Source organism: Leopardus geoffroyi, chromosome D3, assembly GCF_018350155.1.
Source record: "Leopardus geoffroyi isolate Oge1 chromosome D3, O.geoffroyi_Oge1_pat1.0, whole genome shotgun sequence".
NCBI classification, from domain to species: Eukaryota; Metazoa; Chordata; class Mammalia; order Carnivora; family Felidae; genus Leopardus; species Leopardus geoffroyi.
In genome coordinates this window covers 26,447,374-26,976,198 of record NC_059339.1, presented here as the reverse complement: position 1 = coordinate 26,976,198, position 528,825 = coordinate 26,447,374, and the positions used below count along the sequence as shown (strand labels likewise).

At 49.0% G+C, this 528,825-nt stretch overlaps 2 protein-coding genes and 2 long non-coding RNA genes across 8 annotated transcripts; 2 read left to right on the top strand and 2 right to left on the bottom strand.

Annotated features, from left to right (window-relative positions):
- Positions 1-57,609: 57,609 nt before the first annotated feature.
- GRK3 (G protein-coupled receptor kinase 3) lies at positions 57,610-183,898 on the top strand. Of its 3 annotated transcripts, XM_045459273.1 has the most exons (21): positions 57,610-57,825; positions 83,021-83,097; positions 118,214-118,287; positions 128,752-128,853; positions 131,043-131,117; positions 132,224-132,285; positions 136,238-136,289; positions 138,295-138,386; positions 142,690-142,789; positions 150,927-151,005; positions 152,587-152,717; positions 154,896-154,990; positions 159,474-159,581; positions 167,245-167,311; positions 168,132-168,232; positions 172,790-172,856; positions 173,886-173,981; positions 175,650-175,812; positions 178,520-178,656; positions 181,063-181,176; positions 182,408-183,898. In XM_045459273.1, exons 1-21 carry the CDS (start codon positions 57,713-57,715, stop codon positions 182,567-182,569), a joined length of 2,067 nt encoding a protein of 688 aa, XP_045315229.1. In that variant the 5' UTR covers positions 57,610-57,712; the 3' UTR covers positions 182,570-183,898. The 3 variants fall into 3 exon arrangements, with proteins under 3 accessions (XP_045315229.1, XP_045315230.1, XP_045315231.1); XM_045459274.1 differs by lacking the exons at positions 178,520-178,656; positions 181,063-181,176; positions 182,408-183,898 and adding an exon at positions 178,138-178,425 and having other exon boundaries at positions 57,614-57,825; XM_045459275.1 differs by lacking the exons at positions 57,610-57,825; positions 118,214-118,287 and having other exon boundaries at positions 83,018-83,097.
- LOC123588397 lies at positions 176,491-197,056 on the bottom strand. The gene is made up of 3 exons (XR_006707828.1): positions 196,819-197,056; positions 177,769-177,871; positions 176,491-177,101 (listed from the first exon to the last, which is right to left on the bottom strand). It is a non-coding gene; the product is annotated as an uncharacterized LOC123588397 (long non-coding RNA).
- A 218-nt stretch (positions 197,057-197,274) lies between these two features.
- MYO18B (myosin XVIIIB) lies at positions 197,275-457,197 on the top strand. Of its 3 annotated transcripts, XM_045459580.1 has the most exons (45): positions 197,276-197,442; positions 204,069-204,191; positions 212,290-212,435; positions 213,865-214,023; positions 219,504-220,754; positions 221,261-221,327; positions 221,610-221,722; positions 222,995-223,171; positions 227,464-227,662; positions 229,905-230,047; positions 230,844-230,944; positions 231,276-231,339; positions 241,516-241,660; positions 264,786-264,959; positions 267,908-267,998; positions 269,140-269,332; positions 272,720-272,800; positions 274,814-274,961; positions 282,034-282,193; positions 285,147-285,330; positions 286,165-286,387; positions 290,727-290,836; positions 301,390-301,455; positions 306,569-306,697; positions 308,677-308,820; positions 309,782-309,871; positions 324,638-324,757; positions 325,068-325,176; positions 329,178-329,302; positions 334,245-334,399; positions 338,576-338,699; positions 339,507-339,707; positions 344,157-344,267; positions 348,916-349,020; positions 356,033-356,185; positions 375,677-375,790; positions 377,337-377,453; positions 380,228-380,311; positions 381,386-381,523; positions 384,283-384,468; positions 418,231-418,361; positions 427,731-427,775; positions 429,148-429,285; positions 453,021-454,269; positions 456,960-457,197. In XM_045459580.1, the coding sequence occupies exons 3-44, from the start codon at positions 212,397-212,399 to the stop codon at positions 454,255-454,257; spliced, it is 7,644 nt and encodes a 2,547-aa protein (XP_045315536.1). In that variant the 5' UTR covers positions 197,276-197,442; positions 204,069-204,191; positions 212,290-212,396; the 3' UTR covers positions 454,258-454,269; positions 456,960-457,197. The 3 variants fall into 3 exon arrangements, with proteins under 3 accessions (XP_045315535.1, XP_045315536.1, XP_045315534.1); XM_045459579.1 differs by lacking the exon at positions 204,069-204,191 and having other exon boundaries at positions 197,275-197,442; positions 456,865-457,197; XM_045459578.1 differs by lacking the exon at positions 204,069-204,191.
- Positions 333,307-334,394, bottom strand: LOC123588502. Its single transcript, XR_006707887.1, has 4 exons — positions 334,293-334,394; positions 333,874-333,887; positions 333,761-333,797; positions 333,307-333,684 (listed from the first exon to the last, which is right to left on the bottom strand). It is a non-coding gene; the product is annotated as an uncharacterized LOC123588502 (long non-coding RNA).
- Positions 457,198-528,825: the final 71,628 nt, after the last annotated feature.

Sequence of the window (528,825 nt, the reverse complement as noted above, 5' to 3'; positions counted from 1 at the left end):
AGAGGCTTAGGCTCAGGTCACTCTGACTCTATTCCGTCGGCCAGAACCCACGGCCATGCCGATGGCGGGAATAGGGAACCGGTGTCTCCCACACGAGCCCGTCCCAGCCCATCCGTGCCAGGCTCTGGACTCATGCCTTGCACTTGGCATCTCGTTAAAGGCTCACAGTCCTTCTGTAGGAGGGGGACTATTCGACACTCGCTCACACACTACACAGCCCCCCAAATTGAGCCAGATGGATAAGACAGGTACGGTTTCTGCTGTCTTCTACCTTACCTTCCAGTGGGGGAACTCAGTTAATAAGGAGATGAATACAGTGATATGGGAGAGTGATACATTCTCTGAACCGTGTATGGGAAGGCGGGTTCGGCAGGAGAGGCGCTCTTTTGGACAGGGGTGGGCAGGGGAGCTGCCAAGACCTTGCTGGAGAGGCTATTAGTTGCCTGTTATCCACCTTCCCCTTCTACCTGGGTAACAGCCATGCTCTGCTCAACAATATTCTTGGCACAGAAGCATGTGTCTTAGCTTTTCTTGCAGATAGGAGCACATGATGGGATTTAAGTCAAAGTTATTAGATGGAGCCTCAAGAAAAATTCCTTAGAAGAAGCAGATTTAACCGGGACGTGAGAGTAGTTTTGCCATTTCTGCCCCCCACCCCCCGCCTATGATGCAGTTGTGATGTCTGGTGCTACAGCAGTCATTTTGCACTATGAGGTAAAATGTTGAAAATGTTAGAGCAGAAAGACATAAGAAGCCTGGTCTTCTGGGAGGATTGTTGGCTCTGAAAAGGAGCATGCTGAGGGACCGAGGGGTTGCTGCAAAGAGCTCATCCCTTTTGGCTTTAGAATCTAGATCTAGGCTCTGTGATCCCATTGGCTCTCAGCCCCATCTTTTTTCCCCCTGCTGAGTTAGCTGATTTATCTCCTGTTGCTGTCTTAACACCCTCCTATAAAACCCTCTCTGGAGCAGCACTTGGTGAACTGCTTTCCCTGAACCCTCTCCGGGGCCATCTAAACCAGTGTGGGCTCAGCCCCCTTGCTGCCTGCAACCGGCACCAGGCAGATCCAGGCAAAGCCAAGTGAAAAGCAAATGCAAAGTGATTATGGTTAATCATACCGCACCATATACTTGAACGTTGCTAAGAGAGGAGGTCCTAAATGTTCTCACCGCAAAAGAAAAGAAATGGTAATTATGTGACCTGATGGAGGTGTTACCTAACACGGTGGTAATCTTTTTGTAATACATAAGTGTATCAGATCAATACGTGTGCACCTTCAGCTTACACAACGCCGTGCTGATTGTCCGTCAGTAAAGCTGGGGGTGGCGGGGAACAAACACGAGGTCTCTTAAGGGAAAATGATGTCACTGGTGGCTAAGGTGATACAGAAATCGGGAGGATATTTGCCGCAAGGCTGCGTTTTGTGGGGCTGCTGGGGGGAGGGGCAGTTGTATGCGTTCCTGCCGGTGACAGGATCTGTCGTTTGAATCCCTCTGCCTCCACGTTTGACCCCCCTCTTGCCCACGACCCCCATACTTCCCCCAAATTGTGGGGCTGCGGGAAATCACCCCAGTTTGTCGAAATCCAAGATATTCCCCTCTGAGCTGACAATGAACACTTACACAGAGTAAATGCAGATGACACAGCTCGGGAAGAGACCAGACAGAGTCAGCAGAGTCAGATCTCTGCAGGTCGCGTGAAGATTCCTTTTACCGGCGCCTGGGTGGCTCAGTCAGTTGAGCGTTTGAATGTTGATTTCGGCTCAAGTCATGATCCCTGGGTCGTGGGATCGAGCCCCACGTGGGGCTCCGCAATGAGTGTTAAGATTCTCTTTTCCTCTCCCTCTGCCCCTCTTCCCTGCTCTCTCTCTCTCTCTCTCTCTCTCTCTAAAAAAAGAAAGAAATAAAAAGGGGCGCCTGGGTGGCTCCGTCGGTTGGGCGTCCAACTTCAGCTTAGGTCATTATCTCGAGGTTCGTGAGTTCGAGCTTCGCCTCAGGCTCTGTGCTGACAGCTCGGAGCCTGGAGCCTGCTTCAGATTCTGTGTCTCTCCATCTCTCGGCCCCTCCCCTGCTCATGCTCTGTCTCTCTGCTTCTCAAAAATAAATAAACATTTTAAAAGTTTTGAAAGAAAAGATGCTTTTTAAATTCCTATAAAGTCTGCGGCACATGTCTGACCTTTGTCTATATAATCTTCCCCCAGCTTTTTACATGACTGGTGCTTCCTTACCCTTGGGATGGCAGGTTAAATGTCACCTCTTCTTTGGGGCGCCTGGGTGGCGCAGTCGGTTAAGCGCCCGACTTCAGCCAGGTCACGATCTCGCGGTCCGTGAGTTCGAGCCCCGCGTCGGGCTCTGGGCTGATGGCTCAGAGCCTGGAGCCTGTTTCCGATTCTGTGTCTCCCTCTCTCTCTGCCCCTCCCCCGTTCATGCTCTGTCTCTCTCTGTCCCAAAAAAAAATAAATAAACGTTGAAAAAAAAAAAAAATAAATGTCACCTCTTCAAGGTTAAAATGTTTCCACGTGAAAAGTTGAACGGGAAGGTTCTTAACAGCATTCATAATAGCCCCAAAGTGGAAGCAACCTAAGTGTCCATTAAATGTGCTATATCCTGGGCGCCTGGGTGGCTCAGTTGGTTAAGCGTCCGATTCTCAGTTTCAGCTCAGGTCATGGCCTCGTGGTTCTTGGGATTGAGCCCCGTGTTGGGCTCTGTGCTGACAGTGTGGAACCTGCTTGGGATTCTGTCTCTCTCTCTCTCCCTCTCTCTTTGCCCTTCCCCTGCTCATGCTGTCTCTGTCTCTCTCACAATAAATAAATAAACTTAAAAAAATGTTCTTAAAATGGGCTAAATCCATTGCACGGAATATTATTTGGCAATAAAAAGGAGTAACGTACTGACAACATGCTACAATGTGGATAAACCTTGAAAACATTATGCTAAGTGACAGGAACCATTCACAGCTGAGTGAAGTAAGTCAGGGAGAGAAAGACAGCATATGTTTTCACTCATATGTGGAACTTGGGAAACTTAACAGAGGATTACCGGGGAAGGGAAAGGGAAAAATAGTTTCAAACAGAGAGGGAGGCAAACCCATAAGAGACTGTTAAATACAGAGAACAAACTGAGGGTTGATGGGGGGGTGGGGAGAGGGGAAAATGGGTGATGGGCACTGAGGAGGGCACCTGTGGGGACGAGCACTGGGTGTTGCGTGGAAGCGATGAATCATGGGAATCTACCCCCAAAACCAAGAGCACGCTGTGTATACATCGTATGTTAGCCAATTTGACAATGACTTATACATGCACATAAAAAGAAATATTCACAGACGGCCATACATCGTGTGGTTTCATTCATAATAAATGTCCAGAAGAGCAAATTCATAGGGACAGAAAGCAGATTCGTGGTTGCTGGTGGGTCGGGGCAAGGGGAGAACGGGGTGTGACTGCTCACAGGTACAAGACTTCCTTTCGGGGTGATGAAATGTTCCAAAATTTGATTGTCATGATGATTGCACAACCTTACAAATACGTTAAAAACCGCCGAATTGAACACGTTAACAGGGTGAATGTTACGGTATGTGGTTTACATCCCAATGAATCTGATGAACAAAAAGGCACCTCCTCCAAGAGGTCTTCTGTGATTCTTCTCTTTGAGGATGGTGCCCCTGATGTCGTTTAACTTGACGTCTGCTTGATACAGTCCCTCATGCCATTGGCCACCACTTGTGATTATTTAGTTGGTTTACGTGTATATTGTGCACGCGTCTGTGTGTGTGTGTGTGAGAGAGAGAGAGAGAGCATGAACATACCTGGTTCTGCTCCTTTTCCTTTTAAGATTTTAAAAAATGTTTATTTACTTTTGCTAGAAAAAGAGAGACAGAGCATGAGCGGGAAGGGGGGAGGGTGGCGCAGAGAAAGAGGGAGACAGAATCCCAAGCAGGCTCCGGGCTCCGAGCTGTCAGCACAGAGCCCGATGCGGGGCTTGAACTCACAGACCACGAGATCACGACCCCAGCCGAGTCGGATGCTTAACCGACCGAGCCACCCAGGCGCCCCTAGCTGGGCCTCTTTCAGGAGCAAGCTCCGTGAGAAAGGCTACGTCTGCCTGTCACAGCTGTGTCTTCAGCAGTTGGCATGGGGCTGGTTGTGGACCATTTGCTGGTTGGTTGAATGAGTCCTGGCAAGCTTGAGCTGCAAGGGAACTAGGTGCTCGTCTGATCCTTCTTGTTCATAGATGTGGGGGCTAAATATTGTGGGGGCGAGGGGGGCGCTCATGCAATATCCTGGCTTTCCACACTCAGTTGCCTTCCAAAGATTTGGAAGCCCAACAAACCAGTGACTCAGTGGTTACTTTGTGATAAATGATGTTGGGGGTCAAGGTTGAGTTAATAGACACTCTCTTCGATGGGAGTAGACAGTATGTGGCCTTATTGTACACAAATGCCACCCGTGTCCCCGTAAGAGCTTTGCCACTGCCAGGCTGCTGTCAGAAGCTGCCACAAGGAATGGGGGCTTCAGTCACTCAGGTCTTGCCGTGGGAGCTGGGTGACAGGATGCTGCAGCCGGGCCATGCCGCATCATGGCAAATAGCTCCTCAGCGAGCCAGCTGGCTCCCAGCCTGCTGAGCAGTGGGGTCCTTTGTGCCTTGAAGTAATTAATTATGCCATATGGCAAGGAAACACAACAAGATTTATAGCAGAGTCAGCGACAGATGGCCCTGACAGAAAAACACAGATCCGTACAGAGATGTTGAAATGCTGGCGTTCCAGGCCGTGGGAGATGGTGGTGTGTGTGTGTGTGTGTGTGTGTGTGTGCGCGTGTGTGCACTCTCACACGCGCGTGCAAGGCAGGAGCAAGGAGCGAAAGGGCACTTGGCTGGAATCTGAGGCTGTGACATGTTTTAGAAACTGCCCAGCGGAAAGCACGGCCCCCTGTGGAATTTTTTTCTGCACCTCCCTCCACACCCGTGTGCAGGAAGATCTGGGTTCTGGCTTCCAGAGCGTGTGTGTGTGTGTGTGTGTGTGAGGAGAGAGAAATGCCAGTTGAGAGATCCAGAAGAAAAGTGTGAAAATTCTAGAGAGGCTGTGACTGCTTTCCCGTGGGGCCCCTGCCTGCCTCAGGACTCCCAGGCTCCTGCATTTGGCTCTGAGGAGTGATTCCCATTCCCCACCCCCCAACGCCCACCCTGGACTTCACGCCCCACCAGCATCTTGGATTCAACACACCCAAAGAGAGCTCCCCCTCTCTCTCTGCCCCCCTCCCAGTCTGACTGCTCCCAGTCTCCTTGAGGATGGGGCCCCTGACATCATTTAACTTGACCTCTGCTTGATTCAGTCCCTCATCCCATTGGCCACCACTTGTGATTATTTAGTTGGTTTACGTGCATATTGCACACGTGCGTGTGTGTGTGTGTGTGTGTGTGAGAGAGAGAGAGAGCATGCACATACCTGGTTCTGCTTCTTTTTTTTTTTTTAAAGGTTTTTTAAAATGTTTATTTACTTTTGCTAGAAAAGAGAGACACAGAGCATGGGGGCGGGGGGGGGGGGGGGTTGCGCAATGCCAAATCCTTCTAGGATGCAAATCTGACCAAGTCGCCCTGCTGCCTAACCCCCTCCTGGGGCCTCTTCCCAGGGCCCGGAGGATAAAGTTGAACTTCTCTGCAAGGCACCCAACGCCCTCTTGTATCTTTTAGGTTGACCTCCCATTATTTCTCTCTGCCTCCCACCTACACCATGCCTGCTGTTTTGTGAACTCAGCATCCTATCCCAAGCCTCCGTGTTTTTGTCCATGCTGTTCCCTCTCCCTGGAACGCCTTCCCCGCCTGGCTCGCCCAGGAAGGTCCTCATTCATCCCAGCTCACATAGCTCTTCCTCTGTGGTCCCTTCTCTGTTGGATTTAACAGAGTTAATCCTATTGTTTGCACTGCCACTAAATTTTGAGCATTGCTCATGCATGGTGCTTATCACTTGATTTTGTAAAAAAAAAATTTTTAATGTTTATTTATTTTTGAGAGAGACAGAGAGAGAGAGAGAGGGAGAGAGAGTGGGGGATGGGCAGAGAGAGAGGGAGACACAGAATCTGAAGCAGGCTCCAGGCTCCGAGCTGTCAGCACAGAGCCCGAAGCGGGGTTCGAACTCACGAGCTGTGAGATCATGACCTGAGCCGATGTCAGACGCTCAACCGACTGGGCCACCCAGGCGCCCCTGATTTTTATACATGTGACTCAAATTCCTTGCTTGTTATCTCTTTATCCCTGAGCATAATAAAATGCCTGGTGCATGTATGTGCCCTTAGGCTTCTCCGCGATTGGGGGTCCAGCATAATACATATTGCACGCTAGAAAGATAAAAGAGTAGAGAGGAATCTAACTCTCTGGCCAGGGATGGCAGTCAAAGGTAGAACTTAATGGACTTTCTTCCTCGATGTTGGCTATGGGATCGACTACAATGATATTCCAACTCAAGTCTTCCCTGGACCCGCACCCCTTGTAATGAGACTTTGGAGGGCCCTCCAACCAAGAGGCAGAATCTATTTTCCCACGACTTGGATCTGGGCACCCTTGTGGTCTACTCTGACCAGGAGATTGAGACAGAAGTGATGGTACCCAAGTTCTGACTCAGGCCTCAAGACAACTTACAGGATTTTCTTCTCAGTCTCTTGGAAACCTGGACCAGCTGCCATGTAATTAAAGCCCAGGCAAACCTGGTGGGGTTTGAAAGACGTATATAAGTAGAGATGCGCTGTCCCAACCAAAGCCATTCTGGGCCAACCAAATCTAGCCAATCTGCTACCCAGTTTAGCCAGTCACTGCCCAGCTAAACATAACCATCTGGTAGACCCACAGACTTGTGAGCTGAATAAACCCTTGTTGTTCCAAGACATTGATTTTGCAGGATGGTTTGTTACACAGCAATAGCTAACTAACACATACTCCAACATGAACAGAGATTCATCATGCTGTTACTGATTTGCAAACTGTGAATCTTGCTTGGAAAGAAGTTTGCAACCGGGCAGTAGAGTTAGGACTTGTAAATTTCTTATTGGTAAAGTGGGAAGGAGAGAGAGAGAGAGAGAGAGAGAGAGAGAGAGACCAAGAGAGTGCACAGAGCCTCTATTGATTTTGCCCATCTCATCAAGTTATGGATCTCTGGGTTGACTAGAACTTTAAACACCAACTTGCCCAGTGTTTCTCAAACTGCATTTGACAGGACATTAGTTCTTTGGGGTGTTAGTTGATGTTCCTAAGGAGGAAAAAGGAAGATATTTTGGTCTAAAACTTTGGAAAGTACTGGCTTAATGAAAGCCAACACAGTCAAGGCTCCTCGACTCAATGCCTTGTTGGTACCTCTGATATGTTCACTGCGAGTTTGAGAAGAACTTAGTGACCAGCATCTCTCCAGCGGATTTGACCAGAGTCTTTTTCATGGGACACATTTTGGGAAAAGCTGAACTGGTGTCCACAGCCAAGCTAGGACATTCTTGAAAAGTGATCTGTCAGTTTTCACCTGGGAAATGTTTACAAACGATTGGTAGGAGCTTCTTCCTTGTGTTAACAGCTGGACCTCTAAGCTTACATTCTTTGGTCATGCAGAACACACCTAATCTTCTCTTACAAGTGTTTCCTCAATCACATTTCACAAAACTAGCTTTTTTTTAAAAAATTTTTTTTGATGTTTTTATTTATTTCTGAAACAGAGAGAGACAGAGCATGGGCAGGGGAGGGGCAGAGAGAGAGGGAGACACAGAATCTGAAGCGGGCTCCAGGCTCTGAGCTGTTGGCACCGAGCCCAATGCGGGGCTCGAACTCACGAGCTGTGAGATCATGACCTGAGCTGAAGTCGGACGCCCAACCGACCGAGCCATCCAGGTGCCCCCACAAAACTAGCTTTGAGTTCCTTCTATCTACCTGGATCCTCTTTTGCTGTCCTTTATAATTTGAGGAGAATCAGAACAAAAGTCAGTATTCCAAGCATGGCATCATCCCCTCCCTCATTTAGACCCCATACCTCTGTTAACTCGGCCTTGAGAAGTTTTCGCTTTTACCTCCATAGCAGTGCGGTCCTGACTTGCATTGAGTTTGGTCTGACCAAAGTCCCACCTATTTTACTCATACATAGGAGCTTCTGCAAAATCCACTCGTACACATGCAATTTTTAAGACCTAAGCATAAAGCTTTATGTTTATCCCTTATAAATGTCATCTTCTAAGATTTGCCTCCTCACTCCTGTTTGGATCCTGACTCTGAAATCCTTCATATTCCCAGTCCCTTCTAGAACTCTGTCTACATCACAAGGTTTCACGTGAGGCCTTTGGAATGGATGTGCGAGATTTTTGCCACCCAGCAATACTTCTAGTAACAGCAGCATGACCTTGGTGTTGGAAATCCCCTCCTCAATTCTCCTATAATAACCTCAGGTGGTGGGGACTACACCACCATTCCGGGATGAGCATGTGACCAAGGTCTGGCCAATGAGAGTGTAGGACTCCTCCCCCATCACTGATTGGTTACTGGATGGACGTACGATGAACGATGAACGTCACTGAAAGCTTAATTCCTCAGCCTAGGCCGGAGGGGCCCTGAAGGGGGAGGGAAGTGCCTCCTTTTCCACCAGGCTCGGGGTAACAGAATGCAAATCTGGAGCTGCTGACAAGTGTCTGACCATCCCAGAGGGGACCTGTCTGAAGGTGAAGCCACATAGTGGCTTGCAGGAGAGGTGAAAGTAGGGAGGGAGTTAGGACCTTGTGCCATTCCTCGACCAGTCAATGCCCAGTGAAGGCAGCGCGGCTACTAGGGCAAGTTCGGAAACTTGTCCAGTGTTGCTGGCTGTCTCAAGGACGTGGACCCACTGGAACTCTTTGGAAAGCACTCTGGCACTTTCTATGAAAGCTGAACATATACACCTCCCCCCTGACCCAGCGATTTCACTCTTAAAGTACATACCCAACAGAAATGCCTATGGACGTTCACCAAAGACCTCCGCAAGTATCTTTACGGCAGCTTTGTTCTCCAGTAGCTTAAAAAAGGAACAAATCATATGCCCCCGAGGAGCAGAATGGGTCATAACACCGTGGTGTTTTCATACCACGGAATACCGTGCAAACATAAATAGGAACCAATGACTGCTTGACCCGCAATGAACGTGAATCACACAAACATTTTCTCTGGCTGCTTTCGAATTTTTTTCTTTGCCTTTGACTTTCAGAAATTTAATTGTGATGTGTCTTTGGTTCACTCAAAACTTTTTTTTAACGTTTATTCTTTTTTTTTTTTTTTTGAGAGACAGAGCATGCGTGGGGGAGGGGCAGAGAGAGAGAGGGAGACACAGAATCCCAAGCAGGATCCAGGCTCCAAGCTGGTAGCACAGAGCCCAACGCGGGGCTCGAACTCACCAACCACGAGATCACCACCAGAGCAGAAGTTGGATTCTTAACGGACTGAGCCACCTAAGCGCACCCCCCCCCACTTTTTGTGAAGAGAAAGAGAGAACACCCCTGAGCATGTGAGTGGGGGAGAAGCAGAGGGAGAGGGAGAGAGAATCTTAAGCAGGCAGCATGCTCAGCGGGGAGCCTGACATGGGACGGGGTTCAATCCCATGACCCTGGGATCATGATCTGAGCTGAAACCAAGAGTCTGAGACTTAACCAACTGAGCCCCGCAAGTATGAGATATTTTGTCAGCGTCCCATAGGTCCTAAGTCTCTGTTTATTTTTTCCCAGTCTGTTTTCTCCCTGTGGTTCAGACTGGGTCACGTCTATTATGCTGCATTTCAGTTCACTGATATTTTTTTCTCCTGTCCCCTTCATTCTGCTATTAGCTGGCCCACTGAGTTCTTTAATTCGGTTATTCTATTTTTCAGTTCTAAAATTTCCATGTGTTTCTTTTTTTACATCTTCCATTTCTTTGCCGAGATGCCCTAGTTCTTTGTTGAGGATTTCTATTTTTTTCGCTTGTTTCCAGCATATCCGTAATCGCGCATGGAATCATTTGCATCGCTGCCTCTTTAAAATCATCGTGGGGTCATTCCAGCAGGTCTCTCGTCATCTTGGTGTTGACACCCTAGCGGTTGTCTTTTTTCCATTCAGTTTGAGGTCTTTCTGGTTCTTTCTATGACAAGTGATTTTTTTAATTAAAAAAATTTTTTTTAGTGTTTATTTTTGAAAGAGAGAGAGACACACACACAGAGCATGAGTGGGGGAGGGGGAGAGAGAGAGGGAGGCACAGAATCTGAAGCAGGCTCCAGGCTCTGAGCTGTTAGCACAGAGCCCCATGCAGGGCTCGAACCCACAAACCGTGACATCATGACCTGAGCCAAAGTTGGATGCTTAACTGACTGAGCCTTTCAGGAGCCCCGACAAATGATTTTTGATTGAAGCCTAGACGTTTTGTACCATGTTATGAGGCTCTGAATTTTATTCGAACCTTTGGTTTCAGCTGGCTTTTTCTGACACATCCCTGGCAGGGCGTGTGGTAGAGATGTCACCCGGTTCGAGCCCCGAATCGGGTTCTGTGCTAACAAACAGCTTGGAACCTGGAGCCTGCTTCGGATTCTGCATGTCCCTCTCTCTCTGCCCCTCCCCTGCTTATGCTCTGCCTCTCTCTGTCTCTCAAAAATAAATAAATGTTAAAAAAAATTTTTTTTTAAGTCTCTTGTCCTGCGAGGCAGGTTTTGGTTGGAATGTTGGGTTTTTTTGTTTGTTTTTGTTGTTTTTTTTTTTTTTTTTTTTTTTTTGTCTGCACCTGTTGGTTGGTTCCTGAGTCGCCTTCTTCTTCAGCTCCAACTCTCAGATATTTGAAGCCGGGAGAAGTCTCCAACTGCTCACTGATGCATCCCTCCCCAAGTCCTAAGGTCCTTTGCTTGTCTGTCTTCTTCCCTCTGCCTTTCAAAGCCTTCTTATGTTTGTTTTATATATAACATCCAGGGTTTCTAGTTGTACTTGATGGGAGGACTAGGAAAAAGGACATATATCGCATCTTCCCAGAAGCAGAAGTCTTCATTTCCATTATTTTAAAATAAGAAAGTTATGGGGTGCCTGGGTGGCTCCGTCGGTTGAAGGCCTGACTCTCGATTTTGAATCAGGTCATCATCTGACAGTCAGGAGACAGAGCCGCACGTCAGTCTCCACGTGGAGCCTGCTTAAGATTCTCTCTCTCCCTCTCTCTCTCTATGCCCTGCCCCCCTCAAAGAAAAGCGCTCTATCCAGCATTTTGTTTAAAATGTCACGTTGAACTTTGGAGACAGAAATACAATTTTTTTTTTCTGTATAAACACATCAACGTACATCGAGAGATGCTTACATTTCATGGCATTTGGGTATGAAAAGCCAAGACTGGGAAGTGATACTTAGGAACTTTCTGTGGGACATGCTTGTAGGTAGGACCATACCTATGTAGCCATGACTCTAATATGTTAAATATATAGTAACTCTGTTGACAATATCATCTCACATCTGTTGACTCTGCAAGCTTTTATTTACTTCATTATATCTTCGAGTGGCGTTGGATGTGAACGTTTAAGTAGTGACATGTGTATTTTTTTATTATTATATGTGTTTTGTTACTGAAGTGAGGCTGACACCCAGTGTTAGTTTCAGGTGCATGACATATTGACGGGACAACTCTGTACATTGCTCAGTGCTCACTCCATGGTTACAATATTGTTGACTATATCCTCTCTGTGGTCCTTCTCATGTCTGTGATTTATTTTACCTCCAGAAGTTTGCACCTCTTAATCCCCTGCGCCTATTCCGCCCATCCCCCCCCACCCCTTCCCTCTGGCAACCGCCAGTGTGTTCTCTGTATTTATGAGTCTGCTTCTTTGTTTGTTCATTTATTTTGTTTTTTAGATTCCCCATATAAGTGAGATTATACGGTATCTGTTTTTCTCTGACGTTTCACTTAATGTAATGCCTGCTAGGCCCATCTATGTTGTTGTAAACGCCCAGATTTCTTTCTTACTTTATGGCTGTGTAATATTCCACTGCATGTATAGACCACATCTTTATCCGCCCATCTATGAACGGACACTTGGGCTGCTTCCATGCATTGGCTGTCATAAATAACGCTGCAGTAAACATAGGGGTGCATATATCTTTTTGAATTAGTGTTTCCATGTTCTTTGAGTAGGTACCCAGTAATGGAATTACTGGGTCAAAACAGTGGGGTACTGGCACGAAAATAGACACAGAGATCAACAGAATAGGACGGAGAGCCCACAAATAAACCCATGCTTATATGATCAATGAATCTGTGACAAGGGAGGCAATAATATCCAATGGGAAAAAAGGCAGTCTTTTCAACGAATGGTGTTGGAAAAACTGGACAGCTATGTGCAAAAGAATGAAACTGGGCCGCTTTCTCACATTGTACACAAAATGAAATTCAAAATGGATTAAAGGCCCAAATGTAAGACTTGAAACCATAGAACACCCGCACAGGCAGTGATCTCTTCGATATAAGCCTCAGCAACAAATTTATGACCCCTCGGGCAAGGGCAACAAAAGCAAAAATACTGTTGAGACTACCCCAAGGTAAAAAGCTTTTGCACAGTGAGAGAAACCATCAACAAAATGAAAAGGCAAACTACGGAATGGGAGGATACTTTTGCAAATGGTATATCTGATAAAGGGTTAATATCCAACATATATAAAGAACTTATACAACTCAATGCCCCCAACACCAAATAATCCAATTAAAAGAGGGCAGAGGACCTGAAGAACCTTTTCCCCAAAGACATCCAGATGGCCGACAGACATGTGTGAAGATGTTCAACATCACTCATCATCAGGGAAATGCAAATCAAAACCACAATGGGATATTACCTCACACCTGTCAGAATGGTTAGTATCAAAAACACAAGAGATATCGAGTGTTGGCAAGGATGTGGAAAAAAGAAACCCTCATGTGCGCTGTTGGTGGGAATGCAAACTGGTGCAGCCACTGTGGAAAACAGTATGGAGTTTCCTCAAAAAGTTAAAAACAGAACCACCCTACAGTCCAATAATTCCACTGCTGGGTATTTGCCCAAAGAAATGGACCTTTGTGTTTTTATTATAAGACTATTCTGTTTTCTTTCCTTGGTAATGCAGACAGGACACTCTATTGATTTTCCATTAAACTCTGTGATGGGTGGATTATATTATCTGTGAATTTCATTTCAGAATTGTAAAGGCAGCATGACAGATCATTTGTTATAAAAAGATGTTGGACCTAATAGTGTTGATACACCTTGATCAAACTAGACCTGAGTGTGTACCATCCCAACCTCTTAGCCACTATACTGACAGTTTGAAATTAAATGGACTCTTCCATTTCATTAACCGATAAATGTATTTTTAAAAGCTAATTAGAGCTGGTATTTTTTTTTCCTACATCCCGACTCATACAATGATAGATGGCTTCTTCTCATCGCTTTCCATTTCCATGGTCTTTCTGCTCTCATGGTCAAGACCGTGAGCTTTTTGAAAGCAAAAATGGCATCTTTTCCCGCTTATGACTTTCCCCTTATTGTAGCCAGAAGGTGTGGTGAGGATTAAAGTTTGTTGACCACCTCTTTTGTGTTCAAGGTCTGAGCATAGTCACATCCATGACATCTGTTGGGTGGCCACCTGTGCCAGGGACTGTTCTGAGTGCTTCGTAGGTATGACCTCCCCTGAGTATCATGACAGTCCTTTACAGAAGTGTTATCACTCTGGTCTTGCAGACGTGGGAAAGGAGGTCTGAGAAAATGCTTGTCCCAAGTTGTTTCAGGCAAGAAACGACGTCAAGTTTCAACCCTGGGTCTGTGGGACTCAGCGGATAGTGATCATACAATTCTACACATCAGCAGTCACCATCTATCACGATATGACGTTATTGCAATATTATTGACTGTATTCCCTAGGCTGGACTTTTCATCCCTGTGACTTTTTCATTTTATAAGTGGAAGTCTGTACCTCTTAACGCCCCTTCATCTATTTCGTCTGTTCCCCTACCCACCTCCCCTCCGGCCACCCTCAGTTTGTTCTAGTGAGAGGGAGGCAGTACAGGTAGGGATTAGGAGAATGGGCAAATCATTTCACCTTTCTGAGCCTCAGTTTTCCCACCTGTGAAATGGGCTCATAATGGTAGCTTCATCTTGAAGTGGTTGTGGAGATTTAATGGGACAGTGCATGTCAATCGTTTACTGATATTTACAGGACACAAATACATGTTCATTTCCGGTGGGAAATTTTACTCCATTGTGGTTCAGTGAATGCCCCTGGAGATGTCACTTAGACTCAGATATATCTAATTCTAAAACCAAAATTATATAATATTTTTTTAAAAACCTAGAACTGTATCCTTCCCCCACAAACATGTGTGATGAAAATCCTCCCCCACACCCTACCCCCACCCCACCCCACCCCCGCTCCCGGGACACTTCAATGTGCACTAACCGTTTCATCTTTAAGTGGGTAGTGTTTTCCTGGTTTTGTTTTTTTTGTTTTTGTTTTTTTTTCCTCACTGTTCCTTAGGTTGTTACAATCAGATACTAAGATGCAGTTTTGAATAGTCCCTGGGAGACCAGGGGAGAGAAAAGATTCTGGTCCCTGAAGAGAACAGACTGGAGATGCCTCCCATCCACCAGTCACATGGCTCCATCCTGGCTCGGGGCTGATGGTCCCAGCCATAGGGGCTGTTGTACTTGCTCCTAAACTGCTTTCTGTTTGTTTGTTTCTTACTTATTTTTGAGAGCGAGAGAGAGCACAAGCAGAGGAGGGGCAGAGAGGGAAAGGAACAATAGGGAGTCCAATATGGGGCTCGAACTTGCAAACTGTAAGATCATGACTTGAGCCAAAGTCAGACACTTAAACTGAGCCACCCAGGCACCCCTGAACTGGGTTTGAATCCCGACTCCTCCACTTACTAACTTGGCCGTGTGACTGCCTCTGTGAGCCTCAGTGTCCCCATCTGTAAAATGAGTCTTGATGGTGTGGCTCATAGGGTTCCTGTGAAGGTTACACCACCTAATGGGATGGATGTGCCAGGCAGTGGGAGACGTGAGCCCGCAAGAGGTAGGGAATGGGAAGGGTTTGCTTTCCAAGACCACTCCTGGCTCTGTGCCCAGGTGCCACTCTCATCTGACATGGCCCCTCCCCAACTCCCTGAGCCCTGCCGGTCCCTGCAGTTCCCTCTGCTTTTCATGCCCACAAGCTTCTCAAACGATGACATTAGACGACAGGTGCTACCCTACAGTCTATGGAGGGTCAGTGGATCTCTCCAGGGTGGTTGTTAAGTTTCTGGAGGCATCAACGGGTGCAGGTCTCCCAGGTCTGGATCACACACGGCCCTTCATGCCATGGGTGGCTCAATAAATATCATTTCCCAGGTGACTTATAAGACAATGAGGTAAGTTACAAGAACGTTAACAATGGTCATCACAGCAATGACCCAAGAATAACTAATTATCAATTCGCAGGTGCCGTAGCAGGCTCTGTCAACAGCAGCTGAACTCTGGGGTAGGAACCATTGTAATCGATTCCATACGGCAAAAGAAGAAACTGAAGTCCGCAGAAGTCACACGGCCCATGAAATGGGAATGTGATCCGAGTTCTTAACTGACCTGAGCCTCTTGGACTGGCAATTAAACATGAAAGGGGGGGGGGGGGGGCGGGGGCACCTGCGTGGCTCAGTCAGTTGAATATCCCAATCTTTTTTAAATCTTTATTTATTTTTGAGAGAGTGACAGAGCGCAAGTGGGGGGAGGGGCAGAGACAGAGGGAGACACAGAATCTGAAGCAGGCTCCAGGCTCTGAGCTGTCAGCACAGAGCCCGATGCGGGGTTTGAACCCACGAACCATGAGATCATGACCTGAGCCAAAGTCGGACCAGCCCAACCAGCTGAGCCACCCAGGCGCCCCTGAACATCCCAGTCTTGAGTTTGGCTTAGGTCATGGTCCCAGGGTCGTGGGATCAAGCCCCATGTGGGGCTCTGCACTGAGTGTGGAGCCTGCTTAAGATTCTTTCCCTCTGGCCCTGTCCTTTGCACGCGCATGCATACGCTCTCTCTCTCAAAACAAACAAACAAACAAACAAACAAACAAACGAACAAACGAGAAGAACAACAACATTTCTGAATCTCTTTACCTGGAGGTAGTTACTATTCACACGTTGGAGTATATCTTTCCAATATATACACTATACAAATAGAACAAGTATGTGTAGCATTTATATATTCATATAATGCACATATATGTATATGCATGTTGTAAAACCAAGAATTTGGTTGGCCTTTGTCCCTGGTTCCTAGGACAGAGTTCTAAACTCTTGGAATTTCCCAGGTGATAAGATTGTCTTTGTTAATCATGGTAGGACCTCAGGACCACACTCAGTTTACCTGGTCAGTCCCTAGATGGTTTCAGCAGGGGGCTGGTCAGGCTGGAAAGACCAACCCCATGATTAGAAGGTTGGGCCTTTGAGGGGCATCTGGGTGGCTCAATGGGTTGAGGGTCCAGCTTCGGCTCAGGTCATGATCTCATGGTTCGTGAGTTGGAACCCCATGTCGTGCTCCCTGCTGTCAGTGCAGAGCCCCCTTCGGATCCTCTGTCCCCTCTCTCTCTCTGCCCCTCCTCTGCTCACACTCTCTCAAAAATAAATAAACATTAAAAAAAAAGAAAAGAAAAGAAGGTTGAGGCTTTGAGCCAGGTGCTATTAGCCCAACGGTACAATCATGCCTACATAACAGAGCCCCAGTGCAAAATTCTGGCTCTGAGGCTTGGGTGAACATCCTAGTTGGTGAATACATCAGGGTGCCCTCGGACCTCATCTTACCGTGATTACCTCTTTGAGGTCCTGCCTCCAAAGAATGTGTGGATCCAAACTCAGCCTGTCAGACTGTCTTGACAAACAAAAGATGCTTCAACACCCAAAAGGACAGAGGGTATGGCCATCAATGGAGGACAGCGGAGAAGAAGAGTGCTTCTAATTCCTCCCACAACACCCAAGAACCCCTGATCCCAAAGTCCCCAGTTAGCCCTGGGTTACGGGAGGCAGTGCACCTGTCCTTCCTCCCTCTCTTCCCTGGCACCCCCTGAGTCACCATCTGAATCCTGCTTTCCTTGAAGGTGGCAGGTCACCTTGGCGATCAGAAATCCTGCTAGCTGGATTCGGTTCAAGTTCACTTGCGTCCCCTGACCGGCCAGAACCCATCCATCCGTGCTGAAGTACTCGGCCGATAACAGCCAAGGGGATGAGGCCAGCACAGGAAAATGGATTGCTAACAGGCTGGTTTGCTTGGCCTCCAACTCTGGATAAGATACGAGCAGGGACGTAAAATAAATGGAGATGTGGCTGGGTCATTTCATCCTCCCCAGGGGCCTTGTTGCTTCTAGTGGAGGGTCCTTGGAGCTGTGACTTCACAAACTGCAGGCCAAAAAAAAAAAAAAAAAAAAGTAAACTGTGCACTCATAAACTCCTAAAACTATTGTCCAGTGATCTTGAAAAAATTAATGTCCTGTGACATGTTAATCATGATTTTCATGATTGAGGTGTTGGATATAGGTTCTGTATATACTTATTTATATAGAAGCCAACCCAGACTGGGAAATAATATTTTTAATTTTTCACATCTCTGGCAACACATTGACCGAGCTGTTTCTATGTACTTCACAGAGATAGAGAGTAATTTCTTTCCACTGGAGAGATAAATGGGTAAGTAATAAGAGACTAAAGGAGGAAAATCTTGTAAAACGACTCCCTGTTGTTTAATAATTCCTCTTGGTTTGTTTTTTGTATTTTGGGGTATTTTAAGAGTCCAAGGATTCAAGAATGCATCCTAAGACCATCACCCAGGCCCCCTTCTCAAAACATATTCGGTCCGGACGCCTTAAAGATTAAGGCTTAGATAACCATCTTCAATTCTAATTGGTAAGGAGGGACAGTGAAAACTCATTCAGATCAAGCCTGGAAACTCCTGAGGTTCTACTGAGGATGGGGAAGATCTTTAAGCGGATCTGTGGCTCTTAATACTTGCTGGGGTCCCTGGTCTCTTGAGAATTTGTTGAAAGGTATGTGTACCCTCTCTCCAGAAAAGTGAGTACACAGCATAAAATGGTCACACAATATAGGATATATAGCGTAGGTGTATCGGTCAGCTATGGCTGCATAACAAATCATACCTAAACCCGATGGCTGACAACAAGCAGGTCTTTCTTGCTCATGTGATTGGCATGTATATGGGTTGGCTGGGGCATTTTAGTTTATGGGTTGGCTGTGCTTGGATCCAGGCTTTGGGACCATTCAGCTCAACTTCATGTGTCCAATTCTGGAGCCCAGGCTGGAAAGGCAACCTGCCTTGTGGAGCATGGTTTTTTATTTTTATTTTTATTTTTATCTTTTGTGGTGATGGTGGACGCTTAGGAGGTAAGCCATGCCACACAAACTTGTTTTGAGGTTCTATTACCTCCCATCTGTGCACATCTCCTTGGCCGGAGTAAACCAAAAGGTCTAAAAAATTCACTGGGGCCAACACTGCCCCAAAGAGGAGAAGAAAGGGGGTGGGCATGTGTTGAACAATACTCCAGTTTATTATCAGTAGGTCGTGGACTCTTGGAAAGCTGTCCAGGGATCACTGGATTGGAACCTGACTCTTGTGTGGTTAATTCCCAAACCTCAGCAAACATAGAAATCATCTGGCTCAAAATGCAGAAATGTGGGGCACCTGGGTGGCTCAGTCGCTTAAGCGTCTGACTTTGGCTCAAGTCATGATCTCACAGCTCGTGAGTTCGAGCCCCGTGTCGGGCTCTGTGCTGACAGCTCAGAGCCTGGAGCCTGCTTCCGATTCTCTGTCTCTCTCTGCCCCTCCCCTGCTTGCACTCTGTCTGTCTCTCTCAAAGGTAAATAAATGTTAAAAAATGAATTTAAAAAAATGCAGAAACACCAAAGTGGTTCAAAATGCAGACCGGATGCTATCCTCCCCTAGAGATCCTGATTCAGTGGATCTGGGTGGGGCCTGGGAATCTGCAGTTTAAACAGTCACTCCCTGGGGCGATTGTGATGCTGACGCTGATCTAGGGGCCTTACTTCCAGAATCAGTCCCACTTAGTGAGCTCAGGACTCAGAGAGATGAGTTCTGAGTCCAGTTCTGCCCTAGCTGTGAGCTTTGGGTGAGTAGTTTTGCTTTCCAGAGCCTTGGTTTTCTCCTTGGAGAAATGGAGTAATACTTCTCAGAGGGCTATTGCGGGACTTCAGAGATGAAGTTAGTAAAACAACTAGCATAGTGCCAAAGGCTAGTTTACTGCTACATCACCATCCTCTGGTGTCATCCTCCCCCCCCTCCCCTCCCCTCCCTCTCCTCCTCCCTCTCCTCCTCCCCCTCCCCTCCCCTCCTCCTCCCCCTCCCCTCCCCTCCTCCTCCTCCTCCCTCTCCTCTCCCTCTCCTCACCCCCTTCCCCCTCCCCTCCCCCTCCCCCCCGTCTCCTCCCCCTCCCTCTCCTCCTTCCCCTCCCCTCCCCCTCCCCCCCCGTCTCCTCCCCCTCCCTCTCCTCCTCCCCCTCCCCTCCCCCTCCCCCCGTCTCCTCCCCCTCCCTCTCCTCCTCCCCCTCCCCTCCCTCTCCTCCTCCCCCTCCCCTCCCTCTCCTCCTCCCCCTCCCCCTCCCCACTCCTTTAATTCTTTGCCTGAAAACCCACGGTGGGAAACTCTCGCTGGTGGCCTCATTCATGTCCACGTTTAATGTTATCTACCCCATCAGGCAATGTCCCGGACTCCTGGCGCCAAGTCGGTGATGGAGATCCCCCTTCAGAACCAGGCAGACCAAAGCCTCTGAAGGCCTCCGAGTTGAGAGTGATCGATTTAAGATCTGTGAACAGTGGCCGAACGGGGTTCCGTGCACGTCGCAGAAGGAAACAATGCAGGTAATGATTTACTGCAGTTCCCAGCTCAAACTTTTTCTTCCGTTTCCTCTCTTATCGTCGTTGGCTCCGTATTTCTATTTCTTGCTGCTCGGTTTCCCTTCCCTCCCACTTATGTTTCTCTCTCTCTTTCTCTCTCTCTTTCTCACTCTTTTCTCTATTCCTTTCTCCTGTTTTCAGAAGCCCCGCCCTCCTTAACATTCTCTGCCCTGTCCCTCCTCCACGAGTGCTGTGGCTGATGCCTGGTCCCTGGTGGGTGTTTGATGAACGTCTGAGAGAAGGAGTAAGTGAATGAAAGGAAAGGCTCCCCATCCCTACCCACCCATCCGACATCCAGTTTCCCTCCCTTGAGCTTCCAGCGCCTCCCCGGTCCATGGCTGGGGGGGGGGGTCCTTCTCCTGGTGAGTAGAGCATATTGATTAGTTGAGTGAACCACAACCGCATCCCCTTCTAAAGCAGAGGCAGGATCTCCATCTCTTGCCTTGAAAACAATTTTTTTAAATGTGTTATTATTTATTTTTGAGAGAGAGAGGCAGAGCATGAGCGGGGGAGGGACGGAGAGAGAGGGAGGCACAGAATCCAAAGCAGGCTCCAGGCTCTGAGCTGCCGCACACAGCCCAACGCGGGGCTCGAACCCACGGACCGTGAGATCGTGAGCCGAGCTGAAGTCGGATGCTTAAGCGACTGAGCCCCCCAGGCGCCCCTCAATCTCTTGCCTTTTCTGCAGCCCGGAACAAACGCTCACAGCTTGCTCTCCCCCCCCCCCCCCCCCCCGGAAGTTTTCTTGCCGGAGTTGAGTCTTTGTCCAAATTTTGAACTCCTTTTCTTTTTATCTCCCCACCTGTTGAAAATGTCATTGCTAATCTCCCTGTCCCCTTTCCCACCCCGACCTTGATAAGAGCCGGCACGTCCCTTTCCGTCTCCACTGCCTTCCAGTCTGGGGCTGACAAACTTCTGTAAAGGGTGGGGTTCGGTGGGCCATTTGGCCTGTGGCAGGAGAACAGCCGCAGACAAGCTGTAAATGAACACGCATGGCTCTGTTCCCATAAAACCTTGTGTATAAAAACAGCAGGTGGGAGGAGCCTGGGTGGCTCCTTCAGTTAAGCGTCTGACTTCGACTCAGGTCATGATCTGGCACTTGTGCGTTCAAGCCCCACGTCAGGCTCTGTGCGCGCAGCTCAGAGCCTCCAGGCTGTTTGGATTCTGTGTCTTCCTCTCTCCCTGCCCCTCCCCTGCTTGCGCTCTGTCTCTCAAAAAAAAAAAAAAAAAAAAAAAGAAAGAAAGGAAAGAAAACAAACCAACAAAACCTTGATTTGGGCTTAGGTCATGATCTCACGGTTCCTGAGTTCAAGCCCCACATCGGGTTCTGCCGTGACAGTGAGAAGCCGGCTTGGGATTCTCTCCCTCTGCCCCTCCCCCGCTCTCTCTATGTCTCTCAAAATAAATAATATATAAATACATAAATAAATAAAGTTAGAAAAAAAAACAAACGGCAGCTGGGGACCCCCCCCCCCCCCACTGCTGGAGTCTATAGCGTATTTAGGTTTGTAGTGAAGCTTCTGCCCTGCCTCTTCCTAGCTCTGTGACCGTGGCCCCATGCATTGCATATTGAATTTCACTTATTCTCCTATAAAATGGGGTTGGGCGGATTCATGGATGCATATCTGGGGGTGCTTAACAGGAGGTTTGGCAAATAATTACTCCATAAATGCTACTTGTCGCTTAGAATTTTGACTCCTGGATAATGATTTAGCCAGCCTTTACTGGGCAACCACCATGTTCAGATTTTGCTTTTTACAGCGATTCAGAGTGTTAGGGCTGGAAGGCCTTTAGAGATGTAATCGAGAGGTTGAAAACTGGCAAAAGTGTTCCCAGATCCTACCCACGGAGGATTCTTTTCCTGTATCAGCTGTGTGACTCTGGGCAAGTTACTGAACATCTCTGTGCCTCAGTTTCCTCATTTGTAAACGGAGATGGGACCTACCTTGCCGGACTGCCATGAGAAACACGAAGCTAATATATGGAAAGTGTTTAGGATAAGCGCCTGGGATGCTAAGTGTCCCACGGTATTATTATTACTATTATTTACACGATCATTGATATTGTTACCAGTTTTCTTTCCTGTGGGGCATACACACTCTGGTTTCCCTAAATTCTTTTACCTGCCATGCTTCTGAAGTCATTTGATTTGTCCGCCCCTGCTGAGGCCCAACACCTATATTTCATAGACGGGAAGTCTGAGGCCCGGATCCGAACGGGAGTGAGTCGGCCAAATCCCCGCAACAAATCAAGGACAAAACTCATTTAGATTCGTAGTATTTACTCCCTAACTGTAGGGTGCACTCAGCTCTTCTCAGCCACAAGCCGCACACCGTTCCAGCTGAAATCCCCCTTTCTTGAATATTTCCACTGGTTACCGAGGAGCCCAAGACTACTTCTCTCAAAACCACTCCGACCCAAAGGCTGAAAGGTATAAAAGAGGCCTCCAGCCACTTTGGCTGGGAGAGAATCCAGCTGAGGTCCATCTTGACCCACATGCACTTAACTGGGGCTCACAGAGTTTAACAGAACATAATTTAAGGGGCAGGGAGTCTGCTAAAAGGAAAATTCATGTTGCTTAATTGCATTCCCAGGAAGGGTCCGGAGAGAGCCTTCCAGAGAGAGTCTGACTTATTACCGAACTATTTCTGCCAGAGAGTCATTGAATGTCTGCCATAGATTAAAAGTCAATCATGGGGGAGTGAGAAGGGCATCCCTGTGGTCACAGGAAAACCAATAAACCGATTTGATCTCAACTAAGGGGCAGAGACAGGAGTCGTCTTAACATTACAAGGACTATTAAAAAACAAAACAAAACAAAACACTGTTCCAAACAGTCAATTTATCTTAATAAGGCCATGTTGCTTTTAATCGAAACATCTTTGATAATGGACCTCATCATTTGTTTCTGCTGAGTCGCTTTCACAGACCCAGTGGAGAGATATTTACTCTTGGCAAAGGAGAAAACGGGAAGGTCTTTGGAGAGGTCAACCATGAAGGCACCAAGGAGGCAGCGTGTTTGCAGGAGATTGTACGTGTGCGCTCGGGATTGGGTTACGTGGAACCTTCTATCAATAGCAATGTCCATGATGGGAACACAGGGGTCACCTCTGATCCAACAGCATGGAAATGTCCTCCAGCTAGCACAGCGGACGTTTATGCAGTTGACCTTCGGCACCAAACTTAAATCGACATTTGGCAGCTCCAATAATGGGGCTGTAAGTTCACGTAATGTGAAGCCACCAGGAGGGTAGAATGGACATTCCAGGCCAGGTCTGTGTTGACAGTGTGAGCTGGAAAATCTTAAGGGGAATTGACAATATCACAGGAGTGTGGATGGGCAGGCAAGCAAGAACTAGCTTCCCATCAGACGGGAAGGTCATGCCCGGGTTACCTTCCAGGGCTGTGACGCGAACTATATTTGTGCCTCCTTACCACGCCTGGCTTTTCCGAATTCAGAGAGCACGTGTGGCGGTGGGAAAAGGTCACGGAACTTGGATCCGCTCGGTCCCGGGTTTGAGTATCACCCTCATCTCCTAATTGCTAGGTGACACTGGGCAACTTACTGAGTCTCTTGGAGCCTCGCAAAGTTTGTCCCATGGTTGTGGAGGCCAGGCAGGGTAAGAGACAGGCTACATAAAGTGCCTGAGAAACTAGGTGCTCAATAAACGTTGGCCCCCTTCTAGTGGTGTGCTGATAAATGTTTACCAACTGGCTCTCAAAAAACAGAGAGAGAGAGAGAGAAAAGAAAAGAAGAGAGAGCACGAGTGAGCTGTGATTTAGCGGGGTTGCCAGTTGCCATGGTGTGAATGCTCCCATCATGGCCGATTTCAAGCTATCGATATGATGTCATAGAATATGCAAGTAGGAAGAGATGAACACAGGAATGATTCTCCTAAGCTGGCGGTGCAGGTGGTTTTAGAACACCACTGCTCCTTCTTTCTGCTCAGCCCTCTCTCCTTCCCCACTCCAAAATCCTATACAGAATCCTAGATTCAAAGTCAGCCGGGAGCGGGGCGCCTGAGTGGCTCAGTCAGTGAAGCGTCCAGCGTTGGCTCAGGCCATGATCTCATGGTTTGTGGGTTCAAGTCTCAACGTTAGTCTCCTCACTGATCGTGTGGAGCCTGCTTGGGATTCTCTCTCTCCCTCTCTCTCTGCCCCTCCTCCACTAATGCTTTCTCTCTCTCAAAAATAAAGAAAGAAATCTTAAAAAAAAAAAAACAAAACCCCACAAAGTCAGCAAGGCGCTCATTGGTGTTAAAACTCTCTTGTGAAATAGCTGGAAACTGAGTCCCTGGGTTCAAGGTCATACAGCCAATTCACAGCAGCACTGGGACCAAGATGTGGGCCTCCTGACTCCCAAGTCCAGAGCACCTCCCACCCCATGCTGCTTGTGGGATTTGCCATGGGGTTGTCCTTTCAGGCACGATGGTCTCGTGACAAACTTTTTGGGCTCTTGTTCAGATCAAGTCTTGTTTTCAAAAACTTTTTAAAATGTTTACTTCTTTTTGAGAGACAGAGAGAGACCGAGCACGAGAGGCAGAGGGACAGAGAGAGAGGGAAGCACAGAATCCCAAGCAGGCTCTGTCAGCGCAGAGCCCGACGCGGGGCTCAAACCCACAAACCTGAGATCGTGACCTGAGCTGAAGTCAGACGCTTATCCAACTGAGCCACCCAGGCGCCCCTCGAATCAAGTCCTTTTAACCAAGATTGAATGAGTCAGCCTTGTTTTGGGCTATATGTTGAATAGGGTCATGCTGAAGGACTCCTATGTGCTTGGACAGCATTGATAACGGGATCATTCCCTTTTTCTAGCCTGTGCACACCCCCTTCTCTCCACCATAGCAGGAAATGAAGCTTCTCAATTCTGATGTCCTCCAGGCTGTAGTTCCTGAACGTGGAGAAGCTTCCTTTGGACTGTAATGGGTAAGCCACATCCAGTGACATCAGCAAGGGAACCCCAGGGACCCTACCTCAATGTTGATCCTGCATGGCCTTTCTGGCCCATTCAGATGACGTTATCAGAGCTGCTTCCAAGAATCTTTTTGCTTTCACATCTAACACCTCTGGTTACTCAAATTCAGTGTGTATAGAGTGCTTACTATGCCCTCGGGTCTGTGATCGATTTCTGAGCCTTGGAAGGAGTGTAGGGTATGGTTCCTGCCTTAGCATAACTTTCCCCAGGAATATCCATCTATATCGAAACTTATCTATCTGCCAACTGTCTGTCTGTCTGTCTATCTATCTATCTATTCATCTCATTTTCTAGCTAGTATTATCCTTCCGTATTTCTTCATTTAATCAGTAAAACGTTCATTTGTGTGCTGTCCCGGGAGGGATTATGTCACAGATTGAGCATTCAGAGACAGATGGTACCCGTCTTTAGGAAACACGTTTGAATGGAAAACACAAGCGTACGTAACAGTCGGAGAGACCCACGTTCAAATCTCGGCTCCGTTACCTACCTGCTGCGTGACCCTGGGCAGGCTGTTGGATGTCTCCAGGCCTCTGTCACCTTATGCGGGACAAAACTTTGTCTCTAGCGTGTGAGACTGCTGTGAAGGTTCAGCGGCACCCTGAGTAGAAAGAACGTGCCTGAGGCACAGCCTCACGCACGGTGTGTGGGCAAGAAGTCTCAGCTTTGATTGATGCTGTTGACTGTGTACGAGGTGTGGCTTGGGGGCTGAAGATGTGAGTATGAATGATGCACACAGTACCCCAGAGCACGCCGTCTCCTGGGAATAGCAGGCATGTTAGATAATCTGAAGCGTTCCAGGGAGGTATTGATTGATGAGCACTGCAGGGGACTAGTGAGCTGGGCTGAGTCAACCTGACAAAGAAGAGGCCTCCTCTGTGCATTTCCAAGTCCTTTGTCTCATTTGATCCCCTGGAAGACACTGAGAGATCAGAAGTATTGCCCCATTTTACAGATGCAGCAACAACAGATGCAAAGAAGTCGAGGCACAATGGCCGCCCCCCCCCCCCCCCCCAAAAGGGATAAGACACTACCGAGGCATCCTTGCGGGTCTAGGTCTCATGGCGGGGGCCTGAGTCATGCCCACCGTAGAAGTCCAGACACCTCCAGGCGGGTCTGATAACCAGTGAGGTGGCCTCTGGGCTCAGCAGGAGTCTCCGGGCACAGGGAACAGGGTCTCTGGGTGTAGAGGATCGGGAAACCAGCAGGACAAGCTGGGCTCTGATTCCACATCTCAGAACCAGAGGGCAGAAGTGACTTCCCGTGAAGTGTAATGACCAGCCCTGGTCTCTTTCCTCAGCCCAGTCCACGGACCCGTGTCTGGGCCCATTAGAGAGAAAGGTAAGTAGAAGCAGACAGGGGCTCCACGCTGGGACACACTGGGGCCTGGGCAGCACTGCCCCAGGACCCACCACCTACCAGGAGGAAGGAGGGAGGCACGTGTCCCCGACTCTGCCACTTTTGAGAGATCTGGGATCTCCGTGGAGACCCAAAGATGGAGACCGCAGACCCCACGAGGCATGAGACTGGGTAAGGACGGAGATAGGCACCCCCTCCTCAGGGAATACACTGGCCATATTTGTCAGCCTGTCCGAAGACAGCCCCCGAGACAGACAGAAATACTTGGCTGTGGAGGATATTATTAAAGCTGAGGTCCTATGGAACCAACGGGGGAGAAAGAGGTAGGAAAATGTGGGATGTATTTATTCTGCTAATGGGGCTCCATTGACCCCCACAAACTGCTGAGGCCTGTGCAGGGGTTTGTTGAGGAAAGAGAACAACCAACCCCGTGCTTTAGAAACCCAATCCGCATCTACTGAGCACCAACTATCGTACTATCGTACAGAGTGGAATATTGTAATCACCATCTACTGGAAACCAGTGAGAAAATCAGGATTGTAGTTCAGCACAATAAGAGTTGGGATAGTAATAGCCGTGATGATCCCTGAATAGGTGGGCATGGCCAGCGATGGGCGTGGGATCTCAGCTTGTCCAGTCAAAGTGAATCTCAGAGCTCGTTGCTGGAACAAGAGTCTGTTCTCTCTTGTTCTGGGTGATGGGGGGGGGGGGGTGTGGATATAAGGTGTGGAGCTCTGCGGCCATGTTGCTGCCAGATAGACAGACAAAACTGACAGAGGAAGGCAGGACGGAAGGGGGAGAGAAGTGGGGCTGAGCTCTGGTGAGACAGTGAACCCCTGGATCAAACTATGCCTGAAGCCCACACTCCTGCTTGACCCTCCAGTTATATAAACCAACACTCTTTCCCTATTGTTTCAGCAGTTTGAGTTGGGTTTGTTAGCACTTGCAACTGAGAGCGTATTTTAACAACAGATAAGACATAGTAGGAAGTTCAGGGCCTTGAAGGCTTTGTAATTAATGCCTTTGGTACTAAGTGAAGGAATGATAACCCTTTCCTTAAAGTCATGGGGGAGTTCTCAAAGTGGGGGTGGATGATCAGATTCTTCTATCTTAAATATCTTGCTGGCCCCAGAGTGGAGGCTGAATTGAAGTCAGGCAATAGTAAAGGCAAGGGACAATAAGATGACAAGATTAGAAGTTGTTACACCCGTCCAGGTAATGGGGGTGGGGGATAGAGAGGCGGAGACACCTGTGTAAGCTATCAAAAAGGAACGAGCTGTCAGTTTCTCCGCTCCTGGTTCTGGTCCCTGAGCCACCATTCCTTCCAATCACAGCTTGGTACAGGCTGTGACATACCGTAAGAATTTGAGCTTACTGATTCTGGTCCCCTAAATGATCCAAGCCACTTGTTTGACGTACGCGGAAGCTGAGGCACAGAGAGGCATCAGGACTTCTGGGGAGCTGGGAGCTGGTGCCACGAGAGTCCCAGAAGACTCATGGATCGTGTAGGAGGCCTCTGTGGTCACTTCATCAGTGTGGGAGGTCCCGCTTTCCAGGCCAGCTTCAGGGTCACCCAAGAAGCCAGGCGTCCGAGAAGTCCTGAGAATGCAGGCTCTCGGGCCCCACACATTCCAAGTTAGGGGAATCTGGGATTGGGCTTGGGAATCTGCATGTTTAGCCAGGTCTTCTCTCCTCCACTTGCCTGCCGGGAGGATTCTAGTAGCTCCCAAATGCTGAGAAATGCAGCTGTAAGCCTCTGTATCCTCCAGAGATGTTTGGAACCTGATTTATGTCCTAAAAGCTGACATTCCCATAATGACCATAAAAACTAAAGCCGTGTGATATAGTGAAGGCTGAACAGGGTGTGGGATGAGCCTTCTTTTTTGTGTTTTTTTTTCCCCCCAGCTTGACCGAGGTATAATTGACAAATAAAATTGTGAGATATTTAAAGTGCACATCATGACCTGATATATATATATATATATATATATATATATATATATATATGTATATAGTCAAAAATCCCTCCCAGCTAGTAAGTGAACACATCCATCACCTTGTGTATTTATTCTTTTGGTGTTTATTTATTTAGAGAGAGAGCGTGAGCAGGGGAAGGGCAGAGAGAGAGAGAGGGAGGGAGAGAATCCCAAGCAGGCTCCACACTGTCAGCACAGAGCCTGACACGGGGCTCAATCTCACCAACCATGAGATCACGACCTGAGCTGAAGCCAAGAGTCAGATGCTCGACAGACTGAGCCACCCAGGCACCCCAAACCTCCTATATTTATTTTATATTCATTTTGTGTGTGAGAGAATGTCTAACTTCCCCTTGCTTAGCAAACTTCAACCATCAAAACAGTGTGATCAACTGTAGTCCCCACGTTTTATGTTACATCCTCAGACCTAACTCATCTTGTAGCTGAAAATTTATACCCTTTTACTAACCTCCCCATTTCCCCCACCGACCCTCTGAGCTCCTGGCAACTGCCTTTCTACTCTCTGTTCCTAGGAATTTGACTTAAAAACAAAAAGATTCCACGTATAAGTGATATCATACAGTATTTACCTCTGTCTGACTTACTGCACTTAGCCCGATGCCCCAAAGATCCACCCACACTGTTGCAAACGACAAGATTTCCCTCTTGCTCATGGGTGAATAATATTCTTTGTATATTCATCCATTGATGGATGCTTAGACTGTTTCCATACCTTGGCTGTTGCGAATGATGCTGCCATGAACACGGAGGTATGGATAGATATCTCTGATATCCTGTCATCACTTCTGGAATGTGCCTTTTTTAAAAATCTTATTTTCGAGAGAGAGCGTGTGAGCAGGGGAGAGGGGCAGAGGGAGAGAGACAGAGACGGAGAATCTTAAGCAGGCTCTATGCTCAGTGTGGTGCCCAATGTGGGGCTCGATCTCACAACCCTGGGCTCCTGACCTGAGCCGAAATCAAGAGTCAGACGCTCAACGGACTGAGCCCCCCAGGCCCCAGAACGGGTCTTCTGACAGAGCGGCGGTATTTGGAGGGTGGATTAATGAGCTACCACCTCAGTGAGAGGGATTGCTTCGCTGAAAAGCAGAGGCTCTTCTGATTCCGATGTCTTCATGTCTGGCGGCCACTCAGTGTTCTCTTGTTTGTGAAATAAGATCAACAGAACTCTTCTGGAAGAAACTCTTTGATATTTGAACGTCAAAATTATTAATTATTGTCATTAATAATTCATTATTTTAAAACCTCAAGTACTACACTCACTTGTTCAACTATTTGGCCCCGAGTTCCCTTTTGTTTAAAAATTTTCTTAAATGTGTATTTATTTTTGAGAGAGAGAGAGACAGGGTGTGAGCAGGGGAGGGGCAGAGAGAGGGAGGGAGACGCACAATCCGAAGCAGGCTCCAGGCTCCGAGCTGTCAGCACAGAGCCCGACGCGGGGCTCGAACTCACAAACCATGAGATCATGACCTGAGCCAAGTCGGAGGCTTAACCGACTGAGCCACCCAGGTGCCCCTTCTTATTTAAATGTTTATTCATTTTTGAGAGGGAGAGAGAGAGAGAACAAGCATGAGCGGGGGAGGGGGAGAGAGAAAGGGAGACAGAGGGTCTAAAGCGGGCTCTGAGCTGACAGCCAGGCTCAAACTTACGAACTGTGAGGTCATGACCTGAGCCGAAGTCAGACATTTAACCTACAGAGCCACCCAGGTGCCCCACCCAATTTCCCTTTTTAAAATGTATTTTTGGGGCGCCTGGGTGGCTCAGTCGGTTGAGCATCCGACTTGGGCTCAGGTCATGACCTCACAGTTCGCGAGTGCGAGCCCCGCATTGTTCTGTGCTGACAGCTCAGAGCCAGGAGCCTGCTTCGGATTCTTTGTCTCCCTCTGTCTCTGCCCCTCCCCCCGCTCACACTCTATCTCTCTAAAAAATAAATAAACATGAAAAAAAATTTTTTAATGTATTTGTATAATAGTGAAATGTAAATGCCCACTCCAGATTTTCGTGTCCCTGGGACTTAAATGGTTGTGGGTCTGGGGCACCTGACGGGCTTAGTCAATACAGCATGCGACTCTTGATCTCAGGGTCGTGAGTTTGAGCCCCATATTGGGCATAGAGGTTACTTAAATGAATAAATTAAATGTTTGTGGGTCTATAAGTTCTTGCCACAGAGAAGATGGGCTGGATGTGCAATACTTAGATTTTGTTACTTGAACTATGGAAAATGTCACATTATGTGGTGTCAGAGTCCGTTTTGCTGGCAAGGACAAATCAAGAGCCAAGACCAATTAGTTACTGTCATCACCATGACGACCCCCACATTTATGGAGCACTTACTGTGTACCCGGCACTGAACCAAGCATTGCACCTCACCATAGCATTTGGTCCTCACCACCACTAGAAGCCGTGTGTGTTCACATTGTCCCCCCTCTTGCAGGTAAGGAAACCAAGGCCCAGAAAGTTAATAAATGACCCAAGGTCCACAGCTAGTATGTGGCAGAACCAGCATGCAAAATCAGGCAGACCAACTTCGGAGTCTGCAATCCTAACCGTTGTGCTATCCTGCTTGACCAAAGGTAGAGACAGTGCAAGGTGGGGCCCCCGTACCTTCTTAAGTGTGGGCCGAGCACCAAGACTGTCTGGGTCTAAGTCACATTCAAATCCGGAGGAAGAGGTGGGTATATGTAAGCTTCCCCGCTATGAAAGACAGACACTAAAAGTCTGACAACAGTGTAATAGAAGCACGGAGGGGAGAAGGACTAGTTTGGGGTGGGAGGTGGGGAGATGATAAAGGTTCACAGGAGAGGTGACCCTTCCACTGACTGGGCACTGTAGGATGAGTAGGAGTTGGTTAGGTGGCCATGTGGGGGAAGGAGATTCTGGGTAGGGAAACAATATGAGCAAAGGCAGAGAGGAATAAAAACACACGGCATGCTGAGAACATGAGGTTGGAAAAGTGCAGAGGGGGGTTCCATGGACGGTCAGCCAAAAGAAAAAAAAAGAAAGAAAGAAAAAGAAATGAGTTTGCCACAAGATTATGAAAGGTGCTTTAATGCTTAAAGCATGCCAAGGATTTTGGATTATGTTCCTTGATTGATGAGAAGTTATCAATAATTTTTATTTATTTTTTATTTATTTATTTGTATTTATTTATTTATTTTTTTTTTTCAACGTTTATTTATTTTTGGGACAGAGAGAGACAGAGCACGAACGGGGGAGGGGCAGAGAGAGAGGGAGACACAGAATCAGAAACAGGCTCCAGGCTCTGAGCCATCAGCCCAGAGCCTGACGCGGGGCTCGAACTCACGGACCGCGAGATCGTGACCTGGCTGAAGTCGGACGCTTAACCGACTGCGCCACCCAGGCGCCCCAATAATTTTTATTTTTACTTTTATTATTATTTTTTTAAATTTATTGATTTCTTTTGAGAGAGAGAGAGAGCAAGTGAAAGAGTAGGGGAGGGGCACAGAGAGAGAGAGAGAATCCCAAGCAGGCTTGGAGCTGTCAGCACAGAGCCTGATGTGGGGCTGGAAGCCACAAACAGCGAGATCGTGACCTGAGCCGAAGTCAGACGATCAACCGACTGAGCCACCCAGGCATCCCAGCCCCCCGCCCCCATCAATAATTTTTAAACAAGGGTTTAAGTCTATGGGATTGGCAATTTTCCAGAAAGATTGTTTCGGTGGTCGGATTGAGAGTGGTTGGAGGGGAGGGCCTGGTGGCAGGGGGGCTAGGCTGCTGGTGTCATCAGTCAGGAATGATGCTGGCAGAGGAAGGAGACAATGTAGAAAGGGGAGAGAGGTTGGGTGCCTGAGACCCTGAGCAGCTCAATAGGACAGAGACAACCAGCAATGAGGAGAGAGAGGGGAAGAGCCCTCAACGATTAGGTGAAGGCTTCCAGCCAGGATTGTGAGGGTCCTGCAGGACAAGGAACAAGTTCTCTGTCAATGCTTAGAACATTCTATTTGTGTATCTGTGGAAGGAAGTTACAGACATGGCTGTAACGTTGTCACGTTAATTACAAAGGCTTTAAGGGGGAAAAAAAACTCCAAAGGGAATAAAGATTCTCTGAAAAGCATTCTTGTCTAAAGGAAGCTGCATGCAAATGGAAAAACCTTGACATTTAATTGATTTCAGTAATCGTGATGACACTGTGTTTTCATTCAGGCTGTGCAGTGGGGCTTTGACACTGTGGAAAATTGACAGACAGGCCCTTGTTAAGGGAAACAAAAACAGCGCCAAGTTGCAGGGTTGAATATTTTTCTTTTTTTTTTAATAAGGAAAAAAAATAGCCCATCATTTCTAACAGTCTGAATGACATTAGCATTATTTCTCTCCTTTAGTAGATAGAATCTAAGGTGTTCCACATAATAAAAAGCAGTCTGAAGTGTGGGTGACACATTTAAAAATACTAAATAAATACCGAAAATATCTCGTTTTGTAGATTTGACGTGGGAACGACGTAGATTTCTTTCATCATCACAAAGTCAAAAGGAAAGTGCCGAGTACCTCTTTAAGAGCAAAAACAAAATGGCAACAAATAGCCCCAGCTGGGTGTTGACTTGGTGACTTAATCACCCACGAGTAAGTTTAAAACTCATCTGTTTGTACATTCTTAGAAAGACCCCAAAGGCAAAGGAACTAAAAAAACCAACAGCCCAGACACTTAAACCGTTCTCGTTAATCATATTAGTAGTATACAATCGGTATTGTTGTTTCAAAGCTATGAGGTATAGAGGTGCCTGGGCGGCTCAGTCGGTTGAGTGCCTGACTTCAGCTCAAGTCATGATCTCACCATTCATGAGTTCGAGCCCTGTATCAGGCTTGCTGCTGTCAGCGCAGAGCCTGCTTTGGATCTTCTTTCTCTTTTTTTCTCTCTGCCACTCTCCCACTCATTTTCTCTCTCTCTCTCTCAAAAACAAATAGACATTAAAACCTGTTAGGTATGTGCATGGTGAATAAACTATACAGTAAATGCATTCTTACATCAAGGTTGTTAGAAGCCAAAATTTTCAGCCTAAGGGAAAAGACATAAAAATACAAAGTCAACCAAATGAGTGAATTGGAAATCCTATCAGCTCCTGAGTATCTTCTCTTGGAACATTTCTTGTGCTTTCCAGCTTCCGTCACTGTAAATACCTGATAATAATGACCAACCCAATAGTAATGACCTAGACTGTAGTCTTGGGGAACAATTTCCTGGTAAAGGGAACCAGAGCTCCTCGGAGTAATGGCTGATTCCAGAGCTGGGCAGGAAATGTTCCAAGATGGTGATGGGACATTGTGTTTCATCTGAAAGCGAGGAAGCCATCAAAGACTACTGTGATTGCATCAAAAGGACTCAGGAAACACCTCACTGGCTCCCATTCCCCTCTGGACTCCCTGATCCTCTAAAAAAATAACAATTGCAATGCATTAAAATACATCAAATATATCAAAGTCCATGAATTCTTGATGATACTGAAAACAATGCGAAATAAGCAAGCAAACAAACAAAAAGCCTAAAACTCCCTGGCTCCCTTTGGACGATGTTAAAGAACCAAATCATTATTCTGAAAATTGGTAAATAAAAGACTCAAGCAGTTATTTTACCTTTCCTATAGGAATTGCATTAGTGTAATGAAATAGTTGATGAAGAAAAGCTTTCTCCATAAGAGCAGTCCAACTCCTCCATGGGGAATAATGAAAGAGTATTATAGTTAGAATAGCACCATTTTGCAAATAAGGAAATAATGGATCTAGGCAATGGTCATCACTGACTGCTAACATTCCCCCCAAAAGAGACCACCAGACATTACACGTCTTCTGATGGAATAACTCAAGTCCCTAGAAAACATTCTTGCCCCCAACTCAAACCTGAATTAGGTCAAAACTCTAATGACAAATTTATCGGAAATACAAAGGATAGAGGAACACATAAAAAGACACCATGTGGATACAATCAACAAAATCCAGATGTGAGAAACTCTATGGAGCTAATGAGCCAGTTTTTTCATAAATAAGTTGCTAGGAAAATTTAAAGAGAGAGAGAGAGAAGCTATAGATAAAGGGAACTAAAGAGACATATCATCCAAGCACAAATGTGTGGACCTTGTTTAAATCCTAACTCAATCAAGTCTGCCGTAAAAAAAAAATCTGGAGGGCAGAGAAACAACCAGGGAAATTTGAACCCTGACTGGGTTTTTGTTAACATTCATGAATTATTGTTAAGGTTTTTGTTAATGATGACTTAGGGCTATGTTTTTTTAAGGTAGACTCCACACCAATCATGGGTCTTGAACTCACGCCCCTGAGATCATGAGTTGTGTGCTCTACCTGCTGAGCCAGCCAGGGGCCCCAAGGCTGTGTTTCAAAATTTTTTTTAACATTTATTTATTTTTGAGAGACAGAGACAGAGCATGAGTAGGGGAGGGGCAGAGAGAGAGGGAGCCGGCTCCAGGCTCTGAGCTGTCAGCATAGAGCCCAACGCGGGGCTTGAACTCACGGACTGTGAGATCATGACCTGAGCTAAAGTCGGACGCTTAACCGACTGAGCCACCCAGGCGCTCCCCCAAGGCCATGTTTTTAAAAAGAGAGAGAATCACTATCTTTTAAAGAGATGCATACTGAAATATACATGGATGGAATGATATAATGTCTGGAATTTGCTTCAAATAGTCCAGTTTGGGGGAGGGGAGCGGGTAGGTAAGGGATGAAACAAGAATGCCCATAAATAATGACTACTGAATCTTCATGATGGATTATAGGAGTATTATTATTATTGTTATTGTTTTGCTTTTGTACATATTTGAAATTTTCCGTAATAAAACACTTAGGAAAAAGAAACACCAACATGGCAGTTCTCATTTAGGGATGTATCCTAGGACAGATGTATCAGGATTCTTTGAATTTCAGAAACCAAAATGGCACAGCTATTTCAATCTCATCAATGGTGAACTTTCCCTAAGAAATCAGGACCTGGACGTTTACCTAATTAGAATAGGGCTGATCTTATTAGAACAGAGGTAGACAGAGATTTGTACTTTAAACCTATACTCCCAATTGCCTTTAGTCGTCTCTCCTTGAATTTCTCAACCTATCTGAATCTGAGTTCACCTGCCTCCCTCTCAAATGAACAGGAGAGGTCAATTCCTCCCCCAGTGCCCATGTCTATGAAAATGGTACCACCAGTTACCCTGTTGCCAAAACCAGAAATCTGGGAGTCACCTGTACCATTTCCTCTTTCCTGGTTCTCTCCAATCCCCCATGGCCCAGCCATATTGATTGTGGGCCTTCCTAGAGGCCCTTTGAGTCACCTTCGCCCCATCCAGGTCACCATCATATATTTTCCTGGACTCTTACAATTGCCTTCTTACTGATCTCTCACTGCTTAAAAATGTTCTGTGGATCCCAATAATCCTCAGAACAAAACACAAACTCCTTACCACGTGTTGCTGGAGATCCAGCATCTGACAAGCCTGGCAAGGAACAGGTGCTCAACAGCCACTGTTAACTTAGGTGGTGACTTAATCTCTGAGAAATCTTCTTAGCTAAAGTTATCTCCCTCACCAAGCTGTCAGCGTCTCTAAACTCGACCTTAGCCTCTCATTTCTGACCCCAGCCTTTAATTCCAGGCATCTGCTTTTAAAATGCACGTTCACTTTTATAATAGTTGTAATAAAAGGGGCGCCTGGGTGGCTCAGTCGGTTAAGCATCTGACTCTCGGTTTCAGCTCAGGTCATGATCCCTCGGTTGGTGCGTTCAAGCCCCGCGTCGGGCTCCCTGCTGACAGTGTGGAGTCTTCTTGGAATTTTTCTTCCTCTCTCTCTGCCTCTTCCTTATTCGCTCTCCGTCTCTCTCTCTCAAAATAAATTTTAAAAAAATTAAAAAAAAAAAAAAGAAAAAAAAGGATCATGGAAACCCAAGAAATGCTTGCGCCTGAGAAATGCTACTTATGAGCGGCATGCCTCAATGAAGCCCTCTGGAACTTTATATCTTGTTCTGTAAATCGTGGACAATGAAGCTAACTTTACAGGGGCACCATATAATCTAGGGATTATTTTCATGAAGCGTCTTCTCTGTTTCACACATGATGGCTACTCTGTAAATAACTACAGTTTAGAGGATTAATAACTACAAAGAAAAAATCGTAAATGAGAAATGGAGGTATTCAAAATAAAGACGGTATCAGAAAATTCTTGAACAGCCCAAGACATAAATTTTGTAGGTGAGAGCAACACTTTGGCGAGTGTGTTTGGAGGGGCAACGCTTGCTTTAGCTACAAGGGTAACTTCATCTCGACCGAGTCAATGTAAAACAAAAACCAGGAACATGGATGGCACCCAAGTATTTCTGTAATAATTCATTTGTCATCACCTATTTCGATACGCATGCTGCATAGCCGCTCCCAAATCTCCGTGGTCTGTAACAAACCACACTTACTTCTCTCCCCGCCGCCCCCCTCCCCGGGTCTGGGTATTGGATTCAGGGCATTTCCATGTGTCCAGCACGTTGGGACCAGGATGAAGAAGCAGTGGCTGTCTGGAGTAAAGCCAAGTCGACAGAACACAGGTGTATATAAGACCTCTGCTTATACGCGTCGGCCAAAACAAATCACAGGGGCTCGTCTCGAGTCCGTGGGGTGGGGGAGTCCACTCTGTCTACACTGAAGCTATGGCCAAACTGGGGGAGAAGGAAGAGCCTTGAACCCAGCGGTGCTGTCACAGTAGCTCAAAGAGCCATACATGTTTATCTCAACCATCATTCAAACTGTTTTGTGTTCTCAGCGTGGCACAACCTACTGGGGGCAATTATTCCATTATTTATCCTTGGCAAGGAAAGTAGGATTTTTCTGATTTTTTTTTCCTCCTGATAAAGAAATAACAGTGATGACCATAGCCATAATTGGCTGTTTGCCCTATGCCCTGCGGCTTCAGTATGGAGGTCTCTTTTACATCCTTTCACATTTTACATCCTGGGAGAAAGGAACCGTGGTGCTCACATTTTAGAGAAGGAAGTCGAAACGTTGGAGAGTTAAGTGACTTCCCCAGGGTCACACATACAATGTGAGGCATGTGACTAAAATCTATTTTTAAACTTCCTCCTTTATCCTCAAGGGATGTCTCTGATTATATAGCATTTTCTTTTCCTAAACTCGTTATTTGAGAATAGATTTAGGGAGGTCCCCTGAGGTCTAGACTCAGAATTAGCATTCAGTCACCTTGGCCTCATTCTGTTGGCCAAAGAAAGTCATGTGGTCTAACTCGGCTCCACCCTCTCAGTGGAGAGGGAAGAGGGAGTGAATATTTCTTGAACAATAACCTACCCCATTTCTGAGTGCCTGGGTGGCTCAGACAGTTGAGGGTCCAACTCTCAATTTTGGTTCAGGTCACGACCTCACGGTTCATGGAGTTGACCCCCCTCAGGCTCTGTCCTGACAGTTTGGAGCCTGCTTAGGATTCATTCTCTCCCACTGCCTCTGCCCCTCTTCCCTCCATCTCTCTCAAAGTAAATAAATAAACATTAAAAAAAAATCTATCCCATTTCACTATGTACCCCTTGTTGGGGATCAGTTTTAAAAATCTCAAACCAAGGTGTTTCTGGGGTCTTTGAACTTTCCCCAATGAGCACAAGAACGAACTGCAGAGGTTCTAGAAGCTGTAATCAATGCCAGACTGTTGGAAACGTGCTTTTCCTCACCAATATCCGTGTGCCTCTACCCGGAACACCTGCAAGACTACATTTCCCAGCTCCCCTGTATGCAGATAGGGCCATGTGACTTCTTCCAGCCAATGGAATGAGACCGAACGTGTAACGTGCTGGCTCTGGGCCAAGGCAGTTAAACATGGATGCGCCCTTCTCTCTGTGCTCTTTCCTCCTCTGTTCATTGACTATAGAAAATACAGTGAGGGTCTTCAAGGCCCTTGGGTGTGGAGGAGCTCTCAGATGCAAGAAGGCTGGGTCCCCGAATGAGCAGAGTGTCTTCCAACCCACAGTACTCTGGACCACTTTGACGAGTGCCATTGTGTTAAGTCACTGAGATTTGGGAATATTTGTTATAGCTGTTAGTACATAGCAACTAATATAATTCTCCTTCCTGATGGCCCCTAATAGTACCAGTTGAAGACATTTCCTTTGAGTTAATTTCAGTAAACTATAGCTTCTATAAAATTTATGCATGTGAGTGTTCATTCCTTTTTTTAATGTTTATTGTTTTTTGAGGGAGCATAAGTGGGGGAGAAGCAGAGAGAGAGGATCTGAAAGCAGCAAGCCTGATGTGGGGCTTGAACTCACCAACTGCGAGATCCTGACCTGAGCTGAAGTCGGTTGCTCAACCGTCTGAGACACCCAGACGCCCTGTATGTGGGTGTTCATTCTTGACAAATGGTCTGAAGGTCTAATTCAGCCATCCCCCAACCATTCACACTTTTGACTATATGACTCTGAGTTTTGCCGGGGGGCGGGGGGGGGATCATCCTTTCTCTAATCTTAGCTGATGTGCTTCTGCAAAAGGTAACTCCCCCCACCCCCCCGCTGGGTTCAAGGGGTAAGGCACATGACTTGGGCCAAGCCAATGAGGTTATTGAATTCCCCTAGCTCAGTGATTATTCCAGGGATGGATACATCCCCTAAGCAGGTCCAAATTTAATCTCAGGACTTTAGCTGGGCAAGTTGAAATAGACTGTGGCTGTCTTTCACTAGGCATTAGCAAGTAAGATGATAGCCGGGGGAGATACCGGCAGCCGTCCTGTAATTCTGAAGGAAGCCAGCCTTAGGAGGAAGCGGGCACTATGGATTGTAGAACAGAACAATGAAGGCAGAGGCTCCCTGGTATCATTGTCAAGCCACCAGATCAAGCCTCGTCTGAAGATGATGTACTATTGGACTTTTCAGTCGAAAGAGGTCAATAAATAGCTCTTATGGTTTCAAGCCAACTGGTTGAGTTCTCATTACTCCTACCCAAAGTGGTCTCAATGGATTCAGCATTATCACCTTTATCATCAAATAAAAAATTTCTTATCAGAAAAGGTAAAAGAGTAAATGATATTAAAAGAGGTGATCTTCAGAAACGACTTCTAGTTGTAAAATTTAGAGTTTATGAGGCCCAGTCCGAATTCCTACCACTTAGTAATCTATACATAGAAGTATCTAATTATCTGGACAACCAAAGAGTCTAATTATGAGGAAGCTTTGGGCAGAAAGATGATGACTATTCCATAAAAGAAGCATAGACCTTCCCACACATGGCCAAAATCCCTCGATGACCCTCTATCATTCTTAATGGATTCCAGAAGACTCTATATGACCTGGCTCCTGCCCACCTCTCAGACCTTATTGACTGTACTCCCACCCATCCCTCTCAGCTGACTGAACTTTTAATTCTCAGAGCTCATTCCTGCCCCAGGACCTTTGTACTTGCCCTTCTCCTGGCTTCTCCTCCTTCTGGCATCTACCCAGATCTCCATTCCTCCTCAGAGAGACCTTTGCCGACCACCCATCTACAGGGCTCTCCCTCTGTGGTATTCTACAAATCACTGTTTAATTCCTCCCCTGTACTTCCTACAACCTAGTGGTGTAAAACTCTTAAAATGAGAGTTCTTCGAGGGCAGAGCCCTTGTCCGTTCTGGTGTCCCCGTGTCTCCAGCACCTGGCACCGTGCCTGACACTGGCTGCCACTGTGTAAAAAATAAAGCCTTTGATGCCCAATGGAGGCAACAGTGTCCTTTGGAGAGGGGTGGGGAATGGAAGGAACTCGTGGTGTTGTCATAGGGTTGGGGGTTTGGTTGGGAGTTTCTGGGCCAAAGGCAGAGTGACATGGTCCAGGGGCAGGTTGTTGCTTGGGGTTGCTTTTCCAGTGTATTCAGAGAGCATTTTCATAAAGGAACGATGTGGTAGGAAAGAGAAAGGAGAGGGGAGAGGAGAGATTGACAGAGACAAAAGAAGAGAAGTCTCTTCATCCGGAACATAGTGGAAGAAACAATTAGAGCTTTGCCACACGGGTCACTTCATTTCTGCCTGGTATTTGGGGGTCTGGGCTCTCTCTGCACCTTATGACCCCCAGGAGTTTCTCCTCCCAGGTACAATCTGGGAGGATCCATCTGGGGGATGAAAAGGACACTCCTGGCCATTGCATTTCGGCATTATCATTTCTTTCCACTCCCTTGTCATGAAGTGGGAATAAAGGTCGCTCTCCTAATTTCAGAAGAATTGAAAATGAGTTTTCTTTAGGCAGGAGGGTAACTTCCCCCTCCTCCTCTCGCTGCTGCTAGCTCAGATCCACCCACCCCTCTGGGTTTCGGGGGGACCCCTCTCAATCAAAATACCGTTCCTAAATGTAAATCTCAAAGCAGAAATGCAAAAGGACACCGAAGGCAGCTGTAGCCTTTTTTTTTTTTTTTTTTTTTTTAGCTGAGAAACAGAACATACGATCTGAACCTACTTCTCTTTTTCTCCTCTTTCCTTTTTCTTTCTTTTCCTAGCAGATAAGGAAGATGAAGCTGCTTCCTTTAGGGCTTAATTTTCAGAAAGATAATGTCGTACTGGGCTGTAAGCTCAGAAAAGTGCTCTGGAAATTGATATGAAACAGATCTGACATGGCGGTTGTTGGATGGCAAAGGAGACCGTTAGTTTCCTTGTCTTTCATGTTCCCTCGTTTTGAACACTTTCCTGTCGTTGCGGATGCACCAGCCTCTGCACACGCGACTGCTGGCACTGCCGTGTGGCTATTGTCGCCTGTGGTCTCCGTGTTACTTACCCGCCTTTTCTGGTCCATCTTGTTGACCCGATCCGTGTTGTCACTATTTCAGGGACAGTTCTGGATCCAGACATCCAGTTCTGGATCCTGGATGGAAAAAGAGGTGACCATCCACATTTCACCGAGGACCCGTGGCCCAGAAATAGTAAATGTTTGTTCAACAAGGGATTTATTACCTTTCATGCCATGACTAAAGTTTAACTTTCATTGACCGACTGCTCCATCCAAATCGGTAAAAATAAATACTCAGGGACGAGTGTCATGGCCCTTTCACTGGCTTCCCCAGAGTCCGACTCCCCACTAAGCCAAACTCTCTATAGCACTTCATCTGAAAAGCAAAAATATAGCCATGGCAGGCGCTGGTATCACACACTCCATGGCTCCCTAGTGCCCTCTGAATTCAGTCCACGCTCCTTACCCAAACTTCAAGGCGCTGCAGGGTCTGGCTCTTTATTGACATCTCCAGCCCCTGCTGTCTCAGAGGCTAGGGGCCAGAATAGGTGCATCACTGAGGGGTCGGTCGCGGAAGCAGCACCACGCCGTGTTATGGGATACGTAGGACCTTACAGGAATCAGAACACACACGTGTGTGTGGAAGAAGCTGGGGAAGCAAAGGTCCATGAAGGGGAGCTGTGGCTGCAGAGAGCTCACCAAGCACGAGTTACTGAGCATCATTACAAGAACTGGTGACGTAAAACAGCCAGAGCTCGCAGGGACATCTGGCCCTTGTCGTGTCCCGCTGAAGCAGAACTCCGTGAAGGGGGCTGATGTAGGAGTGTCCGCCCCTCACTGCTTGTGAAAGTCTGGGACACAGGAGAATCCGGCAGAGTGGGACAGGGTGGGGAAGAAGGCAGACACTGTCCATCCACGCCCCGTGGCCTCACGTTCAAGTTGGCATTACTTCCTTCCTTCCCGTCCTCCCTCCCTCCCTTCCTCCCGACAGACATCTTGAGTCTGGTCCGAAGCTGGCCTGGGGAAGAGCGAAGCCTGCGTAGGTGGCCCAAGCACATGCAATTTCCATTTTATTAAAAAGGACATGTGTTTGGGGGTGTCTGGGTGGCTCAGTTGGCTAAGCGTCCGACCCTTGGTTTCTGCTCAGGTCAGGATGTCACAGTTCATGAGTCCAGGCTCCATGCTGACAGGGAGGAGCCTGCTTGGGATTCTCTCTCTCCCCCCCTCTCTCTCTCTGCCCCTCCCCCACTTGCGCTCTCTGCCTCTCTCAAAATGAATAAAGACAACTTTAAAAATAAATAAATAAAAGGGACATATGTTTCCAACGTTGCGAAACCACAATCCAGCTCAACTATCCCCTTTTTTTTAAAGTTTATTTATTTAATTTTGAGAGAGAGAAGGGGGGAGGGGCAGAGAGAGAGAGAGAGAGAGAAGGAGAGAGAGAATCCCAAGGAGGCTCCGCACTGTAAGCACAGAGCCCGGTGTGGGGCTCGAAACCCACAACTGGGAGATCATGACCTGAGCCAAGATCAAGAGTCGCTTGCTTGCTGGGGGCGCCTGGGTGGCTCAGTCGGTTGAGGGTCCAACTTTAGCTCAGCTCACGATCTCACAGTTCATGAGTTAAACCCCATGTTGGGCTCTGTGCTGACAGCTCAGAGCCTGGAACCTGCTTCAGATTCTGTGTCTCCCTCTCTCTGCCCCTCCCCTGCTCGTGCCGTGCTCTCTCTCTCTCGCTCTCAAAAATAAAAACATTAAAAAAATTTTTATTAAAAAGTTTAAAAAACAGCACCTCCTTATTGGGAATCAAGTGACACAGAAGTCTGAAAAGGAAAAAACTAAACGTTATGTCTCCCTGCCAGCCCCACTCACTCTTTGTTTTATCATCAAACCAGCAGAAGCCCAAAGAGGTTAAGTGTCTCGCCCCTCATCACACAGCCTTATCATTTTGGCTTTATGAAGGGGGCTCTTATGAGTGATCTATCTCTTAAAAGGCTACGCTCTCAAAGCCCGTTCTCCAAAGTGCATCGTCATCCACCCGAGAGGTCCGAGAGTGTCTTCACTTAACACAATTTTCATTGATCACTGTGGTTGCAATTTCCACTTTGACATGAAATTGGGCAGACTGAGAGTGATTGTCAGGCTGCTGTACGGTGGTTCTTATGGGGTGGTTGTACCGACCGGAGCAACCACGGATGAGGGGCTGGCCTCGGTCTTGGGGACTCAATTTTATAGTTTACTTGAGCCAAGTCAATGAATTACGAATTTATATTTGCAGTGACCGGAATGCTTGTGGACACATGATCTGGCTCAGGGGCTTTCAAAGTCGTTGATCCTGGCCCACTGTAAGAAATACATTAAAAAATATTTTTTAATGTTTATTTTTTTTTTTTTAATTTTTTTTTTCACTTTTATTTATTTTTTTGGGGACAGAGAGAGACAGAGCATGAACGGGGGAGGGGCAGAGAGAGAGGGAGACACAGAATCGGAAACAGGCTCCAGGCTCTGAGCCATCAGCCCAGAGCCCGACGCGGGGCTCGAACTCACGGACCGCGAGATCGTGACCTGGCTGAAGTCGGACGCTTAACCGACTGCGCCACCCAGGCGCCCCAATGTTTATTTATTTTTGAGAGAGAGACAGAGTGTGAGTGGGGGAGGGGCAGAGAGAGAGGGAGACGCAGAATCCGAGGCAGGCTCCAGGCTCCGAGCTGTCAGCACAGAGCCCAACGCGGGGCTCGAACTCACGAACTGCAAGATCATGACCTGAGATGAAGTCAGACGCTTACCGACTGAGCCACCCAGGCGCCCCAAGAAGTACATTTTATGAAGCAGCACACACACACACACACCAGCACACATCTGTACCTCTGAAACAAACGTCTCACAAAACAATGCTTGAAACTAACTCTGTGACTCACTCTAATGATTTTTACTCCATTCTATTTTACTTCATTTTAAAATGCTGCTTGCATCTGTCTAGATGTATTTCGTGACCTACCACCCATCAGTCTTGAGTCACGGCTTCAAAATCGCTGATCTAGGGCGCCTCTTCTTTCAATCAAGGAATCTCAGAAGTGGAATTAATCACCAAAGTGCTCATTCTGCCTTGAATCAGAGTCAAGGGTGTCTGAGGGTTTGGAGGGCAAGTTCAGAGAGGCTGCCGTCGGTCCGCCTGGGTTACTTCTGCTCCACGATGGGGCTCACTTCTCAGTGACCACACTGGTTCACGTTGCCAAGCAGTGATCATTGCTCCCGTTTATTGAGGGTTTACAGTGCGCTACGTGATGGAGAGTCAAAGAGGAAGAAAGAGGTCTGATAATAAGGTAGAAAGAAGTGGATAGACGCAAGCAAGAGAAAGCAGCCCTCTGTCAAAGTTCCCACCCAGACACAAGTGTCCTGGAAATCGAGTTGTTTTAGCACCTGCCGGCGTCCTTGAGATGTGGCAGGGGAAACACCTGCCACTGACTTGTCAGGGTCACCGAACATGATACAGTTCGCAAAGCATTAGGAGAAAACCCCCAGTAAGGGTTTCGCGCGGGAAGGGCTGCTCAGGTTCTAGGGTGGGGGCTCAGGACCGTAAATCTCCCCAGCATTCCTGTCATGAGATGAGGGAAAGCAGGTGCACAGTCCTCCCGGCGTCCCAGGTGGGAATTCTGTGCACAAGATGCTCCTTGATGGAAAAAGAGACGTTAGGGAAAAAGAGCCTTCTTGTTTGTTTGTTTTGCATTTGGGAACTCCAGGCAGGCTGCAGGCTGTACGTCTTCGTCTGCTTCTGATCAAGTTCATGTAGATAGCGAATCTCATGGCTGCATATTCTGTTATTTAACCGGTCAATATCAGTGTGTGGGAGAACGCTGGGCTCACAAAGGACAGATGCCCTCTCTTCTGATGCCCTGCGCGAAGCAATCAAGGCAAGAAGGGTTGGGAATGGGAGCCGAGGGTTGACACCAAATTTTCATCTACTTACATCGTAAATAACTAGACCAAGTTGTAAATAACAACTAGATCGAGATCTAAAACACTGGCAGCCCCCCAGGAGGCTCCCTCCTGCCCTCCCAGTCAGTCCCCACCTAAGGTAACCCATTCTTCGGACCGACAGCAGCAATTAGTTTTTGCTTGTTTTTCAGTTGTGTGTAAATGGCTCCATAACATATGCATTCTTTTGTGTCTGACTCCTTTGACTCACAATTACGTTCGATTTATGCATGTGGCTGCATGTGCCAGTGGTTCGTGCTTTTTCATTGCTGCGTCGTATTTCCATTGTATGGCCATGCTATGATTTGTCCATTCCACAGTTGATGGATGTCTGGACTCTTTCTGTTTTGGCTGTGAATAAAGCTGCTGTGAACATCTGAGTACAGATTTTTTGGGGGGTGGGGAGGGGGGCATACCTAAGTACACATTTCTGTAGGAAATATGCATATCTTCGAGTAAAATTCCTTGGTCATATGGTAAATGCATATTTAGCTTTAGCAGATTCTGCCAATTTTCCAAAACGGTCAAACCAATTTACACTCACAAGAGCAGTGTATAAGAGCTCCATCTGTTCTGTGTCCTTGTCAACATTCGGGTTTTGTTTGTACTTTTTAATTTTAGCCATTCTAACATAAAACACTGTTATAGGCATCATTCTACGTTGTACGGGTTATCTTGAATCTTCCCGACAAGCCTGTTACTGGTCCCACTTTCTTTTCCTTTTTTTTTTTTATGCATTTATTTATTTTTGAGACACAGAGAGAGCACAAGTGGGGAGGGGCAGAGAGAGAAGGAGACAGAATCCAAAGCAGGCTCCAGGCTCCGAGCTGTCAGCACAGAGCCCGATGCGGGGCTCAAACCCACAAACCGTGAGATCATGACCCAAGCCGAAGTCGGACGCTTGACCGACTGAGCCATCCGGGCACCCCCTGGTCCCACTTCCTGAATAAAGAACCAGAAGCCTTGGGAAGTCAGGGCATTTGCCTAAGGTTCTCCCAACCAGAGTGAATTAAAGTTGAGAATCCAACGGTGCAGGTAACACCCTGGTTCCCAGTCCATATGCTGAGCCACGACCAATTCTCACTCTGTCACCTACCAAACCAGTGTTTAGGGGCGCGATCCCATGGACCTCATCCCCATGGGTAATCGTATTATTCCATTAAGCAACACCTCTGCGTCTGGGCTTGTACCCTCACTCCATTCTTGACCCCCCAGGGTCCCATATTGCTGGAACTAGTTCTTTTCCATTACTCAGAGCATAAATTTCAGCGAAACCATACCCTTTTGTCCCCTAACAAATAGCAGTTTACTTGAACCGGTGACCAAGGATTTCATTCTCTTGAGGGGAGGAGAGATTTCCAAGGCTGTGGGGACAGTTTCTAGGGTGCCCCCCCGTGATCCCGTCTCTTGGTGTTCACACCCTTTGTGCAGTTACCTCTCATGGGGTGTGGGCAGGATCAGTGGCTGGCTTTGAGCTAGAACACCACGCAAGGGGAACGAGTGTATAAGATTATAATGCCCCTCTTGTGATGCATCGTTGAGGCACATGGCCATGCTCAGGGGGTCTACGTCACAAGAAGCTGGCTGTCACTTCTAGGAGCTGAGGGCAACCGCCGGCCCACAGTCAGCAAGAACCTGAGGCCCTAAATCCGACAGGCCCCAAGGAACTACATGTCAGCGGGACCCACGTAAACTTGGAAGCAGATCCTTCTCCAGCCAAGGCTCAGATGCGACGGTGGCCCCAGCATGTTCTTGATCGCAGCCTCGTGAGCCCCTGAACGGAGGGGGCTCATCCCTACCCAGACCCCTGCTCATCCCTACCCAACCCCCGATGCACAGGGGCTTTGAGGCGCTAAGTGTCACCTTCAGCTGCAAAGTTGGTGGGCACGTGACTACCCAGCGATCACTAACGCAAAAGCCTCGGAGATGGCGAATGCAATCAAAACACCCGATCTGATCAGCCAACAGATCTCACCCAGGTTAAGTGCTGGTAGGAAACAGCCACAGTGTTTCTAGATGGGGGGAAACTCCCTGTGGAGATGCTAAAGTCCTGCACCTCGTGACCAGCCGATGAAGGTTTTTGAGCCCAACATCCCCGTGATGTCTGGACCGTGATCCCACAGTCTTGGGAAATCACTTTCTCTCTCGCACATCTGTTGGGTTCCAAGTGTGATCGGAGCAGTCCTAAAGACTCCCGAGGGGGCTGTTGGCTGGAGTAACATTTCTTGAGCAAGGGTTCAGAGTTTCCCAATATGTGCTGGGTGTCCATACGGATGGAAGCTGGATTGATGGGGCAGCAAAGGTGGGTGAGCACAGGGGAGAGGTCGGGTGCTGTCAGATAAGCCCTGGCACCCGGATCCTGCCCGTGACTCTGCATCTCACTCCCTCCCGCCACTCCCTCCCCCGCAGCAGACTGACCCCACCGAGTCACCATTTGCATGTGGCATCTATTTGCATAGCACACACTGGTCCCTGGCACTTGCTAGGAGGAGGCAAAACAGACGTTTCTTTTCAAGGCCTCTGGGGTGGGAGCGTTTTGCCCCCATGCTGTTCGTCACTCTTGTTTGTTTAGAAAAATGAAGGCCTCCATGGACAGAACTACCATTTGTTTGCTCCCTCGCAGTCCTATATAAAGCAGTTTGTAAGGAAAGTCCTCCAGAAAAATTCGGCCTCACCCTCTCCCTCTCCCCAGCCCCCCTGCCCCGCTCATGTCTTTTTCTGGGCTTATGTCAAAGGCAGGGGAAGGTCATCATCCAGAGAGCTGCCAGAGGTCCCGTGCGCAAGGCCAACCGGACCATGTCACATCTCTGCTTGATGCCGTCCATGGCTCCCCATTGCTCTCAAGGCACAGGCCCCGCTCTTTGGAGTGGACTTCATGGCCCTGCAAGGGTGTGACTTCTGCCCCGTCTCGGTCGCAGGCTTCACCTCACCCCTCATCCCCGGGCTTTCCACGAACGCTTCTCCTACTCAGGGCTTTTGCCCAAGCTTCCACTGCTGCCCGGAAGTCCTCTCCCCTCCTCTTTCTGCCCCCCTTCAGTTCTCGGCTTCAGTGTCACCTCCTCAGAGAGGGCCTCCTGGATCCACACCTGCTTGTGAGGTCCCCCGTCACAGGCACGATCACGCAGCACATAGCGCGATCTTAATTCAAGAGTCAGTTACGTGCTAATGAAGTATACTTGCTAGAATGTTATCCTGTGGAGGTAGGGGTGTCCACCTGGCCCCTACTGTCGTCCAGGGCCTTGCACACAGTAGGCCCCAACAAATACTTGCTAAATAAAGCACTGATACACTAAAGGAATCTGGGAATACATGAATGAATGGGGAGCAGTGTCATTATTTATTTATTTGTCTTAAAATATTTGTTAACATTTATTTATTATTTATTTAAAATTTTTTTTATGTTTATTTATTTCTGAGACAGAGAGAGACAGAGCATGAGAGGGGGAGGGGCAGAGAGAGAGGGAGACCCAGAATCGGAAGCAGGCTCCAGGCTCCGAGCTGTCAGCACAGAGCCCAACGTGGGGCTCGAACTCACAAACTGTGAGATCATGACCTGAGCCGAAGTCGGTCACTCAACCGACTGAGCCACCCAGGCTCCCCACATTTATTTAATTTTAAGCGAGAGACAGAGTGCAAGCGGGGAGGAGCAGAGAGAGAGAGGGAGACCCAGAATCTGAAACAGGCTCCAGGCTCTGAGCTGTCAGCACAGAGCCGGACGCAGGGCTCAAACCCACAAACTGCAAGATCATGACCTGAGCCGAAGTCAGACGCCCAACCGACTGAGCCACCCAGGCGCGTCACAGTGTCATTTTTTAGATCTGAGACCTTCCTTGGCTCCTTGGAGAGACTTATCTTTCAAAAACGATCACTTTAGCTTCGGGGTTCATGGTGGCTGGACTCTGATTCCCTCCAGGGGACGGATGTTTGCCTTTGGAGGGGCCGGGTTTGGTGACACGGACGGACTCCGTGAAGGTCTGCAGGCTGGGACGGCAAGGGGTGACACTGGGCTGGTCACGGTGACAGGAAGGGGAGCTTCAGGGCTGGAGTGGTTCCAATCCCCACATAAGCCTGAGATACTTCAGAACTGGCCTGGAGAAGGCGATTCTCGGAGGGAGAGCATTCTAGATTTGAGACTGGCCAGAATTCCAGGACTTTTTGTGGTCTGCCAAATTCCACGCTTGGCTCTTCCCGGAAACAATTAAGTGCCGTGGGGGCCCTGGGAGAGTGTGTGGGTGTTGGCAAGTCTAGGCACAGAGGCGATCAGGCCTGACTCCACCATGGGGACTTCACTCATTCAAGTCCTGTTGGGCCCAGCCGTGTGCCTTACCATCTCATTTAATCCCTACAACAATCTTTGCCAGATATATATTTTAAAGTTAATTTATTTATTTGGGGGGGGGGAGGAGAGAATGAACTGGGGAGGGGCAGAGAGAGAAGGGGACAGAGGATCCAAAGTGGGCCTCTGCAGACAGCAGAGAGCCTGATGCAGGGCTCGAACTCACAAACCACGAGATCATGACCTGAGCTCAAGTCGGACACTTAACCGACTGAGCCAATCAGGCACCCCTAATCTTTGCAATATTAATTATCCTCAATTACAGAGGAGACAAGGGAGATTCAGAGAAGGGAAGCTGCTTTGGCTAAGATCATACAGGTAACGACAGAAATGAGACTCAGACTGAGGCTTACATCAACGATCCATTCTCTTTATTTTCAAGCATGCCACACCCCGAAATGGCTCTAGGTCAATAGGGTCAGCTGAGTGGTTCTTGGGGCTGCCCGAAACACATTATACATACACTCATGATCGCACATATACGCACAGATAATCCAGGCAAATGAAAGGCAAAGCCTTCTAATTTATGGTCAGGAATATGGTTTAAAACTCAGACATTTCTTGCGGTACCTGTGTGGCTCAGTCAGTTAAGCGTCAGACTCTTGATTTTGGCTCAGGTCATGATCTCACAGTTCGTGGGTTTGGGCCTCGCATCGGGCTCTACGCTGACAGAATGGAACCTGCTTGGGATCTTCTCTGTCTGCCCCTCCCCTACTCTCACTCTCTCTCTCTTTCTCTCTCTCAAAATAAATAAAATAAACATTAAAAAAAACCCACTCAGACATTTCTACGAAAGTTGACCAACAAATTCACACTACAGTGTAAATGGCTGATAGGAGATATTTTTCATGAGAGCAGTTCTCGATGAAGGAAGAGGGAATTTGGAAGAGACAATAGTGCCCGAAGGGCTAAAGGGATAAGAAGAGAGAAAGGGGAAGGAAAAGGAGAAATGGACTTAGGAAATGAGAGGAGCCTCAGAAGAGAATTCTCGACAGCTTTGCATTACTGCATAGGGGTGGCTTTTGAGCAGAAACTCGAATGGTGAGAGGCCAAGAAAAGATCTGGAAGGAGAGCATTCCAGGTAAAGAAACCAGGAGGAAAAAGCCCCTGAAGTTAGACTCGGGTTGGCCAGTGTGACCCAGGCTTGGCGAATGGATTTGCAGTAGCAGAAACCGAGTTAGAGCATTTTCTTGGGATTTAGCGCACAACTGAATGTGTACTATGTTATCTTGTCTGACCCAGAAGCCCCCATGACTTAGAGTGCAGGGGGGCTATTTAGAAGACAGGAATTAGGGGAGAAAAAGCTCTTTCAACCCGCCGGGTTCAACTGCTATTAATTTAGTTATGGTACTTGCTTCGCAAGGGACTTGGCATCTTTCTCATGTTGAAAATGAAGCCAACCGTCTCCATCCCTGCGTTTGGGGAAGAGTTAATGAGATAGTCACGCAAACTATTCCATGTGATAGTTGGTATACCATAAGCACTTAATAAGTGCTACCCACTATTATTATTTCTATTTCATACAGCCAGAGTGCCCTATTTGGAAGAGGATGTCAGCGTGGCCATCTACCTCCTAAGACTGGTTCTGTGTCTTGGCGGATGAGTGATTTCTTTTTAGTGCCTGCCACACTGATGGTGCTCAGCGAAATGTTTGTTGAATGAATGCAAGCGTGAACAAAGGTGGCACAGATCAGGCGGAAATAGGAGGCAGAGCATAAAAACGCGTGGGCAGAGGAGTTTGAAGATAACTTGGTAAGCAATGGGGAGTTATTGAAGGCTCTGGAGCAGGGGCAGGGAGGTGTCAGGATTGGAGGAGGGCTGGGTTGGAGGCAAGGTGAACAACTGGCAAGCTGGGGGCATCTTCTGGATGAGGAACATGACAGATTTGTTCTGAAGGTTCCAGGGAGGAGGGAAGGAGGGCTTTCCTTTCGTGTTTCCTGCTGGCATGGAGAACTGCAAATCACCCTGCATGACTCCCCTCTGTCCTGGCACACGCCAAGGTGTGTGCGGGGTCCTTGGATGCTACCCTATACCGGGCCGGGGTCCCTCTCGTTCACCTGTGTCGTATCTCCAGCCAGAAGAGTCCAAAGCATATCTGATAAGTTTTGAAACCTTCCACTGGCTTCCCTAAAATAGCTTCAGTTCCCCTCTGCGGCTCCCAGGCCCTACCTAATCCCATCCTGCTGACCTCCCTGACACGTCTCTCCTGTTCCTCCTCCTCTCTCTAGGGGCTGCCCATCTGGACTCAGCTGATCTGATCTTTCCCTAATCTGGATTTCTCCCACGTGGCGTGTGCCTGAACTAAAGGTTCGAGGGCGACCTTCTCACCCTTTAACCACGGGAATCCCTTGGCAGTCTGGTTACAGTGCAGATTCCCCCTTGGGTAGGCATGGGGTGGGGCCTCCTCCTTGAGGCCCAGGGGGTCCAGGCTTGTGAGAAGTGCAGTCTCTCAGGGCCCCCCTCTGGCTTTCTGAGTCTGGATCTGCACATGAGCAATTTCAGCCCCTGGGTGTCTTGCCGGGGGTGGGGGGGGCTCTAGGCCAGCACATGTGATCACCTTTCTGGTGGCTCTTGGGGGCGTCCTCTTAGATCTGGGTTACGCCAGGGCTGGCCCAGTGACCATGATTTTGTTTCTGAGTCTACACCCGTGAGCTCTGACACAATGAGACCAGTTGGGATGCTCTCACCTCTGGCTAGGAGGGAAGAAACAGAACCGGCTGCATGAGAACGAGATGCTAGCTGAGAGGTGGGGAATAGATTCACTGGTCCCCTGCAGCCACTGGCCCATGTGGTATGCCCCACATGACTTGTGTTTGAAAGGTGTGACAGGGCAGGCCAATAGGATTTTTCTTAGCAGACTGGGGTCTATGGTGGCCTTTCTCGGACGGGTCTCGATATAATTTCCCAGCTGAGTGGCCCATGTCCTTTTAGGCAGAACCGCGGAGGGAAGGTCACCGGGTTAAGGGCCAGAGGTAACTTGCCAATGCAGCCAAGTTCAGGCCTTGTGACTTACATACCCAGAGGTCATCTTCTCACTGCCAGAGAGGGAGACAAGATGGGCTTTCTGGTCCCACAGAAAAGCCAAGACCTGCCCTGGGTGTCTGAGGGTTCCGAGGGGCTCGCTTTCCAAATGTCATTGCTGGCCCTGCATTCCTGCCTCTGCTCAGCTCTCAATCTCTCCGTCTTTTGGCTGTTCCTTTATCATGGGTGTTGGGCCCGGGTGGCCCCTGGCTCCCCATATCCCCTGCAAGCCACCAGCGAAGTGCCCACAAATACAAGCCATGAGGTTGTAAGGGTCACCCGAAAGGCACAGCCTTGCTCTGCCGAACAGCAAACTCAAAACATCACAGATGACAGAGGAACAGACTTCCTATTCCTGAATGTTCCCTGGACCACCTCCCCTACCCAACTGTCCCCCTCCCCCACAGGGGATTTTCACTGGAGAGCCTGGTCTCAGGCCATTTCATTGCTTTCTCTGCCTTACTCTCTCCTTCTGCAAATCTTTCTGTTAGGCAAAGGGATTTATCTCTGGCAACCATAAGGATTAACTGCGTACTGTCTGCGTATCCTCTGATAACGGTAAAACCGAACCCCACAAGATGTTATGTTATTGAGGGGCGTCCGTATTCTTCACCGTGCAAAGGGATTCGCTGTAGGATTACATAGATCCAGAGAACTTTAGAATTTGTTGGGACCTTGGGCACCAGCTCATTCAATCCCTTTACTAGGCAGGGGTGGGCGGTGAGATTTAAACCGTGTAAGAGGCTTGCTTCCAGCTACTCAGCAATGCCAGAGTCAGGGGCAGTGGGGGCGGGGGAGTCATCACATTCAGCACGACTTCTTGTGTCCCAGGACTGGGCTCTTCCCATCAGGCCTTGCATGATATAGAGAAACTCCCAACAGTGAGGAGGATAAAATCAGTGATAATATTTTTTCGAGTGCTTTCTATGTGTCAGATGGTGTCCGAAGTGCTTTTCATGGGCTATAACATTGGTCTCCCAGCAATGCCACGAATACCACTGAGAGAGTGCTGAGGCACAGAGAGATTAAGCGATTCGTCTAAGGTCACACAGCTCAGAAGTACTGGCACGGGGGTTCCAATCCAGGCTACCTGGCTCCTGAGCCCACGTGCTGAACCACAACACTCTAAGGCTTCTCTTTAGACTCCCTGACCCGGAGCCCTGGCAGAGAGATGAGTTTCCACCTATTTATTTATTTATTTATTTATTTATTTATTTATTTTAATGCTTATTTTTGAGAGAGAGCAGGGGAGGCACAGAGAGAAAGGGAGACACAGAATCCAAAGCAGGCTCCGGGCTCTGAGCTGTCAGCACAGAGCCTGATGCGGGGACCAAACTCGCAAACCGTGAGTTCGTGACCTGAACTGAAGTTGGAGGTTTAACTGACTGAGCCACCCAGGCGCCCCTCCATCGACATATTTAGAGGAAGGTACTTCTGTAGTGAACATAATTTCAGTGCCATGCAAACCAAAGCTTGATATCAGGTCTCCCGACAGATCTTTTAAAGTACTGGGTGGTTAGGCATAGGGCCGCCATTCAAGTTTGTAAAGCTTTGCTGATAGAATAAATGCAGGTCGTGACGCACACATGGTAAGAAGTGGGATTGTGATGAAGGTTACAGGTGAAATGGGGTCACCATCCTGTGTGGGGTCACCATCCTAACACGATTGAAAGAAATCGTGTTAATTAAGTCATGAAAGTGTGTTACACCATCCTGCTAGAGATGCCTGCAGACTTCACAGAGTGAGAAGTTTGGAAATGAACCCACTCAAATGCCAATCGTGTGTATTGCTTTTGGGGTAGCAAAATTATCTTGCTGTTGCAAAAAAAACGATCATGTCACTTACAAAACACGTGCTTGCAAAACAATCATGTCACTCTTAGCAGTGATTGAATGAAAGATGGTGATATTAATAAATTAAGGCCAGACATGTTCTGCTGGTCTCCGACATCAGCTCATCTGAATCTTAGACTTGACTTTTCCTGTGGGCTTGATTAATTTCCTGGAATATCCCTCACTTCACTGCCCCGCCCTCCCCGCCTGGTCCTCTACAGTCTGGAGATTTTCACTGTGGGTAGGCAGTCCCAGCTAAGCCCAGAATCTAAAACAAAAAAGACGAGTTAGCTCTCTAGTTAACTTCTTCCTTTCAAGTGGCTATCATAATTAACCCTGGAGAGTATGAACTTTAATGTACCCATCTCAGCTACGTTTTCCCAGAATCCTGGAAACTCATAGAAAAGAGAACATTACGAACCTTGTAGGAACTCAGCAGTTTCATCTATTATCACAGGCAGTGGGAGCCCAAAGCTATTTAAATCATCTGGGGGAAGGGCAGGGTGGGACCGTAATTATTCGCAAGGGGCATGATTGGCCTAGTGCAAACGGACTGTCATTTTTCTCTGTGCATAGTAATGATTACAGGCTGGCCATGGTGTTTAGCAACAGGATCTAGCGGGTCACTTAGGACAACTTCATCACTGTCATTAGCGCCTCTTGCTTGCAGTGAACACAAAAAGCTGTTCAACGTGAAGAGAGTCAAGGGAAAGAAAGAGAGGAGGGGGTGGAAAAAGCCAAGGAGAGAGCCAGGGAAGCAAGGTTCGCACACTATTAATACCAAGGAAAAATACCCCTGGGTGCTCCAGTCAGCTGACTTCAATGGTGAAGCGGCCTCAGTTAGGGGACCCAATTTTGGACTCCCTGCTCTTTCTCCTAGAAGAGTAATTGCTTATGTTTATGGAGGCTAATCATTTATGCCAATGTTCGTTCCTAGAAAAGCCCCAGGGGGATGTTATTTTTGGTAAAGGGTCTTCCTGCTTCAAGTGTAGTGACTGAATAACTAATTTCAGTATCTCCTCTCGCATGCCAGGGTAAAATGAAACAAAATAAATAGAGGAAGTGCAGTGACCTTTGTTGGGGACCTACTGGATGCCAGGCAAGGTGGCATTTTACGTGTATCATCTCCTGTGTCTTCTCAATAACCCTGGGGGCTGTGGCTTGATGAGATCCATAAAGGACAGAGAGGTAAAAGGTTGCCCCTGAAATCACCCGGCCAGTGAGAGCCAAGCAGGGATTTGAATTCAGGTGTCTCTTGTTCCAAGTTTATTACATTACGTCAAATACACACACACACACACACACACACACGCATACACATAAACCAACCCCCTCCCCCGCCAGACAAAACAAGCACAACCACCAAAATTCTAAACTGACGTCAGAGGCGAGGTTAAAAATCTCCCCCCTTGCAAGATCATGAAAAAGTAGGCAAGAAGTATGTGTTTCAGGATCTGATCCTGTGAAAGCTTGAATGATCAAAAGTCATATTGAAAGAAATTGTGTTAATTAAGTCATGAAAGTGTGTTACGCTTTTTGGGGGGAACTTACCCCCTCCTCCTGGAGTGACCTTTGACAAGACATTCTGTGTTCCCGTTTTTAGGGAAAAGAAAAAAAGTGGGTAGAAGATGAAAGTTTGATATTTGGATCACGCAAATCTTTGTCTCATTCGTGTATTTTGCTTGTGCTGGCTTTCTGCTGCCCGACCAAGTTCCTTTGACTCATGTTCCGACTCCTTACGTCCTTCTTATCCTTTTCTGGACAACTTTACCAATATCGTGCCTTAGATCTTGAGAAATATCTGGTAAAACTGGCCAATTGGGATGGCAGGCATAACTGGGAAACAGATGGGGGGGGGTGTGGTAAGAAAGGGAGGGAGAGAACAAAAGAGGGCAGCCGTTCTCAAGACACCCAGAGGCTGCCTCTGCTGTGACATTACATTTAATGCCTAAAACTTGACCCGAGCCATTTCTGGTGAACTCTGTTAAACCCTGTAAGCTATTGGCAGGACGCTTACTCACTTTGTACTGAGTCCGGGCTCCTGGTGCAGTGTGACCAGTGGGCATGAATTCAGGGGGATTGAAAAAAATTAATTCCCAGGGACGCCTGGGTGGCTCAGTCTGTTGAGCACCAACTCTTGATTTCGGCTCAGGTCACGGTCTCCCGGTTCTTGGGTCGGAGCCGTTCATTGGGCTCCGCACTGACAGCACGGAGCCTGCTTGGGATTCTCTTTCTCCCTTCCTCTCTGTCCCTCGTTCTCTCTCTCTCTCAAAATAAACAAACTTAAAAAAAAAAATTCCCAGCTCAGGTCATCTTGGGACTTCCTGGGTGTCCCTTACCACCACTCCAGCCAGAGTACCACGTGGGTTCTAAAGGGGACTTGTGTGTACCGCGGGGGGGGGGGGGGGGGGAGGGGGGGGAGTAAGAAGCAAATGAAAACCTCAGGCAGGGGTTGGGTGGTGGTGACCAGACGCTGAGACCAAGACTGAGGATCAGGAAGCTGGAAAGTCCCTCCTGCCTTGGTGTCTGGGTTCTCGCTTTTCCACTTCCCTAAATCACCCGGCGGTGGGCCCCTGCGCACAGTGGGTGCCCCCTGATTCTCTTTAACTGATGGCAAAACCACAAGAGCCGGACTTCTTAGTTCTCGTTCTCAGTGATCAGGTTAACATCCAAGCTCCAACCTCTTACCTGAGTGCAAGGGAGCTGTGACCACCTTGACCAGAGAGAGTGCTCCTCCATCAGGGGGCTCCCCTCCCTAAGGGCAGCTCCCGTGGGAGCGCTCACCCCACTTCGCCCCGGCTTAGCATGAGACAAGCAACTTTCTCCAGCTTTTAGGGTTTTCCTGGCTGAGTTCACAAGCGAGGCTGTTTGGAGTCAGGGGCGAGGCTTGCGGGGGGGCGGGGGGTGCCGGCCGGCTGGGTGCTGTTCGAGGGTAGCCCGGAACCAAGGCTTCGGCAGCCCCTGCGGGGACAGGTGGGGGCACGCGCTTTTCTGGGGCCACCCCAGGCCTCCCGCAGGAATGCTGACTGGCACTGTCCGGTTTGAGAAGTAGCGTGTCTACGGCCCGGGAGAGCTCCCCACCGCTTCTTGGGTGGTGGGCGTCGGGTCCAGGGCATCCCCGGCTGGCAGGGGTCCGGAGGAGAGGGGGCGTGAGCGCGCCTGGAGCGGGAGGCGGGAAATGGGGAGGAGGAGGAGGGAAAAAAGGAGGGGGAGGAGGAGGAGAGGAAGTCCCCCGTGGCCACCCCGAAGGGAGGGCGGGACGGTGCCCGCGGGCACTCGGTCAGGAGACGAGGGCTGGGCCGGCAGGGCAGCTACGCCGGCCAACCGAGGGACTACGACCGCCGGTCGCGCGCTCCCCGCCGACCCCCGGCTAGAGGGGCGGGGGCGGCGGCGCGTGCGCGGGGCGGCGGGCGGGGGCGCGCGCGGGGGGCGGGGAGGCGCGCGGCGACCCCAGCGGGCGCGAGGCTGCGGCGCGCCCAGAGCGGGGCGCGGGGGCGCGCGGGCGGGAGCGCGCGCGGGGGGGGGGCTGCCCCGGGGCGGCCCCCCCACGTCGGGGCGCGGCGGGCGGCGGCGGCGGGAGCGCGTCCCGTCCGGGTCCCGAGGAGTCGCCGCCGCCGCCACCGCCGCCGCCGCTCGCCAACATGGCGGACCTGGAGGCCGTGCTGGCCGATGTCAGCTACCTGATGGCGATGGAGAAGAGCAAGGCGACCCCGGCCGCCCGCGCCAGCAAGAAGATCGTGCTGCCCGAGCCCAGGTACCGGCCGCCCGGGTCCGCGCCGCCCCCCGCGCCGCCGCCCTCGGCGGCCGCCAGCGACCCCCTGCGTCCGGGAGGGTCGGGCGCTCGGCCGCTGCTGTTCTCCTTCCCCCACCCTCAGCCTCACCGTTCCCGTCTCTGAAATGGGCATCAGAGGGCTGCTGGGAGGGGGGTCCCCGGGAGAGAGCGCCCCAAAGTGCCCAGCGTGGCGCCCCGCGCGCAGAAGCGCCCGGGCAACGGGCTGCCGGGAGGTGGTTGTGACTTGGCTGGACCAGCTCCAGCCCTGTCGCCCCCTCGTGTCCCATCTCTGTGGTCCTCAGCGCTCCTCTGCCATGGCTCCCTCCTGCCCCAAGCCTGCCCTTCCAGCCCCATCCCTCTCCCTTCTGTCCCATCTCTGTCACCCGTCCAGCCCCATCTGCATCCTGGTCGTTCCTTCTCTGGTTCCTGCTGCCCCTGTTGCCAACTGCGTCCTCTCCTCTGCTCCCTGTGTGCTCCTTAGCTGGGGAGTGCAGGCTTCTTGCCTTTGTCCCAGGTACTTAAGTGCAGTTTTCAGTGCTTTCTCCCCTTGGGGTCCAGTCTATTCCGCTTCCTATCCTCCTATCTTTTCCTCTTTCGTGCCCCCCGGGCAGGGATGAGTGGCTTGTGACCCACACAGTTTTCTTTTTGGTGCCAAGCCTATCGCCCAAGCAGCTTTCCTCAACTTGCAGATCCACTGGTGGTACTTTATTAAAAGGTTGAAATGGGATTCACTTTACACGCACATGGAAAGGTTAATTCCAGACAGGAATTTGTTGTTTAAATTACCAAAGAAGGGCCCGATTGAATTGGCCAGGGGTTTTAGTGAGGGCCGTACCAAGTTCTAATTTTATCTCGAAAATGGTTTCTTATCAATGGAACCAGTTAAAGACTTTACTGGTTCATGTCATTAGCACTACCCCAGAAAAGATCGTTCATCAGATTAATAGAGTTTCAAATAGTGTATCAAAAGATTAGGGTTTGATTCCCCCCCCCCCCTTAGCTTCTTTTCTGATTAACACCATCATGAGTTGTATAGTGAATGTGCTAAGTAACTCTTGGTAGAATTGATGATAAAGAGAGGCATCTTCTTTGCGGTGAATTTGAAACCAGGCAGTTTGGTAAAATACTAGAAACTCAACCAAAACTATTCTCCACTGGCCAGCATCAGTGTTTCAAGCATTACACTTACCCAAGCTTGCTTAAATTGTTACCTTGACGTAAGAAAACAATCCTTCTTTTAATGCGAAGTGATCACCAGATAATTTTTCCAAGTCCGTTCATGAGCCTGAGCCCTATGAACAGAGAAGATTATCAGTCCGTTTGAGCTACTTGTTGTGAAAAGACCAACTGTGTAAATGAATACGTGGTAGATATTTTTGGCTCGCTTGCCCTTTTCATTAGCCTATGCACCCCCTTGGTTTTGCAGGGTGTGCTCTTTGCCAAGTAGGGAAAAGCAGGGGGGAGCATAGACCTTTTGGAGTAGTGTGAAATTAACACTCCTCTTCCGGAGTCTAACATACCCGTTGCTCATTGAAAATCAGTGCTGTTTAAATTTTTTTGGCAAATGGGAAGCTAAGTAAAACAAGAACCCCCATACCTGGGGGTTTCATGAAATTCGTGAAATCCATGAAAAAGCCTGGATTTCATTTTTTAAAAAACTGCATTTTTATAAATATGGTATACAGTGCTTAATTCCTTTTTCTTTTGCCTTTTCTACTTTTCCTGAAGGGCAGGGAATCCTAAATATATAGAGTCTCTAAACATAAAATTGACGAATCTTAGTTCATGGGTAGTTGTGGGGGGGGGGGGCAAAATATAATATTAAAATTAGGAACTTCTGCTCTTGTGTGTGTGTGTGTGTGTGTGTTGTTTTGAACTTAATGTGACTTCTGCTTTTTTAGTGTCCTTCTCGAGAACATACTTACATGTTTCGGGTATTCACTTCCTTGTATGAATGCCTTTGTTTTCGGTGGTGTTCTTTGGTTAACACTTTCTTTTAAGGCAGAACTGGGAGGTGGTGAGCGTATTTCTCATGACATTTCAAGTAAAACATCGTGCAGATTTTTATCTACCACTGGATGGCAGGTAGTGGTAGCTGCCTGCTGGACTTTGGGGTAGGGGTGGGAGGCTGCGGGGTTTCTCCATCTGGTAAGGAAGTTAATTTTCATTTTAAAATGCCTCAGCACAATGGTTCAAAAGACTAGTGTGATTTCACTCTGTCGGTAAAGGACGGTGGTCAAATGTTTTCTGATAAGAGTTTCTATGTCAGCTTCATTGTGGCATGAACTGTGTGATCACCAGTCTTTGGTGTTCTTGAAAAAGATGTTTAGATTCGTCTTTTTAGTATCTCAGTGACGAGTATAACACTTGCCATGGGTCTGTCACCAGTGACCTTTTATTTCCAGCCGATTATTTGAAATCACTGTAGTATTTTCTGCATGCTTCCTCGTTTTAGCTGCTTCGCTTCTTCCGCAGCTTTAACCAGAAAAGCTACGGGACTGCATAATATCTAGCTAGTTTAAATGAAAGGTTGGGTCTGCGGTCCCCTGCCTGTTACAGGAGAGTCTCAGAAGATGGACCGTCCTGCCCCCTGGGGAGATCTTGCTTCTCTGAGATAGCGAGAGGCAACTGTTTTGTTATGTTGACACATTATTTAATTAACGAACCCATGAGTGTAAATCCCGGAATAGCTGACTGTTCCTTCAGATTACAGAGCTGCTTCAGTTTACTGAAACATTTGTTGAGTTAATGTAGCTGATGATGGGATCTGTTGGGAAGACTGAACTGTGACCCATGAGCCCACTGTGCAGGCCCAGACAGAAACTCGAGCATTACACCGTGTTAGAGAAGAAGTCCCTTTATTTGATAGGGTCTAATTCATAAGCTAAGACTTACAGAAGGGTCAGCGTCTTAAAGCCCTGGATCATCAAGACAACTTTACTTTAGGCTCATTACTCTTTTTAACCTTTTCCAAACGGAGTGAAGTCCCATTGGCTTGGTTGGGTAACATGAACTTGACCCCTTCCCTGCATCCCATGTCCATTTAGGAGACATTGACAGTATTGGATCATTAATTGCAAAGCCTGTCCTTTTATTTTATTTTTATTATTATTTATTTATTATTTATTTTTTATTAAAGCTTTTTTTTTTAAATGTTTGTTTCTGAGAGAGAGAGACAGAGACAGCGAGCACGAGCAGGGGGAGGGGCAGAGAGACAGGGAGACACAGGATCCAAAGCAGGCTCCAGGCTCTGAGCTGTCAGCACAGAGCCTGATGTGGGGCTTGAACCCACAGACCGCGAGATGATGCCCTGAGCTGAAGTTGGATGCTTAACCAACTGAGGCACCCAGGCGCCTCAATTCACTGATTATTAAAAAAAAAATTTTATGTTATATTTATTTTTTTAGAGAGAGTGCAAGCAGAGGAAGGGCAGAGAAGAGAGTGGGGGACAGAGGATCTGAAGTGGGCTCCACGCTGACATCAGTGAGCCCGATGTGGGGCTTGAACTCACAAACTGTGATACCGTGACTTAAGCCAAAGTCGGACGCTTAACTGACTAGCCACCCAGGCACCCCAGCAAAGCTTGTCCTTTTAAGGTATTCCTACAATATGATAGGAAGTTCTGAAAAATAACATTTGCAAGATTCTTTGTAACTTTCCTAGATCATTTAGAATATCCTTCAGGACATCTGTGACACCCTTTATTACATGACTTCAGTAGGGGGTTGTAGAAGCTGCCCCATCTTTCAAGGGGCTTTTTTTTTTTTAGTCTAGTGGGAAATACACAGTTGATCCAAGAAAGATGTTTATAAAGTGCAGTTTCTTGAAGATTCTATTTAACCACAGACAAGTAGCAATTTGGATGGCTTTTTTATTCTGCAATCATCGAACGCATTATGTTTGCTGAGCGTTTTACAATAATTGGTTAGTTACTCCCTCCGAAGACCTATCCGGCCAGAGTATACATAGTAATGTGGTAATGCTGCGTCTTCCTGTTTATAACTGGATCAGATGGGATCCATGTTGAGAAGTAGCTCAGTTTTCTTCTTCTGTGGGAATGGAGTTTCTTCAGTGATTTCCCCGACTCCAGTCTGTGAGCCGTTGGGGGTAGACTTGAACTATTCCTCTGTTTTGGTTGTAGGGGATTCTGTGCCCGTGCACACCCCTCCCCAACTCGGAACTGAAGAGTCAATGTTGAAAGAATGAACGGCCTTCAGGGAAAGAGTGCTCTGTATCGCCGGTAGGAGTCTTTCTATGTATAGAACGGTGGCGGTGTTCTTGCCTCTTTTCCACTAAGGTGCACATTCAAAATGTAATTTGTTCTGACCTTTCGGTTATTATTCCATTCTTGGGCAGAGGCAATTTGTGCCAGTGACTTGGTGATTCAAGAGCTGTGCGTGGTTGTCAATTCTTAGAAATAGATGTTCCAGTGCAATCAATTTGGGACCTAGAAGCTGCCCCAAATCCGGCATTGTGAAATGTTTTGAACGGAGAGCCCAGTAGATCTCTTTGGGTTCAGACAATCCCGGTTTTTACACGCGATGTGTTCTTAGAGACAGCGTCTCAAAAGTGCTTTTCAGTATGCTGAACTTGGCTTTGCCAAACATGTGTTTGGACAAGACAGGAACTGTTGGCTAAGGCTCAAAGCAGGGACGTGTAGGTCTTTATCTGACAGTGGGCGGCAAAGCACAGTAGGAAATGCAGAGTGGGGGAGAACAGGATGCTTGGGGTCTCCGTAGCCCTGAGGAGGGAAAGAGAAGGTTTATAACTTCCATGAGCTAGCAACGTAACAACTACCATTTATTGAGATTTCCCTTCTCCCGGGCACTTTGCATCATGAGTGCATTTGTTCCCCGTGACAGTGCAGCCTGGTGAGTGACGTAGCCTCATCCGGACAGTTAGGGACCTCTGCCCCGGGTGACAGCCGAAGCGTAGTCCAGAATGGGGTCCTTTCCTCCTTGCTGTGCCATTGTGCCAACACGAATAAGGAACACCCTCACCCCTTCTGCAATTTTTCCTTTGGGGAAAAATCACTTTGCGGGCCATGTCTATCGGCTGCTGGTGCAGCGTTTGAAAAGTCAGGACCGTCCTCAGAGACTGATAGAGAACAGCTCTTCCTCTGGGATGTGGCAAAGCGGTAATTATCACTAAGTGGATAAGCAGTTTTTTCCTTATTTCCCATGAGGAGCTCGAGGGTTAAATGCCCGTTCTGTTCAACGCAAGAAGCGCAACCTTGCAACCTTGCCGCCAAGAAATCGGTGTAATAGACCGCCTCTCCCCTCCTCTCCCCAACCCAGTCCCCAAACAGGATTTCTGTGGGGGTTATTATTCGGAAAAGAGAGCGGCCCCCGTGCCCCACCCCCGCCGAATTGTTCCATTCTGGGGAAAGGGGAAAAGGGACACAACAATATCTTTGGCTTTCTTCGCGATAAAAATCACTTTCTCCCGCAAACAGTTTTCCTTTGCTGGTGAACCATGTGTCCGAGGAAGGCTGATATTTTGATGAAGATGTGTATGCGTGGTGGTCTTCTCTGTCCTTGTCCTCCTCTGGACTTTGGCAGTGGGGCAATGGAGACCTTGGAGGGGCGACTTCCACTTGAGTGTTGTGAACTCATTTGCATGTTTAGAAACTTGCACACTAATGAGGCCCTGACCTGCTTCTGCTTCTCCTGGTTCCGGAGTCTTTGTTCTTTATTTTTGTCATCGATCAGCACTCCCACCCCCTGGGCCATTCGTGATTGCCCTGCAGGTCTACAATAAACTGTGGGGGGGCGGGGGGGGGGAGAAGTAATACCTTGGCTCCCCATACCCTGTAAATGTTTCTTCTAATTTTGGAAGTCTTCTCCTGGGTCATCTATGCTTCAGCCTCAGCGCGGAGCATCTGCAGGCCGTAGAACTTTCTATGTGGGGCATGACAGAGAGGACAATTCGTTGACTCTGTCATTGGTGTTTTGTGACAGTCAGCCTCCACATAGACCTGTACTCTTGCTGGCTGCCATTTCCTTCTTCCAGGGTCTCAGGAGTCTAGGAAAAGGTGATGATATGAAAGTACCTAGGCCCAATTTTCATCCCTAGTGAACTTGTAGGTCAGCTGTTTCATTTCTGGGCTCGTTTTCCTGTGCCCTCCTTATCACCTGCCACACTATGATACAGTTCTAGATCAGGAACCAGGAAATATGGACCAGATTCCATTGGCAACTTGCCATAGGCCCTTGATAAGTCACTTAAATTCACTCTATTTAGTTTTTCCTAGCTGTATAATATGATATCTATTCATTTGTGATCATAAAATGTCCCCTTCCCCCCCCCCCCCAATCTCTGGGCATACTCTCTGGGTGTGTGTGTATATATATATGTATATATATATATATATATATTTTTTTTTTTTTTTTTTAATGTTTTATTATTTTTGAGAGAAAGAGAGAGAGCATGAGCGGGGGAAGGTCAGAGAGAGAGGGAGACTCAGAACCCAAAGCAGGCTCCAGGCTCTGAGCCATCAGCACAGAGCCCGACGCGGGGCTTGAACTCATGAACCGCGAGATCATGACCTGAGCCCAAGTCGGACGCTTAACCGACTGAGCCACCCAGGTGCCCCAATATATATATATATTTTTTTAAAATTTAGTCATTTATTTTGAGAGAGAGAGAGAGAGAGAGAGAGGTCGAGGGAGGGGCAGAGAGAGGGAGAGAGAGGGAGAGAGAGAATCCCAGGCAGGCTTCGCACTGTGCTGTCAGCATGGAGACCAACGCGGGGCTCCATCCCACAAACCATGAGATTGTGACCTGAGCCGAAACCAAGAGTTGGACGCTCAACTGACTGAGCCACCAGCCACCCCATACAATGTGTTTGTAAACAAGAGAGGACATTAATTTCACACAGTCACCACTCAGAAAAAGATTGGACGAAATATTAAAAGGTGATTTTTCTTTAATTTATACCATGGGTGGTCGTTGTAGGGATTAGATGCAGCAGAAAATGTAACACCTTAAGAAAGTACCAAGTAGTAGCTGATAAAAGGCAGCATTGCGTGGAGCCCCTGTGCCACGTGCCCTGCAGAAGCAGGTTGGGAGACAGGATTTCTGAAAAGTTGATCTGTTGACCCAGGCAGCAAAGAGCAGATGTTGACCTTTAGACATATAAGTAAGTGAATTTCCCAGATTTCTTCTGTTTTCTTCTAGCATTGGTGGCACTATGTGTCTAGAACCTTGCATACATGCTACCTTACTCAGTTCTTTTTAATTTTTTTTAATGTTTATTTATTTTTGAGAGAGACAAAGAGCACGAGCAGGGAGGGCCAGAGAGAGAAGGAGACACAGAATCGGAAGCAGGCTCCAGGCTCCGAGCTGTCAGCACAGAGCCCGATGTGGGGCTCGAACTCAGGAACCGCGAGATCATGACCTGAGCCGAAGTCAGACGCTTAACTGAGTGAGCCACCCAGGCGCCCTTCTCTTAGTTCTTTTTCTTTCTTTTCTTCCTCCCCACCTTTACTCTACCCTCCCTCTTTTTCTTCTTTCCATCCATCCTCCCACCCACCCATCCATCCTTGCATCTGTTCTTTCCTCCCACCCATCCATCCATCTTTCCATGTTTCCTTCCTTGCTTCCTTCCTTCCTTCCTTCCATCCATCCATCCATCCATCCATTCTTTCTTCTTTTCATCCTCCTTCTTTTCATCCATCCACCCACCCATCCATCCATCCATCCGTCAGGCTCTGGGCTATGTTGGCTTCAATACATAAGAGTTCATAAGCATTGCTATTCTTAAATACAGATAACTAAACAATTAGGAGAATTAGCTCATCCGTTAGAGGCCTTTGCTTCAGTAAAATGAACCAAAATCACAGCCTAAAAGCAGCTGGCTTCAGTGTATTGAGCATAAGGTGATTCATTTCAGTATTCCTTAGACATTAACAGATTGCATGTTAATAACATAGCATTGTAGTATCTCATGTTTGAAAAGATCTTGGAGGGCATCCAATTTAGTCATGCATTGGATGGGTGACTTCCCTATCTGACGTCCAGGCAGGGTCATCTCCGAGGAACATCTTTGGAAGCTCTGTGATGTTGGAAAGCTCTCTTGCAATTAATTCTGTGCACTGATGTTTTGCTGTCCTTTCATGGTTGTACAAACAAGTTTAGTCCCTGAAAAAGTGACAGATTTTCCGATATCTGAAGGCAGCTACCCTATCCCACAGTGGCTTTTACAGGAAGCTGTCCCCAGTCCTTTTAGTCATTCCCCAAATCAAGCTGAAGTCTGCACGCTGCTCTCTGTAATCTGTGCCCATCAGTCTGACTATGACCTGGCTGAGTCAGAATATTAAGGTTTAAGAAGACTGAAAAGATACCTGTAGAATTCCTCTACTTAATTCAGTGGTGGCAAAACCAGTGAAAAATCTTATTCCAAGTGTGTGGTTGAATCTCTCTCAAGTTCCGTTATGGGGAGAAAATTTTTGGTTCCTCTGATGATTTGAGATTCATCACACCAGCTTGATTAGGGGATTAACATTTCCATTAGTCAGAATTTAGAAGCTACGATGGGTACCAGGTGTCTTTTGACATTGTCTGCCACTTGCTGAGTGCTAACTTCGAGGTCCTGTGTACATTCTTAGAAAATTGTGGGCTAAAATATTTTTAGGAAGAAAACGAGCTTTAATTATGCCAAAAAAAAGCCTTTTTCTGAGGATTTTAGGGCTAATGTTTCATATATTCAAAAACTTACACCTACAGTTCCATTAGGAGTCTTCTGGGGAAGGCAGCAAGCATATCTTCATTTTCGGCAATAGAACTTGACTGGGGAACCAGCTCTTGGTATTTGTGCTTTTGTAATTAAGTCAGTCCATTGTTCTTTATTCTCGATCTAGAAAGATCACTGTGGTTATATTTTCAGGGTACTGTCAATTTTCTATGTCTGCATTGCTTTTGATGAGGGTTTAAGTTAAAAATGAACTAGAAGTTACATGGGAAGGCATTCACACAGCTGTTAAATACCGCAGACTTTCATTTTGCAACGTGAATGTCTAAAGCTGAGATGACATTTTCAGATGTGTCTTCTTTTCAACATATGAGGCTTTTGCTACTTGGTTAGGGTGGGGGTGGTAAGGGAGGTGTCTGTATTCCATTTAGAAACAACTAACCCTAACCGGTAAGGTCAAGGGATTTTAATATTCATCTTTAATGGGCCATTCTTTTTTCAACTATGTTTACTATTTCTTTTCTTATAGTATAATGACACGCTAATTAAGCAGTGGCTCTTGGAATCACAGTAAGTATAGAGTGTAAAAGTTTGTGCTATCCTCTCTGTTCCATTTAGGACCTGCTTCCTTCCGTTTGGTCTCCACTGGCAGTAGAGGAAGGCTTATTATTTATGCAAAATGTCGCAACTAGAATTGGCCTAGAAGGGGAAGGTGTTTTCTTCACCTTAGCAGTTCTGTGCAGATTCTGTGCTGTCAGAGCAGAGCCCGATGCGGGGCTTGAACTCACAAACTGTGAGATCCTGACCTGAGCTGTGATCAAGGGTCAGCCACTTCACCGACTGAGCCACCCAGGCGCCCCTGCACATTAGCAGTTTCTAAACCTTGAGCGAGAGGGGATACTTAGGTTCATGACCTACCCCCCTGCCCCCAAAGAAGTGTGACGGTTTTTGTGGTCCGGGGTTTCTTAGGGTTTAATCATTTGATTGGTTTTTTATTCCACAAGGAAAACCAGCCAGTTTTTCCTGTGTTTCTGTTGTTCAAATAACGTGCCCTGTTTAGTGGGGAACTGGTGTTCAAATTATTCTAAAAAAAAAGTCAAGTTATGCTATAAGAAAAGCTTATTTTTTCTGACTGTTTCATACCGGGAAAGCTTAATGAGGTAGATGGTGGAAACTCACAGTCCTTCATGTGAGATTAGAGTTTTAGTTCAAGTGTTGTGGCTTATGATTAATCATCTCCTGACCATCCAGGAATCTAGGGTAGGGTCGATGATGGCGGATTATAGTCAACACGAATCTCCCGGAAGCCCAGATGCTGGAAGGCTGTGTGACCAGAGCATTCTCTCCTGTGTGTCGCCCTTGTAGAGGTGAAGTGGCCCTCCGAAGGTAGCAGAGCCATCACAGGCTATAGCCCGATGGGTCGGAAGGGTCTAGCCTCAGGTTCGTCAGTTTTAGGAGCTGGGACCTAGTCATTTCTCCATGGGATGGCTTTACGCTGGATGTGACGTGCATGAATTCCCCAGCAGTGATGGCATCTGGGTGTCCTTCTGTGTTGCCGTGTTTCCTGTTCTCACTGGGGGGCAGACCTCCTCTGGGTTGGAGAACACAGTTACAGCTAGTGCCTGCCAGCCAGCCCAGGAAACTTTGGCATTTCTCTGCCCTTTGTGTGATGTATTGATTTAAAGTTTTTACTCTCAGAGGGCAAGCTTGCTTCTTTATTTTCAGATTCTTGGAAACGGCTCTCCAGTATTTCATCATCTCCATTTTAGAAGGAGGCAATTCAGGTCCAGAGAGAAACTAATTGCTCAAGATCACATTGATAGCCAAGGGCTCAAAGCTCTGTGCATTTTAATAGACACCTACAGACTATCTTTTGCCATATGAATCACCTAAGCAAAGAAAATTCCTAGATGTGGGTAGAGGAGGGGTGTCAATTTCAGATATTACCAACACAGTTTGAAAATGAGTTGTCCTCACCATAAGGGTTATCAACTACAGGGATCTGATAAGGGGCTTACATATCATTTCACTGGTGATGTTGATTGAATAATAAATATGTGAATAATTCCTTAAAAGATAAGATGTCATAAATGTCATGTTCGGTAATAGGATTAGTTATCATTAATGATGACCGTGTTACAAATTGAGAAAAGCTACACGTCAGTATTTTTGATCTTAATGTTTTCTTACCCCAAGCAAGCATCTTTTTGTAATCTCACATGTGCCCTTATCTTTAAAAAGCAAAAACTGAAATTCTGTGTCTCCATCAGCAGGTACATGCATACCCTTGGCTCGAGCACACTTGTCCGTTTACTCTAGATACATAAAGGATTTTTCGCATTAAACTTGTTAGCAGTACATTCTACATTGTGATAGAAAACTAATGAAACAGGTTGCACATTTAACCTTCACACAGAAAGGTTGTGGGCATCATCCTGGGACAGAGTTGTGTTTGTCAGGAACGCATTAGTGAGTCCCTTTACAACTTGCCCTCTGCTCCTGCTGAGACATGTTCGGCTTGTCCTTGGTAGTAGTGAAGAGATGCTTCTCAGTGTTCTGAATTGCTGCATGATACATTGTAAAACCGCTGTTTACCTAACCCTGTGTTCGTAATCACAAGCGCCGGCGCAGTGGGTATGCTGACCTGTGCCTCTTTGGGGTCGTAGGATAGACCCCTGGAAGTAAGAGAGGGGCATTCTCAGTTTCGCGAGACGATGCCAAATTGTCCTGTATGTTTTAAGGATAAATAGGGCTGCGTTCAGAAGTGTTAATGTTATTGTTCATTTAAAATCATTTCATATAGACTATCTAAATACAGCTGGGTAATAAGAACTGAGATTTTATTAAAAAAATTTTTTTTGACGTTTTTATTTATTATTGAGAGACAGAGAGACACAGAGCGTGAGCAGGGGAGGGGTAGAGAGAGAGGGAGATACAGAATCTGAAGCAGGCTCCAGGCTCCGAGCTGTCAGCACAGAGCCTGATGCGGGGCTCAAACTCACCAACCGTGAGATCATGACTTGAGCCGAAGTTGGAGGCTTAACCAACTGAGCCACCCCGGTGCCTCTAGAAGTGAGATTTTAAATGTAAATGAAGAGATACAGGAGTGTGAGACAAGAGCTAAGTAAAAACCCTATAAGGTTAAATTCGAATTGGAAAGTCATTTTATTTTTCTGTTCTTTGAAACAGTTTCTTTTAAGTTTATTTATTCTGAGAGAGAGAAGGCATGAGGGGGAAGGACAGAGAGAGAGGGAGAGACAGAGAATCCGTGCTGTCAGTGTGGAGCCCGACTGAGGACTTGATCTCACCAACTGTGGGATCATGACCTGAGCTGAAACCAAGAGTTGGATGTTTAACCAGCCAAGCCACCCAGGTGCCCCAGAAAGTCATTTTAAATTCATGGTTTTTTCTTTTCTTTTCTTTTCTTTTCTTTTCTTTTCTTTTCTTTTCTTTTCTATTTCCTTTTCTTTCCTTTTCTTTTCTTTTCTTTTTTGGTCTTACCACATATGTGTATGTCTTAGCCCCAGTCATAGAAAAGCCCAAGAAACAACTGCTGTCTCATCCTTGTAGGTACCCAGCACAAACACACCTGCCCTGAGGGGTGGGCAGGGTCTCGGCAAGAAGAACCCGGAACTACTGGTATCTGTTGTATCAGAAAAAGGAGCCATCCCAGGGGTGGGGTGGGCACGATATCTAACAAATGCAGAGGCCGGAAGAAGGGGTCCCCACTGGCTGCGGTTGATTAAAATATTCTGAATATATTCCAGCCCTTGCGCTGGGCAGAACACTAGCCCCTTCCCCCACCAAATGTCCATTACCTAATCCTCAGAACCTGCGACTATGTGAACATTACTTGGCAAGAAGATTGCAGATGTAATTCAGGCAGCTGATGTTGCAGACTTTAAGATAAAGAGATTATTATCCTGAGTTATCTGGCTGGGCCCAGAACAATAGCGAGGAAGGGAGGCGGGTCAGAGTCAGAGTGAGGTAGCTTGAGAAGGAATATCTGACATTTGCTGGCTTTGATGGTAGAATGGGGTCATGGGCCAAGGAACGTGGCGGCTTCTAGAAGCCTGCAAAGATAAGGAGACGGGTGCTCCCATAGAGCCTCCACTAGGAACAAAACTCTGCTGGCATTTTGATCTTAGCTTAGTGGGACCCATTCCAGACTTCTGACCTACAGATCTGTAAGATAATACTTTTCTGTGGTTTGGAGCTACCAAGTTCGAGGTAATTTGTTATACTAGCGGTAGGAAGCTAATATATCCATGATATCCAAAAGGGAGATCCCCAAACAAAACAGATAAAAACAAGACACCTATTGGTCACCACTGGCAGTCAAAATACGGTACCAACTCTGTCCCTGAAAAGAGGCAGTCAAAAAGGTGAAGCATTTAGCGCTTTTCTTGCCTTTCCTGTAAGCTACAGAGGGTGATCACGATTTTTACTTGATGGGACGTAATTCTTCCTTAAGAAGATTTACAGAATGGGAATGCAAGCTGGTGCAGCCACTCTGGAAAACAGTATGGAGGTTCCTCAAAAAGTTAAAAACAGAACTACCCTACAACCCAGCAATTGCACTACTAGGCATTTATCCAAGGGATACAGGTGTGCTGTTTCAAAGGGACACATGCACTCCCATGTTTATAGCAGCACTATCGACAATAGCCAAAGTATGGAAAGAGCCCAACTGTCCACCGATGGATGAATGGATAAAGAAAATGTGGTGTGTGTGTGTATATATATATATATATATACACACACACATACAACGCCGTATTACTCGGCTATCAAAAAGAATGAAATCTTGCCATTTGCAACTACGTGGATGGAACTAGAAGGTATTATGCTAAGTGAAATTAGTCAGTCAGAGAAAGACAAATATCGTATGACTTCACTCACATGAGGACTTTAAGAGACAAAACAGATGAACATAAGGGAAGGGAAACAAAAATAATATAAAACCAAGGAGGGGGACAAAACATAAGAGACTCTTAAATACAGAGAACAAACTGAGGGTTGCTGGAGGGGTTGGGGGAGGGGGGATGGGCTAAATGGGTCAGGGGCACTAAGGAATCTACTCCTGAAATCATTGTTGCCCTAGATGCTAACTAATTTGGATGTAAACATAAAAAGATAAAATTAAAATAATAAAAAATAAAAACTCATTGATTGGTTAAAAAAAAGAAAAAAGAAGATTTACAGCAAGTGAACGTGGCAAGGATGATGGAATTGGGAGAGTCACCATCTTGCAACTCTTAATGGAAGTGTTGAGGTAGGCAAAGGTCATCAGAGCATGAACCCGCTAAATGCGGTGTTGTGGGGAATTTGAAAAGGAGAAATCCGATGATCACCAGCTCAGTTGTTAAGTAATTTTCACATCACTAAGAAGAAATAACTGTACCTCCTTGGGGGGGGGGGGGCAGTTTGACATACGAAGACCATCTCGTGAGTATTCCTGCCCCCGGAGGTTGGACTCGAATATCATCCAGTCTTCAGAGGGAAACTTTCAGCGTCTAGGAAATACAGAGCTAGAGGAGCAGGTCGAATGACCTTAGAGGAAGCAAACAGATAAATCCGGAATAGGAGCTAGCCTCTATACAGCTGGTCTTGGTGCCCTCAGTAAGTCACTGGTTGCGGATATAAAAAGCAGGTGTCGGGGAGAAGGAGGAGCTCTTGGTTAAAGCAGATTGGAGAGAGACAGTGGTCTAATGAGTGCGCGATCCTGATTATATTAGATCCTGGCTCAAAAGAGGACCCTAAGAGAATGATGGACATTTATGGACATCATGGACAGGGGAACTAGGTAGTAGATGTGCAGGAGTTATCATTATTTCTGGGGGGGGCATTCAGGGGAGGGTCAGTATTGTTTCTATAGGGAAGGGGGTGGGAGTAATAATAGATTGTGTTTACGTAAGGAAAATGTCCCTAATTTTTAGATTGCAAACTGAGGGAGTAAGGGTAGAATGACACGCAGTCAGAGATTCCAAGCCTTAAGATGCTTTAAAGCTTGGAGGAGAAGTTGGGGCGAGGATAAAAGTAGCAGACGAAAACCTTGGTAGCTACTCAGGAGGCGTGGGAGGACGGTTACCGGGGCTCACTCTACTATGCTCTTCTGCATGTTTGAACATTTTCATTATAATCTTTCAAAACAACAGAGTAGATGGCTAGGCCTGAGGATCGCAGTTAGAGGCTTTCAGGGCTGATGAAAACTTCGGTTGGCCCGATGTCATGGGTAGGAGCACTGGTGACTTAGGACCTAAACTCCCGTGATGGCATATGCAAGATGTGCTGCATCTCCAGTAAGTTAGTCTGCGGGAGGGTGGCGTGCTTTTTGGAAACCACGGTAGGGCGGCTCAAAAAGAAACCCCGTGACACTGATCGCAGAGATGTGGGCAGAGGTTTAGTCAACTCACTCGTAGCCAGAGTCCTGACCAATCCCAAGTGGTATGGACAGATTTACAACCTGTTGACCTGCAGACTTCTCGGGGAACGATGAAGGGGGAGCAGAAGCCATAAAGAAGGATTTCCAAGAGGCAAAGCAGGGTAAGAAATGAAACTTTAGAAAACTATGTCCATTTACCTCCTGAACACAAAAGACTTCCCTGAACTTTGTGAATATCATTCAAATCATAGCTCTGATGTTTAAATTTAGCAGGAAAAAAATATAACCCTTGCTATTTAAGATGATCTACCCTGTAAGCATCTTTCCAAAGCCTAATGAAACTCTACGATCCAGTCTCTGTTACTGAAATGACTTGAACAGCTTTCTGTTTTGTTTTTTTTTTTTAATGTTTATTTGTGTCTGAGACAGACAGAGCATGAGTGGGGGAGGGGCAGAGAGAGAGAGAGAGGGAGACACAGAATCGGAAGCAGGCTCCAGGCTCCGAGACGTCAGCCCAGAGCCCGACACGGGGCTCGAACTCACGGACCGCGAGATCGTGACTTGAGCCGAAGTCGGTCGCCCAACCGACTGAGCCACCCAGGCGCTCCTACAGCTTTCTGTTTTTAAGTCATTTGAATATTAATTTGTCAAAACATTTCAAAATAAGTACTTTAAAATTGGTCTTTTCTAATGTGTTGCTCTAAACCTGACCTCACTAACTACCGTAATTACCGACAAGACCTGTATGTGAGAAACACAAAACTTTATTTAAAGGCCAAGAAAGCCTGGATAAATGGAGTGCCACAGGATCTTTGCAGATAGGAAGACTCAGTTTGGGAAGATGGCAGTTCTCTTCAAAAGAATCTGAATCCAAGGCAATCCCAGTCGAAACCCAAACGAGAATTTCAAAGGACTTGAAAGGTGATTCACGTTCATCTAGAAGAGAAGAATGGACAAAAATAACCAATGACATTTTGAAAAAAATGAAACAGTGGGGATCTGCTCTGTCTAAAAGAAAACATTGCTATAGCAGTTACAAGTGTGGTTGTGGTGCAGACATAGACACACATCCGGGGCACAACAAGCCTTGTGTGTATGTGTATGTGTGTATATACATAATGTATACAAACACACATATTTAAAAATTTTTTTTTAAGTTTATTCATTTTTCAGAGAGACGGAGAGACAGAATGCGAGCAGGGGAGGAGCAGAGAGAGAGGGAGACACAGAATCCGAAGCAGGCTCCAGACTCTGAGCTGTCAGCTGAGAGCCTGACACGGGGCTCGAACTCAGGAATCATGAGATCATGATCTGAGCCGACTGAGCCACCCAGGCGCCCCTACAAGCACACGTATTATATGTGAGTTTGGTTTATGAATAAAGGTGACATTTTGAGTCTGGTGGGGAAAGGCTGGTGTGTGATCTGGCAAAGTTACAATCCCTCCACATTGTACGAAAAAAGAAATTCCAGAGTGTTCGATGAGATCATCACAAAACTATTAAAAACAGAAAAATATGAGAGAATGTATTTTCATTGCTCTGGAGTATGATAAAGGGTTCTTGTAAACAAACTGCCCCGCCCCCCAGCCTGTAAGGGAGATCAGCGGCTATGATCATGCGGACTTCTTGTGGGACAGTGGGTATATCTTATACCAAATTGAGAGTCAAGTCAAAGAAAATTTACCTTGGCTGATTTTCTGTGGAGCCTATTTTAGTGTGTGAATCTGTTTGCCCGGACAGTGACCGGTTTACGCTGCCTCAGGGAGGAGTGGGGGACAGTAGGTCACGGTGGCGTTTGGGGGACAAGGAAGTACAGTGACTTATGACCAATGAGTCATCATTCTTACCGGTGGTAGACACAAAATGTCATCTGTCAGTCCATGGAAAGGAAGTGTTTGCTTTAAAAAAGCCACGAAAGGGTGCCTGGGTGGCTCAGTCGGTTTGGCTCAGGTCATGATCTCATGGTTCGTGGGTTCAAGCCCCACATTGGGCTCTGTGCTGACAGCGCAGAGCCTTCTTGGATTCTCTGTCTCATTCTGTCTGTGCCCCTCCCCTGCTCGCATGCTCTCTCTCTCTCAAAAATAAATAAACATTAAAGACAAAAAAAGCCATGAAAGGCTGACATTAATCTCATGGGGGGTAATTTAGATACACTTTTCACATAGTTAGAAAAATAAATGAATCTAAAAGTAGGAGCTGTTTGTGGTCTGGCGTGTGTGGTGTGTGTGTCTCTGTGTGTGTGTGTGTTTTAATTGCTGTTGTCCTTTGTCCATTTGGTTCAATTATTTGGTACAGGCTGAGGTGACATGACTATGAGATCCTTCTCGAGTGGTCGCCTTGCTTTCTCTCATTTCCCCTTTGCCAGTGGCCCCTCAGATTCTATAGTTTAGTCCTGTTGAGCTGGCCGTGCAGTCTCTGCTGACTGCCACGTTGGATTGGGGCTTCCTGTTCACTCCTCTGTCACCCCTATGGACAAGGGCTCTTTTAGGGCAGAGACCGGGTCGGAGGCACTGTGCGTTTCTGGCATCACACGCAGTGGCTGGCTGTCTCCTAGAAAGGATGCAGTACCTATTTCGAACGAATGAACGATTGTGTGAACCGATGACTACACTGTCTTTTCCTCCTGAGGAGGACAGGGGTCCACTGGGGACATGATACAGCAGTGCCATGTGACGTGCAGTGGAAACCGAAGTGACTTACCTCTGCCAGAGCTGGGGACAGCATCATAGTGTCAGTGATCCCGACGTGGATCCTGGAAGACAAGGAGGTTTTCATGTAAAAAGAGGCATTCGAAGGAGTGGCATTTAGAGTCACGGAGCAGTGGGGAAATCAAGCGTGGCCGCTCTGGGAGAAAAACCATGACACGATGTGGTTGACGAGGTGGGTTGGGGCCCCATTGGAAATGCTCCCGGTAACGTGCTAAGGAGTTAGGACGTTGGGCAAAATGGGAGGCCCTTGGAGTCTTGTAAATGAGATAACTGCATGGAAAATTACTCTTGGAAACAAGGAGTATGCTCTAAGCCCTGCTATAGACTCTCCTGGTCTCTGTCCCTCCCTCCTCTGATGCTTCGCTGTAAAATGAATCTGCTCGTATGTTGTTGCTGATTCAAAAGTATTCTGAAAAATAAAGGTGAATGGGTTCTAGAATGATCATTGTAACTAATTTGAAGGGATGATTTGGGTCATGAGGTTTTAGTGGCTTTTATTAGAAGAACTGATGACCCCATAAATGTGTTCATCTCGCCAATTCTCTCTGTCCAGGAATGACTTTCGTGAAGATGATGGATTTTTACTGACCAGTGGAATTCGGGTTATGTTAGTGTCACTTTAATATCAGGTAATCTGTTGCAAAGAAAAAGGCATGAAGAGAGCTGATCTGGATTGTCAAAATATTGTAGAAAAAAACACAAAGGAGCTTAAATTCACATCTAGCGTAATTGGGTTGTGATTGTCTAAATGTAGACTGTCTCCTGCTGAAATGTTTAATGGTATGCAAATTATATGCGAGCCTCTCCTGCCAAAGATCTGGTGAACCGAGGAACCTTGACAAGAGTTGACATTAAACCGTCCCAGCAACTTATGCTGACCTCTTCAGAGTCTATCTGGCAGAATTCGGTGGTTTTAAATCTAGTGGCGGAGTTTTTATTGTGACTTTGGATAATGTAGCTCTATTTTGGGTGTTTAATGAGCAGTTAGTGGAAAATATTTAGTAACTACATATAAAAGAAAGCAATTTCCTTTTGGGGGAATTGAATCTTTGTATGACTGCTTAGTCATCTCATCTTAAAAAAAACTCTGCCTTCTGGGGTTCTTGGTGGTCAGTAATGGTAACCACTCATTTATGTGGTGCTTCTAACAAAACAGTCTCTTCCCATAATTTTGCTTTATCTTCACAACTACCTTTTGCATCCTCATTTTTTGGGGGTGATATGTCACAGAGATAATTGTTTAAACTCATTTTGTTTTGGACACTAGAATAAAACAGAATTAAACCTCAAGAGAATATAGAGGCCTTTTTTAAAGTTTATTTATTTATTTTGAGAGAGAGAGAGAGCTTGTGCACATGCGCGTGCAGACCTCCCCCTTCCCTCCTCCCCCCCCTCCCCCCACATACACACACACACACACACACACACACACACACACAGGGGAGGGACAGAGAGAAGGTGAGGCAGAATCCCAAGCAGGCTCGGAGCCATCAGCACAGAGCCTAATGCGGGACTCAAACTCAGAAACTGTGAGATCATGACCTGAGCCGAGGTCAAGAGTTGGGACACTTAACTGACTAAGCCCCCCAGGCCCCCCTATAGAGGCTTTTAAAATGGGAGTTGGCTCGCTGTGTCATAAATATCGTAGTTTTCTGCTAGTGAGGTGTTCAAGTACAACTTAAGCCTACCTAGTCCTTGGCCGGTAGAGAGCAGATCTTTCAACCACTTTAGTAGTAGAAGAAAATGTTAAATTACAATACAATATTTATTATACTTACCTTGTATTTATATGGCAGGACCCCAATAGGCAGGGTTGCTGTGTCTCCAGCTAGTTGGTGTTATATTAAAAAAAAATCCATTAGGCCTCCCATCAATATATATGGTATTATATATAGTATATTATGCCTTATCTTGATGAGGTGGTATGTAAAGAAATGGTTCAGGAGTCTGGAGGGTTTGATTTTTAAAAAAAACTTTCTTTGATGAAAATTTTAACCATGTACAGAGAGAATAGTATAATGAAATTGATGTAGCCATCACTCGGCTTTATGTGTTATCAACACACAGCCAATCGTGTTTCATCCGTACTTCCTAATTCCCTTTAGATTATTTCGAAGCAGAGCTAGACATAATCTGTCACTGCATCTGTAAAATATCTGTATCAATCCCTAAAAGATAAGAACCCTTTTAAATTTTTTTTTTTTCAACGTTTATTTATTTTTGGGACAGAGAGAGACAGAGCATGAACGGGGGAGGGGCAGAGAGAGAGGGAGACACAGAATCGGAAACAGGCTCCAGGCTCCGAGCCATCAGCCCAGAGCCCGACGCGGGGCTCGAACTCACGGACCGCGAGATCGTGACCTGGCTGAAGTCGGACGCTCAACCGACTGCGCCACCCAGGCGCCCCTAAATTGTAATACTTCTAAGGAAGTGTTTGGCAGATATTTGGTCTGTATTCATTTTCCCAGTTTTTTATTTTAAAATTTTTAAGCATATTTATTTATTTTTAACGTTTATTTTTGAGAGACAGAGCATGAGTGGGGGAGGGTCAGAGAGAGGAGACACAGAATCCGAAGCAGGCTCCAGGCTCCGAGCTGTCAGCACAGAGCCCGACGCGGGGCTCGAATTCACGAGCTGCAAGTTCGTGACCTGAGCCGAAGTCGGATGCTCAACTGACTGAGCCACCCAGGTGCCCCCAGTTGATTTATTTATTTTGAGAGAGAGAGAGTAAGAGAGAGAGAGAGAGAGAGAGCATGTGCACACAAGCAGGGAGGGGAGCAGAGAGAGGGGGAGAGAATCCCCAACAAATTCCATGCTGTCAGTGCAGAACCTGATGCAGGGCCTGATCCCTGCACTGTGAGATCATGACCTGAGCTGAAATCAAGAGCTGGACAGAAGCCACCCAGGCACCCCTCTTCAATTTTTTATAAGATTGGGTTTTTTTGTTGTTGTTGTTGTTTGTTTTTTTAGGTGCCCTGCCATCATTTTCCCCTCTTGTAATTGATTTTGCTAAAGAAATAGGGTCAGGGGTGGTAGAGAATTTCTAACACTCATGATTTTGCTGATCATATCCCAGTGATACAATTTAAAGAAAAACAACAACAACAAAAACCAACCCAGCTTTTTTGAGGTATAATTAACATGAAACACATTGCACACATTTTGAGGGTCCAATGTGGCAAGTTTTATCTACACCTGTGAAGCCATTACCAAAATTAAGATAACGCACATATACATTTTGTCATCTTCCAACAATTGTCAATTCTCTGACACCAACTCAGTGTCCTACAGTTCAACTCAATCCTGATGCTAACTACCCAGAGTTGGCACAGCCTCCAAGTTAAGGGCTCAGCCCCACAAGACTGCCCTGCTTCAGATGCCAGCTGCAAATGGGGTCCTGTAGTCTCTTTGCATTACTGCCTGGCTGACTACAAGTTTGGAGGTTCCCATGATCCTCCCCTTATGTTTGAGATTTCACTCGAACAACTCACAAAACTCAAGAAGGTGCTATACTTACGGTTCATTTTATTGTAAAGGATACAACTCAGGGGCTTCAAAGGGGCTGTTACATAGGGCTGGGTCTTGTGGAAAGGGGTGGGGGCACAGAGCGTCCCTGCCCTGTCCGGAAGCACCAGTGTCCCAGCCTATCCATGGGGTCACCAGCCCGGGAGCTCTTCAGACCTCATCTTTCTAGAGTTTTTATCAAAGTTTCATTATGTAGGCGTGATTAAATCATTGGTCGTTGGTAATTGAACTCAGTCTCCACTCTCCCAGATGTCAAGTGATGGGCCAGTAGTTCTACCGCTCTAATCACATGGTGGGTTTCTCTGGCAACTAGCTCCGCCCTGAAGCTGTCTATGGGCCTCCAAGAGTCACCTCATTAGCATAAACTCATGTAGGGTTGAAAAGGGATTATTATGAATTAGATGCTTCTACCATAAGAAAATTCCAAGGGTTTTAGGAGTTCTGTGCCAAGTACTGGGACAAAAACCAAATATATATGTGTGTGTATATATTATTTTGCTCTGTGCTCCATCACGCAAAAGTTTGCTTCTGCCTCTTTGTAATCAGACACTGTGTTTTCTCTGTCTCTGTCTGTATGTTTGTCTCTCTTTTTTAATCTGGCTTCTCTTACTCAGAATCATTATTTTGAGTTCCATTAGACAGGTTAAATGAAATAGAAAAATTCCTTCAAAGACACAAGTTACCAAAGCTAATACAAGAAGAAACAGAAAATATAAATAGCCCTGTATCTAGGAAAGAAATGGAGTGTGTAATTTCAAAACCTTCCCACAAAGAAAATTCTAGGCTCACGTGGCTTCACTGATGAGTTCTACCAAACATTTAAGGAATAATTAACATTGTTGGGCACCAACTCATCCAGAGAATAGAGGAGAAAGGAATTATTCCCATCTCCTCTTATGAATCATTGTATCTGGATATCAAAACCAGAGAAAGCTATTGCAAAAAAAAAAGACCAGACTTCTATACTGAAAGCTATAAAATAGTGATGTGAGAAATTAAAGACCTAGATTAGTGAAGAAACATATCATACTTACGGATTCTACACTTATTATTACTAAGAGGTCAATACCCACAAACTGATCTATAGATTCAGCACAATCCCAATCCAAGCCCCATCAGGCTTTTTCTGGGCAGAAATTTCTGGGGAAAAACTTACATGGAAATGTAACAAACCTAGGAGAGCCAAAAGACGAACAAACGAACCAACCAAAAACTCCACAAAGGCAGTAAAACCAAATTGAGGTACCTGATTTCAAGACATACTCTAAACCTCTAAAGTCAAGAAAATATAGTATCGATGTAAGAGTAGACATACAAATCAATGATACAGGATAGCCTAATGAAAGACCTTCCCAAATTTAGTGTTGTATCAAAAAAAGGTGCCAGGATAATTCAATGGAGTAAGGATACTTTTTTTTTTTTTTTTTTTTTACCCCAGCAAATGATATCGGAATAGTGAGGTATTAGGAAGAAAAAAAGAACCTTGAGGTTTTACTTTGTATCATACACAAAAATTAACCTGAAATGGATCTTAGACGTATACATTGAAGCTAGAACTTTAAAATGTCTAAAGGGAAATACCAGGTTAAAAATCTTTATTACCTTCAGATGCATAAGATTTCTTAGCGTGGTCCATCAAAGAAATAATAAATCGGAACTCATAGACTAGACACTTGTGCTCTTAGAAGGACTTCACGAAGAAAGTGAAGACAGGGTATGGACTGGGTGAAAATATTAGGATCATGTAAATCGGACACTAGACTCGATTCCAGGACATAGTCAGAAATTTTACAATTGAGTCATAAGACAAGTAACTCAATTAAAGGTAGGCAAAAGACTTCACCCCATGCCTCACAGGAGATAGAAGTACTCCAATAATCGTGTCCAAACGTACTCAACATCCTTACTCATTAGCGAGATCCTAATTAAAATAAGCTACCACTACACTGCCTAACAGTGGCTAAAACTGAAAAGACTGACAACCAAAGTGTTGGCAAGAAATACGGAGCAAGTGGGACTTCATGTGTTGCTGGTGGGGATGTAACGTCATACAGTCAGTTTGGAATATCATTCAGCAGGTTTTTCATAATGTTAAATATAATTAACCATGTGACCAACAGTTTTACTCCTGGATATTTACCCATGAGAAATGAAAACACGTGCCCGTAAAAAGACTTACACACAGATATTTAAGGCGGCTTTATTTGCAGTAGCCCCAGACTGGAGACGACCCAATTGTCTATCAACAGATGAATGGATAAATGGTGGAGTGTTCATGCAATGACATACTACTTGGCGACGAGAAGGGACTAAATACTTAGTGCACAACACTATGGATGAAGATTGCTTATGTCAAGTGAAAGAAGTGAGACACACGACAACATATTGTGTAGTTTTATTTATGTAAAATTCTCAAACTGGAGGAGGTAAACCATACTAAAAGAAAGGAGATCAGTATTTGCTTGGATCTTAGAGTATGGGGAGACTGATTGCAAAGGGGCATCTTTTGGGGTGATAGAAATATTCTACGTCTTGATTAGGGTAGTAGTTGTATGTGAAAAACTCATCTGTTGGTACACTTAAGTATGCATTTAACCGTATATAAATTATACCTCAGTTTGTTTAAAATTTTTTTTAACATGTATTCATTTTTGAGAGACAGAGACAGAGCGTGCATGGGGGAGGGGCAGAGAGGGAGGGAGACACAGAATCCGAGGCAGACTGCAGGCTCTGAACTATCAGCACAGAGCCCGACGTGGGGCTCAAACTCATGAGATCATGACCTGAGCCAAAGTCGGACACTCAACCGACTGAGCCACCCAGGCACCCCTTAATCAGTTTGTTTTCAAGAGGGGGCTGCTAACGCCAGTTTTTCCCCCCCACCAGTGGATGATAGAGACTCAGTCTCTACTTTGTCCATTTGGATATTCACTTTTCGTTCACTTACAGAATAATCCTTAGCTTCTCCATTTCTCTGCCTTGCTGCTTATATATTAAAATTCCATATTTATGTGCTCTCTATTCCATTTCATTGATCAATTTGTTTATCCTGTCTTAATTATTTTAATTTAATAAGCCCTGTTCTTAATTATTCTCTTTCTTCATAAACGCTTTTGCTCTCCTTGATCCCGTGTTGTTCTGGATACAGTTTATAAAGACTAATCGTTTCTATGTTCTGTGAAAAACTCTGTGGAACATTGATGGGGTTTGAATTGATTTCACAGATAAACTTGGATAGATGTTGAATTTTTAATACTAAATCTTTCTGTTCATAACTATGGTGTTCTTTTCCGTTTATTAAGATTTTCGGTGATGTCTCTCAGTACATTTTGTAATTTTCCCCATAAAGTCCTTGCCCATGTTTTGAAGGGTTTATTTCAAGGCATTTGGTGTTTCTTATTTTATCGTTAAGTGAAGTCTTCTTCTAATTATGTTTTCTCACTGTTTATTGTTGATGTATAGAAATGTGGTTTTCAAAAATCGCAGTCATGCATCCAGGGAACATTTGCTTTTGTTTCAGAAAGAGCTCATTAATCCATTAGCGGAATGTGTCACATGTGCGCGCACACTTGTATGTATTTTGAGAACGGTGGTGTTGAGGGTGAGCGTTCCCACAGCCCTGGGGTTATTTTTGGTCCAGTGTCTACACGTCAGGTTGGCCCTGAGTCACAGGACAGGATACCAGCTGGAGCCATGATGCTCCCAGCTTTAAGTGTAGTCAGCCGACCGTGCGATCACGGCTGTCAGTAAGAGGGCTCTCTCCAGCCAGCATCCTTGAGTTAAGACATTCACGTATTGTCCACACTAGGGATGGTTTCTCATGATGCAGGCTGTCACCGTTAAAACCGTGTCCCTCTTCTCTTTTAGTATCCGGAGTGTGATGCAGAAGTACCTCCAGGAGAGAAATGAAATAACCTTTGACAAGATTTTTAACCAGAAAATTGGTAAGTCCCACTTACTCGTTTGGCATACAGTCTAATAGTGGTTTCAGGTGGCATCACAGTTATGTGTAAATGCAGCCTTTCGTGCTTTATATGCTTTTATAGCTCTGGCTGGGAATGAAGGACATTTCATGTAGCAATAAGATACGTAATGGTTACTTCCATCCCTACTAACAGACCTTGTGAATAAGCTCTTGGGAGACAGACTAGCTCGATTCGAGGGTTTAAGGCAGTTTGGGGGTTGCCAAATCAAAGGACTGGGTAGTTGGTAACCAGAAAGAAGTGCTCTGGGTTTCGGACCCGCTTCCGAGGTCCCCACCTTTCCTCACTGCTGTTGTACTCTCCGTGATCACAAGGAGGTGTCCCGTGTCTTCATAAACATGTTGCACTCCTGTGTTTGGCCGGCTCCTTGCAAAGTGTGGGGCTGGCGCACTCGATCTCATCGGTTTTCGCTGGCTGACAGGCTTTACACACTGCTCCTTATTGTCAGTTCCCCATCAATTACTCTTATCCCTGAGGCTCCATTCAGTAAGTAAGGCTTATCCCTGAGCCTTACTTAGCAGATCACCAGGACTCTCCTGTTGTGTGCATAGAGGTCAAGGATCCATTTCTCTCTAGCTGGTACCCAGTTCTGGGCAGTGCTGGGCTTGGCCGGAGCAAGTGTGTGGATGTATAGGCGTGTTCTCCGATTACCAGCAGCTAGTGCTTGGAGAAGTTAGGACTGGACAGGAATAGCTCTAGTGTGAGGTTCCAAGGCTTGGGGAGCATTGGAGTATTATGCTTCCGAAGGGCTGGCAGTTTGTTTAGAGGTTAGATAAGAGCTGGAGTCCACATACTTTCTTTTTTTCATCCCCCCAAATCCGTTCCTGCTGTCCAGAAGTTTCCTACACTATATTTTTATTCTCAACTCAGATAGGATTCATCGTTTGGCCTGCCAGTTGGGTATTTTGTTAATCTGCCCATAGTAATGTGATAAACAGATAATTCCAGGATTTCACATGAAATCACCTTAGCTGAATATGAGAGAATTGGAACCTTCTTTCCTTCCCTTTACTTGCCTCCCACAATTACTCAGATAAGATTTGCCAAGGAACTGTGGCATCATTTTTAAATGACTTTAATACTCGAGGAAATGACTTTATTAAAATTGCAAGAAACTGGTTATACAAAAGTTTCCTGGAACTCCGTTTCTGCATTTAGTCCTGTCTCCATGATTCACAGACCCACAATGACCGATCCCCTTGAGACTGAATATCCTTGGAAGTAATTGTGGGCAGCCCTCCTCCTTATAAGTAAGGAGTCATAGACTCAGGTCGGTGAAGTGACTTGTTCTGATTTGTAGTTCTCCTTGTCCAGCCATTCTGTAAAGGCTCTTGGAAAGGAAACAATGAATATAAAATGTACTGCTGAGGGTCACCCTGTGACAACTGGATAGTTTTTTGTGTTTTGTTTTTTTTAAGAAAGCGGCATGATGCTCTCTTGTGTTCAACTAAAGTAGAAACCGGTGCAGAAAAGCCTTCGGGTTTTGGCAGACTTTTTAGCTAGCCTCCAAAACTTAGCCATCTATGCAGGTGATAGAGCTTCTTTCACAGCCCCTGATATTCAGTGGTGAAAAGCTGGATGCCGTTCCCCGGAGAAGCAGGTGGAGTACTGCCCCGTCTGTGCTCAGAGCACAATGTGTGGAAAGCTAGCGGCCCGTAGCTACCTAGAAATCTTACATCCTGAGCGTCGAGCGTCGGGATTTGGCTACGGAACGGAGCGGTCGAAAGAGTTTGACTTTCATCTCATGCTTCATTGCTGCTTCTCCTTGCGTTCACGGTGTTGGGTTAACTGTCATTTACGTAAATAAACGCCCCCCCCCCCCCCACCGGCTTTGCTTCTGCTTTTGTACAAAAGAACAGAAAACAAAACTCTCACGGTAACGAGAGAGAAATTCGTGTCTTTGGGAAACAAGGGAAGAAAGAAACTCCTTATTTATTAGTTGAAATTTAAAAATAGGTCTATAGCTCTGTTGAGAGCTACTTGCCACGGCGTCTCTCTCGTTTCACGTGTGCAGTTCAGCAGTTTTTAGCGTGTTCACAGAGTCGTGCAGCCCTGAACCCAGCCTCATCTTAGAACGTTTCCAACACCTCCAGAAGAGGCTCCATACCCATCAGCACCCCCACCCCCACCCCAAGATACCACTAATCTGATTCCTGCCCCTGTGGATTCGCCCAGCATGGACATTCCTCCCGGATGGAATCAGACAATGCGTGGCCTTTGCATGGGGCTTCTCTCATATTTTAAAGGTTCCTCCATGTGGTGGCATGTGCGGGTACTTCATTCCTTTTTGTGCTCAGTGATATTCCATAAAATGTGGCTGTGCGCGTTTTGTTTATCCATTCATCCGTTGGCGGATGTTTGGGTTATTTCCACTTTTTGCCTATTATACATAATGCTGCTACGAGAGGAAGGTGTTTCTCAACCTGTGATGCGAGCGGGTGGTTCCCTGTTACTAAGGCACACTGGAAGATTGTGACGAACCCGCTGTCGCCTGCGCTCTCGTGCCAGTCTGTGAAATGCACTGAAGGTTATTTCTCCCGTTGTGTTTTCTGATCCTCACCCCGCTCCTGTCCGCCGTCCCCGCAACACACATGCAGGCCCCCAGACATGTCTTCCCTTCCCATTGTTTTGATCCAACCCTTACCCGAAGATGACCCCAGGAGCCCTTGATCGGAGGCCCTTACTGGCATTAAGGTGGCCTTGCGTCCTGGCCTCAGTCACACAGGTTCTGCCCCGCGAGCAGCTTCCTTGGGCACTGATGGCCTGTGAATTCTCTCGGTGAAGCTGTTTTGAAGAATTTAAAAGTTGCTTAAATGAATAAATGATTCCTTCCTTTTCCCTTCCTTCCTCTTCGTGAGCTTGGAGCTGGGCAGAGGAAGCTAGGTCTGAACTTGGGAGGTCACAGGAAAGAGCAGCAATCATGGGACGGGGGCCGGGGGGGGGGCGGGATGGGGAGACAAGAGTGCGTGGTAACGTCGCCAAACACACGTCTGTAGTTACGTCCAGACATCGCTGTACATTCAGTGTCCGTCTGGTCCTTCCTCCTGCCCTGTAGGGTTCTCCTTTTCAGCTGGTGTGAGGGATGGGGGCAGGACGGAAGGTGGCCTGTGGTTGGAGTGAACCTGTCCTGCTCTCTAGGTCTTCTTTTCTTCCCATTTCGCTCCCCCTCACCGCCCCCACCCCGCCCACTGCCTTTTGCCTTTGTTTCTCCCATCTGTTCCATCCGCCCCTTTCCATGACTGTCTCCATGTGTCACCAACTTGTTGATTTTCTGTCGTTCTGTTGTTTCCCTTTCACCGTGTATCCCCTGCCTATCAATCAGCCCCTTTTCTCTCGTCCGGCACCTCCCGCCCTCCCCTGTGCTGAGGTTAGCGCCTGGTTTGGGGGAGCTGCCTGCCAACCTGTGCTGCAGCCCGCGTGCAGAAACGCTTTGTGAAGTGGAAAAGTTTACTCAGTCTCAGTCGTATACTCAGTCTCCGAAGGTTTGTTGAGATGACGGGTGATGCGCCGGCCTGTTGGCTATACCCCAAACTGGTTGATGTTTCGTTAAGTTTTCTGAGCTATGAAAGGGGGGGTGAAAATATTATCTGCTGCATAAGGCAGTTGTGAGGATGCAGCAAGAAATGTCCGCAAAGCCCTTAACACAGGGATTGGTTCTCAGCAGATGCTCTGTGAATGAAAGCCCTGAAATGAAATTGTTTATTATAAAAATTTATAATTTTTTATAATTATAAATTATAATTACAGGAAATACAGAAAACGGAAGTGTAATTTAAATAATCCCATGAAGAAGCAAAGAGAAAAATTCAGAATGTGGAACATTCTACAATACAACGGACCCAGTTTCTTCAAGAAGTCCATTACCTGTGTGTGGCAAGGGGAGGGGAGGAGGGGGAAACACCTGTTCTAGATTAAAAGAGACATTATTACCAACTACAATATAAGAACATTCTTTGGATCCTGAATCAAACAAACCAAGAGTAGAAGGGCATTTTTAAGTTACTCAGAAAAAATGTGGGGGTGCCCGGGTTTAAGCGTCCAACTTTCGATTTTGGCTCAGGTCATAATCTCAGGGTCCTGAGATCGAGCCCCACGTTGGGCTCTGTGCTGGGTATGGATCCTGCATGGGATTCTCTATCCCTCTCTCTCTGCTCCTCCCCCACTTGCATGCATGCTGTCTCTCTAAATAAATAAATAAATAAAAATTAAAATAAAAATATCTAGTCATGCCCAAAACTAGACTAATAACCCCCCATATATGTTTGTCAGCCAGATTTTTTATTTTACAACATTTTCCTTGTTCATCCTCTCTTTGCATGGCTACCAAAATATATATTTTTTAAGTTTATTTATTTATTTTGAGAGAGAGAGAGAGATTGTGCAAACAGGGGAGAGACGGAGAAAGAGAGAGAGGGAGAGAGAGAGAGAATCCCAAGCAGGCTCTGCAGTGTCAGCACAGAGCCCGATGTGGGGCTTGAACTCATGAACCGTGAGATCATGACCTGAGCTGAAGTCTAGAGTCTGATGCTTAACCAACTGAGCCACCCAGGCACCCCTGCCAAAATATTTTAAGCAATTAGCAAACTCTTTTTAGAGTTTCAGCCCTGTATCCATCTGTAAAGACTATAAATGTTTTCTTATACAACTTTAGTCTCTACCCCAACCAATGAAAACGATGATTCTTGGGGCACCTGGGTGGCTCAGTTGATTGGGCATCTGACTTCAGCTCAGGTCATGATCTCGCGGTTCATGAGTTTGCGCCCCCCCATTGGGCTCACTGCTCTCAGCACAGAGCCCACTTCAGATTCTCTGTCCCCTTCTCTCTGCCCTTCCCCCTCTTGTGCTCTCCCCAGAATAAATATTTAAAAAAAAAAAAAAGAAAAGAAAATGATGATTCTTAGTTTAATATCTGATTATGGTTCTTACTGTAATTCCAAGTCTATATTTATATTTTTTCTTTAGTTTTTTTTTTTTTTCTTTTAGAGAGAGAGAATTTGAGTAGCGGGGGCAGGGGGGCACAGAGAGAGACAGAGAGAGAGAGAGAGAGAGAGAGAGAGAATCCCAAGCAGGCCCCATGCTTAACTTGGAGCCCAATGCAGGGCTTGATCCTATGATCCCCGGGACCATGACCTGAGCCAAATTCAAGTCAGACGCTCGACCCACTGAGCCACTCGGGCACCCCCACATTTTTTCTGAGTAACTTAAAAATGCCCTTCTACTCTTGGTTTGTTTGATTCAGGATCCAAAGAATGTTCTTATATTGTAGTTGGTAATAATGTCTCTTTTAATCTAGAACAGGTGTTTCCCCCTCCTCCCCTCCCCTTCCCACACACAGGTAACGGATTTCTTGTAGAAACTGGGTCCATCGTATTGTAGAATGTTCCACATTCTGAATTTTTCTCTTTGCTTCTTCATGGGATTATTTAAATTACACTTCCGTTTTCTGTATTTCCTGTAAATTGGAAGTTAGCTCTAACAGCTTATTAGATTGGTTCGACTTTTGTGGCAAGAGTGCTTTGCAGGTGGCGCTGTGCACTTTGTGGCAGGAAGCACATGACACGGAGCTGTCGCTCTGTAGTGCTGTCTCTAAAGTGAGTTCAGATGTGGTCAGTTGTCAGCTCCTCATTACGCTGTCGTCTGCCATGCGTTTCATTTTCATTGACACTAGTTGCCTAAATCAGTTATTTTTTTTAGGAAGTTGCCAGATTGGCAGGGGGAGGGGGGGTTCTGATTGTGCCATTCTTGCCATATTTATTATCGCTGCTCATCCACGAAGGCTATTTGGTTGCCTTTAAATATAGTTCAGGAAAAGGCAGGTGCAGTTGGCCGAACTTGAAGGCGAGGCCCGTGACTTTGGCCTCATGACATCACTCCCGCAAGTAACCCAGCGAAAGAGATTTCACAGAGGAAACCAGGACTGTGTTCCGGGTGGGCTTAATCTACTCACACCAGCCCTTTAAAAAGCAGAGAATTTCCTCAGGCTGGCAGAAGAGGAAGTCAGAGAGAGCGAAGCACAAGAATGATTGGACATGGCTTTCCCACCTCTGCAGGTGGAGGGGACCACGTGAGAAGACAGTGGGTGTTGTCTAGGAGCCGACCAGGAAGCCAGGACCTGAGTCCTACGACCATAGGAACTGAATTCTGCCAGCAACCTGCATGAGGTTGAATGCGCCTGACCCCGGGAGCCTCTAGATAAGTCCCCAGCCTGCCAAAACTTTGATTTGGGCCTTGTGAGCCCCTAAACGGGAAACCCAGGAGCCTGCCAGGACTTGTGTCCTCAAAAATTGTGAGTCAGGAAGGAGTGGTGCTTTCAAGTCACCGAGTTTGTGGTGGTTTGTTACACAGCACTAGAAAACAGGGTAGATGCTTAAGCCTTTGTTTTCATTTTATTATTTTTTAAGTTTATTTATTTTGAGAGAGAGAGAGCATGAGTGGGGAGGGGCAGAGAGAGAGAGGGAGAGAGAATTCCAAGCAGGCTCCCCGTTGTCAGCGCAGAGCCCGACGTGGGGCTCAAACTCACAAACCGTGAGATCGTGACTTGAGCTGAGATCATGACTTGGCTTAACCGACCGAGCCACCCAGGCGCCCTGTCTTTGTTTTTGTTTTGTTTTTATTTTTTTTTTTAATGTTTATTTAGTTTTGAGAGAGAGAGAGAATGAGAGAGAGAACGAGTGGGGGAAGGGCAGAGAGACGGAGACACAGAATCCGAAGCAGGCTCCAGACTCTGAGCTGTCAGCACAGAGCTTGAAGTGGGGCTTGAACTCAGAAGCCGTGAGATCATGACCTGAGCTGAAGTCCGAAGCCTAACCAACTGAGCCCCCCAGGCGTCCCCGCCAATTCTTTGTTTTTAATTGCCAGTTTTCAGAATAAAAAAGATCAAGTGACAGGCTGCTTTTATCCTCCTTTTCTCCTTCTTAAACAGAAATTGTATGTCTTAACAGACATCAGTTATGCTGATTCCTAATTTGCTGTCAGTAAAACCTACACTCATTTCAGTACGGACACAGTGTTCTTGGTTTGGCTTATCTGAAGAATGGTTTTAAAGAGATACCGATTATTGAAAGACAGACCACTTTACCAATTGGGGTTAAGATTTTGTTACCATTTTCTTCAGTAAGATACACTGAAATAATCTCATCATATGCAAGTGAGGCGCATGGCTTTTGATAAATTCCATCTGTCTGCCGACAATCTACTTAACTCCTGTCTGCCTAGCCAGTCTCATTAGAGGGCAGTGTGTCTGATTATAAGGAGACTCCAAAATAGGTACTTAATTCATGAAGTATGCAAATGTTACCCTCGTGTAGGAAGAACAACCTGGCTTATGTAACATTACGTCACCTATTGCCACCGGATCATCTCTGTTTATCACACTGACTCCCATTTGTGCCAGCGGAAGCCTGCCATATGTAGACTGTAGTCTTTTGGTTCTGGCTTCTTTCATTTAGCGTAAGATTTTGGAGGCTCAACCACATTGCGCGTACCCATCCTTCACCAACCCTTCTGTGGCTGAATTAATATTCCATCCTATGGATAGACCACAGAATTTGTTATCTACTCGCCAGTTGGTTGATGGACACTCAGATTACTCCCACTGTTTGTTACAAACGATGCTGCTGTGAGTGGTCATGTGCCAGTGTGGACACCTGTTTCCATCTCTCTTAGGTGTATAACTACGAGCTTCGGAACTGCTGGGATATCTGATAAATTCAGGGTTACCCTTTTCAGAAATCGCTGTTGTATTCTCACCGTCAGGTTCTGGAGGACCAGGCTTGCCATAACCTCATCCACGCTTGCTGTTGTCTTTCTGGTCAAAGCCATTCTTGTGGGTGTGAAGTGATGTTTCATTGTGGTCTTGATTTGTATTTCCCTAACCGTTAGTGGCCCTGAACGTGATTGGGCTAATTAGCCTTCTTATATCTTTGGTGAAGTGCCTATTGAAATCTTTCGGTCCATTTAAGAAATTGATTTTCTCATTTCTTAATGGTGACTTCTGAAGCACCGAACGTTTTAATTCTGATGAAACCCAATTCATACATTTTTAAAAATTGTACTTTTGTGTCATATCTAGGAACTTTCTGCCTACCTGAATGCCATGAAGATTTCCTTCTATTCTTCTTCTAGATGTTTTATCATTTCAGCTTGCACATTTAGGTCTTTGGTTGATTTTTGAGTTAGTTTTTGCGTATTTGTGAGATAAGGGTATCTTAAGGGTATGTTATTTAAAAATTGTACTTTTGGGTCATATCTAGGAACTTTTCTGCCTACCTGAATGCCATAAAGATTTTCTTCTAGTTTTCTTGTAGATGTTCTATCATTTTAGCTCTCACATTTAGGTCTTTGGTTGATTTTTGAGTTAGTTTTTGCGTATGATGTGAGATAAGGGTTTAAGTTCATCTTTTTTTTTTTTTTTTTTTTTTTTTTGCATGTAGATATCCAATTGTCTGGATGCATTTGTTGAAAAAACATTTCTTTTCCACATTGAATTGTCCTGGCACCTTTGTTGAAAATTAATTGACCATAAAATGGATTTATTCTGGACTCTCAATTTTGTTCCATTGATCTCTGCCTTAGGCCAGTGCCACACTGTCCTCATTACTGTAGCTTTGGGGTAAGTTTTGAAATCAGGAAATAAAAATCCTCCCACTTTATTCTTTTTTCTTTCTTTCTACATTTTTTTTTTCAGAATTGTTTTTGGCTATCCTGAATCCTTTACATTTTGATACGAATCTTAACATCAGATTTTCAATTTCTGCAAAAAAAAAAAAAAAAAATTCTGCTGGGATTTCCATAGGGATTATGTTATATCTACAGATCAACGTGGAGAGAATGGCCATTTTAACAGCATGAAGTATGCCGATCCATGAAAATGAAATGTCTCTGCATTTATTTAGGTCATCTCTAATTTCTCTTAGGCGTGCTTTGTGGCTTTCAGTCTCTTGCGTCACATTACATTTATTCCCAAGTATTTTCATGTTTTTTGGTGCTATTTTGAACGGACTTGTTTCCTTAATTTCATTTTTGGCTCTTCATCGCTAGCACATGGAAATAGAATGGGTTTTTGTACAGTGACCTTGGATCCTGCCATCTTGATGAACTAGTTTATTAATTCTAGAGATTTGTGCATAGGTGTGTGTGCGTGCACGTGTGCACATGCGTGCGTGTGAATTCCTTAGGATTTTCCCCATAGAGAATCTTGTCTCTGAATAAAAACAATTTTACTTCTTTCTTTCTTTCCATTCTGGTGCCTTTCCTTTTCAGTTTTTACTTTTCACTTTGATTTCTTAAATATTTCTTATGTTGGTCTCAAATACATTTAGCATGATTTCAAAGAACGTTTATGTAGCAAGAATGCATATATTGTATTTGGCACCTTGGGGTTAAGGCATAAGAAATATACTTGTTATGGGCTTTGGAGACAAAAGTATATGTTTCATTATAGAAAGGGTACATTAGAAAAATAAAAACTACTGCCTTTCAAATAGATTTTTGAGCAGTTTCTATAAAAACAAAGATGGACACAGATATGTCATTAAAAAATCGATATTATATAAGACCACCGAAATAGTTAAAAAAAAAACCCACAAACAACACAGAATAAAACATTTTAGTATTATTCCTTTGTTAATTGCAAAGACCAGGGGTTCCAATCAATTTTTTTTTTTTTTTTGTAATTTATAAAAGTATTGCTTGAAGTGTTCTGTGCTTCAAAACAAAATAGATGGTTAAAATCTGCCAAAAACCTTGTAGCCCTGCAACTCCTTCCTCAAAGGCCAGGGTTAAATGATAGCAAATTGAATCTTTTTGCATTTGGTTATAATGAGGGGAATCTGAACCTGGGAACCAGCTTCAATCTGTCTCCCCGTTTTTGTGCCCAGCTTTGTTTGGAAGTGGGTGTTTCTGCCCCTGCGAAGGCCCTTCCCCCTACAAACAGCCCTGATTGAGGGTCACAGAGTCGGGCTCCCACCCCATCATATCTTTCTCTAGAGGAGAGCAACCAACCACCACGGAGAAGAAAAACCTAGGGCCCCATTCAGTGCTGCATCAATTATAAATGCCTTTGTGGAGACTTTTAGCCAGTGAAAGAGTTAAAGATCCACTTAAACTTTCAAAAAGCAGAGATAAACACTTGACTAAGCACAGCTAATTGGATTTTCAATTGAAAAGGCGAGGCAGCAACAGGCAACTCCTCCTGGTGAGGGAACTCGGGAAAGTTAGGGGCACCGATTCTGCACATTTTCATCTTGCCTGTTACTGGCAGGCTGTCTTTCCAGCTGACTTCTTACCTGTGCTGGCCTCATGCAGGCTGGGTATCTACCCGGCTCCTCCCATAGGACCCTGCCTGAGCTGGGGGCTACCACCTGCCCTGCAGGCACACTCTGCCACTCTAAGTACTTGGGACGTCCGCGATATTTGAGGCAGCTTTCAAAGAGCCTGAAAATACCTTTTTTTTTTTTTTTTTTAAGTTTATTAAGGCTGGTTTTCCTTTTTTTTTTTTTTTAATATTCATTTTTGAGAGAGAATACAACTAGAGGAGGAGCAGAGAGAGAGGGAGACACAGAATCTGAAGCAGGCTCTAGGCTCCGAGCTGTCAATCCTGAGCCCGACTCGGGGCTCGAACTCACGAACCACGAGATCATGACCTGAATTGAAGTTGGACGCTTAACCAACTGAGCCACTCAAACACCCCTGGTTTTCCTTTTTAAAGCTCTTAAAGCTTTCCTTTTTAAAGCTTTAAAGATCTTCAGGTTTGAAGATCAGCCAGAATGATCACTTCCAAGAAAAATTGAGAACAGCTACGTTTTACTGGAATAACACAGTACTTTGGCATCTGCTAATCACTAGAACGATAGGAACGCCGCAGTAGGATGGCTAGACCCCTGATCTGCCGCCTGGCAATCTGTGATCTTTAAAAGTTTTTTTTTTAATGTTTATTTATTTTTGAGAGAGAGAGAGAGAGAGGGAGAGAGACAGAACATCAGAGGGGGAGGGGCAGAGAGAGAGGGAAACGCAGAATCCAAAGCAGGCTCCAGGCTCTGAGCTGTCAGCGCAGAGCCCAGCACGGGGTTGGAACCGCGAGATCATGACCTGAACCCAAGTCAGTCACTTAACGGACTGAGCCACCCAGGTGCCCCAATCTGTGATCTCTTAAATTGCTATTTAATTCTCCCTGATTTCTTCTGAGCCTGCTTTGTAGGAATCCCTTTTAGTTTGAGACGGCGATGGCTCCCTGTGTGCCAAACACTGCCCTGAGCATTTCACAAGCTGGGTAAAGGAATGTGACCAAGTTCGTGCACCCCCCAAGAGGCAAAGCCTGGATTGGAAGTTCTGTCTGTCTGTCACCAGGAAAAGTTAGTGTGGAAATTCGCATGGAGATGAAGTGCCTCTTTTTTTTTTTTTTTTTAAATAACGTATCAACCCTACAATTCCTATTTAATATATAATGATGCTAAAATCCAGAATTTGGGGGCAGTGCACAAAGATCTTTCTGTAGCAGATGTACTTATATGCTTTGAGAAATGAGACATTCACAGTCGAATATGTTTTGATCAAGTGCTGTACTAGGAAGATCTCTTTAAACAAAAAAGGCACACGGGGGAAGATACAGACCACATCAGGCTTCCCACCCCCGGCCAGCTCACCCTTCGAAAGAACGTATATGACGCGCACAGACCTCTGGCATGTCAATATCGAAAGTGCCAGTGAAGTGTGGTTACTACTCCCAGGGAGTCCCAGCGATTCATGGAAGGGACTCCTGGTGATGTCTAGGAGGCACGTGTTTAAATCCCAAGGCGAGTGTGGACAGGCTACTCTCTTAGCCAAGAGGGAAGCCTAGCCGCCCAGCAGGCCTCTGTAGCTGACTCAACCTTATAGCTTTCTCCCTGGCAGGGTCCACGTACGTTCGGGGAAGCGTGTGTGTGCTCTAGCAATATTAGCAAATGTGGGGTCTTCACATGTATTGCTAGAGAATGCCAGGGATCCAGGAAGCATCACCTCTGTTAGAAAAACTGTCCATCAGCTTTCAGAACCGACAGTTAAGGGGATGACGGGACCCTTGTAGGATTTTAAAAGCTCCAAACGCATCACGAAATGTCATGTGGTAGTGTGCTGAGGATAGCCCCTGGTTTTAGCTGTTTTGGAAATCCTTTTTTTCTGAGGATTTTTATACCTCATCCTTGATTTTTGTCAGTATTTCTACTTCTAGTCAAAGTCAAAACCAGGAATTGCAGAGATGTGCTATGGGGTGGTTATTAGAGTTTGTTTGAAATCTGTTGCTAAAAACTCAGTCATTCGTTCAGTAAAATTTATCATGTGCCACACACATTCTTGTAAGTACCGTGAGAATGCATCTGGGAACAGTTCTGAAGCCTGTGTCTTCGTGGAGCTACCATCCTTCCCCGGGGAGACGGCCTGACAAACTCATACTGTCCCCATGCTGGTACAGGTCGTGGAGATTCGCAGAGCCACAGAGAGCAAGGGTGTGCTGGTGGCCGTTTCTGATAGAGTGTTTCGAGAAGGCACTGCTTATAAGGGGTCAGTTGGACAAATCCCTGGGGGAGGTGAGGGAGCCGAGCCCCTGTGCATTTATCTGGGGAGAGCAGGTCCGGGCTGAGGGTTCAGCAGACACCCTCACTCAGGAGCCACGATGGTGGGCGGGCGGACAGCCTGGAGGCCCAGAGGCTGCGGCCAAGGTGGGGAGTGGGAGTGCCAGGTGGGGGAGGTCGGACAGGCTTTGCAGGCCATCGCGAGGGTGTCGGCTTTTACTCAGAGTGAGCAGGGACGTAAGAGAGGCCCACCACTGGGCTGGCACTCTCTCAGGCCTTCACAGAGCAGACGAGCTGCCATGGAAACGGGCCTGGGAGGGCAGGGTAGAAGCAGGAGGTGATTCTGGCCTTTGGGTGAGTGGGGTAGCGTTGGAGGCAGCGGGAGAAGTCACGGAGTTACAGCCTTGACGACTGGATTTGTAAGGAATCATGGTGTGAAGCCGGTGGGAGAGTGAGAGAGAGAGGGGCTGGGGGGGGGGAGGGGGGCGGGGGTAGGGGGGAGACAGTGTCCCAACGGTTCAGGTAGGGCCAGAAGGGGAAGAAAAGGCTCAGGTCAGAAGGCAGCGGGTCTGTTCCTGCCCCTCAGGAATTAAGGGAACTTGGTCTGCACAGGGTCACTTGCCGAAGGCTCTTGTCACACGTCCTCTGCATTCTTCCTGATGCTTTGAGGTCATCCGTGTAAGCTTAGAGCTTTGTTCCAACTCTGAATCACTTTCTGCTCGCTGAGGAGCAGAGAACATTCTTCAGGTCTGGCTCAAAAGAGAAATAAATCCCAGCCGAGGTGGGGCAGACTGACTTGTGCTAGTCTCTCAAAGAGACTATTTATAACTGGAGCACAAAGAAAAGAGGGCTACTTTTAAAAGAAGCAAACATTCTTACCTTGGAAAGATGCACTTACTCTCCACAGAAATTGGTGTTTTTTTTTTTTTTTTTTTCCCCAATGGAAATTTTCATTGCTTCGAATGTGGATGCAAGCATCACTTAAAAAAAAAAAATCATTATTGGCTTTTGGAGTTTGTTCTCAGGAATCCAATTTGCTTGCCATACAATTTGTGACTATTTAAGACAATTGGAATTCGTTTTGTTTTGTGGCTCCTACTCTCACACCAGCAAGTGGGCTCAGAAGTGGTGGTGGAAAAGAACCCGAAACAGAACAGCTTTACTGGGAACACTGATTTTGGGGCCCTTCTTTTTCTCTCATTGTTTCTTCTCATTTATGGTTTTCAGAATATACCTGACTTCCTCCTCATGAGATACCACACCTGTAAGGAACCAGTTGTCACTGATTTTTTTCTTGCTTTTGTGCTAACCGTGCTATATGCTTGTGTTTTTTTTTTTAATTAAAAAAAATTTTTTTAATGTTTATTCTTGAGAGAGAGAGAGAGAGAGAGAGAGCATGAGCGGGGAAGGGGCAGAGACAGAGGGGGAGACACAGAATCCAAAGCGGGTTCCAGGCTCTGTCAGCACAGAGACTGACATGCGGCTCGAACTCACGAACCATGAGATCATGACCTGAGCCAAAGTCGGACGCTTAACCGACTGAGCCCCCCAGGTGCCTCCCCCTTTTTTCCCCTGAGTTTGACTTTTGACAGAAATGTACACTGGTATAACTATTACCACAGTCCATACGTATAGACCAATTCCATCGCTTTATTTTTTTTTTTTTTAATTTTTTAAACATTTATTTATTTTTGAGAGAGAGAAAAAGCGTAAGTGCAGCAGGGGCAGAAAGAGGGAGACAGGATCTGAAGCAGAGTTCAGAGCCCAATGCAGGGGCTGAAATTCACAAACTATGAGATCATGACCTGAGCCTTAATCGAGAGTCAGCAGCTTAAGGGACTGAGCCAGCCAGCCCCTTTATCACTTTAAAGAGACCATCCTGGCCCCATTGTATTCAGCTGCCCCTCCCCACCCCACCCCAGCCCCAGGCAACCCCTGATCTGCTCTCGGCACAATGGATTACATTTGTCTTTTCTGGAAGTACGTTTAAACAGAGTCCAACAACATGCACTCTTTGGTATCTGGCTTATTGGCCCAAGCACAGTGTCCTTCCTGGAGAGCCATCCATATTGTGGATTGTTCAAGGCTTGGTTTATTTTCTTGCTGAATAGTATTCCATCATGTGGACTTAACACAATTCAGTGTTCATGGACATTGGGATTGCTTCCAGTTTGGGGCAATTATGAGTGAAACCACTATTGACATTTTTACCCGTTTTATCCTTGTTGTCAACACATCTTTTTAAAGTTTTTTTTTTCCTTTAAGTTTATTTATTTATTTTGAGAGAGAGCATGCACAAGCGGGGAGGGGGCAGAGAGAAGGAGAGACTGAATCCCAAGCAGGCTCTTGTGCGGTCAGCACATAGCCCAGTGTGGGGCTTGAACTCCCAAACTGTGAGATCGTGACCTGAGCCGAGATCGAGAGTCGGACAATTAACCGACTGCGCCACCCAGGTGCCCCTTGTTGTGAACACATCTTGCTGCACGGATACTGTCCTTCCTTTTTGGTAAGTGGCTGGAGTGGAATTGCTGGACCCCCTTCCCCTTGAGAGGTGCATGCACATTGCGATTGTTAATGTCAGTTAACGCATGTTCCCTCCTTATCTTGGTGAGATGTCCTTTTTCACCCTGATAGATTGTTCTGATGTCTGCATTCCCTACTGTGGATATAACCACACCTCCTTTCATGTGTGCATGGTAGAGCTGGCCTCTAATCTCTGCCTTTTAATTAGAATATTTAGAACATTTACAGGAAAATAATTACCAATACAGTTGGGTTTACGTCTCACATCTGCCTAGTTGTTCTGCTTTTGTCTTCTTTCGGATTGAGTAGGTTCTAGTCTGTTATGTTGCCACTCCTGGTCTGTTAGCTATTCCTGTTCATTTTTTTAAATGTGTTTGCTGGTTCCAGGCACCTTCGATCCCCTGAACTTCCAGGGCCCTCGCCTCAGCAAGGCCACCCTGGTCTGCTTGGGTCGCACTTCCAACATCATGGTTCAGAAAGCACCTCCAGGCCAAGAGCTGGCCCTTCTCTTTATTCCCCTTCTCCCACAGACCATAGCCCCTTTTAGGCCTGAAAACAGGGGGTGCATACATTGTGTGCCGTTTTCCGGTTGTTATGGTGGGAGGTTAAGTGCACCGCTTGTTACTGTATTATGCCCTGCAGTGTCATTTTATTTTTGAACTAAAATATTTGGCTCTTGGTGGGAAAATGGGCTAACTATATGGAACCGGAGCAACCTGTGAGACCCTGGGTGTGTAATAGCACTGCTCTGATTGCACAGTGGTGCAAAGGGGGTGGTCGGTTTCCAGCAGAAGCCGAAGAGGCAGAAGAGGTAGAGGCACTGAAAGAGTTTGTGTCCGGACTTCCGGGTGGCGATGGCGCCGTTATCCGGCCCTTTGGTGCTCAGTGCTCTGCACCTCGATCTCAGTCTTCAGAATAACTTCCTGTGGAGGCTGTCGTTGGCCTCATTTTACAGGACAGAAGACACTCAGAGGTGAAATGACTCGCCACGAGTCTTGCCAACAAAGATGGGCTGAGCGGGACTTGACCTCACGGGGTAGGCGTCGGCCCCCTCCGTAGCTCAAGCTGTCAGTGACTGTGCTGTGCTGGGTAGTCTAATTAAGAGGTTTTTCCCGATGATGCAGGTGACACGTCTCATGAGGCAGCGGTAGAATTCAGGGGAAACGCGACCAGCTCTGCCGTGCATGAAGTGGGGAGTTTCTACCCGGAGTGGCTCCTTGTTGCCAGGACAAGGCAGTGTGATTAATTTCCCACAAGAACACTGGTCCATGAACTCCCTCACCGTCCCCTTCATGCACTCCAAACCGACTCCTCCCTTTGTATTGATGGTAACAACACCACCGATGTTCTCCAGCCACCCAGGGTCCCCAGTTGTGGCGCCAGTTTGATACCTCTCTGCCTTTGTCACACATGCCCCCTTCCTTTCCCATTTCCACCGCCACCTTGGTTTATAGCCAAGATAACGCCCTGACCCATATTTTTCAGGATGGCTATTCTAGTTTCTTTCTTTTTTTTTTTTTTTTTTTTAACTTTATTTATTTATTTTTGAAAGAGAGTAGGGGCAGGGGCAGAGAGAGAAAGGGAGAGAGAACATCCCAAGTAGGCTCCATTCTGTCAGTGCAGAGCCTCCCTTGGGGCTCGAGCCCACAAACCATGAGATCATGATCTGAGCCGAGATCAAGAGTCGGACGCTTAATCGACTGAGCCCCCCCACAGGCACCCCTGGCTCTCCTATTCTTATGTTCATTCTGCAGTCCCTTTTCTAACTGTTAGGAGGTATTCTGGAAACACCGTTTCCTCCTGTCCTGCCCGTGTTCTACGCCCTCCCGCATCCCCCACGATGAATGAGGTTCTACTTGCTGCTGTCACTCGAATGACCAGAACCGGCCTCTGTCTTCTCCCTTCATCTTTTTCCTCTGGTGCCACCTTCAGTGACCAGCGTTACGCGCTGTCCCTGTTCACCTTCCTTTGCATTCTGTCCCCCTCCGTGGAACGCCTTTGTCTTCCACGTGCTTCTGGGCTGTCCTCCCAGGGCCACCCGTGGGAGGGTGAGCTTAACCCCCCGCCTGATTTCTGACTACAAACAGTCCGTTTTCTGACTGTTTTTGTGTGTGGCACGTTTTGGGCACTTACCGTGGAAAATGTAGTCATACCAGGTTCCTCTTTCCTGCTGGTTCCCTAACTGGAGTTTAAATTCCTCGGGACCAAAGATAATGTCTGACGCTCTTCCTTCTTTGTGACTCTCTGGCATCTAGTTCAGTATTTTACACAGCTGAGGCCCTGGCTTTTTTTTTTTTTTTTTTCCTTTGGTTGACTCTGTTTCAGTGCAAAATCCTTTCAACTGCCATTTCTAGAAAACTCTTCCTTGCAGCCTCTTGTGTAAAGAGTATGTTTACATATTATGTGGTTGCCTCTCAGTGTGGAGACGGTATTCTGGGGGGGGAAGTAACGGCCCGCCGATCATGTACCCCGTGTCCCCTCCGTCTCCTCCGCTGTGTCCCCCGTGGGCGTCTGTGCACCGTTGGGCCGGGTGTGTGCACGGCCCCCCCGGAAGTGGAGGGCTGAGGCGGACAGCTGTTGGGAGCAGACGGGTCACGGAGCAGCCACTGTGGTAGCCGTCCCCTCCATCGCCTCCTTGCACAGAGGGTGGGGGGAGGCCAGCATTGCTTCCCACGGCTGCATCCCTGCTTCCGGGAGATGGTGTAACCGCCTTCAAACACTTAAACTTCGTCTATAGCTTTATAAAACACCTATGTCATTTCGTGGTCAAACTACTGTAGTCAGCCGGTTAAAAGTTAAAGTGCATTTGGGCACGGTAATCACAGAGACGGTGTCCTTGCTCTCCTGAGTAGTCCTTTCACGTTCACTGAATTGCAGATTACATACGAAAAGCAGCTCTGGCCGCTCTTGCTTGGGGTTCCGCCCCAGCGGGCTGTGGGCCTTCTCGCCCTGGCGGGTCGGCCGCGGCAGCCTGACCACCTGGCGTTCACTGTCACGGTTCTGTCCTTTGGCGCCTTGAAGCCTTTTGAGAACGTCTTCTCCTCACACAGATGTTCAGGGGTGGAGGTAGGGAGGCGCTATTAGTAACTAGGGGTCACCACCGAGTGCCTCTTTGAGGTCGGCTTGGGGAATGGGACAAGGACACGGAGGTCCGCCTGGGACAGTGTGGTGGCAGCTGGGTGTCACATTGCAGAGAGCCACGAGGTAAGAAGTGACAGTGGCAGGGTAAGTGACAGTGTCCAGGGCCTGCCGTGTTGAGGAGAGGGCCCTGACTCTCAAATCCTCAGACCTGGATTTGAGAGCAGAGTTGCACTTTTGTATAAAACCATCACGGACTTCCAGGAAAGACCGTCCCCCAGTAGGCCTTCAGGCATCTGGAAGCTTTCCGCGAACACCAGCTATTGTGCCAGTCAGTGACCAGGACGCGGTGCTGGTATTCTTGTCAGTGGGCCCTGGGCCCGCTGGCTGAAGACCCCTCCCCTGCAGCTCTAGCCTCCCTGGGGTCGTCTGGCATCCCTTCCGCTGCCTTCCTGTGCCCAGGTTTGAAGTCTCACCCTCTCCTTCTGGCCTGAAATTCCCGCCTCCGAGCCCCTGGCCGCTCTTCCTCCCGCCTCTCTCTGGCCCATTCATGTCTCCACGCCTGGCTTGTGCCTCCCTTCTTCCCAAAAGCATGTGTGACTGTGCCACAAGCCACACTCCCCTTTCCCCTTAGTCAATTAATGAAAAGTTTATTGAGCCGATTAAGCCCTGGCCATTGTGCTGGGATTAGACGAGTCCCCAAGGGCAGGCCGTCTCGAGGGGCCCCCGGGTAGACAGCTGCCATGCACTGACACCGGAAGAGGTGCGTCCTTCCCTGACATGACGCCAGCTGCCTGTTCCAAAGGCCAGAGTCCTGGTTTACGGGGAAATGCTAGAGGTATTTCTGTTAACTCCAGGAGTGTGACGACGAACCAGACATGGGCGCACAGGTCACCCAGACGGGGCCAGGGACCCGACAGGTGGAGAGAGCCTGAAGGATTCCTCAGACAGCAGCGCTGACTAGCGAACCCCAGTTCAGAAAGGCCCTACGCACCGTGAGCAAAAGACCCATAACCCAGGGTGAACATGGGCGAAGGTGGTAGAAAGACAGATCACTGCAAAAGAAATAAAAGGAACCTGACCGTACGAAAAGATTTTCAACTTTATGAAAACGTAAGAGCAGTGCAAAGTGAGGGGACTCTGAAATCTTAACTGTTTTATCTTTCAAACTGGTGCTGGAGCCCGCAGTGTGGTGACACTGTTTTGGTGTGGCTGCGGGTTTCAGGGCAGGTGCTGGGCCCTGTTGCTGCGGGGAGGACAGGCAGGTGCTTCGCCCACAGGGCCGGTTCCACCAGGTCTGTGAAACTGACAGAACCCCGATAAAGCCCTTTGGCTCAGAAGTCTCACGCTAGGGAACATATTCTACGAATATGCTTGAATGCACAAGAAATGACGTATGGGGAGAGTTATTCAGTGCGGCGGTTTTCCAAGAGCCGAGTATTTGCAACAACCCAAACGTTCATCATTAGGGAAAAAGTTACACAGATTATGGCATTCCATAGGATGGAGTACTGTGCAGCTGCAAGGAGGGACCAAGGGGCTCTTCAAGACTCGGAGAGCGGGCTCTCCGAGGTATAGTGTTGGGGAAAAACGGCTGACGCGGGCAGTGCAGAAAGTATGGTGGAAAATAAGAGTTCATTCTGTGCCCCCCTTTATGTTGTGTTAGAAGGTAAAGTGCCTGTAACAGACCCAAAATTCATGGGCTGTACCCATAGAAGTCTCTTTCTTAGGGCACCTGGGTGGCTCAGTCGGTTAAGCATCTGACTCTTGGTTTTGGCTCAGGTCATGACCTCAGAGTTTATGAGTTCAAGCCCCACATCAGGCTTTGTGCTGACAGCGCTGAGCCTGCTTGGGATCCTCTCTCCCCATCTTTCTCTGCACCCCCCCCCCCCACCCTTGCTCGTGCTCTCTCTCTCTCAAAATAAAAACTAAAAAAAAAAGAATCTTGGGGTGCCTGGGTGGCTCAGCTGTATAGGCCTCCAACTCTGGGTTTCAGCTCAGGTCATGATCTCATGGTTTCATGAATTCAAACCCCGCCTCGGGCTCTGTGCTAACAGTTTGGAGCCTGCTTGGGATTGTGTCTTTCTCTCCCTCCCTCTCTACCCCTCTCTTGCTCACGCTGTCCGTCTCTGTCTCCCTCAAAATAAATAAATAAGTAACTTAAAAAAAACTTTCTTTCTGGTAACGGTGCAGGGCAGGTGTTTGAGGTTAGTGGGAGGCTTCCTTCCACGTGCTAAGTTTGTTCTGTGATGTGGCACTGGTGTCCCTCAGGACTGGCGGCCCCTGCACGGAGCTGGGTGAAAGAGGGTTAGGAAATCACACGGATTTCTTAACAGCCGTGGCCCAGAAGTGACACACGCCGCCTTCCAGAAGAGATACCAGGACACCAACAGCCGTGACTCTTTGGGGGCGATGGTGAAGGGCGCACGGCTAGGACGATGAGGCACAGGCCGGGAAGGGAACTTTCCACTTCATGCCTTACAATACATTTTTCACACTTTGAACTGTTTTGTCTGTTCATAAAATAAGAATGGATAGTTTCAGCGTAGTGGACTGATGCCTTGAAAGAGCTAAGAACCCCGGGCCGTGGGGGTAGAGAAGAGGGACGACTCCCCCTGGGGTGGCCCTAGCCTGGGGTGGGCTCTGGGAAAAGAGGAGCTGGGCTCGGTTGGGGAGCGAGTGCATCTGAAAGTGTGCAGCGCCTGCAGGCCCTCCCTCGATGTGGCGGGCTGGGCGGCTGGGGTGCGCACTGCACTTTGGCCGGGCCGGCGGTGGGGCAGCACGTGCCCTGGAAGGAGGCCCAGCATTCTGTGCAGCCCCCACGAGAAGTTCCACAGCAGGGGAGCTGCGTGCTAAGAGCCAGGGCAGCAGCATGGGGAGGGACTGGAAAGGGACCTGGAGACCTGGCGGGGAGCCAGGCGAGGTTGCAGTGGGTGGTCTAAGGGGTGCCTCTCTCCCCTACAAAGCCGGCTGGGCCTCGGCTGATGTAGCGCAGTAAGTCTGTCTGTCCATACCTCTGGTGAGATTGCAATTGCCTTGAGAAGCCCTTCGTTTCACACTTAGAGTGTCATGCTGTAAATACATTGGGCTTGATTCTCTTTTAAGTGAGACGTTTATGTTTCCGCACGCTAGAAAAGTGCCCAGATCCTAAGTGCATAGCCTCGGGAGTGACGACAGAGTAGGCTCGCGTGTATCCGTTGGTTGACTCTTGCTCTGTTTCTTCCTTGTTAAGATCACGGTTAGACTCATCAGGTGCACGGCCACACACGCCCCACACACGCCCACCCCTTTTGTCCTGGCCGTGTCTTCCTCTGTGGCATGCACACTCACACCCCAGTTTCCATAATGTCAGTTTTAACAGGTGCTCCCGCAGAAGTCTTTGGGAAACATGTATTGGGTGGCTTACTAGAATAATATTTCTGTTTCATTTTAAGTGATTTTGCATCTCACTTTAATTGTCAGTTTGTTTACTGTTGGATGTGCACAGACCCGTGACAGACGAAAACATTGACCGCAGTCTAGAAAGAGTATTAGCGTGGTGACCTTTCTCTTCTGTCATTAAAAAAGTGTTTTTAATGTTTACTTATTTTTGAGAGAGAGAGAGAGAGACAGAGACAGAGCACAGTGGGGAGGGCCAAAGAGGGAGACACAGAATCCAAAGCAGGCTCCAGGCGCCGAGCTGTAAGCCCAGAGCCCGACGCGGGGCTCGGACTCACGAACTGCGAGATCATGACCTGAACTGAAGTCGGATGCTTAACCGACTGAGCGACCCAGGCACCCCCTACCATTTTATAATAAAATGTTTTTAAAAGGCTGAAAGTAAGGCAGCTATTAGAAGACTCTAGATAGAGTTTTCTTGCCACTGTATTTCCACATTTTCTTCTCCATCCTGACTTCTTTGTTCCCTTTTGAGTCAAGAGCTAATTTCTGGGAACATTCATGAATTTTTTTCTGGCCACGTTCATTACCATTTGTGCTTTTTGTCTACTGGATTCTTAATATTCAGGGCCCACATCTCCCCATTATCTAAATAAATGAACCCATTAATTAATCTAAGAGTATTTTATTGAACATGTATGTCATGAATTTAAATCAGGGGCAGAATGGATAACTTGGATTTTAGAAGACCTAACTCTGGACAGTATTCCTGACTTACATTTCATGTATAATTTTCTCCTGTAAAGTTTTAAATCAAGAAGTGAGAGTTCTAATCTGGTAGAGTCAAATATAAATAAGTATAGTTAAGGTTTAGGTGAAATAGCTAAGTATAATTAGCTAAATATTTATTTCACTTTATATTTACTTATTCCTGTTGGAACTTGGAACAAATGAAAGGAAGAATTATTCTTTGGGAATTTAGGTTAGTAATATTCAGCCGGGAGGGACACAACACCCTTTGAGAGTTTTCACTATCTGTATGCTTTTTTTTCTTGTGACTTTGCTTATCTATTTATTATTTACAATTTCATTTTTACAAGAATATTGTGTATCCTGGATGTGTGAGAGTAGTTGTTGCCGACCTCTGTGTTATCAAAAACCTTTATAATTTCCTTCTTGGCTCCCATGCCTCTGGGTGTGAATGATTTTATCTACTGTACAAATGTGTGCTTTCTGGAAAACATCCTATAGACATCGATGACCATATAAGTGATCGGGCGTTGGCTTCTAGAAATTTTTGATCCCAGTTTGGGGCCCACTTACAGCCACTGTTCAGGAACATCTTTTGAGCCTTGTTCCTGTTGTATGTACTCAATCTTATTTTTCTTTCTTCTTTCACATTACTTTTTTCATCGGGGGAGAGGGTCAGGTTTCTTGAAGTGAAGGAAAAGTCACCATTTAGAGTATACAGTTCTCTGAGTTTTGGCAGATGCGTGAAGTTATATAACTACTACTGAAATCAAGATATAGAGCAGTTCATCATCTCCCCAGATTTTCTAGTGTCCCCTCATGGTCAGCCCCTATCCCACTCCCCACTCCCTGCCAACCTCTGCTCTGTTTTCTTTTAAAAAAAATTTTTTTTAATGTTTCTTCATTTCTGAGAGAGTGAGCGAGCGTGAGTGGGGGAGGAGCAGAGAGAGGGAGACACAGAATCCAAAGCAGGCTCCAGGCTCTGAGCTGTCAGCACAGAGCCCGACGCGGGGCTCGAACTCACGAACTGCGAGATCATGACCTAAGCCGAAGTCGGAAGCTTAACCGACTGAGCCACCCAGGCGCCCCCCTCGCTCTGTTTTCTGTGCAGTCACTGAGTACGTAGCCTTTTGAGTCTGATTCTTTCACTTTGAGTAATGCACCTGGGATTCACTCATAGTGCAGTATCAGTAGCCGATTCTTTTGTATCGTTGGGCAGGGTTCCATCTTACGGATATGTTACAGGCCTTTTGCCAGTTGAAGAACCTGGGGGTTATTTCCAGTTTGGGGGTGTTAGTCTATAAGGCTACCAGAAATATCTGTGGCAGATTTTTTTGTGAATATAAGAGCATTCATCTTTTCATTCCTCTTGGGTAAACACCTAGGAGAGGATTGTTGGGTTGAATGGCAAAAGTCTGTCTGTTTGTGTATTTATTTATTTAGAGTACAAGCACACATGAGCAGGGGAGGAGGCAGATGGGGAGAGAGAGAAAGAGACAGACAGAGAGAGAGACAGACAGACAGACAGGCAGAGAGAGGGAGAATCTTGAGCAAGCTTCATGGTCAGTGCAGAGCCTGACATGGGGCTCAATTCCACGACCCTGGGATCATGACCTGAGCTGAAATCAAGAGTTGGACACTCCACCAGCTGAGCCACCCAGGCGCCCCCAAATTTTAAATCAGCTTATTGACTTCTACAAAAATTCCAACTGGGTTTTTGACTGGGATTGTGTTAAATCTATAGATCAATTTGGGGAAAAATGACATTTCAACAATATTGAGTCCTCTGATCTGTGAACATGGTATCTCTTCCCCTTTATTTGGATCCTCTTTGGTTTTGTTCATTAGTATTTTGTAATTTTCAGCATACAAATCATGTACGTATTGGCTTAGATTTTTTCTCAGGCATTCTGTGTTTTAGTGTCAGTACAAATGATACTGTGTTTAAATATAAATTTCCCATTATTTATTGCTATTATTTAGAAATAGTCTATCAATAGTGGGTGTGCAACAAATTTCTGAATAAATCTAATTAGTTGAATTCTCCAATTAAAATTTAAGGATCTCTTGGTTCCATTATCTCAGTAAAAAAGATGAATTCTAATATTTCAAGGTGGTAATTTAAATAGTTTATTTTTTATGTTCTATTTGAATGCCTCTTCACTAACTAGGAAACTTTATACTTCATTAAAAAATAATTTGATTATTAAGAGCTTTTTGTTATTTTGCACAGCAGAATTCTGGCAAGTGTTCACTGTCTTTGGTTGTTTTATTTAGATTTTTGGACCATCATGGTACTGATTTCTTTTCCTGTCTGGGTGCCTTCATGGGCTTTTCCAACTCGCCAGCTTGCTGTGTCTGATTTTCTTCTCTGTGACCTCATGACTGTTAGTTATGTTTATGTGTTCTTCACCATTCACTCCATGCCTTTATAATTTGATTAGTTTTATTTTATTTAGACTAATAGAATCTTAGAATTGAAGAAATATGGAGATTGGATAATCCAAGGCCTTTTCTATTTATTTATTTATTTATTTATTTATTTATTTATTTAATGTTTGTTTCTTTCTTAGAGAGAGAGAGAGAGAGAGAGAGAGAGAGTGTGAGCATGAGTGGGGGGAGGGCAGAGAGAGAGGGAGAAGGATCCAAAGCAGGCTTCAGGCTCTGAGCTGTCAGCACAGAGCCTGACATAGGGCTTGAACCCACAAACTGAAATCATGACCTGAGCTGAAGTCAGACGCTTAACCGAGGGGCAGAGAGAGAGGGAGAGAGAGGATCCCAAGCAGGCCCCACACTGTCAGCACAGAGCCCAGTATAAGGCTTGAGCTCACGAATTGCAAGATCATGACCAGAGCCAAAATCAAGAGTCAGATGCTTAACCGACTGAGCCACCCAGGCTCCCCCGAGGCCTTTCCTTTTAAACTTGAAAAAAAACGTGCTAATATCAGAGACCGCCCAACACCTGTTTTGTTAAGTTGTTTACATGGAAGGTTAAGCTAGGAGGTCTAATGTATAACACTTCTAATCCTGGTTTAGAGACAGTCTAGTGCGGTTGATGGAACCATGTGTTGGTTTGTGTTGTGCTAGTGGGTGACAAGTTACAAGGAATTATTTTAAGGGGTGCTGGAAGGAGTTGAAGAACATTTCTAGAAACGTGGGATTTGGAATGACTGCGCAGTGTGGTTCATTCTGAAGGCCATATAGAAATGCAGTGCATGAAATGATAATCTTCACATTGTTAGAAAAAATATTTTAGAGAACTCTTGGAACATATAGCTCTAATTTTCTACATTAAGTCACTTTCTCCCCTCTCTCTTAGAATTAAGTTTAATTATAGTGGAGCTTATAAGCATGGCTCTGTTTAAATTATATTAGCTTTCCCATTATATTGTGTTTATTCAAGAACTCTGTAGCTTTTAGGTAGACGGAAAATTACTAATTATAAAGGGAATAAATATTTGAAAAGCTAGGTTTATAGCAATAATTTCTGTTCGAAAAATCCACATTAAAAATTTTAATTATTAAAAGCCAAATTTCAGTTTTCTTTAGTATAACTTCCCTTTCTTTTCCAATAAATGGTATAGAATTTCAGTCTTTTTTTTTTTTTTTTTTTTTTGAGAGAGAGAGAGAGAGTGCATGCGTGGGTGCACACAAGTGGGGGAGGGGCAGAGAGGCAGAGAGAGGGGAAGAGAGAATCCCAAGCAGGGTCTGCCCTGTCAGCACAGAGCCTGATGTGACGCTTGATCCTGATCTCATGAATCGTGACATCATGACCTGAGCCAAAATCAAGAGTCAGAGGCTGAACCGACTGAGCCACCCAGGCGCCCTTCAGTCATGTTATTTTTTATGACTTTGCCTTTTTTCTTGTAACTTTTTGTTTTTACATACATTTAAGCATTATAGTTTGCTCTAATTTCAAACTTAAAGCAAAGCGATAAGAACAGTTCAAGGAACTCCTACGTTCCCCTTAGATGGCCGCACCATCGCATGTATCTGGCCGCTTTTGCTTTAGATTCTGTCTTTCACTGCGATTTGTTTCTGAACCACATGGGAGCACTTTGGAGACCTCACACCTCTTGACCGTTATCTATTTCAGTTTCTGCATGTTAAGAACAAGGTCATTCCCTTAGATAACGGCACTGTAACATTCAAATTCAGGAAACTTGACCCCAGTGCAGTACTGTTGTCTAATCCACAGACTATGTCCAGATTCTAACTGTTGTCCCCAAATGTCCATCTTGGCTGTAATCTTTCCTAGCCTGGGATCCAGTCGTGGGTCAAACTTGCTTTTATTTGTCACCATGTCTTCGTTCTCCTTTAATCGGGCCAGGTCCCTTAGCCTTCTTTGGGTTTCTGGACTTCAACACATTTGAGGGGTACAGGCCAGTTTTGTAAAATGTCCCTTTCTTTTGGGTTGTCTACTCTTCCCGAGCAGTTAGGTTCAGAGTATGCATTTTGCCAGGAAGACCGCAGACGAGATGTGCTGTTCCCAGCCTGTCGTGATGCTGCTTGGTCCCGGTGCTGGTGATGTTAATTTTGATCCCTTGCTTAAAGCGTGTGTGTTTTCCTTTGTCAGTAATAAGTAATTTATGGGAAATTGCTTTTGAGACTATATAAATATTATCAAATTTTTACCCTCTGTTTTAGCACGCCTTGACTTGTATACTCCATTATTCCTTCTGCTAATTGGCATTTGTCTCTAAGGAAGAGCTTTCCCTCTGTCCTTCCCTCCATCTTCCTTTGCCCTCTTCCTCCTTTCCCTACCTTTTCCCTCCCTTTATCCCTTCCTCATTCCCTCCCTCCCCCTGTCTTTCTTTCCTTCTTCCTTTCTTTCCTCCCTCCATTCTTTCTTTCTTTCTTTCTTTCTTTCTTTCTTTCTTTCTTTCCCTTTTTTCCTCCCTCCCTTCCATTTCTTTTTTTCTTTTCCTCTTTCTTTTTTTTTCTCTTTCTTTCTTTCTTTCTTTCTTTCTTTCTTTCTTTCTTTCTTTTCTTTCCTGCCCCTCTCCCCAATCCATCTATCAGTATGGACTCATGGATCCTTAGTTTAGCCAGTGGTAATAATCCATTACAATATTATTTATTGTGATGTCCTAGTTGCCCTAGTTTTGGCTAGTGGGAGCCTCTTCGAGCTGGTTCCTGTGTCCTGTTGATATGTCCCCATCATCCTTTGAGCACTGTCCTACTGTCTGGGGTAGTAAGATGTCTAGAGCTTAGCTTGGTATTCACTGTCCCTGCTGTAGAATCAACCAGTCTTTTCTTCAAGGGATCGTAGTTCCTTTTAATAGAGCATGGTGCTTAGAGCCTCCAAACTTGTACGCTAGACGTGTTCATTGCTTCTAGGTCTTCTTAGCTAAAGAGCAAGGAGTATGTATGTCTGTTTGTGTATATCTGTTTGTCTAGCTGGTTAAAAAAGTGAGCTCAAGCGGCGCCTGGGTGGCTCAGTTGGTTAAGCGTCCGACTTCAGCTCAGGTCATGATCTCACGGTTCACGAGTTTGAGCCCCACGTCGGGCTCTGTGCTGACAGCTCAGAGTCTGGAGCCTGCTTCAGATTCTGTGTCTCCCTCTCTCTCTGCTCCTCCCCGACTCTCACTCTCTCTCTCTTTCAAAAGTAAATAAACATTAAAAAAATTGTTTTAAATGGATCTCAAAAGGATACCCTGTTCCAATCCTTTAGTACAGTATACATTCTCTTTTCTTTCCTTGTTTTATCCCTTTTCCAAGAAGGCTCCTGTCACCCTCCGTGTATTTACTCATTTGTAGAAGCCTAGAACACATCATGAATAGTTTTAGAACTGCCAACTCATGCTACTGTGAAAAGCAAACCTACTAGCTAGAGTTAATATTTGCTTAGAGTAAATTTTACGTGCAGTACTGTATACAGTTTCATTCTGATAAATGCATAAACCCGCATAACCCACACCTCTATCAAGCCACAGAACATTTCCGTCCCCAGAAAGTTCCCTCATGCCCTTCCCGGTCAATTTCATGTCCCCTTTTCTTGTTTTATTTAAATTACAGACTAGTTTTGCCTGTTCTAGAACTTCATATATAGAGAATTCTATAGTATATACTCCTTAATGTCTGCATCTCCGGACAAGCAAAATGACATTTACTTATGTTGCTGTATGTATTAGCGTTTTGTTTTATTGCTGACTAGCCTTCCTTTGCGTGAAAATATGACTATTTATCCCTCAGTCGACAGATTTTGGATTATTTCAAATAAATTGTGAACCCCCCTGCTATGAAGATTCATGTATGTCTTTTTGGAGCCGTGTGTTATCACTGGGTAAATACCTAATAGCAGAGGTGCTGAGTTGTGTGTTAAGTGTGTGTTTGAGTTTATAAGAGACTTTCAGACTGTTTTCCCAAGTGAATATACATTTCTGCAGCGTGCTCAACATCTGTATTAGTCTGGTGTTCTCCAGAGAAACAGAACCAATAGGGTGTGTGTGTATGTGTGTGTATGTATGTGTGTGTGTATATATACATAGAGAGAGAGAGAGAGAGGGAAGGAAAGAGAGAGACATAGACACAGACACAGAGACAGACACAGAGAGGGAAGTTAATTATAAGGAATTGGTTCCTGTGTTTATGGAGACTGGCAATTCCAAATCTGCAGGGTGGGCTGGCAGGCTCAAAAGCCCCAAGAGAGCTGATGTGCAAGTGGAGTCCGAAGGCTGGCTGCTGGCAGAATTTCTTCTTGCTCACGGGAGACTGGTCTTTTCTTCTAGTCAGGACTTCAACTCCCTGAATGATGTGGCTCCCAACCCCATTGTGGAGAGCAATCTGCTTACTCACAGTCTGGTGTTCCTAACTACCCCCTCCCACCGCCCATTCTGTATTCCCTTTACCTTCTGCAAGCACCTCAGCTGGTCATGGTTGTTTACCTGGTGGGGTGACCCAAACCTTCATTCCTGAAGGGTGTGGGCCATTAGCAAACCTGCCTGAATTGGGTTCTTGTGGTTTTCCATTGACGTTAACAACAGAGCAGGGCCATACTGGGAGAGAGGGGGTCTCCTTCCTGTTTTCCAGACGTACTCTTCCTTCCCTCTACTCTGGAGGAGCAGTTCAATGTCCCCTGGATCAGTCACCCTAGCCCACACGGCGACTCCCTTCTTGGCCTGTGGATTCAGAGGCATGAGGAATCCAAAGCAGCGTACATGCTTCTCAGCGAACGAGAGTTCTGGTTGCCAACATACAGTATGGTCAGTCTTCTTAGCTCTGCCGTTCAAGTCGTTGTGCAGTGGTTTCTCAAAGTGACTTAATTTACACTGGCATGATGATCAACGATGTGGAGTCCAGTTCATGTGCTTAATGCTCGTTTGTATCGCTTCCATTGTGAAGTGTTCAAACTTCTGTGCACTCTTTTATGGTGGTTTTCTTTTAAAAATTGATGTGTAAGAGGCTTTTTAAAAAACTATATATAAGTTGGACATAAGGCCTTTTTCAGACTTAAGTTTTTGTAATATTTTATTCCCAGTCGGTGGCCGGTCTGTTTTCTTAATTGTCTTCTGATGAACATAGTGCTAAATTTTGATCAAGTCTAATTTATTGTGTTTTTTTTTTCCGTGTTCTGCCTCGGAAATCTTCTGCGTAAATATTTTCTGTGAAGGTATTCTATACATTTTCTAGAAGTGTTAGAGTTTTACCTTTTACATTTAATTCTGTCATCAATCTTAATTTAATTATTTATAAGGCGTGAGACAAGGGTTCCTTTTTTTTTCCCCCCTCCGCATTTGGATGTTTTCCCAGCACCACTTGTTGAACACCTTCTTTTCCCAATAATTGCTTTAGTGCCTTTGTTGAAAATAGGTTGCCCATCTCAGGGAGGGAGTTTTTCTGGATCTTCTGTTCTGCCCCACTGATTTAGTTTTATGCCAGTATCACACTGATTACCATGTCTGTGTAATGAGTCTTGAATTGGGTAGTGTAAGTCCTTGGACTTTTTCTTCTGTTTCAACATGTTTTGGGTATTCTAGGTTTCTTGCATTTCCCTAGACATTCTAAAATGAAAGCTTGTCAGTTTCTTTAAAAAGCCTCCAGGGATTATGACTGGGTTTGTGTTGAGTCTAAAGATCAATTTTGGGAGACCATACATCCAAGCAAGACTGAGGCTTCCAACCAATAAACTGAGTATATCTTTCTATTTAGTCAGGTCTTTAATTTCTATTAGTAGTATTCTGTAGTTTTCAGCAGAGTACTTTTATATATCTCTTCTTTATGTATTCCTAAGTATTGATTATTCTTTGATGTTATTGTAGATGGACTTGTTTTAAAATTGTGATGTGATGGGGCGCCTGGGTGGCTCAGTCAGTTGAGCGTCCGGCTTCAGCTCAGGTCATGATCTCATGGTTTGTGAGTTCAAGCCCTACATCGAGTTCTGTGCTGACATCTGAGAGCCTGGAGCCTGCTTCGGATTCTGTGTCTCCCTCTCTCTCTGCCCCTCCCCTGCTGGTGCTCTGTCTCTCAAAAATAAATAAAAATGTAAAATTGTGATGTGAGCATATCAGAACGTCATTAATGCTTATCTAATGGCCTTGTACCTTCAGGCCTTGCTAAATTCACTTATATATCCTGGTAGTTATGTTGTAGATGGGATTTTCTGTATAGATAACCAGCTTGTCTATGAATAGAATCGGTTTTAATTCTTCCTTTCTTTCCATCTTGAACAACCTATTTCCTTTTCTTGCCTTATTGCACCAGCTAAGACCTGTAATACATTATTGAATAGGAGAGAGATTAAACGTTTTAGCCTTTTCTAACCTGAAACACTGTACTCTGTTCATCTCACAGCCCAGAGGGGTCTTATTGGTGTTCTGTATGGACATTCACCTCCTTCTTTTTATCATCTGTCTCAGCACGTTTTAAAATTCCTTTATCTCATTTACCATAAATTGCACTTATTTTGTGTACTTCTTTGTTTTCTGCCCCTTATACCAACCCATAAGCCCCTTATGGGACGAGTTCTATTTATCTTCACCATTGCATCCCCAGTGTAGAGCCACTGTGGCTCTTAGTAGATACTCAGGAAGTGCTTTGTCAAATCAGTCAATATTGGTAGACACTTTTACAATTACACAGTCTATCCTTCCCAGTGTTAGAATCTCCTTGGCAAAACGTGGCACAGACATTATTTCTTGTAAGACGTTTTTCACATTTTTCTTTCTCCTTTGAAAAATTTTTAGGAGGTAACATTTCAGAATTTCTTTTTAATTTTTTTTTCCACGTTTATTTTATTTTTGGGACAGAGAGAGACAGAGCATGAACGGGGGAGGGGCAGAGAGAGAGGGAGACACAGAATCGGAAACAGGCTCCAGGTTCTGAGCCATCAGCCCAGAGCCCGACGCGGGGCTCGAACTCACGGACTGCGAGATCGTGACCTGGCTGAAGTCGGACGCTTAACCGACTGCGCCACCCAGGCGCCCCAACGTTTCAGAATTTCTAATAGACATTTATATTTGATACTTTAAAAAAGTTCTTAATTGGTATTTTATAAAAAGCAATATAAAAGTTATATTTGTATATTATAAAAAGTTCTCATTGGTATTTCATAAAAAGCAATACAGTTCTTTCTCCTAATTTTTGCAAAATATTGTGACAAATTGGGGTGGTTTACCTTTTCTGGATGTTATATACACCCCAAAGTTAATCAGTATTCAGGCAGTTTGCAGTGGTCCCAATATAAAAATAGGGGTAAACACGTTCCACAGTTACCTAGTAAAAGCAGGTATCAGGTCACTATTTTTTATTCTTTAAAATCTGGAGAAAGCACACTGATGAAGTAAATCTGTTAGGCAAATTTTTCCTTATTTTTGCCCTTTAGCTTTGGTTCTAATCTGTAAAATGCTACATTTGTTTTGTGTGTGCGCGTGTGTGTGTGTGTGTGTGTGTGTGTGTAATTTAAGCCCAGTGAAGGGAAATTGCTTTCAGCCTATAACACAGTGATCTAGAATTTATCCAGAAGGCAAAATACCTTTCTTCTTGCTGTTCCATTTTAACAGCTGCTGTGACAAAAAGTAGGGCTTCAGTTTGTGTGCAGACATGAGGAAAATCATGGGGTTTTTTCCTGTAGAGTGTTACAGTCATTCTTTGGCTCATCCCACACATTGACAATGGAAATTGCATTAAAGAAGCAGGTAGAAACATTTGTAGTTGGGTGTGCTTTCATTCATCTCCCTCCCTCCCTTGTTCTCCTTCTTTTCCCTCCTCCCTTTTCCTTACTTGCCCCTCATCTCCCGTTGTCCCCCCGCCCCCTCCCCCCCGACCCCAGTCTTCCTTCCTTCCTTGGTTCTTTCTCCCTCACTCCGTCCGTGTCATGATGGTCTTGTTCCTGCGTGTGTAGGTACAGAATAGGACCTATATGGTCTTTCCATAAGCAGCTTCCAGTGTTTGTGGGGGAGGTAGGTAATAAAGAAGTAAACCAACATATGCATATGATCATTTGTGCTAGTCACAAGTGCCGTAGAGAGTGTGTGGTACGCACATGTGTGTATGTGCACATGTGTGTCTACATGTGCATGTGTGTGAGAGAGAGAAAGAGAATGAAAATTAATGAGAATCCTACCAGGCCTTGGGAGGGGGGTGGTGTTTGAGCTGAGCTCTGCAGCTCTACAAGGTCAGGGCAGACAGCAAGTTGGTAACCCGGAGAGCGTATCAAGTTTAGTGTTAAAGAGCACATGGGACGCAGGCCCACGGCCTCAGCGCAGTGAGCTTGGGAGAGAACAGTCCAAGCTGGAGGAGAAAGTAAAGCCTCGATTCCAGAGGGCATGATGGGCCGTGGCGAACAGTCTCCCCTTGATTCCAAGTTCAGCCCAAAGCCGGTGGCCGGTGTAGATGCATATTAGTTCGTGCTGTCGTCTAGGCGTCGCAAAAACATCTCTCATGTGATCACAAATAGCGTCAGTTCTCATTTTAGTTTTCTCTCCCCAAAATAGAAAAATACATGAACCAAAACCTGACCCAACTGAAAAAAGATGAGCAAATCCACAAGTACAGATGAGGATATCAGCAGTCCTCTGTTGATAATGGATAGAATAAGGAGACTTTCCGTAAGGATTTGGAGGAGGGATTTGAACAGTCCTTGTCAACCAACTTGGCCTCATAGCCTTTTTATTTTGTTTAACGAAACACTCTACCCTATACCCTTTTTTTCCCCTGAGCGCCCATGAAGCATTCACCTGCATGGACCAAATTTGGGGCCAAAGCCAAGCTTCGGTAAATTTGAAAGCATTGAAATCCTACCGAACATGTTCTCTGGCCACAGCAGAATTAAACAGAAAACAGTATCATAGAAATACCCGAAAGCCCCAAAATACCTGGAACTCAAACCGCACATTTTTCTGAGTGACCCATGAGTCAAAGAAGAAATGCCAAGGGAAATTTGAAATTACGTACTTTGAAATGCCATGAGTATGAAAAGATAACCATTGCTCGTGTTTAAAATAAAAATGTTAATGTGCAGACAGGTAGAGATTTGCCTCGTCAGCTCTTCCTCTTTGTCTGCTTCCTGAATTTCCTCTTGGCTTCATGTGTCAGGGTGTCCTCAGTGCCTGAAGATGAGGTGAGCTTGACCATGTCCCTGATGCCAGTCTTTAGCCAACCCTAGTTGGTTTGGCCTGGTCCTAATACTTTCTCCTAGTTCTAGTCAGTGAGCATCTACCATTTTCAGAGGTCATCTTCCTGGAACTGTGGAGGGGAATGTATGGAACAGTAACAGACAGGTTCAAGTGACGTGATTTCCTTAGGTAACCTCAGATGAAAGCTGTCAAATCTGCTTCTTCTGCCTCTCTCTGTCCTACCTGGGGAATTCTGGTCTACCTTCTCCCTACGTCTTAGACTCTTCGTTGAGTCTTTCCTTCAGTTCCCATCTGTGACTTCTGTTTCCTCCAGCCGTCCCTTCTTCCTTCTGACTTTTTTTTTTTGACTTTTTAGTTGTTTTTGACTTTTAGTCTCTCCACCCTCGGCCTGGTATCACCCTGTCCTAGTCAACTTCGTTCAGCCATTTAGGCTTGACTATGTGCCAGGCATTAACCTAGGCATTGGGTTTGCAAATGCCGGGGCCGGGGCGGGTATGACTTATCAGTTAGATAATCGGTTGGAGTATGCTAAGCACTTTGACAGACTCATGTGGGAAGGGTTACGTAAATAAGCATTTGTTCAACAAACATCTAGTGGCCTCCTGCTGTGTACTGGGCACTGTGTAATAGAGGTGGTATTCCACTCTTAAGGGGCTGATTGCTTAAAGGTGAGGCTTGGAGCTATGAAGGAGCAGAGCACGATCTGGGAGTGGGTAGTCTGCTTTGGCACAAGGTATTTGGGGATTTTGAAGGACTTTGAGGTAGTAAGTGTAAGAGGAAAGGCTGGTGGGAAGGTCTTGAAAGCCTTTTAGGAGAGTTCGGTCCTATTTCCGTGGGTGTAGTATTTATTAGCTTTATGAAGACTCTTACCAACGCTTACACCATACCCATAGCTCTTATTTCTTGGGTGATTCTTCTGTTTGCTGTAGAGACCAGTAGCCCTGAGGAGCATTGATCACTGGCCCTGTTTATCATGCAGTTTTTAAAAGTGGGAGGGGGGTTGCCAGTAGAGAAGGAACCCCAAAGCAAGGAGCCAGGGGTGTGGTACTCTTACCTTACCCAGAGTATTTCCTTCTAGAGGATAATTAGCCCTTTGAAGTCTTTATTATTATTTTTTAAGGTAGGGGAGAAAGAGGTTGAGGTATAAACATATTACTTTGAAAACACCCTGTGGGGTAAAAATTCAACATATTGCCCACCCTGAAATTTTTTATTCTTTTCCTTTAGGTTTCTTGCTATTTAAAGATTTTTGTTTGAATGAAATTAATGAAGCTGTACCTCAGGTGAAGTTTTATGAAGAGGTAAGAAGTAACTGTTTTACTGATGCTTTTATTTTAAAAGCATATTTAGACTGTACTTTGGAAAATATTGAGACTACTAAGTATCTTACAAATATGAAGAAGTTCATTGGCCATAATTAGTAGTACAAGGTATAATATGTAGTTGATTATAGATACTGACGACATCTATGAACATCCTATTTTTAAGGGCGCTGGAGTGCTCTGGGAGCACTTAGGAACAGTTGGACTAAAATTCTAGAGGAGGGATTACTGTTGAGAGGGACGCTGAGGATCAGCAGTGATTTGATTTTCTGCAGAAACTTACTGACTCTGGAAACGTAAGCTGAGGCAGAGGGCTGCTACTGAGCGAAAGAGAAAGTAGCAACATCTTCCGGTCACACATGGCTGGAGTGACAAATTGGGAGATGTGGTGGGAAAGGGGAGCCTCGGACACACAGCTGGTTTTCCCAGTAAGACATTGGGAAGGTTGCTGAAGAGATAGGCCAGGAGCTTCTGGAAGCCTCATTGAAATCTCCCACAGCCTTATGGCGCTGTATTGAAATATGGACCTGCGGTAGCAGGAGTCTGAAAACAGAACCGGCAAGAGATGAAAACCCTATAGGGAGTGGTCGACTGACACTAAAGGTCTGTAGCTACTTATCACGTGGGGCAGCCGCTGATTTCCAGACTCTCGTCTGATGGTCCAGGTTTGGCCCCAGGTAGAAGGCTGCTTCTGGGAGACAGAGAAGCCAGAAGAGGTTTCTGAGGCTAGAATAACAAACAAATGAGACTGGAGGAGCCCCAAACATGCGATTACTCTCCCTGTCGAGATTTAGGTCAAGGTTTGAGGCCGGGTGGGACAGGAGGCCAAAGACCTATCTGAAAACTTTGTATGGGCAGGACTGAATCTAGTGCTGACAAAGACTTCTCACTGAACTCCATGGAGAGCCATGCCTTGGGAATAGGGGCAAACCAGAGGTGACGGGGTCCTACAAAAATGGAGACCCAGCCCAGCCCCATCCCATATTGGGTGATGAGCCCTCTCCCCACCTGTGTAGCAGAGTACAAGTGGAACCCTCTGTGTCCTGTTTTTGCAGGTGGAAGATAATATAGAGAGACCCTACAGTATTCAGCTCACAGTAAAAAATTATTGAACATCTAAGATACAAGATCATATGACCCAGAAAGTAATAGAAGCAGACTGACAGGAGACTCAGATATTGAGTCTTCTCAGATACTGAGCTAACAAGTACTTAAAAAATAACTAAATAGCACGTTTAAGACAATAGAGGAAAAGAAGAAAAAATGGAGGAATAGTGAATCTCAGCTCAATTTATTATGAAGAACCAAATGGATATTCTAGAACATCTAATTTCAAATATTCTAGAGTATTATGTAGAATACATAATATGTAGAATATTCTAGAATATTATGTAGAATACATATTCTAGAATGTTATGTAGAATACATAATATGTAGAATATTCTAAAATATTGTATAGAATCCATATTCTAGAATATTATGTAGAATACATAATATGTAGGATATAATATTCTAGAATATTTGAAATTAGGACCTAATGACTAGAATCAATAGCAGGTTGGTTACAATGTAAGGCAGGATTAATACATAGGGAGGCAGGTCTGTAGATAATCTCACACTAAAACACAGAAAAGAAAGAATATAGAAAAGAAAAAGATAAGGACATTAAAGACATGTGGGACATGGTTAAAAGGTCTAACATATGTAGAATTGGAATCCCAGAAGGAGAAGAGAGAGGGGATGGGGCAGAAACAATATTTGAAGAGATAATACTGAGAGGTTTACAAAATGATGAAAGGCAGCTACTTACAGATTCAAGGTACTTAGAACCCTGAGCAGAAGGGCTACAAAGGAAATCTATCTTTGCACATCAATGTAACACCATGGAAACCTGTGACAAGGAGAAACTCTTAGAAGCAACCAGAGGGTGGAAAAAGACACATTATTTTTAAAAGAGCAATAAATAATAGACTGTGACATCTTAAAACAAATGATTAAAACAGCACAACAAAAAACCAGGCAGTGAAGTGCCCATCTAAGTAATGAAAGAAAAAAAAAGAAAACCTACAATTCTATTCCCAGCAAAAATTTCCTTCAAAATGAGGGTGAAATAAAGATATTTTCAGAGAAAAACTAAGGGAATTTTGTCAGCCCTGGACCTGCATTGCAACAAATACTAAAAAGAGATACTTCAGGCAGAAGGAAAATAATCCCAGATGGAAATTCAGGAAGGAATGAGGTCATCATGAAGGGTGACATCTATGTAAAATATAAATGAATGTTAACCATGCAAAGTAATAGAGCTTTTAGATTTTCAAATATATATAAAACTAAAATATATGATAGCACAAAAAGCAAGAGAGGGGTTAAAAAAGTTAAAGTGTTTTAAGATCCTAGGATTATTGGAAGGTGGGTGGATAGTAAAAGTAATAATTTGCATTGACTGGTAATCAGTTAAGAATACATATTGTAATCTCTAAGACAGCTCTTATAAGAATAAAAAGTATATATCTAACAAGTTGAAAGAGAGAAAATGGAATAAGACAATAGTGGATTCATAAAAAAGGGAAAAAGGAATAAAAGAAGGACATAAACTAGATAGGTCAAATTGAAAACAAAGAATAAGATGGTAGCCATAAATCCGTCTGCATAAGTAATTACATTTAATGTAAATGGACTAAATACTCCCAAGTAAAAGTCTAAGTTTGCCTTCCTGGATAAATAACCGGAACTTTATTATATACTGCTTACAAGTGTACTAGAAACAGAAGGATGGAAGGGGACTCACAGATACAAATACCAACCAAAGCAAAGCTGGTACAGGCCAAATATATGGTAAATGCTACTTGGAGCTAGAGATTATTTCATAACGATAAAGGGTCAGGATTACGATCCTAAACTTCTTGGGTACAAATAATGCTAACTTCAAAATATATAAAGCCAAAATTGACAGACCTAAAATACGACAAGTCTACATTCTTAGTGAGAGATGTTAGCATACACTCCTCAAGAGTTTGTAGAACAGACAGACAAAAAATTACTAAGGATATAGAAGATCTTAATAAAGGGATGAATAAACTTGACCTAAGTGACGTATATAGAATGATGCACCCAGCGGAAATAGAATTTGCCTTCTTTAAAGTACACATGGAAGATTTATCAAAAGAAATTATTTGCTGGGCTCTAAAGAAAACTCCTGCAGATTTCCAGATCAAAATTGTTCTGAGTGTTTTCTGACCGCAATGGAATTAAACTCAAATTTAATAACAGAGTTTACTAAGAAATCCTTGACTTCTTGGAAGTGAATACATTTGTGAGTAATTTATGAGTCAAAGAAGAAATTAGAACAGTAATAGGAAATATTTTAAATTAAAATATATATTAAAAAGGACATATGTATCCTATCCTCAAGCATTTTAGGACTCCTTTGTAATCTTTGTACAAGTTTGAAAATTGGAGGGATATTCTTTTCTTCCTGGATCATATATTAAAGCTTGAAATTTTTTTATATATATACTTGATAACTTGATATTTTAAAAATTATATTAATGTATTTCCAGGGAGAATGGTCAAATGATGATGTACATTTAGCATCATATAAAAAAATAAGGCAAATCAGAAGGATATTACTCACTATGCTGTAACTTTTGTTATTTTAGTCTGAATTCTAATCTGGATGAGTATCACAGCATCATCTGTCAGACGTTCTTAAAAGCGTCACCTCTCCAGTTTCAGCAAGTACTAAATCACCTTGTCAAATACAGGGAAATCTTTAACACATAACTTTTGCGAGGTTGAAACGTGGGCAGTCTACTTGGGTTACTTCTTGAGCACTTCTTGCCAATATGGCGGTGAGTACTGCAGATGTGTTTCAATTTGAGCTTTTAAACATTGGAATTTCTCTTGGTTGGTGTGCTTCCAGCTCTTCACTCCTGTCTTCTTGTTTGGTGCACAATGGATCTAACTTACCAGATGATCGCTTTGGAGGATAACTCTTCAAAGCTCCTCAGGAGCTTGCTCTATATTCTTTTATTGAAAATACCATCCAGTCTTGGGGCTTCAAATACAGGTTTCTAAATTAGTACAGCCTTTAAGCACTGAGGTTGTCAATAATTCCTCTCTGTGCCCTTGGTTTTATCAGTCTGATGATTTCTGGAGGCCGTAGTATGACCCCAATCCCTAGAAGACTCTTTTTTGTCAGATATCTTACAATGTATATTTTATATGTTGTACTTCCATTTTCTTGGGTCCCCAGACTTTCCATGGCTCTCCATTTCCAGCATGTTTAAGGCCTCATAACTTATCCTGACATTCACATATCTCTATATTAGTTATTACTTACTTTCCTACCTCTCTGTCTTTCCTTCTTACATAGAACTTCCACTAACCATGGAGCACATTCTTTTTTTTCTTTACTTATGTCCTTCCTCCAGCCTAGAATGCTGCTTGCCTTCCCTAGCTTCTGTTAAGGTCTAGCTCACTTTACGTATTTGCTAACAAGTCTCTCTGGACAGCTAGCCCAGTCTTCCATGATTGCTTACATCTTCGATTCCCACGTCATTTGTTGTCTGTAATGCTCTGTGATACTTAATCTATGCCTACTTGTTCTGTGTGTGTAATTGGCATTCATCGTCATCTGTACCTGACTCATAGAAGGCCTAGCGAGGCTCTAGGTATAGCTGCACCTCTCACTTGCTGTGGGATGTGGGGCCAGTCGTTGAGCCATCTCTGAAGCATCTGCGTTTCAGACCTGGAGCTTATAAATGTGAAGGGTACACTGTTCCTGTACTTGAGGAGCACACAGTATGGATGCTTCATATTTGAGCGTCAGTTACCTCATCTGTGAAACGAGGTTACCGATCATCACCTGCTGCTTCACAGGCTGATTGTGAGGCTCAGATAAGTTGCTGGATGGACAGTTGCTTTCTAAACCGTATCTGTAACATGCTGTTTACGGGAGGCTGTAACTTAGTGGTTAAGAGTGCCAGCTCTAAATTCAGCCCACCTAAGTTTGGCTTTAGACTCCACCAGTTTCTGACTATGTAAACTTGGGCAGTCGATTTCTAGCTTACCTACCTGGGTGTCCTCAGCTAAGACTTAGGGTGGTGGCAGTGCCTGTCTCTTAAGGCTGTGTGTGTGACTGCAGGACACTAGAACATTCCCTGATGCATAGTTACTGCTCAGTGTGTTGGTTCTGTGTCCTTGTTCCAGTGAGATTTGGAGGCAGCTTATTAAAATATGTAAATATACCTAGATTTAGAAATAAATTATGGAGAACAGAGAATAAATATAAGATCAGAGGCAAAGTTAATCCGTAGACTTTTCTTCATTCAACCAGTATACGTCAGCCGCCAGTTCCAGGCATTGCTTGGATGAGCAAGACAAAGGCCTTGCTCCCCCTTGAGCTTCTATTCTGGTCGAGAGAAACAGACAATAAACAAGCAATAAATAACAGGAAATGTATCAGGAAGTAATAACTGCTACGCAGTGACTCAAAACAGACTCAGAACTGAATATGATGTACTGTGACTTGGGGGCCACTTTACACTGATGGGTGAAAGACTGACTCTTTGAAAAGTGGGCATGTAAACTGAGATTTGATTGACAAGGAGGCTAGTCTTTTGGAGATGGGAGCAGGGGGAGGAGAGAGAGCATTTTAGGCTGAACGGGGCTAAGACATAGCCCCGCATGTGGTGGGAAAGAACTTGGCATGTTTGAGGAACTGAAATTAGACCACCATGGTATGTTCATAGTGGATTAGAGGAGTGGGGTAGTGTGAGATAAGATGAGGTTGAGGAGGGAGATGGGGTTGGGGGCCAGAGTAACAAATTCAGATTTTATTCTAAAGCCCATGGAAAATTTAAGATGGGAGCGTTAACTGAATATTCTCTAAATATCAATTAACATTAAGGGGGTTGATAGGACAGACCTTCTGCATCTTTACTGAGTTTTTAAATTATTTTTTTTAAGTTTATTTATTTATTTTGAGAGGGAGAGAGAGCACGAGCAGGGGAGAGGCAGAGAGAGAGAATCCCAAGCTATCAGCACAGAGCCAGACTCAGGGCTTGAACTCATGTACCCATGAGATCATGACCTGAGCTGAAATGGAGTCGGACACTTAACTGAGTGAGCCACCCCAGTGCCCCTCTTTACTGATTTTAGATCTAGTTGTTCTATCAGTTGCTGAGAGAAGGGTGATAAAAATCTCCCAACTCTGTAGAATTGTCTATTCTTTTTCTCGTCATTTTTAAAATGTATTTTGAAGCTCTGTTATTAGGTGCATATGTGTTTATGATGTTATGTGTTTTCCTATGAAATGTCCCTCCTCATTGCCGTCATAGTCTTGGTCTTATAGACGACTTCACTGGATATTAATGTAGCCATTCAGTCTCTTTATGCTTCCTGTTTTCATGATACATCTTTCCCCTTCTACTTCCAACCAGTGTTTTTATATATTAAGTGTGTTTCATTGAGTCAAATATAAAAATATCTTGCTCAGCACCCCCTCCCCCATTTCTGACAATCTGTATTTTAATGGAGTAATTTTAGATATTTTGTTTATCCTTTGTAGAGTTTGCTGACTTTCTTGAAATCTGTAAATTTATTATCTTTCATCAAATCTGGTAAAATTTGGACCATTACTCTTAAAGCATTTTTTTTTTACGTAGTCTCCACACCCAGGGCAGAGCCCAACATGGGGTTTGAACTCACAACCCTAAGATCAAGACCTGAGCTGAGCTCAAGAGCCGGATGCTTGGGGTGCTTGGGTGGCTCAACTGGTTGAGCGTCCGACTTCGGCTTAGGTCACGATCTCACAGTCTGTGAGTTCGAGCCCCGCGTCGGGCTCTGTGCCGACAGCTCGGAGCCTGGAGCCTGCTTCGGATTCTGTGCCTCCCTCTCTCTCTGCCCCTCCCCTGCTTGCACTCTGTCTCTCTCTCTGTCTCTGTCTCTCTGTCTCTCTGTCTCTCTCTCAAAAATAAATAAACATTAACAAAAGAAGTTGGATGCTTAACTGACTGTGCTACCCTGGCACCCCTTAAAGCATTTTTCTACCTCAATCTCTCTTTCCCCTCTTTCTGGGATTCCAACTATATGTGTATTTGATTTTTGGATATTATATTGAATATCACTGCTGCCCTATTCAGTGTTTTTCCCCAAATATTTTTTCTTTCTGTGGGGGTAATTTCTATGGATCTTTCTTCAAATTCATCGACTCTTTTGGCATCTCTGTTATGTCCATCCATTGAAGGTTTTATTTCAAATGTGTTTTTTAGTTTTAAAATTGCCATTTGGTTTTTCCCATAGTTAATATGTTTCTTCTGCTATTTCCTATCTTTTTATTCATTCTATGTATATTTTCTGTTACGTCTTTGAAGTATAGTTATAAAGCTGCATCAAATCCTTGTCTGATAATTCCAACACCAGAGTAATCTCAGAATGGTCTTCATTTATGGTCTGTTCTCTTAGAGTGTGTGGGCCACATTTTCCTGTTTCTTGGTATGTAGAATAATTTGTTTTCTTATTTTTATTTTACTTTCTTTATTTTCGAGAGAGGGAGAGAGAGCATGAGTTGGGGAGAAGGGCAGAGGGAAAGAGAGAGAGAATCCTAAGCAGACTCCACACCCAGCGTGGAGCCCACCATGGGGCTCGATCCCCCAACCCTTGGATCATGACCTGAGCCAAAATCAATAGTCACTCAACCGACTGAGCCACCCAGGTGCCCCGATGTGTAGGATAGTTTTGGATTGTGTTTTGTACATTGGGATTAATATATTATAGATATGTACTCTAAATTCTGTATGCTTCTTGCAAGGGTAGTGTTTTTTTTATTTTAGCAATTAACTTGAACTCAGTTTTCCAAAGCTCTGCCTTATGAGTAACAGCCGAATCTTGTCCAATTCTTGTAGCCTTATCTGGACTGCTTTGGACCTGCCATGCTCGCAGGTCATTATAGGGTCCAACAGAGATCTTGGCAGTTTTTACACACAGAATTTTGGAGCTCCCTCTCTCTTGCTGTTTATTTTCGAGAATATCCTCTCCTACTTGCCAGCTTCTGTTTGGTGCTCCTTCCCGGTTATGTTTGTACTTCTGATCCCTCACGAAGGTGAGCGTATAGTATAGTATAGAATGTATAGTTGTTGCGGAAGCCATCAGTGGCTTTACAAGGCCATCTCAACGGAATGGTAGTAAGAAAGTGGAGCTGGGGACCAGAAGTTGCTTGCTCTTAGGGTTCTGGTTATCGAGGCTGCGTGTTCAGCTGTGAACTTTGTAAGCACCCAGGCAGAACGGGACCACACGATCAGTGAACGTTCGTCATCGATGACCACCACACTTCTTGCCTGCGTAAGGGGAGACTTTTCACCTTGAACTCAGTCCTCTGCCTGCTCAGGTTACCTGGTCAACCTAACTGCCCCAGTTAGAGGTGGGGCATTTTCCATGCATAGGCTACAATAAGATCATCCTGGCTAGATTGACAGATAATTGACTGCATGTTCTCTAGTTAGTGGTCCTCCTGATAATAGAAAGTGAATTTTGAATTACAGCTACAGACACTTGAGGCTCTTTGCCTACTGAGAGTTACCTTTTCTGTTGTTCAGGTTGGGAGTTCATGAGCTACAAGGCTCTTAATAAAGCTAGTATTGTGGTTCAGCATATCATTTGCCCGAGAAACAAGAATGTTCCATGTGGTCAGATTGCTACAGTTCATGGAAAACTTCCCATGGCATCAGCATTTGTTTAAACAGGTGTCAACTTGCTTTTGAGGCCCCCAGGAACATAGACTTATATTTCATTACATTTGTTATCTAGGATAATAATTCCATGAAGGCTTACAATTTCTTGAGTTCATTTACTTGTTTAGGCAGAAACGTTTCCGTGAACCTCTTCTATCCCAGAATTCTGCACTGACCTACGGACCTACCTAATATTAAAACAACAAAAGTAATCAACCAAGCCAGATCCTCTGTTTGTTTTCTGACTCTACTTCGGATTTTGGTGTCTGGTTTCTGTTGCCTCACAGCTGCCATATTTGCATCCAGCATGGTATTTGAACTCTTTAGACTTGTTTTTCTGAATTGACTCACAGTCGTTAAGCCTGGATTCTTTGGCTAAGCCAACATTGCTGGGTTGCTGCTTCATTCGAACAGTCTTTTCTGGTTGGGTGGGGTATAGCCTACCCCAGTCCGCCTGCCTTCAAGGGAGACTTTATTGTCTGTTCCAACAAGACTCCATTCTAAGCCCTGGCAGTCACAGACTTGTGAATCCCAGCCACCTTGTTGTAACACTGGTGGTATTTCAGGATAATAAGATGACCCCAGTCATTTCTCCGGGTGTCAACCAGCTGGCCCTCATCCGGGACCTCAGTATTTCACACACACACCCACTCCCTGCCGGCTGTGCCTCGTCTTTATCGGAAATTCTCCTAGGGTTTACTGGTTTTGATTTCAAAATGATCTAACCCAGCCTATCCTGTAAAAAGGTAACTTTCATTTCTGTTCTGTCATCCCGGAATAAAGAACTCTCAGAGACTGTGAAAAGTCCATGTAAACAACTGTCTGTCTATTGAAAACGCTTTGTTCCCAAAAGTAAGTCATACATAGCAATTAATGATTATATTGAAGATCTTTGCTGCAGTCTTCCTGCTAACTCCGTATTTCATTTGTGTTCTCGTTCTCCTGTCTTTTGGATTAGAAGTATTTCTGTAAATAAATAAAAGCAACTCCTCTGATGCAGGAGCTTCTGTTATCAGATTGGAGTGATTGGGGCCATTTTCGACATAAGGCAAGTGTTTCTAAAACATATTTTTATTATTTGGCCTATCCTCACCATTCCGATTAGCTTCCCTGTATAGACTGTTTGAAGGCACCTGTCTGTTAACACTTTATTTTGTGGCTGAGGCTCAAACCTGAAAAACCAATGCTTGCTTCTATGGGTCAATGCCTTTCTAAAACATTCAGTTGGTTTTTTAAAAAAAATCTCTTTGCAGGAATCGTGATAATACATGTATATATATTTTTTTCTTTTGTTTTGTAATGCTGTAGCTGAGTGAGAACGACCCCCGTCATAAGTCTTAGAACTGAATTACAGCCAGATTTAAATGGGTTTTGCTCTGGAAAGGAGAATTGGCAAGGATGAATGGTCCCGGGCTGGTATATTGTAAGATAATTGTAACCATGGCAATATTTGTTTCCTGATATTGTGCTTCTAAATTTAAGTGATGAGGTTCATCATAGGAAAAAACTCGTTTGTATGTTTCAAGTTGCATTTAAATGATCCCAACTTCATTCTTCTAACATTAGAAGTGGTTGTTTCCGGTGGAGTAGCGGGTTCAGCAATTTGCCTTAATCTCCTGTGGAAGTGGTTTTTCCCGGGCAAGTAATATCTTTTAATAAAGCGAGTTTTCGGGGAAGACGTACCTAACCATGCTAACTTTGAAAAATCTAGATAAAAGAATACGAGAAGCTTGAGAATGAAGAAGACCGCCTTTGCAGGAGCCGGCAAATTTATGACAAGTACATCATGAAGGAGCTGCTGTCTTGTTCGCATGTAAGTCTTTCTTTGTGTCCTGTTCCTCCAGGATGGGTAGGAGACAGCTTGCAGAGTTCCCAGAGAGAAACCCAAATGGGAGGAAGAAGTTTAAAAATCGAACAGGAGTCCCCGGGGACGGGACCTGTCTCTTCTCTTCTGTCATTTGTCTCCTGGTAACCCTGATACAGAGCTGTTGCTTTGTCTCCTCCGAGTGTATTTCCGAAAGCAGATCTTTCACGGCGAAGAAGAACGAGGCAAATAACATTGACAGCTCCTTCAGATCAGCGGAAGAAAGGGCTGGTCTCAGTTCTAGACTTTCTAAAGGAAATTAAGCTTTATTGTTGTTAGTGTGGCTCTCCTTTAAATAATTAGGCTAATCAAATATTGATCAACATAAATTTTAAATGGTTTCTGTGGATTCATGAGGAAGAGCATAATTATAACATTAATTTTATTAATAGCTAAATAGACAGTGGAAATATCCCGCCCCCAGTGTAAATCAGATAAATAATCCATTCGGTCATTGCGATAAACTAGGTTCCTAGGAAACTATTCCACCAGGAGTGAGTGGAATAATTAGTAATAAAAATTTATCACGTGGGCCGCCTGAGTGGTTCAGTTGGTTAAGCGTCTGACTTCGGCTCAGGTCACGATCCCGCTGTTGGTGAGTTCAAGCCCGGCGTCAGGCTCTGTGCTGATGGCTCGGAGCCGGGAGCCTGCTTCAGATTCTGTGTTCCCTCTCTCTCTGTCCCTCCCCCACTCATACTGTCTCTCTGTCTCTCAAAAAATGAATAAATGTTAATTTTTTTTTTTTAACATGTAGTGTCTCTGAGAGAGTTTTCTAAAGGAGTGGCCCCATGGTTCTGGCCTGCTGTGTCCAGTACAGGAGCCACAGGTGGCTGTGTAAACTCCATTAAAATCCAATGGAGTTAAAAATGTAACTTCTCAGTTCCTCACGAGCCACATTTCAAGTGCTCAATAGCCACACGTGGCTGGTGGCTCCAGTATTGGACAGCGCAGGTTCACACCATTGCCGCCATTGCAGAAAGTTCCAGCGGACGGCACTGGCCAGGATCATGGTTTATTTTGGTGCCTCTGTATTTATTGTGCCATTCACCGTCTTAACTGACACATGAATAACTGTGGCTAAAGGTGGCACCTCTTGTGGCATGCATTTCTTTTTGTTTTTTAATGTTTATTTATTTATTTTGAGAGAGAGAGAGCATGCGTGAACAGGGGAGGGGCAGAGAGAGGGAGAGAGAGAGAGAATCCCGAGCAGCCTCTGTGCTGTCAGTGCAGAGCCCGATGTGGGGCTCGAACTCACAAACCACGGCATCATGACCCGGGCCCAAATCAAGAGCCAGTGGGCTTAACCAACTGAGCCACCCAGGTGCCCCGTAGTAGACAGGAATCCTGAGCTGGAGCTAAATGGTCGATGCTCTGTGCCTTGCTACCTTGCCAGAGAATGGCTGAACCTTGGAAGATGCCGGACGTTCTGTGGGGATGCCTCGGAAATTAGTTGTCATGTAGCTCAGAAATTCAGCAGGTTTTTCGGCAGTATAAGGTGCATGTGAAGCTTTCCTTCTTAGGGTGCATTATTAAAGAAGATGTAATTAGAAGTTTGGGGGGAGAATAGAATGTGTACTTCTTGTTGGTGTAGGCTTTATTCTTCCAGAGCCAGTTCCCCTCTGCCATGGTCACGGCAAGACTTCCCTTAACCTCCAGCCCTCTACCACCCTGGATTAGCTTTGTAGTCCTGACATTTAACTCTTAGGTGTATTTTCACACATTTGTTTGGTCTTATCTAGTAGAATTTGTATGTTCTCAGGACCCTTATTATTAGCTAATTAAGGGATATATGCATTTAATAAAGTGATAGTAAGCTTCTTTACACTTTTTTTTTTTTACATCACAGTTAATCTTAAATTCTTGTGGGACTAGATATGTCGGTCAGGTGCCCCATGCTCATCATCCTTCTCGACACGGCATCTAAGAATTCTAGAAGCTCAGAGGGACAAGCATCTGTTTGGATTGCCCATAAATATCCAACTGATTTCTAAAGAATGCACGTCAACATAACTACCATAGGTTCCTGCCTAGTAACTGTGTTAAATTATGTGTTGTGGTATTGTGTAACATAGGTTTATGTTTTATATTTGTGGAAAAAAAAATAACTGTTTTCTGATTTTTTTTTCTTAATAAAAAAGCCGTTCTCAAAGCAAGCTGTAGAACATGTACAAAGTCACCTATCCAAGAAACAAGTGACATCCACTCTTTTCCAGGTAAGGAAAAGTACTTCAGAATACATACAGCTGTCCCTTGAACTACATAGGGAATAGGGGCGCTGACCCCCCTGTAGTCGAAAATCCACTTATAACGTTTGATTCCCACCCCCAAACTTTACTGATGGCCTGTTATTGACCAGGAGTCTTACTGGTCACATAAAAAGTTGATTAACACCTACTTTGTATGTCATATATATTCTATTCTGTCTTTTTATAATAAGCTAGAGAAAAGAAAATATTAAGAAAATTATAAGGAAAATGCATTTACAATATTGTACTGTAAGAAATCAATGGATAAGTGGACCTGTGTGGTTCAGACTCCTGTTATACAAGGGTCCCCTGCAGATTGTTCTCTGTCAAGGGACATGCACTGCACAAATGAGCCAGGAGCCCTTAATCTTGGTCTAGCCATGAATTTGCTCAGAGACCATGGGATAGCACCTGCCCGCAGTGCCCCAGCCTCCGTATGTGCAAAATGAGGAGAGGGATCAACTCTTCCCCATGGTTGTCTTTATCTCTATGATTATGTGAGGTAGAAAGTCAATAAGTAAAATAGCTAATTACAAAAAACCCATTTACTCCATGGATCCATTAGCTTTTAGTCTTTAAAACTCAGTATTGATGCTGAGTAGCAACACTTATTAATTAACAAAATGTGCTGTGTAACTTCCAGAGACCAGTGCAGCATGAAAGACATGGGCCCCTTGGTCAGAAATTAAGAATTTCAAGATGGCGATAGCAGGGCCCCAAACCAAGCAGTGGGCCCTTTTGGGTGCCAGCCCTATGGGGCTGCATGGGTCACACACCCGGAAAACCAACTCTGGTCACCCGGGAAGCCTCTGTGACTTTCCAGGAACCATGCCAGGCCGTAAGGATTCGGTGGCAAACAGGACAGACCTGTCCTTACCTTCCTGGAACTCGCAGTTGAATAGTGCAGATAACTGTTAAGTAAACAATCACGGTGATGAATCTGTTATTGAAAACGGGGCAAGCACCGACAAGGGCAAGTGGAAGAGTGGGAACTCCCACCAGTCCGAGTCTCATCAGTTTGTGTTATGGGTTCCTATTTACGCAGTGTGGAATTTCTTTTCCATCCTTTCCAGCCCTACATAGAAGAAATTTGTGAAAGTCTCCGAGGCAACATTTTCCAAAAATTTATGGAAAGGTATGAAACTTCACGTATATGCCTGACATTTCTGGGGGGGATACTTGCTAGAACATTATTTTAACACATTAATATATATATAAAATCTTGTACAGGTGTATCTCCTTTTACCCAGTGAGCTCTGTCCTTATTAAAATGTGTGCTGATTTGTTCATTTGACAAGTACTTAACTGAGCACGTACTATGCACCAGGCTTAGCCTTAGGCTGTTACCTCAGTAGTTTAAAGTATTATTTAGGATTCATGTATCTTAATGTCTCTTCATTTTGAATCTCTTTAGCTTCAAAATGGTCTAAAGTTTAAATAGACTATGGAACCACAACATTAAAAGTAGCTTATTGGGACACCTTTGCTAATGCAAGCCCTGTTCTGTTAACCTCATTCTTTGGTTTGCACTTTGAGATCCTGCCCCCGAAAGTGGATCAGGCCTGCACTTGATTCCTCATGTAATGGAACTGAAGGGTCCAGGCAGACGTCTGTGCTCATATACGTTATTGCGATCCCTGCTAAATACGTTCCCTTTGAGTGACTCAGACTATATGTGTGTGCTTGTCCTATAAAACCCTGAACGCATTCGGTGCTGCCTGCAAAAGTGCCCTTTCAGGCACCCAGCAGTCGGGCAAACATCAGGATTTCGAGTATTCCTCTGTGAACAGGCACCGCCGGAATTGGGACTTTTCTGAAACCGAATCTGCATTCGCACAGACCGTGCTCCTCTCCACAGACTCGGCTAATTTCTCGACAAGCGACATGATGATTGTGTCTCGGTGCTGGAGCAGCCCCGCAGCTGTTCCATAATTGCCCTTTAAAAACAAATGCTTCTTCACGGCGGTTTTTTGCTCCCCCCCTCCCCATAGTCTCTGAACTAAAGTAATTAAACAAAACAAAACAAAACAAAAAACGTGGTGGTGTGATTCCACTAGAGTTCAAGAGACAATTTTATCCTGGAGTAGAGTCAGTACTTGGGGGAAGCGAATATGCATGCAAATGATTATTACACTTCTCTGAGCAGGAGCAGACACTTGGCCAGAAAGCAGTAGTTTACTCCGAGGGGCTAGGCTGGCTGGGTTTCAGCGGGAGGCCTGCCCGCGCTGTCTCCGTCTCCGTTGGTTCGAAAATCTGACCTTTCCAACTCTTGGGTCAGCTGAGAGCTTTTACGTGATCGTTGGGGCAGAGGGGAAAAACAGGGATGGGCATAAAACTCGGAGGGGGGGCGTCCTGTCGCTCTTTGCTCTTAGGTTCTTTCATGAGCCACCAGGCCAGCCTGCCTGTCACTTTTCTCCCCGCTGGTTGAGCCTTTGGCTCTTAGTGCCCCCCCCCCCCACACACACCAGCTGTTTGCATTTACACACACACACACACACACACACACACCACTGTTTGTGCTTTAGGCCAGCACGTGTACTGGATTTTCTGAAAGCATCTTTTCTGAAACTATTCACCGTATCATGTAAATGCTTTTTAAAAGCTAATTTCTTCATTTTTACACCGTCCTGGGTTCTTTTTCTGCAACCACAGTCTCAAATGAGAATTTAAAAACTCCGTTGTCAGACCTAGAGTTTCGTGTTTGGGTTTTGAAAAGCGTGGGCACTCCATAAATAGAACCTTGTAGCCTTCGGCCTTGGCGGGACTGGCCACACTCCCCGAGGGTCTCACGGTGAAGGCGGTCTCTCAAGGGCCTGCACTGCAGCCTGGTAATAATGAGGAAATCTTCAGCAGTGCCTTGGCCGGTCTGTGCCTTCACTTGAAGCAGGCAGGGCCCCGGGGCTAAGTTCCAGGCGGGGCTGAATCTGGGATGTGAGCTTCCGTCAGGCAGTGAACTTCAGTTGCCCAGCAGTCTTAAGCCCGAGTCACAGACTGGGGTTAAAAATGCTTACCCTACACCCTGCCCGCACTGCACCCCGGTTGTTTTTGTATCTTTAACCTCTGCTCTTCCCTCTGGGGTGGCCGTATGTCATCTGCAAGGGCGCTGGCTGTCAGGAGCCCTCTGTTGCCCAGGCTCTGCTCTGTCCTCAGCCCTAGTTCCTCTTCTATCAGGAAGTGCCCAATTCCAGCTTTAGGTATTGACCAAAAATAGCACTCAGAGAACCTCCATGGACACATGACTGACCCCGGACACCCTGGGGGCTATCTGTACTTCCTAAAGAAGAGCTTGTTACAGCAAACCCGTACCTCAAGGGCAAAATGTGAGTTTGAGGGGGTTCCTTTTTTTTGGGGGGGGGTGTGTGTTCTTTTAGGGCAGGGTATGTGTTGGGATTTGGTTCCCTCTTCTCTTGGTCAGCAGGATGGTTCTCTCCCAGGTTGTTAATCTTCCCCAGCTAGTTCGCAAGTTTGTAAATCTTGTAAATTTTGTAAATCTCCAGATCACCAGCCCCTGTTGCCAGCTCTGAGCTCGAGAATCCATGAGGGAAGGGAGTAGGAGCTGGGCCAACACACCAAGTGAATTTCAAAGCCACGGCCATGGTGTAAGCACAGAGAGCACCCCAGTGTGGGTTTGCTGGTTGGACTCATCATGCTTTAAAAAAGCCAAAACGTTTGAAATAACTTTCAGAAACTCTCCAAATATAATTTGACTAACCCCACAGAGATGATAGGGAGATCAGTGAAACACTCCATAAGCTTCATTTTAGATTCATTGACAAAAGATGCCTCAGAATTGTAAAGAGTTCTTCTGCTTTTGATTTTCAACGTGATTATATTAGCCTCAGCAATATTTTTAAAAGATCCTAAGAAGGCATATTAAATGAAACCCCCAGGAAACTGGGATATTTAGATGCCTTAAGGCATTCTGTTACAGTGCTGATAATTCCTGTACCATGCATTTCATAAGTACTCTCTCCCTCCCCCCACCTCTCCCTTTCTCTCTCTCTCTCTCTCATTCATTCATTCATGCATTCAAAGAACCCTGGATACTGTGCCTGTGTAAGGAATTGTGCCAGGGGCTACGTGAAATCCAGCAGTCACCAAGAATATTCTTTGCCTTTGAGGAGCTTTCAATCAAGAATGCAATTCTTTTGAAAAAATGTTTTAAAACAAACCCCTTAGACGGCGTTGCTCATTAATTAATGAAAATCATGTCTGTATTAAAATAGGTGTGGGGATAGGTATTTTTCTTACTTCCTAGAAGAAAAATCTATTCATCACGCAGTTGAGTAAATTGTGGGAGCAAATCAGCTCAGTAGGACTTGGCTCATCTTGCGATTCTAGCCTCAGGGGCTTTTTCTCCTACAGCATTTGTGTCTTGGAGCAACAGTGCTGGGTCTGGGTTCAGGTCTGGCCCCACCACTCCTCTCACTGTGTGACCTTGGCCACGCCTGGGTTTCCTCTGCTGCGGAATGGGCATCTTCATCGACCAGGGCCTTGCACATGAAAAGCCCCATGGGGTGTCTGCTGTTCTTAGAATTCTTTACAAATACTAATTTTCTTGTCGCTTAGAGCGGCATGGTCCGGTATGGTAGCCACTAGCCACGTGTGACTCCTGAGCACTTGAAATGATCGGTGTGATGAGTGTGAATGAAGATGGGCTCCAAGTGCAAAACACTTAAGTTTCAAAACCAAATGTAGGAACTAGGTTGTAGAATGCCTCGCTACTAATTTTATACCGATTACGTGTTGAAATGATAGTTTTTTTGCTGTACTGGGGTTCAAGAAAGTAACGGTATTCAGATTAAACTACCAGCGTGGCTCACGTTAGGCCTTCTCTTGGACGGTGCCGATTCAGATAAAGACGCAGTAACCACAGTTTAAGGGGAACACGCCGTCTTTCACCTGAATCGTAAAATAAAGCCGCGAATCCTGGGGAATGCTTTGCGAAAAACATGTTGAAGAAAACATGCCTCTGGTCAAGAAGCAACACAGATGTCCCGTCCGAGGTTGTCTGTTAACATTGCCCAGTCAACCCGACTCCTGTGACATGTGACTCTTCAGTGACCATTATTATATTCTTTTTTTAGTGACAAGTTCACCCGATTTTGCCAGTGGAAAAACGTAGAATTAAACATCCATGTGAGTATCCTCTTAATTCTTTCCCCCCCTTTTCTTTTTTTAAATAAAAACTTCCTCTGGCTTAACTTCGTGAGAAAATACTTTATCCCGGAGCACACTCCCACGGGTAATGCGCCACTAACAGATGTCTCCCTTACAGCTTTAACGTAAGAAGAATTCATCCCCCCGTACCCGGTTTCATAAACAGTTCGAGGTTTAATTCTCTTTTTTCCCATTCATATAAGGATGTGTTTATTTAGTTAAGAAAGGGTATTTTAAGCAGCGACTGACCCACAGAAATAGTAGTAAAAAATACAAGTCTCCTACAGAATGTGCTTCCACATGCTCTTGTCTTTCGGCATCCTGGTAAAGAGTCTCTTTTCTTTCTTATTAGGTCTAATCTTGTCATAAGAATGATGGCATCTCTTATTAGCCCAAGGTTTCATCTCCTTTTTTTAAAATTTATTTATTTTTTTTAATATTTTTGAGAGTGAGAAAAGCAGTCCTCAGAAACTGGCTACTTTCTAACACACATTTCCCGAAAGGCTCATCTGCTTCCAGCTTTCAACCTCAAGTTCTGGGGCATGCCCCCTGCTTCACTTTTAGAACCCTCCTTTTTTTTTTTTTTTTTAATTTTTTTAATGTTTATTTATTTATTTAGTTTTTTTTTTTTTTTGAGAAAGAGAGCGCGAGTGGGGGAGGGACAGAGAGAAAGGCAGACACAGAATCCGAAGCAGGCTCCAGACTCCGAGCCGTCAGCACGGAGCCTGACGCGGGGCTTGAACTCACAAACCCGAAGATCGTGACCTGAGCCATAGTCAGACGCTAAATCAGCTGAGCCACCCAGGTGCCCCATACCCTCCTTTCTTGATACAGCATCTTTTACCTTCCCCTTCATGTCCATTTGTAAGAAAAAGAAATCATCAACTGGATTTTTTTTTTTAACTTGAGGATACCATTGGGAGAAGCAGTTGTGTGTGTGTGTGTCTGTGTGGTTTTTTTTTTTAATTCTTCTTTTTTTTTTTTTTTTAAACTTCCCCTTTCTTTCACAGTTCCTGGCAGGATTGTAGAAACAAGAGGGAAATCACACATTTTTCAAAAATATCCTCTGTATTTGCCATAGAGCTTTCTCACGCTTCTGCTCCTTCAGCAGACCCCGGGTGCTCATGTCCTGCTGTCTGTCCCCTGAGCATCAGATGTGAGGCCTGTGGGCCCAGTTAGCTGTGGCTGCAAACGTGTTTCAAGGGCTGTGTGGGGGGAACCCTTCAGGAACCTGACCCTTAACTTGCCAGCATGCATAAGCTACTAAGGTGTTTGCTCTTTTCCGACTGCCCCCTTAGACATCGGGCTCACTGTCTGCCTTTGTACCATCGAAGACTGTTAAAGCTACTTGGGAGGTAGGGCATTGCTGAGATCCTGACACAAGGAAAGGGCTTATGAATGAAGCCTCTTTATACACTTCCCTCCTACTTCGGGTCTTGTTTTCATGCTCACATGCCCAGCATGAGTCCTAGCGATTCCCTGACGTTATCGATAAAAAATTCACATGGCCGGCACCCGCCGACTTTTCTCATCATATGGCCCGCTGTTAGGAAAACATAGATGCCCTCGATGTAGACTTATTTTTTTTACCATGACAGTTCCTGGAATTGCTGAGCTGTTCCCACACTTCCGGCTTCAGAGTAGCTGAGGTGGCTTTTCATTTGGACTAGAAATTTCACACTCCCCTGTCTTCGGGGCATACGGCTTACGACCTAAAACGCAGGAGATCGGAAAAACAATCTGACTCGGCTCCCACTCGGTCCTCGTCCCACTCGCCTCCCTTTTGTGCGCTTTGAGGGTGGAGCACATGGAGGTTCTAGAAAGTCTTGCAGCCTTGCACATCTCGTCTTGCAGTCCGGGGAATCAGTCACAGAAAGGGCAGATCCCTCTGTCAGAATTGCTCTTTTAGTAACTGTGTTGCATGAAAACAACAGCATGATTTTAATGCAATTCTGTGTTTTCGTATCGTGTTTTGAATTCACAGTTGACCATGAATGATTTCAGCGTACATAGAATCATTGGACGAGGAGGATTTGGTGAAGTGTATGGTTGCAGGAAAGCAGACACTGGAAAAATGTAAGCTTTCTATGGGTTTTGTGCTTGCATCAAAAGAAAACACCTGCATAGATTTGTGGAAGCCCCCGATCTCACTCCTGAAGTAACTTAACCTCAGAAAGAAAAGGGCTGTTTTTTGCGAGGCATCGGAAATGAGAACAGTTGGCTGGAACTTCCATCACGTAGGGTGAAATGGGAAGTTAGCCAGTGACTATGTATCATGAGCCCCTATCACTCAGGCCGTGGGTGAAGCAGTCTGGGACCTAGAAGTGACCAAGAAGGGGCGTTCTGTGCCACCTCCCGGGCCAATCCTGTTGCAAAGAATTCTCTGCTTTGCAGAGGAGAGAGCTTTTCTTCTAGACAGCGACCACCCGTGATTTAGCACATACGCTTTTCGGTGGTGTAACATCCCAGGAGATGTCGGTTCCCGTAGTTGGGTAGCTCGAGCCCTGGCGAACAGGATGCACTCCTAGGAGGGTCATGATCATGGGTCTCCATGACTGCGTTGGCCGCTGATCGTACAGGTGGTTGATGTGAGGCAGTTAACATGCACGTGTGCCGGGTGTGAGGCTCTTCTGGAAAGTGAATGGTGGAGTTCTTAAGTGGTGCGGGTGTCGGGGGGGAGGGGGGCTAGTTTTTAGAAGCAGTTTGTTTACGTGAGCATATATCCAAAAGCAAAAGACAATGGGAAAATACAGTTTGATAGGCCCAGAACCACCAGTTTGATCTAGTGACAGGCCTTTTAGAATAACAGCAAAGTGAAATAGTCTGTGCGGCTTGGTCTGAGTCGGTGTAAGAGGAGTAATTGGGGTCAGCGAATTCAGTGTCCTTCTCCCCCCACCACCGGGTCATCACTCAGCCTCTGCTCAGGTCCTCCCTGTGATTGGGCACTGACGGCCTTGCCAGGTGGCCCTCTTAGTTTTCAGACAGGTCCAGTAACTGGCACGATCTTTAGTAGGTGGGGGCTGGAATTCACCTTCACTAACTTACACCCACTGGTCTTCCTGTTTTGGGGCCCTGCATGGGATGAACCCAGTGTCTGGCACTCGGGCATCTGAAGTCTGGTGCCCTGCTGAGACAGGATGGCCTGGTGATCCAGAGTGGGGACCCTGGCGTCCCATGGCCAGGTCAGACCCGGCTTCCGCTTTCTGGCCGGCACGAAGTTTGTGCCTTCTCTCGGCCTCTGCACCCAAGTCTGTAGGGTGGGGAAAATACTTCCCGGTTGTGAGAGTTGAACGGGATGGTACATCGTAAAGCCTGCAGATAACTGCCTGTTGCATAGTCCGTATTAGCGAACAGTCCTCTGCGGCCCCGTCTCTCGTCCCGATTCTGTATTCCCGCGGTGGACTTTGACGCTAAGTGTCGCTCTTCCTTTGGCGCTTATTCCGTTTCACCGAAAGTGTTCGCTTGCCTTCCTCACGGCCCAGGTGTTTAGGAGATCTGCTACTCTGCCACATGATGTGCAAGTCAATAATGTCACCGTGTGTCCCTGCGTTACGTTGGTTATTTCACGCGATTCTCTGTGTCTGGAAAACTGTCTTCCACTTTCTAGAACAAGGGTAGACACTTACCGGGGAGTCCCACGGCTAGGAAGCGGCCAGGCTCAGTCCCTGTGCATCCTGGAGCCCATCCGTGAACTGCCACCCACCTCGCTCAGAAGCCAGTGGCAGCCAACTGGCTTAACCCAGGGGCTCAAGGCCCATGTGTGCCAGCTTCTCTGGTCTGCAGTTTGAACGTTCTTCCAAACGCCAGCCTGGTAGGGGCTAGTGATAGAAGCAGTAGGACACAGTTTGAAAATTCATCATAGAACTTGAATGAAGAACACGTTACTTCATATGTTCTCATGTGTAATCCCTGAACTAAGCAAATTAACGTCTCCATCAGTGGATTTGTTATAAAGAGCTCCTGGGAGAGTTGATAAAATTACCAAATTTGGGGCGGCTGGGTAGCTCGGTCGGTGGAGCATTGCCTCTTGATTTCAGGTCAGGTCACGATCCCAGAGTTGTGGGATCGAGCTCCATGTCGGGCTCCGGGAGGGACGTGGAACCTGCTTGACATTCTCAACCCCTTTCTCTCTCTCCCCACCACCCGCTCTATGCTGCTCCTGTGCACGCACTCTCTCTCTCTCTAAAAAGAAAAGCAAATATCAAATTTGAACATCCCTCTCTCTTGCTAAGTCATAACATTGTGAGTTATGATCGGTTAGAAACAAGTGGATTTTCTGTGTCCCGTCACAGCCAGACAAACATCCACATTGTGTGCCGGGGCCTTGTAAAGTGGGACTTACAGTCACACACAGAGTTCTGAAGCCCCTGAGACCCCTGTGAAAATGTCCTTTCAGCTTTCTGCTGTGCTGCTGACAAATCATCCTTCTTTCTTTAACCTGCGATTATAGAGAATGCCAAATAGCCTGTCTGCATTACCTTCATAGAAGTTTGTTCCAAGGCTTCAAAAAGCTTAAGTTGTCAGCTCTTTGTTCTCCACCAACTTTTATATGAAAGTCTTACGGATTCTTTTTATTATTTGAAAATACGATAACTTCAATATCCAGATGAAAAACAAATCAGGGCTGCCTGGCGGGCTCCGTGAGTGGAGCATGTGACTCTTGATCTCCAGGTGGTCCGTTCGAGCCCCACGCTGGGTGCAGAGATTACTTAAAAAAACTAAAAAGAAACCAATCAAACAGCATTTTAGAACGTGCCTTTTTGAGCATGGGCCGTCCCTTTTCATTTTGTTGGTTGCCAGTGTTTGAGTCTTGCCCTCTGCACTCTTGCAAAATCTTGACCACTGCTGAAATCACAGTTCCTAAAAGCTAAATATTACGCACACTACTGCAACACACAGTAGCAACTAAACAGCAACAATATGTCCAAAGTTTTATTTTCACCAAATTTATTCACACCCCTCTACTTCAGGTTCTCATTTAACTGGAACTTCTATTTGTGTAATGGTATTAATATCTTAATTATTGCTTAATTTTTTAAGCTTTATTTTGATTTAAAAATTTTTTAAAGAAACATTTTATTTTATTTTATTTTATTTTATTTTATTTTATTTTATTTATTTTTGAGAGAGAGTAAGTGCATGAGGGAGAAGCAGAGAGGTGGGGGGAGATCGAGAATCCCAAGCAGGCCCTGCAGCCAGCACGGAGCCCAAAGCAGGGCTTGATCTCACAAACCATAAGATCATGACCTGAGCCAAAATCAAGAGGCCGATGGATGCTTAACTGACTGAGCCACCCTGGCGCCCCTGACACCTTTTTATTTCAAATTTTATTTTTGACACCTAATTTTAGGTGTACAGAAAGGGTTCAAAAACACACCCAGTATCTCTGTCTTACGTTACTATGGAACATTTGTCCTAACAAATGAACTAATATACATTATTATTCACTGAAGTTTCTACTTTTTTGGGGCTTTTTTTACTTTACTTTAAAAAAACTTTTTTTTCATGTTTATTTATCTGTGAGAGACAGAGAGAGACCATGAGCAGGGGAGGGGCAGAGAGAGAGGGAGACACAGAATCTGAAACAGGCTCTGAGCTGTCAGCACAGAGCCCGATGCGGGGCTCGAACCCACGAACTGTGACCATAAGTTGGACGCTTAACCGTCTGAGCCACCCAGGCGCCCCTTTACTTTTTTACTTTGCTCTTTACCCAATGGCCTTTTGTGTTAACCAGATCCCGTGTTACATTTAAGTCCTCTTGTCCCCTTAGCCTCCTTTAGACTGTGTAGTTTCTTGGACTCTCCTTGTTTCTGATGGGCTGTGCTGCTTTGAGGACCCGTGGCCAGGTGTATTGTATGATGTCTTCCAGTTTAGGCATGCTGTCCTCCTGGTTATACTGGGGCTGTGGGCTTTTGGAAGGAAGACCCCAGTGGCAGAACACCATTCTGCCTAGGTCATCGCGTCCTATCATGGGTGCCCGTCGTCAACATGACTCCTCACTGTTGATGCTGACCTTGACCGCCTACTTGAGGTCGCGTTTGTCAGGCTTCTCCACCATAACGTCACTGTCCCCTCTCCTCCACACGATCCTCTTGGAAAGGAGCTTACTGTGTGCCGCCCCCACCCAAGGAGTGAGGAGGGACGCTCCACGTTGAAATGTTTTCTTAATGTGTGCAAAATTTAAAAAATACATTTTTTATAAATATTTCTTTTTTATAATTTTTTTCTTTTTTTTTTGCATGACAGTCAGCAAGTACCATTTTGCTTCTTTCAAACACTTCCCCGAGTCTTTAGAAACTTTCCCCAGTACGACATGGATCGTTTAAAGCAGCTTGGATTCTTTCCGGCGCAGCTCTTTGAATAACATTTATGTTTCCAGGTACGCAATGAAATGCCTGGATAAGAAGAGGATCAAGATGAAACAAGGAGAAACATTAGCCTTAAATGAGAGGATTATGTTGTCTCTTGTGAGCACAGGGGTGAGTATTCCATTTGGAGCACTGCTTGCTCTGGTCTTTGCTGGTTGCTCGGTTTTCCAGATCGAGACAATTTATTTAAAATGCAGGCATTCTTTGCCGGCAAATTATGCAGCCAGCCAGTTTTCTGGTGAGTGAGCGTTTATAGCAGGGAAAAGCAGCACTAAGTTAATATAAATAGTGTAGAGTCCGCATATTATCTCTGTTTAATTTGGGAGTTGGAAAAGTGCTAGCAACCATCATTATGCACACCCACGACGTCTCCCTTTAGTGGCTGTTTTATGACTTTCCTCTCTGCGGAACGTGGTTGCCGAGATGGCAGGAAATAATCGCGGCAACGGCAACGAAATCACTTGAGTCTAGTTAAGAACTGAGTGCACGACGGAGGACTGACCCAGAGAAGCTGGAGTACAAGGAAAGTCGCTCTTGTCCTTTGTAAACAGATAGAGAGGAAGCATCTTGGGTTACTCAAGTCTGAATTGCACTTGGGGCTGTGCGCCATCAGGAGAAGGTGGCTCTGTCTTCGGGGCCCTTGCTGCTTTTCACCTGCTGCCGTGGACTTCGGTCATTTCCATTTCCAAAACGGTGTTTCCACCTGTTGGACAGTTGTCCATCAGCCTAGCATTTTTAGCTCAGCCTGTGTCAAAAACTTCTGCCCCGTGACTTCTTGCAAAACAGGATCCCATTCTGGCCGTTGTTGCAGTGAATGGTATGAACCTTGGCGTTTCTGTATTTGAACAGATGGGTATGAAGACACCCAGAAAAACTCAGTGTCCCAGAAACCTGGGCAGTCCTGCGTGTGCCAGAGGGCCTGTCATCCAGCGTGCAGAGGGGGTCAGGGACTCAGGGTCTCCAAGGGAAGGCAGGAAATGAGGGTGGAGTGGCCAGACCCATGCTGAGTGCCTCCCCCTGTGAATTTAAAGCTAAACACCAAGCCAAGAAGGTTTATATGCGGTGAGATATATCGGGGAGCGTGTGGCCTCCCGATAGCCTAGCTGGTTTCTAAACAGGCCCATTCTCACCCGAAGGAGAAAGGAATCAGACTTCAATGGTGAATCAAAGAACCCTTTTCGACTAGTAAGCAAGGAACCCGACACCCGGAGGGGTTAATTTCCTTACCCAGAGTCTATGGACCCTCTGACTAGTGTTCCTGTCTTACGATCGCCTTCTAAGCTCTGTGTTTTTTGGTTAGCACCTATATTTAATGTATTGTGGTTTATGTTTTCCTGGGGTTCGTTTGAAGCAGTTTCAGAAAGGTTATGTGCTACCGAAGTAAAGGATTCTCATAATTTGGCTCAACCATAATAAAAAAAGAACACTGTAGCTATAAATAATCTCTAACTATGTGCCTCTGCTTCCTAACTTCTGGACATTGAGCATTTCAAGTAAGAGTCGTGTTGGGTGCGTGACTGCGTTTGCACCTACTTGGAACTGAAGCTAAACAGCTCACACACTGTTGGAATCAGTAAGAATGGCATTGGTTTCTAGTTTCTGTTGGAAATGTCATCACCTTAAATTTCAAACATGGGTGTGCCCTTACTGCAGATTTTAAGTGGTAATTAAAATATTAATTTTTCATGAGCCATCTCCACACCTTGCATGTTTATTCTCGAGAAGGCCTGTGGGGAAAACGTTGGGAGTGTTGAAGAAATATACATACAGTTTTCACATAGCATTTTTATAGTTACTTTTTTCAGGCGAGGGGGAATATGGTTATGTAGATGTATCGGTCATTCTTCACCCATCTTAACCCTCTACGGGAATAAATAAAAAATTGGTCTACTACTTTGAGCTAATTTAAAAGAATTATTTATATTTTTAATTCAAGTATCAAGCCTTTTTGTTTGGTTTCATTTTTTGGGAATTAGAGGTTGATGTTTTTTACTTATCAATACATAATTTAACCAAAAGTGCTGTAACAACACTATTTGGAATTTTTTCCTTTTTTGCTAATCAAAGGCCACTTTTTCTGGTTCTTTAATCATCTTTAATTTAAAATCACCTCACGGGGCGCCTGGGTGGCACAGTCGGTTGAGCGTCCGACTTCAGCCAGGTCACGATCTCGCGGTCCGGGAGTTCGAGCCCCGCGTCAGGCTCTGGGCTGATGGCTCAGAGCCTGGAGCCTGTTTCCGATTCTGTGTCTCCCTCTCTCTCTGCCCCTCCCCCGTTCATGCTCTGTCTCTCTCTGTCCCAAAAATAAATAAACGTTGAAAAAAAAATTAAAAAAAAAATAAAAATAAAAAAATAAAATCACCTCACTAGGCTACACTTAAGATCAGCCTGTTGGCGTGGAACTGGACTGCCGTCCCTCATTACAGTTTTCCTTTTATTGGGAGGGTTTTTTTGTTTGCTTGCTTGTTTTTCCTTCCAATTTCAAGTTGAGTGTTTCTTCCCCCAACCTTTCAAAGAGACAGTGGCAGTACCATTCCCAGTTTGATTCTAGAATAGTAAAAGGGTGATCTTTAGGATTAAGAACTAGGAGAAGTACGTCCACAGGTGAGAATGTCGTCAGCACCTTCATTAAACAGTCACATAGTGTCCTCCGAAGTGTCATTCATTCCTTGAAACACGTTTCCGTGCCTAGATCATGCCAGGCATTCTCCTGCAGGATGGAGGGTCCCAAACTGTGACTTTGGTCCCTGCTCTTTTAGAGCTACACAGAATGAGGGAAGGTGGTAGTGTTCGCATGATCTCAGAAATGTATAAATAATCAGGACACCTCTAGAAGGTGCCCGGTGCTCAGGAGGCACTTAGCAAGGAGGAGGTGACAAGGGATAGTCCTCAGAGGTCACAGGAGGTGTCAGTGCTTGTCTGGGTCCTGGGCGCTTCAGGAAGCTTTGCAGACTTTGGAGAAGGTCAGCTGAGCTGGGGTCTCGAGTGGTGCGTGCATAGCCCCAGATGAAGTTGGAGTGGAGAGGGAGACCGACAGAGGCCAGGCCAGCCTGTGAAGAGCTTTCTAGGCCAATACTGAGGATTTAAAAAAGGAAAAAAAATCTTTTAGCAATTGGAGACAAAGTGTTTTAAGCAGGAAGTTAACAGAAGCCTCCTCCTGACTGCAAGGTGGAGAATTTTCTTGAAGAAATGCTTCGTGCTGTATTTTATCACAGTTTTGCAGAGTTCCTGCAAAAATACAAGCTGTTTTGCTCGGTACCGGTAGGAAGTCAAAGAAGACAGTTCCTTCCTGAGGGTCTACCTCTACGAGGCCCTTTAGTTCTTACTGCCTTTAATTTGTAATCAAGGCAGAACATCTTAACCATAATGATGTTCACAACTGTATCAGCCCCATCGCCGAACTGCCATTTTTTCACACTGGTCGGTATTTGGTTCTTTGCGTCTCGAGCTTCCCACGAGACCTGGTGTGGTATCTGCCCAGCACCTGAGAGGTGACGGATTGCAGTCGGCATACAGATAACTGAATTGCATCCCTTTAACTGAGCTCTTACTTGACTTTGCCACAGAAGCCCAGCCTTTGTGAGCAGTGTAAGTAACATAGAACCCTGGAGAGGGTCAGGAGACTGGGGGTTGAAATCCTGGCTGGCTACCACATTTCTTTGTAACCTCAGGCAAGTCATTTCCCCTTTTTAGGGCCTTAGTTTCTTTATTTTAAAAATAAACACGCAGGACCAGGTGATTTTTTTTTTTTTTAAAGAGCCCTTCCTGTTCAGAAAGCCTGTGATGCTAAATCTACAGTTCATGTCCCTTCTTAATAACATATGATCTTAAGTGAACCTATTTTGTTTGCCTTTTGCCATTTTCCTTGGGGCTACCATTAGAAGGATCATATCCCATTGTGTTCAGAAATACCCCTTCGCAGGGTCCACTGTCTCCTTGGTGGAGTGAGTACAGATGCCCTCTGGAGCTGGGAAAGACTCTGGCCTCACTAAGTTCTGGGTCCACCCGCCTCTCTGCTCTACAGATGAATTGCTCATCGGATCAGGAACCAGAGTGTGTGGGGAACCCCGTTCAGGAAGGAGCAGAATGAGCCATCTTCAGCAGGCTATTAAAAAGGTGGTTCCCTAAGGGCTTCCAAGTGGGAGGGTGCCCCCCACCTCCAGGAAGGCCACATGGCTTTTAACAGAAAAAGGAAAGCACTTTCATTTTGCCTGTTTAAAGCAAAATCAGGGGCGCCTGGGTGGCGCAGTCGGTTAAGCGTCCGACTTCAGCCAGGTCACGATCTCGCGGTCCGTGAGTTCGAGCCCCGCGTCAGGCTCTGGGCTGATGGCTCAGAGCCTGGAGCCTGTTTCCGATTCTGTGTCTCCCTGTCTCTCTGCCCCTCCCCCGTTCATGCTCTGTCTCTCTCTGTCCCAAAAATAAATAAATAAACGTTGAAAAAAAAATTAAAAAAAAAATAAAGCAAAATCAGCCTTGAAATCAGTAATCACTAATACCATCTCAACGGTGTTTTTTTTTTTTTTTCCAACGTTTATTTTTTTGGGGACAGAGAGAGACAGAGCATGAATGGGGGAGGGGCAGAGAGAGAGGGAGACACAGAATCAGAAACAGGCTCCAGGCTCTGAGCCATCAGCCCAGAGCCCGACGCGGGGCTCGAACTCATGGACTGCGAGATCGTGACCTGGCTGAAGTCGGATGCTCAACCGACTGCGCCACCCAGGCGCCCCTCAACGGTGTTTTAAGGCAAACTAGGTAATCACAAAATGAAATTTGTAGTTCATTCCGGAAGATACATGGAAATTGTATTCAAGTTCATGAACCTCTGGTATAGAAAGGAGTCAGATGTATCAGTATGCCCTTAATACAGAGGTTTGGACGATGCAGATTCAGTGTATAGATTATTCTGTTGAAACCTGACTATTTTCTGTGGAATTTAATGATTGTTTTGTTTCTGTTAAGAAAGTGGATATAGATGTGGGGTGTTTTTTTGGCCAGTTTCTATTTTAATCAGTTGAGTGGTGAGTATACAGTGTATATAAAGAATCTAAATGGACCCAGTTATAGATCTGACTTAGCACTGAGGAGTTTTCACAAGGGAACACAAGCATGTATCCAGCACTCGGATCAAGGGATAGAAAGTTAGTCGTATTCCTTGGGGCACCTGGGTGGCTCAGTCGGTTGAGCATCCAACTTCGGCTCCGGTCGTGATCTTGCCGTTTGTGAGTTTGAGCCCTGCGTCGGGCTCACTGCTGTCGGTGCAGAGCCTGCCTTCAGATCCTCTGTCCCTAATCTCTCTCTCTCTCTCTCTCTCTCTCTCTCTCTCTCTCTCTCTGCCTCTCCCCTGCTTATGCTCTCTCTCAAAAATAAACATTAAAAATAATAAATAAATAAATAAATAAATAAATAAATAAATAAAATAAAATAAAGTTACTCACATTCCCGAAGTCTTGTGCCTCTTCCAGTCACCTACCCCGCGCTCAGGTTAACTACTACCCAGATATCTAACACTGTCATTTAATTTGGCTTTGCCTGTGTTTGAACTTGGTATACATGTGCCCTCTTGCATCTGGCTTCTCTCACTCAGCGTGGCTTGTGAGATTCACCTGCATCATCGGACGTGGCCATGGTACATTCTGCGGCTACGTAGCAGAGGTCTGCAAGCTGCGTATGGCCGACGGACCAGATCTGGCTTGTGGCCTCTTTTTCTGTAGAGCCCATGGACTGGCAATGGGTTTTCCATTCCTGAGGCATGGTACGGAAAATAAACAAAGGATATGTGACAGAGGTGGCCTGGAGCCTGCAAAACCGAAAATAATTCGTGTCTAGCCCCTTGTACACAAACTTGCTGACCCTTGCTGTGTAGCATTCCCCCGCGTAAAGTGACCGCGGTTCACGCATCCGTTCTAATACCGGTAGACATCCGGGTTACTTTCCGCTTGGGGCTCCTTTGAACAGTGCTGCGAGGAGCATTCTCTCGCAGTTCTCTTAGTGCACGTTGGGTACAGGCTGCTGTGAGGTGTGCAGCTGGCGGTGGAAATGCTGATGCCTGGGCCTTGCAGACGGGGCCCAGTTTCGGCAGATGGCCCCGACCAGTTGCCAGAGCGGTTGTTGGCACCGTGCGCTCCTGGGTGCCGTATGTAGGGGTTCCGTTTACACCCTGTCTTTCCAGCCACTTGGCCTTGGTGGTCGTTTTGATTTTGCCCATTCTCTTGGGGTTTAGCGATAACACATTGTGAGGACACATCTCCTTGGTGACCGCTGATGCCCAGCACCTGTTCATCGGCTTGTGAGCCATTCGATGACCCTCCTATGTTTAGTGCCTTTATTGATTTGTTGGCTGGTTTATTCATTTATATTGTTATTATTACTCCTACACTTGCAGTTTTTTGCCACTGCTCTGTTGGGTCGTTTGCCTTTTCCTTTATTGATTTATGAGAGCTCTTTATATATATATTTATATATATCCTTTCTGTGCGTATGGATTGCAGATATCTTTTCCTATTCTGTGACTTGCCTTTTTACTCTCTTGATAGTGTTTTCTGAAGGCCAGAAGTTCTTGATTTTATTTTTGTCCAGTTTAGCAGTACTTCCACCATTAGTGCTTTTGGGTGGCCTGAGAAATCTTTACTTACCCTAGGGTCACAAAGATACTCTCTTTTGCTTTCCTCTAGAAGATTTATTGTTTTCCCTTCAGATCTTTGTCTTCCTGAAGTGGACTTCAGTGTGTGGTGTGAGGTAGGGGTGGGCGTTCACATTCTGTTGTACAAATACCCATTTGTTCCAGCATATCGCGGAAGGGCCATCCTTTCCCCCCACCCTGTTGTGTCACTTTATCACAAATCAGTTGACCATTTGTGTGTGAGTCTATGTCAGGATTCTCTCTTCTGTTCTGTTGGTCTGTCTGTTCTTGGGCTACTACCACACTGTCTGATTTACTGTTGCTTTATAATAACTTTTGGGGCACGTGAGTGGCTCAGTCAGTTAAGTTTCAGACTTTGGCTCAGGCCATGATCTCACAGTTCATGGGTTCGAGCCCCGCATCCAGCTCTGTGCTGACAGCTCAGAGCCTGGAACCTGCTTCGGATTCTGTGTCCCCCTCGCTCTCTGCCCCTCCCTTGCTCACACTCTATCTCCCTCTCTCTCTCTGTCTCTCTCTGTCTCTCAAAAATAAACATTAAAAAAATATATATTTATATATATTATATATTTATATATAATATACATAAATAAATATATGTAAATATATATATAAAAAATATATATTTATATATAATATATAAAACATAAATATAAATATATATATAATATATATAAAATAATTCATATATATATTATATATATAAATATACACACACACACAATAAGTCTTAATATCTAGCACTATGACTTTTCTGGCTTTTTCTTCTAGAGTGAATTTTTCCTGGCTGTGCACATCTCCATATACATTTTGGAATCAGCTCGATTTTCACTTTAATTAAAATTGTAGCCGGGCAACTGGGTGGCTCAGTTGGTTGAGCATCCGATATTGGCTCAGGTCATGATCAAACTTTGTGAATTCGAGCCGCGCATCGGGCTCGCTGCTGTCAGCGCAGAGCCCGCTTCAGATCTTCTGTTCCCGGCTCTCTCTCCGTCCCTCCCCCACTCCCGTTTGCACTCTCTCTCTCGAGAATAAATAAAACATTAAATTTTTTTTTTTAACTTGCATAGAATTTCTAGATTACTTTGGGGGAAAACTGACATCTTTACAATTGAATTATTCAGTCCCTGACTCTGATGTATTTTTCTACTTTGAAAGCTAGCTGCGTTCCCTTTTTATGCTCAGCGTCTCAAGACGGTAGTATAGATATTTCCTCCCACTGGGGTATGGTTCTTCCAACCTCAGAATCAGAGAGAGAAACGGATATTTGACTAGCCAGAACCAAAATGTAGAGCAACAGAGAGCCTGGCAGGGCAGTGATATCTTTCTGTAGAGTCTGGGTCCTTTGAAGAAGCTGCAGATAGAAGGGTCATGGTTGAGTTGGCGAGAGACAAGACCTTTGAATTCATCTCCACTCTGTCCGTATGCATTTTGTCACGTAACCAGATCCATTTTGGTGGGATGGTTAAGGTTCCTAAGGAGGGGTCTCTGCTCAACACACAGGGCAGCGGCATGGACGAGACCTGTGGGTGCTCTCTGGTAGAAGATGTACTACCCGGGATGGCTTTTGTGTTTCTGACAAACTGTGGCTTTTTTTTTTTTCCTCCCTAGGACTGCCCTTTCATTGTCTGTATGACCTATGCCTTCCATACTCCAGATAAACTATGCTTCATCTTGGATCTGATGAACGGTGAGCAACACGCAGGAAGTCTGAGTGCAGGGAGAGACTTGGCCGTGATGTGAGACCTCAGCACACCCTGATCTGCACACGCCAGCAGTTTGGGTCTCTGGGATAATTGGGTTTCCCCCCGAAATTTAAGGAAACCTTCTGCTCTTCAAGTTTCCATTGAAATTCATTCTCAATTCCCCTCTGCGCCCTCCCAGTTTCTCACCAGGAAGTTGGCACTTTCCGGAAGAGATTTTCACAAACGACGTAAACTTCATCTTCTGGAACGCAGCTGGCCTAGATCTTTAATTAGCTTGTTTCCTAACCCTCAACTTTTAGGAATGAAATGCCTCATAAGAACGTAGGCCAGAGATATATTAGGAAGCTGACTTTGAAGGACTGGCTGTGGGCCAGCCCGGCTTCTGGCTGGACGGACCAGCCGTCCATTGGTCTTGTAAGCTATGAGTGCCGACAAAGTTCTAGCTAAAAAAGTAGCTTTCTAATGCTAGAGAGTGACACGGCATGTACTCAAAGCGTTTTCTGTAACAAGAGCTGACGTAAAAGGCATCCGGGACAACAAATGCACAGCTTCCTTTTTTGGAAGTTCATTTGAGGTTCGGTTACATTTGGAGGGTTTGACCCAAAGCCAGACCTATTCAACAGCGTGGAGGAATTTCACAGACGTTAATAGTGGGCCAAGAAGCCAGACACCATAGCACATATCCTGCGTGATTCCACGGTTAGCACTCTCAGAACGGTTAAGATGAACGGATGGTGGAAGGTCAGACTGAAGTCCCCTTGGCCTAACCGAGGGGCCAGGGGCTGAGGCATTGACAGGGAAGGGCACGGGGCCTCTGGGATCCTGCACATCTTACATCTTGACCTACCAGTGGTTCTGCAGGAACACGTGTGTGTGGAAGGGAAGGTGCTTACAAAAGCAGGGGCCATACAGTGGGCACACGTGAACTTTTCTAGATCAGTAGAAGCTATTCCTTGACAGCTTATGAGAACATTCCCTTATCCTGTTGGTGGCATTCTCTCACTGTGTAACTTGAGCCCATATGGTAATTGATTTTTTCCAAACGTTTTATTATGGAAAACTACAAACACAGGGCAAAACTGAAGAAATTGTACGGGAAACACCCAAATCCCCACCTACCTGGATTTCACCAGTTATAATTTTACGGTTGCATCCGCTTTATCATCTGTCTCTCGGTATGATCGTTTTGTTTGTTTGCTCCTTCATTTATTGTCCCCGGAGCCAGTTGCCAACCATGTCATGACCTGTTCATTAGACAGGAAGTTAGTGATCCAAGCAGGTTAGCTTGCGAAGGTACACGTGGGAGCTGGATTCCCAGTCTGCGAATGATGGCTTCGTTGTCTATTGCCGCGGCCACCCACCCCTGCATTTAAGTGTTAACAATGTATAAGCTTCCTCTGTACTCTCGAAAGTGTTTTGTCAGACTAGGCAAGTCAAAGACAGATATATACGAAGCAGGAGCCAAGTTTGCCTTTTTGTACTGCGTCCTAACGATTTAGGATGACGTTTTTTTGTTTCTTGCAAATTAACATGCTTTGCCTTGACCTGTCCTTCTCTGATTCCAGGGGGCGATTTGCACTATCACCTTTCCCAGCATGGGGTATTTTCTGAGAAGGAGATGCGGTTTTATGCCACCGAAATCATCCTGGGGCTGGAGCACATGCACAATCGGTTTGTTGTTTACAGAGATTTGAAGGTAAGGCAGTCTGGTTTCGGGATCTGGGCGGTAGGTATCGCAGTCACGGGTGTCCAGACGGTCCCTTCTCTTTCATAGGACCTGCCGTTTTCCTCATCTGAGCCCCGGGGAAGTCACCTCTGTGTGGTATCCATCTGTCCAGACCCTAAACCCTGTTCCAGGAACTCCCTTCCTTCCTAGTTGTCACTGTCCACCCCTTGTGTCCTACCCTGCCTGGTGCAACACACATACTAACTCAAAAGTTTTTCATTGGTTAATGAATGAAAAGCAAGCCAGGAGTTACTTGGTGTTGCCGATTTTACAATTAATTGTAACGCACTTAATGTTCACTAAGCAGCCGATTCAGCCATGGCTCTATGTTAGAACTCGTGATGTTCAAAACTGAACAAGCAAAGAACATGCATCTTCTGGGATTCATACACCGGTAAACTGAGGCGTAGAATGGCCGAGCCACAACTCCTCCGAGGCAGGGCCAATCAGCCTGCAGAACTTTCCCCCCCGCAGGCCACTCTGAGAGTTTCACATTGTTTTAAGACTATGTTCAAAATCACCAACAGATTTGTAGATCCTTGAACTGCAGAGCCCTAGACTGTTGGTGCCTGGGCTTCTCCACTTTCACTCTCCCTGGACTGGGAAGAAAAGGTAGTGAGTGCATTCCGAGTCTCCCCCTTCTGAACCACGATGCTCGGTCCTGGGTTCTGCGTTTATGAGGGAGCTGGGGTTTTGCTCAGTATGTCCATAGGGACACTTGTGGTGAGAAGACCGGGATAGAGACAAAAGAGACCTTGACAAATGATAGAAATGATCAGGCAGATACATAAATGGGCACATGATGACGCGAAGAAAAACGACAGGAAAGACAGTCTCCCAAACATAGAAAGCAGTCTGGGAGGATGTGTTTGCCTCCTCTTTCAGATTCCTTCTGGAACAGACCCAGGGCCACCGACTGAAATGTACAGCTTATGTTCCTTTTCTCTAAGTAGCTATGTTTTGATCGGCCGCCTTAGCTTTTTAAAGTTACCTTCTAAGAATCTAAAAGATGGTATTTTCTTTTTGAGCCTCTTGGCTTTTTTTTTTTCCTCACAAAGTGCTTTGTACAAGTTAAGGCTTTCTGCAAGGTTACAGAATTACTCCCTTAGTTTTCATCTGAGCATGAAGGAGACAAAAATATATTTTCATTGAATTAGAAATAATTAGGTAGTGGTTGGCCCCTGACAGTTTGTTCCCCTGCTCCGTGAGTTTTGCAGGAGAATATAATACATGCTGAAGGCCCTTGAAGCCCTATTGTAATACATTTTAATTTAAATCTATAACCGGTCTCTAATCATCTCTATGCTGTATCTTGTTTTTGTTTTCAAAGCTATTTAGTAGGCAGTGGTATTATTTAATTTCTATTCAAACTGAATTCTAGTCACTCATGATTATTCATGCTTTAGTTTTATAATAGCATGCCATTATTTTTATTTCAAGCAAAACAATAGTTGATCTCCAGCAGAAAAATATTAAGATGACTGGAATTCAGCGTGTATTAGGGAGAGGAGCTTTGTTTTCCTTGCTCATGCTGACTAAATCCAATGTCAGTGGATATATGTCATCGGAGTTGTGCTGAGAACCACAGTGGGTCATTCGGTAGGGTCCTGTGTTCTCATTACGCACTCACAGGCGTGCCGTTCGAGATCGGTGTGGCACTGTGGAGTGTTCTGGTTTCTTAGGTCAGCGTTTGTACGTTCTCGTGAGGTTCCTTTCTGTTCCGTGCCTCGTGGCCTCATTCCCAGAGCCCTTTGTGGGTCACAGGAGCCAAGAATCTGGTGGGCTCACTCCCTTTGTGGAGAGGCGCGCTGCTCTGGCCGGGCCACAGTCCCCACGGGGGAAAGGAACTACTTTCTATCTGATGAACTGTGGTCATAACCACCGCCCCCCCCCCCCCTCCGCCCAAAGCTCCCTGCCCTGTGTCTCCTTATCTCATGAGTAGGCTCCTTTGTGTCTGTCATTGCCACTTTCCTGCTGGACTTAAACATGAAAAGGGTTACTTTCCGTGTTATACCCCATTTGGATGTGATAGTATGGAACTTGTGTTTAGATGAAACGGTAAGTTACCAAGTGCGTATAGTTTCAGAAATTCTCAAAGCCCGGTGACAGTCCGGGGACTCTTGAAGATCATCTTGTCTTTCTCTTTAGCCTGCAAATATCCTCTTGGATGAACACGGACACGTCAGGATATCCGATCTCGGTCTTGCCTGTGACTTTTCCAAAAAGAAGCCACATGCAAGTGTGTGAGTACCACATCAACTCTCTTCACTCCTGTTTCTCTCCACAACGCGTTGATTCTCTCAGGCCCCAATCTGGTCACTTGCTCCCCCTGCTTTTTCTTGCTAGACGTGATTCTTAATATGTGATAATGCTGGGAGGGGGGCAGGTCCCAAATCCCTGGCGATGGGAGACGAGATAAGCGGGGAGCGTGGATGGACCCAGAGAGCGATGTCAGGGGCCGGGGTATCTCTGCAGCACACCCGAGCCCACGATGGCAGGGTGACCCTCGTCAGTCAGTTTACCTGCTTGACCACAGTCTTCTCCGTAAAGTAGAGGCAGTGGCAAATGCCTGCAAGTTGTCTGTCCTACGGATAAGGGAAGTCTGTGTGCCTGGGAAGGTGCAGAGGCATCTGTGTGGAACGCTCCAAGGGAGGCCCAGAGGTCGAGTGTCTCTCTCCAGCTACTTTTCTCCTTCATTTGCAAAATGGCTTTTTTTTCCCCCCGAAGGGAAATTAGGAAATTAGGAATCTTTTTTCTTTTCTTTTTTTTTTTTAATTAAAAACACAAATCATCTGCTCGCAGGTCATGGTAGACTGGAGCATTTATTACATCAGTCCTCCAGCAGACCATGTGGAGGGATCCCCGTGCCCTGCAGCCCCCAGCCAGCACCCGACCCCTCCGCACCCGCCCCCCCCCCCTCCCCCGGAAGCTCGAACACAGGGGCGTAAAGCTACCACACCAGGGCTCCGCAGAAGCAGAATGACACGTCATTTCTGTTTCTTCGGCTATCAGTTTATCTGAGTGGAAAGTGTAGACATGTGTGCGGTCTGTGGAAGAGCAGATGAGTGTTGCTTTTATCCTTTCTCTTCGTAAATGGATCACTCTCAGCACTGAAATCTTTGAAAATTACATTTTCATTGTCCACCTGGAGCTAACATTCATCTCTGTGGTGAATGGGCCTGATGAAACTCCCCGGGGTCTCCTGTCACGCATCCATACAGAAACTAAAGCCCAGACCCTTCTTTTTGTGGGTCTAGAGGTGGCCCTGCATGGCAGTGTTGGAGGAGGGCCTGCCGGAAATCAGAAGCGCCTTGTGAGGCCCCGATCAGATGTGAACGGAGGATAGCACCGATTCTGTAAACATGTTTCCCCCTTCCCTCAGAAGGCGGGGTGCTGTGATAACAGCGTTAGCATTTTGCCGGCACTTTACAATTATGAGGCCAGAACCTGTGGTCGTATAAGCTTCTCTCGGCAAGTTCATCAGACATTTTTAAGAGGGTTGTTTGAATTTTTAATGCTGCAGCCATTTGGTATGCTAATTTCTTCAATTTAGTGTGACCGCCACTGAATATGAATCCGAGAGCTCAGAAAAGTTAATCTTGCAAAGGAATTAACTTGCAGCGATGGGATGGCGTTATTTATTTCCTTACAGAGCTGCACCCGCTTCTTACTGTAATTCACCTGTCGGCCCCAGGAGGCGGGCTGTTCTCAAGATTCCAGCAGCAGCTACAAAAAGGGGTAGGCGTGGGAAGGTTGGTTTCTACGCTTACGTGATCATAGTGAGGCCACTATAAAAAAAGATAAAGGCGCAACCAGATCCTTTTTTTTTTAAGTAGAGGGGGCATGACTGGGATAGGAACAGGCTTCTGAGTCAGCAGATCTGGGTTCGAATCCTCTTCCAAGCCGTGCTTGCCTTCTCCCCCCTCTAAAAAGGACATAACAACGAAGTTTATTTCGTCTGATTGTTGGTGAGGGTCAAGTCAACCGACTAACACGGCAAGTTTTTATGTGACATTGGCCGGGTGCTAGGGGCAGGCAGTGCTGTGGGGATCCCTTGGAGCCAGCTGTGCGGGAAGTGGCCCTTGAGTGGGTGGTGGCGTGCCAGGAGCCACAGTGCTCGCCGTGTCATCGGTTGAACATCCGCTGTCCCAGGCGTGCTCAGCTGCTGTGAATACGCTACGATCTTCATAGAAGCACCAGACGTTATAGGTAGAATTATCTACTTTATGGTACGGTCCCTGAAGTCCAGAGAAATCAAGGTCACAGCCCTGGCACATTGTGGGGCTGGAATTACAGTCCAGGTCGGTCTCCAGAGCTTATACTCAGGCGACCTCCCGGAGGCTCGATGAGTAATTTAGGGCCAGAATTTCACCCTGGACTTGGTTTCTCGAGTCTTTTCAAAACTGTAGATGTGATCCTTGGACTCCCATCTAGCTGGTCCACCTACAAGAAGTGTTGTGGTTGAGGTCCCCAGTTTGGGCTTAGGTTTAGTCCATTTAATGACGGGATCAAGAATTATTATAAATGGAAAGTTAACTGTGCAGTGGCCCCGAAAAGTCAAAAACTTCTGTTATTGAACAGATTACCAGTGCCCGATTTGAGTTCCAGCTTATTTGCTGTAAGAACACGAAGTTGCATCTCATGTCACAGTGTTCTCAAAACCTTCATGTGTTCTTTCAGTGTTTGTAGTAGTTCGGATCGTCAGGGGACAGTGTTGTCAGGAAGCATCAGTAGCTGCCATGCGGGCAGAGTCAGAAAGCCATGGGGGCAGGTGGACCGGTATTTGGCTCCTATTGTGGCCAGTGTCATCATCTTAGACAGCTGATCTGCATTAACCTATTGTGTTTACCCTCGTTGTACTTTCCCTTTCCAGAATTGGGTTCTGATCCCAAGAATCATAGGCTCACAATTCACGACAAAGGTCTGTCCGGGCAACACTGAAATTAACCCTTCCCAGAGACTGGTTTGGAGACCCCTCATAGAAATCTCCAGTACCCTCACAGCGTGGCTAGGTGACCTTATGCCATCAGACTTTGGATTCCGGATGGTGGGGCTACTGCTGGTGCTGGACCCGCCTGTGAAGGACCAGCGCCCCTGTTCACTGTCTGAGAGCAGCCTTCCAAATAGAACTCGTTAGACAGAGAGCTCTGGGCACAGTGCTGATCCTGGGTCAGTAATGATCATGAGTGATCCAGGAGCACTTTCTGAGCAGATTCTCAGTGAGCATAACTTAAAAGTGATTATAATAAGAGTAGAGATTAAAGGCCCTGACGTGGATCGAGTTCTTCTGTGCCAGGACTGTTCTTAACCCATCACGTATATGTAATCCACACGGCAGCCTTGCGCAATGAAGTGTTGTCTTATCACCCATCTTGTCTGGGAAGAAGATCAGTGAGGGGTGGACAGGTTGGAGGGTGTGGCTTTTGCAGGCGCCCTTTCGGGCTGCGTCTTTGCAAGCCCCCATGAGCCCCCTCTTGCTCTCCTAGATGGAACAGTGCACACTCGGATCCTTAAGGAGGAGCCCAGAATCAACCAATGGGAGGGGATTCGAAGTTGCAGAAGAGTGCAAATTGCAGATAAAACGGTTGTCCTCCCAAATCTTTCAACTTCTGAAAAGCATCCTCACATTTGCTTAGCCGGGTCCTCTGACCTGCCGGTAGCCCTTAAAACCTGACACAGGGTTTCTCTATCTTTTTTGCTTTTTAAAATTTTTTTAAGTTTATTTTAAGAGAGAGAGAGTGGGGGGCAGGGCGTGGGACAGAAAGAGAGAGATCCCAAGCAGGCTCTACGCTGTCAGTGCAGAGCCCAAGGCAGGGCTTGATCTCACAAACTGTGAGATTTTGATCTGAGCTGAGATCAAGAGTCAACCACTTAGGGGTGCCTGAGTGGTTTAGTCAGTTAAGCATCCAACTTCGGCTCTGGTCATGATCTCCTGGTTCATGCATTTGAGCCCCGCATCGGGCTCTGTGCTGACAGCTCGGAGCCTGGAGCCTGCTCCAGATTCTGTGTCTCCCTTTCTCTGTCCCTCCCCTGCTCACATTGTCTCTGTCTCTCTCTCTCTCTCTCTCTCAAAAAATGAATAAATGTTAAAAAAAATAAAAAAGTCGGATTCATAACCTACTGAGCCACCTGGGTGCTCTGGATTTCTCTGTCTTTTGTACCTGCCGGCTTGTGTCCCTCTTCTTCCCCACTCCCTCAGGGTCTGTCGCTGTCTCTGTGCGTAAGTAGCCCCCATGCTTACCATGTGTCCGCCCAGGTCCTCAGCACAGAGGGTGGCACCACACAGGAGGGATGTCGCCATCCCTTCTGGTCCGTGGCACCACCTGTAGGTGCCCGCTTATCGTCCCCTCCCCCACTTCACCTCTGCCCCTTGCGCATCCTCCCTGGAGCTCTGGACCGGGCAGGAGACCCTCTAGCTCTCCATCGTGGTAGTGCAGGAAGACCAGCATGGTTCAGATTTCCCCTCCCAGACCGGACCTTGTGTTCTCTCATGTTTACCTCACACTGGCATTTGTTTGTATTCACTCCTACACTAACGAAGACGGAAACGGTCGATTTCCCATTGGGTGCTGCATGGCTCACGTTGGGCGGGATCCCCATCGTCCCCTCCGCCTCCTTTACGGCCGCTGCCGTTTAACAAATGGCGTCTGAACCCCTTGTCAAGCTGTTGACATTTCCTAAGGTGGGCATGCTTTCCTAACTGCGTGTACACTTTGTTCTCCCTAGTGGCACCCATGGGTACATGGCTCCCGAGGTGCTGCAGAAGGGGACGGCGTATGACAGCAGTGCTGACTGGTTCTCCCTGGGCTGCATGCTTTTCAAACTTCTCAGAGGGTGAGTGAACCACATCCTTTTCAAACTGCTGCCATGGCGTGTCCCGGGATCAGAATCCAGACTGGTTAGACATCCCTGGGCCTCACATCCTCTTGGATCACACATGGTAACCTGGATGGTGACCCTGGCTCTTCCTGCCTCGTAGAAGGGAGAGCTTTGTGCCCGGAAACTTTTAGGCAGAAGCTTACAGGTTCATATTTTTGTTCCATGCCAACACATTCAAACCTAAAAAAAAAAAAAAAAAAAAAAAAAAAAAAAAAGACTGCTTTGAAATAGCCCCATCGAGGACCCTGATTTGGGAGCACAAGTGTTATTTTAAAATGTGAATCACTGAAGAAGGTAGGATGCTTTTTCTTCCTCTAGGAATCAGTTACTCATGATTGTCTCACCCACGTAATGCATTTTGGGGGTCACAAGAAAGGACCCAAGGTCCAAAGCAAACTGATTTTAAAAGCATGCATTTATTCGTAAGCATGCTGAAGTTAATTTGTGCCTTTTTTTTTTCTCGAACACAAAAATGAAACTGCGTAATTCTGTGTTTTTAATTAATCGGTGTTAGTTCTCAGCCACCAAAGATGGTGAAATAGAGCGGAAGGATTATGAAATGAAAGCACTGTCAAAATATGTTCTCCCTTTGAACACAACGATTATGTTAACACTTCCATTAATGTTTAAGAATTTGCAGCCAACTGGAGTGGGACTCTTGAAGTTTTGCAAATATGGTTTTGGTTATTCCTCATTCACAAGGATACAGAAAGCACTTCATGTTAAAATTTCCTGGTCAGGGTTCCCCCTCTCATGGTTCTGCTGTGAAACGGGTCTGGTCGTTTGCTGGGCTTTTCACATTTCCACCGGGAAGCCTCGTGGAGCACGGCCACATCTTCTCATGGTGTTTAGCACATGCCGCAGGGCAGCCGGAGGACTCCATGTTTCCCCCCAGATTAGGTTCCAAGTGCCCTGGCCGCTTCCCCAGGACCCTGGTAATCGAGTTGTTCTCTGCTCCCGGTTTTCACTGGGGAACTTAAATTGTGTTATTTCTCAGAGAGTCAAGCCCTGTTGGGCCTTAATTGAATTACTGTATTTGTGGAGCCTGGATGGGCCTAATTCACGTCATCGGACTCGCTGACCTAATTAGAGAGTTTCTGCAAGACAGACCAGAGAAAACCACCTCCCACGCGAGATGTGGGGAGTGGGAAAGCCTCCGCACGCGTGGTGAGTGTGTGGAGACGCGCCCGGGTCTCTGGACATCCTCTGGAGATGGGGTTGGAGGTGCGGAATCCACACTCACAAAATTGTGAGATGATGAAATTCTGTGCATCGGCGAAACCATTGCATACGCCAAGTCCAGATTCAAAAATCAATAGTAATATGTCACAGGGGAAATGAAACCTGCAAAGCCAGGCATTCAGGGCTTTGTTCACTTCTTTAGTCTGTTTATAATAACGTCCCTGCGTGTAGATTGGGGATGATCTGGCGTGACACCGCTTTTAAAAAGATCAGAAAATTTAATTACTAACAATATGCCAGCACTGTGATTTGGGGCTAATAAGGTGAATCCAGGGACGCCTGGGTGGTGCGGTTGGTTAAGCGTCCAACTTCGGCTCAGGTTATGATTTCCTGGTGCATGAGTTCGAGCCCCATGTCGGGCTCTGTGCTGACAGCTCGGAGCCTGGAGCCTGCTTCCGATTCTGTGTCTCCCCCCTCTTTGCCCCTCCCCCGCTCACACTCTGTCTCTCTCTCTCTCAAAAAAAAAAACAACATTAAAAAATTTAAAAAAAAAAAGTGAATCCAGCTGTATTTAGCCCCAATTCAGATTGGGAGTACCGAATTGGGAGGTTTCATTCTTCGTGAAGTCTGTGATCGGGCCTGGTGGGGAAGTGTGGCTTCCTGCCCAGAGGAGTCCTGGCTGGCGGGAAGACATCCAGAGGGGTTCCCCAAGGAGGGGATGGACGAGACGAGGGGACAACGGTGACAGACCTCGAAACCATGGCTCCTATGGAAAGGTAGGAAGAGCTAAGTACAAGGCTTAGGGGGGCCCTAATGGCTTCTGGCTGGTGGAGGGTCCATTGTCAGGGAGGGGCTATATGCATGCTGCACTGCCCCCAGGAGCAGGCATTTAAGGAGGGGAAAGATTTCACTTGGACACAAGAATGCCCACTGGAGCATTTGAAGGAGTGTTGTACCTCACAGGTAGTGAGGTCTCCGTCACTGCGGGGGGACCATCCTTTGAGTCTGGCACGGAAAGAATCCTTCCAGCGTATAATAGATAGGACCAGATGAGTCTTCCCCAGTAAGAGTTATGATTTTTTTTAATGTTTATTTATCTTTGAGAGAGAGTGTGTGAGCAGGGGAGGGGCACAGAGAGAGTGGGAGACAGAGAATCCAAAGCAGGCTCCACACCTCCAGCACAAAGCCCAATGCAGGGTTTGAACCCACAAACCATGAGAACGTGGCCTGAGCCGAAATTGGATGCTCAACCGACTGAGCCACCCAGGCGCCCTGGGGTTTATGATCCTACGCCATCCTTTGCATTCCTTGTTTGGAAGCCATTCACGGGAAGGACAGAGCACTGAAACCGAAGGGCAGGGAGACATTGTTTGATTGATGTGATTTCGAGTAAATTTGGTAAACATTTATTGAGTACCTGCAATATGCAAGAGGCTGTGCTTGGTGCTCTGGGGAGAGGAAGGGAGGGAAGGAGGAAGCCACATCGGGTCTGTAAGGAGCTGGCAGGAGAGTAGAGATGTCTATACCCAGGAGCAAGGCCAGCCACAGTGTCCAGGGGCACGAAAATGGGTCCCAGGGCTAACTTGGGAGAGCGGGGCCAACTCCACGCAGGAGATGCTCTGTGAAGCGAGCTTGAAAGAGGGTGGCGATTCCAAGACTGGGGCAGAGTAGACACGTTTTCTTCGGGGAGCAGACAACGCTGGGCAGTTTGCCGTTCCCCAGCTGTGACCTGGGCGGGGCGGGTCACTGACAAGAGGATGGAGAGTGTGCTCGGGGAGAAGGTTGAGGAGATTGGGTGGAGATCGGAGAGCCTAGAACACTGTGCCGGGGAGTTGGGGCTTTGCTCTCGAGGCCCCGGAGCCTGGAGGCTTTTATGCAAAGGAGGGACACAGCTGGGGTGTCTGTCAGAAGAAGGTGACTGGACAGAGGGAGACTGGGACAGGTGCAGGGACCCAGGCGAAAAGCCAGGAGCACTCAAGCTAGCCCTGCAGCCCCGGGACCAGGAAGGGGGCAAGTGGTGGACCTATCTTGCTAGGCTGAGGGGTGGGGGTGGCAGTTGCTGTTTTTCCAGATGGGTGCTCAGATACGGAAGCTAAGGGGTCAGATTCGAGGTAGCTGGGGCGAGAGTGACGTCATTACCAGAATCCGTGGTTGTAAAATGTCGGTTCCTATTAAACTGATGTTTATTGAGGGACCTTCAGGAGCAAAACACCGTACTGGGGTCAGCAGGGGAAGGGGCTGTGCCCAGGAGGCTTCATCCCCTTCAGCTGCAGATGAGGGGACAGTGTCACCTGTTCCACTTCACAAGGTCGTGTGTGGGGAAGATATGGAAAGTATGTCTGGAAGTGACCTATTCAGTTTTCACTGGCCGCCTAGAAGGGAGCCCTGAGCAGCTAGCTGGGTTTTTTTCCGACACAAGGGGCTGAGGAAGCAAGGCAGCAGGGCAGGGGGATGAGGGGGAGAGCACCGGCCCACAGGCCCTGCCCCCCTGCTTCCTGGTGTGCTCACAGGACAGCCACGGTTCAGGTCCTTGCAGAATGGACCCGATGCCTTGCCAGCCGCTACCCAGCGCTCGGCCATCACCCCAGGGGCGCTTGGCAATGCCCGGAGACGTTTTTGGTTGTCACAGCTTTGGAAAGGGCTACTTCTGACATCTGGCAGGTGGGGCCAGGGATGCTGCTAAACATCTCACAGTAGTCAGGACGGGCCTCGCTGCCCCAGCAAAACGTTGCCCAGCCCAAAAGGTCAATGGCGCTGAGGATGAGCAAGTCTGCTCTTAGCCTGTCTCTTCCTTCCATGCCCGTGCAGTGAGGTTGAACAGGTGGTCACCAACATTCTGTGGTCGAATGCTTCCTTACATGGACCCGTATGTCCCCACTGCCTCTGCTGAAACACTGGTCTGCAGCCCCCACTTTGCCTCGACACCCTAGAAGAACACCACAGGGCCTGAGGGAAAGGAGCAAGCTGTCCCAGCTTGAGCTCGCGTTCTGCACCCCTGGACTCACAGTGATGGACCGAGCCGTTCAGAAGCCATGTGTCCGGGAGGTGTCACTGTTTCCCCCTCAGATGACTTTGTCTGGTATTGAACATGTGTCCTTGTTGCAAATGTGTGGGGTTGCTGTCATGATCCTCCAACTAGATTTCAGATGTCTGGTAAGGAAAAGAATTGATGTGACAGTGGCTTTGATCCTAAACTTGTCACCACTGATGGTCTGTCCCTGAAGCTGTCAGATGCAGGGAAAGAGCCTGGACGGTGCTCTGGGGACAGCTGAGCTCTGCCCGAGGTTACTGAGATTGTTCCTGTACGGAAGAAACAGGGAATGTTTATAAATATTTTGGCAGCTACTGGCTTAGGTTCAAAACTCCTATTTGACGTAACGTATGATCTTTTTCGTATTCTAAAATTAATTTTTGGCTTAAGAGTTTTGAATCACTCGTACTTAGAAATGTACTGCTTTTGAGCTCATTGTTTCACTGAGTGTGATGTGTGTGTGTGTGTGTGTGTGTGTGTGTGTGTGTGTGTGTTTTCCCAGCATTTCCGACATCTTGAGCGATTTCCCAACTCTTTTGGGGGAAATTTGCAGCGCTCCCACTCGGTCTGTAATTCACAAGCCACATCTGACCACCACACATGTGAATTTCATTCCCGAGGCACTTCCCGGCTGCAGCCAGCATGTTGCACGCCCTACAGGGAGAAGCGGCCGCCCTGCTAGCTGCCGGCGGGCCGATACCCTCTCCTATTTAAAGCGGCTGCATCAGGGAGCGGAGCAGCTGCAACGCACACAGGATCTGTGGGTACCACGTGCCTCCCTCAGAGCGGAGATCGTTACTGTCGTAGGGTCTCTTTAACGTTTTCCAAAATAGACACAGCGTCTTTGGCTTTGTGCACAAAGAATAATCAAGACTACATTGGAAACAGATGTGCAGCGCGATTTTGAACTTGAAAGACCAAAAACTTTCTCAGCGCCGCAAGCCCAGAACCGAATCGCTGAAAAGCATTTCCGACCATTTTGTATGCAGTCGGGCACGGACTAGCTATGTTTCTAGCACAGGACCGGGACAGGGTTCATGCGCTGGAAATGGGTTTGGCCCCACTGACTTTAACTCCGCTCCCCCCTGCCAGCCTCCCTCTGGTCTCATGAAAGACGTTTTAAATTTAGCACAGAGCATTTCTGTCAGAACACAGCAGGCCTTCTCTGCAAGGGTCAGGGCACAGCCCTTTCCTTCCGGCGGCAGACGCAGGCAAGTGCATGGGGGTCGGGAGCGGGAGTGGGGTCCCCCGGCACCGCACACAGGAGCCAGACCGGCAGGAGCTGCCACAGTGCCAGGAGATCCGCACACAGTCCCTTTTCATGGGTTCAGGGGCTTTGTGGGGTGGAAACAGCCATGTCCAGCAGAGAGGCTAACGTTTTAGTAAGATGTAATAAGCGTTTATTCTTTTTCTCTTGAACCATGGACGTGTTAATATCTCTGTGTCTTTTGCAGAGGAGAGTGATACAAGTAATGGTTTTTTTTAGATGTTAACTATCTTATAAATAACAGATACCATTTGACAAATGCCATTTGTTGTTATATCCTATTTGCTTTTTTTTTAATGTTTACTTTTGAGAGAGAGAGAGAGAGCGAGAGAGCAAGCATGAGCATGAACAGGGGAGGGGCACAGAGAGAGGGAGACACAGAATCCGAAGCAGGCGCCGGGCTCCAAGCTGTCAGCACAGAGCCCGACACGGGGCTGGAACCCACAAACCGTGAGATCATGACCTGAGCCAAAGTCAGACACTTAACCTGCTGAGCCACCCAGGTGCCCCCCATTATTTGCTTTTTCAATGCAGTAATTTTGCATTTTTATTTTTGGACACGAAGAGGTTGAAAAGGACATTTCCAGCCAAAATCTAGTTTAAAGATTAGCGTATGTTTGCTTAACCCTAACTCACCTTGTTTTATATTTTATTACTTTCAAGAGATGGAAATTACTTTCTATTCTGTTGCATGATAAGGAGGAAAACAAAGCATTAGAGTGCCCTCTCTTGTATGAAATGAACATTAAATCCTTAAAATAATAAAGGCTCTGAAATGTAATAATCTTTTCCAAGAGATGATTCAGTCCAGACTTCTCTAATTCAGCAGGATGGTCAGAGCGGTAGTAATGAGTAGTGAGTGGACAAATACGAGGATTAGTTCCTTTCCTAAATCACATTCATTTATGTGCTCAGTATTCTAGCCCACTGAAGACACTTCCAAATATTTTATAGAGTATGTTGCCTCTGATTATGTTATATATGCCTTAGAAATAAATCTGTAGAATTCGTAATTTTATGGGCCTGTCTTGCTATATAAGAAAACTCAGGTGTGTGTGTGTATGTGTGTGTGTGTGTGTGTGTATCTTTTTTAATTTTCAAATAAATAAAGAAGGCCAGGATTTTGTAATTTGCATGTTTACTGGTCTCTTTTGGTAAGATTTCCTTTAAAAGCCAGCTTCTCTGGGGTTTTCACAACAGGGTAAAGAGGAAGAATGATTTGTTTTTACACAGTTTATCCAGCAGGCATTTGTTGGATAAAGTAAGATTCATCTTCATGAAGTTCACGAACGACTGCTGGATCAGCCCCCTCCTGCATACTGGCGCCTACTACCGGCATCTCCATTGTTTTGTTGTTCCCTTCGCTGTTTCTGAGATGTGACCTTAGGCCCATTTGCAGATGAAGAAATCGTTGCTGATGGTTTCCATGACTGGCTCACAGCCAGTAAACACCCCAGTCACAACCTTGAATCCAGGTCTGCCAACTCCTAGATTTGGGGCTCTCCCAAAGTAAAACATGAGTGAGCAGCTCTCAGAGCCATGGATGGCCTGGGGGCACTGGGTTAGTTTCTGTCTGTTATCATCAAAGGAAGGTATTGCTTAAAGTTACAGGGCTGTTCCCCTTGGTGTGTTTTGTTTCCACTACAGTTCTCTGTGGGGTTTTTTTTGTTTTTTGTTTTCTTTTTAATTTTTTTTAAGTTTATTCATTTTTGAGAGAAAGAGACAGAGTGTGAGCAGGGGAGGGGCAGAGAGAGAAGGAGACACAGGATCCGAAGCAGGCTCCAGGCTCCGAGCTGTCAGCACACAGCCCGACGCGGGGCTCGAACTCACGAACCGTGAGATCATGACCTGAGCCGAAGTCAGACATTTAACCGACTGAGCCACCCAGGCGCCCCTCTAACGATATTTTAAAATATCTCGGGGAATATGTTTGCTGATCAGCCCCCCCCCTTTCAGAACCTAACGCACCCCAACACCAGTGTTTGTCTGGAAACGGTAAATGTGTATGGCTTTGGTGTTTCTGTAGTTTCGGATGAACGGTGACAGAACGCAGTCCTCTCTGCAGGCGTGAGCCGGGGACACGTGTGTGCTGAGAATCCCGGTACCACATCATCACAGAGTGTTGTTCATTTCCACAGGCACAGCCCTTTTAGACAACACAAAACCAAAGATAAACACGAGATAGACCGGATGACTCTCACCGTGGTAAGGAGACTGAAAACTCCATTTTTTTTTTTTTAGTGTCTGTTTATTTTGAGAGAGAGTACGCGTGTGAGCAGGGGAGGGGCGGGCAGGGGAGAGAGAATCCCAAGCAGGCTCCACGCTGGCATTGTGGAGCATGATGAGGGGCTCAAAGCCAAAAACCATGAGATCATGAAATCCAGAGTCAGACGCCTAACTGAGCCACCCAAGAGCCCCTAAAGACTCCACCCTTAGTCACATGACAGTGTTCACGTTTCAGTTCATTGGAACCGGTGTAGAAACTTGCCTTCTTAAAACAAATGAGCAGAGACACAATTCGTAGAGGAATTCCTGATTGGAGATTTAGTGGAAATAGATGCCAAGGCAGAAATCAAGGTTTGCCCCCCATCAGTAAGAGAAAGATACAGGCAATCAAGAAGTAAAGTGAAGAGATCAAAGAAAAGGAAAAATTGCTGAGTGTAGAAGAGTGAGGAGACCTTCTCGTCTCCTGACCTGGTCCCCCGGCCTGTTGATTGTCATTGAAAATGATTAGTTATCGGGTGGGGGCGGGGGGGGCGCCTGGCTGGCCCAGTCGGTGGAGCCTGCGACTCGTGATCTTGGAGTCATGAGTTCAAGCCCCATGTTGGGCATAGAGATTACTTGGGGTGGGGGGGAAAGAAAGTGATTAGTAAGTTTCCCATTTCTTTGGAGTAAATATTAATTCGTGATGACTCTTCAGTTTTTAACACTCTTCATCCAAGAAATGGCCTTTAGGTCTGGTTGGGTGTCGGGGCCCTGGTTCCAGGAGAGCGTCTTCCAAATCATGTTCTTTTCTCTCCCCCAGAACGTCGAGCTCCCGGAGGCCTTCTCCCCTGAACTTCGGGCCCTCCTAGAAGGCCTGCTCCAGAGAGACGCTAGTAAGCGGCTTGGCTGCCGTGGAGGCGGGTAGGCCCTTTTTTTTTTACTCTTCAGTGTCAGTATCATCACACAGAATACCTAACGGCGATTTTCAGTATGTCACAGATCATTCCTAGCCCCTAAAAGTGTCCCATTTCGATCTAAGCGGGGGGAAAAAACCACAGGAGAAATACACATGCTGTCTTTAGTGTTTTATAATTAACGAATTGAAGGAGTCACTAACTTTTGAACTTTAAAAGTCGATCACGTAGGTTGTGGAAATGAATCCTGATGTCTCGCGGTTCATCTGGTGATGTTTTCCTAATTACGTTTGCACCCCGATCTGGCCGCCGCCCGTTTTCGCTCACGTGTAGCTGGCCGGTTGCTGTCTTGAACTCGCTTTCCAGCTGCTGTCCCTCCACTGGGTGAAAAGGACAGTAATACCTGGAAAGCTGACAGAGAAGGAAATGCCGACTTCCAACAATCCAGTCTCTCCTCACCCCCGGGCTGGCTCTTCTTCCCATTTCATAGGAAGCAGCTTCTAGAATGAGCAACAAGGGTAGTGAGAGGTACATGAGTAAGTCACGGGGGTGGAAGGCACAGTACAGAATATAGTCGATGGGACGGTAATAGTGACAGTCTGGTGACAGGTGGTAGCTGCAGCATAGCGAGTAGACTTGTATCATTCCGTGTGCACCTAAACTAATGTAACACCGTGTGTCAGCTGGCTGTACTTCAACTTAAAAAAAGTTTGGAACCAAAAAGAAACAACTTTTAACCATGCGTGGTATGGGTGTATGTCCCATACGTATGCATACGTGTATTTTAGAGTAGCTTGTATGTGCGTATACATTTTATACTGTATATTACACGTATATCGTGTAGGTAGCTGCGTAACGTGCTCATGTGCGTACTTTTTTTTTTTCAAGTTTATTTATTCTGAGAGAGTGCTCACATGAGTGGGGAAGGGACAGGGAGAGGGAGAGAGAGAGCATCCCGAGCAGGCTCCGCACTATCAGCGCAGAGCCCGATAACCGGAAGATCGTGACCTGAGCCGAGATCTAGAGTCAGATCAGGTTGACCAGCTGAGCCACCCAGGTGCCCCTGCACACTTCCGTCTTTATTAATTTGAGAGATTATCCAAGCCTGCTGATACAGATGAAGATTTAGCCCTGTCAGTACTATCTCTATAGCCTTCCCTGTCCACCACCCCTCAGAAGAATTGAAACTCTATGTTCGTTTAACCCGTGCGTTTTTTTTTTTTTAATTTTTTTTTTTAACATTTATTTATTTTTGAGACAGAGAGAGACAGAGCATGAACAGGGGAGGGGCAGAGAGAGAGGGAGACACGGAATCTGAAACGGGCTCCAGGCTCTGAGCTGTCAGCCCAGAGCCCGACGCGGGGCTCGAACTCACGGACCGCGAGATCATGACCTGAGCCGAAGTCGGACGTTTAACCGACCAAGCCACCCAGGCGCCCTAACCCGTGCGGTTTTAAATGCTATGCTTACCCACTTGTGCCTTGTTCCACCAACTACAAACAGGGTCTTGAGTCCCTACTTTAGAAAGTGAGGGTCTTGGCATCCCTGTCTTGCACTGTCCTCTTCTGTCCCACTGACTGCTTTCTGTCTCCGTTCATTTTTATTTTCACCCGGTCAGGCTGATCCAGTTTGCCCAAGCCTAGCCTGGAGTGGCCCTCACTTTCGTTTGTGCTCTATATGAGATCTCCATGTGTATGTGTGGGCTTTCATTTCCGACTGAATTTTTTTCAGGAAGGGCTCAAACCCACTAGCTTCGGTGACAGCCGACTGCTCGGTTTCTGCTACTCAGCACCCTCTGTTCTGACCTTCTCTCTTGTTGCCCTCCTGGTTTGAATCTGCTATTTACTTGATCCCATGCCTTCTGGGGGGCCCCCATCCCAACCCTCCCCCCGATTAGCTAGAGAGTGTTCTCAAGGAACTCCTTCAGAGAGGGGGTACGAGAGGTAAACTCTCCGTGTTCCTACACATCCAAAATGCCTTCCTGCTGTCCTCCAACTTGACTGCTATTTTGGCCAGCTGTAGAATTCTAGATCGATACTAATTTCCCCCCAGATCTTTGGAGATACTGCTTTATTGTGTACAATAAAGCTGGTCATGGAACTCCATTATCACTCATCACGTCCAGCACCGAGACTCCCGTGGACCGTCCAGGCTGGTGTTCTTCTGCTTGGGGAATACTGTTACTTTATTTATTTGACATTTGCACTCTTCCATTTCCTTGGTTAGCTCGCAGAATTCCTTCTAGGTGGCTGTGGGAGTTTCTAGAAGGGTCATCAATGCCGCTGACCCTGTGTATTACCTGTATCTTTGCTTTGATTCTGTTCTATTTTCTGATGGCTTAAATTTCCAATCCCTCTTCTGATTGCTCTTTAAAATCTTTAGCAGGCTTAATTTCTTTCAGATAGAACCTTTCAGAGGTTTTCCCCACTGTAATAGAATAAACACCTAGCTGTAGGTGTTTTGGGATTAGATACGGAGAAAGAAAGTATGGGGTGTGTGTGTGTGTGTGTGTGTGTGTGTGTGTGCATGCACGCGTGTGCTAAGTGTTCCATATACAGAGTTCAGCCTGTGTCTCCAGCCTGTGGCTCACCATCCCCCCTTCCCCACCCCCTCCACACCCCCCTCCATACACACTGTGTTGAGCCTGGAGCTCAGTACCTCTGCCTCCCAGGCGATAGCTTTGCCATTTCTTGCCAACAGACCCGGCTCCTACGTCCACGCCCGTCCTGTCTGCTGGCGGTTCCCCGATGCGCTTTGTGGTGCATGTATGTCTCCGTGTTCCTCTTCCATCATTTTAGCGGTTATTGGGAAGGAACAAAGCAAAATGCAAAGGGACGCCCTTTGACTTGGATGTCATTCATTCAGTGAACACTTCCTGAACGCTCCCCTGAGTGCCAGCCACTGTCCTAAGCGCTGGGGCTCAGGCCGTGCACAAGGTAGACACAGCCCAGCCTTCCTGGGGCTTATATTGGGTGGGGGTGAAGGACACTGTGGAAACGATCGAATAAATAGGATGATCCCAGACTGCGAGAAGAGCATGAGTGAGATCAATAAGGCAGTGCTGTCGCTGAGACCTCAGCCTTGGGAGGAGGGCGGGGAGGAAGGATCCCCACCGGAACTTTGGACAAATTGCCTTATTGTGCACAATAAGGCTGGTCATGGAGCTCCGTTATCATTCATTATGTCCACCACTGACAGTCTCGTGGAATCAAGCTTCCCCAATGCACAAAAGCAAGGAGTCTGGGGAGCCAGGAGAGGGAGGTCAAGAGCCAGTCAGAGAGGCGGGGGGCTCAGGCAGGTCCTGCACACCGCGTCCCTGGACTTTTGCTGTGAGTACAACAAGAAAGCCTCCGGAGAGTCTCGGGCAGGGGCGTGGGGAGATTGTTTGAATGAAAAGGTGATTTGGGGGCTGCAGGGTAGAGTTGGGGTTGCAGGCTGTATGGCCCGAGTGCCGGCTGGGGCAGGGGACAGTTAGAGCCATTCAGGGAGCAGGGCGGGGGCCGGATGGTGGCAGTTGGGGCATTTAGCATCCCCTCCATGATCAAAGACCCCACCGCCCCCACTGGGAATCGATTGTCTTGAGGATCAGGGGCAGTAAGAAGTACCTCACCCAGGACTTGGCGAGGGCTGGGCTATAGAGTTGGGGGGAGGTGGGGCGTCGAGGGTGATCTGGGTCATTGGCCTGAGACAACAAGTTGTGAGAGGAAGTCGGTTCTACCGACCTTTCACCCCATCGAGTGGTCATGCCAAGTAGCCAAGTAGGCACCGGGTGGGTGGGTGTCCCAGTGTGCAGGACAAGGTCAGAGCTGAGGACACAGATTGGAGAGCTGTCTGCAGGTTTGGGGCACTTAAAGGCCCCAGCAGGGTGAGGTCACTCAAGGAGTGAGAGCAGAGGAAGGGGACCGAGAGCCAGCCCTGGGGACTCTGCCAAGGGACAGGGCTGAGGGGCACCCTGGGCAGAGCTGGGGCGAGAACCCCCAGTGGGGCACAGGGGCCGTGTGTATGTTTCCCCCGCATAGGCTTTCCTCATGGGATATGGCCCCTTTTCTTCTGCATAGACTGAGCTTTAACGGTGATCTCTGGGCAAGCCTGTTTCTTCAGTTTATGAGGAGGTTTGGCGTGCACCATGTTCCTCGATTTCTAGTTTGCTTCTAAATTAGTATCTGCTGCCTCATATGCCTGCCGTTTGATCTAAGATGCCTCATAGACATTTGCTGTAAACCTCCTCAGTGTGAAGATCTCTAATGTTAATTCTTACTTGAATTGGTTCTCATGATGACAGAATCCCATGTATTTGTACATCCGTGACAACTCCTAGGTTCTCTTAAACTGAAATGCACATCCTCAGTCAATTACCATACGGGATAAGCTGCCTGGCCTCCGCATCCAGTATTTCTAAACATCCCGTGTTTCCTGTGTTGCTTTGAAAGAAGCCTATTTTCCTTGCTTACTTAAAGAACTGAAATAGTCATTCCCCCGTGTTCTCGCACTAGGAGACAGTTTTTTGCAAAATCCTCCTTAGGTTTGCAAAGGCACGCTCACCACTGATGTGTTTCTTCCACAGGGCACAGGAAGTAAAGGAGCACGGCTTTTTCAAAGGCATCGACTGGCAGCATGTCTACTTACAGAAGGTATTCTGTCTGGGACCCCACGCTGGGCACCGCCACCCCCATGCTCCCCACTTCCTGGGTCCATCCCCCAGGGTCCCGCCCCAGCCTCCCACGGCCGCCGGGTCATTCTCGCTGCCATCCAGCCGACTCCCTCGGGGCCCGCTTCTCCCCTGGTTTCCCTAGTTTCAACGTTGTGAAAATATCTGCAGTATAAATTAACAGATGCTGAACTGCAGTTGTTATCTGATGAATTCAAATGCCCAAATAACTGAGACGCTTTCAGCTTTCGCTCGTCTTTTTGACTTTCTGTCTCAATCCGTGACTGTGTCTTCACATAGCACCTATCGAGGGACGACGAGAAAAGTTGGTCGCAAATTTACGCCTGCTTTCTAGCCCGGCACCACTCAACTTTTAAGGATCAGTGTGACTGGATGTCAGCATAACTCCCTCCCCTTAATATGGAGATATTTTTATATTCCCATTGGTTTGGGAAACCACCCCCAAATTAAGGTGTTTTTTTTTTTAAATGTTTATCAGCTTCGGATTCGTTTTTGCATGATCTCAAACAGTCCAACCGTGGAGGGCTGACGCTCTGTTAGGCCCGCCTGATGTGAGTGAAGGAGTGAGCTCTGGCGTAGCTGGCATTGGCCTCCGGACATCTGTGGGTGTGGAGCCCTGCTCCTGGCCCCCAGCGAGCGGAATGTGGTGCCGCGTTGTTTGAGAGATCATGTTTTCCCGAAGTTCAGCTGGCGGCATGTGCAGTCTTGAGACTTCCTTGTATTCAGCGATGCTTTAAGACCTTGGACATGAATCTCCCCCCGCCCCCCCCCCCCTTCAGTTTCTCTAAAACCTGGGGTCTTCTCTTAGGGCTGTTCCACGCAAAGCTCCTCTGTGACATATGTGTTGTGACGGGAATGAGCTCGGCTGGAGCGTCCACGGAATTCAGCCTATTGGTATCCTGCACCACGTTCTCGCTATAGAACGATAACGTGGGTCGAACGGGCCGTCAGGTGATCTGATAACTGAAACCTTCCTGTTTGGATCTTCCAGTACCCTCCACCCTTGATTCCTCCCCGGGGAGAAGTCAACGCTGCCGACGCCTTTGACATTGGCTCATTTGATGAAGATGACACCAAAGGCATCAAGGTACACTTGTGACGTTCGCCTGCAGGTGCTTTGAAGGGTGGGGAGATTTTCGCCGGCAGTCAGACGGGTGGCTGTCTTCGTATCGGCTGGCTCTGGGATGTTACCAGTGAACGTCCACACATTTGAAGGATGTAGCCTTCAAGGAGCTAAATTAGAAACTATGAGAGCTCTCCCCTGGCTAATCGTTTTGTTCGATAAGCTGCGCGATGGTCAGTCTCTTACAGATTTGGAGATACTTGCAATTGAACTAGAACTCGCACGTACGTGAAGCAGAGAAAAACAACTGTGTGATAGCAAACACACTTTGCCTGGCGCTGGAGAGCCAGCCATCTTAATCCTTTTAAGTATTCAGATCTCCCCGCGTCAGGCTGAAAAGAGCAAACAGCCTGAGCCGTTTTGCATTTGTCAATCAAAAGTGGAATAATCACTGTGGTGGTTTTTTTTTTTACATAATCCTCTGCATTTTTCAAACTTTTGTTCATATCATTATGCCTCTCAGTAGACAAGGCATAATTACAGATGGTGAGTCATGGGAGAAAATCATCCTTTGCAGGGTGCTAAGTCAGAGCATATCACCACATGTCGGCTCATGTCTGCCCCCACCTCCCCAGCTTCCCCCAGGACCTCCCCATCTCAGCTCAGCTGCCTCATTATACCCTGGTTGTGTAAGCTCCCCCCTCACTTTTCCTACCAAGCAGCTCCCCCCCCCCCACTGCCCCCCGTAGCAGGCCTCAGCCCTGCAAGCGCACGCACCTGTGAGGAGCCGTAGCTAGGGACACGCAGAACTGGAGCCAGTGGGGCACGGGGACAGAAGTGGCAGATAAGTGGCTGGAGGATGATGGGAAGATTGCTGGGGAGAGGAGGGAAACCGGAGACCGAGGGCGCTGGGACCAAGGAGTGGCAGCCGGTTGGAACTGGCTGTGTCGGGAAGGAGGGGCGGTCAGGACCAGCTTCCCGGGAAGGGGAGCTTGGGCGAAGGGGAAGCCGAGAGGGCCCAGGCCACTTCTGTGGTCTGGTGCGGTGGCCGCCCTGGGGGACCGCGGTGCAACCAGTGCCCAGACGCGTGCCCCACCAGGCGGCGTCTGCAGCCTGGACGGACGTTCGAGTCAGAGGCTTAAGTATCGCTTCACGGCCAGGCTTGGGGCAACAGCGTCCTTTAAAAGGATTACTGCCGTCACAATAGAGTTTTGTCATCATCACGTGTACTACCGTCCGCGAAAGAGTGCCAAAAATAAGACGGCTATGATGTGGCAGCCCAGAGACATTTTTGGGGTTAAAAAGGGATCCTCATACTTTACGTTTTGTAAACCATAATCGAGACTCTGGAGTCCCGCAGACCGGACTCACATCTGCACTTACCAGCTGAGTGACTTTGGGCCATTCAGGCAACTTCCCGCGCCTCGGTTTTGTCCCCTGTGACTGGTTTGGACGCCCGGGTTTCCCTGAGGTAGCCTCTCCAAGCCTCCCGACAGGTAGTCCGTGCCTAAACTAGGAGCTCCGATCAGTGTGGTTTTTGTGCTTCATGGCCAAGAGCTGAGGACGATGTCGCTCGGGATGAGCAGGGGCGTGTGGCCAGTTGACTTCCCACGCACAGATAGGATACTTCTGAATCTGTTGCCTTGCTAAGGATGTTAAATCGTACCTGTCTTGATTTCTTAAAATAATAAGCTTCTTGATTGCGACCAAGATCTCTACAAGAACTTCCCCTTGGTGATCTCCGAGCGCTGGCAGCTGGAAGTAGCAGAAACCGTTTATGAAGCAGTAAATGCAGACACGGATAAAATCGAGGCCAGGAAGAGAGCTAAAAATAAGCAGCTTGGACACGAAGAAGGTAAAATAGCCAGCGTGTCTCGAAGTATTTCCAATGCGATGAATTTCTTAAAATTTCTTGTAAAGCTGAAAAAGTATTTGGGTCATAAAGTACTTTCCAGGGGTGGCGGGGGTGGGGTGGGGTGGGTGCCATAAATAGTTCTATGTGGCTTGGAAAAGTGCAGTATAATATTTCAAAGCCTTTAGTCAACGTATAAATAAAGACGGTCAGCATCATTGTGTCAGTGAGTCCTCTGATCTTGGAGCCTTGAGGGCGAGCTGACAAGTGTCTTCCTTGAAAACTCGTACGGTGTCAGGAGCAGGCCCGGCTACATGGGAGTGTGACCTGGGCCACCTCAGAGGGCACCCCACTGGGCTGAACACTCTGCAGCCACCGTCTTGGCGTCCTTAATAATTTTTGAGCAGAGGGCCTACGTTTCCGTTTCTCAAAGTATGTGGGTTTGGGTGGGGAACTTGGCACACATATCACTTGTCAAGAGATATCAATGGATATAATTACAGTTATTTTACAAACAGCAATAAAGTTACCAAACCACCTTTTTTTTTAATTTTTTTTTTTTTTTTACTGTTTATTTTTTATTTTTGAGACAGAGACAGAGCATGAACAGGGGAGGGGCAGAGAGAGAGAGAGGGAGACACAGACTCCGAAGCGGGCTCCAGGCTCTGAGCTGTCGGCACAGAGCCCGACGCGGGGCTCGAACCCACGAACTGTGAGATCATGACCTAAGCCGAAGTCGGACACTTAACTGAGCCACCCCGGCGCCCCACCAAAGCGCCTTTTTATTTACAATATTTGAGTGCCCGATGGGGGATATGCAGAGTTGCATGCACGACACCAAGTATCAAACCAATCAGCCGTTCTTAATTCAGCGAACGTGGACGCTCTTGCTTTTCCGCGGACTTTATGAATTTTGGATGTCTGAATCTGTTGTGGTTGATGGGGATGACATCATTTCGCTTTAGCTCCGGGCAAAGACTGTCTCTGAGGCTGACGTTATATGACAGGAATGACCAGAACCAATTTCATTCTGTTCTCAGTTGCTTGAAGGGGGGCATCTTGATCCAGGCTCATTCGTCCCGTTGAGAGTTTGCCAGTAGCATCCACCACCTGCTCAGAAAAGCACGCCCGAGCCTGGATGAATCCCTCCTTACGTAAAAGCCACCTGAATACACACCACGGGAGCAGTAGAGCCCCGTAACTGTGCTCCCCTCCGTCCTCCAGGGAGGCAGGCTTCATCTCTAAGCTGCTCCTTAGCACGTGCGTCCATTGACATCACTCTGGACTCTTTGCTGTAGCAAATTAAAAAAAATTTTTTTTTAACGTTTATATATATTTTAAGAGACGGAGAGACAGAGTGTGAGTGGGGAAGGGGCAGAGAGAGAGAGGGAGATACAGAATCCGAAACAGGTTCCAGGCTCCGAGCTGTCAGCACAGAGCCCGATGCGGGGCTCGAACCCACCAGCCGTGAGATCCTGACCTGAGCCGAAGTCGGACGCTTAACCGACTGAGCCACCCAGGCGCCCCTGCTGTAGCAAATTTTACACGGCAGGTCACATCCACGGTAATTTGCTCCCGGGAGGGCCATGATGTCACTAGGATCTTGACAGAGTGGACCCAGACAAAGCGGACCTAAATGACCTTGCCCAAGCGTCTCGTTGTAGCGAGAGCTGCAATCAGAGCATCTAGCAGATTAGCGAATTTACCCTCATATACAAGTGATTGATGTGGGCATCGCTGGATCTTGGTTGACGATCTCCAGAGTCACTGCACAGAGCAGTACGGTCTAGGCTTAGGTCTCTGAAGTCGACCCGTGAGGCTTCCACCATCGATATACTTTCGCAGTGCAAACAGTTTTCCATTAACATGACAACTCCAGGGAGCCCACCCGATCCCCTCGTCCCCTCCCTCCTTGGTTCTTTTCCCTCCTGCGTGCGGCGCTATGTGGGTATTACTTACCTGTTCATCCTCGGGGTCTCCTGTGAGGACCATAGCACCCTGAGGCCAGGAGTTCTGTCTCCTGTGGCACCCAGCGTGCCCAGAACAGGCGTTCCCTTCGTAGCTGTGGAAGGAATAGGAAAAAGAGTGAACTTTAGCCCAGTCACGAAAGCCTTTAAAGAGTCAAAGCCAGCCACTTAAAATGAACCTTTAAACAAAGAGCGAAAGACAGTATTTCATTCTAACAGTGCGATCAGGACTCAGCATGAGTGTGAGTTGGTCTGTCTGTGTAACCATGTATTTGAGGCATAAATACAACCTTAAAGAGTAAGCAGTTTTGATCCTCGTGTTACCTCGGCTGCTTGGTAAGTTCCTTATTATTATTCACAGGATTGAAGGGAGAACCCCAGGCCCACGTAAAGGCAGAGGTACTTTGGGCAGCGCCCGAATCGAACTCCTCTCTACTCTCCCCTTCTTGCTGTCACGCGTAACGAAAGAATAGTTTGGGAACAAACCTCTGTCCTCCCTGAGCAGTCAGGGAACATCACAGACGAATCCGAATATTGAGGAACAGCCACTTACGACGTCAGCAGAGAGCCAAAGAGACCCGTCCTTGCGATCCCGAGATAATGGTTTATGGGACATGTTTCCACTCATAGAAACTTGACTTTTCCAAAGAGTGTGTCATTCTTCTGTTGTTGTTGTTTCTGAGAATAACACGGACGATCTGTTTCGGAGCCCATTTAATTCGTGGCTATTTTATATTCCTCAGATTACGCTCTGGGAAAAGACTGCATCATGCATGGCTACATGCTAAAACTGGGAAACCCGTTCCTGACTCAGTGGCAGCGTCGCTATTTTTACCTCTTTCCAAACAGACTTGAATGGAGAGGAGAGGGAGAGTCCCGGGTGAGTCTGAAGTGCCGTCACCAGAACGTGCTTCCAGCGTCCTGAGTGCCACATGGCTCTCGTGTCGCGGGAATACGCCGCGAAGCTCCACGTAACTGTTTTAACCTGCCCACGTGAGATTTTGGTGTTCAGACTTTAGCTTTTAACCCTCGAGTCAAGGAAGGATTTTGTAACATCTGAAAACAGAACGTGAGAGGTCAAAACAGCCAGGTTTGAAGAAGGGCTAGAGAGCAGTCAGGTAGGTCAAAAAAGAGGGGGGAAAAAGAATCTCGGACCTTGGAGTCAGACGGAGGCACTTAAATCCAGAGCTCAGAGAAGAAGGTCCCGTGCCCATGACGCAGCCCAACAGTTGCGGGTCTGCCTGGACCCAGTCTCCCCTTCACGGGGCCTCCCCTCGTCAGGCCCAAATGCAGCGAGCCGGGATGCTGGGCGCAGAGGTGAGGTCGCCCAGCCACACTTCCTCTGGTGTCCGTTTTGTTGGAAAATTCTAAGTGACTTCCATTCCGTAAGCAGGAAGATACCCTCAGGTCGTTTCGAGGGCTCATGTTTGTGAACAAGGTAGAAAGAAATTTCTGATCCCCACTGTCCCTTTAAGCAAGGCAGGCAGCATTTATTAAGCGCCTACTGTGTGAGGAGCGGAGGGCTTGTCCGGAGCTGGCAGCCCAGGCGTAAGGGACACTTATGCTCTCGGGGAGGGAGTGGCTCAGCTTCTGGGGCCAAGGAAGCAGGACGGGGGTCCCACGTATAGCCGATGTGTTGTATGTGTCCAAAAACTGCCCATCAGTTGTCCAGTGGTGAGAAGTACAGAAAGGAGTGACCTCTAATCTTGTTTGTTGGACTTTTTTAAATCCCTGTGGGTAAGGTGGCTGCTGAATTATGAGTGATTACTGTTGAACATCACATCCCGTTCAAATGCACAAGACCTCACCATTACCAGTGCCAGGGGGCTGTCTTCCAAAGCTAATACATCTGGGCCATGAAGTACTAAGTCTCTGGGGGTCCTGAATTATAACTCAGGTGCTGGTATTACATAATATGTATTATGTTATATAATATTATACTATAGATATGTGTTACATATAGTATATGTATTTCACAAATCTATAAATTCAGCACCCAAGCTATAATTCATGCATATTAGTACTACATAATCTTTCCAGATAATGAGTGGCCCTGGGCATATGACGTATTTACAGTTAACCCTTAAACGACGGGGGGTTGGGGTCAGGGCTGTTGGCCCATCATACAGTCAACAACCCACGTATAACTTTTGACTCCCCCCAAAGACCTAACTACTAATAGCCTGCTGTTGACCAGAAGGCTTACCGATAACGTAAACAGCTGATTAACACAAAATTTTCCTGTTATGTGTCTTATATGCTGTATTCTTAAAATAGAGACAGCGAGAAGAAACAAAACGTTATTAAGAAAATCATGAGAGAAAATGCATTTACAGACCTGTCCTGTATTTCCTGGGGGAAAAAAAAAAAAAAAAAAAAGAAACCATATCCACGCGGAAGCGGACCCACACGGTTCAAACCCATGTTGTCCCAGGGTCAACTGAATTCTGCTGTCTACCGGGCAGTCTCTGTGGCGCACACTGAAAGGAAATTGTCTCACTTTTCAGGATATTTGAAAACTTTAAGAAAAAAAATCTTCCTTTTTTTAAACACATGGGATTCAGTAAGTTAGCTTGCTTTCAAGAGACTCAATGTGTAGCGTGCTGTTTGAGAGCTGTCGAGGTGTATATGGATGGATAGGTTTGTAGGTATAAATCAGGTAATATGAAACGTGAGCCTCCACGATGGTGCTTTTCATTTAGGATTCCTGGAGTATTTATCCAAAAAAACATAAAACGGTCAGGTATTCATGACACTATAGCAGTCACCTTAGGCCATCCTCTTATAGACCCGGCGTGACCATCTTTTAAGGATGTCACCTGGATTTATAACATCATTTTGATATTTGCGAAAAATCATTAGCTTACAAGCCAACGTTGCTAGACCTTCCCTGGGCTGCCGTGTCAAAAACAGCCTCGCCCCATTTGCTCACGTAAGTCACACGGTGCTTCATTGTCTGCTTACAGCCTGGTCGGTAGAATTCAGATGGGCGTGCGACACAGAGAGGGTACGTGTGAGTCACGGCCGCTCAGAAATCAATTCTGCGTGAGAGTTATCGAGACGTTCCTTTCTTTGCCGTTTCCTCCGAGATGCTGTAGTTTAAATTTTGTGCGTGTTTCTTTGTAGCCATTCCCCCTCGCTTCTAGAATATCCTCAGAGAAAGAAAAAGACTGATTTTTTTTTTTTTTACTTCTGAGCTGATAGTTTTCCATATTATTTATCAATTGAATGGAAGACGTTGGGAAATAGTGTGAAGTAATTTGTCATTTTTTTTTTTTATGGCTAGCAAAATTTACTGACGATGGAACAGATTCTGTCTGTGGAAGAAACTCAGATTAAAGACAAGAAATGCATTTTGTTGAGGATAAAAGGAGGGAAGCAATTTGTCTTGCAATGTGAGGTGAGTTTTTTGGTTTTTGTTTTTTTTTTTTTAAAACGTGTCCCTTAGGTGCAAGTTTGGGCAGCTATACATATGTCCAGCAAAGATGGCTGCCTGGGTATGAAACCTCTGCTTAAATCCATGCTTTATCACTTACTTAGCAGGAAAGCCCCGGGGTACCAGGAGCTCAGCAAATTAACAGTTACCGTCAAAGATGTGAAAGTCAGAAAATGGCAGGAGGGGAAGACCGTGGAGTAATTGGATTGCCCTCTCTGGAAACTGTCCACTGTTTACTAGGGGTCTATTTGTCATTGAGTCTCCCAGTTCTTTTTTTTTTAAGTTTATTTATTTATTTGGAAAGAGAGAGGATGAGCAGGGGAGAGGCAGAGAGAGAAGGAGAAAGAGAGGGAGAGAAAAAGAGAGAGAGAGAATCCCAAGCAGGCCCAGCCTTGTCAGTGCAGAGCCCCGTGTGGGGCTCGAACTCACAAACCATGAGTTCCTGACCGGAGCCCAAGTCAGACACTCAACTGACTGAGCCACCCAGGCGCCCCTGGTCTCCAGGTTCTCATCTTTCAGCATGTTTGAGGCTGAGGCTTGGATGTTTAATCAAACGCAAGATACCAAAGTGACTCCTCTAAGGGGGAATGCCGTCTTTCTCGCTCCAGAGTTCTACCGTGGCCCAAATTTAATTCCTCTGAGGTGCTCGTGTGTGTGTGTGCGTGTGTGTGTGCACGCGTAGGTGCGGGTGGGGGGTGGGGGTATACGGTATGTGTGTAGGCGTGGGGGGGGTGTCTCGGGTGTGGAGGGCGGTGGGGTGTGCGCGGGTGGGTGTGGGGGGGGGGTGTGTGCGCGAGAGCATATTTAGAGAGAGAAACCAGCAGTAGATGCCCAGGCCGTGTGTTGAGTAACTTCACCGCCACAGGGCCTGCGTGAAGGTGCTGGTTAATCTGTCAGAGCTCCCCCTCAGGTATTATCTTACAGACTTGAGTTTAGAAATCAGAAATCGGAGGTCACGTCTGAGCCGATCACCGGCGGTGCTTTGGGGTGGGGATCGGGAGGGGCGCCCAAGGGGCTTCGCCGGCCTGGCCCTGCTTCCCGCGGGAGGCCCCGGAGGAGGCCGCCCGTGTGGCCCGCAGTGATGCAGGCCGCCGCGGGCCGGAGAGCAGCACGTCACTGTCGTTGCCAGAGGCATCCCGGCTGTCGGCAGGACGGGCCAGCCCGTGGCAACTTCTCCCTTTGTGTCTCCGTGCAGAGCGACCCCGAGTTTGTGCAGTGGAAGAAGGAGCTGACCGAGACATTTACGGAGGCCCAGCGGCTGTTGAGACGCGCCCCCAAGTTCCTCAACAAGTCCCGCTCCAGCGTGGTTGAGCTGTCCAAGCCTCCCCTCTGTCACAGGAACAGCAATGGCCTCTGACACCCAGGGCAGGAGGGTCCTGGGGAGACAGGGCCGCAAGGAAGCCCGTGCCGAGGGTTTTCAGCCCTTGAGATGGAGCCTTTTGGAGAAGTCCAGGGGTCGGAGGTTCGGTCCCCGTGTCCCTAGGGCCCCTCCACGGCCGGGAGGACCCAGGACGCTGAAGTGCTCCCAGTAAGAGCTCTGACCGCTGTCGGCATGGGGCCGGCAACCCCCGCCCGCCACACCCCCCTCCCCCCGAGTGCCTCCCTCTGCATCACATCTGTCCACGCTCGAAACTACTGAAGAAACAAGCGAAAGTTCTTTTCCTTCGTCGCGTCCCGGTTTGGGTACCTATGAACTTAGAACTTGGAATGATTCCTGCCCATCCCTTCGATCTGTACGTCTGACCGTCAGACACATCTTGCGCTTGCCAGGATGGAGCGCAGCTCTCTGCTGTGTCGGGCACGGATGGCCTGGGCACTGCCTCGTTCCACGTGCCAGTTTCCCCGGTGCCTGGTCCACGCGGCCGAAGGGCAGGACGTGGGCACACCCACCTCTCGTTGCCCGGGGCTGAAAGCCGAAGATACTTGCCGAGAAGGCTGCACTTGGGCCCCCACCGTGTGTGCGGAACCACGGGTACCAGCCTGCCTCTGACAGGGAACAGAGGGAGTGTGCCCTCAGAGGACGTGGCCGTCGCTCGTCACTGAGGGCGTTCCACAGCGGATCGTGGGAAGGCCTGGCGGGCTGTGAAGGCGAGGCCGTGGGGTTTTGGCTTCCAGGACAACAGCGGTTTCTCAGACATCTTCAAATAAACACATAGCACTTTCACATGTCTGGGTGCACACGGCTGCTGGGGGGCGAGTCTGTCTAGGGTTCCGACAGTAAGCGGTTCCAGGACCCGCTCATTCCGGTTCCTTCTGCCTGCCCTCAGGACACGTATCCGTAACGGGTGTGTACAGGAAGGAAAGAATCGCTCCGTTTCACGTCGTAGCATAACTTACAGTGAATTTCATTGACTAAAGGATGCTGAAGAATGAATGAATGTGTCCAGATGGGCTAACCGCATCTGTTGACTTTCCTGTCGACCTTGGCCTGTCGTTAGTGAGTAGTACTTTGCCCCCCCGGGTGGGTCGCCCCACGCCCGACACAGCAGGGGAGCGGAAAGGCCCTTCCCCTGATCCCGGAGGCATCTTGTCATCTCCCCCCACCCCCGGCTTGCTCTCCCGCCATGCGCCCTGCGCCCTTTTCACGCCCCAAATAAATGCTGGGCTGTAAGAAGCGGTGATTTTCCCAGTGCAGTCCTCTCTGTCATCAGACTAAAAATAATAACAATAATTTTTTTAAAGTCCACATATCTGTCTTCTTAGTACAGTCTCGTTGTATGTTTCTAAGTTTACTAACAATACCAACAACCGATCACAGCTGTCTGCGTCCTGCCCGCAATATTTTCAGTGGGTCCAAATCTCTGGGTCCTGTGCTCATTGGGAAAGTGAGTACTTTTTAATGAAATTCTGTTTGGAGAGTTTGGAAGATAATTACAGAACGTGTTTCATTTCATAGGAGTTGCTTTGGAAAAGAAATCTGGAGGTTCCTTACCCATCTCAGCCACCAGTTGGGGTCTACATGAGCATATCCGTTCTCCTCGGCTCTTGCCAGTAGAGGAGGAGGGGTGCCCTAGTTACATGCCTTCCCCTGGTTTAAAAAGGAAGACTGACGTTCACATTCTGTTTTCAAAACAAAAACAAAAACACCCAAAAAACCGCTAGCAACAGAAAAGTAGTTGTTCCTCGCAAAGGGTGAGCGCCTTCCCGACTGTGGTTCACGACAGCTGTCCCTGCTGTCACCAGCCCCGTTGCAGGCTCCCAGGCACGGAGCACTTACAGTTTGCTGCGCCCCGAGTCCCCGCTCCACAGTCAAGGCCCTCGGGCACAGACTCCTCGAGGGGCTGGGCTTAGCGTCTCCCCTTTCAGACCCGAGCGTGTCAGCCACGCCAGTGTGCGGCTGTTTGAAAGATACCTTTTTCGCTCCAGAGTAGAACAGAAGGTTCATCTGTCTTTTAGAAGGGAAACGTGAATTGGGAAATCGCCTGAGAGCCCTTTTGCCTCAACCTTAATTCCCAGTGCTGGGGTCTTGTCTGGCCTGTCTCCTACCTGCTCTTGCCCCCGCAGGCATCCTGACGGGGCCAGTTTCTCCGCTGCCAGACAGAAGACACCTCCGGGACCCTTCTGTGCCAGCGCCTTGTGCCTGCATGGCCTCGCGTGGCCAAAGAAAGCCACTGGTTTATTTCATTATTATTATTTTTTTAATGTTTGTTTATTTTTGCGCACGAAAGAGACGGCACAAGCAGGGGAGGGGCAGAGAGAGAAGGAGACAGAGAATCGGAAGCAGGCTCCAGGCTCCCAGCTGTCAGCACAGAGCCCAACGCAGGGCTCGAACTCACGAACCGCGAGATCGTCACCTGAGCCGAAGTCAGATGCCCAACCGACTGAGCCACCCAGGCGCCCCAAGCTGCTGGTTTAGAAGTCTTGGCATACTTGGCTGTTTCCGAAGGTTTTAAGAGTGTCACATCATTCCTAGACGTTTGACCCTTCCTACGTTTGGACCATTCAAAAGGACAAAATTCACACATTTTCTCATTATCCAAGGAAGATAAAGTTGGTAATATTTTTATAAAGTTACAATGTCTTGATTTCATAAAACAAGGGAATGAAAAGGGCAAAGTCTAAAAACAAAGATGATCTTACCTCTAGCTGCTATACAACATGTATGGAATCCATGAAAATCTTGAGTGAGTCCAAGGTTATTTTTTTAAGCCAAAATACTCTCACTGGTGCAATCACTCCTTCATGGCCTTGGGGGGTCGTGGTTTTTCCTTCTGTCTCATGTGGAAGTAGGAGTTTTCAGCAAAACTTACAGCAATTCGCTGGTTCCGTGCTAATGGAAATGATTGGCCAGTTCACTGACATTACGATTTCAGGATCCGTGGGGAAGAAGGGCCAGCCGTGGAGGACAGCAGCCTTCCAGCTCCAGAAAGACCACAGTGACAACACGCAACCATCTGTTTGAAGCAAGACTGAGCTCGATTTGTGATTTGAAATGCGCCACACGGATATCAGAAACCATCGTTTTAAGGCCCTCACTGGCCATTAAAAAATAGCCTTTACCCATTGACAGCTTTACCTACACGAGAAAAGATCGAAGAGTGGTTTTTCTCTGATGATTTAAAAAATTTCATTTGGCATTTGTAGTTGCACCAGTTCAATCACAGCATTTGCCTTTTCAACGGAATCGACTTCATGTCAGGAAGAAAACCAGGTTCTCAAAGTTGGACCTCTTTCACGCGATGTAAATCTAGAAAACATACTTTCAAATGCGCTGGCGTTAAGATAAGACTTATCTTGTAAGACTTCATCACACGTGGGTTTTTTTCTCAGTCGTGTTCAGGGAAGGGTTTGTGGGTCATCCAGAGACGCCTGATGAATGACCTCCTCTCCACCCCTAAGGACTGACACGTTTGTGCCCGGAGAGGAGGTGGGGCTTCACTGGAGTCTGGCAGGTGGTGGCTGGGGGGGCTGTGGGCTGGAGGGGTGAGTGGATTGGGCGCCGCCCCCCCAGACAAGGGCAGTGGTAGGAATGGGGCAAAGGAAGGAAGACGTTACCTTGCAGGTCAAAACTCACAACCTTTACACCAAGCACCATGCAAACGCCCGAGTTAAAGCTGGCTGATTCTTTCCCTCCTTGAAACAGGAGTTGAATAGTAATTATGGTGAGACACGGCCACTTTATTTTCAGTTATGGAGCCTCTGAACTTATAAATAGGCCATTGGCTTTCCATCAGGACTCTGCACAGCACCCAGAGCTAACACCCTATTTGGCCATGCCTTGCTGCTCCCCAGAGGGCCAGACGCAGGGTCTGGGTGGCTGTCCCCAGGGCCATGTGGCCAGCTGCAGACATTGTTGCACACCCATTGAAGCCACAGGAAGCCTCCCAGAATAACAGCACCGGACTTGCTGTTTAAGCCATGCTCACTCCTGGAGGAGCTTGGGTACTGGGTGCCTGGCTGGCTCCGTCGGCAGAGCACGCGACTCTTGATCTCGGGGTTGCAAGTTCGAGCCTCACGTTGGGTTAGAGATTACTTAATAACGATCCGTAGAGTGAGCTTTTAATAGTTTGAATTTGAAAACGTTTTTTCCGAAAGATCTAACCTGATTTTCCCTCCCGCGAAAAGTTGCCCCGAGAGATTTGAATTAATTACTTGAATTCATACGAATATGAATTTTTTCTTTTTACCCAGGCTACATTCAAATAAGTTTTTCCTGTCGAATTAATGAAAGTTGAACTCTAAAATAATACGATTTCCTCAGGTCGTAATGGACTTTAGATTTCTTTCACTCTCAAAAACTAATGGACCTGCTGTTTTACAGCTGAGGGACAGGGATGCCCCCCCCAACCCTGGAAGTGCCCAATGCCCAGACACTCACTGACGTGGCCGGGGAGCACTGACCAATAAATGCGGCACCCCAAATGTTAAATTACCTTTATTCAAACACACACACACACACACACACAAGCACACACCAGAAAATGGATTAACAGTATATGCATTTCATCAAAAACCTACAGGCATAAAAACTGCCTTTTAAGGTTTCAATAACTCAGCATTCTTAGAGGAAACTCTCTTATACCCCCATCTCAAAATCATCTCTGAATACTGTTAACTCTGCTCCCATATTTTATTTTGTCCTACTATAAAATGTCTTTCATGTAAGGGTAGGGAATGGAGAAATATTTCTAACCGTGCACTTGTAATTACAAAGGACTTGAAATTTAATTTCTTTCTTGTGTCTCAGTTGATTAACATTCCATGCTGTATATATTATATGTGGTTTGTAAGCTAAACACTGGCCATTTTTTGAGTTCTGTTGTTAAATTGTATTTTTCTATGTTTTAAATGATTATGATAGATTTGGCTTTTTCTGGGTAACATAAAGATTGCTAAACTGCATATACAAATATATATATATATATAAAAACAGAGTTCTATTTTAGCACAGAAGCGTTTTATATTATTTATTGAATCCTTACGTTTGTTTTCCATCGAAGCATTCCTTATTTCTGCTCCTTTTTATTTGTATAGTTTGTTATTTAAAGGAAAGGCAGTCCTTTCTGTTTCTCGTAAGCTAAAGCGGAAATAACGCGCGCAGCCACGTGGGGCCAACAGCCGTCCCCACTGCCATGGGCCGTTTTCAACAAAAGCTTATCGGCTGCTCTGGGCTGAGTAGCGCCTGCGCTTTCTCGACGACGACATCTGACAGCAAACTTGCCATGAAATACTGCTTTCATCTACCTCTTCAGAAGCCGTCCTGCTCGTTGACAGGTACCCCACACGCTTTCTTCTAGACTGGCTGCATCATAAACGAGTCTCAGTAACACGGTTCGGCGGGATTCCCTTTTGATGTCAGTTCTAAAGCCACGGCCTCGTCCTAGCGAGCGGGGCAGGGAGACGTCCCTTCTGTTCCATCATCCTTCGGCCCAGATCATCATTTCCTGGTCCGATTGTGCCGAATCCCCGCCACCCGTCTCGCCGTCGCCCCGAGATGCGACTGTTGCACCTGACTTACCAAGCACCGAAGGAAAGGTCCGCCCTCGGCACTCGTTACGAATGGCCAGCTGTGTTTGAAAACACCACTTCCGAGGAGTTGCACATCTGAACGTGACTTTCCCCTGCCCCCTCACTGCTTCCAAATGGTTTGGAAAATGGGATCATAAAGGCGAACGCCCTCATCTAGGATTAAAACTTTGCGAGAGGTTGTATTTGCAAGGGGTCTTATTTTCAAGCGAATAGACCGGTTGACGTGAGCTGGAATGACCGGTCCCTGGGAGAAGGGGTCCCTCCTCACATGCTGACATTTCTCTCTGCCTATCTTCCTCGCTGGGCAGCCACCAACACGGTAACGTATTTACTGTATTCTTGGCAAAGCGTCACATCCCGAAAGAAAGAAATTCGCTTCCTGTTGTGCGTTGCTCTACAGCCTTATTGTAAATCTAGATACCGTTACCTATAAAATCACCATGTAATTCCCGTGTGATCTCTCTTCCCGTTGATCGTGCCAGTGGAAGTCTATAGCCCGCCCCCCGTAGACACCTAACTAGTGCACGTTTCAAGTCCTCTCCCACGTGAGATGCTGTTCCACGCCTGCGGCCACCCGCCCTGTGCAAGGCACGTGCAGTCCATTTAATGATCACCGGCTTTCACGGTTACTTTGGAGCAGCTAGGCTGGTTTTCCATGTTGATAAACTGCTTACCTAAAATCTCAATAAAAAGCATCTGTACAAAGATTTCTACTCTGGTGTGCTGTCCTCCCACCCCAACCCCTCTCCCCCGCCCCTGATTCAAAACTGCGTTGTTGTTTTTTTTTTTTTATCAAGCTGCTAAGACGTCAGGAAGTGACTCCTTTTAACGAATCCTGGTTTTGAGAACGATCCACACAGGGGCCGATTTTATAAAGAGGAAGAGGACTGCATTTCTGTGGTTATCTGGAGTGTTGGAGCACTGTCTCCTCCCCACTTAGTCTAGGCTACCCCAGCACTCCCCCTGCCACCCCCCCCCCCCCCCCGCCGCTTACTCTCAGGGTGACCTTGGAGTCCCTCCCGGAAGTACAGACCCCTTACTCTCCATCCCTGCTCCCACGGAGACGAGCTGAGAGACCCCAGGGTGCACGTCAGTTTAAACCAAAAATCCAAGGAGGTGGCGTGGCACATCTGCCCGCCTGGGGGCCCACAGGTGGAGGGTAGGCTGGCTGTTTCCTGTCCTTGAACTGGAAGCACCTTCTGTGTCTTGCTGGTTCAGGAAAGAAGGAAAGTACGATGGACTCGTGTAGCCATCTGGTTTCCCCGGAATGTGCTCGTGTTTGCCGATTCTAAACCATTTGTCAGAGGAGTTGTGCGGAGGCCCGGCTGTGGAGTGGGTGGTCTGCTCCGTGGGCAGAGGGTGGCACGCAGCTGAGGCCTCGGTCGGATGCGCCCTGTAACGAGGGCCGCTCCTGAGAGCTGCTGGCCCGGCAGGACGGGGTGAGTGCTGGGCCCCCGACTCCCAGCCGGCCGCTCTGGGCCACCTGTTCGCTCTGCGATTTTCTCGTTCCTGAATTATGAGCGTTCGATTAGATGCACCCAAGGGACCATCCCAACCAAAAACATCCAAGTTTCGACTAAGGGTGAATGTGAGGGACCGTTTGCAAGCAAACAGGGAGCACCTGCCACGTCCCCCAGCTTGTTCCACGTTGTCTCACGGATAATTGCTGCTCTCCCTTCTAAAGCATGCATTCCCAGCACCCCCCACCCCCTCCCCCTTCCCAGTCCTGCCCCGACGTGCGGGGCGTGGACCCCATGGCAGCGCAATGGGCAAGGAGACAGGAGCCCCGGGCCCTCCCCTTCCTCAGGCACCAGAGGTGGGCACCAGAGGCACCAGAAGAGCGTTTCTCGGACCCAGCAAGTTTGGGGCTGGGTCAGTCTCTGGCGGGGACGGCGGCACGTCCTGGGCACTGTAGGGTGTTGAGCACCACTCAGCCTCTACTCGCTGGATGCCAGTGCCCACACCCCTCCCAAGCCAGTCTGGACAACCCCAGACATTGCCAAATGTCCCTTGTGGGGGCGAAGCCACCCCCAGTTGAGAACCCCTGGTATAGATGATGGGAAGTTCTCTGTGTTGGGGACAGAGTTGGGGCAGGGACTCCACCAAGGGGAAAGGTTGTTGCCAAGGATACTGGCCAGGACTCTTAACTCCTGGGAGCTCCTGAGGACCGTGAGGTCTGCCATGCGGTGGTTGTGGCCAAATTCATTGTCGTGCCAGGAAATGAGCTGGACAAAGTGGGAGGAGTGGGCGTTACTGTTAAGATTGTGGCAGTGGGGGCTGGTGCTTCCTGGGGCCCAGAGCGCCCTCTGACACCTGCTGCATTTCCTTCTTGATATCAATGCCTTGGACAGATTTTTCTAGACCGCAGATCTGATCCATGAGACGCAGTGGGGGCGGGGACACGAGACAGCATGCCAGTGAGCTTCCCGGTCATTTCAGGGTGGAATTTGCCCATGGCTTTGGCCAGTGACTGCAGGGGTGAGTGTGGACGCATTGTGTCCAGGCGTAGCAGCAATGGTGCTGACTGTGGTCATGAGTCGCTCTACCTTGCCAAATATGTCACGGATGACCTTGGCCAAGGGTCTGTAGTGGGTAGCGTCATGTGCTGTCCAGATCGTCCTTCACGGAAGAACTTCTCATCTGGCTGCCCGAAGCCGTTTGGGGGGCCTTTGTCACAGCTAGACATCCCCCCCCCATCCTCATTTCTTCTCCATCCTTCCATTGGTATAGGTACCAGAGAACTCGTCAATAAACTTCTGTTCCTTGAATTCTGTCTCAGAGGCAGCTTCCCCCCAAGACAACAGTCTGCAAGGTCAGTCCCGGGTGTGGTGGGAGAAAGCAGGGGCTGAAGTGGGGCGTGGGGGCCTGGATCACCCACTCCCCGGCTGGCCGTGGTCAGAGATGGGAATCGGTGGTCGTAGATGGAACATAGAAAGCCCCTAGTTCAACGAGAGGGGGCTCCGAGAGTGCAAATTTGCAACAGAGGTGAGTTGGGACGGTGTGCCAGCGGAGGGAATACACTGGCCGCTATGTCCTACCAAGCTGCGAAGAGGTCGCAGTCTCGAAAAGAACTGCGGGCGCCAGTTAAATGTCCGGCTCTTGGTCTTGGCTCAGATCATGATCTCACAGTTCGTGGGTTCGAGCCCCGCGTCAGTCTCTGTGCTGGCAGCTCAGAGCCTGCTTGGGATTCTCTGTCCTCTCTCCTTGTCCCTCCCCTACCTTGGGCTGTCTCTGTCTCACTCAAAATAAATCAATAAACTTAAAAAAAAAGAACTGCAACATTGGAAAGGAACTTCGAGCATGTGCCCCCAGGAGGATAACACTGATTTACAGAAGACTGATAGTGTGGGAATCTTCTTGGATGTTGAGGCATCGGTCCAAGCTTGTCCCATATCTACCTTGGCGGATTTTGCCAGAGGTGGGGGCGGGGGGATGACTCAGGGCCAGGTTGGTCTCACAAAGCGGGCTGAACGAAGCTTTGTGTGGCTCCACCGGTTCCGTTCACTTTAGTGGGGGGTGGGGAGCATTTTTACTGAACTGCCCCCTTGTTACATTCATTCTCTGCCCACAAATACAACCTATCATCCCAGGGCCACTTGGGTGGCTCAGTGGGTTAAGCGTCTTGAGTCTTGCTTTCAGCTCAGGTCAGGATCTCACAGTTGGTGAATTCAAGCCCCGCGCCGGGCTTGACGCTTAACCCATGCCTAACCCAAACCCACCATAAACTGGAGAAGGTTTTGACGAAACACTTACAAAAGCTAATAACAAATAGGGTACCTAAACTTAATACAGTGCATGTTATCATCACTCCTACATGGAATCTAACCGTGACCAATGATATGAAAAAAACGTCATCGTCTTTCAACTATAAGAATTTAATGACCAACCTCCGAAAGTCTCACCCACTCCTTAACGTTATTAATGAATCCGTTATCGACCTCCCCACTCCGCCAACATCTCAGCATGATGAAACTTTGGCTACTCGTTAGGAGGCTGCCTGAGTCTACAAATCCTAACAGGCCTGTTCCTCGCTAGACGCTAACACAGACACAGCACCTGCCTTCTCACCCGTAACCCACCTTTGCCACGACGTTAACTGTGGCTGCATTACTCGATATACACGTGCCAGTGGAGCGTCTGTGTTTTTCCCCTCCTTTATCATCTCAGCGCTAACAGCAGTTTGTCTTTTGTTCTCACGGGAGACAGGATCTCATAACCCCTCCGGAAGCGCATCCGACTCGGACAAAACCCCATTCCACCCGTATTGCACAATCAAAGATACCCTAGGTCTCTTACGCCTTGTTCTTCTAATACGCGGACTGCGCACACCCTGCTTGGGATTCTCTCTCTCTCCCTCTCTCTCTCCCTCTTCCCTGCTTGTGCTCTCCCTCTCAAAATAAATAAACATTTAAAATAAACATACGTAACTTATCCCAAACCCCCAGCCGGCTCGCCTGCAGCTCGCTACCGTTTTTGCTTGTCCAGAACTGCAATCCGTCCGCAACCCCTGAATGAACTTGCCAGTTTCGAGCTTGCTTCCATCGACCTCTTTATTTAGGGCAACAAAGAGTTTGCGAAAAGTGGGAGGGACAGTAACTACCGGACAGGGGGACGATGCGATGGGCGGCTATCGCTAAGCTTAATGGATGCTTTAGGGAAAGATAAGAAACAGCCGAGAGGAACCAGCTGCCAGTAGGAAACACTGAGAGGGCCACATCCACGGTGGGCGGGAAGGAAAACGAGGACCAGACCTAGGACCCAGGAATGAGATCAGATGAGTTCCAAAGGTGGTTAAACTCCCAAGGCAGGTCTGTCCACTTGGCCAAGGCACGCTCGGCTTGGGGAAGAATGAGACCTTGTCACACAGGATGGGGACATCCGAGCTGACGCCCTTGGAACTCTTGGACCTCCAGATTCCTCTGGCCTCTCCAAGGCCGCAGACGTGTTCTACTCCTTCCTATGGAGAAATAGCACCCCCGACCCCAGGATCTCCCCCTCCCTTACCTCCTCGCCACTAGGCCTTTGGCTAGGGTGACGCCCATCATCCCCCCGCTGGGGAAGTGCTTGATGAGGGAGGAAGGGAGTTCTACGCCAATGCAGCTGCAAGACGGAGCGAACATGGATGGGCAGGGGCAGGGAGACATTTTCCAGGGACTGGATACCGAGGGTGTTAGAGCAAGGGGAGTGGGGCCGCAAGGCCGGATATGGGAGGGTATATGCATTCAGGGCCACTCTCCGGGGCTGCAGGGTTGTTACCCTGACAAGGACCCTGGCAGCCTGGCTCCTCTGAGCACAGAAAATGCTAGGGGAGGCTGGCCAGAATTCCTACGGTAGACCGAGGAGGAAGGGATTAAGAATACAGAGAAGTGGACACGCTTGAAGGGACGTACCAAGTAAGGCCGGAAAACCCACCGGGGGTGGCCTGGAGGCCACCAGAACCACTAAGAAGTGGGTGCTGGCTTGCTTCTGCAGGCAGTGCAGAGTCAGGAGGAGCCTTTACAGATCTACATGCGGTCGTTCGGTCACTCAACAAACATTCCCTGAGCACCTACCATGGGCCATGAAGGACTAGAACGGTCAGTGGCCCGAGGATCCCGATGTTGTAGAAGGGAATCCTGAGGCCCAGTGAGATGAACACACCGCTTTGAGATCAGGATTGGGCCCAGCTCCAAAGCCTGTGCCCTTCCCTGACACCCAGAGCTCTGGGCAGACATACCACCTCCAGACCCTGGCCAGGGCGTGGGCTTCGGGGGTCCTTCTACAGGGATCTCTCTTCCCTCCACACTCCGGGCTATATAGTCTTCTGTTCACCGGTTTTACTTCAGCCACCAAAGATTCCATGAGCACCTGCTTAGTGCCTGGCCTGGTGCTGGGTGGCCAGGATGAACAGGGGACTACAGACTAGTGGGAGATGGACAGACAGACAGACGGGCATCCAGAGAATGCACGATGCGGGACCAGATCCCGGGACACCTGCTCCGGTCCAGTTTCCGTACGTTTGGCGATTTATTCCATATGCATTTATGGAGCACTTGCTGTGTACCAGCCACTTACAGACACAGACGCAGACTGTTCCCTGCATCCCTGTGGGGACCATGACGCTCAGATGCACGGGACTGTTCTTCAGTTACCAGCACATGCACACACACACACACAGTTCTCTAAGAACACTGAGGATGATGGGAGCCCCACACGACACAGACTGGGGGATAGCACTCAGCCGTCACAAGCCAGGGGGAAGCAATCACCCTAGCGTGCGGTGAGGTGGGGCGCACTGGGGGCCCCCGAGTCACAGGCTGTATGGAGACGATAAATAGAATGTGGCATCCCCAGAGGCAAAAGAGATGGGCCCCCCACAAGGGTCCTGCTCAAAAAAGAAGGAGGATCGGGAGGCTGAAGTCAGTTGCCCCAGTAAAATGGCACAATCCATCCCTAGGCCATTCTGTGGACCCAGAACTGACCAACTGAAGATAGGGCCAGGTCTCCGGGGGGATAACCTGGCACCCCCAGGGCACGGGTGCACACTCACGGCTCCCTGGTCTGTGGTCTGTGCTGCAAAGGACCTACAGCCACTCAGGACGGTCTGTGCTCCAGAAATACCAGAAGCGGCCAAGTTTCCGGGGCCCTTGGTGACAGTGCCTTCACGTTCTCGTGCTGTCCTGCCCCCCTTGGGATGGAAGCCTAGAGATCGGAGACAAATGCTCAGCCGGGTGACAAACTAGTGCTGACGGGGGCTGCCCTACATTACAGCGCGGTCAAGGCAGTACTTAGTTGTCCTGATGGATTTTCCAGCAACACAGGTAGGTACCAGGGGGATAATGCTGACGTGCCAGGTGCCCTCGGGACTCAGTTGCCTTCAGGTCAACCTAACCATCACTGCAGGTTGAGGCTGATGGAGACCCCCGGCCCAGCCTTAGAGAGCTATTTCTGCGTGTCCACCCCACCGTGTAAGACCGACAGCCGCGAGAAGATAGAAAAGATCAACGGGACAGAAAAGCACCAAGATGCTTCAGGAGCTGGCGGGGAGTGCGGGGGTGGGGGTGGGGTCAAGTTTCAACGTCAAGAGAAAAGCGTTTCCGTGAACTTCCAATAAAACGCTAATTCTCAGGGCACCCGGGTAGCTCAGTTGGTTAGGCCTCGGACTTTGGCTCAGGTCTTGATCTCCTGGTTCGTGAGTTCAAACCCCACATCCGGCTCTCTGCTGTCAGCTCAGAGCCCACGTTGGAATATCTGTCCCCCTCTCTCTCCGCCCCTCCCCCACTCCCCCACTCTGAAGCATGTGTTCTCTCTCTCTCTCTCTGCCCCTCCCTTACTCTGGCACATGCACGCTCTCTCTCTCAACAATAAATCAACATTTTATTGTATTTTATTATTTCATTTTATTTTAATTTTTTAATGTTCAGGGGCGCCTGGGGGACTTGGTCAGTTAAGCATCCGGCTTCAGCTCAGGTCACGATCTCACGGTCTGTGAGTTTGAGCCCTGCGTCGGGCTCTGTGCTGACAGCTCAGAGCCTGGAGCCTGCTTTGGATTCGGTGTCCCCCTGTCTGTCTGCCCCACCCCTGCTGGTGCTCTGTCTCTCTCTGTCTTTCAAAAATGAGTAAACATTTAAAAAATAAATAAATAAATGTTTTAATGTTTATTTATTGTTGAGAGAGAGAGCACGAGCAGGGAAGGGGCAGAGAGAGAGGGAGACACAGAATCCGAAGCAGGATTTGACTGAGCCACCCAGGTGGGCCAGTAAACATTTTACTAATTGTCAGCACCGAGAAGGAAGTAAATACTCTGAGAATAGATTGCTCTATCAGCCACAGGGGTAGAAAAGTAACACGTACTACTGGTTGAAGTGTTTCTTTTTTTTTTTTTTTTTAAATTCACTCATTTATTTTTGAGAGAAAGAGAGTGTGGGGGGCAGGGGTAGAGAAATAGGGAGAGAGAGGATTCCAAGCAGCCTCCCCACTGTCAGTGCAGAGCCAGACTCGGGGCTCAAACTCACGGAGTGTGAAATCATGACCTGAGCATCGCGATGTTAGAAGTCGGACGCTTAACCTAACTGAGCCTCCCAGGCGCCCCGGCTGAAGTGTTTCTTAAGAGAAGCAGCATGTCATGTTTGAATGGAATGACCGTGGGCTTCAGAATCAGAAAGACCTAGATTTGAGTCCCTTGCGAGCTGCGCGATCTTGCGTGATGTACTTAACCTACCGGCGTTCTTATTTTGTGCCTTCTGGGCAGCGGACAAAGCACTTTTTAAAAAAATTTTTTTAAAGATTTATTTATTTTTGAGAGAGAGAGAGACAGACAGAGCGTGACCAGGGAAGGGGCAGAGAGAGGGAAACACAGAATCCAAAGCAGGCTCCAGGCTCTGAGCTGTCAGCCCAGAGCCAGATACGGGGATCAAACTCACGAACCGTGAAATCATGACTTGAGCCCGAAGTCGGAGGCTTAACCGTCAGCCACCCAGGTGCCCCGGACAAAGCACTTTTTATAGCATCCTGTTGGATGCAGCATTTAAGACTGGGCCCTCTGGGGCCAGCACCGCCTGGGTTCTAATCCCGGCTTTCCACTGCTTTGGGCCAGTTGGACGACCTTTCTGTGCCTCAGTTTCCCCCTCTGTCAGACGAGAGTGGGGAAAACCCTACCTGGTGCGGGGTTGTCGGGAATAGTAAATGAGCTCAGGAAGGGCCCCGGGATGCCATCTGGAGTGTGACGCGTGTTTTCCTGCATCGACTCTTCACCACGAGGCGGCAGAACTCGCTCCGGTTATTTTTTTCCAGAGTCCCGCTGGCGTGCGGGGCCCGGCTGTCCTCCTCTCCCAATCCCCTCGGCCTCCGGTGGTTATCTGTGTGGGGCCGAGGCCGGAGTGTGCGGCCTGCCCGGGGACAGGGATGACGGCTGAGAATGTGCTTGCGTGGGGAGCTGTCCCCTCCCCTGCTCCGCGCCACCAAATATGTCCATGCTGTCCGATGCCTGGTCAACGGCCACCCCGGGCTGCCGTCTCCCGGCCAGACCTGGGGCTCACCGGCTAATTTTAGAAATGACTTGTCTGCTCAGCTGCTGCCATCACATTGGCGCAGAGGGAGGGTGTGGGGAGGACGGGGAGGAGCAGTCAGGGAAGGGGATGTGTGCGAGGGTGCGGGTGGGGGTGTTCCTAGCAATTCTCCTTCGCCCCTGCTGTCCGGGCTTGTTGGGGTCTCTGCACTGCCAGTTGGGGAGACCTCTCGGGCCGGTGTGGTGCCTGTGACCTGTGGCCTCGTGCAGAAAAGGTACCGTGGGGCCGGGTGTTACGATGGGCAGCTTGCGTGCGAGCTGATGGGCATACTTTTCCAGAATGTGCCTTTGGGGGCTGGGGCGGTGGGTGTCTGGCCCCGCGGTGGGTCTCCTGAGGGCCTCTCCGGCCGGGTCGCGTCCGACAGCCCAAATCGCCCGCTTGGAAAGCAAGAGCATTTCGTGGAAGTCATTTTAGAACAAAACGCCAGGGCGAGCGGACTCTTTCAGGGATTCCCCTTGTCTGTCGGGACCCACCCGTCGGCTAGCCATTTTTAAAAATATGTTCGGAGTCCTAGGATACCCTCCACTTTGGAATCTTAGCCGACGCATGTCTGCTGGGCTCCTATTTCTCCTCCACTATCACTGATTTCTGCGTAAGGGGTCGTCAGTTAACGGTCAGGGAGTGACTCTTCCCGTCCCCAGCCCTGTGGAGGACAAGGCTTAATGGTAGTGGCTTTTGACTTTAAATAAGCATGTGCGTGGTGGGGGAGGGGAATGGTGGTTCCCGGACAAAAGCTTGAATTTCATGCGGCGCTGACTTGACCCTCTGTCCCAGGAGGCGCTTTATCGGGGACGCCTTGTATCAGGCGTCTGTTTGAATGGAGAAGTTGCACAGACCTCAGTGGCAGGGGCGAGGGGGGTGGGGGGGACAGAGAGGGGGCCTTAGGCTAACAAGACCTCCCTCCCTGGGGGTCCGGAAGACGTCAGCAGCTGCTGCGGACGCCAGGGACACGGCCTCTGTGCTGCTTTCTTGTAGAGGCGGCTGGGAGGAAAAAGCCCAGCTGGTTCCAAGCCGCCCAGTCTGGCCTTGACCCGGCCGGGGCCTGGGCTTCTGTCCCACAGGGCCCGGAAAACTGGGCTGTGACTTTCTCTTTGTGGCCGGGCCAGGAAGATGCCCGCCCTGATCAGTGCACCGGCTCGCGGCGGCTGAGGGTCCCTCTGGAGCGTCTAGCGTCCAGCACAGTGGTGGCTTCCTTGGGTGTTGTTTTTGCTTCTGATCCTAGCTGTGTTCGCGGAGCAATATGTCCGCGGGGCTCGGGGAGGGCCTGTGTCGCCGAGGCTATGAGTGAGCTCTAGAAAATAACAGAAGGAGAAGGCGGGCTGGGGAGAGAGCGAGGAAGAGGACGAACAGGGTCTCTCAGCCCCCTGACCTATGAGGGAGCGCCCTGTCACCATTTAGTAAATACCCGGTGCCACCTGCACGCAGGCCTGGTCACCTTGAGTCGCCTAGCTTGGGCTCTGCCGACTCTGACCTCGGACGAGTCCCTCCCCAGTTAAGCTTCAGTTTCCTCTTCCAGACCTGAGGGGGGTTGGGTGGGACTATCCCGGAGCTTTCTTCCAGGACCCGACATCGGGGCAGGATTTCTCCAAGTCTCTCTCCCTTCCTCAGCCTCACCTGGGGGCCTTTCAAAATGCAGATTCCCGACGTGCTGTGTGAGACCCGCCCAACCGTCTTGGGGGAAGGAGCCCAGGAATCCGCAGATTTCAAACCTCACAGGTGGCTTGGTGCCCGTGAGTTGGAGAGCTGCCTTTCCTGTGGCATGAGCTAATGAAACCACAGAGAGGGGCTGCCCGGGACCCCCCACCCCCAACCCCGACCAGTGTCAGAAGTCAACATACAGTCACACAAACAAGAAACACACACACACACACACACACACACGGACTTCTATTCGGGCCTGATTATTGCAAAATATCCCAAGGCCGGTGTCAGCCGGAGGAAAGATCAAGCCCTTCTGGTGGCATTTCGAGAAGAGAACAGAAGGCCCAAAAGCCAGAGGGACTTCCTGAAGCTGCCAAAAGATCAGGAACTCTAGCTGTGTTTCTCCTGGGCCGTGATGAGACAGCCCTTCAGTGGGTCCTGGCTTACTGACCTGGTGGAGAAAAACACTGTCCCAACCGTCCGTTTTAAGCAGGTGGTAAGCTGCTGTGGGATACGGCACATCCTTCTTTTTTTTTTTTTTTTTTGTAAAGGTTTTACTTTAATTCCGGTTCGTTAACATACGGTGTTATATTAATTTCAGTTAATCTTTTTAACTCATAAACTTTATTTTTTAGAGCTGTTTTAGGTTTGCAGCAGAATTCAGGGGAAGGCACAGAGATTTCCCATGGACCCCGTGTCCCCACACATGCATAGCCTCCCCCATCATCAACATCCGCCACCAGCGTGGGACATTTGGTACAATGATGAGCCTACATGGACACGTCATTATCACCTCAAGCCCATAGTTTACATTAGGGCTCATTTTTTTTTTTAATATTTATTTATTTTGAGAGAGTGAGCAAGCAGGGGAGGTGGAGAGAGAGAGAGAGAGAGAGAGAGAATCCCAAGCAGGCTCCACGCTGTCCGCGTATGGGGCTCGAACCCACGAACCGTGAGATCACGTCCTGAGCTGAAGGCAAGAGTCAGATGCTTAGCTGACCGGACCAGCCAGGTGGCCCACATTAGGGCTCATTCTTACTGTTGGACCTTCTACGGGTTTAAACAAAAGTATAATGACATGGTATCATGCGGGGGATTTTCACTTCCTCTGTGCTCCTCCTGTTCACCCTTCACTCCTCCCCAACCCTGGCAACCACTGATCCGTTTACTCTCTACATAGTTTTGCTTTTTCCAGAATGTCCTATAGTTGGAATCGTACAGAATGTCGCTTTTTCAGATCGACTTCTTTCACTGAACGGCATGCATTTAAATTTCCTCCGTGTCATTTCACGGTACCCTTCCGCCACAAGAAGCCGTGTGAAATTGAATTATTTGAAAAAATGGAGAACGTGGGTTTGAGACAAGTGGAGGGCTGCCAGGGGCTGTCAGACCCAGGCCCACCTGTAGTACAGAGAAGGGAAGCAACTTGCTCAAGGTCACACAGTTTTGCAGTACAGGTGGTGGGCTCAAAACAGCCCCTGCCCTGGGAGCGCCTGGGTGGCTCAGTCCGTTAAGCGTCCAACTTTGGCTCAGGTCACGATCTCGTGGTTTGTGGGTTCGAGCCCCGCATCAGGCTCTGTGCTGACAGCTCGGAGGCTGGAGCCTGCTTCGGATTCTGTGTCACCTTTGCCCGTTGCCCCTCCCCGCTCATATTCTGTCTCTGTCGCTCTCTCTCAAAAATAAATAAAAAAGAAATTTAAAAACAGCCCCTATCCTCAAGGCTGACACTTGGGGAGCAGCCTGGGGTGCCTCATTTTGGGGATTGTAACCTAATTTTCCCTGCTAGCCCCACCCCCAAAGCCCTGTCCATCCTCCTCCTCCTCCAAGCCTCAAAGGAAAGGATTAAAGCTTAGGTCTCGCGTCAACAGAGGCAACAAATATGAACGTTATTAACCAAACAAGGTCTTTGGGATGAGAGCTCACAGCGGGGTAGGCAGGGGGCATATCGCGTAACTCTCGAGGCAGATGTGTGACTTTCTGTGTCACACACACCACCACCGCCGCCCCCATTCCGTCTGAAGGATCCAGAAGCACCATCAGCTTCATCTGAATCACCCCCCGCCCCGGGCATGACTCACCCAACTCCGTGACTTTCCTTTCCTGCTCTGCTTCGCACTGAACCTCTCCCTAACGCTTCATGACCTTTAAGAACTACAGTCTCTGGCCACGGAGGAAAGATCCTTGAGAATCCGCAAGGTGGGTTCACCAAACACCGGGCCAACCCTCACGCTCGGAGAAACAGGAATTTATCTGTTTCTTGGGTCCCAAGGGAATTTACCTCCTCCCATCAAAGACCGAATGCCTTTTCAGCTGTTTCTTGGGTCCCAGCTGGGGTTTGAGTTTCGATTTCACGGAGGGCAACCGGATTAGCTGTTGAGTTGAGAGAGCGAGACGGTTGCTCAATGGGATTAAATGTCTCACTGGTGCTGGATATTCCTGGGAGCTTGGGCTGGAGTTATTAGCCCCATTTTACAGATCACGAAGTGAGATATAGACGCTTACGTGCCCCAAGGTCGCGCAGAATGAAATTAAACTGGGACTTTTCTTTTCTGCCGGAGACTGCGTATTTAGTCTGGCGTACTACACAACAGCTGCTTCAGACGGACAGATGACACAGCCCATTCACACTCCTTGCCTCACTTAATCCATTGGCAATCCAGTGGGAAGGGGGGTGAAATTGAGAATCAGAGAGGTTCAGTGACTGTCCAAGGGCACACAGCTACTAAGTGGTGATAGGTCCAGGAATTTCTTCTCTTCTTTTGTCAACAGTGGGTCACCTCGTTTTCTCTCTTTTTTTTTTTCTATTATTGTTCTTTGCTATTGATTACAAAGAAAGATGATTTTGCCCTTTGTCTCCCCATTGATGCCCTTCTCCACTTCACATGGATTTTTTAGATCAAGGTGTCTCAACCTCCTCCCTATTGACACTTGGATCTGGATAATTCTTTGCTGTGTCTGGGGCGGGGAGGCGGGGGGTGGGGGGGCGGGGAGGGACGTCCTGTGTACTGTGGGATGTTTACCAGCGTGCCTGGCCTCTACCCACCAGATGCCACTAACACTGGTCCCCTCTGGCTGTGACAACCAAAAATGTCTTCAGGCAATGCCAAAAGTCCACTGATGGGCACAATGATACCCAGCGAAAACCTCTGACCTAACCCAATGTGATCCGATAGAACTTCTGCAATGATACAAATGTTCTGTACCTGTGTTGTCCAGCATGGTAGCTGTTGGCCAAACGGGGCCATTGTGCATTTGAAGTCTGTCTAGCGTGACTGAGAAGGTGATGTTTTGGTTTAACTTAATTTTAAATAATTAAAATTTAACTAGCCACCCTGCGGCTGCTGGCTGCTGTAGTCTACGGCACAGCTCAAGGTAGCAACACAGCAGGGGTAGGAAGACAGCCCTCTGATGGGGCACTCAAACCCCAAAAGCAGTCAGGAGAGCACCCCCAAGCAGACGTATGCCCAGCTCCTTGCTTCACAGGTGGCCGGGGGAACACCGGCCGGCAAATGGTAAATACTTGGCAGAGGCACCCCCTGTAGCCATTGCTGTGCCCACAGCAGGCATTACTAGTCAATCACCACACGCCCTTGCGCTAGTGGGGGATCATTCTCAATGCCACACTCTGGGCAGTTCCCCACTGCGGATCAGCTGACACTGGCATGAGGGAGAAACCTCGTGGGCCACCCCTGCATGAGGCCAGGAGGCCCATCCGCGAGGTTTAGCACCTCCTCAAGCTACACGGTGACTGGTAGAGGCATGTGGCCAACCTACGTCCGTGTGACAACCACAGATAGGGAGAGGAGAGTGATGTGCTGGAGGAGCCAAGGCTTTTCACTAATCATTTCTCCAAGAAACACTCACTGCACGATTTAGGGATAGAGGCAAGGGGTAGGGGGTGGAGGTGGGTGCCGGCCTGTTGGCCACTGATGTGCAAAGCATGGGCGGGTTTTAATCGACGGGGTGTGATATTCATATGACCAAAATATATTTCCCATATATATCGGGTCTTCATCTACAAATCAGGGCTGGTAACTCCGTAAACGTTGAGAGTGATGAACGTGTCTTTCGTTATGCTAATGCCCTGACTTTTGAAACGCACCTAAGGATGGGGGTTGGTTGGCCAAGGAGCCAACCACTTGGAACTTTCAGTCCCACCCCTGACCTCTCTGGGGACTGGGGACTTGGGACAGGGACTGGAGACGGGCTGGAGATTGAGCTCAATCACCAGTGCCCGATGACTTAATCAATCATGACCATGTAATAAAGTCTCCATAAAACCCCAAAAGGACAGTGTTTGGAGAGCTTCTGGGTTGGTGACCGTGTGGAAATTTGGGAAAAGTTGCGCCCCTGGGGCAGGCACGGGAGCCCCACACCCTTTCCCCAGACCCTGCCCCACGCATCTCTTCCTGAGTTCTAGCCCTTCATAATAAACGGGTGAGCTGGGGAGCGAAATGTTTCGCTGAGTTCTGAGCTGTTCTAGCAAATTAATCCAGACTCAAGGAGGGGGGGTCGTGGGAACCTCTGATTTATAGCCAGAGTTGGTCAGACGCACAGGTGATGGCTCGGGTTTGCGATTGGTGTCCGAAGTGGAGGGTGGTCTTGGGGAACTGAGCCCTTTACCTGCAGAATGTGATGTTGTCTCCAGGTAGATGATGTCAGAATTGAGTTGAATTGAGTTGACACCTGGTCGCCCTGCAGGTGTCTGAAAACAGCCTGGTGGTGTGTGGGGAGCCACCTCCCCCTCCCCCCATTGGAAACGGGTCCAGGAACCTGAAAGACTAGAACTTAAATGGGGACAAGAGGGGACAGGGCTGCTGTGAATGTCACGGCTCACAGTGTACAGAGCACCCAGTACTCCCACAGTCCCGGTGAAGAAAAGCCACCTCCCCCACTGGACAGAAGGGGAGCTGACACCTTAAGAGGTTTGACAAAAGGCAGGTGGGGCCCACGCTTGGCTGTGAGACCTCCAAGGCTGAGGTCAGCCCCCTGGAGGACGGCATCTGCTGTGTTCACCCTGGCCAGCCTCTTGTGAACTGAAGTGTCCACTTCTGTTGCAGAGAACCATCTAGAAAACTCCCAGGGGACGGTGGCCGGTGATCTGAAGGATCACCTGAGAAATGGCTGAAGGTTTCAGATGAGAAGATTGGGGGCAGACCCCCACTTGTGTCACATGGAAAACCTTGTCTGTCTCTCCAGAGGACAGAACTGGGGCCAGCAGGTGGCTGTCCTGGCAAGGCAGCTCTGTGGGTGGGAAGAAAACGTGGCAGACCCCAGGGAGCAGGGAGTTGAAGACCCTAGACTGTCCCAGGATGCCAGAAGGTGGGGTCTGTGGCCTCTGAGGGCTTTGTAGTTCTGGTCCCAAAGAAGAGTAAAATTAGAGCCAACCCTGAATGTTTTGCTTAGTAGTGAGCTCCCCATCACTGGAAATGACCAAGAAAGGACTCCTTGACTTTCTGTCTAGGAGATTCCTTGTGAGAAGGGCTGCTCCTCTGGGAACCTCTGATGGAGGGTACACGTTGCATTCTCCACCCCTGCCACCTTATTTTCTCCATTCTTCTCCCTCTCGATGCCTCCCTTTTTCCTCTCTCCCTCCCTTTACACCCTTTCCTGCTGCTGACATCCCTGCCCTTTATTCTCATTAGCCACCCCTCTTCTCATCTTCTAGGATAATGTGGGTTTTGCGACTGTGGCCTGAATCCTCAGCTACTTGTTAGCTGTGGGCTTTCCTTGCCCGGATGAGGGGACGGTGTCCCTGCGTTGGGCAAAGTCTCTTTTCAATACTACATGACGCTTTGGCCATCAAGCTCCAGGTCGGGGTGAGCTTGGCTGAATCATGTATGAATCATGAGAGTCCCTTTGTCCATTAAGCCTGCATTTGACAAGGGACACCTGGGTGGCTCAGTCGGTTAAGTGTCTGACTCTTGGTTTCGGCTCGGGTCATGATCTCAAAGTTTCATGAGTTTGAGCCCCGAGTCAGGCTCTGCACGGGCAGCACAGCCTGCTTTGGATCCTCTGTCTCCCTCTCTCTCTGCCCCTCCCCTGCTCTCTCTCTTTCTCCCTCTTTCTCTCTCTCTCTCAAAAATAAATAAACATTGAAAAATGAAAAAAAAATTTAAAAGTAGATAGCAAAGGTGCACCATTCCACCTTCCATGCCCAGGGCAGACATTAATAATCAATCAGAGCATTCTTTTCCACTGAGCCCAGATAAAAGTTCAGAGTCCTTCCCATATATCCCTCCGGGCAGAAACTAACCATCTATCAGAGGTGATAGTGAGTTGAAACCTACTTGCCCCCCTGGCCGTATTGGCCAGGGTCTTACCAGGAGACTGCATACCCAGCTGGTCAATTGGAGAGCCTTTTGAATGAAGGAACTCTTCTGAGAGTGGGTGCAGCATTAAGGAAACCAACAAAGCGTGCTGAAGCATCCAGAGAGGACAGTGGTGCGCTATTAGCCTTGGGTCTGATGCAAGGCATGGAAGGTTAATAGAGGAGCCTGGGGGGTAACTGCAGTCTGTCCGTGGAGAGGGACCTCTCCAAGGGGCTTGTGGCCGTAGATAGAGAAACACAGCCTTTCCCCAAACTAGGGGCCAGGGAAGCAGGGCCAGCAGGGGGATAAATACTCTACCGTTTGTGGTTCCCATATGCAGGTCTCATTCCAGAGCCTTCCACTGACCAAACTCAACAGGAGGCCAGAAAGCCAGGGAACCCTGGGGGCTGCAACCCTAGTGGTCAGCACCCCAGAGGACAGAGCGGTCTAAAGATGGGAGAGGGGTGTTATGAGACACAGAAAGATGAACCAAGTGTCCACTCTTCCCTCCCCCAACAGCTTCCGTAGACTTGAGGCCCTTCCCTTTGGGAAACGGCCCCAGACCTGGCTGCCTGGCAAGCAGAGCCTGAAGAGGTCGTCAAACTCAGCAAGCAGCATGGATGTTGGTAGCCTTGACCTTGTCCTTCCAGATTTGGCCAGGGCCACGTCCAGCTCTTGGCCCCCTTTAAAGAATAAAGTTGCACTGACACAGCCACGCCCGTTCATTTACATATCACCCAGGGCTGCCTCAGCAATGCAAAGGCAGAGCTGAGTAGTGGAGGGAGACCCTGTGCCCTCAGTGCTTGAAGGGCTTACTATCTGGTCCTTTGAAGGAAAATTTGCTGACCTCTCCCGGGTGCAGCATGCCGGGACCAGCCACAGGAGGAGCTGCTATTTCCTCCAGGACCAAGGAGGCAGGGGAGGGACCCGCCACCAGAGCAGGAGAGGGTAGCCAGAGGAAGGGGCGGCCCGAGGGGAGGGTGCCTTCCGCTGGAGGGAGGCAGCCAACCCGTGGCCCCCAAGCAGGGAGAGTGCCGGTGCCCTCTGATCTCTGCCAGCGGGGGGATTGCCGTGACCTTGAACCCACTTGGAAGCTGGAAGGTTGTGGAAGATGTGTCTAAGGGGCAAATGGAAGGCACCCACCTCAGGGGCATCTTCCTCTCCCCACGGTCTTCTGATCCCGGCATGCCCGGCCTCCCATGTGACCGTCAGACCAGATGTTGAGCACCCTAGCCTCGCCCTGGCTCTCACAGCGGCCAACACCTCTGCCTGCCTCCAGGCGCCTGGTGGGCTAGCTGGGGCGTAAATACACTCACCAGTCACACTGTGGGCAAGACCGATTCCAAATGGAAGTCGAAACGAAGAAGGACCCTGTGGTGACATAAGGTGTGTGGCCAGTGGAGCGAAGGGCAGGGTGATGGGGGTGATTGGGTGGAGCGGGCAGGAGGCTGTGACCGCTGGGAGGGTGGCATGGGCTGGCACGGTCAGGAAGGCAGCCTGGAGGAGGTGGCCCAACGCGCTAGTGAAAGAGGGGGGCTAGGAGAAAGGAAGAAGAAGCTGCTGTGGGCCAGACACAGGGATGGAGAACCTGGAAACCCCCGGGTGCTATAGCGACCATGGGCTCTGAAGTCAGACTGTTTGGGTCCATCAGGCAGCTTTGCCGCTTCCTGGCTGGGAGCAAGTCACGTCCCCTCCCTCCGACACGGGGTCACTCACAGAATCCACCTTATAATCCAGTGGCTCGTGACCGTAAACGACGTGAGTGCTCGAGTTCTCAGCACCGAGCAGCGCCCAGATCTTAGTGGCACTGTCATCAACGGTCTTGCTTGCGTTGCCTCCCTTCCGGGGTCGGGGGGCAGAGATCTCAGGATGGACGGAAGGAGGAGGGATTTAGGCAACTGGGTCATCCCCACTCCTTCCAGTGTGGCCTCGAGCGAGTTTGTTAACCGCCTCGATTCTCAGGCTACGACAGACCTGGTGCCGGGACTAACACCCAACAGGTGCCAACCAAATAGCAGAGCACACACAGTGCTACCCCCGGATGTACCTACTTGAGCCAACTTCCTGGGGTTCCACAACGTGCCGCCAGGACATAGGGTGCCTCCGAGCCCCAACCTGGCGGCCCCAGGTTGGCCCCCACTTATCACCGCCAGTGTGAGGCTGAGATGACAGCAGGGCACAGGTAGGAGGAGTGGGACACATCCTGGGGAGCAGGTCTCAGCTTGACGTTTTAGCTGGGTGACCCTGGGCAAGTGCCTCAACCTCTCTGAGTCACTGTCTGCTCTATGGGAGAGATGCCAACCGCCTTGTGCCGCTGTGGGGGTGAATGCGATAACAGCTCTTAAGATAAAGAAATTCCAGGTCTGGCAGGAATTTAAGGGGGGGCTGGGGGGCAGTGGATGCTGGGTTCCCCAGGCCGGCTTTGACCCGTGGAGTCAAATAAAAATGAAAATATGATCGACAGCAGTTACTGGGGATCAGGCATGTGCATGGTGTGCGTGGTGTGTGCGTGGTGTGTGCGTGGCTCAGAGAATTTCCTGGGGTCCCGCCGTGTGATGGTGGTGGCAGAGCCATGATATCATGCTGCCCGCCCTCCCATCCCCTCCCCTGCCCCGTGGATGCCGACAGCACAGGGGGGATGTCAGGAGTCCCTGCCACAGGCTTGCTTGCCGAGGGCCCGCTCCGTCCCTCGTCCGCTTTACTCCTGATCGTTACCCACCCCTGCATTCAGTCACTCATTCAACACACATTCACGGAGAGCTAAGCGCGTGCCAGGCACTGTTCTAGGCACTGGGGCTACATAAGGGGACAGAACACAAGGAGCTTCAGGCCCTCACAGGACCATGTTCTGCAGGGTGAGTCAGAAGCTAAACAAAAAATACACAGCATGATGGACAGTGATAGCAGTAAATGCTGTGGGAAAGAAAGGACGGGATAAAATGATGGGTGGCGCCGGGATGCGGGGGTGGGGGGGTGGCTATGCCTCCATTTAAATAGGGAAGGGAGGCTCATTGATGAGGTGACGCTGAGCAACGGCTTGAAGGAGGTGATGGTGTGAGCCACGCAGAGGGACAAGCATTTGAAGCAGAGGGAACAGAATATACAAAGGCCCTGAGGCGGGAATCTGCGCAGAAGGTGCCTCCAGAAGGTCGGTGTGCCTGGAAAGGAGGAGTGAGCAGGAGAGGCTTTAGGGCAGATGGTTGTGAGGGCCACGTAGGCGTCTCTAAAGACTTGGGAACTTGTGTTTTGAGACAGGGGAAGTCACCGGAGTCCTGGCCACTGTGTCAGGACTGGGCATTTGGGGAGGTAAGAGGGAAAGCCTTGAGGGCCCCGTGGGGCCACTCAGATCCAACATATGTTCAGGAAAAACTGTTTCAAGCTGTCCCTGGCTTTGGGGATCACCTTTCCCTTCACCAGCCTCTCCTACCCCTAAGGGGGAGACTCAAGACGTTAATACCACTCAAGACTCAGAATACCATGAATTCTGAGCATCCGGGGCCTCCTCATGGGCTTAAAACAGAAGCTGATGAGGCAGGTGTGAGTTTTAGACCTGGAAGGGAACGTGGCGATAAGAACACTTACTTAAATTAAGGCTTGACAAAGCCTTCCCAGGAGCACTGGCTCCTGGCCCTGGGTCACTGGGACTGGCCTGATGCCTCCGAGGGGCAGGACGTGGAGAGTGATGGCTTTCTCACTGTCCCCCTATGCTGTGGGCCTCTGGGCAGGCCAGCAGCCCCGGCTGAGGACAGCCCATACTGACAGCCAGGATTCTCCCTGGAGCCTTGAAGCCGAGGGTGATCCTTGGGAAGCCGCCACTGGCCTGGCCAGGCCTCGGCTGGATGGGGAGCCGGCGGTTGGGGGGGGCGGTTGGTGGCCAGGCTACCTCACGTCAGGCCTATTCATAACCTGGGCTCTGCTTCCCAGGCGCATAGAAGAGCGGAGTCTGGCTATGAGTCACTCGGGGGCCTCCCCAGGGTCTCCCCTCCCCTTCCCCTGCCCCTCTCCCCAGAGATCTGATCTTGTGCCCATTCTCCACCCCATCGGTCTCTCATGCGCCTTTGCAAGCTGGAGAGGCCACGCTGTGAGGAACTTTCTTCTCAAGGCAAAGACTTGGCCGTCTGCCCTGGGACATGTTTCCGGGGTCTCCCTGTGGGCTCGTGACCTCCTCAGAGCTGCAAGGTCCCTTCTTGGATCTTTGGATCTCGAGATTTCCTTTTAGCCAGGCCCCACAGGGGCCCTGGGGTCTCATCCAGGGATGTGCTGGTAAACGTTTAATGGCCAGCTCCCGGAACAAAAGCCCTGATCTACGCATTTGCCCATTTCTAGGGTGTAAATACACCCATAGCCAATTTCAAGCCCTTCAGGTGACGTCACGGAACACAGAGCTGGAAAGAGGTGGCCACGGGGGGCCCCTGTGAGATGATGGGAGCCGGTTTCAGCCCAGCCCGGTCCGCCTCACCGGCTTCCAGGACGTACAGCATCTTGACAGACAGCTGTCTGTGTGACACGCGGGATCACCTTGAACTCTGTGCGAACCATCTTCTTATGGACAAGTCACTGAAAGAGGCTTCCCACAGACCGACCATGAACACTCTGGCTTTCAATGGTGATGGCGGTTCTGACAGCTGGGAAGGGGGGCATCTTCCAGAAGGGACTGGGAGGGAGGGGCGGTGGGGGGGGGCACTGCTCCGAGGGCAACGCCCGGCACAGACGTGCCGAAAGTCGGAGGGAGAAGAAGACGCCCACTCCTTCACTCCTGACCACTTCCTTTAAGACCTTGGTGTACTTCCTTCCACTCTTGGCTTTCTGTGGAGCGTTTTGGGTTTTGCCCCTTTGGGAGAGTTTAGTGCGTGCAATGTTGAGCTCTGCCTTTTAATCTCTACGAGGGAACACAGACACCTTCCAGTATCACCGTGTTATGGAGCACGCGTCCCGATCGAGCCTCACACACTGCGGGTGGCCCACAGGGGACGGCACAGCCACTTGGGAAGACAGCCTGGCCGGGGCTTAAACAGTCAAACAAAGCGTCACCCTGTAGGCTTAGCACTGCGACCCTCAGGGATCTACCTAAGAGAAATGGAAACGTAGGCGCGCGATGATTTACGTGATGGTTCAGAGCAGCGCCATTCATCCCGACCCCATAAACGAGAGGTGATCCATGGGTACAAGAAAGCGCCAGTTAGCTCGTCTGCACAACAGTGTGGACGAACCTCGAAGACGTTATGCAAAGCGAAAGAAGCACAAAGGACCGCATGTGCTAGGGTTCCATTTATAGATAATGTCCAGAAAAGGCGATCTATTTAGCCACAGAGACGTAGTGGTGGCCCGGGGCTGAGGGTGCACACAGCTAGTGGCTGCAAATGGCCTTTTTCTTCTTTTTAAAGTTTATTTATTTTGAGAGAGAGACAGAGAGAGTGAGCAGGGGAGGGATAGAGAGAGAGAGAGACAGAGAGAGAAAATACCAAGCAGGCTCTGCACGGTCAGGACAGAGCCCGGCATGGGGCTTGAACTCACGAACCGTGAGATCACGACCTGAGCCAAAACCAAGAGTCGGACGCCGACTGAGCCGCCCAGGCACCCTGCAGCGGGTCTTGGAAGGGTCTTTTGGGGGTGATGGGACTGAGGTTCTGGTGGCAAAACTCTAAAACTTTTCAGAGATCATCACTGCATGTTTACAAATGGGCGAGTCTTCCGTCTAGCATAGAAATGATGCCTCAGTGAAGCGGTTTCTAAAATGCTGCCTACGTACCCTTCTCAATGGATTCATGGCATATTCCTTCAAGTCAGACGGGCTCTAGTTTATTCGACCTCCTCTAGTTCCTGGCCACACGGGCTGTGTCTCTGGGGTTGGGGGCTACCAGCCCCCCAGTGATGAACTTCTCTGCTTTAGAATCACTTGCTCGAGCTTGCTATCCAGAAGGGGCCTTGCTAGGTCAAAAGTCATGACCATTTGGCAAGCCTCTCAATCAGATGCTGAATATACTAAATCGTCTCCCCCAAAGCACCAGCCCAATGAATACTTTTGGTTCCCTGTCCTTTCCTAACACACGTGATCCAATTATGGAGCCCGCGGCGCCCTCACAAAAGAAAAACACACTATTCTATGGTGTTACAAGTCAGAAGAGTGGTTGCCCTCGGAGGGGAGGGGGAGGGGAAAGTAACTTTAGACGGGGGTGTGAGGGAGGGTCAGGGGGCTGTAATGTTTTCCAGTACAGAGCCCAACGCGGGTCTCGATCTCACAAACGTAGGTCATGACCCAAGCCCAACTCAAGAGTCAGATGCTCGACTGGCTGAGCCCCCCAGGCTCGCCTTTCATTCTTTTTTTTTTTTTTTTAAGTTTATTTATTTATTTTGATTTTTTTTTTTTATTGGAGGGAGAGAGGGTGTATGAGCCGAGAGGAGGGAGCAGAGGGAACCTTAAGCAGCCTCCACTCTCAGTGCTCAGCACAGAGCCCGACGCGGGTCTCCATCCTGCAACCCTGGGATCGTGACCTGAGCCGAAATCAAGAGTTGGGCGTTGGGCCGACTGAGCCGCTCGGGTGTCCCTGTTTTGTTTATTTTTGAATTGAGACAGGATTGACATCCAGCGAGTGAATTGTACAGCTGGGTGAATTCTTTCATACGACGCACTCGTGGGGCCCCCTCCCGGGTCAAGATACAGAACAGTTCCATCACCCCAGGAAGTTCCCTCGTGCCCCTTTCCAGCCAAAAGCTAACAGGTCCTCCGACCTTCATCACTATAGATTAGATGTGCTTGTCCTCGAACTTGTAACAAATAAAATAAGATGTTTTAATCTTCATCAGGGTGCTGGTTAAACAGGTCTATTCTTTAGGGGAGAATAGCCGCTTAGCTGTATTGCTTAGGTCCTCTTCTGATATATGTTATGTCCCAATGACAAGTTAAAGTGCGGGGTTAAGGGTAAAGGATCTGGGGGGCGCTGTCCACTCCATGGCCAGGGGCCTCCATGCGGATCGTGGTCCTTCCAGTGGGCCGTGCCCAGCCACGTGACCTTGGTTCTTGGCGTCGGCGGGGACGGGAGCAGGGCTGTGTCCAAGAGCTAACCTGTATCTCTCTTCTCTCCACCCCTCCCCGTGTCTCCGTGCGTCAGTCTTGTGTCTGTTCACCTCACGTGCCCTGTGTGTCCATAAAGCCACATTTCGTGCTGTCTGCAGAGAGCCCCGCGTCATCTCATCTCACCCTTGACACTGTCTCAGCATGGCCATCTCATCACGCCTCGCCCTGTGGGAGCAGAAGGAAAGTACCACTCAGGGCCCAGGCTGGATCCTCGGGGCCGACTTGACCCTCGGAGGGCAAGTCAACGTGGGTGGCCCAGGCTGCTCCCTGTGGTGTATCCAGTCCCACCTTCCATTTCCCCTGAGCCGGCTCGGTTAGCCGCGGCCCCCCTAACCCAGTCCGTGAACTCCTTGAACTCCTCCCATGGCTGCCGGGTCTCTTCCTGTTCCTCGGTAGGCCGTGGGGGGAATGAGGGTAGACCAGCTGTCCCGTCTGGATCGTCGAAGCAGTTCTGATGAGCCTGGGGTTTGTGTGGGCAGCGGGACAGAGGCAGAGCTCTTGGCTGCCAGACTTGTGCCGTGGAGATGGCTTTCTGGGGTCCCTGCCTCCTGTCACCATGGAGAACTGGAATCAGGCCCTTCTTCTGAGTTATTCATTTCCCTTTTGTTATTTCCCACGAGATACCGTGAAGGGCTGTCTCTTTCTCTGATGCCTGCTATCTCCTTTACCCCGCATCCCACCATTCATCCCCTTTACCCCACCATCCCCCATTCATCAAATCGTGCATGATCTGATGAACTGGAAGGCTGAGGGGTGGGGTGGTCGAGAAGCTTCTCCCTGGCTGCCTCCTGGTTGCCTTTGCCCCTCCCACACTGATCTGGTGTATCGCACGAGGACGGCATCTGCTGAGCGGGCCTTAAGACTCCCCTCTCTCTCATGACATGGCTTCAGCCTCCATCGAGAGAGAGAGGCGTGGGGTCAACCAGTCCCTCAACTTCCCTGCTTCTCTCTCCCCGGACGGAGGTCTGCACCAACCTACCTTATCCCCTGGCCTCCGCTTTGTCTCCTCGTCTTTCCTACCTCCTTTGGATTCCCCTTTACTCAGCCGGGCTGGGGCGATCAGATCCTTGCCAGCCACCCACCGAGGACCTTGATAAGGAGCTTATTTAAACCAGGGTATAGCTCTGCCATAGAAAGCGCTGTACGTTTTCACTCCCCTCCGTGAGCAGTCACAGTGATGCCGGTTAAAGATGTACCCCCCAGTCGGCCAGAGCGGGTGGCCTTGCGTCAGCCCCCAAGGTCGCTGCGGTCCACAGAGGAGTCTCCGCTGGCCCCTGACCCCAGCCGGCTCGGGTCTAGGCTCTGCTTCTGGTGTAGAATGCCAGCATCCAGCCCCTGGCTTCCCGGGTCCTGGTTTAAGGGCCATCAGGAAGCCACAGCCCTGGGTCAGTGGAGTAGGCTGTAGCCACAGGGTTGGATTTTTACAGAAACCCCCCAGAGCCCCGCCGAACCTCATCCGCTTTGCCACGGCCGCTCATGCATGCGCTTGAGTCATGTATGTCCTCCCTGGGGTCCCCTCCTCCGGGTTCCACTGCGAGCATCTTAAAGGGCCACTTGCTTCCACTGGTTCACTCACAGAGCTGTCTCCTTCTTTGCTTCTGCAAAACAGATTCGGGAGGAGGACAAGAGCCCTCCACCTTCCTCGCCCCCTCCCCTGTTCTCTGTCATCCCAGGAGGCTTCATTAGGCAACTGGTCCGGGAGACTGAGAAAGAGTCCAAGGAAGCAAGACTGAAGAAACAGGCAGCGCTTGGCTCTCCTGAACAAGAAGTAAGTGGTCCCACGGGAAGGGGGATGAGGTGCCTGTCGATACCCATCGTCCTGTCCTATGAGACTCCCCAGCCACTTGTCATCCTGCCTTTATTCCTGTTCTCCCCGCTTTGAGGAACGTCCTTTCTTCAGTTGATCGATGGAACTCTTACGCATCCTTCAAAACCCAGCTCAAATGGGACCTCTCTGGAACATCCCCGGAAAGCTCTCCCATTGCCCTCCTTCCTCCGATTCCCCCAGCACCCTCTGTGTTTGTCTTCACTGTGGTCGGCATAGTTAAATATTTGATCGTGGGGCTTATCAGACTAGCAGTTCCTTAAGCGCAATAGTTCTCTCTCTCCGTCCACTCTGTATTGAGCACCTCTCGTAGAACTTGGCCCATAGCGAGTACTCAGCAAATGTTTGTTTAATGAATGAATGAAGGATATCGGCTGATGTACGATGGTGGGGATCGTTTTACCCCTCTTTTTGCAGGAAGGGAAACCTAGATGTTACCTAAGGATGTGTAGTCGGCTTACTTTAAGCGGGAAAGATATCCAGTTACTGGCTATAGGTGTACCGGTTGTTAAAATCCTGAAACTTCTCCATACCGTGTGGCAAACGGCCACGGCCCCGGCCAAGCCCCGCTCCAGTGCCCTCCAGTTTCCCCTCCCCTGAGTGCCTTGGAATGGCCACATGCCAATAATCAAAGGGTTAGTGCTTGGCCCAAGAAGGGACCTCAGTCCCTCGGTCCAGCTGACGTTCTTTCTGATTGGTTGGTGTCCACTAAATCCCTTCATTATTCTGAATAGCTCTGCTGGATTGAAGCAGTCATTGGACACGATGCAGTCCCTGTGCTTTAAGACCTTGCAGAGTTATCCCTGATGGCGGCCAGCGCTGCCTCCCTCCTTGTTCCCAGCCGCTCAGCCGGGGACCCCGGGCAGGATGGACGAGGCTGGACACCAGGCAGGTGGACTTGGAGTGCGCCGAGGGCGGATCACTGTCAGGCAGACAGGCCATGGCCTCGGGTCTCTCTGGCGCCCCCTTGAGGTGGGGCGAATACCGCAGGGGTTGGGCTGAGAGATCTGGTCGCCTCCCAGCCAGCAGTTGGCTCCAGTACAGTGACAACCTCAGCTCCACCTCCCACCCCCCTTCAGCTGTTGTTTGCCTGTCCGGTCCCCCACGTGCCCGCACCTGTCCAATTACAATGACTTTGCTGCCTCAGAGAAGTTCTCTGGCAGCTGAACGGCAGCAGCTGTTGAACACATCCCCGCCACGTCTTTGTTGGGGAGGATGCCAGGGAGGACGGGCTCGGCCCCCACCCCTGCCTGACCCAGGCATAAGCGAGGGCCAAAGTCAACCTCCGTAGGCTGCTGTTGGATCACGATGCAAAGTGACTGGAGGCCGTTCATCACTAGACAAGGTTCACTCTGCCGCTTGTGGGCTCCTTTGATCCCCGCCCCCCCCCCCCGTGGCAATGGGGTGGATCAGATGATGCCCACTTAACAAAGGTGGAGACTGAGGTTCAGAGGGGTCGAGCAACTTGCTCAAGGTCATGAGACCAGATAGCGGCAGAGCCAGGGCAAGAGTCTGTGTGTTCACTGCGCTAGTGAGCTGCCTGGGAAAGGGCTAGTCTGGGGAGCAAGGTGGCCAATGTGGCCACAGAGGCCTGGGAAGGAAAATGTTCCATGAGGCCGCAGGCCGTGCTGGCATCACCGTGCACAAGTTAAGAAGCAGAGCCGAGCATAGGATAGGGACAAACTGTCGCCCCAGGGCCTAGGCAGAGCCTCAGAGCCAAGATGCAGGATGGACAGGCCTCAGAGCACAACAGGTGTCTGGACCTTGAGCCAAGATGTTCCTGGGGCTGGAGCACGGCAGCCCCGGGACATGTTTCTGCGACACAGCAAGCCCTGGCTGGTTCTTGCCAATTTGTTTTCTTGTCCCGATCGGTAAATAACCAGACTCTTTCTCCTTACCCCAGCGCAACTGCTTTATTTGGCCCCCATCTAATCCTTGCACGGAGCCGTTAGACTCCGCCACCAGTTTGCAGGGATGTAAAATGAGGCTCAGAGAGGCGGCTTGGATTTCCAAAGGCCCCCGAGCCAGTGAGAGACAGGAAGAGGCTGGAATCACACGGGGCAGAAAGAGACCCACGTCAAATGTCGGGAGAGCTGGGTTCTTGCTCTGGCCCCACCGCTCTGTGTGGTCCAGGCCAAAGCCCTTCCCCTCTTTTGGCCCCAGCTTGCCCATCTGTAAAATGGATGCGCTCTGAGTTTCCTCTTGGCCCCAGTGATCCTACAGGCACCTCCTCCCCGTATACTGAGAAGGTTTCAGAGCGGACTGAGGGCTTTGGTGACTGAGAAAATCCAAAGGATTTGGGTGAGGGAGGGTAGGGCCGGTTACCTCGTTTGGCTCAAATTCATGTCACTGTTTCTGCTATGGTGGTTTGGTTAGAAAATAAGGCACTGACTCACTTTTTAAAATGGTATAGACAGTGGAGAGATGTGCTAAGTGCAGCCAATCCTCTTTCCAAGGCTGTGCCCTGCCTGGCCCCGAGAAGGTCAGACTGAGCCACTAGGCCATGGGCACCGGAGCAGGTTTTCTCAGTCCTAGCTACACTCTGGAATCACTGGGGCAGCCACAGCCCAGGCCAACTCCATCTGACTGTCTGCGACTGGGGCCAAAGCATCCTTCTTCTTCTTCTTCTTCTTCTGATAGAACCTGAGGAGTGGGAGAAGGAGAGAGAAGGAGAGAGAAAAAAATCACAAGCAGAGAGAATCTCAATGCAGAGCCTGACTCCACAACCCTGGGGGTCATGACGTGAGCCGAAATCGAGAGTCAGATGCTCAACTGACTAAGCCACCTAAGCACCCCAGAATCACTGTTTTCTTAAAGCTCCCAGGAGATTCTAGGGGCGCCTGGGTGGCTCAGTCGGTGAAACATCTGACTTTGGCTCAGGTCATGATCTCAAGGATTGTGGAGCCCCGTGTCGGGCTCTGTGCTGACGGCTCGGAGCCTGGACCCTGCTCTGGATTCTGTGTCTCCTTCTCTCTCTGCCCCTCCCCTGCTTGCACTCTGTCTCTCCCTGCCTCTCAAAAATAAATAAATGTAAAAAAAAAAAAAAAAAAGAAAAAGAAAAAGAAAAAAGCTCCCAGGAGATTCTAGTGAGTCCTGGGGACAAGTAAGGCTGTGACTATGCTTCAATTAAGGGCACTGACCTTAGACTCCCAGAGGCCTGTATGACTTTCCATTCTGGCTTTGTCTCTCAGGCCACCTGATAGCCTTGTGTTCACTTCTTTATCCATAGAATGGGGGCGGAGTTCAGAACCTACTTCGGTGGGTTCTTACGAGGGTTAAGTAGGGTGTGATGGTCCTGTAGGACCCACTGCAAAGTGATCTGTGCATGATGGTTGTTATTATTACCATCATCATCATCATCGTGACAAAGCCATGGAGACCGTGCCCTTAAGGTCTCCACCACCTGAAACGGGGCAGAGACACAAGTCAAAGCCAGACTGGGGTGCAGAATGTGGCCGGTGCTGCTGACGGTGCACCTGCACGGTGCCCTGGGACCTCAGGGGTGTGTGAGACAGGTTCTGAGCGAGGCCTGCAGGCACAGATTTGCAGAGGGGTGGCATTTGAGCTGGGTATAGAAAGATGAGTACAGCATCGGCAAGTGAAGAGGGGGAAAGAACATTCCAGGCAGCGAGCTGATGTGAACAGAAGCATGGAAGCAGAGAAGCATCAGATGTGGTAAGAGATGCCCCTGCGTGGCTCAGGCGTGGGGACACACAGGGACTATAAGGCCAGAATGGAGGGTGGTGACTCCTCATTGAGGGCTTTGAATGGCAGGTGATGGCAGGGAATGACTTTCCCATAGACTGGGGGCCACTGCCAAAATCTTTTGATCGGGTTTCAAATGACTGTGGCAGCAGATTCAAAGGCCACCAGTACGGGGACTGTGACCGTGGCCCAGATGAACACAGACCTGGGCTTGGGAAGGGAGACAAAAGTGTGACGCCGGGCAGGTGGAATCAACATGATCTGGGGGCTGGTTTGGGTGCAAGAGGAAGGTGAGAAACTGAGTCCTGAGCCCAGATGTGTGGGGAGGAGGCCAACATGGTCCCAGACGCAGAACCCAGACCTGGGCAGGCGGTGAAGCCAGGCATCAGGATGGACCTCCCACCTGCACCCTCCAGCTCTCTTTCTGTAGAGGCAGCGGGCCAGGTGGCCCTGTGAGCAGTTCAGGCCACAGCCAGGCTGGTTTGAGGACAAAACTCTGGGTGGGGCTGACGCCACAAGGCAGCAGAAGAGCCTGGGAGAGGAGCCTGCAGGGGGCGTCAGAGATCAGATGTCCAGGCCAGGCGAGGGGGTGGGGTGGGGGAGGTAGGTGGTCTGGGAGGACTTCGGTGGGGAGTAGGGGTGGGGGGAGGACCGCCGAGGGGGGCAGGGTCTGGGGAGGACCGTGGGGGACATGCCAGGGCTCTCACCTGGCATGGAGAGTGCATCCGGATGGCAAAAGTTGCAACAACTCCGTTCAGCTCTCTGCCACTTCCAAAGCGCTTTTCCACATCTCACTCCACCAAAACTCTGGATGGTCAGGTGACCCTGGCCTTGCGTGGAGGGAAAACTGAGGCTCAGAGAGGTTAGGTGGTGTCGTTCACCGTCACCCAGCTGGAAAGCGTCCCAGCCAAGACTAGAACGGGTCCTCTGCTCTAGCCCCCAAGCCCCCTTCCTTCTCCTTGGCCCAGCAGCAAGACTCAAGGCAGAAATAATAGTAATAATAGCAGCGACACAGCAAAAGTACCAATGACAGCAGAGGGAGCTACTGTTACCAAGGACGAATTCTGCACTGGGCTCAGTTTCTGGGCATTATCACGAACCCTAACGCTCGCCCTGTGATGTAGGCCATTATGAAACTCATTTTATTGTTGTTGTTTTTTTTTTAAACATTTTTCTAACGTTTATTTATTTTTGAGACAGAGAGAGACAGAGCTTGAATGGGGGAGGGTCAGAGAGAGAGGGAGACACAGAATCCAAAACAGGCTCCAGGCTCTGAGCTGTCAGCACAGAGCCCGACGCGGGGCTCGAACTCACGGACCGCGAGATCATGACCTGAGCCGAAGTCGGCTGCTTAACCGACTGAGCCACCCAGGCGCCCCGAAACTCATTTTATTGTTAAGGAAATAGGCTCAGAGAGGGGAAGCCATTTACCCAAGGCCACACAGCTGGCGAATGGCAGAGTGAGAAGCTGAACTTGGGTCTGTCGGGCTCCAAAGTCGACTCTCTTTCCACTCGTTCACTTGGTTTTGCGGTGCTGGGCCAAGGTCCAGGGTGTTGGGGTTCAGTTCACTGCCTGGCACAGGGCCTGTCCAGTTCTGTGTCCCGTCGGTGCCTGGGGGTCTCTGGATGGGTGAATGGCTGGGTGCATGAGTGAGTGAGTGAGTGACAAGGCTGTCTGGTCAGCGAGCAGCTAAGTGTGGCTGTGGCCTCTCTCCTAGACCCCAGAAACTTCTGCTGGCCAACCCAAGGGCAAATCCAACAGTGGCACCAAATCTGGAAACCAGCAAATCCCCCAAGGCAGCCAGTCAGGCTCTCCGCAGAACTCAAACATTCCGGGCAAGGAGAGCCAGGAGGCCGGCCCCACAGACCCCGTGCTGATGACCAGCATCAATGGTGAGAAGCCCCAGGAGCCGGGCCCCAGTGGGACCCCAGCCAGAAAACCCCTGCCCTTCAAGAGAGGTGTGAGGAGGGGTGACGTGCTGCTGATGGTGGCCAAGCTGGACCCGGACTCAGCCAAGCCGGAGCAGAGGACCCAGCCCCAAGACGCCCCCACCTGTAAGACCCCACCCCCAGCCACAGACCCTGGAGGGGAACAGAAGGGGGGGACTCCAGGGACTCATGGCACTAAGGACACAGCCCCGAAGGCTGAGAAGACCCAGACTGAGGGCGTTGTGGACCCAGGAACGCAAGGCGTGGTGGGGAAAGGGGGCAGGGACCCCCAGACCAAAGGGCTGAAAGGGGGTGAACTCCAGGGCAGAGAGGGGCCAGGCGAAGGGGGACGGTCAGCTACAGCAGAGAAGGGGGCAGGGGACCCCCCAAACAAGATGGCAAAGGGGAACCTCTCCAAGGATTCGGGGGGCAACGGCAAGCCCGCTGGGGCCCAGATCCAGGTGAGAAAGTGGGGAGTCTCCCTGGGCAGCAGGAGCAAATGGGATGGTCCCCGGAGTAAGAAGGATAAAGAAGGTTCGCTGCTGAGTAAGGCAGAGAAGACAGAGGAGCCTCAGGTCAAGGCAGAGAAGATGAGCAAGGCTCAGGGGAAGCCCGGGAAGGTGGGGGGAGCTCCCGGAGGGGTGGAGAAAGCAGGCCAGCCTCTGAGAAGGACAGAGAAGGCAGGGGAGCCCCAGGCCAAGGTAGGAGAGGAAGGGCGGCCTCAGAGTGAGCCCGGGGAGGCAGGTAGAGCTAGGGGGGAGAGAGAGAAGGGCTGTGAAACCCCCAAGGAGGTGGGTGCATGCAGGGAGAACCCAGCGGCGGCTGGGAAGGAGGGCCGGCCAGAGAGCAGAGGACAGAATGCCCGGGAGCCCCATGCGGGAGTGGATGACACGACAGAGACCCTGGAGACGGAGCTGGAAAGGGCCGGACCACCTGCTCTGGAGGGCCATGCAGACAGTTCTCAGGATCGGAAGGAGGATGAAGAGGGGCCGGCCCTGCCGGAGGGGAGCAAAGGAGGACAGAGCAGAGACTTGGATCAGGTGAGGGGCTCCAGCCCCCGGAGTGGGGGAGGGGCAGGAGGGAGTCTTCCGAGGTGGGGGGGATGGGCAAGAGTTGCTCCTGGGGGCATCCTCCTTGATGCGTAGGGATCTTGGGGCCCCCACTGCACCGATCCCGGGGTAAGAGTCTCCACGGCATGACGGAGGTCCCAAGACGGAGATGTCCTGTCATGGCTGAGCTTACTCACAGAGTTCTCAAACTCGGGGCTGCATAAATAGCAGATTGCTCAGAATGCAGATTCCCGGGCCCCGCCTTAGCGGTTCCACTCCAGGGGCCAGGGGTGGGGCCGAGGCATCTGCCTGTAAATAATCGCCACCCCACTTGCCCTCCCTTGGGGGAAATTCTGACTTCAGTGGGCCCAGATCACACCGGGAGAAACTCCCATGTGAAGGGTTCACTCTGGACAAGGGGGTGGGGTGGAGGTGGTGGGGGCGGAGGGAGGGCAGCGTCCCCTTGGTCACCTGATTCATGTGATCTTTGCTCTCAGGCTCCTGAGGACAGATGGTACGAGGCAGAGAAAGTGTGGCTGGTTCAGAAGGATGGATTTACTCTTGGTAATTAGGGGTGTCAGCCCATCTGGGAGGGTCTAAGTCTTTTCTTCCTGCGCCCCCTCTGTTGCTGGCCGTATTTGTCAGATCAGAGTCTGGGGGGAAGGGTGAGGGGCATGCCGCGTCCATGGGGCACGTGGGTGGCTCATTTGGTTAAACGTCCAACTTTGGCTCAAATCACAATCTCACGGTGCATGGGTTCGAGCCCCACGTTGGACTCTGTTCTGACAGCTCAGCTTCGGATTCTGGGTCTCTCTCTCTCTCTCTTTCTCTCGGGGCTGTCATCAGCAACTGTCCTGAAGCCGGATGAGGGAACAGCCGACCTGCCGGCAGGAAGGGTGCGAGTTTGCATCGATGCTGACAAAACCGTGACTGAGGTGGACGAGGAGTGTGTTCATAGGGTGAGCCCTCCATCTCTCTCCCCGCCTGCCCCGCACCGTCTTTCCCCACTCCTGCAAGAGGTTTCCTTGCACTTGACTGCACAGACTGCTTTGGCTTGATGCCCTGGAGGGAGTTGTAAGGAAGGCCATCTTGGAACTCACTGCTCTGCTGCAGGCGTATCGTCAGGAAGTCATTTCTCTCGGGGTTCTCTCGACACAGGCACATTCACAAACATGTTTGTCGTTCTGCCCGATCCAGGAACGTGACCGCTTTTCATCTTACGGACATTGCAGATCATGCCACAGGGAGGGTTTCCCTTTTCACCCTGGCTGCCAGGGAATTCAGAGCCAAATTTGCAGCTTGTCATCAACTGTAGCCGAGGTTTCGATGGACTATTGTTTGGGGTTTTATTGCGGTGGGCTCGTGTCCTTGACAAAAAGGCTGACCCACAAGAGAGCTCAGGCTTGGCCCAAACCCCAGAGCAGTAGGCCCTAAAAACTCCTTGAGGCTGGAAAGAATGGTAGGAAGGTTTTTAGAAGGGACGTCCCAAGGAGAAGCTGCAATCGTTCCTCGCTTCTGGAAGAGTTTGGGCATATTTCCAAGGGATCAGTGCATGATGGGCTGTCAGAGAAATGGGGCTGTTTGGCCATTGGCCTTCACCCCTGAGGGTCACAGAACACGTGTAGAGCTCCCTGGCAAGACCCAGAGAGGAGGCAACAGCAACTCTTGAACACCATTCTTCTCATAGTGTTTGAGAAGGCTCTCTGAATCTTGCTGTGTCCGTCTCAGGAATCTGTCCCCTCCTGGGGCAGTGAGTTCAGGAGGGAGGACCAGTGTGAAGAGACAGGTGGCAGGGGCGCCTGGGTGGCTCAGTCAGTCAAGCGTCCGACTCTTGGTTTCGGCTCAGGTCATGATCTCACGGTTCGTGAGATCGAGCCCTACGTCGGGCTCTGTGCTGACGTCATGGAGCCTGCTTGGGATTCTCTCCCTCCCTCTCTTTCTGCTCTTCCCCTCTTCTCTCTCTCTCTCTCTCCAAATAAATTAACTAAAGAGAGAGAGAGAGAGAGAGAGAGAGACAGGTGGCTCTCAGGTTATGCAAAGGGCAAACGAGTTTTATACGGATTTCTCTCTCTCCAGAGTCTTTGTGTTCTGTCCTGGTCTGTGGCAAATAGCTCTCCCAGAAGAGGTCACCGGGGCTGTGTGTGTGTGTGTGTGTGTGTGTGCACGTACGGGTGGTGGTGCTGGTATGGAGGCCCAGGAGGCCAGAGGACACTTTGTGTGATGCTTCACAGGCCAACCCCCCCGAGCTGGACCAGGCTGAGGACCTGGCCTCCCTGGTCAGTGTCAACGAATCAAGTGTCCTGAACACGCTTCTGCACCGCTACCGGGCTCAGCTGCCCCACACCTTCACCGGGCCGGACCTGATCGCCCTCCAGCCCCGGAGGCCCCCGGCGCCCTCTGCAGGCAAGGTGAGGGGGACCATGGGAATATGTGCTTGCCGTGCAGTGGGGGGCATCCCCTCTGCCTCTCAGGGGAGAGCAGGGCAGCCAAAGCCCCCTGCAAACCTGTCTGTGAGTAGCATCCTGCCAGATAAAAAAGTCTGGGGTATTGTGGGCATCGCGGGGGCATCGAGGACCACGTGATTGCCTCCTCCATCGAGGGGAACCTTGAGTCATGGATAGAAATAACAGGGGCGTTACACACAATAATGAGAAGATATTGAGCAAATATCATTTCTGCACCAGCCACTGCTTCCAGCACCTTACATTTCGTCTCAACTAATGCTCACTGCCACCTGGAAAGATCGGGCCCTCTCCTAGCCCCGTTTTACAGATGAGATGTTCTGGGCCAGCCCTTGTGTTCAGCAAGGGGGAGAGCGGGGGTAAAACCCAGGCCACCAGCCTTTCTGTGCTCTGAACCCCATACTGCCTACTCGAGAGTCCCAGACACCCACATACCTCGGGAAACAGAAGCCTCCCTTCTGTTGTTTGTTTAATTTTTTTTTTTTCCCTGCCAAGTGTGGAAATGGCCAGTTTTTGTCAAGACAGTCAAAGCAAAGGAGATCTCTCAGCGCCACCTGGTGGTGGGGCCTGCAGCCACCACTGAGCCCTTTGAGCTGGATTCTCTCTTTGATCCCATTCATTGGTCCCATTGATCGAGATACCGACAAGAGGGTCTCCTCTATGCCCCGCATGGAGGAAAGAGCAGGGAGGAAGACCGATAAGCCTGCCCCGGTGGGCATTCCGTTCTTGAGGGGGAAGACAGGCCCCCAGTAATAAAGATAACAGTGGGGAGAGCAGCTGGTGTGGAGGAGGAGACAGTGAGGAGGCCAGGACAAGTGGGGTCTGGGTCGCAGCAGGTTTTCTATGTGGTCATGATGTTCCCGGCTGTTGCTCTGAGCATGATGCCAGCTTCGGGGGATCTTCGGCAGAGGGGTGAGATGGTCTGACGTGTGCTGGAAAGGGCTCCCCTGGGCTCCTGGGTGGATAGGGGAAAGCGGGCAAAAGAGGAGGCAGGGACGCCTGACGGAGGTGCTGCTGGGAGGACTGGGGAAGTCGCAGGCCTTTGGAGCCGCTGCCGCTGCCCCTCGAGTGCCTTGGAAAGACCACGACACCTCTCTGGCCTCAGCGTTCTCATCCGCCAATTGGGGATGAAAAGCTGCATCTCGCCCTCCGGAGTACCATGGGGCAAACCCATCCGTAGCCCCCAAATGAGGCTAAGGTCCATTTAGAAAGGGACAGTGGCTCTGAGTCTGCCTCTAAGACTTCTCTTCTCCAGGACGCCCCCCTCCCCCGTTGCTTCCTGCCCGACCTGGCTGTCCATAAGGGCACCTGCACTCGCCCCTCCCTTGCTGTGAGGGCTACGTTCGGGCTACTGCAGTCCCAGGCCGCTGAGCCTTCCAAGATGCCGGGTCACTCGTCTTGCTCCTTCAAAGCCCCCGGGGAGGGAGATTTAGCACAGACTCCCACGGTAAGGCCGGCTTCTCACCGGCCATCCTGGATCGAGGCATCCGTTGCAGAGCCTGGGATGTCCAGGAGCTGGAATACGCCCTGTAACAAAGAATTTGAGTGAGGTGATCCCCCAAGCCCCCTGTAACCCCTCAAAGCATCCAGCTTCCCACACCCAAACCCGAAACCACCTTCTATACGCTTTGGCTGAGTCACGTCTGGCTCCTCAAATGGCCACCAGGTGGGAGCATAGACCTGCGATGGCATCTTGAAGCCGGACTTGGTGGGACCTGGGGCCGGGCTGGGGGCCTCTCTCACTGGGAGTCTGGCCCACCTGGCGGCGGCTGGGAGCTGGGTGTGCGCCTGGGGGTGCAGGTCTGCGTGGCTGTGAGCACGGGTGTGAATGTGTGGGGTATAGACGGGTACAGCTCTGAGTCCCTGGGGCCTCTGCGACTCTTGGGTGTGTGCCCGTGAGCACGCGTGTGTGCGTACAAGCAAGGCACGTGTGCACGCATGCACCTGTATGTGTGCACAGGGGCCTGGGTTTGAAGGATTCCCCTTTTCCCTTCCGGCCCGCTGGGGAGATTGACAGATGGGACGGCCTGTCCCCTGGACCTCAGTGTTCCCAGAGTGGGAGGTGGCTCCAGGGCTCAGACCCCAGGACCCTCTGCCTCTGCTGCATGCCCTAAGGCTGTGTCCAGCCAGCGTGGGGGCTGGTCCCACTTTGACCAGCTTTGGGGTCCTCCCGAGCCCTGGAACCTTGTGCTTTGTGTCAGGACAGGGATTCATTATTGTTGCGGGACGTCTCGGGCAGGAAGGGAGGCCCTGAACCCCAGGCAGGAGGTGCAGGCTGGGGGAAAAGCCGCCATTCTCAGGTTTGTGCCCCTGGCCCTGCTAAGGCACGGAAGAGGGCAGGTGGGGCCTTTCTGGGCCCAGTCGTCGCCTGCTTATCATTCCAGGACATTTGGATGTCCTCGTCCAGCCGGGCCGGCTGCCCTGCCCACCTTGGTGCCCCTCCACTGACCACTCTGTCTCCAAGTGCCCTCCTCCCTTCTACCCCAAGGCCACGCTAAGCAGACTTTCGTCAAGGTCACCGGTGGTTTCCATGCTGCCAAACTCATTTGCCAAATGTTCAAGTCTCTGATTTCCCCTGACTTGACCCTCAGTATAGCGTTTGGTGTGGCCAAGCTCCTCCTGCAAATGCTCCCAGGACTCCCTGTCCTGCTTTTCCGTCTGTCCCACTGGCCTCTCCTCCTCAGCCTCCTTTGCGGGTCTCCCTGACCTCTCCAGGGCGGTTGCCCTGCCCCCCCATACCTCTTCCCTCCTCTTTAAATACCACCTTCCTTGGTGATCTCATTCAGGCTTTAAAACGTCTCCGGATAGTTTCATTCTTTCGTTTGTTTCTCATCAGTCTCTTCGCAACAGAAAGCAGGCTCGACTCCGTAGGCAGGGCTGTTTTAAGGCAGAGTTATTAAGGTATGATTTGCAGTCGGTTCGATTCACCCCTTTTAGCGGACAGTGCTGTAAGTTTCTGACAAACGCGTACCGTTATGCAACACCCTCCACCGTCAATTACAGGACTGTTCCCACGCCATTGCCCCCTAGAAGTTCTCTGGAACCTTGGTTGTCACCCCGCCCGCCTCCCGGGTCCTGCCCTTGGCAGCCACTGATCTGTTCTTTTTGTCCCTATACTTTGGCCTTTTCTGAAAAAGTCACGTAATTGGAATCATACGGCAGGTAACCTTTGAATAGGCTTCTTCCACTTGCCACGATGCGTTCGTTCGACATTCACCCCTATTACAGCAGCGATTGGCCATTTATTGTATGCGTGCCCTGGTTTATCCATTCAATAGGGTGACCAGTTGTCCCAGTTTTCCCAGTTAGAGGGGTTTCCCGGGATATGGGACCTTCAGTGCTAAAACCACGATGTTTGGTTACCTTCGTTCACCAGTTACAAGGCATTTGGGTTGTTTCTAGTTTTCGATGACTTTGAATATATATTTAATAGGACCAGTGACATTGAAGGTTGTTTTGTGTGTGTGTGTGTGTGTGTGTGTGGACATAACGGCTCATTTCTCTTGGGTAAATACCTAAGAATGGGATTGCCAGGTTGTATGATGAATGTACCTCTCACTGTTTCCCAGAGTGACTGTGTCATTTGTCCTTCTTACCAGCACTGCATGGGCATTCCAGTCACTCTGTGCCTTCACCACACCTTGGTAGTGAGTGTTACAAAAATTTAAAACCTGTTTTTAGCCATCTAATATGTATACAATGATATCTCCTCATGGTTGGTAGGGATTCCCTTTATCCGTTTTGTGTAGCGCTGTGCCCGCAATAATATTTCTGTGTATTGAATGAAGAATAAATGAATGGATGAATGGAGTGGAAGACCTCAGGTATTACCTAAAACTGTCATGGCCAATGCATGGCATATGTACCACCATCTACCCTGTGCTTCGTTCTGTTTCCATGGCAGACATCACTAATCAATCTTGCCAGTCTATCCAGCTGCCTCATTCCGGGCAAGTACTATCCAATAATGAGCTAACACAAGCCTCCTAGGGGTTAAAAAGGAGACCCAGGTTCAGAGTAGACTCAGAGGCTGTCCAAGGGCTCACGGTGAGCCAGGGGCAGGAGTAGACCCCAAGGCTGGGCTTTTCCCAGTAAAATTCGACTTGTCTGATAAGGTTGGGGGAGGATGACAGGCAGGGGTGGGCTGGGCTCGAGGCTGGGGTGGGACACCGCCTTGGGGTGCTCCCTGGGCCCCGGCTGGGGTGGGAAGACCGATGTCAAGGATCGTCTTCCTGCAGGTGCCCAGGCGCCGCCGGGATGGCCTGCCAGCTCACGTTGGCTCCCTGGCCCAGCGGGCATACTGGGCGCTGCTGAGCCAGCGGAGGGACCAGAGCATCGTGGCCCTGGGGCGCAGCGGTGCTGGGAAGACCACCTGTTGCGAGCAGGTCCTGGAGCACCTGGTGGCGATGGCAGGCAGTGTGGATGGCAGGGTCTCAGGTACAGTGGTCTCCAGGTGGCATGTGTTGGGGGCGGGCTGTGGGGGAGGGTGGGGAGAGTTGGAGGGGACGCTGGGTTGCTCCTCCTTGTACCCATTCAGCTAGCAGTCACTGAGCACCCATGTGCAGACTCTGTGCTTGCTTCTTTCTAGGCAGGGCCACCCATAGTTCATTGCATGCCTCTGTGCAAGTTAGAAAAAGGTACTCCTTCCTCAAGACATCCACAGCTGCCTGCAGAGCAATCATCATGCACTGACATTGTCAGAACCATACCCTTGACCGCCATGTTCTGGGAAATCGTCCTGACAGATCTACAAACCTGTACTTGTATGATGTAAACAGCGTGTCCCTTCGACATGGTGTCCTTGTGCGGTGCACAACCTGCTGCACCGTACAGAGGACCCAGTAGGTAAAGACAGAAGGGCAGGGCCTATGCTCATGAGGAGTCGACAGCCAGAAGGGAAACTGAACTTCACATATGTGCCAAACTCCAGTGCTCTGCACAAAGGGCTGGCAGAGCTGGTTAGGAGAGAGTCACGGGGAGCTCGGAGGAGAGGAGTTCGGGGGCTTCCTCGAAGACGTGATGTCTGCCTGGGTGGCTCAGTCGGTTAAACGTCCGACTCTTGATTTCAGCTCAGGTCATGATCTCACCACTCATGAGTTCAAGCCCTGCCTCGGGCTCCGTCCATGCTTATGGAGCAGAGCAGGCTTGGGATTCTCTCCCTTCCTCTTTCTCCCTGCCCCTCTCCTGCTCATGCTCTTCCCCACCGCCCTCAAGATAAGTAAATAAGACTTAAAAAACTTAAAAAAAAAAAGGAGGGGCGCCTGGGTGGCGCAGTCGGTTGAGCGTCCGACTTCAGCCCGGTCACGATCTCGCGGTCCGTGAGTTCGAGCCCCGCGTCGGGCTCTGGGCTGATGGCTCAGAGCCTGGAGCCTGTTTCCGATTCTGTGTCTCCCTCTCTCTCTGCCCCTCCCCCGTTCATGCTCTGTCTCTCTCTGTCCCAAAAATAAATAAACGTTGAAAAAAAAAATTAAAAAAAAAAAAAAAAAAAGGAAATGATATTTGAACTAGGCTTTAAAAAGTGCCAATTAATAATAATAATAATAACCATAGTAAACATTTGCTGAAGACTTACATGCTGAGCCCTATTCCAAGCATATTCACTCATTTATTATTTAAAACAGTTCTATAAGGTAGATATTATTATTCAAACGTTATAGATGAGGACATTAAGACTCAGGTTAACTCGCTTGCCCTAGGCCACACAACGAAAACATCCTAGAGCTGAGAGTCCAACCCAGACAGTCTGGCTTTGGAGCTATAACCCCTGGGCCCGTGTTCTTAATGCTCCTTTCACTTTCCTAAGGAGCTTTCTCAGACACCCCCCACCCCCCAATCTTCCCCTACTGTGAAATTTTACTGCCATAGATATACCATGATCTCTTCATGCAGTTTATGCACATCTGTGCTTTATACATAAGAAAACAAAATCCCCCCTACCCACAAGAATCCGCTTTTGCCCTCTTGGGGGCAATACATAGCCTAGGCTATGAGAGGTTACCTGATTTGCCCCAAATGAGCTAACTAGCAAAGGCAGAGCCCATGTTCAAATTCCCTTAACCACCGTGTGTGCTGCTGCTTTGCTGGGGTTATTCTAGAGCTTTATTGATCACCTACTCTCCACCTAACCCCTGGGAGGGCCTGGGGATACAGCGGGGAGAGGCACCAGTCTTGGCTCTCCCCAAATGTAGCTCTGCCGTGAGTGCGTGTACTTGAGGGTGGGAGTCAGGAAAGGCTGTATCCAGCACCTAGCACAGTGCCTGGTGCATAGTAGGTGCCTAAGAAATAACTGTGGCGAGAATGCAGGGCTTTTCAAGGCTGTGGCTACTCTGTGAGCCCCCTCAGAGCAGGTCTGAGAATGTTAAGGCCCTGCCTTCCTTCATCAGGCCCTGGAGGCCCCTGTCACTGGACTGTAGCTATCCTGACCCTGTGTCTCGACTCAGTCTTCTTGACTCAGTCTTCTTCCCCCTGCACTCTGCTTGCAGTACACAGCCAGGGCAGCAGTGAAATGTGTGTGGTCTAGTGCTGAGTTGGGGGTGGGGGTGGTGGGGAGCCTGCTGGGGGTGTTGGGAACAGATGGGCTTGGACCAGTGCAGGTGCCAGTGGGGAAGGTGGTCCCGTGAGAAGTGGGGGTGGCAGCTCCAGGGCCATGGCTGACTCGCTGCCCCGTGCCCCCCAACAGTGGAGAAGATCCGAGCTACCTTCACCGTCCTCCGGGCTTTTGGCTCTGTGCCCACCGGCCATAGCTGCAATGCCACCCGGTTTGCCATGGTGATGTCGCTCGATTTCAATGCCACGGGGAAAGTCACGGCCGCTCAGCTCCAGGTGAGTGCTCTGGGAGGGCGTGCTGCAGCGTCCCCAGGCCCACTCAGCAGAGGCCACATATCCCCCCGGGACCCTGGAACGTGTCTAAGTGGTTGTGGCTCCCCCGGCGGTGGCCACCTCCTCCCCGACGCACTCAGTGCCCCGGACCATCGCCAGCCTGTCTGCGCCTCGGAATGTCACGGGGATGAACTATTCATGAGTAAATACATACCTCAGCCGCTCATTAGCTGGGTGTTGAAAGCATAAGCTGAAATCAAACAGACGCTCGCCGGCCTTCCGCGAACGTCCGCGTGTAACCAACACATGGCTTGTTTGTTCCTATCTCCACAATCACCCGTGCCGGTTCCCTGAACCTCAAACAGGCTGTTTAGGCAGAAAATAGGATTAGGTTGTTAGAAGGGTCATTTGTACATTGAGCCGGGATGACGTCCAGGCTCCAGGAAAACTCCTCGGTGCCCAAAAGTCCCTCTTCTGTCCCGGCCCTGCAATTCTACCATCAATCACCACTGGGGGCAGCTTAGTAAGCTTCTGTTAAATAAGAATATGTTGGAGAGTGGCTCTGGTTGATTGTGATTACCTTCGGATGCTTTCATCGGAATGAGTCTGTCGTGTTAGTTGAGTCCCTGGATGGGCTCTGGATCAGCGAGATAAATGAGCAGTTTCGATGCGGACGTGTCTGGCAGAGCGTGGACCTGAGCCGTGGCCCCAAAGAGTGCATCGGGGCGGGGGACACCCCAACAGGCCCTCTGGGTAGCTGGCCACCCGGCTGACCATGTCCCGTCCACTCCCATTGCAGACGATGCTCTTGGAGAAGAGCCACGTGGCCCGACAGCCAGAAGGGGAAGGCAACTTTGAGATTTTCTCCCAGATGCTAGCTGGGTTAGACCTGGATCTCAGGTGAGTGACAGAGACCTCAGCAGACGGCAAGGACTCATTCAGACTGACTGTTCTAATATTACCCAGGAGCGAGTTCACACAGCCGATTAGCAGAAAACCTGGAGGCAGACCCACTCCCCTGGGTTTAGTTTGTGATTCTTTGTGCCAGAAAACACTTAGGAAAGAGCCACGGATGGGCAGTGAGTGAGGGATATTCCAGAAACGGGCCTGGGGCCGGCAATGGGACCGTCCGGGCCACGGGGTGGAGCCCTATGTCACGATGTCCCCTCGCTCCACCAGGTCGCTGATGTGGGCGGTCCTTCCCTTACTTCTGTCCCTTCTCTGCTTCCAGGACAGAGCTATACCTACATCAGACGGCAGACAGCAGCTCCTTCGGCATGGGCGTGTGGCCTAAGGTAAGGAGAAGGTCCTTCTGGGCTGTGTGTGGATGTGACCAGGGGACAGAGGATGCGAGGGTGATGCAGGGTTCCCTGTGCAACTCTTCTCCTTTACCAGTGGGGTTGCTGGCTGGCAAGGACTGGCCATGGGGGCGGGCCTGGGCTTGTAGGGTGTCTGAGACTCGCACACATAAAGGGAAGCAGGAGGTGGGACGCAGAGAGGTAAGAGTGTGGGCTCTTGCCTCAAATCCTGCCCTGATATTTACTAGACACGTGATCCCAGGCCGTATTATTGGTGATTCACGTGGGTAGGTGCGGTCAGGGGTGGCTTTCCTGGAAGACGTGGTCTGTGAGCAGACTTTGAGAGATGGAGTCCACTTCAAAAAGGCCAGGTGTTTGCTTGTTTGTTTACTCTTTTATTCTTTTGTTTATACCTCAACAATTGTTTCTGAGTCACTCCCCACCCCACTACACCCACCACCAGCTCCCGTGCTAGGCCTGCGTTAAGTGCTGGGTTTATGGCCTCCATCCGTGGGGTTTTACTCCATCAGGAGAGACGATATGGGCATTGACACAGTCATGTGGGATATAAATGTGGCAGGGGTTGCACAAGATGCCGTGGGCACAAAGGACAGTTGAAAGAGCTACTTGGTCTCAGACAGAGAAGGCTTTCTAGCTAGGGTGACATTTGACTGGGTTTGGAGGAATGAATAGGAGTTCACCATGTAAGGGAGGGTCGATGATTTCCACACCCAAGCCTTTCAACAAAGATATGATCCGGGAAAGAAAGAGTGCTGGAATTATGGGGTATCTTCAGGTCCAGAATGAATTGCAATCGACAACCTCACACCAGACAGAAATTAACAAAGAATGGAGTATAGGCCCAAATGTAAAACCTAAAACCATGAAATTTCTACAAGAAAACAAGGGGAAAATTTCTCCAACTTTGTTTTAGGTGAAGGTTTTTCAGATGTGACACCAAATGCACAGGTTATAAGAGGACAAATAGAGAAATTGCATTTCATCAAAATTAAAAACTTCTGCTTTTTTTAAAAAAAAGGTTTATTTATTTATTTTGAGAGAGAGAGAGAGAGAGAGTGTGAGCAGGGGAGGGGCAGAGACAGAAGGAGAGAGAATCCCAAGCAGGCTCCTTACTGTCAGCGTAGAGCCCGATGTGGGGCTCGAACCCAGGAACCGTGAGATCATGACCCAAGCCAAAATCAAGATTTGGACGCTTAATCGACTGAGCCACCCAGGTGCCCCAAGAACTTCCGCTCTTTGAAAGGCACCGTTAATATGAAAATACAAGACACAGACTGGGGAAAAAATATTTTCAAGTCACCTATATGATGAAGTTTTGAATCCAGACTATATAGACGACTCTCTAAACTCATAAATGCAACCTGACAAAGAAGGCGGGCAAAAGATTCCAACATACACTTTGCCAAAGAAGACACGTGCATGGTCGATAACGCACACGAAAACATGCTCCACATCATTAAAGAAATTCCAAGTAAAACCACAGCACCCTGCCACTATACAATCACCGAATTATCTGCAGCTGAAAAGATTGGTCACACCAAGTGCTGGTGAGAACTGGGGCCGCTGGAGCTCTCACACCCGGCTGGTGGGGATGTGAGACAGCACACCCGTTTGGGAAAACAGTTTCTTACAAAAGGTACATGTTCACCTTCTCTATAATACGCTAGTCTACTCTGGGCTTTTGATGGAGGAAAATAAAGGTGCATGTTCAGACAAAGGTGTTTACGTGACAGTTCGTAGTTTCATTTGTAATAACAGGGGCATGGGTGTGGAGTACCCATAAAGGTGGCGTAATAGCCGTGAAAGTGAACGAGAGGCTGGCGTATCCAAGGGGGCGATGGCTCTCAAAATCATTACGCTGAGTGAAAGCTCTCAGATGAAAGAGAGACTAACTGTATGAGCCCACGTATGTGACGCTCTAGGAATTGCAAACTAACCCACAGTGGCAGAAAACAGGGCAATGGTTGCCTGGGCATTGGGTGTGGGCAGGAGGAGGGGAGAGAGGATTTATAAAAGGAAACTTCTGGACCGTGGTATGGATGTTGTCTTCATTGTGGCAATAGCTTCATATGTGTACACATCAAAGCTTATCAAGTTTATTTATTTTTTAATTTTTATTTTAAAAAGTTTTAACGTTTACTTATTTTTGAGAGACAGACGGACAGAGAATGGGAGGGGGAGGGGCAGAGAGAGAGAGAGAGACAGACAGACAGACAGAATCCGAAGCAGGCTCCAGGTTCTAAGCTGTTGGCACAGAACCTGATGCGGGGCTTGAACCCCTGAACCGTGAGATCATGACCTGAGCCGAAGTCGGTCGCTCAAATGACTGAGCCACCAGGGCGCCCCCAAGGTGCCTCTGTACCTTTTAAAGAGGAATAGTTTATTCTTTGTCAATTATACCTTGATAAAGCTGTTCACACACACACACACACACACACACACACACTGCTAGGGACCCTCCACAGAGCTGCTGATTCAGCAGGTCTGGGGCAGGGCCTGGGAGTGTGCATTCCTCAGAAGCTCCCAGGTGATGTTGATGCTGCTGGTCCAGGGACCGCGCCCCCGCTGTAAGAACCACTGACATAGAGTTTATTTCTGCAGTAGGAGTAAGGTGATACGGCTATTCCCTCTTTGGTTTTTTTGTTTTTAAGTTGATTTATTTATTTTGAGAGAGAGAGGGGGGGAGAGAGAGAGATGAGGGGAGGGGCAGAGACAGAGAGGGAGAGAGAGAATCCCAAGCAGGCTTTGTGCTGTCAGTGCAGAGACCGATGCGGGGCCAGAACTCACGAACCATGAGATCGCGACCTGAGCCGAGATCAAGAGCTGGATGTGTAGCTCAGTGACCCACTCAGAGGCCGCACAGCGATCCCATCCTTACGTTCTGGGGGCTAATCCACTCTTCCTCTGACACCCCGTGTCACTGGCGGGCACCCGCGGTATGGCTTTCTTTCATCCCCCGTGACTCGGGACTATTAGGACCCCAGCCCTTGACCGTGACAGCACAGGATGAGAGTCTCATCCAGCCCTGCGTCTTCCCGTCTGTTTAAATGAAATCTGGCCAAGTGGATCCATGGGAGTCTGCAAGAAGGTTGTTGTTTTGGAGGAGAAGGGCCCCAGCGGGGTCCCTGTGAGCTCTCCCCAGCCTGAATTTTTGTTAACAGTCCGCACACGAGAATGGGTCACAGCAGGGAATCCGTGTCAGGGAGGCTTTTGAAGTAGTTTTCTTCTTTTGTGTGTTTCTGGGGGGTGTTTTTGTTTTCGTTTTTTAGTCCAGTTGATTTGTGGGAAGGGTAGGGGCAGCCTTTGTTCTCTCCCCGCTACCTGGCAGGTATCCAGGGAAGGTTTTCTCAGTGTGCTAAGAGCAAAAATAAAGTCTGAAAAGTCACCGGTCCTCCATGCCAGCCTGGGCGAGTTATCTGGGGTTGGGTGGTCCCGGGGCTGCCTCCGTAAGGGAACTTGGTGGTCGAGAAGTCCCCCCAAGCATGGGAGTTGCTACATACAAGCTCCCAAAGCTGCCAGACGGAGCTAATAGAAATGCAGGATGCCTAGAACTTCTGTATCTCAAAACGGACCCAATGTACAGCAAGGTGACTGTAAAGACAATGTTTGTTCTGTACGTCAGATTTCTTAGGAGAGTGGATCTTACGTGTTCTCACCACACGCAAAAAACGGTAACTACGTGGAGTGATGGATGCATTAATTAACTTCATTGCGGCCATCATTTCAGAACGTGCTTCTATCAAATCATCACATTGCACACCTAACAAGATGTCATTTTTATCTGTCGTTAGAACTCAGTGAAACTTAAAAAAAAAAAAAAAAAAAAACAACCCACAGGTTGTCCAGTGAAGTCTGAATTTCAGATAAAAGTGGAATAATTTGTTTAGTATAATTCTGCCCCAAATACTGCGTGGGCAGGCCTGGAGGGTTGGGGTCGTATCAGAGAGGGCTGCCTGGAGGAGGTGAGCCCAGAGAGTGCCCAGTGAGGATGGACAGGGGTAGTGAGTCCAGCATCCCTGCTCCGCCAGACGTTGTAGGGAAATGTACTTATACTAGAACAGTACCCATCATTCATCAGAGATTCCAGTTGAACTATATGTCCTGCCTTTCACCTGGCAGTTCTACAGCCCAATTCATCCCTGGCCGAGCCTTCTTCCTCCTCCTCCTTGCCAGTCTTGTTGCTCTGATCAGTCATGCTTCGTCTTTATCTGTAACCGTCGCTTTCGTTGTCCCCTGAGAATTCATTGACGACAATGGTTAAGAAATGGGTTCTGGAATCTGACAAATCCAGGTGCGAACCCCAGCAGCCGTCGGGTGGCCTTATGGAAGGTGACTCCGTTTCCGTGGGCCTCAGTTTCCTCACTGGTAAAACCGGGATGCTGATATTCCCCCTGGCTCCCAGGTTAAATGAGATACAGCCTACCAAGTGCTCAGACTCTTAGCTTTTATGATTATGATTTATTGGCATTCTTCACTGTTAACCTTGTATGGCAGCGCTGGACCAGTTGGGGGGGCAAGGCCTCAGTGGCCCGTGAGCCCCCCAATCCATGCTTCTTGGCAGTACACCCCAAGTTTTTTTTGTCTCATTGGCCTTATGTCTATTCCCTGGTGTATGTATGTGTGTGTGTGTGTGTGTGTGTATTAAATTTTTTTAATGTTTATTTATTTTTGAGAGACAGAGAGAGAAAAGTGGGGGATGGGCAGAGAGAGAGGGAGAGATAATCCCAACTGGGCTCTATGCTGACAGCAGAGAGCCTGACTCGGGGCTTGAACTCATGAACTGTGAGATCATGGCCTGAGCTGAAGTCAGATGCTTAACCGACTGAGCCACCCAGGCACCCCCTTAGTCTACATTTTTAATACGACATTATTTTTAGGGGCACCTGCCTGGCTCAGTCTGTCTTCTATGAATATTTTATACAGTTCGTAACAAACTGGAGGTCATTAACACTTTCACGAACAATGCTTTTCATGACCAGACGTTCAGAGTGGAGTCATGATTCCCCGAACTGTTTCCCGAATGTTGTCCATTTACTGAAAAGGTTGTCAACTCTTTTGGTAGCTCTTAATAAGGAGATGATAAACACCTTTGTGCATCTATCCTGGGCTTTCGTGCCAACGTGAGTGTCCCCAGCTTCCCAGTCCTCTGTCCAGGGAGAGACCTCCTTTTAATGGGTGTGTGTGTGTGTGTGTGTGTGTGTGTGTGGTCTCGATAACAATCTCTCATTGTCTTTGACACTCTTTGTTTGCTTATTATCGATCTGCCTACCACCCTAAGGTCCAAGAAGATGAGGGTCTTCTGTGTCCTGTTCACTGCTCCTATGTTTCACAAGGCCTAGCGCTGAGCCAGGCACACAGCAAGTGCTCCACAAATGTTTGTTGAGTGAATAAATGAACGAGCGGACCCCACTCACCACAACTTGGCTAAACTTTTCTCAATTTTCCTGCCGTGGTAGCAGAAATGCATTAATTACACTTGAATTTAGCCTGCCGTGTCTTTAAAGGCATGGGCTGTGGAGACCTTGTATGTTTCCTCGGCCCCATTGCCTGGATCCTGGGAGCTGGAGTCGTTTGCTGGGAGGCACAGAGTACCCCAGAGAAGGGAACTCGCGAGTGTGAGGCTCTCCTTCCTCAGCCAACCTGGCCTCTGTGGTCCTTGAATATGGGATTAGCAGCGCCGTGGGCCTGGCTCCGTAGGTGGACAAACTCAACCTCGGCATCAATGGCTCTCATTCAGGGACAGTAACTGGCAGCTCATTGACATTCACTCCTCAATGGATATTTACTGATCTCGCACAGAGAGATAACTCAGCTGGGTCTCAGGCACAAGGAGCCCATATGTTAGGAGGCAGGTGGGGGCTGCCACGGCCATATTGCAGATCATTCGAAGCCAAGATGATAGGTGCTTGAATAGAGGTGTGTGTGGGCTGAGACCAGGCTGCAGGGGTAGAGGCATATCAAGGAAGGCTGCCCAGAGGAGGTGAGAGGGAAGCCGGGCAGGTGCACTGAGGCCAGCGTTCCTGCTCCAGGGAGCACCTGATGCAAAGGTGAAGGTGGAGAGACCTCAAACAGTGCAGGTGAAGACTACAGGATGAGGTCAGGGGGAAGGGGGGCAGTCAGCTGGAGCAGGTACTCAGCGGGGGAAGCGCCGAGACCCGCGGGTGGTGCCGGCCCTCGGTGGCGCCTCCGCTCGCTGTCAGTGTCCACCCCCTGGTCCCCACACTGTGCCCTTGCTGCCTGCCACTTTCAGCTTTTAAATGGAACTTATTTGAGATCAGTCAGGGCACCAGGACCCATTTGAAATCACAAAGCTTTCATATTATTCTCTTCTTCTCTGTAATTTATTTTTTTGCAACGTAGCCTGATTTTTTTTTTTTTTAAAGTGCCCAGCAGCAGTGATAATAATAATAATCTTTGCCTCCCAGCAGTTGGCTTCTGGCTATTACCTTCCGGGGTTTGGCCCGAGGCACATTTATTTTTTTATGACCCGGTTGTCAACTGTGGAAGAATGGTCTCCAAACAGAAATGGGGGATCGTGCGCTCTTGCCGGGGGCTCTGCCCAGAGCCTCCGCTTCCTTAATCCTCCTAATGGTCCTTTGAGGTGAGGGATTATTATCACATCTGATTTCAGGAGTAGTAACCAGGCTCAGAGAGGTGAGGTTACTTGCCTAAGAGCACACAGCTTGTAAATGTCAACCCTGTGTCGTGGCTGAAGATCCTGTGCCCTGGGTTCTGACCCGCTGTGCCCTCCTGGGTCATTTATGTCCTCTCAGCCTCGGGTTTTGCAACTGTGGAATGGGCAGAGCCATACCCAGCTTCTTGGTCTGCTCCTAGGACTGGAGGCTTGGAATTCCTCCTGCCCCACCCCAGTACTCACATCACCTCACTCATTCTGTTTGCTTCACGCACCACTACTTCCTGGAAGCCTCTGACCCTCCCCAGAGTCTCCCAGCCCGCTCCCCCTCACCCCTGTCTCAAGGACAGCGCCACGCCTGGTTCACTTTCCGTGGAGCATTGGGCATGCACTTGGGCAGCGGCGGGGAAAGGTGTCCCGGAAAGCGGAATAGTCTGGGCAAAGGCATGGCCAGAGAGACGCAGTGGTGTGTGGGAACCAGCATTTATTTGGCACCATTGCGTGCAGGGCTGGGTGCTCCATACACGACTCATCCATTCCTGACAATGGCCCTCGGAGGAAGGTAGGCTACGATTTCCGTTCTACAGAAGCAGAAACTGAGCCCCAGTGCAAGGGCAGGAGATCTGTAGAAAGTCACCCTGCTGGGGAGCATTGAGTCATGGAAACGTCCAGTTCGTCTGACTCCAAATCCAAACCTGGCCTCTCTCTCTCTGCACTGTAAGGGATCTCCTGGGTGCTCTAAGCACAGCCCAGTCTAATGTGGAGAGAACATTTTGGATTTTTTTTTCCCCACTAAATTACCTGTAGTCTTTGGTTGACCTTGAGTCTTTGCATCAGATAAACCCTGGGCGTCTTGTGAGTTGATTTTTTTTCCCATTAATTTTTTTTTTTTAATTGTGGCGAGACAACTAATTTTAAGCCTCCAACTCAGTGATGAATATATTCTTTTTTTTTTTTTGTCGTTTATTTATTTGAGAGAGAGAGAGAGAAAGAGAGAGAGAATGAGCAGGGGAGGGGCAGAGAGAGAGAGAGGGAGACAGAGGATCCGAAGCAGGCTCTACAGTGACGTGGGGCTTGAACTCACGCACTGCGAGATCATAACTTGAGCCGAAGTCAGACACTTAACCGACTGAGCCACCCAGGCTCCCCCCAGTGATGACTATATTCTCAAATGCACCCGTAGCCACACCCCAGATCAACACCTGGAACATTTCTGACGAAGGCTCCCTTGAGTCTCTTCCCGATCAGGGGCGTCCCTCCTGTCCCAGCGTTACCAAAATGACTGTAGGTTGGCTCGGCTGATGCTTGAACCTCACGGAGAGGGAATCATACAGTGCGGAGTCTTTGGTTCTCTGGCTCACGTGGTCTGTGGGATTCGTGCACGTGGATGCACGGATCTGTGGCTCGTTCTTTTTCATTCCCTCGTAGCACTCCACCGCTGTTCCCTGCGACACTGCCCTTTGTGTATTCAGTCTCCTGTTGATAGACATTTGGGCTGCGGGCTGACGTCCTCCACTAATTTCACTGATCTCCACATTCACGATTTTGCTGGAAGGGGTGGCTTTCGTGACAGCATTAGGCAGAGGTGTTTGGCTCCCTGGAAATTTAAGCAACTATAAACATCTTCCTGATCTTAATTGTTTGGATCAGAAACATATACATTTGCCTCTCTCTATTTTCTGTTGCAACAGAGACGTGGGCGGTGGAGGGGGAGGCGGTGGGGAGGGAGGGGAAGAGAAACAGATTAAGCTTTGGGGAAAGTTTCTCCTTCTTTTCGCATGAGCTAAGTGGCAGATGATGGAGTCCGCCTGTAATTTAAATTCAAATGCTCAGAGCTGACAGTGGGAGCCATAATAAATGTGTTGCCACTGTCCTTTCGGTGTCCTTTCTGTGCCGCTTTGAAATCTCATAAATAACCGAGAACATGTTGGTAAGATGCCTTCCTTCCCTCCGTGTGCTCCAGTGGAGCAGCTGCGGTTGCTAGGTTGAGCTCCTGGTTGCTAGGGATTTTGTGGTCCTGTGGTGGCCCAGAAATATGATGGATCAGTGGAACATGCTTTTGCTATTAATTGAAATATTTTCACAGCGAATCTCTCAATGTCACTGCATGCTTTGACGTCGGCCCGGTTGGTTGCTGATTCTCGCAGCCTTCTTTGCTAGTTAGACGTAGCTGGAGTGGAGGGGACAAGCGGCCTGGACAGGGAGTCAGAAAAGCCTGATTCTAGTTCTGTATCGGATGCTAATTTGCTGTGTGACCTTGGGCAAGTGTTATCCCCTCTCTGGGCGTTGGATTCCACAAAATTTAAGAACCTGCCAGCTTTACCAGCCTACAGTTCATCACCCACGCTCTGTAAGAGGGCCAAGTGCAAATCAGTTCCTCATCTGCCGGTGGATTAGTGACAAAAGAATTCTTGTCCCTAGCTCACTTTCTCTCAACTCAGCAGGTTTCTGGGCTGAGTCTCCTCGGCCAGATGGTGTGTGTGTGTGCGCAGGAGTTTCAGGCTAATTTTAATATTCAATCAAACATAATTGGGATCATAAATCTGAAAAAGAAAAAAAAAACAACACCCTACAACCCATAAACATCTGATCATGTCACTTTCTCTTTCCTCCTGCTTAAAATCCTTGGGCAGTTTCCCATCCCTTGCCCTGGCGAGAGCAAACAGATTGTACTTCCGTTGTTGATGCAGATCAGTTGGTGGCGGCTGCAGGGGGTGGGGTCCTGGAAACAGTGGGGACTCGCTGGCTTGCTGTGACATCTTGATCGATTAATGATGTCTGCCACAGGTCCGGGAGTATAGACAGGCGTGTGTATTTGCCAGGCCTGGTTGGAATCCAGAGCCCGTGCCTTTAACATCATACGTGAGGCCATCCCAAGTGGCACCAGCCAGCTTCTCAAGCTTTCTTCTCTGTCGGCCCCACCTCCAAAAATACCTGCTTCTGTGCCCGCATTCAGTTGACCACCTGTTGTCCCCCGAGATTTCCTTTGGTCACGTTGTTCCCTCTGCTTGTAGGGACTTACTGCATTAAATCGGTCAGTGACGCCTATGCCTCTTCCAAACTTCAACCTCAGTGTTGTCTCGCCTTCTAGGACAACCTCTATGACAATTTTGAGGTGGATTCATTGACGCCTTCCTGCCTCTGCCCGGACCCCGCCACTTAGCCTGAGTCACACTAAGTTTTATGTCTCTTTCCACGGCTAACCTCGAGAGGCCCTCCAAAATCAAGTTCTGGGGTTCCCTCGGCTTTGCGTCCTCTGGGCCCCGTACACAGCAGAGCCTCAAAAACTACCCAGGGAACCCACGGGTGAATGAGAATCACAGTGCATTCCAAAGACAGATAGGAACGACTTCCTTTCCCTGCAGTCTGAGCTCTGGGCGTCAACACTCCACAGCCTAATTGTGGGTAATTTACTGTGGTTACAAAGCGACCGCATTGTTCCCCCCCCCCCACCCCCGAGTCTAAGCTTTTCATTCTCGCCACCCTGACGGCCTCTTCCTCCCTCCCTTTGCTCGCAGCCCGAAGACAAGCAGAAGGCGGCAGCCGCCTTTGCCCATCTCCAGAGCGCCATGGAGACACTGGGCATCTCGGAGGGCGAGCAGCGAGCCATTTGGCGGGTGCTGGCAGCCATCTACCACCTCGGCGCAGCGGGAGCCTGCAAAGGTGAGTCCTTCCTGCCGAGCTCACCTGCACTGCCAGCTGTCTGCCTTGGCAGGTGCCTGACGAGCCCCTTCTCTCCATGAGCCGGGGCAGGATCAATCTGTCATCCTCTGTGTCTCCGGGACCGGTGTCTGGGAGGCCACCGGACCAGGCGCCGTGAGATGGAAACAGGTCTGGGTTTTTCAAGCAAACCTCATAGACCGGCGGCGGTGCCCCCCGGAGCTCTCCGTGATGATGGAGATGTTCTCCATCCGTGCGGTCCAGACCCAGCCCCTCTCTGCGGGTGGCCGTTGAGGACTTGACATGCAGCTAGTGCACCTGAGGAATTAAAGTTTTAATTGCATTACATTTTAATTAACATAAATTTAAATAGCTATATGTGACGAGCGGCCAGTGTCCTGAGCGCAGAAGGTCTCGGACATTTGAGAGAGAGTTGGGTCCAAGCAATAAAGGTGCTGTGTTTCGATCTCGACATCTTGGAGATGCTCCCCACCATATGTGGTGAAGCTCACCCAGCCATCCTTGTCCTCCTGAGTCTGTCCCTGCTCTTAATGGTCTGTTTACTGATCATCCTTACTTCACCTTGTTTCCCCAAGGTGGTTCTGGTCTTCTCTCTGGCCCTTGCCCCTCCCTAGCCAATCTTTATTCACCTTGCCCTGTAGATGATCTCTGTGACAGCATTTCCGTCTGTGTTTCTCTATTCCTACTGTTTGCCAGTCTTTTTCTTTTCTTTTCCTTTTTTTTTTAATTGTTGCTCGGACGATTGCAGTAGTCTCATTGCTAATGACTACCTTCCTCCCTCTGTCCATCCTCATTGTGACCTTTGGGGTCTTTTCTAAAAAAAAACACAAGCCTATTGTGTGCCATTCCCCTGCTTAGAATCCTCCCAAGTTTCTCCCTTGCCTGCTAAATCAAGTAAACTTCGTTGACTTGACATTCAAGGCTCCTCCCTTCTCTAACCAATTTCTTTGATTTCTTTTGACATTGTAAAAGGTCCTGGGGAGAGTAGGGATCAAGATCAGTGTGGTTCCTGCCTTCTTAAGGATTATGGTGTCTTGTATTGTGATTGTGTCCTTGTCTAGCTCTTTCTATTTTTTTTTTTCCCAACGTTTATTTATTTTTGGGACAGAGAGAGACAGAGCATGAACGGGGGAGGGGCAGAGAGAGAGGGAGACACAGAATCGGAAAGAGGCTCCAGGCTCTGAGCCATCAGCCCAGAGCCCGACGCGGGGCTCGAACTCACGGACCGCGAGATCGTGACCTGGCTGAAGTCGGACGCTTAACCGACTGCGCCACCCAGGCGCCCCTTTTTTTCTTTCTTTCTTTTTTTTTTTGTCTAGCTCTTTCTAGTAGGGAGTGACTTCCTTGGGGCCCAGGACATAGAGCTGGGATTTACTTGTTGAATGAATACATGTGAATTGAAGGCTTTCCTCTGAGGGCTATGTACTGACTCTGGATGATATTCTGGGTCATTTGTGGGCAGCAGACTTCTGGAATATTCTGGCATGTCATTCCTGCCATCCCCACACTCCTGGGCCTTGGGGCTCATTCTGTTGATTCTCATACACGTGAGCTGCATCTATTTGGCCCACTGATTTGATTTTGGAAGTTTCTAGGAGTTATGCTGAGTCAGAAATAAGTAAGGTGGGGACTCCACAGTTAGTCTAAACCAAGGACAGACATGGTGAAAAATCAAATGCCACTCGCCTTTCCAAAACTCAGTCATGGGCCATGCTTGACCCCTTGGCCATTGGGGCACCACCATCCTTTTGCCCACGGGACTGTAATGTGTCCCAGCCTCCTCACCACTGAGACCAGCCTGAGTCACGCACACCATGGTGTGAGAACGTGGCCCCATCTCTGACCTGGGCAGCACTTCTTTTCCTGCAAAGCTCTAATCATCTGGTAAAATCCCCACCTCTGCATCTGACTCCGTCATCCCGAGGGTCAGCAAAGCATAGCTTGTGGGCTAAATCCAGTGGGCTGTGTTTCTGGATAACAGCAGGCTAAAAATGGTTTTTATACTTCAATTAGATGAAGATCTATCTATTTGTAATATTTTGGGATGTATGAACATTTGTTTTTTTTAATGTTTACTATTTATTTTGAGAGAGAGAGAGAGAGAGAGAGCAAGCAGGGGAGGGGACAGAGAGAGAGGGAGTCAGAGAATCCGAAGCAGGCTTCACACAGTCAGTGCGGAGCCCGATGTGGGGCTTGAACTCACGAACCGTGAGGTCATGACCTGAGCTGAAGCCAAGAGTCGGCTGTTTAACCGACTGAGCCACCCAGGGGCCCCAGGATGTGTGCGAATTGTATGGCGTTGAAATGATAGTATCCATAATTAAAGTTTTATTGGAACATGGTCGCACCCCTTCATTCACATGCCCGTGGCTGCGTTCCTGCCACAGTGGCAGAGTTGAGTAGTTGAGGCAAAGATTGTGTGGCCTGCAAAGCTCCAACTAATTGTTATATAGCCCTTTACAGAAAAAGCTGGCCCATCGTCACGGAACGTCATAGCAAGGGGGGATCTTCGTGCCTCTGCAGGGCCTGTTTATGCTGTGAGAAAACTCCTCGGTCCTCTTTAGACCCAAGCCAAGCCAGAGAGAGGATGTTAGGAATCTGGCTCTGCCCTCAACCGGACGTGTGACCTTGAACAAGTTCCCCTGTCTCTCTCTGGTCACCGTTTTGTCAGATGTGAAATTCTGCAGTCGGGCCAGATTACAGGTTCTTAATCTTGGGAGCTTGTTTCCTGACGGTTCTGGAGGCTAGAAGCTCAGGTTCAAGGTCAAGGTGCCTGGCAGGTTGGTTTCTCCTGAGTCCTCTCTCCTGCGCTAGGAGACGGCTGCCTTCCTGCCGCGTCCTCACATGGCCTGCCCTCCATTCATGGGTCTGTCTGTGTCCTGATCTCCTCTTCTTGTAGGACACCAATCACACTGGATCAGGGCCCATCCAGACGACCTCATGTTACCTTAATTATCTCGTTAAAGCCTCAGTCAACAAATACAGTCACAATTTAAAGTACCCGGCATTAGTACTTTAACATACGAATTTGGGGAGGACGTAATTCAGCCCATAATACATCCCAGTCCCTGAGATGAGCCAACGTCTACCCTGTGCCCGGGCCTGGCAGGGGGAGGGATGCGGGGGGCTGTGAGACTACTGTCCCGTCTTGAGAATTTATCATCTTATTAGGAGACACGAGACTTCCAAACTGGGACCAGCTTTGTGAACGGGTTGGGCTGAGGGAGGGATTGCAGAGGTCAGACCAGGAAAGCCCTGAAGGTTCAGAGTCGGGGCGCCTGTGGTTGGGGAAGAGCCGAAGGAAGCAAGCCTATTGTATAGAACGGAAAACCGAGGCTCTTGGTGCAATTAACCAGGATAGAGAACCAGACTTGTCTGAGCTTTGGTGGTCTCCTCTTTGATGGGCAGAACATGGGGTTGATGCGTGGATTAAACGGAATTTGGAAGAGGAAGCTGAACGGGGCTGGGTTCCACAAAGCAGACGTTGAGACAAAGATTTGGGTGCACGTGGCTCTTCTGGGAGGGGATCACCTGTAGAGGAGGGAGACAGGGAAGGGAAGATGGGTGATAGTGATACTACGTGCTTTAACGAGCACGTCACCTGTGGGCAACTGGAGCCAGTTTCACTGGGAATCTCTGGGCGACTCTGAGGACCATGGCTCCCAGTGGTATTGCCTGGAGACAAAGGAGCTGGAATATTTACCCACTACCTCCTGCTTCTCCGTGGATGGAGGTTGCATAAACACCTGCCCTTCCAGCCTGTGCTGGGCTTGAGCGAAGCATGTGCCTGCAGCCAGCGACAGCAGAGAGGCACAGTCAGGTGCCGCAGTGACAGACCAGGGACACGTATGGGATAGGAGGTATGGGATGGCCGGGGCAAGGGCTGGTGCACAGGTCCTCAGTAGCAGCCAGCTCGAGGCAGTCCTTCAGTAAAAGGCAAGTCTAGGATTTTGTTGTTGATCCCAGCCTAGGTGACCCTCCCAAGGTGGCCCAGGTGGTTGCCTCTTGGCTGCACTTAGCTGACACAGGATCGCTCCCACCAAGGCACTCTATAAGCCCTGCAGACAGGTGGGACCTGCCTCCCGATTTCCACAGTCAACGTCAGCCCTCTCTGCCTCCAGTGTGACAAAACAGAGGCTGACAGAGCCCTGTGATCTGTTGACCTGTCACCAGAGGAGTTTGGTGGTGGAATTTCTCTTCTGGGGGCATGTGGGATCCCCCCTCTGATGTGGGCCCCGGGGACCTGACCCACACCTGTCGCTGCCTGTAATGATAAAAGGAAAAGTCACATTTATAAATATTTTATTAATACATGATTATGGCAATAATTTCTCCCAGCCTTCCTCCCCTTGCCCCCCCAACACCTTATAAATTATTTTAAGAGGAGCTGCCGTCAGTCAGCCCGGGAGGCCCTGCCCGATGATTTACTTACTATATATTCTGCTTTGGAAGATTTCATAATAGGTTGCTCTAAAATCAGCTATTAAGAATTTCAAAGTCATATATAAATGTCTTTGCTTTGTGTCATAACAGATCATTTTGAAATATATTAAGAATCATTTCCATTAATCAGGATTTTTTTTTATTAAAATGATGATCTCCTCCCAGCGCGCCTGGCTTCCGTAATTTATTTTGAGGGTCCTGATCTTTTTTTTTTTTTTAGTTTTTTTATGTTGTATTTATTTTTGAGAGACAGAGGGACAGAGAGAGAGAGGGAGACACAGAATCCGAAGACAGGCTCCAGACTCTGAGCGAGCTGTCAGCACAGAGCTCGACGCGGGGCTCGACCCCACAAACCGTGAGATCATGACCTAAGCCGAAGTCGGACGCTTAACCGACTGAGCCACCCAGGCGCCCCTGCCCTGATCGTATTTTAAAGACCAAGATCAGTCCCTAAAGGAACATTTTGGGCCTTATAACCGGACTCAGGGTGTCTAAACCTTTACGATGATAACAACCACCACCACGGGATTGGCTTCGGGTTTGACAGTTTCAAAAGCAACTTGTGCTGCGGTCACGCCTCTTGATCTGATTCGATTCATGCGGTCATCTGGTAAGGACTCAAGAGTCGGCCTGCTGGGTGCGAGGTTTGGCTTGGCCACGTTGAGCCTCGGTTTTCTCCTCTATAAAATGGAGCGGCTAATGGCATCCAGCTCGCAGACTCATTGCGAGGATTCACTGAGTCAGTGCCCAAGAGTGTGGAGCACAGGACTTCGCTCATAAAGTGTCGGTTCAGAAGTATTTGCTTTCGTTCATCACCGTCTGATAGACGAAAAAACAGAGACTCAGATTAAGTACGTGATGTACCCGACGTCACACAGCTAGTATGTTCCAGAGCGAGATTTGGAAGCTCAGTTGGTCTCCCTACAAATACCCCTCTGCTGTCCTTGCCTTGGCAACAGGCTGTTGCCATCTCCTGCTGGGGAATCGGCTTGTTTTTCTGGGCCCTGGGCTGAGTGGTTGTGGATACAGTGATGTCATTGCAGCCTTAGGCCAGCCGGGGAGGAGTGAGGTCTATTACAATGCCCGTTTTACAGATGCGGAAACTGAGGCCTGCCGGAGAACTTCATCCATCTCCGTCGTGGCGCATAACTAAAGTCAGAGGTGGGATTTGGACCCAGGGCTTCCCAAGCTCCGAGCCCAAACTTGGGGGCCACACGTCCCACCTCTCTTGCTCCGCGAGCTCCCACTTCTGTCCTCACAGGCTCCTGGAGGGCTGGTAAAGTCACTTTCTTGTCAGTGCATTTTCCAATACCAAACGCGTGGGTTTTCTGATTCTCCAGGCACCAATGGGGGGTCCAATTCAGTTCAGCTTGATTCAGACACTGGAGTTCAAACAGACCCCACGGGTTAAGGGCTCGGTCCCACAAGACTGTCCGACCTCAGATACCAGCCATCCATTTGGGCCACCTGTTGCAAAGTTGGTAATTTTCCAGAAAAGCTCACGGGACCCAGAAAGGCACTTTACTTACTATTATCCCAGGGGCGCCTGGGTGGCTCAGTCGGTTAAGTGTTTGACTTCAGCTCAGGTCATGATGTCTGGGTTCCCGGAATTTGAGCCTCACATCAGGCTCTGTGCTGACAGCTCGGATTCTGTGTCTCCCTCTCTCTCTGCCTCGCCCCTGCTTATGCTATGTGTGCGTGTGTGTGTGTGTGTGTGTGTGTCAAAGATAATAAGCATTAAAAAAATAAGAATAAAGGATACAGCTCAGGAACAGCCAGATGGAAGAGACGTGTAGTGCAAGGCATGGGGAAGGGACTTCCCTGCCCTCTCTGGTCCGACCGTCCCAGCACCTTGATGTGTTTACTGACCCGGAAGCTCTCCGAGTTCTGTAGTTTAGGGCTTTTAAGGCAGCGGGTGATTAATCAACCTCCAGCCCCTCTCCCCTCCCCAGAGGTCAGGGGGTGAGGCTGAAAGTTCTAAGCTTCTAATCATGCCTTGGTCTTTCTGGCCATCAGCCCCTGTCCTGAAGCTATGGAGCATCCCCCCCCCTCCCCCCCCCGCAGGAAACCGGTCATTCATTAGTGAACAAAAGACCCTCCTCACTTCAGAGATGCCAAGGGTTTTGGGAGTTGTGGACCAGGGACCAGGGACAAAGACCAAATGTGTGCTTATCACAGGTGCCAAACTTTGAACAGGAAGCCCACTGGGCGCATGTGGGTGGTTCCAGGCGGATGGCACCCCAGGCTCTCAGCTCACTATGGGGTCCCAGCGTGCTCATGGCCCCTGCTTCGTTTGAGCCTTCTGCGCCTACATCATACACGGCCGCAGCATAACTCCTTAGGGCGGCTCTGAGCCGCCTCCTTTGGGGGGCTCATATCCTATGCAGGTCCCCGCTGACCCCTGAGTTCCTGCAGGGAAACATGCCTCTTCCCCACACCCTTCTCAATCCCATTGGCCCCTGTGACATGGTGGCCTTTATCCCAAGAGGCTGGCTGCCTGTGGGGAGGAGGGGGGCGGGCTGCCCTGTCATGAGCTCTGCCCGCCCCCCCCCCCCCCATCAGTTGCAAAGTCAGAGGCATGCCAGGACGTGGAGGGGAAAGGACATGGAAGTTTTGCAGTCAGCCGGTTTAGATTTCAGCCTGGCCTTTTATCAGCGGGCTGTGACCTTGGCCAAGTTATGGAAGCTGCCTGAGCCTCAGGTAGGGGAGGAGGGATGGAGGGGGGACAAAGGATGTCTTAAAGCTATCTGGAGGCTCCCCCAAGGTTGCAATGCTAATAACGCTCTGACTCTGGGCCGCTTCCCATGTACAGGCAAGGTGACTCCTGGCTCGGTTGGTTCATTAGAAAGTGACTTGTTCTGGGGCGCGTGGGTGGCTCAGTCGGTTAAGCCTCCGACTTCGGCTCAGGTCATGATCTCGCGGTTTGTGGGTGTCAGCCCCAAGTTGGGCTCTGTGCTGACAGCTCAGAGCCTGGAGCCTGCTTTGGATTCTGTGTCTCCCTCTCTCTCTCTGCCCCTCCCCCGCTCGCTCTCTGTCTCTCTCTCTCTCTCAAAAAATGAATAAACATTTAAAAAAAATTTTTTTAAAGTGACTTGTTTGAAGAGGTCAGCCACAACTGGCTGTTGGGTCTTAGGGAATGTGTTCTAATAGTGGCAGGAGGGCCCAGAACTTTCCCTCCTTCGCACCGTGGTTCTGCCTCCCTTCTGTCTCTCAGACTTGCTGTCCCAGACCGGTCCCTTGGGAAGCCGGGGGGAGGACGCTCTGGGGGCTGGCTCCACTTGGCAGGCAGAAAACCCTGGGTGACTTGACATCGCGGTTGGTTTGCTGTTGACCAAGGCTCGTGGCCCGGGCCATCCCTCAGGAGCCATCAGGGAACCATTCATCCAACGTTGTGGTTCTTTCCTTTGGCAAAGGTGGCCCCGGGAACAATTAGCTGGTGCCTATGTGTATGTTTTTTTCCCTTTTATTTATTTATTTATTTTTAATGTTTATTTTTGAGAGAGAGACAGAGCACTAGTGGGGGAGGGGCAGAGAGAGAGAGGGAGACACAGAATCCGAAGCAGGCTCCAGGCTCTGAGCTGTCAGCACAGAGCCCAACACAGGGCTTCAGCTCACAAACCGTGAGATCGTGACCTGAGCCAAAGTCGGATGCTTAACCAACTGAGCCACTCACGCGCCCTCCCGTGTGTTTCAAAGGCAGCAAATGGATGCTCTCTGGAACTCACTTGATAAGGCGAGAGAGGGGGAGAAGGAAATAGCAGGGGCTCTGGTATTTGAACCCAGGCTCCCCCCGCTCCCCTGACTGTGTGCTTTAACTTGTGCACAGTGATTTCCCCTCTCTGGACTCAGCTTCGGTGTCTGTGAAATGGCAATAAATCTGCCTACCTTCTCTGAGCATTTGATAGTCAGAGAGACTGGATGCGTGACGCCTGGCACATAGGAGGTATTCAGCAAGCCGTGACTTCCTGCTCTGTGCAACGTACTTTTGTTGCTGGCGGTTTCTGTCGGTGTTAAAGCCAGCCCATGAGGGGGGCTGGGTGGTAGGTTGAAAGCCCGTTGGGTGGGTGGGTGAAGAACCCAGGCCTCTAAATGGAGATGCTCCTCTCCGAAGGGCGCGCCGTGAGACTTCTGTACTAACGAATGGCCGGTTCCGAACCAGAATCCAGATCTGGACCCACTGTCCAGTGCTCCGTCCACAGCCTAGCAGAAGGTCCCCAGGGCCAAGGACAGTGCAGGGCAGTACTGAGAGCAGCCAGGAGTGACACAGACCTGGGCTCACGTCGACGCGAGGACTCGAACAACTTGCCAGCTTTGGGACTGGTCAGGTGACCGTGCTGCGTAACACGCCAGCCCCACCCCACCGTGCCTTGCACGACCATCGTTTCATCATCTCCTGGAAGGGCTCCCTTCCCTGTCCCCTTGGAAGGGCTCAGCTGGCGGTTCGGGTTGGAGGCTTGTCCTACGGTCGCAGTCACATGGTGGAAGCAGGTGGAGGAGGCTGGGGCTGGCTGGGCATCTTTCTGTCCCGTGCGGTCTGTGGCCTCCCCGCGTGAGCTCGTTTGGGCGGCTTCTCGGCGTGGCGGCTTCAAGTGCAACTGGCTTCGGATATCACGCAGCGTCCCTCCTGCCATCTTCTACTGGTGATGAGCCTTTGACAGCTTCGAGGGCCAGGGGAACCAGACTCCATCCCCGGAGGGGGCAGCAAGAAGGTTCTAGAACACGGGGGCTGAGAGATAACTGGGTTGGCCATGTGTAGCCACAGTGGCTTTGAGCAAGTCACTTAAGCTTTCTGAGGCTTAGTGTTCTGGCCTGTACAATGGGACCGAGAAGGGCAGTGACTTCACATGTCCACCGTACAGATGAACCGAGAAGCCGTATGTCAGGGGCCGAGCACAGAGCCAGGCACATGGTAAGTTCTGGCTTTTGGAAGGTACGATGGCATAAAGCTTGTCAAATTCCACAGCCAAGGCTTCCCTGCTCCCTGCTGACGTGGCAAGAAGACACTTCTCCCTGTTTTTATTACCAGGGCTTTCCCTGTTCCCCGCCACTGTCCTGTGATGTCCCCTAAGGACCCCCTTCCCACAGGAGAGCAAATGAAGGATGAACTCTGTGCCCTCTTTGCGGCGAGAAACCATTTCTGTGTCTTGGGTCCCCCTGTCTGTGGGACAGTAGAACCAGACGCAACGGTCTGCCCGGGAATGATCTCCATGCACAAAACCCTCTCAGAGTCCCCTGTTCTCCACCTCAGCCCAGGACCGGGGGACCCCTTCACCCGCGCTCTCGCTTTGAATCCTCCCAGCACCCGTGACAGATAGGGAAGGAATTCCCATTTTGCAGTTGAGGAATGCCAAGGCTCAGAGAGGTTATGTGACCTTGCCAAAGTCACACAGCATCACGTGGTGGATCCAAGGTTAGAGTCATTGCCTGCCTGCCTCCTGGATCCCTGCCCTTCGCTATTTTCTCTGCCACCCAGCTGGCCTAATCCTCGCGTGCATTCTGGGCGCCCGGATGGTCGCCTCTCCCCTAAGAGCTTCTCCGCTCCGTCTAATCTCCATCCATGGCTGTGTCCAATCTCCAATCCTTATTCCCCCATCTGGAAGGTTATGCCGTTAAGCAGAATCAAGGTTGGAGAGCTCACAAAAGGCATGGGTTCTGGGACCAGGCTGATCCCTGTTCGATCCTGTTCTCCTGCGTGATCTCGGCGACTCCTTTGGCCTCTTGAGACTCGGTGTCCTCCTCTGTAAAATGGGAATAACAATAGTGCCTTCCTCCTAGGGTTCTCGCGAGGCTCATGTCATTTAATCTGAGTATGCGAAACTTCGTCATTGTGGTTATTTTATCGCTGTATTATTATTAACGGGAAGTCTGTCCACCTCCAGGGAGCGTTCCCCTGCAAAGGTGGAGTTCCCGAGGCTGATGCGGGCTGGTCTTTCAGCCTCTCTGACCCCTGTGGTCCTGTTGCTACAAGAGAAAGCCCGAGACTGTCAGTCTGCCTGCTCTCTCTCGTTATTTCAGAGCGATGACAATAATGTCCGGAATCCAAAATAGCCACAGGACGAGCGATGCCTGTCTGGATGGCCTCATTGCTTCGTTTTCCTTTTTCTCTGAAGGCCAATGGGAGGGTTAATTTACTATTCTTTCACTAAATTTGCCAGTCTACTTGCTGCTGACCCCATGGCCTAATAGATGACACTACCAGGCCCATATATAACCCAAGGGGGGGTCTCATAATGGGGTGATGAAGGGAGGTTGCCAATCAGCTGCTAACTCCCCAGACGCTATAATAAAGATGTCAGTCCCTGAATGGATGAGGTCGTAACTCGGGGAGCCCGGGGGTGGGGGGGCGGGGCCTGCGGGAAGGAGAGAGGCCCAGCACCCCCACCCCCACCCCCCACGGCCCCGCCGACTCCTGCGACGCCCTGACTTCCAGTGGCCAGATCCAAGGACAGGAGGAGGTGACCAGACGTGCCCCCGGCCAGGGCGAGACCCTGCGCGCAGAAGGCCGGTGACCCCACCAGCACAAAGCACCTTGTGAAGTGCTTCACTCTTTCTGTTTGAAAACCACTCTGCACACATAGTACCGCAGAGTCGTCTTCCTGTGGAAAGCGGAAACCATACAGAAGACGGTGGAGTAGCAAAGGGTCCCTCCCTGCCCCGTCAGACCCCTCGGCCCTCCAAGGGGATCGTTGTTAAGGGCGTAAAGGAGCAGTGATTGCAAGCGGTGAGCCCGCTGCGATGAACTGAAGTCCGCCGTCTCCATTCGGGCTCACCCTTGGAGTCGTCCATCCCGCGGGTTTTGACAAATGCGCACTGTCACATTCCACTGTGACCGCGTCATACAGGATAGGTCACTGCTCTAACAGCCTGGGTTGTTTTTTTTTTTTTTTTTTTCCTCTCTTAAACTTTTCGGTTTGAAGTCATTGTAGACTCATAGGAGGTCGGAGCGCCTACGCAGCCCCATGAACCCTCTCCAAGCGCGGCTCGTCCGCAGCAGCGGTGACTGACGTGGGTGTATTACTGTCGCCTAAACCACCGGCCGTAGGGTCAGGCCCTTACACACCGCGCATTTAGCAGCATCTCTGCGTGTAACAAATATACAGGCGGGCGGTTTGCTTGGATGTTGTTTGAATATCACCGCAACTCTGTCTGCGCCTGTAAGGAGCCGGCTCGTGTCCTTGACCTCTTTTTTTATTTTAATTTTTTTTTTACTGTTTATTTATTTTTGAGAGAGAGGCAGAGTGTGAGTGGGGGAGGGGCAGAGAGAGGGAGACACCAAATCCGAAGCAGGCTCCAGGCTCCGAGCTGTCAGCACAGAGCCCGACGCGGGGCTCGAACTCACGGACTGAGAGATCATGACCTGAGCCGAAGTCGGCCGCTCGACCGACTGAACCACCCAGTGACCCTGTCCTTGACCTCTTTGCACACTGAGTCATAGGGGTGACCCTAATTTTCTCTGTTGACCGCAGGGACCTGCCCATTATGGGGGGAGGAGAGGGGCTCTGTATCTGCAGCTGCGTTCCTGCAGGCCATTCGGGTTGTTTTCGGGTTTTTGGGGACCTAGACAACACCGCCCTGAACACCCGTGTAGGAATGAGCATTTTGGAGGCATGGTTTCCTGAACACAGATCTGCTGGGTCAAAGAGTGTGTTCTAGGCCTGACGTCTCGATGCACCCTGACTGGTTCGCATCCCCGGGGTATTACACGGGTTGGCTCACTGAACCCTCACTAGACTGTGGGGCAGGTACTGATGTCGTTGTTTCCACTTGGAGGTGGGAAGCCGAGGCTCTGAGGGGTGAAGTCACGACAGCTCAGGGTCACACAGCTCTAAGTGGCACAAAGCTGGACCTTCTGTCTGCTGGGCACTCTGTCCGTCGGGGGCGGAGGGAGGCCTGGAGTTTCAGAATGGATCCACTGTCTCCACTTTGGGGACGCCCCCTCTGTCTGCCACTCCTGTCCTCTCCTCACTTGTCCGCGCTCACTTCTGTTTCCGTAGGGGAAGCATGCAGGCCCCCAGGTGCCTCGCTCCCCTGCCCCGAGAGGGGTTCCTACCTGCGCGTCTCCCTGCCCCCGAGGACACAAGCTGCACATTTGCAGCAAGGTGTTTAGAGCCCAGCGTACCTGCACCTCCTTTGTATTTTCCCCCAAAGTGCTGATTAGGGTTGGCATCCGGGCCCCAGCTGGCGGGGGCCAGGGTCGTTCACTCCTCCGGGCTCTGGACGAGGGGACATCACGAGTCACCAAGTCGGGCCCACTAGAGTCTGGGCCTGCATGGTTTCTCCTTGCCTCAGATGGCAAGTTCAGTCTCTCACAGCCTGGACCCACCTGCCTGGCTCTGTGAACACCCTGGGCTGGGGAGGACAGAGAACCACCTGCCTCAAAGGGACTAAGATCGCGCCAGGCCCGAGCCCCTATTTGTACCGGGTGGGGGCAGAGGATCAGAGAGGGGAAGGGCCTTGCACAGGGTCACACAGCAAGGCTGTGGGGGAGGTGGGACTAGAGCCTGAGTGTCCGGGCTCCTGGGCCATTTCTGTGTTCATTTTGCTCAGCCCTTCCTTTCCTCTTCCCTCCCTCCTCCTCTTCCTCCTTCTCTCCTCCTTTCCTGTCTTCTCCACTGTGCCTTGGCTGCTCAGGGACACCATCCTTACTTTCCAAGACAAAGTTTCAGTCCGATCAAGGGAGATAGACCCAGATCAGGGCATGGAGGAAGCCCGGAGAATACTGTAGGCAGGAGACACTCTGAATTCAAAGTGGTCAGCCCTATCCAAGGGGCCTACCATCCTAGGGGACCCTTGAGCTGAATCTCCAAAGCTGAGAAGAAATTGGAAAGGGTGCTTCAGGGAGAGGAGCCTCCCCGAGCAACGGTATGGTGGTTTCAGCAAAGCCTCCGCGTTCCCATCTGCATGGTGCCAACCTAAGGGGTGATGCTGGGTCGAAACGGGGCTCTGACGAAGAGATTGCCACGTGGCCCTACAACCTAGAGATTGCGCTGAAGTGTCCTTGTACCCAGCATCCCCGAGGCCCGTCCCCCTTCTGGGACCCGTCCCACCCGCCTGCCTTTGTGTAGACACAGACCCCGCATCCTCAGCCCTGCCCCAGCTGGTGGCTTGGCTCCTTGCCCGACAGCTGGTGCAGCCGGGCCTATTCTGGGCCACAGGCAAGGATTTATTCTGCGTTTTCTGAGCATATTGAATTCATTCATTAAGCCGAAATGGCTGCTCTGGGATGTAAACAATTATATTTTTAAAAAGCCCACAAAACCCTGAAGTGGCCAACGCTAGAAGGCATCGCTCGTGGGCAGCCCCACGCCGTGGGAGGGCGGGGTGGGGAGGCTGAGACCCCCCCCGCCCGGGCCAGCAGGTTTCACATAGGGTGAGCTACTCCCTTGCCAGATAGCCCTGTCAAGGCCCCTTCCAGCTTCGTAGCCTCAGTCTCCCATAAATGATAACAGAAGCTGATATCTATCCAATGCTTACTATGTACCAGGCACTATTCTAAGAGCTTTGGCCACTTCTTATCCCATTTTACAGATGAGGAAACTGAGGCTCAGAGAGCAGAAAGGGCTTACCTAATGGGGGTGGACCAGATGCCCTCGGGGCTCTCTATAAGCCTTGATCACCAGAGCCCCTACTAACCTATAGCTGGAGGTGGGGAGACGTAAGAGGTAAGGTAAGTTATGTAAGGTCATGGACGTGGGAAGGGGAGGAGCCCAATTTTGGGTTGTAGAGTTCCATCCTTAAAGATTTCCCTCCTATTCATTTTTTTAAAGTTTATTTGTTTTGAGAGAGAGAGAGAGAGAGGAGAGACAGAGGGAGAGAAAGAATCCCAAGCAGGCTCTGCACTCTCGGCACAGAGCCAGACTCGGGGCTCGATCCCACGAACTGTGAGATGATGACCTGAGCTGAGCCCAGGAGTCGGACCCTCAACCCACTGAGCCCCCCCAGGCACCCCTAAAGCCTTCCGTCCTACTCTTCATGCCACGTTATGTCGTAGGGTCCGGGGCGCCATCATTAAATGCAAGCAGTAATGAGACCTTTTCACATGGCTACAGTAATGGCAACAGTAATGGCAACAGTAATGAGACCTTTTCACATGGGGAGACCAGGTGTGGATTTAGCACAGGGTCAGGCGCGTGGTGAGCATTCAGGAGACACCGCCTGCTGGCTGGGCTTTCCTCGGGACCCAGGAAGCAGCTCCAAAGGGAACAGCGTGATAGGCTGAGGGACGCCGGAAGGTAGGAAAAGCACCGGACCGGGAGCCAGCCAGGGCTGCTCCAGTCCTGGCTTCTGCCTCACTAGCTGTGCGGCCTCAGGCAAGTCTCACACCTGCTGCTGGCCCTGCCCCGGAGCCCTTGCTCCTGGAGTCCCCTGGAGGGAGCAGAGTGATGTGACAAGTCTCCCCTTCCACCGGCTCCTCAGCAAAGATCACCACCTCTGCGGGCTTCACATCCAATGTCTCACTTCATCCTTCTTTCAAACAACCCTCTGGGAAAGAGCCACCCACCTCACAGATTTGGAAACTGATGCTCAGAGAGGGGACATCTCCTGCTGGAAATCTCGCCGCCAGGCCGAGTCTGCCTTTGGATGTCCAGCCTCTGCTTCTTTCCCTAGTTGCCACCGTCCCAAAGATGCCATGTCTGCCTTTTCCCTCCAACCTCGTGATCGAGTTAGCTCGGGAGACTCCTCCTCCGGCTCCGCTTCTCTTGTAAATTCCTGATGCCCGTTGGTATACTCGAGGCTCTGAGAAGCCCTGCATTTTCCTTGGTTTACTCTGATGCTGCCCCAACTGATTTGTCTAGTGAGACTTCTTTTTTTTCCCCCAAACACCTGCTCATACTCCCCAGAGCCCTGGGAGTGGTCTGTACATTGCCTTCTAGGCAATGTGAGCTGCGATCCAATTGGGTTATAGATGGCTTATTGACCAGGCCTTACAGGGAGCACTGACCGTGCATAGGCAGAAAGGTGCTGGGGCAGACGGCAACTTTGTCCGAAGCCGGACAGGTGGGACAGTAGGGACATACAATAGCAGCGATAAGAAGCAGGCAGGGCTTTGAAGTTCTAGCCTATAAGAGGGTTGCCTTTTCCATGGTCCCAACACTAGAACCTTGCTGGTCACCCCTGCGCAGAAAGCCACAGCTGCCTGAATTGAGTTGGTTCCCGGGGTTTCTCTTTCTGACCCATCCGTCCCCTGGAAGGGCAGAAATCTCAGAGCGCGATCATAATCGTAGGAGCTGACATTCACAGAACGGACCCTGTACTAAACGATCTGCACAGATAACCTCACTGAGGCTCCCCAAGCGCTTCATGGGGGTAGATTCCCATTTTACAGAAGAGGAAATGGAGGCTCTAGGAGGTGACAGGACCTCCCCCACACCACGGGGCTTTAGGCGGGAGAGGTGGGATTCGAACCCAGGCAGCCTGTCTGTGGAGTGACACTGCCTCGTCTTCTAGCTTCTCTAGACTTTCAGGCTTATCTCTTCCCTGCAGGTCACATCCTTCCTCGCAGGGCTCCGGATTGTGAACCGCTGTGTGAGGAGATGTGACCCAGATGCACTAGCGTTATAAATAAGTCACATAATGCTTGGTAATTCAGCGACAGCACGGCTATTGTTGGAAGTTGTTGGAAGGAGAAGTAACTTGGTTATTAATAAATACAGGAGGCCTCAGTAATTGATAGCAATTGAACTCCTGGTGCACAGGGGAAAGCTGTTGTGTTATTATTTCATCTCTCTCTCTCTCTCTTTTTTTGGATCCAACATAAAGGGAAAAACCTGCTTTTGCAGGTGGATTTGAGCCTCTCAGAAACTGTAGTCCGTTTACATTTCCTTGCTCCTTCCTTTTTTTCTGGCTCTCATTTTCGTCCTTTCTATTCAAATCCCAACCTGCCTCTTACCAGCATAGTGAGCTTGGTAGGTGATTCAGGTAAGGCAATTTGTCCAGGGTCACCTGGTTAATTGAAGGGTCTTTCTGCTAAATCAGTGTTTCCTAAACTAGTGTCTCATGGGACATCAGACCTGCAAGGTGCTCCTAAAAGTATTCTCAGGCCTAATGTGTCTGAACAGAATGTCCTCTTCTTGGAGATTCAAAAGATATACTTTAAAGGCTCTGAGAAGTCCCGCAGTTTAAGAAACTTGTTTCACCAAGCAATGATCAGCTTGATATGATACAGGATTCATTTCTTCCCAGTGACACTGATGAACGACATGGAATGACAGCTATGAGGAACGCCTTTGGGGAACTGAGCCCCCAGCTGTCTGGCCACTCTGCCCTGTTCCATACCGCTCTGCCACATGGGGAGTTTCTGACTCAGCCCTGCCCTTGGTGGCACACTGGCTGGAGCTGGGCCTCACCCCGGAAGTTGCAAATGGCTTCAGAGGAACAAAGACACAAAGAAATAGCAGCCTACCAAACCTTGGGTCTCTTTCAGACCCAATTCTTGGCCTCAATAATTGAAGGGAAATGCAAACCAAACCTTGCTAAGCGTGACCAGCCTCGAAGGCCCTCTTGGAGTCTTAGCACCTGACGTGGGTACAGCTGCTGATGCAGGCGTTCAAGGGCAAGATGGTTCACGTGGGAGGTGATCCCAGGATGTACTGTGGGGAAGGAAGGCAGCCTTGAAGGGTGTGTTAGCAAGCCAGCTACCTCTGTGCGCAACTGGGGCTCAATCCCGCTAGAGACCTCTGGGGGGCAGCATAGAGCACACACACGGAGTTAACCCACTCAGAGGGCATCACCTTTGGTCATTGGTTGAGGGCTGAGGATTTCAATTCCATGGCACTTCCAGCCCCCCTGGCTTGAGCAAGTGCCACTGGGAGAGACCGCCCTCAGCAGGAGGGAGCACAGCAAGCCCCCCGGGGGGTGGGGGTGGAGCTCTGACGGCGCCCTTGCTGGTCCCCCCAACCCCCATGTTGCCAGGAGAAGTCTGTCCCTGTTTCCTTTTGACTTGACCTACATACACCCCACGTGTATGTTCAAACTCAGCCTAAAACGGGATGCAGGGAGGTACCAGAACCGCCGCTAATCCCATGCCACTGACCTGGGGGTCGGAGACCTGGACTCAAGTTCTAGCTTGGCCACTTACATGCTGGGTGACTTAGGGCAGGGCAATATCCCCTCCTGTGTCTCAGCAGCTTGTACCGTAAAATCAGGCTTAAACAACACTCAGCCTGCAGGCCCTGCAAGGCAGCTGGGAGCTCGGCCAAGGTCACACAACTGTCCTCTCCCTCAGTGTAGACACACTCAGTGTTCATCCTTCAGGCCATGGCGAGGCGCACGGACCCTTTGTCACTAAGACTAAGAGAAGAATTGGTCCTTGCAAATAATCTTTAGAACAGATCCACGGGTGGGTGGTTCCTATGACACGTGCGTTGTATTTATGCAAATCCCGCCATACATGCAAGGCAAACACAAAGCTAGGGGTTACAGGTGCGCGTCTTTTCAAAAGTCCTGGCCGCTAGAGGCAAGCCATCCATTGTGTGTGTGTGTGTGTGTGTGTGTTCTGTTGGAGGCAAAGCCTTCTGTGTTGGACTTGTAAAGAGGAGAAGCCATTTACGGGCCATTTGAGATTCTCCAGGGCAATCTTAAGGGCACTTGACTTTACACTGAGACTCCCTGTGAGGCGAGGCCCCTCTACACCAGCGCCATGGTTAGGATATTGAGTGCTGGAGTCAGGAGGCCTGGATTCAAATCCTACCTCTGCCCCTTCCCAGCCGCGTGGCCTTGGAAGGTCACCCTGCGGTCCAGTGTTTTCCTAAGCCAAGTGGTGATGTTACTGTTGGCCCCTGGGGCCATGGGGAGGATTCAATGACGCAGCAGCTGTGTTTGGTGCTGAGTCCAGCGCCTGGCGTGGGAAGGTGCATGGCACGTGCTGCTGGCTGAAGTTAGGATATTCAGGTGGCCTTTGTGATATCGTCAAACATTGGCCTTCTGGTTTCTTTTTCTTGGGTGAGCGAGACAGAGGAGGAGTGACAGGTGGGCCACAGGGAGCATTTCCTGCTTACAGCTCAGCATCACGTGTCCTGTGCGACGTTTGCAGAAGAGGGAGCAGGTCCCTGCATGGTGTGTACAGAAGCCAGACTGCGGTCCTACCTGCCACGGGGCCCTGTGTCCCGCCAGGGACCGGCAGAAAGGCTGACAGCCAAGTGCACAGGCCTGAGATGATCTCTGCGTGTGGCTTTGGCGTTATTCTGGGCACAGGCTCCTTGCCTCCTGGTGGGTGGGGAGAAAGCACCTGGGTTGAGTCGCATGACCCCCTTTGGAGGGGGCTAGAGGCAGGGAGAAATCCACAAACCCGCCCCACAAAGAGTCCCCTCCGAGGAGCTGGCTCTATCCTGTCTGTCGGTCTCACTTCTGTGTTGTCTTTTATTTGATCTTCCCTGTTAGAAAAGGCGGTCTCTAAGGTTCAGATGGCGGGTTCCGTGGGGGAGAGAACACAGAGATTCTCCCTCCCCGGTCTTGGAGAAGCGGCGAGGGAAAGCAGGTGGGGCTGGCCGTCATCGAGAAGCGTGCATTCCACTCTCCACTCCTTCCACCATGTAATTACCCACTTTACACATGTTTGTTGAGCACTTCCTGGTGCCAGCTCTGATCGGGATAGAGCAGCGGCCGTACAGACTCTGCCCGAGCACACCAGCAGGTGGCTTCTGCGCCCTCTGCGATCCGCACACAAGGGCGGGAATCCCGCTCTGCCACTCACTCCCTGGACCAGAAGCTAGACCTTGCCGGGTCTGTTCCACATCTTTGAATTACCTCAGAGCCTTTTTATGAGCACAAAGAAGAGGGTGAGGAAACACATCGCACAGTGCCCGGCACATGCCGATGCTTGATGGCTGTCCTTGTTCAGTAAGAGATGGCTTTTCAGGAGAAGGAAACATCGCATAAATGAACATCACTTGGGTGGGAATCTCCAGCCCCGGTGGCATTCTGAGGACAGCTTTGTGCTTAGCTTTGGGGTCGGTTGGTAGGAGGTGCTGAGCCCATGTGTGTCTGCCTTTCCGTGGAAGAGAAATGACCTCAGTTGGCTCAGAATCTCTGGGGCGTGGCCCAAACCTGAAGGGCGCCGATTCATTATCCATCCCCCAAATCCTCTCCTGAAGTCAGAGACAGATCTGCAGGAGGAGTCCCTGCAGCCGCCAGGACGGAACAATCCCGGTCGGGTGAGTGGTGCCCTCTTTGATTTCACAGGTGGAGAAGGGAATAGACATTTATTGAACACCTTCTCAGGGCCAGACGCTCTATTGGGTATCTCCTGCGTAAGTGTAACCATCTCGCCCAGTCCTTGCAGCCCTGTGACGAAGTGCTTGGGGTTTTATGACTCCATTTTACAGATGGGGAAACTGAGGCTCAAAAAGGCTGTGCACCTCACCCAAAGACCGGCAGCTGAGAATGGCAGAAGCGGGGATAAGGACCCAGATCCTGTCTGGTCCAGTGTCCACGTTCCTGTCTCTGCCTCGGGTGTCCCCCAGTTCTCTGTCTTCCACCCGTGTCTGAACAAATATAGGGGAACCCATGGGGTTGGATCTTGTGCACCAACCAGTCTTTAGGGAACTGGAAGCAAAACACACATTTTCCTGGCGAAGCTCCCTGTGTGTCCCCCCCCCACCCCCACCCCCACCCCCTGGATGCTGCCACCAGCAGGATGCTGCACTGGGCCCTGGGAAATATCCCCCTTGTCAGGCAGGATTTAGAGTCAGATGGAGCCTGTTCACTGCTCCTCTTTTCAGAAAGAGCCATGGCTGAGTCCCCTCCTGACTCAGCGAGGTACCGAAGGTCACTGCAGGCAGAGCGTAGGGGAATATTTTGGAGAGTGGCAGAGGAGGGTTGACAGGGCAGGAGAGAGACAGGACATCGCCTACCTAGAACATTATCTCCTATTTAATTGCCTTTCAACCCCCAACACAGGGGGAAAGAAGACTCACTCGGGGCTAACAGCCTTTAAAATCTCTAACCGTCACTAATCTTCCATTTTGACACAGAGCAGACCTCCGGCTCCCAGGTAACTGTGTCTAATTAGCATCTATTGATACTTTTGTGCTCATATTGTATTTATTTCTGCTATCTGTTTGTGACAAGTGATAATGGTGTTGGTTTGCAAACTGGCCCCAGCTCACCCAGGGCACAGGGAGACCAAAGGCAGAAACAGATCACTCCAGATTGGTAGCCAGCAGGTGTAATAAGCAAGGGAATTTACATAGGAGCCTTGTCTCTGCTGGCCAGCCCTGTACATCCCTGCACCCACCCACCCGAATCTTAAAAGTGTATAGAGCATATTCAATCCAGATGGTCTAAACAACACCTTACTCACTCAAGGCTAAGTCCTTGAAGACAGCTCCCCCACCCGCTATGGGAACGTGGGCAGAATGTACATTTCACAGAGAGGGCAGGGGGGTGAGGAGCCCAGGGCCAGCTCCAGGGTCAATGGGCGGTCACGTCCTCTCGATGGCCTCCTCCAACAAGTGGGTTTTCGTTTAAGATAAGGCTGTAATATTTCTCCTCACAACATATTTAGTTAAGTGAAAAAGATAAATGAGTCCGTGTTAAGGAAAGTCTCACCTAGGGTCCCAAGGATACGGCAAATTTCTTAAAAGTGGGTATCTGAGGGACTGATTTTGGTGAAATGGTAGTTCTTGTATTTAGTGTCCATCTGATTTCTGGTGGCTTCTCTGAATCAGCTTTTTCATCTGTAAAATGGGAATATTCTCTTGTGATGATCAGTGCTGAGTAACTGGCATGGAGGAGGATGCCAATGAGCAGTGGCTATTGTGGCCCCTCGGTGACCTGGGGGCAGGGCTCCTTCCCTTGGGTGGCACCCAAGTATCACATAAAATCTTTTTCCGAATTTCCACCAGACTGATTCTTCAAGACGTCTTCTTGAAGAGCTGGGCCCTGTGATCTCTTTCTGATGGATTGAGAAACCTAGGGCAGCTGTGTTTTTTATTTCAAAGAAGGAAACATTTATGGGAAGATAAGTAACGGAAGAAATTATTTAAGGATGGCACTCGTATTTGTTTTCATCAGCCATTAATTTTTTATTCGGATTATAAAATTAGTACACAAACGCCATAGAAAATTTAGAAAATACAAAATCCCCTTACCCAGCTATGACTGTTAATATTTGGACATATTTCCTTTTTACTATTTTTAAATTTTTTAAAATGTTTTTATTTATTTTTTGAGAGAGAGACAGGACACAAGAGGGGGAGGGGCAGAGAGAGAGAGAGAGAGGGAGACACAGAATCAGAAGCAGACTCCGCGTTGTCAGCACAGAGTCCGACGCGGGGCTCGAACTCGCGAACTGCGAGATCGTGACCTGAGCTGAAGTCGGACGCTCACTGACTGAGCCACCCAGGCGCCCTGCTTTTTACTATTGTTGTTTTTTTACAGCACTTTAGAATGATTTACGCAGTTGACATCACACTCTGGTACAGTTCTCTAATTTGCTTTTTACTTAATGTTTGGCTGTAAGCATTGTTTGTGTTGTACGGTCTTTGTTGATCCTAAATGGCCTTATAATAGGTCGTAGTGTGGTTCCCCATTGCTCCTTCAACCTCTTTCAGCTTCTCCTCATCTCCCTCCCCCACCTTACCTTCCAGCCACCTGGCCTTCTTGGCATTTCTCTAATACACTATGCTTATTTCTGCCTCAGGACCTTTGCACAGTCGCCTCCTCCCCTCTCTAAAGCTCTTTCCTACTTCTTTAGGAAGCCACCTCCTTCTCACTTTTTAAATTTTTTTTTCTAACGTTTATTTATTTTTGGGACACAGAGAGACAGAGCATGAACGGGGGAGGGGCAGAGAGAGAGGGAGACACAGAATCGGAAACAGGCTCCAGGCTCCGAGCCATCAGCCCAGAGCCCGACGCGGGGCTCGAACCTGCGGACCGCGAGATCGTGACCTGGCCGAAGTCGGACGCTCAACCGACTGCACCACCCAGGCGCCCCTCCTTCTCACCTTTTATAACCCAGCTCAGACATCACATCCTCAGACAGAGCCCTCTCTGACCACTATGGATCCACAGGGATGCTCTTAGTTTCTCTTGACCTCATCTCTTGGCTTTATTTTCTCCTTAAAGGGGAGTCACTTTATAATTCTATCACCTGAAGTTATCTTGTTCATCTATTTGTTTTCTTGTTTATTGTCTAATTCCCTCAATAGATTGTAGGCTCCATGAGGACAGGCACCTTGTCTGTCATGCCCATCATTGATTTCTCTGTGGCAGACACGGTGCCTGTCACGTAGTAGGAGTTCAATACATGTGTTTTGAATAAACGGATGGGTAGTCAGGTGGTCGGATATGTGGGTGGGTGGGTAGTTGAATGGATGGGTAGGTGGGTGGCAGAGGGCAGTGGGTGGGTGGATGGATAGGTAAGTGGATACATGGGTGGACAACTCATACTTTTTTTTACTATCAATTCCCCAATTCCACATTTAGAATGTCTACATGATCATTGTAATTGCTTTGAAAAAGTGAACAATGCAAATGCAAGGAAGCAGGAAAAGCATATGTCTTGGGAAACCTGACCCCTGCCTGGGGCGGTTGTTGGGGTTCCCCGCTGAGGGCAGGTGGCCCAGAGGGTGGGAGGAGGCGAGATCCCCGAGGTCCTCTTGGGAGCCCACACACTCCATGCCCAGGGGTTCACCACCGTCCTTCTGCTTTGTCCCTCTTGCAGTCGGCCGGAAGCAGTTCATGCGGTTTGAGTGGGCAAACCACGCAGCGGAGGCCCTGGGCTGCGAGTATGAGGAGCTGAACACGGCCACCTTCAAGCACCACTTGCGACAGATCATCGAGCAAGTGACATCTGGGCCGGGCCGACGGCGACCTGAGGGCGAGGAGACCAGCTCAGGTGCCGCACTGCTGCCTCTCTGGGTGGGCCAGCTCCTGGGGACACTACAACACACGTTCACCTGCTCATCAGGACACACTATATGCAGATCTTCCAGGTGCAAGGGAAGCCCTTGTGGGCGGAAGTGGACATGGGTCCCACCTGGAAGGTGCTTCTGGCCAAGCAGCGCTGTCCAGGGTCCTGAAGTCTCTGCTGCAACCCAGCAGGACGCCCTGGGCTATGGAGGGGGGATGCTGTGAGCTCTGCCAAGGGACCAACACTTTTCCATTGGCTATTACGTTTGTTGAGCCCCTACCTGTCGGGGGAAGCCTGGCCTTCCAGTGTGAGGAACCAAAATAAGGCCGGGATGGCAAAAGGGACTGGGAGAATAGTAGATGAGGCTGAAGAGCTGGGGTGGGAGGTGGTCAGCTCATATAAGACTCTGTTTTTTGTTTTTTGTTTTTACGCTCAGGCCCATGAGAAACCTTGCAGGGGCACAGGCAGGGAATGCCATGATGTGACTTGTTCTTCAAATGGCTCAGCCGGTGGGGGGCGGGGAAGACAGGGGAATGGGTGGGAGAAGGGAGGACACACAGGAACTTACACAGTCACTTAGTGAGATGATGGTGGTTGCACAAGGGAGGCAATGGTAGACATGTTCAAGGTCTACTCTTGTACAAATAGAGATGATAACCTGGGCCCTAGTGGAAAGCAAGGGATTGGGGTGGCTTCTAGGATTTTGGCCTGAGTGGTTGGAGGAGCAGAGGTGCCTCGGACTGATGTGGGGGGTGGGGGGAAGCCGAAGGGCTTTGTATGGCACCTGCTGGAGTGTGATCGGCTGGGTCCCAGATCTGCAGCCTCCACCAGCCAGATGCTTTGGCTGCAGAAAGTGAGGACAGAGGGACCTCCTGGAACCCCAGGAGTCTCTGAGAACTAAGAGTGGTTGTCTCAGAGACTGCAGAGTCCGGCATCAGTGGGTAGCACTGTTTCGAATTGTGGTATGGGGACCCATCTCTTCGAGGCCCCTCAGATCCTCGGAGCTGCCGCACCTCTAAGGACTTCCACTTGATGACTAATGTCACCTGGATGCCACTAGCCTTTTGTCTGCTTCGGGGTCCAGGTGTGAGCTGTAGTCTGCTTGTGGTCACTCCTCCTCTCTGAAACACACACACGCGCCCCACAGTCACACACATGCACGTGCACACACACACCACAGGCCCACAGACTCACACTACACATGCACATGCACAGGTGCACAGACATTCACCACACACACGCACAGGCACGCAGGAAGCACACCGGTGTGCACAGACACATGAGCATATGTGCACACACATTCCGACATCAGCGCTAATTACATCTTAGGCCAAGGTATCAAGGGTAGATGTGAAGCAGACAGGGGACCAGCAGGCTTTGGAGAGATGTGGAGAGGCTGTGGGTTGCCTAGCAACAGCCCAGGTTGGGAGTGGAGCTGCAGGAGGGTTGGGAAGTGCCTTGGGGCTGCACTGGGGCTGCCTGGAATGTACAAACAGAATTGTATCTCCAGGCACAGCGCAGATTTGAAAATCGTGTTTCCAATTCTGCGGATGGACCCGAAACCTGAGGGTCAAGATTTACAATCTGACCCTCCCGTCGCAAATTCTCACTCTGCTTCGTTCAAGGCACCCTAATCAGGGCTAGCTATTTTAATGGGACGTGTGTGTGTGTGTGTGTGTGTGTTTAAACAAAATTGAGACCGTGACTGTATTAATAGTTTGCTAAGCCTTTTCATTCCTCCTAACATCACAAGTAGGCACTTTTCCATCTCTCTCCAAATTCATCTCTGCCTGACTTCAAGCCCTCCTTTGCACAGACTACAAATTATCTAACCCCATTTGCTATTGTTGGATATCCAAGTTGCTTCAAAAAAGCGATTTTCGTCCAATGTAATCAACAATCAGGAGAACATATGTACCCAGAGATCTTTGTTCCTCTGAATATTTCATTAGGATTAAAAGCCCAGGAGTGAAATTATTAAGTCCAAGTGTACGAACATTTTATGGCCTCTGCCACAGGATTGCCAAAGTTCCCTCCAGAAAGAGGGAACAACAAAAATTTACTGAGTGCCTACTATGTGTCAGGCACTGTGGATCTGGGAGCCAAGACACCCAGAGACGGTCCCCATCCTCGGGTCACTCCCGGCCTGCTGCCGGGCACGGGCGTGGGGGGAGGTTGTTAATAAAATAACTACACAGTAAAGATATACTGAGCTCAGTGCTCTAAGAGAAGGGTACCTTTGTCCTTCTGTGTCTGGCCTATTTCATGTAGCATAATGTCCTCTGGGTTCATTCGTGTTGTAGTGAGTGACTGGATTTCCTTTTTTTACAACTGAATGATACACTTCACGTTCCCAATTATAGGTGGAATCTAACACAGTCACACTCATAGAAGCAGAGAGTAGGGTGGGGGTTACCCGGGGGCTGGGGGGAGGAGAAATGGGAGAGAATGAGTGAAGGGTATACAGTTTCATTCGTGCAAGATGAGAAAAGCCTAAAGCCCAGACAAATAAATGGATGGACACGATGACCAGCAGACAGATATGTCCACTGTGCAGCCTAAGAACCTGTGGCTACCAATACTGTCTTGAATACTAACAGTTCTTTTGAGGGGGTAGATTGCCTGAGAATTGGCTTAACACAGTGGTGGTCAAGGCAGGCTGCCCTGGGAGGTGACACTGGGTTGATCCCAAGCGATGAGAGGGAGCGCTCATTGGAGAAGACGTAGGGCAGGTTACTCAGAACCCCGTAAGTCCCAATAAGACACTTGGACTTAGTCCTAAGAGTGTGGGTACACAATTTCGGCAGTGGAGGGAGGTATGTGAGTGGAGTAGGGGTTCTCGAAGGCCAGCAGTGATGCCTGTGGAGTGTGGTCCTTGGCCCCAGGCAAGGTCCTGACCACGGATGTCTGCCTTTCCCTCTTTTCCACTCCAGGGCTCAAGATGACGGGCGTGGAGTGTGTGGAGGGGATGGCCTCGGGCCTGTACCAAGAGCTCTTTGCGGCTGTGGTCTCACTCATCAACAGGTAACAGCGGCCTCTTTGTAGGCACACAGATGAGCCCAAGCAGGGGGCGCTTTAGCAGTTTTTTTGTTTTTTGTGGTTTTTTTTTTTTGTTTGTTTGTTTTGTTTTTTGTTTTGTTTGTTTCTTAGCAAGAGAAGAGTGAGTTTTTGAGCCGGGAAGTGCTGGGTTTAAATTCCACCTTGGCCGCCCAAGGCATAGCTGTTCATCTCTCAGACCTCCCCTCTGCACCTGTGAAATAGCTCTGTCCCCCAGGGTCATTGTGAGGATTAAAAGAAAGAATGTATTTAAGCAATTCTTACTAATGGTGATCGTAAGATACCAGCAATAAAAATTAACAATTTGGGGGGACCTGCTAAGTCAGGACAAGGGCCTGCGCTAATTGGTTCCCTCGCCTTGTGACATTTAAAATATATTTTTTAAGCTTTTAAAATTCATTTATTTTGAGAGAGAGAGACAGAGCGAGCAGGGGAGGGACAGAGAGAGAGAGACAGAGACAGACAGAGGATCCAAAGCAGGCTCTGTGATGACAGCAGTGAGCATGATGAGGGAATCGAACTCACAAACCGTGAGATCATGACCTGAGCCGGTCGGCCGCTCAACCGAATGAGCCACCCAGGCACCCCTTTGAAAGGGCTTGTTTTTAAAATTTTTAAAAAATGTTTATTCATTTTTGAGAGACGGAGACAGAGCATGAGTGGGGGAGGGGCGGAGAGAGAGGGAGACATAGAATCGGAAGCAGGCTCCACGCTCTGAGCTGTCAGCACAGAGCCCAACGCGGGGCTCGAACTCACCGACTGCAAGATCATGACCTGAGCTGAAGTCGGACGCTCAACCGACTGAGCCACCCAGGTGCTCCTGACTCCCTTGATCCTTACTGTATCCCCTGGGATCATCTTATTCATCCTACTGTCATTTAAGAGTTGGGGAAACATTAGCTCAGAGAGGTTAATTAACCTGCTTCAGGTCACACACCCTGGAATCGGTATTGAGCCTCGTTTTGGCGCTAGATCGGCTGGATCCCCATATCCACCCAGCATGCTGCCTCAGTTTCTCCACGTTTGTGATGGGGGGAGTGGGAGAGACTTGGACCAGCAGGGCTGGAAGGTTCCATGTGGCCTCGGGGCTTCGCCCCTCTCTCCCCAGGTCCTTCTCTTCCTGCCACCTCTCCATGGCCTCCATCATGGTGGTGGACCCCCCGGGCTTTCAGAACCCGCGGCACCAGTGCAAGGACCGGGCGGCCACCTTCGAGGAGCTGTGCCGCAATTACGCCCATGAGCGATTACAGCTGCTTTTCTACCAGCGGACCTTCGTCTCTGCGCTGGAGCGATACCGACAGGTGTGATAGGCCTTCCGCGGGGCTTAGCGGCAGGTGTGAGGCCAGCCGGGGCTGGGGGGGGAATGGTCTGGTCCTTCGGTAACCCCCGGTTTCATCCTGTTTGGCCCGCCACCGAACAAAGCCCTAACTCCGGACCCCGGCTCCCCGGGGCCTCTGCTGCCTCCCCATCTCCGTGCACGGCCCCCCATGCCCTCCCGTCCACAGACACCAGGGAACTCGGGGCTCCCCAGGCCTTGCTCCCCTGGCTGTCCCTTCATTGCCGTGACCCGTTCCTCTTGCATCTTCCCGGTGGAAAGCCCTTTGTGCTCAGTGGGTGGGTGAAAACACTGGACGTAAGGAGACACACAGCCCTTTGGATCCTAGCGTGGTAATATCTAACAAAGCCCAAGGTGCACTTCTCTAGGGGCATGAACCAGGAAACATATACAGGTACTTTCCTTGCCAGCCCTTCTCTTCTTGCTTTGTTTCTTTTTTAAGAAAAGCAGCTTAAATTGAAATATAACATTCACACAGAAAATGCATAAAGCAGTGGAGTCCAGCTCAGTGAATTTATCCCAATGAACATACTCATGCATGTGCCACCCAAGGCCAAAGGGGAACACTGCCAGCACCCAGGACGCCCCCGGCCTATCCACCCCCTCCTTCCTCCCTGAAGGGGACCGCGTTGACTCCAGCAAGTGCTAGTGGCAAAATGTTAGAAATGATCATCTTGTGTATCAGTAGGATAATGGGTGTTGAAATTATGGTTTGTTTTTGGTTGTTTTTTGTTTTTTTGTTGTTTTTGGCTGGAGCCTGGACAGCAATGAACGTGAAAGCATCAGCATGGATAAATCTCAAATACGTGACGCTGATGATAAGTCCTGGCATCTGACTCTAACTCTGTCACTTATTGGCTGTGTGGCCTTAGGAGAGGCACGTGCCCTCTCTGATCCTTGGTTCCGTCACATGTAAACTAGAAATAGCAATATTCCTGTATCAGTTATCAACTGCCACAATAATGCTATGTAATAAAGTGCCCCCAGAATCTAGTGGCTTTAAAAAATTACCTCTTGTTATTGCCTACAAGTCTCTGGATTGCCTGGGCAGTTCTCTGGTCTTGGCTGAGCCAGCTCCTGTGTCTGTGGGCAGATGCAGGGTGGGTGGGTGGCTCTGATGGTCCTGGCTGGTGCTTTCCTGTGTCTGGGGGTCAGATGGCCGTGAGCTGATCCGGGCAGGCCTTGGCTGGGATCATTCCTCTGTGAGCCAGGAATGGAATGTCCTATCCTCCGGCAGACTAGCCCAGGCTGCTCTCATGGCACTGGGCAGGGTTCCAAGAGATGAGCAAGCATGTGCTGGGCCCCTCGAGTCCTCAGCTTGGACCTGGCAATGTCCCTTATGTATTCAGTTGGTCACGGCGGGTCCGGGGCTAAGCCCTGACTCAAGGGGTGGGGAAATAGGTTCCCCTTCTTGATGGCAGAAATTGCAAGAGAGAGAGGCACAGAAGGGGAGACAACAGGGGCTATTTTTAAAATCATTTTTACCACACCGCCTGAAAGGGCTGCTTTGAGTATCTTATGAAGTAGGATAGAAAACGTCCAGGCTGTATTAGGTATTCAGTACATGACAGCAGCTCCCACAATATCTCAAGTTATTTCTGATGATCAAAGCAATACGTGTTCTTTATGCAAAAACTGGAAAGCGCATAGAAGTGTCCATAAGCAGAAAACCTAATCTCCTTTAGCCCCACCGGCCACAGGCGACCATTGTGACTGCTGTCTGTATTTTATACCACTTATTTTCCATTTATCGTCCTCTCTGCAGATTTCTGATCCTTCCCTATGCAGGATGTCGTTGTCTGCTGGTTTCCGCCCACCATCATGCTATTCACGTGTCTTCCTTCCACGTGCAGCTTTTAGTAATCATGCATTTCAGTGGTTACGTCCAATTCTGTCCACCCTCCTTTGCACGTCTGGCTGTTTTCCACGATTAAGCTATTGTAAACAGCACTGCGATGAACATCGTGGTGCATAGCCGTGCCCGCGCATTTCTGGTGACTTTTGTATGGCGACTGTCATTAGCCGTAGTTTAGGCTTGCTCCCTCGGGCACCCAGTGTTCAGCCCAGCGCTCATTAGCTACTCGGTAAATCCTAGAAAAGTTTGGATTGAATGACCGGCTCCTGATAAAGCTGTCACCACGATTGCTGACAGCCCGCCAGGATGAACAAGGTCAGGATGTTATTGGAATGTTGGTCTACAACCCTTCTTCTCATACAAAGGCTATGGGGTGTTGAGAGACGCATACGGACGACCTGCTTGAAAAAAGGGCAAAGGATTTGAACGGATACTTTTCCAAAAAAGATATACAAATGGCCAATAAGCCCATGAAATTCAGGGAAGTGCAAAGCAAAATATTGGGATATCACTTAATACCCAGTAGTGTGGTTACTATCAAAACAAAAACGAAACCAAAAACAGAACACAGCAAATGTTGGTGAAGATGTGGAGAAATGGGAACCTGTGTGTTGCTGGTGAGAATCTAAAACGGTGCAGCTGTTGTGAAAAACAGGACGCTGGTTTTGGAAAAAATTAAAAAAAAAAAATAGAATTACCATGTGACCCAGCGATTCTCCCTCTGGGTATCTACCCCAAAGAATTGAAAGCAAGGTCTCGAAGAGGTATTTGCACCCACGTGCACAGCAGCATTATTCGTAATGGCTAAAAGTCAGAAGCAACCCACGTGTCCGTCAGTGGATGGTGAATTCCTGTGTAAATAAGTGTCCACACAATAGGCTGTTATTCAACCATAGAAAGGAGGGAAGTTCTGATCCATTGCAACGTGGATGAACCCTGAGGACATTATACTGAGTGCAAAATAAGCCAGTCACCAAGGGACAGATCCCGTATGACTCCACTCATGTGAGATGCTCACGAGAAGTCAAATTCCTAGAGACAGAAAGTGGAACAGTGGTTGCCAGGGGCTGGCGGCGGAGGAGGGGGGACGGGGAGCCTGTGTTTATTGGGGACAGAGTTTCTGTTTTGCAAGATGACAAAGTTCAGGAGGTGGGGGGTCGTGACGGTTGCACAACATGTGAGTCTACTTAATGCCTCTAGCTCTACACTTAAAAAGGTAGATTTTTATGCCGTGTGTATTTTACCACAATTAAAAAAACAATAATAGGAAGGAGCCTGGCTTGCCCGGTTAGTGGAGCACGTGACTCTTGATCTTGGGGTTGTGAGTTCAAGCCCCATGTTGGGTGTAGAGATTACTTTGAAAAACTATTTTAAAAATGATAATAAGAAAAAAGTTAAGGGAAGGCAAAAGCCTTCACTTCTCTTTTCTCCTCTAGAAGTTTTCCACCCCGGTCAGCTCACGGAAGGAACTAATGTTGACCTTTTGTGACTTTGCAGGAAGGTATTCCCATGCCCTTTGACCTCCCGGAGCCTTCCCCAGGGACCACGGTGGCTGTCGTGGACCAGAATCTTTCCCAGGTAATGCGGGGCCCAGCCGACTGAGGCTCTGAGATGCCAAGGAGGTTTTAATTGAAATACTAGATGATTCGAGTCTTGAAGCCACTGGTTCTCAATGCTGTCTGTCCCTGGAACGGCCCAGGGGTTGTTAAAGACAGTGAAGCTGGTGACCCACTCCCAGACTGATCCTAGGGTGTGGCCCCGGGGCAACGAATCTTCAAATCCCCTCAGGTTGAGGACCACCCCTCTATTTGATGTCTGAGTCTGTGCTTGGTGCTAAGCTGAGGGGGGCTCAGGTCCAGTGCCCAGTGGATGGATGCTTGTCTGGAAAAGTCAGGAGCTCAGACTCAAGTGCAAAGTCCAGCAGACACAGGAAGAATAGGGGCCACTGGGGGATGAGAGTGGGGGCAATGGTGGGTCCAGGCATCAATGGCCTTCAGTTTGGGGGATACCTGAGTCTTCACTTTTCTCTCCTATCCCAAGAGCCCGCATGGCTGGGCCCAGACCCGCATACCTCTGCTCAACCCCCTCTCAGAACTGCCCTGGGCCATTTCACTCAACTTGCCAGATTCGGGGCCAATCCCGGTGACCTTGATCATATCCCATCGCCTCTCCGGGCTCAGTTTTCTTATCTCCAAAATGGGAACGGTGGTCTCCCCTGGGGCGGCTGTGAATGTTGATGAGATCCGGCGTCTAAAGTGGCTGGCAGGCTGCTGGGTGCATGCGAGGTGGCCTGCAGGTCACATGTTTCTCCTGCCGGGTGATACCACAGGCGGCCACTTTTCTCATTCTTTGTCTCCTGCCGGCCCGGGGTGGGTTCCAAGCCTTTTCTTGGCTCATAGTGGCCTGCACCTGTTCCCGCAAAGCTGCCTTGTCCGTGAGCCCTACCGGCCATTGCCTGTTTATGCTTCCTGTTGGCCCCTCTTGGGCTGATCCCCCTTCGCTTTCTTGCTTCCTGGCCTGGGGGGACGACCCAGGCAGGGTGAGGAGGGAGGGGCGGTGGGGTCCCCTGGACGCCTGCACAGCGGCTGGGAATAGCTACCTTCCCAGCTGAGGATGGGCTGGCTGTCACTTTCAACCCCCATAAAGAAAGGCGAGGTGAAGGCTCGGGATAGCTGGGATCCAGCTCTGGTTCTGCCCCGGTGCCCCTCCGTGTGACCCTGGGTGTGTGTCCCTTCTCCTCTCTGGCCCTCCGAGCGGGGTGGGTGGGGCACCCAACCATCCTGGTTTTCTGGCTTCAGCGCCGAAATGCTCACGTCCTGGGAGGTGCCACAGTCCCAGTCACCAGGGGACATCTGGTCACCGCACGCGTCACATTTCCACCATAAGCACTTGGGGCCATTTCCCTGGTGTCCACTCACTGTGGGCCCTCAGATAAGCAGCTTAGACTCTCCAGGCTCTCTCTGTCCCTGTGAACAAAACTTCAGAGTTACCTAGACGGCTTCTGAAGCTCGTGGCTCGATTTAAAATTCTGTGCTGTGCTATGAAGCCAAGTTCACCTTCTCCTCTAGAACATTCTCTGGGCGCTCCCCTCCCCCTCTTAAGAGTTTAGTTTAAAAAAAACGCAGATTTCTAAGAGAAAGCGATATGGATGGGATTAATCCTTTGATGTGTGGCTGTGCACAAATACACCCAGCTGCCTGTTTGCCTCTGGAATGTGTAATTTACAGAGTGCTCTCCCTTGTTAATTCCTCACTGCAGCCCTCACTTCCTGTCCTCACTGCAGGAAGGTATTGCCAGTCTCTAGTTTCCATAAAAGGAAATGAGGCTCAGAGTGGTGCAGTAAGTTACCCAAGGTCACACAGGAAGTGAGGACAGAGGCCGGAATGTACCTCCTGAAACTGAGAGCTTGTTAAGGTTTGACATTCCCACACGGAGCATCTGGGGTTGAGAGGGATCATGGCTCGGGGCCAGCACATCTGAGCCATGATGCCTGGGACTCAGATCCCCCGACTCCCGTAGGTAGGAAGAGAAGCCTAGGACTGGCCTCTGTCAGGGATCAGGGCTCCTCGGTGATCCTGGGTTTTCCACCAGGTCCGCTTACCAGCTGTTGGAGGTGCTGAGGACTCCAGGGGCCTTTTCTGGCTCTTGGATGAGGAATTCCGGGTGGAGGGCTCCAGTGACAGCATGGTGCTCGAGCGTCTCTGTGCAGCCTTTGAGAAGAAAGGGGCTGAGGCCGAAGGTAAGGGAGTAGGGTGAAAGATGAAGGGAGAAGGGTGCTGAGTCCAGCCTGGGACTTGGAATCTGTCCTTGTCTGCTGCAGGAAAAGCCCTGACAAGGCCTGCATGAGGCGGGGTGGGGGTGGGGGTCTGAGCGCACAGATGTCTGTGCACATGCCTGCGTGTGCTTTGATTCATTTACGTGTTCATTCATTCGTGTAGTCAACAAATACATTGAGTGGCTACCTTTTTTAAAAATATTTTTAACGTTTATTCATTTTGAGAGAGAGTGCAAACAGGAGTGGGGCAGAGAGACAGGGAGACACAGAATCCAAAGCAGGCTCCAGGCTCTGAGCGATCAGCACAGAGCCCGATGTGGGGCTTGAACTCACAGACCGTGAGATCGTGACCCGAGCCGAAGTCAGACGCTCAACCGACTGAGCCACCCGGGAGCCCCTTTGAGTGGCTACCTTGTTCTGAGAGCCATGCTATGCAACGATGAGCCAGCCTGGTGTGGCCTGTGTCCTCGTAGGGAGGACATGGGTAGAGACTGTGGACAAGCTAACAGATAAGCACATCATCTGGTGAACCTAGGAGGACAGACCCGCTTGATGGTGTGCGTCAGGCGGACCTAATTCTTCCGCGATCCAGGGAGTCAGGACAAGGTTGGAGATGTCATCTGGGCTCAGACTGCCAGAGGCTCTTGTGCCCCCGCCCCCCCCCCCCACAAAACATTAGTCTCAACCCCAGAACTATGAGAAGCCATGAAGGATTCTAGGCAGCAGGAGGTAAGGTCAGATTCAAGTTCTAGAAAGTTCGTGGAAGGCGGCCAGGGAGGTGAGAGAGAAGGTGGGCAGGCTATGGAGGTATTCAGCAGGCAGAACACACAGCATTTGGTGATGGGCTGGGTTGGTGGGGGAGAGAGAATCAAGAGGAGAGATGGAGACATCCAGAAGGAACCACGAGGTTGGAGGTCATGGGCTTTGGCTTCATTCAGCCCCAGGTTCCAGTCCGGCTGTCTGTGCTTCGGCAGGGCGACTCTGAGCAGACCTCAAATAGCCCCGGGTGGGGTGTTCACACAGTAAGAATAGGGGTCACCCCTGCCTCTCTCTCACCAGAATTTCTGCTACAGTGATTGGGTCAGAGACGTAGCAGCTTTGTTACGGGCAGCCGAGGGTCACAAGTACTGATCAACAAGGACAGGGCTGTTGATGGCGATGAAGAATGGGACTCCCGTCTTCTAAGGGGTTGGAGAAACCTGTCACGTATCTGGTGGTTGGTATTCTTACCCTCCAAGCTGAGGACTCTCAGCTCCAGACAGATGCTGGTAGAGGTGTCTAAGATCGCCCAGAGCGTGAGTGTCAGAAGGCAGATGGCAAATGCTCTCTGTCCGGATCAAAATCTCTTGCGATGCACCCCGCTCCACCCGGATGCCCTCAGGCTTTTACGAAGGCAGATCCGCTTTGAGATCTTACAGTTCCCGCTGGCATGGCGGGAGGGACCGGGGCTCATTCCTTCAACAACATTTACGGAGCACCTCCTACGTGGCAGCCATGTCCTAGGCTGGGAGACCCATCCTCGAACAAGACAACTGTCTCCGCCGCCATGGAGCTGACATTCTAGCAGAGGATGATGAAGCGAGTAAATCTGTAAGAAGACTGAGGACCACGCTTCTGGGTCAGGTCGCTAAGGGAATCCAGGCTGGCAGGGAAGGTGGCAGAGGACATGCCAACGTCAAGGGCCAGGGTCAAGGCCGGTCACCGGCAAACACAAGAGGAGGGGTGGCCAGGGAGGTAGGAAGGAAGCCGGGGGAATGTGGCACTCTGGACGCCACCGGAGGAGGGAGGGTGCTGACCTCATCTGAGAGGTCAGGTGAGGCGTGGCTGAGGAGTGGCCATCGATGTGGCCATGTGGAGGTCCCTGGCAACGGAGACCCGTGCCATTTCGATGCAATGTTTGGGGCGAACGCCCACCTGGAGTAGTTTACAGGAAATGGGGAGGACATTTGGAGAAAGACGTTATGACAGCTCTCATCGCTGTCATCCGCTGGGCTGGCGATGGCAGAAGCCTGCCCCACGGGGACCAGCTGAGGCCTCTGTCCCGGACATTCACAGAACGTTCCTGTACTCGCCATCGGGACAAGATTTTCTGAGCAGAAGCAGCAGCGGCATGTGATGGCCCCGGCAGCCCTCCCTGGCCCAAGCTCAGAGCATCAGGACCCAAATTAGTCCCAGAGGATTTAGCTCCTCAGTGACCAGTCCGGGTCAGCTTCCCCAGACACAGTGCTTTTAGGGGCCCATGCAGATGTTTTAATTTCTGTTAAAAGCAGAAAAAAAAATGAACTATATGATATACGTGGGGACACCTGGGTGGCTTAGTCACTTAAGCGTCCAACTTCGGCTTAGGTCATGATCTCACAGTTCGTGAGTTTGGGCCCCGCGTCGAGTTCTCAGCCTTCAGCGCACAGCCTGCTTCGAATCCTATGTCTCCTTCTCTCTCTACCCCTCCCCCGCTCTCTCTCTCAAAAATAAACATTTAAAAATAGGTTATACATGTATTTGTATGTATGTTTAAACATTTTTTTTTTTTACCATTTATTTATTTTTGAGAGAGAGAGAGAGAGACAGAGACAGAGAGCATGAGTGGAGGAAGGACAGAGAGGGAGATACAGAATCTCAAGCAGGCTCCAGGCTCCGAGCTGTCAGCACAGGGCCCGACGCAGGGCTCGAACTCACGAACCATGAGATCATAACCTGAGCCAAAGTCAGACGCTAACCGACCGAGCCTCCCAGGAGGCCCTGTATACCTGTAAGTTATGAGCTGACTTGTATCCCACCGCACATTCATGTGTTGAAGTCCTAGCTTCCAGGAGTTCCAAATGTGCTGTATTTGCTGTATTTAGGGAGAAGGTTTTTAGAACGGTCATTAAGGTCAACTGGGGTCATGCTGTGGGCCCTAATTTCATATGGCTGGTGGCCCGACAAGAAGAGATTAGGACTCCGATGTGTACAGAGCAAAGATGGCCGGCTACAAGCCCAGGAGAGAGGCCTCAGGGGAAACCAGCCCTGCCCACACCTTGACCTTGGACTTCCAGCTCCAGGACTTTGAGAAAAACACATGTCCATTGTTTAACCCCCCCAGCTATGGTACTTTGTTATGGTAGCCACAGCAAACTGATACAGTGTGTTTATATATTATTAATACTATTTGCCCTTGTACCAACATAGCCATGAATATAATCATGTAAATATATATAATAGCAGAAGCGGTCTGTGAAAACAAAAGTGCCGAAGTGAGGGCCCAGGACGGGCAGGATGCAACCCTGGACTGCCCTCGCCCTGCAGGGTCCTAGTGCTTGCCTGACTCCTGGCAGTGATTACCTCTGTTGTCCCAGGGTCATCTGTGTTCTCTAAAGTACTTCTGCCCCTGGGCCAGCTGGTGGACAAGGACGGAGGGGCAGAGGGAACGGTTATTGGTGGAGCCTGGGACTGTGGGTTCTACTACCTCCCACCTATGGCGGGGTCAGTGAGGCCTCAGAGAGGCCAGGTGGCTTCCGGGGCCCTGTAGACACCTGAGAGCAGAGACAGGGCTAAGCCTGGGAGTCCTCTCCCCAGAGGCCAGGCGGACTCCCATCCCTCGTCTGGGCTCTGAAGGTGGCCCCTGTGTTGAGGGAACGGCCCCAGGGCTTGGGAGTGGTTTTGTGGGGTGGAGGGAGACCCTCGCTCAGATCCACAGGAAGCCGGGATGCAGAGCTCTTAAAAGCTCACCCAGGCTTTGGACCCCAGAGATTTGGGCTGGATCCTGGCTCCACCGCTAAACTGCAATGTGTGTGACTTGTGAGAAGTCACTTCCCCCATCCGTAAAAGGGTAATAATGGTAACACCCAACTCAGGGGGCTCGTGTGAGGTCAGACGAGCTAAGGTGTGCAAGAGATTTCTACATCTTCCTCCCTCACCTTTGTGCCTTGTCTTCCTCAGAGACCTTCTGGACCCCTGTCTGAAGCTGTCCCCTCTGCAGCCCCTCTGACCCACCCTGACCTCCTGGTTATTTCCTTCAGGGGCCTCTCCAGGCTCTGGAATGTTTGCTTCTTCCCTGGCTTCTCCTCCGTCTCCCAACTACCCTGTACGATCGATGAGGGTGCAGGGCGCCCCTCTGTCTTGTTCTCGGCTATCTCTCTTATGCCTGGGACCCAGCAAGCTCTCCGTGGACATCTGCCATTTTCCCTTCCCCTCTCCTCCATCGCTCTGTTCCAGTCACTGTTCCAGTCACACCACGCTCTCGGCTGCTTCTGAAACACCCCAAGCACACTCCCGCCTCAGGGCCTTTGCACTGGCAGTTCCCTCTGCCTAGGATGCTTCCCATTCTCTGTTTTTCCCTTCTCCCTTGCAGCCCTCCCGCCTGACATCACGCATCTGTCCTCATGGGAATGTCAGGCTCGAGAGGACAGGGGCTGGGTGGTCACCTCTGCCTGCGGCAGCCAGGATGACGCTGGCCCAAAGACTACAATGAATCCTTGATACAGAATGGATGTATATGTGAAAACCCAATGATCTGACAACCCAATGATCGAATGAAATGGATTCCTCGAATGGAGTGTTTTCTGGATCCTGACTTTTAGGCAAATGACACCCGAGTCGGGTCGGAGGGAGAAGGTGTCATGTAGGGCATGGCTAGGGCAGGAGAGGATTCAAGGAGATCTGTGGCACCTGCTCCTTCTCCCATGAGGTCTGACGTGCCGATCCCAGACACCCCGAGCAGGCTGTCCTGAGGCTTGTCACTTTCCAAGGGAGACAATGTTCCAGTCCTGGCCCGACCGAGATAGACCCATTAATTCAGATATTTTGGTGACAAATAAAAAGGTCTTTTGTCTCTAGGGCTTTCTGGGGAGCTCAGAGTTAATGAGAATGTTCAATCAGGCAGAACACGTGGGGCTTTCTGCCTAACCCGGTGCTTTTGCTGTTACTTCCCAACGAAGGTGTCTTTGCCGTGCCAGCAGGCAGCCCCCACGGAGCCCAGGCTGGCAGACAGGCGACAGGCATTCACAGTGCAGACATAGAGGGTGGCAGCTGGGATCGCAGGGGCCCGAGAGTCCCCTACCCCAGTCTGGGGGCTCGGGCTTCTGGGAGAGACACGAGGGAGGTGCACCGAGTCAGGTTCTGTCTTACAGCCGTTTCCTTGGGGCTCCTGAAAGCGAGGGCTGCCCCCGCAGTGCTTGGATGGACAACACTGTGGTTGAAATCACCTCTGAAGAAGGGGGAAGGCGAGAGGACCGAGCGGGCCCCCTGAGAGCCTGGGAGTGGCTTCCCGGGGCTGTGATGCCTCCACGTACCCATCCAGCACCCGGATGAACACAGGCTTTGGGCCAGCAGACCCGGATCCTCCCCCCGGCTCTGCCCACACGCGCTGTGCAACTTCAGCCGAGCTGTCTCATCTCTGGACCTCCGTGTCACCTTCTAGAAAACCAGCCCAGCGATGTTCACTTGACAGACCTGAGCGGGATCGAGGGACGTCATGCACCTAGTATGTGCAGCAGAAGCTGGCTGGGGCTTAGCAAACACGAACGTCCTTTCTTCTCTCTTGCCTTTGCTTCCTCCTCCTCCCTCAATGCTTTTGGGGTCCTCCTTCAGAGCCCAGCTCTGTGCTGGCTGCTAGACATAACTGTGGATGAACGTGGTCCCTGCCCTCAAGCTGCTTCCAGTCAAGACGCTTTGTCATTGCCTTCAGTGGCAGGTGACCCCTTGAGGGCAGGGCCTGCACGGCCCTGGAGGCCTCACAGGAAGCACTTGAGGAAGAAGGACTTGACTTCATCACAAGTGCCCCTTGCTGGTGACCTCAGTCAGCCCTGGGTATTGAACACAAAGGGCCTCTCAGAAGCCACACACGAAAGCAGAAGCCACATCCCTTCCTCATCTGCAGACCCTCAGAGTCTGTTGACTGCGTACAGAATTCCGGGAAACGCAGGTTTCCTGTTTCCTAGCTCACGGCAGCTGAGCGGTGGAAAATCAGCCTTTGAGGAAAGGACTCAGGACCCTGGGACAGTAGGAGGAAAGGAACTCAGAAATCCAGAATACGTGGAAGAACCAAAACAATACTACCGCTCCTGATGGTAATTGGTCTGGGGCCATTACTCAACCCGAGGGCTCACCACAGTCAGAGTGACGTGATTGACTCATGACTAGGATTCGCTCATTCATTCCTTCCACAAGCACTTCCGGGCTCCATTCACGTCTACCAGGCACGAGATGCCGAATATTGGGAATATGGAGATAAATGCTTTGTGGCTCCAGAACATCTGCGCAAGGTCAACTGCAGGAAGTGGCTGGGACGCCCACTACGGCTTACTGAGCAACTACTATGTGCCAGGCACACTGCCAACATGCTTTACGCACGTTATCTCTTCTAAGATTTATGTCACCTCGGGACGTATGTATAATTTGCATTTCACGGAGGAAGAGACAGAGGGTCAGAGACTTAAGAGGTTTGGCCCCTGACACACAGTAGTAGCAGGAAGAGTCAGGATTTGAACGCAGACCTTCTCTCGAAGCTCCAAGCGCCTCGGGCTCCCCTTGTGACCAAGTGCCAGTCAGCGTCTCCCAAGTGTAGGCTGTGCACTTACTTGATTTTCAAAATACTTAATAATTATGTATCTATTTCCACGAGTATTAGAAAATATAGCATGGGGTGCCGGGTGGCTCAGTCGGTTGAGCGTCTTGACTCTTGGTTTCGGCTCAGGTCACGATCTCGCGGTCCGTGAGTTCCAGCCCCGCGTCGGGCTCTGTGCCGACAGCTCGGAGCCCGGAGCCTGCTTCGGATTCTGTGTCTCCCTCTCTCTCTCTCTGCCCCTCCCCTGCTCACCTTCTGTCTCTCTCTCAAAAATAAATAAACATTAAAAAATTGTTTTTAGAAAGGAAATAACGCGCAGACGTACATCCGTAACTACGTATAGCAGGCAAGATGTTGGTGCCCAGCACCGGTAGGTTTAGCTGTCTGGAAACATAGTTACATGGAGAAAGTGTGTTCTGGGGGATGTCAAGCACCTCCCGAGTGTCCTCCCTGCCTGAGCCCCCAACGCTCACGTGCTCTGTCTGCTTTCAGGGACCTCTGCCCTTCGGGCCTGTGAGCAGCCCCTCCAGTTCGAGATTTTCCACCAGCTGGGACAGGACCCCGTGCGCTATGACCTCACGGGCTGGCTGCATAGAGGCAAGCCCAACCTCTCGGCCCTGGACGCCCCTTCGGTGCTGCAGCAGTCAAAGAGGTGAGCCTGGCAGGGATCGGAGCCAGCCAGGGGCATTCGGTGCCCTGCGGTTCCCTCCTCCTCCGGGGCCATGCAGTCGCCACAACCCAGTGAGTGAGGGCCCATCGGGGAACCCCATCCCTCCGGGGCAGTGTGTCCCTGGGGCCAGCGTGAGTCTAGCCAAAGAGAAAAGCTAGCTTCTGGGGCAGGTGGCACAGAAGCCAAAAAAAAAAAAAAAAAAAAAAGAGGCAGAGACTTCTTATTTTGGCCTTGTGCCTTTCATTAAGTATCTGGGAGATGCTGTGACTGGAACGATTTTATGAACATCCTAGGACTCGGGGGTCATAAAACTGAAGTGATAACGTTTTGTGGTGTTAGAAAAGGAAAGCGGCCCATTGCAATCCCTGAGGGCTCTGCTCAGGAGTGCTGACAGCCACGGCTGCTTGCAGCCCCCAGTTACTGGAAAATGCTGCCCTGTGCCTGTGCGCGCACGCACGCAAATATGCATACCGATCCTCCCCGCCCCACCGCTCCCGCCCTGCGGGGGCAGGGCTCGGACACAGAAGAGAAGCTGAGAGAACCAGAGAGGTGCTGGGGGCGTGGGGATGGGGAGGAGACACTTAGGGACCACCCGCTGTGCACCCCGCATCAGGATAAACGGGTTGATAAGCCTCTGGTTACTCCTGGCAACCACACTGCCTCCTTAGCCCCATTTCACAGATGAGAAAACCGAGGCCCCAGTCAGTGAATGGCCTCCCTGCGATCACACAGCAAAAGAGTGGCAGAGCTGGGACACGCTTGGAGTCTAGATTGTCCCTGTAGAAGTTCTATGCACATTATGGTCCCAGTTGATTGGAAAGCCCAGTGTGCTGGCAGGTTCAAGGGCACACAGGTCCTGAAAGGAGATCAAGTCAGGGGGCAGGGGCACAAGGAAGGTCGGTGAGCACACAGAGGACAGCATGGAGGACCAGGGGGCCGGGGTCAGGTCCCAGCCCTGCCCTCCCCACCGGGGTGACCGTGGGCAGTCACTTTCTCTCCCTTGGGTCTATTTGTTTGTTTGTTTGTTTGTTTTGTTTCCTCTTCCACAAAATAAGTGTTTATTGGCTGCAAGATCTGTGGATATTGCACAGATTTGAGGTCAAGCAAATGTTCAAATTCTGCTTTCGCCTCGTTTAGGCTGCGTGACGTGGGCCTCAGTTTCATACTCCAAGAAGTGGGAACGATAGGGCCAGGCTTACGTGTTTGGCGTGACACTTTGGTGGCACAGCGTCACGGATGGCTCATTCAGGAGCCTGGTTCGTAGCAGACCCTCAACACGCATGTGTGGCCCCTGTGTCACTTCTTGCTCTAACATCCCGTGGCTCTGGTCCCCTAGAAAGAGGGAAGCCAGATTTTGTTGGCCCGATGGCCTGGCGAGGGAGGGACACTGTGGGAAGAAGGAACAGTGTGTATAAGGCCGTGGCCCTTGGGGGCGGAGAAAGACGGCCACTTCGAGGGTAAGTGCCGTTAGGATGTCTTGTGTGTTTGAGAGCCAAGCATTGGTGGTTTTTGAGAGCAAACGGTGCTTTTTTTTAGAGTGTGCTTCCGCCCCCAAGAGTGTCAGATTCACCGGATTCACTGCTGGTCTAACATTCTGATTCCTGGGCCCCACTTGATCTCTCTGGGGACTTGTTTTGCTGCCAAGCCACTCAAGTTTCACTGCTGCGGTCAAAGTGTTTCGTTCCATATATGTATTGATCTCCAGCTGTGGCCCAAAGCAGACGTGACCTGCCCAAGGGCACACCTCCCGTTGAACACCAGAAGTCAGATCTACCAGCCCCAGAGATGGGGCAATCCGCATACGGGGGGGCAGGGTCATGGGCACAGCCTCCTCTCCCTGTACCGGGGGGGGGGGTGGTGCCCACATGCCCCAGGGCCCTGACCTCTCCTCGCGGGGCTCCTGCTTCCAGTAGGAGGGGCTCATACAGCCTCCTCCCCCAGATTTTTATTTCAACACCAGGGTAGTGAAGCCAGTGTTAATCTTTGTGCTCTGCCAGGCACTTAACCACTTGAAATACCTTTGGATCGTTTGGACAAGACGGTTCCTTAATAGTTTGGATAGTTCGGTGAGGCACGGAGGGAGGGAGGTAATGTGGCTTCAGGGCTGGGGCTGGCATGCAGCCTGGACTTGCAGACAGCGACAGAAATTGCCTGCGTCCTTTGACTGGAAGGGATGGGCCAGAGGGGACGCGGAAGGCCGGAGGCTCCCTCTGGGTCCCAGCCTCCTCCGAGGGCACAGCAGGGTGTGCCCAGCCTTCTTAGTCCTTATTGGCCCCGCCAAGAAGGCAGGGCCGTTCAGGTTTATCAGAGCAGACGCTTAAGGAGTCCTGGGCCTGCACCTGCGAGTTACAGGAGTGCCGAGGGAGGGCACTGTCCTCTGCTGGCCATCGGGTGGGACATTTCACCCGCGGGACCTCGCAGGTGCAGAAACTGCCTGCTGAGCCCGTCAGTTACTCATTCTGGCATGAATTGTATCCTCAGCACCCGCTATGAGCTGGGCCTGTTCTAGGGAGAACCAAGATGACTTCGCTAAGAAAAGCACAGGCAGGGTGCCTGGGTGGCTCAGTCTGGATTTCGGCTCGGGTCATGATCTCGCGGTTCTTGGGTTTGAGCCCCGCGTCGGGCACCGGGCTGACGGTGTGGAGCCTGCTTGGGATTCTCTCTCTGTCCCTCTGAAAGTGCAGGCTCAGTGGGATCCCTGCAGGTGTATCAGTGACAAGACCGTCCTTTGGATCTTCCTGTTGCTATGGAGAAAGAAGCTGGCGTTTGCCACGAAGCGAAGGCTCACCTGGCAGGAGGCCCCGTGGATGAAAGTGTAGCAGCTAGGATGTGTGATTCAAGGGGATGGTTCGGGAAGCAGATTAGCAAGAAGCAAGGTGGGCCCGTCCCCCACGAGCCCCTAAAGTCCCTCTCTCTTTTGCCTCCTGCCCGCCAGGGAGGATCTGAGGAGTCTGTTCCAGGCCCGGGCCAAGCTGCCCCCCGTGTGCCGGGCCGTGGCTGGCCTGGAGGGCACCTCCCAGCAGGCCCTACAGAGGAGCTGCACGGTGAGGAAGGCGTTTGCCAGCAGCTTCGCCGCGGTCAAGAGGAAAGCGCCGTGCTCCCAGATCAAGCTGCAGATGGTGAGCGGCAGCCCTGTCCCCACGGAGCCGGGGCCTCCACTGCCACGTTCCCTGCCCTCCTCCGGGATGAGTTGTCAACCCGAATCACCTCTAGCCTCCTCTGCAAGCCTAGAGGGGCAGGCGTCCCCCTGCACTCCACAGAGGGGGAAGCTGAGGCTCAGAGCAGCGAAGGAACGTCTGCCGTCACATCCCTGGGGCCGGGGGTGATCTGTCCAAGTCTGAGGCCAAAGCCTGGCCTACTTGGGGTTGCCTTGAGCAGCTCTGGGAAGTTCCCAGGGACCAGGAATACCCTCTTGACCGGAGTGACAAATATCACAGCCAGACCAGCCCCGCCTCCCAAATGCTTATGTTTTCACCACGCGGCTCTCCCTGGGGGAGGGCTGCAGGATCTCGCGCTGGCTGGAAATACGGGACCTAGATACACGAATCTGACAGCAGACGAGAGCACTTCGATTGGTCAGTGGCCAGACTGAGCCCAGAAAGTGGGACGTGGCAAGACAAGTTCTGGAAAAATCCTCGTGGCAGATTATACAGGAAAAGCCTGTAGGAGTAGGTCCTGGGTTCTAGCCTGCCTCTTCTGCTAGTGGTCTGTGTGACCCGGGACCCTCTTGTGTTTGCCTTCTGTATGCCTCAGTTTCTCCATCGGTTATAGGGGCTGTGATAAAGTTCCCCTATTTCTCATGAGTGAATCAGGCCATAAATAGGAGGTCCTTGGTATAGGACACAGGGACCCCCAAAGGTGCCCAGGCTAGGCTGAATGTATGTTGGGGGAGCGTCCCTGTCCATCTTATCCTGAGACAGCAGGCCTTTAACCCCCTATCCTCTTGTTCCTAGGATGCACTGACCAGCATGATCAGACGGTCTCAGATACACTTCATCCACTGCCTTGTGCCGGGCCCCGCGGGGGAGAGCAGAGGCGGGCAGGGGTCTCTGACCCCACCACAGGCTGGTGGAGATAAGCCTGGAACAGGCGGACCTCTGCCCTTGGACATCCCTGCGCTGAGGGTGCAGCTTGCGGGGTCCTGCGTCCTGGAGGCACTGCGTCTGCACAGGGCAGGTAAGAGACGGCCGGGGAGCAAGCACCTTATGTCTGACTCCTCGGACGTGCCCGCTAACTGGAGGCGGCCAAGGAACTCCCAGGAGCACCAACGATGTGCCAGAACTTTCCATCCAGCATCCCGTTTATTCTGTGAAATAATAAGCCTGTGAAGGGGGAGCTATGATTTCAGATGGAAAAACGGAAGCTCCGAGAGGTGGGGGACTTGCTCAGGGTCACACAGTTGGGTCAAGGCAGAGCCTTGATCGGACCTAGATCTTGAGGTCCTAGCCTGTCTTATTTCCTGAATGGCGTGTGCACCCCTGGAAGGCTGGGGCTGTGACCTGCTCATCTTCCTTTCTAGAGCAAACGTCCAGGGAGCTTCTGTCTAGGAATAGAAAATGAAATTCCCACAACGAGCAATACCTTGGTCTTCAAGATGCTCAGCGTGGTTTGGGAGGTCAGAGTGGGGACATGTGACGGGGGCCTGCATTGTCACATGGGGATGCAGGAGGTACCAGATGTATAGAGGAGGGAGCCCTGTGCTCTCATTGGAGAGACTGGGCAAACCTCTGGAAGAGGTAACATCTTACTTGGGTCTCGATGGAAAGCAAGCAGCTCATGTCTGGAGTGGAATGCTAGGCAGACAGATCAGCATATGCAAAGGTCCTGAGGCAGGGAAGAGCCTGCATTTTCAGGGACTGGGGTTCAAAATGAGTGGGGTGGTCATGGCTGATGAGGCAGGTTGTCCACTTTTGGAGGTCTGGCTTTCCCTAGATCGAGCTGAAGAGATAAGGAGGTGGCAAGGAGAAGACGAGGGTTCAATCAGAGGAATGAAGTCTTTAGGTCTATATTACAGAAGGCAACCATGCGCCCAAGGTCTCCACATAGCTCATCTTAGGAGTCGAGTTCTCTCTGAATCCTTCTGATTCTTTTCGCCCTCTCGGACCCCAGCGGCCGCTGCATGGATCCCCGTCCCTGACATTTGAAACGGCTCAGGCATGGCCATTGTCTCTGGAGAGGATGGGGTGATGGGCCAGTGGGGAGGCTGGCTTGGCGGGCCCCTGCTCGTTGAACATCTCTGTGGTCTCCGACACCTGGCTTGTGCCCACAGCCCCATCTCCTCCCGCCGTGTTAGTAACCCCACCTCGGGCACCAGACATTTGACAGAATGGCTGGAAGCAGCTGGAAGCAAAGACGAGACCCTCACTTCTCTGAGCACCTCATTGATTTTTCCTCCTGCCCGTGCAACCACAGTGGAGGGGTGACAGATAATGTCACAGAGGAAGCGCAAAATGGTCACAGTGGTGGCCGATCGATTCTGGCTGGCTGGCTGGCAGGGGGTGCTGGGCCTTTGAAGGCACCCTGGTCGGCCCGTTTGAACCCCTGCGTGCATGCTTAGCTCAGCCGTCCCCGTCCTCGACCTTGGGTCTCACTGTGGTGGGCTTCTGCCCTCTTCATTCTTGGTGTGGCCTGCCTGGGGCAGGACGAATTTTCCAACTAAGTAAAGATTTGAGGTCTAGTGATAAAACTGTTCAGTTTCTGCCTCCCAGGCTTGGTCATTTCCTCTTTTTTTTTCTGCTCAAACTGGCTTCTGTCTCTCTTACACCATAGAAGAAATATTTGCGTGCACACATGGATGCATACACATGTCAAATATTTATGATTTCGAATTCATGCACATATAATTCATGCATGCATACGCCAATGTGCACACATAAAACACACAAATGTATGCAGGATATTGAGTACTTATGATGTGCTGGCATTGTGTCATTATACATACTAACTGACGTCATTCTTTTTTTTTTTTTTCTTAATGTTTATTATTTGAGAAAGAGACCGAGAACAAGCAGGGGAGGGGCAGAGAGAGAGGGAGACACAGAATCGGAAGCAGGCTGCAGGCTCTAAGCTGTCAGCATAAAGCCCAATGCGGGGCTCGAACCCACAGACCGTGAAATCAGGACCTGAGCTGAAGTCTGCCGCCCAACCGACTGAGCCACCCAGGCGCCCCACTAACTGACATCATTCTTACCAAGCTCTTAGCACAGCGCCTGGCATATAGTAAATGCTCATTAAACCTTACATATTGTACAGCTTGGTGGGCGTGGCTCAGGCCCTGGAGGCGGCTGGCCTGCCCTTGACTGTGGCCAACAGCAGGCAAGTCCCTAGATCATGTCCCTCTTTCCTCTGCCTTAATAGCTCAGGTGTCAGAGAGCTGATGAGCAGTGTGTGAGTTAATAAGAGGCTAGCACCTAGAAGAGTTGCCTGGATATGGAACAGCATCAATCTGTGTTAGTATCTGTTACTCTCTCAGTCATCTGTTTCAATCCTTAGAGTGACCCCTTGCCCAGAACTTGTTATCCTCACCTGACAAATGAAGAACTTGAATCTCAAAGAGATGGGGTCACTTGATAAGGGCAGAAATGGGATGTGAACCCAGATCATTCTGTCCCGAAAGGGCACGCGTGTAACCTCGTATCTCTGCGCAGTCAGCATCCTGGGAACCTGGCCTGACACATCCTCTTCCCCCAGGAAGGCACCCTGGATTCATCACATGTACCTACCACCATCACCCTTCTTCGTGGTTCGTGCATTTGTGGCGTCTCAGAGTGGAGTCAGATTTCACCAGACCTTCACTCATCTGGCCACTGAAGGGGTCTTTTTGAGGCAACCAAGGGTCCACCATGCCCCTTGTCTTCAGGACGAAGTCCAAACCTTGAGGCCTGCAATTTGACTTCAAGTCCCTCTGGGATCTGGTCCCCGCTCATCTTTGACCTCACTCTTGGCTACTGCCCCCTGGATTAGTTATAGTCTCTGTCCGGGTCTGAATCCCAGATGGGAGAGTTACTATCCATGCTGTTTTGGGCTAGGCGACTTGAACTCTTTGAGCCTCATTCTCCACATCTATAAAATGGGTATAATGATAGAGGCCCCTGAGTGCCTATAACACAAGGAAGTTGTTAATCTAGTGTCTTGTGCTCAGCAAATGCTGGTCTCTGCTATGACCGAGGAGCCAACCTTGGGTCACCCCTCTCTTGTCTGCCCAGACACCCCTTCCACACCCAATCCTGTGACAAACTCTTACGGCTCCTGCAGAGGCCGCCTGTAGTGTCACCTTCTCTCGGGAGCTTTCCAGAGAACTTTCCAGCAAACTCTCGGGAGTTTCCACACAGAGGGGTACTCCTGTGTCCATCCTGCATGTTAGATTTTTTTAAAAAACCCTTAGAAAATACTCAATGCAGCATTTCCCACAAGTGGGGTGGGCGTAAGTATTGGACAAAAACCATTTTTTTCCCCTGTGGTCAAACAGGTTCTAAGTGAAACCGATCCCACATCCTCCTGCGGTGGTTCACGGAGCCTTGGGCATTGATCCTGGCCCACAACGTGACCCAGAGGGCAGATCACAGTGCTGCTTTTCCATATGTTCAGTGGAACACTTTTTAAAAATTTTTTAATGTTTTATGTGTATCTATATTTTTAATTTTTTTAATGTTTATTTATTTTTGAAAGAAAGAGAGACAGAGTGTGAATGGGGGAGGGGCAGAGAGAGAGGGAGACACAGAATCAGAAGCAGGCTCCAGGCTCTGAGCTGTCAGCACAGAGCCTGATGCGGGGCTTGAACCCACAAACCGTGAGATGAAGTCAGACGCTTAACCAACTAAGCCACCCAGGCGCCCCAATGTTTATATATTTTTGAGAGACAGGCAGACAGAATGTGACCAGGGGAGGGGCAGAGAGAGAGGGAGACACAGAATCTGAAGCAGGCTCCAGGCTTTTGAGCTGTCAGCACAGAGCCCGACGCGGGGCTCGAACTCATGACCTGTGAGATCGTGATCTGAGCTGAAGTCGGACGCTCAACCGACTAAGCCACCCAGGTGCCCTGGGAGGATTCAGTGGAACACTTTTTAAAAAAAAGTTTATTTATTTACTTTGAGAGAGAGGGAGAGAGAGAGAGAGAGAGCGCATGAGTGGGGAAGGGGCAGAAGAGAGAGGGAGAGAGAGAATCTCAAGCGGGATCCATGCTGTCAGAGCAGAGGCAGACACGGGTCTCAAACCCGCGAACCGTGCGATCAAGTCCTGAGCATGAAAACAAGATTCAGACACTTAACCAACAGAGCCCCCCAGGTGCCCTTCAGTGGAGCACTTTATAGGGTTTGTGTTCTAGGGAACATATTTGAGAAATGCTGACTGAATTCGATCTCTTAACAAATGGGGAAACTGAAGCCCCAGAAGGGAGTTTGCCCAGCAAATGAGCCGCAAGGCTGGGAGCAGGGCGGGGGCTGCCTGTGAATCCAGGCCCCGGGCTGCCCTTCTCACCTGGACTCCACATTCTGCTTGCTCCCTACCCCACCCCCAGGCTATGCTGACCATGTGGGGCTCGCTCAATTCCGCCGGAGATTCCAGGTGCTGGACCCTGTCCTCATGAAGAAGCTCACGTCGGCCTCCGAGGGCATAGATGAGAGGAAGGTATGTGGGGCAGTGGGGGAGGCGGGGAGGGGGCATCTGGACCTGTGGGCATCTGAGGCCCAGGCCCTGGGGGCAAAGATGAGGGCCGAGTGAGCTTTTTTCTTTTTTTTTAAGTTTATTTATTTATTTTGAGAGGGAGAGCACGCACAGGGGAGGGGCAGAGAGAGAGAGAGAGGGAGAGAGAGAGAGAGAGAATCTCAAGCAGGCTCCACACTGTTAGCACAGAGCCTGAAGTGGGGCTCGAGCCCACGAACCGTGAGATCATGGCCTGAGCCAAAACCAAGAGTCGAGCACTTAACCGACTGAGCCACCCAGGCGCCCCGAGGGCGGTGTGAGGTTTGTCTCAGACCTCTGCTCCCGACTGCACCCCCTGCCCTGTCACTTAGGAATGGCCCTCCTGAAGCCCTGCATGACGGACTGCAGGGAAAGAATGCGGGCATGTGCCACTAGGAGGGCCCCTAGGAAGGTGCGCAGCCATCATTTTCAAAAGGAGTTCCAACTCAGCACTGGCACTGTTCCCAGAGTAGTCCATGAAAGGAGAGCTTCACGGTCCCCAATATTCAGGACGTGTTTCATACCGGAGCCTCCTTCTTAGAGAATCGCTGTGAACACCACCTCAGGGCCTTTGCACTGGCTGTTCCCTCTGCCTGGAGCACACTTCCCTCAGTGTTTTGTGTGGCTAGTGTCATCTTGCTTTTCAGATGCCGGCTCAGAGCTTAGCCTCGTGATATCATCCTGTTCTAATGTGTGTGTAGCACTTCCCTTGTCTGAAATTATTTACATGTCCTATGCGTTTTCTGGGTCTTAGCAAGGGCTCAGTCCATTGTTGGATGAATGCATGAATGAATGAACGAATGAATGAATGAAAACAAATGCCTAACCTTGTGTTTCTGCTCCTGTGTGTCTCCTGCCTGCACTTCCACCATAAACTCCTATACCCCTGTGGCTGGGACCTTGTCTTTACCCCAGTGTCAAACCATCAATAAATATTTCCACTGAGAACGGCCACTGGCCTATCAACGGTTACAGAGCCCTTTAGAGTCTGCAAAGCCCCGCGTCCTCCCAGTAGCCCTGCAAAGTGAGCGCTATTGTATCCTTTTTTGCAGATGAGAAAGAGATTTTCTCAGAGAGATGAGTGGATTCCCCTGAGGCCACACAGCCAAGTGCTGTTGTGGGTTTTGTCCTTGAACCTGAGTTTCTGGCTTCCAGGGAAGGCAGGCGAGAGAGCACGGCTCCAGAGTCAAGCAGATCTGCAGGTGACTCCTAGCTGGGGCCGTGTGCGTGTAAGCAAGCGACATCATCTTTCTGCCTCGGTTATGGCATCTGTGAGGTGGGCACGACATCAGTGGCCACCTGCAGAAGGTGTTTGAGGATCACACGCAATAGTGGAGTTCACGTGCATGACACAGGGCTGGCTTCAGAGTGAGGGCTCCGTGTATGTAAACTACTGTCATCAACGTTAGCATCAGTTTGCGTATCAGCATCCTCTTAAGGCCAGAGCGATGGTAGCCAAGCCACCCAGACTCCATGTTCACAACCGCGTTGAGACTCCGCCTCCAGGCGAGTGTGCCCGTGCGTGTCCGAGATCATCAGCACGGGGATCTTCCATCAGGGAGTCATGAGGAAAGAAGGGTAAACAAAGTCACAGTTCTCAGGCCCCTTCTTGGCTCTTCTCTGCAGTGAGGACCAGGGCACGGGTCACCTCCTGCAGACAGGGCAGTACCTTCTACGTAGCCCTCCTCACCCACCATGGGGAGCGGGGGGGGGAGGGGGCATCAGACCCAGCTCGTTTGCTGCTGCAGGGGCATCCTCTCCCTTGGTGGCAGCCCAGTCTGGAAGTCATGAGACTGCCTGGCTCGATGCCACCGTCCAGTCTGGACCAGTCTTCATTCGGGGTTCCTTATCCTGGCTCACCCCAGACTTGATCTCTGTTCAGAGCATCTGGAGGGGAGCCACGGAAAGGGTCTGGGGCTCGTCTGCCGTCGAAAACAGCACAGAAGTGGGGTGTGGGGGAGTTTTCTGCGGGGGCAATAGGTACAGCATATGGGGCGATTCTATTCTGGACGACTCAGCAGTTCTCTCCTGTAGCCAAACTGAAACCACCTCCATACACATGCTGGAGGGCCTCGGAAAATGGAAAATTACAAGTGGAATGGACTTGGCTGGGAGTTTTTGCTCCTTCTTATTCTCTTCTTATTTGCTCACAAATTTCATTTGCTACAGCATAGAATTTTGGTAGCAACAAAAGGAAACACCATCCTGCCTCTTATGAAAAAGCTGATAAATATTCATTTGCCAGGCAACGTGATACACCATGAATTATACATGAACACGTGCTTGGGTGGCCCAACTGTCAGCCTCTGTGTGCAAAGCAGTTAAGACCTCAGGATTTAAGAAGACGAGTTTGACAGCCAGAGAGGGTCAATATGGTCATGAGACACTAGATGGCAGCAGAGAGAATTGATTGTTAGGGTGTAAGCCGGGCCTTGATGAAGTCCCCTGTGTGCCTAGTACGTGCCTCTCGTTGACCCAAGGGTGCGGTCTTTCCTAATGAGGTGCACTCATTAGGTGGCCACCCGCTGGATACTTTGTGCCTTTTATGTGCCAACTCTGATCACAGAGCAGGCACGATGTGAAAAAGTTCCAGATCCTTCACCTGGAACGGACCTCAAAACATAAAGCCTTCCCACTCTGGGAATTAGCCCCATTTTATAGCGGAGGCAACTGAGGCCGTCGCCGCCCAGCCAGGTTCTGGTGGAGCTGGGATTCGAACTCAGACTCTCAGATTCTGCACGCAGGGCTTTTGCGCTATTCGTTGCGGTGGAATATACCCAGCCTAGCATTTATCAACTTAACCGTTCTTAAGCACAGAGTTCAGCGGCATGGAGTAGCATGATTGATCCCTCATTGAACGGGAGCGTTGCGAGGATAGGCAAGGTATCTGGTGAATTTCTGTACCGAATGTGCCTTCCGTGATGTTAATTTAAAGTCGTTATCCTTGATTCCACCCAGCTTTGACCAAGTGGCTGCTTTGCACCAGGCTCTGTGCTGGGTGCCAGAGATACAGGGATGGACAGAAGACAGTCTCGCCGGGTGAGGGAAAGGCTAAAACAGGGAATTTCCATACAGAGGGATGGCTTTGGGACACCCCAAGGAACACCTCACTAAAACATTTGGGGTGAGAGTGTAGCATTCATGGAAGACACCTCAGAGAAGGTGACGATTGAATTGAACCCTATGGGACAATTTGGAGGAATTAGGTGAGAGAAAGAGTGAAGGGCAACCCGTGCTGGGTACAGCACGTGCAGAGATCAGTGACGAGGTTGCATGGGTAGTTTAGCGTGGCTGGAGCACAAAAGATGCCGAGCGTCATGAACAGGGGCTGAGGATGTTGGCAGAGGCCAGGCCACGGGTCACTGTTGGCAGAACAAGAGAGTCTGGGCTTTAACAGGTGGTTGGTGACGGTCAACTGAGAAGTCATTGGCAGGGGTGTGGCGTGGAAAGCCGACCTTCGTTACTTGAACTGGCTTAAGCAAGATCACGAAGGAAGTCCAGTCTGCTTTGTCCTTCCGTGGTCCTCTCCAGGGAGCAGTATCCTCACCCCCATCGCCAGCTGTTCAAGACGCTCCTGTCCCTTCTAGACACCCAGGCACGTGCTCCGGTCTCCAGAATAACCCCGTCCCCAGCTCTGATCACTGGGTCCCGTTCTTCTGTCCCCGCTTATCCCGTCCGGCTAAGACTGTGCATGCACCTGCACGGAAGCCCACCCAGGGTGACTATAATGGTGGGATTTCAGGCAGGTCCGCTCACCTTGGCCATGTCTCAGATTCTGGTCTCTTCAATCTCTCTGCTGCTCAGGCAGGACTTGCCAAGTCTCCCCGATCGATGCGAGGAAACCCTAGGGCCTGCCCTCTTCGCACAGTGCCTACAGCGCTGATTGATTTGAGCCAACAAAATCTCTGTCCCTGGGGACTCGATCTGAAGAACACAATCAAGGGATGTCAATCTATCTTCTTGAAGGCCCCTCTTGTTCCATCTCAGACCCTTGTGGATACCCCCGTCGCCCGTGAGTCTGTCCGAGCCCCTTTCCTCCGGGGAGGGGCCCCTAGGAGCCCATGGCTGGGAGGGGGAGCTGTCCACTCGCAGCGTGCTGACTCATGATTCAGGGGTTCCCGTGGCCTTAGCCTCCGCAATGTATTTACCATCCTTTTCTTCCTCCCTTCAGTGTCTTCCTCCAGTTGAGGTTTACTGCTTTAATAATTGTACACGTTTTACATTCAGTGTTGACCAACCCAATTGTGTGTGTGCGTGCATTCTATTTACAGTTCTGAGCATATGGAGTTAAACCTCACTGACATAGTCCCACCCTTAAGGGAGAGCTTCAGTGGCTGAAAGCATGTGGGTTCGAGTCAGACAGACTTATATTCCAATCCTCCTTTCTGCCATCTCTCTTTCCACTCATCCACACCCCTTGATATTCAAGAGCTACGCGACCACAGGCAACCTGTAACAGGGCATAACAAAGCGCTTGGCACATGGCAGGTATGCGACAAATGGCAGCCATTGGGCCGTGGTGGCCTTTGGGTCATGGTGTGGGTTTCAGGGAGGAGGTGCCATGCTCACAGCAGCCACGTGGTCCTCTGGGTAAGCATTCAGTTCCACACACACGGATGCTTTTCCCCACACCACTCACCTAGGAGCGAGTTGGAGAAGAATTCCCAGCCGCGGGTCTCCATTATTCCTGGAGTCTCTCACTGACTGTTTGAGATGTGAGACCACATCCTTGTTGAACATTGAAGAGGGAGCTCTTTGCAAAATTCTAGGACCCAGAGGGGCTCTGTCAGTGGGGGCATGAGCTGGGCTTCTCCCACATGCAGTCAAGGAGCCTAGAAGGGTGGAGGCAAGGGGTGCGTTATCACTGCAGTGCCCAAGGGGGCCTCATAACCTCAGACCCCCCCCCCCACCACTTATTAGTACGTACTGAAACGTAGCAGGCGCCGGGCATGACAGTGAGCATTGTGTGTGCAATGTGATAGCTGCTTGACTATCTGTGTTAAGTCCACGCGTAAGCCCACAAAGGGTTTCTAGTGACTGATTTGCTTGTTCGTTTCCTTGAGGGCACGTCACACTTTCCAGTTTCTTTGTATGCCTGTGTGTGTGTGTGTGTGTGTGTGTGTGTGTGTGTGTGTGTATTGCTGAAAACTGGACACTATAGATAATATATCATAGAATCTCCAGATTCTAATCTTTCCCCCAATTATTTAGCAACTTATCTGGACTAGATGTATAGTCTGTCTCCCCCACAGTAAGAGATTACTGATGTCTCCACTCGGGTTTTTCATTCCTGTCTTTATTATAAATCCTGGCTTCTCAAGGGTTTCCCCTTTGTTAGCATGGCTTAGCGGTCAGCACAGCACCTTGAATTTTCGAGCCTTTACCTAATTCCAATGGAGCTACATGCGGGTTGGGAAATGTCATCTGATCGGACACTTACACTTCTGCCACAGATTTTACTCTTTGTTTGGCCTCTCATAGATGTTCCGCCCATGTATGTGGCCTTACCTTTATTCATTTATTAATCTTTTAGTTTTTTTTAAATTTATGTTTGAGAGAAAGAGAAAGAGTACCAGCAGAGGAGGGGCAGAGAGAGAGGGAGACCCAGAGTCCGAAGCAGGCTCCAGGCTCTGAGCTGCCAGCACAGAGCCCTACAGGGGGCTCGAACCCCCGAGCTGTGAAATCATGGCCTGAGCCAAAGTCAGACGCTTAACCGATTGAGCCACCCAGGCGCCCGGGCTTTATGTTTGAATAGAGACGTCTAGATAGCTAAGGGCTCAGTCAGTGTCTCCTGTCCTGCGTGGAGCCCCGAGCACGTGTGCTTCCCTCCAGATTGCCCAAGAGTATGTGGGGGCTTATCAAGGCCCACATGACTGTCCATTCCCTGTAACTCCTTGTCAAGTTTCTGGCTGGTCAATGCCCATTTCCGGCCCCAATCCTGATGGTAATATCAGGCTAGCTGTGCCACTGACCTTCTCCATTTCCTTGCTGCCAAGATCACCACTGTTTCTAACAACGATCCTGGGTGTGGGACTTGCCCGTACGTCCCTCCATGTAAGTGGGCCCCTTCTGGGAGCAAAGTCACTGGTTTGCACAGCTTGCCTCCTCCTGGTGGGATTACCACACTGCCAGAGTTTGATGGGGACCGGAACAGCCCAGGTCAAGCTTGTCACAGTCTCCGACCGCTCTTACCGGAGATTCGATAGTTTCTCTTGCACAAATGCTTCTCTGTTGTATGCCCTTGCTCAATTTCCAGAGTATGGAACTTGTTGTTTTTGAAGATTGTATCCATTTTTATCACTATTTTTTTTTGGTGGGGCGGGGGGCAGAGAATTTATCAAGTTCCTTCTTCCACCATTCCGTAAATCTTACGCCTACATGCTACCTTTGTGACCTTAAATCTCCACTCCAGCCTTGGAGGATAAGGATAGGCATGATTACCCCATATCCTAGAAGAGGGTACGGAGGAGCAGAGAGCAGGTGTGGCTTGCTCAAGGCCACACAGCCACTGAGTAGTGGAGCTGGACAGGATCCTAGCATCAGAGGGCCGAGAACAAACTCAAGAATCTGATTCCCTGGAGTTGTATCTCCCTCCACCATTTCCTAGCGCGTAATTTTTGGCGGGTCATTTCATTCAACTGGACCCCGCTCTCCTTGTCTGTGAAACGAGCATGAAGTCATACCTGTCGCAGACGTTTGAAAATAAAATGAGGTGTGTGTAAAGCACTGAGAGCCATGCTCAGACTCAAAAGCACAAGAGAAAACCATTTAACTATTTCCTCGGAACAGGATGGCCAACAGTGTACGCAGCATTCCATATGGGGAGGGGCAGACCTCAAATATCTGAACAATTAGGGTGGGATAGCTGATTCCAGAAAGATGTGGGACCAGGAAGAGGTTTGTTACAGTAATCCGAATTCTTGCCCTGTCTTCCACCAACTGGCTGTTGGACAATGATTTACATTATGTAGAAACAAATGCAATCGCTGATAATTGACCTACATATGTGCCCATTTCATAAAGTTCCATCTGAGAGTAATACTCATTAGGATAACAATAACAGCAATTAAGTGCAACATCGCTTACAAAGACCTTTACGCATATTCTCAATGAATTGTCCCAACACCGTAAGGTCTAGGCAGGGAACCTTATCGCCATATTGCAGGAAAATGAGGGTCAGAAGCATTGTCCAATGACTGCAGCCACCCGGGGGCTCTATCACTTGGGACGTAAGCTTTCTTACCTGTAAAATGAGATCAGTGGAACAGAATGTCTTTGTTAGGCCTGATCTTCTTGGCTTTGCCATCTACAGGGCTCTAAGAAAGAGAGGGTACGGGCAAGAATCCTCGGATATTGGATGGCTGGGTGTGTGTTTTGGCAGTGTTTGGGTGTGCCTGAGAAAGAGAAGCTTGGTTTATGTTCCATAGCACCTCTACCAAGTTTTGACCAAGACGGAGCCAGTGGGACTAGCTCAAGGTCATTAGGAGTAGCTCATCATGTTTATTGAGCACTTACTATACGGTATGGAGCTCGCTGCAGGAGCAGCCACAGAATCTTCTGAAGCAGATGTGATCATTTCTTCCCCATCGTTCTGAAGAGCTCCAAGTAAAGTGCTTGTCCAAGGTCGCACAGTTCATGAGTGGTAAAACCAGGATCTCAGCCAAGGTGGATCTCCCTACAGGTCCTGAATGTTCCCTTTCCCCAAACATCTACTCAGGATGCTACGTCCAAGGTCAACTTAGAAAAATTTCAGAATTTCACTGGCGGTAGCTTTCATTTAGTTTTCCTCCATCTGTCTTGTTTTCAGTCAATTTTTATTTTGTTTTGCTCTTGTGCAGAGAGGAAAGATGCTGTGTTTTTGGATATATTGGTTTTTATGCATTTTGCTGCCTATAGCTCCCTTGGAACATTTTTTGGCTAACATGTCGTAAGTGAAACCACTGAATTTTGGAAGGAGCATTATGGAATGTTCTTCCAGGAGGTCAGAGGAGGAAAATTGCTCCTAGATTATAGTCTTGGACCAGACTTTTAATATGCTTTTTTTTTTAAGCATCTTAGGAAATTTTCTGTGATGCTGATGACCCACGGAATTGAAACTCATTTACTAAATTACACCAGGCCCATAATACCTTTTGTTTCCTGAGTGTGGCAATTACTTTCCTGACAGTTTGTTCTGAAAATAGACTGATTTTCAGCGAATGGAAGGTCCATGAAGGGTGGTGTGGAGGCGGACTAGGAGGGGAATTGGAGGCCCAAAGGAACCAGGTGTGACCCGCATTTTTCTGAGGGCGCAAATCTCCCCCCAGTGTTGTTTCAGACCCCGCAGACCTTGACGACAAAGGAAAATCCCATTAAGTGGCTGTGCTGTGGCCGATGCCGCATCCAGGAAATCTCCCCCCGTGAATTTGTTTCTCCTGTGTGGGTCTGCCCTTCCCCCTCCGTCCCGCACCCCTTCCACCTCTGCGGGATCCCTCGTTTGTTTGCTCACTCAGCCATCGTGTTCATTGAGCTCCTGCTGTATGCGTAGACCGGTACCAGGTGCAGCAGAGGGAAATAAGGGATGAAGAGCAGGCTTCCCCCCCAGACTCGAGGTCAGGCACGCGAGGTTAACAGCCATGTCATTTATTCAGCCGATATCTGTGAACGTGAGGCAGAGTCTTGGGCAAGAATAGCGAGGGAGGGACAGAGTGCTGGGGAGGCTGCCGCAGCCAACCTCAGTGACACAGCGCGTGAAGTTCCTAGTGGCCTGGGGTCCGTCTGGAGCCACCCTGGGCGTGTGAAGGGGTGATGTCATTGAGGTTGCCATGCGGCTCTACTGACCTGGATTCCAATCTGGCTCTGCCCGCAGGTGACTTATAACCTCGGGGAAATGCCTTCGTGGTTTTTTTTTTTTTTTTTTTTAATTTTTTAAGTTTACTTATTTATTTATTTTGAGAGAGATGGAGACAGCGTGAGTGGGGGAGGCGCAGGGAGAGAGGAGAGAGAGAATGCCAGGCGCTCTCCGTGCCGTCAGCGCAGAGCCTGACGCGGGACTTGAACTCACAAAACTGCGAGATCACACCCTGAGCTGAAACCACGAGTCGGACGCTCACCCGGCTGAGCCATCCGGCGCCCCATCTTTTTTTAAAATTTATTTATTTATTTTGAGAGAGGGAGAGAGACCGTGCGCATGAGCAAGTGGGGGCGGGCAGAGAGAGAGGGAGAGAGAATCCCGAGCAGACTCTGAGCTGTCAGCACAGAGCCCGACGCGGGGCTCGAACCCACAAACCGCGAGATCATGACCTGAGCCGAAATCGGATGCTTAACCGACCGAGCCACCCAGGCGCCCCTGCCTTCATGTTTTAAAAATTGTGGTAAAATTTACATAACATGAAATGTGTCGTTTTAACTATTTTGAAATGTGCAGTTCGGGGGTATCAGGTACATTCACAGTGTTTGCACCCAGCACTACGGTCCACCTCCATGACACCTCATCTCGCAAGACTGGAACTCTGTCCCCAGTAAACACTAACTCCCCACTCGCCCTCCCCAGCCCGTGGCACCAGCGTTCTACTTTCTGTCTCCATGAGTTTGATTAGCTAGGCACCTCGTGTAATGGGATCATCTGTCTTTGTTTGACTGGCTTATTTCAGTTAGCATCCTGCCCTCAGGGTTCATCCATGTTGCAGCAGGTGACAGAATCTCCTTCCCATTTAAAGCTGATTAATACCCCATTGGGTGTATATCCCACATTGTGTGAATCCATTCGCCTGTGGATGGACACTGGGTTACTTTCACCTTTTGGCTGTTGTGCATAACTCTGCCATGAACGCGGGTGTACCAATATCTGTTCAAGTCCCTGTTTTCACTCTTCTTGGCTATATACTCAGAAGGGGAATTGTTGGATCCCACTATAATTCTAGGTTTAATTAAAAAAATTTTTTTTAATGTGTATTATTTATTTTTGAGAGAGAGAGAGAGAGTGCAAGAAGGGGAGGGGTAGAGAGATAGAGAGAGAGGGACACACAGAATCTGAAGCAGGCTCCAGGCTCTGAGCTGTCAGCACAGAGCCCGACGCGGGGATCGAACTCACGAGCCATGAGATCATGACCTGAGCCGAAGTCAGACGCTTAACCAGCTGAGCTCCCCTAGGTGCCCCTGGAGGTTTAGTTTTTAGAGGAACTGCCATACCATCTTCCATAGCAGACACATCCTTCATTTATTCTTGTGTCTTTGGTTTTTTCCTCTGTACGCGGGCACAGTAGTATGAGGACCCACCTCGGGTTGCTAGGGAGATGCCAGGAGATGGTATCCATGGTGTCCCAGCATGGGAGTGGATGGCATACAGTAGGCACTCAATACATGCTCATCTTTTGCCTCGCCCGGGTGAGGTGGGGCTCAGTTGGTCAGACTCAAAGACACGTGGAGCCGTCCTCTTTCCCAAGGCACCAGCCATCCAGCCAACCTGACTCCCGCTTTGGGAGCCTGCCTCATTCTGTCCGTCTAACTTTTCTCCCCAGGCTGTGGACGAGCTCCTACAGACCCTGGATCTGGAGAAGAAGGCGGTGGTTGTTGGGCACAGCCAGGTGAGTAGAGCTTCCTTTTTATGTCACTCTGCTCATCCCATCAGGGACCCAGGTGAACCCCGGTTCTGGTCCTACTGCATCATCCACTACCTGTGTGGGCCTCCTTTTCACCCAACTGACGACAGGGCTAGCGACTTCCTGCCCTGCCCATCTTACAAGGCCAGGAAGATAAAGTGGTATTACGTGGGAGGCAACAACATTGGGGAATATCATTTGTTAGAGGTTACACTCCCAGGGACCTCAGCAGTCTGGAAGAGTTCACATCCTGGACCTCAGTAGGGATTTCCGAGCCTTAGAAAGAGCTGCCCTAAAAGCCGAGAAGAAGCACTCACCTTCACCCGGAGCCTGGTTAACTTTTACTTGGCAACCAACAGTACCCCGGCGAATAGTCCCGGCTGATTAGCAGCAGTAAGTGAAAAGTTAGGGCTCCGCGAGAAGGCACATGACATTAACGTTGAGGGAAATAACTTTCTTCAAACTGGTGTTGAGCCCGAGGCTTTTCCAATAACGCTTCAACATTTAGAGAAGAGGTTCACAGAGTCCTGATGTGCCTGTATAGCCTCCAAGTTTTCAAGCGGGAAAATATTGTATTTAGGGCTTCCCAAGGGGAGTCCCATCCTTTTGTGTTTGTGGAAGATCCCTTACCAGCTCCTGGAGCCAGTGTCCCATGGGCTCTGCTTTGGGAAGTAAACTCAAGGACCATGCGGCAGGCAGGGAGAATGGCAAAGTATAGAAACAGAAACTGGGGAGAAAACTGACCAAAGGGAAAATTGCCCTCCCACCCTCATCCCCTGATTGACTAACATCAACCAATAAACCTTTGTCGATCTCCTGCCACCTCCAGGCGCGAGGTGCTGGGGAAGGGCCCCGGTTCTCCAGAAACCCACCATGGTGGCATCATTGGCCATTAGTCATTCTGGGGCCCCTGAGTAGCGTGTCCCATTGCACCTGCCTTGGCGAGCTCACGGGTTTTCCTATAGTCATTGCCCCATAGACACGCAAGCCTCTTAGTCTACTGGCGTCTCAACCTGATTTTTTCCACCCGGAGTTGGCAGCGACTGGGACTTCGCAGACCTTTCCAGTAGGAGGAAGGAACCTGTCAGTTGCTGGGCTTCCGCTTCACGCATTGTTCCTCTTTTCCCTCAAAAGCTCCCGGGAGATAATTAGTAAATCCCTTCTTTCCAGGCGGGGAAGGTGCACCTCCGGGAAGTAAGCCCCCTTTCAAGGCCTTACGCTTATCTAGAAGACCAGTTACAGCTCCCGTGAAAACCCGTATGGCCCTGGATCCATACACTCGAACACACACTCTTTAATTTTTTTTTTTTCAACGTTTATTTATTTTTGGGACAGAGAGAGACAGAGCATGAACAGGGGAGGGGCAGAGAGAGAGGGAGACACAGAATCGGAAACAGGCTCCAGGCTCTGAGCCATCAGCCCAGAGCCCGACGCGGGGCTCGAACTCACGAACCGCGAGATCGTGACCTGAGCTGAAGTCGGACGCTTAACCGACTGCGCCACCCAGGCGCCCCACACACTCTTTACACACACTCTTTACACACACGTCGGTATGGCCCAGATTCAGAGGCCTTGTCCTTCGGCTCCAAGAACTTTATCCACGTAGACCAGCCGTTCTCAAAATACAGTCTCTAGACCAGCAGGATCCCCTGAGAGCTTGCTAGAAGCATAAACATTCAGCTACCCCCAGCGCAGACCTAGTGAATCTGAAACTCTGGGGGTAGGACCCAGAAGTCTGGGTTGCAGCAAACCCTCCCCGGGACTCCAGCACATGTTCAAGTTCGACAACCACTGGTCTAGATAACGACTCCGTTATTTCATGAATACAAAAATCAGTCTCTATAAGCCCGGCCGCTATTGTAGAGCAAGGAGGAAAACAGAGGCAAGAGAAGTCTTTGTACATACTTTCACAGAGTGAGGGCAAGAAATTTAGAACCCGAAACATCCCAATTACAAACAAAACCAACACTGTTGTTCTCAAGTAATGCTTGGTGTTCGTTAAAACAGCAGTCGAGAGCAAATTAAAGTCAGCGTATCCTTTGGAAGCTAGGCTATCCTGCAATCTTTCAGGACAGAGGAGGCACGGCAGAACTGGGCACTTCTTTTTTCTTTTCAAATATGTATTTATTTTGAGAGAGAAGAGAGAGCACCGGTGGGGAATGGGCTGACAGAGAATCCCAAGCACAGAGCCTGATGCTGGCCTTAAACTCCCGAACCATGAGATCATGACCTGAGCTGAAACCGAGAGTCGGACACTTAACTGCCTGGGCCACCCACCTGCCCCTCTGCTCCCCCGCTTTCTAATTATGAATCTCTAGGGACTGATTTAGGCTCTCTGAGCCTCTGTTCCCTCATCTGTAAAATGGAGCCACTGCTCCCCACCCCCCAGGTTGGCTGTGGGAAAGCAGTCAGTTGTCATCTACGTGTTGAATGCGTTTGTCACTGGGACAAGAAGCTTATCAAATAGGATAAGATTTGAACGTTTCAAGAAGGAAACCCCTCTAATCCAGAAAATTACTGGGACAAGAGCTGATTCCTCAGCAGTCCCAGATATGGGAGCTTCTGCCATATCAGAATTTTGAACCTTGGTCTTCAGCGTTTTTAGAGGAAAAACAGTTTGCATCGCGGTGGCCCCCGTAGATTTCCTTAAATGTGAGGATGTTGGGATGTTACACTCTGCTTGCGTCTGATAAGCCGCCGGACCCACGAAAGGCGAATAATTTAGATTTTTCTCTGTGATTCTCAGCCCCTGGTGCCTTACCGAGGCCTGTGCTGAGGGCCATGACATTTATGAAAAAGGTGGAATCCCACATGCAGTTGGCCTTCTGGTTGGCAATGTGCTCTTTAAAGGGAAAAAAAAAATCAAGATAAGATTCTGCAGAGCCGATGACTTATTCCCATTGTGTGTATGGTCGCTTCCAATTATCTTTTTAATGAAAGCTTCATACTTAATCAATAGTGGTTTTGGAAGCACCCACCGCCTTTTGTAATATACGAACTAGGGCTGTCATCATTTTGATCATTGATTTTTTTTTATAGCAGCTTTTGGGACTCACTAGCTTGTGAAATTAATACAGTCATTATTGAGACAATCTGATAGGTAATGAGTCAGTCGTGTCTTTATTTCAGTGAGGCTAATTGTCTCGGTGGCTCTGGCTGATAGGAAGTGTCCTGTAAAGCCAGGGAAGGTTGCAAAACAGAGTTGGCACCGACTGGGCGTGCAGATTCTCATCCTCGCCTTGAGGAAGGGCTCTCTGTGGGACGGGCGGGGTGGCTGCCATTACAGCAAATAGGTTTAAGGGAATGGACAATCGATTGAGACCCTTTGTGCACCTGGAATCAAATTGCAATTCAAGCCCAAACTTCAGGCGTTTGTACGATAGCCAGTGAAGAAACGAAGCCTTGTGTTGACGTTGAGAATGGGTGCTGGAGGTGAACTTGGCTTTGTTGATCGCCTGCTGGGTGAACTTGAGTCAGTTACATAATCTCCCTGGGCCAATAGATTCCTCATAAAGTTGTTTTTATTATAATGGGACAGAGGAGAAAGAGCTTTGAAAAATCTAGATGCCATGCAAATGTTAATTGTATTCAGTGATAACTATAGTCTGGTCTGGAGTCAGACGGAGGGAAACATTTCTGCCGTTTCCACTTGCTAGGGGAGGGTCATGGGGGAAATGCCATTGTCAGCCTTAGTCTTTCCTTCCATAAAATGGGGGGATCGCAATAACTACCCTACAGGATGATGTACATTCAGTACTTTACCTGCACGTATCAGGTAAAGTGGTTGGTTCCGATCTGCAACACTGATTGATAACGTCCCCAATTACTTGATAATATCACTAAGATGCAGCCATCCAGCCCCTAGAAAATTGCACATCTTTGGGGTGAGAAGCCACGTTTGGCAGAGAAACACGGCAGGCTGGTCATAGACATTAGCGTGACGTGGCATCTGAAAAGCGTCCCCTGCCCCCGTCACCGACTCAAGTCCCAAGCTGCTAGGGCATCTTTCCTTTGACTCCGGGGAGGTAAGACTGACAGTAACCACCGTACCAGGTGGGCAGAGCAGGCCTGGCCCCAAAGCGTTAGGTTCTCAGAAAGTCCTTCTGTGTGCCCCGCAGTATATTGAAGGCGGCCCTGCGGGGTGTCAAGGAGGCATTGATCACTTTGCTGCGGAAGGCCTCCATCCATTATGGACGAGCAGAGGCCTGGAAATCGTGGACCGCAAGCTGTTTTCCGTTAGGATGCCTGACCACCTTCTGTGGGTGGCACCAGCCTGACCCCCTCCTCCCCTGGCCGAGGAGGGCCACCCTCACTTCCTCCACATTCTCCGCCCCTCCTTATAAGGCAGGACCGAATATTTCCAGGGCACTGCTTCTCTCAGGGGGCCAGCGACACTTATCGGAAAGAACGTACAATCGCAGGCCTGCCGCTAAATCCGCGGATTCAGCCTTTCCTGGGGTGAGTCCTGGGAATCTGCATCGTCCACTGTCTGCAAAGCAATTCTGGTGCAGAGACGCTTAGGCAGGTCCCTCCTGACAAGTGGTTTTGAAATGAAGGTGTGCATGGTTCCCCTGAGGGTCACATGACAGTGTCGCTCTGATGCAGCAGGTGGGATCCCAGATTCAGCATTTCTAACAAGCTCCCCGGTGGTGACAGTGCCACTCCTGGGGACCGTGCTCTGAGCACCCAAGGGCTAGAAGAAGGAAAAGAGGACTCGTGAGGAGATAAGATGTTTTGACAATTTATGTTTCTGTTTTATTTTTGAGAGAGACAGAGCATGAACGGGGGAGGGGCAGAGAGAGAGGGAGACACAGAATCTGAAGCAGGCTCCAGGCTCCGAGCTGTCAGCGCAGAGCCTGACGCGGGGCTCGAACTCACAGAGTGCGAGATCATGACCTGAGCCGAAAGGACGCCTGACCGACTGAGCCACCCGGGGACCCCGGTTTTGATCATTTAGACCCTCAGTCGCAGGCAGCTGCTAACAAATATCTCGGTGGGGGAGGGGCGCAAGAAAACTGGGTTGAGTGGCAACCCCCTCTCTCTTCAGACCATCTGATTCAGCCGCACAGGAGTCACCGGTCACCTTTTGTCCCTCCAGGTTTTCCTCAAGGCAGGCGTGGTCTCCAGGCTTGAGAAGCAGCGAGAGAAGCTGGCGTCTCACAGCATCATTTTATTCCAGGCGGCTTGTAAGGGCTTTCTGTCCCGGCAGGAATTCAAGAAGCTGAAGGTATGGCACCCAGTGAGCCTCGTCACCCCTGCAGAGGTGTGAGATCCCAGAAAAGCAGAATCCGAGCTGATCTGGGCGCGGTAACCTCGCGCTTTGCACACTCATGCTTGGGCATGAAACCCCGTGGGATATTTCAGCATGCAGTTCCAGATCCAGTGGGTCTGGGGTGAGCATGGGGCAGGGGAGGGGTGGTGGTCTGCAGGTCTCCCATGATGGTGCCAGTGCTGTCGGTCCATAGGCTCACCCCGAATGGGAGGACTTTAAAGTGACGCTTTGCAAGATGTGATGATTGTTTCTAGGATGTTGACATCAAATGACCAACGATGTCAGACTTGATCTAGGTATCATGGGGGTGTCCAAGCCCTCCCGGGTCCGTTATGGTTTCAACCTGTTCCATCTCTGGAGAACTTGGCTCTCATGGGCCAGCAGATAGGACATGACAGGACCTGGCCATTGAGGCTTTCGGGACTGAAGGGGCAGCTCAGAGTCCGCAGTCCTGAGCCACCCTGGAGACTGCATTTCCTTCCTCCCTGTAGCTTGTGCAGTAGAGAAATGTGTGCATGGTTCCCCTGAGCATCACATTATAGAGCACAGCTCTGGAGACAAACAGTGGAGACCCACCCCTTAGGAGCTGGGTCAAGGTGAAATGAGGTCATGCGTGCCGAGTCTAGTCCGTGCCCCAGACTGGCACATTGTTCAACAAGTGCCAGCTCCCGTTACCTCCAGGTCCTCATTATTAAGTACTACCACTAGCATGGGGTCTCATTACATGTGCCCCCAGTTGATGCGAATTCGTAAATTCAAGTACACGCGCTTGGCAAAAGCAGAAAAAGGCGAGAACGTTAATAATTAAAATATTGTGGGCAACCCCACTGGCCCACTGCCTTCCAGTAGCTTATGCCTCAGAATGATTTAGAAGAGAGGTTCATTAACACCCTGGATTCTGTCTGCATCCAGACTTGCGGGGTTTCAAATCCCAACCCCACCACCGGGAAGCTGTGTGATATTGAGCAAGTGACCGGGGTTGGGGGGAGGGGCGTCTCTGTGGCTCAGTTTCCCCATCTGTACCGGTGGTTCTCAAAGTATGGTCCCCAGACCAACAGCATCCACACCAACTGGGCACTTGTTAGCCGTGCAAATTCTCCCGCCCCACCCCGACTTCCTGAATCAGACCCTCTGGGGGGTGGGGCCCAGCACAGGTGCTTTATTAAGCGCTCACTCAGGCTTGAGCAGCATGGGGTTCGTATTTAAATAACCCTTAAAGTGATACCTGTCCCGTAAATATCAACCGGCAACACAATCATGGCCTTTGGATCTTGCGGACAATTTCAGGGATTTTCAAGGATCGTTTATTTATTTATTTTTTGTCTTTCGCGGTGATTTTGCGTCTGATGTCCTTACGAGAGGTGACCCTATTCCCTCCTCCTCCGCTTCTCCTTCTTCTTAGGTCATGCAAGATTACGTTGTGGTATAATGTCCGAGGCCCAGAGCCCGATTCCATGGAAAGCTCTCAAAAAATATTTTTAATTAAAAAAAAAAGTGTGCATTTACTTTTCTTTTGAGTACAGTTGACACAATGTGACAGTTTCAGGGGCACAGCCTAGTGATTGGACAAGTCTACACGTGACGCTGTGCTCACATGGGCAGCTACTGGCCGTCACCAGACAATACTATTACAATACCATTGCAAAGAAGCTTCTTTTTTATCTTTTATATTAAATATAATTTGTGTCGAATTGGTTTCCATACGACACCCAGTGCTCGTCCCAACAGGTGCCCTCCTCCCTGCCCATCGCCCACTTTCCCCTCCCCCCCACCCCCCAGCAAAGAAGCTTTTTAAATGTGTGAGTTACCCAACCTCTTCCGTTAGATACGGAACTCGCTTTTCCCAACCCCTTTCCCACCCCCTTTGCTCTCTTTCCTTCGCCTTTACCGGGTTGGGAAGGACCCCTCAAGTTTCCGGTTTCCCTTCCCCGCAGATTCGCCGCCTGGCTGCGCGGTGCATCCAGAAGAACGTGGCTGTGTTCCTGGCGGTCAAGGACTGGTCCTGGTGGCGGCTCCTCGGTTCCCTCCGGCCCCTGCTGAGTGCCACCATTGGGGATGAGCAGCTCCACGCCAAGGAGGTCGGTCCATGTGGCAGGCAAGACGCGGGGTGGCCCCGTCCTCACACCCCCATAGTAACGCTTGCTTCCAGACTCAGTGCCTCCACTCTGTGGATTCGTGATCCAGAAACGCTCTGCTCGGCAGCCTTGCTGCCGCCTTCCAGATACCACTCTGCTGTCATTAACACAGACACAGACCACCCTCCATCCCACGTCCAGCTCTACACCGGGCTTGTGGGTGCTGGTCAGATACCCCATCACTACCCAGGGGCACACGAGCACTGACCATGATGCTGGTCATCCCAGGGAGGCGTGGTGGTGGCATCTTTGAGCCTTTCAACTTCTTACCTCTCCGAGAGGTGCTGACTGTCCCTGCCACCCCGGTGGCACCCGCCTTCTGCAGGGAAACCGTTTTGATCGGTTTCTGGTTTATCCTGGCTGTTGTCTATTCTTGCAAAATTAGCCACTTCCCACACATGCGCACAATGGCTTTGCACAGAGGTCTTCCTGATTCTCTTTCCGTGACAGCCTCCTACTCCTTTTTTTGTGCTCATTCCATAGTTCATCCCAGGGGTCTGCTGTGGGGGAGAGGGGGCATTTAGGCTGCGCCTAACGACAGTACCGAAAGCGTAACGCAGAGCCACTGGCAGAGTGGTGGTCTTGGGGAGGAGGAAGGGCCAAGCTCCCCATCCCGCTCAGGCATACGCAGTCTTGGATCGAGTAATGGACTCATTCTGAGCATCTGCATTCCACCCCTTGACCGGGATGCTCATGCAAGCCCGGTGGCCCCACACTTGCACGAGCAGAGACGCTGATATTCTGAAATGGGGAAAGAAAAAGTCCCTTGTGGGAACTTAGCATCTGGGCATCGTCACAGAGAGGCTGGCAGAATCCCTCGCTCTGTTCCCCCGGGACTCTTAACACATACGGAAGCCCTGCCTCTGATCCAGGATGGCTTCTGTTAAGGTGTTTGCTTTTATAGGAGGAACTCACAATGCTGAGACAGAAGCTAGAAAAATCAGAGAAGTCACGGATTGAACTCCGGCAGAATGCAGACCTGCTAGAGAGCAAGGTACCCTGTCCCTTCTGTGTGGGGTCCCCTGTGTGGGGTGACGTGTGTTGATGGGGCAGATTATGATGTGCATGACACTGTGCTAAGTGCTTTACAAAACAGCCTCAAATAAAGGGTTTACAAATAACCCCTCAAAATAACCCTGTGGGGGCATACTGTCCTTGTCCCCATTTTACAGAGGAGGAGACTGAGGCTCTGGGATATTAAGTATCTCCCCAAGACCACACAACTAGCATGCTTAGTACTGAGATTCAAACCCATATCATCTGACTCCAAAGGGAAGAATTTCTGGCATAAGTCACAAAAGCACAAATTGCGAGGAAAAAAAACGATACATTTGACTATATTAAAGTAATCAACTTCTGTTTATCCAAGCATAAAGGGAAGACACACTACATACTGGGCAGGGAAATTTACAACATGTGTAACTGGCAAAGGGTATTTGGGCATATAAAGAGCTTTCTTAAATCAACTGGAAAAAGAGAAACACTCCAGTAGGAAAAAAAAAAATGGGCAAAAAGAGGAATTGACAACTCCCAAGAGGAGAACTCTTGTTTCAAGAGTTCAAATGTTCTGGGCACCTGGGTGGTCAGTCTGTTGAGCATCTGACTTCAGCTCAGGTCATGATTTCACAGTTTGTGGATTCAACCCCTGCATCGGCTCTGTGTAGACAGCTCAGAGCCTGGAGCCTGCTTCAGATTCTGTGTCTCCCTCTCTCTCTGCCCACACTCTCCCTCTCTCTATCAAAAATATGTAAACATTAAAAAAAAAGAGTTCAAATGTTCAGGAATTCAAATGGCCAATAGACTCATGAGCAGATGCTCAACCTAATTACCAATCAGGAAATGCAAATTAACACCACCCTAGGTACGATTTTGCACCTTGGATTGGCAAAATCGAAGTCTGACGTAGCCACGTATCGGCAAGGACGTGTAGCAGCAGGAAATCATATGCTGCCGTGGGAGTGTAATTTGATATTTGATCTCTTCACCCTTGAACAACTTAGGCTTGTCTCTGAAAGCTGACCCTGTCCATACTGTGCGCTCCAGCAATTCTGTGTGGAATATATTCTCACATATGTAAGAAAAGCCAAGAAGTATATAGGAACAGCATTGTCGTGTTGAAGAAATCTGAACCCCCAAATGGGAGTCTATCAATAAGAGAAAGAATGAACCCATGTTGTTGTATTAAAGATTGAGCTGCCAAATAAACACGAATAAAGAGGCAGGAAAACAATGGCCCAGGAGGCAAACCCAGTTTTCCACCTTTTTCTTTGTAAATAAAGTTTTATTGGCATACGGCCACGCCCACCCATTCGTGTGCAGTCTCCAGCAGCTTTCATGCTACGATGGCAGAGCTGAGTAGCTGTGACAGAGGCTCTGTGATGTACAAAGCCCAGAAGTATCGAACTCTTTATGGAAAAAGTTTCCTGACCCCTCAACTAGAGATAGATGACTCTACGTGGATTGCCCTCAAAAACATAGGACTGGAGAAAGATTATTTAAGTCACGAAAGAATATTTGAAACATGATATCGAACATAGTAATTTTTTAAAAGTGCAGGCTGATACTGTATATTGCGTGGGGCATATACCATATGATTGTGGTGTAAAGATATTTCCATGGGAATAATAACACCAGCTTTGGAGTAGTGGTCGCCTCTCGTGGGTGGAGAGGAACATGTGATTGGAGATTACATCGGTGGGGATGGGGGTATGATCACCATGCTGAGGTCTTATTGTCTTTAGTTGGGTGTTGAGTTCACAGACTGGGGATGAGGACGGGAGCCAGAGAGTCCCTGCCCCCAGGGGACTACTGCAAATTTCAGATTCCTAAGCAAATTCATGCAGTGTAATGTGAGATGTGGTCGGGGAGCTGTGGGTAGATCACGGAAGAGCTGTGCACACGGTAACTTGCTGTTCCGCTTAGTTTTTCAAGGCCAGGACTCTAGTAAGTCACTCGCCTGGGGCATGAAATTTAAAGGGGTGCCAGAAACTCAGCAAGAGAAATCGTATTTCAATGCAGTGTCTTTTAAAATGTAAATGAATGCAAAAAAAAAAAAAAAATCCACGATGAGCCAAATACCAAAATTTCAAATAAAGGAAGGACTGGTGGGCTGGGATTAAGGTGAGGGGTAAGTGAGAGTATGCACAGTGGGATCCTGTCTTCATTTAAATTTTTGATGTTTTATTCATCGTGGATTTTTGGCATGAATTTTGACTTTCTTAAATATTGCATTAGAATGCTATTTAATTTCGGTTTCTGGATTTCTTGGCACTCCCTGAAATTCCGCACCCTGGGTGAGGGCTTTGCCAGTCTCATCCTTAGTCTCAGCTGACTTTTGAAGCCCTGGGCACCTCACAGGGTCCTGCTGAAGCTCAACTGTAGTCCAGTTTTATTCGCCCATTCAGCAAATGAGTATGAGCATCTCCCAGGCAGCAGGCATTCAGCTGGCCACCTCAGATGCAGCTAGGCAGAAGGCAAAGTCCCTGTCCTCATGAGGTCTCCAGGTCAATCGAGGGAGACAGACCACAGTTAATAAAAAAGCAAGCTACTTTTTGATGGTCAAGTGCTGCAGATAATAAGCAGAGGGAGGTGACAGTGAGGGGGCTATTTTTGCCTGAGCAGTCTGAGAAAGCTTCCACGGATTGAGATGTCTGAGTCTAGGTCTGAGTCATCTGGCACAGTCATCTATGCGCAGATCTGGGGAATCGAGTCGAAATGGCAAGTGCAAAGGTCCTGAGGCAGCATGGGATAATATTTGTCAGTTTGGAGCAAAACTAGAGCTTTCCACACCTGCGAACCCGTGGTGCTATTGTGACTGATAATATTGCTTGGTTTGCTAGACGGACGGTGGGGGCTATAATTCGGTTCATGATCAAGCCAACGGAACACATTCTGCTTCCTGTATTGACAGCCCAAGTTGAGCCTGGCTGGCTCCCGTGGGGACATGGAATGAAGTTTGGGGTAGGGGCTATCTCTTTTCCACCTCTTGTCATTCTCCTTGTCATCGTGTCCACTCTCTCCACCAAGGGTTCTCTGTCTCACTCCCACAGACAAGGAAGAGTCAGAGGCTCCTGGAAGGGGACAGTCACGTCACATAGAGTTAGGAGAGTCAGGGTGGAAAAGGCTCCACCATGGGCCTCTGCCCTCTTATAGAAAATACCGTAAGGAGGAGAAGAAATGACACCCAAGTGTCATTCAAGGCTCTAGAGAGCACCCAGCCTGACCTCTCCCACAGGAAGTAGCAATGACAGAGCAGCAGAAGCGAGCAATCAGAGAGCCGTGTGTGGGCTGGGAATATCGGTGACTCCCCTGCAGAAACTCCTTCCCACTGAGCTGACATTTGATACAGTAATTCATCACACACTGTCGAGTAGGATGTGGGCGCTTGGGGTGCCTCAGCGGCCGGGGGGAGGCGGGGAGACAGTGAGGAGGGGAACATCATTAGCATCTGGCTATACAGCTCACGCCGCACTGGGAGAAGGAAGAGAAGGGGCCAGGCTGCTGAGACCTGGACCAAGCATTCAAGCGTCCGCACCTGCTCCATATTCTACGCAGGCTCTTGGCGTCTCTGTGTCCTCCATGGCTCCGAAAAGACATCCGGGGCCTGAAAAAAAAATAAGACAAAATTTCAAAGCTAAGAAAGGCAGAACAACAGGAAATAAGAGGTTGAAGAGTGTACCAAAGGGGGGAGGGTGAGAATTAGAAATAGAGATTTAGGGGCGCCTGGGTGGCGCAGTCGGTTGGGCGTCCGACTTCAGCCAGGTCACGATCTCGCGGTCCGTGGGTTCGAGCCCCGCGTCGGGCTCTGGGCTGATGGCTCAGAGCCTGGAGCCTGTTTCCGATTCTGTGTCTCCCTCTCTCTCTGCCCCTCCCCCGTTCATGCTCTGTCTCTCTCTGTCCCAAAAATAAATAAACGTTGAAAAAAAAATGTTTAAAAAAAAAAAAAAAAAGAAATAGAGATTTACCATGAGCCTCGGACTCGCTCTCACTTCAGACTTTGCATCTGCTGTTGCCTCTGTCTGCCTGGAATATTTCCCTCCACCCTCCTCAGCTGGTTAATGCCTGGTCGTCCCTTGTCACCCAGTTCTGGTGGTACTTCTTCCGAGAAGCCTTTGTTAACCTTTTAGGGATGGGTTGGGCCCCTACAGTCGGCGATCCTGGGCCCTGAGCTTCCTGTTACTGCGTTGATGGAGGTGTTCTCACCCCCTCTGGCACGCCTGTGCCCTGGCTTGGTGAGGCCCCAAGGGCAGGGGGGATGTCTTGCCCATCACGTTGGCCGAGTCCCTGGTACAGAATAGACATCCAATGGACCAATGATGCCATGAAAGGTCAACTGAAATCTTGACACTGAGCTTCCTAGCAACCAAAGCAAAGAGGGAAGCAAGAGATTACATAGACTTGTCCCCAGCTTAAACACACACGCACACCTGTTGCTGGAGATAATACTCATTCTTCCAAGTATTGAGCTATCAGAGAAGTTTCTTCTATGAGTCCTCGTGAAAAGGGGCACCAAGTAACGTGGCAAAGTACAACCTCAGTAATATTTTTCCAGGAAGTAGAAGAGGTGACCTCTAGGAGGGCTTTGGCGGGCCTCGTCCTGAACTGCAAGACAAGGGCATGACATCAATTCCCTAAAAAACTCTATTAGGAGGCAAAGCAGCGTTTTATCCAGGAAGCACGTTCAGGTGACTGAGTGCTATGATTTCTTTCCCCTCCCCCTACCCCCTCTCCTCCTCTTCCTCCACGTCCTCCTTTTTAGACTTTATAGTAAGGTCCAACATACAAAAAAGTGCACAGTTGTTAAGTATATACGTCTCCATGAATTTTCACAAACTGAACGCACCAAGGCATGGACACTCATATGGAGACACAGAACATTCCCAGATTCCCCCCAAGTCCCCCTCATGGCCCTTTCAGCCACGACCTTCCAAGGGTAACCACTAAACTGACCTCTAGCACTATAGATTGGGTCCCCCCCCCCCATTTTTTAACTTTACCAAAATGCAATCAAATGCCTTTCATATGACATTGTGACATTCCTCCGTGTTGGGGGCGGCTGTGGCCCATCCATTGTCATTGCTGTGTAGTATTCCATCATGGGTACAGAGCACTCTATTCATTCTACTCTACATGAGAATTTGGTTGTTTCCAGCTTTAACCTGTGATGAATAAGCCTGCTGTGAGCATCCTTCCACATGTCTTTTGGTACAGGTATCATACATTTCCATTAGGAATGCACTAGGAGTGGAATTGCTGGGTTCCAAGTTCTCTCTGTGTTGGGTTTTAATGGATACAAACAGCTTGCTCAAGTGATCGAATCAGTTTACCCTCCTACAGCAGTCCACCCCCTTACCAGCGCTTGATATCGTCCTTTGCATTTATTGATTGTTTTGGGCGCCCTGTGATCCCACAGCGTGATTTTAATTTGCGCCTTTTCCCGTGTTTTTGGCCGTTATTCTCTTTGGCGAAGCGGTCTTTCAAGTCCCTGGGCCACTTACTACTGCTTTACTTATTGGTTTGTAGCAACTCTTTATATGCCGTGGATTTAAGTTCAGTTGTTGGATATATGTAGCACAGATCTCTTCCTCCGATCTGTGGCTTGCCCTTTTCGATGCAGTAATTGGAAGTATTTTCTGAAGCCCCGAGTCTCTTCAGACCTGCCCAGGGGCTAGGAAGAGGTCAAAGGGCTCCAGAATCCCCCAACCTGTATCAGTGGCCATAGATGCCCTTCTTTAGTTTCATTCTGTATTTGATTGATTTTTTTGGACTCCCATTATTTTCCACCTTTCTGCGTTTCTGGAATTGCACTGCATTCCACAATCACGCGTCTTACACTAAAAAATGACAGCACTTTCTTTTCCTTTGTCCCATAATGGTGCAGCTTATAATCAGAGGCAGCTCAGATTTGGTGAAACGTAGTATCCTGGGGCCCAAGTAAGATTTTATTTGAAGAAAGGTCTTTAATTCTTTCCCCTCCACCAAAAAGCCACTTTGATTTTTTTTTTTTTTTCTGGTTGTTTTTATACTTCACGGAACATCAGGATCACCTGGGGGAGCTGTGTCCCCTGTAGCTTCCCCATCCCATCTCCCGAGGATTCGACCCAGGAGGGAATCTCGGGGAGGGGAACTCTTCCCTGCTTCTTTTAACAAGCCCCAAGGTGAACCTGAACGCAGCATCGTGCCATGTGAGACTCGTGGTTCTCGTGCTCGAAAGCGTGTCAAAATCCCCCGGAGGATGTGTTAGAATATAGCGGGCTGGTCCCCAGCCCTAGAGATTCTGAGTCAGGAGGCTTGGGGCAGCCCTGGAGAATCTGCATTCCCCACGAGCTGTGTCAGGTGATGCCGAACCCGCTGGTCTGGGGTCCACGCTTTGAGGAACAGATAGAAGGGACCCCCTTCTATACAGTTCTCTTTTCTTAGAAGAGTTTCTGCTAACAGTTGGGAGGCAGACACTCCCACGGGCCATGCATCACGCAGACACTCCTGGCCCCGGTTCGTGGCCTCTGCACCCGGCCCGCTTGTCTCGGTTGGTGGGGAAACAACGGATAGAAATGTTGCTAAAACATGTTGTGCCTCATCAGTGAAAACTCCATTTGACTAGGCTTATTAAAAAGACAACATTATTGCAAAATGATTTAAGTGCTTCATTTGCGAAGGAGCAGAAGAGGAGATGAGACGCCTCCAGGAAGCTGGCTATAAATATTCCTCAAGCGTGCAAAATCTGCCTTGATGCAAAGTGGGGTTTTTTATTTTCACGAGAAGGCAGGGCTTGTCCTCTTATAGGGACTTCCTATATGGCTGCGGGAGCACACGGGGGGTAAAAATGACAAGGGGGTGTTTTCTTCCCTCCCTGGAATGTCATCTAGGTTTTTCCCAAGAATTTAGTCATTGCGGGCCCCGGGCACTCTGGATGTCTGGCCTCGTCAGCATGACAAGTTTTCACTTTTTGGTAAGGGACGGCCGAGAAGACAGAACCCACCATCCTGGGGCGGGAACCGGAGATTCAGGTCAGGAAGTCCGTTTGCAAAGTGCTGGGGTGTTTGGCCCGGGAGGTTATGATGTGTGGCCGGCCGCTGATCTCTGGAGGGAAGGGAAACGACTTTCCAAGGGCTGTGTGGCCTAGTGGTGACTGAGTCTGGAACATATACCGGGCCTCCTGACTGCTACCACGGTACCACAGCTAAGGCCCCCCAGAGGAGTGCACAGCTGGAATGTTCTGCATGCCTCAGTTTCCCCGTATGAAAATCCAGGCCATAATGCCTTCTCTACCTACTTTGTAATGCAGATGAGGAATCTGGGGACTGTGCAAGGGATGGGTATGACAGCCCGACCCGGGATGTCCGGTCCAGGAGCAGAGAGGGTGGGTCAGGACGGTTGGCTCTGGATCCTCATTGCAGTGGGACTGTGGGCAACTCCTTCCAGGCTCTGAGCCTTTGTGTCGTTGTTGGCAGAATGGTGACAGTGGTGGTTCCACATTCCTCTCTACAGGGTGGTGTGACGAGGTGCCTGTAGAGTAATTATTACAGGGGCGCCTGGGTGGCTCAGTCGGTCGAGCGTCCGACTTCGGCTCAGGTCATGATCTCATGGCTCGTGGGTTCGAGCCCCGCGTCAGGCTCTCTGCTGTCAGTGCAGAGCCCATTTCGGATCCTCTGTCCCCCTCACCCCCTGCCCCTCCCCAGCTCATGCTCCCTCTCTCTCAGAAACAAATGAACATTTTTTAAAAAAGGAAAGTAATTATTACACTGGTTCTTACACGAGTCTTTCCACATCTCCACTGTTGCTAACATATATGTGATTACATCTTAGCTATTCCTACACCCCTCAGAGCATTCAGTGCCAACTGCATGAGTAAAGGAGATAATGTTGAATTTAGTAATTCAAGTAATATTTAACGAGCGACGTGTCTGTGCCGGCTGCTGTGACACATCCTTCGCCTGCTTTATCTCGTTTTACCTTCAAATCAAACTGTGAGGACGGTGTCATTCATACCCCAAGTTCTAGATGAAGACAGCGAAGACCAGAGAGGTGGAGCGATTTGTCCAATATCACACAGCCGGCGAGTAGCAGAGCTGGGCTTTGACCCGGCGTCTGGCTGACTCCAAACAGGCTGTGAAAGAGGAGGCTGGAGCGGCTCATCCTTTAAGACGACCCGGAGCTAGCCAGGTGACAAGGTGGGGAGGCTGTGCGTCCCAGGTAGAGGGCACAGCAAGAACAGAGAGAGAGACCGGGGACCTGGGCTGGCACCCACAGTCCTCGCCGTTGGAAGGTCTGATGCATGTGGGGAGATTTGGGGGTAGGGTCAGTCGCCGAGGCTGGGCCAGATCCCAGGGGCTGTGAGAACCACGTGAGAGGTTTGAACTCCGTCCTGAAGGTGGGGGCCAGAGAGAGAGAGAGAAAGTGTGCCCATGAGCTCAAGTGAGCCGGGGGAGGGGCAGAGAGGGAGAGAGAGACAGAGAGAATCCCGTGCAGACTCCCGACATGGGTTCAAACTCCCACGACCCGAGTCGAGATCAAGAGTCAGACGCTTTACCCACTGAGCCACCCGCGTGCCCCTAAAAACCATTTTCAAGATGGGATATGTGGGTGAGAGCATCAGAGGGATTATTTCCTCTTTAGGGGGGTGCTATGGGACCTTGGAGACCCCTTCTAAAGCTCACAAAAGTCCATAGCTTCTGCTTCTCCCACCCAAGGCCAGTCGGTGATGTGTTGTCCTGTGTGTCCCTCTCTGATGCATGACATATGTCCCAGCCCACCTGCAAGCGTGGTGCCCATTCCCGCCAACCTGCCGGAAGCTGTGGATCCCTCCCTCCCTCCTTGGCTCCCGGATACATTATTAATTCACTTGGCATATATTCTTGGAGCCCCCAAGAGGCAGTTTGAAGGTATGGCTAGGAGTAAAGGCTCTGGAGCCAGGCTGCCTTGATTTGCATCCAGCTCCGCCACTGGCCGGCTGTGTGTCCTTGGGTGAATGTCCACACCCCAGTGCCTCAGGTCCCCATCTGCAACGCAGAGGTATCAGTCCCCAGCTCTCAGTGTCTCTGTGAAGGTTCTGTGGGTGTGCCGGACCCATGGTAAGCACCCTCTGTGATAGTGATCATTATTTTTTATTAAATTTATTTATGTTATTTTGTGTGTGTGTGAGACAGAGAGAGAGCAGGAAAGAGGCAGAGAGAAAGGGAGAGCGGGAATCCCAAGCAGGCTCCATGCTGTCAGCAAAGAGCCTGACTTGGGGCTCGATCCCACAGACCGTGAGATCCTGACCTGAGCTGAAGTCAAGAGTCAGAGCCTCAACCGACTGAGCCACCCAGACGCTCCTGTGGTCGTGATTATTATTAAGGGAACTATTACCATCACTTAGTAGCAGCTGGGAAGAGAAGTACACAGGGCGGTCCCTAAACGGGTGCCCAGAGTGAGTCTCTGGAGCCCTGGAGCCCGCCAGTAAGCTAGAGATTTGTTCTGAATTTCGCCTCATGACCCAGGCAGCTTTGAGGGCAGATACCGTGAGATTGAAGCCCAAAGCGGCCAGCTGGCTCTGCAGCTGGACAGACCCTCTGCCTGTTGATTTATTTTCTCCCCATCCCCTCTTTTTCTGCTTTCATTTTCCATCTTTTCTCTTAATTGCTCAGGTTGACAGGGGTGGGGCTTCCCTTCTGCAGGGGCTCCAGAAAGCTCCCTTTGGTCATGGCCCCTCGGGGGTGGGTGGCCTTGCCTTTGAACCACACCCAGCTGTCTGTTTCGCCTCCTTTCCCCCACCCACTACCTCCTGGTCTGCCCCAGGTACACCAAGGCTCCTGTACTGCTGACCCCCAGCGTTGAGTCAGGTGGCAGATGTGGGACAGGACGGCCCTGTAATTACGAGTGAGGACCTGGGATTCAGGCTGCTCAGCTGGACTCCCCCGTGTGACTTATCAGCCATGACATTGAACAAATCATTTCACCGCTCAATGCCTCAGTTTTCCGTTCTGTGAAAAGGAAATAAAAATCCTCTCCTCATAAGGCACTTGACAGGCACACAGCAAGAGATTAGCACATGTCTCTCCCCAGCATCTGATGAGTATGAGCTATTTCTCCTGCAAGGGCTTCTAAGGAACCAATGCTTTTCCTTACATTGAAAAGTGCACAGTGAAAGGCCACTGCTTGCTCTCTGTAGACCAGACAGTTTGGGGAGCTTTGAGAACTCTTGAATATAAGAGCCAAGGACAGGGTTGGGCTCAGACATGTGGGTTTATCTCCCTAGCTCAACAGAAAGATCCTTGAAGGCAGGGCCTGGCACACAGTCGGTGCTCATATAATGAATGATAAGCGGCAGTGACATTGACAGCCCAAAGGGGCGCACGTGTGCTCAGCATTTAATGCCCATCAAATGTTTTGTTGCCATCTCCCTCAGGCTGCGGTGATGCCAGGGCACGGGATATGGAGTATTTCTGTTTGACTCTATGCCACATGTACAGCACATTTATCCGTTTCTGTCCGCTTCTCTCCGGCAGACTTTTGGAGTCATGGTCCCTGAGTAGAAAGAGAGTTTCTGATGATTTGGCTTAAGTGGTGGATCCAGGGAGGTTTTCAGAATAATTTCTAGTTAATTGGTGCCTGAGTAATCGGCAAGGACCCTTCTGGGTTTGCAAACCAGGCTCTTCCCTCATTAAACCGGTTTTCATTTTGCACTCACCTAATAACTCTGGGCATGGTGCCCACCTCTCACCTCTGTGAATAAAGCCTTTGGGCCCTGAAATGTGGGAAGGGAGAGGGATTTGTGGGGCTAGGGGAAGGCCGGGGGCTACTCGTCTCTGGGAAAAGCGTCTGTCATTTCCCTAATCTGAGAGGACTAATTGTCCTTTGGACTCCAGACTTGGATTGTGTAGAACTCAAAATTAATGCATTAAATTAATGTTGTGCTCCCTTTGCTCAGGCTGATTAGCACAAATGAAATTTCGTACTAATTGTCTAAGGCAGAGAGAACACGATCCTGGTGTTTAGGCTCGATGCTGGTGGTGGGGATGGGAAGGCGGGGATCAGGGGCATGATCTGGGCGTTCCTGGATCGTACCAGCCTGTGTTCAGAGCCAAGTGCAAACGATCGCTCCCCCAGTGCCGGTGCTGTTGTGTGCCCGTAAGGAAATCTAACCCATCTAAAGCCAGGTGTGAGGCCAAGATTAGGAAGAGATTCTGGCAATTTCTATGCCAGCAGTTCTTTTTTTAAAGTTTATTTATTTATTAAATTTTTTTTTTGAGAGAGAGAGAGAGAGAGAGAGAGAGCACAAGCAAGGGAGGGGCGTAGAAAGAGAGAGAGAGAGAGAATCCCAAGCAGGCTCCAGCTCTCAGCACGGAGCCCAACGCGGGGCTCGAACCCACGAACCTCAAGATCAAGACCTGAGCCGAAACCAAGAGTTGGCCACTTAATCGACTGAGCCACCCAGGGCCTCTATGGCAGTAATTTTTAAGCTTGGTTGTGCTTAAGGACAACCATGGCGTGTGTTGAACTTCAGATCCCTGGGTCCCACCACAGAGGTTACGGTGTGGGCGTTCTGGGAATACTGAGGAATATACTGGGAATATTTTAACAGCCATCCCAGGGGACTACAGGGCAAATGTTTCCCCCAGAACACTTTAAAGATGACAGTGGGAGGAACAGCAAACGGAATCCCCACCCCAGAGACAGCCCGGTGCACCCTGGGAGAGCCCCTGGCTTGTTAAGTGGCGGTTACTTGGACCAGAGGGATCTGGGCTCCCGTCCCAGCTCTGCCACTCACTTGCTGTGTGACTTCAGAATGCTCCCCCTAAGCCTCTCCCCCCCACCCCATTTCTTTTTTTTTTTTTTTTAATTTTTTTTTTTCAACATTTATATTTATTTTTGGGACAGAGAGAGACAGAGCATGAACGGGGGAGGGGCAGAGAGAGAGGGAGACACAGAATCAGAAACAGGCTCCAGGCTCCCAGCCATCAGCCCAGAGCCCGACGCGGGGCTCGAACTCCCGGACCGTGAGATCGTGACCTGGCTGAAGTCGAACGCTTAACCGACTGCGCCACCCAGGCGCCCCCACCCCCCACCCCATTTCTATAAAAGGCACATGTAGGTCTGAGCAGCTACTGGTGTGGTCACCTAGACGGGAAGCCAATGGGCAGGCGGAGGGGAGAAAAAGGGGGGCAGCATAGAACGTGCAGAGCAGCAGCTCTGGTTTATTTGTTTGCAGCTCAATTTGGGGGGACTATTTTTTTTAAGATATTTGTTTTGTGCTCTTCTGATTATCAGCAGTGCAGAGATGCATCGTAAAGAAACCGGAGTCCCCTGTGAGCCCACACCCTTCTAGGAAAACGAGAAAAAAAATCCCTATTAACAGTTTGAGAGTGCCTTTTTCTGTACAAGTAGAAAGAAAACAAGAACGAGCACGGGCCAAACATCCTATTCTGCTACTTTGCTTTTCTCCCCCACCGTTGGCCATATATCTTGTTTTTCCTTTTGTTTTTCATGTCGAAACATACAGATCTTCATCTGCCTTCTTCATGGGGCGGAGGAATGAGTTTTGAGACCACCTATGAGCTGATGGTATTGATGGGAACTAGCTTGGGGGGCGGGGCAGGTGGATTCCACGCCGGAAGGGCCCCTTGGTGTCTGTGACAACACCCCACAGCCGCTCCTTGGTGCCACACACAGGGTCTCATGGGAGAGTGAAGCGTGTAGACATCTTCAGTCACGACAGTTGTGGCATCGGATGGGAATGCCAGCAGGACAATAGACAGTCCTTAATGCAGTGCGTTTCACAGCTCAAGAGAAGAAGGGATTTGTCCAAGGTCACGCAGTGTGTCTGGACTAGAACCCCATGCCTTACTTCTATTGTTTTCTTTTCCTTCCCTGTCTTGACTTTGACCACTGCCCCCATGGAGGGAGTCTCCGTTTCCCAAGCGACCCTGCTGCGTAAGGTCATTTCTAAGCCTCTTGGTCATAAACAGTCCACTTCCCGGGTTCTCGCCTCATTTGCTTTGGCAAAGCCTTGAACCTGGAAGGCTGCACTTTGAGACAATAATAACACAGAAGCCTTGACCCATTTGGCATCTGTAGTTGGTCACTGATGGGGGGAAAAGTCAGTGCAAGTTGGATTTCATTAAGATATAAACATTTTTATTTTTGCCCCTGGACATGACTACAACTCACGCTATTTCTGGACCACAGCCTTCAGAGTATGAGCACTTGACTTGAGACATTCTTCCTTTCTTAAACCATGCCCCTAACACGTGACCATGTGATTTCCAGCTTTGATATCATTAAAGCAGAGCAAATGGAAAAGTAGTTTGAATGCATAAGCCAAATTTTTTAATTCCTTTTTTAAAAATAAGTTTGGCATCTGAAACTGTTTGACGAGACACATGCATTTTAAAAATTAGAATTTTAAGAGTTTGGGGGGCACCTGGGTGGCTCATGTCAGTTGAGTGTCCGACTCTTGATATCTGTTCCGGTCGTGATCTTGTGGTCTTGAGATTGAGCCCTGTGTTGGGGTCTGTGCTGACCGAGGATCCCTGCTTGGGATTCTCTCTCTCCCTCTCTCTCTGCCCCTCTTCCACTTGCACTCTGTCTCCATTCTCTCAAGAAAAAATAAACATTAAAAAAACAAATTTTAAGAGTTTTTTTTAATGTTTTTTTGTTTTTTTTTTTTTTTTTTTTTTTTTTTTGAGACAGAGAGAGGAGGAGGAGGAGGAGGAGGGAGAGAGAGAGAGAGAGGGAGACAGGATCCGAAGCGGGTTCTGTGCTGATAGCAGAGATCCGGATGCGGAGCTCGAACTCATGAACCGTGAGAGCATGACCGGAGCTGAAGTTGAAAGCTTAACCGACTGAGCCACCCAGGTGCCCCACAGATTTTAAGAGTTTTGAGAAGCAACTCGTATTATCTCTTCCAACGCGTTCCATTTAGTTTTCGTGGAAACTCCTGGCCTGGTCGTGTTTTATAGGTATATACAAGAGCTAATTGAATCGGTAATTACAGCAGAAATGTGACAGGCATAAATGGGTGGGGAACACGCACAACCAGTACTGGGTGTGCATGGCTGTCCCCTGGTGGAGGCAGGTGGATCACAGGGAGCCACAGAGAGGTTTCCTAGCTGAGGGTGTTCTTGTGTGGTGAGCATCTGCGTGTCTTACCAACGGGAGCCCATTGATCCGTCCAGCAAAATGGCTCGCTGAAGGATGGGTAAGGAGAGCTTCTGCTAGAATAACTTTTTTTTTTTTAATTTCTATTTTTCTTAAGAGAGAGAGCAAGCAGGGGGAGGGACAGAGGGAGAGAGAGAATATTAAGCAGGCTCCCCACTCAGCGTGGAGCCCCGTGTGGGGCTCAATCCCACCACCCTGGGATCATGACCTGAGCTGAAATCAAGGGTTGGACACCCAGCCACTGAGCCACCCAGGATAACTTCCTTTAATTGAACATTTACTACGTGCCAGCACTGCGCTAACTTTATGTGGATTATCTCATTTAATTGTCAAGACAATTGTCTAAGTCATGCCCCACCCCTTAACGCTGAGGAAACCGAGAATCAGACAGGCATCCTGCGTGGGGCAGTCACACAGCTAGTGAGCATTGGGCCAAGAATTCTAACACATCGGGACCAATAACATTCTGACCATCACACCCCAAACCGCCTCATTACACGGAGATGCTCTTTTGCCACAAGAGCCCGTGATTTGTCCGGGTTGGTCCTGTGGAGGGTGCCCGGGGGGAGAAGAGTTGACGTCCCTCACCACGAGTGACTCTGCTGTAACCCTCCCATTCCAGGTTGCTGAACTGACCGCGGAGCTGGCTGATGAGCACTTCAGAGGGGATGTGGCCTGCCAGGTGCTAGAGAGTGAGCGGGCAGAGCGGCTGCGGGCCTTCCGGGAGGTCCAGGAGCTGAAGGTGGGTGGCCCAGGGGTGGTGGTGGGTGTGGCTGAGCAGGGTGGCTGGGAGCCTTTGGGTCTACCCGCCTCCTTGTCTGCTCACATGTGGGAGCCGGAAGACTATAAGCAAGACTTATACTGACTCTCATGTTCAAGGTCCTGGAGGACATTTGTGTCTTCCTAAGCCTTGACCTTGGAGGTGCCTTGGATGAGGACTATGTAAAGGGTAGACAGTCCTTGGTTACCAAGCCACCATGGGCGGGCGGGGGGGATGGCCAGGCCCAGGCTGCACTGGGCTCCAGTTTGACACCCTGGGGCTTTTCTTCCAGAGCAAGTATGAGCAAGTCCAGAAGAATTTGGGAGAAGTGCAGAAGCAGCTGGGAGAAGCACAGCAGAAAATTCAGTTGGGTGACTTGGAAAGGAGCCACACAGGAGGAGGTAAGCAAACCAGGACTCTCAGGATTAGACAGGGGTGAAAAACATGCCGTCCTTTTGTTCCATTCATTCGTTCGTTCATGCAGTCGTTCGCCCTGAGCACTCAGTATGCCCTAGAGGCTGCATCAGGGGTTGTCATTTTGTCAGAGCAAACGGCCACAGCCCTGCCCTCCTGGAGCTTCCGGTCTGGTGCAGACATTAAACAGAGAACCCAACAATATCCCAGATAGTCCTTTATCAAGGTGACAGGTACAGGTCAGTAATAACGCAAAGAACGACCCAAACAACAGTGACTCTATGGCAAGGCCCCTTTACAATTACATGAATAGTTTTGATATAGACGACATGGATTTTAGGTTAAGGCATTTCGGTGGTTACACGCAGCATCTGTGAAATGGCATTTCTGGATTTGAATCTGGACTTGAATCTCTTTGAGGTGGGTGGCTTTTGGGCAGAGAAATGAGTGCTTTGGCTCCCTCGTCTTTCAGATGGATGGATTGATAGGAAAGGCGGTTGATGGAAAGTGGTTAACGCCACGTGCATGGCAACTTTATTTATTGCTAATGCTATAGTGGGGTCATCATCCATCCATGTTCGTAGGCTGTGGCACAGAAACTACTACCCTCCCCATTTTGAAAAATGTTTATTTATTTTTGAGAGAGAGAGAGAGAGAGAGAGAGAGAGCAGGGGAGGGGCAGAGACAGAAAGAGAGAGAATCTCAAGCAGGCTCCTCACTGTTAACGCAAAGCCCAACGCGGGGCTCAAACTCAGGAACCGCGAGATCATGACCTGGGCCGAAATCAAGACTGAGCCACCCACGTGCCCCATACCATCCCCATTTGAGAGTGGTGCCAGGCACTCAGCAGTTACTGGATGAAGAGAAGGCGAGGCCCCTGAATTGCCCAGCGGTTAGGTGTGCTCAGCAGAGCCGGGGTTTTCTGGTGGAGCCGGGCTTCTGGAGTTGCCTGGGGGCTCACATCTCATGGTTCAACGGGCATGGTGACATCTCCGTCAACTCCTCTCCCCAGCCTAAATGAGTCAGGGGACAAGGATGCCCGGTGTGTCTGTCAGCTTTTATAAAACGTTGACATTCTTTCTTCCATGCCCCCAGAGGATGTCTGCCCTAGAAACGTCAAGGATGCTCAGAGGAACGGAGGTCAGGAGGCGGTGAAGAGGCAAAGTGCATTTGCTTTTCACTCCCCTCTTGCTTCCTGTCTTCCTGCCCCCCACCCCCACCCCCAGGGCAGGCATCTACAGAGGAGTTTCAGGGTTCTCTGGCACACGACACTCAGTACAAGCAGGGAGAGAGGAAATGGGTTTTTACAGAACCAGGAGGTAGGACAGCAAAGTTTCCCCCAGAAGAGCATGGCCCTAGTTCCGTTCCGACTGGGACTGAGACCCCCCACGCTAGTCCCCAGTTCGTTTTTCTCTGGGAGGATCTGGGAACTGGATGGGAGGGGGAGGTGTGCTTAGCTCACGAGCACATTTGTCACGATGCTATAGAGGCTCTCAGCCCTGGAGGCTCATTCCAGGAAGCCAATCCACAAATATTTTGTTTTCCATTAGGAAAGCAATACATGCTCATTACAGGAAAAAATGTTAAATATAGGAAAGTCAAAAGGAGCAATAAAACACTTTAATCACACCCGAGCAATGCCACCACAGCTCCTCAATGGATGGAGCCGGAGTATCAATTATGAAAAACGTAGCTGTTTTCCCACCATGCATGGTGGGGTATCTGAAGAGGCCCTTTTATGGTGTCTCCGACTCTTGATGTCGGCTCAGGTCGTGATCTCATGGTCCGTGGGCTCGAAGTCCCACCGGGGACCCTACACTGACTGCAAGGGGCCTGCTTGGGATTCTCTCTCCCTCTTTCTCTGCCCTTCTTCCCCTGCTCATGTGCTCTCTCGCTCTCAAAATAAATAAACATTAAAAAATTATTTTAAAGAAAAGAATGCACCCCCCCCTGCCCCCAGGGAGGGGCATTGGCAGGAGAAAGCAGCCTTGAAGAATGGAGAATGGTTTTCTCCTCTGCTCATGTTGACAACTCCTACCACCTGCTCTGTAGCACATCTTAGAGCAGAACACATGCACAGGTGCGGAAATGCTTTCTGCTTTCTCCTCCTTTTGCAGCTATCTGCTGTTTCAGTTTTTTTTTTAATCCTGGTCGGGAGACAGGGTACTTTTTCCACATGATATTATTTACCTTAGTGGAAACTCGAACAAGCTCTAACTCCTTACAACTATATCATCCTGGTTGGGTTACTTATGTGGGAGTCCCTATTGGGGTCACCTCTTCTAAGACCTCAGTCCTACCATCTATCCAAGAGTCCTTCCTTCCTTCCTTCTTTCCATCTGTCCATCCCAGTACTGACCTATCCATCCACCCTAATATCCATCACCTATCCAGTGAAAGTTATGAGGCATTTATGATATGCTAGGCATTGTAGTAAGTCCTGTGGACACAATGATGAACAAAAACATTTGCTGCTTTAATAAGTTTGAATTCTTTTCTGGAGTTACCTAAGCTTGCCTTATGAGAGCTCTGATCATTCTAGATTGCAGCTGTCTTTTTGTATGTTGTCTCCCCCACTAGATTTCTGCTGGAAGATACAGTGGTTTCTTATTTGTTTCATTATCCTTTGTGCCTGGTATGAAGTAGTGTTGCTCAGTGGGCATTTCAGTGCATGGTAAATTGAATAATGTATGATGGATGGATGATGGACAAGTGGATGGATGGATGGATGGATGGATGAAGAGATGGATGGATGGATGGATGGATGGATGAAGAGATGGATGGATGGACAGGTGGATGGATGGAGAGATGGAGAGATGGATGGATGGATGGATGGATGGATGGATGGATGGATGGTGAGAGGAATGGGTGGATGGACAGGTGGATGGATGGATGGATGGATGGATGGATGAAGAGATGGATGGATGGACAGGTGGATGGATGGAGAGATGGATAGATGGATGGATGGATGGATGGATGGATGGATGGATGGATGGGATGGATGGGATGGATGAATGAAGAGATGGATGGATGGAGAGATGGGATGGATGGATGGATGGATGGATGAATGGGATGGATGGGATGGATGGATGGATGGATGAATGGAGAGATGGATGGATGGATGGATGATGGATGGATGGATGAATGGATAGATGGTGAGAGGAATGGGTGGATGGATGGATGGAAGATGGTATGGATGGATGGAGAGATGGATGGGTGGACGGATGGAAAGATGAATGAAGTGGTCTCTATCTTCAGCTGTCCACATATGGAATGTCTCCCACAGCTCCATTACCTTAAGGGGCATTACTCTATTACTCAGAAAATCCAAAGACATCCTAACCTGGTCTAGCCCATTCTATTCATGCAAACAGTTTTCATCACGTCAGCAAGTGATTTTTTTTTTAACTAAATCAAGGGATTGTTCTCTCATAGAGGCAACTTGGGACCAATGCCTCTGTTGCTATGTATTCAGTAGATTCCCTAATTATTATTCAATGTTTATTTATTAAATAATTTAACCAAAAGTCACTGCGTATGTACTATCCCACCCAAGGTGGTTGGCCAGTAAGGTGATTCCAGTTGGTGAACTTGTATCATCACATATGGGGAAATATTCTGTGTGGGTAGGGGACACTCCCAGAGGGTGTTGAGGATCTATACATGACTAAAACATCTCTCTGGTCCTCGAAGGTCATGGGATTTCCTTGGAAGAAGAAAAGTATATGTATGCTTGTAGAGGAATTGAACGGTATGACTTTAGACAACAGAAGTGGTCAGGACAGGCTTCCTGGAAGAAGTGTTTTGTTTTTTTTTTTTTTTAAAAAAAAAACCTTGGACTTAAAGCAGAATTTCTTAACCTAAAGTCCAAGATCAAGCCTCAGGAACTCTATACTGTGAAATTATGATCAAAGAGCTAAGAGAGTGTGAGAGAACCACCCTGATTCACCTAGCCTCCCATCCTGGCCTCCCTGACTTTGTCAAATAGCGGATGAATGGATGATGCGGTTCGACTGTGCTCAGATGGAGAACAACTTCCTGCGGAAGCGTCTACAGCAATTTGAAGAGAGGCTGGACTCCGAGTTGACATCCAGGAAAGAACTGGAGCAGAAGGTAAGAGGTCGTAGCTAGTCTGGGTCCCAAGAATGTCAGATTGGGCAGGTTCCTACCTCCACCGTTCAAGGTATTGGCCGAACCTGGGGAGGGAGAAAGAGAGCACCCCCATTTCATGTTTTGGCACCTCCACTGTTGTTACAAATGCGATTCGCTGTGGGAGGTGGGAAATACTTTGTCTACGTGTGCGTGTTCTGCATGGGGAAAGAATACTCTGGAATAAAGAACCTCAGATCTTGGGCCTCAGATCTTCTCTTCTATAAAATGATTTTAATAAGCCCTTAGAATAGTCAAATCTTATCCATTCCCTTTGCCTCAATCTGCCACCTCCATCTCTCATCTAGACCAGAGCAACAGCCTCCTGCTTGGTCTCCTTGCCTCTAGCCTCTCCCCTCAACCACCTGCCACACTGCGGCCAAGAGATCTTTCAGAGTCTCTTTCAGACTGTTCTGTCTTTGCAAATTACGCTGACTCTCAGGGTGGATCGTTTTCTTGAGTGTTTTGTCAGTTTTGATTGTGAGCTCATCTTCAACATGCCCCTCTACTCCTGCCATGGGAACCCCAGGTGGTCAGCATGGTGGAATGTTCCTTTTGCTTCCTTACGGTGAATTGTGTGTGTGTGTGTGTGTGTGTGTGTGTGTGTGTGTGTGTTTCATTATTTTGTATTGTCAGTTGATCTTACTTTGAAATTTTTAAAAACTTTTTACTGCTTTTCATGGCAGTTCTGTTTACAGGGTTGTGAGTGTCTCTCTCGAGATGGGACACTTTTGCCTTGTCTTCTACAGCATCCCCTGAGACTATGTGACATTCTCTCCGTTTCAGACTGTTGCAACTTGTGCCAGGTGCCACTTGGAGCTTTAAACCCCCCTGAGGCACAGACCCGGGGTTTGGATTTCTTAGGGGAATACTTTCTCCCCCACCCAGAGCCAGAGTGCACCAGGTTTTCTGACCACCTTCCAGGCCAGTGGGTGGATCATTTCCTGTCCCCTTGCCCCAAGGCCCAGGTCTTTGAGGGTCCTGAATGAATGCAGGGGTATTCATTCCAACTTTTCATCTTCTGTGCCCCCGAGGCTTTGTCTCTCGTCCCTGTCTGGCCATTCAAACACAGCCATTATCTTCAGTGTTATTTCTGGATCTTTCCGCTGCTCGTCTTCTCCTCCACCCTGTCTGCCAGAGTATCAGCATCTACAATTACTGCTTTCGTTTTGTGTCCTTTGCATTTTGGATATCCCCAAATTTTCCTTTCTTTCTTGAATGTGCAGCTGGGTGTTACAAATATAATGTATTTGTCCCTCGTGTTCTCTAGGTGAATGGAGGGATAGTTTGACCTCTTTGCCTGTGTTGCATTGTCTCCAACTACCCCTATTTGTACATTCTGACCAGTCTACCCTTCAACTAGCGGTGTGCTGGCAACTGGCCCTCTGAAAATAAACACCCCGATGGGTAGCATTTGCCAATTTCCAATGTCCATGGCATAAATATTCCCACAGGGGACAGTTTCCACCTACCATTGTGATATCACTGGGTGTGGAACTGGGAGGAGAATCCGCTCTCCTGAGTGGGTATACCAGCCCTAGCACACCGGGTCCAACCACACTCACGTGTTTAAAGCTCATAGCCAAATAGAGCAGAAGGTACTTTCTTATGATTCCCCTTTATAGCCTCCTGCATGGTCAACATCCCCCACCAGAGTGGTCCACTTGATACAATGGATGAACCTACATTAACACATCATCATCACCCAGTCCATAGTTTACGTTGGGTTCCCTCCTGTCATTGTACGTTCTGGGGGTTTAGACAAATGTATAATGGCATGTATCCACCATCATAGCTTTATAGAGTATTTTCACTACCATAAAAATCCTCTCCGCTTTATCAGTACACCCCTCTACCAATTCATCCCTCCATACTTTTGCCTTTTCCAGAACGTCCTATAGTTGGAATCCTACAGCATGTAAACTTTTTAGACTGGCTCCTTTCACTTAGTAATGTGCATTTAAGTTACCTCCACGTCCTTCCGTGGCTTGATGGCTCATTTTTAAAAACATTTTTTTTGAGAGAGAGAGCAGGGGAGAGGGACAGAGAGAGAGAGAGAGAGAGAGAGAGAGAGAGAGAATCCCAAGCAGGTTTCATGCTCAGTGCAGAGCCCCATGCAGGGCTCGATCCCAGGACCACGAGATCGTGAGCTGAGCCTAAATCGAGTTGGATGCTCAACCCAACAGAGGCATCTAGATACCCCGATAGCTCATTTCTTTCTACCGCTAAGATCTTTGTCCCATTTTTAAAATTGAGTTGTTTTCTTGTTGGATTTTAAGTGTTCTTGTATAATTTGGATAACAATCCTCTATCTGACAGGCTTTTTTGCAAATATTTTCTCCCAGTCTGTGGCTTGTCTTTTCATTTTCTTGATTGTGTCTTTTGCAGTGTGGAATTTTTAAAAAAATCTTAATGAAGTCCAGCTTATAAACTTTCTTTCATGGGTCATGGCTTTTGTGCATTTCTAAAAAGTCACTGCCAGGGGCGCCTGGGTGGCTCAGTCGGTTAAGCATCCAACTTTGACTCAGGTCATGATCTCGAACTCCATGAGTTCAAGCCCTGTGTCAGGCTCTGTGCTGACAGCTCAGAGCCTGGAGACTGCTTCAGATTCTCTCTCTCTCTCTCTCTCTCTCTCTCTCTCTCTGCCCTTCCACTGCTCATGCTCTGTGTCTGTCACTCAAAAGTAAACATTAAAAATGTTTTTTAGTCATTGCCAAACCTAAGGTCATAAAGGTTTTCTTCTACATTATCTTCTGGGAACTTCAAGGTTTTGCATTTTACATTTAGGTCTATGATCCATTTTGAGTTAATTTTTGTGAAGGGTGTGAGATCTGTGTTAAGATTCTCTTTTTTTGGGGGCGCCTGGGTGGCGCAGTCGGTTAAGTGTCCGACTTCAGCCAGGTCACGATCTCGCGGTCCGTGAGTTCGAGCCCCGCGTCGGGCTCTGGGCTGATGGCTCGGAGCCTGGAGCCTGTTTCCGATTCTGTGTCTCCCTCTCTCTCTGCCCCTCCCCCGTTCATGCTCTGTCTCTCTCTGCCCCAAAAATAAATAAACATTGAAAAATTAAAAAAAAAAAAAAGATTCTCTTTTTTTTGCATGTGGATGACCAAGTTGTCCCAGTATCGTTTGTTGAAAAGACTGTTTGGCTCATTGTATCAGCTTTACCCCTTTGTGAAAGACCACTTGTCTAGATTTCTCTGAGTCTATTTCTGGGCTGTCTATCCTGTTCCATTGCACTGTCTTGTTCTTCCTCACCTCTGGGCCTTTGCACATGCTGTTTCCTTTTCCTAGAATACTCTCTCTCCCCTACCTGGATACTTTCAACTATCTTTAAGATCTGAGCTTACATGCCCTTCCTGCCAGAAAGTCTCCGCTGATACGGATTGTTTGGTGCCTCTGAGTTGGGTCCCCACGTATAAACTTCATCATGGTGTATTGTAATTATCTGCTTACTTCTTGGTCCCTCTCCACTTTAGTGGTAAGCGCCTTGAAAATGGAGGCCATATTTGCCTGTCTTGCCATTATCTATATCTATATTTACATCTATATCTATATCTATATCTAATCTATATCTATCTCCTCAGTGTGAGAGAAAAGCGTTGTGTAATCACCTGCAGAGGTGGGCCAGGGTGAGATCACATGGGATTTGATAAATAATGGCAGTGAAACTCAGCATCCTCCATGGTGTTGATGGTTTTAGTGGTCACTTCCCAGAAGGGCATTATGTCTACTCCCCAAGAACATCCTGAGCTGTGGCTAAACCCAACTGCAGGAAAATAGCACAGTTCTTTAATAACAAATTATAAAGGCGGGTCAGGTTCCCCAAGGAATGGGGGGGAGGTGTGGGCTATTCATGCTGCATTAAAAAGTAATAAAGCTGCAACCTTTCCTGAGCAGCAGAATATAAGAAAACATCCCATTTGCCATCAAATACTGAATTTAGAATTACAGGCTTCATTAACTCAGAGTTTTGCTTATTTAAAGAAATTCTTTAATGAGGCCATTTCTTCAAAGCGAGTGTGCTGAGTTGTCCTCTCTCCCAGATTCAAATGAGGACATTTGGGGGGGGGGTTCCTTGAGAAAGATGCAAGAGGCTTTGCTTTTCTGTTTGTTCACGGTCATGTGTATCCCCGTGTAATTCAGCCCGTCGGAAGGGCCATTTACTGCTCTAACCTTCAGAGCCCATCTCTCAGATCTCCTGGCCAGATCTTCTACGGCCGCCATTTTGGCTGCTCCATGGCTAATCCCCACATGGGCTCTAGGATGATGCCAGCTGATGGGGTTATTAGGTATACAATCCTCAGTCTTCTTGTGGAGGCAGGGCTTGTAAAGACTCTATGGGGCACCTTGGCAGGAAGATTATTGAGTAAAATTAAAAACAACCTTGAGAGACTGATGGAATCACCCCTGCCCCCTTCTCACCTCTTGAGCAGACGGGGTCAGAGAAGTAGCTTCCTCCCTGGGAAACAGGCAGAAAGTGGTCAAGACAGGGTCTCTCCGACCCCAGTACCTGTTCTCTTTCCCACTGTGCTCACCTCAGAAATGGCAGCTGCTTGAAATAAGAAGTAGACAAGGGAAGGGAAACAAAAATAATATAAAAACAGGGAGGGGGACAAAACAGAAGAGGCTCACACATATGGAGAACAGACTGGGGGTTGCTGGAGGGGTTGTGGGAGGGGGGATGGGCTAAACGGGCAAGGGGCACTAAGGAATCTACTCCTGAAATCATTGTGGCACTAGATGCTAACTAATTTGGATGTAAATTTCAAAAAAAAAATAAAATAAAAAATGAAATTAAATATAAATAAATAAAAACGCTGTTGTGATTAAAGAAAAGAAGAAGAAGAGGAAAGCCCGTCCAGTGCGGGCGGAGAGGGGTAGCTCGTTCTGTGACTCACTCCCACAGCTCGGGGAGCTGCAGAGCGCTTACGAGGGGGCCAAGAAAATGGCTCACCAGCTAAAGAGGAAGTGCCACCATCTGACCTGTGACCTGGAGGACACCCGCCTCCAGCTGGAGGACCAGCAAAGCCGGAGTCACGAGCTCGAGAAGAAGCAGAAGAAGTGAGTTGCGTTTCACGCTGTCGCTGGGCTCCAGGGTGGGCTGCGTCAGTGCTGGGGCCTCCTGGGGGTCTCCAGGTTCTCCTCCTCAGCCCCCTCACTCCTGTCAGGGCTCCTCATCCACAAGGTGGAACCCCTCACCCCTCGTTCTGCTCCCATTTTCCTCCCCACCCCTCACACTTATTCCTGTAGGCTTCTCCTAAGCATGCAGCAAAAAGCCATTCTTTTCTGTTCCCCAGTCTCGCTCTACAACCAATCGACCGTGTGACCTTGGGGGGTTTTCTTGGCCTCTCTGGGCCTCAGCACCCCCCTTTGTCAAGTGAAGAGATGGCCGTGGAGGGCGAGGACACCCGAGCACGGTGGGCGGGAGAGCAAGGGCTGATGTCAGACCACCCCAGTTCAAGTACGAGCTGTGCCTCTCTCTAGTTGTATGACCTTGGAGAAGTCATCCAACCCCCTCAGCCTCAGTTCCTTACCCTTAGGTGGGGGATGGGAATACCCCATTGTAGCGAGGACTAAGTGATGGGGTTGGTAGGCTCGACAGACTGAATCCCGGTTCCTAGCCCTGTTGCGGAAAATGGGGCCAGAGAATGGGGGAGGCCCCAAATCGACTCACTTCCCTTTTCAGTCGGCACTTAGGCTCTCCGGTCACATGAGCACTTCTGGCGTAGGCAGGGCCCTGTGCATGAACGAGATGCCAGCCTTGAAGCTGCACCCTGCACTCTGGTTCCCACGCTTGCTTTCCCGTCGGGATGTGGTCATAGCTTAGCAAATGGTAGAGCCTAGACTGGTACCCATGAGTTTGCACATGTGAAACCTCAGTGCCTGTGCTCATCTAATCCCTGGACACCCTGGCTGTGCCTGAGTTCTGCAGCTTTGTTGGTGAGGGTGATGGCGTGCAGGGAGGGGTCCCGCCTGGAGTCAGACCACCTCTAATGATAGACGAGACACAGTCTCTTTTAGACAGTCTGGACTAAAAATACTGGAAAATGTGACTAGGATGTGGTTTTGCTCAAGGCACTTCTTTTCCAAGAGGTGGCAAGCTGAATTATATTTTCATGGGAGGGGCACGGATTTTGAACTTGGGTCTGCATAATTAAATATTCTTCCTGTGGGGCGCCTGGGTGGCTCAGCTGGTTGAGCGTCCGACTTCGGCTTGGGTCATGATCTCGCGGTCTGTGAGTTCGAGCCCCGCGTCGGGCTCTGTGCTGACAGTTGGGAGCCTGCTTCTGATTCTGTGTCTCCCTCTCTCTCTGCCCCTTCCCTGCTCACGCTGTCTCTCTCTCTCTCTCCTTCAAAAATAAATAAACATTAAAAAAAATTTTTTAAATATTCTTTCTCTCACTCTGAGCTTTTCTTTTTTCTTTCTTTTTTTTTTTTTAAGTTCATTTATTTTGAGAGAGAGAGAGCACGAGCAGGGGAGGACAGAGAGAGGGAGAGAGAATCCCAAGCAGGCTCCGCACTCTCAGTGCTGACCCAGGCACGGGGCTAAGACCCACAAACTACAAGATCATGACCTGAGCCAAAACTGAGAGTCAGATGCTTAACTGACTGAGCCACGCAGGTGCCCTATCACTTTGATCTTTTCTGAGCTGACTTGTTCATGTGAAAACAAAAAGTCTTTGGGGGGTTGTTAGCATGCCCCCCCTCAAATGAGAGAGGTTATTTAATCTTTTATTGATAATCTGACTCTGTTTCCTTTTCCACCTGCCGGGGTATTCTGGCTGAACCTTGTCCTTGCAGTGGGGAAAATGGCTTTGTCTTTCCTTGGCCAGTTCCTGTGTGACCTTGTCAAATGATACCACCTCTCTGGGCCAGAGAGACTGATGTTTCAGAGAGTCCTTGACTTAAGCAGGCCACCTGTTTGCTGAATAATAGCTCCGACAGACCCTATCTGCAAACTGAGAGGTGGGGACTCTAACATCCCCTGAGTTTCTGCCAGCTGTGACAACGTTGGCTTTCATCTGTGGCTTCTGTTCCTGTTCTGAGAGGCTCTAGGTAGGGTTTCCGCTCTCTGAGGGGCCCGGGGGCTCTCTGTGGAGGTTATGCAGCCAGAAAATTCCATCTCTCTGGTCATTCCCGACCCCCGGTCAGAATCTTTCATTCCAGGCTCTCAAGAACCTCCCCATGGTACCCTCCTGGGAAAGATTCCATCTCTTCCTTCCAAGACTTACCTGTCCTGTGATGCTTCCCTACCCCTCTACCATCCCCTGGCAGAAGTTAATTCATGTTTTGACGCTCGTTGCAAATGGCAGCCATTTTCTTTCTAGGTGGTCCAGCAATATAGCAGGGAGGCTAAAGGCCTAAGTGGGAATCCAGGCAAAATAACCATAGGGAGGGAAAGATCTAGAAGTCAGCAATACTTCTTCATAATCTCTCCAACTTTAATCGAATCGTAGAGGTAGCCGCCTCCTTAGTTTGCTGAGCCCTGGATGGACTGATGTCTCCATGCAGGGGAGTTCCCTGTCCCCAGCGTGGTTTCCAAGTTCAGAGTGGCCCAAAGTGGCTCCATCTGGGCTTGGCTGATCGTTGCCACGGTTACCCTATGGGTCACAAAGCTCGGTTCTGAGGGCCGATGGAGTTCCGAGCCTGTCTCCTTGGGGTGGGGCCTGCGCTGGTCTCACCAACTCCCACACATACTGGAAGTTAGACCCCAGGCCTACTTCTAGTGGGGTGAGGCATGCGAGTGAATCCCTCTGGCCTCAGGCAGGTGGTCGTTCGGTGTGTTCCAGAAGCTGGAGTCCATAGGAGCCATTCTTTGGCATCGGGTTGGCCTGTTAAGTCAAGATCTCCTCTGAAACATCGGTCACTGTCTGGCCCCCACTGCCTCATGCCACCTGCCCCAGTTAGATGGGGGACTAGCTGAGACAGTAGAGAAGCTGGGCTCAAGCCCACCTCGGCCACTTTGGAATTTAGGGGCGAATCACTCTGCCTCTCTGCCTCTCTGAACTTCAGTTTCCTCTTCTATAAAATGGATATCATTACATGTTTCTTGCTGAATTGTTATAAAGACCACATGGACCCCAGCCCAGAGCCCGGCACCTTGGGACTGCTGGGTCATTATCACCATCACAACGTTTTCATTCACAGGGGCGGCCAGGGGTGCCTCTTGAATGATGTCACCAACGGCCAATCAGAAAACTCCTGGGCTTTTCCAACAGGAGGACCCCCTCCTGTGACCCATGATCGGCTTTCTCGGGAGTCTGAGGCTTTGAATGACCATCTAGCTTTAAGATACATTGGATAGTCTTGTAACAAGGGGGACTTTCTTCTCACTAAGACCCCAACCCCATGCCCAGTTTAACCCTTCTGGCCATACCAAGGTCCCTGGAGCAGTGGCACTTTCTGTGTGGGCCAAGGGCAAGTGACCAAGATCACATCTTATTGAGGCTTGCCAAAGCCTCCTGTACTGATCTCCTCGTCTGTGATAGGGATGTAGGACCAAGGTAACTGCATGGAATGATATCGAATCCAGGAAGTTCTTCTCACCCAGTGGTCACCATCCTGGAGGGGCAGGGAGCCCCCAAATGAGGCATTTCCTAATTCCCTGGCCAGCCCCCAAGAGGACAGGCTAGTCTTTGTGTTTTTTTTTTTTTTTTCTGAGATGGCAAATGAGGACCACACCGAATGTATTAATGTCCAACCTTTTATCAGTAATTACGGTGCTCTAATGCAACGTATGCGTGCCCAAACCAGATGATATAGAGGGGGTGAAATGTAAAATATCTCTTGTTTGTGCAGATATATGCATTCACTCCTTCACGGGTCAATGAGTGCGAGACCCCCCCCTCCCCCAACCTAGGTCTTGTAGATTTAACAATTTCCTGGCATATATGGGCAAACCAGATAGGTGCGATTTTTCTATCTCTCTGCAAGTTTTTTTGTAATTCTTTTCCCGTATCTGTATATATTTTTATTCTATTATTTGTACTCACGCATGTTGTGTTTTATGTAAGTCTCCACTACTTTTGCCGAAACTCCACGTAAACCCTAAAAGTTGCTCTCTGGCATTGCAAATTTCAACCGCACGTCCGCAACCTTACGCAAAAACACAGAGCAAGACCTCCCGTCGTCTGGGGCCCCCTCTCTCTGCCTCACGGTTCTCAGCAAGCTAACTGCCTCTCTCCAGCCCTCCTCATCCTCCGCCCCAGTGCCATGACATCTGCTCTGCTTGAACAGGTTTGACATGCAGCTGGCCCAGGCCCTGGGTGAGTCTGTGTTTGAGAAGGGTCTTCGAGAGAAAGTGACCCAGGAGAACACCAGTGTCCGGTGGGAACTGGGCCAGCTTCAGCAGCGGTTGAAGGTAAGGGATGGGGTGGAGTTGGGGGGGCACATGGAGCCATCTTGGCTCTTAGTTGCTGGCTTCCGGGAACCTCCCCTGCCCCCGCCATTCCCTGCCATGCACCTGCAGTAAATAGTGACCGGGAGAGAACTCTGGGGGGGGGGGTATGCCGGTCTGCCCGCCAGCTGGGGTCATGGATCCCAGGGTGCCCTAACACAACAAAAAGTAGTTGGGATATTGATAATGAGATCTCCCTAGCACTCTCAAGGTGCCCACCTGGCAGGCGGGAGAGGCTGGGCAAAAAAGGAGGTCGTTGTCGCCCCACCCAGGGGCATGATGCAGGCTTCCAGCACAGAGGGGTTTTATTAAAGTACAACACAGGCACCTTACTCATTTGTTCCTCACCCTTCTGTGGCTCCCTGCTACCCCTAAAAGAGCTCTCAGCCTGGAATTCAGCTCCCTCTTGATCTAGCCCAAAGTTCTTTGGCCTCGGAGCTGACTTTCTAACCTGAACGAGTCATTTCTGGACACCTTGCCTCTCTGCCCCAATGTCTGCATCCCAGCCTCGGCAGATACCCAGCTTACAAATGGACAAACGCTCTCTTTATGTGCTTTGAGGCCCAACTCTGGGGGGATGGTAACTGCTCCTCCAAAAGGCCTCCACCCGTGCTGTGTGAGCTGTCCCAGGGAGCAGCCCTTGGTGTCCTGGGGGCGGGTGGGGGGGGGGGCTGCTGGGGCTGCCAGGCCAAGGTAGGGATGTCAGGCGGTTCCCTGGTGGATGGGGCGTGTGGTCACATGACTCTAGATCTCTGCCCCCTTGGTCTCCAGCAAAAAGAGCAGGAAACCTTGCAGCTGAAGCAGGAGGTGGAGACATTGCAGGCCCATAAGCGGGAGCTCTTGGGGTTGTCCTCTCTGGGAGAAAACTGTGTCGCTGGCTTGAAGGAGAGGCTCTGGAATCTGGAATCCAGCGCCCTGGAGCATGAGAAAATCCAGAGTCAGCAAGAAAACACCATCAAGCAGCTGGAGCAGGTAGGAAAGCCCTGTCCCAGGCCGATGCCCTGTCCCATGCTGGCTCCTGTGCGGTAAGGGGTTGTTGGAAGGCAACACCAACGCCTCACCTCACTCAGCTGCTTCTCATTCTTCTATGGCTCCCGATTACCCCTGAGACTCTCTCAACCTCCAGGTTCGGCATTCGGGTCCTCCATGATGTAGCCCACCCCTGCCATCCTGCAAAGCGTCAAGGTCACCTCAGAGAAGCTTGCCCTGATCACCTTCTTGAAAGCAGCCCCACCCCCACCCCACGTCCACTTCCCATGCCCTTAGCTGCTGTCTTCTCCTTTACAGTATCTATCATCTTCTTCGATAGTATTTAAAAAAAAATTCCTCCATGCTGCTCTCCCCCATTAGAATGTTTCAGGAAGGTAGGGTGCTTTGTTGATGCTACTGATCAGGCTTCCCCAGAGCCTAGAATGAGCCCAGGTACTTAGCTGGTGCTCAAGAAATAGCTGTTGGCCTGGTATCTGAGGCTTACTGAGTGCCGTCTGCATACCAGACTCAGCCCTTGGCTCATATCTCAGGAATCTCCCCCAGAACCTTAGATGGTCAGATGTCAGTATATCCCCACTTCACAGATGTGGAAGCTGAGGCTCAGAGACAGAGAGAGAGGGTGCCAGGGAACTGGGGCCTGTGCCCTATGACTCCGTCGCACCCAGAACACCTGTTACGTGCACAGCCTCGAGGAAGATTGGAGCACTAGCTCTTTGGGAACCACAAAACAACTAAGGGGAAGTAGGCAGAAATATCAAATACTCTATCTAGTTCCAGCACCCTTTGTGAGGTATCAGATGAGGATTTTATTTGTTGGCTTGTCTGTTGATATGCCCACCCCATTCCACAAAGGAATTGATTCAAGCAGCATATAGAATGTCTGCATAATAAAACAGAAACATTATATACATTTTTCGTGTTTATTTATTTTTGAGAGAGAGAGACAGAGCATGAGCAGGGGGAAGGGAGAGAGAGAGGGGGAGACACAGAATCCGAATCAGGCTCCAGGCTCTGAGCTGTCAGCACAGAGCCTGGGGCGGGGCTGGAACCCATGAACCCCAAGATCATGGCCTGAGCCGAAGTCGGATGCTCAACCGACCGAGCCACCCGGGCACCCCTAAAACAGAAACATTATAAATAAAGCAATCCAAGCCAGAGAAACACACACTAAAGCAGACACTAAGGAGTTTGGAAGACAGCGAATGCATAAACAGAACCACAAAGCATACGATCTTACAGCCTTCATGGTTCCTGCTCTAAAATTCCTGGTGGCCAGAGAGAAAAAGGAAATGTGAGCTGCCTGCTCTTTATTACCCCAAGGTAGAAACAAACCAGCTTTTCAAGGGAGAAGCAAAGCTGTTTCCTGATGCTTCTCTGGGAAGCAATGTCTCCTGGGGCATTTCTCAGGCTGCCGTGATTTCAAAGTGGTTATAAGTTGGGGACCCCCTTTTCAAGAAAGTGTGACTAGGTAGTACGAATATATACTTTTTTGAAACGTTTGTTTACTTATTTTTGAGGCAGGGGGTGGGGGGGAGAGAGCGAGGGAGGGGCAGAAAGAGAGGGAGAGAGAGAGAGAATCCCAAGCAGTCTCCATGCTGTCAACACAGAACCCGATGTGGGGCTTGAACTCACGAACTATGAGATCATGACCCGAGCTGAAATCAAGAGTTGGACACTTAGCCGCTGAGCTGCCCAGGCGCCCCAGGTATAGCATGAATATGTAAAGCAGATGAACCCTGAGCAGCTCTGGGTAAGTGAGGAACAGGAGTGGTGGTTCGGGAGGCAAAGAGGAGAGGGAGCACAGGGGCGCCTACCCTTGCTTCTCACTTACCCTCACTCCCTTGGCGTGGAGCCCAGGCTTGTGGTGGGCATGGAGGGACAGAGTCCGAAGCAGTTCAGGAAGCAGAGTCCCTTCACTCACTCAGCCGGCAGGAATTTATCAAGCGCCTACTTTGCATCATGCGATGTAGCTGTAAACAAGACAGATGTGGTCTCTGTCTTCTGGAAGTTTGGAGTCGTGCTGAGTGTTAAGAGAAAGTTTAACTTGCCCATCTGGTCTTGGGAGCGGGGGTGGGGTGGGGGAGGAACAATCAGGGAAGACTTCCTGGAGGAAGCGGCATTTACCGGAGGAAGTGAAGGGTGAGTGCAAGTTGGCACGGAGAGAGTTCCGGGCAGGAGGAACAGCCAGTACAAAAGCCTAGAGGGAGGAAAGGCCTGTGGCTGGAGTATGGTCGCATCCACATGGGGTCCTCAAGGCAGCTCAGTCGATGTGGCCTTAGGCAAGCCCCCTGTTTTCTCTAGACTTCAGTCTCCTCATCTGTACCCCAAAACGGGAGGCTTTTCAACCCCCTGGCTTTCCCCAGCTCCAGCGAGGAACCCATGGAGTTTCACGAAGGAGGTGGGATGTCTGTGTAGATTTTTAAGGGATATGGAAGATCGCGCAGCTCCCATAGGCACCCAGCGTCAGGAATAGAGTGGGCACTTTGGAAAATTGTGTCGGTTCTTTAAGATGTCACCGGCACCCCTCGGCTATCAGCAGCAGAAATGTGCTCCTGTGACCGCAGGGACCCGAAAGTTAATGCAACTTTCCTAATTCGCCACCCTCAACCTACACAGGAGGCAAGGCTGACTCAACACTTCCATCCGTCTTTAGCTTCGCCCAGAACCCCACGCGGCGTTGTGCCCTTGTAGACATCCGGGAGATATTTATGGATTACAATATAGCACTTTCCCCGGAGAATTTTATGTTCACTCATATAGGCTTGACATAAATGGTATTGCAGATGTCAGGAGTGTCCAAGAGGCTAGGGGAAAAAAAAGAAAAGGAAATATTATATTTACTTGCTTAAGCTCCTCATTTTGGATTATCTCCCCATAACCTGTCATTTTAAAAGGAGGCGAGGAAGGAGGTTGACATTTAATGTGAGTTTACTTTATGCCAGGAGCTGTAATAAGGGCTCTGTGGTACACTATCCTTTTGCCTCACCACCACAGTAGAGAAAGCTGGGAAGTATAGATTCTTGGAGCCTGGACCCTGGAGATTCTGATGCGGTAGGTCAAGGGGGAAGCCCTAAAAATGCAAATTTTTTTTACAAATTGCATTGTTCAATTCTAACACACCACAGAATTTGAGAAGCAGGGGCTTGGGTCAATCCCTCATGGATCAAAGATCAAAAAAGGAAAATCTCAAACCGCAACAGGAACCCGTGATGGCTGCTTCCAATTCTAGAACCTTCTAGACAGCACCATACAGCTTAGACATCATGCGCTGCAGCTCTTTGTCGGCTGCAAGCAAGTTTTGGAGGCTCTTATTGAAAAGACTCACCTCCTTCATGGGACACAACTGTTCGTTACGTCTTCCAGGAGGGAGGGGGGCAGTCCTTTCTGTTTTCAAAAGAGAAAGTCAGATTCGTGCGCCAGGCGACGTGCTAGGTGCTTTACGCGGGCCATCTCACTGAATTCTCATAATGCATTTTAAGGTGATTGTTTTCCGCAGAGAAGAGTGATCAGAGGCAAAGTGAATTGTCCAAGGTGACATTCTGGGCAAGTGATCTCCCCCTGGAGGCTTTCATACCTTCATAAATAAACTCGTTTTACCATCCAGCCGCCCACCTACCCACTCATTCAAAACACCATCACGGATGCTTGCCCCAGGGAGGACACATATGCTTCATTTGTTTTTTTTTTTTACTTTTTTATGTTGTTTTATTTTTGAGAGAGAGAGACAGAGCATGGGTGGGGGAGGGCCAGAAAGAGGGCGAGGCACAGAATCTGAAGCAGCTTCCAGGCTCCGAGCCGTCAGCACAGAGCCGGGTGGGGGGCTCGAACTCCCGAACCCTGAGATCATGACTTGAGCCGAAGTCAGACACCTAACCGACTGAGCCACCCAGGTGCCCCCCCCCCTCCGCCGTTTAAAATTTTTTTATGATATCTGCCTCATCTTAAAAGTGTTGAGAAGCGGGTTCTTAGGTGGCTCAGTCAGTGAAGCATCTGACGTTTGATTTCGGCTCAGATCGTGACCTCATGGTGTGTGGGATCGAGCCCCGCGCAAGGCTCTGGGCCGACGGTGTGTAATCTGCTCCAGATTCTCTCTCTCCGTCTGTCTCTGCCCTTCCCCTGCTTGTGCTTTCTCTCTCTTTCTCTCAAAATAAGTAAATAAACTTAAACAATTGTCGAGAAGGATTCCGAAGCATGCTTCCATCTAAACTCGGCAGAAAGTAGCCGGACGGATTAGTGATGTTTGTAGTGACCACAGGAGGGGATAGAGGCGGCATGTGGGCTATTTATCTACCGTTTCTGACCTCCCTGGGGACTTGTGGGGGGCTACTGGACTGTCACCCCTGCATCCCAGAAAGGAAAAATGCAGCTGGAGTACCACAGATGACATGGTTGGTGTGGGTCACCCTCATGTGCTGTCCTTGCTGTCCCCAGCTCCGCCAGCGGTTTGAGCTGGAGATCGAGCGGATGAAACAGATGCACCAGAAGGACCGTGAGGACCAGGAGGAGGAGCTGGAAGATGTCCGTCAGTCCTGCCAGAAGCGGGTAAGTGCCTCTTGGGCCCTGGCAAGTCCAGTCTTGGGTGCCATTTTCCTTAGAGTGGGGGGGGGGGCGATGCACTGCAGAGCCTGGGGACCGACTTTTTGTATCCACCTAAGACCTTAGCTGTCAAGGCTGCTAGAGCAGAAGTACCTCTCTTAAATATGGTTCTGGAGCTTCCAGAAGCCTCTGGAACTGTCAAGCATAATCACCCCCAGATTTCTGCCCAAAGCCCACAGTTCCGTGTGACTTAGGCCTTGGGGAAGGCCTTCCATGTTTCAAGAAGGGGACCAGTCCTTTCTGGCTGTCTCCTTTGCAGACAATTTCCTAACGCGTCATCCGAGCTCCTGCAGACCTTTCAAACAGTGGACAAGAAAGCAATAAACCCTTGAAATCTTACCATCCAGAAACCATCATTACCACTATTTTACAAGCCATTTCGTATCTCTCTGTCATGGGACACACACACATAACATATTTGTTGAGATACCGTTTCACCCGAATGGGGCCGTGCTTTCTTGAAGCCTTTCACTCGGCGTTTTGTCCTTGGCCTCTTTCCTCTTTCCATGTCAGTAAATACCGGTCTGATGTACATAGTTAAGAGCTTCAAAGCAGTCCACGTTAGGCACGTGCTGTAATTTGTTCAACAAGCCTCCTGTGGCTGGGCATTCAGGATTTTCCGATCTTCTGTTATTATAACCAGTGCTGAGATACACACCCCTACAGATGCATTGACTGACGTGAATGTAAGAGGAGTCCTTTCAGTGGAGTGGCTGGGAAGCTGTGGCGTATGGCTCCGTTAATGGGTTTTCTCGCTGCGGGACCCTTGCACATCTTTCACGGCTTTGTGTACATTTGACTCTCCAAGAAAGGGCTGAGGAGCATTTCCTAAAACTGACTCCTGCTATTAGCTCCCAGGGCGGTCTGTCTACGGAGACCTCCAGACTGTAGGGCTTGAGGGTCTGGGTGTTGGAATTTGCAGACTCTTTGTCTGGATCTTTGCTTTTCCACCTTAACAACTGTGCCATCTTAGGAAAGTGATTTAAAAGCTTCAACTACTACTAAAATCCACGCTATTCCTTGACTCCTTGCTCTGTATCCAGCGCTGGTCACTCAAGGCCAGTTTATAAGACGCACAAGAAAGCCAATGTCGCTGCTTTCCTTGGAGTCATGGAGGCTTGGGTCAAGTCCCAACGTCATCAACTACTGAGTGTGGGGCATTGGAGAAACCCTGTAACCTTGCTAGGAAGCGTCACTGTTCTCATCTGTAAAACAGGAGAATATGGCTGCTTGCAGGGTCACCGTGAAGGCTCAGGGAGATCTCAGATGGGGAAGTGTTGCATGATTTGGTAATGTAATCCTTGTAATGGACTCTTAACAAGCAATACTGGTGAGTGTGGATTTCTAGGCAGTGGCCCTTTGGAGGAGCCGGTGAACCAGCCAGGTGGTTGACTTGCTCCCGGGTGTGATTAATCCATCCAAGAGAAGCAGGAGGTGGGGACTTGGCATCCCACAGAGCTCACAGCTAAGAGCATCGCCCGGGGCAGGGCTGAAGGGCGCCTCGGTGATTGGCAGAGCTTTGGCAGGAGACGGGAGGCTAGCTGAGCACATCCTTGGGCGGATCTGACAGCCGTGGTACCCTGACCTTACCCCAGGGGGGTGTTTGAGAACTGAGCCCATTCTTCACCCCCAGTGGGTGATGTTACTGTATCTGCTGCCTGTCTTTGTCTCCAAATACGCTTTTTGTGGGTCTCGTGAAAGCTCAGTCCCTCTGGGGGTTCACATCTCGAGGAGCCAAGTGCATTCCTTCCCGAACTCCCCAGGGCTGGAAAGAGTCCAATGATTTTGGACTCCTCCGGACCTCGATGTCCCATAACCTCCCTGAGACTCAGTTTTCTCATCTGTAAAATCAGAGCAACGACAGAAAATGTTCTACCTTCCTGTGCTGTTGTGAAGAAGAGAGAAAAGAATGAGAAGTACCCTGTAAACTGGAAAGTGCTGGGGGTTCGCATTGAGGGACCAGTTTTTCCTCCTTTTCCATGATCCACATATCTGGGAGAAACGGATGGGAGTCTTTGAACACCCAGTGGGTGCCACACGCCAGGCTGGGTTCTTTATGCCCCACTTCTTTGCCCCTCTCTAGGGCTCTCTAACATCGATTGTCCTGGTTTGCAGATGAGGAAACCAGAGTTCACGAAGGTGAAGTGCGTTGCCCAAAGTTACCCAGCCGGGAAGTAGCCAAGCTAGGACCTGTCTCATGCCAAAGCCCAGTCTCTTAACCAAAATGCTAGATTTGAATTTTTTTTTCTTTTGCAAACATTTGGACCCTGGAAGGCCATTTTAGGAAGCATTGATAGAAGGTAGCCTTGGGCAATGCTGCTGCCTCCATTAGAGAGCTTCCTGCACACGAACTTGCCAAAGGCTCTGATAAGTCTTGCACTGCAGAAATGATACACTCAGTGATTCTGGCGTGGACTTCCCTCTGTCCTCCACCTACATACCCATCACACTTGTGAACGCCAAGGGGAAGCATCCTACAGAGCACACTCCAGGAAACTTGGCCTTGCTTGATATATAGTTCTTATTATTTTGTGTATTTTTCTTTTTTCTTTATTTTTTATTAAAATTAAAAAAAAATTTAATGCTTATTTATTCTTGAGATAGATACAGAGCACAGGTAGGGGAGGGGCAGAGAGAGACACAGAATCAGAAGCAGGTTCCAGGCTCTGAGCTGTCACCACACGGCCTGATGCAGGGGCTCGAACCCACGGATTGCGAGATCATGACCTGAGCCAAAGTTGGAGGCCCAACCGACTGAGCCACCCTGGCGCCCCTCTTTTGTGTATTTTTCAAATATGAATTTTTCAAAATGAGTTTTAGCTTTGCCTGTCTTCCCTCTACAAGCAGATACAAACAGAGTGCCTTGTTTCTCTCACTGTTAAAAGAAAGTTCTGAAATGAACTTGCTTTCTACATAAGTGACCATCAATCAGTGCTTTTTTCCCCTCCGTGGGTCAGGAGATGGAAACCCTCAGTCCCTTCCCATGCGCCCTCAGGTGAAGGTTGCACAATTTCTGGCGCATTCTAAAAGTGTCGCAAAGCATCACGGGTGCCCTGACCCAGGGCCCCAGTGAGGCGGAAATGTGACCCAGACCCTCCTGAGGCTTTTCCGTGGATAGATTTATAAAGGGAGAGGGTGAGGTCAGAGAAAGGTGTTTTTATCCTTATGACAGGCACTCACATGGACTTCACGTCTAGTGCCTGCTCTGTCTCTCTCACCGTGGCAGGAAATCAATCGTTTTAGCGACCCACGTGGGAAAGCTGATGGCTGTCTGGGGTGGTAGAAAAGCTGGGGCCAGAAGATAGAACACTAACTGCTCTCAGCAGCAACTGACTTAGGAGCACGCACCTCACAGCTTCTCTCTGACTCAGTTTACCCAGCTGTGAAGTAGGGTCACTGACAGCATGGAAAGGAAGGACGAAGGGAAGGGTGAGACAACATGTAGGAGAGAGGCTGGTAGGGAAGAAGGTGTGCAAAGCGGTTGCCGTGGGGTATTCACTTCGGCGGGGAGCACCTGCCTTTGCGGGGGGATTAGGGAAGTCAGAGCCAACTGTAAATTGAATGAGTTGCTTGCAGCCAGATGTCTTAGTCCATTTGGACTAGTATAACAGAATACCATAGACCGCGGGCTGACAACAAGATTTACTTGTCACGGTTCTGGAGGTTGGGAAGTCCAAGATCAAGGTGCCAGCAGATTGGGCGTCGGGGGAGGACAATGGGACAACGGTCTTCTTGCCGTGTCCTTGCGCGGTGGAGGAAGAGGAAGCAGGGTCTCTGCAGTCTCTTATTTTTTTAATGTTTATTTATTTATTTTTGAGGGAGAGCACGCATGCGCTAGTGGGGGAGGGACAGTGAGAGGGGGACACAGGATCCGAGGTGGGCTCTGAGCTGACAGCAGAGAGCCAACGCGGGGCTCGAACTCGCGAGCTGTGAGATCATGACCTGAGCTGAAGTCAGACGCTTAACCGACTGAGCCAGCCAGGCACTTCTCTGCTGTCTTTCCTTATAAAGGGCACTAATCCCAGCATGGGGGCTCCGCCTTCATGACCTTGGTCTAAACCTAATTATCTCCCAAAGACCACGTCTTCAAGGAGCACTGCACCAGGGCGTTAGGATTTCAACATAGGAAGTTTGGAGAGACACGAACTTGTAGTCCAAACTTCTTTTTACAAGAACGGATTCCCAGCCTATTTGATAAAGAAGGTGGATACATTTCAATACATCAGACATAATGTACAGAGGCCTTAAAAGTCCGAATGCTGAGATCTGCGAACATTCAAGCAAGGTCGTGGCATAGGAGGAAGCACCTGTTAAGGAGTGGGCAGGGAACTGGGGTAAGGGCTTCATGTCAAGGGGCAGGGGGTTTCCCATAAGCAGCCAGCTCGCCCCATAACTGTCGGGCTCCCAAGCTTCTAGGCTGCTGGGTTCTCTGACAGGGACGCACCCTCCTGATGGCCAGGGCAGCCTTTGTGCAGCCGGACGGCGGCCGTGCACTTCCATTCCTCCCCTCCTCCGGGTGGGGTCCCTGCCTCGTGAGCTTGGTCTGGATGGAGCTCATTTATCCCATGTGTGTATCTGCCCTTTGTGTCCACAGCTCCGCCAGCTGGAAATGCAGCTGGAACAAGAATACGAGGAGAAGCAGATAGCCCTTCATGAGAAGCAGGATTTGGAAGGCTTGATTGGAACCCTCTGCGATCAGGTAAGGGGGAAACACCCGCAAACAAAACGTGTTTGAGGCAACACATTCCCTGCCCTCCAGGCCCTATTAGAGAGGTGGATTCAGGGGCAGGGACAGCTCAGTAGTCTTCAGGAAAAGCCAGACCCTAGTCATTTCAGCCAGCCTCCCCCGATCCTCCCAAGCGCCCTCTTGCCCATCAGTTCAGGCCCTGTCCACACTCACCGGCTCTTCAAAGGACACCTTCTGGGGTCCACACGCAGCAGAGTTCTTGGAAGAACCATGAGAATACATGGAGTGGGTCCGGCCAGAAGTGACAGACGAGGTGGCCTTGCCTTCAGCAGGCTGTCGGGGAGACGGGGGAGGCAGCCCTTGCTTCAGTGGGGTGAACGAGAACGGTCACTGTGTTCACAGCCGGCCTCGTGAGGACGAGACTTTTGCCAGAGGCGGCAGGCTCCGAGTCGGGCAAATGTAGCTTTAAACCCTAGCTGGGCCACTTCTGTCTGCCTGGCTTTGGGTGAGCTGATTAACCGCTACTGGAAGGCAGAGCCTTGTGCGCATGTTGCCACGGTTGCACATCAAGGTTCTCGGCTGTAGCGCTGTGGACGTTTCAAGCCACATCAGCCTTTGTCGCAGGTGAGGCTGTCTCGCGCGTCGTAGATGTGGAACAGCATCCCTTGGCCTCCACCTGCTGAACGACGGCAGCCTCCCATCCCCCCTCCCTTGTGACAACCGGAAATGTCTATACACCTTACCAAATGTCCCTTGAGCACCAAGTTGGAAAACCACAGCTGTAAACAAAGCAGGCAAGGCCCTGCACCAGCTCCCTGATTTCCCAGCTGGGAAGCATCTTCCTGTCTGTACCGCTGCTGCGTGAAACCTCAGCATTGGAGGGGGATGCCTGTGGCTTCTATGATGTCTTTGAAAGTATCACAGGAGTGGGTTTTAATGGATTTGCTTAATACGCATTCATTGCCTTTTAATTAGCGATGCTCTCGCCATCAATCACCAGAGTTTCCCTTTCTGTTCACGAAGGAATGCGGGCCGGTCTCCAAATGGCCCACTAGGGCATCCAGGCCTTAGACAAATAGGAGCTCGTCGGGTATTTTTAAAAAATTGATTAAATGAGTGAATCCTAGCGCAGGATCACCATAGCATTGAGCATCCGGGTGGGGAGCTGAAGGAGGCAAGAGGAAGCTTCATCATCGTCCTTCTCTGCATTTTCTAGTTTCTCAGCCGAGCAAACTGGGGCCATTGAGTGCAGAGCCATCGGGGTTACTCTTTCGTTAGCATTAGTGCCAGAGTGCCCAGCCCAGTATTTGATTCTAGAACGAGAGTGGGAAATCGCCGGGAGAAGGCGGCGTTCTATTCAGCAGGGTCCACTGGAGCTAACAAAGTAGGTAAACCAGGAAGGAAAGATTTTTATAGATATTGCTGAAATGAAACATTTTCTGTGCAAAGGGAAGGTGATTTGAGATGAATAAAATGCTAATTTTGTGTGAGTCACCACGCTGGGACCTCTAAATAAATGATCACATTTGGTAATCTTTAATGTTTTATTAAGACACTTGCCAAACACATGGAAAAAAGTAGAATGAATAATAGAATTCATGCTCATGCACCAAGCACCCACGGTTCACATAAATTAAAATTTTGCTGTATTACATTCAGATATTTTTAAGGACAGGAAACCCACGCCAAAAACAGCTGGTGGCCCCTTGGTTTCCATTCCCAAAGTCCCGCCCCTCCCACCTTCCTTCTTCCTTGCCTCCCAGAGGAAACCATCATCCTGAGGCTGGAATGTAGAATTCCGCTGTATGTGAATTTAAACTTAACCACAGGGGCGCCTGGGTGGCTCAGTTGGCTCAGGTCATGATCTTGTGATTCGTGGGTTTGAGCCCCACATCAGGCTCTGTGCTGCCAGCTCAGAGCCTGGAGCCTGCTTCAGAATCTGTGTCTCCCTCTTTCTCTGCCCCTCCCCTGCTCATTCTCTCTGTCTCTCTCTCTCTCTCTCTCTATCTCTCTCACTAATAGACATTAAATTTTTTTTTTAAAGTTAACCACACACAGTACATATGATTTTGCATTTTACTTTGTTGCCTTCTTTTATGAGATCAGTCTATGATGATCCATGTAGCTCTAATTCATTTATCTTAAGTGCTACCCCATATTCTTTTTATTTTTAATTCTATTCTTCTGCTGGTGGGGATGTAGTTGTTTTCATACAAAGACACAAAACTTCAGTGCCTAGTCTTATATCTGTCTTGCTGTGCACGTGGGCAAGAGTTTCTCCAGGGTATGCATATATTTTGAGATTACGTTTTTAGGTGCATCTCAGCTTATTATTGTTTTCTTCCCTTAGCAGATTGTTTTGATTATTAAATGGTCCCTCTTTCCTCAATGAATGGGTTTTGCCTTATGTTATTTTGCTTGATTTCTTTTAGTTAGCCTGCAAGACCTTTTTTTTTCATCCCTTCAGGTTCACCCTTTCCAAATGTGTATGTGAATGTGTTTTGTTTTCAGTGTTTTTAGTCTCAAACTTTTTATACGAGAATCTAATTCATTTACATCTATTGGAATAACTAATATATATGAAGTTACTTCTATTCTCCTATTTTGTGTTTAACATTTGTTGGCTTTTTGTCCCCTTCATTGCTTCTTCCTTTTTGAAAAAAAATTTTAAATGTCTGTTTATTTTTGAGAGGGAGAGAGAGAAAGAGAGAGAGAGAGAGAGAGGCAGGGCAGAGTGGGGGAGGGCAGAGAGAGAGGGATACACAGAATCCAAAGCAGGGTCCAGGCTCTGAGCTGTCAGCACAGAGCCGGACGTGGTGTTTTAACTCCTGAACCATGAGATCATGACTGAGCTGAAGTCGGATGTTTAACCGACTGAGCCACCCAGGTGCCCCTCTTTGCTTCTTCTTATATTCTTTTCCTGCTCTTGGATACATTGGTAATGTTTTCTATGATCCCTTTTGTTCTAATGCTTGTTCTAAAGCTACAAACCATATTTCTATTCTTGTGGTAGATAACTAGTCATAATTTTTTCTAACATACGGTATTTGATTTTTACAACAATGCTGTGGGATAGGTATTATTAGTTCCTTCTTATAAATGATAGAAGTGAGGCTTAAAAGCTAAAGGAAATTTCCCAAGATCATATAGCTTGTTAGTGGCCTAAGTGGGTTTGAAATGGGATCCATATTATTTGAAAGCCCTGTATTTTTGAAACCTAGTGCTATGCTGCTTAAAAATGATTAAGGTCCAGGGGTGCCTGGGTGGCTCAGTCAGTCAAGCGTCCAACTTCAGCTCAGGTCATGATCTCAGAGCTTATGAGTTCGAGCCCTGCATCAGGCTCTGTGCTGACAGCTCAGAGCCTGGAGCCTGCTTCAGATTCTGTGTCCCCCTCTTTCTCTGCCCCTCCCCCACTCATGCTCTTTCTCTCTCTCTCTCTCTCTCTCTCTCAAAAATACATTAACATTAAAAAAGTTAAAAATGAAGAAGGTCCAAAAAAATGATAAATATCCAGTTAATTAGAATCATACTTTTGTTGACCATATTGATTTTTTTTAGAATGTTATTCATTCTCTCTCCTAGTCTCAATTTCCCCTTCTGTAAAGTGGCTTCATTATCCCCAATGGCATTTACAGATTGCATTTTAAAGGACTCAGGGATCTTTGTCAACAGACATTCTTTTCAAATGTTTATTTATTTTTGAGAGAGAGAAAGAGTGAGCAGGGGAGGGGTAGAGAGAGAGGGGGACAGAGGATCTGAATTGGGCTCTGCACTGACAGCAGAGAGCCCGACGTGGGGCTCGAACTCACGAACTGTGAGACCATGACCTGAGCCAAAGTCGAATGCTTAACCGACTGAGCCACCCAGGTGCCCCGACAACAGACATTTAACAACAGCCCCAGACAATTTGGCGTTATGATAAATGTTGAAACAGTTGAGGTTTGAATATAGTTTCCCAAAACAACACTAAACATCATTTAGATTTATTGGTTAATTATTCACCAGCTTTATCCAAATTTGAATCTTTGTGCTACAGAATGCAAACTTGCCGAATGACATTTATTTCCCATTAACCTAATGAGCTTTCTTTCTCTCTCTCTCTCTCTTGCCCTCCTCTCTTGTAACAATTCATTATGAAGAGGAGGGTGACTTGGTCTGAGATTTTGTTGTGAGTTTTGTTTGCAAAGACCCCTCTGCAAAGGAGATGGGGTGGTCGCATTTTCAGGGTCTTCAGTAAGTTGATAGACTCTGAGCCGTGGTCAGCGCCAACATTAGGGAGTGTCCCTGACGCCAACCTGCTCCACAGGCAAATGAATGCTCTTTATACTCTTGGGATGTATAAAGATCAAGAACAGACATAGAGATAAGAAAGATGCTAATATGCTGCTTGAATGCAATCATGGTAATGAACCTGGGCTCGAGTTAGTGATTCAGGACTCAGGTTCCCCTAGGCTCTGCCATGCAGTGGTTAGAGACTTGCATTCTAATAGTGAGCTGCCCAGGGTCCTGCACAGCCACTCCGTGACCTTGGGGAGAGCACTACTCTCTCCATGTCAGTTTCACCGCTGTACCTCCATTTTCTGGAGACAGTACATACTTAACGAGTCCCCACCGCTCACAAGACATGAGCTGGCCCCAGGCCCCCTGCCCCACCTTCGTCTTTTACACCCTCATGCTAATCACTCAGAACCAGATATACAAGACTTTCTCAGCCCTCTGTCTTTGCTCATGGCATGGCTTCTTCCTGAAATGCCCTTCCCACAGCTCACCTGGCTCCCACTTACCTAAGACTCTTGTGGATCCCCTCCCAGCCTGAGCTGGGCGATGCTCCTCCCAAGCACACTTTCCCTTAACTTAAAAAGCAGAACACATCTCTTGTATCGTACATTTCCCTACAATTACCCCTTTCTGGCCAGGACAGCTGGATTCCTATCCAAACTTCCATTTCATAGCTGTGTGACCTTGGGCTGGTTACTTCCCCCTCTGTAGCCATCAGCTTCATCATCTGTCAAATGGGACTCATAACATTACATACTTCATAGATGCTTCATGAAGACCAAACGTGTTAATTTCCCTAAAGGGTTTCGAACCGGGTCTGACACTTAGCTCCCTTTAAACGTAAGCTATTACTGCGTTTTATAAAGGCAATAATAATAACGTCTATTTTTAAGAGATTGTCACAGGAGTTAGATGCAGTAACATGTGACAAAGGGCCTGGCACAATGCCCCGTCCTGATCTCAGCTCAGCAGGTGAGATTATATAACATACACACACACACACACACACACACACACACACACATTAGCATTTAAAACTTAACAAAGCAATACATCTGAGAACAAAGAGGCTATATTCGAAGAACCAACTCATTTTTCAAAGAATTCAAAGCTAGTTGCCGAGAAATAGTAATGCGTAATCTAGAGGAGTGCATTCTAGGTCATCAGACAATACTCATAATTCTTTATATTTGTAAAGCACTTGACAGCATGCAAAGTGCTTTCTGATCCATTATCATGCCTGATCCTTGTCTTATCTCAACATGGAGGGTAGAGATTATTTTTTTCACCTTATTTTTACAGACAAGGAGATTCGGGTTCAGAGAGGTCGTATGATTCAGCCATCCTTCCCAATGTCAGCAAATGGCGAGCCAGGGTTTAAAACCGGGGCCACCCCATTCTCAACCCCACCTTCTTTCTAGAATATTCTGGGGCATTCTGAGCATCCCAGGAAATGGTTGTTGAGAGGCACAGGTATCCAGGTGGGTAGAAATTGGGTCCCACGGCTGAAACACACCTACACCCCATTTTCTTGAAAACTCCCCATCTGATAGATGGTGCTGTGTTCTTTCCGCTGGTCTCTGGAGAGTCCGAGAAGGGAGCTGTTAGTTTCTTTTTCTTTTTTTTAATTATTTATTTTGAGAGAGAGAGAGAGAGCACTAGCAGGGGAGGGGCAGAGAGAGAGAGGGAGAAAGAAAGAATCCCAAGCAGGCTTTGCACAGGCAGTGCAGAGCTCAGCGTGGGGCTTGAACTCATGAACCGTGAGCCGAGACCAAGAGTCGGAGGCTTAACCGACAGAGCCACCCAGGCACCCCAAGGGGCTGTTAGTTTCTTCTAGAGTTTCAGAGGTGCTCCCCTAGTGTTTTTCCAGTAGGCGCTGTTTGTAGGTGAGACTGTGGACTGTTGCTGTTTCATGCCAGTCCTCTGGGGAACCCTGTGCCTCTCTCCATTTGTTGGCCGCTGGGAGTTGTCACCCTCCTGGTGCCGAGTCCAGGAACGTGGCTTCTGCAGGGGCCACTGGACAGCTGCCTGCTCAGAGGGCCTACAAGTTCAGGGATTTGGGGGAAGGAACGTGCTCACTTCTTTGGTAACAACTTTTTGCAGAAAATGACCTCATGCCTTAACCTGGCAGAGGGGACCAGCTCAAGGGACAGCAAAACTTGACTTAGATCTCCAAAAACAGCACAGCTATATTAAGCACCATTTACTGAAGCATAACATATAGGCAGAGAAGCATACCGGACCCCTCCCGTACAGCTCAATGCATTTTCATAAACTCAGAGAAGTACCACCCACATGAATAGCATTAAGGGGCTCCCGAGTTCTGCCCTATCTAGTCCCTGCCCCTGCAGGGAAACTGCTGTCCTCACTTCTGTCACCAGAGGGCCTTCCCTGACCTGTAGGCTCTCACAAGGTGGGGAGAGGCCATATTGATGGCTTTGGTGCCAACCACGAGACACAGTGACTTTGAATCCTTACAGGCTGTGAGGGCAGCTTTGGGCACAGCTTATTAGGCGTTCGGCTAAACACCTTTCTAATTCCCACGACAGCCCCGCGCGCGGTTGATGTCGTTCCCATTTTGCAGATGTGGAAACTGAGGTTCGGGGAGGAGAAGGGTCTTGTCCAAGGTCCCACAGTGGGAGAGGCGGAGGCAAGACTTAAACCCAGGGAGTCTGGTTCCGGAGAACTTGGACCCTGGCCGCTGCTCTGCCATCTTAGCTCACGAGAGCCTTCCCTTGGCTTCCAGATCAGCCATCGGGACTTTGACGTGGAGAAGCGTCTCCGGAGGGACCTCAAAAGGACTCACGCGCTACTGTCCGACGTGCAGCTCCTTCTGGGGAGCACGGAGGATAGCAAGACGTCGGTCAGCAAGGAGGAGCTAGAGAAAGTGCACAGCCAGGTGGGTGTCGTGGGTCCCCTCAGGACCAGGCTGGGGAGGGTGCTGCAGCCAGCCAGGGCCTGGGGCTGGGGGTGGCCACTGCACTGACGTCCGACCTTCACAGACCTGCATGAAGAAGGGGGACACCGAGGGGCTGAGCATGCCACATGGAGGTGGTTTATAGGTGAGAGGGAGGGGTTTATAAGTGACCGAGAAGTCCAGTTCCCTTCTTCAGGGTGGAGGCAGAAGGCAGCCCGAGGGCACGGGCAGATCGGGGGCCCGTGGCAGCATGGCCGAGGGCAGCGCGCGTGCGCATGTGTGGTGGCCAGGTGGTGCCCACCCAGGCTGGGTGTGAAACAACGGGTAGTCGTGCTGATAAAGCAAAGCCTGAACCGCCACCACCACCACCAATAGCCGTTTGCCAGTCAGAATTGTAATGATGCGGATCTCTGGCCGTCTCACTTCTGGAGCGCCCACCATGTAGTGCTTACTCTGTATGGGATGGGGCACCGACTTCTGTACCGAGGTCTCCAGGATTCTCATCTCCATTTTCCAAGGGAGGGGACTGGGAGACAAGGAGGGCAGGAGACCCACCCCAAGGCAGCTAGAAAGTGTCAGAGCCAGGATTCGAACTCAGGACTCCACCCTCCCTGGCTGCCCCCTGGGGAGCGGTGGAGGCAGATGGGAGGTGAGACCAGGCAGGAGCCAAGGACCTGGGGGAGATGGGACGACGGGCTTGGGCTCTGCCCAGTGCAGACAGCGCAGCCCATGGAGGCAGGTGTCGAGAGGCGTGAGGTGTTCAGATTCCACGGGGTGGGGTGGGCGGAGGTTGGCGGACTTGGGGAGAGAGGTCCCAAGGTGGAATATCACAGCAGGGACACGGGACTTGCTCCCTGACCCCCGGGGGGACAGGGAGCGGGGGAGTGACTGGAAACAACACAGGGGAGCTGAGAGCCCCACTGGGGGTGTGGTGCCCTTGCATTTGGTGTCACTTTAAAGTCCATCGTTTCCTGCTAATAAACGGGATGTGCTGCATGTGCCAGGTGTGGAGAGACGGAAGGCATTTCCTGCTGCCCTCACCACCTCACCTTCTCAGAGTGTTGCCCTCTGTTCTTTCTCCTTCTCTGGCCTTCTATCACGTAGCCTCAGTGCTGCCACATGGCTGCGGGCTTCTCTATCTCCACAGAACATCCCCAGAAACTTAGATGGGTTATCTGTACTTTTCGGACCCTCAGGCAAAACGATACACTTCCGGAGGGCAAGGCTCTGCTTTACCCATGTCTGATGGTACCTGTCCAGTCCATCGCCCATAATAAATACTGAATAAATGCCTGCCTATTGAATTCAGTGGGGTCCTCCGCCTCATTTGACAAGTGAGGAAACTAGGGAACAGAGAGGGTGAGGGATTTGCCTGAGGTCACACAGCCAGTCAAAGGCAAAGCTGGGCCTTGAACCCGCTTTCCCTGACTCCGAAACCACTGACTGCTCTTCTCTCTTCCTTCTGGAGGAGCTCAAGAAGGTCAGCAGGTCCCCAGGAAGGCAGCGGGAGGCAGCAGAGTCTAGCTCCAGGTCGTAGAAACCGGATCCAGAGCTTTCTCTGCTTCCTGTCTCCGGTGTCAGTTTCCTGTCTGTAAAATGAAAGGTTTCGGGTAGCAAATGGTTAGCTAAGGGAGAAAACCTTGTTTTCCTTTTAAACAAAATTCCAGCCTCGATTCAGATTTCACGAGTTTCCCCGTTCGTTCTTGGATTCTGTGCATTCCCGTTCCAGGATCCAACCAACCCAGGGCACGACACTGTGTTGGGTGGTCTGGCCTGCCCAGCGTCCTCTGGTCTGGGACAGGTTCCCAGTCTTGCCTTGCTTTTCATGACCTTGACAGTTTTGAGGAGGACTGGCCAGGTATTCTGTAAAGTGTCCCCCCAGTCTGGCTTTGTGTGATGCTTTTGTCATGAATGGACCAGGTTGGTAGGTTTGGGGAGAGACCTCCCCAGAGGTGCAGTGCTGTGAAACCTGAAGACGCCAAAGGGCCTCCTCTCTTAATAATCCTATTAATTAATGCTCTGTTGTATCTGCTAATGCTCTTTCAGGGTGACCAACCATCCTGGCTTGTCCCGGACTGTCCTGCTTTTAAGGCAAACCCTATTCTCTGAGTGGCCGTGTCAGAAAACTAGAATCCCCTGGGCTTAAGTGCACCCTTGTACTCATCTCATTACCCTTCTTACTCCCTGGGGAAGGGAAGTGACCTTGCACCCATTTTACAGGTGGGGAAGTCCTGTCCAGAGATGGGAAGTGACGTGCCCGGCAGCTAAGTGGCAGAGCTGGGATTCATATCCAGGGCTCCTGATTCTAACTGCAGAATCTAGGGGTTCCTTGACCTTTCTCTTTGGCTGTCCACGTGGGTGGAAGACGCTTAGCCTTTTGACTTGCCTCAAGTGGGCAGAGATGTCTGAGCACTTGGTCAGGATCCAGGCATGTCGGGCTCCTGCAGCCCCCTTGGCAGGGGGCCAGCTGCTCTTCCTGCCTCCCACCAAAATATTCCTGATGCCACAGCATCCAAATGTCCCCGTCCCCACAGGTGATTGTTCTCAAAAAGGAACCATGATGGTTTTGTTCGTTCTTTTCCTTCCTTTTTAAAGTATTCATGAGCAACCTTCCTCGGCAGGGTTAAAATGTGTGTTCTTGACAAATGGTGGTATTTAATGAAGGCGCCTCGAGCTGAATCAAAGAGCTTCATTCTTCTGAAAGTCCTTCTTCCCCATCTCTGCATCCGGCTCCTATCAAAGGGAATTCACAGCCTTGGCTTTCTGTTGCTGTTGTCATGGAAATCGTTATAAGGATGGTTTCGCGTGGACCAGAGGTCAGGGTACAGTTGCTTTGGTTCCCAGCACACGTGTCCCGGATGCCGGAGTCAGAGCTAATCAAATAAAGCAGTGATGACATTGGGCATCACTGTGTTTCCTCTCCGAGAGAAGGTATTTGTCCTTTACCTGAAGGCTCCAGGGACCGAGGCAGAGAGAGCAGAGAGGAGGGGGAAGAGAGAGGGAGCTAACTTTGCTACTGACTGTGCCGTAAGTGCTGGGTATGGCACTGAACGACTTCCTTCCTTCCTTCCTTCTTTCCTTCCTTCCTTCCTTCCTTCATGATCTATGCAGCACCTGCTGTGAGTCAGGTGATATGCTCCATCTAGGCGTATAATGGTTAGTAAGGCAGGTACCCTCCGTCGTGAAACTCACATCTGATGGAAAAGGAGGCAAGCAAACAATGATAGAAATCAGTAGAAATATCTCACACCTTGATATGGGGAATAAAGGCAATAAATGGAGTTCTGGAATAGGCAATTGCAAGGGGTCCCGTTGAGCCTGGGTGGTCGGCTCAACTACCCTGGGAGAAGGAGGAGCAGACAGGGACCTGAACACGCAGGACCTGGAAGGCTTGGGTTTTACACGAAGGGTCGTGCGAAGCCATTGGGAGGTTTTGAGCAGAGAGTGACATAATCCGATTCGCGGTTGAGAGGCTGGCTCTTCTGTGAGGAGACTAGACGTGAAGAGGATGGCAATGCCGTTAGGAGGCTAGAATACCCTTCCAGGCCGGAGGAGATGGTCATCTGGGCTAAGTGGTGACAGAGCTGGCTAGAAGGGACAAACCTGGGGCTGGTTTGAAAGTTAGGGGGCTCGAAGACTTTCTGGTGGCAGCAGTAAGTGTGCTATTTAGATAATCCTTACCGTAACCACAGGAGGTGGGTACTTCTATTATTGACCTGTTTAATAAAGATACAATCTCTGAGAGGTTGAGTAACTTACCCAAGGGCACACAGCAATATATGTCCGAAAGCTGTGAATGCCAGCAGTTCTGTGTCCGTGCAACTTGGCTGGTATAGTATGGGTCCTATTAACATTGAGCACCTACTGTGTACTAGGCTTTTCTGTGGTGTCTTGGGGTCCCCAAACTTGGCCGCACATCAGAGAACTTAAGCACTGTTTAAAAATCACAGGTTCTGGGTCCCACCCCCAGGTAGTCTTTTCTTTGTCTTTCTTCATTAAGTCTGGGTTGGCACCCAGTATCTACATTTTTTAGGACTGGCATCTGGGAATCGCGGGCCTCATTTATCTCTCAAAACACCCTTTCCAATTCCGTGGCGACACGTCCATTTCGTAGACGAGAAAACTGATGGCGAGGTTACCTTAGTGGGACAGACCTTCATTCGGCCGTCTCAACATTAATTAAATTTGAGTCAAGAGGACTGGATCTGGCAGCTGCTAAACTCGTGACGTTCAACGCGCAGCGTGACCTCCCAGAGACTTTTTCCCAAAGTGGAGAGTTCGCGTCGCTTGATGGCCCAGTGCTTGTGGGGGGCTGATGAGGTCCAAGCAGCAAGGTTCTCGGGGGGCTGATGAGGTCCAAGCAGCAAGGTTCTCAGAAACATGACCACGCCCTGCTGCCCTTCTAGCTCAGTAACTGTGGCGTGGAAGAGCCCAGAGAAAGGTTTACTCTCTCAGGGCACAGACAAGGGAATTGCTTGAATGCACCTATTAAAAAACTCATGCATTCAGCAAATATTGATGTGGTCTGAACTCTGGGACCCATGGGAGGCCAGGCTGCAGGGATAAGGAGGAGACAGTGTGGGGGGGGGTATGTTGATAGTTGGGTTTAGTGAGCGTGGCTAAGGGGTTTGGGTTTTATCCCAAAGGTGATGGGGAGCCATAGAGAGTTACAGAGTAGAGATGGGCATAGTCAGATGGGCGTGGGGATTCCAGGCCCCAGCTGAAGCTCTGATGTGCGGCATGCCAGGCCTAACCAGCAGCATGGGAGAGTTCCCTTCGAGCATCTTCCAGAATCTCTGGATTCTGCCCTTAGTGGACAGGCATCCCCTCGGCCCATTGCCCCGGCGTCTAGGACCCCGAGAGAATTATTTGGCTCTTTTTACCCAGTTTCCTTCCACTGGGAGCCTTGGATATATCTCTGATAATACCGTGGTTTAAGACCCTTGTGATAAATCATGGAAGAGTCCTAGAACTTTTGGCGTTCAAATCCTGCCTCTGCTGCGTAATTAGCTGTATGATTTGGGGTGAGATATCCTGTGTTGCAGCCTCCTTTTCCTCATGTGCAAAGGGACATGAGGGACGCCTGGCTGCCTCAGTCAGTTAGGCATAAGACTTCAGCTCAGGTCACAATCTCCCGGTTTGTGGCTTTGAACCCTGTGTCGGGCTCTGTGCTGACAGCTCAGAGCCTGGAACCTGCTTCGGATTCTGTCTCCCTCGCTCTCTGCCCCTCCCCCGCTCTCACCTTGTCTCTCACTCCCTCTCTCTCAAAACATTAAAAAAAAGTCTTTTTAAATAAAAAGGGGCATGATATTCCCAGGCCCGGGGCTGGTTTAAAGAATGCTCTGACTGTGCATTTGCAAGAATTCTTTAAAATAAAAACTTGAAGACCATGATTTTTAAAACGTAGAGCTCCCCGCTGGCTCCCTCGTCCGAGTCACAGGGGTTGACTGCCCGAAGACTTTGATTTCTGGGCAAACGATTTTACAAGACCTCGTAGCACAGACTAGGCAGGGCGATGTGTGGGGATGATCTAAAGACACCTGTTCTTTAGGAGCAATTACTAATTAATTCCCATGGAATGTTTCCACTGGAAACAAACTAATCTGGAGACAGAAGCAATCCCAACAACCAAGATACGTAATTGAGATCATCGCCGTGCGTAAATAACATCTGTGAGAAGCAAATGCTGGCACCTGGCTCCCACAAGACCCCGGAAGAGGACGTTTTCTCCAGGACACTGGTTGCTTTTATTTTTTTTCCCATTCAATTCACGCCTTTGACCTTTGTCTCTTCCCCCAAAGGGAATACGGTATTTGCTTTTTGCGAAATGGAGACCCCCAAGCTCCTTCCTTTACTTCATTCATACTGGGGACCGTGTTCCCCGTCTTCGTGCTGAGTACAAAGCTGTCTCCAAGTCTCAGTCATTGTACCCCCAAATGGCCCTTTAGTCCTTCCCCCTTGACACCCCCCCCTGCCCCGCCCACTGATCACCCACCGTCAGTATTTCTCATGCTGGCCCCTGGCCTGGTCCAAGCAATCTTTCTGCCACCCGATCGTCGGAGAAAGAATTTTAAAATTTACATACAGTCGTGGCTTTTTGTGTTCAAGATCCGTCACTGGCTTCCATCGTCCTCAGAATACAATGCAGGTTCTCCAACGTGACCTTTACAGGTGCCAAGTCTGGCTCCCGTGCTCCTGACATGTCTGACCAGCAGCTTAGGGACAGCTTGGGGTCGCTCACACCTGTCTCATCACCTTCCCGCCTTTGCCCAGGCTGTGCCTTTGGCCAGACTCCTGCTTCTCTCTTCTGAAGCCTGTTTGTCTGGTGACCATCTAGTTCTCTTCCTTTTGTTTTTTTTTTTTTAATGTTTATTTATTTTTGAAAGACAGAGGGGGAGAGAGAGACAGAGTGCGAGTGGGGGAGGGGCAGAGTGAGAGAGAGAGAGAGAGAGAGAGAGAGAGAGAATCCAAAGCAGGCTCCAGGCACAGAGCCCGACCTGGGACTCGAACTCACGGACTGTGAGATCATGACCTGAGCCGAAGTCAGACGCTTAACCCAGTGAGCCAGCCAGACGCCCCCGTCTAGTTCTCTTCTGAGCTTGGGTGTGGGCATCATTTCTGGGAGCCATCTCTGACCCCCATGAACTGGCTGAGGGCCCACCCCTCTGGGCTCTCTCTATCTGCTGGGTTTACCTCTGGGGTGGCACATTCTCTCGCAGTGTATTCCAAGGACAAATGGAAGCCACTGATGGATCTTGGACACAAAAAGCCGAGACTGTATATAAATTTTAAAATTCTCTCTCTGAAGATCAGGTGGCAGGAGGATTGCTTGGACCAGGCCAGGGGCCAGCAGACATGAGAACCCCGCATGAGAAATACAGGGGGTGGGTGATAAGTAAGGCAGTGAAGGGGGAAGGATTGAAGGGCCTTTGGGGGGTACAATGACTGAGACTTGGTGACATTCTCTCGCGGTCACCACCTTTGCTTGCTTGTGTCCCCCTTTTACCATCCAGCTCCTTCAAGGGAGACACTGGGCAAATAAGTAAACATACCAAGAGACCGGTCCAAAGTCACAAAGGTAGTAAGAGATGAAGCTGGGATTTGAACCCACGGACATCAACAAAAGGGAGTTTAAAGCTGCTACTACTCCCCTCCCATGAATGTATCTCCTGTCGGCCCTCTGCCACCTCCAGGTCCTCACGTCCCTGCGGGAATCCCGGGGTGCTCCTACAGGCCCTTCCACCGGGGGAGTCCAGCTCAGTTTCTGTCCCTTTGGGGGGGGGCCCCTTGAGCCTGGTGTATCTTCTATGTGAACTCCCAGCCACAGCTAGGCAACATCCTGAGGCCCCCCCCCCGACCCCCACCACTAGTGTGCAGAAGACCGATAACCCTTGATTCATCCCCAGTGCCCTTAGGCAGGACGTTTGTCACCATGTGTCACCCATGCTTCCACGAGACATTGAAAATAATTAATAAGCTCTGGGAAGATGAGTCTGATGGGAATCTTTCATGTGAGCGAGCACCTTCCTCCCCAGCCAGGAACCACGAGACAGGTGGCCTGGGTATTTTATTCGAAGAGACAAAAAAAAAAATTTTTTTTTCCTTTTTAAAGATGATGTTGGAGTGAATTGACTCAATATTAACATAACCTCCTGTCAGAGGAGATAAAAACCAAATTGTAATTGGGTAAAACATGGTTATCACGGCCCGTTCGCCCCACAAATATAGACACTTCCAATGCTGTTACAAATGGAGAAAGGCTGGTTTTATGATAGGCCGGGGGTGCTGTCTACGCATCTCCCCAGAAGGACCCGTGACGGTTGACAGCTGTGGAGGGCCAGGCCCCCGGAGCAGCCGGCCATCCCCCAGCGTAATCACAGACGTCTTCACGGTCATGATATTGGTGGCAGGCATGCGGCTGGTTCGGGACCAAGCGCGGGGCCAAGCGCTTAGATGCCATGACTTAATTTGCATCCCGCCCCCCAAACCCACTTGAGTGTAGTGAACGCCATGTAAGCAGGACCTCTTCTGTTAGGGACCAGAGTATAGGAGTGTGTCCGCACACCACAGGTGCTCTGTGGATCAGTGGGGACTCCCAGGATGGCCCGTGAGTCTCGGTGGGAAGCAGCTCCCTCATTTCAGGTAGGAGGGAGCCCAGCATATAGGAGATTTGCCCAAAGCCACAGAGTTTGGGAGGAAGTGGGATTTCTTTTTTAAATAATGTATTTTGAAAGAATTTCAAGCTTAAAGTGGCAAGAATAGTTAAGACGATGCCTGTTTATCCTTCATTTAGATTCATCAATTTGTGGGGCACCTGGGTGGCTCAGTTGGTTAAGCGTCCAAGTCTTGGTTTCCGCTCAGGTCATGATCTCACGGTTCGAGAGTCTAAGCCCCGCATCAGGCTCTGGGAAAAGCCTGCTTGGGATTCTCTCTGACCCCCCTCTCCCTGACCCTCCCCTGCTCTCTCTGTCTCTAGGTAAATAAATAAACTTTAAAAAAGATTCATCAGTTTGTAACATTCTACCACATTTGCTTTCTCATTTTTTCTCGTTCTGAATCATCGAAAAACCAGTTACAAACACAATGCCCCTTTGTTCCATTCAAAACGGAAAATTTCACATTGATAAAATACTGTTTTCTAATCCAGAGGGTCAACGAACTATGACCCACAGGCCAAATCCAGCTCAAATCCAACTGCCTATGTCTTGTTGTTGTTGTGTCTGGTTTGTTTGTTTGGTTGGTTGGTTGGTTTTTGATTTTTCTTTTTGCCACAGCCTGAGAGCTGAGAATGGTTTTCATGTGTGTGTGTGTTTTTAATTATTTATTTACTTTGAGAAGGAGAGAGAGAGAGAGAGAGCACAAGTGGAGAAGGGATAGAGAGAGCTGGGGAGAGAGAGAGAATCCCAAGCAGGCTATGCACTGTCAGCACAGAGCCCAATGCGGGGCTCAGAGTCACGAACCGTGAGATCGTGACCTGAACTGAAGTTGGGTGCTCAACCGACTGAGCCACCCAGGTGCTCCTGGTTTTCATGTTTTTAAATGGCTACATTAAAGTAGTTAGATAAGTGGGGCACCTGGGTGGCTCAGTCAGGTGAGTGTCCAGCTCAGGTTATGATCTCATGGCTCGTGAGTTCAAGCCCCGCATCGGGCTCAGTGCTGACAGCTCAGAGCCTGGAGCCTGCTTCGGATTCTGTGTCTCCCTCTCCCTCTGCCCCTCTCTGGCTTGTGCTTGGTTTCTGTCTCTCAAAAATAAATAAACCCTAAGAAAATTTTTAAAATAAAAGCAGTTAGATAAGTATGGTACCTACATACAGATATCTATCTATATCTATATCTATATCTATATCTATATCTATATCTATATCTATATCTATATCATCTATATCTATACGATTCAGAATTTGTCCATTGCCCTCGTCAATGTTCTTCATAACAAGTTTTCTCCGTGTTCAGGATCCAACACAGGATGCAGAATTGTTTGTGCTTCGTTTTCATGATGTTATGGACCCTCAGTCTTTCCGTCTCTGTCTTTCCTGATGCTGGCACTTTGGGAGGGGTTCACGCCAGCCGTGTTCGCCCTTCCATTCGGGTGAACTGGAATTTGAGCCCCTGTCTTTGTAATGTCGGAGCCTTTGGGTTCTGTGCAGGTTTGAGGGTGTTCCTGGGGCATGGGACTTCTGATTTTAAAACCAGAAACGTCCCCGGCAAACAGGGGGGAGTCGCCCATCCTAGGGCTGGCATCTCCAGCACCGAGGAATTGTGAGGAAGATAAAGGAAGGTACCCGTGGGTTTCAGGGAGGGGGGGATGATCCAGATGCCCTCTTGAGTGCCTTTTCTCGATTATCTGCTCGTTGTTGCTCTTTGGATGGATTCCTACCGTCCACATGTGTTGGCCGGTGTCTTGCTTTTTTTGCTCCATTTATGCGTGCAAGATTTACGGGTATTATCGTATGTCGCAGTTGGTTCATCCTCCTTGCTATTTCTGAGACTGTATCACAATCTAGCCATTGTGTTGTTGATGGGCATGTAGGTTGCATCCAGATTTTGGTGATTAAGAATACAGCCTCTGTGGGCATTTCTTCCCCGTGTTATTTTATTCGGGAGGCAGGTGGGTGTGTGTGTGCATCTCTGGGTCACAGTACACCTGTTTCTTTAACTGCGGTCGATGTAGCCAAATGGTTCTCCCGAGTGTCCGTAGACACGTTTACTCCGGCCAGCCGGATAGGACAGTCCCCCCGGTGGTCCCCTGTGGTCAACACCTGCTTTTGTTAGTTATTCACATCCTAGCCGTTCTGAGGGAGGGTTCCGTGGGTCTGTTTTGCATTTCCCCAACGAGTAACGAGGTGGATCACCTTGTCGAAGTAGATGGACCATTTGGATGGCTACTTCTGCCCTGTTCAAGCCGCACGTGCCTCTTTCAAACTACTGGCTCTTTTTCTTAGTGATTTGTGAGATATGCTGGATGTAAAACTCTTTGCTCGTCATGTATGTTGCGAATAGTGTCTCCCACTTTGCAGACAAACTCGGGGCATACTGCTGCATTCTCTTAGCTTTGCCGTTTTACGAACAGAAGCTCTTCATTGCCAGGTAACCCAACTGGTCAATCTTAGGTATCTTGGAATCCAAATTTAAAACGACTTGGTCCAGCAGAGGGTGTTCTGGTTAGCCGAATGTTCTGGCTAAGTGAGCGCAGTGGTGCAGGATGGCCGGAAGCCCACCACCCTCTACCCGGGTCTCTAGCCTGGACTCAGGATCCAGCCCTGGAGGCTTGCTGGACACGTCTGTGGTCACTCTCTATGCAGGACATTTCCTCCTGCAGGGGAGGGTCCTTGCCCACACAGCCTGCCCCTCGTCCTTTGTGTGGAGCTGGCTGTCTGGACTCCGGCCGGTGTCTGGGTCAGAGACCTGTGCTCGGGAGGAGCTGGGAGTGGCCAGGCAGTAGGTGGCTTCCCGAGGGGGTGTTCAGGGCTGGCTCAGGCAGCAGGGGCAGTGGGCAGCTCGGGCTGCAGACGCAGGCAGCCCCGCCCCTCCCTGGACCGGGACAGGTTAGTGATGCACTGAGCTGACCTCTTTCCTTGGCTCCCTCAGTGCATGTGGGTGCAGCCCCTACCGTGTGGGGTCCCAGAGGGGAGCGAGCCCCAGGTGGCCTCCAGGAGCCCATTATCTAGTGGGAACACGGGAGGTACTCAGACAATAACACTATTTAGGGGAGCAATGGGGTGCTGGGACAATGGGGTGCTGAAAATATAGTAAAAATGAGGGCATGATAGGATGGGGGCAGGGGAGGCGTTTTATGTGTATTTTATCCTGCTTTTCCAAGGTTTTCTTTTTTTGGGAGAACATCAGGGTACGCGAAAGCCACTGCAACCAGAGGTGAAGGCAAGAAGGAAATTCGTAAAGTCTGTTTAATCATATAGTACCTGAGCGGTCCTTAGATCCTATAATGCAAAATTAGGAAGGACTCTTTTTTTCATTTTAATTTTTACTGAAGGATAGTTGGAGTACAATATTATATTAGCTTCAGGTGTACAACCTAGTGATCCGACCATTATATGCGTTATGAGATGCTCACTGCCGTAAGTGTCGTTACCTTCTGTTACCGAGGAAGGACTCTCAAACCCTCAAAGAAATAGACTCCAAACAAGTGAAAGGAGGTCTGTTTTACTCAGCAGGGGGGAAGCCCAGGCCACAAGGCTTACAAGAAAAGGCTGTGGGTTTAAAATTCAGGTCCGGTCCTGGCCCCATTCACCACTTACAAGCTGTGTGATCTTGACAAGTTAACTAACCTCTCTGAGCCTCAGTTTCTTCATCTATACAATGGTGGTGAAAGTCCCTACTTCAAAGAGTTGTTACGTGTTGCAAATAACATATTCATGGTAAGCATTCAGAGACTGGTTATGATTAGTCCACTACTAACAATGATTATTTTTACTCTGAGGAGGATGGAAACCAGAAAGCATTTCGATGCATCAATAAATAATGATGCACAGGGTAGGCAAGACGATGGAACGTTTAATATGTGCTCAAGTCGTTTGACCAAGGACACAGAGAGTAACCACCAGATGGCCTTATGAAGCTTCCCCTTGGGGCCACAGTCCTCAGACTTCTGAGCCGGATAGACCATTGGTGGACCTGGCCTGACATTTTTAATATGTTTGCATTTAATAAATTTGCTCGATATCAGGGCTGTCTATAGTTTGAGATGCCGCTAATTCCCTTCGGGGGAAAGCCTTCCTACCGAAGGTTAATTCTTCCAAGCGCCCTGACGGGATGTCAAGGCCTGGGATGTGTCGAGATCAGCCCGCCAGAGACACCGTTTCTTAGAACGCTTGCCCGTGGCATTTGCGATGCAGGATTCTTAAATCCTCCGAGTTGCTCGGCCAGACCCAGAAATCCAAGTTCTAACAGCTCTGCCAAAACATCAGCATTTTCCCCTCTCCCCGCCTCATTCCGTATGTCTGGCCCACTCATCTCGTGGCTTAATAAGTCCAAAGCAAACATTTTCGCCAGGTATTTAAAGCCGGCAGATGGCTTTGCATAGGCAAGTAATATGCTATTCATCGGGTTGTAGTTGATGTATATGTGATGGGAATCTCAATCGCCCTCCCAGGGAGTGCAGGGAGGGGAGGAGGGAGATGTTGCAGAGAGCACGCTGCAGATGAAGTCAGCAGTAGGGAAAGGCTCGTTGCGGCGTGGGCTGTGTGGTGGCCCAGGAAGAGCAGGGGCTTGGAGTCCCATTGGCTCGGATCTGATCCCGGACAAGTCACTTCCCCTGCCCGGGATTACCGTTTCCCCATTTGTGGGCTGAGGCCTGCCTCGCAGGGCAGTGGTGGGCTGTAGTGGTAAAATGAGCAGCGAGGGCCCCCAAGGTGCCTAATAGAGTCGGTGTTGGAGAAATCTCATTCCCTCTCTTTTTCCCACTGAACAATCAGGAAGGGGGGATATTTATCCCCCTGTGAGGAGGGATCTGTACACATGATTGTTATCCTATTGCAAGGTTTGGATCGAGCTACTTTGGGCCAACACTTTTAGCAGATCAGTCAGCAAACACTATCACCAAAGGTTTTTTTTATTTTTTAATGTTTATTTTATTTATTTTGTGAGAGAGAGAGGGAGAGGGGGGGAGGATCCCAAGCGGGCTCTGAGCTAACAGCGCAGAGCCCGATGTGGGGCTCGAACTCGCAAACCGTGAGATCATGACCTGAGCCAAAATCGAGAGTCAGACACTTAACGGACTGAGTCACCCAGGCGCCCCTGCCACCAGTGGCTTTGAGTGTTGACTCTGTGGCTGACAGCGCCTTCCGGCTTGGCCGGATCTAGATTCTCCAACCACGTCATTGCGAATGTGTTTCCTGCCTCAGCACCTTTGATGTCACTTTATATTCTCAGGCCGTCTCTTCTTTCCTGCTGGGAAGGACTGCCAGACACTGCGACCTCACATCCTGCATCACAAAGAACCAACTTCGTTCCTATGGTCTCCCCGAAATCCCGGTGTCTTCTAGGCTCTTACCCCACAGCTAAGCGCGCTGGCGAACGGGAAGTGGTGTTCTGATTGGCTGGGCGGAGTCACATGCCCTTCTCAGAGCTTGCTAGGGGAGGGTCAGCTCTATCAGATACACTTGGACATCTGGGGGATGGGTATTTTTTTTTTTTTTTTTTTTTTTGCAGGGGAGATGGGGTGCCGCTATCAAAAGAAGGGAGATTGGGGCACCTGGGTGGCTCGGTCGGTTAAGCGTCCGGCTTGAGCTCAGGTCACGATCTCGTGGTCCTTGAGTTCGAGCCCCGCGTCGGGCTCTGTGCTGACAGCTCGGAGCCTGGAGCCTGTTTCAGATTCTGTGTCTCCCTCTCTCTCTGCCCCTCCCCTGTTCATGCTCTGTCTTGGTCTCAAAAATAAATAAACATTAAGAAAAAAATTTTTTGAAAAGAAGGGAGATTAAATGCTGTGCAGACGCATCGCAGAATTTCCCCTGTAAAACAGCCGTCATGGGCACCACTGTTACTGGAGGAATGCAGTGCAATGGCTCAGACTGGGTGTCATACTCCAGGTCTGCCACTTAGCACTTGTAAGACCTTCAGTAAGTCCTTGACCTCTCTATCCTAAGTTTCCTCGACTGTAACAACAAGAATGGTTATTGACCCTACTTCAGAGTGTCATTGTGAAGGATAAATGAGTTCATACAGTAAAAGTGCTCAGAGCAGTGCCCTGAGCAAAGGGTAAGAGCTCATCTTCATAACCCATGTGCATGGCAGCCCCTAGGCTTGTGCAGTGCACAACGAATACAACTGTACTCAGCAGTCCTGCTCAATGAAAATACGGACCATTATTTCCCCCATTTTGTGAATGGGAAAATGAAAGCTCACAGAGGCTAAGTCACTTGCTGAAGGTCGTAGGCTCATAGATAGAAATTTGGGATTGGACCCCTATTCTGCCTGACCATTGGGTGTGCTCTTAACCACCAGGCAATGCTGTGGTAACGATGAACGTCCCACCTCGTGGTGGATGAGAGGCCATATTGGGAGAACGCACTGCCAGCCCCGTCTTTTGGTGAAAAGTGCTCAGAGCAGTGCCTGGCACAGAGTAAGAGTTGGTCATAACCAACGTCCGTGACATCCCTTGTCCAGATTCATGCAGTGCTTTGATCTTTCATTTCCTCTTGCCCAGGAGAGCACCAGGCTTCAAGGACCTTCAGGGCTCTCCCACAATCCCTGGAGAGTCAGGACCTCACCAGAACGAAGCTAGGAAGCCCTTAGTTCATGCACAAGGTCAGGAAGCACGTTCCCACCTGTAGCTATAGCGTAGAGAAGACTCCTAGGTCAAGGGGCCGGGGCGGAAATGACACCCCGCCTGGACGCCCGCCTTTCTGAATTTGAGCAGATTCCGGGGAAGGGTGCTCGATTGAATGACACTGTGTGCAGGAGGAAGAGAATCTTCTAGTCATGGAAGGCATTGGGTGCTTTGTTCCACATACCTTCAGTACGGTCGTGTTGGTTTTACGAAAAACTAGATTTGGAGGAGAAAAGAAAACATGAACGTGTACGAAAATCAAGTCCGTTGTCTCATTGGGAGCATGTTGGGGGCCCAGCCCCAAGACAGGTCTGGAGAGAGATGATTGTCCCCCGAACCCTCTCCGCCCTGCATCTTGGAGGTCTGGCAGGGAACCGCCCCAGAGGGCTCGTCCACGCAGAATATGGTGATGCAGGGCCGAAAGGTGTGAGGTGTCCCCTGCCCCCTGGGATCCTCAGTGCTTACAATGGCTACGAGGACAGGAGAGTGGACCCCCATAACCCTTCCTGAGGGGAGTCCTGGCTGCCCAACTCCCTTCTGCTCTCTGACTGCTCCTCCTGGAGTGCCTCCCGGGAAGGGAGGGCGTTTTCCAAGCAGCGTTGGGCTGTGTCACTCCCCCGAAAGGTCTGATCTCAGCCCCAGCATGACTTGCCACCCGACTTCATAAAAACGTCACTCAAACAGCCCCCATATGGAAATAACGTGCAGTGAGTTATTCTTACGCCGGGTCATCCATAATGGAAAATCAGCCCGAGATGGCCCTGTATTTCTTCCCGCTCCCTAAAGTGTAATAAATTGACATTTTTAAAGCTCGGCATTTAGATGGCTTGTCAGCGGCAGCCCGGAGCCTGCCCAGTGGGGGCCTCGGGCTGGCGGGCGGCTTCTGGTTTTGCCCCTCCAGATCCTACTGGCTTGTGTGCCTCTGGTGGGCCCCCTCCCTCCTCCCTCCCTGGTCTGCCAGGAAGCCTGAAGTTCCTCCCTGCAATGGTGGGAGCCGAGGCCCTGCCTCACCCTGGTGGCAGGAACCTGACATTCTTTCTGTCATTCTCCTTGCCTCCAAAACGGGGTTAAAAACACCCATTTCGGGGCACCCGGCTGGCTCAGTCAGTTACACGTCCAACTCTTGATCTCGGCTCAGGTCATGATCTCACGGTTTGTGGGATCGAGCCCCGTTTCAGGCTCTGCGCTGACAGTGTGGAGCCTGCTTGGGGTTCTCTCTGTCCCTCTCTGTCTCTCTCTGCCCCTCCCCTGCTTGTGCGCGCATGCACTCTCTCTCAAAATAAATAAATTAAAAAAAAAAAAAAAACCTTTCTTAGGCCGTTAAAGGGAATGAAAGGGTCAAACAGGAGTGACAACTGCCATTACTATTTTAGGGTTTTCTCGCTGCCAGACACGGTGCTAAGCACTCCCAGGGTCTCACTCACTCACTACGCAGGACTCCGTAGTGATACGGCTCTGCCCAGTTTAGGGTGAGGAAACTGAGGCACGAGGTCACGTGACCAAGTGAGAGAGGCCGATCCTCCAGACCTGGCTCTATGCCCAAGCTCTGACCCCCACACGTGGTGGGAGCTGGCACTTCGCAAGCGCCCGTAAGTGTTGGTTTCGTTCCTCGTCCCTCCGGGATGAACGTGTCTATCTCCGGGAGGCTCCTCGGTGCCAGGAGGCTCTGGGGATGATGCGTGTTTCCTCGGTCCCACCGACCGCATGGATTCAACCCCCGAGTTCTGTTCCATTGTCTCTGACTGATCCAGCCCCCGGCCTGGTCCAGGCCATCGTGACACTGCCCGGGGGGCTCCCATTGGAACACCAAGCCACTGGGTCAACCGTTCACTCTGCAACCGAGCTTTCTCTTTCTCTTAATCCGCCCTCCCCGCGCGGTCCAGACTTTCCAGAGAGTGTCTTTTCATGAGGGGCGGTGGAGCCCAGCAATGAAGAGCTTGGACTCTGGAGTCGGACGCACCAGGCTTCTCCGCTGACCGGCTGCGTGACCGCTGGGCAAGGCCTCTCCGCTCTGTGAGCGTCGGTGTCCTCATGTATCAGCCAGTCCTAATGGAGGTACCCTGCTCCCAAGAGCTCTTACGGGGCTTTTCTGAAGCAAGACAGAGAACAGCGCCCTGGAAATGGTCCCCAGACAACAGTAGCAGGTGCAGCTGTTCATGCCAAAACCCATTGGGGCCAAGATGATCCTATCCCAAACCCAGCAGGAGCTAAGAATAACCCCAATAGCCATGCCCGTCTCTGTCCGGGGAGGCTGTGAGGGCCAGGGCACCGTGCTGCCAAAACCCTCAGCCCAGGTCGGGAACTGCTGTCCTTGTCTTTGGAACCACACTGTTCCGTTCCTGACAGTGGCTGTCGCTCGCCTCTTGGCCCCGGGCCACGCAACTTGGCCTGGCAACAGGGCCCTGTGTGATTCCTCCCTCCCTTCCACTGTTAGTTATCTGACGTCATCTCCCAGGACGGCCCACCAGCTCCTGCCCGCCCAGACCTTTTCTTCTTTGCACATACCACGGTGTGTCCTCATCGGCTGCCCTCCTTCCAGTCGTGTCCACTAAAGCCCATCCTGCCCACAGCAGCCAGGGGTAGATCATGCCACCTTCCTCCTCCTGCTCCACCAGTGGTTTCCCTACCGACCGAGGTCGGCTCACTAGCTTCACCAATGTGCCTCTCCCCCCGCCCTGCCATCTGCTACTTCAGCACCCCGTCCCCCTCCTCCCCGTACAGCTGTCCAGCCACACTGGCTCCCTTTCTGTCCCTCAGCACCGCTTCCGCTTTTGTTCTTGTTCCTGCCTCAGGACCTTTGCACCAGCTACTTCCTCCACTCAGGGCACTCTTCTTCTTAGATATGTACATGGCTGCATCTTTCAGGTCTTAGCTTAAATGCTTCTCCTTAGTGAGGCCTGCGACTCCTGCGAGAACCAGGGCCTGGCCTTGCCCTGCCACCTCCGTGCCTTGCCCAGAGGCCCCTGGAGCCTCCTGCGGGAAGATAAGACAGTGCCTGACGTCTCACCTCCTCTGTCGATGATGCTCTAACAATGCCTCCACATCACACTCCATGCGCCTCAGCCCAGGGAAACGGGCTGTCCCCCACCTAGCCCACTGCAGGAATACATTGTTCTTGGGGTCTTGGAAAATGGGAGTTTTGTGGATGGTGGCTGCCGGCAGTGGGGTGGGGCTAGAACTAGAGGTGCCAGTGTGAGAAAGCTCAGGGCCTCGATTTCCCCACGTGTATAATGGGATAATAGCTGTGCACACCTCACAGATGAGGATTATGAGCGAAAATGAGAGTAGCACCTTTCCCGGAGCACTTGACTGGAGATGTGCGAATCACTGGTGACCTCCATTGTCCCCGCCTTCCATTGCCATTAGCATCATTCTAACATCTGGGCTGAGCTCCGGATATCCTGAGGGAGATATTCTCTGCCCAGTTGGGAAGGAGATAAAAATGATCCTGGGTGGGCTCTTGGCCAGTTGTCCTGGGGTGGCCTCCACCTTGGCTCAGCTGTTTTCCTTTTACAGATCAATGGGGCCCCTTCACTTACTCGGTGGCCTCGGGGATCAGAGATCGTATGCATGTCATTTCACAAGGACTCCAGCTTGCTTTTTCGTTCTGTCTTGTGAGCACGCACCTTAATATTATTAACTGTTTTGGAGGGACCGTGGCTTGGTAGTGAGAAAATCTGCGAGTCTGGACAATATCGAGTGGCGTCTTCACTCCTTGCAGCTGTGTGACCTCAGGCAAGGCACTGTCCCTCTCTGAGCCCTGAGTGTTTTCCTCGGGCGATCTCTAAGGGTGTTTTCTGCTCAGAGATTCTAGGGTTCAGAAATCAAGGGGAAACTGACAGGTGCAGAATGGACTTAGGGTTTGTGCCCGGATGTGGTTTTCTCCAACAGGGAAAGTCTGTCTTCTGGGGCCATGGAAGATAGTTGTACCTATTTTGATGGCCCCACTTTGCTGAGATAAGAGGCCTACTGTGTGCCGGTGGGTGAACATCAGATGAGACAGAAAAGGGTGAGAAAGAGAAACTTTGTTTACGTCAGTGGCTCTTAACCTTCAAGAACCCAGGAAAAATGCTTACATGGCAAATATTTTGCATACCATTTAGAGGGGGTTTACAATTCTGAAACCTGGTTAAGAAACATCTACTTGGCAAGTTCCCACTGACTTTTGAGCACCTCCTCCAGAAGGCCTTCCCTGGTTTCATCCTGTGTTCCCAGTGTCTCCATGGCTTTCTTCCTGTGCTCTTCAGGGAGGCTGTCCCTGCCTGTCTTCCCCACAGCAGGTGGGAAGGGCCCAGGCTGACTGCTCTCTGCCTGCACTAAGTGGGTGTCAGCAAATATTTGTTGAGCAGAGCTGGGGACCAACTACTGGCACTGAAGCGGGCTAGCCTGATTTCATGGGACAGTGCCCGTTCAATTTTGAGTGTCTCAGAGCCTGGCCATCTCAGATGCAAACACGTTCTCCTCCCCTCATTGTGGGTTGATGAATAGCTGTGAAGACAGACGGGAGGAGAAGATCATCTGTAAATTATTCCGCCACTTGGGAGGGGCTGGGCTGGGCTGGAGGGGAAGGACATTCAAGGAGGTGGCATCATGAGGCTTTTCCCTTCCCTCCCCTCCCCTCCCTTCTCCTCCGTTCCCTTCCCTTCCCCTCCCCTCCCCTTCCCTTCTCATTCCCCTGCCTGGTGCAGCTGGAGCAGAGTGAAGCCAAGTGTGAGGATGCTTTGAAGACCCAGAAGGCGCTGACTGCGGACCTGGAGAGTATGCACAGCGAGCTGGAGAACATGACCCGGAATAAAAGCCTGGTACCTGCCCCTTCCTAGAGTTGCGGGGACCTGGGGCCAGCATAGGGCTCTGGGAACTAGCATGGGACCACTGTGTACTCAGCACTACCAGAGGGGCCGAGGGCATTTATTGCAGACTTGCTGGGTCAACACTCTGAGAGTGCGGGCATCCTATTATGAGCTGAGCACTATAAAGCTATAAGGGCATATGTGAGGATCAACTGTGTGTTCATCTCCCCAAAGGTAGTCAAGGAAACTTGTTGTAGACCTACTGTGTGCTCAGCACTGTGGGGATGCATTCGTTGTGAGCCTACTGTTTGCTCAGTACCCTGACTGGGGACAAAACTGTCTGTGGTGTGCCCATAGTGTGCTCGCCACGTGAGTGGTCCCAGGCACCTGTTGTAGCCCTACTGTGTGCGCACCATCATAACAGGGGACTTGGGCATTACGGTTGGGTTACTGCATATTCATTCTTACACATGGAGACAAGGACATCCCTCATGGGCCCTCTTAGGCTCACTCCTCTAAGGTACCCAGCCATCTATTATGAACCTATTATGTGCTCACCACTGAATGGGGGAAATGAACATATATTATGAATCTAATATATGGGTGAAAATTGGGTGCGCATTTCTAAGTCCCCTGTCTGGGTGTACAAGGTTGACTTAAATTTTTACTCCGCATCTAAAATCCCGAAGTTTAGGTATAGCCACAGATTTATAGGCAAAAGCTTGTCTCCAGATCCCTGTTGGACCCTTTAAGGGGAACTTACCACAAACATTCACATGCACACACACACACACACACACACACACGAATGTACACACTCACCTACAAAATCGCCGGACATGCACACAAAATAAATGCCCTCATAGGTAAAATATGCATCTAATTTTATCCATCCGCCCAATTATCTATTTACAGAGCACCTGCTGTATGCAGGCCGAGTGCTGGGGATGTCTCTGTGAACAGAACAAAGTCCCGGTTCTCGCGGAGATTACAGCGGTTTGCACTCACACATGTGTCCCAGGCGCATTTAAAATGGACATAACAGGGGCGCCTGGGTGGCTCAGTCGGTTAAGCGGCCGACTTCGGCTCAGGTCACGATCTCACAGCCCGTGAGTTCGAGCCCCGCATCGGGCTCTGTGCTGACAGCTCAGAGCCTGGAGCCTGTTTCAGATTCTGCGTCTCCCTCTCTCTGACCCTCCCCCATTCATGCTCTGTCTCTCTCTGTCTCAAAAATAAATAAAGGTTAAAAAAAAAAATTAAAAAAAAAATAAAAAATAAAAAATAAAAAATAAAATGGACATAACATGTAATCCCGTGTGGGCTTACATGGACACACGTCTGTCCACATAGACACACACTGCCCTGTTGCACATGCACATGCACGCACACACACCCAGAGCTGTCACTGACACCCCCACGGCCAGCCTCTCAGGTAGACGGTCACTCCTCTGATGCACGCACAGGTGAGCCCCCGCACTTTGCTCCTCGTCGGGCCCCTGCTGTCGCCCTCCCGCCCACCCTTCTACCTCCACCCCACCACCGTCCTGCCTCCCGCCAGGTGGATGAGCAGCTATCCCGGCTGCAGTTTGAGAGGGCTGACCTGCTGAAGCGCCTCGATGAGGACCAGGACGACCTGAACGACCTCATGCAGAAGCACAAGGACCTCATTGCTCAGGTAGCGACGGAAAGTGGAAGGAGGCTTGGTGGCCTTGGGCCGGGGAGGCGGGAGATATTGCCAGGGGGATGTGGTTGGGCCCCTCCTCTCTGGTCTGAGGACCTTGGAGGGGTAAATGCCACAAGGATAAATAGGGATTGTGAAATTTTGTAGGGTCCTGATGGAGGAGGATGTCACCCTCAGATGGGCATGCATTATTGGAAGACATCTCCACCAAGAAAAGTTTTGATTTATTTATACACCTATCTACACATTCACCCACCCGCATGCCCTTTTTATATATCCATCAAAATATTCATCCATCCACCATTCTTCTGCTCATTGGTCCACTCATCCACTTATCCCCAATTTTTATCCACCCGTCTACCATCCACCCATTTACCCATCCATCCAGCTACTCACCTATCCATCCCTCCATCCCTCCCTCCATCCATCCATCCACCCATCCATCCATCAATCCATCCATCATCCATCCATCCATCCAGCCACTCATCCAACCATGCATCCATCCATCCAGCCAGCCAGCCATTAATCCATCCATCCATCCATCTAAAAATCCATCCATCCATCCATCCACCCACCCACCCACCCATTTACCCACTCATTGATGCATCCATCCACCCATCCATCCAGCCACTCACCTATCCATCCCTCCATCCATCCATCTGTCCATCCATCCATCCACCCATCCATCCATCAATCCATCCATCCATCCACCCATCCAGCCAGCCACTCACCTATCCATCCCTCCATCCATCCATTCATCCATCCATCTATCCATCCATCCATCCATCCATCCATCAATCCATCCATCATCCACCCATCCATCTGTCCATCCATCCATCCATCCATCCATCTCTCCACCCACTTACCCATTCATCACCCATCCACCTATCCTCATTTTATCCACCCATCTACCCATCCACCCATCTACCCGCCCATCTGTCCACGCACCCACCCAGCCACTCACCTGTCCCTCTATCCATCCATCCATCCCTCCCTCCACCCACTTACCCATTCATCACCCATCTACCTATCCATTCACCCTTCCATCTATTCATCTACCACTCCATACATCTATTGAGATATCCGTTCATTTATCTAATATTTACTGTGCCCCCATCATGTGTTAGGTACCATGTCAAATGCCAAGGATGCCATGTTGGGCAAAAGCACATCCCATTCCTGCGTGCACGTGGCTCCCAGTTTCATGAGCTGGGCAGACCTTCTCACATAATCACCCAGAACAGAGGGAATGTTTGCAAACTGAGCTGACAGTCCAGAAAGGAAATGAACATGGTTCTGGGACTCCTGACTGAGGTTAGAGGTCAGGGAAGCCTTCCCTGAGGAGGTGGCCCTCAGATGGAGATCCAAATGAGGAACAGGAGTCAGTGAGGTTGAATGGGATAGTGAGGGCTGTGGGAAATGTTCCAGGCAGAAGGAACAGCACATGCAAAGGGCTGGGATGGTGCATTTGAGAGCCTGGCAGGAGGCCAGCGAGGGGAGTGTGGTGCAAGATGAGTTTGACAAGGCCAGCAGAGCAGGGGCTTGTGGGCCGAGATGAGTTTGGATTTTACTCTCTGTGTGATGGGAATCATTGGCAAGTTTTTTCAGGGGCACGAGCAGGAGAGAGAGGATCAGCCAGGATGCCACCCCTGGATGCACTTGTCTTGTCCTATGCTGGATCCCAGAGTCTAGAAAGAGTGCCTGGTGTGGAATAGGGCACCCAGTAAACAGCTGGTGAATGAATGAAGACTGTGGCTGGCTTGTACTGGGGAGGCAGAGTGGACATGGGCAAGGGATGGACCCAGGAGGCAATCAGGAGGCATAGTGGCAGGCTGGGGCACGGCAGAGGCTTGGGGGTGGAGCTGACAGATGAGTGAGGGCATCCCTGGCAGATTTCTGATCTGCATAATGGGGAAGATAGCCCCTCCAGGAGTAATGAGCATCATCCCCACATTGTACCCCAGAGGGGACCCATGGTACAGTGCCTACCAGGCTTCAGGTGCATCCTACCAAGATGGGATCCATGGGAATTTCTGCTAAACAAGGAATAACCACTGATATATTTCATCAACATTAAAACAGCCATCACCAATATAGCCTATGCCATCTTCTACCTTTGTGAATCACACCTATTTGGAGTCAGAAGGGAAATTTCTTCATTTGATCAGTTACAAAAGCAGTGTACTCCTATGCGCATTATAAATAATTTACATAATACATAACATGCAGGAAATAGAAAGTGAGGGGTCTGCCTTCCCCCTGGAATCCCTCTCTTCGGAGATAATCATGCTTAACAGTTTGGTTCTATTTTTTTTTTTCAAGATCTTTATAGTCTCCACCGCATTTAATCTCTGAACAAACCCTACGTGGAGGAGCTAAGCAGAGACTATCAGCCCATTTTATAGATGGGGATACTGAGGTGCAGAGAGGGCAAGGCCAAGTCTAGAATCCCAGTCACTTGACACGCAAGAGTTCTCTTCCCTCAGTATCTGGCCCTACCGCTGTGGCCAGCCCATTTCTGTCTGGGCTCTCAAGGGTATAGAACAGCATGCCGGCAGTTGACCAAAGCCATCGGCTTATATAACGGGAGTGACTCAGCGCACATTGAGACGAACAATGTCGGAAGGATGTGAGCAGTAACTTTCTGGAACGAGCCATTGTGTCACAGGTTCTGAGAGTCTTAGACATCTGGGGGTGGGGAGAAGGGATTTCCAGCAGTAGTTTCCACGCAAAGCCTCAAGGTGACATTTTTTTTTTTGTCTCACCAGTCTGCTACTGACATTGGGCAGATCCAAGACCTACAGCTGCAGCTGGAGGAAGCCAAGAAGGAGAAACAGAAACTTCAAGAACAAGTATGTGCTCAGAGCCGCCACAGTGCAGAGACGAAAGGAAGGGTTCCCTCTGGGACCTCCCAGTTTGGATCCCGGAAACTGTCACTCACTCATTCATTCATCCATTCACTCAACTTCGGTTGTGCACCAAAGGAGTTGAGAACGTTCCCAGCAGACACACACACACACACACACACACACACGCTGACTTTTGCTCATGCCAGTGTGGCATCCAAAGACGCCCTGTGCTGTGAAACTCATCAGCCATTCAGTGCAAGAGTTTCCCCCTCTGAGAAATGGTTCCAAGGGGAAAGGGATGGTCTGTGCAAGACAGGACCATTGTCCTTTGTGAAATCTTCCTTTGAAGCCATATTTCCTCCAAACACCCCTGAATTTCACTCATTAGCTAGGGCTGCTATCATCCATGGGATTCTCAAAGCGCTTCTAAGGTCTGTCGCCTGTGCCTGCTTAGAGTTTCTGTCGAAATGACAGAACCTCAAGCAAATGTCCATGGGGATGAGTAATACCAAATACCACAAAAATAATAGCAGCAGTAGACATCTGTTGGGTATTAATCATATACCAGGCGCTAATCGCCTTCAATCCTCAGACAAAAAAAGGAAAGAAAGAAAGAAAGGAAAAAAAGAAAAAGAAAAAGAAAGAAAGAATGAGCTCATGGAAGGGACCCAGCCTGCCCAGGTGCATCCGGCTGGAGAGTGGCAGAGCCTGGCTTTGAAGTCTGGTATAAATGCTTGGCTCCCAAGCCCACTTTTGGTTGCGTCCTTGGGTGCTGAAGCTCGCGGCTCACACACTGGCTTTGCCCCCTTAGCAGAGCAGGGAAAGGAGGTAAGCAAAGCACTGACTGAGTCTTGTGTTGGACGTGGAAGACACAGGAAACATCACCTCCAGCATCTGAGACGCAGGGGCAGGGTCTGGCATGAGGGGATCGGCAGTTGGCACTTGTGTCTTTAACACGTATCACCAGAGCCAGGAAGGAGGCCGTGGCAATGGGCCTGGGGCTGAGTCCGGCATATGTCTCCATTCTGGGACTCAGGGCCAGCAGGTGGCCAATGGATCTTTTGGGCTCGTTCCCAGCTGCAGGTGGCCCAGATGCGCATCGAGTACCTGGAACAGTCCACCGTGGATCGAGCCATTGTCAGCAGGCAGGAGGCAGTCATCTGTGACCTGGAGAACAGGACGGAGTTCCAGAAAGTGCAGATTAAGAGATTTGAGGTATGCGTGGACATGTAAATATTGCTCGTGCCTGGAGCCGTGGGGCTTTCGTGTAAGCTCCGTCCGTCCTCTGACCGTCCCTCCATCCACTCATGCCTTTCTCTGGATACACATTCCTCACCCGTCTCTCATCCGTGTTGCTTCCCCCATTCCCTCCTTTCTGCCTTCCTTCAACCACACTGTCCCACAGATAACTATCCATCCAGCCTACCCACCTCTATGTATCTCCATCCATGTCCATATGCCATCAGTCCATCCATCACCCTCCTTATGTCTTTTCTTCCTTCCTTTCTCCATGATTTCTTCTCTTTTCTGTTCTTTCCCTTTCTTCAGACCTTGACCCCTCTGTCCGTGTTTTTATCCATCGATCCCGTTCTGCCTGTCCCCATCTGACCACTCATGCACTTATGCGCCCAACACTCACTTTGAGCAGAAATTTATTTTGCGCCTAGCGTGTACCAGGCTCTGTTTTAGGCACATGAAAGACAGATGTACAAAGCAGATTCTGCTTTTCAGAAACATGGAGTTTTGTAGGAGATGTGAGTAAAATAGGTTCATAAATACCCATAATATGGACAGAGGGCTGTGAGGTTTGGGGGGCAAGGAGGTCTTTTCAAGCTGAGGAATCAGGGAGGCCTCCAGGAGGAGGTGACATTGATGCTGGACCTTGAGCAGGGCAGGTAAGACGTGGATGGGCTGGGGTGAGATTCAGTGACAACATTCACATTTAGCTCTGCAGGCCAGCGACATGGACGTCACCACTGTCAAAGTTGTTTGTCATTAGCCACTCCCCTGGATGTCCGCCGCAGCCCCGTAGGGAAGGTAGGATAGGCCTCACCGAATGAACTACAAGGTGTCGGCAGAGAGGTCGAGGGATCTATTCAAGATAAAGCCGTTTAGTGTCAGTGACAGGAGTAGATGGACCGGGGATCATCACTCTCCCCTGGTCCCAGACTGTAATTTCTCCGCAGTCAGCTGGCTTAGCCACCGGACGATGGTCCATCTAGAAATGCGAGGCTGAGGCTGCGTTCCTCACTTTGAGCCATTCTTCCAATCCCCCGTTGGGCACTTTGTCTCTAAGAAGGCTGTGTGAGATATATGAAGAATGGAGAAAGATCCTTCTTTGCCTTGACCCTCAGAGCTTCCCGGAGCTGCTCAAGGGATCCCTCGAGGCATAACTGTCTCTGCAGATCACCATGGAACTTTGATCTACTACACTTTAAGTTTATATAATGTCAGGCTATATCCGTTTGCTTGAATCTAGCATAGTCAAGCGATAGCAGAAAATAAAATAAAACTATGATTTTAAAAAACCCTTTATGTGGCAGATTCCATATCCAAATTCCCTTTCCCCTCTGCTGTTGTGACTTGAATTTAGTAGAATTCCAGGCCTCGGGGACACCTTTTGAGAACTATTCTTCTTCCTTTTAACACCCCCCCCCCCCCACCCTTTGAAATTGTTACCAAACTCCATTTGAAAGGCAAAGGGCAATTGAATTGTAATGCTTTTCTTCTAAACCATGATTCAGTCTCAGATCTGGAGAGGGGCTCAGCGTCTTGCTCAAGGACCTGAAATATTCATGTGGGCTCCCTTTTAGGTCAACACTAGAGTATTTGCCCATCAGAATCGATTGGCTGCAGGCATGTTGGCCAACTAATGAATTCTGCAAAACAGCACTTGGGTTTGTTTTCTGTAGCACTGGTGATGCCCACAACTCTTTTCTCTCTATTTTTTCATTGTGTCCTCTTGGCTTTTCCCCCTGGAAAGGGAAAAATGCCATAAAACATTAGAGCTGAGGCTCAAAGGACCTTATCTGACCAAAACCTCCTCACTTTACAAATTGGGAGACCAAAATCCATACTGGGGAAGGGGTTTTGATTTCCCAGCGTAGTGTTCTCCCCACTGCACATTTTCGTAAAATGATGGGGGCTGCTGTAAATAGTAATAATTCCCAACTTTTGGGGCGCCTGGGTGGCTCAGTCGGTTAAGCTTCCGACTTCGGCTCAGGTCATTATCTCGCGGTCCGTGAGTTCGAGCCCCGTGTCAGGCTCTGTGCTGACACCTCAGAGCCTGGAACCCGCTTTGGATTCTGTGTCTCCCTCTCTTTCTGCCCCTCCCCCACTCACACTCTGTCTCTCTCTCCTTCAAAAATAAATAAACATTAAAAAAATTTTTTAAATAATCCCCAGCTCTTATCTAGAATGTTCTATGTGCCAGGCACTGAACTAAGCCTTCTGCAGAACTTAACGTTTTCAAGTCTGACATGATCCCTAGGACATAAATACTGTCATCATCTCTGTCTCTTAAAGAGGTTAAATAACCTGCCTAAGGTCACACAGCCAGGAAGAGGCAGTTGGGGGATTGAACCTAGGGCATATTCAAAGCCAGGGTGCTCAGCTGTATGCTAGGCTGCCTCTCTGAATAGCAATTATCATTTGCTAGGTTTTTTTTTTAAGTTTATTTATTTATTTTGAGAGAGAGAGAGCACAAGCAGGAGAGGGAGAAAGAATCCCATGACCCGAGCCGAAAATCAAGAGTCCGTCACTCAACCAGCTGAGCCACCCAGGCGCCCCTCGTTTGCTAGGTTTTTAAAATAAATTCTTTGTTTCGGTATCAGAACTGGGGATTGTCGTCCTGATTACCTTATACAAGGACAAGGAGACTCAGCAAAGGATTTCTCTTGCCGGAGCCCCCTGTCTCGGGCGCCTGGCCTCTAACTCCATGGTGCATGTGTGCTCTCCACACCACCTGTCTCCAGGTCCTGGTGATCCGGCTTCGGGACAGCCTGATCAAGATGGGCGAGGAGCTCACGCAGGCGGCCAAGTCTGAGTCCCAGCAGCGGGAGAGCAGCCAGTATTACCAGCGGCGCCTGGAGGAGCTGAAGGCGGACATGGAAGAGCTGGTGCGGCGGGAGGCGGAGGCCAGCCGCAGGTGCATGGAGCTGGTGAGTGCCCAACGCTGGCTTTCCTGCGATGGAGGGTTTCTGGCGCAGGCGTGCCCGCTGCCTGCTGAACCGGAGCCCCCTGGGGCAGGTCTGGGCCTTTGGGAAGCAGGGAGACACCGGAAGGAGCCGGGCAGAGGATCCACGCTGCTATTGGCTGCAGAGCCTGGGGGCGGCCCCAAGTGGGCCAATGGCATTCACTGCTGCTGGATGGGCCGCCCAGCACGTGTACACGTCAGATTCCAGTCTTTCTTTTCCTGCCTCGCGCGCGTTCCACTCCAAAGGCAGGAAAGCCTCGTGGGAAGAGGAAGGAATCAACAATGACTAAATGCCAAGCTTGCATCGCGTCTTAACACCCATATCGTAAAATCCTCATAACAGCCCTGTGAAGTCAGAATTATTATCCCCATTTTACAGATGAGGAAACTGAGGCTCCAAAGGGGTGAGATAACTAGTCTAATGTCACATCTAAGAACTGTCAGAGCTGTTTCTGGGCTAATAACAGCAACAGCAAAGATAAAAGTACTTCCAGGTAGGTACTATTCTTATCTCCACTTAGCAGCTGGGGAAACTGAGGCAAGGGGACAGCAGCACGCCAAATGGAGGCTCAGAGCGGTACATACACTTGCCCAAGGCTACACACACGCTAGTAAGAATTCGAACCCAGGCTTGTCCAACTCTGTAGTCTGTGTTCTTATTGACTAAACCGTGCTCTGCTCCCTGGTGTGATTTAAAAATTTGTCTCCTATCCTGACCAAAAAAAAAAAAAAAAAAAAGGAAGAAAGTAAAATAATAAAAAAATAAAAATAAATAAAATGTACAGTTTGGCATTTTACTAAATTTCATAGGGAGATAAAAGGGGAAAAAAAGGTAAGAATTTGTATTTTGCCCCATGGGAAGGTTTCTCCCATCATGCACTGTATTTTTCTAAGAATGGTTCCCTGCATGGATCACAGAGCATCTCAGAGAGCTGGCTTCTCCTTTTCCCCATGAGGTCTGATGTCCCTAGAACTCCAGGTTTCTGCTTCTGTGACCCGGGAGACATCTGGCACCCCCTTTGCCTGCCACCATAGAGCCTTCACTGAGACAACCCACCACCTGCCAAGGCTTGGCCAGAAGGTCCCTAAATCACGGTCTTTATCTCTTCCCGCCCCATCCATTCTGGTTTTGTGACAGGTCTCGCCCACTTGTCCGCCTGCAGCAAGTATATTTCTCGGGCCACTGCCTGCCACGGCTGGTGTCACTCTCATAAGCTTTGCCCTTGACAAACCATCAGGCAGGCTGTTGTGTGGGGGGAGGTGAGGCTCCGCACAGAGACCCAGGTTCCCAGACAAACCCCAAGCCCCATAACTGGCAGTTTCCCCACCTCCCATGGCCAGGGAGAGAGAAAGGCTCTTTCCTCCAGTTGACAGAATGACTTCCTCATTCACCAGCCCTGTTTCTCATGCAGCTGAGTTCCCCACCTGCCATGTCTGGCTGGAAGCGAGAGACCATCCCAGCCCATCTTCTCTGATGTCTTCTTTAACTGGCCAGACCCCCAGGCGTGCCAGCCAGATCAGATAGTGGCTGTCTTCCCCTTCTCTCTGCTCTCCTGTTCTCCCTCTCACTCCTTTCCCTCCTTCTCTTCTGACTTTCCTGTCTCTATCCCCATTTCCAGGGACAAGATAGAGACAGGAAAGTGAGAAGAGAAGGAGGGAAAGGAGTGAGAGGGAGAACAAGAGACACAGAGAGAATGAGAGCAGGGAAGGGGCAGAGACAGAGGGAGACACAGAATCCGAAGCAGGCTCCAGGCTCTGCGCTAACATGCTGACAGCAATGAGCCTGATGTGGGGCTCGAGCCCACCAACCGTGAGATCATGACCTGAGCCGAATTTGGATGCTTAACCGGCTGAACCACCCAGGCACCCCAGCTTAAGATCTTTAAAGGCCCTGAAATGCTGGAAAGATTATAGTGCACTCCCCACCCCCCGATATAGGAACCAAAATAAAAACAAACAAACAAAAAACTGTAAAACACAAAGCTTGTGTGTTTGCTGAAATGAGACCTGTATGGTTCTCCGCTTTCCGATTGCAAGATGCTGCATAGATTTACCAAGACTGAATTCTGCTCTTTGTTTTGGTGTGTCTGTGGTTGGGCAGTGTATTTTCTGGGGCTGCCTTAGCAAAGTACCAAAAACTCAGTGGCTTCAAACAACAGGAGTTTATTCTAGCACCATCCCGAAAGTCAAAGGCCTGAAATGAAAGTATTAGCAGCACCAACACTCCCACTGAAGGTTGTGGAGGAGAATTCTTCTCTGTCCTTCCAAATTCTCGTGGCTCCAGGCATTCCTGGGCTTGTGGCCACATCTCTCCAGTATTTGCCTTCTCCGTGGATGTGTGTCTCAAATATTCTTCTGCCTTTTTTCTTCTAAGGACACCTGTAATTGGCTTTAGGGCTCATCCCTAAATCTAGGTGGATTTTATCTTGAGATCCTTACCTTAATTATGTCTACGAAGAGACTTTTTCCAAATAAGGTCACATTGCCGGGTTCTAGGAGGCTTTCAGGGTCTCGGGGGCCACCCTTCAACCCACCCTGGGAAAGGAGGGCGTGTTCCTGCTTAGCCAGTGTGTTCTTACCGTGACCCCACACAGCTTGTTTCTTTCGTGACTCTGTGGATTAGCAAGGCTCAAAGGACAGTGTCAGGCTGGCAGACTCTTCCTAACAGTGGACGTCCCAAACTCACTAACCTACTTGCCTTCAGATACGTTCCTTGCCTGTGGGCCCTGGGATATTTCCACTGGGCGAGGAGAGGATGTCGTAATTTCTTGTTACCATTTATTCACCAACATCTGTCTATCCAGCACCAACTGTGGGCGTGGCACCAACTGTGGGCGTGGCACGGGGGTGGGCCTCGGTGGGGAGCCCGGAGAATCTGAAAGCCTCTGCATTGTAGACACTCACAGTGCCGACCAAATGCATCTGGGGGGGGGGGGGGGCGCCCTGATGCTAAGCACCCCAATCCCCCCCCCCGCCCCATCAGTGTGGTGTCCTGGTGCGTCCCCAGGCTTCTTGGCTATGACCTCACCTCTCCAGGTTCGTGCGCGTGCCTTCCTCCGTCCCCTCCCTGTGAGACGAGGGGACGGCTGCTCCACGTCTTGTGTTGCCGAACCAACTTCACCAAAAGCCTGCAAGGCAGTCACGGTTCCGGTTCTTTCCTTCATGCAAGAGGTACGCTTAGGTTTTCGCATGGGCCGTAGGGAACAAGGCACACTTTTGCCCGTAAGGAGCTCATGTATCCCTCTGTAATGGGCCCTCAGAGCTTTTACAGGCAAAGCAAGGTGTCTGTGCACTGGGGTTTGGGGGATTCTTAGAAGGCCGGCTGACACCATGGCCACTGTCACTGCCAGCCATTCCTTTGAGTAAAGCACTGCTCCTTTCGCTTTCCATGTTTTAAGTTCAAATCTCCCTGGGAGAGATATAATGAATTTTCTTTTTTTTTTTTTTTTAACTTTTTGAAAAAAATTTTTAATGTTTATTTTTATTTTTGAGAGAGAGAGAGAGAGAGAGAGAGCGGGGGAGGGGCAGAGAGAGAGGGAGACACGGAGTCTGAAACAGGCTCCAGGCTCCGAGCTATCAGCGCAGAGCCTGGTGGGGCGGGGGCGGGGGGGGGGCTCAAACTCACGAACCATGAGATCGTGACCTGAGCCGAAGTCAGACACTCAATCGACTGAGCCACTCAGGTGCTCCTAGGATGAATTTTTCTAACTCCCCAGACCAAGCATACGTGCATTCATTCCTTCACTGGACATTCCGTGCTTAGGCCCTTTGCAGACATGGCTTTTTTTTTTTTTTTTTTTTTTAATTTTTTTTTTTCAACGTTTATTTATTTTTGGGACAGAGAGAGACAGAGCATGAACGGGGGAGGGACAGAGAGAGAGGGAGACACAGAATCGGAAACAGGCTCCAGGCTCTGAGCCATCAGCCCAGAGCCTGACGCGGGGCTCGAACTCACGGACCGCGAGATCGTGACCTGGCTGAAGTCGGACGCTTAACCGACTGCGCCACCCAGGCGCCCCGACATGGCTTTTTTTCATGTACATGTCAAGGCCAGCAGGTGGAGAAGGTGGAGGGGCACACATGTGAGGGGCTTGGTCCAGGGCTGCAGAGTTGGGAGTGACAGAGGTAGGATGGGTGTGACACAACCCTGCCCTTTCAGCCCAATCTGGCTGAAAAATCCTGCTCTGCTGGGGGACACCCCCCAAAAGATCCCACCTTCTGGGCCCTGGGGAGAAGTGGGAAGGATGTTGATGGATCTCCCTTTCGTGTTCCCTTCCGCCTGTCCCAGCCTGCTCCATTTGTCACTGTTGGTGTTGGTTTAAAGGGCTGTGAGTTGTTTCGCGTGAATGATTTACACCCCTGGCTGGCACACCGGCACGTCCAGATCAGGATCAATTACCCCGCCGATGGAACTTCTCTTCCCGGAAAAAAGAAAAATGAGGTTTTGCCATTAATTTTAGTAAATGTACTATTTCTGGCGACTCCAGCAGCCATTATGGAGAAAAAGAATATTCTGGCTCCAAATCATTCAAGTCCCTTTGTCATGGGAGCGATGAGACAGCTCATCCGCGGATTTATGTCCTGCTGTTTTTCAATAGTTACAGAGCCCAGGGGAAACCACCTCAGCCCCAGGACAGGGTTACCAAGGGAGGTCAAGGGCAGCTGGAAAGGCTCCTGGTGACAGGGAGCCCTACTCTCTGCCTGCTTGGCACGTGCTTCTGTTTTGGAGGCCGCACCTGTTGGGCTTACCCCCTAGCACCTTGGCCTGACTCTTACCCTGAACTTTCCCCTGAGTCAACGGTCTTTTTCAAAAGTTCCCCAGGTCTGGAAAAACATAGGTTGGACTTCTGCTTACTTTCCCCAGTGACCCACGCTAGAAATCCCAGTGGCCTGTCTCTCTCTCTGGCTCACACAGTTTAGCGGCCAGGCCTGCTGTTTTAATTTACTTGGCTATTTACAAAAACATCCATCCCTTCCAGTCCTGTCCTTGCTTCCTCTGTCTTTATTTAAGCCCCATTCCCTCTGGTCTGGGGCTCCACAGTTACCTTCCAACTTGTCTCCCCACTTTCCCTCCACCCTCACTCATCCCTGCAGAAGATCTTTCCAGAAGGGACACGTCTTACTGGGTTACTCTTCTTGCTGAGAAATCTTCCACAGCTCTCCACTGGCTTCAGGACCAAATCCCAGCTCCTTCCCAGAGCCTCTGTAGATCCTTCTGCCTCTGGTCATCTGCCTCTTAGCACCTCGAGCGTTCTACTCCGGCATGAAAGGACCCAACGTCGTGTTGTTTCTTGATCTGAGTGCCAGCCACAAAATCCCTTCCTCCCACCCTGAACCTGCTCTCCTCTACAGCTGCCCTCGCTCTTCTTTGGCTCCTACCTGTCTGCCACCTGCACAGGGCAGACACATTACGTCTCTCTCTCTTTCTCATTCCCTCAAATAATTGCTTTAACTCGTGTGGGGAGAAGGGTGTGTATTAGCTTCATAGAGCTTCTGTAACGAATTACCCAAAACCCGTTGTCTCAAAACAGTGGAAATTTATGATCTCACCATTCTGGAGGCAGAGTCTAAAATCAAGGTGTTAGCAGGGTCGCAGTCCCCCTGAAGGCGTTAGGGGAGAATCCTTTCTTCCTCTTACAATTTCTGGCAGCTCTGGGTGTTCTTTGGCCGTGGCAACATGACATTAACCTCTGCCTCTGTGTTCACATGACCTTCTTCTCCTCTCTCCCTCCATGTCCTCTCCTCTTCTTATAAGAACACTAGTCCATTGGGGGGCATCTGGGTGGCTCGGTCAGTTAAGCAGCCAACACTTGATTTCAGCTCAGGTCATGATCATACCATCGTGGGATCAAACCCTGCACCAAGCTCTGTGCACTGACATCACAGCATCACAGAGCCTGCCTGAGATTCTGTCTCTTTCCCTCTCCCTCTGCTCCTCCCCTGCTTATATTCTCTCTCTCTCTCTCTCTCTCTCTCTCTCTCTCTCTCTTCCTCTCCAAATAATTAAATACACTCCAAAAAAAAGAACACTAGTCATTGGATTTAAGACCCACCCTAATCCCATATGACCTCGTCTTGACTAATTACATCTGTAAAGATGTGTTTCCAAAGAGGTCACACTCTGAGGTTCCCAGTGGATATGAGTTTTGGGGAGACACCCTTCAGCTTGCTGCAAGGTGGGAAAGAGAACCGGATTGGAGTCAGAGAGCTTGGGCAGCTAGGTTAACATTACAGGACCTCAGTTTCCCCACCTGTAAAATGGGGAAGGGAGATATGATGCAGCCAATGTCATTGGGTGGCAGTGAGGCTTAAATGATATGATTTATGTAAAAGGGTCCAATGATAGCACAATGATAGTCTTAGCAGATGTCACACTGTTTTCTTTCTCCTTTCTTCTCCTACCCCTCCCCTGACTCTGATTCTCCATCTACTTAAACTTTATCATAAATCTGCTGACTCTCCCTCCCATCCCATGCCCATGATGGTTGATGGTCGTGATGTTGGTGGGAGCTATTGATTGTTCATCACTCACTGTATGCTGGGCACAGGGCTAAGCACTTACACAAGTTCTCTCATTTAAACCTCCCTTTTGAGCAAAATATCCCTATTTTACTAGTAAAGGAACAAGAGCCAAGAGCTGAAGCACCTTGTCCAAAGTCACCTTCCCAGCAATGACAGAATCAGAATTTGAACCCAGGTCTGACCAACTCAAAACCGTTCTCCTACTCAATAAGTTTTAGACACATTGTATTTACTCATTCGAGTATATTTGTTAAAAACAAAAACAAAAACGAAAACAAAAACCTGAGGGGCGCCTGGGTGGCTCAGTCAGTTGAGCGTCTGGCTTCAGCTCAGGTCATGATCTGGCTGGATTTGTGAATTCGAGCCCCGCATCCAGCTCTGTGCTGACGGCTCAGAGCCTGGAGCTTCTTCCAGATTCTGTGTCTCCTTCTCTCTCTGCCTCTCCCATGCTCATGCTTTGTCTCTCTCTGTCTCTCAATAATAAATAAATGTTAAAAAATTTAAAAAAAAACCCTGAGGTATAAAAAGTCATATTGGTTTTGATTCTGTCATCTAGGCTTCATTGACTTTTGGGATTGGATAACTGTCTCTTGGGGGCACTCTCTTGTGCCTCGTAGGATATTTAGGTGCCTCCCCAGCCTCTATCCACTAGAGGCCAGTGGCATCCCCCACCCCAAGTCGTCACAATCAGAAATATCTCCAGACATTGCCAAATGTGCCCTTGGGAACAGTTCCCCCAACTAAGATCATTGCCCTCACATCACCCTTACAATAACTCTGAAGGCAATGCTCATGAACTCCCCACTCATTGATCCCACTGACCAAACAGGTTTAGGGGTGTGATGTGATGTACCCAAGGTCACAAACATACTGGAGAAGGAGAGGAATTCAGGGCAGGAGGAGGAAGCAGCTTAACTCCCTACCCTCGGAGGAAAAAGACAGGAGGGAGTCCAGGAAAACCCAATCCCAACTTTTCCTGGCCCCAGTGGCAACTTCACAGCACAACCCAATTCTGGGTGGAATGAAAGATATTGCTGTAGACTGTGTACTTTTAATAATGTTTAAATAAAACATGGGAGCATGGGTGTGATCTCCTCACTGAGCCTGGCTTGTCAGCCGCCTGGGCAAAATCATTAATAGTTAATGGGCAACCACTTACGGCTCTCCTTTTGTTAAATCCAGCATCAATTATATATATGGCCCATGAATTATTTATTTGGTGTGACTTGGGGGTATATTTTCCACCTTTGGGGTGGCGGAGGGGAAAGAATGTGAGGCCTGAGACAGATTATGGGCTAGCCGTGAGGGTCTTGTCTCCCTTCTGAACTGGGGGGTTTCCCTACCCCTTGTTAGGAGAAGAGTTCCCACTGATGTGAGCGGCAGGTTGCGATGAGTGTGGATCTGGGGAGGCCCTGGCAGGAGAAAAGCTTGGAGCCGTCATGTGCTACTAAGCGTGTTAACAACCAGCTCTCCAGAGCAGGTGAATCCTGGTATTGTTTTCAAATCTCCCCCTAGAGCTGACTTCAAGCCAACAATATGACGTCACTGAACGCGGAAATGGGGAGGCGCCCTACACACAGGCTAGAGATGAGACACTTCAAAATCATTGGCCAAGAGTAAAATGTTGCTGCAATTATTAGGAAGCAATGCATTTTGAGGCTCTGTTCCTTTTTTTTGTTCTTCATGATTTATTTGATTGTAAACTTACACTCATTGTGTTTTAATGGCAGTTGTGTTTGACAACTGGCCTGCAAAGTGCTTGAACATTTAGCAATAAGCTTTGAAAGCTGATAGGAGCCGTTGCCAGGGGCTTGGAGTCTCCTTGGGGTGGGGTTGCCAGGGTTAGGAGGATTTGTAGGTTTGGGGTCCTAGGCTCTTAAATCTCATCATTCGCTGACAATTTTTAAAAATTTTTATGTATTTATTTTGAGAGAGAGAGAGAGCCGGGGAGGGGCAGAGAGAGAGAGAGAGAGGGAGACAGAGAATCCCAAGCAGGTTCCGCATTATCAGTGCGTAGCCTAAAGCAGGGCTTGATCCCATGAACCATGAGATCATGACCTGAACCAAAATCAAGAATCGGATGCTTAACCAACTGAGCCACCCAGGTGCCCCACATTCACTTTTTTTTGTTTTTAAAGTGGAACTACTTCACCATCAGAAGTAGGACTTCACCATCAGAAGAAGGACTTCTTTGGCCTCATGTGTCAAATGGGTACGATCGATCCCATCTGGTCAGAAAGACTAGAGCAAGCAGTTCACGCCATGTCCTAACTCTGCCTGTCACGTCCGCCCCTCCTACTCTCCCTCTTGTCCACTTCCTCCTGTCTTCTGAGAACCTGGCCACACCTGGTGAGGGCCTTGGTTTTCACATTTGTTCTCATTTTTTCTCGCCTTTTTTTTTCTTGGTCACCCAAGGACCCATGTTTCCAACCTGTGTTGAGAATGCAGCCCGGAGGCACTCACCACACCCAGAGTTAAGGGTTTCGTTTAAGAAACACACACACACACACACACACACACACACACACACACACACACCTCTCTATGTTTTCCTCCCGCAAATGGCTATGAACTTAGAGCATAAAGATGAATTATTTTGGCTGGGAACTGAAGTATTTAAAAAGGCATTCCATATGGAGGGCATTGGGGCCATGAGCAGGGTATAAATAATACCTTTTATGGTTCTCCTGATGGGGAGAGAGCTCTCCTAATTACAGCCCCGTTATCTCAGTGTGATCCAAAATGACCCAACACGTTTATAAACTCACTGTTCACACTGCTTCACTCCCCACCCATTCTGGCCTCCTGCATTCTCAGTGAGCTGACAGGGGAAAATGTGGATATTTATATCACTACCCCCTTCTGGGCACCGCAGGCTCCTGTCTGTCTCCCCACAAAGGTTTCTCTACAAAAGAAACTTGGTCCTAAAGGGGACAGGGGATCCCATGCCCATAGCCCCAGACTCGTTTCTGGGACGGAATTCTTCCAACCTGCCTTTCTCCCAAACTGTGAATGTGTTTGTCTCCATTCAAGAGGTGGTATCGTCTGATGAAATGGGTTTCTTTGCGTCTGCCTCTGAGATGAGCTATCTTGATAATAAAATCTATTACGGAGAGCCAACCTGGGAATAATTGGGTTTATTATTCCCCGACTTGTGGCTTTGTTTCTGCATCGAGAACAGGCTCTCCTGTAATTAATCAGAATTTAAAGTTGCTAATACCAATTACAAATAATGCATGGAGTCTTGAGATGGTGAGCAGAAGAGCAGATACTAATCTTGTCCCCCGAGACTTCACCAGTTGAACTTTTGTCACTTCAGACTTGCTGGAAATTAGAGTAACTTAACTCTACAAAGTTAATTATTTTAAAAAGGCAAGGGGGGAGCAGATATTGATTGAATGTTGCAGGTGTACATTAAATTATTCAAATAGATCCAATTCAAATTGTTTAGATGCGATTATGCTTCCCTTAATTGCATGTCAGAGAGGCTCGGGAAGGTTAATCTTCACGATCGAAAGCACCGTCAGTGGCACGATTAGACATCTCCAGAAGATAGTGGTCCCAGGGAAGTCTAGGGGGCCCCAAATCAGACTCGATGTTCTGAATCCGTTCCCAAACTGTGACTTAGTTGGAAGGGTAATTCATCTCCTTCTGGCGCCCATTTTTATTGTGGCTGAGCTTAAACAACGAGAAGTCAGGAGACCTCAGACCAAGAAGTGGGAAAGAAAATGGTTTTTACTGGGAGAATTGGCTGGTTTGGAACTGCCAGTGTAATGTAACAGGAAAAGGTGAGCAAACTGGTCTAAATTACGGCCCTTTTGGTTGTAAGTGGCAGACAAAATTCAAATTGGCGTAAGCAAAAGGGAATGTGTCGGTTCATCTAATGGAAAAGTCTAGTGACCTCTGATTTCAGGTCCAGTGGAATGCAGGGACACAAAAGATACTGACAGGCTTGAAGGCACTGTGTTGGGACCAGAGCAAATTGTGAACATCCTTTCCTAACAGTGTGTTCAAGGGTATCAGGTTGGTAGGTTGACGTTAGCCGTTGAAGGAGAATTTATACCATGGAAATAGGCAAATGCTCCAAACCTCGGCTTCTCCCAACCCCATTGAGCCAGCTTTTAAATATCCACCAGGATACCAGGGGCTGAACCCTTCCTTCCATCCCCGTTCTCAGGTAGGCTTTTCCTTCCCAAGGGGCAACAAACAGTCAGGCTGAAAAACTGATCAGCAAATCAACCTCCGTGATAAGACACAGTGCTTTGCACCCAACAACTTAGATGGAGGACCAAAAATGGAATCTGACTGACTCTGACTGGCCTGGTTTGAATTTCATGCACGTCCCTAAAGCGAGCACCAGTGCCAAAAGGGCACAGTCTCTGGCCGGAGAGTTCTGGGAGACGTGCCCAGGCCCGAATCCGGGGGTGGAGTCAGCCGTATCCTAACCATGTAGATGGAAAGTAGGGGAAGAAGTCCTCCCCCAAGCAAACCCAGAAGGCCTGGGAATGGGTTCCAGAGAGGAGATGCCCTCAGATATCCACTGCAGAGGCTGTGTCTGTGTATCTTGACCCTGGCTGGCTTTCCTCTGCTCTGCCCAGGTTCCTTTTATGTTTTCTCTTCTCTACTTATTCTCTTGTCTTTCACTTGACTTCCCTCCTGTTTTACTTCTTTTCTGTTACTCCTGGAGCTGGGAGGTCCCATAAGTAGGACGGATCAAAGAAAGGGGAGAGGAGGCCAGAAGCGGGTAGCCTGATTCTCCTTCGTATCTTCGTGAAGGAGGGGCTTCTGTAATGGGAGGAACCTGCCTGGAAGCCAGGGGGCCTGGATTGGAGCCCCGCTTCTGCCTCGTGCTGGCTGTGGGACCTGGGGCATGCCTTTCCTTGAGTGGAACTCATTTTCTCCCTCTCTGTAAAATGGATTGGATCACCTCTAAGGCCCTTGTTGCTGGGATGGTATGTGAGGCTAGAATTGGGCGATCATGGAGCTGTGGGCTTTGAGTGTGTCTCAAACAGCCCACAGGTCACGGTGGCAGCCTCCTCCTGGAAGGATCCCGTCCCTACACCCCAAGACCTCTGTGCAGAGTCACAGAATCTCAAACCTGAAGCTGTGTAGGCTCCTCCGTCCCATCTGATGCCTCCTCCAGCCTCAGATCGGTGGAAAGCCCACCTCTGGTTAAGCAGCTGCAGTGCTGGAGAAATCCCTACCTTTGCAGGCGACAAAACCCCTGTAGTTACCTGCCTTTCTCCACTGCATTCCAGGTGGATTCTATACCGACCCCAGATTCCAGATGTGGATTCCAGATGTGTCACCTTATCTCTGGGGAGATGGGAGGTACCCTCTTGCTTCTCTCACCTGAGAGAGAGCCAGGAGTTATCCAGAGAGGACCGTGTTGTCTTTTTTAAGCAGCCACCCCCCACTTTTAAATCCATAGTTAATGCACATTTATCGGAAATCAAAGCAGAGCCCTCCATCAGGCTTCACCCATTTTTCCCCTGGCCTCTGAGGCAACACCCACAAAACACAGCTTGATATCCCATCACCTAGACCTGAGGTCAGCAAACTGCAGTCCGTGGGCCAAATCTGGCCTGTCCTCTGTGTGTTTTTGTTTGTTTTTGTAAATAAAGTTTTATTAGAACATAGTCACAACTATTTATGTATATTCTATGGCTGCTTTCAAACTGCAATGGCAGAGGTGACTGTGACAGGGACCACTTAGTCCATGATATCTAAAATACTTATTATCTGGCCCTTTCCAGGAAAAAAAAATGTGCTTACCGTTGCCCTAGAACATTGCTGGGTGCATACAAGGCATGAAAAAAAAAAATGCACGTTGAGTGAAGAAAGAGCTTGACAGAAGGGCGAGATAGGGAAGTAAGGAGACCTTGGTGCAAATCTTTGTTCCCTCACTTCCCTCCTGTGTGACTTTGGCCACGACACTCACCTTCTCTGTGTCTCTGTCATCTTATAAAATGGGGATAATCGCTGCAATTCCCTCACAACATTGTGGAGAAGATTTAATGAGAACATGTCATGGTAGCTGGTGCAAAGCAAACTTACCTATCATCATCATGAACATTGTCTTAGTCCGTTTGGCCTACTATCACAAAATAGTACAGACTAGGTGATGTTTAGCCAACAGAAATTTACTGATGACGGTGCTGGAGGCTGGGAAGTTCAAGACCAAGGCATCAGCATGGTCGTGTTTTAGTAATGGCCCTCTTCCTAGTTTGTAGCTGGCACCTTCTTGTTGTGTCCTCACATGGTGGAAGGGGCTAGAGAGCCCCCTGGAGCCTCTTTCATTAAAGCACTAACTCCATTCATGAGGGTTCCACCCTCATGACCTAATCACCTCCTGAAGCCCCACCTGCTAATACCTTCACCTTGGGGGGTTAGGATTTCATCATAAAAATTTGGGGTGGGGGGGACACAAACATTCAGACCATAGCAATCGTCATCACTGTTACCATCATCACCATCATTTTCATCATAATCATCGTCTTCACTGTCATTTTCCGTCCCACCATCACCTCATCATCATTACCACTAATACCATCCCCCCATCGTCATCAACATCACCACTGCCACCATCATTACCATTAATTACCATCATGATCCTCATCACCTCCACCACCACCATCATCATCATGCTCACCACCACCATCAGCATCATCATCACCATCACGACCACTACCATAACCACCACCACCACCCCCATCATCACCGCCATCATCATCACCACCATCACCACCAATACCTCCATTATTATCATCACCACCATTATGACGACCACCACCGTCATCATCATCATCACCATCATGACCACCACCATAACCACCACCACCCCCATCATCACCGCCATCACCACCAACACCACCATTATTATCATCACCACCATCGTGATGACCACCACCATCATCATCATCATCACCATCATGACCACCACTATAACCACCACCACCACCCCTATCATCACCACCATCATCAACACCAACACCACCACCATGAACACTACCACCACCACCATCATTATCACCACCATTATGATGACCACCACCATCATGACCACTATCATAACCACCACCACCACCACCACCCCTATCATCACCACCATCATCATCACCACCATCACCACCAACACCACCACCATGAACACTACCACCACCACCACCATTATTATCATCACCACCATCATGACGACCACCACCATTATCATCATCATCATCACCATCATGACCACTACCATAACCACCACCACCACCCCCATCATCACCACTATGACTATTAGCATGACCATCACCACCACCACCATCATCATCACTATTATCATCAACACAAGAGTCAGACCCAGAGCAGAGAGCACCTCAGAGCCCCTTTGAGAGCAGGCAAACTCTGAGCTTCAGAGCAGAGATAGAAGAAGTGGTTGGATCTTTTCCAGTTTGACAATTCTGGGAATCTTGTCCCCCGTGTGCTGTCCTCCCTTGTAACGGGTGGGTTCGTGGATGCCTCCTTATTTGTGCTCAGTGTCCTGGGCACTGGCTTCATTGGAATTCTGCCCTTTCCCCAGCCTTGCCTTGGCTGCATGCCAGGTAAATGACGCGGAGCCCATCCTGCCTCTAGTCACCTCTGCCACCCGCTCAGATAATTAGAATCAACACATCCATTTCCCTAATGGCATTCTCATCTTCCTCCCCGAAAAGTTTTCAAATAGAAAAAGAAAGGCAAAAACAAGCTACAACTGTCCTTGTTTGGGCAATTTGCAGTTCTCCACAGCTGACATCCACCCAGCTTTGTGGCGGAGCAGAGCTAGGTGGGAGATGATGTGGTCGGTGCTGTTATTAAGTTTGGCAGCAATTTGGAGACAAAGCGTCCTGCTGGAGAGAGGCTTATAAACAAATACTCAAGGGGAATCCTTTAGGCTCCAGCCTTTGTGAGCTCATTGCTGGTGGGTGGGGAGAAAAAAAAGAAGCCTAATGTCACTTCTCAGCAAACAAAAGGAAAGGAACTCAGGAAATAAGATGGGTTTCACTTCTTCCCAAGAGCCTGCCCAAACGTCCTGTGTTGTGCCCAGGTAGCAATTGGATGCTTTTCACCAGGGATCAGCAAATGTTTTCTGTAAAGGGTCAGGGCGTAAATATTTTAGACTTTGCAGCCTATACAATTTGTCACAAAACGCTGCACATTATTGTGCGAAAGAAGCCATAAACAATACACAAATAAATGGGCATGTGTCTTCCAATAAAACTTTATTTACAAAACAAACCAACAAAACCACAGGCTGTGCCTTGTTGACTCCTGTTCTAAGCTCTAGTGGAAGGAAAAATAGAATAGGAGACAGACTGCAGAGCAAGATTTAAATCCTGGTTCCAGCCTTTCCAGACTGTGTGTCCAGGGCAAGTCCACCTGTCTTTTCTGAGCCTCAGTTTCCTCATCTTTAAAATGTATTATAACATAGTCAGGTGATTTACAAGTGTTTGGCACATTTTAAAGGTCAAAAAATAATAAGTGTCCCTACCTACCCCATGTTCATTATAGAGCACTGCCTCAGCTGGAAAACCCCAAGGACACAAATCAGCAGTCTGTATACACACTTCTGTTGTGAGAGTGAACAGTAGGTTGTGGGTTAATGTCAGGCCATCCATGAGACACTGAGAGTCAAGGACACTGCACTGTTCCGAGCCTAACAATTATGTTTGCATTTTAACCGGAATGGCTTTCAGAAGGGATCTTTGGGAGAATTCTGACTTTTGTGAGATGATGCTAATAGTTAAGACATACTTAACCAGAGCAGGGGAAGGGACTCCTTTTCATAGAAAAAGTATAAAAAGAACCTTGATTTGTGATCCCATGGTTGGTTGGTCGGTTGGTTTCCATTATGGATTTTAGCTGGAGGTTGATTTTAAGTTGAGTTGTATATAGTTTGTATTTACTTGGTTTTTTTTTTAACTACTGTTATTTATATAACAGCTTGCCATTTATGCCAGGCATGTTTTATGCCTTATATTATTTATTTCTCCCAAATCCCCTGGGACCTACTGCCTGCTTTTCAAAGTGTGGCTCACAGATGAGCGGTCATGGCTACAGAAATGCAGAATCCCAGGCCCCACGCCACACCTTTGCGCATTTTAACAAGACCCTCAGTGGTGCACGTAGACACAAGGAATCCTAATATAGACACTGCATCGTGGTTATATTACAGATCGGGAGACAGAGGCTGAGAGAGGTGACAGACAGAGCTTCCCCCCCTCCAGACCCTGACCACACAGTCGACTACCCTATTTAGCTTATGGTTCCTGCCTCTGTATTAGTGATATGGTTATTTTGCTTCTCTAACCTTTCCGCCCAGCTAACCGTGTACTTCCTGTTGTTAGGCATCCCTTTCTTCTTGACTCTTCCATTGTGGGGGTCCAAAAGTTAACCGCACACCCAGTAGGTGCTCAAATATCTGCTGTCTGGTTGAGTGACTCCATCAAACATTTGCATATGCAAAACTGAAAGCCTGCTATTTAAAAAAAAATGGGGTTGGGGGCTGCCAGTTGTAATCAGTAGGGTTTCCCGGGCACATGTGCCTTTCAGTGCTGAGTCTTTAGAATATAGAATAATAACCTCTCTTGGAGGGTTAGAAGCATAAACACCTTGACCCCAAGGGCTCTAAGAAGCTTCAGGTTTCTCTAGTTTTGTCTTCTGGAGTGATAACTTCAGCAATCAGGACAGGTGAGGCACAGTGATTTCCCCAGTGTTTAGATTATTCTATTTTAGTTTTTATTTTTAAAGTAATCTCTGTGCCCAGTGTGGGGCTTCGAACTCATGGCCCTGAGATTAAGAGTCCCATGCTCCATCAACTGAGCCAGCAAGGCTCCCCCAGGTTCTTTTCTATCTCACTAGAACGTATGCGAGTCCCCTAGAGAGGTGGTGTCCAAATATGTCAGCCAGCAGCCTCATGGAGCTATTTAAATTTACGTTAATTAAAATTAAATACGATTAGGACACAGCTGTTGACTTGCACGGGCCACGTATCAAACACTCAGTAGCCACTTGTGGCCAGCAGGCATAATCTGGCACCAGCATAACCTTTTGGCATGTAATCTGAATTCTTCCCCTTTGTTCCAGTCTTTTTTTTTTTTTAATTTTTTTTTTCAACGTTTATTTATTTTTTGGGGGACAGAGAGAGACAGAGCATGAACGGGGGAGGGGCAGAGAGAGAGGGAGACACAGAATCGGAAACAGGCTCCAGGCTCTGAGCCATCAGCCCAGAGCCCGACGCGGGGCTCGAACTCACGGACGCGAGATCGTGACCTGGCTGAAGTCGGACGCTTAACCGACTGCGCCACCCAGGCGCCCCCCTTTGTTCCAGTCTTATTCGCGGTTCCTCCTCGACCTCTTCCCGGGGTGAAGCCAGCCAGGCCACATGCACTTCCTTTCCATTTCCCTCTTTGGGCCACTTATGTCTCTTCTCATGGCCAGAAGGAGGGGGACTTGGTTTTGGAGCAAGAAGTGCAAGGCCATGCTCAAGATAGCCTCACTGAGCCGTCAACTCCTTTAGGTTAAACCCCACTTGTGCCTTGGGCCACCCTGGTCTTGGGATGGCAAGGACACCGACATTGTCATCTAGTCTCTGTATTTCATCCATTTTCCCACAGGGCGCCACCGCCCTGCATTTTTTGAAAAATAAGTTTTACAGCTAAGCTCTTTTATGCCTGTAAGTTAACTTTCAAACCTTCCTCTCCTCTGATATGACTTCCTAACAACATGGTTGCTCAACATTTAGACCTGTGGAGTCTTAGCATTTGGAATGATAGCATCCTAGAGATACTATGGTATCTAAGACCTTAGAATCTTCAAGGTAGAAAATCTTAGGACTCGTAGAAGCTTGAATCATTAGACATACATAATAGTAAAATCTTATTAGGTTGAGCCATACAAAATTTCCATTTGTATATAAAATGATTGACTATAGTTGATTTCACACGGTTCAGCCTAATAAAAGTATGAACTATTGAAAGTCATACATTCTTAGAATTATTCACTCCCAAAAGCTACTGAATTTTAGAACCCTAAGATTTTAGAACAGGGACCGGTAAATTTTTTCCCCCAAGGTCCAGAGGGTAAATATTTTCAGCTTTGTGCACCACAGACTCTCTCTCAACCTCTGAATCCTGAAAGCATCCACACAGACAATACATAAATGAATGTGTGGTTGTGTTCCAATAAAACTTTGTTTACAAAGACAGGCACAGGCCAGATTGGAATTGCAGGCCATAGTTTGCTGCCCCTGTTTTGGAACATAAAAGCTGAAAGGGTTCCATCAAGCACTTGGATTTGCACAGGAAACTCCTAGACCTACTTTCAGAGGTCCTGAAGGGCCTCATTCAAATGTGGAGACATTTTTTTTAATGTTTATTTTATCTTTGAGAGAGAGAGTGAGCAGGGGATGGGCAGAGAGAGAGGGAGACAGAGGATCCCAAGCAGGCTCTGTGAGAACAGCAGAGAGTCTGATGTGGGGCTCAAACCCATGAACCGTGAGATCATGACCTGAGCCAAAGTCGGACACTCAACCAATTGAGCCCCCGAGGCAGCCCCAAACGTGGAGACATTTTAAGGAATTGTTGCTTAGTTCAGACCACTGTCTCTCCCGGGGCAGCATGTGGCCTCCAGAGAGGGAATGAGGAGAAGGAGGAGCCTCTGGAGCCTGTTGCTAACATGTTCCCCAGCCCTGGGAGGGAGTCAAAGCCATGCGTCTACCCTGAGGGGAATGAACGAGGCCTGCTTTCCAGCAGCCCCAGCCCCTCTGAGGCCAGCAGCCCCTGAGCCAAGCCCCTCAATGAGAAGGTCCAGATGACCCTGCGTGCTGGAGAGGGCAGGATGGATACAGCTGGCAAGAGCCAGGGGTGGGGGGAGGGTGGGATGGAGGGCAGCAGCGAGGTGGATTTGATGAGGCTGTTCGTCCAGGTGGCATGGGCCACAACCTTGATATGTGGAGGAGAAAAGAGAGATCGCACACTGCTTAGCGATCGTTTCTTTCCCGCTGAGTCAATAAATGAATAAATGGACCACGAGTGGCCAAGTGGCTGATATAATTTTAGACTCCATCAAAAGGAAGATCACAAAAGTGTATGGAGGGAGCTTCCACGTCTCTGTGTCCCCCCGCGGGGAGCCTGGGCTTCCTAATGTTACAGTCTGGGAGGCATCTCAAAGGAGGACAGGGCAATCTGGGGACATTTACTGCCTGTCTGCTACATGGCTGACACAGTGCAAAGTGCTTTCCATGCTTCCCACAATTTGTCTCATGAAATCGGCACTTCCAACCTCATGAGCCAGGTAATATTTTTTTTTCCCCTCTATTTTACACAATTTTTTTTTTAAAGCGTTTAAAAAGACGAAGTGACTTGCCCAAAGCTAAATAAGTAGGAAAGATTAGCGCCAGGACATGGAATTGGTCTCCTGGACTTCGAAACCTTCGCGCCCAATCAAGATGTTGCTATTTCGTGAAGGAACATCACGATGCATGTGGATCACCTCGGGGTATTGTTAAGATGCAGAGCCTACGTCAGCACATCTGGGGCAGGGCCTGAGAATCTGCATTCCTAACCAGGAACCAGGTGATGCCGCTGGCCCAGGGGCCTCCCTGGGAGTGGCTGGCACTGTATCATGCTGTCTCATTATTCCAGACCCCCTGAAGCCATGGAAGGGGAAAGCTGATTTTTTTTAAGATGAGGTCACACAGCAGGAAGTGGTTTACCAGTTCAGGATTCAAATTCGCATCTGTCTGATCCAGAGTCTGTGTCTACTGCCCCCCCCTTCTGCCTTTAGCTTGGCTTTCGACCGCATTGGATTTTGCCACTCAGGGAATATTTTGCAACATCTGGAGACATCACTGATGGGCACAATGTGGGGGCAGGCGTGCTGCTGGTTATCTACTGGGTCGAGGTCAAGGACACTGCTAATGATCCTGAAATGCATAGAACAGCCAGCTTCCCGGCACCCCCAGCAAAGAATAATCTCCCTCCCCAGGGCACCTGGGTGGCTTAGTCAGTGAACTGTCCGACTCTTGATTTTGGCTGATCAGGTCATGATCTCACGGTTCCTGAGTTCGAGCCCTGCGTCAGGCTCTGTGCTGTTGGCAGGCTGTTAGCACAGAGCCTGCTTGGGATTCTCTCTCTCCCTCTCTCTCCTTTCCCATTCAGTGTCTCTGTCTCTCTCTCTCAAAATAAATAAACTTAAAAAAATGATCTCCCTCTCCTGTCAATGTCAATCGATGTCAATACATCAATAGTGTCGATAATGTCAGTAACACTGAAATCGAGAAACCCTCCTTTCTAACAGAGTCTCCTTCCATCCAGAAAATAAAAACCCACCCAGAACCCCTGTCTGGAGGCCACATAGTGCTCTTGAATTAGAGGAGTTAGTGAGCATTTGAAACTATGCTCCCACAAAAAAAGTAGCGTGAATAAAAATGAGTCATAACTACCGACAAAAGCCCATTTCCCAGTCAATAAGTGGAACTTTCCACTGCTTCGAGATGAAGCCAGGGTGTTTGTGTCTCTGGAACATCCTCTCGCCTCAGCAGATGGAAGTCAATCAAGTCCAGAAATCATTGTCTTAATCTCCGGTCATTATCACGCCTGGCCGCACGCTGTTTATCGGCGTCTTTAGCTGTTAATGTCGCACGCACTGTTTTCTCTGACAACAGCTCCTATTTCCACCCATTTCTCAGCCAGACGGCATTGACCGAGGTCCAAGCACGAGAAAAGCTGGGATCCGGCATTGATTGCCAGGACCCACAGCTCCGGGCCACGTCCTGGCTGATCACTTCCGGCAGGGGGACGTATCTAGTAACACAAGACTATTAATGAAGGTTGATGGACCTGGGAGGGTTTGTTTCTGTTCACTTGAGCTCATTCGTGATGGTTCTTTGGCTTGTTGGGACCGCCGGCTGGGGCTTCAGTCATGATAAGATGACTGTGTGTGCCTGAAGCAAAGTGGATCTCTGGAGAGGGACGCAGCCATATGACAATGGTCTCGTACGCATTCAGCTCTTCACAGTTTACAAAGCACGTGGACGTGACCTGGGCTTTGCAGACAGGGAGAGAATGGATGGCTAACGTGGAGTTGAGAGGGCAGACTCTCACATGTGTCCCTGGTGCTGGGGAGTCGGGGCAGGGGTGGGCCCCGTATCCGGGGCTTGGGTCTGGTGCCTTTTCTCAATCTCACCGCTGTGCTGTCTCTCCCTGGCTGTGCATATTCCTCGACTCCTAGGGAGTATCTGTGGTCCTGCACCACGCCTCTCCTGGAACTCTATGAACACAGAAGGATGCTAACAAGGACGAGATCTCACCTGACCATGGGCACAGTGGGGGTTAGCACATTGGCAATAATGATTTTCTCCGATTCTTGGACACGTTTGCTTGACTTGTGACTGGGAAGTGAGGAAGTTGGGAGAGATGGGAGTGTGTTTTGGTGGAGAGGGGACAGGAAGGATCTGGGGCATTGAAATAGTACAGCCAGGGTGGGTGCAGGGTTGAGTGGCCCAGCTGCCTAAATGAGGAGCATGAGAGGGCCAGGGGACATGGGGGGAACGTGAGAAAATGTCCCAATAGAGGACCCCCCCATCAACTTGCCACACTTTACAAGCTGTCACCCGTTGCTCCGGGAACAGGAAAGAGGGCTGTTTATGGAGCACCCGCTGTGTCGTGTGCGGTATATCAAGCACCTTCCACCCAGGATCCCACATCTGTGGGCTCTTGTACAATCCCACAGTACAGCCATGCTGAGGTCATTCCCACTTTACAGTTTAGGGAAACTGAGGGTCAGGTAGGTGGGTGACAAGACTGGACTGGGGTCAGACTGGACGCAATGGAGAAGGCATCATCGTGGAAGAAGGCATCATGGAGAAAATGACTATGAAATGGGTCTTGAAGGATGAGTAGGAGTTCACTCAGCAGGGAAGAGCATTCCAGGTAGAGAAACAGTAGGCGCAAAGGCACAGGGGCAGGAAAGAGCGTAGCCTGTTTGGGAGCTGGTGAAGACCATGGGAATTACCAATGAGTGGGGTGCAGAGGGTGGGCACTGGAAGGAGAAGAATGTCAGAAGGTGGGCGGGGGAACTTGAAGCCTCGCCAAGCTTAGCCACACAGTTTGGACTGTGAGAAATGAGGAGAAACTAGGGCCTCTTAAGCGGGAGAGGACGTGATCACATTACAGAGATTCTCCGTTGGGCGATTTACGAGATGCAGCACGGAAAGGGGGCTAGGCGGAAGAGAGGGACAGCAGCTGAAGACGGCAAGAGCACCCTTAGGGGATGATGATGGACCCTCTATGATCATGAACAGAGGGCAGGAGAAAAATGCAAGAGACCAGCCCCATTGTACTGAGGAGACACTTGAAGCCCAGAGTAGGGACCGGGGTGGGGGGGGGGGGGGCTGTAGGGGGGTGTGGAATAAATGGTGTTCGCGTTACCTTCTTTGGGTGCAGGACCCAGGGGACACTTGAGAAGTTTCAAAGTCCAGCTTCCCTATTTCTGCAATCACATGGACTAGTGGGCTGAGAAGACATACGAGCTTCATTTCCATTTAAATTGAAATAAGACATGTCAAAGGTGACTCAATAATTACTGCCTGGAACAATGGCCCTCTGATGCAGGAAGTGTAGTGTCAGTATATGTGGTACAGATAATTTTTGCATTTGAGACTTAATTATGTTGATATAATTATTCCTCTGTCAGGAGAAATTGGGTGGCACAGATACGTCATATTTGCATCTGAGTAGAAAAATGAAATGCCTTCCTTCTTCTTCTTCTTTTTTTTTTTTTTTTTTTGCAGGAAGCAACTGGGTGGGCGACTCTGGGGAGTCAGGAATGGGGTGTTTGGAAGTTCACTCCCAGTCAGGATGGCTGTCTGTGGCTGGCGGGGCTTTGTGACAGCCTGCAGGTGTCCCCTTGGGAGGGCTGGACTCCACCCACAGTCCTTCTTTGCCCCTTTCTGAAGATGCTGCATCAGAAGTCACAGCCTGGGGCCAGTTTTAGGGCTGAGAAAGCTGTGAGCTCTGAGTAGCTAGAGCTGTAAGGAATTTTTAGAGAGTTGGGTTTATTTTATTTTATTTTATTTTATTTTATTTTATACTACTCTGTTCTATATTAAATTAAATTAAATTAATTAATAATTAATTTAATTTAATTTAATTCGCAAAGCTTGTGATTCAAAGACTCACGAAGCCTGATCACCTCCCTCCTGGCTGTCCCCACCCCACTGGTCTTTTGTGAGGGTCTGGTGCCAGTGAAAGGAGTCTATGCCCTCCACCACCCCCCACCCATCCAGAGAAACTTGGGACCCTCCAGAATCCAGTACAAAGCCCCCTCCTCACCATTGGAACCCCAGTCCGTGGCACCATTATCGCCCAGGTGTGGGGCCCAGTGTTTAGGCAAAAATGGCTCATAGTCCAAAGTGGGTGAAACAGAAAATGTAGAGAGAGGAGCTAACTTCCTTTTTTAAAAAATGTTTATTTATTTTTTTAAAATATCTTATTTATTTTTGAGAGACCACAAGTGGGGGAGGGGCAGAGAGGATCCGACTGGAAGAGGGTTCTGCACTGACAGCAGTGAGCCCGATGTGGGGCTTGAACTCACGAACCATGAGATCGTGACCTGGGCTGAAGTCAGATGCTCAACCGACTGAGCCACCCAGGTGCCCCAATGGTCACTTATTTTTGAGAGAGAGAGAGACAGAGCGTGAGTGGGGGAGGGGCAGAGAGAGAGAGGGAGACACAGAATCTGAAGCAGGCTCCAGGCTCTGAGACGTCAGCACAGAGCCCGATGTAGGGCTCGAACCCATGAATCATAAAATCATGACCTGAGCCGAAGTCAGACGCTTAACCCACCCCAACACCCCGAGGGGAACTCACTGTCTAACAGAGAGAGGACCTAGGTTCTAGCTCTACCTTGGCCACCCAGGGGGTGGCTCAGCAACCTTGGCCAGGTGTCCTCCCGCTCAGAGCCTCAGTTTTGGGGGCTGGCAGATGCTGTGTGTGTCCACAGATGCATCTGTGACGTGTGCATGCATATCGCACACACAGCTTAGACCTTTTGCAGGCCAGGTCCTCATCATCTAGATGTTTAACAGCCCAAGCTGTCATTTTCTGGAATTCTATAAAGGCCTTCAGGCAGTAGCTGGGGGCATTTTGAAACAATCAGTTAGGAAAATGAGCAGGGAGAAGGAGGGCTGCAAGCAGGTGCCTGGAATCCCAAGCCCTTCTGTCTCGAGGTGACGGGGAATCCTGGTGGGGCAAGCTGGAGGGGCGGGGTGGGGGTTCCAAGGCTCCCTGCTTTTCTGCATGGCTAACTCCATTCTGCCTTTCACATAAAACCATTTTACCCAAGTATCTATATGCACGTGCAGAAATGAACACAGGATGGAAAGACACCGTCTTAGTCCTTAAGAGGGGTTGTCCCCAAGTAACAGACATTTTTAAAGGTTTTTTTTTTTTGCCACTTTATTTTCTAAATTCTCTATAGGGAGCCCTGTGGGAACCAGAAAAGAGAAGAAATGGTGTTTAAAAGACAAATAAAGGATCACAGGCATTATACAAGTATGCTAGGGCTGCTGTAGCAAAGTGCTACAGACTGAGTGGCTTGGACAAACAGAAATGTCTCAAGGTCTGGAGGCCGGAAGCCTGAAATCATGGTGTCGGCAGAGCTGTGCTCCCCCTATAGGGGCTAGAGAGGGAAGTGCTCCGTGCTTCTCTCCTAGCTTCTGGTGGTTTGCTGGCCGTCTTTTATGTTCCTTGGCTTGTAGATGCATCCTTGGGATCTCCTGTTGACACATGGAGCCCTCCCTGTGCGTCTTCACATCATCTCCCCTCTGTGTGTGTCTGTCCCTTTCCAAATGTCTCTCTTCTTATAAGGACACTGGTCATACTGGATGTGGGTCAGCTCATGTTAACTTGATTAGCTCTGTACAGACCCTGTCTCCAAACACAGCTGTATTCTGAGGTACCGGGGATTAGGATTTCAACCTATTTTGGGGTCAGGGGGACATAATTCAACCTATAAACAGATATGTTTCTAGAAACGAGAAGAATGCAGGATGGCCATGGTGTTTTCCTTTGTGGGTGGTGGCGTCCATTGAGATGGAGCTTATACGTGAACAACGCCTAGTGTTACCGTGTTGGTCAACTTCCAAGATGGTACCCCATGATCCCAACCTCTGGCATTCACACCCCCGCGTAGCCTCCTCCCATATTGTGCCAGAGTTGGTCTGTGTGATCAAGAGATGGTCAGTAGTGATGACACCTTGTCACTCCGAGGCTAGGTTATCCAAGGCATTTGGCATTTGTCCTCCTCTGTCTTGGATCATGTGCCCTGGGACCCCCAACCACCATGTCCTGAGGACACTCAAGCAGCTCAGTGAAGTCCCTTGTGGCAGAGAACCGAAGGCTCCAGACAACAGCCATGTCAGTGAGCCCTTCTTGGAAGGGACCCTCCAGCTTCAGTCAAGCCTTTGGACAACCATGCCCTGGCTGACATCTTCACTAATACAGATTCTGGATTAGTTTTCTTTTGCGGCTGCCATAAATTACCCCGAACTTAGCAGCTTAGGATAATGCAATTTATCCTCTTACTGACTTGGAGGTCAGACGTTTAAAATAAGTCTTAAGGGGTTAAAATCAAGGTGCAAACAGGACTGGTTCCTTCTGGAGGCCCCCAGAACAACTCATGCCTTGCCTCTCTCAGCTTGTGGAAGCAGCCAGAAATTCTTGGCTCCTGGCGGCCTCACTCCGGTACGATGCCACCATCACTTTATTGCCTTCTTCCCCACTGACCCTCCCGCCTTCTTCTTATGAGGACCCTTCTGATGACATCCAGGGATCACCCGGATACTCCAGGATAACCTCCCCATCTCAAGATCCTTAATTTAATCACACCTGCAAAATTCCTCTTGCCATCTAAGTTAACATAGTCACGTGTAGCAGGGATTAGGATGTGGACGTCTTTGGAGGCTGTTATTCATTCTGCTATAGACTCTGAGCCAGATAAGCCACTCCTGAATTCCTGACCCACAGGAGACATTGAGAGAGATAGTGAATGATCTTTCATATTTCAAAACACTAGGTATTGAGGCAACCTGTTATGTAACAATAAATAACTAATACAGATTAGGGGGTTGTAGTCCAACATTTGGTTCTGTAACACTTGAAAATTAGAATTCTGGATTTCATAGGACTTTTTCCTTGAAACATATATATATATATATATATATATATATATATGTTATATATATATTTACATATGTATACACACATCTATTTATCTATCTACTATATATTTACATCTATATAAAATATAAATATTTATAAATATAGGTATGGATGGAGAGAGAGAGAGAGAGAAAGAGAGGAAAGTGTGCAGATCTTGCAAACATACAGTTGGATGACTTTCTACAAACTGAGAACACCCTGTCTTTCATAATGAAGCCTGGGTTGAGCCTGGATATGTCTGTGCTCTGTGCCCGTGATTCTCCTCTTTTCTTCTCAGATACATTCCCTCTCCTTCTCTTCTTGACTTTACGTTGTAAGAAACTAGGGGCACCTGTGGGGCTCAGTCGGTTAAGCATCCAACTTCTGCTCAGGTCATGATCTCGAGGTCCATGAGTTCAAACCCCTGGTGGGCTTTGTGCTGATGGCTCAGAGCCTGGAGCCTGCTCCAGATTCTGTCTCTCCCCCTCTCTCTGCCCCTCCCCTGCTCATGCTCTGTCTCTCTGTTTCTGTCTCTGTCTCTCTCAAAAATAAACATTAAAAAAAATAAAAATAAATTGTAGGAAACTCTGTTTTCTCATTTGCTTGCCTTTCATTGGTCAACCAATGAAAGGAGGCAATGGACAATGAGCAGGAGAAGGAGAGAAGCCAGGATATTTCTCCCTGTCTTGCACTACCTTGGGGGTGCATCCCCGGCAGCAGCTGAGGCAGCCTCCCATTCGATGGCCTCCCATCCACCAGGAAGCCTCCTATTGGATGGCCCAACATTCTGATTTGTCCTTCGAGCTCTAGGTCGGCAGTGCCTTCCTGCCATTGCTAATCTATCCTGGCTTCTCACCTTTTTCCGTCATCTGAATAACCAATTCCCTGTATTAAATTCTTTTGTTTGAATGATCTAGAGCTATTTCTATTTTCTCAACTGATAAAGGCTCCTTTGAGGCACTGTATTAAATCCTTCCAGTTTCAACAACAACAAAAAAGCAACAGGCTTATAAAACTACATTTTCTGAAAAACGAGGCTGTCCTTGCTATGTGATACCTGCAGGCTTCATACTTTCTGAGTCTTTTCATAGAAAGAAGGACATTTTGTTACGTATCAAGTGTGTGCCCACATATTAGGTAGACCAGATATACACCACCATACATTATTTCGTTTGTTTCTTGCCATGATCTTTTGTCTGGAAATCATACTTGCATTTTGCCAGATGAGGGACTGGAAGGAAGGAAGGATTAAGAATTCTTCAAAATTCACATAAGCGTTTCATTTCTCCTGCTGTTCCCATATTGTTGTTAGCCCCCCACCGCCCCCGACCAGGGTCTCTCAATTCCACAGAGCACTTACCAGTTTTCAAGGAGACCTGGCCCTCTCGCCTGCCAACCAACCAACTAATATCAGTATCTTCTTTGAGGATTCAGGATGCATTTCCAGGAAGATGGAGGTCTTTTAGTGTGTGGCACGATTGGGAGTTCCGGCTGACGCTCGTAGATGGGCCACTGGATGAAGTGCTTAGCTTGGTGGTTCATAGAGGGGACTCTGGCCCTAGATTGCCTGGGTGTATGCAGGGATCGATTGGACATGCCTGCTGCAGGTGCAGGAAAGGGTGGGAGGAGTTGTTAGGTATTTACTGACCCTTTGGAAACAGGCAGCCCTGAGCTTGAATCTGTGTGTCACTTTCTAGCTGTGTGACTTCGGGGTCTTTGATGAGTCTCTCTGTGTCTATTACCACATGATAAACACAGAATCAAATAATTAATTTTCAGGAAGATTGTGAAGAAAGGGACTTTGCATAGTGATGACCACCTTATCCTTAGCCCCTCTTGTTGCTGGAGGTTGGGCTCTAAGTAAGAGAATCTGGTGCTTCCTTTGGGGGTTTCTACTGGGTACCCCAAGACTTTCCTTTCCCACATTGAGACTCAAAGCTCCATGCTAATTCTTGTTCCATTGACAATATGACCCTGGAACTCTAGCCAGGACACCATTGACAGGGCTTTTATTTTGCCTCGCAGCCTCATTTCTCCCAGGCAAGGGACTCTGGGACAATTTGAATGAAACAATGGAAATTCCTCATCATCTCATCACTTCTTTCAGAGAAGACTCCCCCCACCTCTGGAGACACAAATATCCTTGGGTAAAGCAGGAGCAAAGGGGACAAGAGCCGTGGGCTGGGGTCAGGACACCAGGCTCCAGCTGTAGATCACTGTGTCTTGGGTGCACGACCTTGGGCGGATGATTTCACCTTTCTGAGGCTCAGTCTGCTCATCTGTCAAATGGGGATAATGAGGCCAGCGTGGGAGGCACTGAGCGGGTGGTCCGGCAGATTGTTCCTCCCAGCATAGACAGAAATAAAATCTTATATAGTTTTTAACTTTCTGATAAGAAAAGTCATCCATATTCTTTGCAGAAAGTCTGGAGAAGTATAGAAAGGAAAACAAAAGTCACCTGACCTCTCACCACTTGAGATAATAACTCTGCCATTACTTTGTCGTCATGTCCTCAAGTTACTTCTTATGTGCTTGTGTCGCACTTGACTTTGAGGGTTCTCATAAAAATTATGGGAGATGAGGCATTTCATACATTTAGCAGGGGACCTGCCCATGTGAGAAAATAGAAATAAATATACTCACATAGTAATGAATTAAACAAATATTTATTAAGTATGTGCTATGTGTCAGACTGGGAATGTTCACGCAGGTGCATCTGAATATACGCAAGTACACGTGTGTTCATGCGTATTTATATGTATTTGTAATAGCATATATATTTGTGTGTAATTTTTTGGGGGGGGAGGCAGGCTCTATAACGTAACATTTCTATTTGTCTTTAGCGCATCAGAAGAAAACAAAGTGAGTTTTCATTATGTTCAGGAGGTGTTTTGAGATGGCCTGATCTACAATATAAACTAGGAGAAATGAACTTTGCAGTGGGATACCTTGAAAGGATGTAGAGGCAACCTCTCGAGCCGCAGAAACTGATGCGTGAGTCCTGCGCATTTGCAGACAGGAGGCCGTCTGCTAAGGATGCCCTAGGCAGAGAAAACAAACAACGGTTTTAAATATTAGCCTCCAATGGAATGTCACAGGAGGAGATGATTTTAATTGCAGCTACTAATTATCGTATGAACGACCTCCCACACGGGCAGCTCTGTGTGGCATGTTCCAGGGGGAGTAGCCTGGAAGTTTAACAAGGGTTAATGATTCTCTTAAGCGATGCTGGGGAGGTCAGCACATACACACAGTACTGTATTTATCTCTGTGTGCGTGGTAGTACGTATGCATAATGAATTCCCAGGCCCCCCCCTTCATTCACCACTTAGAGTCATGCTATAACACCATTCATGCGATCCCCAAACATACACTGAACGCCTGCTATGTTCTGAACACCAGCAATACAGATAGATGAGGTCCCTGCGAGAATGTTGAACTCCGTAGAAGTCAGGACTTAGCCTGCATCGTTTGTGCGTAGATCAGGGCTGGCACACAGTAGGTGCTCGATAAATGTTTATTGAATGAATGAAAGGTATATAAACATACATATACATACATGTAATGAATATATCATACATGTATATAATATCTATGTTGTGTGTTATTACAGTGTGTATATGGCTCAATTGCAGCCATAGATGAATGTGGGCATATTTGCTAGTGGGTTTCTGCCGTATACGTCTAACTATCTGAATAGTTCCATATCCTAATTCCTCCCCCAACTTCTTCATGCTTCAAGCCTCCAAAGAGAGATGAAAACAGAGAAGACCGGCTTCACGCTTGGCCTCCAAACGCAACCCCATGTGCACGTGGCGGTCCCAGTCCAATCCCAAGCACTGTTAGTCAGATGTTGTGGAGAATGGAAGAAGGTCCCAGGCTCCCAGACGCGAGAGAGGGTGCCTCCCCAGTGCCCCCTTCTTGCGTGTCCCCTGTATGTCTCCCGAGGGGTCTCCGGCGGGGGCATTGTTTTGTCTGCCCCAGGGACGCTGTTTGGGGCACCGCATCCATTCTCCTAATGAGTTGGTCTCCGCAATCAGCAGACGCTATTTGTCTTCCAAGTTGAAGCAGGAAAGGTTTGCTGATTACTGATGGCACATACTCTAGACTTCCCCAAACCGTCTCCTTGGGGTGTTCCCGCTGAGTCTGATGTGACTCCCCCGGGCCCCGTCCTTGGTCCACAGATACCCTTATCTACCCTTTCTTTCGTTGTTGTTGTTTTATTATTGGAGAGAGACAGAGGCGACGCAAGCAGGGGAGGGGCAGAGAGAGAGAGGGAGAGAGAATCCCAAGCAGGATCCACGCTGCTGGTGCAGAGCCCGACGCGGGGCCCGAACCCATGAAACTGTGAGGTCATGACCTGAGCAGAAAGTCGGACACTTAATGGACTGAGCCACCCCAGGCATCCCTATGGATGGTTTTGCTCACAGCTCTCCTCGCTGTGTCTGGTTACATCATCCCCTCTGCTGCCCTTGCTTTTCACCCACATCCTTCCTCTGCACAGGGCACTGAAAATGCCTTGGAGCCAGAGTCTTTGCTCGCCCGTGACCTTGGCAAACCTCAGCAATGCTCCCCCCCACTCCGGTCCCTCCTCGTTCTCCTCTAAGAATTAAATGATAGCAGTGCCAGCGTTAGCCAAGCCTCTCCTCTCTGGAGATCAGAGAGGTTGAGTCTGATCCACTGGCTCCAGGTCACACAGTCAGTGAATGGCAGAGCTGGGATTTGAACCCCGGCACCCTGGGTCCAGAGGCCACTTTGTCTTTCATGATATTACAGATTTGCTTCGTCTCAGCGCCTCCTCTCCTTTGCCCACCTGCTTAGTCCCAGCCCAGAGTCACCCACCCCTGAGATGACAGTGCCTGTCCCTGTGGCCCCGTCCTCTGCCCGCCAGGAGGCTCCGGGAGGGTTCCGTGTGACATTGCATGGGCACAGCTGACCCAGGCACAGCTGGGAGGGGACCTCTGGGCTCCCTTCTCATCCCTGAGGCTCATGAGGCATAAAGAGCTGTTACTGAGAAACCCAAGACCTGGCCGCCCATCTCGGCTTTGTCCTCTCCCGGCTGCATGGCCATTCCACTGCTCCCGCCTCACTTTCCCAGTCTCCCAAATAAACATTCACCACATGCCTAAAACGGCCCAGCCGTGGCCCTTGCGCAGCCTCTCCGTGTCTTACAAAGACACAGGTGCCCCGTCGCCTGGGAGAAGGTGGTCGATTCTGTCGCCCCCAGGAAGGGGCTGAGCTCAGAAGCCACAGGGACTTCGCGCCCAGTCAGTTCTCTGGGTGCCGTTAGGAGCTGACGTGTGGGCGTCCAGAGGCAGGTACCTCCTCAGCCATCCCACGCTGTGTGTTATTTCCTCTGACAGCCCACTGGCCTCCTGCCCAGTGGGGGAGGGGGGTGCCCTGCCTCGGACCATCTCTCACCTTGTCAGCACCAAGATGGGGATTTCACAGCTGGCGGCTTCGATCAACTGCAATGCATTTCCAGCTCCTTGTCACCCCCCCGACTGCCTCTCTCCACGCCGCTTCTCCTCTGCTCAGCCCTTGGGCTTCTCAGTTTTTGCCTTTTCTCTCTCTGTCTCTCTCTCGTTAAAATTGGAAAACCTCAGAATCGGATGAAAGGCACAGACTCACAATAAGCAGAAATGGCTGAGCCGCTCTGCAAAGGAGAGCTGTGCATGTCCCATAATTGGGGAGCAGCCCCTGCTCCTCCCTGACTGTCGCCGGGGGTGTGCACAGGTAGCCCCAGAAAGATCGTTGGCCTGGGAGCGGGGGCAAGAGCAGTCTTTAAATCCAGGCTCTGTACCTTACTGCCCTGGATGCCTTCACTGGCCTCCATTTCTTCATCTACGAAACAAAGGCAACAATCCCAGGCTCAGAGAGGGGCTGTAAACTGTTTGAGGTTGCACAGCTAGTGAGTTAAATGGGCGGCCGGGGACTGTGCTTAGGTCTGACCCTAAATCTTTATATTTTGCCCCCTTCCACGCCCTCAGCAGTTGGTATAGATGTGTTCCTTAAAACAACAGTCGACAAGGGACACCTGGATGGCTCAGTCGGTTAGGTGTCTGACTTCGTCTCAGGTCATGATCCCAGGGTCCACGAGTTCGAGCCCCGCGTCGGGCTCTGTGCTGACAGCTCGGAGCCTGGAGTCTGCTTCGGATTCGCTGTCTCCCCCTCTCTGCCCCTCCCCTGCTCACGCTCTTAATGTCTCAAAAATAAACAAACGTTAATGTGAAAAAATTTCTTAAAGTCGGCAAATCATCCTTAAATAATATTAGAACAGCTTAAAAGAAACATTTTATCTATAATACCCACTCCCTTCATCCTCATCTTATAAATACTACCAACTTCCTAAGTGTTTTTCCAACTGTGTGCGTGTTATTTGCAGACTGCTAGGGACACAGTATTCCTCCGTTCTATTCTGTTTGAGTGCCTTCATTCTGCAGAAGCATTCCATGCTGCCACAGCCCTTATTTCCAACGGGAATGTCTAAGAGCGCCAAAATGGTACACCGTGACCCCCCTACCGATCCCCAGTTGTTGGCTGATGAGGCTGCTTTCAGCTTCTCCCCATCCTCAACACCACCGCTCGAAGCATCCTCCCCTACAGACCTCCCTCTGCCTTTGATTGATTCCCCCTGGGCTTACCTGCTGGCAGGTGAGATTCTGGGTTTAACCCGAGGTTTCTCAGGGACACTGTGGACATTTGGGTGAGGTAATGCTCTGTGGAGGCAGCTGTCCTGTGCATTATAGGATGTTGGGCATTATCCCTGCAAGGTGCCAGTGACACACACACACACACACACACCAAGGTGTGACAGCCAAAAATGTCTCTAGGCATTGCTCAGTGAGTGTCCCCTGGGGGGAGCGCAAAATCACCCTCAGTTGCTAATCATTGCAATTAAAGGGTAGGGGTGGGTGAAATCTGTGGGTGAAACCTGTTGCCAATGGAAGTCAGAGGTTTTCCCGAGTCTGGACAGAATCCGATTAGGGCAGGGTCGGAGGGGGAAGAGATGAGCCCACAGAGGAGAGGCAGATGCACGGAGCTGGAGTTCCAGCACTGCCATTAAGCCTTTGCTTCCCCGGGCCTCAGTTTCTCATCTGCGAAATGGGAGCAATGATAACCATCCGCCAGGCTTCTGAGCAGGGAGGGAGGTCCTGACGGTAAGACGCTCAGCACAGTGCCAGGCACAGAAGGATCTTAGTAAACGGCAGTGGGGTGCTCTGGGACGAGCCCCGTTGGCTTGTCAATTTTTGTCTTTGCACCCTCTGAGGACGGCATGGCAGAGTGGAAAAGGAACCGTTCTTTTTTAAAAAGTGTATTTATTTTGAGAGAGAGAGCACACTCGAGTGGGGTAGGGGCAGAGAGAGTGAGAGAACCCCAAGCAGGCTCTGTCCTGGCAGCACAGGGCCTGACCTGGGGCTGGACCTCACGAACCGTGAGATCATGACCTGAGCTGAGATCAAGAGTTGGACGCTTAACCGCCTGAGCCACCCAGGCGCCCCGCGAACCATTCTTGTCTGCTCCCCAGCCGACACGATCTCCCACTCCAGATCCATCCCTGAGGCAGACTCAGCTTCCTGAATCAGCTTCGGTGACTGGTCTGGGAAACATTAATTGGCTCATACATTTGCTCATCCATCCAGGGTGTAGTGCCTGGTGCAAAGTGAGTGGTGCAGGTTCCGAGCGTGGCTCTGGGGTCGGACACGCTGGGCTCAGGACGCCAGCGTGGATGAGTGAGCGCTGTCCATGGGCCACGCCCCGGTGGCCCCCCAAACGCCCCTGCCCTCTATAAAATTCAAAGCATCTCTCTGAGGGTCCATAAGCCCATCTGTGCAGAGAGTGTGCCTCAAGGGGTGCCCACCATGTACTAGGTGCTCAGTGAACACTTGACTCAGCCCAGCGTGTGTCTCCACCCCAGAAGCTCTGGCAGGTGTGTGGGTTCTTGCCCAAGGCCAACGTGCGCTTGTGGTCTCTGCCTCCAGGAGAAGCACGTGGAGGACCTCTCGGCAGTGAGACAGACCCTCCAGACAGACCTGGAGACGTCCATCCGGCGGATTGCCGACCTGCAGGCAGCCTTGGAGGAGCTGGCATCCAGCGACAGTGACACAGAGAGGTAACCTACGGGGGGTGGGGGGCAGGCGCAGCGGGGTGCAGCAGGTGGCCTGGGGCCCTGGGGTGCCCTGCAGCCTTTGGTAGACGGAACTCCTTGTCTCGGGTCCTCCGGGGGCCGCATCTGCGGGGACACCCGGATGCATCTCATGGCGGGAGGCACGACCGGCTGGCTCCCTTGAGGAGGGGCAGGACGCTTGCTTCCTCTCCAGTGTCAGCATCTCCTTGTTGCCACCGAAACCGCCTGGCCCAGCTCTCCAAGACTTGGGGGAGGTGACCCTGGGACGTGTCTGCAGAGCGGGCTCCAGTTTGTCATCGTGGCCAGTGATGCGTCCAAGCTGGGCCCAGTCCCCTCACGCATCAAGTGGATGTAATACTTTGAACCGACCGTGTGAAATGGCCAGGTGTTGACCACTCTTGACCTGCAGATTGGCATTCCATGGACTCAGCCCTCTGCCTACCTGGTAGGATTGTCAGAGTCAAATGAGGTACCAGATGGACATGGCTTAGAACCAGGCACGCAGGCTGTAAGGGTGTGCACTGCGTTTGTGCCCAGAAATGGGCATCGCTTCACAAAGGCAACGACTGATTCGAGGATGCAAAATTAGCCAGCAGGTGATAGGCAAGGCCTCTCAAGTTCAGTGTCGGGGCTTCTCTCCTTTCTCGGAAGACAGGTTGCTTCCTACCGTTTCCACTCAAGTCTCGAGCTGCCGCAGGCCAGGGGTGCCCCGGGTGGCCACATGGGCCCGGGCTGTTGAGCCCCTGCAGGAGGCCCATAGCGTCCTGTCCCCCAAAGCTGCCTTTGCAACCTTGGCATTGTCACCTCTCTGGAACCCACAGCTGCCTGTCTGGCTGCAGCCTCTCTGTCCCCATCCCAGCCTCTGTCGCAAAGCCTGGGCAGCAGGGAGAGACATCTTCTTTGCGATTGCTTTGGGAAGAAACAGGATGCCTTAACCTAACCTTCAGAGGCGGTGCCCTCCTCACACACCCCTGTGTGGGCTGCATCGGCCCCTGGTCCCTCTTGGGCTTTGTCTCTGTGGGGGATGGCATGCGTTGCAGCCACAACAATCAACGATCAGACCATGGAGTGCAACCCTCTCCACTCTCGCGAGGACCCTGGGGAAGGTCAGGGTCGCACAGCAAATTAGGTGCTGCAAAACCTGGGGCTGCTGAGTTTCCCACCCTAGACCGTTGCCTGTCACACCCCTCTTAATAGGGGGAAGCAGGAGCCAGCTGCTGACCTGCAGGAGGTGTGGGCATGAGCTGGGCAGTGAGGGAAGGAAGCAGTGGTGTGAGTCAGCTGCGGTCTAGCCAGTGGGGAGAGCCCGTAGAGCTGACCATGCCTCGTTAAGGGGGAAAAGAAAGCCCAGAAGGAAGCACACCAACATTCTGGTGGAAGGCATTGCTGGTGACCTAAATTTTTGTTTGCTTCAAGCGTATTTACATATTCTAAAGTTTCTGCAGTGAACATACCCAGTCCTCGCTGTACTAGGTAGGTTCCTCTTTGAGGAGATTTTGCTCCTATAAGTTACAGACTTGATACGCCTGATTTTATTTATTTATTTGCTTGTTTATTTATTATTTTTAACGTTTAATTTTGAGAGGCCGAGAAAGAGAGAGAGAGAGAGAGAACAGGGGAGGGGCAGAGAGAGAGGGAGACACAGAATCGGAAGCAGGCTCCAGGCTCCGAGCTGTCAGCACAGAGCCCGACGCGGGGCTTGAACCCACGGACTGTGAGATCATGACCTGAGCCGAAGTCGGCCGCTTAGCCGACTGAGCCACCCAGGCGCCCCGCAAGTTTTTGTTTTAATTTCAGGATAGTTCACATACGGTGGTAGGTTAGTTTCAGGTGTACCATATAGTGATTCCACAATTCCATACATTACTCTGTGTTCGTCATGGCAAGTGTGCTCTTGATCCCCATCACCTGTTTCCCCCATCCCCCCACCCCCTGCCCTCCGGCACTCGCCAGTTTGTTCCCCATATTTCAGCATCTGTCTTTTGGTTTGTGTGTGTCCCTTTCCGCCACCCCCCCCCCCCCCCCCCCCGCTTTGCTCATTTGTTTTGGTTTTTCAGTTCTACAGATGAGTGAAATCACACGGCACTTGTCTTCCTCTGCCGGACTGACTTCACTTTGCATGATACTCTCTAGCACCATCCGTGTCATTGCAAGTGGCAAGATTTCATTCTTTTTTTATGGCTGAGGAATAGTCCACTGTGTATATATGCCACTTCTTCTTTACCCATTTATCAATCGATGGACACACGGGCCGCTTCGATAATTTGGCGGTTACAGATAATGCTGCTATGAATACATGTATCCTTTCAAATTAACGTTTTCGTATTCTTTGGGTAAATACCCAGTAGTGCGATTCCTGGATCGTAGGGTAGTTGATTTTTAAGTTTCTGAGGATTTTTAAGTTTCCGTTTTCCAGGGTGGCCGCACCAGTTTGCATTCCCGCCCACAGTGCAAGAGGGGTCCTTTTTCTCCACATCCTCACCAACCTTTGTTTGTGTCTGTGATTTTGGCCATTCTGACAGGGGTGAGGTGATCCCTCACCGTGGTTTTGATTTGCATTGCCCCGATGATCAGTGATGTTAAGCATCTTTTCATGTGGCTGTTGGCCATCTGTAGGTCTTCTTTTTTTAAAAATTTTAAAAAATGTTTTTATTTATTTTTGAGACAGGGAGAGACAGAGCATGAGCAGGGAAAGGGCAGAGAGAGGGGGAGACACAGAATCCGAAGCAGGCTCCAGGCTCCGAGCTGTCAGCACAGAGCCCGACGCAGGGCTCGAACTCACGGAGTGTGAGATCATGACCTGAGCTGAAGTCAGACGCTCAACCGACTGAGCCACCCAGGCGCCCCTGTAGGTCTTCTTTACAGAAATGTCTGCGAACATCTTCTGCCCACTTTTAATTGGATTAGTTGGGTTTGGGGTGTTGATAGCTTTTCTAATAAATGAAAGCTATCAGCAGAACAAATGAAAGTTATAAAAATAACCAAATTGGAAAGAGGCACAGGGTGTGGGTGCTTGCAGGTGTGGGTGTAGGCTGGGCAGAGGTATGACAGGTATGGCAAGGAGCCTGGGAAGCGAGATCCTGGTGGCAAGGTCATAGAGGGTCACAGACTTCACTCCAGTCTCAGCTTAGAGGGGATCCTTCGGAGCCTTAAAGGGACCCTGCCCTCACCCTCATCTTGATAGGAGGCATGCTTATCTCTTTCTGTTCCAGGTGAAAAGCCTCATGCTCACCTTCTGTCCCAATCCTACTTTTCTGAGGTCCCCGGGAATCCCATCTGAACCCCAGCTTCCTGTCTGCATTTTCACGGCCTTGGGTCTCAGCGAGACTCCATCCTGACTCTCTGCCCCGTTAACTTGGAATTGAACTAGACGCAGAGCAGAGATCTGACCAGTGGCACAAGAATGGGGGGGGGGGGACACTGGGGGGAAATTGCCCACAAAGAAGTCTCAACACATTTCGAAGAATTAATATGGCACAAACCTTGTTCTCTGGTCACGCTGCCATTGAAATGATTATCGGCAGTGAACGGCAGTCCGTGTCTTGCCAGGCTGCAGAGCCAACATCCGGAGCAGAGCCCCAGCTCCTACCCGGGTGCCAGCCTCTCCTCCTCTTCCCCCATCCTGACGGCTGCACGGTGTACTTCCTTCTTAATTGTCTCATCTCCTGGGGTACGAGGTTTGGATGGGAGCCCGAGGGATTCGTCGAAGTACCTCTCCAAACTGAGCTCTCAATTAGGATTCACACCCACCGGGCGGAGAGAGAGAAACAGCGTGTGTGTGTGTGTGTGTGTGTGTGTGTGTGTGTGGTGCTTCTGCTGGAGGTAAGGTTCTTTAAGAGACTTGTTCAAATTATGAAAAGTCACATTTCCCCGTGTTGGGAATTCAATCCGAGCGTAACAGGCCTTCCAGGCTGGAAACGTGGTTACGTGCTCAGAAAGCCAGGTGGCCCGTGTGGCAGCGTTGACTCCCGTGCCTTCCTGCACTCGGGCTCTGCCTTGCGACTTCAGCGGTGGCGTCAGCCTTCTCGGATGAATGGGGGAAATGCTTTAAGCTGTCCCCCCCTCCGCGGCCTGGGGCAAGCTGATTACTCCTGGAGGGAGAGATGTGTCAGCTGACGCCCCGTCTATTCCTGGGGCTATCCCAGGGTCTGTAGCTACTCACCTTTCTGGGGGCTGGGGGGGGGGGGGAGGGGGAGGTGGGGGAAGTGTGGCGAGGTCGATGGATGACCTCTGACTCCTAGGTCAGCTGAGAGTGTGTCAATTCTAGTTGGCCCAGTCAGAGACCAGTGCTCTAGAAAGGTGCCTTCCGTTGCTGTGTTCTGTGTGACTTGTATGTTTCTCAGCCTGGGTAAAATTAGGCCACAGTGAGAAAAGTGGGAAGATGTGGGTCGCACCAAAGATTGCAGCTCCCGCCACGGGCACAATTTTGAGTTAATTTATTTATTAGGGGTCCCGGGTTCCAGCCAGACTGTTAAAAAGATGCAGACTCAGCCTCTTTCCATTATTCTGAGAAGGTTGGTGCCCCATTCCCAAGCACAGTGTGGCTCCCTACTGCAGGATAGCACGCGTTTAAATGATGCCACCGAGGCCATCTGGCTTTGGGAGCGTCCTTCTAGCTTGGGAGGACTGGATCCCCCAGCTAGGCGGGTACTCTTTGCTGAGGACCCGCTTTGTGTCAGGCTGCACAACCTACTTGTTTTGTAGACATTGTCTCCCAACTTTTGAGGCTGGTACCCAGTTTGTGGATGAGGACACTGGAGTTTGAGAAGTCGAGGAGCCGGCTTGGGCTCAGGCAGCAAGTTCAGGGGCCACGATGATTTCCAGGCGGACCCCACCCCCCACACTCCCCATAAGCAAACTCTGCTGTCGTGTTCAACAGACCCCTTCTTCCCCCTTTCTCTTGTCACGGTCCTGGTTCTCCACCCAGTAACTGGCCTGTCACTCTGGTGGATGCATGTCTGTGTCACTGGGACCTGGGGCCAACACATTCACGCGTTACTTCCCAGGCAGTGTGTGCGTTTAGACTGGAGTTGTCTGACGGAGACTCTCGCTGAAGGACCACAACAGAAGACATCTAATTATCTTGCTTAGCAGCAAGCCCCTGTCCGCAAATGCTCGGCACAAGTTCTTTAAAAGCCACGTGCGCCAATGTGAGAGAAAGAGCCACCGATGAGTCAGGAGACAGGGTTCTGTCTGGGCTGCACCGCCAAATAGATGCGGACCAGGTCTCCTGCCCTTCCTGGGCCTCTGCTTGCCTACTCAACACGTTAAAATCATCATCATCACCACCACCAGCAATATTCACCTTCTACGTTAAGCTGGGAGGTACGTTGGGATGCCTGGGTGGCTCCGTCTGCTGGGCGTCCGACTCTCGATTTGGGCTCGGGTCATGATCTCAGAGTTTGTGGGTTCGAGCCCTGCAGTGGGTTCTGCGCTGACAGTAGGGGGAGCTTGCTTGGGATTCTCCCTCTCTCCCTCTCTTTCTGCCCCTCCCCACTCACGCTCACTCTCGCTCTCTCAAAACAAATAAACATTAAAAAAAAACAGGGGGTGCAGTAAAAAATACAGTCCCATTTTGGAACTTGGAGCACAGAGACTCTTTCTTCATACTCTTTTATTTTGTATACCAACACAAAGTCCTGGAGAAAATTCTAACTTAGGATGGAGTGCAGAAAGAAATGAAGGTTCGGGGTCAAGCCTCCCTACTTGGTCTCTCTCCCTGACCCCTTAGACGCCCCTGTGAGGTCTCCAAGAATGCAGAGGCTCTGTAGACCGTGGTGTACAAACTCCAGTATCTACCAGGACCAATAATCCACGGCTTATAAAAAGTCAACCTGGTGGCGATTTCTACCCATCTGGTTCAATGAGTCTCAGGATCACGCAGAACAAAATAGCCTGCTTCAGCCTGAAAGCCTTTCCCCTCCCCCTCCTTCCAAGCTGCAGACCACCTCAGAACGAAGCTGTTAAGTGCCTTCCGCAGTTTCTCAGACCATAAGGCGTGAGGTGGCTTCCAGAAGCCCGTCTCCACCCCACCTCTTTATTTCAGACATACTCCATTTTGTCGAGACCTTCAAAAATGGCGGGTAGCGTGGGGTCCAGCCGGGACACCACGCTTGGCCTGGATGGTAGTTCATCAGGAAGTCGACAGGCAGAATGGCCGGCAGACCTTGACTTTAACCTCAGTTCTGTGAAAGTGCAGTGACATGAGTTCACAGGCAAAAGCAACCAGTGCACAGATGAAAATTTCTATAAAAACGTAAGATTATTTTCCGTAAGCATCCATACCTGTGTCTTTTTATTTCTCGCAGCTGGTTCTTTTCCAGAGTCACAGGGCTTCGAAGGCACTAATAATGACCACTGATAATCTTACGCTCTTACAAGATTGCTTCTTAAGATTCTTCACCATTTTTTTTCCCTGCGTGGTGATACAGGGTGCAAGAGTCATTGATACAGCAGTGATGGGTCACGCCTGCTGCCTGCTGATTTCTCATCGAGAATATTGGCTTAGAAAACCCAGTTCTTTCTGTTAAGGCAGAAGCAGGCCCTGGGATTAGCTCTTGTGATAACCAGAGTCTGGCAGGAGCCAGAGGCTTACCCCAAACAAGGGAAATTGAGATCGCAAGCAGGGAAGAGAGTAGACCCAGGCCACACAGTGAGGCCCCTAGGCTTTGGTCGCCTTTTCTCTCAGTGTCTTATTCTTTCTACAACCCTAACCCAGCAGAGGCATGGAAAGACCCAGAGCAGCAGCAGGATCAGAGTCGGATCTACTCACATTGACCACTTCAGGGTGGAGAGAGAGGGAGGCAGGGAATCCCAAGCAGGTTCTGTGCTGTCCAACCATTCAGACACTTAACCCGCTGAATCATCCAGGCACTCCCCACAAAGTGGGGTTTTTTTTAAGTATTTTCAATAGTTTGTTAAAAAGTTACGTCAAGGGGCACGTGGGTGGCTCTGTCGCTTAAGCATCTGGCTATGGATTTCAGCTCAGGGCATGATTTCTGTTTGTGAATTGGAGCCCTGAGTTGGGTTCTGCACTGTCATTGCAAAGCCTGCTTAGGATCCTCTGTTCCTCTCTCTCAAAATAAATCAGTAAGCATTTAAAGAAAAGCTCCATCAAAACTTTGTCTACAGATCCTCAAGAAGATTCAGGGTCACCCAGCAAAGACAGTTTTGTTCTACTGCAGGGTTGTTGTTTTTGTTTTTTGTTTTTTTTTTTGTGCCGTAGCAAATTAACACAAATTTGGTGGCTTAAACCAACACAAGATTTATTATCTTACAGTTCTGTTGTTTAGAAGCCGAACGAGGATTGGGGCATGTGGGTGGCCCAGTCGGTTGAGCATCCAACTTCAGCTCGGGTCATAATCTCACGGTTCATGAGTTTGAGCCCCTCATCGGGCTCCCTGCTGTCAGCACAGAGCCCCCCTCGGATCCTCTGTACCCTCTGTCTGCCCCTGCCCTCCTCATGCTCGCTCTCACTCTCTCTCTCTCTCTTTCAAAAATAAATAAACATTTTTTTTAAAAGCCCAGCAAGGATCTCCCTGGTCTAATAAAGGTATCAAAGGGGCTGTGTTCCTTCTGGAGACTCTAGGGGAGAATACATTTCCTTACCTTTTCCAGGTTGTAGAAGATACCAAAACACCTTGTGACACTTATATCTCTAGAGCCAGCAATATTGCCTCTCAGCCAATCTTCCATAGCCACATCTCCCTCTGACCATATCTGGGGAAAGTTCCCTGCTTTGAAGGATGTGACGGCCTAGGTTGGGCCCACCCAGATAATCCAGGATAACCTCCCATCTCAGGATGCTTAACCTTAACCACATCTGCAGAGTCCCTTCTACCGTGTCAGGAAATGTAGCTCCAGGTTCTGGGGATTAAGGATTAGGACATGGGCATCTCTGGGGGTCGTTCTTCTTCTTCTCCCAGGGTCATTCACAAAGGTTGCTTTTGTTATGGTGGAGAGGTCACAGCAAACCTTTCTTTAAAAGGCTAGACAGTGGGGCTCCTGGGTGGCTCAGTCGGTTAAGCGTCTGACTTCGGCTCGGGTCATGACCTCGGGGTCCATGAGTTCGAGCCCCACGTCGGGCTCTGTGCTGACAGCTCAGAGCCTGGAGCCTGCTTTGCATTCTGTGTCTCCCTCTCTCTCTACCCCTCCCCTGCTTGTGCTCTGTCTTTCTCTTTCAAAAATAAATAAACATTTTTAAAAAATGATAAAAAATAAAGGGCTAGATAGTAAATATGTTAGGCTGTGGGGGCCACATGATCTTTCTTGCAACTACCCTGCTATGGTAGAGCAAAAGCAGTGATGTGCAACATGGAAATGAGTTAGTGTGGCTGTGTTTTAATAAAACTTTATTTATAAAAAACGTTTGTAGGTTGGACTTAGCCCATGGCTGGAGCTCAATGGATTCACAAAACGTTGTCTGAAAGAACTTCTGGTCTGGCCTGAGCCCTGGGGCTAAAGATATGAATAAAACACGTTCTTGGATCATGAGGGGCTCTTGCAGTCTGGTGGGGACAGATAGATATGAATAGGAGCCCCAAGACTGACGGATCCTTGAGGATAGGGACCAAGGAACCACAGGTACATCCCTTGGAGAACAACCGGGTTTTATAAGGAAGGAATTCCCCAGATTCCATGCGAAGAACAAAGCGGGAGGCCCTGGCTTGTGAAGCCAGGATTCAGATGAGGTCTCCGGTGTCCGAGGGTGTGGTCTGGTTGTCCACACCCGCATGCGGGACAACTGGTAAAGAGCATGAGGTTAATAGCTCTTACAGACCTGGGATGGATTCAAAGCTATGTGACCTTACAAGTGTGTCCCTTTCCTCATTCACTAAATGGAGATAGGCGGGATGGTTAGATGAGATCACAGGTAGAGCATCTTTGTTGAATGAAGGGATGCTCCCTAAGGAATAGCTACCACTGTAATTAGTCTCGGAGTTTCCCAGAATTCCCTGGAAAGCTGGCCACCTGCCCTCTTGTCTGATTCACTCGCACTCACAAAGAACATACAGCAAACGCGTTGCTTGTTGACAATAATGACGCTGTTAATAACAGCAGTACTGGTTGTACTAAAACAAGGGCAGGGATAATGGTTGTTGCCTTTTAATCAACACTATTTATTTGTCAGGAACCAGGCCGCGATGTTTACAAGGGTTATCTCGCTTAGTCTGCCCCACAACCAAACCCCATTCGTCACCGCGTTTTACAAAGGACCCCAGGAGGGTCAGAGAAGGAGGGTGACTTGCCTGAGATCACGCAGGGGCAAAGGTTGGAAGTTTGTCTAACATCAAAGACCATGTTCTTCCCCTGGAAGCACAAGGGGGACAGACTCATTCTTGTGTCTCTTTCTAGTGTCCAGACGGCAGTGGACTGCACCAGCCGTGGCGGAAAAGAGACGTAAGTGAACCCTGAGTGGAATTGAGCAGTTGACATTGAAGCCAAGGGCAAGCCCTTGGCTCTCCGGGTCCAGTCCACAGAGGGAACACGCTCTCCGCTTGGAGAATTACTGGCAATGCCACGATAGCTCTGACTCCATGGTCACAACATATAGCACTGGGGACACATTATTGAACGGCCCAACTTCTTTTAGACAGAGAAGCCCATGACTTACCATACCACTGTCCCCACCAAATACTTTCAGTGGCTCCCTATTACCTCAGAATGACACACATACCTGACCCTACTTCCCTCTCTACCTGGGACTCCTATTTTGCATATCACCCATGCCCTGCCCTTTTCCAACGTCCATACCTATGTGTATGCTGTTCCCTCCAGCTCAAAGTCCTTTCCCCAGGCCCTGCGTGGCCAACCCCCAGCCTTCAAACAAGTTGTGGCTCAGCTATCCCTACTTGATGCCTTCCCTTATGCCTCCAAGAAGCAAATCAAGGCTCCCTCCTAATTTTCCTACTTTCTATCCCTCTCTACGGCCTTAATAATTTTCTCCTTTATTTTGTGGTTATCTCTATGGATGTCTACTCTGGTAAGATGGAGTCTTGAGGACAAGTTCAATGTTGGGTTCACGTTTATACGTCCTTCCCATGGTGCCTGGCATGGAGCATGCTATAAACAAACAAATGAATTTATAGACAGATACAAATATAGGCATATATAAATACAGATACAGATATCAAAATAGATATATAGTTATAGATATAAAGATTGATATAAATATTGGCAGATATAGTTGAGTGAGTATATCAACTAGAAAACAGAATAATCATTGAGTACCCACATCAGTTACAGGCCCACATAGCCTCACCCTGTGCTGCTTTCAGAATTAGGGGACATAAAAGCAAAGGCTCTGTCTACAAAGACATTCTGGTTAAGGCAGGCAAGAAGTTAAGACCTTCACACTTGACATATTCCATGGGCTTATCACTTGGTATAAAATTCAATGCCAAATTTTACCTTAAAGTCAGAATTGCCTCAATATCTATATTAGAGTGCTTATCTCCCCAAGGAAAAGCAGTAGTTAGTAGCAAGGGCATTAGAATTGGAGAAACCAGGGTTGGCATCCCAACTTTTTCACTAACTACATGGATGACCTTGGCAAGACCCAAATTGGCCTCCTCAAATTCCGTTTACTCTCATCTATATAATGGGGACAGCACTGGCTCTCACGTCTCAGGGATGGTGTTGTGAGCACTGATTGACATTATGGGAGTCCAGCATGTAGCACATGCCTGGCTTATGCTTAGGGGTTAATATCTAGTTATTGCTGTTACCGTGGTTGTCATTGTGCTGACAGCATCCTGTCTTCTGGTTCTAGAGATAATGTCTCCATCCTCAGCTCCCAGCCAGAAGGCAGTCTGCAGTCCTGGCTGAGTTGTACTCTGTCCCTGGCTACAGATACCATGAGGACCCCCTCTCGACAGTCAGTCATCAGCAGCCACACGCTCAGCCCCAGGTAAGAGTATCTCCCTGCTGTCTCTGGATGGCCAATAGCTTGAAAAATCTCATCCTTCAAAGGCTGTTGTTCATGTCTTCCACTTTCTCCAGCATAGGCATGGTCTTGGACAGTTTGAGCTATGACCCTGCCACTTCTTACCTGAAGGACTTTAGGCAGGTCGATTATCTTCTCTGAGCCTTCACTTCCTCATCTGTGCAACAGGAAATATAATTGTGTTTACTGCTCCAAACAGTTAAAATGATGAAGATCTAATGCAGCCCTCACTAAAGCACAGTTTTCATGATGATTTTTTAAAAAGCATGTGGTGAACATTTTTTAAATAACTGTGGATTTATTATAGTTTCCTTCTATCTAAAGCAAGCCCTCCTTGTTTTCCATGTATGGATGGTTCTGGATTTAAATTTTTCTTTTGTAAACATATTCACTTAAGTGTTTCTGTATTTGAGTTTGTGTTTTTTTTTTTTTTTTAAATGGCAAATCAGTATCATTGACAGTTAGGCTGGATAATTTCTCCCTCAGAGATTTTAGCTTTGTTCTGAATGTCAAGGTTTTATATTTTCCCCACCACAGAGGGTGATGGATTCAGTTACAGCCTGAGACAAAACTCTCGCAAATCTGTAGGATTGCCAACAATAGGTTCCTTCAATAAACGGGCCTCAGGATGCACCCTTAGTTTAGGGCTTAAATCCATCATCACCCTAGTTTTTCAGCCTCGTTTCTCTCAGCTCATTTGGTTTTCCTTTTCAAGGGCGGCCCTCTTATAATTAGGAGCTAACAGCTATAAATCAGAAATTATGGATTAAGCAGATGCGTAATTAAGATGAAATGCATACTTCTTTTGTGATAACAGAAGACCCAACGTGAAAAGACAGAAAGAAAAGTCAGAGACTCAAGGAGCAAATACAGACAATCCCTTCCTGACTTGAAATGTGTTTGCTCTGAAGGAGGGGGCTGTCTCTACAAAAAGAAGGGGGTGGAAGTTCACGCTAACCTTTCAGGCATATTCAGCAAATGGCAAATGTCTGACGCATGCCTGCAGATAATCTTAGGCTGAAAAACTTGACATCGAAAATATCAGAGAGAGGCTCCTAGAGTGTGGATGCATCAGGGGAGTTAATTAAAGCAAGATCATCTGATTACTGCTCTTAATTAAAAACAAAGACCTATATGGAGAAAAAGCCACCTCCTCTGTGAACCCCAAAGGTTGAAGACTTATTCTCTCCTGATAAGTAAATGCCCCTGTTTCTCCCCATCGGCCAGTATATAAGGCAGTGAAGCAGAACTGGAGGCAGCCATAACAGCATGTGAATGCGCATTAACATAATATCCGAGCTTTGTAATCATAATCGCACCGGCATACGATTTTGTCGTGTTCGCTCTGTCACATTGTCGGATATTGTGTTACTTACAAACTGGAGGTTTGTCAAGCAAGCCTACGGGTGCCATTTTTCCAACAGCATTTGATCTGTCTCTCTGTGTCACATTTTGGTGATTCTTGCAACATTTCCAACTTTCCCCTCATTATTTTATTTGCAATGGCCATCTGTGATCCGTGATCTCTGATGTTGCCATTGTAATTATCCTGGAGCGCCATGAAACACATCCATGTAAGATGGTGAACTTAATCAGTAAATGTTGTGTATGTTCTGACGACCCTACTGATCCGCCGTGTCCCAGCGGATCTCCCTCTCCTTGGGCCTCCCTATTTCCTACGACACAGCGATATTAAAATTAGGCCAACGAATAACCCTACAGTGGCCTCTAAGTGTGCATGTGAAAGGAAAAGTTGCACATCTCTCCCTTTAGATCAAAAGTTAGACACGATTCAGCTTAGTGAGGAAGGCACCTCGAAAGCTCAGAGAGGCCGAAAGCTGGGCCTCTTGTGCCAAATGCTTAGCCGACCGGTGGACACGAAGGAAAAGTTCTGGAGGGAAATGACAAGTGCAACTCCAGTGAGTTCACGAATGATAAGGAAAGAAACAGCCTTCCTGCTGATCTGGAGAAAGTTTCAGTGGTCTGCATGAGGATCAAACCTGGCACCACACTCCCTTAAGCCAAAGCCCAATCCAGAGCAAGGCCCAAACTCTCCTCCATTCCGTGAGGGCTGAGAGAGGTGCGGAAGCCGCAGAAGAAACGTTCGAAGCTAGCAGAGATTGGGTCACGAGGTTTAAGGAAAGACGCCGCCCCCGGAACCCGAGAGTGCAGGGTGTGGAGCAGCAAACACTCATGTAGAAGCTGCCAGAAGATCTGGCTAAGGTCGTTCGTGAAGACAGCAGAGGCTCAGTGCAGACGGAAGCTCCCACTGTCGGAGGACTTTCGTAGCTAGAGAGGAGAAGCCAAGGCCCGACCTCAAAGCTTCCCAGGACAGGCTGACTCACGTGTTAGGGGCTGGTGCAGCTGATGTCTTTGAGTGGAAGCCAGGGTCCACTGACCAGTCTGAAAATCTGGGGCACTCAAGCATTGTGCTAAGTCTGCTCTGCCTGTGCTCTGTAAGGTGAACAACAAAGCCTGGAGGGCAGCACATCTGCTCACAGCGTGGTTTCCTGAAGACTTCAAGCCTGCTGTTGAGACCTGCTGCTCGGAACGCAAAAACTCCTTTCCAAATATTCCCGTCCATCGGTAGCACACCTGGTCACCCAAGAGCTCTGATGGCGTGGGGGTGTACGATGAGATTAATGCTGTTTTCAGGCCTGCTAACACAACATCCATTCTGCAGCCCACAGACCAAGGAGTAATTTCGACTTTCAGGTCTTATGATGGAAGAAATGCATCCGAAAGCCTAGAGAGCCGCCATAGACAGGGAGTCCTCTGATGGATCCGGGCAAATTGGAAAGCTTCTGGAAAGCATTCACCATTCTGAAGAACATTAAGAACGTTCTTGACTCACGGGAGAGGTCAAGATAGCGACGTTAACAGGAGTGCGGACGAAGTGGATTCCATCCCGCGTGGAAGGGTGGAGGAGTCTAGACTTGAGTGGGGAAGGTAGCTGCAGATGGGGTGGAGACAGCAGGAGAGCAGGGACTGGAGGTGGAGCCTGAAGGGGGAACCGAATTGCTAAAAACCCATGGTAAGCGTGAACAGAGGAGGAGTTGCTTCTCACGGATGAGCAAAGAGAGTGGTTCCTGGAGATGAACTGTGCTCCTGGTGAGGATGCCGCAAAGACTGTTGACGTGACAAGAAGGCATTCAGAAGGTTCTACACACGTAGCTGAGAAAGCAGCGGTGGGGTTTGCAAGGACGGTCTCCAATTCTGAAAGAGGTTCCACTGTGGCTAAAATGCTATGAAACCCCATCGCCTGCTGCAGAGGAATCATTCGTGAAAGGGAGAGTCAATTGATGGGGCGCACAATATGTGGGCTTATTTTAAGAAACTGCCACAGCCACCCCAGCCTTCAGTGACCTTCACCCTGATCAGTCAGCAGCCATCACCACCGAGGCCAGACCCTCCACCAGCAAAACGATGATGGCTCACCAAAAACTCAGATGATGGTTCACATTTTTAGCAATAAAGGTTTAATTAAGGTATGGACTTGATTAGGCTTTTTTTTTTAATGTTTATTTTTGAGAGAGACAGAGTGTGAGCAGGGGAGGGGCAGAGAGAGAGGGAGACACAGAATCGGAAGCAGGCTCCAGGCTCCGAGCGGTCAGCACAGAGCTCGACGCGGGGCTCGAACTCACGGACCGCGAGATCATGACCTGAGCCGAAGTCGGAAGGCTGACAGACTAAACCACCCAGGCGCCCCTTAAGTATGCTTTTAAAAGACATAATGCTGTTGCACACCTAATGGACTACGATGTAATAGTGTAGTGCAAACATAACTTTAATGTGCCCTGGAAAACTAAAAAATTTCCTTGACTCGCTTTATTGAAATCCTCACTTTACTGCGGTGGTCTGGAACGGGACCCACAATATCTCCGAGGCATGCCTGTAGTGACGTGCGTGATAAGGATCCTTAGCCCTTCGGTTACATCCTAAGTGGCCAAACACCCGTGTGAGTGGGAGGTGGGAGGCTGCCGTGGTTTGGGTGCACGGACGGAAGTCACAGCATGTGGATTCCAACCCTCTATTTGCTCCTTTGCGGCAGTGAGATCTGGGGCAAGATCTTTCAACTTCTCTGTCCGTGTTTCTCTGTGAATAAATCTGGGTTGTTGTCAGGTTAATGAGATGATGCACACATTTGTCTTCATTCGGAGCCTGGCACCTAGAGAGAGCTCAAGAAAATTAGCTTTATTCGTGTCGGTATCTGCTGGATGCCCAGAGGAAGCCCAGGAGACAGACATTCCCCCCATGTGGCGGCAGAGGAATCTGAGGCCCAGAGACAGAGAGGAGACAACCAATTCAGGCACAGATGGTCTTACCCCAGCTTCTAGAGCTCTGCCTGAGGCAGAGCCTGCCTCCACATGCTCAAGCAGCTCTCACCAGGGCCTCACCCCCCTTTTTCTTCCCCTCTCCCCTTCCGAGTCCTCAGGCTTGTCCCAGGACAGCTCAGAGCAGTGGTGCTCCAGGGACAGTGAAAGGGCAGGAGGCAAGGAAGGACCATAAACTTCTTGTCTATTTTCCTTATATCTGTATCGCTGGGGCTGGCACACAGTTGGTGCTCAATGAATGTTTGTCGAGTGAGTAACTGACCGTAACTCACTCAGGCTGGAACAGAAATAGTAACCATACTTGGTCACAGCTCAGCCCTGACTGCGAGTCACAGAGAGTCGGTAATTGATCAGTATCCCATAGCAGCCAAGTGGAAGGGCGGGTATTGGAACCCAGGTTTGAATCCCTCCAAAGCCTGTATTTGTATCTGCTTCCCTGCCATGGGCTCTCTGACATTTATCCAAGGTTGGGGATGCAGATTACTCACCTGCAGCATTTACTGGCATAGAGCTGTTCTTACTATTAAAACTGCATAAGGATTATTACTCAACATTCAGCAGCCATCCGAAAGATACCTACTGAGTGCCAGATCCCCTAGATCAAGCCCTGAACATTTTGAGCACTGTCCTTGGAATACGTTTCCAATTTAAAGCTGCAAGAACTTCTGAGTTGGAAAGAAGCCCTAGAATTATCTGATGTGATTTGTTCATTACACAGACGGGGGTCATGGAGGTCTGGGGAGGGAAATACCTTACCCAAGCTTATAGTGACTCCTGGCTTAGAGCTCAAGTGCCCTCCAGCTCTTCCTAATTGCACAAGTAATCTACAAATACTCCCTCCCCCCACCCCCCGCCCCATTCAGGAACTCAAAATAGAACAGATAAAGCTAAAACCCTCTTAACCACGGTGACCCCCATCTCAGCTCCTTTCCCAAAGGTATCCACCATCAATGATAGGATGCTTTGTTATGTACATGATGGGGTACATAAATTCTTACAATGTCTTTCTCTCCTTCGACATCCCTCAACAATATATTTTGGCGATCATTCCTTATCAGTATGCCTAGGTCTGTTACCATTCTTTTAATTCCTGCAAAAGATGTGCAAGCTAAGCCATGGATTCTTTAATTAAAGTCTTCTTGTTCCGCTTTTAGCTGTTTTCAAGGTATTTTCTCTGAGCTTGTAAGCCTTTAAAACACACACACATTCAGGGCGCCTGGGTGGCTTAGTCGGTGAAGCGTCCGACATGGGCTCAGGTGGTGATCTCGCAGTCGTGAGATCGAGCCCCACATAGGGCTCGTGTGCTGAGTGTGGAGGCTGCTTGGAACTCTCTCTCTCTCTACCCCTCCCCTGCTCATGCATGCACTCTCTCTCTCTCTCTCCCCCCCCCCCACCGTCTCTCAAAATAAATAAATAAAACTTTAAATTAAAAAAAAAAACACACACACACGCATTCTCATCCACATGGGCAGACTCTTCTCAGGGTCCAAGGGCATTTGCATTTTAAACTTGATTAGATACTACTACCAGATATGGGTACCAGATCATCCCAGTGTCCTTTCTGCCAGGAGACGGTAGGGAGTAGAGCCTGAGACGCCCATGTCCCCAGCCCCATGTTACCTGGCACGTCGTAGGGCTCAATAGAGGAGACTCTTGGACATTTCGAATTTGACTGAGAAAGAAGGTCACTTTAAAAACAGAGGAGAGAGAGAAAGCAGTCTTCTGCCAGAAAAATAAAAGCATTCACTGCATTATTTATAAGGGACGTCAGCCCAAGAGAAATACACCTAGAGCCTTATGATTTACAGACCAGGAACCGTGCAGCTGCTGCTGATAAATGCAAGCGCTTCTGGAGATGGAGACACTAAATTACCTTCGTGGCCCCCAGAGAGGAAGTTTATGGGTTTGGTGGTGGCAGGAACACTTGGCTCAGGAATCTCTCTTAACACCTGGCTGCAGGTGGTGCCAGGGCCATCCAGGGACGGTCAGCTCGGCCCTTGCCGTGTGCCTGGCCTCTCTGGCCACTGCCCTGCTGGAAGAGTGTTAAAGCAGGGGACCTCTCCCCATCTTCCCTCTGGTCTCAGAAGACGAGATCCGGCCCTGCCGGCACCCATTTTGCACCCCACGCACCCCCGTCCCCTGCAGCCCTCCGGTCCACTTAGTGTCCCCTCTCTCTCCTGTCTGCTCAACTGCCCATTCCGGTCGTCCTTCTTCACGAGTGAGAAACACCTTGAGGTCCTCCCCATCCTAATGGTGTGCTCCACCCCCCGTCACCCCGGAGTCCCACCGAAGCCCACCTTTTTCTCCTCTTTGGAGCCAGGCTTCTTCAGAGTGGGGGTCCGCACGTGCCATCTGCACTCATACGCCTCACGTTTGTGCCTCGTTCGTTGCCTACAACCCGGAGCCCGGCCCCCACCGCTCCCTGAAACCTGCCTCACCACGCCAGTAGATTCCCAAGGGACAAATCGGGGGATGTTCTCCAGTCTTGATCTTTTTTCTAAACGTATCCCTGCCCTTAGCAACTGCCGAACACTTCTCTGTTTACTTGACCTCTTAGACATTTCTGCTCCTTGGAGCTCCTCAAACTCCTGGTCTTTTCCTTTCCACCCCCAGTCCCCAAATGTGTGTGGGTGGGGGGTTTCACGGGGCGCCGCCCTCATCTGGCTGTTTTGCTTTCCACCTGATCCCAGACGATCGTCTCGTGATTTTTAACACCCCTATCGTAAGTGGGAAAACCCCCAGTCTAGACCTCCAACTCTTACATTCTCCCGGGTTTTAAACGTAGACATCATATCTCATTGCCTGTACCGAGAAGATCGCCAACCACATCGCTAACCAGATGTCTTCACTCAGCATATCTGGGAGGAAACTCCTGCCTTCCCGCCTACTCTGTGTTATCAGTGTCGAATTTGGTGGTTCTCTCATTCATAAAGCCTCCCAAGCTGGGTCGTCTCAGACTCTCATGTCTTCTCTTTTGTCCTCATATTCATCGGATCCCCAAATCTTGTTTATTCTGCCCCATCTCAACGTTCTTGGCTCTCTCTGCTTCTTTCCATCCTCACCGCCAACACCTGTAAGTCAGGCTACCGTCATTTCTGTCCTAGGTGCTGGCAAAGAACTTCCAATATTGTCCTTCCTTCATCCATTCTCTATACTTCAGCCAGGGTGATGCTTTTAAAATGAAAGTCTAGGGGCGCCTGGGTGGCGCAGTCGGTTAAGCGTCCGACTTCAGCCAGGTCACGATCTCGCGGTCCGTGAGTTCGAGCCCCGCGTCGGGCTCTGGGCTGATGGCTCAGAGCCTGGAGCCTGTTTCCGATTCTGTGTCTTCCTCTCTCTCTGCCCCTCCCCCGTTCATGCTCTGTCTCTCTCTGTCCCAAAAATAAATAAAAACGTTGAAAAAAAATTTTTTTTAAATACAATGAAAGTCTAGTTGGGGCGCCTGGGTGGCTCAGTCGGTTGAGCGTCCGACTTCGGCTCAGGTCATGCTCACAGTTCGTGGGTTCGAGCCCCGCGTCAGGCTCTGGGCTGACAGCTCCGAGCCTGGAGCCTGCTTTGGATTCTGTGTCTCCCTCTGTCTCTCTGACCCTCCCCCGCTCATGCTCTGTCTCTCTGCCTCTCCAAAATAAAGAAATGTAATAAAAAAATTAAAACAAATTAAAATGAAAGTCTAGTTGCAGTGGCTTCCCATCTCTTACTGCAGGAGTCAGCAAACTCCTGCTTGCAGGCCAAATTTGGCCCTCGACCTGATTTTATAAAGTTTTATTGGAACACGGCCTTGTTCACGTTTTTGTTTTTGATTTTACATATTGTTTATGACTATCTTTGCACCGTGATGGCAGAATTGAGTACTTGTAATGGAAATCAGATGGCTTTTAAGCTAAAAATAATTGCCATCTGCCCTTGACAGAAAACTTTGGTGATCTCTGCCCTCCCGGAATGAACAGGATGGAATTCAGACGCCTTAGCAGGCTTACAGTGCCTTTCATGATCTGGCTTTTGCCTACATTTCTGGTCTCATTACCCTCTCTGTCTTCTTCATATTTTGTGCCTCATATGGACTATAGCTCTCCCCCATACATTATGTTCTTGGCCCCCCTCTTTGATCTTTTGTCCATGATATTCTCTCTGACTAGACACCCTTCTCTTGTTTCTGTGCTTAGCAGACTCTTACTCATTCTCCAAGACTCAGCTCGTGGGTTACCTGCCTTTGGAGGCTTCCTGATGCCCGGCTGGGTCAGGTGCATGACCACCACAGTCCTACGGGCCCCACACAGCCCTCTCCCGTAGCACTTACCATATTATGTTGAGCTTATCTGTTTGGGTGTCTTTCTCCCTCATGGGGCAGTGAGCCTTTTAAGGAAACAAACTTCACCTTTTTCCTCTTGTACCTCAACACCTAGCACAGTGGCTGACACATAGTAGACACTCAATAAATATGTATGGAACTAATGAATGACAGTGGATAGAGAAGTAGTCTGGCCCCACATAAGAGTGATTTGATGGCTAATGCTGGTAATCAATACCAAGGGTGGACTTCCCAGGCTGGTTGACTATCTCCAGTGTTGATGGAATGTAGAGGGGAATACTCAAGGTCTGGGCCTCAGCAACCCCAGAATGCAGACCGGGGACAGAGGTCAGTGGCTGGCACTGTGTTAAACTAGATGTGGCAGGGGGCTTGAAGACACGCTTCAAAAGAGGTAAAAGGAGATAATAGGCTTTGCAGTGTGGTAGACCTGGTTTCTAATCCAAACTTATCAGCCACTTGACCATGAGCTTGTTATAGTGTCTGAGTCACTACCTCAGAAAAACGCCCGACTCAAACTGGCTTATACAAAATGAAAAATACTCTTATCTCATGCAGCTTAGAAACCAAAGGTAGGTCTAGTTTCAGGCATTAGGGGATCCAGGGATTCAAAAGTGATCATGGGGATTTGATCCTTCAGCAACCTCTCTGCTCCACTCCTCTCTGCATTGGCTTTTTTCTGAGGTAGCAAGATGGCAGCCAAGATCTTCAAGCTCGTGCCTGCACCACTCAGAGTCCAAAAGTAAAGAGAAGTAACCTCTCCTCTAAACAGATCCACAAAAATCCTGAGCTCGGCTTTCATCGGCCCAAAGGGAATCACATGTCTGTTCCAAACCAGTCAGATAGATAAGGGGAATGAAGGAGACTTTTATCTTAGGCTCAAGTTGGTGTTCTCACCTGGTTCTGGAATATGGGTTTTATTCCCACTCAAACCATAGAAACACTGGGGGAGGAAGGGTTTCCCCAAAGGACAACAGAATGCCTTACCTGGAGCAGAAAACTAATAGGGGGTGGATAAATTTTTTTTAAAAAATAAACAAAGCAGGGGCACCTGGGTGGCTCAGTCGGTTGAGCGTCCGACTTCAGCTCAGGTCATGATCTCACAGTCCGTGAGTTCGAGCCCTGCATCGGGCTCTGTGCTGACAGCTCAGAGCCTGGAACCTGCTTTGGATTCTGTGTCTCCCTCTCTCTCTGCCCCTCCCCTGCTCATGCTCTGTCTCTCTCTGTCTCAAAAATAAATAAAAACATTAAAAAAATTTTAAAATAAGCAAAGCAAATGTTCTCCACCAAGGGGAAGGTTGCATTATGTGAGTGGACAAAATTATGCAGACAGAGCCGGGGGACGGGGGTTGGAGAAGGGACGAGAAGGGGTAGGAGAGGAGAGTGAGAACAGAGAAGACATGTTCAAGTGTTTGAGGTCCAATTTGGTAGCCTTGGGAAGTCCACATAAAACTGTGTGTACCCTGGTCAGAGACTTTCTTTATCCCTAAATTTCAGTGACCCATCTATCACCACATAATTAGTGACGCCGTGCTTGGAATTTATTACCAAACATGGCTCTCCACTGTTGCTATTGGACTTGTACCATATTGCAATGTGAGCATGGAGATTATTGTATAAATTATTCTCACTCACATAATCATCGTGATTTTAATTACTGTGTAATCTTCGCTAATTACTGTTGTATGTATCATTTGCTTTGGTGCCGATTTAACACAACCGCTGTTCGTTTGGCTAAACGATGGCATGACAACTTTTCCTTTTTCTGGGGAAAATTTGCTTTCTGTAAACATTTGCAGCCCTATACTCGCGGCTTGCAGCTCTCGGTTTAAAAAAGAACAAGATTGAGACACCAACTTCCTTTCGCCCCGTTGATTTTTACGTGGGATGAGGCTGGCTTGAATTAGTAAAAAGGTCTAAATTACAGGGTATTGTTTGTAAAATAAAGTCGTATGCCTTTCAGGGAAGTGCAATTACTCTACTACAGAAAGGAAGGCAAGGATGGGTCACACGAGGCCTGCTTAAATGACTAGATAAGATTCGTTTGTAATTAGTTCATTAATTATGTAAATGTGAATGGATGGTACTTAGCATTAAAAACAGCTTGTTCCCAAAGTAGGTTAAGCATCCACCGCTAATCTTATTTCAATAGTACATTTATTTACTGGTCTCTGCATTCTCAGAACCGGAGCTCAGAATCATTTTAATCCATCCTGAATATACTTCATGAAGAGGCCTCCCATGAATACGGTTTTATGTCTTCCTGGGACAAAAGGGTTCTATTCCATTTTACCACTATTAGGAAGTTTAGTGGAAACTGAAACATTTTACCACATTTACCATGGACCCAAGGTCTGAGCAAGCAGAACCGGAAGTCTGGCTCTGCCCAGGATTCATCCTTGGAGCCAACAGGATTCTTGGACAGGTTTCCATGAGAAGGGGGGGAGGGGGGGCGGCTATTTTCTATCTAAAACTCCAGGTCTTGAATGGTGGATCTGTGGACCTTTCGGGAATTTTGAGGCTCATCTAATTTAGCTGCAGGTTTGTGTAAAAACACTGGGATTCATCGGTGATGGTTCAGAACATTCTTTTGGAATCTGTGGCTCTCCCGTTGAGCTCTATGTCCGTGAAGTAGACCCATTGTCGATATATACAACCAGGAAAGTGCATCTGTATGAAATTTTCCAGAATTGGTCCTACCTGTGTCATGACAACCCAAATCAAAACCAGATCGTCCCAGGTGCCCCTACAACCCTTCTTGGGTCTGTTCCAGTCATGACCTCCTCCTTCCTCACGGGTAACTCTCACCCTGACTTCTAACACTATAAATTAGATAGGTTTTGAACTCAATATGAAAGGAAGCACCCAGTAGTAAGTGCTCTTTGGCCTCTGGCTTCTTTCTTTTAATATTACGTTTTTGAGTTTCCTTCATACTGTTGTTACGTAACAACATGTTCTGTTTTGTTTCCTTTGCTCTCTAGTCCAGAACTGCGGTTCTCAACTGGGGGCAGTTATGCACCCCCCCTCTCTGCCAAGAGATAGTTGATCATGTCTGGAGACGTTTTTGGTCGTCCTAACAGAGAGGGGTGTCACTGTAGAGCGCAGGATGCCTCTGAACATCCTATGATGCACAGGACTGGCCACGAAGAACTATCTGGTCTAAAACGTCAACTATGCCACCACTGAGAAACCCTAGTCTATAATATTCCATTGTAGAAATATGTAATAATGATTTATTCATTCTGTTAATAGACATTCAGGTTGTTTCTCATTTAACACTGTTATGAATAGCACTACTGTGAGCAATCTTGTACAGATCTTTTGTTGCATGGATTGAGATTTCTGTTGGGTGTATACCCAGGAGTAAAATTGCTGAGAGGTGTATTTTCAACTTTAGTAATTGTTGTCAAGACGGTGGTAACAATTTACCTTCCCACCAGCAGGAAACGGGGGTTCCATTTGCTCTGCATTGTTGCTAACACTTGGTCCTGTCATTTTTTTTAATGTTAGCTGTCCTGGTGGATATGAGTTAGGGCCATGTTTTTTGGTTTTAGCTTGTACGTTCCTGATAAATGAGCCTCTTCATGTGCTCATCTGTTCTCTGGGATATCCTCTTTGGTGAAATGTCTGATGAAGCCTTTTGCTCATTATGGTTTTTCTTTTGGGTTGTTTCTTCATTATTGATTTGTAGGAGTCTTAACTATATTCTACATGTAAGTCCTTTCTTTTTTTCTTATGTTTTTAAAGTTTATTTTTGAAAGAGAGAGAGAGCACACAGGCGAGTGAGCAGGGGAGGGGAAGAGAGAGAGGGAGACACAGAATCCAAAGCAGGCTCCAGGCTCTGAGCTGTCAGCACAGAGCCCCACGTGGGGCTCAAACTCACAAACCGTGAGATCCTGACCTGAGCCGAAGTCGGAGGCTTAACCGACTGAACCACCCGGGCGCCCCTACATGTAAGTCCTTTCTTGGGTATGAGGATCTACTCCATTTGGTAGGATGCCTTTTTCACTCTCCTGTGGTTTATTTTGACAAACAGAAGTTATTCATTTTAATATAACTGAATTCAGAATATTTTCCCTTTATGGTTGGTGCTTTATATATCCCATCGAGGAGTTATTTGCCTATTCCCAATTTATGAAAATATCTCTCTGTGTTTTCTGGTAAATGCTGTATTGATATAACTTTTATATCTAGATATGCAATTCGTCAGGAATTGATATTTATGTTGTGAGGTAAGGGTTAAGATTCATAGCCATGTAAATATGCAATTAGTCTTGTGTGTGTGTTTGAAAAGAAATCATATTTTCTACATTTTAAAACTGTATCATCTTCTATTTTTTTTTTTTAATTTTTTTTTTCAACGTTTATTTATTTTTGGGACAGAGAGAGACAGAGCATGAACGGGGGAGGGGCAGAGAGAGAGGGAGACACAGAATCGGAAACAGGCTCCAGGCTCTGAGCCATCAGCCCAGAGCCCGACGCGGGGCTCGAACTCATGGACCGCGAGATCGTGACCTGGCTGAGGTCGGACGCTTAACCGACTGCGCCACCCAGGCGCCCCGTATCATCTTCTATTAAAGCAAGTGATTTTATATATATTTTAGACCCCGTTCTATTCCATGTTTCTACTTGGCTATCTTTGAGCTGATTTATCATTGCCTTAATTAATGTAGCTTTATATGTACGTCTTGATATCTGAATGTGTGTTCCTGAGATTAGTTCTTCTTCCTCAAGATCAGCAATTTTCTAGGGGAAAAGTGCCACAGAGCTGGGCTCACCTCAACATTCTTCCCTCTTTCCAGAACTTAATCCTTTAAGTCTTGGTGGCTTCGGTGCCCTCCGATGCCTGTAAATTTAAACTTAGCTTTTCTAGTTTTTCTAAGCGCAGATCTTCTCTGATACAAGCTCATCTATCATATCTGGAAATTGAATGCTGAGCTAGCTTTTCTACTCCCTTTGCTCAGTAAACATTTCTTCTTTAGTTTCCATGCCTAAGATGATGTGAAGGTTCACTCGTATTTCCTTCCAGTCATAACGCAGTGAATCGACTTTCCTTTTTAGACTTTAAGATTCTGTACTGCGAGGGATCATGGGTTGAGTAAAGGATGTATTACTGGATGGATGTAAGGAGGGCTGGCTGGCTGGCTGGTTGAATAATTTCCACTCACTTAAAACTGTGTTTTCATGAGGAACTGGGTACTTTTATGAATACGTCTAAGATTTTTTTTTTTTTTTTTTTGTGGTTATTGCCTTTGCACCATGTTTCGCTGCGGCAATGTCTACGAAAAGTGATGGAAGGCACTGAACATGTATTTAAGTGTGTTGGACCCAAGTTGAATCTCCAATCCAATTGGAGATTTTAATGCCTTTACATATCCAGTTTGTCCTTTCAAAACACTGTGGAAATTGTATCAGAAGATCAAGAAGCATAGACACAGAACTTCCACTGTCCCGTCAGACTATGAGTTGAGATGTTCTCTTCCCTTCTCTGGTGTTCCAGGTGTAGGATGAGGTGCTCAAGCTCTTTCTATTCTGATATTCCAGAAGTTGACGAAACTCCGTAGCAGTGAAACCAGGCTTTTGGCTTGGGATTAGACCTGAAGCGTGCCCTCCAGCCTGTGTACCAGATATTGGCTTTGAATCTATTCTCCTTAAGCTCAGAGCAGTGGGATTGGCTGGCTGAGACGCAGCACTGCCGGGGTCTGAATTCATCTACGAGAGGAGCCCTTTTGTTCATTCTATCTACGTTTCCACGTTTCCTTTTTTCCCTCTGCTCCTCCGTTTCTTCATTCTTTCCATTCTGTGAACTTCCCTTCAGACGCTCTTGAGATACCCAGGATTCATAGAAGAAAAATTCGATCTAATTCATAGCAGTCTTGTTGGGAGTTATAAGTAAGTCAACAACCAATTGCAGTACGGAGTGATGGGGGCAGGGCACACAGGGGCTATGAGAGCCCAAAGAGGCACCTCTCCCAGCCTGGGAGGTGGGGGAAGGCTTTCTGGAGGAGGCTAACCTTGGGCTCAACATTGAAGGATAAGTAAAAATGTTTGCTGGGTTTTTTTGTTTTGTTTTTATTTTTATTTATTTATTTATTTATTTATTTATTTATTTATTTATTTTTTTGGTAATATAGAGCAATGGTTCTTCCAAATCACCTTCTTTCGTCTTCTTAATACTTTTCTACTGCAGAAGTACCTAGGCACCATCCACTCTATTAGCCTTAATTTGACAATGACCGGAGTTTCGTATATCAACTTCATTTCTGCCTTCACCTCCTTTGCTACCTCTGTCTGTATCTAAACACATTTTTTTTTTTGATGCTGAACAATGTGCAAGTAAGTTGAAAACATCAGGATGGCTCTCCTTAAAATAGTTTCCCATCTTCCTCCTCAGAGGAAGGACATTTCCCAACTATTACAGCACTCTTGTACCTAGGAAAATTAACAAACCCATAAGGTCATCCAAGATCCAAACATCCATATTACCCCCAATATCCTAAAATTGTCTGTATCGCTGTTCATTGTATTTGGTGGTTTTGTTTCTTTCATCTCCCTCTTTATTTTTTTTTTAATTTTTTAACATTTACTTGGTTTTGAGAGACAGAGAGAGACAGAGCATGAGCGGGGGAGGGACAGAGAGAGAGGGAGACACAGAATCCGAAGCAGGCTCCAGGCTCTAAGCTGTCGGCACACAGCCCAATGCAAGGCTTGAACCCACGAACCGTGAGATCATGACCTGAGCTGAAGTTGGATGTTCAACCAACTGAGCCACCCAGGCACCCCTAATCTCTCTCTTTAAAACAAAAAAATTGGGGGGCGCCTGGGTGGCGCAGTCGGTTAAGCGTCCGACTTCAGCCAGGTCACGATCTCGCGGTCCGTGAGTTCGAGCCCCGCGTCGGGCTCTGGGCTGATGGCTCAGAGCCTGGAGCCTGTTTCCGATTCTGTGTCTCCCTCTCTCTCTGCCCCTCCCCCGTTCATGCTCTGTCTCTCTCTGTCCCAAAAAAAATAAATAAACGTTGAAAAAAAAAAAATTAAAAAAACAAAAAACAAAAAAATTGGTAGAATTTATTTGAGGGGGAAGTTTCAGAAGGATATAGAAAAATTAAGCAGGAGGTACAGAGAGTACCCGAATATCTCCTCTCTGCCCACACACAGTTTCCCCTCTTATTCACATCTTGGTTTTTAGCCTTTATCCCCTTTGAAACTGGAATGGTCCCCTCACTACTCCCCCATTGTGCTGAAATAATTTTTTTTTTTTTTTTTTTTTTTTGTATAGAGTTCCAGGGATGATTCTGATGGGCAACTGTGTTCAAAAACTGTTAATTGTAGTCCTTGTACGTAGTAACCACTAGAATGTATGGGTGAGGCCAAGGCAAAATCTGCAGATGCCCCGAAGGTATGCAGACAGGTATCTGCTGAGGGTGGGTCGCTGGATTGGTTTTGGCAAAGCGTCAAGGACTCAGCACCCACTTAAGATCGGAGGGAACAGCAAGGAAGCCTTGAGAGTTATCTTGGCCTCCTAGCATCCATTATATTATAAGAAATATAGGATATTAACAGAGTCTTTAATCTGACTTGAGTCATGGTACCATCAGGCCAGGAAGAACCAAGCTCACTGCAGCTGAACACGCCTCTTTGGTTCTCCCCTCCCCTGGCTCCCTCCTTGCTTTGAGCCTTGCAGCTGGATGGCCTTTCTAAGCCTTGGTTGGTTTCCTTGCCTTGAGATTTAGATGAGGAGCCCTCACTTGTCAAGGGTTTTGCAGATTGAATAAGCTCACAAGTGGCAGTCGGGGGGTGGGGGGACGGGAATCTCCTCCTGCTGCATGGTGTCTCTTTCTTGCCATCACCACCGAAACCCTACCCTGCTTCCAGAAGCCTCACTCAACCCCACCCACGTCCTCCAGAAAGGCCATGCATGCAGGCTCCAGCACCTCTCTCCCTTGCCAACCTCTCGCTGCTCTTAGTCAGAGGCTCAATTCACCTGGAACTTTTGCCCTGCTGGTCCTTCTCATGGGCTTATCCAGCCTCCACTCTGCTGTGAGCTCTGCAGGAGGGGAAGACAGCACGCCATCAGCTGCCATGAGCTCCGCCTAGCATTGTATACAGTCAGACAGAGACGAGAACCTGCTATTTCCTCAGCAAGCCCATGCGCCTCTCTGAGCTTCGGTTTCCTCGTCTGTACAATAGGACGATCAAGGAGAGCAGAGCAGTTAGGAGGCATGGGTCCCGGAGTTGGCTCGCCTCCGTGTTCTCTGATTTATTATGTGACAAATTACTCATCCTTCCTTTGTGACACAGGAAGGTGACGGCAGTGGATTATAACAGAGGGCCGTCGTGAAGATGAAATCAAGTAACGCCCGTGAAGCCTAAAGACACAAGATACAGCAGCCATTATTATGCAGAATTCAGGGGCACACTGTAGGGGCTTAATAAATGTCTCACGTTCCTATCCCATCACGCACAGTTGGTGGGCACCGCGTCAGCTTTTATTACAGGTTATCCATTGTCGTGTTGGACGTGGTCACAAAACCTACAGGTCATCTAAAAAAGACATCTGGTTTCCCGTCCCAGGCCTCGCCAGTATTAGAACATCTATACATTTTTAATTTCCTCTTTAATTTCAGGGTGTGGATGAAGAATGGGGGCGACAGCATATCTTGGGGGATGATTCATGGTGTCATTAAGTCTGCCTTGAGTTTCCTGTGGCTCCTGTTGGTCCCGGCTCTGCCCAGACTCAGACCCAGGAATTATTTTTGCCACGTGATTGTGTCTGATGCCGGTGAATCCCATGTCTCTCCTTGTCTCGGGCCTCACTTTTTTGGTTCATTTTGTGCCAGTGGATTTTGAAAAATATATACATGCAGCTATGGGCTCCATCGGTTGAGTTTTCCACTCAGCTTTCTGCCTGGAGGGCATGTGATGTCACAGAAGGAAAAAAGGGGTGAGTTTCAGATCTGGCCAACCGGGGTTCACAATCAGGCCCAGCCGCTTTGCCGCGCGACCTTGGGCGAATGGCTTCTCACCAGTGAGACTCAGGTTCCTTATCTGCAAGATGGGGCGATAATTCTGATCCTGATGAGATCACGGGTTCAAATTGCGGGCACGTACAGGTGCATTTTTCATTCTTCGCCTGACATCCATGAAGCATCTATTCATGTGGTGAAACAGTGGAGCCACGTTCATGGACATCCTGGCAGGGGAAGAGGCGTGGTTCGCGCTGGAGACACAGGTCTCAGCAGCTGGCTCATAATAATGTGGCCCAACAGACCACTTCAATATCCTTGTCTTTTTCTACTCAGAACAGGATCATATAGAGCAACTGCCTGTTCTTGAACATCTGCCCTCAGTCTGGGGCCTTCTCTAATCCTGATGGAAAGGGCCATCAAAGGAAAATGAACAAGCATTAAGATTTTTTTTTAATTTTTAAAAATTTTTTATTTATTTTTGACAGAAAGAGAGAGAGAGACAGGGTGCAAGGAGGGGAGGGGCAGAGAGAGAGGGAGACAGAATCCCAAGTAGGCTCCGGGCTCTGAGCTGTCAGTGCAGAGCCCGACGCGGGGCTCGAACTCACGAACCGTGAGATCATGACCTGAGCCGACGTCATACACTTAACCGACTGAGCCACCCAGGCACCCCAAGATTTCTAAACATACATTTACTAGTAGCAACGTTTTGAAATGAATAAGTAATACGTGCACGTTGAAGGGCACCGCCCTTTGCCTTCATGGAGTGCTGGGGGCAGGTGGAGGTGGCCCCGGGCAACACTTCTGGGAACTGACTATCCCTATCGCCTATGTCCTCTCTGATTCTGCACAGATCCCTGTGAGATAGGGCGCTGTGGTTCCCAGTCCTACAGTTGAGTCATCTCCGGTTCTACAAGAAACCTGGCTGGGACAGAAGACAGCCAGGATTTGAACCTGGACGTGTCTGTCTTCCTCTGAAGCCCATTTTCTTAGCCTTGGAGGTTAGAAAGTAGAAATTCCAGTACTTCTGGATCTTCTGTATTTCCTATCCTGATCTCCCTAATAGACCTTCGTGAGGTTAAGCCACCAGTACTTAGAGCACTTTCATGGATGTTTTCTTCTTCCTCGGTTCACTTAATGAACCTGCGATGCGCCAGTCATCGGCGCTTCATGCATTCATCGGCACACACTCGTTGAGTACCTAGTAGGTGCCGCGGCATTGACACTTCATTCATTCATTCGGCACATGTTTGTGGAGCGGCTGTTCGGTGCTCTTGTCTCCACAACGTTGCAAAGTTGACCTGGTGTCCCCCGTTTCACAGCTGGGGACGCTGAGGCTCAGTTGGGGGACTGTCCCCAAAGCCATGTGGCTGGTGAGTGGCAGAAGCAGAGTAAGCTGCCGGTGACAAATGCTATGTGGACATTGCAGGGCTCAGAGGAGGTTTAAGAGGACGGTGCTGCGGGCAGTGGGGTCGGCTATCCTGGGATTGCAACCCCCCCTCTGTCACTGTAACCTGTGTATGCTTGTGGAGGTCACCCCACCTTGCCATGCTTGGAGGTCATGATTCCTATGTCCAGGTAAATACCTATGTTACAGGTAAAGACTGTGAATGAACGTGACCGTCAGCTCCGTGAGGGCAGGTGGCCCATCCATCAGCTTGGTCTCCCTTGTGTGCATGGCACCCAGCACAGGGCCTGGCACACAGGGGGTGGCAACCAGAGGTAGCTGTGCCAGTGACGCTTGACTACGCAGTTAGGGGACCCACCCAGCACTGTCGTGGCTAGATGCGCAGGGAGGCCCGCTGGCTCCTGACGGCAGGGACGCTTGAAATCTAGTCTTTTTTGGATAGACTAAAGGCCAGACAGCAGAAGTTCCCAAGATGCTCCTGGAGTCTCTCCTTAGAGAAGCACGGTATCCCCGCCTAGCACTTGTCCACACCTGTGTCCCAGCCACTCGCAGAGCATCCCATCCGTTATCCCTCGCCCTGGCCGAGGTTGTGGGAGGCAGGCACAGCGACGTCTTGATTATCTGCCATCCATCCGTCATGTGATGCTGATGGAAGAGGGTTTCATCTGTGCCCAGCTGTCCTCTACGGGCAAAAAATGAGTCTTCCCGGGCCCCTGGATGACGACAGCAGGCTGGTTCGAAACGCCCCAAGCCGGGTCAGACATGGAGAGGATCGTCCTGCCTCAAAAGGCAGAACGGGGACCCTCTCCCTGAAGCCTGCAAGAGGGCGTCTGCATTCACGTTCAGTTCTGCAGTCTCCACCTGGAAAGGAGTGGATGCAAGGGACTTTGTACTTTGGTAATGCAGATGGGAACTAGAGGCCGGCGTCGCAGAGATGTGGGTGGATTTCTGAACGGTAGACCCAGCCACCACTTCTTTCACTCCTGCTGTCCCTCCCATCCCTTCCCCATGTCTCCTGCCTACATCCCCCTCTTCCTCCTCCTCCTCCTCCTCATCCATTCAGCGCCCCCGGAGTCTGCACAGCTTGGCTTGTGTTCCTGTTTCAAGCCTACCAGCTGAGGCTCTGAACGCACCAGGCAACTCCAAGAAGGCGGGACCCAGCCCACCCCACCCCCAGAGCACCAGGCCCTTGGGGCCGAGCCCAGGGACCGCCCAGCTGGGGCCTGAGCCACTGCGCTGGGACATTTTGGTTTGCACCCCTTATGGAAGGCACTGCACCTGCTAGGTCTTGGGGAAGGCAGTCCGATCTGGCCAGTCTGGTGGAGCTGGGGTCCCCGGGCACTTGGGCCCAGTGAGCCTGTACCCTGTGTCCCGGGCACCAGCTCTCACAGCCTGGGGCCTCCAGACCCCCAGCCCTAGGCCGCTGACGGCTTGCCATGCCCCCAGCCCATCCCACTTGGTCAAAGAAGAGGAGGGCAGATCTTCCACTGCCAGCCTGCGCCCCTCCCACGTCCCCCCTCCCCTGTCTTTGCCCTCAGACACCCTCTCCCTTCCCCTCTCCATCAGCCGAGCTCTTTCCCCCTCCTCTCCGGACCCCCATCTCTCCTGACTGCAGGTGCTAGCTCGTCGGCTTCTTCTTCTTCCCGCTTCCCTCTGCCCCTCCTCCCCGTCTCCCTTCTTCTAGGACCTCTTCCTCATAGACTCTGTTTCCAAGGTAGACTTGATTCAGTTCAACAACATTTACTGAGCAGCTGCTCTGTGCTGGGCTCAGTGCCAAGTCAGAGTGTGCAGGGGTGACAGCCTGTGCGGTCCAGACAGCAGGGCTGGGGGCAGTGGGGCTTCCCCGCCTCCTCTCCGTCTGCCTTTCCCTCCTTCCTCTCCCTCCCCCCTCCTCCCGTTCCTCCTCCTCTTCTCCCTCCTCCTCCCCCTTTCTCCTGCCTCCTTCCTCCTCCTATCCCCCTCCTCCCTTTCCTTCTCTTCCTCTTCTCCCTCCTCCTCCCTCTTTCTCCTGCCTCCTTCCTCCTCCTCTCCCCCTCCTCCCTTTCCTTCTCCTCCTCTTCTCCCTCCTCCTCCCCTTTTCTCCTGCCTCCTTCCTCCTCCTCTCTCCCTCCTCCCTTTCCTTCTCCTCCTCTTCTCCCTCCTCCTCCCCCTTTCTCCTGCCTCCTTCCTCCTCCTCTTCCCCTCCTTCTAACTTCTGTCCCCTCCCTGCCCCCATGCCCTGTCCCGGCATCCACAGCCAGCACTCCGGGTGGGAGCTGGGATGAGCAGGATAGCAACATCCCGGGAGACTCAGCAGCAGGTGCTCCGGACGCTGCCATCCCCACATGGCAGACGACGGTTGAGGCTGAGCTCCCCAGACACATTCATCACGCCCACCTCCCTTCAGGGCCAAGGCAGGACGGAAATGACTTTTGTCGGGCTCTCGCGGCAGCCCACTGCCCCCAGCAGCTCCCAGAGCTGTTTATTTTAAAAAAGCAAAGATAAAGAAAACAGCGAGAATGCCGTCCTGCGGCTTGCTCAGGGAGGGGACTCCACCCCGATGATACCGACAGCACACCTTCAGGTCCCCACAACAGGGGCCCTCCAGCCCGTGTCCAGCGGTGACACAGATGGAAGGTGACAGCCAAGAAATGGGAAAGGAGACAGCCGCTCCAGGGAAATTGTGTGGCTTCTGTCTTAGCACAGTGGGATTGGAGGGGGGCGGGAACCAAGCTTTCTCGGGCACCATGAGCCACAAGGTCACCTGTTCATTCATTCATCCGCTCATCCCTCCTGGAGCTTGAACTGAGGCTTTCATTGAGTCTAGCGGTGGGTTAGGCTTGAGACTCAGAGATTCTGGGAGAAATCATGATCACCATTAACTGTTACTTGTTAATGATGTGCAGTCTCTAGTTCCTGGTTATTAATTGTGCATCTTGCCGCTCTTATTTGAGGAGCCAGGGCCAGCTCTGTGTTCCTTCCTGTGACTTCCCCACGTGTCATATCATGACGGGGTGCCTCCCTTTCAGACTGGATGCTGGGAAGGGCTTGGCACCAGGAGACTGGTGTGGCTGGACCACAAGAAGGGGACTCAAGGCAGGAGGCTGGGAAGGGAGTAGGGAGCCTGATCCCGCAAGAGAAGGACTGAGGGTGGGGGGAGAGTTGGTGATGGAGGTAGCTTACCCACACTACCTCAACCCCGTGGCCTCCCCACCACACCCCCCAACCATGACCTTGACCCTCCACCCAGCTGACCAAGGGAATAAGGAGATGAACACAGCCAGCCCTGTGCCCATCGCTCATGGAATCATTGCCATGGAGACCAACCACAGACCTGCGGTCTCGGGAGGCTCTTGCCAACCCCAAGAGAGAGAGACAGATAGGATGGTTAAAGCTTTGGCCTCAGGAGCTCAGGAAGGCAGAATATAATTCCCTAGAAAAGATCTTGATCCCCTTCCCCTGTCTGTACCCTCCTCCGCCCTCTGGGTATCTCCTGGGGGGACCTTCGGTTTCGCTTCCCTCCCAGATCCAAGAGCCCTTTGGGACATTGTGGTCAGCTCGTTTCCTTCTAAACCATCCTGTGTGATTGGGAGTGGAAATGGTGATACCACACAGCAGTGAGCAAGAAACCCTCTTCAGAGTCTTGTACCCGAATCCCAACCCTCCCCACCCCCGCCCCAGTGTGCAGGGGGCTGGATCCTACTGTCACAACCCGAGCAGCCGTCTATAGAGAAGCAGAATAATGACTAGAGACCTGCATATACGTGGCCCGTGGCCGCCCTCAGGCCCCAGCCCCCGGCCCTGTCTGCTGTGCCAAAGCTCCGACATCCCTACCCCTTTCGCTTTTTCATAAATGTTGACTTTCCCGTGGGTGGGAAGGGGGTCGTTTCTCTTAGGGAGAGGGCAAATAGATTTTATTTATTACAGGAATGGCTGAGGGGACTCTGGTCTCTCTCCTGTAAAGATGCCCTTTATTTTATAGTCTATAATTTCGTCTCACTGCGAGGTTCCCATTTTTCAGAGGGGGAGTGTTTTTGGCTCCGCCTGTTGTGAAAATGCCTCTGCATCAAAGCCAAGCCTGGTGTAGTCCCGGAATAGAAACCGTCTGTCCTCTCGTGTATAGACTCAGTTTCATGTCTCTTTTATGAAAGCCTTTCTCTTTTGGCGGGGGGTGGGGGGGGTGGAGTTTTTCTTACCTCCACCCCCTAAAACAATCGAGGGGTGTCATGGAACATCCCACTGAGACATATTTGGGTCATTGATTCTCAAAAGCCCTGCTTGGTGGGACCTTCCTCTGGGCTTGGCCCTAAGTCAATAAATAAATACCCCCCCCAACCACCACAGGACCCTCTCGAAGTCTCCAAGAAGCAAACGACTTATGTCACAGCGGGCCCTGGGGTGGTGGGTCCTATCATGTCAGATAGGGTGGCTCATAAATCTAAGCCACTGTCCTCACTGCCATTTTAATCTACTCACACGTAGTTAGCTGGGTTTAATTAGAGGCAGAAACTACATCTCAGAAAGCAGCAAGAAATCATTTGCGTGGCTTCAGTTTACGCTTGAAGTCATTCGGTTCATTTGAGAGCGCGGTTAGGGACGGCACGTCCAAAGAAAACTCATATTAGTGCCTGTGCATAGTGGCCCTCGTACCAACCACACAGACTGTATGAATCGCGTGGTTTCTACTGACCGCACTTGTCTTCTTGGCACAGGATCAACGAGGAGACCAGGGATGCAGAGAGGTCCCAGCCGGCGTCGGCCCTGAGCAGAGCCCGGACCATGCGGAGCCAGACTTTGGGGGACAAGTCTGTTTCACCCTTCTCCCTCCGGCGACAGAAGTACTACCACTTGGGGGACGGTGATGAGTGTGGCGGGCAGAAGCAGCCCACGGAGAGACTGGGAGCACGGTCTTCCTCCCCGGCGTCTCGGAGTCCAGACTCATCCCCAGCGTCCAGGGAAAAGCTGCCCAGCCCCTCGGCAGCCCTGTCGGAGTTCGTGGAAGGTCTCCGGAGGAAGAGAGCTCAGAAGGGACAGGGCTCCACGCTGAGCCTGGAGGACTGGCCCACTCTACCCATTTACCAGACCACCGGGGCATCCACGCTGCGGAGGTCCAGGGCGGGCAGTGACGAGGGAGACCTCTCGCTGGCGTTTGGGGCACAATCGGCCCTGGAAAAGGAGGGTGCCTCCGGGACGTCGGCCGGGCTCCTGCGGTCCACCAGCCTGAAATGCATCTCTTCCCCCAGCACAGAGGGTACCACTCTGTTGCCCAAGAAGCCGAAGACCAGGTTCAGCTCCTGCGATTCCCTCTTTGAATCAGGGCAGAGCTCGGGGAGAACACTGAGCTCTCCAAGCACATCCAGGGACCTGGTCTTGTCACCCACGCTGCGCCCGCGGAGGCGCTGTCTGGAGTCCTCACTGGACGAGGCGGGCTGTCCAGACCTCGGGAAGGAGCCTCTCGTCTTCCAGAACCGCCAATTCGCCCACCTCATGGGGGAACCTCTGGACAGTGATCCATTCACCTGGAAGGTCCCAAGCCTCAACTACAAACGCAAGACCAAAGTGGATTTCGATGACTTCCTCCCAGCCATCCGGAAGCCTGAGACTCCTGTGTCCTTGGCCAGAACGGCCAAAGAGGGTCAGGACAGTCCGCGGCATCCGCGCATCCACTTTGAGACAGAGGAGGCCAACCGGACCTTCCTCTCAGGGATCCAGACCATTTTGAAAAAGAGTCCGGAGTCCAAGGAGGACCCCGCTCACCTCTCTGACTCGTCCTCCTCCTCCAGCTCCATCGTGTCCTTCAAAAGCGCCGACAGCATCAAGAGCCGACCAAGAATCCCGCGGCTGGACGGTGACGGTGGCGAGCGAACATCCCCCGAGAGCAGAGAGCCGGGGGCAGGGAGAAAAGATGAGGATGTTGAGAGCATAATGAAGAAATATCTGCAGAAGTAGGAGCCAGTGCAGGTAAAAGAGGCAGGCGGGGACTGTTCTTGGGGAATGAAAACCAAATAGCCCACGCGGGTCTGGCGGCCTGGAGACAAACCTGTTGCTGTCACTGCCTTCCACGCTGTGAGTGATTTCTCTAGAGACCACGGGTTTTAGAGGTTTTTTCGGAAATAATGAGTTGCCGTTTGCAAAGCTCTCTGCTAGGTGCCACTGATCCCTTAAGATGCGGACCCATCGGAAAGCCGGGGGATCCCGTGGGGCAACACTAAAGAAGGTTCTGGGCTTCTGGTTTCCCCACCCTTGCCTGGTAGTCTTTCCAGGGCTCCATCTACCTGGAGCTGGACGAGCCGAGATGGCGTTCTGTCCACCTGACGACGGCAGATCTGTGGGGGAGGGTCAGGCCAGGGTAGAAGGGGCTTTGAGAAGAGTGGAGTGGAACTCTTTTTTTTTTTTTTTTAATTGTTTTTTTTCAACGTTTATTTATTTTTTTTGCGACAGAGAGAGACAGAGCATGAACGGGGGAGGGGCAGAGAGAGAGGGAGACACAGAATCGGAAACAGGCTCCAGGCTCTGAGCCATCAGCCCAGAGCCCGACGCGGGGCTCGAACTCACGGACCGCGAGATCGTGACCTGGCTGAAGTCGGATGCTTAACCGACTGCGCCACCCAGGCGCCCCATCTTTTTTTTTTTTTTTTTTAAAGAGACAGAGAACATGCAAGAGAGAGAGCAGGGGAGGGGCAGAGAGAGAGTGAGGGAGAGAGAGAACCTCAAGCAGGCTCTGGGCCCAGTGCAGAGTCCGACGCAGGGCTCGATCTCATGGCCCTGAGAGCATGACGTGAACCAAAATCAAGAATCAGACGCTTAACCGACTGAGCCACCCAGGGGCCCCTGGAGTCTGACTCTTGCATTAAGTAGCCAGAGAGAAACTGAGGCCCCAGGTTGGGGGGGAGGGGCAAGTACAAAGTTGCCCAGAGGAGCAGTGGGAGAAACAAGGCTTCCCTCTGCCTCCTCTCCTCCCCCAGTGCTAATCCTGCCACTTCTCCAGACTAAAGGTAAGAAGAGGGGTCCACTGCTCATAATGGCTTACAATTCATTGGCTGTGTATATCAAGCAAGTCACTTAGTATCCACAGTAACCCCCAAAAGGTGGTTAGTATGATTTATTCCCATTTTACAGGTTGGCAAACAGAATCAAAGAAGTTAAGGCCCTTGTACGAAATCACCCAGGCAGAACTGGCACCCGTAACTCCGGAGACCCCACTTGTATCTGCAATATGTCTCCTCGGGTGCCTATTCCAAGCATGCACATGAATAAGCTCAGAGCCTCCTTGAAGGAGCTGGATTTTATTAAAGAGGTCCACTGACCCCCCAAGCTGAGGCAGACATCAGGACCATCTAAACGTAAAGGGATGTTGGGACCCCCAGACCCCGACCCTCACTGGTGAACAAATGAGGGAAAACCCCAGATCGAGCCCCCCCTGCCCAGTGAGTCTGCCTCCAACCCAGCCACCTTGACTCCCATTTCAGTGCTCTCTGCCCAAGGCAGTCTAGCCCCTGACCCTGGGCACGTCTCAAGCCTTGGGGCACCTCACGGCTCCTGGCCGGAGTGCAAAGCCAGTTAGGGGAAACTTGGCATCAGAGGAGAAGGTGTAAGAACCTCCCTCTGGATTCAGACACCAGGCAAACCCCCTCCCTAGTAATAACCCGCGGCCTCCATAGATCTCTTAGTCACTGAACTTGAAACAGCTCAAGGCTCCAGTATAACGGAACGGTCACATGCAGGTGCTTCGCCGGTGCCTCGCCTCAGTCCCCAGCCCTCCTTCCAGAGGCCTCCTGGACCCAAACGAGCCACCTGGCCTCCACGTTCATAGATCTGCTACTTCGAGAGGCACCCTCAGCCCATCAAAAAGCCATTGCCCCTTCCTTGGAGATAGGCTTGGACTGTATCAGAGCAAATTAATTTGACTTAACATGGCCTTCTCTCTGCTCTCAATTACCGGGAAGAGATGTGATATTCATTTACATTATTATGCTCTCGGGGACACGGAAAGCAGTTTCAAAGGCCAAGTAAAGGGCACACGTCCATGAGGGGAACAGTTCTTAGCCGAAGTCATCACAGAACATCTTGTCTCTGCCATTTTTTTTTTTAAACTCAAGTCCCTCCCCCTCCCAGCAGCGCTCACCGTGGTAAAGGAGCATTTGCCAAAAAATATCCTCCACCCTGACATGCACGCTGGAGGCGTGAACTGAACGATACAGCCCTGTCCCCCCTGAGCAAATGTATTGTGGGATTCACAACCCAAGCAAGCCCCTCAACGCTCACTTCTTCCTTGTAGCTGGCCGCGACCTTGGGCACGTGATGTGACCTTGCCAAGCACCTGTGCCCGCAGCTCGAAAATGGGGCTACTAATAGCCACCCGAAGTAACACCATGTGTCCGGTGTGAATGCCAGAGACCCCTAGCCTAGGGCCCAGCACCTGCCAGAGGCAGTAAGGGTCAGGTTGTGCTGAGCTTGGACATTTTGGCCCTTCAGCAGCTCCGTCCCAAGTTTCTTTCCACTCATTTCCCTTCTGCTGCCTGCACTCCTTCATCCCTCTGGGTGGTGTCTCTGCAGGAATGTCCCCTGGGGACATGGGATCGCAGGACCTCCATCCCCAGAGCAGCCTTCCTGTATCCCACTGATCAGCTCTGACCTGCGTTTGTTTCCAGCTTCCTGAGATAGACTGCCCTCGAAGGCTTCCTGACTCCACAACTGTCTGGAGAGAGACAGAGAGAGAGAAGAGAGAGAGAGAGAGACCAGCCAGACCTCCCCAGGGGCCCTGAGTCCAGAGCCGGCCAGCATGGCTGCACTCAAGAGGCAGGAAGACCCCAGCAGGAGGCATATCCCTCAGGCAGGGGGATCCCAGCTTGCTTGGTCTGTACAAAATAAAGTGATAGCTGCTTGGCATCTGTGCTTCCTCTCCGTTCTGTGATCCTGTCCCCGGGGACTCTGGAGGTTCGACTGGGGGCAGTCCGGGTAGAAAGGTTCCAAGGAATGGAATCAACCCAAACCATATTTTCGAGTGCACACTTCTCTCCCCGCTACATGACTCCAGGTAATGGCCTTGCTCCTCCTCACCTGCCCAAGTCAAACTCAAGTGTCACCCCCCTCCAGGAATTCTTCCCTGATACATCGAACTGAAATAAATGCTCTGTCTCCATTCTCCCTCAATCCTCCCATCATAGCCCCCTTGTCTGTCTACTGTCTACATTGTGTATATATGGGTAGGCAAGCGTTCAAGATAATTTTTTAACTGTTTATTTATTTTTAAGAGAAGAGAGAGTGCAAGCATGAGCAGGGGAGGAGCAGAGAGACGTGGAGGGGACAGAAGATCCAAGGTGGGTTCTGTGCTGACAGCAGCAGGCCTGATGAAGGGCTTGAGCTCACGAACCGCGAGATCATGACCTGAGCCAAAGTTGGACGCTCAACTGAGCCACCCAGGTGCCCCAAGCATTCAAGAAATTTTGAATGAATGAATGAATGAGCCACTAAAAAAGTTAATGAACCTACACACCTCGAATGCATGTGACACGCTGACATGAATACATCCCCACAAATGTGCGCCCATATCAACATTCTAGATCCCCGTGAACATGTGCTCACAGGCCCCCATACAGCTCCTTGTGTATACAGCCCTACCATCCAAACGCAAATATCCACATGTACCAAAGACCACACTCCCCCAGGCATGTCTATAGTTTGGGCACCTGCTTCTTCAAACATCCTTGAAGTCTTAATAATACTAAAACTATAGGCTATTTATTGCTTATTATTCATATACTGTGTTGGACACTGGGCTAAGCATTTTATATGTACATCTCACTGCAACTTTATAAAAAGTCCTGAGAGATAAATACACTTCTTATTCCTTGCTTGCAAAGGCAGTTGCTAGCTTACGCCCATTTTTGGGATGCCAATGCTGCCCCTATTTAAAGTCCCACCAGCATAGACTGTGTCCTGCCCCAAATGCACCTCTATTCCTAGGGCTCCTCTGGGATAACCAACTGGAGCTCCCTCTGTGTGTTATTTTGCAAGGGCTACTGTAAAAAAAAAAAAGTACCACGAATTGGATGACTTACACAACACATTGACTGCCTTATAGTTCTGTGGGCTAGACGTCCAAGATCAAGGTGTCAGTGGGTCTGGTTTCTTCTGAGGTCTCTCCTTGGCTTGTAAATGGCCACCTTCTCCCTGTGTCCTCACACAGCCTTTTGTCTCAGCACATATCCCTGCTTATCTCTGTGTGTCCAAAATTCCTCCTCTTATAAGGACACCAGACAGATTGGATTGGAGCAACCCAAAGGACTCACTTTAACTTAACTCACTTTAACTCACTTTAACTTAACTCACTTTAACTCACCCCTTTAAACGCCCTATCTCCAAATACGGTCACATTCTAAGGTACTGGGCATTGGGGCTTCCTTCCCCAAACGCATTTTGTAAGGATCATAATTCAGCCCGTAAACGCGTGCTGTGCGAAAGTAGGTGGCAATTTCATTTGTTAAGAGCAAGTGTTATTCACGTAGTGATCAGAAAAATATGTCCCAAGCTCCCGGCTGGGTCCCCCAGTGAAAGCAATTATGGAATTGGAGAAAAGATTTGCACTGCCTTCCTGGCCTTGGGGTTTTGCAGAGATTTTTAGGGCCTGGAAGCTGGGCATTTCCGTGAGCCTCTCTTCCTGTGCCCGCAGGATTCCTCATTCAGCGGATATTTGTTGAGCACCTGCTAAGTGCCAGGCGCTGTCCCCTACGGGGGGGATCCATGGCGAGCAGGAACCCCTCTTCCTTTTCTAGAGGCAAAATCCTAGCTGGAAAGACAGTAAGCAAGAAAATAAATTTGTTGTCAGAGAGTGCGAAGTGTGATAAGGGAAAATAAAGATGAAGTTATCTTGCTGAGTTCCCTATTAAAAATTTACTGGACTTTAATTTCATTTAATTTTTATTTCATTTCAGTTTTAGACTCTTTTTAAGTTTATATATTTATTTGAGAGAGAGAGGGCATAAACAGGGGAGGGGCAGAGAGAGGGAGAGAGAGAATCCCAAGCAGGCTCCACACCGTCGGCACAGAGCCGGATGCGGGGCTCGAACTCCCGAACCGTGAGATCATGACCTGAGCTGAAACCAAGAGTCCGACGCTTAACTGACTGAGCCACCCAGACACCCCTGGGCGTTTATTTTATGAAGGACATTTTGGTAAGGGAGAGACCAGTCATTATTCTTCAATGATGTGCGTGCAGTGCACCCAAAAAGGTTAAGCTCAAGTCACAACCACAAAGCTTTCCTCGCTGTTCAGCAGGAAACAGAAATCCCGAAGATGCTTGTTAGAAGTCAGCCGTCCCCCTGCCCCGCAAATCCCCCAACTCGACACAGCCTGACGCAGAAGGTACTGGCCCAATGTGGCCTTCCTCCATGCAAGCCAGCTGCAGAAGTTCCCAAGCAGACCCTGGTGTCGCATTGCTCCTTGCTCAGCCCAGGACCCAGCGCAATAAACACCACCCAAGCCACCACTTCTGTATCAAAATGGCTCGTGTCCTGGGCTCTGCCATCCCCTCCCTGTGTGCCCTCAGCCACTTCCCTTCTTTCTGGGCCCTCCCTTCACTCATCCACGTAATGGGTCTGGAACTCAAAGCACTGGTGCCCGAGTTGGAGGTTCCGTGTGCACAGCCACGCCCTTCTGTGGCTTCCCCGCCAACATAACCAAAGCTATTTCAAAGGTGAGGGTGTTGGGAGGCATGGATCCAAGTGGGTTAAGTGGCCAGCCCCAACTTCTCCTCTGGTTTCCATGCCCTGAGGCCATGTTCAACAGCGTGCTTGGGTCTTAAAACAGCCCTCCAGTCTCGGGACGAGAAGAAGGACTTGAGATAAATCTACAGGAAAGGAAAATGAGACTCCGAGAAGGAAAAGATGCGTCCAAAGACACTCAATGGCAGATCTGAGCTTAAGACCCAGTTAACATTCTTTTCATTCAATAAATATTTATGGACCTCCCCGCCACCCCACGCCCCGGGCCCTCTTGTAGGTGAGAGGATACAGCTGAGGCTGGGGTGGGCAGAGGGCTGCCTTCATGAGACTCTCGGTTTTCGGAAGACTGATAATGAACTTGGAGTTACACATTGGCCATGCCTCCATCACCTGATCCCCCATCAGTCCTCTGCCTGCTACAGGTCACATCTCCCTGTATCCGCACCACCTCAGCCCTGCCCGGAGCCTTCCACAGGCCACCAGGGACCCAGCTCTGTCCCAAGACTCCTGGCCATCTGCACAGTTTAGGGCTGAGCAATTGAGGGTTTGCATTCTTCTCCTAATGCCAAGGATCGTTAAGTGGGAAAAACAAGAAAAGGTAGAAATTGCAGCCAGGGGACGCAGATGCCAAAGGATGTCGGATATAGCATGGAAGGCTCTAGATGTGATTAATGGCTTAGCCAAGCTCCCGCTGCTGTCTTTGGGAGGTGATGGGCAGCCGAGCTCTGTTCCCACCCTCCCCCTGCCACCAAGTCCCAGTTGCTTATTTACCTGTCAGGGTGGGCAGCTGCCTTCAGAGCATGGTGACAGATGCAAAGCAGCAGCCCTGGTGACAAGGTGAGGCAGTGTCACCGTTTGTTAAGAACCGCCGATAGCTCCCCACTCCTCATAGGTCTGCAGGGAGCTGGGTGCTGTGCTTGGGCAAATTTCAGCATCACTTCTAGGAGGCAGGTGTTGGGGGGTCTGTTGCCCTGTCAATCACCCCCACGCTTTCTATACATGAAAGAATATACAAGTGACTCAGATGCTGCTTTATCACTAGCTGCATGAAGGCCCGGTAGCCCCTTTCTGGGCTCTGGTAAAATCGTGCTCACACCACACGCCTTCAGCTTGCAGGGCTCGGTGGGGTGGCTTACGTAAACAGTCCCCATCTCCCATCTCCCATAATTGAAAGCTTGTAATCCTCCTGCTTGGGCTGGCCGCAAAGGATAGCAGGAGATGTGGCTACGTTTCCCAAAAACTCTTGGCTCAGTTGGTTGAGCATCTGACCCTTGATCTCGGCTCCCATCATGATGTCACGGTTTGTGAGTTCGAGCCCCACGTCGGGCTCTGCGCGAACTCTGTGCTGACTGCGTGGAGCCTGCTTGGGATTCTGTCTCTCCCCCTCTCAAAATAAGTAGACAACAACAAAAAAAGCCCTTGGACTCACCTTGCCCCTCATTGTCCTTGCGAGGGTCTGCCACGGGAGGTGGAAAGACCCTGGGGGCATGCTCCCTCTGGAGGTCATGGGGCCCGGTCACTGGGAACAGGTTTGGGTTTATGCCTGCCTTTGCCATTTTTAAAGCTGTGACCTCAAGCACTTTACCAAATCTCTCTAGGCCTTGGATAGTAAGCAGTGGGAGAGGAGACCCAGTTTGGGAATTAGTCTGGCCCACAGAAGCATCCGCCCAAGGACTACTGAGCCCATTTTAAGGGTGACAAAACTGACGACCGTGCTAGCAATGGACGGGCTGCGATCAGAGTTCCGAGCTCCCTGGTTCAGTGCTCTCTGGCTGACCTCCGGGCCTCACGACCTGGTTGCCTGGCCAGGGTGGGGAGAGGCTGACAGGGTGTTCTGGCTCTGACACAGGCAGAGACCCCCCTACCCAGCGTGAGTGACCCCCCCTACCCCCTACCCAACCATTCACCGCTGTTGTCAGTTCTGATCTCAAGCAGCATCCCTGAAGGAAGGGGTGTGATGGGGAGATGGCTCCATGAGTGCCCAGCGGCTCTCCTGACGTCGAAAGAACCCATTTTCATGCCTAGTGGGTAGAGTGGCTTATCCCAAACTGCCATAGCATGAGAAGCCGCCGGACGGATCTAAATCATTCTTGCTGCTGGTGGTCCATCAGGTGTCTCAGTGGGAGCCAGGTGGGTGCCATGGCTCACAGACCGTGGACCACTGCCCGCCAGAGCTGGCCACAGAAGTCCCCAAGGGGAGTTTGAAGAGCAGAGTGAGCAGGGAGGGGTTTGCAGGGACCTTCTCTGTGGCCCATCTTCCTTCCATTCTCAGCCTTCCCTGACTTCTCAGGTGGGCTCGTGGGGGCTCTGCCACAGTGTCCACATGCCTGCGTGTCCCTCTGCCGTCGCATTTACAGTCCGGCTTCTAGCCTCTGTGCACTCGCTGCTCCCTCCCACCTAACCGGGAGCTCAGGACCCAACTCGGGTGATGCCAAGGCAGTTCATTCGCACAACCAGGATTCATAAAGCGCTGCTGTGTGTTGATTTATAAAGCACTGCTCTGGCCCCCGAGATACAACAGTGACTCAGGTAGAAAGACATACATGCCCTCGTGGAATTTACATTCTAGCTGGGGGTAGGGACAAATGGTAGACAAGAGAAGAAAGTAACACACGAATGCATCAGATAATGAAAAGGGCGGGGGAGAAAAAAATGAAGCAGGGGAGGGGTCTAGGGGGCATTGAGAGGGGTGTGGGGGAATATTTTAGACGGAATGAGCAGAGCAAGGCTCGTTGAGAGAGAGAGAGATTTAAGCAAAGGCTTGATAGGAGTGAGAGAGCCAACCATTAAATGGGGAAGGGCATTCTAGGCAGAAGGAACAAACAGTGCAAAGGCCCTGAGGTGGCAGCATGAATGCAAGGAAGCCAGCATGCCTGGGAGAGGGGTGAGTGAGGGGGCAAGGAATGGTAGAAACGGTCAGAGAGGTGACGGGGGCCAGGTGATATGGGACTTTGTGAACATGTTGGCTCCAACTCAGAAAGCTTTGGAAGCCATTAGGGTGGTCAATCATCCCACCTGGCCCAGGACTGAGAGGGCTCCCAGGACACAGGACTTTCAGTGCTCAAACCAAGAGAGTCCCAGGCAAACCAGGACAAGGCGGTCACTGTAGAACCACTCCAGTGTTTGGAGCTGTGACACGAGCTGACCTGGGGTTTATGGCGATCACCCTGGTTGCTGAGTAGAGAGGAGACTCCAAAGGACAAGAGTGGGATCAGGGAGACCAGTGTGGGGACCGCTAATCCCAACCCCTGCAGAGTGCAACTCGCCTGGGACACTTCTGAGCCTCCATTTTCTCATCTGTGAAACGGAGGCAGTGACCCTTGGTGGCTTCGTCAACACAAGGAGTAAAGAAGACAAGGCATGGGGAAGCGTAGTAAGCCCTCAATGCTGCCAGCTACTCTTTCTTTCCCGGGATCCTTCTCCCACCCTCCAGAGTGAGTTAGAGGATGTTCTTAAGGACTGTTTTTGGGAGCCCAGTGGAGCCATTCTGCTCAGCCGAGTGGGGAATATTTACATCTTCTTCTCTAAAGGCAAATGATTTCCTCGAGATGCTGAATTAGTTCCCAGGCAGCCTCCGGGCTGTCTTGTAACTACACAGAGACGAGTGTTAACGGAGCCCCCATTTGTCCAGCAAACCAGAACGGAGAGGCTTGAGGGCTGTAAATACCGGCAACCGCACTTCTCCCAGCTCCGCTGTCGAAAGCCAGCCATGCCTCTCGCTACTGCTCTCCCCCTCTTCCAACGCGCGCCTTTGTTCATTCATGGATTTATTCAGCAGATATTCGCTGAGCAACTATTGTGTGCCAGGTGCCGTGCCGGGCCCTGGAGAACCAAGCAGGGGTAAGCGGGACAGGGTCCTGCCCCGCCATGGCATTCGTAGTCCTCTGAGTGCAAGACATCGAAGCGTCAGGCGAGGGGCTCAGTGCAGAAAAACAACAATGGCAATGATATTAACAATAGCTCACGGTTCTTACCCGATTGAGATTGACGTTTCGTACAGTGAAATGCTCGGTTCTGAAGTGCCCTGTTCAGTCTGTTTTGAAGAATTCCTATCAAAAAGAGACGTCTAGGCAACCCAGAAAGTTCCCCCATGCTCCTTCCTGGTCAAATCTCCCTCCCCATCCCCAAGCAGCCACTGTCCTGATCTACATCAGCACAGGTTAGTTTTCCCTATCCCAGAGTTTCGTGTAAATGAGATCACGCAAAATATACCTTTTCTGTGTGCTTGGATTTCTTTCCCACAGCAAACCATTTCGAGGATGCGTCTATGTCATAGGATGAATCAGTCATTTATGCGTTTTTTTCCCCTGAGTAATATTTAATTGTCTAAATAGACTATAATCTTTTTTTAACATATTTTCCTGTAGGTGAATATTTAGGCTGTTTCCTTTAAGGAACTCTTATTTTTTTTAATATTTTTTAAGTTTATTTATTTTGAGAGAGAACATGCACACACGAGTGGAGTAGGGGCAGAGAGAGAGGGAGAGAGAGCTCCAAGCAGGCTCCACAGTCAGCAGAGCCCGACTCGAATGCAGGGCTCGAACTCATGAACTGTGAGATCATGACCTGAGCCGAGATCAAGAGTCCATGCTTAACCGACTGAGCCACCCAGGCACCCCTAGGGAGCTCTTATGAAAAGAGCTGCTAAGAAGATTGGTCCTCAAAGCTTTTCATGGACATTCTTATTTTCATTTCTTGGAGATCAACACCTCAGAAAGGATTGCTGACTCACGGGGCGAGTGTATGTTCAACTTCTTGAGAAATCGCCAAAGTGTTTTCCAAAGTGATTGTGCCATGTCGTGGCCCCACCAGCCACGATAGGGTCCCAGCTCCCCCACACTCTTACCCACATTCGGTGGTGTGGGTCCTTTGGTTTTAGCCACGCTGGTGTGTGTGTGGTAGTATCTTATCAAGATTTCAACTGGGGGGAGCCTGGGTGGCTCAGTCAGTTGAGCGCCCGGCTCTTGACTTCGGCTCAGATCGTGATCTCACGGTTTGTGGGTTCAAGCTCCGAAGTGCAGAGCCTGCTTGAGATTCTCTCCCTTCCTCGCTTTCTGCCCCTCCCCCACTCGTATGCTCTGTGTCTGTCTCTGTCTCTTTCTCTCTCAAAATAAAGAAAAAAAATTTTTTTAAATTTCAATTCGTAGTTTGCTCATGACTAATAACATTGAGCACTTTTTCATGTGCAGATTGGCCATTTGCATATATTCCTGTAGGAAGCTTCTGCTCACATTTGTGTTTTTTAATTATTGAATTTCTTTTCTCCGTATTACCAAGTTGTACAAACTCTTAATATATTCTGGGTGCAAATCCTTCGTCAGATGTATGTTTTGCAGCATTTCCTTCCAGTCTGCGGCTTGCTTATTTATATTCTTAAAGGTGAATTTTGATAACAGGAATTTTAATTTTGGTGAAGCTCCGTTCTTCTTTTTTTTTTTTTTCCTTTTTTGATTCGTACTTTCTAAACCATTTCAAAGAAACCTTTGCCTGCCGAAAAGGTCATGAAGATATTCTCCTATTTTTTTTTCCTACCAGCAGGTCTTTGTTTTAGCTCTTATATTTAGGACTGAGATTACTCATAATAATACCAGAGATGTGTCAAATGCCTCACATGGAGTGTCTTATTTAATTCTTCTTAGAAATTCCATGCAATAGGTATGAATATTAATTTTTACATAGGAGGACTCTTATGTAGATTTCTTGTTGCGTTTTTCTCATTCCTTCAGTTCATTCCACAAACACTTACCAGAGGTTCATATGGGAGCTGAGCAGACCTGCCTTGAATTTGCATTTGACTTGCAGGTTGAAGAGTCTCAATTCCTCTCCAGAGAGAATCCAGGGAACACAGGACACAGAGACTGTGACTGGGAAGGACCTCACAGAAGAGGGTTTGGGATAGTTGGGTAAAATGCAATGTTCAAGTACACGAAGAAAAGACATCAAGAGAGAGGAAGTACGTGGGCAAAGCCTCAAGGCTGGCATCCCTGTCACTGGAATGGTGTGTCCAATGGTAATGAGTATGGTGCATTGTAAGGATGGCTCCCGGTCTTCATCTGTCCCCAGCCCCTTGCTTCATCATTGACCTTGGAGTTCCTTCCCTCCACATGAAGTCCTTCCTTTCCCTTGTGACAGTTTCTTGGGTGATTAAATGAGGCAGAAGCTACAGCGTGTCGGTTCCAAGCCTAGGTCTCGAGAAGTGTCTTAATCAGCTAGTGCCACCATTATAAAATATCACAGACTGGGTGCCTTAGACAATAGAGATTTATTTCTCATGGTTCTGCAGGCTGAAGTCCAATGTCAAGGTGGCAGTCATGTAGGTTTCATTCTGAGATTTCTTCTCTTTGCCTGAAGATGGCCACCATCTCCCCTTGTGCAGAGAGAGAGAGAGAGAGAGAGAGACAGAAGACCTCTCTGGTGTTTCTTCTTAGAAGGACACAAATCCTATCAGATCAGGACTCTATGCTCATGACCTCACTTGACCTTATTACCTCCATAAAGGTCTCATCTCCAAATACAGTCACATGGGGGATTAAGGCTTCAACATAAGAATTTTGAGGGAACACAAACATTGTGTCCATAGCAAGGGGTCTTGCGTGTATCTGCTTGCTCTCCTGTGCCTCTGTCGTTGTCATGGGGACACACCCAGACTGAGCTTCTAGTGAAGGAGAAGTACGTGGCACAGCACCAGCTCACCCCAGCCATCCTAGACGAGGCCATCCAACACCAGCCTGCAGCCAGCTGGCCAGCATGTCACCTGAGTCGTGTGGCAAGCAGAGGTATAAATGAAGCTTGGAGTGCAAGGTGTTTCTTGAGGGTATCACCTGTGAAAAGCAATAATGGGAAGGAAGCAGGATTGGGCAGAGAGCCTCAGGTCATGATACACCTCTGATGAGGTCCCAACCAACCCCAAAGGGAGCTCTGGAGCAAAGACTTCCCTTTACAGGAGTCTAGCACTGGGCAGAAATAGCCAGGCTCTAGAACCCTACTGTGTTCAGTCATTATCTGAAGGTGTCCTGGAAGGATGTGGTCTTGGCTTGAAAGCTGAGGGAGATCCCGAAGGTACCAGCAACTGGAGGCTGTCACGTAATGGCACACCTTGCGGCCGGACAGATAATTCTTTTAGAGGACAGATACAAGCAGTGCGCCCCCATGACCGCCACACACAGGCGAGAGAGTCCAGCCATGACCTGCAGAGCAGAGCCAACACCCAGGCACCAAGCAAGAAGCACTCACCATTGTAGACCCCTGGGCTCTTGTGGAGGCTTGTTATAGTGTTGCAGTGGCAACAGGCAACTGATAAGATGAGTTAGGTCGGCTCTCAACAGGTGTAGACCTCACTTCTCACTGGGGAAAGATGGGGGCCCCCGCCCCCGCCAAAGAAATAAATAAATAAATCGGGCACCTGGGGGGGCTCAGTCAGTTGAGTATCCGACTCTTGATTTCAGCTCAGGTCACGAGCCCAGGGTCGTGGGATCCAGCTCTATGTCAGGCTCCACACTGAGCATGGAACCCACTTGGGATTCTCTCTCTCTCTCTCTCTCTCTCTCTCCCTCTCTGTCTCCCTCCCTCCCTCTGCCCCCTCCCCTGCTCTCTTTCTCTCTAAAAACTGAAAAACTAAAATAATAAATACATACATATATACATAAAGTCAGATCAAATCTCACCTCTGGTCAAGATACTTCCCCGATTCCTCACCCGACACCCATGAGAAAACAACACCATTACCCCAGTGTTTTCTTCTCTCCTGCTACGACACAAACCAGCCTAACGCTGAGCAGCTTAGGATAACCATATATTGTTTCTCACAATTCCGTGGGTTGACAGCACACTTTGCTTCACGTGGGATGGGCTGGGGCCCTGGGACAGCTGGAAGGTCCAAAATGAGCTCCCTCGTCTTGCGAGTAGTTAGAGGTGACTGCTGTCTGGGAGGTCAACTGGGGCCGTTAGCTGGGTGCCCATGTCCTCCTGTATGCGATCTTACTCACACAGCTGCTTGGGCTTCCTCCCAGCATGGTGGCCAAGTCCAAGAGCAAGCATTGTAAGAAGTGAAGGTGGAGGCTGCTGAACTCCTAAGGCCCACATCACTTCTGCTGTTGTCTATTAGTTGGCCCATTTTTTTTAATTTATTTTTTAAAATTTACATCCCAGTTAGTCAGCATATGGTGCAGCAATGGTTTCAGGAGTGGATTCCTTGATTCACCTTACCCATTTAGCCCATCCCCCCTCCCACAACCCCTCCAGTAACCCTCTGTTTGTTCTCCATATTTAAGAGTCTCTTATGTTTTGTCCCCTCCCTGTTTTTATACAATTTTTGTTTCCTTTCCCTTGTGTCCATCTGTTTTGTCTCTTAAAGTCCTCATATGACTGAAGTCATATGATTTTTGTCTTTCTCTGATTAATTTCACTTAGCATAATACCCTCTAGTCCATTTTACTGTGGGAGAAAACTACAGGAGGGGCAGAACTGTTGAGAAGTGTGGTCTATTGCGGGTGGGGAAGCGGATGTCACTAGTGCCACTGAGTACCAAGACCCTTCACGATCTGGCCATGCTCTGTCCAATATGGTAGCCACCATAGTCCAAATTGAGACGTGTTGTAAGCATACAATACATCCCAGGTTACAATGATATAGTTCCAAAAAATATAAAAGTATCACTAATCATTTTGTAGGTGCATTACAAGTTGAAATGAGAAATCTTGTGGTTGTATTGGGTCAAATCACATATATTATTAAAATTAATGTCACCTGCTTCTTTCTACTCATAATTTGACCATCCAGAGATGGTAATAATTTGATTATCCAGAGATGGTAATAATGCCTTTCTACTGAGTAGTGCTTCTTCAGCCCCTATCTGCCTCTCTGACACCTGATCCAACTTTTGCATTCGCCAACTCCTACAGCACTGGCTTCCTGTCAGTTCCTTACTTATGTCTGATCCTTTTCCCAGGCTCTTGCTTGTGCCTGGAATGCTCTTCCCTTGAAGCCTGAGCATCTGGTTCCTTCTCATCCCTTGGACCTCTGCTTAAATGCCCCCTCCTTCCAGAGTCTGAGCAGACTCTGCATGGTCGTTTTATACCTCGCTCCCTGTTTATTTTCTTTATGGCCTGAATCACAGACTGTGCTTTAGTTATTGGTCTGCTGATGTGTCGTCTGTTTCACCATTACAGTAAAATCCACAAGGACAGGAATGCTCTCCTGGTGTAGACCAGGCACTCAAAATATAATTGCTAAATGAATGCCCTACAGAGACTTACAGGGGCACAGGCTAGAAGAGCCCCCAAACTCAAGACTAATTAGATAAATGTATAGTGAACCCCCAGGTTGTAAAATCAAGGCTTAGATTTACATGTATTATTATTAATTATTATCATTAGCTGGGGATAGAAGACTTGGAGGGAATTCTCAGGGACAGAGTGAAGGGCAGAGCAGGGCTCCTGTTGTCTGTCTTCAGGGTCCTTCATCAGCAGAGAGGAAAGCAGTGCAGAAATGGATAGACTCTCATAACCTGGATCCACCATTCCATGGCTCCCTATTACCCTGGCTAAAAAAAGAAATCTCAGTTCTGTATCATGATCAGCAGGGCTATGGACACATCATTGATGTGCAACTGTTTGACAGAGTATTTGCTTGTTATGTCCCCCACTATAAAGAAAAGAAACCTGAAAAAGAATGGATGGATACATGTCAGGGGACTAACAAACTTCTAAGAGGGTAATTGACAGCTCGGGGGCTGTTCTGAGCCGTCAGATGGAACCCTGTAAGTCTCCAAGGTGACGCCCAGTCCCCAGTACTGGGAGACCTACATGTTCATCCAAATCCAATGGCAAGAGAAAGCAAAAGTCACCAATCTGGAGACCCAAGGAGGATTTTATGAGCAGTCGAAAGCAGAGAGGGACGTGAATAAGGAGGGATAGTAATTCAATTTCAATGCAATTGCCTCCATATAGTAAACAAAAGCCTCCAGTCTGGGACAGATTGAGTAGAAGAGAGTGCACTCTTAATAACAGGCTACTCCAAAGTCACGGGTCTCATTTACCATTTATTTAAGCATCAGGGAGTACAGTAAATTTATTCAAAATGAGATAATGGGTGCGAATGCATTTTGTAAACTTTAAAGTGCTTGGCAAATAAAAGGCGATGGTTCTTTTGCAAACATAATGCGCTCCTGACAAAATGTAATAAAGCTTCCATGATGCAGAGTTGTGACTGTCTTGTTTCAAAGGCTGAATTTCCAGCGCCCAGCACGGGGAGACACCAACACGTCCTTGTTGGATAAATAAGTGACGAAACAAAGACACAGATAATCTCAAGGCTGGGAAGCCAGAGGCCTGAGTTTGTGTTCTGACCAAAGGTCCGAGTGGTCTCAGGCATGTCACTTCACTTCTCGGAACCTCTGTTTCCTCACCTGTGGCCACAGTACCTGCCTCACAAAACTGCCCTGAGGATTCAATGTGAAAATGCATGTTAAATAATAAGCACAGTGGCTGGTAGACAGCAAGAGCAAAATAGTGGCGGACGCTCTTCGGCATTCCAAAGCCAAGATCAAATACCGGGGCGCCTCTGTATTTAAAGTGCGGATATCTCTACAAAGTGATTCTGAATCGATGCTTGAGTGGATTTCAATTCTTACAAAACACGGCTTCAGAAAAACAGCTCCAAGTACCTCCGGTGGGAAATTAGGTTATGAAATAAATAAACAAGGGTGAACCCCACCCATCAGGCCGCCTCAATGGGTACACGGAAATTGATGGGCCCTCGTTCAATGCATAACCCTTCCTGCAGAATCACAGGATACACATGAGTTGGCCGTGTGGGTGGTATGAGCCATTTATCGATGGCTGGAAATGGGTTCACAGACGCGCCTATGGGAGCACAATTACATACCACAAGTATGCAGCACAGGCTCCAGAGTCCAATCGGAACCCTGGCGTAACGGGGGAAGGGTGGCTTCCTCGGAAGTTTTGACATGTAGACGGTGGGCCAGAAGTGTTCTCAGACCTCAGACACGCCTCACCCGTCTGGAGAAGCTATTTAAGGTTCCCTTCTGCAGTTACTTATTCTGTGGGCGTTGGTTGGAAAGACAACGAGGAAGAGAAGAACAAATCTGTTTGAATGGGTAAGCGTTACTAAATGGTAGTGACAAGGTGGAGATCTCCAGGTCTTACCGTATCTGAACTTTCTGGATAGGGTACAGTAGGAATTCAGAAGACAATACGATACCACCACTTTCCAGTTCTTGGCAAGTTTCTTAACCTCACGAGGCCTCACCCTGAGTTTCCCGGTCTACACGATGAGAACAATAATGATCTTTACCCTCTCTGGATGTTTGCATGAATCGAGTGTCAGAACAGTATTAGGCACATAGAACATGCCCAATAAATATTAGATATTATTGTTTTGCTCATGAGCCATAATAAGGGGGCCAGCAGCTAACGGTTTCATTGCAGGGTCTGAGGTTGGATAAGGTTGGCTAGAAAAGCTTCTGGGAAAGGTTACAAACTATGTTGAGGAGAGAGTCCATGAAGGTAAATCTGGATAGCTATTAAACTCAAGGGCAGGTATAGCTCTGAGGGAGGAGGAGGTGAAGACAGTAGACCTGGGAACAGAGATGGCCTGGGACTTGTATGATTAACAAGGGCTGGAGACAGACAAAAGCAGAAAGACTGCCGTGTATTGAACATTTTCTACCTTCCAGATGCATGCGGGGTATTTTGAATACATGGCATCACTATTCTCAGAACCAGGCACGATATAGATAGATAATTGTTCCCATTTTACAGTAGGAACATGGAGGTCTGACGGGTGAACTGCTTTGCTGAAGTCACGTAGCTAAGCAGTAAAGAGATGAGATTTGAATCCAGGTCCGTCCACAAGTGAGTGCAGTTTTCTTCCTAAAAAGAAAAGGTTTCATTATAAAGTAAGATCTGCCTGTGGAACAAATAAGTACCAAAAGATATGCAATGAGAAAGGTTTCCTTTTCACTTCCACCCCTGGTCCTTTTGCCGGAGGTAAACTACTCCCACTGGTTTCTTGTTAATCTTTCCCGAAAAAAATTTTTTTAAGCCTAAGCAAACATAAATGCAAAAGACATGAATTTTAAAGGTAAAATACAATTTAAAAAATATAAACTAGAGCATATTAAATAAGTGTTTCTGTGCTTTACTCCTTTTTTTTTTTTTTTTGTACTTTACTTTTTGTACTTAAAAATGCACTGTGGAAGTTTACTTGAATCGGCCCAAAGAGGGCCATCAGAATATGTCACCACGTGAATCATCTAGAATTCCTTAACCATTCCTCCTCAGCAGACATTTAGGTTCTTTCCAGCCATTGCTTCTGCAATGTTGTAATGAATATCCTGGAATATACCGTGTGATACATGATTGAGGTCATTTCTAGGATAAACTTTTTTTTTTTTAATTTTTTTTTTCAACGTTTATTTATTTTTGGGACAGAGAGAGACAGAGCATGAACGGGGGAGGGGCAGAGAGAGAGGGAGACACAGAATCAGAAACAGGCTCCAGGCTCTGAGCCATCAGCCCAGAGCCTGACGCGGGGCTTGAACCCACGGACCGCGAGATCGTGACCTGGCTGAAGTCAGACGCTCAACCGACTGCGCCACCCAGGCGCCCCTAGGATAAACTTTTAAAAAAAATTTTTTTTAATGTTTATTTATTTCTGAGACAGAGAGAGACAGAGCATGAGTGAGGGAGGGGCAGAGAGAGAGGGGGACACAGAATCAGAAGCAGGCTCCAGGCTCTGAGCTGTCAGCACAGAGCCCAACGCGGGGCTTGTACTCACAAACCATGAGATCATGAACTGAGCCGAAGTCGGTCTCTCAACCAACTGAGCCACCCAGGCGCCCCTAAACTTTTTTTAAAGTAGGCTCCACGCCCAGTGTGGGGCTCGAACTCATGACCCCGAGATCAAGAGTCACATGTTCTACCAACAGACCCAGCCGGGTGCCCCTGTAGGATGAATTTTTAAAGTTAAACAAAAAGATTAAGTGTGTGTGTGTGTGTTTAGTAGGTATTGGTAAAATCTAAAGCTGGCATTGTTTTCCACTATCCTAGACACCTCCCCCCACGCTTCTCCACTGTTGGCTGTGCTTGACGTTGGCTTGTTAGGGTGAAAGGCATAATTTGGGGTGCTAGGAATCCTTCCAACTTGGCTGCAGTATGCTTTGAAATGGTTTTGATAATTTCACACATTATCTTTTTATAGACTAAAAAAGGTCATCTCGATTTCCAGAGTTGGTTACCAAGGTTGCCGTTTTAAGGTGAAACATGGGGATAATAGGTATATATGATCAGCCTTCCCCCCTCCCGTCACCAAATACGGAAAATTTTGCCACTGTTTGCTTGGCCTCCCCTCACCACCCTCCCTCCTCTGGCCTCCCAAACATTCATTATAGGCGGAAAGAATGAGAACTCAGCTGGGCGAGGCCAAAGATGGGGTTGGAGGGATTTCTCACGGAGGGAAAAAGTGAGCAGACAAAGAAAGAAAGGAGAAGAGGACAAGTTTTGGTTAGGAGCTGAGCACTGCAGGCAGGTTAAGGAGGGGAGCCCTTTGGGGGCAGCTATCAAATGGGAGAGTAAGAGAACTTGGGAAAAGGAGTCTTAGACATGGCGCTGTGATTTATGAATTGGGTGTCTCTTTGAGACGGGCGAGTAAATGCTGGAATTGCTTTCTAGTGCCTTTTGGCTGCTGGACTGTGTTTCTTGGAACATCGCGCTACCCCAAACTGGACCACGCGGTGCCCCCCGAATGTTCGTGGGTTATGCTGTGGCAGCTGCCACCCATATCATCAACTGCCCTCACCTCCTTGCTGCTGTTTACCAAACACATCTGTGCACAAGACACGGCATGAGATGCTTTGCACGATTTTTAAGAGCCGCGAAGGTGGGTCATATTCCTATCCTTCTCTTGCAGAGGAAGGGACCCAAGCGAAATGTGGTTCAGCACTTTGCCTGTGGCCTCGTGGCTGGTGCCAGCACTGGAATTCACACCCGTGTGTGTCCGTGTCAAAAGTCCGCGCTCTAATTCCCTGTCATCCTGGTTAACACCTTGCTTGTGTGATCTGCGTTAACGCGGGGCTGTGCGTAACATGGACCACGCACCTTTCACCCTCTTGGGAGTGGACCTCAAAATCATGGTTACTTAAATTTTTCCCGGGGAACTGGAGCGTGTCCCTTGGGGGAAAGCCGCGTGCCAATGTGCCAACTCGTAAGAATTGCGTAGAAGGCTAGAATGCAATCCCAGGTCATAGAAATGGCATGTTTTCTACTAAGAAAAGCGCTCCAGCTGTAAAGGAGACGATACGCTGGAGAGGGCCGTGAGGAGGGGCGGGGGGACACTAGGGACGTTATTGCAAAAGTCCACAGGAGAGATGGTAGTGCATGAACTTGGACAGAGAGGAGGTGATACAAAAGGTTCCAGAAACTAACTGGACTTGGGGGTTGGGAAAAGGGGAGAATCCCCGTCTGTCTCTCGGGGTTTTAGTCTGGGTGGCCTCTACTTCCTCAGGTCACAGATTAACATCAGCCCAGAGCAGGGAGTCCCAGGATCATACAGAAGTTCTGTCGCCCCAGGGAACAGTTCTGTGGCACGACCTCCCCTCAGGGGCTCCCACTGAACAACCTGTGTCCTGAACTACATTGCCTCACCCAGATGTTCACAGCTGCATTTTTGCCTCCTTATTCCATTATCCTCGCCTGTGGAAGGAGGCTGTCAGCACCTTGCCAGGGCTCAATAAAATTAGCTGCGTGCCCACCCCCGCTCCCCGAGTTCTGTGTGCTCGGGTTCCTTGCCAGGAAAATCTGCCCAGGCAGCAGAGCCCCATGCCAGGGACGTGCGATCCCCTGTTACTGTGATTAATTTGGATAAACATATGTTGGAAAAGCAACAGAGAGTGAGAGCTCTCCTGGATGAATTCGAATGAGCCGTGTGGCAAGCGGATTGCTCGAGCATCAAGTCTGGAGACGGCTTTCACGGGGCACAGGATGGCGGAGAGAGCGGACGGGCAGAGTTGCAGGACTGCAAAGACGCAAGGATGCAGAAAGCTCCTTGAGGGGAAGCCGCACATCACACTTGCTCCTTCCAGCTTGGCCGGCCAACAGGGCTGGGGGCACCGGAGAGAAACCGAGCCTTGTTCTGTTCTTCACGGAGCCCAGAGAAAGAGCAACTGTTTGTTGAGACAGCGTCGCCGAGGTGAGAGCTTAAGGCACCATATCAGCTGGACGTGGGGACAGAGCTCGGCTCTTCCGCTTCGCACGGGACCCGCATCCGGAGACTTGGCTTCAGAGTCTCGTTTTCCTCTTGTGTAAAATGTAAGGTGATGGTGTTATCCGCCTCCTCTGGTGTATCAAGGATTCGATGATGTAATGGCACATACAAAGGGCACTTGAGCAACCCTGACTTCTGAGCATCAGTCATGTGCCAGGCTCCATGCTAAGCATCGACTGCTGAAAGAGGCAGACTGATCCCCTGTCTTCCTACACCAGATAATCTAGTAAAGCTCTTTGCACCCATCAGGCATCCTTAGTGACCACCTGGGATGTGCCAGACTCCACGCTAGGAGTTTGCATTTATTATCGCTGAGCCTCAATCAAAAGCTGAGAGACACACATTCTCTAAAACCCAACATTTTGTCTCTTTGGAACACCAAGTTCGTTTAGGGATGGGGCCGACCGTCCTCCATGTGCTGGGCCCTTAGTTACGGAGAACCACGGTATAACATAACAACCCTCCCTTGCTACAGAGGGGAGGAACTATCTTATATCCCTACTTTTTTTGCAACCTCCTTTTATTCTGTTTACTGATGTTGGAAAGAGCCATGTCCTGATCTAGGCTGGGTTTTTTGTTTTTTTGTAATCCAGAGCACTGAAGAAGGGCTCGTCTCCTCTAATCCTGTGGCAGTGAGGTTGCTAAGGAGACCATTGTCATATTAACTCAGTAAACACTGAGATGCTCGTGATTCTAGGGAGGAGAGAGGGCCTCGCTGTTTTGAGAAAGGAAAACCTCTCCCTTTAGAGATTGGGGAAGGGGGAAAGCCATCATGGAAATTGTTGCCATCATTTTGCCAAGAGGATCAAAGCACTTTGCCACTCTTTGTTTGTTTACCATGAGTCTAGAAAGGAGGCAGGGGAGATGGAGAAACCCCACAGTAATCTTCTAGTTAATCGAGAAATCTGGGCTCTATGGAGCCCACAGGTTACCTCTGGAAACCTGTGCCCTCATACTTTAAAACAAGTGATTTTTTCAATGCTTATTTATTTATTTTTGAGAGAGAGAGAGAGAGAGAGAGCGCACAAGCAGATGGGGGTGTAGAGAGAGTGGGAGACACAGAATCCAAAGCAGGCTCCAGGCTCTGAGCTGTCAGCACAGAGCCCGACGTGGGGCTCAAACCCATGAACCTGAGATCATGACCTAAGCTGAAGTCAGATGTCCAACTGACTGAGCCACCCAGGCGCCCCTAGAACAAGTGATTTTTTTTAAGGTAAGAGAAAATAAATTCAAAATCAGGAGAGGCAATTTAGGAGAGGATTCACACATGCCTCTTTGTCTCTGGGTTGGAGAAGCAGGCTCCTGTTGAGGTGAGGGCTCAGATGTCAGGTAGGCTGGACGATGCAGAAAGCCATCCACACTCCTGGAGGAGCTAATCCTACCCCTGAGATGAGCTCATTCTGCAGGCTTCAGAAAAGTAAAGTGAAGGCATTAATCTATCCCCTGATTGATAGCAGACTTGGATTAATAAAAAGCACCTAGGTATGCATTTCTTGCAATAAAATATTTATCACATTGGTAAAAAAGATTGATTGGTCAGATGAGTAAATAGTATTCCAAGGGGTTGGCCATTTGCATCCCGTACTCTAACAGATCTGGATTTACCTAAGGTGTTTGCAAATCTGGGACCTCAGCTGTGGTCAGTTGAGGTTCTGTTTTACGTATCGAGATTGGTCTCTATGAAGCTAAAATAGGAACCCACCGAAGAACTCAGTTTCTCCACCAGCTGTGGTTCATGGCATCATAACCCCATAGATCGTAGGTGCTAGATGGAAACACAATGATCTTACCAAACAATTTCAATTTCTGGAAGAAAAAGCTGGGAGCCAGAAAGTTTCGATTACTTGCTCAAGGTCAAACAGGCCAGAACCCAGAAATGCTAGCGCCTAGTCTCGTCCGCCTTTTACAAAAGGAGAGCTCTTGCTTTGATGGTTTCAAGTGTCTTCCTTGAATTTACCCACCGTTATGGTATCACGAGATCTCCCCTCCGTTTGAGCCATAAGAATGCAGGTTCAATAAATCAATTGCTGCCTCCCTGTTCTTGCCATCCTGTCATCTTATAGTAATTAGCATCTCCACCACCAATAACTGTACCCTCCTACTCTGCAATCCATACCCTGCCGCTCCTGTCCTGGCGGCTCCCTGTGGAGGGGGACAGGGTGACAGACGGGCATGGGGAGGGAAGGTGGACAGCCACCAGGGAGAATCTGTGCTCTGGAGACCCTTTGGTGACATGCACACAAAGAGACTAGGCAAAAATGGCTTTTTCAAATAGCATCAATAGAAATCCACGGGACCCGCAGGCTCACCGCTACATAATGAACATGCTTACCTTTTCCTAACAACACTTTAAGTCAGTAATTGGCCCAACAGGGGACACGAATTGTACACGAAGTCGGAACAGCACAGAAAAATCTCAGAATGGCTTCGCCCCCCTGCCAAGAGGGCTGCCTGTGTGCCGAGCCCTGTAGAGACACATGCCTGGCATCTGGAGGACAGCGGACGTTTGGAATAAGAAAGGGCTTTGGAGGGCAACCATCCCTGGGGTCCCCAGCCTTTTCCACATCAGAGGGCTCTTTGATATGTTCCCCCTTCCCATGGGTCTCATGGTCTAAAGGATGTAGCCAGCAAAACAAACTGCCCTAATTATCTGAAAAAGGATGCGTTTTCCCAGAGAATAACCATGGATCTATAGAATTAGTGATGACTCAGTTCATAGGATGCCTCTAAGAGATACGTGGCCCATTCCATCTCACATAATAATAATATCAATAGTAGGATTTATTGGATCCTGCCTGGGTCCCAGCTAAGGGATTCTTTTTTTTTTTTTTTTTTTTTTTGACAAATCTTATCTTGCTTAACCCTTACTAGACCATCATGAGCTTGTCCTCATGTCACGGTCTAGGGAACTGAAGCACAGAGGAGTTCTGAAACTTGCCCAACCAGGCTCCAAATTTGGCTTGCTCTGGCCACAACATCACTCTTAACCATTACATGCTACTGTCTTTTCATTCGTCTTTTTCAAACATAAGGACTGTCCAGCAATTTCTTCACCAGCTTCCGCAAGACCGGAGGCTCCAGGTTAAATGTTTTGTTATGGTCCCAACTTTTCCCTTAATATTAAGGCAATAGAGGTCCAGAGAGGTTTAGAATCTGTTTTTAATATTTTAAAGTTTATTTATATTAGGAGCACCTGGGTGGCTCAGCTGGTTAAGCTTCTGACTCTTAATTTCAGCTCAGGTCATGATCTCACGGTTCATGGGTTCAAGCCCCACACCAGGCTCCGTGCTGACAGTGCAGAAGCTGCTTGAGATTCTCTCTCTCCCTCTCTCTCTCTTTCTCTCTGTCCCTCCTCCACTCACTCTCTCTCAAAAAAAAAAAAAAAACCTTAAAAATAAATATAGTTTATTTTTGAGAAAGAGAGAGAGAGTACAAGCAGAGAAGGGGCAGAAAGAGGGAGAGACAGAATCCCAATCAGGCCTTGTTCTGTTAATTCAGAGACCAATGCGCAGGGCTCGAACTCACGAACTACAAGATCCATGATTTGAGCCAAGATCAAGGGTCACCTGGACTGAGCCACCCAGGTACCCTAGCAATGGTAATTTTAAATCCTAGCATTTCTAACACTGGGTTCTGAGCTCTTTATACTCCCTCTAGGCTTCAGAAATAATAGTTGAACACCTACCATAGGGACAGTAGACAAGCAGCACGTATGTCCCCACTGTCCCAGCCTATGCCTGCTGCAGACATTATTAATCAGTCATGGAACTCTTTGCCGCAGAGCCTGGATGTGGCTACAGGCAAACACTCCCAATCAACTGTATCTGCTATGGAAGACTTCATTGCTTTCAGAAAATTATTTCAGCCCCAAATAACTTCTTCCAAAGTACGAGGAAAGATCCATTTCTCAGACAGGGTACACAAGTCGGGGAGAGGAGCAGAGGGAGAGAGAGAATCTTAAGGACACTCAGTGCAGAGCCCACACAGGGCTCGATCCCAAGACCTTGGGATCATGACCTGAGCCGAAATCAAGAGTCAGAAGCTCAACTGACTGAGCTACCCATGTGCCCTGGAAAGATCCATTTCAATGCTGGTGATTGTTGGAGACAGATACGCAAGGGTATAAGTCGATGCCCACACCCTGTTTCAAGGTCAAGAAAAACCAGATTGGGAATAGGGATGGGGACCACCTTTGGGGGACTGCAGGTGAGGGGAAGTGAGTAGCTGGAGCCAGTCAATATGAGAACACAATATGAGAGCAATCTGTGAGTGCATGAAACCAAGGAGCAGGGAAATGCGACCTGACCAAGAGGAAAGCTGAGACTGAGAGGGAAAGTGGGCACGAGCCCTGCACATTGGGCTCTGAACTAACAGCACAAAGCCTGATTGGGGTTCTGTCTCTCCCTCTTTCTGCCCCTTCCTTGCTTGCTCTCTGTCTCTCTCTCTCTCAAAAATAAACTATATTTATTTTTTAAGTTTTTTTTTTGAGACAGTGAGTGGAGGAGGGACAGAGAGAGAGAGAGAAAGAGAGTGGGAGAGAGAGAATCCCAAGGAGGCTTGAAACCCGGGGACAGTGCTAGAACTTGATGGTTGATGGAACAGGTAAGAAATATGAATGGCTGTCCATATTCAAGACTTCTAGACAAGATAGCTCTTCTCTTTGCTCCTCCCTTCTTTGATACGGCTGGCCATGGTCAAAGGGAGTGTAATAGAATTAAGAGGAAAGAGTAATACAGTAGTGGCCCTGGGGCTCCTGGGTGGCCCAGTCAGTTAAGCGTCTGACTCCTGCTCTTAGCTCAGGTCATGATCTTGCAGTGATGGGCTCGAGCCCCGTATCAGGCTCTGTGCTGACAACTGTGTTTCCCTCTCTGAAGTTGGCTTGGACAAGGATACTGATGTCCAGGGGTGGTTGATGTCATGTGGCCAGCAAATTCCATCAAGACTCCTCCTCCAACCAAGCAAGTCTGTGTCTTGCTTGTTGTTACACGCCCCCCTAAGCACCATGGCTACTGGGACGATGAATCTTGGGGGCATTAACTAAGGACATCAAAAGAACAGAGGGATAAAGGCCATGATATGTGAGGTCAAGGCAGATGATGTGGCACCCAGTCTAAAACAGCCCAGGCTGGGAAGAGAGGGAATCCACAAATGCCAAAATGAGTAGCTCTATTTACATGGGGAATGCCAAGAAACAAAGGCTTTCTAGAGAAGCTTGTCTTCAAGGGAGGAATTCTATTTCGTTGATGCATCAGAGTGTAATACTGAGCCTCTTCCCCAGGCAGGCTCTGAGCTTAGGAAAGGGAACAGTCTCCCTGAGTCTGCACCACTTTGGACCAGTTCCAACTTGAATACATTGCCACTGCCTGCCTAAATTCATCTACAAACCCCAAGAGGGGGCATTTTAGAAAATCATTCTCAAAATTCCAGAGACAGAATTAGCCTCTTCAAGCCAATGAGAGAGCAGCTCTTGACTGGCGGTTCATTATGTTCAATTGGAAATCAACCTCCTGCTGCCCCAGCATCCTTTGTGCCCGGGGCTCTCAGAGGGGAAATTACATGTTGTCCTAGAGAAGGCTGAAGATGGTGTGGAGATCCAGGTTGCAACAGATTGGCGCATGGTAAAGACACACGTGGTAACAATGTAGTAGATTGTTGTGACAGCCTAGGAAAGATTTTGCAAATCAAAATCCTGGGAGAAACCGTGTTAAGCATAAGAATATATATTTTTAAATTTATAGAGTTATTTTAAGAGAGAGAAAGACGGTGAGCTAGCACAAGCTGGGGAGGGGCAGAGAGAGAGAAAGAGAGAGACAGAATCCCAAGCAGGCTCTGTGCTGTCAGCCCAGAGCCCAACGCAGGGGTTGATCTCACGAACCGTGAGATCATGACCTGAGCAGAGATCAAGAGTTAGACTGAGACACCCAGGTGCCCCAAGCGTAAGGATATTCTTAATTTTTTTTTATTACCCACGTGATCTGGACTGCCCAGGATTCTATTCCTACTGGGAGGAGCAAAGCCTTCAACTTGTGGGTATCAAGTTCAAAAATGATCACTGTCTCTCATATATTCCCGGGTTGATACATCCCGGCAGAGGCCAGATCCAGCCTAAGGCTGTTTATGTCAATAAAGCTTTATTAGAACACAGCAATTTGTTTACATGTGGTCTGTGGCTGCCTTGTACTGTAAGGGCCAAGTCGAGTTGTTGCAACAGAGACTGAATGGGCTGCGGAACCTAAAAGATTTACTACCTGCACCTTTGGTAGGAAAACTTTGTTGATTCCTTGCTCTAGGTGAACATCTGGGAAGCATCTTGGATTTTGGAGCCCGGGTTCTGTGCTGGTCCACGCCCTCTCTCCCCTTTTTTTCTGGTCTGCTCAGCAAAGCAGGAAATTGCAAAGGGGCTTACTCTCGGCGCGTTTGAGGCTTCTGGGTCAGCTGTCTTCTGTCTGGGTCCACCAATGGCTGGCACTGACAGGAGGTTAGAGAGAGGAAAGAAGGGGCGTTTTTACACACACTCTAGTCAGCATCTCCAGTAGCAACCGTGTCCCTTTCCGTGGCTCCACGTTCTGTCCAACTAGCCCACTGTGATGCCAGGTTCTGTGGGGCTCTCCCCAGTTTGAACACACAGCCAAGAAAGGCAGGGGCTTCTTGCTATGCTTCTCTCCAGCCTCTTGGCTGTTCCATTGCCTGTGTAACCAGTTCCCTGTACCAAATTCCATCTCTCACATCCCTTTCACAGGATTAGCCAATCCTGCTAGAATTGGCTTTGATGGGGGCGCCTGGGTGGCCCGCTCAGCAAAGCATCCGGTCGGGTCATGATCTCGGGTCATGACCTCACGGCTCGTGAACTCGAGCCCCGTGTCAGATGCTGTGCCTGGAGCCTGCTGTGTCTCCCTCTCTCTCTGCCCCTCCTCTGTTCATGCTCTCTCTCTCTCTCTCTGTCTCAAGAATAAACATTAAGAAAAAAAGAATTGGCTTTGATTAAGCTGTTAGAATTTTGCTTTGAATTCTCAGTGACAGTTCTGCCATGTGTTGGGGGCAGACAGCTCCATCAGCTAAGGAGTCCTTGCTAGAACCATGGCTTTCTTACCCTTGCCAGACGACCACGCACCTCCATTCTCCTGCCCACAGTGAGGTGGGTCCCCAAATAGGGGACACTGTTAGACTTGCTAGCTTCTGGCTATTCGGGCCACTCTAGCACACCCATGCCCCATGTCCTTACCATCCAAGGAAGGTCATCCATCTGATGTCCTTGCCTCGTCTCTGAACTGCTGACACCCTCAGTGTGCCTCTGCCCAGCTCCAACATCTTGGTCCTGTAACGCCACACTCACTCCTGCCTTAGACGGTTTGGCCTTGGGGCTTTTAGCATTTGAATCTTGGCCCTCTCTAGCCCATCCAGTTGGTGTTTTTAAAATTGACTCTGGGGGTGCCTGGGTGGCTCAGTCAGTTAAGCCTCTGACTTTGGCTCAGGTCATGATCTTGTGGTTTGGGAGTTCGAGCTCTGCGTTGGGCTCTGTGCTGACAGCTCAGAGCCTGGAGCCTGCTTCAGATTCTGTGTCTCTTTCTCTGCCCATCCCCTGCGCTCTCTCTCTCTCTCTCTCTCTCTCAAAAAAAAAAAAAAAAAAATGACTAAACATTTAAAAACGTTTTCATTGATTCTGAAAAAACAGGAAGAATCTGTGGTCAAACCATCTTAGGAGATGCTGGGTTAAACACATGTAAAGAAGTCTCTTCTCGGGGCGCCTGGGTGGCGCAGTCGGTTAAGCGTCCGACTTCAGCCAGGTCACGATCTCGTGGTCCGTGAGTTCGAGCCCCGCGTCGGGCTCTGGGCTGATGGCTCAGAGCCTGGAGCCTGTTTCCGATTCTGTGTCTCCCTCTCTCTCTGCCCCTCCCCCGTTCATGCTCTGTCTCTCTCTGTCCCAAAAATAAATAAACGTTGAAAAAAAAAAAATTAAAAAAAAAAAAAAAAAGAAGTCTCTTCTCTGACTTCTCGAGACAACTGAGACAGCAGCAGTGTTTTCAAAGCTATCTGAGCATGGGCCCTTTTCTTTTCTTCTCTCTCTGTGTGGATCATCTCATGGGACCTGGGATCCATGAAGCATTATTTGATATAACGAGTGTTTGCTATTTTTGTCCACCTTCCATCCTTCCCCTACACCCCTTCTTCTGGTGATGGGATACCTCTCTGTGGTCAGAGACCTTTCCCATTCCATGTAGGTGACACCCTGGACCACCATCTCTAGCCACAGGATCAGTGTGGCCCAGTCCTGGCCACAGGGCTTGGCTGAGGTTGAGAATGTGGTCTAAACTGGACAAACCACCATTCTTCTTGGGATTTTTCTGGCAAGGGTTTCAAGAAAGACTTGTTCTGGTTTCGACGGGGAATGTTGAGTTGCTAGGTGATTAGGAGGCCAGGAGGTCAAATGGCCATCAGATATAGAGAACTCTTTGCAGTGGAAATGCAAGCCAAGAAAGCATTGACAGATGGAGAGAGAGAGAGAGAGAGCAGAACCCTGACAATATCTCCCAAGTGCTGCCCCCGGTCAAGCCTGAAGCTGGTTCCATTCCTTTGACTCCCTAACAATGTAAGCTAATAGATCCCACCACCCCATTTTGTTTTTTTTTTTTAATATGAAATTTATTGTCAAATTGGTTTCCATACAACACCCAGCGCTCGTCCCAGCGGGTGCCCCACCACCCCATTTTGAATTGTACTTTTGCTTAAGCTATCTTGAGCTCCCTTTTTATCTCTCAGAAATGAAATGTAGCTGATGGAGAAAACACAGCCTCCTCTGGTTCAATGTATGTGCCATGCCACACTGGGTCAGAATCCACCTGCTGTCCCTGAATCCTTGGGATGTAGTCCCCAAGGTTAAGCTCCGTGGCTGGCATTCTGCCCTACCTATTCCAGGTTCCCCAAAGAGAGAGGGCTGTATGGAAGCAAGGGGTTGAATATGGAGTAGACAGATGGCAAAAACACAGCACAGCCTCCATCTGAAATTTATCTTTCTAATGACAGGTCACAGTTGTCAACTTTGCAGGCATTGGTCATAGGCACACCCGCTGGGCAGGCTTCTAGGACACGGTCACACAGCCCTGTGCCTCCCCTTGGATGAGGCCATGATTCTGTTTCCTCCAAACTTCTGCATTCTCTGCTGTGACACTCTTTTAACACTAAAGATCATTGATTCTAGCCCTGGAATAATTTACTTGGTGCAACTAGAAAACAACATATGTTGACTTGAAAGATATTCAGATTAATAAACAAGAGACGCCAAGGCCTTCCAGCTGAGTGGCAGTTTTAATTCAGCAATTACTCATGTGGACTGGCAGAAGCACCAAGAACACAGGTGCAAACAAGTGGTAAAATGAGAAGAATCTGGTGCGTGAACAGAACAATGAAAACATCACCTGACATGTTCACCGCCACTCATCGCTGGAAAAGAGCTTCCACAGACAATATTGTTGACATTCAAACCGCCCTCTGAACAGGCAAAGATGATGAGCCCCATTTTGCAGAGGAAATCATGGAGGTGGCCGAAAATATGAAGTTACATGCCCAAGGTCACATTGGTAAGAGGGGGTAAGTCAGGACTTGAATGCGGGATACCTGGTACAGAGAGAGTTTTCTGCACAGTATCCCACAAGGCTGTGTTGGCAATTCCCATCTGTGGTCAACGTGGGACTCTGTTTCCCATTTTTCAAGCCAGCAGATACATAACGTCTGTCCTTAGCCTCCACCCTGAGATCTAAAGTTTATCCTCAACCATAAACACCATTTTGCTTGAATATCTGTGTTTTCCTTCCAGCCTTTCTGGTTGCCATCTGTGAAAACAGGGACTATGAGAGCTCAACTCAGCCATAAAGGGTCAGAGTCTGAGTATAATGTGATGGCAACTTAGACTTTTCTTTTTCTCAATCATTCATTTCTTGATTTGAGGGTTTAAGGCCTATTATAGCATTTTAACAAATCAAAGAAAAAAAATTTTGGGAAGAAGGTAAAGTATTCCAAAGATAATCCTTGAAAGCATGGTGGATATAAGTAAACTTTATGACTCTTAACAGACACAGCCAACTTCATTAAGATGAATTAACAGTACCTAATAAAGACAGCAGCCATCAGTTGGATTGTTAGCTGCCATTTCATTAATATCTTTCTTCCCAAATCAATAAATGCCGGAAGAAATTGTGCCTGTCTTGTAGATCACCCTGTATCCTTAGCAGCAGTACAGCACTGAGGACATGCTAAACACTTAAATGAGGAACTAATATATTAATTGGATGAATAAGTAAACCATTAAGATGAGATCATCAAATCAGCACAAATATAACTTACTCATTGACTGACCCTAGATAAAACATTAGCCTCTGAACTGTATGAGCTCTCTGCTCACTTAGTGTAATTCAGCAAATTAGTTATTTCCTTCTGTGTTCCAGGGATGCCTTAGATCGAGAACCACTTCATAATCTTGTTGGACTGAATCAATATACAAACACACAGACATGCAGATATACAAAAAAATGTACACACACAAACATACTACACATACACACAGAGACATGAACACACATCACATACATATAGGTATATATATTCACATAAGACATATTTTTCAAGTATTAATTTTGTTCCTATTTTAATACTGCCCTAAGTGATCTACAGTTTTAATCATTCAAAATCCCAATGTTTTTTTTTAGCAGAAGTAGAAAAAAAATGCCTAAAATTCACATAAAATCTTAAAAAACCCCAAGTAGCCAAGACAATCCTAAAAAAGAAGAAAAAACTCAAGAACTTACACTTCCTTTTTTCCAAAACATACTACAAAGCTGAAGTAATCAAAACAGTGTGGTATTGGCATAGTGCCAGACATATCCAGGAAAGGAATGGAATAGAAAGTCCAGAAATAAACCCTTGCATTTATGGTTCAATTATTTTCAATAAATGTGCTAAGACCATTCAATGGGGAAAAGTATAGTCTTTTTTAAAAATGGTGCTGGGAAATCTGGAAAGCTACATGTAAAAGCTGGACCCTCACCTAATATCGCATACAAAAATTAATTCAAAATGAATCAAAGACCTAAAAGTAAGACCTTAAAACTATACAACTCTTAGAAGGAAACACAAAGCAAATCTTTCAGGACATTAGATTTGATCACGATTTCTTGGACATAACACCAAAGGCACAGGCAACAAAAGAAAACCAGACATTTGGACTTCGTGAAAATTTAAAATGGCGTGCATCGATTTTTACTCTCTGATGGAGTAAGATGGTGACCCACAGAGTGGGAAAATAGTTGCAAGTCATATATATGATAAGAGATTAATACCTAGACTATGTAGAGAACTCCCAAAACTCAACCCCAAAAAAAAACAAAAACGAAAAAACCAACTAAAACCCAACTCAGAAATGGGCAAAGGACTTGAACAGACATTTCTTCCAAGAAGATCTACAAATGGCTGATGAGCACATGAAAAAATACTCAACATCACTAATCACTAGGGAAAAGCAAATAAAACCCACGATGAGATGTCATCTCACATGCATTAGTATGGCTACCATAAATGCACACACACACAGAAGTAAGTGTTGGTGAGGATGTGGAGAAATTGCAACCCTATGCACTGCTGGAGGGCATTTACGATGATGCAGCCAATACGAAAAACAGTATGGCCGTTCCTCAAAAAAGTTAAAAATAGAATTACCACCTACTCCAGAAATTCCATTGCTGGGTATATATTCAAAAGGATTGAAAGCTGGATATCAAAGAGATATTTGTACACCTGTGTTCACAGCAACATTATTTGCAATAGCTAAAACCTAGAAGTGACCCAAATGTCCATTGATGGATAAATGGATAAGCAAACCGTGGTGCCCTCTGCCCAGGGTCCTGCTCCTTCTCAAAAACTTTGGCCTGAATCTCTATCTCTGAGATGCCTTAGTCTTGTTTCAATCTGTCCAATCCCTGTAGGGTCCTGAACCCCAGCACAGAGGATCCCTGCAATGGATTTTCCTGATGCTCATTTCTCTGGTCTTCCCAGTGCCTTGCCAGTGGGTCACTTTGGAGTCTCAAAGATCATGTTTGCTAGAACTTGAGTTGACCCCATGAATGACCACCTTTTCCTACCAGTTTGAACTTGATTGGGCACCAACATATGGGATGCCCCCTCCAGGAGGAGGAGGAATTAGCTCTGCCCCCCTGTGTGCTCTACCCTATTGTAAGGAAATGGACAAAGACCCAGGGGAGTCATGGCTTCTTCCTGTCGATTTGCTTTGAAAAACATGCCTGCACTTTCTTTAGTGGTTAACTCTTAGGACAGATTTTCTCCACTGCATCACTATTGACATTTTGAATGGATGACTCTTTGAGGTGGGGGCTGTTCTGTGCACTGTTTGATGTCTAATAGTATCCCTGGCCTGTACCGGTGAGATGCCCATAGAATCCCCATCCCAGTCTGAACAATCAAAACTGTTCCTACCGTTGCCAAAAGTTGCCCACAGCTGAGATCCTCTGCCTGAGAAAATTCGCATGGTGTCCCCCGAAAAGAGACATACTGCTGGTCCCAGGTCTCACTTCAAAGTGAGGATGGATGGACAGGGACATGGATCCCTGGGGACAGTACCAATTTTACAAGGCTGCTGTAAGGATTAACAGTGATAGAATGGGTATCGGCGGCTTCTGTCTGTCCAGTCTTCGTTCCCCATAAAGCACGCTGATGTTCCTTTGGGGGGCCCCACCCCCCACCCTCAGGTCACGGATGTGGATGGGGTTGGTGCACCTCCTTTTCATCTCCTGCCCCCCCCCACACGCACACGCACACGCACACGCGCGCGCACACACACACGGGCGCGCGCGTTACGTGCCATCACGTGACCCAGAGGTAGCCAATCAGAGCATTTCATCCTCATGGCCACAAGGATTGGTTTAAAGATGAAGCAATACTCAGTTGGGTCGAGTGACAGTCTGCCCTGGGACTTTTGCTCAACTCTTGGGACAGGGAGCTCTTTTGCCTCATAGGGGTTTTACCCGGAAAGGCGCAAATCTGGAGCTGGCTGTGGCCGATTTTATCATCTTGCCCCTATGTGGCAATGGAATCAACACGCTGCCTTCAGGAAAATGGAAGTGAGACAAAGAGAACACGGAGGAGAGAAACACACTGACAGCTGCGGTGAACATCTCCATACAGCCACATCTAAAGATCCTGCACCTTTATATGTGGAGGCTCGCGTATCTTTGTTTCTTTGTTTAAACTATTTTGAGTTGGGTTTCTGTTCTTTGCACCCAAAAGAGTACTGTGGAATATATCTAAGACATGTGACATCTAGCATACTGCTAAAACACAATAGGCGATCCGTGTTAAGTACATATTGTTACTAATTATCTCGTTGACAGCTATTTGGGTATCTACTATGTGCCAAGCAGGTTAAGTTACGTTAAGTGCTGGAAATCTACATGGAAATCTACACCACCACTACTGGATAAGGTACGGCTACAGTTTGGGCTTCAGTTTCCCTCATCTATAAGGAGAGCAGGCATTGCAAACTGGTGACCGTGGGCTAAATCCAGCCTTTCTGTTGGTACTTCATTTGGCCTGCATGGTGTTTTACAATTCACAGATCTCCATCTGAAAGGTCAAGTACCCAGCTCCTTTAGAATAATGGGGCGGCAGCCCGCCTTGGGTCCCCATTGTCAGGTAGCAATGACAGACGAGCTTTAGGAGGGGCATGTGTGCTCTGGGTCACCCCTAGACCCCATCACCTTATACGTGCCTGCTTCACTCAGCTCCTCACCTGCTGGTCCCAAGGGATGTTTGAGCATGTGTCCTCCAGACCAACCATTCCCTTACAGCCTTACCGGTTTCTGGGAAGGCAAGACAGACCCTTTAGGGTCCAGGGAAACAGATTGAACCCAAGCAGGAAAACACTCATGGTACTTGGGAAGAAGCAATCTGTTATTCTAACCTCTCTGGGGTCGCGAAGGGGGGGGGCCGCAGGCCCAGAGAAATGGCAGCAGTCAGGGGGCAGAGACAAACAAGCTGAGATTGTCTTTCTTTGCTTTTCAGACAAAGAAAATCCCTCTCCATGGAAAGCCTCCTCAGCAGGCTTTGATGTCCTTCTTCCAAGCGGCACTGCTTTAGACAAGAGAGGCAGGCAGGGGCAGGGAGCTGAGAACAAAGAAGGATTTCCTGGGCTGCTAATTATTCACCTTCTGTGTAAATAATTATCTGGAAGGGAAAAAAACACACGCACACACTTCTCGGCTACAGAGCTGGAGAAGCAAAAGCAAGATGAAAGGGGGTTGGAGATTTGATGTGTCCCAGGGAGCAATTCTCGAAGGTAGACAGAGGCACAGCAAAGCCCTTCTTACTTCCTGTGCTTTCAACACCTAGGCTGGGACTCTCAAAGCCCTTGGCATCGATGCTGTAATTAAATCGCGGTTCTAGAAGCTGGCATGTGGATAATCCAACTGTTTTTGGCTCCTGGTCCTGCGGGACTCAGCCGGAGGAGAGACAGGGAGTTTTAGAGAGAGTAAGGCTCTGGGGTCACTTGGGCCTGAGCTTGAACCTGGTTCCACGGCTTATTATAAACAGATTAGGGGCAATTTACTTCTTCCCACCTTAGGGGAGGTGCAGAGGCTCAGCCAAGGCTGAGTCTGGGTGGAAGGCAGAAGAGGCCAGAGTCAGGGAGGCCCACGAGGGACACTTGAAACCATCTGGGACTGGGGGCTGGGAGGGGGAGTAGATTCATGGGGCCAGAGATGCAGACAGGAGAAGAGGAGGCAAAGAGATGCCCAGTAGAAAAACAAGTTTGGGAAGTCTTGATCGCTTGCAGAGGGGCATTTGGGTTTCTTGCTGGAGGCAGGGGAAGGACGGATGTGTGGGTAGCAAAGGAAGCGAACTGAGCAGGGGAAATCTGCCTGCTGTCTGCTCATCTCCACCTGACAGTGGGACCATTCATTGGCAGTGCATTCAGAAGCATCCAGGGACGACATTTAGAAGAAAGAATGAGAAATAGGACACCCCAACCACCCAGCTGTCCCCAAAACACTTTTTGCAACCGGGGGCTTTGTATATGTGTTGGGCAGAGAAAGAAAACCTTGCATTCGGCAGTTTGGACACTCCCAAGCAATTGCATCCAAGTAAGATGGCATACTATCGTCTTATCTGTGACCTGGGGAAGCTGGGTTGCAAAGAGCCTGTTCCGGAATCTCGAATCGGCGCCAGAGAACTGGAGCCCCGGGCTTTGTGAGGCACAGGAGTGTTTCCTTCCTTCTCATAGGATCAAAAGACAGATGATGCTTGGTGCCCTGGCATTGTGTTGCAGGGGCTGGGAGCAGCGACTGCATGGCAGGGCTGTCCTGGATGCCTCTGATGAGCCTCTGGGATCCCCATCCATCAACAGCAGTAAGAGAAGGTGACAGGATGGGTCTCAAGTGGAATGGTGGGCTGAGCACTAAGGGTTTCTTGCTGAAGGCACAGAATTAGCACGAGCCCCGGATGAGCCGGGAGGTAGAGACGAATGGAGCCAGTCCGGTCCGTGTCTTCCGTGGGGTGAGCCAAATGGACCGGCAGGGCACAGAGTTCCGAACCTGAACCCTAACCCTAACCCCAGCAAAATTTGAATTTCAGATTAAAACATTACAATAATGGGGGCACCTGGGTGGCTCAGTCGGTTGAGCATTCGACTTCGGGTCAGGTCATGATCTCGCTGTTCATGAGTTCGAGCCCCACATGGGGCTCGTTACTGCCAGCCTGTCAGCGCAGAGCCCACTTTGGATCCTCTGTCCTCCTCTCTCTGCCCCTCCCCCGCTGCACTCTCCCAAAAATAAATATTACCAAACAATAACGATAATGACTTTTAGCATAAGTCTGTCCCATGCAATACTTGGGATATACTTACATGAAACATTATTTATTGTTTCTCTGAAATTCAAATTGACCAAGCGTCTTATATTTTATTCGTGAATCCTGGCAACTCTGGTTTGGGAGGGGCGGGGCTCGCAGATATTTTTTTTTTTAATTTTTTTTCAACGTTTTATTTATTTTTGGGACAGAGAGAGACAGAGCATGAACGGGGGAGGGGCAGAGAGAGAGGGAGACACAGAATCGGAAACAGGCTCCAGGCTCTGAGCCATCAGCCCAGAGCCCGACGCGGGGCTCGAACTCACGGACCGCGAGATCGTGACCTGGCTGAAGTCGGACACTTAACCGACTGCGCCACCCAGGCGCCCCTACTCGCAGATATTTAATATAGGGGCCGAAGACTTGTGGCCTGTAGGCTAGAATGTTTTGGCTTGGCCAGCAAATGCTTCAAAAATAAGAAAATTTCACATGCAATCCAGACTTCCACCTTCTCTTGAGAAGTCGGAGATCTGGTCACTCACCCCCTTTGCCACCAGTTCACCATAACCGTCACCCCTACTTGCCCACCTGGGCCTAACTTGCTCTTTTGTTGTCGTTTGCCTGGCCCTTCCATTGGTTGAGTTTGAGACCCACTGGCTTGCCTGAGGGGACACAGGGACAGACTCCGGTTCACTCCCCGCCGTGCCAAACCCTCCAGATCAAGAACCTGGAGTCACTGGTTACAGGGGCAGCTTGACCACGGGGCATGCCATTCTCCCTCTCCCTGGGCCTTTCTTTTCCCATCTGTAAAATGGAGGTAGGTCCCGCCCTACCTCACTCTGGAATGTGATAAAGATAGGCAGAAAGCGTGAGCATGAAAACGCCCTGAAGTGGCCCTGGTCATGGCCTTCGCCGGACCGTGAGCCCTCAGCCCTCAGGGAGAATGATCTTTCTGAAACATACATCCTGCCGGGGACGCCTGCAAGATGAAATCCACATTCCATCCCGCGGCATGCCAGGCTCGGTGGTTTGGCTGACCCATCTTCCCTCCTACCTTCTACTCGGTGCCCCAGACACTGACCTTCCCAGTTCTTCAAACACAGCGCGCCCCCTCGCACCCCTGAGCCTTTGAACCCAATATATCCCGGGCCCAGAACATGCTGCCTGCCCCTCCCCGTGGTCCCCGCCTGAATGCCGCCTCTCTTTACCCCACACTCTGTCAGGGGTAGCTCTCTGCTACGTGTCCCACATCGCTCTTCTTTCCTGGTCCAGACACACTTTTGCATGTTCCCGCGAGGGCCTAAGTGTCAAAAACCCACCCTGGCTCATTGGAACCAGGACAAGCCATTACTGGAAGACACCCCCAGGCTTCCAGAGGGCTATGCACCAGGCAGGCTTCAGAAATTATAAAAGCAGGAGTTGGAGGTCTCTCTAAGATGTTGCCATGAGGGACACAGTCCCACTTTCTGCCTCTGAGCATCTCTGGTCAAAATTTAAATTCATGGCGGACCGAATGTGATCGGCTCAATGTGGGCAAGTCCCCGTGGGCATCTGTGATTGGCCACCTTACCAGAGAAGTGCCGGGGCGGGGGAGGAGTTGGGGAGGAAGCTCACCACAAAGAGGGAGACAGTGAAGGGGCTCAGGTCTCCAAACCAACAGGTGTCCTGGGCAGGCTTCTCTTGTCATCGTTGGGTATTTTCCCCTCGTCTCTCTCTCACTACCTAGACTGCCAAGTCCTCGAGATTGGGATCTCTCATTGCCCCAACACAAACACAGCCTCTCATCTCAGAAACTTAGTGAGAGCTCCATAAAGACTCAGAGAATGCGTGTCAGTGTTCTGAAAGGGGGCCTTTGCGGAAAAGACTTAACATCACCAGTCTGGGGATGTGATCTTTAGAAAGACCTGCTTGCGAGATTGGTCCTTAGCTCGTACCTGGGGACTTGGCTTTCGCAGTGCTTCCTTTGTTCCCTGGCTGATAAGGTAGATTCTCTGGGCCTGGACCATGTGTACAATGTAATGTATGGTGAACACATGCTTTTTTTTTCTGGAAGTCTGGAATTTTGCAGCTGCTGCATAGAGACATCTATGCAACCAGCCCCCAGGAAACTACCCAAACTCTGAGTCTCAAACAGGCTACCATGGGCATTACAAATATTACGTCTGCATTGCTACCTTTTTGCTCCTGGAGGAAGGGAGTATAGGATCCTATGTGTGGATTCCTCCAGACCAAGCTGCTTCCCTTCCTGAGCTGCCTATGCGTCCTGTGTCTCTGTGATCCACTTTAGCCATGACCATGACGACGTGCTGAGCCCCATAAATGCTCCTAGTGAATCGTGGAAGGTGTGGAGGGTCTTGGGAAACCCTCAAAACCAGACGGAAACTTTCAGGGAGGGTCTACAATTGGTGAGGCACTTTATGATATCATTGCACTAATTCTGTGCAGGAAACAATGTTTTCGTTTCAGAGATGAGGATGGGAAGTCTCAGAGAGGTGGCTTAACCAAGGATGTCAGGCTCGGAGATAGAAGGATGGTTATATTTGTCTGATAATATCTGTCACATGAGAGCAGCCTCTCTTACAGGGAGAGGAAGCTGTCCCCATCAAGATAAGCCTCTAGCATCTGGGACTGCTTCATTCTGTGAGCTGAGAAAGGGGGATTATTTGAGTCCGTGGGTCACTCGAGTCAGTGGGTAACTCTCTTCCTTTTGTAAACAGTGGAGCTAATATTTGCACCTGTGCCTTTTCGACTCCGGGGCCCCCAAGTTCAGAACTATCATGATATTTTAGCCACGTGGCCTCTGACATCTCAACCCATGGCTGCAATTATGTATCACTCCGTTTGTAAAAGGGAATTAACAATCAACTACCTGACTATGAAAAGAACACAAACATCCCCTCCAAAGCACCTAGTAGGGAGCCACCAAATTCTGGTCCTTTCTCTTCCCCAGCCCCCCTCTTACTCTGTACACGCCCCCGTGTGACTCCTACCACCCTCTGGGTCTGGTTTGCCATCGGCAAAATGAGGGGGCCCACTTTGAAGGTCTGAGTACTTCCGGGGATGGCATCGTTTATCAAAGAAGGCGCTTTTCTCTGGAGCCGTCTCTTAAAATCCCGCCAGCTCTGATCATAAGAGGCAGACCAAACCCACCCTCTACCCACTTACAAACAAGGCTGTGTGTGTGTTGCACAAAGACGACGAGACAACAACGTGCTCCAACATCTCCCAGACACTGAACCTGGAGAAAGGTGGTCAGAGTGTTGAAAGTCCTTGTAGAACTATGGCGTGGGCAGAGGGAGAGGGAGGTCGGAGGATTCATTTACAGGTGGCGTTGGACTCTCTGTAGCCTGGGTCGTCAGACTAAATTCTGGGGCTGATTCTCACAGAGCTGGATGGACAGAAGTAAAACATTCCTGCCCCGGCTGCCAGATTGTCTCCTTTTTGTTTTGTTTTGTTTTTTAATTAAAAAAAAAACCCAGAATTTTGAAGTAAAGCATCTCAATCTTTAAGTGTTGGGCTCGAGTTCTCCTAAAGACCCTTGTGGGTATGATGGATCGTCAAGCGGCTGATCTGATCCACAGACTGTTTGCAAAATCTCTGAGCAGCAATCCTGAAGCATTTCTGACCACAGCTGGCCTCCGCAGCTTCTAAGATGTCAGTTTCAGAGGCGCGGGAGGGTGATCTTAAAGAAGAGAGTATCATTTAAGCTTTAGCTGGTCCCCCAGATACTGTGGCTCTTCCTACCCTTTTGCTTTTGTTTGGGCAAGTCCCTCCTCACGAGAACCGCTACCTGGACAGCTCCTATGCAGCCTTCAAAACCCAGCTCAAATGTTCCTGCCTCCATAGAGTCTCTGCTGACCTTCGCTCTCCTCTCCCGAGGGTGAATTCCCTGCCCCAGCCGTGTCCCCCTCGCTCCATTGTCTGGGCTCACGCCGTGTATGAGTGAGGGTCTCAGCTGAGAACAAGTGCCCCCTCAAACTGAACAATATCAGGAGACTTTAATAATGAGGGGTTATTTACAATGGGGAGATAAATTATAATGTATAGGGCTTAAGGGAGGGGTTTCAGGAAACCGACTGGATATCATGCAGCATCTGGGGCTAGTGACCCTGGGGCTAGTTACCCCCGAGGCCTAAAGCAGCAAAGGGAGGAGCAGTGAAACAGTAAAACTCAAGAAGGATAGAACTGTAGGGCCGCCTGGTGGCTCAGCTGGCTAAGCATCAGACTTCGGCTCAGGTCATGATCTCTTGGTTTGTGAGTTTGAGCCCCACATCGGGCTCTGTGCTGACAGCCTGGAGCCCGCTTTGGATCCTCTGTCTCCCTCTCTCTCTGTCTCTCTCTTAAAAATAAATAAACATTTTAAAAAAAGGATAGGACCAGAGAGAGGGTTCCCTGACAGCCTCACCTCACAGGAATCTATCAGGGAGGGAGCCAGGAAAACAAACCCCAAACTCACTTACTTTTTACTCTCAGGATCTTGTTGGTGCTTTTCAGTGGCAGGCACGCTGGGAGTAAAAATCCAAGGGAGTCTGCTGATGCAGTCCATATCTGGAGGCCAGAGCAGGTGGAGAAGGGTAGAAAGGCAGGCGGAAGGTGCCCATTCTCCCCCATCCTCTGTATAGACCTCTATTAGAGCGCCCACTGTTTAGCTCCCGGTCCCTCAGAGACTGGGAACAGTCATAGCTGCAGCCCCCAAATCTGACACACAGTAGGGGATCAATCAGTGGCTTTAAGAATTAGCGGGTACATCACACGGTACCTGGTAAAATATAGATAAAAGTTAGGGACTACCCTTAGGTTCTGCATAGGGGTGAAAAAAATAGGAACTTCTTCCTCTCATCCAATACCTTATCGGCCAGCATCGATTATGGGAGACATCACCCCTGATCTCCAGGAGCTCTTAATCTTGAACTAGAGACCCCAGGAACAAGAAATATCCTTGTTGTAAGTGCCACAGGAACACCAGTTCGATATGATACTCAGAGGTGTTATAGGAGAGGAGAAAAGTCCATTGCCGATGTAAGGCCTATGAATTAAGAAATGCCTTTGCTTGTTCAATCATTATATTGTACACCTGAAAGTAGTCTAACACTGCATGTTCACTATACTGGAATTAAAATTTTAAAAATAAATAGTTGTAGAATGTCAAAAAAAGAAAAAAGGAAGAAAGACAGAAAATGCCTTTCCTACAGGACTTGTCAGAGCTTTAGTGTGCTGATGTGTGATGTGCGTCTGCTAAATAAGGTGATAGCAGGCGGCCTCTCCCAAAAGTATTTGGTCACGAGATCCTTTTCCCAGGGAGCATCTTCTAAATCCCTTTTCTTTCTTTCTTTCTTTCTTTTTTTTTTTTTTTTTTTTTTTTGGAATATACTTTGGAAAACAGTGATCAGTTCATTTTACAGATGGGAAAACTGAGGCTCCAGAGCCACTGACACCAAGCAATCTAGCAGGGAAACAACGGTGGAACTTGCATCCATCGAGTGCCTGTTTGCTGCCTTCTGCTCTTTGCATTGTCACCAATTCTTTTGCGGTGGGCACCTCCCACAAATCACGACTGGGACTGGACAGGAAGTAGCAGGGGATCCTTCCCGCTGCACACCCACGGCCTCTGGCTGTGGCTGCCACGGAGCACTGGCCTTCTAACTGACAGGTCTGATGAGGTGTTGATGAAGCAGAAGTCCGCTGGGTCAGGCATGCAGAGAAGATGACAGCGAGTGAGGGGACGGAGAAGGTGGGTGAGCACCGCTGTCCTCCGTGGCCTCAGCTCGCTGTCTCTCGGGCAAAGTCTCCCGGCCATCGGCCCCAGGAGGCACCGGGAGCTCCGTTCTCAGCAGGATAGCCAAACTGGGTTTCAATAAAACAGCAAATTTGACAATAGCTGGAATGCTGGAAGCCCCTCAGTGGCTCCTCTGTGCCTCAGGACAAAGTCTCCACTTCTTGCCATATTTTACCTTTCTCATTGGCCGCATCGGGTGCCACCAATTGCCTCCTTGACCCTCCTCACTGCCACATTACATTCCAGCCACTGTAGGCAGCATTCTCAACCCACCACTCTGCCGCTCACCTGCAGACCTTTTCATGCACTGTCTTGCCCCACCAAGAGCTCCGGGGCCTTGACCAGCTTACATTACGAGTGGTGGGGTGGTGGCTACTTCATGCATGGGCTCAGAAGCCTGTGGGCCTGGGCTCAAACCCAACCTTGTCACTTCTCAGCTGCGCAGCTTTGGGTAAATGACTTAACCTCTGAACCTCAGTTTCCTTGTCCCTAAGATGAGGACTATGATAATACTACTGGCCTCAAATGAATATTTTAAGGATTAAATGAGATAACCCTTTACCTGTCACGTAGGAAGTGCTCAAAAAGGCTGGTGATGATTCTTCTTAAAGTTTCAGTGTTGATGCTCATCTTCTGGGATTGCTTCTCTGACTCTCCCCAACACACACACACACACACACACACACACACACCTTCCCAGACCTACCCCAGCACCTGTACATTCTCCAACTGTGCTCCCAACATTATCTCATGGTAAAGCAACTATCTACTACTTCTCTATGCCTCTGCTTTCGTCATTCATCAGCTCTGGGCAAAAAGGAACTATATCTTGCTGCATATCCAGCACCCAGGGCAGCGCTGGACTCGGGGTAGGTACGTTTGACCCATCCCGGACAACTTCTATTATTTTTGTGTTCAGATAGAGAGAGCCAGTGTCAAAGCAGGCACAGAGTACCAGGCTCAGGGAGGGGAAAGCAATGGCCCAAAGTCACATCACTCGTCAACGATAAAGACACAATTGACCCAAGTCTCTTGAGTCCTGTCTGGGGTATTCTCCTCTCATACTGAGGTCCCACAAAGGCAGCCCAGTTCCCTCTACAGCTGAAACCCCAAGATTGGCCTACCTTCTCTAATTTTCAAAGGGGATAAGCCACTTTTTTTTCTCAATTCCCTAAGCAAGGATTCCATTTCCTGAATGAAAATGTGTTCCATGTGCTTTTCAGTATAGCAGCAATGGTCTCCTTGTGAAATCCAGTCACTGATGACTTCTTTGAAAGCGAGTGATCAGCTTGGGAAATGTGTTACCTGAGTGAAATGAATCCTTGGGGGAATGGGGGCGGGATCTAAGAGAGCCCTCTGGCTCAGATTTCCCCAAATGAGATGTGGGGCACTCCTCTCTGGTTTCTGTTTTGAATTGTGTCTTTCTGGCGGCTCATCGGCACCGATGCACATAAGATCATCTTGGCTCTGTCCAAAGCAAGTGTCCCTTGTTCTACTAGATTCCACTCCCCGGAAACAGCTGCCGGGGTCTCTGAAAGGATGACCTCCTTTCAGCACAGAGATGATCTGTGGTGCTTAGAACAGCAGAGTGGGCTTAGAAGTCAATCCTGGCCACCTCTTTACCCGTTGGGAAACCAAGCCCAGAAATGAGAAGCAATTGGCATGGGGCCACAAAGCAGGTGAGTGGCTGAGCCAATGGAGATCTGTCTACCTTTCTGCCATGTCTGGAGACTCTCACTTGCTATTTCTGGATATCCACTGGCTGATGAAACAGTCATACTGCAATAGATTTGGAATAGCCACACAAAACCAGCAGAGTTCCCTCTTCGCAATTGTAGGCTTCCTCATAAAACCCGTTGGAGGTCCACAGCAAAAGAATTGGAACACAGAAGATAAATATGTTAGCTGAGGTTTGTTAAGCTCTGAGCAGATACCAGAAATTTTCCCAAATGTTTCATATTCATGGCCTTATCCACCATTCCCAATGAGGAGCCAACATCTTTTTACAGATGGGCAAACTGGAAATGACAGACTAAGAGACTTGCCCAAGCTTCCACCGCTAGTATGTGGCAGAGCCAGGACATGACCCTGTGTGTCTGACCGTGGAGCTCATGCACTTACCTATTAGTCTATCCTGCCTCTTGTTCCACAAACATTAAGTTGAGGACCACTCTATACAACGCACCATGTTGGGTGCTAAAGAGTCCAGAATGAATGAGATACAGCTCCTGTCCTCAAGGATCTCACCTTCATTTAGGAAAGAAAGACACACCCAGATCATTGCTAAATTATTAGTGATCAGAACCAAGCATGGGAGCTGGGGACTCTTGTGTTGATTCACCCTTGCAAAGTGCTTGTATCGTTCCATCTGTGATTGCACTTGGACCCACACAGTCCACCAAAGAAGCCAACACAGGTGTTATCTACCTTCCATAGATGTGGATGCTGAAGCCCAGAAAGGAGGAAGAACTAGTCAGGCAACAGGCCACATTGATGTCATGCCCACGTCTCCAGCCTCCAGATCAGGTTCTTTTTCTACAAGACACCCAGGACCATCCAAACAAGAACGTGGTGGCCATAACCAGTCCAAATCCTGAAGATTAGTAAAAGCTGAAGCAGAGAGAAATCACTCCATTGATACTATTCAGTTATGAACCCTTCCTTAGTCCCACAGAGAAAGGCATCTAAGGAAAAGTGTCCAGATTCAGTAGAGGCAGTGTGAAGTCGCTGGCAGACCTTACTTGGTCCTCTGATCTCCTCACCAATTAAGCTTTTCCTTGGTCCTCATTTCTTGGCCCAGAAATCCCAACAAAGAATTTTTGCAGTTATAATCCTGATGGTCTAACCTGTGGGCTTGCCAACATGTTTTATCATTTCCATTGCCCTCCCTCTTATCTTCCCATGGTTCCCCTCCCACACATACTCGTTTTGTGAATAATGGAGGATATACAGTACACTCTGAAGCCTCAGTCTCACTGCTATTTTTGTAGAAATGAGTTTTGACCTTAATTAACTGTTCAGGAACTGGGCATGGGCTCCCCACTGTGATCAGAGCAAAGAATTAGCCCGGAAGATAAGTGAGAGTGTAGGGGGTGGGAGTGACTTATGGAATTATAAAGTGAGTAAGGAAGCATCCAGGCTCCCTCGAAGGTGCTATTTAATTCATTGCAAGACTGATGGTGGTCATGCTGGAATGAACACGGGGGCCAGGCGGGTGGGGGGGCGACGCAGAGGAGGGGGATGCTCCTCTGTGGCTGAAGGGCTCAATTCTTTAAGAATTTATGTCACTGTCCAAGGTGCTGAGTGAGTTGTTGAGTACAAATAGTTGGCCATTTCCAAGGATTTCCACGTTTTAGGTAGGGCATGGGGCAATGTCCTAGTCTGAGAGTGGATGTGAGAGGTCATAGCTGGAAATTCATAAAAAGGCACAGCCTGCAATTGTAAGCCCATTATTGATTCTGGTGGTAAGGGTCAACTCTCAACCTGTTAGATCTCTAATACATGGAGGAAAATACACTACCTACTCCACAGAGCTATTTAAAAGATTCGGTATCATTAAATGTACTTCAAAGTCTAGTTTTGTCCCCTGAAAATGTGAGCAGGAGGAGGAGGACAAGGAGGAGGAAAGGGATAATCACATTAAACTTTCAATAAAACCGAAGACTGTGTACCTGGCATTGTTCTACCTGTTTTACCTGTATGAATTCCTTTAATTGTCCTAAACCCCCCCTTATGTTATTAGGAGGTTTTATTATGCTCATTTTATAGGTGAGGTAGCCCACAACACAGAGAGTTGATATCACTTTTCCCAACTCATACAGATAATGGAGTAGGAACTAAACACATGGAAGGTAAGTATTACTGGGAAGGAGAGAATAAGGTATGAATCTGAATTATGAATTCCCTTCTAGGCCCTTCGCACTTGTCAGAATGGGGGCCGTGACTTGAATTCTCTCAGAAGGGAAGCCTTGTGACTATCTCCCAAGAGCGACTTCCACACTGGGCACAAGGAGACAGTTCTGAAACAGAAGTCCTATTGTGCTATGCTTGTGCTTTGAAATCTCAGTGACAACCACCCCCATTGCTTTTAGGACTATGTCTAAACACCTCAGCTTGGCATCCAAGACCACTCACCATGTAGCTTTCATGTCCCCTTCTCTCCCAGAGCTGACCCTCAGGCCACCCCAAACTTCTCTCTGCTCTCTGAATATTCCATGACTTTCCTACCTTGTCAAAGTCTTGACTGGTGCTGCTCCCCCATTAGAAGTGCCCTGCTTCACCTAACAGAAAACTCCTATTGAGTCTTCAAGGCCCCATCTGAAATGTTTCCTCCTCAGGAAGTCCTCCCTGATTTCACTTTCACCTTTGTGCTTCCAGATCCCTTTGTATTTCCCTCTCCTATAAGGCCTAGCGTACATGTTAACTATTGTTAGGAATGTCTGTCTTCTCTCCCTGAAATCAGAGCAATCCCGAAGCTAACTGTGTGCCTTATTCATCTTTCTATCCACAAAACTCACCTCAGGACTTCCATTACACACATTTACACACACTGTGCATAAACGACAAATATGGCTGCTCCCAGAAGGAAGACAATGGAGACTTCAGATCTAATTCAACTGGAGCCAAGGGGTGGTTAAAATAACACCACAGATTCAAATTTAACAATCTGTGCTCAGCAATGGAAGTCTAAGCTCAGGACAGGAAGGGCTAGAGGCTGGAAGGCAGGAAGTTCCAAGTTTGAAGCCTTTCTGTGTACTTGCCAGCTCTACCCAGGGAAAGCCTCTTTTCTTCTTTAAGCCTCAGTTACCTCATCTACAAAACCAACAGGATCATATTCTATATGGTTGGATTTCTATAGAGATCAAATGAGAAACTGGAAACCACACAAGTTTCCATCAACAGAACGGACATAACTCAATACTACACAGCTGTAAAAATTATTACATGTAGGGGCACCTGGGCGGCTCAGTTGGTTAGATGTCTGACTCTTGATTTTGGCTCAGGTCATGATCTCACGGTTGGTGGGATGGAGCCCTGTGTCAGGCTCTACACTGACAGCATGGAGCCTGCTTGGGATTCTCTCTCTCTCTGTCCCTCCCCCACTCACTGTCTCTCTGTCTCTGTCTCTGTCTCTGTCTCTCTCTCTCTCTCTCCCCCTCTAAATGAATAAATATTAAATAAGCATAAATAAACATTAAACATTAAAAAAGTGAACACATCGAGTTACATGAATTCATGTCAACGAATTTCAGAAAGTTAATATTACGCCAAAAAAAATAAACCCCTTACAAATCCAGAGCCTATGAGACTATGTATATAAAGTTCAAAAACAAGCAAAACTAAATGTTCTGTTGAGAGACCAAATGACACAGTCGTGGCCTCTGGAGCCAACAGTGGGTTCAGCAGTGGGCACCTCTTTTGCCTCGCTGTGTGACCTCTGTGAGTTACCTAATCTCTCTGTGCCTAAGTTTCTTCATCTGCAGAATGTTGAAGATGGCGACGGCTCCTCACTCAAAGAGTTCTCATAAAGATTACAGAAATGAATATGAATATATCTAAACGCTGAAAAGAGTTTCTGGCACGGAGCAAACACTCTGTAAATGTTAGCTCTTACTGTTAGTTTTGCCTTTGTTGTTGTTATAACCACCGCCATTATTGTCATTATTTAGGAACGTGCACGTGATGCCAAAACTATAAAGCAAAGCAAAGAAATGATTAAAACAAAATTTAGAGCAGGGGTTTCTTTAAGGAGCTTCTAAATTATTGATAATGTTCTCTTCCATGAGCCAAGTCGCAAGTGCACCAATATTCATGCTATTACTATTCTTTAACTGTCTGTATAGATTTTCACTGCTTTGTATGTACGATATGTTGAACAATAAAATTTGTAAAAGATTAAATGGAATTAATTATTGAAAAGACTCAGCCTCTCTCTCCTCCCCCTCCAGGATGAAATCTAGCCTTTTCTGCAAGCCTGTCGGTGATGTATGGGCCTTCACAAAGGGGGCCTCAACCTTCTGGAGAGGAGCTGATGTGTTCAGCAGCCTGCCCCATCCATCATGCCCCAAGCAGTGTGTTTTACATTCATCTGCAGATGAAGATAAAAGGGCGGTGCGTTGCCCCCTTTAAGACCGCTGGCAGGGTAAGCATGAAGAAGAAGGGTTTCATATTTTACCCTGGGCTCTCTGGCAGGTGCCTTCCTCAGAACTGAAGAAGTTTGGCTTGCTTCTGAAGTGCTATTCAAGAAGCAAAATGTCCAAAGAAAAATAGAAGATTCTAAGCCCCAGAAACGCAACATCTCCAGGTGAAGATTTTATCACCGATACCATTGTATTTCATTTGAGCACTCTGACGTTCCAGGAATTGGCCCCGTATTCTTGGTGACTGCTATTCCATCATGATTTTTGAGCCCAAAAGCTTTATAAAAAATAATAATGGTAATACGTGATTAAGTGCTTGCTATGCACCAGGCTCTTAGCCTAGCATTCTATATACGTGATTTCCTGTACTCCTCAACAACAGCTTCATGCTTACCCCCAACTTATAACTAAACGGAGGGTCAGAAATGTAAAGACACTTGCCCAAGGTCACACAGTGAATGAGGGGTGGGGAGGGCAGAGCCAGGATTTGAATAAAAACCTGTCTCTTTTATGCTCATAATCTCACTTGATTCCTCCACAATTCTGGGAGAGGAAGAGTGTCCCCATCCCCATTTGACAGGTGAGTAAACCGAGTCCCAGAGAGATGAAGTTGCCAGCCCAAGGTGATGCAGCTAGGAAGTGTCAGGACTCACTCTGAACCCCATCTGACTCCTGAATGGAAGGGCTCGGCCATTCTTCACCCTGCCTTCCTTTTCCCGTTACCAACAAAGATGGAAAGACGAATTTCCTGTGAGCAGGCATGACAGTCTATGCTCCATTCAGAAGAGTCCGTGGGGAAAAATTACTACCTGGAATTTAGGGTTTGGGCAGAAATACCTTGAAGCCCCCAGACCAGAAGAGGGATGGCATCAGAGCCACAATGGGGAGGAAAAAGGTGTGGAACGTGTGGAACTGAGTCAGAAAGGGTGGTGAGCCTGCAGAATTTGCATCTAGGGAAGTGAGAAAAGACACAGGCGTCCCTGCAAAAAAAATGTGTGCAGTAGGGACTTGGCTAAAATGTAGAGGTAACGGAATGGAAGAGGAAACCACGTATACAAGAAATCTTGTAACAGATACAGCACCTCGACATCCATAGGAGATAGGAAACCACTGGAGAATATTGAGCCAAGAGATGGCATGATTCGAACCTTATTTTAAAAGGGTCCTTCTGGTTGCTGGGTGCACAGATGTGGGGACAGGGACAGAGGCAAGGAGGACCATAGGGAGGTTACTAAAGTAATCCAGGTTAAGGGAGAAAGTACTTGAAAACCACATATCTGATAAGGGGTTAATATCCAAAATATGTAAGGAACTCATACAACTCAACAGAAAACAAACGAATGAAAGCCCAAATAATCTAACTAAAAAATAGGCAAAGAACCTGAATAGACAAAAAATATTCAAATGGCCAACAGACACACGAAAAGATGCCCAACATCACTCATCATCAGGGAAACGGAACTCAAAGCCCTAATGAGATGTCACCTCACACCTGTTGGAAAGGCCACAGACAAGAGATAACAAATGTTGGTGAGGATGTACAGAATACATTGTTGGTGGGAATACAGGCTGGTGCAGCCATTAGGAGAACAGCGTGGAGGTTGTTCAAAAAAATGAAAAAATAGGGGCGCCTGGGTGGCGCAGTCGGTTAAGCGTCCGACTTCAGCCAGGTCACTATCTCGCGGTCCGTGAGTTCGAGCCCCGCGTCGGGCTCTGGGCTGATGCCTGTTTCCGATTCTGTGTCTCCCTCTCTCTCTGCCCCTCCCCCGTTCATGCTCTGTCTCTCTCTGTCCCAAAAATAAATAAACAATGAAAAAAAAATTTAAAAAAAAAAATGAAAAAATAGAACTGCTGTATGATCCAATGATTCCATTTGTGGGTATTTATCCAAAGGAAATGAAATCACTATCCCTAAGTTGTAGTTGAATGGATAAAGAAACTGTGATTTTATACATATATAATGGAATTATACACACACACACACACACACACACACACACACACCTATATGTGTGTATGTATGTGTGTGTGTGTGTGTGTGTGTGTGTATATATATATGAATACTATTGGGCCATAAAAAGAATGAAACCCTGCCATTGGCAACAACATGGATGGACCTTGAGGGCATTCTTCGAAATGAGATAAGTCAGATATACAAAGACAAATACTGTCTGATCTCATTTATATGTGGAACCTATAAAAACCAAACACACAGAAACAAAGATCAGATTTGTTGTTGCCAGAGGCATGGTAGAGGGATCAGGTAAAAGTTGTCACTAGGCAAAAAAATAGTGATAATTAGTTCTTTTAGTTATAAGATAAATAAATTCTGGGGATATAATGTACAACGTTACGACTATAGTTAGCACTAACTGTGGGGTGCCTGGTTGGCTTAACGGATAGAGCGTGTAACTCTTGATCACAGGATCATGAGTTCCAGACCATGTTGGGTGTGGAGCCTAATCAATCAGAGATGTTAGCATTAACTGTATTGCATATTTAAATGCTGCGAAGAGAGTAGATCTTAAATGTGTATATGTATCTACTTTTATATTTATAATCATTATGCTATCTGCCTTCAACCTGTACAATGTTATATGTCATTTATGTATATAATTACAGCATATAAAAATACATATATATTTGCAAGTTGCTGAAAGAATTGATTTTAATATAGATGTAAAATAATTATGCTGTATACCTTAAACTTATACAATGTTATATGTCAATAAAACTGGGAAAAATTATCTAGAATAATTGCAGTGGACGTTTTAAGAAGTCATCATTTTCTGGATTCTTTGGAAGGTCAGGATTTCCTGACAGGCTTGTGAACAGTGAGAAAAAGGAAACAATGAGATTAACTCAGAGCAGCTAGAAGGATGGGGTTGCCATTGACAAGATGTGGGAGGTGCGGCTACGGGAAAGGTAGACACCTTAGGCTGGGCGCCTACTGGACATCCAAGTAAAGATGCTGAGCAGGACTCTACAGGTTTGGAGAGACTGGGGCTGGAGACCTGCCCATGTGGGAATTGTCAGAGCGGAGCTTGTAGGTGAAGACTCTGCAGAAGAGAGCACAGGAGGGAAGAGCTCCGAGTCCTGAGATGCAGGCAATGAGGAGGAACCAGGGAGAAAGATGTGGATGGCACAGCCAGGTAGGGAGGCGGAAAACCAGCTGTGGGTTTGTCCCGGAAGCCAAGCAGAAGAGGGCTTGTTAAAACGATTGCAACTTCTTACAACAAAAACTGATTGCAACGACTGATTGCAGCAAAGACCTCAGACAGTTCAACCAGGAGGAACCCAGGAGCTAGCCACTGGATGTAGCAAAATGGAGATCATCGTGCCCTTGCCAGAAGGAGTTTCCGGGGGCTGCTTGACCAGGGTGGGCTCAAGGCAGAATGGGAGACAGAGAATTAGAGGAATCTGGGCAACTTTTTTGAGTAGTTTTTTTTTCCCCCTTAAAGAAACAGATGGTGGCTGAAGTGGGATGTGGGCTCAAGGGAAGTTTTTCTGTGGTTGTTATTTTTTGTTTGTGTTGTTCTGTTTTACGAAGGGAGCCATTGTAGCAAGTTTGCTTGCTGATGCGAATGACCCAGTGGAAGGAGAAAAACTGAAGATTCAAGAGAGACAGGGATGGACGGCTGGGGTGATGTGCTTCACTAGGTGCGAGGGTGCGAGGGGGGGAACCAGGGTCCAGGAGGGGGCGTCCACGGGGAGCGGAGGGGTAGGCAGGCAGGTTCACCTGGGGAAGGTTGGCAGGTGCAGCGAACCGTGTGGGGAAAATCCCTTCCTGTTTTCTCAGGGGAAAGGAAGCAAGGCTGTTCACCAGGACAGAGGAGCGAGTGTTGGAGGGGATGAAGAGGTGCTGGGAATGTCCTCGAGCATCTGGGATCATGGAAAGGCAATAGGATTGCGAGGTTAGTGAGCATGAATGAAGGGGAAAGATGGCTGGACTTGCTCTCCAGCCATGCAGACCTAGGTAGCCACAGATGCGGAAAAGGCCAGCGTTTGGATTTAACCTGGGCTGAGGTTTTGTCTGGGGAGCGTGACACAGGTAGAAGGTGGAGAATAGTCAGGTTGAATGCAAAGGGGCGATCATAACAGTGGGCACTCCCTCTCCCTCTCTGTCTTTCTCTGACATGCGCGCGCCCCCACACACACATTTACACACCTAGGCACCTTGCGGGGGCTGGGGGGAAGCTGCCGGTAACTCCCAGAAACATGATAGAACTGTCAGCTGCATGACAGCTCCATAACTGGAAAGTGAGCTGCGTGCATTTTGATCCTAAAGTGGCAGTCGCTTTTGTTTGTTCTGCATCATATTTTCTCCCATCAAACCAGACAATAAACACGAAGAAAGACTGTCGGCATCGGGGAGGGAGGAAGCGGGAACAACAACCACCGACCCAGAAGTGTGTGTCTGAGATGCTTCTCTTCATTCCCCTAACCCTATACTGTCTTTAGCACAAAAATCCTGGTCCTCGAGGGGTCACGCATGATTCGCTTTCTCCTCCTGCCCCGAAGAAGCATCCATCTCGAGGGGACCCATTTGGGACACACAGACTCCCATCAGCGTCTAATTCAAGTACAGGAAATTGCTGGGGACAGGCAGTGGGCAGGGAGCTGAATTCAGCTGGGAAGCGGGGAGAGTGTGGACAATGGCCACCGATCCAGGTGGGGGTGTTACGTCTTATTGGGAAGGGCTCCTAATTATGTGATCCAACACCGAGATAAAGGATTTTTTAAGCACAAATAACTCTTCCTGTAATAGCTCTTCCTTTTCTCAGGTGTCCCTGGGCAGAGAGCCAGAGGACAAAGAAGGATGTTCCAGTGACCCAACCATCCCAGGGCCCTGTGTGTTCTGCGGGGCATGGCGGCCGGGTTCCAGGCTCATGACTGCCCAGGGCAGGGGCCCTGGGGCGGCCAAAGAGTTGCTGTTTCTGAGCCCAACACCGATGTGTTGGAAATGGCTGCCTGTTTACAACAGCCCTGTGCCAGGAAGGATTTCGAGGCTCAGCGGGAAAGATTGTTGGGGTGGATTAGTAATGTCTGCCATGAGCACAGAAGTGGGGTACAGATGACGTGTATCAGCCACATCTGTGGTCCAGGACGCTTTTGTGGGAAGCATATCCTTCCAGCTAGATGAGGGTGTGGCTCTAAGGCAATGGGGCAGAGTGTCAGGTCACTAGACCCTTTGCCAGAAGATTAATCTAAATCCAGCTTCACCATTCACCCGTACCAGGTGACCTTGAGCAAATAACATGCTTAGAGGTTCTTCTTTTCTTGGGGGGAGGAGGGCGGTGTGTGTCCACTGAGAAGAATAACCACTCCCTCGTTGGTGGTTTTAAGGATGAAGGGACTAGGAAGGTCCTTTGTGAGCTGTGGATTTCTATGTAGGGTCAAGCCATCGTTAATGGCTCCACACTGACAGCAGGGAGCCCAATGTGGGGATCGATGTCACAAGCCGTGAGTGAGATTGTGACCTGAGCCAAAATCGAGTCTGACGCTTAACTTACGGAGCCACCCAGGAGCCCCTGTTATCTTATTTATTTCTGGCAATGGCTCTGCAGATTGGGCACTCATCATCGTCTCCACTTTACGGAGGGGAAAGGCAGTTTCACAGAGGGGACGTGACACATCCATTATCGCCAAGACAGACGGGATGGATCCAGGCCAGGAACCGGGATGGATCCAGGCCAGGAACCGGGCTGGAGAGACCTCAAAACCCTTGCTTTTCATCCCCACTCTGTTGATCTTTTCATACTACTGGCTTCCTGGGTCCACGTCCCAGTTCCTTTGAAGACCCACTTGTGTGCTAAGGAAGTCACACGCCCTCCCGAAACTCAATTCTTCACGTCTTGGAAAGCGGTAGTTAGAACACCCCTGTGGCTGGTAGACTGTGTTCCCTGGAGCCCCAGAGACCTGCAGAGTTTCCCCCCAAAGGATGAAGGAAGCCAGCCCTGGGAGCTGGGGAGATGTGGCTTCCTCCACCCTCCCAAACCTGAGCATCTCTCATTGGCCCTATTTTCCATATCAGGGTTCCAGGTACGATTTCCTGTGAAAAGGAGTCCAGCTACTTCAAGGAAGTTTGAAACCCATCTTTTTAGATGATGGTGGCTGTCATTTATTCAGGATCAGTCACACACCCAGACTTTCACACGTGGCACTTCCACCCCTCAGCTACAACACGACAAGGTAAGCATTAATAGCCACGTTCTTCAAAAAAGGAAACGGCGGTTCAGGGAGGACCGGTCTCTGGCTCAAGATCACCTCAGTAGTTGTGCCAAATCTGAGATTCCAGTGCGGCTCTGAATTTGAAGCCGTGGTGAAAACTTCAGGCCGCTGCACCCCATTTCTTATGGGAGGCACTTTGTAAATAGTATTATTTTGTCTCTATTCTGAGGAAAGGCGCTCCCAGGCAGCGACGTCCGAGGGTGAGGGGTGAGCCGAGGGGTGTTTTGATTCTTCCCCAGGGGAACCTCTAGGGCCCACAGGGTGGTAAGCTGGTTTAACTAGCAACCTTCTTGCGCGCCGAGAACTATCCAAACACAGGGAGCCTTAGTCGCAGTGCCGAACTCGAGAACAAGATTTTGCCAGCCGAGACCGCATGCCCAGAAAACTTTTTTAGTCTTTCGGGATCATCACTGGCAAACATAGTTTGCAAATCTTTCCCCTTAACAAGCTGGCTCTTGTCAAAGAATAGAATTCTCATGCATATTTCGTCCTATTTCTTTTTAATTAAAAACGATTATATATTTATTTCTCAGCTGCTGTAGAGGGAGCGGATGTAAGCATTCATTCAATAAACATTTGATGCCCCTTCTGCGTGCCAGCCCTGTGATGGGCACTGAAACATGAAAGATGATTAAGCCATAATCCCTCCCCTCAAGGAGAGCACAACCCAGTTGGGTGGGGGAGGAAATAGATACAGAAATGAGCATAATAAGGGGTGTCAAAAGCTATGAAGGAAGCATATTCGTTGGGGGGAGGGATTTCTAGCAGCTGGATTCTGAGTCACATCCAGCCCATTACAGTATTTTGAGGCCCTCCCTAGAAATGAGTTGGTGGCCAGTTATCAGAAGGTTTTACATAAAAATCTAGATTTGGAGCTCCCTGTGAAACATCGAAAGACCTGGCAATAGCAGGCTTGGATTTCCATACAAAAACCATCAGCTGGAGCTGAGTCAGGACCACCCCCGCCTGGAAGGACTCGGCTTTCCGCTTTGCCTTTGTTCCCACCCCTCCCTACTGCCCTGTGCCCGGTGAACACCTGTCAGGCTCATGTATACTGCCTCCCCTGGCCTTTGGAGGATTTCAATTTGTGACCCTTCGTAGGAAGGTAAGATGAACGTACAAAGAAGTCAGTAGTTGTACGTGGAAGAGAGTCAGGAGTGGCTTCAGGATGTAGGGGTGCCTGGGAACATGGCTGCTCTGGGGCCACTGGCCTTGACTTGCTGCTTCTCAGATTTTCCCCTGGGCTACATGGCCAGGGCTCTAATTCCAGCTCTTGCTTTGGTGATCACTTCTCGTGTTATAAAACACAATTTCCTTGTGTTTTATAACTGTCGAGTTCTCGTACAGGTAGGCATTGGAAAAAAAATTTTTGAGGGAAAGAGGTGAGAAGAGAGGAAGGAAAAAGGGAAGGGAGGGAGAAAAGGTGAGAGGGAGGAGCTGCTGTATCACCTTGCCAGACTTTGTTGTGAGAGTCAAGCAGGGCATTATGAAGAAAATGCTTGTAAAATTTAAGGTAACATGTGCACGTAAGATGTTTTTAATGACATGCTTGTGTTTCTGCATTTTGCAAAAACCATACTGTTGAATCATAGAGTACTGGTATTCTACTTTAAAAACATGTCTTATCAAAGAAATTTTGGGAATAGAGTTAAATTCAATTTTTTTTTTTTTACTGCAGGACTTCTCAGAGCCTTTATCACGCCATAAACTGCAGTTTCCATTCTCAACAGATGAAGATCCCATGCAAGTATCTCATACCTGGCTGACCAGGGATCCATTCTTTCACAGAATGTCACACACACACACACACACACACACACACGCACACACACACACACACAAAAGGGCTCTGTGGTACATCCTTTGAAGGATGCTGAGTTGATTTTATGCATGAGGACGCTCAAGTCACTAGGGAGAGTGACATGCTCATTAGCACACAGTGACAGAAAGTATAGATGTAGATCCTGAATTTTAGTCCCATGTTCTCCAATGGTCCTTCCCTGACCACTGCCTTTTCTCCTGACCCTTCAGGCTGATTTAGGTCCTCCTTTCTGCTCCCACACCTTCTCTTCCTCCATGTATCCTCCAACTGAGCATATATCAGCCGGGTTGTAATCCCCTACATGATGGGCTCTGTGAGGATCTGTGGGGTCTTTTTTTTTTTTTAAGATTTTAATGTTTATTTTTTTCAAGAGAGGCAGAGCATGAGCGGGGGAGGGGCAGAGAGAGAGGGAGACACAGAATCTGAAGCAGGCTCCAGGCTCTGAGCTGTCAGCACAGGGCCCCATGCGGGGCTCGAACCCTCGGACCATGAGATCATGACCTGAGCCGAAGTCGGACGCTCAACCGACCGAGCCACCCAGGCGCCCCCCTCATCATGTCTGTCTTATACCTCACTACATCCCCAGAGCCTGCCACAGGGTCGGATACATAGATTCCCTCTCGCACTGTCTCTCATTCTCTCTCCCTGATGTATGTTAGATTCCCTTTTGTTATATTGTATATACATATTAGATGCTATAGGTAGATAATGGATGAAAAGAAAAAAGATAGGAATATATATTCAGAATGATAGGAAGGAAGGAAGGAAGTAAGGATTGAATATATATATCTAACATGCATTCAGATAGACAGCTAGATAGCAAGATAGACTGATAGGTAGATGGGTAGGTGGATGGATAGATCGATAAATAGAAAGAATCTAATATATATTCAGATACATAGCTAGATAGCAAGATGGATGGATGGATAGAAAGATAGATGATAGAAAATAGATGATGGATGGAAAGGAGGGAAGGAAGGAGGGAAGGAAGGAAGGAAGGAAAGAAGAAAGGAAGGAAGGAAAGAGGGAGAAAGAGAGAGAGAGAGAACCTTTCTTTACAATTGCATTTCCACATAAAATCTTCGGGTGGAGGATTTTTCTTGATGCACCCAAATAATTCAGGAGGTGAGGGAAATGCAACATCTTTATGCCAATTATCCGACAAACAGATTGGGTATTTGTCTGACTTCTCTTCTGGGTCTGCGTTTTCGGCATAGAGACATGAAGAGACGCAGCCGTGCTCTGTTCCAAGTCAATTACCTTCCGTGGAGTCGATAGCACTCTTGCAAGCATGATGGAATTTTCTTTTGCTTCACAAAGTGTTTCCTCAAAGTTCGCCTTTGATTTTGCCTTCCCAAGGCTTCACAGCCTCCCAGCTTCTCCAGAGTTGCTCCTTTGATAAAAGGGTTCAGTCTCTCTGGTTTCCGTTTTGCTGGGCACGTTGGAAGCCTGTGGGGAGGCAGGTCCTGCTGAAAAGCAAGCCGCGCGTTTCAGCCCATGTGACCTAAATTTCACGGGAGCTCCAGGCTTCTGGCTTCATAGCGGGCACCTGAGGGTCTGCGCAGAAACCCAGGACCCCAGAAGGAAAGGGACGGTGGAAGACGTCTCCTCCCCATGGTCCAAAAGGGGGAACTGAGGAGCAGAGAAGGCAGGAGACCTTCCCAGCGTTCTCCAACTATGTGCCCCGAGACCAGAGGGACTGTATTTCTTTTTCAGCATCTCCCTTTAGATGTTTTTGTGGGAGATGGTTTCTTTTTATTTGGTGGTTCTTTGTTGTTTTGTTTGTAGCTACAATTTCCTCAGCCATGCCTTGAAAGAGGCAGTATTTAGGGCAGTGGTTAAAAACACAGCCTCTGTGGGCTGATGACTTGAGTCCAAATCCTGGCGCCACCAACTTCCCCGCTGTGTGGCCCAGGACAAGTTACTCAACCTCTCTGTGACGTAGTCTCTGCGTCTGTAAAATGAGCAATCATAGATTGTTGTGCAGATTAAATAGGTCGATTTGTGTAAATGCCGAGAATCTAGTAAGCGATGTGAATGTGCTGGCTACCTGGCCCACAAAGACCATCATTCCTCCTCGTACATCCGCCTTTAAGACTCACTTTGCTCTGGGGTGCCTGGATGGCCCAGTTGGTTAAGTGTCTGACTCTTGATTTCAGCTCAGGTCATGATCTCACAGTCGTGAGATGGAGTCCCACTTGAGATTCTCTCTCTCTCTCTCTCTCTCCCCCTCTCCCCCTGCACACATGCCGTCTCTCTTTGGAAACAAATTTTTTTTTATTTAGGAAAAAAAAGAATTATATTGCCCAACATGTTGGCTTGGAAAGCCTCCTTGAGTTTTTTAGAGCTTATATGGAGTCCTTTACCAACATTGGTTACAATCATTCGTTTAATCCAACACATATTCATAGCCCTACTAAGTGCAAGCAGTACTACATTCGACTAGTACTAAGCACTGGTATAAGCACTACTGCTGCCACTAAGCATGACTGCTGCCCAGCACTACTCCTACTAAGCACTGCTGTTAAATAGTACTGTTGCTACTATGAAGCACCACTGCTGCCACTAAGCCCGGCCGGTACTAAGCACTACCACGAAGAAGCACCACTGCCGCCACTAAGCCCGGCCGGTACTAAGCACTACCACAAAGCAGCACTACTGCTGCCACTAAGCACAGCCGGTACTAAGCACTACTAAGCACTACCACGAAGCAGCACCACTGCCGCCACTAAGCACGGCTGGTACTAAGCACTACTGCTGCCACTAAGCATGACTGCTGCCAAGCACTACTCCTACTAAGCACTGCTGTTAAATAGTACTGTTGCTACTACGAAGCACCACTGCCGCCACTAAGCATGGCCGGTACTAAGCACTACCACGAAGCAGCACCACTGCTGCCACTAAGCATGGCCGGTACTAAGCACTACCACGAAGCAGCACCACTGCCGCCACTAAGCCCGGCCGGTACTAAGCACTACCACGAAGCAGCACCACTGCCGTCACTAAGCCCGGCCGGTACTAAGCACTACCATGAAGCAGCACCACTGCCGCCACTAAGCCCGGCCGGTACTAAGCACTACCACGAAGCAGCACCACTGCCGCCACTAAGCCCGGCCGGTACTAAGCACTACCACGAAGCAGCACCACTGCCGCCACTAAGCCCGGCCGGTACTAAGCACTACCACGAAGCAGCACCACTGCCGCCACTAAGCCCGGCCGGTACTAAGCACTACCACGAAGCAGCACCACTGCCGCCACTAAGCACGGCTAGTACTAAGCACTACCACGAAGCAGCACTACGACCAAGTGCAAATACTGACCCAAGCAGAGTGAACAAACAGACAGAGCCCCTACTCCCTTGGTCTTTATGTTCTAGTTCTCACACAGAAGCAAACGATTCATACCCACATTGCAAAACTGATCTAATTCACTGAAAAATCTCTTGGGGGAGGGGAGTGCTTGTTGTATTTCAGGCAGTGCTCTGAGAATTTTCCAGAGAGTAATCCACCGAATGCTCATGCCTGTTTTACAGAGAAGGGACCTGGGTCACGGAGAAGGCACGGAACTTGCCTGAGGTCACGCAGTAAGTAAGTGGCAAACATTCCCCACGGAACCTTTTCCCCAGCTCAGCCCATCCAGGCCACAGGTGCCAGCCTTCAGTGTGAGGACATCAGGGCCGATGAGCTGGCTGAGCCGTCACTCCTCCCTGGTGCCAGTGTTTTGGCTAAGCGTGTAGCACGGCGCTGATCTTAAGCCGGGAGGTATGTTTACCTCCCATCGTGTCACAGGGAATCCTGGGAAACCGCCTCTGGGCCATTGCTCTGGTTCCTCAGGGCCCTGGTTGGAGAGCAAGCGAGGAGGGGCCAGAACTCGGTGGTTTTCTGAAGGATGAAATCCAGGGATGAAGCGCGTGACTGATTCTCAAGTCCCCCTGCTAAGGGGGCCTCAGCAAATCAGAGGCTGACTTTCACTGGGGTTCATCAGTGAGGACACCTGACCCCAGGAGAGGATGGGCCCCGGCGAGCTTCTGTGAAGGTCAGTGGCAGGACCAACACATGGAGGCAGGTCCCCTGACCTTCCCTTCCACGGAGGGAGGAGGGAGGCGTGGAGGGGGACGGTAGACAGGGTAGGGTAGCAACCAGGCCACTGTCCTCATTTCATGAGCTCTTGTCGGCTCACCACCGCGCTCTCCGGGGAGCAGCCCGTAGTCCGGGCCGCTGGTAGTTGCTGCCATATCTCTATCTCCCCTCAGACAGGTGCCTTTGCCCTTCAAGACCTCAGTCTCCACATCTGTCAATGGGTGGCTGGGACCCTCTGGAATCTGCAAGCTCCCATCCCGCTCGGACATTCTCTAGTGAATTTCCCATTCTGGCTTCAGAACAGCCTTCACCCCATTTCCCACCCACACGGCAGACGCCTTTCAGAGTGTCGCCTCTGGGGTCAGAGTGGCCCAGGTTCACGTGCTGGCTTGCCACTGTCTGGCTTCACCTCTCCAAACCTCAGGGCTACCTTTATCGGTAGACCGTGCCTCCCACGCAGAAGGGCGGTGCTCATGCAGGTCAAGGTTTAGCAGGCTCATAGCCCCCACCCTGCAAATGGCGGATCTTGTACTGTTTTCGGGACAACTGGTCTCAGCCTGGCCTCTGCTCCAGAACCCTGCAGAGAGACCAAGGCCTCAAGAGAGCCTCGTTCTGAGGCCACAAGGCTACGGACGGTGAGGAGAGAGGGAAACATCAGTTAAGGCCCTGAACTGCCTACTGCACTCCTCACGACGTCCTTATAAGAAGGTTCAATCACCACCCCCATCTTAGAGATGGGAAAACTGAGGCCCAGAGAAGCAAAGCAACCTGTTCCCTAACGATGAGCCTAGCTCTGTGTGATTCCACTAGGTCGAGGTCATTAAGCTCTTTCTGCAAAGGGCCAGATAATAAATTTTTTCAGCGACTCGTTAACTCTATCACCGTTGCACAGAAGCAGCCTCTTCTAGAAGCTAAATGAACAGGCATGGCTGTATTCCAATGACACTTCATGTTCACAGCATTACCCTTCATTATAGGGAGTTTGTTATATGGAGAGTCGGTGCTGGGCACTTGGGATGCGTTTCCTGGTTTCATCTTTGCATCGGTTCTTGGGAATCATCTTATTCTCCCCTTGTTTGAGACAGAAAGGCAGATGTTCCTAAACACCTGTGGACTGCACAAACGGGCACCCTGTCTGAAGACACCGTATGGCCTCCTGGCACATACCCCACTGAGACAGAACCCAGGGAAGCTTTTGGGCGTCTCTCAATTTTCCTCGGGCATCACACGGGTCTTCACATTTTCCTCTGCAACAGGACCAGATAAGCAGGCATGGGTTTGCAAAGGTCGCGGAATTGGAATAAAACGCACGGGGCTTCCTTCTCTCCCGCAGAAAGCATCGTTTTGCGTCCATTACTGAGCCACTTCCCGTGCTGGGGGAAAGCCCATGACCTGGAGAAGGGTGGGTGGCAGGGAACTGCTGAGCTGTTACCCCGGGACTGACTCATAGGTTTCAAGAATCCTCTCTTGCCTGAATACAAACAGGAAGTGATGGGCGCTGCTACTTCCTGTAAGCAGCAAGAACACTCCTTCCTCCCTGGAGATAATTGCATCCACGCTGTGGAGATGACACTTGACATGGCGTGGGCCTCGTAACTCCCCTTCTCTCGAGTGTCCCTCAACATAGTGTCCCAGTGTATAGACTTCTACCATCACTGTTACCATTCTAAGAGTAACAGAAAGTCTCAGTCAGTCATTAACACAATAGTATGAATTAGTCCTCGAGCAGAAAAAAAAAAAGTAATGGAAGGGGAATAGAGAAATGTAAAGCTTTGAAACCACTGTGGTTTCGGCCACTTTCCCAACTCTGTAGCCGTAGGCATATTATATCTTTCTCTGCCTGATGTAGAAGCTGAACCAGAGCAGTTGTAAGTGAACCCCCTTGGAGCCCCAAGACATATTTTATTGCCATTAAATATCTTCTTTAACTTTTAATTGGGATAATTTACTTTTAACAATTTTAAAATAACAATAAATCCAACCATTTATTTACATAAATGTTTAATATTACTGAAATGCCATCGCTTATTTAAATAATCAGTTTGAATTTTAAAATAATTCTTGATTTGGGGGTAATGGAATTTTTTACTTTTAATTGGAATAATTAATTTACATAGCTAGGATTTGCCCCAGGCCCCAGTGTTCTATGATGTCTTGTATCTACCCGCCTCTCACTTTCGTTACACCTGCCCGGCCTCTGTAGTTATTTGATGTTAATACTGAATTATAAAGAGTGCCCTGGATTTTGATGTAATGAGAGCAGACTGGAAGAGGGCGGGGCTCCGGTCAGGTCAGTGTTGACAAAGGGGAAGACAGGGCATCTGTTTTCATGAGGTGTTTTCTGGGGGACGTGGGGAGTAGTAACAAACATAAGGTATCGAGGGGACAGGCACAGTGTCACTTCTCCAGTGAAATGTTAGTGCCCTTGCTTTGATGCCGGATGTGCACGTAACTGAGAAAACCCTGGGTTCTTGTTGAAACACCAGGCTTCAAACCAAATTCCAACCCTGTCAACCTGGACGAGTTACTAAGCCTCTCACGGGCCCCTCATAAAAGGGTCAATGTTCGTCATCCTTTGTGGTTTTTGTTTTTTGTTTTTTTACTTCCTTATACAAGGCAAGACCTTTCTGTGCGGGCTTTCTCTCTACAAAACCAGGGAGAAATTGCTTTCACCATTTTGTAGATGGGAAAACTGAGGCTCAGTAGACCCATGGATTATACGAAGTCGCACAGTGAGCCCGGGGCAGGGTTCCAGCCTCATCGCTCTACGTCCAGAGCCCACACACCTTCCGTGTCGCCGTGATGCTTCCGGGCTGCACCTGTCAAGCTGGGGTGTTGAGGCACACCTGCCATGGCAGATGTGAGGATCACTTGAAAGGGACTACCTGGTCGAGAAACCACTGCTCGGTGCCCCCACAGGGTCACAGGGTGTCCTGGATCCCGGCTGATCACAACTTAGCTGTTTAATCTAGAAGGTTCCTGCTCCTGAAGCAATTCCATTTCCTGCTTCTGGGGAATCCCAGGTGAGTGAGGAGGAGGTGGCCAGAGGAATCTTCTTCCTGCCAACCCCCTTGATTTTGTAATCAGTTACCGAGCTGCTGCCCACGGGCTGCCCACATGCCTGACAGGGAGGGGTGACTGGTTCCTGGTTGCAGTGACTGTTGGTGGTGATGTTTCCTTCCAAGCGGTCAGTTCCCTGGGCTCGTTTCTGAACAGCCCAGGGAGCGAAGCAAGATAAGGGGGGTCCTGATGAGCTGCAGAATCCATCGCAAGACAAAGAGGAAGGAGGTGATAGAAATGGAAGGTTGCATCTATGAACCACTCCCAAAAGGAACTACCTTGCAGCCGTGGGCCCACTCAGAAGAAGATGTTGGGGATGAAACCAGGGAGTTTGTGGGGGAGAAAATCAACCACACAGCCCTTGCCTCGCCGGTACATTCTCCTAGTTGATCTGAATGGCTTTGTGTGCCTAAATTTTTGTGATCATTATTGTTATATGACGATCGCCATTCTTCTCCCTATTGAGTCTCATGTGTGTTATAAGGGGTTTTCCTCTGGAACGGACCAAGACATAGATTCTCTGAACATTTTCCTCCCGCAGCCTGGCAAACCCAATGATCCCCTTTCTGGCCAGATTGACTCCTCACAGTGAAGAGATTTGGAGAATCATCCAGGAAATAATAACAAAGTGGGCCTTCACCCCCGACATTAAATTCAAGGGTTTCTCACTTTTGGATCCTTTTCCTCTTAAACTTTGCACAGCCTGCTCAGAACCATGATCTCACTGAAATCCCACATCAACCCTGGGGTGGAGGAAGGACAGGAATGACCCTTCCCATTTTACAGATGGGAAGACCGAGGCCCAGAGTGGTTGAGTAAATTTGCCCAAGATCACACAACAATGCCAGCAGAGCCCAGTCTGGACTTGGACCAGCTGATCCCTCATTCGGGTGGCAGGTGGGAGTCTGCTTATTTCTTAGGTGGGAGTCCAGCCCATAGATACAGACTGGACCCCCAGATGGAGTGTCCTGACCAGCGAATGAGGATTATGGGCCTCCACACTGATGATGGCCACTAGGCTCTGTTACCTGGAGGGCTCGGCTGGGCAGGGAAAGAAGGACAGACAGGCAGAGCTTAGAGACCCGCTGACACCTGTCCAGACTGGACCCAGTTCACTCACGAGCTCACTCACTCTTGCTCTGTCTCTCTGTTGCTCTGTCTCTGTCCATGGTCCTCTCCCTGTTTCTGCATTTCTGTCTTTGTATGTTGCTCTCTCGCTCGCTCACACACGCACCCACGCACGCACACACACACACACACCTTATCTGACAGTTTTTCTCCTCTTCCCCGAGTGATATCGGGGAGATAAAGGCAGCTCTTTCTCTCCAAACAGGTGGAAGCCCTTGATCTGGAAGGTGTTAAATTTTCCACCACCTTGTTCATTGTCAAGGTATAAGTTTCATGTCTGTCTTCCCTCCGTTTGATACCATAATTGGGGCATTTTCCTGATTCCTGAATTCAGCAGCTCGATTTTGGAAATGTTCATTGCATTGTCCCTCCCAGGCCTCATTTCCCTCACTTCTCCCCCTTCATTCATGCTGCACCTGGTTCCTGTAATATCATCCCTTCCTTCAGTGCAAATCAAAATAGGGATTTTTTTTAAAACCCCTATCCTGACAATTGATATCCTTCAGGAAAAAATTTTCAATGGTTTGAAATAACTTTAGTCTTCCTAAAGCTGTTTGCAACAGGACTGCTGCTCTACTCAAAACAGACCGTCTGCAAACCCCCTCCTCACCGTTTGGGGGGACAGAGAAATAAGAAATGGAGATGGAATTATTACACAAATCCTGCATTTCACGGCTTTGTTCCTCAGGTTTCCCATCAAATATTAGCAACTCGCCTCAAGGTGAAAGAGAAGGAAAATGAGATCTTAGCTGGAAACAGCAGGAGGTCTCCAAGCAGATTGTTATATTAGCTCCCGGATTCAGTGCACCCCATCCTGGCCAGAGCCACCAATGGGGCTCTCTTTAGGACTCAAACAGTCTGGGTTCAAATCCCAGTACTGCCACTCACTAGCTGGGTGAGCTGGGACCCTAACTGCCTCTCTCTAAGCCTTGGGTTCCTCCTCCTATACCCTTGGGGTTGTTGGGAAGGGTTATGAAGCCAGTGATCATTGTCCATTACCAGTAACAGTGCCAGGCACTGGGGCTTCCTATGCCCCAGCCAGTGCATGCTAAGCACCGTCAGATGGAATTCTCTTTCCACCATCACTACGGTCCTATAACAGCGGTGGTGACAATTATTCTGTTGTACAGCTTCAGACACTGAGGACCAGAGAGATGCAGTGACTCGCCCAAGGTCATCCCATTCACATGCAGCATCCAGAACCGATTCTGATGCCTGTGTTCTTAACCATGCATGAAAAAGGCCCGATGGAGCCCTGGCCCTAGGACGTACTCAGAAAGTTTTTGTTCCCACTCTTGTCCCAGAAAGGACGCCATGAGGAGAAGGGATCAGCCCCCGTCTGTGGCATAACTCTGTGTGCCCTCTCCAGAGGCGTCTAGAATAAAGGCTACTTTAATTAGTAGAATGGTGCTCTGTGGGGCCAAAGTAAAGAAACAATAAAGCAACTCCCAGAGCAGACAAGCACGTGGACTCAAGCCAGGCACTTTGTCCTGACACCGGGGAGATGGATGGCCCATAAAGTGGTGCAGCAACTATTAGGCTTCGCCTGTGGCTTCTGGAGGGCAGTCAACCCACGGTTTTGGAGTCACTGATGCGGGAGGGGGGGGGGTCAGGCCTGTCCCCCAATATCCAGCCCACTCAGCTGTGATTGTGGGAGCCTCATCTGGCCAGGATTGGAAGTCCGGCCAGTCTGACCCCAGGTACCCAAGAGGAATTCCAAGGGTTTCCATGCCTGTTGGGCTGTAACTGGTTCTTGCTTCTCAAACTGGTCTCAGGACTGTTTACGCTCTTAACAATTATTGAAAGCCCCGCCCCGCCCCAAATCTTTGTCTATCTGGGTTATAGCTATAAAAATTATATTAGGAATTAAAAAGAAATGTTTTTAAACGTTTATTAATTTACAAATAACAGTAATAAACCCATTACAAGTGAATACATGTAACATATTCTACTGAAAAATAACTGATTTTTGCACAACAAAAAGAAATTCTGAGAGGATTGCCATTGATGATGATGATGATGATGGTGGTGGTGGTGATGACGATGGTGACAGACACTTTCACAATCCAGACCTGTCTTACCATCACATCGAAGTTTCACAATAGCTCTGTGAGGTCATTCTACTGTTCTCTTCATGTTGCCACTGGGGACGCCGAGAAGTTGAGCTCACCCGAGGGCAGAGCCTGGGTTCAGCCCCAGGCAGTTGAGCTCTAGATACTGTGTTCTCGGCCATGACAACATCTGTACGGTCCCTGGTACAGATAGTCTGAGGCAGGGAATCACGTCAGCCAAGGTGGTAAGCCTCTGGAGTTGCGCTTAGCAACTAAAAATACTGAGTGCATGCTAACTAGGCAAGGCTGGGTTTATTCAGTGTTGTGCTTGTTAAATATTTGATTTGGGGGAATTAAATGGCATCTTCTCTCTAGAGAACTGAAGCTGATGAGCCCAGAAATAAAGTTGATGAAAATAGCCCTAATTGTAATCACACTCAAATAGGTACAGTTTACAAAGCCCATCCATATATGTTAGCTTATTTAATCCTCTATTAAAACGGTGCTCACCAATCCTCCCTCTGTCCTCCACGTCTTGTCCCCGCAGCTGCATCCTTGAACCAGGCTTCATCACCGCTGGTCTACACTTTTGCCGCAGTCCCTCAAACCCCTTTCCCCTGTCTACCCACCTGTCCACACCACCTGAACACGGCCTCCAGAGATCACCTTCACGAATAATAACGGCAGTTAATGTTAACTGAGCATTTACTGTGTGCCAAACACCTCCTGAATGCCAGGCCTGGATTACATCCTTCGCTCTTCTCCGTAACTCTGGGTTGTATATTTTTATTACCATCTTCCCCATTTTACAGATGAAGACAGTGAAGCTTAGAGGAGTTGCATAATATACCCAAGAAACCACATCTCAGAGACACAGATACGGGGTTTGAATGCAGCAGACTGATTCCCTAGCTTCTTAACCATTGAGCAACCTGTGTCCCATCAGAAAGCCAGCCTGATAAGCTGTGCCCTCCCTGGACTCCTACGGGCCCTTGCTGCCTACAAGTGTCACAAACATTTCAACGTGGCTTCCAAATCCTTCGAAATCGGTTCCTGACTCATCACCTGGACTCTCCCTCCCCATGCACCCCACACACCAGCCACACCAAACTCCCTGGTACACCTCATCGCAGCGATGTTCCTCCCCTGACCGCCACGCCTTCCTCTCCAGTCGCATTGCTAAAGCAGCCTTGAAGACCCCGTCCCCCAGTCCTGTCCATCCTGAAGCCACGGGTGGGGTTTTTTTGCTCCCTCCCCTGGGCACTGTCCAGGTACGCTATCCCTACTTGGATTTAACCTCGTCACATTGTGTTGTTGAGCGCACTGGAGAGGAGCATGGAGAGAGGACTCAGAACCTCTGAGTCAACATCCAGCCTCCACGACTACTGGCGGTGAGCGACCACACGCAGGGGATTCGCCCTTTTGAGCTTTGGCCTCCCCACTTGCGGAGTGGCTCTGATGACAGGGCTCCCTGCTCTCACAGGGCTATCCCAAGGGTGCACGGAGATGACTTTCTGGGTTACTAGAGACGAGAGGAGAGAGGGTGCCTCGACCCACACGGCTCCCCTTCTCCCCCCGCAGGTGCGGCCACGGATCTAAGGCCGCTGCTGCATTTGCTTGAGAGCTAGAAGGAGCCCCGGTGTCTGTAAGAATTTTCTGGCAAAGGCACAGAGGGTACAGGTTTTATCTGAAAGGAGACACAAGCCCCAAGGAAACAGGGTCGAAGGGCCACAGACAGAAGCTCCTCGGGGACCTGGGAGGTCTAATCTCACAGAGCACTCGTAGGGGCTGGGCTGGGATCTTCTCCAGCCAATACATGCCCCACCGGGGAGTCTGCCGAGGGGTCGCAAGACAACTGTGAGCCTCACTGACACGGCACCTGGGACAGAATAAGGACATCCCTGTTCTTTGTCTCCTGCCTGAGGCATCTCCCCATGGTCTTGTTGGGTTGAGACCTGGGGGACATCTCCCTAACTACAAAAAGGACAGCTTGCTGAGGCGAAGGGTCCCCCAGGGCGTTTGAAATGACCGAGGAGACCCATGCGCGCGCATGCGTGCCTGAATGCCATCTGGCGAACACCTGTTTGCCGCGTGCACACACTCAGCGTGCACGCGTGTGCACACGCGCGCACACTGCCTGGGTGCATTCGGTTCTTCACCTTCACAGCTGCGCCTCTCCTCTATCCTCTCTGCCTCGCAGCTCTGTTCCAACTCATGCCAGTTGCCTCGAGAAGATCTCGCATCCTTTCCACACCCACCGCCACATTTCCCGCTGATGGTTGCCTTCCCATCCATTTCTGAGCCACCCACCGTCCCCAGCCCAGTGCCAGGGACTTTTGGAGGCCCCAGTCTTCTGTAATTGAGGGGAGATGTTGCCGCCTCCAGCCAGGCGGAGAGAGCTGTCACCCGGTAGCCCCACCATCTCCCACTGGCATGATGTTGTCAGCGGGGGTGACGGCAGAAGCTTCACTCTGTCCCCTGCTGAGGGCTGAAGGCTCCCCTCCCCTGGGGTTCTGCACCTTGAGCGTGTGGGGGCCTTTGCTTCGAGCTGTCATCCTTCCACCTCCTTTTTTGCTTTTCTAACTCCTCCTCCAACTTCAAGACCCTTCCTCGACATCACCACCTCCAGGAAGCCTTCTCTGATCCCCAGACTGAATTAGGTATCTCCTCTGTACTCTATTTCTTCCGTTAGAGCATTCAATCCAAATCATAACTGCCTGATGGTGGCTTCATGAAGCTGTGCTTGTTCACCCCCTTATTTCCATGACCTTGCACATAGGAGCCCCCCCCCCTTCAAAGTGTGTTGTCGCTGTTTAAAGGAATGGCAAAAAGAATGCTCTCTTCCCCCAGTGAAACATGACTGCATGATCCTGGGTGATTTTCCAGAAAGCCTTCCCAATCCATCACCTGTCCCGGAGGCAGCCACACTAGGCTGCTGTCCAGCTCGGAGTTTCCTGGCTCATGGTGTGCAGATCCCCACTACGGTGATGGAGGATGTGTCTTGAGAATCCAGTTACATGCTGAGCCTCTGCTCAGTTGCTAATCATAGCCCCTGCAGGCTTAGCCACAGCTCACATGGCCCAGAGCTGCCTGCTGACTCCATGGGTGGATCCTCGATGGGCTTGGGCAGGGACAGGGTGCGGGTCCAAAGGGGACCCATGAGCTATTACCCTTCCCTTTCCAGGTGTAGAAGTGTTTTCCTCTAAACATGAAAGGGGTTTCTGGGTCCTTTCCTCCCCTGGGCTAGGTGTACCCAGGGAAACGGGACCCACAGTATTCTCTCTGCTAGGGCCACTGGAAGGCCGTCCTACTATGGTTTGTCTCTTATAAACTCCTTTGGGGCACCTGCAGTCATAGACCATGGGGGTTTGGGTCCTAAGAGGATAATGTTCTGTTGTACAAACATACATCGTTTCTGCCCATTGTTATCCAAACATTGCCTTTTGTAGGGACCTTTGATGATAGATTTTTTTTTTAACCCAAGAGCCATGAAAGAGATGGGCAACTTGTGTTTTTTCCAAAGATGGATATATATATATATATATATATATATATATATATATTCCCATGTACTCTTCTTATAATGTGACTGACATGGCACTCCTTGCACATCATGGGGAGGGGTCAATTTCCCCTCCCTTGAACCTCAGCAGGGGCAGGTGGCTTCCTCAACCAGCAGAGGATAGTGGAAGCAATGCTACAGGACCCCCAAGGTGAAATCATGAAAAGGATATCATTTCTTCCGGGAGCGCCCTGCTCCTCTCCTCCCCTCTTTTATTTTTCTTCTTTCTCTCTTCCTCTCTTCTCTCTCTCCCTCCCTCTCTCTCCACCATGGAATCCAGCCATCATGCTCTGAGGAAGCCCAGACCAGCCAATGCGGAGAGAGACCACATAGAGAGAAGCATTGCGGTCAAGAACAGAGGCTGCAACCAATAGTCTGCACCAACCAATTGCCGAGTAACGGGTAGATGAGACTGGGGATGGTTCCAGCCCCCAGGGAGCCCCCAGGCACCGTGAAGCAGAAACAAGCCGGCTCTGCTGTGCCCTGGTCCAGATCCCCAGCCCAGCTCCCCCTCCAGAATCCGTGCACACACGTGTGGTCGTTTTAAGTCGCTGAGCTCTGGGAGAATGTGCCCTGCAGTGACAACAACGGGAACAAGACTGAAGCACAAAAATACACAGAGGCTCGAAGAGATTGCAGGATTTGGTCATGGACCACCGACCTCCCATTTCTTTATAAGCAAGGGCTTCAAAGTCAGAACTCCTCAGCTACGTGGGAATATCAAAAGTGACCACCTCTGAGGATTACGATGGTTAATCAGTCACCCCATCTTCTAGATGAGGACACTGAGTCCCAGAGAGACTGCCCATGAAATGATCAAGCAGAGACCCACATCTAAGTAGGTAAAACATCTAGCATATGACACATATAATGTAAGGATTTATCAGGTATCTATCATGTTTTGGGGGCTTCATCTACATGGTGAAAGCCTCCTATATTATTGTTCCCATTTCACAGATAATAAAATTAAGGCTCAAGGAAAAGATAAGTGATTTGTCTGTCGTCAGATAGGCAGGAGGTGATGGCCCTGAGTCCAGAACCCGTTTTCTCCCATCTCAAGAGCACAAGTAATGTTTTCAGTGTAAATGTCCATGGCTAATACCCTCTACTACACTGATAGATGGTGTGTCTATTGCCCTCCAAGTTATGTGGTTCAAATCTTTTCATCCACTACTTAACAACCTGTGCGATTGGGGTAAGATGTCACCTCACCTCTTTGAGCCTCAACTTTCTTGTCAGTAAAATAGCATCAGAATGCCTTCTTGCTGTAAATAGCAAATGAAGCAAGGTGTATTAGGGGCCCAGAAAGGCTGTCACATTCAACAGTAGGTACCCCATCCAGGGTGGGCCTCTTCTCCTAATTCCTCTTCAAAGCACCTCGTTCCAAAAGAGTTTTCAAGCCCTGAGAGTTTAGAGTGATTGAAAGCTTGTCATGCCACAGGCATAGTTTAAAGTATGTCACATAAATGGCACAACACCATCACGAGGTCTGGATACCATCATTATCTTCACAGATGAGAAAACAGAGGCACAGAGAGGAAAATTGTTGTGTTAATGCCCTAGGGCTGTCGTAACCAAGTACGACAATAGTGCAGGACAGCAGAAATATTGTCTGACAGTTCTGGGGGCTGAAACTCTGAGACCAAGATGCCAATAAGCCTAGTTCCTTTGGAAGGCTGTAAAGGATGTGTTCTCACTTCTTCCCTAGTTTTTGGGTGGGGGGTGGGGAGGGGGTTGCTGGCAATCTCTGGCAACCCTTTGCTTGTAGAAGCATCACTCTGATTACCCTTCACCTTCACAGGGGGCTCTGCCTGCGTGCGTGTGCGTGTCCAAATTCCCTCTTTCGATATAGACGCAAGTCACATTGAATTAGGAGCCCATCCCACTCCAGCATGACCTCATCTTAATTCATTACAAATGCAATGACCCTATTTCCAAATCAAGTCACATTCCGAGATACTGAGGGTCAGGACTACCACATATGAACTTGGCAGGGGACACAGTTCAACCCTTAACAGCTGTCTTATCCAAGATCACATGGCTAATAGCGGAGCCAGGCTTCAAGTCCAGTTAGACCTACTCTGACATCTGTGCTCTTGAGCATGCCACTGATAAGAATATCCCATCCACAGGTCCCATAGATGGGTGCGGCAAAAAATTCCCTGGGAAGAAAGCCATCACCTGAAAGTTCTTTTGTGCTGCCTTGAAAGCTCTCTGGCTCCCCAAGACCAGCCCCGGTCCTGGTGGTGACTCAGAGGCAGCCTGGGAACACCGGGGGAGGCGTCTCCAACAACTTCCACCCAAGCAGGAGAACAGTTCGTTTGCTAAAGTAATTAAAAACATAATCTGGGCTATTAAATTCCTTCTCTATTTTTCTGCCACCACGTGTTCCCCCGTGTGGCAAGTTGGACGCCTTCCCTAATCATTGCTGACATGTCAGCCCTCCCCCCCCCTTCCTCCTGCATGCCATCCTTAGAAACGATGGGGGTTCAAGACAGTCTGTTTTAATGTCAGGATTGACCTCTCTGATAATTATATACACACGCCCCGTTTGCTGGGAACCCATTGCTCAAGTAAGTGGGGCTGACACCTCTGACAATCCCAGCCCTAGCGTCAGCTGCAGACAGGGGTGCACCCCAAGGGCACGGTACCACTCTCGTTGCTCTGGGAGTTCACTCTGAGCTGGCTTTCGGTGGTATCAGATGGCAGTCCCACAGAGCTGGAACCGGCAGGAGTCAGTCCTCAACAGCCCGGACCATGCACACCACCTCTCCCACAACACCGACTGGAGAATAAAAAAACAAGATGTTCATGTAAGAGGATTCTCTGGCTCTCTGTTGCTTGGAAGCATTTATAAATGAGACTATCATGGGGACACGAACAGGCAATATCACTTATTCAGCACCTACTCTGTGTCAGGCACTTCTAGACCATGCGCATTGTCTGAATTTTTGTGGTAGCCCTAAGGTAGTATTGTATTGTCATTTCTGGAGATTTAAACCAAAGCACACAAAAGAAGAGCTCTAAGTGAGGTCGGTCAGCCGAACTGGGATTTCGAAGCTATGAGTTGACCTCTTTGTGCTACTTTATACCCTTGATAACACCTTTCCATGAAACTTCTTTTCCATCAGCCTCTAAAGCCATTCTGTTTTCCCTCATACCTCTTTGGTTCTTTCTTCATACATATCTTCCTACCGAAGTGTCTTTTCTGCTATTTTACCATCAAATATCAATGCTTTACAGGGATTCTCTGTGTCTGGCTCTTTCATCACTACCCAAAACTCTTTAAAAGATCCCACCCAAGCCAGTGGCTTCAACCTTCAGTCACATGCTGAAGGTTTCCAAAATCTACTAATTGAATGTTAATCTCTTCTAAAAAAAATATATACCTTCATGGTGACATTTAGACTGGTGTTTGACCAATATCTGGGTACTGTGGCTTAGTCAAGTTGACACATAAAATTAACCATCACATAGAATAAAAACAAATAAATCCTTTATGAATGAATGATTGAGTGAATACATTTAAAAATTCATAGACAAACAAGTGAGTAAATGGATGGATGGGTGGATGGATGGGTGGGTGGAAGGGTGGATAGATATTTAGATGTAGGGATGGGTAGTTGAATGGATGGATGACTAGGAGGATAGACAGGTGAATGAAAAGATAGATGGATAACTGGATGGATGGAGATATGGACAGATAGATGGATGGGTTGGAGCCATAGGTAATGTTCTGGGCCTGACAAAGGAGAGAGAAGCTCTACTTCCTATCAGCTGTGTGACCCTAGGCATATAGCTTCACCTCTCTGAGCCTCAG

Excerpts from the sequence above, each read along its gene's own strand:
- GRK3 (XM_045459273.1), top strand. The coding sequence starts at position 57,713 with ATGGCGGACCTGGAGGCCGTGCTGGCCGATGTCAGCTACCTGATGGCG. Across the intron at positions 131,118-132,223 it reads TGACATCCACTCTTTTCCAG|CCCTACATAGAAGAAATTTG; the intron begins GTAAGGAAAAGT and ends CATCCTTTCCAG. Across the intron at positions 154,991-159,473 it reads AAGAAGCCACATGCAAGTGT|TGGCACCCATGGGTACATGG; the intron begins GTGAGTACCACA and ends TGTTCTCCCTAG.
- MYO18B (XM_045459579.1), top strand. The coding sequence starts at position 212,397 with ATGGCCATCTCATCACGCCTCGCCCTGTGGGAGCAGAAG. Across the intron at positions 285,331-286,164 it reads CCCAGATCAAGCTGCAGATG|GATGCACTGACCAGCATGAT; the intron begins GTGAGCGGCAGC and ends TCTTGTTCCTAG. Across the intron at positions 309,872-324,637 it reads CAGACCTGCTAGAGAGCAAG|GTTGCTGAACTGACCGCGGA; the intron begins GTACCCTGTCCC and ends CTCCCATTCCAG.